Genomic DNA, 571940 nt, shown 5'->3' with positions numbered 1-571940 from the left:
TGTTAACAAGCTGATTTTGTAACAAGTAAAGTTTATTAGGGTCACCATATTTAGTGTGTTTGCATGCTAACATTTGCTAATTAGCGCTAAACAAAAGCTACAGTTGAGGCTGATGGGGATGTCAATAGTATTGTAGATATTTCATCATAAACCAAATTACTGGACAAAATACATTTTTTACCCGATGATGGCGCTAAATCAACAGTCAGACGATCACCAAAGTTACAATTGGTGGACCTTTTTCACAGCAGACTTGTTGACTTGTTATAGCGGGAAAAGCACAAGTGAAACAAATTTCATTAAAGATGGCTCAGTTCCATCAAGTGTCCCAGTAAGTCATGCCAGTGAACCAGCACGCACAATACCAGGACCCTGGAACTAGCTCACCTAAATGGAATGCAGTCGTTTTTAATGTTATCAATTACACCTGTGCTTTCGCTGCTAGGACAAGCCAAGTCATGTGGAGGATGACTGTCTGTACCAAATGCCTTGGTAACCGGCAGTCCATCCAGTAGTTGTCAAGATATTTCACTTTGATCCAAAAATGTTAACAATCATGGTGGCGCTAAGGGGAAAGTCAGGTGATTACCAAAGTCATTAGGATACATTGTCTGGAAACCATGAATGTCTAGTTTTCTAAAGTTTCAGTCTGGACCAAAGTGGTGGACCGACCGACTCACTGTCATCGCCATCAGTAGCATGACTAAAATCTAATTTTCATGTTCATCATTCATTTTTTTCCCCTAAGACTAGAGTTTGCTTCAGTCCCTGGTTTGGTGGTTTTGAAAAAGCACAGTGACACATCTTTCTCTTTTATATTCCTAAATAATGTCTACAGCATGTGCAGTATGTGAGCAATTCCTGTACCAATACTTAATGTTCTTTTATTAATTTCGGTTGTTGGCAGATAAATGTAATAAGCATAATTTAATATGTTTGACAGAATGATCAAATTAAATTATGAGTAGAGATCGTTTCTAAAAGAGGCAACATTGATATCACAGTGAAATGAAAAATAAACAAACACACAGACGTTTATTATTTTACTTCTTGAAAAAAGATGTCACTGTGTACCAGTATGTGAAATAAAACTTCAAATCAATAATACATCACATAATTTTAACAATCCCCTTCATTATATAATACCTGCAATTTAATTTCAAACAGACATAAGTGTTGGATGTGCGTTTTGGGTGAAAACCTGTTTCCTTTTATTAAAATATGATTCATTTTGAGGACAGTTTGGTCATCATCAGTAACCAGATTATGTTTAGGTAGGGATGTCTTCAGTCACTTGTATTGTCTTCTTTTAGTATTTTTCTCACAGACCATAGCTGCTACTCATGAGTTTGAGAAGCTGGTGTGATGCCAGGTGATGTTTTGAGTGTGTGCAGTGAGAAAGCATCATTAGCCAGATCTATTTGTGTGTGAATCTTAGTGGAAAATGGTCCCATCATGCCAGATGTCTCTCCTGGGAACTCTGGGGTCAGAGAAGGACGGCAGCCAGCCGGGTTAGAGTTTAACTAAGCCCATTCAGCTCTCTACAGCACACAAACACGGTTGTAGCTGCTTCTGTTTTATATTACTGAATGGATTTTAGTAAACTTCTTGCTTGAGCTACTAATACTCAACACAGTACATGCAGGAGTCCAAGGACCACCAGGGGTCCACCAGGTTTACTCCTGGAACACTGGACACTCGAAATAACTCCTTCCACTTTGCCTCTAAACTACAGTTGTAAACTATTGTTATTCCCTATGGTTCTATGATTATATAATGCATTATATATGAGTCATAACGTTAAAAACCTGCCCAAATGACTCTGAACCAGCCCAATATGGATTAACCGCACAAAGACCTTTTTCACAGCTTGAAAAGCATGTGTTACTAATAACATTAATGTTGGCTCCGTTCAATCCAGGTGTGCCAGTAAGCTGTGTGACAACAGTGTGACAGTGAGCCAGCGTGCACAATACCAGGACCCTGAAACTGAAGAAGTTAAATGGAATTCAGCCATCATTAAATTTTGTATTCACATCCAAGCTTTTCCTCTTGTGACATGTCAAAATGTCTTGTAGTATTGAAAAACGCCTGTTTAGCCATTCGTTCTACACAGATTTCATTTTTTTTAAGGTTCATTTATTTATTCCCTAATTATGTAAGGTTTGGTAATCCATAAACACCCTAAACAAACTGTAGTTTTAAAAAAATCTTCTTGATTCAAAATTATAAATACAGTAAATTCAGTATAAAATTAGAGATCTTCCTGCCCGGCAGAAAGCTAGCAGGCTGGCGGCTGGGACAAAGGTCAATCCCAGAGAGGCAACAACAGCAACGGATGAGCAGTGGAAGGATATGTATGTGTTTGTGCTGTTGTGTGTGTGCGTCTATACGCTCTGTTTTGTGTGTGTGTGTGTGTGTGTGTGTGTGTGTGTGTGTGTGTGTGTGTGTGTGTGGGTGTGGGTGGGTGGGGGTGAGGGAGTGGACAAGGCCTGCTGATAATGCTGTGAGTGTTTCTGTCCTTCTGCATTTGTTGAAGGGATTTTAAGGACACTGATGAGAACGGTGAGATCAAAATGGATGTTTTAACAGATTAACTTTCTTATACTTTGATGAGTCATCGGGGAAACATCACACAACATCGGATTAACGTAACAGGACAATATTGGCTGATAAGATTCTTCATTTTGTGGTGATCAAACCAGCATGACGCTTGAAGTCTTTGCCAATTAAGTGCAGTCACATGTTAGAGTTCTTTGATGTGATATTTGATATTTTAGTATTATCTTAACCTTTCTTAAAGTATTTTGTTTTTGAGCGTCTGTGTAAATCAGTTTTTTCTAACTGTGATTAACTGCAATTTTTGTTTTATATTAAACAACGGCTGTAAGTGAAAAAAGACGGATTGTGATCAAAACAATGTCAGCCAACGCCAACCACATACAGGCTTGAATTTCACCTTAAAATCTTTGGGGTTTTTGTCATCAACATGTCATATTTGAGTGGACATGCGAGCACCTCTGTTAGCATGACTCCTGATAGCATGGACTCCAACGAGCTGACAACCCAAAGCGACCTGAGGCCTCCGGTGATGGGTCTGATCCTGAGCATCAGCTCTTGCCTCATCATCTCCACCAACCTTCTAGTGGCAGCCGCTTTACTTAAGCTACTCCTCAAGAAAAGTAGCCAGAGCTGGTGCTTTGTCCTCAACTTGGCACTGGCCGATGCTATGGTGGGTGTGGCTATCACTGGCCTGGCCACAGAGGACTTCAACAGCAACAGCAACAATATCACTCAGAACCAGCGAAGCCATGTCACTGCTGAACCTCCCGCAAACGGCACGCCTGCTGCTCAGGGCAGGTCCCGGTGTTTGATGCGGATGGCCTTTGTGACATCGCCCTGCACAGCATCCATCATGTCCATGTTCTTGATCTCACTTGACCGCTACGCAGCCATCAAGATGCCCCTGCGGTACTCCCAGCTGTCTGGGAAGGGGACAGCAGTCGGGTCCCTGCTGGCTCTGTGGATCAGCTCCCTCACTATGGGATTCTTGCCAGGTGAGACTTAGAGATGTACAACTGATTAATTAATTTATAGTATGTTAGGGTAAAAGAAGCTGGCGTTCTGACAGAAAATAGCACTGCATTTAAAACATGCAAGGGCCTGTGCTGCTGTGGCATGTCATGTTGCAAAAGGTATTGATGATACATGAAGGTCTGAGTAATACATCCATGAGTTTGAAAGTTTATCAGACAGGATATACCGTAAACTCCACCTCAATTGTTGCCAGGTAAACAGCAAAATTATGCCATTCATGTTGCAATGTAATCTACCAGGAATGTGCGCTCGCATGTATTTGATTGGCCATTGCAGTGTATTGCCGCATGACATTGCAATGGCCAGTCTGATTCGAATTGACAGACAGCAGGTGAAAATTAAAGGTTCTCTGTGGAGTGTTTTTATGAGTGGGTCCCTGTTTTGTTTGTCTCATTGTCTCATTGTCTCATTTGTTTGCCAATGGTTTCACACTATTCCACTGACCTACAGTTGGAGGTAATGCGTCAAGAAATACAGCAATGCGCCATCAAAGGCAGTGAAGAAGACTGCTAGCAAATAAACATGGATGTAAACAATGCAGGAATCAAAATAATTTCAAACACCTTTGCAAATGTTTTAAGAGGAAGGAAATCTCAAGGACCTCAAGGGTACACACAACGAGTTTTGGTGAGAAAGACTGAATGTAAACATAACTTTGTTTGTTTACAAGAAAGCTCCACAGTGCACCTTTAAAGGAATAAAAAGTTATATAACTAAATTTTCCTAATATTTCTTATGGCAAATAACCCATGTCCTCTGTTTCTCAGTCATGGTGCGGCAGCTGCAGGCGGACATCTACGACGGCTTCTGTGCCTTTTTCTCCGTCATTGACCCAGTGGGCATCATTGTGTTGTTCAGCGTGTGCTTCTTCCCTGTGCTCTCTGTATTTGTTTACATCTACCTGGACATCCTAAAGATCGCCTACAGCCACCAGAAGCAGATCTGCCAAGTTAGGCAAGCTGGTTCCAGGACAGCTGACCACCATGGCCATCAACATTACGAGCATCATCACCAGTATCAGCAGCTGAGGAGCTATAACTGGAGCCATGTCAAGGCCCTGAGGACGGTGGCGGTGCTTGTGGGCTGCTTCTTGGTCCTCTGGTGCCCCTTCTTTGTGGCGTGCATAGTGCACCTTCTGTGTAAAAGCTGCGAACTCACACACCTGTTGGAGAATTATCTATGGCTGTTGGGACTGTCCAACTCACTGATAAACCCTCTGGTGTATGCCTTCTGGCAAAGGGAGGTGCGGCTGCAGTTAGCAGCCATGTTTTCCTGCTTTGCAGGCAGGTTGTTGGCTGCTGGACCACCAGGTGTCACAGAAAGATGTGACCCCCAGCCACCTGTGCTGACTCAAGCTAGTGTTTCCGGTGGAGATACGCTCAACCCTTCGCTGTTGCCAATTATCGGTAACGACAAGACTCACACTGTGCCACTATCGGCCACGACCAGCTTGTGAAAGAAACCAGAGAAACAGTGGCAACAAAAACATGGCTAGGCAGAGTGTATTATCAATGTCATATTCTAGATACTGTGGCTGTAGAGTTCTTACAAAGAAACGGACAAACATAAACAACTTGTTTTAAGAGCTGTGTAAGACTAACTTGCTCCACTCACACCCTTTCTTTCTGAAAAGCTGAAACATGTTCCTTCCAAATTTTAAGCTAAATTGATATCTACCAGACAGCAAAATATGAGGACCCCTTCATTTTAACCAAGATAAAACTACAATTATTGAGGCCTTGACATTGTGCCACGTGTCTTTTTTTCCCCTCAAAAAATTAATATCTCTGTTTTGAATTTCAAACTTTTCATGTAAGAGCTAATTCTAAGACCTGAACAGGAATGTGAATTACGGAGGTACTAGTTTTAACTTTACTTTAACTTTAAATTGATTCATGAATTTGACCCTTATTTATTCACAACCACATTTTTTTTGTAACTCTTTTTTTAATACTGGAGTTGAGAGTTGAGTGTGTTTTACATTTACATCTTCGGCACTGACCCGGGCCCCATTATTAAGACTTTTTTGGGAAACAGGGCCTCAATACTCCAGAGGTCTGTAAGCCAAAAATAAAAACATTAAGTAGTACTTTCCATATTAAATTTCTAATAGTACACTGATTATAATCCCTACAGAAAGGTCCTTGTCTCACTCCATCACACATGCACCAGTCTGCAGCAGAATTATTCTGTACTCTACAGTACTACATAGGCCTCAGCCCAATTTGTCCCAATTCCTCTAGGCCTGAGCCCGATTGGGGCCTGACAACTAATAAAGTTTTAAAGTCAAAACTTTCTCTTCCTTTCTTTTACTCTATGTAATGTAATGTAATGTACTCTAGTTTTTCGGACTATCCATCATCATGTGTTCAGTACTAATGTATCTGTAAAATATGTTGGCACTGAACACATAACAAGTATCATGTGGCATTCAAGGAAAATTCTTCTAAAATTACTTTTAGCCATGCTAGTGGCATGACACTGTGGATGGCAATATTGGTCTGTCGGTCGGTTCGTCGCTCCACCACTTTGGTCCAGACTGAAATATCTATCACATAGATTGCCTTGACATTTTATGCAGACATTTATGATCCCCAGAGGATGAATTCTACTGACTTTGGTGATCCCCTGACTTTTCCTCTAGTGCCACTATGAGGGTGACATTTGTGGTTTTGAGTAAAATGTCATGATGAATCACATAGTGCCAGCATCAGATTCAAATTTTAATTTGTCTAATACTTACTTAAAACAAAATAACTGCAAAACTTTTGACATTCCCATCAGCCTCAGCTGTACTTTGTACATTATAACTGCTAAACATCAGCATGTCAGCATGTTGTCATTAGCATTTAGCTCAAAGTGCCACTGTGACTTAATTCAGCCTCACAGAGCCACTAGCATGGTTATAGATTTTAAGCAGTGTTGAAATGTTGACCATCATTCCTATTTCTCTAGTTATGATAACTTTGTACACACCAAAGTAATTGCTGAGATCAGGGAACATGGAAACATCGCTAAAGAGAAGTCAGCCTGGGCAAAAAACACAGCCAAACTTATTTGCAAGAGAAATTGAAGACGCTATGAAAACTATGAAAATAACATCCAAGTTATATAAAACTAGATTTGTTCTTTCAGAAGACATTCGTGTAACAGTAGATGTCTTTTATACAAATGATCTTATACAAAGCGAAGCACCCAGTTTGGTTTTGTTACTCAGTTTACTAAGTGATGAGAACACAGACTGGTGTTCACTCTGTTGAGTGACAGTGGGCAGATGACTCATAAAAGTGACAGCACTACAGTATAATTTAGAGAATTGTTCCATAGTTTACAGTGAAACCAGAGGGGTCAGAGATCAGTAGCAGCAGGGTGCAGGAAAGAGTTCAATGGTCCGGTTTCACATACTTTGACATGCGTTCCTGATCCACAAGGGTTCAGGTCTGTCCCACTGTGGAATCAGTGAATGCATGAGGGAAACTCACTGACTTTTTGAGCCCTTTATGCACACTTACTAGAAGTCTGATATCCCGCAGAGACTTGCAGAGGACACTCCCTGTGTGCAGCCTAGGGAAAAACCCACAAGTGGGCTGTAATGTTATAAAACAGAGGTAGACCTCCTTGGTGTTTCTTTTGATTTGTGTACTTATTTGGTAGCTACCAAAAAGCATAAATTTAAGTTTAATACATTTTTTTGCTGTGACACTTTGAATTTTTGGTTCTGACTGACACTGTCAGTATTGGTGAATTGATTGGACACAGGCAGGTAAGCAGCTGGGAGCCAATGTTGTTAGCCCTTACTAAGTCCCATCTGTGATTTGAGCTCTCCCTCTATTACTTAGTGACTCTGCATGTAACAGGTGAGGTTACAACTACTCATAGCTGTGAGTTTGGATATATTGATCATTTGCCACCACCAAGACCTATGAAAGAGACAGCTAATGACCCCTCCTTTCAATAATGTATGCAGGAGCTGCTCAGCAGGTGTTGAAATAACATAAACGAATAGGGAACATTTGTTGGAATCAGTAATAACCTTAGCAAGCTAGGCTAACTAGCTTCAGAAGTTGAAAGTGAAAGCCATCTTTTGAGTAGCTGAAGCTTCTGCACCTCCTCCCCAAATGAGACATTCTGCAGAAGCTTCACCATACAGCATCATTCTGACCATAGGCCACATCAATTCATGAAGTCAGAAATGTCCAGGTTTACCACTAGAAAAAAAAAAAGAAACTGATATTCTTATCCAGCATTTGAGTGCCAACTTTTCTAAAAAATACTGTATTTGAGAATTTGATTTTTACTGTCTCTTTTGTGCCAAGTAAACTGAGGCAGGCCAGTCACAGATAACAAGCAGCAAAGGTCATGAGACAGACTGGAACCCATGACATTATACATAAATTGTGTGCCTTGGCTCTTGGACCCGCTTTGTTTTATACTGCTTTATTACATCCATGTGATTTAGTAGCTTTAAAGTGATGGTTCTCAGATAGCAGTCGAGCCTGCTGTTTATCTGAGCAGCTGCTGTTGCACATGTAATATTTTATAGCTGAATACCTATTCAGTCATGTAAACTTCCTCGGTTGCTTGAATCTTGATAAATATCGTCCACTGTACATGTCAGCGGTCTGTATCAACAAAGCAGTTACGCCAGTGATGTCTGAGATTTCTAGTTGGGGTTAGATAGCTAACATTTACTTTAGACTGACCAACTGCAGTGTCTACATAAAGTCTGTGCTGCTGAGCTGGAAATAGAGCTAATTTACCTTTGGTTCTTTCGTCATGTGACACATACAGGCTCTCAGCATTACCCAGCAGGATCATGCTGGGTTCTTTGTATATAAAACTAAAAAGGGCCTGCGGTTTTTGAACATATCACTGTGTCTGGGACGACATGGAAATCCCGGTTTCATACAGCTTGGTTGTTTTAATAGTTTTGGTCATCATTTCTATCGGTAAAAATCAGTGTTGGGCAACTTACTTGAAAAATTTCATTAAAAAAATAATGACACTATTTTACTAATTACATAACAGCAAAAGTAATTAGTTACATTACTTGGGCACATCCCTATGTTCCCATGTCAAATGGCTATAAGTAACAAATCTTCATAGTTCAAATTGCAGAAGAATGAAGGGAGATGGACATTTCAAATGCAGTTTGAATGGTAAGAAAGCTGTAGTGCCTGAAAATTTGAGGGCGTCAGTTCATGATAAGTATAGTATAACATCAGTCCTCCCATTAGCTCTACAATATACATCCCTGCCCCTTTATTTTAGTCACTTGATGGATTTTGGATGCTCACTTTCGGTTTTAGCTCCAAATTAAACGGTTTAGTCCTAATATGGCTAAAATGGCTGATCAACTCACCACTCTTGTTTCTTACCCTGCCAGACTGTTGTAGCAATGTCACCATGTTCCCAGATCAAAGTAATGACTTTGGTGAGTACAATGTGAGTACAATAAGCAATAGAGATGATGGACAAATTTAATGTACAATTTTCAAGGCATTTAGTTTACAAGTTCGGCTACTCACTAACTCACTAACCCACCTCTGATGGTGTGTAAGCAGACGTTAATAGCAGTAGAAATTCATTGTATAAAACAGAATTAAGGCACACCAAAATGCAAAATATGTGTTAACACACTGTTACAATACACTACAAAAACGACAAAGAATCAGTGAAGGAAAACATGGAATTGCGACGCATTACACTTGACTTTTTACAATGACAGGCGGACTGTTGGATCATGACGGGATTTCAAATATACAGGAATGCTCTCTTGTTATGACTGAAAATCATCTAACTCATCAACTCAGAACTACAAACCCATACAGTTTAGTAATTGCAACGCTTAAATTACAGCCCAAGGTAGATGTTGAATGTGTGTGTGTGTGTGTGTGTGTGTGTGCTAGCTGCGCTGCTGCTTCTGCATCCTCAGTGGGCTAAAGAATGGGTGCCACAGCGCCTCCTCCAGGGTGATCCGTCTGCACACGTCGTACTCCAACATGCAGCTGAGCAGGTCGAACAGCTGCATCTCTTCCTCGCTCTTCCTCTGAATGTACTGCTGAGAGACAGACAGTTACTGTGACTTCCTGCTGCTACTGCCTGTACCTCACGGCTGCAGCTGATTGGCTGATCTGAGTGCTGTGTACCTTGAGTGGTTTACAGTGTTTCCTGATGTAATCATCAGCGGAGCTCTGCTCGTCCCAGTTCAGACGCTTGTTGCGCACGTAATGCTGCTTTCTACACACAATACAGTATACACACATGGCTCATACAGTAGTTAGTTGCAGGTAACACCGTTTTTCAGCTCACTTCCTCCCCACCAGCACTCCACTTCAAGTCACATTTTCACCTGAGTAAAGGGCATAAACTGTCGCTTTCAATCATAAGTCGTCACCACAGAAACTGATGGAAACAATGCTCGCCCCTGCTGTTATGTTTTGTTGTTTCCCTGCAGGAGCACAATCCTCTAATTTTGTCATCTGAAAATCACTATGTAAAGAATTTTTATGTTATCGTTTGAAATTTTCTGATGGCCTTAGTTTTTGTTTGTACAGAAATGAGACGATACTTGTGAAAACTGGTGCAGTCTATACAGTAGGAGTGTTTTCAGTGATTTTCAGTGGTGTTCTTTTAATTACATCATCTCGTTGTGCCCTCTTCCTCTGCAATGGTTTAATGGCATGTATATGCGTGTGTGGTTACCTGGTCTGTTTCAGCAGATGGGGGGGGATCGGTCCCAGGACTTTCTCCATCATTGCCAGATGTTCTTTACTGTCGTGGGTCTGTAAAAACAGACAGGCAGGGCAGAAAAACGTACTACTGTTTCTCTCTCTGCGTGTGTATGTGTGCAAGTGTGTGTGTGTGTGTGTGTGTGTACCATGAAGAGTGTACGTCCCAGGTAAAACTCCATGAGAACGCAGCCCAGACTCCAAACGTCACACGACTGATTCCAGCCCAGATCTGTGCACAAACATAGATTGTTAAAACTAAAAACATGGATTATTTGACATGCAGCTAAACTGGTCCAATTTAGTAATTCTGTGTGCGTGTGTGTGTGTGTGTGTGTGTGTGTGTGTGTGTGTGTGTGTGTGTGAGTTGTGTGTATACCCAGTATGATCTCTGGAGCTCGATAGTGACGTGTGGACACCAGGGATTCATGGTGTTCGTGGTCAAATTTGGCGGTGCCAAAATCCACCACCTTCACATCCAGACTCCTCAGTTTCCTCTCCTCACACTTCTGACACACACACACACACACACACACACACAGTCTGCTAAACATCCTTGGCAAACATTGAAATGACAGCATGACATGTTGTATTTGGTTTTGATTGCTAGCAAACAGAAAGTTTTTACAAGACTTTTACTGTCTTATCATTTAACTCCAGGTCGCAGTCAGAGCAGACAAACAGGATGTTCTCTGGCTTCAGGTCAGTGTGGGTCAGCTTGTTGCGATGCAGGACTGTAAAACACACACAAAAACACACATTGTAATTGTGTGTTCATTAAAAGCTCTAATCTCCGGTCTTTGCCAGATGGTTCAGTTTGCCAATGTGGTACAGACACCACGGCCAAGGCTAATGTTTGTTATTCTCTTGTGACTATTCGTATCCAGACTAACCTGTGTTTTCCCTGTGGCCTAGGTCCACACTCACCTGTGTTCTCTGCCTGCCTGCCTCATCCAGCACCATTTCTAGCTGGTCTGTCTGCCTACCCTGCTCCACTGCAAGACTCTGAGCCTGTCTTCTAAAACTCGTACTTTCTAGTCTTGTGAATAAATCCATATGAACTGTTAAAGGGCCTTTGTCCGAGTCCTGCTTTTGGGTCCATAAGATTACGCAGTTTAACGCAACATCAGCCAAATGACCTCCACTAAGTACAAGAAGTTCCAATTTCAAGATCACTACCATGAAAACTTGCAATAATGATGAGGTCACAGTAGAAAGTGGCTAACACACACACACACACACTTGACCACTTGACTCACAGCAGATGGCTCTGAAGATCTGGAAGGCCATGTGTCTGATCTGCTCCACGCTGAACGGCAGGAACTCGTTCTGTCGGAGGAACTCGAAGGTGCTGAGGCCGAGCAGCTCGAACACGATGCAGATGTGACCTTCATGCTCGAACCAGTCCAGCATCCTCACACAGGCACTGGCAGGAGAGAGTCAGTGATCCATAAACATGAGGCATTTGAATAACTGAAAAGCTGAAGAATTAAAATGCAAAATCGATGTTGACAGCTTATTGCACATGTATCAATTGAAAACCAAAAGCCCAGCTATCCTTACCTTTAGCCCGCAAAACAAGAGCAAGAAAGATTAAACTGAATGCTTTTAGAGGATAATGTCGCCCAGGATTTACTCTGAGGGTCCGCTGCAGCTACACTCACAATCTGTTCTCATCATCCAGGCTGTTGATCTCCTCCAGCACTGCGATCTCAGACCTCGCCACTTTACGGAAACACTCAATGTTCCTCACAATCTTCACGGCTACATGCTCCTCTCTATTGGACACACACACGGCCATGCATTCAGTTTACATGATGATTACACCACTTCTGGTTTTTGGCTGTTGGCTACTAACTCAAGATGTTGTCATGATGGGTGGAAACCAAAAATGTTCTAAGATTACAAATCTAAGCAGTACAACCACTCAACAGTTAGAAGGTCAAGGTTCAGTCAGCGTGCATGCTTACTTGTCTCTATCAATACACTCCACCACTTTTCCAAAAGCTCCTGTTCCCAGTGTAAATACCACCTCATCTGCAAAGGACAGACAGACATTTATTTGGGTCAGCAGTGTAAGTAGCAATGTTTTAAAAGGCAAACGCAATGGTCAGTGGTCAAAAGGATTTTGTGAAGAAGTATTGTATTATTTACTGTGTGCTGCATCCTAATTTGAGGGTTGCATCCTTCGTTAGTAACAGCAGACCAGCTTTTCTCAGCTTTTTCTATTTGTCAGTCAATGTGTTTAATCAAGACTAGTTAGCTTAATTGCCAGTTATGTTTCATATTGCAATTCAGGGGACTAAGAGCAGAAGTGAATGGTTTAGCACACAATGAACTGGAGCCTGAAACAGTGTGCAGGAAAACTAATTTACTGTGAAGATCTTACAGAAGTGTGACGTAAGTACTGATAGATGTGAATGCAGTGTCACCTCCAGCCAGGTGACCAGAAATTATTCCTGGAGTTCCAGGTATTGTGAGTGCATGGTCACCTTCATGTTGCCTTGTTACAAACTCAAAACATCAAAGCTATGACAAGGACAGAAAAGACACTAAAGACAAAGGTCGGTGTCTAGTACATCTTTCTTTCATCACGAGGCCGATGTGATAGACCAGGTGGCCCTCTTCATCGTCCTCACAGCTCTTCCCCTTGTGACTCTTCTTTACTCCATCATCATCAGCGTTGACAGCTTTGTCACCAAGAAAAGCAGATTCGAGCTGTAGCAAGTTGTCGTCAGGCTGAGTTGAGTGTTGGACACAAGACATATGGACAAGACAGTGCAAGACAAAGGGTGACAATTTGAAACACGTTGGTTTGTATCACATAAAAAGGACCTTAACTTACATCACACAGAGGATTGGAAACCACCAAGAAGAGCAAGAAAAGTCCAGTTCTGTCATCTTATATTCATATATTAAAATAAAACTATAAAACTGTCAAGAACCCCCCAAAAATAATTTCCTAGATCAAATCATAAAAGAAACAGGAGAGTCTGGAAATTATAATAATATGAGATCCCATTTTATTTGAAAGACTATGCCAACTTTTGGGAAATGGAATGGATGGGCAACTTGCACTTTAAGAGGACTGACTGAAAAAAACAACACCAACAATGAAATACTAAAGGCAGTTATTTTAGTTATTCCTAAATAGCAAGAAATACTAAATAAATACATATATCAATAAATAAATATATTAGATATCAAAATGTCTAACTCAGTCAACCAAAAACAAAACTCTGAAACGGAAAGACCCTCCCTCTGAAACCTCTAGGCTCACAGTCAGACAGAATCTGATCGAAGGAGGAGGATGAACAAGAGAAGAGAATCGTACCGAGTTACCAATTTCTGTCGAGGTGCAGAGTGTGCACTGGCTGAAGTTTCCCGTCTTTCTGTCAGCGTGGACGTCTGTTTTGGGGTCATCACCGTCTACCAGCAGAAAAGAGAGGGAGGTGATTCCCTGCTGCATGAGTACATTTCACACAGTTACTCCTTTTAACGGTCACTCTAAGATGAATAATAATGAGCATGTGTGGGTAACATCGCAGACACAGTGGACTATTTACAATGGGAAAAAAAGTGTCATTTACTTCTGGAAGGAAAACCATACTGTTTTCTTCTCAAGTGTCTTTGATTAAGAAGCTCCTACATAGCCTACTGCCTTAGTGTGAGCTACACAAGACATGAATACAAGTTAAATGACCAAGACATCAGTGGAAATGAGGTTACCTCTCCAAGAACCACAATTGTTGTCCTTCCTGCCCATAGTGCTGCTGTTCACACTGGGCACTGTGACCCCAATCTGCTCCCTCTGCTCCAGACTCTGGAGGTCTTGTGATTACTTGACAGATAAGAAGAAGAAACAAACAGTTCAGATGAGGCTCCACACTAGTCTGTAGCACCGGCAGCCCTGTAGAGCTTATAAGTAACAAAGTTACTGGATGCATAAAACATGAACAGACAACTTTGCTATTGTTTTGATCCTTACATCTAGTGGGGCAGCAAATGTAAAGTTTGACCAGGTAACGTTAGCATGATACTATCATTTAGCATGTAACATTTAGCATTGAACTGAATTGAATTGGATTGAATTAAGCTTATAATGTGCGAGTTGTGTACAGCATGTTATTATGCTCACATAATGTATGCTAATGTAGGGTGTTAGCTTATATACTGTATTTTAAAGACAGAATTCCCCTGAGCATGCTAACTGTTTGCATATTAACTTATGCAACCTGTACAGGAATTTGGTCAGATTTTTTCGGTATCGTAGGGAAGATTTTGATACTCAATAACAAGTCAGCTTCTCATTAAAATGTCACGGAAATCCATCCAATAATTAGATACTTCATTCTGGATCAAATTGGACCGACAGACTCAATGACTGACCTTTATTGCCAACAAAACTAAAAATGCATTCCCTGAATATCTAAATGTACAGCTCAATTAATAGCATGCTTTTCCATACTGGCACAAGTAAAGCGGTTCTAAAAATAGTTAGGGGGAGCATTGAAACTTACGAGATCTGTTGCTGCACCTGAATGAAGAAATTGGTTATACTGCTGCTAAGTATAAAGGTCAAAAACTCTTCAGCGTCTTCCTCGGGTATTTTCCTCTCTCTGCTGTTCTGCCACACTTTGTAAAGGTAGAAATGTTTCATTTGGAACAAAATAAATTCAACTGAAACGTCACGTTTGGCTGTAGAGAGAGGTGCAGGAACTTGACAGCTCTTCCTCTGTGCTCTGCTTGGTATTCAAACCCTCCTTCCTCCACTCTTCGAGTGCAAAAGTTTCCCTGTCTCCTCAACCCCTGATGCCTTCTTCTCTGTTTTCAAAGCTATACATAGTGTTATATCCCTCCAGCCTACAAACCTATTGGTGTATCTATCTCCAGGGCTTTCCCTGGCCTTTTAGAAAAGGCTTAGTTACGACCCCCTAGCCAGCAGCGAAGCTTCCAGAGGGGCGAGAAGATAACATGAAACTATAATGGTCCCTGTGGGGAAATTAGGTTTTTAGAGCAGTCATCAGATATGGCAAAGTAAAATAGAATAGAAACCAGAATAGAGAATTATATTAATAGAACACAGTACATAGAAACACATGGATGAAGTTATAAAAGGGTATTTTGTTGGATTTTAAGTGAGCAATGGATGTTTTGCTTTATTGATTGAGTTGATTTGAAGTTAGCCACCATTAAATTATACAACTCTTCCACCAAGTGAGAGTATTAACAATGACTCAGCCCATTGGTTCCTTCTGAAGACGTAAAACTTTAAAAAATATATATATCACAAATATATTGTTTCACTTTCAAAAAGGGCTGAGTAATTTCCTTATTCAGCTGGGTACTGTAGTTTTTAGCAAACATTACTCAAACAGGAGTGAATAGTGCATATTTTGGAAGACTATTTTCAGTATTTAGTGCTTTAGTTTTTACGGCAGCAGGACAGTGTATGTGGGATTGGCTCAAAATAAGTGTGACCGTGTTTATGGCCATGAAAGATCATGTCACCCAGTTCAACAGTGTGGCTCACTGATGTGTTTTTCACGTGTTTTTTTGGACAACAATGAAGTTTTCGGGCAAAGAGGAATAAGCCAAATCAGACTTTGGATACACAGGTCAGTAATAAAATCACTGTTGGTTTTGGTCTGGTAAGAAAAATATAGATTAGCATTAGCCTTATCTTATAAACTGTGTCTTTTAATTTAAGTAGCTAAATCAGATTTTCCATCAGTGATTGACATCTCGACAACAGCGTGTCCACAAGCTTATAGTTTGCGGTAGCTAATGTGATGGCATGCAGATTCAGCGCATTTACTGAACAATGGTTATGCAGTCTATGCTTTTGTTATATCTTACCACCTTTGCAAACAGATGTTAAACATCAGTGCCACCTACAACCCTCAGAAGTTGCCAGTTTTTAATATTCCCATTTTTCCACACTTTTCCAATTAAGAGAAAGTAGAGAGTTAGCAAGAATTTTCCTTTCACAAATAAATATTTTGAAATCCAGATAAATGTTCCACCCCCAAGAAAACAGTTATTTTTTACGTCTTTTTTTAAATATATACCCTGTGTTTTTTTACTGGGCTTTAATGTATACTGAACTATTTACATGTGTCGGTTGACTGGCCTATGAGATGCCAAGGGGATTGGTTTTTTATAGCCAACAACGTGAAGGAGTGTTAGTCGTCGAGCAGGGCTCCCCTCCTCCCTCTCTCAGAAATGGATCTGTCTCTCCAATGCGCCCGGCTCAGTTGTCACTGATCGACTGTAAATCAGCACTGAGGACTCACTCCTGCTGACAACCTGCAGGACCGTTGTCACTCACTTAAGATCCTCCAACACTCAACACTCACCACCAAATCCTTGACACCACCGAGTGCCGAGGATTTCACTCCGCATGCAGCTTGATAAGCAGAACAAGGGTTAGGGGCCCCATTCCAGCTGCAGCCACCAAGACTTGATGTATTCAGAACATGCTAGTTTACATGAATGCTTTAAAAACTGGAGTGGCATATGGAGCTCATCCTTCTCAGGAAATTGTTTATCCCTCAGGGACCACAGCTTGTCCCTGTGATGTTTTGGTTTTATAGAGTGGAAAAGAGGGAAGAGCAAGCAAGTAGTTGTGGAAGTATTTTTAGCCATGCTAGCAGCATAGCTCTAAGGATGTGTGATGCCGGTGTGTTGGTTGGTTGGTCCACCACTTTGGTCCAGACTGAAATATCTCAACAAATATTGGATGGATTGCCATAACACTTCGTGTAGATATTCATGTTCCCCAGATAATGAGTCCTACTGACTTTGGTGATTGCCTGACTTTTCACTTTGAGCTGCATTTTGTGTGCTATATAAGTAAAGTTTATTATTATTACCAGCAGGTCAAACTGTTCACTTATCCAGTCAAATATCTCAATATCTGCTAGATAGATTGGCAAAGAATTTTGTACAGTTATCCATGGTCCCCACACGTTGTATCCAAATTAGCGATGTGTCAGTCGTGAACGAGTCAGCTCTGTGAGTCGGCTCCTTTAAGTGAACGATGGGAGCCGGCTCCCGTCTGAGAGCCGATTTCGCACATATCAGGTCATATCTGTTGATAACTGCCGTTAGCTAGTTAGCTCAGTTAGCTGTGCCGCAAACTTAGTGGTCCTAGCACAGGACCTTTGGACCGCCAAGAGGAGGAGTTTTTCAGGCCCGGGGGGGGGCTTTAAATGTGGCTATTAAATGTAAAAAAAAATCTATGCTGAATGGCGCTCAATTCTGCCAATGCAATGGAGAAAATGCCAGGCAGAGCCATGAAATCAGCACTCTCATTTATTCTGAAAGTTTTGTTTTGCAATCATAACAAAACTGCAATATAGCTTCCAATTTTCAAAATCCAAAGATTCTAAATTAATTGAGTTGAATTGCTTTATCCAGGTTCTACAAAATTAAACATCCAATTTTACCTCTCCGAGTAGGTGTCATAGTTAGTTCATCGACCAGTGATTGTTTACCGTGTTACAATAAAGACTGTTAAAACCACTATCCAGCTCTCCACCTCGCTGTGTTCTGCTTTTAGGTCATAAGATCGTGCACTACAACATTAGGTGTGTCTCTTTTCTGGTTGATTCATAAATGACTTATCTCCTGATGTTTCACAGTGTCATAACTTTTCCTGCTGTCTTTTCCTGTATCCATTACATCAAGTTGTTATGCTATATGGTTTTCTTGATCTGCAGTATGTAAACTGTGCTGCTAGAAATCTGGCATTGGCCACAGCCCCAGTCGCTCTGCTGCATCATAGTACTCTTTTTGTCATGTTTTCTTTTCAATTGTTGTTGCCTGGGTTTACTTTTTCTTGTTGTTTTCACTAGGAAAACACTAACAAATAGCCAATGCTTTCAATACTACTGAGGAGAGTCTTTTCTTTGGACCAATGTGAAGGACAAACTTACTTACTGCCTGAAATCACTCTTCTTGGGCCCTGCTGATTCTTGAAGCTTTAGTTCCATTCATTTTCATCTTTGAATGGGATATCTAACATCTAATTCAATCCAGATGATTGACATAGGTGACTGGTAGCTTTAATTGAAGGGGATTATTCAGTCCTATCAGTTATAGTTTAACAGTTCATCTGATATGGCTTAAAATACACTTAGATGAAATCTAACTACAGTCTGAGCTGTGCAAACTGACCAGCCCACACAGATATAACAATGAGCACTATGAACACACAGCATACTCCTGAGCGCACGCAGCACTAATTCATGGAGCGTTCTAAGGATACTGAAACACAGAAACAGATTTTGTCTTTTTTTTTTTAAGATAATTTTTTCTGGCTTTTTTGTCTGTATTAGATAGAGACAGCTGTAGAGAGACAGGAAAGGGGGGCGAGAGAGGGGATGACATGCAGCAAATGAGTGGTTATAGTGTAAACACTTATTAAATTACTTACTAAATGTAAATGTAAAAAAAAAAACATTTCAGGTCACTCTAATACAGTTAATACAGTGTCTTGCATTGCCCTAGTGTCCTGGCCCACGTGAGTCAGCATGTACTGTACTACAATGTTAAAATGCAGATGTCCCACCAAGACAATGCTTTCAGTAGAATTGGTGGGGAAACGGACCTGCAGTGTTGCAGTTAATAAAAGCTGTGCCAGATGAACAAAGTCGGACCTTTCTTTTTGTCTCTCTGTGTTATTGATATATGATTTGATTAGTTTGCATTTCACTGGAGTTGTTTAGGTTCACTGCTGTTTTTTCCACCTTGACAAAAGTTAAATCTTGGGGGTAGCGTACAATACTTTATTTTTTAAATAATTAGTCAGCTTAGGGTTTTGAATATTGTTACAAAAATCAATTATTACCAACTTTACTTTAAAATTTTCTCTTCCAGCTTCCAACTTGCTTACCTGTCTTTGTTATTGAAGCTGTGATGTCTCCTGCTTCTCCTCTTCTCTGGCTCGCTGCTGTTTGGTCTCCTGTCGATCTGTTTGAGTTACTTACCCTCCTCTTCTTCAGCTTCCTCCTACCAACACTTGCTGCCACGCTGCATAGCTGCCAAACAAGGAGGGACAGAAATGGCATCTGACGTGCAACAAAACATTATGTCCCTCAGAAAACGAAGACGTGAACATTCCTGCGCACTTCTAGGCAGTAAAATCCTCAGCCAGCTGCAGTGAAAAGGGACACGGGGAGCTGCTCCAGCCTCGACCCCTGGCCTGACCCAGCAGGGGCTCTTCTTTCATCCCGCAGGAGAAAACATAGTGTACTGTGTCTGAGCTGGAACTGGTAATGCAGGGTGATGCAGGAGGTTGTGTGATGTACTCCATGAATGACACCGGACACTCTCACCCCGCATTTCATACTAGATTATTGGACATATGTAAACACAGTGTCATCACGGTGCATACAAGACCCAGGTCTTCACCTGTAGGTCCATACAATGTTGTATGTTGTTTTGTTTCAGTGTCATTAAATTTGGGTGGGGCAATGTTGTTTTCACTCTTGAGATTCAACCTACAACGACAATGTGGTGTAACTTCAGAGGCTTTCTTGTCTGAGTTTATGCTATGATTCTATACCAACTTTATTTTGAAGCCCTGGAGAGTTGGGAGGGATCAGAAACATGGTTCCTTATTTACATTTCTTAGCTTGCTTGATCAGCTGAGGGGACTAACTTACACCGTCTATGTTAATTGCAATGAAGGAATATGTTTTTGTTTTTTGCACATTTTGCCTTTATTTGGCAATTGACAGTAGAGATAGGTAGGTGAAAGAGCAACATACAACAAATGTCCCCCGCCAGAATCAAACTGGGGGACAGTGTGATTACATGTCATGCATGTCAGGCCACTAATCCACAGGGACACCCCCAAATTCAACAGTATGTTTTAATGGTTTTCAGGACTTTTATGGCATAAAATATGACCGATAATAAGCTGAAGCTACACAGACATCTGTAGGATGAATTCATTCTTGGTTTTGGTATCTTCATGGGAAGTGTTTATAGAGATTAAAAATATAAAATAACATTATTTAAAGCGGCTATAATCAATATTTTTACAATAACAATGTGACAGTGTGAACGGGGTCACTCATAGTGATGGACCTACAGCTCCCCTCGGCTTTATGGAGCTTAATAGTGAGTTTCAGCTCATTGTTTAACTGTCCAGCCCACAACTTCACTGTTTGGGTTCACTCTCACCTTATTGCATTGTTTTCAGCTGTTTTCAGCAAAAAAAACCTCTAAAAACCAACTTTACACTGCCTGCTCAGCACCATCCGGCAGACGGACAAAGCTAATGACTAGCTGGTAAACATATAGTGGAGGATTTAGCCACAAACATGACTCAAAATTAATGATAATGTTGCTCCATAACTGACGGATGTGTAAATAAGCAACTATTTGCTAACAAGTTTGCTATACTGCCAACTTTAAAGGTGGAGATTTGTCAATGTTGTGTTCACAACTTGTTTCTGCTGTCCACAAGTGAAAAAAAAAATCAGTTATTGCAGGTTTAAAGTTGAATTAATTGATTACTGGCTGCTGGGGAGCAAAAGAAGAAGCTGACCTACACACGGCCCTGGCATATTATCCCCTTGTAAAGCTGTTATGGAAACTCGTGTTTCTGGCTACAGCTAAATCTGACAACAAAACTAAAATTAACATTAAAACGCCATGACTAAATGAAATCCCACAGTGGACATGGCAGACAGACAAGCAGCCAGACGCCTCACAGATCCTCACACCACATGTTTTGTGGTGCTTTCCATCAGCTGCCAAAGTTCAAAGTTCCTGCAGTGATATCAGTGATGGGTGTGGCCAGAAGCGCAGCAGTTTGTCGCCTCATGTGACTCAAGTGTAGATTGATTCTTTAAATGGAGTGAAATCAACCTGGCAGCAGCTGCAGGTACTACTGTACATCCAGTATCATGCCACTTGACTGCATAGAAGAACTTTATGTACATTTGACACATTGTGTATTTTGAATATTTCAGTAAGTAACAGGTTAACTCGTTAACTTTACATAGTAAACCCAGTCTTGTTAATTGACTCGTCACGTTTCACTCACTGGACTAAAATAAGAACATCAGATTTTTTTCTCAGCAGGTAATTTCTAATATTCGTGTTTTAAAAGGTCATAAATTGCAAATTATTTTCAGCAAAGGAGGCAAAACACAGGAAGCCAAACTGCCATTTTTTACGTTGTCTTCACTAAGATCTTTCTATAAATTTGGTATACAATTTATCCAAAAAGCTGAAATATTTACAATAAAATGTCAGCTTTTAGTCCCACTATAGTGTGCCTCCCCTACATAAATATATGACGGTTGACAGCCAGAGTAATGTTTGATGAAATATGTGCAGCTATGTGTACCTTTGATAAGATACAGGTATGTGTCATGATCTATAACTTTATCAATTAGGTAAACATCCTTTTTAACAGCCAGATGTTTGAACACAGCCTGGTGCGAGGACGTGAAAGGTGAAACGTATACTGCAGCTTTGACACTCATCAGCCACCGCCACAGGCTTGTATTTCTTTTCCTAAACATAAAAAATAAAAATATCCTCAACTTTAACAACTTGCATGGTTCAAATTCTGAAACTAGATGCTGACCCCATCGCAAGCACAAGTGCTCTTCTCCTCTGAAAAAGGGATTATTTACTTTGACTATTTAATTGTTTATTTAATCAAAGTCTGGCATTTTTTCAGATTTCTGATTTAATTCTTAAAATTTCATCATATTTTGGTCTTTGGACTTTTCCCTTAGAATATAATCTTCTTCTTAAATGCTAAGCAACAGACAGGGTAAGTTATATCCAGCAGTTTTTAGCTTGGGAGCTTTATTCAAGTCAGTTTCTTTTTTCTTCCTCATGAGGAAGTGATGGCGGTTTTATCAGTAAGTTTACAGAAGCAGTATATGACCCACTACTGTAGTCACAATTAATGTTTCAGTGCAATGAAACGTGGAAAATTCCATGAAAACAAAGAAAAAAACTCCATATTTTTATATTTTTTTTTAACTTTGAGGTCCTCAGTGAAACATTTACTGTATGTGCTTAATTTACCTGTATTAACATGTACAATATTTACAGTTTGTACCAGCAAATGAACAGTCTCTATTCTGACTGATGTGGTCCATTGTTGGACCAACCCATTGGACCGTTTATTTAAGTGATTCAAATTGTAGTTATTGTGTGTGATCACTTGGGGGTGCTGCTGTTGGACTTTGTGTTTTCTCTAGAAGATGCAGGTAGTGAGGTCAATTTTTCTTGACAGAGACAGAGGCTCCTGGTTAGCAATATTTCCATGCATGTGATTCATTACAGACATGCAGTCAAAGCAAAGAGGAGAGGAGGTGACACATTTCATTTAGTGGAGAGCACGCACGCACACACACACACACACACACACACACATATACACATTCAACACACAGCACTTTGTAATGAAGAGCATGCCGTCCAATTCCAGCTGTATTGACAGTCAGAAGTGAAAGCTCTCAGCTGTGATTAGAATTCAGTCTATCGGACGCACAAACTGGCAGACATACAGACATACAGTATAGCATGAATATATATTGGGTTGTGAGTCTTTCACACTTAAAATTACCTATTTTTTGTTTACCTAACAAAGACCTCTGGTTGTGTTACTTTTTTTTGTTTTTCCAAACTCAAATCAAATCAAGTTTTATTTGTCACATACACAATCATACGTGTAGTACAACATGTAGTGAAATTCTTTCGCGCCTAGCTCTTAGCTCAGTCATTCACGAAAGCACAAGTATTTCAACATTGATAAACCTCTAAGGGGGGAGGTCGGGTGAATTGTTGGACTAACGAAGTGTCTGACTTTGACACCAGAGACTGCGATTGCATCCTGTCAGTCAATATTGGTTTCTTTTAACCATGACCATAATATTTCCCTAACCCCTATCCATCACAGTTCCACGCCAGCTGTTTTTTGGTCTTTCATTTGCCTGTCGGAGTAAATCCAACCTTTGGGATCTGTCAAAACCTCATCAGACATTAACTATAGTGGTGGCATTGACAAACAACCTATTTTGACGTTTAGGTTAATGGATTGGAGGACTTGCAGACATGCAGACAAACAGGTAGACATACTGTATAACAGAATTATCTATTGGGTTGTGAGTCTACAAGAAAATGGCACCATGATGCTTGAAAATGTGTCTTGCTTATTTTTGCAACAATAACAACAAAAATAAACAATTCAAAATCACACAGTATCAATAAAACAAGAAAAGGCAAAACAAGTCAAATATAAAGATCAGAAAGAAAGTGAAATGACTACATATGAAAAGATAGACAATAGTAGCTTACAATGAAAACAAAAACTAATTTGTCATGAATAAATAGCAACAAAAAGAACATAAAAACAATCAAAAAGTTTCCAATACAGCAATGCAAAATGATTCAAAAACTATAGTAGGACTATTGTAACTGATGTCTACATGTGATGCTTGGAAACCAAGTAGAAAATGATCTGAATCAAAAATGTCTATTTTGTCTGTGCAGCCCAAAGAGGTCCATGTCCAAATGTAGAGGTCCAAATGATTTTGAATGAGCTTTGACCTCAACCCCATCCAACACCTTTGGGATGAACTGGAACACTGACTGCGAGCCAGGATTTATCACCCAACATCAGTGGCCGAACTCACTAATGCTCTTGTGGCTGAATGGGAGCAAATCTCTGCAGCCCAGTTCCAAAATCTTGTGGAAAGCCTGGAACCAGAAGAGTGGAGGCTGTTAAAGCACTAGATTAATACCCATGGTTTCGGGATAATAATAATGTATGCATACTTTTGGTGCTATAGTTATGTCTGGTGTATATTTTAGCCAGTAGGCAGGACTACTGTTAATATCTGATTGCTTATATTGATTACTAACAAAGCTTTAGCAATATACTGTATACTGTATTGTACTTCAGGCCAATGAGGCGTATTGAATTGAACTGTACTGAGAGAGAGAGAGAGAGAGAGAGAGAGAGAGAGAGAGAGAGAGAGAGAGAGGTTTCTCATACTTTAATTGAGTTCAAAAGTTGACCAGCCTCTCTCGCTTTTATGTCCACTTGAATCATGGTGACAGTGTGTGTGTGTGTGTGTATGTGTGTGTGAGCTGCAGCAGACCATACTTCAACAGCAGCAGAATTTGAGCCAGATCATCTCTCTCTCTTTCTCTTTCTCTCTGTCTCTCTCTCTCTCTCTCACCATCAGCTGTGATTACTTTGGTAAAACAGCGCTGCGTCGCAGCGAACCAATTTTCCTAATGCACAGCTTTCACACACACACACAGCATGGTTATTGATGAGGTAAATGGGGAGGGGGGCAACAAGGGGGCACACACACTGCTGGGAAATAGAGAGAGAGAGACAGAGAGAGAGAGAAGGTGAAGATAGTGGGAACAAGAGAGAAGGACGAGCTGGACCGGGACAAAGAGAGGGACAGCAGGAGAGACAGACAGGAAGGAAAAAGAGGACGGAGTGAAGGAGGATAGGAAGAAGAGGGACGGGGATGATGAAGACGTGGACATTCAGATATGTAGACTGTGTTCTGGAAATGGAGCAGGGCGTCCAGTTAAAGAGCTAATAAAGCAAAGGACAGAGAGGGAGACAAGGGAGGATGCAGGAGGGAATAAGATCGCCTCTTTCCTTATGGACGATGGAGTAGTTTGACTCCCTGGCTGGTGGAAGAGACAAGACAAAGAGTAAAATGTTCCTTCAAGATGGTTGAACTTTTTGTCAGCTGCTGAGAGAAAATGTAATATAAAAAGAGAGAAATATAGAGCAACTGACAGGTGGTATAATGCTGATCCTGTGTCTCATACAGTGAGACAGTCATCATGAAATACTCCAAAGATAGGAAGCAAAGTCAGACATCTCACTATTGGTGCGACAGTTTTGAGATAACGTGTGTGAACGGGAACATTCTCCAAGTCTGTCCCCTTTAGAGCATCAAAAGGATAAAGAAGACTGGGGGTGTCTGGGGTTCTGGATGTGGACGAATCCACCCTAAATGATTTGAAATCCTTAAAGGCAGATGTTGCCAACAGGAACCGGTGCATCCAGTCTGAAGAAGTTTCTACAACAAGCAACTTGGAACATTTTGAAGGTTGTGTTGCTCTCTAAGCAACCCTGCACATGTATGTTGAGATCATTTTCTCACACGTTTTGAACTTTCTGTCAGGAATTCTTTCGAAACCAGTAGGACATTTGTTTTTTTTAGTGGCTCTGGAGAGATGGCTTTTGTGAGGAGAAGGCTATTCAACAGGAACTTCTCTTAAAGGCCGATCCACCAAGAATCTCTCTCAAGGTCCAGTACTATCCACCAGGAACTTACATGTATGGAAATACAATGTATTTCCACACAGGACCTCTTTTGAAGACTTTACATCACCCAGGAACCTCTCATTAAGAATGTGTCCACCAGGAACTGCTGCTGAAGGTGTGATCCTTTTTTAAATTGTAGGAAACCTTCCAAAAATGATCCTCTCTTCAAGGCTTTAGTTCCATCTACGCTAACTTGAGGTTAGCATAAACATCAGGAATCTCTCTGCAAGGTTACAAATCTGCAAAGAAGAAAAAGTTTAATATCCAACTGGAACTCCTCTTTTGGGTCCTATAAGTCTCCACCTGAAACCTCTCAATAATGTTTAAACGTCCACTTGAAATCTCTTTTTAACGCTGAATTTCCTAAATTATACTGTATTTTTGATATTAAATACCCACCCGGAACTGTATAACTACCTGGAACCTCTCCTCAAGGTTTAAATATTCACTCTACTCTCACTCTTTTAAAGGGTTTTCAACCTCTAAAATCCACTTTATAAGGCCAATTATTTAACTGGAATCTCTTATTGAGGCACTATATCCACCAAGAGCCTCTCTTTTAAGTTTTTATAAGACAATATACCCCAGGAACTTAGGGTTAAACATCTACCAAGGACCTCTGTAAATCTATCCACCAAAAAGACACTATATCCACTTCCATCCATCAATCCATCCCTTAAGGTGAAAATATCCAGGAACCTGTATTTAAGGCTCCATATCCACCAGACCATCTCTTTTTTAAGGCTTCTCCCCCCCAGGAATAACTCTTTATGGCCATTCATCTAACAGGATGATAAAAACCAAGAGCTTTCAACACTCCGTCTAAGTCCTACTAGCTAAAACTGGGACTCTGGTGATGTTGCTTTTGTGCACCGCTGCTGTCTCACCTTCTACACTTTCACAAGTCAGCAAAAAACCTTCACCTTGCTGTGTGTAATTTGCACTGAGCATCTACAACTGTCGCCGTAGCAACTGTAGCAAGAGCGCTGCAGCATGGGACTCAGCTGCTTCAAGTCCTGGAAACATGACAGTACAGGCCACAAAGGTGACACACACACACACACACACACAAACCATCGACATATTATTTGTTAATCCCTCCAGAACTCTAGCTGTTTGTGTGCGTTGCCCTTGAGTGACATCTATTAAATGCTGACTCAGGGTCTTAAGGCTTCTATCTAAGGTGACAGTGTGTGTGTATGTATGTGCTTCCTACATACATGTACTGTATGTGTCTGTGTCTGTGTTTCATGTGACTTTGACGAGGACAGACAGTGGAGCATGATGGGACATGGGGAAGAAGAGAAGAAAGTGTGTGTTAACGAATCTGTGCACCATATAGAGATGAAGATGGAGGATGGGGTGGGGAAGAGAATGTATGGTGTGTGTGTGTTGATGGTGGCTGATAATGGGGGTTAATAATATATATTTGACAAGGTACTGGATGTTCCCATGTTAATTGTTTGTTCTTTGTTGAGTTACTACATAACCATGGTGTCACTTTCTCAAGCCCCATTCAAACAGGATTCATATTTAAGGAGGAGGAGCGAAATAAACTATGACACTGATCTCATTAAAAAAGACAGCATTTGCTAAAATGACATTTACCTGACGAAGTCCTCTAGCGGCCATGTGAATTATGACTCTTGTCTTTTTAATCGTGACCACAATCTTTCTTTAACCTTAACCAACTAGTGTTTGTGGCTAAGCCTAACCAAACCTTAAAGGTGAAGTGCGCCGATTTCCCTCATCAAAGTCTGTTAACAGGTCTTGAGGAGTACTATTGCATATGTAAAAAAACGTTTTATAAAGCCTTTTGTGGCTCCACAGGGAGCTGTGCAAAAGTCTGGGTGTGTGGAGTTAGTGTCCCAGACCTCTGAAGCCCACTCCTTATTGGTGCTTGAGGCTAGCAGCTTGAGACTACATTAGCTGCTACTAGCATAACACACTTGAATCTCCGATCGAACCGTCAACAGTCAAGTTGCATTGTGGGTAATGTAGGCACCACAGAATAAAAAAGACATTGTTTCTGGTTCTGCTGCATTGATTTTGATACTTTTATAAAAACTGGCCATCGCGAATCCGTCAATGTGAGATACTACATTGGTGGAGTACTCTTTTAACCATAGCATGGCATATCAGAAAACAGTCTATTGTCTATCTGTATATTTTGTAATGGTTAAATACGCTAAAAGGACTTTGTTTATGTCTGTAAAAAATTAAAGAATACACTATTACAATGGCTTTGAACTATAATTTTGAAATGCACTTGAAGTATACTACAGTGTCATTGTAATGGTCAGCGGTGATAGACTTGCATCTTGGCTTGCATTTTGATTTGGTTATAAAACCTTGACTTGGACAAGCCCCTAAAAACAGCCATGTTTGTGTATATGCAGGTAACAGAGACGTGTTGGCCAGCCCAGGTTCGTATTTCTTCCTGTCTAACAGCGCTGGTCAGGGTGACGAGTGGCTGAAGAGCCTCAACAAGGGAGTCTGGATCCCTTTCACAGGTACACACACATAAATATACACATACAAACACACACACTGTGTTTAGATGCTTTCTCTAAAAAGTGTGTTTACCAGTGGTGTTTTTTCCCTGAATTCACATAATTCATGCAAGCATCCTAATGTATGCTAATGTTGCTCTGTGTCTGCTGGATGTTTAAGTAGGCAACTGTTTGCTACATTATAAGGTCACAGCTATGTTACAGCTGTGCGTCTGTCAGTTTGTTTTGGAGTAATTTTGCCTTCTTCTGGCAAAAAATCAATAATTCTATTAAATGAAATTGTTCAAAGCCAGACATCCCACAACATTACCAAAATCAGATTTTCTGATCCTGGAAACATTACACAGACTGCAGTAGAGGCTCATGTCTTTTGACACATAAACATGATGTGACGGGACAGCTACATGTCTAACTCTACATTGTGGTTTCTTTTTTAGCAATGTAAAAGGGTTTCAAAGACCTTACCTGACTATTCATCTTATTTCTGATTGGATGAGGTGTACCTTGGCTCCAGAGAGGAATCCCGTTAAAATCTTCCTCCCTTGCAGGGGTCTTTGGTCAGCGTCTGGAGGAGACGGTGCTGTATGAGAGACGTTATGGGGTGCGTTTGGTTCCTCTGGTGGTGGAGCAGTGTGTGACCTTCATCCGGGAGTGTGGCTTGCGTGAAGTGGGCTTGTTTCGCCAGCCAGGACAGGCCAGTCTGGTCAAAGAGCTGCAGGAGGCTTTTGATGCAGGGGAGAGACCGTCCTTCGACAGGTACAATCCCTCTGCTTTTTGCCTGTACTGTTTTCTGATCACGTGTTCTTCAAAGGGATTTGTGAAAAAAGTTAGCTCGCTGTGTGTTTTGCCTGCAGCAGCACAGACGTCCACACGGTGGCGTCACTGCTGAAGCTCTACCTCAGACAGCTGCCGGAGCCTCTGGTTCCTTACAGACGCTACCAGGACTTCCTGCTCTGTGGTCAGAAGCTGACGAGTGACCGCACACTGGTAACTGCAGCTCTGTACACTACGCTGTCAAACAATTCGTTAGTTAAAGAGCAACAGCCCCTGAAAATCTTGTCTTTGCTGACCTCCAGTGGTTTAACTTCTCCCCTTGCTGCAGTGATGTACACATGTACTCCAGGACCCTCTGACATTACTGTTGGGTGTGTTTACAGGTGCAACAGAGCACACTTCTGACTAAACCCAACCACACACATCAGTGATGATGCGAGTGGTAAGAGGTGAAACAGACTTGAAACTTTCAACCACAGAGGGTAGCAAAACACTGTTTTCAGCCTGGTGTTAAGTTACTCTTTAAAGGTACAAACACAGTTATCTTTACTTTCAATATTTCTTACAGTTTATCAAAGCCAATTTTTTTTAATATTTTGAAAACTGTATTATTTATATCCATGTTTACATCAGCAATCTTCTTCTCTGCCTTTTACTGGTTCCTTGCTACATTTGTTGACATATTACCACCAACAACTGTTGATCAGTGGAACAGCGTGAACCTGTCGGTAGGAATGCATATTGCGCTACCTGTGTGCACACACGTTTATCCTCTTGTGTGTGCACGAGATAAATGTTCATCAAAAGATTGCACTTAGCCACCCCTAGTGGTCAAAAACTCTTATAAATTATAACTGTTTAAATTCCACATATATTGCATACCGTAGCATGTTAACTTTGACATATAAATAACATTTAGTGTGTTGGCACCAATACAAACATCTCTTCTTCCTTCTTACCTTGTGTCTTTGCTTTAGCCTGTCGTTTTTTTGCCCCTTCCTGACTCCAATCTTCACATCCTCTTATTCTTCCTCCCTTCTTCCTCTCTCAGGGTTTAGGGGAGTTGAGGAATCTCCTTCATGAGTTGCCAGTTGCAAACTTCAACCTACTCAACTTTATCTGCCAGTAAGACCCCTCCTACCTTGCTATTTAGCCTGACAGTCTGGAGTCAGGTTTTCATTCAAGTTTTTGTCTTGTATTATGAAATACTGAATGGAAAAAGTAGATGTAAATGGTTAAACTCAATGAGACTTCCTAAAGATGGCACAGAGTTTTTTGTTTATGCTTTACATGGGTGGTGGATATGGAAAATCAGTATTCAAAACAATAGCAAGTAAGTAGGGAATCCTTACTGGTGTATCACGAGGGATAACTTAAAAATGGGGTTTCTTCTTATCCTTTAGTTATAGTGAAGTAAATGTTTCAGAGGCTTTTCAACCTTGAAAGGAAGGGGGGAAAAGTTAATCATTGGGAGTAATGATCAAAAACTATCAAAGAGAGTATTAATTAGCATTGTGTGTGTGTGTGTGTGTGTGTGTGTGTGTGTGTGTGTGTGTGTGCAGGTTTCTAAATGAGGTCCAGAGTTACTCCAGCAGTAACAAGATGAGCGGCCAGAACTTGGCCACTGTGTTTGGGCCAAACATCCTCCGAGCCAAAGCTGAAGATCCACAAAGTATCATGGGAGGTAGACAGACAAACTGGCCCACAGCACCATAATGAATGAATGAATGATGAATTATTCTTTTTTGTTTCAAAATTATGGTCTGTTGAAAAACACTAACATAGCATCTGTGATATCACATGTAGGCAACGGGTCATTTAGGAGCATGGATTTTGGATCTCATTTTTCCACAAACAAAAACGTATTCCGTCAGAATAATTTGAAAGATGTTAAAACATTCTACGTATAGGGGCTTTCATTTATGTCTTCATATCTTCTCATTAGAACAATATCAAGTGCACGAGGAGGGCTTTGCTGAAAGCAACATAGGTTCTTATGAGTTCTACAGGGTCATAAGTGAGATTTGATACACAAGCAGTGTATTTAGCGATACTTTGGCAAAACATGAGTGTTTGGAACATACTGAGCATATGAGGGCAGGCAGAAAAGTTGACTTTACTTTTGACAAACCAAATTAATATTATTTTTTCTATTTTAGCCACTGTGAATCCAAGCTGACCATAGCCTCTGTACTCCGAGTGAGCTGCATGGTTTTTAAAGCCACCTTTCAGGTCTACAGGGGGGTAGTGTCTGAGACTGAAAAAATGTTAGGTGTCTCACTGTATCACACTTTGTCGTGGTGTTGGCCACTTGCTCCTCCCGCCTCAGCTCCACCTGGACTTTCTTACTGTGATCAAATCTGTATTGTCTAGCTCCATTAAAACTTACCCTCAGAAATCCATTAATGGCTTAAAAAAACACTATTTGTTCATGTTTTTCTAGCATATGACAAGAACCTGAGAGAACCAAAAGGGTTCTTTGAAGAATATCTTAATCTCTGTGTCCTAGGTGCAGCACTGGTCCAGGTGCTGATGTTGGAGTTGATTAGAGAGCACGAATCTCTGTTCGCCAAAGTCCCCCCATCCATGTTAGCCCGTCCACCTGGAGGTTCGCGTGCATCACCAAATGCTCTGAGGCAGCCTCATCTCCACCCGTCGCCCTGCCTCCGCCAGCTGTCTCTGCCTCTCATCGCAGAGCGCTCCAGAGAGCCAGGACAGGCCGCCGCAGACACACCAAACCCCAGGTACAACAGATCTGCTCTAACAAAGCTTCACTATCAAACAACACTCACAACATCTCATACAAACATCGCACAGACTAACATTCTATCTGAGAGTGCTCTGGCAACTACCAACTTTCAGGTGCTCACCAAAATAGGTATGACCTGAGCCACATGACCTCCTCTCCACAATGGAGACCTGGAAAGAGGATAGACTACACATGCACATAATATGCAAAACTCAAGAACACCATACGAGACAGACAAAGACACTATTCACACTGAGCGAGAAGGGACAAGGACACAATTCACACAGAGAAAGAAAGGAACAAGGGTACCGTTCACACACAGGGAGAAGAGACAAGGGAGACGGACCCCCAATCCAGACATGCCTATCCAATCATTTTTTCATCCTTTATCTCACACCCATCCATCCTCAATGTCCAGTACTACCTTACATCATTGAACCTTTTATCACATACTATTGTGGTGTGGTCCTTGCAAATGAAATTATTTTAGATGTATAAAATCAATGAGAGGATAATCTTGAAAGTCTAACCTCCCTTTCTTTGCTTCTTGTAGCTGTATCTACTCTGCTGCTGCCAAATCAGACTTGTCCTCTGGCCAGAAGAGAATTCTCGGCCATCGCTACACCTCCTCCCACCCAGAGAACTGCTTCTACCCCCTGCCCTCCTCCAGTCAGCCCCTTCAGCACCACTCTGACAGACACAACATAGATTATCACCAGCACCATGCTGGCCAAGGACCATCCCCTGCAAAGGCCTGGTCAGGCCCGGGAGAAGCAGACGCTGGTTTCTGGAGTTCTGGTGCTGCAGAGGAAGAGGGTGCAGTGCCAGAAATAGCCAGCGGGGGCAGCAGTGATGCTCAGGAGGACAGCACCCTTTCTGCCTATGACAACCTGGACAGAGTGTCCCAACATCAAAGGATGGAGGATGTCACTGGTGGACATCTTGAAAACAATGATCCAGGAGGCCATATTGGAACATGTGATGAGGAGGCAGAACTAGAGGAGGCGGGACAGACAAGGGACTCCTCCTCTTCATGGTCTTCCTGCGAGGTTCTCCCATTGGACGAGAGCAGTGATGCTGTGGGCGCAGTTAGTCTTGACAGGTCACCAGAGAGACCTAAAAGTTTACCTTCAAGTCAGGTAGCAGAAGAGCAAAATAGTGATAATGACGATCATGAAGAAAACAACAATGACAATGATGAAGACTGTTACGACGATGATAATGATGCTGACGATGACGACGACGTCCACCACCCTAACTCCCCAGCCTCCTGTTCTGTACTCAGTGACGGCGCCCTCAGTACGGGCAGCTCAGAGGTTTTCCTCCCTTCTGGTCCTCCAGACCTCCAGGTGCCTGAGCCTCAGTCACAGCCCAGGGACACTCGCTCCCTCCTGGCAGAGCTGCAGCAGCAGATGGCCCAGCAGAAGGCCGAGTACCAGGCCAGGATACAGAGGTGAGACACCAGCACAAGGAGGAAGATGGCATCTTCTTGTCCTCTAAACACATTATTCATCCACATCTAGTACTTTAGTGTTTTATGTGTATTAAAATCCTTGTTTTCGTAGAGCTATCCTTTTTCATTGGACTTGTAGCTGAGTTACTTTGATGCAAATGAAGGGATTTGTCTTGTTTAGTCACTGGTATCTACATGCTCCTCTAGTGTACACTTTGAAATCTCATTTAAATTTTCATTCCTTCATGCTAAATATTTACTTTTATTGTTGTCAAAGTTACATTATTATGCAGCTGTAACAGAAGATTCACTGTATGGCCAAAAATATGTGGACAAATACTGGACAGGTGTACTTTTGTGTGTATGTTTGTTGTTTAATCTGTGACTGTTTTACCTACTACTTTGGTCTAGGCCCCTTCCAATTTTGAGAAATTGTAAGGCTACAGCATTCAATGATATTTTAGACAACAGTGTGCTTCCGACTTCATAGCAACAGTTTTGGAATACCCTTTCCTGTTTCAACATGACAATGCCCCCATGCACAAAGCCAGGCCAACCTCACTAATGCTCTTGGGAGCAAATCCCTGCAGCCAGGTTTCAAAATCTGGTGGAAAGCTTTTCCAGAAGAGTGGAGGCTGTTGTGGCAGCATATTAATTCCCATGGTTTTGGAATGAGATTGTTAAACAGACAAGCATGTCAAATTGTAGATTGGAAAATCAGTCAGAGACAGTTTTTATCTTCTGAAACCATTTACATGCAAGTCAGTATCAGTTGCCATTTACAGTAGCCTAGATCAATACAAACCAACTTATAGTATGATAAATGTAGGAAACACCAATATATACTCAAAGTAGCCCTCATTTAAACTGATGTTTCATAAGTGCAACATATAGCTAGTGTTTGTTGTGTAAGCCTGTGTATGTACATATGGTGTATGTGTTTGTGTACTGCAGGTTGCAGCGCTGTAATGACATCCTGGAGCGGCAGGTTGCGGTACTGCGGGTCAGTCTGGACCAGCAGAAGCGCAGCCAAAGCGTTGCAGAGCTCAAGATCCGCAACATGGAGCGAGCCAAAGTCGATGCTGACCTCCGAAACACCACGCTGCAGAGAGAGATGGAGCTGTTCTTCCAGATGTATGGAGAGTTCAGAAGAAGAGGAGGAGACGGAGGAGGAAAAGGAGGAGCGAGTCTCTGAAGATGGATAGACAGAGAAAGATGGAGGAATTCTTTGACATGTCTGGATAGGTCAGAGGAGGATAAGACAGGAAGGGAAGGTTTGTTGCACAGAGCTTGATGAAAGGGATGTATAGATAAACTGTGAAAGAGGGAGTGAAAGAAGATGATCTCGACAGGAGATCCAACTCCTCTGAGTTGATCATTAAGGCAGACCATGAAGGCATCAAACCCTGAAGGAAAACAGCGAGGACAAGAAATTAAATGACTTATCTGATCCAGAAGACAATCTAAAGAAATAAGACTGTTCTGTTCCATTTCAACCAGTTAGCCTCAGGCTGAGTTGGTTAACTTCCCGCTTTCCAGAAGATGGCGAGAAAGTTTGAATTTGAGGAGCAGCTTTGGACGTTGGCAAGCTTCTTCTCCTGTGCAGTGAATGTCTGGACTTCCCCCATCGGGAGGTGTTGGATTGGTTTACTGGAGCAACTGATGGACACCTTAAGTGTCTTCTTGCTTTATGAAAATCAGTCACCAAACTGCGTCTTTCCAGGAAGCCTGAGGTGAGGTATTAATCAACACAAACCCAGGAGAAACCCAACTCCATTCTGAACTGTCCCTGAACAACCAACATCTAGAAGAGTGCTAGAATCTAAAAGCTTGTCAAGATGTCAGAACTGCTGTTCTGCACACACTACAAGATTTTTTGTCACAGACTGTTGTCATGTTGACATGGGGGTTCACAACCTACACAACTGATCTCAGATGAAGATAACAAGATTATTCCAGTTAGAGAGAACTGTGACTGGAGTGCATGATGCCAGAATTCCAGCTCAGAGTCGGTCCATCTCTTGTGTCCATATAACACAGGGAACACTACTGGTCTTTGCCTTCTTTGAAGACATGATATGTTGTTTTGGAGTGATCGCTGCCTCCCTCCTTCCCCGCCCCCGTTTTCCTGACAATCATATCGGGTACTGCTCAGACTGTCTCCAAGATACTCCAACAACAAGCGCATCCTGTTTTTCATTTTCTGCAAGTGATTTAACTAGCAAGTGAACTCTGCAAGTTCCTACTTGTACGAAGTGGTCAAATGGTATTATTGGAGCAATCTGGTTTACTTTAAGATAAAGATATCTGAAGCAACTGGATGTTTTCTCACTGGCTACCACACACTGTTTTCTCTATAATAATAAGATATTGAATGGATGCTATACTAAATGACTTGTTTTTTCAGGAACTAGACTAACTTGCTGTGAAGGAATTCCTATAGACTGAAGCTGCACTCCAACAGAGGCAGGGTGAAGATGTTTTTGCTTTTACAGTTTGAGTGCCAGGCCTCATAAAGACTGAAAGTGTACAATGGCCCTCTCAAACATAAAGATACCAGAATTCCTGTTCACTCTGCATGAAGATGCTTTTCCAATAAACCACTTAACCCGAAAAATAAACTTTAACTCCTCTTTCCACGGATAATTTAATCAGTGATTCCTTTCAGTGTATTTGTCACTTTCGAACATGCATGTGTCCAGTGGGGCTGGTTGATTAAAATATCACAGATTATCTGCTTTAATTGGTAATCACTGAGGTTACTGCTGTATTACTCAGGATGGGAAATAAAATATGACTGATTTCAGTTTTGTCGTCCAAATTCTGCTAAATGTGACTGCTCAGGATTTGGCGGATAGGCCCGACAGGAAACTCCTCTCTGACTGGAGGAGCAAATATCAGCCAATCAGATGCCACAAAGACATTATATACCTTTCATTATGGAAACAGGTTTGTTTATTTGTTTGAGATAAACCTGATTTTGTTTTTTATTCTAAACTGCCTGTTGTAATGTATCAACATAAGATGAGAACTCTGGTTACTGGATAAATTACTACATATCCACAGAGAATGATTATAGGCAATAAACAGTTCAACTTTAACTGTTCTGCTTTGTCAAATTTAGTGGAAGAAAACACCAGAGATGCCATACAAAATCTGTTGCAAGAAACACTTTTTTCATACCAAATATAACGAAGCACTAACTCTTGTTTTTCTGATGAGTAACATTTATTCTCAAATTCCAAACTGTTTTGGCAAAGAAAAATAAACTGTACAGACTATAAATTAAAGAAAATATCTGTTAACCATCAACTGGAAAAAGTGTTGAACAGATAAACAGAAACATACTATAATTCAGTCAGTTGGTACTATAAAGTCACACTACCATACAGAGGAGATTCAGATGTGATACTTCAGTCAGGGACAGATTTAAAGGTAACAGTGTCACACTTTAAACACAGAGCACTTGTGAACACAAACTATGAAACAAACGTTAACGGAGCAGAAACAGTCATATTCATTTAATATTTACAGCTGCTGACAGCAGAGTGTGTTTTTCTTTCTGTGTCAAGCTTTAGGATCCTGACAAGGAGACTGACTGAGTTACAGGTGGCAAATTACTTGGATTTGAAATTTTTACCCCATAAAAAACAGGAAAAAAAACTCTTTGACTCATCCACATCACGCATGGAATCTATTAACAGCAAACAGAGGGTTTCCACTTAACAATAAAAGTACAATAATAATAATAATAATAACAATAACAACAACATTCAGCCAGGTGCTATATTTAATTTAACAGATGAGTCATAGTGCTCATTAAGCTCTACGAAGCCACACACACACACACACACACACATCTTGCAGAAACCTTGTAAAAAAAAAGCCATTCATTAGCATTATGCTAGCACTGTAGAAATGTTGGACACCTATATAGCGAGACAAACAGCTGAAAACTTTCTAAAATAAAACAATGTATTTCAGTCAGTTTTCTCTTACTGTAAGGCGAAATGTTTTCTCAGGGGAGCACAACATTTCTTTGCACCGTGACGACTGCATTCATCTTTAAATGCCAAAAGCAAAAATGTGTGTCTGTGTAAAGCTCTTTCGCTTTTTCTGAGTGACACAAGGTTTCTGTGGGAAATCCAGTAATCTGAAAACCTTTGAAAAACTCCAGTAGCTCTGATTTTTACACACACACACACACACACACACACACACACACACACTTCTTCTAGTAGATAAAAAAAAAATCTTAATCTATACATTAAAAATATATATAAAAAAAAACTTTAACACAAAACAAATAAGTGGAACGTTTCAGTGAGCAGGAGCCAGCCAAATTTCCAAAATTTCCTGAGGTAACATTTTTACAATTTTTATCGGATCTTTTTTTGTTCTGTTGGTTTGATTCCTATTAAACTACACTTAAGGAATTGGTTAGACTTATTCTTCCCACCCTGCTTAGTGAAATGCCCCTTTAAGAAGACAAATGAAAGATTGTTAGAGACAGACAGAATGTAAAGACTATCAACACGGAAACAGATGAAGTTTTCTTATTAATTTGCATCCTGGAGGGCGGATAAAAGAGCTAGTCTCTCTGGTGAGAAGAGTGGGGATAAAGTGCTTTTACAGGGGACCATTTTCAACCAGGATCGCCATCATCTTCACCCTCAGCTGGACAAAGTTCTCAAGATCAGTCAGTGGCCCTCTCCAGGTTATCTGGACTCAGGGCTTGATTCATGCTGAATTTGTTGACTTGAGCTCATGTCAGCATGCTGCAGCAGGATGTAACAGTAGAAAGGGTGAGGGATTCTACAGTACGGTTTTACAGCCAAGCAACACAGTAAATGCCTCAAAGCAGTGCAAATGGATTTTTGTTTTTTTTTTTTAAATCGAGAAGTGTTTCAATGGTGAAAAGTACAGTGGTTATCTGAATGTTGGAGTTGCTTAAAGGTTAAAAGGTCCCATGAAATGACCTTGAGGTTGCATGTAACACGTTTTTCACATGAAAAAGACGGATGCTAATAATAGCTGCTCTCCTCCAAAACTGACTGTTACTGAGGAGGAAAATTCAAACCTATGCAAATACCGCTAGCGACAGTTATCTTCAAGTATAATTCCAGTTTATCCAATTTGGGTCTTATTTTTGTGGTTTTGGCCATCAAAGTAATTTGAGTACTGGGAACACGCTGACATCAATACAATAAAAGTCCGGTTGGGCAAGAACAAACGGTCAGACGATCATTCAGGCTGTAAACAAGCCAACAGTTTAGCAAGATTAGCTAATCCACTTTATTTGCAGTAAAAACTGAAAGTTAACGCACCTGAAATGTTGGTAATAATCCCTTATTTGACAGGAAAACCGTCAGCGCACAACTACAGTTATTACGGTAGGTCAAAGTTAATGCAGGAAGTTTACAACAGGCAGTTTGAGTAATAATTTTACAATTCGCCTTCGTTTTCTCTTCCAAATAAGTTTGTCTAACTTGTCCCATCTGACTTCTTTTTTAGCAATGTTGCCGCTATCACGGATGTCAGTGATTAACTTGTTGAGTACAGTGTTGTTATTATTACTAACAGGAATGATGTGCAAAACTACAAAAATGAAACCCAAGATGTAATAAAACAAATGTACCCTTTAAAGGCAAAGGCAGACCTGCAGGATTCATATTTGGAGGAGTCAGCTGGCTTACCCCAAAATCTATGATCACATTAATGGATGGAAATGTCATCCTAGGTGCAAGAAGCTAAGCAGCTAAGAAACGCTAACATTTGAAAGCAACTGAAGATCAAATGATTGACTTAAAAATGAATGAAATGGACTTCTGACACATTTTGAAAGTAACTATAGATTGTGTAACAGTATGTGCAGAAACACATGATAACAACACACAGAGGTTTTCATTTCATGGGACCTTTAGCGTGTGAGTGATGCGCAGCTTTGACAGATGTTGTGTCCCCTTAGAAGCCCGATGGCGTCAGGACGTTCATGTCTCTGGGTTTGAGCTTGTGTGGTCGCGCTCCCTGCCGTCGACCCTCCACTGTGGGAATCTCCATTTTGGGAGGGGCCACCGTCTGAGCGGCAGAGCTGTCAGCCAGCCGCGTGGCCTGTGACTTCATTAACTCCATGGGGGTTGGCTTCTGGGCCCCATGGTATGCCTGCAGTGCAAAGCCTGCTGGGAAATGAGAAAAGAAAAGAATTTCTCATATCTTGGCAAAGAAATTGCATGAGGCTCAAAGGATTTAAATAACAAAACCAGCTGGCAAGTTGTTTATTCTCCACCATGGATGATTTGTTTACAGATTAAAGATTAAGTCAATATCCATACAGTGGCAATATAGTATATGGCCATGCCAATAAATGCCTTTGAATTTGAAAAGAAAACTAAGACAATCCTTAAAATCTCATTTTAGCTACCTGACTTGAGAGTGAACTGAAACGACACCTTCCTGCTTAGTTATCTGAATCCAGTTTTATGCTAATGATGATGAACATATTCTGTTAAACGGGATTATCTGTCTTCAAGTGAAGAGCACAAGGGAACTTTATCTGTCACTTTACTGCAGCAGCCTCTACTATAAATCTCAAAATCCATTTATGTATATTGATGTAGGTTTTTTTTTTTTGTTATTGGGATTTTCCCGCCATGCTGTGAATGATATCAAGCAATTATTTGGTTTGTTTAAAAGTCTAGAAACCTTTTTTCAGCTGAGAGATGAGCAATTCCTAAGTGAAACAACTTCTGAAGTTACAAATTGCTCTTTTCTATAAGATGAGAAAAGTTCCTATACTCCTCAAACTAAACTAAACTCAAACACCAAAATTTCTATAACTTTTCTCATATCACCTACCCAAAGTCACCCTGGAAAAAAGATTGATAGTTTCCAAACAGACCGAATCAGATGTGAAAATCTAAATGTTTGTCAGCAGCTGTCGGTGATCTCAATTTAAACTTGTCCTATCTGACTTTTATATCACTGGGATGCAGAAAAACCCTGCTTCACTATTAGCAAAAGCCAGTAAGTGAACAGACTCACAGAGCTGTCAGCTCGAACTTTTGGTCAGTTTTTACCGTCAGTCTGAAGGTAATTTGTTCACCCATTAACCCAAATCCTGGATGTAACTGTTTATATGAGACAAAAACTAAAATCACCTTTCACCAAGTTTCTGTTTATGCCTGAACAAACAGAAAGGAGTCTTTGAAGCAGTGGAGGGATTTATTTGAGCTTTTATTAGAGTGTTTCCTTTGTTGTTTGTTTAGTAAAAAATATGCTATGGGAATTTGGCTGACACGCAATAAACAACATCCTTAAAGTTCTTAGAGATCTACGGAGTGGCTCTTTTAGGCGTGAGAAGAAGTGGACATTTCTGTGGCTTTGTTCAGACGCAACGAACCAACGTTCAAGCACTTTTTGTCAAGATTTGTCGAGGTTTACCTGCAGTCGTAGGGTCTGATCCCAGGTCAGAGGTCGACTTCTGGACGAGCGGCCGCGGTCCAAACACGCTCCACCTTTCAACCACACCTCCTACGCCTCCTGCTGCCATGTCTCCCATGTCTATACTGCTGTTGGTGGAGCTAATGCTGAGCTCTGAACCTGTGCTGCTGAACCAGGTCCTACACAAACACATAACCAATAATCAGGTTATAGATTTTCAGTGGTCAGGATGGACAGACTCTTAAACAGGATTTAGACCACAGGACAGTGAATAGTGTGCAGTATGTGTGTGTGTACCTGCGTTGTTGCTTAGGGGAGCTGTGTGGTGTGTTGGATGGAGTGGACTGGGCAGAGGAGTTCTGCCGCTCTTCTCTGGCCTCCATGCTCTGGATCTGCAGTTTCTAAACAGCAACAACAAATCAGGCTTCAGGCTTAAGTAAAATCTCACATGTACAGGGAGTTGGATTTAATTTTCATGGACCAGAACTACTGTTATGAAATTAATATTAAGCAGCCAACCGACAACTACAAATTTTTAAGGGGAACTCCATATTTTACACATCAAAGTCTGTTTACACATCTTGAGGAGTACTACTGCATATGTGAAAGAAATTAGTATAAACCCTTTGGTGGCTCCAGAGGGAGCTGCGTCAAATCTGATAAATTGCCTCAAGTGATGTCACTTGAGTCAGCGTCGTTTGGGGCTGAAGACTACAAGTTTGAAAATGAAAAATAAACGGCTAGCGGCTTGAGGCTACATTAGCCATTAATAGCATAACACACACCAGACTCTGGCCGATTTGCTGGTGGTCAAGTTGCATTTTGGGTAATAGATAGGTTGGTGCCAGGTTTTGGCAACGAATAAGAATACGTGGAATAAAAAAAAGACGATATCTCTGGTTCTGCTGCATTGATTTTGGTCCTTTTTTAAAAACCGTTCATCGTGAGACCTACGATGTTACAGTTGTGTGTGTATCTGACTCGCCCCTGTCTAATGACATATACAGTGCGGTTAACCTAAATAGTTTGTAGTAGCTAAGTCACAGTTGGCTTTCTTAACTGTCAAGTAAACGAGAAACCTGGTTTCTGTAATCAGGGTAGGAGATTAGAGAAACCTGATTTCCCCGGCTTGATTTCTCCAGGATAACACTGATGTCTTGTCAATGTATTTGTGTAAGCGGATTTCTAATTAGCTTTTTCCCCCAAATGCGCATGTCCATGACAAAGACTTCAGACAGGGAAAGTATCAGACGAGCTGGATGAAAGGAGAGATAACTATATGTAGCGATGACATGTAAATGTTAATCTTCTTGCCATAATGGTCATGCCTACTTTCAGAGCGACTCTTCTCAAATATGGGGCTCACATCTTCAAGACTAAGGCCATGTTCAGATAAACAACAGCACGGCGGGAAAAAACGGAGCCCCCTTATTCATTTGAATGGGACCACTGCGTTGGCTCAGCAGGTATGCCAACCCAGCAAAAAACATGCAAGGTTGGACTGCAAAAATTTTTTTAACTGACTTTTGCCGCAATGCACCATCATCTGGCAAGGTGCTACGACGGCAAACAAATACGTGCAACCACACATTCCTGGTAGGCACTTTGTGAGTTGTAAAGTCTTGTCTTATAGTATTATAAACCGTTGTGCAGTTTGTTCACTGATAAGTCTTCAAATCATCTTGGTTTTACATGTGTGCTGTGGTCTGTGTGTTAAAGGAGCAGTGTGTAGGATTTAGTGGCATCTAGCGGTAAGATTGCAGTTTGCAACCATTTGAATCCCGCTTGCCTCACCCTCCCCTTCCAAGCGTGTAGGAGAAACTATGGTGGCCGCGAAACTCGCGAAAAACTACAGTCAGTGTTTGGTTTGCCCGTTCAGGGCTACTGTAGAAACATGCAGGTACAACATGGAAAGGGGAGCCGCTGCCTATGTAGATAAAAACGGCTTATTCTAAAAAGGTAACGAAAACACAACAATTCTTATTTTCAGGTGATTATGCACTAATGAAAACATACTTATGAATATTACATTCCATTTCTGCCAGTTGATCCGTCTAAAAGTTACACAGGTCCAGTGTGTATCTTACCTGGAGGGATTCGGGAATGCGGTGGTGGTGTCTCGTCTCCTCAGCGGTGAGGCCTTTGTGGGGCGTGTAGCTGGTGTCAGTAAGCCCCGCCCTCTGCTCAAACTTGTGCATACTATCGTGAGTCTGCTCTGAGAGCGAGAGAGAGGGGAAAAAAAAAGTTTTAATGATTCTTTAAGTTTTCATGTTGAATTAAAAAAAAGGTACCAAATATCCTTTGGATGTTTTTGTTCTGCTGTAACAACTTGTCACCATACACAGTGTTGAACAATAGACTTTGTGTGGAGTATTACTGTAACATTAGCAAGTCAGATAAAAGTTAAAAATATGAATTCATAACTCCACAGTTAACTAGCTTGATTTGACTTGAACTGTGGTATTTTTTTTCTCCTGAATTTAACAGTTCTTCCCTTTATTATTTTATCCTTTTTTTACTTTACTTGTTCATGACATTATTCATTTATCAGCTTTGGCATATTCTATAAAATATACAGAAGTTAAATATAGAATATCATCGTCATTAACAGACGTAACATACTGGTGATGAGAGAATTCATGATGACGGACGAGGCCTTGGCTTTCACTACACTTGGTGACCTGGAGGGGGCGCAGCCCAGCCCTGTGGACTGACTCACTGAAACACTCTCATCCTCCTGGTGGAAAAAACACACCAACATCACTATCATTATTATCATCATCTACACACTGTATCACACTCTTCCTCTTGATGACAAAACAGGTGAGAATAAGAAAAATGTAATAGTAAAGCAGCTGTGTGTGTGTGTGTGTGTGTGTGTGTGTGTGTTGTGGAGGCCCTGTCTTACCTCAGCCAGGTGTGAGAACTTCCTTTCTGGTATGATGGGTCGTCTCCACAGGTTGTTGATGCTGATGTCATGGGGGGGCGTGGACATGGGGGCCTCCAGGTTATCATCGTAGCTGAGGGCTCGTCGCGTCATCCCGATGGGAAGCTTCATTCCCATCCCTGAACACTCTATGGCTGCGGACACAAACGACAACGGCAACTAAACAACAGCTTTCTCTTCACTTTCTGTTACTGACAAAGTCTCGCTCTGAGCTGCACATTAATAAATTATAGAATTTTCAGTTAAGGAGAAGGAGCAGAAAGATGAGCATTTTTCCAGTAATTCATTCAACTATTTGTGGAAAACAACAGTGGACAAAATATTTTTCATGGCTAACAAACATGTCCAATAAGGTTTTCGATATTCTATATTTTTCTTATTGTCCAAAAACTATTAGAAAAAAACCCATCAGTGAGTCACACTGTTGCACTGAGTGACATGTTCCTTCATTACCATAAATACACACACACACACACACACAAACACAATAGTTTACTGTGGCTGTCTGTTCGTGACCTCAAGCTGAAGCGAACTTGGATTCTGCAGTAGGACAATGATCCAAAACACACCAGCAAGTCCACCTCTGAATGGCTGAAGAAGAACAAAATGAAGACTTTGGAGTGGCCTAGTCAAAGTCCTGACCTGAGTCCTATTGAGATGCTGTGGCATGACCTTAAAAAGGCAGTTCATGCTCGAAAACCCTCCAATGTGGCTGAATTACAACAATTCTGCAAAGATGAGTGGGCCAAAATTCCTCCACAGCACTATAAGACTCATTGCAAGTTATCGCAAACGCTTGATTGCAGTTGTTGCTACTAAGGGTGGCCCAACCAGTTATTAGGTTTAGGGGGCAATCACTATTTCACACAGGGCCATGTAGGTTTGGATTTTGTTTTCCCTTGATAATAACAACCTTCATTTAAAAACTGCATTTTGTGTTTACTTGTGTTATCTTTGACTAATATTTAAATTTGTTTGATGATCTGAAACATTTAAGTGTGACAAACATGCAAAAAAAGAAGAAATCAGGAAGGGGGCAAACACTTTTGCACACCACTGTATTTTGAGTAAATCCCACATACTTCAACTTTATATGTAAATAATCCTCAACAAATACACTACTTACTCTGTTTTTGAGTAATGTTTGCCAGAAACTACGTTGTCCAGCTGTTTTAGGGATTTAAAAGCCATTTTTAATAATTTACATTGTCAGTAGGAGCATATGATCTTTGGGTTGAGTGTCACAGACAAGACAGGGAAGTCAGAAAGTATTCAGAGAGGGACTCACATATTGTCTGGAGTAAATTGATATAAATGCTTGTCCCCCTACAGCGCTACAGTTAGCTGCCATGAGTTACTATTTGCAAATTGTGGTCGTTCACTCATGGACACTACTGTAGGTGGGACAGTCATTAACTACCTCATCAATTGATAAGTCTCCCAAAATACCCTTCAGCTCCATGATGTTAGGTTAGTCAGTGAGTATTGTTCACATGCAAACTAACAGTTTTTGGAGTATTACATTCCTGTGTTTATCATCATATACTGGTTTCAGAACCTGGATAATGTAAAATCATGTATATAGGTTATTTTGTTTTGTGTAAACTTCATATCCCAAATATATATGACCAAAACCAGGATACTACAAGATTTAAAATCATTATATTATTGCACATGTAAACATACACAAAATTGCTACAAATAAGCAAAGAACAAACTTGAAGAACAGAAGTGGTTTATTTAGCAATATTATAGAGAAAATGTGTTTAGGATAAAGTGGGCAAACAAGTGGATACCTGAGACTTGGAACATGCTGCATTAGTAGGTTTACAATTTACCTTTATTTTTTTATTTATTTTTTACTGCAGATTGGTTTGCTACTGCTGGAAGCTCCAATTTCATCCAGCATTTCTATAACCATGGGACTTTTAAGAGCCAGTAGTTAGAGATATTAATAGATACTACTAAACAATGTGTGATTCAGAGTGACTCACAGTGTGAATGTGCGACTGTGTGGGATTCTAATCCACTCCGATCTGGTTTGAGAGACAAAACAATCTGTGCAACCCCCTGTTATGTGTGTGACACAGCGTGTAAGTCAGTATGTTCTTCTGTCTGGTTCCAATTCACAGTCGAAACTAGAACACTGCCTTCCAGCTCAAACTCACAGAAAACATACTGAAGGCTGAAAATTGAGGTGGGGAATGATTTTGAATATTGAACCATAAGATCATACACTACAGGGCCAAAAGTATGTGGACACCCGGACATTACACCAATGTGTGATTGGTGATCATGTCATTCCAAATCTCTGCTGCTATCACAGCCTCCACTCTTCTGGTTTCAGGCTTACCACCAGATTTTGGAACCGGGCTGCAGGCATTTCCTCCCATTCAGCCACAATAGCATTAGTGAAGTTGTTGGATGGGGGTGGGTAGGAAAACCACTTCTTTATGGACCTGGCTTTGTGCGAGGTATATATATGTATATTATCTAAAATATAATTGTATTCTCCAGCATTGAGCTTTCCCTTCATTGGAACTAAGTGGCTTAGCCCAAGCCATGAAAAACAGGCCCAGACCAGAACATTTATGACTTCTGCTTCAAGAAATACTCACCTGGTAAGTCCCCTGAGCCAGACATGATTTCAGTAAGACAATGAACAAGATCAACCAGGACAGGACCTGGAAAAAAGACAGAGAGAGGTTTCTGCATTATTACAGGAGGGAGTTAACAGAAAGTGATCAGAACAAATCAGTCTCTGCTACACATGTCTCTGCAGAAGCAAAACACTTTACACAGAAAAACACATTTCATTCTGCAACCCTCCTCATCCTGCACATTTTCCCATAAACATCTACACGCCTCAGATTACAGCAAGAATATAGAAGAGATACAGGCAGCCAGTTGAGTAAGGCAGATGTGCTGTGCATCATTTTACACACATTTAATCAAAATTCAGCCTTGCATTTTTTTAAATCTTTGCAAACTTTAACATTTCCACTAAAATTATTCAAAATGACTTTCTGTGGGCTTAAACAGTGCTTGGTCTTGAATGCATTTGCAATGTTAGACTGACTGGCAGGGTTAAAGACGTTTAACTATAGGTTTACATAGTTGTGGTGAGAAAGATAACAATAAAGCACACAAACAAATGAAGCTTATTCGATGACTGCAAGATTATTCCAGAGGATGATGGCAGACAGGCTGGATTACATAACTCCTGCTGCAGCAGCATCACTGAGAGAGACCAGAGGTTTACTTCAAAATAAAAGCTTACATTTTGTCTTATGGGGTTGATCAAGCAAGCCTTTCTGAACAACATTGTGTCAAGCAGCTTGTTAAACAAATAGTGCTTAGCTCAAATTAAACACTGTAGCCTATATATTTTCACTCTGAATCCAGGGGGAAAAAATACACACACCAAATATCTGTGAAATACACATATGTACGCACATGCATACACACAAACACCATCATACCTGAAAGGGGAGCAAATGTGAAAATGAAAATGAATGAAAAAATGAGGTGTGTTTTGAAATTGATGACAGATGATTTTGCCTGCTTTGTATTGGTGAACTAAACGAGGTGCGACATCTACATAACCAGCATGTTGTTTATCTAGTTAATATTATCAACCGTTTAGTACAATCTCATCATACACTAAAATAAAATTTACAGCAGTTAAATGTAAGAAATTCTGCCAGTGTTACCCACGATAGAGGCCAAAGCCACGTACTCGCAAAACTCCATTCAGACATTCGGCATTTTACGGTCTAAGGTCTTTTACAATGAGGGTAACAAGTATGTTAATGTGTGGTGCATTTGATATTCAAATAATATCATGGTAAATTCAGCAAATATCTTAATCATTTAAGAACATTTATTCCCGAGCAATTCTTACAGGCTGTTCATTAATGTGCGTTTCGGTGAGGGAGGAAACACAGAGGAGCCCCGTTTTAAAACGTATATTTTCACAAAAACAGCTTGGTGTATTTTAACTCATCCCGAATTGAAGAATGGCTGCTACATATTCCCAAAATGTCTGAAGTAGAATTTTAACATTTACATACGTAAAACGAGAAGCGTTGCATCGCTCAATTTTTAGAGTGTAGTTTGGTTGCAGCTAGTAGGTTACCCTGGCAAAAGACAGCGGAACCAGTCGGCGCTGGAGGACAACAAGAAGCCAAACATCTAGCGACTTTGAAAACAGTATTTTCAGCGTAGTCCGCCTTATTTACTCTCACCGGAAGTAATGGCGGCTTCAAGGCGACGACTGAAACATCGATGACCCTCCAATGTCGACTGGACAGCGCAGAAAATAACGGAGTTCGACAGCAGCCATTGTGTCCGATAAATAAAAGACGCTTCCTCGATGGAACGAATTACGTTGCCTGTTCTCGCCGCACATCGCGAGAATAGGGTTTAAAAACACACATACACGCGGACATATAGCCTAATTTACTTGAGTATTTTCATTTTATATTATTTTATACTACTCTACTGCAATTCAGAGGGTACTTCTACAGCACTACATTTATTTGATAAATTCGGTAGGCCTACTAGTTACTTTACACATTCAGATTTTTAATACAAAATATCATCAACACATTAAATAGGCCTATGATATAGACTATTGTTATATATTAAGATACAATTAAAGTGTAAAAATAATCCCACCTTTCCCAGCTGCAACATTACAGTGATACGTACATTAATCTATCAATAATTATAATTTAATAATATAATAGGCTACATATTCTGAAATGGGCTATTCTGCGTAATGAATACTTTTACTTTCGGTACTTCGGTACTAAGTCAATTTTGATATTAATACGTTTGTACTTTTACTTAAGTAAAATTTTGAATGCAGGACTGCATAGTATTTCTACACTGAGGTATTGGTACTTCTACTTCTTCTACTAAGTACTCATTCCACCTCGGGGCAAATGACACACAGACAGCGACAGGGGAACCAAACTCTCACCGTTACACATTTGAACCTGTGTGCTCACTTTCATGTCAGAGCAACCAGGTAGAACTTTCTGCCAGCCTTCACCTCTGAGCCCTCCCACCTCCTGATGCGCATATTTGCATAAAGTGGAGCAGGGCGCCTCCCTCAGTAGTTTGGGCTTTCTCTCAATGGACGGACTCCTCTAACAGGACTTTCCTCTCCAGTTTGCCAGACAGGAGGAAGTTAAACTGGGGCGGTTCACCTCTCAGCCACCGCTGAAAAACCCTCACAGGAAAACAACCCGAGGAACCTGCGTGGTTTTATCCCGCTTATTCGCTTTGAGAAACTTCCAACTCTCTGTTGTTGTAGGCCTATTTGTTTTTCTGTCGGTGTTGTGGGGGGGTCTGAGCTGATCCGCTCCGCCGATTCATCAAGATGTCTGTCCAGACGAGCAAGAAGACGACGACCTACCGGACCATGAAAGTGACCTCTCCGGAGCCGGTGACCAGCACGGTGATCTCGGCCAGGTCAGTGTCCCCGCTGCCGTACGCCCTGAACGGCTCCTATGAGACTGTGCGATACCTGGTTCCAATGCAGCAGGAAATGCAGCAGCAGTACATCCCGGTGCAGCAGGCAATGCAGCAGCAGCAGTACATCCCGGTGCAGCAGGGAATGCAGCAGCAGTACGTCCTTATGCAGCAGCCTGTGATCCAGCAGCCTGTGATGCAGCAGGTGGTGTCCCCGATGTACCTGCAGAGACTGTCACACCTGAGCGTCAGCAGCCAGGAGTCCGACCTGCTGTACCAGCAGCAGAGCACGGTGGAGGTGAGGCCCCATGTCCAGCTTCTTCTCCTCATGAAAATGCTTGTTAAAATTATTATTTTTATTATTTATTATAAGCAAGGCTGGTACAAAACAGAATGTGACAGCCCCTTTTTAATAACCTGAACAAAACAGTAGCCTAAAAAAAGACAACACCAATGGCAAAAAGTGTGGTTTAAAGAACAAAAACCAGCATACAAGCTGCTTTAAGTAACCACTGTAAACCAGCGAACCCCTGCAGGCCAGCTGGTTTCCCTAAAATTAATTTTGCACTTTTACACATCAACAATCAACCACCTTTATTACCACCATACATTAATAAATATCTGTTGTGATGTACATAATTCCTTCTTATTTAAAGTTAATGCATAAAACAGTACAAAAACATGAGAAAATATGACTTAAAATATTCATATTGTGTGAAATTAACAAACAGACCTTTACAGGTGTAATTTTGTCATTTGGGGCCCTTCTAAGCTTTAGGCAAAGCTATCATTTAGTTGACTTGGGCCTCAGCTATGATTAGAAGTATGATCTAAACAGTATCAACATGGACTCATACGCAGCTTGTTTGTTGGACTGATTCTTGTTAAATGTCAGCATCTTTCTCTATCGGCATCTTTTGTTTTGAGAAGAGTGCACATAAATCAGTTAGGGATCACAGTTGGGTGTTAGACCAACGTCTCAGATAGCTCATTAGTTTGTCAGTCACAATCAGTTTTAGTTGTCAGAGCAGGAAAGTGGTCGACTGCAGAATGAGCCACTTTGCAGCTGTCAGAAGAACATTAGCAGTGTAAGCATGTTTCCCCACATAGCGATGGCTTATTATTTCTGACACTGTGCTTTGAATTTTCACAGCCTCAGAGATAAATACTTGAATATGATGGAAAGAAGGCTGAGCTGATGTTGTGGCAATGGATGACTTTAGGCTATACTTGAAAAATGCAGAAAAACAGAATCTGCACTCAAAGAGCATCGTGGTAGCCTTGTGGTTAAGACTATATCATTGCAACTTCCCCGCTTCGATTCTGGCAGGGACCCTTTGTTGCATGTCATCTGCAGCAACGATTAGTCGATTAATCACTCGACAGAAAAGAAATCTGCAACTATTTTTTTTAAAGCAAAAAACAAACATATGCTGGTTCCAGCTTCTCAAGTGTCAGGATTGAAGCTTTTCTTTGTCAAACACGATAGTGAACTGAATATCTTTGGGTTTTGGTCTGTTGGTCGGACAAAACAAGACATTACAATTGAAGACGTTACCTTGGGATGTGGGGAATTATAACGGACATTTTTCACAATTTTCTGACATTTTGTAGACAAAACAGATTAATAGAGGAAATAAAAGGCGGATTAATAATTGTTAGTTGCGCCCTAATGCCGTCCCTTCTCTCTCTATTTATGTTTCCCGTCAATTCTAACTGCTGTCAAGAAAAGGCTAAAAATGCCAAACACCTATCTTAAAAATAGTTATCATAAATTGGCATCGGGTGCCTGTTCAGATTCTTAGGCTTGTTTACTTATTCTTTAATCAGATGCCTCCTGATTTAAGTCATCATTTTAGACTTCTCCAGGTACATTTCCTGCTTGGCTGCTTTGTTTAAACACTAAATGATGTAGTAAACACTGATGCAGTTAACAAGTTTAGCTTATTTTGTTAAGCAGAAAAACATTTTCATTCCTCAGTGCATGGTTTGGTGTTGGTACTGAAACTCAGGTACCGTATTGGCATGGGTATCAAAGTTTCTGCCATCATTTCCCTTCCTGACAGAATGAGCTCTTTTTGAAGTGAACATTATCTGCTTACATTCAGTGAAGGATTACGAAACTCTTGCCAATCCTGCCTTTTGCCAGTTGACTAACTGATTGTGACGCTGTGTCACTGCCAAGATGTAAGGCTGCATTATCAATTGTACGGTCCTAACAATCAATACAAACTGTATTGTGTTCGCCCACAGCTCTGGTTTATCCGACTCTTCCTCCTCATTGATTACTTTTAACGAGGCACCAGTCTAGTCCTGCATCTGCTAAAATCTCACCAGCACACTCTTCCCTGCTCTGATAAATAATCACTCCCTGAATGCCTTGACCTTCGCCCTTGGGATGGTTTACACAAGATCTCCCCTGTAGGCTGGAAACATTTGAATAATATCTGCTCTCCCACATGCTCCTCTTCTGACTCTTTGATAAAAAATATTCTTTCTACCTCTTTCCTCAGCTCCTGATTTTATTTGATCTCGTTCTATAATTGAGTGCAGCAGAATATGTCAGGACTCCCTCTGGACCTTCCCTTTTGGCTGCTGGTTTTCCTGATAATTTTCTAATTCAAGTTTAGTCTGCAGTTTGAGTCACTGCACTCCACCTGCTAAATTCGCATGAATTGTTTGATAGGGAAGCGGTGCCACACCTGTTCTGACTCACCCTTACATTTGAAGACAAACACATTCTTCCACCTGGTGGATCACTGCTACTGAATTAGATTGCATTGATTAGAGCTTAGACAGCAGGGCTTCTTCTCGTCTTTTGACTTTACTTGTCTGTGAAAATCAGAAGGTTGTGACAGAAAATTAACAGTTTATTCCAGCTTCTCAGTTATTGGGATTTGCTGATTTTTGTTTTTCAGTTTTCTAGATCACTGTAAATCAAACATCCTTGAGTTTTAATTTGTTAGTCAGACAAAACAAGCAATTTGAAGACATCACCGAGGACTATGGGAGCTTGTGATGGACGTTTCTTTACTATTTTCTGACTTTATTTTTTCAATTAGTAGAAAAGTAATCAACAGATCAATTGATAATGAAAATAAGATTTAGTTGAAGACTGGTGCTCTGTATTTTACATTATGAACCACTGTTTTGGATTTAGAGGCAAATATGCTGGACTGCTTTATGGTGCATTTTACTTGGCAAGTAGGCTAATACACTTCTCACCTCATCTGAATTATTTTGACTGTTATTGGCTCTGATTCAATTTTTGATTTTGCTAATGCCTTCAGAGTGACATCAGAGCCAAAGGACAAGTACCAACATCCAGTTCACTCTGTCAGGAAGTAGTACCGCTCTAAATTGTACAAAATACAAGGCTAAAGCTACGTGTGGCACATTTGTAAAGGGCAAAGAAGTTGAATCTCTCAAGACTTGACTTTCTCTGATTGACTCAAGAGTTGACTTGTACTTGTGTGGAATTACTTAAGTCAAGTCTTGAGTGTATCATAGACAAGTCTAAATCAAGTCTCATGTCATTAAAGACAAGCCCAGAGTTTATCAGAGCAAGTTTCAAGTTAAATCTCAAGTTATTCAGGACAAGTCTCGAGTCATTTAAGTCAAGTTTCAATTCATTTAAGTCAAGCCTAAAGTCATTCAAAGCAAGTTGAAGTCAAGCAACTCAAAACAAATCTCAAGTTAGTCAAGTCCAGTCCAAGTCCAAGACAGGTCACGAGTCTCCATAAGCACATTGCAAGTCCAGATTCAAGTCTCAGGGGCCTGCCTGTTCCTACAGTATCTTATTTATTTCTCAACGCTTGAAACATGTTTTTGCTTTTAAGTCTCAAGTGAGGTAAAGTCTCACAGCAGTCAAGTCTGAAGTCCTCATTTTAGGACTGAAGTCTCAATCGAGTTTAAGCTTCAAGTCTACAGCTGTGGCAACAAAACACTTACGTCTAATTATGGACACAATTCAAAGTTGAGCCTGCATTTTTCTCATTTTACAAATTTGTCAGTCAATTGGAGTCCATATTTGACATCATTGTGTCATGGTTGACTTAAGATTATCAGCATTGTGATCTTACATAATGCACTTTTAAAAGGACTTGAACGGATCTCCTGAATCAGCTGGGTGGAAGCATTTCTGAATTAACATCGTCACTCACTCTGCAGTAAATAACCATTTCTACCTCCATCATGATACACTGCACGTCTGAAACGGGGGGAATCACATAGTCAGCTTTTTCTAAACAGCTTGTCTTCAGCAACTGTGCAATAATGGGCCGACAGCCACAGTACAAGAAATGGTCAGTTTACCTTTTGTATAGACTGATAAAAGCACTTTTGACATTTTTTGATACAATATGTGCCTTTGTGGTGTTGGACATTGTTGGCCAGCTATGGACTGGCCACTACCTTTAATCCTTGTGTATTTCAGCTATTATTAACATGGTCATATTTGTACTTTTTGATTGTTTTCATGTGAATAAATTAATTTTCTATGTGTACTTCTGTTTGCAAACTCGCTTCGAGCTGCCCCATTAGGGAATAATGTATTTTGAATTGAACTGAAAGTACATACAGTTTCAATCTGTTAATTTTACTAGGCAGTTAAGACTTCTAGGTTTAGTTGTGGCTGAATCCAGATATACCTGATTGATTTTTCAATGATAAGTTTTAATATACTTAATGTGTAAGTCAAAAGCAAGCATTTGTATTGATATGCTTTAGCTTTAACATGGTTTTAAAACCTTTTTTCTTAAACTAAATGATAAAGATGATGCCATGCATTGTGTGTCTAGTGGTCCGAGGACTGAGCTTTATTATTTTCTGTTCAAATCTGACAGTCTCTCCTTTTCCTCTCCCTCCTTTTGTTTGTCATTTCAGAGCATCAGCGGGCAGTCTTCATCAGTTTTCAGCCAGTCGTCCAGTCCTCTCAAGAGCCCTGAGCCAAGTGCTGAGGAGGAGGCAAGCACACACACACACACACACACACACACAAAACTACAAATTCACTTCACCATGAACGCCTCGTTATTGGTGAAACTCTCAGTAAAGCAAAAGTCTGGCAACCACACAAGTATGTCCCTCACTTACTGTAAACCTACTGAAGCAAAGCCTTGTTAAGTCTTGCCTTAGTTTTGTTTAGTTCAGTTTTTTTCTCATCCACTTTACTTTGTTTTTTTTAGGTGATTAAACGCAGATGAAAACATACTCAAACGTAGAAATAACAGATGCAATTAAAGTTGAAGATAAGCATAAAAAAGCAAACATCTAATCTCAACAACAACAAAAATTCTGGCTTCAAGTGGAAACCCCACTGTCAGACATCTAAGGCCAGTGACCTTAGCGAACACAACATACTCCCAAGCAAATTAACCTGTAACTTGCCGCGACAAGTGGTAATCCCGCTCTCTGAAAACATAACTCAAGTTGATAAGAGAAACTGAGAAAGAAAGAAGTCCAGAAGTTATGCAAAGACTATGGAAGGGGGGAAAGAAAGCATTTGATAGACTGAATGCAGCACCTGTAGTACATCAAACATTCTGCTGTTGAATATATCTGATGTTTGAGAGATTTGATGAGCAGAATGAGAACAATAATTGAACAATATGATGACATCACAGTGTCTTAACGTCTCCATTTTGGTAAAAGCAAAGCCTGCTGTGTGGTTTGTGCCCTTGTGCCAACTCTCCAAGTGGCTCACGGTCTGAAGTATAATCTTGTGCTACAAAATGGAGCTTTTTCTTCAAAACGAGAAACAAAAAGAAGGAAAAAATGCAGAGGTGGTGTGGAGTCCATCTGTTGTTTGTGTGCAGACACACCCATCAGCATGAAAGCTCAACATGGGAACATGTCGGTGTGTGTGAAAGCACAGTAGCACAAGTGTCGTTTTTTTTTTTTTTTTTTTTTCCTCAAAACTAAACAAAACCCGTGGAGATTTATTGCTCACCAATGCTCTCTTAATGTGCCGCTATACCCTGCCTCCACGTTCACACTGTTACACTTACATCATCACTTTGTTCATAACCACAGGACCTTAAACTGTCACAAGACTGACAAACCGTCCAGGGTGGGTGTTAAATCGGGGTGTGTCCAGCCACTTCCCGGAGGCCTTTGCTGTGGGTGGGTGCATTCCTTTGATTTGAACCTGCAGCATCATGCACTGTATATGGAGGCTGTCAAAACAGGGAGGTTCGCTGATTTATAACGGCGTCGATGACTCTTTGATGCTGTTTGTCTTGGCATGACCTGACAAAGTCCTCACTGCATTTACATGTACAATTTAATCGTAATTAGTTTTTTATTCATTTCTTTCAGTGACAAGTCTAAATGTACAGTATAAAATGTTTAAAAAAAAATAGTGAACGATGTCCATCACAATCGCACAGAGCGATTCATGTCCCCTTTTGAGATGCTGGAACCAGCTAATGTTTGGCATTTTTTCTTATAAATGACTTAAATTTTGGTCAGTTTGATCAGTTCTTTGGTGATTCACAAATTAATTAATTAATCAACGCATCGTTTCAACAGCCTGTCCTTTTGTCGGTGTTTTTGGAATTAAAATGTGTCATTTATGCCACCTGTTTTGATTATTTGAGCTTTTTCACCTTTTGACTGGTTGCATAGTTCAAGTCTGGTCAGGTTTGTTTAGTTCAACTTTTTCTTGTCCTGAAAAAGGAAAATCTATTTGCAGCAAGGCAGTTTCAAAAACAATAAAAACAATAGGACAAGACATTAAAACATTGTTCAACAATACACTCAGTACAAAAGTATAATATAATAAAAGTGCAACACATATGAAGGCTGTGCCTTGTTTGAATTAAGTGGATTTATTGCATATGGAATAAATGGAAATTTGAACGTGCTGCACCTCATTTTCGGAAGCTATTTATATCTCTGAAGAGAGGATGGTCCAGCCTGGCTAAGAAGGAATTTAGTATAGAAGAAATTGACAATGTTGCCATTCTTAGGCACTCTTGCATATGAGATTGTTGGCTGAAAATTGGGTGAGCCACTTCATCAATGTCAGCGAAGCCTTTCTGGTCGTAAAGCTGCAGTTGTATGGTATTTCTTTTTTCTTCTTCTTCGTCTGAGAATCAAACCTTCAAAGTTTGAGAAGTCTTGTAATTACACTTTGAGGTTTCTAATCTTTCCCCTGACATCATCTGCAGAGTGTGTGCTGGAGTCACCGCTGCCTCTAATCTGTTTTCGCTCCATCTCACTCAGTATGTCTTCAGTCATGTGTCAGCTGCATCTTCAGGAAATCATTTGGGCTGTCAGGCTTCAGACAGTAATCTGCAGGTCATATTTTCTCAGCACGGCTTTCTTTTGATGATTTTATTGTTTGGTGAGGACAAAGTCTGATGAAACACGTCGACTACACCCCTATGTGTTTTCCTATAGGAGTTTCTCAGCCTGGTCGTGATTTGATCACATCAGAAGCTATTTTTGAGGGTCAGTGTTCCTGTAGTTCAGTGTGACATATTTTCTGAGCTTTGAAACTTTGGCTTCGTGAAAAGCATTTAGAAGTTTCCCATCTCACAGCACTTTAACCTGAATGCACACTAACCCATGGGGACTTGGGCGCTTTTTGAGACTTGGTTTTAGGGTACAGGCTAAAGTTAGGGTAAGGGTTAAGGTTAGGCATTTAGTTGTGATGGTTAAGGTTAGGGGCATTATGTCAATTACTGTCCCCCACGGGGATAGTAAAACAAACGTGTGTGTGTGTGTGTGTGCGCGCGCACGCAGTGAAGGCTGAAGTGTCAGGGAAGCTTTGCTTTTTTACCTCTGCTGTTTGATGACTGACAGACACTCACTCCGCCTGAGGGGGGGGACAAGCTGCACACACCCACACACACAATGATACTCTGATTAAACTTATTTCTTTTGATATTTGCCTACTTTTAGAAAATTGAGATACATATAGAAATTAACATTTTGCTTTAGTATGAATTAAGTACCTTTTCATTGTCTTTTGACAACCGTGACTGAAGAAATATGTTGACAAAACCAACACAACATGATTGATTAACAATGAGGATCAGTGATCACTGTCTGAGTGGAAGGTGTGGTAAACTAACAAAGCCAGAAACTGGCTTTGATTAACTGATTCTTCTCAAGCTCAAACTCAGTGTGCTTGGTAGTTCTGAGTTGTACCGGAGGCCTGAAGAGATGAAGACAAACACAACATTTTCTTAAAGACAATAAGTAGGATTTTCCAAAACATCGCGACATCGCTGTAACCGTCTCTCCTCTGCTCTGTCTGTGTGCAGGGCTGTGTGTCTGTTTGACCGAGAGCGAGGCTGAGCTACACTCACACGCAGTGCGGAGAGGCCACAGAGCGGACAGCATGAAGCCTGGCTTCGGCTGCATTCAATGTGGCTCCGTCCCGCAGGGTTGTGTGGAGGTGTGGGCGATTTTTTTTTTTTTAATTTGTGCTTTAGAAAGTAACCGCCGTGAAACAATCAGAAAATAACGTTTTATTTCTCTGATTCACTGCTTTGTTCTCGCCATGCCGCTCCCTCTCTTCATTCATTCTCTAGCTCTCTAGCTCTCTCGCCTGTTGAGATGGGGAGGGGGGGCCAACTTTGAATCGTGTGTTTGCTGACAGCAAACGAAAAATCCTACTTATTCTGCCTTTTAAGTCAAACCTGGAAATAAATAACATACACTGGAGTGACCTACATTATAACTGTTCCCAGCTAAGCTAATTCTCTACTAAAAACTCTCTCATGAAGGTGGCAGATCAAAGAGGAAGAATTTAGACAAGGGCGACGGGGGGGGGCTTACAGACCTGTAAGCTGAGCTTTACAGGTCTGTACAGGCCGTAGCCACAGCTGTATTTGTGAGGAAATGAATCACCTGACAGGGCTTGATTACTCATTCTGATGCAGTAAAATATGGATTTCACATAGTAAAACATGAATATCATGCAAAAGAACTGAGGCTCAGCTTTTGGCTCCCTAAAAAAAAAAAAAAAAAAAAAAATTATTAAACAGCACCACCAACAAACAACAGAGCTGTTTCATCAGTAGGTCCGAGGTCAAAGCCATAAAACTCTGGTGCGAGAAGAGCTAGAGGAGCTGAGTGAAAGGTGACTTTTCTTGAGCAGGTTGAGGTTCAAGTGTGATTAAGCAGGATTGTTGTTGACAGGCATGTTTGCTACTGTGAGGATGAAATCTGTCCTTTTTTTTTTTTTTTTTTTTTTTTTTTTTTTCTCTCCACCTGCTTGTGTAACACAGCGAGAATGATTTTGCAGTGTTTGCATCCAGATTAAACAGAGTCAGGGATTATGGGAATTTGACAAACTGTATCCGAGAGATAAACTTCAGCGGTGTTCCTTTTTAAAATAGTTTTTGGTCTCTGCTCAGCTGCTTCTTAAGAGGCTTTTCTCACCACTGTGGGGTATGTAAAGTATTCAGACTTAATTATAAGACAGTGAAGGAGGGCGTCACATTGTGGTGAGGCAAGAATGCTAAACGGGACATCTTGTTTTTAATGTTTACTATGAGGAAATCTCTTCAGTATCTCTCAGTATCTGTTAAAATATGATTCTACAGCTTTTAAATAAATGGGCATAAATAACATTCTCCAAACCGTGTTTTTCAGCCTGCACCTCGTCAATGCTTGTTTGCGGCCCTTTAGAAATGTTTAGCAGTGTTCTCTTGTTACAGTAATATGAATAAGATAATGCTATCTGGTCTGCTCCTTACAGGCAGCCAGATGATTTTAAAAATAAAATATTTGCAAAAGTTGACTTGTTTTCATTCAGTGCTGCTCAGATTTAAACAGCTGTCAGTCATCTGTATATCTGTCACATCTGTACGCCATCTGCACCACTGCGGTCTGCTGCTGATAAACATTCACATTTCTGAAGCTGTCAGGCCGGTGGTGTAACTGAGTTATGGCCTTGTGGTAAAATCAGCTTGTATCTGCACATGGTTGTGTAGAGTTGGTTTCCTTGGTAAAATCTTTTTAATTAATCTGTCTCCACCTGGTGAATTACTAATTTTGGTTTGGTTGTTGGTTGTAGATGTTTAGCCTGATAATCAGACTGAATTGTCTTTTTGTCTTCGCTTTATTAATCAGTCTGCCATCAACGTTTGTCTTAACCAATCTGTAGCGAGTGACTGCTCCGTCTCATCAACGTATTTTTTCAGTTGACACAGAAGATGCGATAGTTGTTGCAAGGAACAGTTTGTCGATCGAAGAAATCAGCTGATTTACGACTGTTAAGGAAACGTATGCCGTCATTCCAGATGCAACATGTGTGACTATGTCGAATATGCTGAAGAAAAGGTTTGTTAAAAAAACTGTGGTTCTGTGTCACTGGGGAGAAAAGCTCGAGAAAACCCCGAAACTGTAGGAAAGCAGGAGCAAAACATGAATGTCATTGTAAATTGATGTTAATGAAAAGAAAGCTGGCTTTGCTCTGGGTTATTCACCTCAGGTAACATCACAGCTTGTAGGAATAGTTTGACATTTAGGGAACCTAATCCTGCTGCCCCATATCTGAAACTGTCACAGCAGAGGGGAAAGAACGCAGAACCACTCCTCTTAACTGATGTTTTTTGCTGAATGTTGTTGCCATGGTGACTTTTGGATCACATCCAGCTGAGGTAATGAATAATGTTGGAATAGTTTCGCTTGGTGTTTCATCACCTGCCTCTACGTCAGCTTAACTCTCATGTGGGTTACTCATATGAATCCTTTTCAGCTTTCTTGATAAAGGTGGTGAATAAATCTCTGTAGAAATATGCACGACATGTCAAATGGTGTTGAGCTTCAAAATTATGCCGCATCACTACGTCGAGGAGCAAGTTCTCACCACTGTTTGTCTACTTAACTTGCATCTGTTGAAGGCTTGATGCTGAAGGCGTTGCAGACACACCTGTCCAAGTGTCAGATGTAATTTCTGACTGTTAACCCTAAAAGTGGACCCCAGGAACACTGCAGGAGTCAATGAAAACATAGACGAAGAAGAGACTTATCTGGCAGACAAACACCTCACCTGTACAACGGTTCCTGTTGGGTTTTTTGCTTTTTGTTCTTTGACCTATAAATAAAGTTAGTTGATGTCTCTCCCATAGAAGAATGTTTGCTGTGAGAGTGACAGCTGCTGGTTTTGATGACATCCTGTGAACAGTGAGAGTGGCTTCATGTGTAGAATGTTTATTCACTTTATTTCTGGATGGGGTGACAAGGTCTTGAGTTGCACAGTTGTGATCTCAAGGTAGCCGGCTTGAATCCTTGGTTGCAGTTAAATAAAAGGCGGAGAGATCTTTGGCTTTGTGCAAAGTTAGGCATGGTGTAGTGGTGATGTGTGTTTCCTGTTTGTACTCTGATGTTCATATAAGTCTTTCTTATTTTCTTAATCCCACTCTTAATCTTAATCTTATCAAGTCATTTCTGTCTAAAATCAAGTCCTAAATTTATTTTGCTTTTCAAACAAGGGAAAAATCTGCATGCGCAGTAAGAATAGTTCATACTGTTTCACACACATTGCACATATTCTTTACACTTACAGTATATGAACATTTGCACATTCCTTGTCAATATTTTGCACATTCCATTCTCTTTGTTTTAAACGCTGTACTGGTCTTTTCATTTTAAAAACAGATACAGAACATATTTTTATATATTTTTCATATTTTTATTGTAAATTTCTATTTTATATTTAAGATTCTTGACTTGTTTTTTCTTTTCTCTTACTATGTTTATTGTTGTGCACCAAAATACCAAGGCAAATTCCTTGTATGTGAAAACCTACTTGGCAAAAAACCCGTATCTGATTCAGTAGAAATCAACTTGCTTCAAAAAACTTTAGAAATCAGTGTCAGTATCTTCACATAATAAAGAATATATCAGGTTGCGGATGAAGAATCAAGAAAAACTTTATTTTTGGGGGGGGGAATGAAAACAGTTTGAGAGACAGCAGGTTCGGGTTGAAATATTCTGCGCTAACAGACTGAATCACACACAAAATGACTTGATAAGAAGATGTTTTGCAGTATGCACACACAAAGACACACACAGAGGGTGCTTTTCATTATGCTAACGTATGCTTCCTTGCGTCCTCTCTCCTCCCGTGACCCAGAAATCGTTCCCCGTCCACCATCATGGAGGATCTTCCAATCCCTTAAATGCACCTCGAGGAGAGAGGAAACACAGGTGTATCCCGCATGGATGTCTTTTATCAGCCGTGACGTATAGCCTAAATGCTGCACCTCCACATGTGTACAGATAATATATTAGAACACAGTTACTGTACATGGTGAGATGCAATATAACGCGCCGCCAGCTTGTGTGTGATAAATCTAACACTTTAGAATATATAGGATCATTTAAGTGCAAGGTGTTGTGGCGTCACACAAACCAGCAGTTTGATTTTTGTCTGTTTTTTATTTTACAATATTATCGAATACACACATTCTTACAAAGCCATGTGGTGTATTGTGCAGATAATGCAAGTAAATAAATAGTAATCATAACAAATAACACTGATCCGTACATAAATTTGAAGATTTTAAAAGGAATATTAAATGATTAAAATCAACAACAGTAATAGAACTACTAATAATTGACTGTTAAATAATTTACATATCTAAATGAATAAAGGACATGTATAGGCCTATAAGAGATTTTCCTGTCTGTCTGTCTGTCTGTCTGCGTCATAAGTAACTGACTGATGCTATGGAACCAAGGATTTCTCATTTGGCAGCTTCGGCTCCTCCGTCTTCGCGTCTCTTCCTCGTATCTCTCTCTCACATCCTTGCTGGGAGGATTAAGACGCGAGGAAGAGACGCGAGTGAGCGAGGAGATGCGTTAGCATAATGAAAAGCACCCAGAGACTCACACAAAAGCGCCTGTGTGGTGAAGTGACTCTTCTCTCTCCAATAACAACCTCTAGTGTTACTCGGTCACACAGAGTCCTGAGAGCCTGGCTCACACACTTAACTACATCACCACACACACACACACACACACACACACACACACACACACACACACCAGAGGGCCTGACATGGTGAAGAGGTGAGGTGATGATGTATTGAGTTTGAATATTGGGTTTCTGGTCTTTTGGGACGCTCCTTTCACGGCCTCTAGTGAAATTAGAGCAGCCAGCTTCTGCTTCTGAAAAGACTTTGAGTGATTTTTGTTTGCATTTGAAACAGGAAGGAGCTGCTTTTTGAGCTTATTTGACAACATCAAATGCATCCTGAAAGAACACCCAATGTTTGTTCACATTCACAGGAGGTTTGACCTCCAGGCAGGGAGAAGTAAAGTAAACTTATCGTGACCTCTCACTGTAGTTCTTCAGCTTGTTGATGTCAGGTGGAAGAAGTTAACCTGCACAGGCAAACAGGCATGAATGGAGCATGCACTTATTTATGGCTGCAACTAATGATTATTTCCATTATGAAGTAATCTATTGATTATTTTTTTGATTAGTTAACATATATATGAAATTATTATTAGTTTTTGTCTTTTAAATTTTCAAAAGATAGTGGAAAATGTGCATCAAAAGTTTCCAGAGGTCAAGGTGACAACCTCAAATAGTTTGTTTTGTCCGACCAACAGTCCAAATTCCAAAATTCCATTACAATGATACAAAACAGAGAAAAGCAACAACATCTCACATTTGAGAAATTGGTAACAGATAATAATGGACATGGTTGCTTCATAAATGATTTAACTGATTAATCATTTATCAAAATTGTCGTCTATTAATTTTGTGAAAATTGAGAAGGCTTATTGTTTCGGCTTTAGTCTTATTTTCCTCATACAAATGTTTAAATTTTTAAGAAAATAAGGTTTTTAGGACTCAATTTAGACTGAAATTACTTGACAAGATGGAAATGTTTTGATAGTGCTTCCTTTGACCAATGGCTGCTCTGTTCTCTCTGTGCTCTCACACTTTTGTAGGTCAGTCTGCCTTACATAGACAAACACATTCCTTTGCTGCAACTCTAACCCACTGACATATCATTGTACGGTTGTTGTTATCCTCCCACACATTCTACACAGCAGTATGAGCTCAGGTCTGCAGTGGATCCCTGGACTTTAGCGTCTGCAGGTTAGCTGCATATTAAACTCTGTCAGAGTCAACCTGAGGCATTTTTGTGATCCCTGAAAATGAACACCACCACCACCACCAACAACCCTAAGAAAACAAAAACTTGTTCAGCATTGTACAGCCTCTGTGTCCTTCAAGTAAGTGATTCTCAAACCTGGGGACATAATTGGAATTGTAAACATGTTTGTATGATTACTTTTCTGAGGTTTTCCTTATAAAATATAGAAGTAGCTCTTAGTTTTTGCCTTTTTGGTGATGTTGTTCAGTTTGTCTATCTGTTCATCCATCCAACACTTTGGTCCAGAGCAAGATATGTGTAACGGTAACTGGCCAGATTGCCATGAATTATGTGTCGATATACAAAATCCCAGAGAATAAATCCTAATTATTTTGGTGACTTTTTTTACCTTTCCTCTTGCACCACTATCAGCTCAAAATTACCACCTGATCTAAACATTCATAACAAGATATTTCAAAATATAAAGGCTGGATTTCCATGACATTTGCTGTATGTATTCATGGTCCTCAGAGTATGATCCCCAATGATTTTGGAGACCCCCTGACCTTTCTTGTAGTACCACCATCAGGCAAAATTTTAACTCACACACAAGTAACGTCAAAATGTAACTGGCAGATTACCATGAAAGGTTTCAAAGCACATTCCTGCTTCCCAGAGGACGAACTCTTTCATTCTGGACACACCATGTGCTGTCTTCTAGAGCCAACCTCTGTCAACTTTACACACGATGTCTATTGGCTGTTGCCTCAAATACATTTGTTGTGGATATTCATGACCAGTTTATATTGACAAGTAAAAAAAAAAAAAATTAATATAATTATGAAGAGGGGGTTGGGCGATATAATACGGTTGTCCTTTTGTTTTTTCGGACCCAAATCGAGGGTCTAAGGATAGAGGGTGTCGTATGCTGTACAGATTGTAAAGCCCTTTGAGGAAAATTTTTGATTTTTGACTTTGGGTTTTATAAATATAACTGAATTGCCGTGTATACCACGAGAAGATAGAAATTTGTCACCATCAGAGATTTTCCTGTACAGTGTCACTACCAAGATATGTATACCGTTTTAATATCTCCATATGTATTACACAATTGTGGGCAATGCTGCAAATCAGTGAGTAGGACCAAGGCCTTTACATGTCTTGATATTTCAGGTATTATAATTCACTGGAAAAGCCAAAAGCAGACATTCCCACCTGGTTATTTATCTATAAACATTTTCTCAGTTAAATGTGGTATGTCACAATAAACATTGTAAGCTACTGTATTCAGGTGCTTCCAGGTCAGAAACATATGTCTTTGCTGGAAGTGCAACTTCCTCTAAAGGCTGTCCATCCATGTGTAGTTCTCATTGGATAATTGACAAATATTCAGCCATTCCTTTATAGGTTTGTGGTTTTACCCATTCTGTAAAACACTGATAACAACCCTGTCTTGTCGTGTTGGTTGAATGAAGATCAAACCATTAGTTGGTGTTGGCAAGTTTTTTTTTTTTTTTTTCACATTTGGTCCTTTGTTACTTGAACACCGAATTGACTGGTGACGTGGCAATAGCGCGCTCTTTCCACAGGAATGTGGAGGATAAAGAATTTGTTGGTTCTGTATTTTTGTTGGCTCTGAAATATCATTTTGACAGTTTTCACAAAATAAATTGGAAATAAATTACTGTGAGAAATCCATTAATTGAAACAGGGCTATTGACTGCAAACTTGAGATTTAGGCAGATGAGTTTTGTAATTGTAGGGGTTCAGAGGTTAATGAAATCTTAGATGAGAAACTCAGAAAGTTGTACATCTAAATTATTACCCAAATTCCCACTTAAAATGCTGTTTTTGAAAGGATGTTCTTCTGATATTACTTGAAGTTGGGATAAATGTTGCTAAAATAAGCAGCATCTCAGCGTCAGGACTGATCTCTACTGGTATGTCTGGTGATAACGAGCCGATTGTCCTCGATCTGTTTTGTGTCCAGACTGGTTCAGGTCTCTGTCATCTCTACTCTACCTTTCTCTGCAGGAATGACAGGCATGTCACCATAGCAGCCCGTGCCCTGCAGCACTGAGACACACCCACCTCCATGTGATCACAGGCATCACATATGTACGCTCCCTATTCTTACTGTTGCACTCTTCACTCTTCTGTTGTTTGCATTTCATGTCTAACAACAACAGAAAATAGCCCTAAAAGTGCCAGCCTTGGTCCTGCTGTGACCTCTGAGCTCTGCAGGATCATAAACCAAACTGCAGGTTTCACACCGTCGTCACTGCAGCCAGACAAGGTTTGACTTTACGACCTGTCAGATACCAGAGTTGTGTGTCATTTAAGTTACTTGCTTTAGTTCCAAGCCCTCATTCAAACATAAAGGTAACTCAACAGGTTTACAATTTAGTGTATAAAATAAGTACTTTTAGTTAATTTTTAGTTTTTATGGTGCTTTCAGTGGCTCATACTCAGTCACAAGGCCTAATATGGCCCGTATGTTTAATCAAATTTATCATGAGTATATTCAGCATTACAGGGCTGTTAAGACAACATGACAGAATTTTTAAACTTGCTCTCTCTGAAAATTAAAGATAGCATTGAGATAAGTTGCCCTCTTGAGGTATGAAGTTTGTGGCAAGCCCGCAATTTTTATTGACTTTTGCTTCCTCGCGTGACTGTTTGTTTATGTTTGACCCACTTTGATTCAGGCTTTGGAAGAGTGAACGCTGGATTTGAAACAGCAAGTCACAAAGTCGTATTTGTCCTGGGGTTTGTCCTGAAGAACATAACAGGTTCTCTGCAGGAATCAAATTCCTAACAGCCTATGTTAGTGTCTGTTCCTGCCCGCTAAGTTGTATGGCACAGTTTACAATAAGTGAGCTTATCAGAGTTCATTGTTGAAATCAAACCTGTGATCTTTCAGGCCTTTTAGGCACCTCACTGCCTGTGTTATTCTTCCCGTCTGTGAAGTTTCCTTGATTTAAAAAAAAAAAAAAAAAAAAACTCATTTATGCCAGTGTTTCCTGGTAGTGATGACATTATGTTTTAATCTTTCTCCCATTGGTTCTGCTGCATGGGGGATGGCTACAGGAAGTGCAAAGGGCCATAGTACTCAGAAACACTTTGAAACAACAGAAATGGGGAACTTTGGCTTCTGAAGCTTCTTTTCCTGATACTCTGCGTTAGAACTGTACAGGACTGTACTGTTCCTGATAAACTGGTATTTCAATCAGATACAGTGGTCCAGCTATAAATCCCATATATGAAGCTTAAAATGTTTTTGTTGACACTGTAAGAGAGGGGTTGGCTTAACTCTATGGTCATTTTTGTAGTTAGAGGTGGTGGTGCACATAGTAGGGCTGCACCTAACGATTATTTTTATTAACAATTAATGATTCCCAGAGCAAACGGTGACAAATTATGGTAAGATATTCAATTTATGAAACTGAGAAAAGCAGAAAATCCACACACGTGAGAAGCTGGAACCACTAAATATTTGGCATTTTTGTTAAATTACATAAATGCTTGAGAGTTGTTTCTAATATTCCCTCCCCCTGTTGCATGCTAATGTAGATAAACAAAAAATATATTAAAAGAAATACACAATATAATACTGCAATACATATAATACACATAATACAGTCCAGTACATCACCACCACTGACTACAGCCGCAAAAAATGACCACAGAGTGGAATGAACACCTGTCTGACAGTGTTAACACAAAGTGAACATGATATTGAAGTGCTGCAGGGCTCCATGTGGGTCATGGTGGCCGTCCAGTGGCACACTAGTGTAAACTTCACCTGCTGGCTCCCAATCTCATGTGGAATCTGGCTGGACCGCTCAGACAAAATGTTCTCGCTCGCTCTGTATCTCTGTTTCTCTTTGTCAGGGGTGAAACCAAGATTAAAACCAAACTAAACCACGTGACAGATTGTAACGAGGCTGAAATATCTCATGAGTATGGATGACTTGTTCCATTCAGAAAGATATATGGTTATCTTTTTAAAAATCCCTCCATTTCTTCTCTAGCCTATACGAGATAGCTAGCACTGCTGGCTCTTCTCTTTGGTGCTGAGTAAGTTTGCTGGCTAGATAGGTAGTATGTACAGCCTTGTTAAGATTAGTAAAAGAAGAGGTTAGTTACTGTGTCTGCTGCTACTTAGCTAACAGGAGCTAACTGGCTAAATCTGGCTAAAGCAGTTGTTGAGCTTGCTTGCTCAAGAGAGGCAGGGGCATGCGATTGGCTGAAAAGTGACATTAAGAAATAAAATGTGACATGAAATGAAAGTGTCATAAGGAAAAATTCCATTATGAAAAACATTTCTGTAATGAAAAAAATGATCTCCAATAAAACAGTTATTAAATTCAAATAATAAATATTAATGAGCTGAGTTTTAATAACTTCTTAAATTATGACAAAATGTATTCGTTCACTTATACAGTATATGTTATAATTTATTCAGTGGTTTATTTATTTTATAATTACTTATTTAATTATTTGATATTGAACACATTGGAACTCCAACTCATAATTTCCATGATTTTTAAATCATACAGGCAGCTATGACTCTTAACTCAGCACTGTGCCTGCAGGAGTTCAATGTTTGCTGGGTCGAATGTTAGAATTAAAGACTCACACCATGTTAAAGCAGAAGCATGCTGAGACACAGAAGCTGTAGTTTTTCATACATCTGCTTTTTGTTGATTTGACAGAAAAATTAAATCATTAAATCATGGACTCAAAGCAACTCATTAGTAAGCCATTGTTGCACTCAAAACTTGTCTACCAACACTAATGATTTATAACATTTGGAAGGACAGGTAGGGACAAGAGTCCCCATACAGGCCCGGGGCCTTGGTGCAGTTGAACACCCTGCAAGAAAAACAGCTGCACCCTTGGAAAACTTTTAGTCCTTAAGACGTGAGGATTAAATTAAGTCATTTATTATTAATTTAGCATTTATTTAGCAGGGACAATGCACAGTACATGTATTGTACCAGATATAGGTAATATCTTCATCTGTAGTCCCATGGCAGAGGCCACTAGTGATGCGCAGGTTACAGAGATAAAAGATCAGTTGTAGTAAATCAAAACCTTACACTTTGTTAAAAACAGACACACAAAAGACCATATGAAAAACTAAGAAACAACCACCCTGAAACAAACAGAAGAGCAATACTAAATTCGCACTAGGGAGCACCCCATCAGCAATCCCAACACCATTAAAACAGACAGTTCAGTACAAGAAATTACCAACCAAACATTAACAAAGCTGGCCATATTCAGTGTCTCTTAGATCAATGACTACAGACCTGATTGTCCTTTTTAATTATGTTTTCAAAATAAATAAAAAAATGTTTAAAAGTACTGCAATCTCAGGCCAAATCAGGCCAAAAGTTTAAATTAACAAACACAGGGCTGTCAAAAAAGCCAACCAACCTGTCTATCACAATAAAAAGAAGCGCCAAACTTCATTCATTACTATGCATAAAGATTTAATCACACTCAGAACTTTCTCTCTGCTGAAAGGCTTGAGATGGTACTCAAGATCTGGTGGGTTTAACTGAGAAGAAATTATTTGTAAAGTGCTTTTTAACAACCAGTTCTGCCACAAAGTGCATCACAGGGTCTAAAAGTAGAAGAAAAGAGGTTGAAACAAGACAAGACCAACATGATAAATGATGTTGGTGTGGACCGCCAGTCTGTCATGTCAGCAAACAAATAGTGTGACAGACAGGTATTTGCAGAGTGAGAGTGAAAGTGTTTTCTGTGTGAAGAGTACACACAGCAGGCTGCTCAGCTCAGCGTGGCGTTAGAGAACAGGTTATGCAAAAACTGTTAGACTCGACTCTGTAGCTACATGTAGATAAAAGGAGCTGATGGGTGTGTTTGGCTTACGTGTAGGTGCAGTGTTTTAAGTGCAGCATGGACTGTGCAGGATTGCAGGTGGACATCCTGAGACCCCAGGTTTCATCACAGACCTTCTTAGAGGGGATTTATCACCAATTTATCAATGTACACTATATGGTCCACACTGCTCTCCACATATTTTTATGTACTTTGGGTCTCGGCCTGTTTTTCCTGGTTTGGGCCCCTCAGTTCCAATTATGGACAGTTTTAATGCTACAGCATACAATGATATTTTAGTGTGCTCCCTTTGCTCCACTTTGTGGCAACATTGGGGAAGGCCCTCTCCTGTTTCAACATGACAATGCCCCCTCTGCACAAAGCCAGCTCCTGTGTGGACTATATCAGTAATTATAATGTTTTAGGTTTTAAAATATCTAACCTCCCATTAATTTCTCCACGGTATAAAAATGAGCTTGTAGTGTACTGCAGGCATGTCAAATCAGTCTGCACTTACTTACTGCATTAGTGCATAATGATATTCTAACTGTGTGACAGCAGTTACAGTCAGCATGATGTTTGCTGTGATGGATAACCTAACTCAAACGCAAATACATTTTAATATAGTAGTAAAATGATCGGAAAACAATGGCAGCCTAGAAGGGGAAAAAAGTAATTTAAAGTACATTGGTAAATGCACACATACTGTACATGTTGTCCTTTAAAGCTGAACCAGGCTAAACATGTTGTGTTGTGAGGTATCATTATTATAATACTTAAGACTTGAAGAACGTCAGCAATTATTTTTCCAGTAATTATGAATCATGACCTTGTTAAGCAGTTAACTATATGTAATTGTTTTGTCAAAATATCAAAGAGGACATTCAGTGCAGGTACCGCTCAGTCTGTTCCTCACATTATCTGTTTAAGAATGATCCATGTTGGCAGCTGTTTCGCAGGATGCAGAGGAGGAGATTTACTTTTTTCATTTCTTGCAGTACAGTAGCAGAGAATCATACTAATGATGAGACATCACATCGTCACATTGACATCTGATTGACATTTTGCATTATATGTCCTTGATCGTCTGTGATCATCTGTTATCTGTGAGCGAAATGAGAACTTAAAAAAAAAAAAAGAAAAACATTTTGAACACACTGTCACTGGGTGAAGTTTTGACTTCCTTGTGTACCATTAATCTTTACTTTGAATATATATATATATATTTAAAAAAAAAAAAAGGATTTTGTAACACTTAGCAATGCATGTGAACTGACTGAAACATTTTCTTATAGAAAGAGTACCAAGTCGTCTCACTCAGGCACAACAGATAAACACGTAAACACACAGTGGTCAAAACTCTGTCTGTGCCCTGTTCCCCCAGGAGGAAGAGGAGGTGGAGGAGGAAGAGGAGGAGGAGGAAGAAGAGGAGGAGGAAGAAGAGGAGGAGGCTGCGGCAGTGGAGGTGGAAGAGGTGGAGATTGTCAACATCATACAGCAGAAGCAGACGCCGGTGATAGAGAAGATCTCCAGGACGGAGGTGAAGATCGAGCAGAGGGATGTGCCCCAGCCAACGAAGTTGGACACACGTTACTTCGGCGAGCTGCTGGCCGAGGTCTACAGGAAGAACTGTGACATCCACTCCTGCATCTCCGAGCATGTGTCCAAGATCCGTGGACAGTAAGTGCATGTGCATCTTAGGCATTAAGCTTAAGTTCCTGTCTACAGCAGTGTACACAGAATGAAATATGTTATTGTCTAATTAAAAAAAAAAAATAGAACTTGAAAATTAGTTCATATTTTTAAAGACATCATGCAGGGTTTTCTTACAGGTTGAGAATGTATTTGGAGGGTCGACCCCACTACAAATCCTGATATCAAACATTTAAGAGTCAGCAACCAAATAGGTGTGATTCAGTTCATAGGGCTGGATACATAAACATCTAAATGTGATGTTATACAGCATACTGCCAGTATAGTAGGCGGTTTTGAATAAAGCCAGGGATCTTTTTCCTCCCCCAACATCCATGTTCCTAGTTGTATGAATAGTTGGATTGTTGTTCCAGTTCCATGACCGTCAGAAGGAAGGCTGTCTCAAGGTTAATGTGATACAAAAATACAGTTTGATTATCTGAAGATTCAACACTACAGGGAAAGAGTTTAGTGTGGAGCATCTTTTGGCACTGAGAATAAATATAACAAAGTGATTTACTGTCACTCAATGATGAAAAAAACTAATTCTATACTGTACTTAAATGTATATATTTCTTTTTTTCCTGGTCTTATTTGCTGAATTGCAGCACCAACAGTCATCTGCAAAATATTGTCAGATTATAACCTAATTATGGTGATATTAAGGCGTGGTCAGACATAACATTTAATTGTTAAATATTAGATTTTGCCAAAGGATGCACTTTAATTGATAACAGCATTCAAATGAAAGGACAAGGCATGATGAGAAATAATGTAGCAGAAACAAAATGCACAAAATGAAAACAGGGCTGTTGTATTAGATGCATTAGTTCTCCTAGAAACAGCTTTCTGTCACTGCCGCAACATTTTCTTATTGGATAAACTACAGACATATCTCAGAGTAATTGACTTTTATGATATCATTCAGAGTCTGGTTTTATTATCCTGGCATATAAATTAGTAGATTCCTTAGACAACAGCCGTGGTATATTGTCATGGAGATAGACGCTGGGTTTGGCAGCTTGGATTAGTATAATAAACAGCATGCTCCAACAGGTCAAAGACAAGTATCGGTTGGTTTCTTTCCCTCGTAAAGTCTTCGGTTTATCTCATACTTCTCCTGCAGACACAGCAGGTGCCATCATGGAGGTCCACTGGTAAATTATGTATTGGGGAAATTATTGTTTCTCTATATGACAACCTGTAAAAAAAAAACTGACTTTAATCCAGTTCAAGTATTGTTGTTGCCATTTTCTGAAAAGGTAGATTCGTTTCCAGTGAAGCTTTCTTTAATTGTAAACTGTCTTTAATCCTTTAGTACAGTTTTATTGAGATGGAGAAGTAGTATGTTGTTGTATGTTTTGGTAGTCATCTGTTCACAGTTACTGTTGATGAAACTCATTACATCACCTGAAAGTCCTGCATAAGGCAGGAAACCTGGGTGTGGTGAAGGGAGGATGACATGAACTGTAGGTCAGGTGGTCTGATGCAGCCAATGAGAGTGAGATACAACTAAGAGCTGCAGGTTGTGAAAGTTACCACCCAGTTGATCATGTAGTGTCATTTTAAAGTGTGTGTGTGTGTGAGAGAGAGATTAACCATAAGATCTTAATCGTCCTCCCAACTTTTCACCTCTCTGTCAGCCATGTATGACGTGAGGCTCCAAATCTCTCAGACACACATACCAGTGTACATGTGCGGCCGTTGTATTGACTCACACTCAGGGCTGGGCGATATGGTTGAAATGAATATCATGCTGTCTGGTGATATTCTGTTTCTTATTGTCAACAAATCCCATGAAAAGACCAAAAGCAACAATGAATTTATCTTACTAACAAGTATTATCTGTATATTCAACGCCTGATATACAGTAGCTTCTTCCTCTGTGCCATAGAGCTCCATTGTCGTCCCAAAACTATTAAAAACACATCAATGAGCCACACTGTTGCACTGGGTGAATATAGAATAATTCGAGCCTTATGCTTTAATAAGAATATTTTTCTATCAATATTTATCGCGAAGGAAATGTATGCAAAATCACATGAAATTGGAAGTAAAATGTGATGAACTGTTTCACTACATTACATCAGACAAAACACTTTACATGTAAAACAAACTACAGTATCTTGTTTTTTAATTGCAATTTGCTTGGAGTCATTCATTTGGACTACATGAATTTGTAAAACAATGAACATGAACATAGCAGCATGATATAATTCCACTAAATGTTGATAAATGATATTAAATACATTTCCAGCCCTAATTACATACATGAATTCCTCGTAGACTTAACCTGATCTTAAATATAGCTGCTGCATACTGTAATCCCAACCCTAAAATAAATAGTTCACCTTCTTTACCTAATTTTTGTCCTCACAACGTGATGAAGATGTAGAACACACACACGCCCCTCTGTCTCACTGTCCCGTTGACTTAAAGAAAGATTTGTGGGTCACTGAGAAACATCAGTGTCTCACACACACCTCAGGTTTCTCCAGTCATGCTGTCGTCCTCATTGTTTGTCTTTCCTCTCTGTGTGTTACAGGAAACACCAGCTGGACCCCAGCAATGACTACAAGGTGAGAAACAAACCTGCATGAAGCACATCTGATAAACAAATCTGAACAGAGCTCAGCAGACTTCATCAAAGCCTGAAATTACCTGACATTTTATGACGAATACGAGATGAATACCTATAAAAACAATCAGAGGTGATATTTAACAGGATGAAACATATAAAACATTTTGTTAGCTGTCTAAACATCTCCTTTTCGTATGTGTGTGTGTATATGTTCTCGTATTTCTTTCATTTTTAGGGTCCAAAATTAAAAGTATAAGTACAAATCTATTCATTTGTGTTCAGGTGGAGAGAGAGGAGGTGGAGGCTTTGCTTCCCAAAGGAGCCACTGAACTGACCAAACAACAAATCCGCTACCTACTGCAGGTGAGTGACGGTTTTTGATCATTATTCCAATAAAACGTCACTAAATTTAATTTTGCGACATTATAACACACTTCCCCATTGGCCAGGGTATGGCATACTGTATTGATACACATTTCTTTTTCATTTCATTTCCATATTTAATATTAAAAAATGTATTTTGTTCCAACTTGATGTGTCTTTTTATGTGGTAACACACTTTTTAATCCCCCGTTATATAAACACTTAATACACATTATCACAGTATTATGTAGTTGTAAGCAAATATGACATCTTAAAGTGTTTATAATGTATTTGTCAATGATTATAACTTCTCCTATGAGCATCCGTAACGCAGTATGACATAGCTGTAATCATATGTAATCATATATAATTACACAGGGACAAACCCTTAATATTGTGTTTAAAGCATGTGTTAACTGTTTAGAAATGTGTTTTAAAATCCATTAGCACTTATTATTAGCTATGATTACAACTCTGTTTTAATATGGAACTGTTTGTATACCAGTAATGGATGCTTGATCAGAGGAGTTCTACAGGAGGACTTACAGTTATATGTTGATAAACACAACAATGTTCTTATATTTGCTTACAACATCATTATAGTGTTATAAAGCATCGACTACTTGTTATATATACTTCTTATCTGGTGTTAATTCATCTTTCTGTGTGTGTTTCTCTGTCAGACTCGTCTCACTGCAGATAAGAGCATGCGTCTGCTGCTGTCCACCTTCAGCAGTCTGAGAGAGGAGCTCCTCCACATGTCTGAGGACCTGCGGGTAAGAGCTGTCGCCACCTGACAAGGAAAACATATCTGTGTGGCTACGAGATGCTGAAGGAGTTAAGTTGAGTCCTAGTTTTGTGACCATAGCTCAGATTTTAAATCTGCAGCCTCCAACATGAGCTTAAATATCTGGTTGAAATGTGAATTGGGACAGTTACAGATCAGTGTGCAGCCAACCGCTGACTCTGACAACCTTAACTGTAATTGCGGCTTTAAAAAGAAGCATGAGCCTCCAGTTTGACTCCATGGTGACAGAAAATAAACAAAACAGCAGCATACCAATCAGATCGTCCTAAACTGACTGACAAGATTCATTACATGACAAGCGACATGACCAAACTCCTCTGGGGGGGGGAAATACCACAAAGATAAGATTAAAAAAAGATAAAAGCACATATATACCAAAAGACTCCCTTCAAGTTCATATTCTGGATATAGAGATGGAAAAGTTAACAGATGTGCTCCGCTTCTGCTAAATTGACTTTAATGTATCTCAGCAGTTGGAACAGTATGCCCCCACAGTATGCCACAACACATTGAGTGTTTCGTCATGCAAGCTAATTGAATGCTAAATTACAGGCTTCAGGCCAGATAATAACAGCTTATTATTGCCAGTATTAATGCGGTGTGGTGAAGTCAGTTTTATTGTGTGCTTGCATTCCTGAACAGAAACAATTAAAATCTCAAACAGACAAAAGGGAGCAAATGGAAGATCTGTTGTTGTTTTTACTTGTTTTTTTTTTATTAAGATTGCTTTTAATCAAACAACAAAAAGAGACAGACATAAAACATAACAACGTAAACGCAAGAGCACAGGTATCCAGTTCCTCCACCCACATGACAACTGATCCAATTCAAATTCAAAAAGTACAACAATCAACAATAACAAGAAATCTTGAGGAAATATCTGAGAGGAAATATGTGATTGATCCACCTATTAACATGGGAAAATATGACAACTTATTACTGTTAACATGAAGATATGACTGTCTGTCTGTGGTCACAGCGTCTGGAGAGCGAGAAGGAGACTTTGGAGAGAGATCTGAGTTTCAAAGCTGACCAGGCTCGGCAGTATGACTGCCTCCTAGAGGCCGTCCGAGAAAACAACAGGCAGCTCCAGGTACAGTCCACTCGTGTGTGTGTGTGTGTGTGTGTGTGTGTGTGTGTGTGTGTGTGTGTGTGTGTGTGTGTGTGTGTGTTTTCTGTAAAGTTAATGATCGGGGTACCGATGTCACTGAAGATGTATTTACTTGTTTTACAATAGACCACAATGCCTTGCAGGCGCTGGCGTTTGTAGAAGGTTCAGTTTAGCACAGAAAATGGACACAAAACTGAAAAGTAATCATTTAAACACACATCCATTGTAGTCTTTTGTACCTTTTTTTTTTTTAATTAAAAAGGTACATTTGTGTAGCAGAGAGCCTTGTGTGCGTGTGAGAGCATATGTTGGGGGGTTACATATTACAAAACAAGAAAGTACACATATAATTCTAGTTTATTACAACTTTGGGCTATTTGCGTAGTTTTGCCCATCATTTCTATCAGTTATGACCAGTGTTGTGCATGAATGCGCAATGTTTTGGGTCACAGATTTTTGAAACACAACACATCGAGCTGAAGCATCCGACCAGTCTTGGGAAATATCTGCGAGTGAATGATGATCACAAGAAATCATTAAAGGGTAAGACCACGAGCCAACAGCCGCAAAGTTCCTCCACCCAAGTCAAACTCACAGCAATTTGTAAAGGGGGAAAAAAGGAAAGAAATGAACATGAACTAGTTAATTTTTTGGTATTGTGAACTAGTTCTGTGTGAACTAAACTTTGAGCTAGCTCTTGTGAAGTGTGAACTTGCACAACACTGGTTATGACACCATTGAACTCACCAGAATTGAGACTGTATGCGACGACATTGCTACAACAAAGTCCAAAAGTACAAGTCGTAAACTGTTTATTCCGATTATTTGAACCACCTTATTTGGTGAGAGTGCCCCTGAAATGTTGATAATAATCCCTCATTGCAAACGCACACTACTGTGAGTCTGGTAGGTCAACGTTGAAGCAGGAAGTCTGGGTTATCATTTTACGGTTCGCCTTTGTTTTCTCTTCCAAATAAGTTTGGCTAACCTGCAGGTTTGTTTAAAAACCTTGCCTGGGTTTCCTGCTACGTCTGATGTCACTTTAGTGATGTCACTGTGTTCCCAGATCTCGGCAGTGAACTTTAAAGGGTACGGTGTCTTTATTACTGATAGAAAAGATGCCCAAAACTATGAAAGTAAGAACCAAGTAATAAAAACCTGGAATTATACTTTAAGTAATGCATTACTGTAATGTAAATAATTTCTCCTGTAATGTTAAAGTTTGTAACTGAACATTCTAACCTTCGTGTAGGATTATTTCAGGTGTGTTGTATTAGACTGCATTAGTTTAGAGAGCAGCTGATTTGTTAATCTGTGTGTGTCGTCCCTCTCCAGCTGTCTCTGAAGGAAACCAGCACCGCCCAGCGCTCCCTGGAGAGCCAGCTCATGAGCAGCCGAAACGCAGACTCAAGCCGCGAATTCAAGATCAAAGAGATGGAGGGAAGGATGAGAGCGCTGGAGAAGGAGAACGAGATGCTCCGACAGAAGGTAACACACCTCCTGCCTCACCCTCCCCGTCTGTGAAGACCGCTCTTCCAAAATATCTCTTAGAAGACATCAAGTTAATAATGTCCTAAAAATAACTTGTGGACAGACCGTTTGTAATGCGGGACATGAGGCTTTCCGGGGCACTGAGCGGTTTTTGAAGTGTTTTATAATGCACTGTGTATGATTCATAGTTAGACCTTGTAGAACAGTGAGTAAAAATATAAATACTTACATGATTAAAAAGATGTTGATCATGGATTTGGAGATAAGGTGCAGGTAGCCTGCAGTTAAAACGGCTTTTTGATCCGTGACTGCGGTTACATCTCAATTTATAAGCCAGCTTTTTATCTTCATGACATAAATCAATCCAAATGAGGATTCCAACAAAAGTTCTTACATGATTGCTTAACAAAATGATTAAGGTTTCCATGTTCCAAAGTCAAAACTGAGTCTCTCATGTGCAACCAAACTTTCCACAAAAACGGAGATGTGTGAAGCGCTTGGCACCCACTGTGGAAACGCACCGAAAATACTAAAATTCATGTGGGCGAGCATGTGCAGAAAGAATATAAATTTTCAGTACACACAAAGTATTTGGAAGAAGCATTAGCAGTATTATATATTGTCATTGTTAAAGGTTTCATCCAAACCTTTCAAATGGTAAGAAATTCCTTTAAAAACAAGCCGCTTTATTCTGTTTGAGCTCATATTTTCTTTTATTAGAGAAAAAAGGTTCTAATGTGGCAGTATATGATGTTTGTAAGGTGATCATTTATGTGACAATTGGCCTTTAGAAGCAAAGCGAAATAAAGTAATATACACTGTTTTTTCTGCCTTGCACAAAGACCATTTGGGACACTTAAATCTTGACAAGGAGATCAAAATAAATGAGATAAAAAAAAAATTAGGAGGCAGGTAATGTTAACAAAAGGGATGATGATTTTCTTTCTTTTTTCCCCTTCTTCCTTCCTTCTTTCTTTGTCCATCTGTCCTTCAGCTGGCAGGCCAAGGCAGCAGCTCCACCTTGCATATCCAGACAGAGGAGTTGTCACGTCAGTACAAGGAGCAGCTCAGCACCATGAGAGAGGAAAAAGACCAGGAGATACAGAGGCTGCGGGTGAGAATGAAACAAGACTATTGGATGGATTGCCATGAAATTTGGTTTAGACAGTCGTGTCCCCCGCAGGATGATTTATAAATACTTGGGAAATCTTGGGAATTTCATATAGCGCCATCACCAGGTCAAAAATTTAATTTGTGCAATTCTTTGATTTATTGCCAAATACCTGCAACAGTAATGACATTCCCATCAGCCTCAGCTGTACTTTGTGTTCAGTGCTCATTAGCATATGTTAGCATGCTAACACATTGAACTCAGATGGCTAACGTAGTAAACAGTATACCTACTAAACATCAGCATTGTCTTTGTGAGCATATTAGCATGCTGACAGTAGCACTTAGCTTGAAGCCACACTGTGCCTAAGAACAGCCGCACAGAGCCGCTAGCACGGCTGTGACTCTTAGTCATATTTTTCCTTAAAACAACTCTGGTCTAGTAACGGTTTTGTCTATTTTGCCTTTCAGGAAGACATAGATATCTTGAGATTTCAGCAAGATAGCTCAGATTGTAAAGCCCTTTGTTTGTTCAGTGAAGTCAGTTTTATAGAATTATATAGCCCCAAATCACAATCACAAAGACAACAAGGCCAATAATTCTGCTAAAAAGGCCCTCAGGACAAATGAGACGAAAGTTATATCTTGCAGAACAGGTCTTAATGTTAAATGTTTTCATTTCATACTTACTTAAGCTCTCTTTTAACTTATTTGTCCCTCATCTCTCTCTGTCCTCCCTCCAGTCGCAGATAACGAGGATCCAGACGGAGGTCAGCACCAACAAGTCATCCTCAGATAAGAGTCTCCAGCTGAAAATCTCCGAGCTGCTCGCCACGTTGGAGCAGCGGCAGACCACCATCACCCGACAGGAGGAGGTCTGCAACATAACACACCAACACGGTTTCTCATGTTGTTTCAGCCAACTATGTTACTGCTCAGGGAGAGAGCTAACGCTCTACCAACTCTTCAACAGTTTGTTCCTCTGTCATTACATGCTATTGATCTGAAAAGTCTGCACTGCAATGAGAGGGAAACTTTGATGATAATGAATGCAGCTTGATGCGCACTGTGATGGATTACAGTACTCAAATTGCAAGAGTCTGCAACTAGATTTTCATGCTGTATGAAATGAATGGAAACCAATGGATGCCTGGAACTGTAGAAAAAATACCAATTTCTAAAACACAGCGGTATGTTCCCTGTTTATTACAACTTGGGTTATATTTGTGGCCATCTTTTCTATCAGTTATTATTATAACATTGTATTAAAGTAAATTGCTGAGATCTGGGAAGAAGCCACCATTAATAAGAAAAAGGTCCAACAGTAGAAGAATCATGAGCAGTGAGGTGATGAGACAGGTTGTAAAGCCAACAGTTAGCCAGATTGTTATTTGTTGGTAAAACCGGAGGAGAGCGCACCTGAAATGTCTGTAGATGTCGATAATCCCTCAATGCATGGGGAAAATGTGCGCACAACTACGGCAAGTTCCCAGATAGAAACCAATGATGGGCAAAACTGCAAAAATAAGCCCCAAGTTGTAATACAACCGGAATGTGTGTGTGTTCGTGGAATGAAGTGTATAAGTCATGAAAACCAAGCCAGCTGGTTGCTGTTACAGAAATACTGATCTGTTTACATAGAAAAACACACATGCGCGCACACGACTTCCAGGATTGTGAGCTGATTTGTTTCTTTATTTCATTGATTTGTTTTCACCTTTCAGGTCCTACTGCATTCAAAAGTTTTTTGTTTTTGTGCAGCACCAACTGAAGCGAGCTGTCAATTAATTTAAACTCAGGAATGTTTTTGTCACCTCAGGGTGCTGGCACGACATACCTTTTGTTATAGTTTCACACACACACACACACACACACACACACACACACACACACACACACACACACACACACACACACACACACACAGAGTAGCCGCCAGTTTTGGTTAACGTTCGTTTGTAATTAAATAAGATGACTACAAAAACTGTCAAGAAGAGAAGCAGTGCACTTTTCCCCCCCATTTAACAATAGAAGCTGTAATTCTCAAATGTTAAATGTTGTCTAAACACAAGCAGCCATACGAGCACTTGGCAAAATAAAATACAGTCTGAAATTGGTAAAATTTTAATCTGTAACTATCTGATCAAAGAATAAGTAACAAGACTACAAATCTGCAAGTTTTTGGTATTTGACAGTTTTTGATACTCGGCAGATGCATTCTGGTCGGTACCAAAAATATATTGATACCTAGCTCTACAGACATTTAGTACAGAGTATAAGACGAGACCCAATTAGATAATGAAACACAAATTGACGAATTCAGATATATTGTTTTAGTGAACTTCAATATATAGTACCTGTATTTTTATGAAACGCACTAATCACACTTGAGATGGCCTGTAAGCACACTGTACCTGTTGCTGAGTTTCTGACGCTGCTAACTCTGCTGACCTCTGACCTCTTGTGGCCCCCAGGAAATCAAGAAGCTGATGCAGGAGAGGAACGACAGCTCTAAGAATGTCACCAAGACCATCATCACCAAGAGGTACAACGTCACAGCAAACTATCTGAGATTACACACCGGACTAAATTATTTTTTTCCTTTACAAAAAATTAACTATTTTAATAATCAATAAGTCTATTTATAAAGCCCAGTATCACAAATCACAAATTTGCATCATGGTGCTTTACAATCTGTGCAGCATGATGTTTAAAATGGTGTAGCCACTGGACCATTAGCCTGCAAGATTAGATAACTACTTTTGTACTGTTTGGTTGCACTGGTGATTTAAATTATGTATTTGTACCTGGATAGGCCTAGACAATAAAATGTCTGCTCTTTTTAAAGTTAGATATGATCCTGATAACACTGCCATTAATCTCTGTTTACAGCTGACATAATGTTCTTGCCAGCTCACCCTGAACAAGTTTTCTGACAACATATTTCAGGACCAGTAGGAAGAAGTTTAGAGAGGCAGTTAGACTGAGCTAAAATCTATCCTGCTGTAGTCTTAAAAGGTGCTTCTGAAAGGTTTGTTACAATGGATTCCAATGGACACCCAAAGTCACAGCAACGAAAGAGTCAAAAACTTCGTCCAGAGATCTTCTCAAACCACTCCTGCAGTGTAATCCACTTCTCGCTGTTCAAACAGTGTTTCTCAGCAGAGCTAAATGCAGTACTTCCGTGTGGCACCATCGCCTCCTCATGACTCTGAGGCTCCACTGAAAGTAGCAAATGTAGTGATAAACTGTCAAAGCAACGATTGTTTGAAACATACTGAGCGTACGAATCAACAGTAGAGAAGTGGATTATGCAGCGGGGATGAGGGGATACATTAACATTTTTTCACCATTACTCTCGGTCCATTTAACTGCTGCGAATGCATGCTCAGTACACAAAAGAGAAAATTAGAGCGGGTGAGTATTTCATCGTAAAAGCATGGAGCCACTCGAAGGTAGAAGTAACAAATTTGACAGTGCGGGAGATGAATCAAGGGGGAGAATATCTGCCCCAAAATTATTATCCTACCCTGCAGTGTTAAAACTATCCACCAAAATCTGTCTGTTCAAGCCACAGCTGAACATATCTCCGTGTGTGTGTGTGTAGGTACAGGAACCAGTACCCTATCCTTGGTCTGCTGAGCGACGACTACCAGATCACCTCTCCCATCAAAGAAGCCAAGACCATCGTCATCGAGAGAACTGGAGAGATGATCAAACAGGTAAAAACAGAAGAGAGGGAAAAAGAAGATTAGAGAGTTTTAAAGGTGATGACCAAATAGAAGTAGTAATATTAGCCACCTACTATTGCTTAACATAATGCATAGAAAAATGTTAGCAACAAGCACCAGCGTGAACGGTTCACTGGGACTCGTGGATGATTTTGGTGTCAGATGTCTTCCTTATTAATAATGTTTGCCGTAATGAAACGGCAGACATTCAGCACTGCTGCTGTATGAGAGAAGTTAGTGTTTGTCATGTGATGATGGGAAGACTAATTCTGAGAAACCTGCTGGCCCTGTGGCATCGTGCTAAATTCTGTTCCTGCCAACTGGAACAACAGACGACCATCACCAAGTCGCACCACATTCAACACTGACATAATGAAGGGTGGGGACCCGAGGTCAGAGTGAGGGTGAAGGGTTTCTAGCACTACATACAATATAATACTCTTAAAGTACATTTTGCAGGAATTACAAAGAGTTCTTAAATTTCAGAAATTACATTGGTTCATTTTTTTTTTTTTTTTTAAATAATTGCACCTAATTTCCAAAGGGGTTTCTGAAAGTGTTCAGGGCTCAAGGCTAACACAACCTTAGTGAAGAGGGAGGACATTTTAATTCCAAGTAAAGTTTGAAAACCCCTTATTCCACCAGGATAAATAGAATTAAATAAAACTAAATTGATAAAATTAGATTCATGTGTTTTGCTTTCCCTTACTGTTTGACTTGATCTTGGTTTAACATTGAACTACTGAACAAATGTTGTGCCATCCAAAACAATTTTATATCCTGATAATGGCTGAATATCCAATAATAGTGATGTTAGTATTAGTACTTCCTATGTTTTTTGATCACACAGCTTTAATAGGGCTGTAAAAGCTGTTGTTTAATTGGTAAGTAAGGGGCAACCATTTTCTAATCATCTGATTTGTGATCAGATGAACTGGTGCCACCTTGTGGTAAAAAGGTGCGGCTGCAGACAGTCCTGCTGCAGGTTTTAGGTGGAAGCTTGCAGTTCAATACTTTTAAATCAGTATCTTGTGTTGTGCTGTATAATATCTGACATAAATGTGCATGTGCTCTCTATTGCAACAGTCTGGATGGGATTATTGAAGGATTAGTGATATTTGTGTGGTTTTATGGGCAAAATTCACTTGAATTGGTCTCAGACTCATAATTCCAACTCGGCTGACTTTGGAGTCTCTATATATGCATTGCATACTTAAATAAATCAAATACAGGGGTATACTTTGAACATAAAGTTCAATGTAAAATTAATGATAAAACTGCACTACAACAGTTATCTTGGTTGTAAACTAAACTTGTGATCACCCCAAAAAAAAAAAAAAAAAAACGACAACATGCTTTCTGAAATTCACTTGAAATACCATTTTAGTTGGTATTTTCTCATTTCCTACATGTCATAAATGCAGCACAAGGACTATGCATGATCCCAAACTGCTTAAGCATGTATTCATTGCAAATGAATGTAAGATGCATTTAAGTTATTTTGTCTGCCTGTTCTACACAAATGTTTTTTTTAGATGTGGCCATCATTCTTTTCATCAATGATACATTTTAGTCATCAGGTACAGTGTAGAGACAGAGACATAACACTACTAGACACTGCTTTACAATGCAGCAAATAGTCACAGGGCTAAAGTCATGCATGTGTAGATTGTTTTGTTATGATTACATCATCTTTCAAATTATTTTGATTGAATTAATTTTAGTTTGCTTTATTTTTTGTTTGTTTGCTTATTTAATACCACCACTAGGATTTGCCAAAGTCACATTTTCAAATAACTAACATGAGGACTCATGCCACGTTCATATCATCGGAGTTGGAGTTTCAACTTGTCGTAATCACGACTGGAAACAGATTTTTTGTTTTTAAAGCGGACTAAAAATGTGGACAAAATGTAACAACTGCACCTGTGTTTTGTTTATTTCGAAACAGGAAATCATTACAACCCCTTAAAAGACACACTGCTTCTCTCCGACAGGAATAATTGAACGACAAGAAGACCCAGATGCCCCCCTTGCATGCTTCCCCCCCCCTCATCCTGGGGCTCCCAGGGTTGGTGGTGGTTGAAATCCCCCCCTAAATTTGGGATCACTGGTTAAAATCTTTGGTTTGACCAAATTGGGCTTGTTTGCGGTTTTATTTGGGCTTTTTATGACAAGGGGACAAATAATCCAGTAATCAAAGACCAAATCTTTTCAGATATGCTACAGCCATTTGGTTTTGCAATGGATTAAGGTGGCACTAATGAAGCAATCATGACAACTGGGAACTGGGCGAGATTTGAGCTGAACAGAGGACAATTTTGTTTAAAGATCTGAGCTGAGATGACGTACTATTTGGCAAGAACAGACACTTCCTATCCTTCCTCACCTTCATAACTGCATTCTGCTCGATGAAGTGAAGGTTTAAGGTTGAAAACATCTGCCTGTGTCCCAAACTGGCTGCTGATTGGCTGCTCTCCATACTGCCTGCAGCTGTTGAAACTAAATGTCATGTACATTAACACTGAAACATGGCATACAATATTTTGATGAAGAATGCGTGTAGATTATTTTGACCAGGTAAATGAATTATTAGCACTCTGCAGTAGAGTTGGGAAATCACGATACATTGCTCACAACTGAATCGCTAAACATGTGATTTTGTCATATACTGCAAGACAGTCATCTGTGATACATTAAAGTAGGTAACTGAAGTGAAAAACATCCCTAAAATGGTAGACTATATGTGAAAAATCGTATTTGTTGCCTGCATGATGAGCAAAAGGCCAAACTGCCAGAAATGTACAGTTCAGAGTTAAACCTGGAGTAAAAGAAGATTATCACAGGAGATTGTATTGTGATATATTGCTGTATCGGTTATTTGTCCCATCCCTACTGTGCAGGTGAACTTATAAATGAGTGAGGCTCCACATGAATGTTGTCTTCCCTGGAATCAAAAAGAGAGAATCCCCAAAATGCTTGGATGAAAGATAGCTGCCGAACAAAGTGAAATTGATGGGGTGTCCCAAATCCATACTAATTCTTAGCAGGTTTTGATTGTGTATCCATGTTCCACACACATACTAGAAAAGTGATAATGAAATATTCTCAAACCAGACGGCAAGAATACTAAATACATCGATTTTTGAGAGTGCTGTCGATGGATACTATTCTCCCACAAGCCTCAACAAAGGAAATGCAGGAGCTGCTCACAAGTGGAAAACATTTAAATGAACGTGGATGATGGTGAGACAGCTCCAGAAAGATCTTGACAAACAAAAAAGTTAATTCTTAAAAATTTGCAACAATTTGCTTTCTCATTGTGAAGTTTAATTGGCCGTCGTCACACGTATTGAATCATTTCCTGTTTCCTGTTAATAATGGTAAAGCGTGTTGAGTTTTTTTTGTATACTAATTGCTAAAACAGTATACTATGACCATTAGTATGTAGTACATACTGTACTTGTATGGATTTGGGACACACCATGAGTTTCAGTTTATGTGAAACAAGGGGAGTAAACAGCCGCCCTAGTTCCCTCAGTGTTCCTCCCTCTCATCATGAAAGTGTCAAAAAGTTCACCACAAGATGTTGTCACATGGGGTAGATGCTGTACCTGCCCACAAATAAATGTATCAATACTAATACTAGTTCCAATTCAGAGTTTTGGTACTAATACCAAAACTATACTTCTCTCAATATCTTACTTCACTCCATTTGACAAAAGAAGCCAGAATTCTCAAATGTTAAACAGTGTCTAATTACAAGCTGCTGTACAAGGACTTAATTTAAAAATCGACAAAATTATTATTGATCCCTTGCTGAGGGCTCACAGCTTGTACATCACAAATTTCCTCACGAGAGGGCTCACTGAAGGTAAGACAATGTGGAACCAAATGCTGCCAAAGTTATGAAAAGTGTGTCTCGACCTCCAGTTGTCACTAATACACGTTTAGACAAGCCTGGTGCCATCAAGCATGTAGCATGAGATCCTCCTCAAAGCCACCACAGCCATGCTAGCCCAGGGGACGAGGAAGTGGATGTGTTAGTATGATTGCTATTCTGCAACATTTGAAAAACATTCTGATTGGGTAGTTTGCTTTTGTTTTTGTGCTAAATGGTAGTTTATATATCGGTCCACTGTGTAAGTGTCTTTAAATGCTTTTTATTTTGAGTTTTGTATGTCTTGTTAGACTCAGAGGTGCATGGGCATGTGCTGTTCATTAGCTTTGATGTGTTTATATATATGACAGTGGGATCCCATGGATGTGTGTGTGTTTTTATATATATATATATATATATATATATATATATATATATATATATATATATATATATATATATATATATATATATATATATATATATATATATATATATATAGCAAGCATGCACTCCCATGGGTGTAATGCATTGCAGTGGGTGAGGGTAGGGGCTGGATGTATGGAACTGGAGCATGATTATATGGGGTTTTATGATGGAAAAAAATTTTCAAGCACAATATTATGTTAACTGTTTGAGATTTTCTGGTTGTCTCTGTTCAGGCTTTTTACATAAGGAAGCATGTTGACGGTTTTGTGTCCACTGGGTGCTCGTCTCTGAGGTGCTGCGGCCTGATTGCAGTTCAAGGGTAGAAAGTTTACACAAACCATTACACTGAAACTAGCTGACTTTACACTGAGGCTGTTTATTTATTGTTGCTCCTCGGAGCTAAATAAATCCTCAACTGGTTGGACGTGAAGAGTCATTACGGATCGATGTTTTCACCTTCCTGTTGCCACTAAAATGAGCATTTATCTGTGGTTTGTCTCCCAAATCAGCTTCATCCACATTATATACATAATGAAGTAGTAAAGACGTTGTAATAGCTGCATATGTACAGGACATGTATTAATAGTGATAAACAGATGTAACGTTTCCAGACAACTACAGTGACAATGTGGTGAAACAACAAATTCACACGCAGCGTTTCCTGAAGCATTTCTATTCATCAGTTGTCTCTCTCTTGGAACAGATTTCCTTTGATTGACAGTCTGAGTCTGTTTATTTCTTCATGATCACTGAAAGATGACTAATTACTTTAAACAGCAGTTAATACTGCACAAATCTCCTACTTTCTATATTGTGAAATTGTAAACTGTACCCACAGTTTTACTATGAGCATATAAAGCATTAGAATGGGACAGGTATAAATACAAAAATAAATGGAAAATTAAAACAACCCATGTTTCTTCCTGTATATGTTTAATAAAGCCTACTGAGAACTTTTTGTGTTTGTTGAACAGGCCAGTTGTTTTGGTGGTATTTCTGATATTTTCAGCCTGGTGAAGACAGTTTGTTCAACGTCTGAACTGAATGACTCTGACTCTCATTACTGTACATTTAGTAATGCAAGTCAGAGTTGTGGATTGGACAGATGGACATAATGTAATGCTAATGCACTGCTCCAAATTCAGAGTAAACTATTGTAGTTCATCACTTCAGTGGAGCATTGCCTTTTTGGCGATACAAACTGTGCTGTTTTTGTTTTTCCACCTCTGTCTGGAGGTTTGTTGTCTCTCAGAGTCATGCATTGTGCCTAAAGCTCTTGCATGATTATACTGCTGGTAGGGGGTAAGGATGAATTTTATATTTTTCATGGAAATAATTTCAGTTTGTGCAACAGATAAAATGTACAGATACATGTACTGAAATTGGTTTAACAGGCTGCAGCACCAGTTCTTAGCTGCTACAGTATTTTAACACATGTAAAATGTTTCAGCCATACTGCACCGACATTCTCCCCAAACATCTGATTAACACTGCTGACAGAAAAGAGCGGCCCAGTGGACACCAAGCTGAATTTCTGTAGGAATCCTGTAAAAAATATGTTTACTATCATGGGACCTCAAGTGCCTTATTGTGTTAGCAAGCTAATGTTGGGCCAGCATCACTGTTTGGTTGACAAAATATCATCATCATCATTATCATCATCATCATCATCATCATCATCATCTGGTCAAAATTTGGCAACTCTGATCATTTACAGCTTTGGCAGCATCGGGCCAGTAGTGGCTCTTTGGTTGCCTAAAGAAAGGCCTTCATTTGCCTGCTATCTGGGTAATCTGTGAGGAATACAAATCCTGCCTTTCTTTGCCAGCAGAGAATAAATTGTACGCTGAGCTAAATTAACCGGTTGTTGGTAATCTGCAAATATGTGTCTAAATATATTTTCGTATGCAAAGAGTTTTCTTTATTTTCCAGTTCAGGAGGATTTGGGCTGCTAGCCGGGCTACACTGCCTCAGTCCTCTCCACAGAAATGTTTCAGCTGTGATAGATTGTGATTAAAATAAAGTAATGTATCTTTGCAAAAGTGCACTTGTTTTGTGTTTCACTTACAATACTGTTAAAGCTTAATAAAAACTGCACAATAACACAATCAGCATGGTCATGTTAAAAGGGTCAGATCATCCAAATTATAAAAAAGTACTACACAGGATAAGTGGTAGAAGAAGTACTCATGTACTTTTACTTAAGTAAAATATCTATGTATTAGCATCAAAATATACTTAACGTACCAAAAGTAAAAGTAGCCATTATGCAGAATGGCCCATTTCAGAATAATAATATATATCACTGGATTGTAATTAGTGATGCATTAATGCGTATGCATCACTAATGTTGCAGGTGGTAAAGGTGGGGCTAAATGTAAGTACTTTATATGCTGGGTACAATATATCATAATTTATTAGTTGATTTATATTTTGTATTAATAATCTGAATCTACAGCGTAACTAGTAACTAATGTTGCCAAATAAATGTAGTGGAGTAAAAAGTGCAATATTTTCCTCCAAAATGTAGTGGAATAGAAGTACGAAGTAGCATAAAATGGAAATACTCACGTAAAGTATAAGTACCTTTAAATTGTACTTAAGTACAGTTCTTGAGTAAATGTACTTAGTTACATTCCACCCCTGCACAGGACTAAACTTCCCTCCTTCCTTACTTTTGTCTTTCAGTCTAACCCTGTCTTTATATTTGTATGTGTGTTTGTATGTCTTCTTTTCTGTCTATTTCCTTTTTATGTTATAAAATACTGTAAACTCAGAAGTTCCACTTACTAGCTTTTCAGAGATTTCAAGTGCAGCTCACCTGAGCCAGCTCCATTCGCTGAATGACGAGCTTGACATGTAGTCGAAAGCCCAGAAAAGCAAGTAACTGGACCTCTGACCTTCTGTTTCCAAAGGTCAAGAATGGACTAATGATGGCAAAATATTTGCTTTCCGTTTCCTTCTTTTATCGGTCGTTCTTTCCTTCACCTTCTTTCTTCTCTTTCCTTCCTTCTTTTATCCCCTTTTCCACCTCCTTTTTTATACAACGCTCTACTCTTAAAGAGGCTATAAACATTTTTTATAATAACAATGTGACAATGTGAAAGGGGTTGCTCGAAGTGATGAACCGACAGAGAATTATCACCTGAATCTGCAGCTCCCCTCGGCTTTACAGAGCTTTATAGTGATTTCAGCTCATTGATTAACTGTCCGGCCCCCAACTTCACTGTTTTGGTTCACTCTCACCGCTCTCATTTTTGGCCACAGCTGTTTTCAGACCCACTGTACACTACCTGCTCAGCAACAAACAGGAGACAGACACAGTTACCAGCCCAGCTGGTGAACATAGTGCAGCATTTAGCAGCTAAAGAGCCAGAGGTTTCCCTCAGGAGTTGGTGGAGACCAAAAACTGAGTTAAAATAGAGTTGATATTGGGACTTAATAAACACGACTCCAAATGAATGATACTGTTTGCTCTAACTGCTGGATGTATAAATAAGCAACTGTTTGTGTTCACAACTTGTTTCTGCTGCCCCCAAGTGGCCAAAAAAAGAAATTACTGCAGGTTTATGGGCACTCATTCAGCTTTCAAGGAGAAAGTTTGAGCTTTCAGCAGTCACATGTATTTGTTCCAATAAAATGCACCCCACTGCATCACGTACAGTATTTGTATGCAAGTTCCTGGGACCCTGCATAAAGTTGCTATTCTGTCTCCAGCAGAGGGAGCCAGCTTCCCTGTAGCAGCTTGCTCCTCACTCGGGGTCAATGAGTGGAGCTGATGGAGCAGAGAGACAGAGAATGAGGTCATTGCAGCTCTGTAGGGCTTGGCTCATTGGGCTGCTTGTCAACCATTTTGACTTCAGTCACTGTTCTCGAAGCCCACATGGCCACAGAGAAAGCACAAACCATCACAGAGCACTGCAAACGCTCAGGACTGTCCTGACATACAACCAGGCCCGGGAAGTAACAGATTACATGCAGAAGGATTACAGTGATCAGACTACCAATAATTAGTTGCTATAATTGATTATGGATACTGAACAAATTAGATAATCTAATTTGAGATTCTGGAAAAGACGACACATGAGATGAATGTTTTGGGGAAATATCCTAAAGTACAGAGCCCTCAAAATCTGAAAGATGATATTTTTATATCTTGTTTGCAGAGGATAAAGAATATTAACTTTTTTGCATTTGACAGTGAAAAAATTAAAATTATTCATCTAGAGATTATGGTCAGTTAAAGTAAGGTAAATTTACAGTATGCCATTTTGGACTCTGCAAATACAGTCTCTTCATTTTAATCTAATGGATTTCCCAAATTTATAGAATAGCCATATCATGGACTGATGAAGTCTATTATTATTACAACTGGGGCTAAATTCATGATATGGCTCTCTCCTCACTGACATTTCTTCTAAATCAATTATGCAGCTCATTCTATGTAGGCCTCGTGAATTAAATATGAGGAGTTACACTGAAAAACCCCCAACCCAAAACAAACAAAAAACACATTTTAAAGTTATTTAAACCTGGATTCAATCATGATATGTTCTCCATATTCTTTAACAATCTGCATGATTAAAGGGTGATTTTTTTTTTTTTTTTAGTAAGAGCAAAGTGCGGTAATCGTGTTCCTCTAGAAGAACTGGCTGGGAAGCAGAAATGTTTCCTCCAGAGCTGCTGAAACTGCCTGGCACTGTAAACCCACTGCACTGTTTGAATCTACACAAGAACATACTTGATTATATAATAATCAAGTATGTTCTCTCTAATAATGGGTCTTAAACGCTCCAAAACCAGGGGATTTAAAGGGTCAGTCCACTCAAATCATAAAGCCAAAAATACAAACAAACAATCTATCTCTGTTGCTTTTACTGCATTTAAAAAAAAATAATACAAGTGTGATCTGACACCGCTACGGTTATGGTTTAGGCACAAAAACAACTTTGTTAAAATTAGGGGACCTTAGTGCTATTTTTAATCATAACACGGTGTAGTCCCTCATTCGTCCAGGAGTGTTCTATCGTAGAAAAGGTTTCAGTCGTAGTCATCTGGACACTGTTTTCAGAATCAAGACGTTTCGGCTCGCATCCGGAAGTCATTCTCAATTAAATTTCCAGTTCCCGTCCAATTTTTTCACAATTGAGAATGACTTCCGGATGGGAGCCGAAACGTCTTAATTCTGAAAACAGTGTCCAGATGACTACGACTGAAACCTTTTCTACGTTTTAATCATAACGACAAAGAACTGCTACATATTTTTTGTCCACTTGGGGGCAGCAGAAACAAGGTGTAAACACAACACTGACATATTATCTTTTAAGTTGATATGGCGAACTTGTTATCATTGAAATCAGCTGCCTGCTGTGTTTGGAAATCACGCAGTTGTGGGGCGAAAAACAAAAAAAAACAAAAAACAAAAAAACGCTTCGTAGCGCTCAGGAGAACTGCAGTCTGGTGATATTATCTGTGGATTTGTCACTATGAGCGACATCTTTCACAGTCATTGATACATTGTTAATATGTAATATTAATAATATATAACAAATTTGTTATAGCAGTTTAAGGTTATGGGACAGTTTTGGTCATGGTTAAAAGAAGACAACAATGACTGTCAGTTGGAAATGGGAAGCAAACAGAAAGTCCAACATTTTGTTGACCCATCCATCCACCCTGACCTCCTCTCTGAGGACTTTGTGGCTCTGTAATAACGTCACACTATTTCCTCTTTTGCTCCCGATGGACAAGTAACCGAGTTCCTACAGCCGCTAGATGTTTTTGTCACTCGAGTGTAAATATGTGTTGTTTTGGAGCATTTGCTAAACGACTGATGCTGTTGTTTTTCTTGGCAGGACAATCTCCAACTTTTTCTTTCACACACAAACTCTTAATTTCGCAAAACAATTTTTTTCCCCTGTGTACGTACATTTATGTCTTTTTCACATGAACATATAATCTCTTACACATAACCACATGCCCTCTCTCTCTCTCTCCACCATATACAACTTCTTTCTGTCACATTCAAGCTTATTCACCATGTCTGATGTATACTCTCTCCCTCTCTCTCTCTCTAAACCCAATATCCTCTGAGGCCCGGGGGTTTTAGAGTATAAAGACAGTGCAGAGGCAGGAAGAGAGAGACTGCATTATCCACATCAAAGAGCCAGAGTTAACAGCCATAATCAATGCTTCCCCATTACGTACTCCAGTCTCTCTCTCTCTCTCTCTCTCTCTCTCTCTCTCTCTCTCTCTCTCTGCTTTATTGGCATGAATGGAAGTATGATAATAATATTAGCAAAGAAAGGGGGGGAATTCATCAACAAAAGGGGACAACGCACAGAAAAAGGCTGCTTTGAAAAAGTAGCTATGAAGTCTGAAAAGTCTCCCAAATTTTGTAATTTTGAGACACGAGAAATATTAAAATCAGACTTTTTGAAAGTTGAATGAAAAAATGATAGGGCAGAACAAACAGCTGATCCCTGTTGACAGTATATTATTACAATATACAAACTTACTGTTGACGTGAATATGTGTATTTATTTATATTAGAGCTATACATCAGTCCTCAAAGCATAAAATGATATAAAATCCCGAAAGAGTTAGTAGATTTTATATCCACTATACATAAGTAGATACACACACATGCATACACAAAATACTTGTGTGTAAACATTCGGTACATTTACATGTAGCTAAAGGTTTCTTGTGGAGTTTTTGACCACTAGTTGTGCTATTGAGCCTTGTTTAGTGGATCCCCGTTTTGTTTGAACCGTGCATGTGAACGAGGATGCACATGCTTGCACGTGAGCATGCAGGCGGCGCAGTTTCCCCATCTGCCATTGGTTTCACGCTGTTCTGCTTATTGACAATTGGTGGCAGTAACGAGCCAAGAATCGTACTAATTTGTCAACAAAAGGTAGTGAATGCCTTATCCAGTTTTAACTTGATTTCTCCCCGTAACCCGGTTTCTGGGTGCATGTAAAGTTTGTCATTGATAACGGTTATAGTGAGATCTCTTTTTTTCCTCTCAACTCAATTCAGTTATGCTTAATTTGCATGAATGGATGAACATTATTAAGATAAGACTACACACAAAGTATGCAATGATTAAACTGAGAAAAAGTAGGAAATCTTCAATGTACTTGTAGAGAATAGGTAAAATACAACAATAAGGAAAATGAAAATCACATTTTCTCTCTGTCTTTCATCCTTATTGACCCCCTTCTCCCCCACACAGCCAGGCCTATCGACCCCTCTCTCCCAGTAACCAGGCCCCATGCCTGGGGTCAGCGACCCACTGAAGCCCCCTGCCTGGCTGTGGGGTCAGGAAGTGTGTGCGTGTGTGTGTGTGGGTACACCGCCAGACATCATCACCAACCCCCACCTCCACACTGGGGCACAGCCAGGCAGGCTGTCGCTCACACCGATGCAAATCCAGCAGCAGTGAAGTATAAAGCACAAAGTAGTGAGTTAATCACATTATAAGTTTTAATGTTCATTTGTGTTTCAATTCTCTCTTTCTTATTTCTCTTCTCTTTTTCCCACTGAGGTGGAATGCACTTATTGTAAATTGCTTAGGATAAAAGCATCTGCCAAATGAATGTAATGTAATTTTCTCAGTCTAATAATCTTGTGGTTAAAATGAGGCAGCAGTGACTGTTTCTAGAAGCTCTCACCTGACCACTGATGTTGCAGGAACAAGCTTCATTTAAAAGGGAAATTCTGGTTTACGACAGGTATTATTTTAGTAGCTTTGGCCCTCATTTCTATTGGTTATGATATTGTTGTACTCAAGGTAAAGGCTTAGCTCTGGAAGCAAGGTGGCATCACTACAAAGATGTCTGCTGGGCAAGAAACCCAAGCAGTGAGACGATCAGACAGGTTGTAAACAAGTCCGCAGTTCAGCCAGATTATCTAAACCACTTGATTTGGAGCTATGATCACATCTGAAATGATCTCTCATTACACAGTTTGTCTTCGTTTTCCATATAATAAAGTTTGGCTCACCTTGTACTTTATGTAAAATCTGTATGATTGTCTGACTGCTGCGATTTCTTGCCCTGGCAGATTTCTTTTTAGCGGAACTGGAATGATGGCCAAAAGTACATACACAAGACAGAGGTTGTTTGAAACTTGAGTTCCCTTTAAACCTGCAATAACAATTATACAAATATAATTTGTTGCCACTTGGGGGCAAAGAAACAAGTTATAGACACAACATTGACATATCATCACTTCTAAGTTGATATGGTGAACTTGTTAGCAAGCATTTGCTTAATTACACATCCAGCAGTTACGGAGCAACATAATCATTCATTTTGGATCGCGTTTGTGTCCACCTGGCGAATGTAAATCCCAATATTCACTCTCTTTTAGCTCTGTTTTTGGTCTCCACCAACTCCTGAGGGAAATATCTGGCTCTTTAGCTGCTAAATGCTCCATGTTCACCAGCTAGTCTCTAACTGTGCCTGTCTGCTGTTGAGCAGGTAGTGTACAGGGGTTTTTAGAGCTTTTTCACTGATAACAGCTGCAAGCTGCAGCCATAAATGACGCCATGAGAGCAGTGAGAGTGAACCACAACAGTAAAGTTGTGGGCTACCAACAACAAAAAAAGCTGGAAATTGGTAAAAGCCTAATCATATGGGCCCACTACTCAATCTAACATAATATCAGCATAAAATGAATGGTCCATCCATATTGTGATGGTAGTGAAAAGATATCACCTTGAAACTGTTGAGGTAGCTTAAAACTAGCATTACTAGTATCAACTAGGCCTCAGTCACAGCTTATGGCTGGGTCAAGAGTGAGACCAAAAGACTTTTAATATTAATGGAAACCATGACAATAAACTTAATGTAACCTCAAAAACCAAACTTGCATTTCATTGAGAGTATTTCAAAAGGGAAAACATTACTTACAAATCGAAGTAAAAGTACAAATAGATATGTATACTCTATGTTTTTCAACCAAAATAGTAACACCACCACTACTTCTGTTGCTACAGATATAACAGCTTAACCCTGGGTTAGCAAATCTGGATGACTGTCCAGGTTGCATCTAATCAGTCTGGATATTTTCAGTTTTCCACCAGTCATGACATTCATCACTCTGCCTCACACTCTCTCCCTCTGTCTCTCCACCCTGCCAGGAAAGCATTGACAGCTCTCATCTTTCATCCATTTGATGTAATTATGCTCCTCTATACACATTTGAAGCTCCCCATTCACATTTTATGGTGTGATGAAAGGCCACATAGTACTGTTTCTCTCACAGCTCTCATCTTCCCCTGCTCAAACTTAACCTCAGGTACAGGATGGTTCTTAACAGATAATGCCTTTCAGAGTGAATACTAAGCCATGTTGTCTCCCACTCTGAGTATGACAGCAAAACCTGCCAGTTAGTTGCCTTCCCATGCCTAGTCATGGCTTTTGCCCCAACCCCAAAGGGACAGGTAAAACGGTTTAAGCCACCAGGAGTTCATGGGCAGACAGCCAGGTTCAGCCAGAGAAAGACACTAATGCTCATGCGTTATGGTCACCCGAGTACAAAGCAAGAGAAATTCAAATGCTCTTATACTGACGGAATTCAAAATTTCCCCATGAGCAATAATTTGGTCAACGACCAGGAATCTTTAAAACTAAGCCTGGTAAGAGACTTCCCTACCTCTCTCCTAGTGCCACGATCAGTCCACACAGTCCACTTGATCACATATATCAAAACAGATTACTGTGAAATATACTAAGCACATTCATGCTCCCCAAAGAATGAATCTTGTCCATTGTGGACACTTTGCAAGCCTATGGCCACCTTCAGGCCAAAATCAAAACGCTGCACCAAGATACTATATATTCTAAAGATGCTTTCCATTTGGCTAACGTGGCTCTCACGTCTCTTCCTTGCGTCTTAGTTCCTTAGAGGCGCATGGATGGAGGAAATGTATTTACCAAACTGAACATCCTCGCTCCCATCATTTTGAGGAGACGGTAATTACTCATGACACACAACATCTCAATTGTCAAATGTGTAGAAATAAGTCAGTAACAGGAACAGCTGCTGCTACAACATTGATTATTGATATATTGCAGCATCAGGGCACCATAGAATGTGACTGATAGAAAAAACACAAATAGACAATTAAAATTAGTTTATCACTGAAACAACAGAACCGAAATGAAAAGGCAATAAAAGCAGCTATAAATCTTCTAGTGTTCTAATCCTTTTCAGTCTCAGGCTGACATTATAGGACTAATAATGATGATGGCGACTGTCCGGCTGTATAGCTGTATATTCCTGAATGAGCCAAGATGCACTGGGAACGGAAAATAAGAAGAGGAAGAAAAGAAAAGCCTCTTGGCTTATGAAGAAAAAGTAGACGAAGTTGTAGAGTGTTTTCATGATTCTTTAAGGATTCAGATTTTACACACACGTATTATTTTGTATTAGGCCTATAAAAATAAACATGAATAACGCCTTTGGCGTCGTCATTCCTGTTTCCACAGGTAGTTTGTGTGAAGGTATGAAGGGATGTTGCCATCTAGTTAAAATCTTTGCATAGGAAACACCGGTGGTTCCTCGCTCCTCCGGGAACCACCTCTCCCCTCCTTCCTCGTCTCCTCCAAGACACGTTTAAAATTTTTTTTAACATTCTTTGTTGACGCGAGGACGGGAGGAAGCATAATTAAAAGAACTGAAAGCACCTTAAGAGCCTCCAGCCATGCTAGTGGCTCTGTGATTCTGATGTTAATGGTTGCCTGTGGAGCCTTTGACCTCTAGTAGTGCTGTGGAGTTGTTTTTCTTTGATTGGCCTGCAGGTGGCGGTAGCATGGCAAGCTACGCTGCAATGCACCAACAAAGGCAGGAATGCTAGCAAGTAAACTTGGATTAAAACAATGTTGTATCTTAAGGGATAGTTAGAATGAATTAACCCTTTAAATATGTTTGGTGAGTAACAGTTTAGTTTTGCTGATATGATAGTATTGGATGACGTTTGATCTGATGGTAGCGCTGGATCACCAAAGTGATTACAATTCATCCTGAGGGGGAACATGAATGTGTGTATCGAATTTCATAGCAATCCAGAAAATGTCTCAACAGTTGTTGAGACATTTTCCTAAAAAACACAAATGTCAACCTCGCTGGAGGAAAAATTAAGGGTTCACCAAAGTCATTAGGATTCATCATCTGGGGACCGTGGATGTCGGTACAAAATTTCATGGCAATCCATCTCAGTTGTTGAGATATTTCAGTAAAAGCCAAAAATGTTAACTTGCTGCTGGCACTAAAGGAAAAGTCAGGGGATCACCAAAGTCATTAGGCTTCATCCTCTGGGGTGAATGTCTCATGAATGTCTCTACAAATTTTCATGACAATCCACCAGTAGTTGATAAGATATTTCAGTCTTCAGTCCAAGGTGATAAACCGTTTTAATTTTAATTAATGCGTAGACAAACTTTACATGTCAAGTCCCTTTTACTGGTAAGCTTTTTTTTAAAAAAAAGAAAAAAAAAGAAAAGTGAAATGGTCAGCATTTTTCACATTCACAGCACTTTCATATTGCAAAGTGTAATGAAAACTGCAGCCTCTAATGTCCAGCTGTGTGGCTCTAGACATTTGGTTTTTGAAGAGTAATAATCAGTCATGTGATTTTTCAGGGAAACCATTCCTAAAATCAACATAATGTCTTTTTGTGTTAATCTTGTATTAAGTGGAAGGAAAGGTGCACTGAGTGACCTGCAGTGTATTGGTGCATAATGGAGTTACACTGTAAGAGATACTGTAGGTTGTGAGCCTATAGAAAACTCTCCCTATCTCTCCCTCTCTCTCTTTTAATGTCTGGGCTCTGGTTTGTTTCACTTAATTCTATCTCCTCATCTCCTGATCCATCCATCAGTGTCTCTCCTCGTCTCTCACACACTCTCTCCCACACACACCCTCTTCCTCTCTCATCCTCTGCTTGTCTCACATTGTGTCTCTTTGCAACTTATTTTCACTCCCATCATCCTTTCCTTTCTCTCTCTCTCCCTTGATGAGAGAGTGAATGAGTGGGTGAGCGAGTGAGTGTGGGTGAGCGGGCATAGCCACTGATGCACTCCTGGTCATTAATAAAAGTTTTATACACAGTCAGGAAATGCATTTGAGCCCCGGTGGCTGGAGCGCCTCTCAGACACACAGGAAATGGGCGCTTGGCGGTCAGCCAATCCTTCTATTTCAGGGGTTCGTCCGGAGCCAATCAAGCTGGGCCTGGTCAGTTAATGGATCAGTGGCTCTACTCTTCTCTACACCCAAATATCAGCAACAATTAGAAGGTGTGTGGGGAAAGGGGGGTTGACCAGGGTGGGAGCTTTGTCAGAGGCAAGTGAGCGCAACCTGAAAAGTAGTGAAATGAGGAAATAATCTTAAAATCAGCCACATTTACCAGATGATAATAATTTGGCCAGTTACATGCATGTGACACAGCCAAGGGCAACGCGAAGGGCGTTCCTCATGCTTTTGTATGACATGTAGAACGTGTAGTTCAAAATCTTTAACACTAACATCTGCTGCAACATCACGAGTTTCAACAAAGGTGCTAAATAAAACAATACTGTTAAATGAGCCACAAAGATTATTTTATCTGTGACGGATTGGCAAAATGAAAACAATATTCATCGTGCCTTCTTGACTGATTAAAGCCCATGTGAAAGATTCAAGAATGTATGATTTTGTTGACTCATAGTAGTAGTAGTAGTATTAAAAAGGTCTACAGCCATGCTAGTGGTCATGTGAGGCTATACTTAGGAACAGCGGTGCTTTGAGGTAAATGCTAACTTCAACACGCTAACATGGTCACAGTGACAATGCCAAAATGCTAATGCTAAACAGGTATAATGTATATATTATCACCATCTTAGCAAAACCCAAAGTACAGCTGAGGCTAATGGGATTGTCAATTTTGAAGTCAGCGGTTCAGTTATTAGGATTCTTCCTCTGGGAACCTGTCTGTAAAAAATGTTGTGCCAATCCATCTATTATTTGTCAAGATATTTCAGTAAAAGCCAAATATGTTAACCTGCTGCTGGCGCAAAAGGAACAAGCTAAGTTCAACTAGTCTACAAACTTTCATCATTCCTCACCTTTAACTAAAGACGTCAACCAAAACCACAACAATTGCTCTGCAGCTGTCAGATGCGTCGTCAGCGCAGCTTTAAGACTAACCTCAGGGCAAATAAAGTGAGGAGAAATTTTCCCTCACTTCATGTCTGACTGTTCAGCCAGGCACTTCAGATAAAAGCATCCAGTGAAAGGCAAGTGTGTGTGTGTGTGTGTGTGTGTGTGTGAGAGAGAGGGAGAGAGAGAGAGAGAGTGTGTGTACGTGCAAATATTTGTGCAGTGTTGCTCACGTGAGAGACATACTGTAATGTGTTGTGTAAGTTGACACCCATGTGCTTCGTGGGTGGACGCCGCCTCCCCATCCAGCAGCGATTGTTACTGCAGCACAATGACACACAACCAGAACCACACACACACACACACACACACACACACACACACACGCAGGAAGAGTGCGTCCAGAGCGGAGCGCCGGCAGAAATGAATGACTTTGTCAGCTGTATGCTGTTAACCAGGCTATTTGACATTGATCTCTGCCTGACCCAGAACATCTCTCGATCTCTCTCCCTCCCTCCCTCTCTCTCTCTCTCTCACACACACACACACACACACACACACACCTCCATTAGTTGTTTTTGCTTAATTGGCATGCAAATTGCATGTTAGAGAAGCAATATTTCAGGAAATCGTTACACAAGAAGATTAACGTACAAACCCTCTGTCATCAGCATACATACACTCTCTCACTGTGTGTTTTTTAGCTTTTCTTCACATGTGGAGACAACCTGGTGAGTTAATTTATCCAGAGAAGGTAGCATATTTCCTCTTACAAAAACATTTTTTAATTGAAGCAAACAATACAGAGACATAGACAGTATGAATCCAGCAACAGATATCAATAGTATGAGGATATAATCTGTAAAAAAAAAAAATATATATATATATATATATATATATATATATATATATGATATATATATATATATCACATGTAAAATGGTTTAAAAATCAATCAAACGTGCACTAATAAGGAGACAGTTATACATTTAATTTCACTGAATTAAGAAGATATATTTCAGCAATACTAGCATAACAGTTTGAAATGTTTTGTTTATGTATAAAATATGCAAGTGGAGCACAACTTTTGAATTTTTCTGGGTGTTTGGTTGTTAAATTGTTTTGTGCAGTTGCTAGGGCATCATTACAGGTGGTTGCTTGGTAGTTAGCCCTTGTCAAACAAGACTAAGAATCTACTGTATCTGTGAGACTGTTCCTTAGGCACAGTTGTTTAGCGTTAAATGCTAACCACAACATGACAATATTAACATGCTGATATATGTGAAAACTTTGACCTGCTGGTGGTGCTAGAGCAGACATGGGCAAACTACGGCCCGCGGGCGACACACGGCCCGTTGGGTTTATTAATCCGGCCCACCGAACATGACCAAATTATATTAAAATAGGTACAGGTAAACCATCAAACCATCAACCATCAATTTACCTTTCCCCTGTAATGTCCATGTTTCCCCAAAAGATGGCGCACTTCAGCTACATTGACCTTGTTCGCGTATATTACTCTCTTCTTCTCTTATGAGCCCTTCTGCAAAAATCAAAGAAAAGAAAAGTGGATAGTGAGTGCTGAGTGTTTAATACGGAGTGGACAACTAAATATTTTTTCACTGAAGTCCGATCAAAGGCTGTATGCCTAATATGCCTAGAAACTGTCGCGGTTTTCAAAGAGTACAATATCAGCCGTCACTTTGCTATGAAGCATGTCGACTACGCTAGCAAGCAGTCAACACAGGAACGGGCGGCTACGGCTCAGAGGTTGGCAGCTAATTTACAGACTCAGCAACATTTTTTTCACCGGCAAGCTGCGTTTTTCTGCTGTGTTTATTGATGCACTGGCAAAAAAAAAGATCAACAAGTTGTTGATCTTTTGGCACTTGATGAAACTGAATTTGTGTGTTTCTGCTGTGTTTATTCAACTGAAATTTAATAAATTAATTATTAATTTAATTAATGCATTTGGAAAACAATTTGTACAATGAGCCTTGCATATTCATTTCATGCTTTGCTACATGTTAAAGGCCAAATCTCTAATGTAATATTTTATATATATATATATATATATCCTGGCCCGGCCCCTCTGTCAAATTTTAGAACCCATTGTGGCCCGTGAGTCAAAAAGTTTGCCCATCCCTGTGCTAGAGGAAAGGTCACAGGATTATTAGTCAGTAGGATTCATCCTGATGAATGTCTGTACAAAATGTAAAGGCAATCCATCTAGTAGTTGTTGAGATATTGGAAAAAAAGAGTCAGGAAAAGAAAGTAGTGGACCCGACAGACCGAGCCATGCACCTAGCATGGCTAATAATATGTAACTAGGCAATTATTTTTTTCTGCCTGAGCACAACTTGCTCAGAGTAGGAATTTGCTGAGTGTTTGGTAGGTCATGACTAGATGGTTGCTATGGTGTTTTTCTTTGTTGCTAGGGAATCATTAGGTGAATTTTCAAGGTTACATAATCGCCAAGAAGCTGTATACAAGTGTAAATAAAGTTGGAAATCAGAATCAGAAATACTTTATTGATCCCCGAGGGGAAACTCTTTTGTTACAGCAGCTCACTATCACGTCAGTGCACACAGGAATAGAAGTACTAAGCAAAAAATATAATACACTATAATACAGGTCAGAAAATAAATTAAGTACAAAGTGGATATAAGTATAAAATTAAAATAAGTGTGAAGTACAAAGTGGGTTTACCGGTTGATGATAATAATACGGTATAAGGTAATAGTGCATGAACTGCCAAGTTAAGTGTAGCTTATTAAGATTATAATGAGACGGAGGATATTGAACAGCAGTAATATAGGTATGAATAAATATCAATATCAATAAATAGAGAATTTTAAACTGAAAAGAGTATATTGCACAGGAGTAAACTGTGGCAAATGCTACGATACAGTACAAGCTGTGACTTCCACATTTAATGGATGACTTGCAAACAGGCACCTCATTTAGAGTACATATAATAACTTTAGAAATTAACGAGGAGCCCTTAATGCTCTGCTAAACAACTGACCAACACAAAGTGGATTGTGGAGACTGAGGGCTGTGAAGGACACACTGGTTGTGTCTTCCTAAAAAAGGACTGCATTTGGAAGAACATTTGAAATGGGGACTGTCAGCCGTCATTCATTTTCATGTCAATTGTTTTTGTATCTGAGCTGTCTTTTTTACCCATTCAATCAAACAAACAGACAAAGTAAATAAAATCAGCTGAATGCTGGTTTATAACTTTTTATACCTTTTGTATCCTATAACTGAATTACCATGAGGATGTGTTTTTTGTAAAACACACTTAAGTTCTGGCAAAAAAAAAAAAACACTTATCACATTTTCTTTGTCTTTATTCCACCTCAGTGTGTCTCTATCAGCAGTTTGTTTCATCTCAGATATTTTCCTCAACAGGAAACAGAGCCCCCCCACCCCCATTAGGGACCAGTGTCTGGTTACTCTAATGTGTGTGTGTGTGTGCGTGCGCATTTGTATGCCTACACTGGTGTGTCTTGCTACAGTCCGGATGGTTGCAAGTTGCTGAGTAAGGGCACAGACCAAAAGAGAAAAAAGCACATACACACACGCACATGCATGAGCATCCACTCTCTCTCTCTCACACACACACACACACACACACACACACACACACAGACAAAGGAAGAGGTTCATATTACAGTCATGCAGCATATTGTCAGTGATGTCACTTGTCCTTATGGAACGAATGAATGAATGAAAATCTCCTCCCTCTCCTCTTCTCTTTTGGCATGACCATAATCCAGTACAGTATTTCCAAAAAATGTTGTACAGTTTAAAATCTAAGTATAATAATTCAGAATGCAAGAAAGGTCAACAAACGTTTTGCAGTTTGCACATTAAAACACTATCTAAACTGTTCCACAACAGATACACAGCATGGATCGCAGTTATGAGACAGGAGCCGATGGCACAAATAACATCTCCTGGTGTCTAACTGGTGTTCGTAATCACTTCCTTGTTCACTCATTCACTATTGCGAAAATAATAAACATTCAATAGTTAACTTGGTAGTGAGCAGTAAACACGGTTTCAGACACATGAATCATCAATACTTTGTGTAACACTGAAAGGTGACATGTCGTCCACCAGGGTTTGTTGTGAGGCGATTTTGGCGTAGAGGCCACAGTCAGAATTGCAGGTCATGTGATGCCCACCAGCCCAAAAAAGTCATTACAAAAGAAAGGGCTGTAAAATGATTAATACATTTTTCTAAACACTCTGCAATGAGTCTTTGTATTATGAATATTTGAGTCATTAAATAAATAAAAAGTCCAAGAGCTGTATAGGTCAATTATTTTCATGCCATTCATGTGTGCGGAGAGTCAGCAGGAAGTCAGCAGCTCAGACGGAGAAGGACTTTCAAGAGTAAACACAGCCTTAAATTCTCGGTCATGTATGACATTTCTACGCTTGTGGGGGCTTGCTAACGTTACCGGCAGCTAGTAACCATTTTAATTCAATTCACTTCCAAAAATATTTTGTTATTTGTTACCCTGAGAACTGTCATTATATTCTCTGCAATCTCGGAACCCATCAGCTATCGTCTGACAACGATTTAGCCTCTGGGGGCAACGGCCAATGTTTTGAGGCTTCTGGTGTAGCCAGCGGATATCCAGATTTCGGGTATCCGGGCCAAGACTTCCTCTTCCGTGTGCCGGTCATTGTTTGATCATCATTTGTCTGATTAGTGGTCTCGGAACCCATCGGCCATCGTCTGACAACGATTTGAATGCAGATACATTTTTTTTATTTTAAAAAACCTAATAAAAAGCTAATCTCTAGGGCTCCAAGATTGATAAAAAGCTAAATCGTCGTCAGAGGATAGCCGACGGGTTCAAATGGCTCAAACGTGATTGGTCAGTACTACTTACACACGGACTACAAACAGAAACCAGAACGCTTCAGATACCAAAATCTTGTCCTTTGTTTACAGATTTTGCATTCATAATGCAGATATCTCTTTATAGAATTAATTGGTTCAACAAACTAAATATATGTCAGAGTCTTGGCTACTTTGTCACGGTTGTGAAGGGGCTGCAGAATTTGGCTTAACTGATCTTTAGACTCCCGCATACAAGCTAGTTTTGAGCAGAAAGGTGTTTTTGTTTTTTTTACACAGAATGTGTATTCTTGGGGAAAAAAAATCACCTTTATTAACAAGATACATAAGAACCTATGCCATTTTTTGACGGCGTATTGGAGAAATTAGTTTTTGACGGGCAGTGGATTGTAAGCATATGATTGGCCAAATTAAAAAAGGATTGACAGTTACCACGCCCTCTCAAAGCCTCCGGTCTGCAGTGATACAACCTTGACTATTGTGGCTGGCTAGCAGTAGCATGTAATCAGTTAGCTCGCCAACTATCCAGTAGTCACTACGCCACTAAGCTTCCAGCACCACCTGTTTTGCAAGGTAGCGCAAATTAATTTCTCTTTGCCGCTTCCTGACCAGGAGCTAGTCCTGGATCAGAAAGAGAACAAAAGAACTGTACAGCCCGATCCGAATGTGAATGTAATTTGGACCTGTGAAGTCCTCCATTTCTTAGAATGTAATCCAGAGCACAACCACCACAAAGGAAAATCAAAGATGAATCAACACTTCTCTGATACAGTGTCAAATGACCAAACTACCACAAGTCTAATTCTTAGCTTAATTGTATTCTGTATAAAAAGGCAGAATACTTTTAACTGGATTCCATTACATTGTACCTGTGTTGCTGGTGGAAACTCTGGTTGAGCTTTAAATAAACTGGTTTGACCTGAAAATAAAATAAATCAGAGAAAATGACAGTTCATCATGTTAAAGTCCTCTGTTAATACAAAGTTACCTGAAAAGATCATTTGTTTTGGTAACGCACAGGCTTCTGCCCCGTCATGTTCATAAAGCAGAACTGAAGTGAATTGAATTCAGTGATGGGAGAGGGAGGGGGTAGAGAGAGAGGAGTGAGAGAGAAGGAGGAGGGGTGAGTGGTTGTGTGTGTGTGTGTGTGAGAGCATGTGAGAGAGAGAGAGAGAGAGAGAGAGAGAGAGAGAGAGAGAGAGAGAGAGAGAGAGAGAGAGAGAGAGAAAGTGCATCCAGCTCTCAGTCATTCATCTCTTGGGGAGAGGAGAGGAAACTACAGCAGGACGGGAAAACAAACAGTTTTTTTGAGCGAAAAAAAAAGAAAGATTTTTTTTTAAAGTTCTGCGTTCAATCTCTGACTTTTTATCATCGTTTTTTTAAACACCCAAAAATACTGTGCTGCTGCAAGTATTTCACATTGCTCCTTCTACTCTGCATGGAGGTACTTCTTCTCCTCCTACAACTGAGGACACTTTTCTCTCTCTGAAAACTGCAGATATAAGAATCAAAACGGCAAAACTGTGCCTGTTTTGATAAGCATCTCTTGCGACTCGAATGTCTTTACAACTTGGACAGAGAGAGTGGAGCCCCTCGATGCAGCGTGTATAAAGGAACTGGTTGTTTTTTTTGGGAGGTGTCGGAAGAGGCGACTTCAGGAGGACGCACCGGGATCAGAGCGCTCCTGGAAGAGCTCTGGGAAGAGGAGGAGGAGGAGGAGGGCGCGTCACACAGAGAAAGCATCCTCCCAGCTTTCTCACTCCCTACAAACACACACCCTTAAGACAACAGGGCCACAGTAATCTTATAAAATTATTGTAGAGGGATATCACATAAGTATTTTAGCTAAATAATCTCCTGCAGTACCGTAAAGTAAGATTAAGATATTAGGATTATAAAAGAAAATCACAAAAGTACATTAAGGTCAAGATAAATTCGTCACTGGGTTCCACAGACATACTACAAGTCATTAAAGGGATATTGTAGAGTTTATTTGTCAGAGGCACACGCACACACGGACACCCAGGACGCCCAGCACGCCACCGAAGAATGGATCTCCCTCCAATCAGAGGTAAGCATAAATTCATCCTGTCGCCATTCGATCTGCTGATGAACTATTGATGATTTGAGTGACCTTGGAAAGAAAAAGTTCCATTGGGAATTTTTAATGATATATGGAATTATTCAAAAGACTTGTTTAGCATTGCAAAAAAGCCTTTGCGTCTTGGAATGGGGTTTTATTAATTAAGTTTTTTTACTTAAGGCAGCTATTATATAGAGTCTACAGATTCTCCCTGCAGAACAATACTTATAACTGCAGAAATGTAATGAGAATGTGTTGGCAGTGATGTAGGACATAAACTATGGCTTAAAGTTCTTAAATGCATGTTAAAATAAATCTTACAGGGGGCTCTGAAAACTCAGTGGGATCATATGGAAACCTGATGCAAGTCGACAGGATGTTCTAATGAATACTTGTAACTTTTTGGAATCCACATTTTTTTGCATCTACGTTTTGTATCTATTTTGTAGCATTGCTACAAATGTGTACTTTCCTTGAATTTCTAAAATTTCCATATTTTTTCAGTTTTAGTTCAGTTAAAACTTTTACTTATGGCTTTTCTTTTTTTTTTTTACTGGTCGGGTTCACTTCTCCTCTTCAGACATATTAGAAGAAAAACATGCCACTAATCATCATACAAATTAGCAAAAATGTCTTGTGAGATCAAGCCAAGATGGACATGAGGTTGATTTCCCTGTCATACAGACCGAGCAGGTAAAAACTGCCATCCCTCGTTGGTTTCACCTCCCGAATACTCTGCAGCCACACATGGGAAATATAGATAAAGAGGAGGACAGAAATGTTTTAAGCCTTGACACGACTAATCCAAATTAGCAGCAAAATAGATCAAATCTTACTCCGATATATTTCTGTCCCTGCCCCATTTTCCATCTCTCGTCTTGGCTGTTGGGTGGGGAAACAGTCAAAGAAAGATTGTATTTGTGTCATGTTTTATCATTTTTAAATATCAATATCGCTGCTTTATAAATGCATTGCTTTATCTTTTTCTGAGTGTTCACTACAGTTAAATATCGCTAATGTGCCTGTGGATGGCTGAAGTGATGGATGTCTGTCTGCAAGCCTGTTAACTGTAACCTTCTTTTCCCCTGGTGGACAGATTGGTCTGAGTTATTGTTATATTACTAGTGAAGGTGAATGAGTCAGGTTGACAGTAACATGCAATTCATCTTTTTACTGACTTTTGGAGTACGTCAGGCAACTTTAAGCAAACTCTTTTAAATTACTGGGAAGCGTGAGAGAGCACCTTTTGGAATGATCCTCCCAAATGGAACAAATAGTCATATTAACTGATTGTTAGGCCGCATGTTAACAGTCTGTGTGTGTGTGTGTGCTGTGATGAGGACATGTGGGGTAGGGATTGATTCTCCTCAAGGTCGGATCCAGAATGTCAATACCCATCTCTGCTGGGGTGGGACTGGAGGGGCGGGTGGATGAGCGAATGATGGGATGCACTGATTGGGGGGGGGGGCAAGAAAGTGAATGGGATGAGAGGAGCGGTAGTGTTTGGTGGAGGGATTGACTGGGGATGGATGGAAGGGAGGGGACAGTATATGTGGAGTGGAGGAATATGGCGGATAGATGAATGAATGATGAAATGGATGGATGGTTAGAGGGATGGAGAGAGGGAAGGGATGAATAGAGATGGAGGGCTTTTTATGCCACAGCAGATGAGCTAATGCACTGACTAATGCACTATAGAACCACAAACTTGTGGAAAGAGAGAGAGAAAAGATTCACAGTAAAAACACAAAAAGAAAAGAAAGAGCCTGGGCTTTCAATTGAATTTTGTATGAAAGAAAAACAACAGTATGTCTTGTTGAAAGTAATAATGAACTCTCTGTCTTGTTGGCCCTTGCTGCTGCACAGAAAGAGAAGACTTTTAATTTCCAGATGTTTGGAATAAATAAAAAAGGAGCTGGATGATTTGCAGGATGAGCAGGAATTGTCAACATGGCTAAAAAGACAAAGAAATGAGCAAAATTTATTCACTCAAAATTTATTCACTGTTTGAAATCAGAAGAAATTCTCAGAAAGAATATGTCAAAGTGAAGCAATCAGCAATGAGAAGCAACCATCAAGGCAGTTTAATGTCTTAAGGTGTAGTTCCTCTAAAGGCCACTAGAGGCCACAAGAAAAACAACTGTATTGAAGTAAATTGTAAAACCATCTGATTTATCTGAGTACAAACTAAATTAATTGTTTTCCCATAGGAAATTAGTCTCAACTAGCGCTGAATTGCTTAATAGATTGATCGATTAGTTGATCGACAGCAAATTCAACTATTTTGATAATCTAATTGTTCAAGTCATTTATCAAGCAAAAAAGTTTTTTTTTTTTAAAAAGTGCTGTTGTTGCTTCTGTTTTTGTTTTATATCCTTAAGTTCTTAAATAAAAATTTTGTAATAACGTAAAGGCTGAACAGAGTCCACCATTAAGCTTACATGCTCATACCTGTAGGAAGGCGAGCTCTGCTGCAGGAGTTTCTGATAAAGTGTTGTCTGATGCTTAATAAGGGGCACATTTGGTAAAGTGTTTGATGTGTTTGGATAAAAGCACTGATCGAAAGCAACAAATGTGTGTTCATAAAACTTCAAAGTTAAGTCAAATGAAAGTTTGCCTTCACATAAATGAATGATGTCTGGAGCACTTTTTTATGTTTGTGTTTTTTGTTTGCATTTTGAGTGTGTATGGGCGATGCCGTTTAATTTGGATTACACAAAATAACAGCACTGAAAGAGAAGTTGAAGGTCTTGACTCTTTTTTAAAAAATTGCAGCGCAATTTTGAAACATAAATCAACCAATTACTGTACAGGAAGCCTCAATATTCAAGAATTCCGGGTTCGATTCCAACCTGTTGCCCTTTGCTGCATGTCCTCCCCTCTTTCTCTTCCTCACCTTTCGTGTCTTTATCTGCAGCTATCACTGTCCAATAAAGGAAAAATGCTCCCCCCAAAAATTCAAGAAATTATGGAAATAAAGAGACAGTTATCGCCAACAGTTACTCGTAAAGCAAAACGAACAAAATGAACCTAGGTCAGACGATACAAAATTATGCTCATCTGAAGTTTCAGGAACTTCCACACACTTCACACTTCCACTGCTGCCAAACTCTGACCTTGCAGAATGACGCCTGGTTTTCCAAAAGCTCCTGAAATGACAGCTGATGTTTTTTGTCTCCTTGCACAAAAAGTGAGAGAAATGTTTTCCACCATGAAAGGACCTTGATGGAGAAACTAGCTCGCTTGTGCTTTTTAGCTGCTTCAGTGATAATGTCGACTTTAAAAACTCCACCTGTAACACCAAAGTGCTGTGGCAGCACAGTGTTTACAGAACTATGGGAATCATCCACTTGGATGGTGCTTGTTAGACTTCTTCTTGCTGCCTGTCATTTGTAATTTAATTACCAACAAACCAATTTACTTATGAACAACCTTTGTGGAAAGATGCACTGCACCAACCCAGATTCTGTTACAACAGTAACTGCTGTTTTTCAACTTTGTGTAAGTTTTTACCTTAGTGAAAACTTTCATTTTAACCGAGATCAAGATTAAACTGAAACCTAACCCTTTATCATACTAAACATCACATGCTCAGTTTGTGCTACTGTCATAAAATCGGATTGTGGTTGAAGTAACTGTACTACAGGGTAACAGTTACCAAAACAACCTGCTTGTGACTTTAGTTACAAGCCCTGGATCACATGCAACTGAGACCTAAAAGACAACTGCTTGTGATTAAGCCAAATACCGTACCTTTATTTAATTCAGTCCCAAATCAACACGTTTACTGTAGGTATTATGCCATTTTCTGGTCAGTGATTTGCCATAGATATTTACAGAATTACATTAATTGGATTATTATGCAAAACAAGGTTATTCCCAATGCCAACATTTTGTGTATATGCAGGAGGTATTGGTTTTGTTAACTTAACACCAGGCTGAAAGCAGTGTTTCTCGTCCCTCTCTGGCTGAAAGTTTCAACCCTGTTTGACCTCTGACTTCTCCCAGCATCACTGCTGGGTGTGGTCAGAAATGTGCACCTGTAACCACACCCAGCAGTGATGTCACGGGATGCTGGAGTACACCTGCAGCAAGGTGAGAAGATAAACCACTGGAGGTCAGCAAAAACAAGCTTTCCAGTTAAGTTAAGTGAAAAAAAAAACAATTGGCATTGAACATTCAAAATTTACACTTTGTGTAACTAAACAGCTGAAGCCATTCTGTCACAATGAACTGAAACATGGCATAGAGAGCATTCAGTGCAAACATCTTTCACTGAAAACAGTACTAAAATCCTAAACTCCAGCAGTTTAAGAGTGTTTGTATTTCAGTGTCTGGTTTTCAGTTGTCCTTTGCTGCGAGCACATATAATTCCTCAGCAATGATTGAACCAAAACAGGATTACATTTGGGCAAACATGATGAATCTATGGTCTTATCATTATTGTTTTCGATTTAGCCTAATGGGCAGAGTGGATTGTTACGTGACATTCTGGTGTTACTCAGTTTGGGTGAACGTGTCGTCAAATAATATCCAAAAAATATCCTCTCCAGCTCTCTCTCATGCTTTGCTTCTCTGTAGCTTGTTTTGACTTTTTCCATCTTTCTTATCTCTCTCTCTCTCTGCATCTGGCTCTACCACTTTCATTTTTATCATTATTAGTATCACCATCCCTCACTCATTCACTGCCTCTCTCCTCCCTCCCTCCCCCTTTGCTCTCTCCCCCCTCTCCCCCCTGCCTGGACTTGCTGGTCTGCAGTGTCTATTTCAGTCTTTCCGTTGGGGTCAGATTCGGCACATCCGGTATCTCATCCAGTTTATTGTCATTCAATCCTGCTGTGCTCCCGGAGGGCATCAGAAGGAAGGCCCCTGGGTCTTAGTGCCTGATGAGCCACACACACACAGTCATGTACCCAGAAAAGCTGGCAACACTGTGGTCAAATGTTTTGACCTTATGAATCTGCTGGCTTAAATGTGCTTATATACACAACTCATGACTTTATTCTCTCTCTGTTTGACTTGACTAGATTTTATTGATTTCGTGTGTTATTTTACCATATTTTTTCCTTACATGATTCTTTTGCTCTGGGTCTTTTGGGGTTGGGAGTTTTTGCTAACTTCATACAAAAATGTTGATATCGGACCATTCTGCAAAACCCCAAATTATGTTAAATGACAACATTTTTCACATCCATTGCTGACATTTTTAAAATTCTTGCTTTTTGCTAAATCTGTGCATGACAACGTTAAGACTGGGGAAAGATCGGGGTCATGGCAAATAAGCTATGGTTACTGTTGGGCAACTTAAACACTCAGTTAAGGTTTTTATTATCCCATACTCACTGTCTTCCCAAACCTTAACTAAGTGTTTGAGTCAAATGTTAATTGTGAAACGCCCATCCACTACCTTGACCTCCACACCTTCACTTTCTGCCTCGCTAGGACACATTACTTCACGCATACTGGGCTGGTTTACTTGACTACATTTATCCAACAGCTGCAGACTTTAAAGATGGGGTTTTACTGTTGCAAGCAAAACACAACCTACAATATGCTCATGAAATAAGATGCATTACAAAATTACAAAAACTACCAAAAAGTTTCAAACATTTTTAGACAGTAGCAACAACAGAACCACAGAAATAATCAAAATACTGCTTACATGTTTATGTATTATTCATTTTAAATTGAATATGACCATTCCAAAGAATCACTGACTTTACTTTCATACAGGAGTATACAGTGTATTATACAGTATAAGTTATGAAAACAGATGATAAAATACAAATCGATACAACAATTGAACCAAATGTTAATACACTCAAAAGTGAGGATGTAGACTGGAAGGCTCAGATCAAGCTCAGCATTTGCATACATTAAGATAGAGCTGAAAGCTTCTTCCAGGCTTGTTTTGGACTCGTAGACACGTTCCTGTGGCCACCCAGTTATGTGCAAAGCCCACCCATTACAATATTTCTGTATTATATATATATTTCAATAACTTATAAAATAGATTGTGTTTCTTTTCTAGAATTCTATACTAGCACTGTGGGGGAGGCTTTGAAACTGCATTTAGACCATCATGTAAGGAAATAAAGTTTACAGAACAGTTAACCTAAGTGCCTTCGGTGTCTTGTCAAATATTTCTTAGAGTGGGGCTGGGCTAGGGATTTCTAAAATCTTGGCTACAGCCCTGTCTGGAGTTGTTGAACAGCTGGCTTTTCTTACTTTCAAAATTGTTATGCTCACTGAATGCAGAGATTAAATTAATATTGATCTTCTCAGTTGAAAAATAAACAGATTTTCCAAAACGTGTTGCTTTAAACTACTTGTCGGGTTATTCATTTACTGTTATAGTCGCTGCTGAGCTGCACTTGTCAAGTATTATTTCTTATAAACAAATTATAAAAGGACCCATGTTCTCCTCAAAGAATATGTTTAAAACTTTGAATACAAAAAGGAAACAGGACAAGCCAAAAACCAGAGAATAGCAAGTAAAGGGAGTAAAGGACGGGACAGCAGAGCAGGCATGAAAGGGGAGAGTGAAGGCGATGTGAGGGGAGGAGAGAAGGTGAGAGGATGGGGGAGAAATGAGAGGAAGGGAGGAGAGAGGAGAAGAAGAGCGGAAAGGAGAGGAGAGGAGAGGGCAACCCCTCCTCATTCCAAGGCAAAGGGTCACTGCAGTCAGTTTTAAAATAGCCTGAAACCATGATGTCATTGGTGAGAGATGCAGCGATGCTGTCCATTAAACTCAATCGACCATCAGCAGGTCAAGTCAAGACTCAGCGGAAGTTACGGAGTCAGCAGACAGACAAGGGATCAGCACAGTTTCTAGGTTTCTGTTTACTTTTGACATTTGAATCAGTGAACTTTTGACCTAAAACTGATTTCTTTTTTTCTTTTTTTTAAAAGTGACCAGCTTTTTAGTCAGCTACTGAACAACATTGCTAGAAGTCCAACAATAAGCTAATGCATGTCGCAAAACACTGAACTCATTGAAAGAGTTTAACCGCAGTGAACGCAGACAAGAGGCCCAGTGACACACGTTATCACCGGTTCATTTAAGTATTTTAACACATGTTTGAATAATAATTCACAACATTTTTACAGATAAACTACTGTTTTGCTATTTTGCTATTTTCTACCGCTGATGCTTTGTTACTGTGCCGTTCTAAACTATCACAGTCTGGTGGCTCTCACCTAGTTTCTGCTTTATTTGACACAGGTAGAAGAACAACTGGGTATGGCTAGCATGAACAATGATAGCTAAAGAGAGGAAGAAAAGACAGGGTTTTTAAGTTTTTAAGTTAAACATGAAAGCTAAAAGTTACACTGCAGACAGGAGCATCAGTTAAAACCTGGGAGTGTAAATGGTGATTGGGCAGCAAAGAGAGAGTGTATACAGTGTGTGTTTTTGTGGAACAGAGTGATGGAGCAGGACTGTGTGTGTGTGTGTGTGTCCCAGAGCAGAGGCTCAGTCATTACTGATACTCCCCCAGCACAGAGGTCCATCCTCAGGTTACCACCGACAGCCTCTTGAAACACCAGCTCTCTCTCTCTCGCTCTGTGACTGTTTCTCTCTCAGTTTGTGTTGCTTCACTGACATTTCTACATTTTACACATGCAATGTTTACAAATTCATCACAGAGAAAGATAGATGTCTCCCACTCTGTCTGTCACTAATATGTCATATCATATCATGTATACAATGTACCACATATTTATCCAAAACGTACTTCCAGTTCCTTCTCTCATGTCCACCTGTAGTAGCTTAAGAGAAACCAAATTTTAGAAGTCAAAAGAGTAAGTTGTTAACGTCTTATCGTCTCTGCTTCCCATTCTCCTTCTCATTTCTTGTTGTTCTTGCAAAATGACATCTTTTCCATTCAAATGTTACAATGCTGTTGTGCAGCAGTTTCAGAGGGGGAGAGACACAGAGAGGATGGATGCCTCTCCCATCCTCTTTCCTCTCTCTCAGATGGATTGTCTACTAAATAAAACACTCATTGTGCTGCCGGCCCTGTTGGTTCAGTTTTAGTCATAAACCTGCTTCCCTTGAAGTTTCCCCTGAACCACCTTTGTGCTTGTGGGAACATCAATGATGAGGAATGCACGTGATTTAAATATAAAAGTTTAGATTCTGATTATTCTTTTGATGGCATGTATGCCAAATCTACCAGAAGACCAGTGTATTTGATGAGAAAGTTCTATTTTATGAAGTGTGCTTTTGCAAATAAGCAAGGCAGACTCAAATATGTGTTGATCGGGAAAATGTGGTGATCATGGAGCAGAATGACTCAACATAAATGCTTTTTAATTTGTTTTTTAGTAAAAATGTATTTTCACAGTTATTTCTACACAATAATGTCCAGGTGTAACCGAGCAGGGGCAGGTTTTTTTGTCTGTTTGTTTGTTTTTACAAATGGCTGACCATGTGATCAGATATCCCCTGATCTACATCAGAAAATCAGCCAACATTTCTAATGTTAGACTGCATTTTATTTAGGCAACGTTTGTGAACAGCTACTCTAAATCAAATATATGGATAGCTTGCCTTCTTCTTCCCTGTCTTTGTTGGTGCACAGGTGCATATCTTGATGTGTTACCCCCACCTGTTGATCAGTGGAATAGTGTGAAACCATTGGTAGGACTGTATATCGCGTTACCCACGTGCGCTTCACACGACACCAACAAAACGGGGACTCACTCATAGAACAACAGCTCCACAGCGCTACTACAGGTCTAAAACTCCACAGGGAACCTTTAACACACAACTTAAAAAACACACCCTCCCCTCAGCTCCTCGTAATGTGAGAGGGGAGGGTACTGCCAGCCCCGCCCTCCACTATGCTCACACACACACAAACACACACACACACACTTGTTTCACTATCCCCGTGGGGGGCAGTCTTTGACATAATGCATTCCCTAGCCCCTTACCCTAACCCTTAACCATCACAACTAAATGCCTAACCTTAACCCTTACCCTAACCCTAACCTAAATGTAACCTGCACCCTATAACCAAGTCTTAACCCTCAAAAAGCAGTCTCTACCCGTGGGGACACAAGGCCCCATGGGTTAGTGTGCATTCAGGTTAAAGTCCCCACCGGGATATAAGAACATGAAACACACACACACACACACACACAGCTCTAATCCCAGCTGTTGTTGCCAGAGGATGGATAACAGACACACCCCAGCAGAGCCAGACTGAGCATCACTACCCAAACAACTGTAGCTCTTGGCGTAGCCAATCAGTGTAGCTGATTCAGGTCATGTGCTGATGCTGATACCAGGGCCACTGAGACAGATGCTATTATCCTCCCCAGTAAAATAGAGGGCACTTTTCTCAAGTTTATAACTCTTTGTCTGCCATTGTGGGAAAAAATATGGCACTCATCATTTATGTCATAACTACCGACTCCCATGATTTGTGGTTTTTGCGGTAATAAAGCCTGTTTTTCCTTCTCAGTGGTTTACAGTGAAAGATTTTGTGGTGAAATAAGCTGACATTTGGATGGATGTTTGTTTTATGGCTGCAAAATATTATATTTTCAGTTTGGATTAATCTGATGTTTCTTTTCTTGGATTAATCTATTCATCGTTTGGTCGATAAAATGCGCATTACAAGTTCCCACAGCTCAAGGTGATGTCTTTAAACTTGTTTAGTCCGAACCACAAACTTGTTCAATTTACAGTAATATGCAACAGAGAAAAGAAGTTAATTATTTACTTGTCTGGTTTCACTTTATTAAATGTAATAAGTGTCAAAATTGTTGTTTAATTGTCTGATGATCAGCTTATCAGTGAATTGACTGATTGTTTCAGCACCAGTTTGTTTTGCTTGAGTTTAGACTTTAAGTTGAGCTTGAAGGGACGCTCCACTACATTTTTCCATCCTAGGTGCCACAGTCTCTAACTTGTGGCAGTGGTTGGTTCAACCAGTAAGTAAATATGAGGTCATGGAAATGGACGGCAGGCCTCTTCTTTTTAACAATTAGATGAGCTGATAGGCGGGCAGAGTAGGAGCGAGCCGCGGCCACCGCTCTGCCTGATGTGATTAGTCACCAGGACTTCTCGTCTCTCCTCGGACTAATTTGAAAATGCATCCTCATCTAACCAACCTGGGCCTTCTTATCTGCTCTTTTATAGCTAGAGCTCTGGAAGGAGGGGAGTGAGTGATAGATACAGAGAGACGCTGTAGGGTAGAGCACCTTTATGCTCAGGCTGCCACAGTTTTGCTCAAAAGACTCTCATTGGAAAGCCTCGAGGACAGGAAGAGTTCTTTTTAAATTGTGTTTTATTTTTGTTACAGTCCGGCTTGCTAATCAACTCTCCTTCCCTCCCGTGATGGATTGCCATTCTTGGGTTTCATCCACATCCCCCATCCTTACTTCTTTTAGCTCCTCTCTTATTGCTTTTGCACTGCACTTTCCTGAGGCCGCTTGTCTGTCTTTTTTCTACTTTCGGTATTTAACTATTTAGCTGTACATAACAGGGCAATAATACAACGTGATCATCAATCACATTCTACACAAGTCTGTGGCCAAAAGTAGTGATTCTGAGCAATTATTAAAAAAATTGTTGTTGATCATAACTTACATGTGTTAAGAGTTTTGTTTGATGCCACACATAACAGTGGAGTTAATTGCAGAGCTGAAACGATTATTGAGTTAATTGATTAGAAAGAAAGAAGTCTATCAAATTATAGAAAATTAATCTGCAACAATTTTGAAAGTTGATTAGCCTTTTAAATCTATTGCTGCCTTTATTGTTTTCTGTAGCAAACTATTTATATATGAAATATTTGGGTTTTAGGACTGTTAGTTGGACAAAGCAAGCAATTTGAAATTACTCTGGGAAATTGCACAATTTTTTTGTACTTTATAAAATCAACAAGCACTTTGGTTGAAGCATACTAACACCTCAACGATCACAATGGGCTATCCTATCAACCATACGCCTTAACAGAGGGCGGCGGTAATGCATTGCTTTGCAACCGTTTCTCTTTTGTTCTGGCAGGTCAGTGTAGATGTGAACCATAAGAAAACGATCCAATAAACAATCTGGACAGAAAATCCTTGATACATTAACAGTGTATTATGAAGGCATCTGTATTCACGTGGATGTGGCCTAAGATGGTTATTTGCTTCTGCTCCCTCATACCTCCCTCCATCTAATCTCATGATCTAAGCTGCTTTAAATGCATTTCCATTTGGCCTCATTAGAGTGGCACCATGTGAGGAGCAAGCCAGCTATCTCTCCCCCTTGGCCACTTGGCAAGACTGCAGTTTCATTGTGTATGTATAGCTGAGCGCGCGTGTGTGTGTGTGTGTGTGTGTGTGTGTGTGTGTGTGTGTATGAGTGTACAGTATTTGTGCATGTTGTTTGGGGAGGGTTTCTACTGTATTTATCATACACACAAATACAAAGAAACACATTTTCCTTTGAAAGCGAGCAATAGATATCAAGCTATCAATTTCTTTTTCTGAGTTCTGTCTTTTCATTCATCTGATATCTGAGCAGGGAATCAAATCAACTAGACTTGGACCTTTTATTTAATTTAGTCTTTTTTGCTCATATTTATATTTACCTTTTAAGCATTTAGTTGTAGTCTTACCCAGCATTACAATGAGTACACGGTGCACTATATGCAGAGAGTGAACTGTGTGTACATTCCTCCACCTATTATTTTCATATATGAACACCTTTGTGTGTGCCTGCAAGTGTGTTATTTGGCTTATACCATAGCTACTTAGCACAGCCAAAAAGAGTTAAAATCATCACCTATTTTTAAAAATGTGTTTATGGTCAGTTTAACCCACAGTTAGGTCTGTTTCACCAGTGATAAGTAGCAGTTTACCACGATTAAACATCTTAGAATTGTCAAAGCCATTGTGTGACTCTACCCATTAATGTATGTCCTTTCTCAAATAATATCTTTTTGAGAAACTGAATAATATTCCTTTTGAACCAGAAGCTGCAGAAAAACATGGATGTAGTACCAATGTTCTGAAAGGATTGTTTGGAAGCCTGGATATTGGTTTTACTGCTCATCTTCATTGCTTACTGAAGTCAGAAAACCCGGTCATTGAGGTCAAGCAAGTGAAATCCACCACATTATGTGTGATAGGAAAATGCGCCCCAAAACAAATCTCTCTTAAAAGGATCAGTTCACCCAATTTATAAAAAGACATGCAGTACATGCAGATACTTTTGATTTTACGCCATAAAGTTTTGTGATATCTGTCTGTAAGATTTCAGCTGGAGGTAAACAAGAGTTTTACTAGTGGTGCTCAAAATATTTCAAAAACCCAACATGTCATTCTTCCAGAAACAATGTCCCGGTTACTCCAGATAATCCACATGCTTTCCAATGAAAACAGTTCACAAAGAAATAGTCCAACAGTTGTTTTTTACTTTTTTTATAGGCAGATATTGGTAGCATTAAAGAAACTATGTCTAAAAAGGCATCTCTGTACTGGCTTCAGCATTTAGCCGTGGTTGCTGCTTGGTTGGAACCACAGACCAAAACTCAGTGTACTTTATATTTATCAACTGGTTTTCTAAAATAATCTTTTCATCTTTTCAATGAGATTTGCTGAATGGGACTGATATATATTTGAGCAGTCTTGTAAAGCCTAGCAGGTAAACTAAAGGCTCTAACCCTTCCACAGGAAATATATTGGTCGATTCATTCAACAAAATTTGTTTTGGAATGAAACCTATGATGTTACTGTTCCTCCATTAGTCTTTCTAACTGCTTGGTGATGCTGCCAGCTTCTCTGTCTGCAGGTGGGTTTCCTCCATGGCAGCAGCAGCTGTGTTTCAACAGATGCTAAATTATAGTGTGGACCTCATGGTCGTATCTCTCTGGCTCTGGCAGGCTAATAATAGTTTTAGCCTGAGCATTGGAGAACCTCAGTGGTCATGATAGCATGGCTGATGGTTGTATAGATGCTGTGCTGCCAAAATCCATCGTTAATCGAGTGCTGCTTAAATAATTGGAAAGTAGGCTACTGTTTGCTGTATGTAATGTGGTAGCCCCTGTCTGCCAATAAACGAGGCAAAAAAGTTTTAATAATTATGTGATTTTTATTACTCTTTAGTTACTTGATTCAGTTCTTCTCTGAAAGCAGCAGGGTTTTTCTTGCTTAATTACACATAATAACCATTATTGTAATGTCAAAACAACTTGTCACAAATAAGTGACTTAATGATTTTTTAGTCAGATGCTACAATTTCTAACTTTCCAAGCTCTTTTTTCATCTGTGCTGTGTTTTGATTTGTTTTGTCCACTTGTCTGAGGAAAAGTAAAATTGTAAGTGATAAAACTCTTTGTGTACAGCATTTGTGTGCTGTATTCTCAGAGCTCATGTGTCAATCAAACACTGGGCTGGACTATGATTTCTTCCTTGGGTTTTCTGCTAATGCAATTTGACTTTCTGTAGGTGGTACTTCTTGGTGTCTAGCCATTGAGGCTTTGGTTCACATGCTAACTAGGCAAATCTTTTTCTGTTTATTTTAAACAGACCAGAAACAAAAACGCATCAGTTCTTGTGCACCAGAGGATGTGCTGAGAACAGCAAATGGAAAATCTCTCATGGAAGAGAGAACACAGAATATAGCCTGAATTGTTCTCATATCATGTCATTTGGACCAGAGATTAAGAATTAAGAGTAGATACGTAAATACACACACCTTTATGTGAAAATGTTCTGGATTATAACTTTAAAGTAAAAGAAAGCAACACTACTTTCTGTGCTCCTGTCTGGGTTAGACGGATCAATCATTTAGTGCTGAAATGATTAGTTGATTAATTGACTGATAGCAATTTTGATTAATTAATCACTTGTCTTGAAAATCAAAAATGCCAAACATTCACTGGATCTAGCTTCTCAAATGCTGAGAATCTCCGGCTTTTCTTTGTTACATGTTGTTTTTATGAATAAAACTTGTCTGATAAATGACAAGCTGGAATTTTATGATCTGGAATTTGATGATGGAATCATGGAAAGTTAAATTCAACATCACTAACCACTGTTGCTTCCTCTCTCTCTGTGTTTGCAGGTTTATCTGATGTGCCGTGAGCGTTGGGAGCACCTTGCCCCAGCCCCGGCCTGCAGCCCTGGTGCCACCCAGCTTGGCTCACCAGGATGGACCCTGCTCATTCTTTCAGGATGGAGCCGGACGGGCTGGACCTCCAGCAGGTCCCAGTGCTCTCGCTCGACCAGATACGTGCCATCCGGGCCAACAATGACTATGTGGAGAGGCCCGTGGCGCTGGAACCGGCATCCCAGTCCGGATTTTTCTGTGCCCATGATGACCGTTACCCTCATGGAGTATACTCCCACCACCCACAGCCTTCCTTCCACTCGGGCGTGCCCCGTAGCCAAAGTCAGCAGCACCATGCTCATCTGTCCCACCTGAGCCGTTCCAGTACGATAAGCTCTTCCATGTCTCGGACCAGTGCCACCTCAGACCAGCGGCTACTGGCAGGTTTGACACCATCACACTCTGGTCTAGGTTCGGTGGTCCGTTCTCAGCCTAAAGGAGAACTCAAACCTGATGCTTCCTTGGGTAAAGGCCTGACAGAGGACGAGGCTGAGCTGGGCCTTCATTTGTTCATCTGCGAGCGGTGTGGTCGCTGTAAGTGCCAAGAGTGCTGCACTCCCCGCCGCCTGCCGTCCTGTTGGGCCTGTGGACAGCGCTGTCTGTGCTCTGCCGAAAGCGCCGTGGAGTATGGCACCTGCTTGTGCTGTGTTAAAGGCCTGTTCTACCACTGCTCTGCCCAGGATGACGAGGATAACTGTGCTGACCGGCCGTGCTCCTGCACTCCAGCCCACGCCTGTGCCCGCTGGGGCACCATGGGGATGCTGGCACTCTGCCTGCCCTGCCTCTGCTGCTACCCCCCTGCCAGGCTGTGCCTTGCCCTGTGCCAGTGTGCCCACGACCGCTCCACGCGCCCCGGCTGCAGGTGCAGCAACACCAACACTGTGTGTCGCAAGATTTCCGCCTCCAACCCTAACCCCGGTCATCCCTCGCTCCGTAGCAAGGCCCTGGAGAAGCCATTATGACAGGCCTGGATGGGGGCCAAGTAAATCCATTTCCCCTCAGCTGCCGCCAAAGCAACGCTGTCGCCAACAGTGCCACAGCCGACATTGTGACGACAATGCCATTGTGACCCACCTACCTACATACGACAAGCCAAACAACCAACCAACCGTGAAGTGTTGTTCACCTGTGTACCTTGAATTTACTTCTTCTCCAGCTCAGGAGGGACCAAAGCTTTACTGTGCCTGTTCATGTTGGAGACTTCATGCCTAAAAACAAACTCGTCCTGAAGAAGCTGTCGTGCTTTGCTGGACTGCCCTTCAACCTTAACTAAGACTTTCAGACAGAAATCTCTTCGCTCCGCATTCTGTGGTGTAATCTGGACGTGTTCAAATCTATTTATTTATTGTTCAACCTCCTTCCTCCCCACCCTTTACAAAGAGAAGGCAGAGAGCACAGATACGAGCGATGGACCAAATCAGGAAGGAAAGACGCCTGTGGCGATGTGTATGGTCTATGCCAACAGAGTTTCTGTCCTCTAGAAAGAGATAATCAAAAGAAGCATGGGAGATTAAGAACTTAGACCACAGTGACATTCAGAAAACTCCACAAAAGGTTGAAGAAGAATGAATGAAGAAACCAACGTTGCGCTACGGTGAATATCAGACTGGGGCTCTGAGCAAAGCACCAAGGCATAAAGTGAGAACAAAGACACTTGTAACACACCTGTAACAACAGTTTGACACCAAAAAAGGGACCGTGCACTGTACGAACTGAGTGAATTTCAATGCTATTAAGCTCATTTGTAAAGGAAAAGCACTGTGAGGTAGATGGACAATGTTTTCCCCAGCAGCCTAGAGTTGAATGAGGGGTTATTTAACCAGAGGGAGGGTGCATCCATTGTGACTAGGCAGCGTGTGTGTGTGTGTGTGTTTGTGTGTGTGGGTGTGGGTGTCCGCCTACTGTACAAAAACCTGTGTATGTAGAGCCTGTGTGTATGTTGTTTTGTCAGCAGAAGAAGCATCCCATGTCTTATTTTTAGCAGTGCTGTTTCAGTGGAGCTCTGAGGGTCTGGTCGGGTTTCCTCCAGAAGTCAGTCTGTCGCCAACCTCCCTTCTCTGACCGACCTCCTTCACTGCCCCCACCTCCATCCTTCTCTCCTCCTCCTCTATCACGCTTAATCAACTCTCCTCTCATCCTCAAATCAAACACTCTTTTCTCTCACTCTCATTCAGGTAGTCAATTAGTACCTTGATCCAGAATGACTTACGGTGGAAAAACAGTAACTTTAAGTCCCTCGATTCACAATGATAACCCCAATTCTGTCAACATGGAAGTACATTTCAGAATTTCCCATGTTTGCATTTTTAAAAACCAGGTTGAACAGAGCTATAGTAGCTGAATAAGTTCTCTCTTAAAATCCAAAGGGGGTCTCAGGAGTTCTTGCTAACCCACTTTGTTGATGAGATTTTGATCCAGAGGCCATATTCACAAAACATCTTACGGCTAAATAGCTTCTTACAGGTTGACTTAGGAGAAGAAAAAGAATTAAAATACTGGGCATGCCAGTCATTGTTTTTTGACTTGGTGGGATATGCGATTCTGGAGGAATCCAATACCATGACAAATACCATGATGTAGAGCAAACAACGACACAGCAAGTAACTAACGTTAGCTAGATTGTGGATTAGTTTATCCAGGTTATGGGTTAGCAAACTGCCCCTACAGTTGCTACTGCGAAGCTAACATGCAGAAAGGACGAGACAGTTTCCCAGAGCCAGCAAACCAGCTCCAGACAGCGATACTCACAACTCTCCTGCTACTATAGCTAACATCACAACAACAGCATATCTTGACAACCTAACAAGTAAGCTGAAGGTCCGTGGACAAGTCATTTAACATTACCTGACACACAAATCAGTGCTGGAATAGTGCTGTGTGGCTCGGTCCGTGCCACTTTGTTTATTTCCTATTTATAGAGCCAAACACCTGATTTTTTTCCGGTGAAGAGAATAAATTCGCTAAATTTGATAAAAAGAAGTGTATTGGATTAGAATCGCATACCCCACCTTTAAATGTAAATTGCTAAGCTTTTAAGCATTAAAACCCAACTCCTAAGCCACCTAATAGATAGGTAGAATTTGGAAAAAACAACACGATAAGGAGATATTGGCTCAATTGTCAGGGTATTATGATGGTGATGGAGTCATGCAATTGCCTCACCAACAAATCGAAACAATCCAATTACCCTGGAGAAAAATGGAGTTATGCAGCTTTAAAAACCTTTGGATATCCCAGCAGTCTGTCAGGAATAACCCCACCCCCTCTCAGAAGCTCAAGTGTGCAAGATACTTTGAGAACATGGCCCTTCATGAGCTTGATGAGGCTCGCTGAGGCTCAGGTCTATCTATACTGGATGCCCTCTGCCACAGCGCTCTACAATGTGTTGCTCACAGGACAGAAAATCTTCCAGCAAGTGGCACAGAAAGATAAAAAATATATATATGTTTTTCTCCCCTCATTCTCTCTTTTGAAATGTCCACAGCACAAAAAATAAAAAAAACAATTACAACCTAACCCAACCAGTGAAAGCCAGCTGACACGAGGCGTATTTTTCCCACACATCCTTACATCCCTCCTGCCTCGTCCGTCTCTCCTTTTACGCTCAGAGGGCTAAAAGCCTCCAGTTCCTGGTCCATAGAGAGTTGATCAAACAGGCAATTAGCTTCATGATAGCTCTTAATGGGCCGGAGAAGAATGGAGCGTGGGAGGGAGGGAAGTGAGGGGACAGGATGAGTGGAGTTGTGGTGTTTGGCAGATGGACAGCTGATGTGGAGAGAGGGATGCTAGGAGGAAAGAGAAAGGAGAGAGGTTGGATGGAGGAAAGGAAAAAGGAAAGAGAGGATGTCGATGTTGCCATTAAGTCAGATGGAGACCAAGCATGCTCCAAAAAGGACATTTTAATATTATATATATAATATATATATATATATATATATATATATATATAAAAATTAAATATATAAATTAAATAATTAAAATGAGCAGTGTGACTTTTTCTTTTAGGTTGAAATGACTTTCATCGCTTCTGTTGAACTTATTCATCACTTCAGGTAACGTAAATGCAACAACAGTGCATGGCTCTTCTAGGAAGGAAGGATTCAAAGCTGATAAAAAACAACAACAACAAAACACAGCATCAGGTGTGTGCACTCGTGTGTGTGTGTGTATGCATGTACATGTTTTTAAGCGTGTGTGTGTGTTCATTTTTGGATGCATATGGGCTTTTCTGTGTGTGTGTGTGTGTGTGTGTGTGTGTGTGTGTGTGTGTCAGGGTGGGTCACCTAAGCACAGACACACACACAGTGTGTGTGTGTGTGTGTGTGTGTGTGTGTCAGGGTGGGTCACCTAAGCACATACACACACACACACACACACACACTGATTTGTTAAATGTTACTTTGCTATATTTTTATATGTAAATATGGGCTATTAACTGTATAGCTATTTTTATTATGCTTTATTTTGTTTCTATGAGATTGATATTATTACGGCTGTTTTCCACTATAGTGAATATTTACTTATTTACTGCCCACTTGTGATCAATTCAGGAACTTTTGGGGCAGCTCTCACAGCAAACATTGAACAAGTACTTAGGAAAATGGTTTAGCATCAATTCGTTACCACATCCCTTAGTATAGCTCAGTATTATGGCTTGGTTTTTAACCTTTTTGAGTAACCTTTCTCAGACAAAATACACCTTTAGCATCAAGTATCAAAAGCTAAGATCTTTTCTTCCCTGTTCTTTCTGCTGGCCCGAAAGCGAACAAAATTAGGATTTGTCTAACAATTCTTCTCAGATGTGTAACATCAGTGCAGCTGTGATCACTGTTACATGCAGTAAAGAGTTCCTGCTGTTTTTTGCTGCATGGCAATAGTTTGATACACTTTAAAATAAAGGCCTCAGTATGCTTTAAAGGAAGTGCTTGTCAGTTACAGCGCCATAAACCACTTTTCTGATGATGGAATTTAGAGGTTGTGTCTGATCATTTTTCTATTGACAATCCAACAATCATGTGGTGCAGAGGTGCGAACGTAAGCAGGGTTTGAACTTCTCTCCTATGGTCTTTTTTCCTTTCTTCATTTAAGGAAACCTATGAATGCCTTTGATTTTTATGATTTGTTGCAATTCATAGCATTCCACATGGTGTAAACACTTTTGCCTGTAGATGTGGTTGAACGACACGCTGTACCAACTAGTAAGTTTGAAGCATGCTGAGGCCTTAAGGCCTTGTACGTTGACAGAACTACTCTACAGATTGGTAATAAGGTATTACTGCAGATTTGTTGACTTACAGTAAAAATATTGCAAAAAAAAGACAAAGCAAAAATGTCAAAGAAAGTTAAGTTGGCAGAAGATATTCACCAACCAAACGTGTCCTTCACTCAAATGTAGACTCCCAATACAGCAACCTAAATGTTTCTTTTAATTCATAAATTATGCTCTACCATCGGTCGAGCATCATAAAACAGGTAAAACAATTAGTATGACTTAGTGAAGAGTGATAAGAAATGTTTTTAATAGTTTTAATGCATTACGGCTGTTTGCTTTCAGGATGTGCGAATGTTGCTCCAAATGTTTCTGTGCTCATCACTGGTTTCACTTTATTAGATGGGTTTGCAACTATGGAGGACACACTCCAATATGCCTTTTTGTTCTTTTTTAATTTAGCAACTTTCTCCACTTTTAGTGTTACCTATTGCATTATTATTATTATTACTATAATAATAATAATAATAATAATAATAATAATAATAGGCAACCAAAAATCATAATCTATGTAACTGACACCTATTAGTGCAAATCACCTAGGTTGACATTATGTCCACATTAATGCTGATGAATTTGAAAACATTTCCCCCACATGTTCACTTTTCAGTGTTTTCAGCCACCCAAAGCAGAACAAGTGGATACATTGGAAAATGCCAGATCCATGTAATAGTATAGACAAAAGGAGAAACTAAGCTTTTTGAAAACGCTGATGTATGCTTATCATGGGAGACATTTTTGATAAATCGCTGGCACATTTTATCCTGCATGCATGCTCTGTGAATGACAAACAATGCTTCAAAAGCAGCAGAAAACCACTTGGCGGCCATGTGCAGATGCTGCTGGTTCAACTGGTCTGCCTGATAGAAGAAACAAACACTTTTCTATTGTTGTGGTATTTGAAAACAATAATGTGAACAGAAAACTTTCAAAATGGAAACTTTTTTTTCAAATTTAACTGCATTACTGTGGTCATGGCCTCAGATGGGTTCTCCACACACACACACACACACACACACACCCACAGACAGTCTTCTCTACATTGGCTGGATGACTTCAGTCAGATCTTGGTGCTTGGGGAGATGACTTGAGGAACATTTATTTGTGCCCGGATTGTTTTCTATCTGAGCTGGATGATGTTACAGAGGAAACTGTTGCATATTTTTCAACTAATTATGTTTCATCTGTGTTCAGAGTAGCTTTAAAATATTTACAGTGACAGTTGTCTAATCATAACCTCTTTAGTATTATGTTTTGTTTGTACTACAGAAACACAGAGTGGCGCAAGCAGTGCATTGTGGGGTACAAGGCAAATCAACTTCCAATGATTCTCATTTTAAATTAGTGAGTTTTCAGAGGCGATTTTGTCAGACTTCAGGGTGAAACAGTCTTAAACTGTTTTATACTGTATATATCTAATTTGAGTCTCTTCCGATATTTAGTTTTCTAAAATTATCTTATAAAAGTGCAAGTAATTGCTTTTTTATTGAAATGCTCATTTTTGGCTTACCCAAAACATCAAAATTACGGTTTAAAACTTTTAGGCGTGCTGATAAGGGAGCTAGTTAGCAAGATGATGGCAGTAGAAAGTCGCATTTGGCATCAGTAAATGAAAGGATGTAGCTTTAAGGGAAATGAAGGACAGCTACTACGATTACAAGAGTTTTTAAATACCTTTTTAAGAAGACATTTTTGGGTTGTTTCGGGGGATTTATCTCTTGTTAGAGTCAAAAACTACACTCTTTATATGGCAGTCATTATTGGTGTGCAACTTCCATACCTCACTTTTGCTGACTATGCTGTGTGTATCTGTATGTACAAATAAAGCGTTCCAGTATATAAATCTTTTTATTCCACGATTTCCCAAACGTTGCTGACATTCCTCCCTCAGGACCGGAGCTCATGTCAGGAACTTGTCTGATGCTGTACGTACGCAGGCTGCCACTGTAACCACTAAACTTCTCCTCTTGTGTCTTAGCAAGCATCGCTTTTGGTACAAATTGGCATTGTGTATGTTGTAAAAGAATTTAAGGAGAGTATATGGAACAAATATATATAGAAGTCTATCTAAAATGAATATATTATATATGGAACAATATGCATTTCACACTTTGTTTCACTGCTGATATTGCTTTATTTAAATGGTTGCAACAATGGCGGTAACAATAATCATGAGAATGGTGTTGATGAGTGAAGTATTTATTTTATAGTGGTCAGGGGAGATGAAGAGCACCAATGTTGTTGTTGTTTGTCTTTTGATTTTGTTTATTCCTTCCTCTTGGTGTGGTGTGGCTGCTGCTACCCTCCTGGCTAAAGATGAACCAATAAAAAGAAGTTTCCAAACAGAACAAATGTGTACTTTGTGAGTGACTGAATGATTTAACGTGCAGTTGTTCCATCTTCTCAGTAAAGTGACACGATATTTATTTAATACATTAATATAATTGATAAAACCATCTTCTATATTGTTTGGACATGAAAAAATAAAATAAATAGAAAAGGTTCTGTCATTATTGGGATGTTCCAATCAGCTTAATTTTTTACCCACCTCTCAACGTAAGCTATTTAGTGCCGAGTATCCGCTGACTCAATATTTACTGTATGTTTATTTAAATAATACAGAAAGTTTGACACAGTCAGGCCGTTGGAAGCTGTGCCCTCAGTGCATTCTGGGATGAGACTGGGAAGCTCCGCCGAAGTATTTTAACAGAGAGCAGGACAGTATATGACACCTCCATGACCAGTGTTGGTCAAGTTACCTGAAAAATGTATTGAGTATTGAAAAAGTAATTACATTACTTATTATCAACAGCATTATTAAGTCATTAATTGTTACATTACTTTCATTACTCAGTCTACCTTTGTCAAAGGTGCCTTTGAACTACTCCAAAGATTCAAAGCCCACTGTCTATGACAGCTGGCATGGCTGGCACACAGTGAGTTAAAATCCTAAATATATTATGAGAAGTCGATACCAGACTCCAAGATGGCAGCCGTTAATCAAAATGAAAATTGCTCACGCAGAGCATGCACCAAAACCTTTTTCTTCATTGCACATTAGTATCTCTCTACTTGGACCTTTCAACAGTTTTATAGACGTGTCTTTTACAATAGCGGTCTATGGAGAAATGCTTTCCGGGCCTGAGGGGATTTTTTTCTTGCAGAATCTGAAAACGAACTGATTTAAGCTGCTGAATGTTTTGTCAGGTTTTGATGAGGTGTAATCTGTAGCGTCAGCTCATCATTAGCAGCACACGCAACAGAATTTTCAGCTCAGTAATTAGATGTTTTTCACTAAAATGCTCCTTGGGAGTCGTAGTTGACGCAGACGTCCACAGACTTCACAATCATTTAGGCATATTGTACCATGACTTTTTACACAGTTACCATCTTTTGTACGGATGTACTGATGTTTCATGTCTTTTTCAAGCCTCTAACATGCTCCAAGTGTCAGTCACCTAACAATGTCTTAGCAGAAAATGAACAGAACTTTTACTTCCAAAACCCTGGACTCGTGAAATAACTCCTCCGCAACTATTTGATCAGGCTTAATACAGTCGATACCAAATTAAAACATCTCTAGATTGTCTCCAAAAGATCCCTATTAATTAGCCACTTTTGAATGCCATGGATATAACTCAATTGTCTTTTTTTGCTGACATTGTTACAACGATAAAATCAACTGTGGTGATATCAAACAAGTCAAACAACAGTTTTATAAATGAGGCCCCCTGGTACTCCCCTCCCCTCACTTTACTCTGTTGGGTCCATAAATAAGTAATCAAGGCTGGGTCACACTAATGGCTTCCCAGAGCAGTAGATACAGATGTGTGTGTGTGTGTGCGCATACGAGAGACACGCAAACAGAGATGAGGAAAGAGGTAGAGGGATTACTAGAGGAAGAGAAACGAAACGTAAGTGTGTGTGTGTTTATGTGCACGTGCAGCCTTGGAGAAAAAAAGCACAACCTTTCTGTTCATCATCTCAAATCAAAGTGCATTAAAGCAGAGCTCTTAGCATCTTCCATCCTTACACACTTCCCTCTGGAGTCACACACACACACACACACACACACACACAATGTGGATGCACTGTTTCCTGTGTGCATACGCGAGCAAACACAGATAAAAGTGCACACATACTCATGGAAATGAACATACACACTTTCTCTGTCGTTTGTGACACACAAACACTCAGTAGACAAAGTGTGTGTGTGTGTGTTAGAGAAAATAAATAATGCATGGTTGTTTCCCTCCACAAGCTTTTACCAATAAACCCATTCACCAGCTCTGATATGTGAGTGCTGACCCAGTAGCCTGACAGTCGACCCCATACACAGAAAGTTGCTGGTTCAGTTCCACTGCCAACTGCTGTGTGTTAGCGTCCATGTCGCTGACCTTTGTTTGAGCTTTTTCTTCACCTTCCCTGACCTCTGACCCCTCTAATGAAATGGGTACATGTATGTGCATCTAAAGAGCCATTTTATGAGTTGTTCTGTACTGTATGTTTAGTACTTATCAGGTTGTACAAATGTGTTGTTTCATTCCGGCCTGAATATAACAAAACCCAGACTGAAGCCAATATTTGAACACGAAAACTCTTTTTCTCTCTATGAATAACAATCTAACACACAACCGAATGAGTTAGCCAACAACATTAGCTGCCAAGTCACAGCCTGTTGCCATCACTATAGAGTGGTGCATGTGTGATGGAGGACAAAATTATCAATATACACCATCATCATCATCAGTGTAGCATTACATATAGAGCAGCATAGAGCATAGAGATGTCTGCCTTTTTGGAATATAAAGCAACTATATGGCACTCGGCTTGTGGTGCTCAAAGTGCCAAAAAAAACAAAAAAACATTTGAAAAACAGCAGTGTCTCTTTCCAGAAATCACAACCCAGTTACTCAAGATAATCCACAGACCTTGTTGTGAGCAGTTTCATGTATGAGACTGGAGAAGATGGAGGTAGAAGGAAAAATATGTTTTTTATTTTTGTATTTTGGGGTGAACTGTCCCTTTAATGTTGTGTTTGAGGTCCTGAAGACCTCAGGTCCTCTTGAACAACTCAAAAACATATTCAGCATTGTTCTATCAGCTTTAAACTTCCTGACTTTTTCCTAATTTTATGAGAATTTATTTTGAACTGATTAGATGTTTTAGAAGTCCACTTCAGGAAATGACGCTTTACTTCTGTTTGGGGTCTGAGAGACCCCAGCTGTGAAATATGGTTAGATACAATGGATTGTTATCTGTTGGATACCTGTGACTGGTGTCTGCACTACCCCTCCCGAATCCCAAATAAGTCTATTTTGATCTCTGTTATAGTTGTCATATAGATGCTAAGAGCTCTGATTTAATGTACTTTGATTTGAGATGATAAAAAATAAATAAAAAATAAATGTTGTGCTTTTTTTCCCTCCAAGGCTGCACGTGCGCATAAACACAAACACTCTTGCCGACTGGTATATCTTCTATGTGCCTAAATAACTGTCAAGTCAAGCTAAGAATGACATTTTCTGGGAGCAAACAAGTACTTTCATTTACTAAAATAGGCTCTCTCTTCCTTCCCTCCAGTGATGAGACAGGCTGATGAGTGATGCCACTTCCAGCCATGACCTCTGACCCTGCTGTTAAAGCAGTGGGCGTCCAGAGGCGAGGAGCCGCCCCCCACCTTGCCCGACCCCCTATCCTCGCCAACTTGTACATCTTCACTGTGGCCCTTGTTGTTTCTATACAGGAACTGTCCTGGTGCGCCCTGGGAGTTGGTCTCACAGCCCTTCAGGAACAAAACCGCCTGTCTGTCAAACACCCATACAGCTGTCAATCACTCTAAAAACTATTCTTCTGTGTTTACACAGACGATACTGGAGCTCTACTGCTAAATACAGGGCCGTCACTGAGGGAAGCGAGATCGTCCTCACACACACTCATCGCTATGGTTTATAGCTGTCAATGGCCAAGCAAAAAAACACAGCAACACAAATGAAAGAAGGTCAGAGGTCGGGGTCAGCTACAAAGCAGCAGCCCAGGAGGTGGGAGGGATTCAGTGTCTTGCTCAAGGACACTTCAGCAGGGTGAATGACTGCTGACTCTTTCCAACCTCACATACATAATTACAGTGAAAATGTGTGATGTAGTGGGAAGTAAATGTCAGTAATCATCATACAATCAAAAACTTAACGCCAAAAGGATGAATGTCAGCTTAACTAAGGAAGTACATGATGATTCTAAAACATTAAGGAAGGTAAGTCAGGTTTAGTTGTGTTTACAGTCCACAGTCAAAGTTGTCTTTTGATTGTGGGTGTACGTGCTGGCAGGGTGTTTGGAAAAGATAAGAGGTCATAGCTGTGGCTTTCCTTTGTGTGTGTGTGTGTGTGTGTGTGTATGTGCGTTGCTCCAATAGGAAGTTGGGGATTCACGTGGGTGGAAGGGAGGAGAGCATGAAGACAAGAAGGAGATATATGAGATGATACAGTTGTTTAAGAGAACATTTTCTTGCACTGTACCACATCTAGTGAGGGTAGACTATAAATAACACAATATAATTCAACAATACCACACACTACTGCCTCCAAAATGACCATGGAGTTGAATCAACACCTCTTTAAAAAAGTTCAAACAAAAACGGAACATTACAAACTTCATTAAAGTTTATTGCAGATTTACTGCATAACTTTTAGCTAGGTGTACCTCATAAACTTGCACGTGAGTGTCATCTTCAAATATCCAATAACATATCGCAACACAACAATTACACCTGGGTCAAGTCGCTCAGGGTAGCAGTTAGGTTTACCTTATGGAGTTCAGGGTTTGTACTGCAATGTGGAACAAAACTAAGCGTCAACAGTCATGCTAGCGGTTCTGTGAGGCTGCACTTAGGCACAGTGATAATTTGAGCTAAATGCTAATATCAGCATGCTAACATGCTCATGACGATGCTGATGTTTACCAGGTATAATTTTTTATAATGTTAACAGTCCGTGTTAGCATGCTAACATTTGCTAATAAGCAATAAACAAAAAGTACAGCTGATGGCTAATGGGAGTGTCATTAGTTTTGCAGGTATTTGGTCATAAATAAAAGTTGGGCAAGTTTAAATTTTGACCTGATGATGGTGCTAGAAGTAAAGTTAATGGATCGGCAACTTGAGGCTATTAAAATTCATCCTGAGGAGAACATGAATGCCTGTACCAAATTTCATGGCAATCCATCCAATAGCTGCTGTTATGGATGATGTGAGAATGCTTACTTCATCATCCTATAAGTTTAATTGGTTCATTAGCTGCACCTGTTGCATCTAGCTTCCCGCTCCCGAAGCTGATGCCCAACATCAAACTTCCTCCTTCCACACCATCATCACAAGTATATGAGTGGTCAGGGGGTTATGATTGTAACTGATTACGAGTCTTATCACCATAATTTGGCACTGAACCAACTACACATTTTATCGACGTCCATAAACTATTCACTAAGTTTCCTTATGTTGTAATGCTTGCACATATTGCTTAATCTAATAATTTACAGAATTTGCTGCCTGGGTTGTTCAGTGTTCAGTATCAGTGCAAACACTGCAAATTAGTGTAATGTGGCATGGGGGAAGTAGTCTCAAGTCTCACGACACCATGGCAAACACAGGAAAACTTCACATTGGCTTAAAGATGCTAAGAGAAACAATAAATGTTCAAGGAAACAGTGAGCAGTGGAGATTCAAGGAATTGGACTTACATACAGGAAACAAGTAGGAAAGAAAGATCCAGGGAGCGAGGGAGGGCTTCACACAGCTGCAGGGATGAGGGAGGGTGGGAATGTTATCTGCAGGGGTCAAAAGGTCAGGAGAGAGGTTTTAACTCACTTCCTGTTTCTGCTGCTGGGATGACAAAACTCCTCTCCCTGCCCTCTGGAATTCACATCCATCCCTCCCTCCCACTCTCATTCTTTCATCCCCTGTCCTGTCTTCAGCTTTTTCTCACTCTAGCAACTCACAATAGCTGCGTTCCCATTCAGATCTTTTCATGTAAATTATGATACGTGGAATTAGAGGAGTTGAGAGGAAATAGCAACATTTGATTTAAATATCCTCAATTTTGCAGAAAAGGTGGTTCAAGCTGGTTTAAAACAGATTTTGTTTTCACAGTTTTCGCTGACTGCGATTTATCAGTCCACTAAAGCGCAAAGTTGGTTCATGTCAATATGGCCAGCTGCATTTATTTGTCGCCATCTTTGTATAACATTAGTTAAGCAGCATTAGCTGACACTTAAGTATTTCTGTCGATTAGTTTTTGCGGATGTTTGTTGCTGACCCAGTGGTCAAAATGAGAAGTTGGCGCCCGGTAAGAGACGCAGCTGTGTTCAAGGACTAAGATAAACCACTTGGTTCAAAAATGTTCCCATCCACTTTATAAAAAAGGCACATTTGAGATTCCTTTAGTTAGTTTTATTTGGCCAAGTGAGAGAAATACCAAAATGTGGTGTGATTTATCAAGAAAGAGGATACCAATGAAACAACCCCAAAAACACAAGGATTTATGTGTAGGAGGAGACAGATGTTGATGTGAAATTTCAGAGCTGGAAAGCAAACTGAGGGCAAACTTGGCATCAGGAAGAGTTAAATCACTTTTTTTTTTGGTACTGGATGTGTTTTTACTCCTCCAATGTCTAATGAACGAGTTGCTTGATTTTTTTCAAAGTCATTGTGAAACTAAACAAAAATGCACCAAAGTCAACTTCCCCTCTTTCCCCTCAACTAGCAGGCTGATCACAACACGATATTTTTCTCAACCCTATTGCGGGACAAACATCAAAATTTGCTAATTCTGCAGAAACTTATGTTCAGTGCCATCGTTTTTATTCTCACTTTCTACAATACCTGTGCATGGCAACTAGGGTCTAGTTAAAGAGGTACTGCACACTTAAACGTGTATTTTGAGCTTTAAACTAAATTATATAACTGTCTTGGGATGAAACACATCAGTGCTGGTGTTAATATTGACAGTCTTACCAAATTTATGAAAATCTGCATTTCATGGGTTGAAAATGGCTCAACACGTCATCTACTGTTTTAAATCACCCTCAACCTTGCAAGGCCAGTGCTGACATAGAGTCAACCATTTGGGACTAATTTCTGTCATGACATTTAAATTGAAAAAAAGACTTAACGCCCTCTAATCAGATGTGGCCAACCCACATCCCCCTGCATTTGAGTGGGAGTCTGTGAAACTGCGCTCAATTTTCAAATATATGCAGATTGAGATGCATCATTTACATTGTAATGTTTGATGACATCATGACGTGAGGAGACCGCATGCTCCAACAGAGTTTGGGCTGTTTTTGGTAGTTATCGCTATAATAGCCTGCAGGCACTGGGAAGGGTTCTTTTCAACATGTAAATATCAACACTTGTGTTTTCATGTGCGCCTTAAAGCATGATAATTAGGTCGGTGAAAAAGGCTCCGGATGAAATCTACCAGCAGACATTGACCCAGTTCATTCTCGCCAGAAATTAAAACATAGTATCGACGTGGTACAGCATGCGGAAAGCAAACAGAACAGCCTACTAACCTAACAACCGGGCACTATCACATGGAGATGAAATAAGAAATTGCTAACTGTAATGTTGTCTAATTTATAATAAAGAAACTTGGGTTCATCAAATGTTATATGTTGCCAAGTCATGAACTCGGTAGACACGAGCAAGCACGATGTTTTCTTCTTCTTTTGCCGCTAATGTAGCCAATAGAACAGTCAGTGTAGGCTACGCGCTGACCTGGCCGCTGCCGAACGTTCGTAAAGGAGGAATGTGCATAGAGACAGAAAATCCTTGTCTACGCAGAGAGGGTGTAGTGTGAAACTGTGTTAGTAGAACAAACTGATTAAAAAGTTAGGTCAAGTTTGGAGTTTTTCAACCAGCAATGGAATTTATTACGCTAGGACAATTTTACCACCACATTTTTTTCCTGCTTTACGTTGCCCCTCCCGCATCCTTAACCTTGGAGGGGGATAAAACAGAATGCCCCCCCAAAGATGGTGCCATGCTGATGGATGTGGTTAGAGGTGTGCTTTGTTGCATCTGTAACCACACCCAACCGTAATATTACTGATACACTCTGTTAAATATTACAGTTTGCTCAATCAATGAATTGCAGTCATCTAATGTCTTTGAATGACTATTACTCATGTTTTAACATATTTCCAACATGTACTGTACATTACTGCTCACAGTAGGTGCATTTAGCGAACACGTCTGCTTATTTTTTGTCTCATTACATTGTTGTTTTGTGCTTATGCAGTAATGAACTGCCAACCCAATCGGCATGTCCATGTAGCAGTGACATAACTAATAAATAAAAGCAGACGTCATCACATGATTCACAGGCTCGAGCAAATTGTACCGAGATTATCTGAAACCCAAGGCTGCATGGAAGATAGGAAAAATGCAAATCTATAAACCTACAGTATGGTGTGCGTGGGCTGTAATAATACAACATGTAGAAGAGATGCATTATTCTTTATTCAATACCAATGTTACAAAACATGATTTATTTTTATATGTTATTGAAGACTAGAAGTTAAATTTGAACTCAAATTCAGTTTTCTTGTACTCTTGTGTAAATCTGGTAAGAGCACAAGCAGGCAACCTAATGTAGGTCATGACCAGGAATTTAAAACACACACACACACACACACACACACACACAGACCCTTCATGCGCATACGTCATCAATACAAAGACACACACACACACACACCCTTTCTGTGATTTTCAATAGACTCCGTGCATCCTGTAGAGAATGCAGAGAGGAAGTGATTGAATAATTCAGCATATTTCCTGAACAGTAATGGCCTGCTGCTGCTGATGGTGGTGTGGTATTCAGCGATGGGGTTAAGTGCTGTGTGTACTCAGCCAGCCATGCAACCAACCAGCCATTCATCCATCCATCCATCCGGGTTGGGTTTGGCCTTAGTTTATTTACAACCACAAAGAATAAAAACTGGGAAATTACAGAGGACAAAATATCAAACTGTGCAGGAGACATTAACAAAGCTGCACAAACAAATCCAACGCTATCTGCTGCCATTTTTAATAATGTTGACTTAACTAAAGTGTATAGTATTTAGGGATGTCTCGAACAAGTTCTTTGGCCCTGATCCCAACCCGAGTCCTACCGAGTGCTACCTACAGATTTGTTACCATCGGAGTTTAGCACATTTCTGTATTTTGTTAGAACAGAGTCAATCACTGGCGGCTTAATCATTTCACATTCACAATCAAATCACAATCACATTCACACACTAATTTTCATTCGCATATGGAGAACCATTAACATATGCCTGGATCAGCCCCAACACCGATCCTTAGGATCAGCTCAGGACATCCCTAATTGTATTCATGTATGTGTTTATTAGAGGTGTTTAGTTCTCCCAGGAGAATCTTTGTTGCTGCTCAGATTCTTTGAGATCTTCCTCAAAGAATCAAAGAGCAGATCTAGGTGTATATTTATTTGCTATAAATGGGCAAATCCTTGATGTAAGTATCTTTGGCTGAAATGCCATCAATGCAACAGAACTGATACACAACTTCAGAGAAAGCTAGAATGAGAGACTTGGAAGTAAAATCTCTGAAAGAACATGCTTGAAGTCAGCACAGTATTTTGACTCTATATTTTGGGACAGGGCGGGAAATCCACAGCCCTGGGTGTATTATATTTAGCAGTTTGGTCCAGGAAGAGGATGAGAAAGGGGGGCCGTTGTTAGATATTAGCGAGCCTTGTGGGACGAACCGGGGTTCCCACTTTCCCACAGTCTGAGCTGGAAAACGCTGTACAGAGGCCCTGACAGCTGGCCCCGCCAAGGACCCTGGGTAACGGACTGCCCGCTGCCTCCACAGGAAAGAAAGGTCACAGTGCAAAAACACACACAAACACGCCGTTGGTCCAATACACACTGGCTGGTCTGAAAATACCTGAGAGTTCTTTTCATTGCATACATTTATTCTATTGGTCATAATTAACAAATGTTTAAGAGATCAGCTGGTTGGTCACACCAAAATCATGTTTCCCTGTTATATCCGTTGCTGTGGCGACCCACGCAAACACACTGAGATGAGTGACAGTTGAGATCTTTTAGTATTTAAAACTGCTAGAAGTCATTACTTTCATATTAACAATGGATCAAATGACTACCTGTATGCGAAAGGTGTTGCTTGTAGTGATGGACAATATATAATCATCATCGTACTCTGCAGTTCGCCTCAGCTCTACGGAGTGATTTAGCCTGTTTTAGCTCAATGTTTCGGTTTTACGGCCCACAACTTTACTGTTTTGGTTCCATTTCCAGCAGCAGCAAGCAGAAGTTTAAAGTGGAATAGCTCTGATAAACCCACTGTACGCTACCTGCCCAGCACCAAACAGCAGACAGACAAAGTTAGAGACTAGCTGGTGAACATAGTGAAGGATTCAGCAGCTAGAGACATTTTTCTCAGGAGTTGGTAGAGAACAAAACAGAGGTAAAAGAAGAGTGAATACTGGAGTTACATTCATCAGGTGGCTAGAAATATAACTCTAAATGAATGCTAGATGTGTGCTGTAAATAGACAGTTGTTTGCTAACATGTTCACTGTATGCCCCAAGTGGCCAAATGATGGCCTGTTGGTTCATACATAGTCCAAAAAATGAAAACATGCCATATTATCTCACTATAACTAACTATGACTTTCAACTTATCACCACCATGACCATCAATTTCCCTAGAAACAGGAAAAGTAGTCCCTGTTGTCCACTGAAAAACTGCCGTATCCTTTCAAGTTTTACTTCTGAAATCTTAAATATTTTTCTATTGTGATTAAAAATTCATGACTGAATAAGCAACAATCATTGTTAAAGTCGGTTTAAAAAAACATCCTTAGGGTTTGTTTATTAAGAGTTTAACATTCAAAAACTCAGTAGATCAGATTTGATTGACAGTGGCCTGGGTACAAAAGCAAACATTTTTTTCCAAACAACAATATGCTAAATGTTAATTGGTGCATATGTACATGGCAAAAAATCACATACAGAATGCTTTCATGTAAAATAACCAGAAGTGTTCCAACTTTTTGCAGAAAATTGTGTTCAAGTACAGGTAGGACCCCAATCGTTCGTAAGTGATTCAGTGCGTTTACATGAACTTAAATAGCCGAGTTACAGTTGGCTTCCTGCAGTAATCTGATTTCTTAAAATGACATATGAGAAACCCCGGTTTCTGTAATCAGGGTAAGGGATTAGAAGAACCAGATTTCCTTGATCCCTTTAGTTCCTACTCTCTCATCTGTCTTTCTCTACCTTCACTCTACTGCATCTTCATTGTATCTTCTTTTTTTATCCTGTCTTACCACCTTTTTCTTGGTTATTTTTGAATAATTTCGCTTCAGAATTATTCAGTCCATTCTAAAGCCTGCAAATTGTCTCAGTGTCTAAAGACGGAGACTGCAAACACACACACACACACACACACACACACACACTTCCTTCTCTTCCCACAGTGTTCTGGTCAGAGAGCAGAAAGAGTGTGGGAATCTTTTCTCTGTGTGCCAAATGTATGAGTCACAGCAACACACACACACACACACACACACACACACACACACACACACACACACACACACACACACACACACACACACATTTCTGGTGTAATTTAAAATAGTGCAGTCATTTTGAAGACAGCAGTAGAGTCTTTTAGTCTAACTGTATATGCTCATTGATTAATTGGTGTAATTAATGTCTTACGCAGTCAAACATATAAATGCCTTATAGTGAGAAATGATCACCTGCTACCATGTGCATGCTAGAAAATACTTTAACATTTTTTTTATGTAAATCCTCTCTGGGAGCCACTTGTTGTGTTCTGTCTAAATATCAGTTTGGTGTTTGAGACGGTCTCACATTCCTGGTAAATGTGTTTATCAGCAACTGTGGCTCAAAGAAGAAGAAAAGCCTCAAGGTGTTTGTGGTGTTGTAGCTCCCTCTTGTGGTTTTATGGAAACATGTGCACTCCTAGAAAGGAAATGATGACTTGCTCTTCCAGGGATTTACAGTTTGGATGTAATGAAGTTGATTAATTAGCACAACAAAACAAATTCCCCACAATACCAATTATTTAAAAATACATTCTCAGATGCGTTCAACTCAACAAACTGCCACTACAGAGTAATCGATCGTGTATTTTTTCAATTAAATCATGAATCATTACATGAGAAATGTTGAAAATGAACCACAGAAGATTCTTGCTTTGTTGGACTCTAATGCAGCTAAATGTTTTGAGACAAATTATATTTTTAAAGATGCACACAGGATTTTAACCCACAACACCTGCTTAACAAGCTGAACCATCACAACTTTCTAAACTGCAAATAATTACAAATTTAGATGAGAACACCAGCTGGAACAGAAATGCTCATCAATCAAGATAATAAACAAAAGTCTGACTCAAAATGTACTTTCTTTTGTCCTCTTTTTCACCTTTTGTCAATGCAAATATGTCAAGTTATATTTTCATATCTATATTTGACATATATCATTATTTCCATATTGCATTAGCCAACTGCTCAAATTTGTAGAGCACTGCACACAAAAACTATTCTCACATTGCAAGCTGTCAGAATCCAGCCAGAGGTCCATGACATATGACTGATTTTATACTAACAGCCAACCTCAACCTAATGTCTAAATCTCTCTCCCAGAGGACACACTTCAGACTTCTGGATACATACACACTTTATAAAGCTTACACCCTAACTACAGCACCCCCTGTCACCCTAACAGATCCCTCTGCCAGCATGAATGTCAGTCTAATACAATTCCTGTATTAGTGTGTTGGTCTCTGTTATGTGTTCGTATTGTCAATAACAGACACAATGAAAACACTGATATGGGAGCCAGATAAACAAAATTAAAGCACATAACAGCAACAAATAAGCGATACACAACATAGAAGAACCCCAGCTAGGATGTTAAGTTACATGAAGCACAAACACAGACTTCAACATGGCTTTCACAAAAGTCATGACAAGGGCTGCAAATAATGATTATTATTATTATTATTATTATTATCAATCAGTTGATTATTTTCCGTGAATCACTTAGTCTATAAAATTGTAAAAAAAATGCCCAGCACAATTTTTCAGAGCCCAATTTGTTCTGTATTTTTAATTTAACTTTATCTTTTATTTATTTATTTTTTAATCAACATCCCTAAACTTCAAAAGTCAAAAATGAAAAGCATCCTCACATCTGAGAAGCTGGCAACAGGAAATATTTGACATTTGTGTTTGATAAATGACCCAGACGATTAATCAATCTTCAAAACTGTCAGCGACTAATCGAGTAATTGGCCGATTGTTCATGACAAATGGAAAATGCATAGGCCTACTATGTGTTTGGCTTCAGCAACAACTGTGAGACAAGTGTATTTTGCAGCAGTGACAGGACTGCAGTGTGGCATAAACTTTCCTACCTCTGGTCCATGATGTGACTCGCGTCTCCGTGACGTGTTCCGAAGGTAAACACGTGCAGCTCAGCCACAAGTCCGTGAAAATAACTGACGGATTCATCTTGACTTTAAACAGCCCTGGAAAACTTTACGAACTCGTTAATTGTTTATATATATATATATATATATATATATATATATATACTGAGTTTTTCCTCGGTCAGTCTGCGCTCAGGTTTGGAAAAGGTGAAGAAAGAGCAGAACATGCCCAGCACTTGAAACCCCGCCCATCTACACACCTGAGCACACCTGGCCAATCACTGTGCCAAACGTGCCTAACTGTGTAAGGAATATTTTTCTATACATTTTAGCTAATTCAGTTTTGAAATGTGAATAAATCATTTGAAACATAATAAATTATTGAATTATCGTTTCTCTGGTGAGCTCATGTGACCACTTTAGTCCAACTCCCTGTAAAAACTGTCAACAGGCACAAAAACTATGTTAAATTTAAGAGTTACAAAGACAAACAGTCAACACTGAAGTTACCAGGACTCGGTCAGTGTGTCAAGGTGTAGCAGAGGCTACACAGACCTTTTCTCAGTATAATGACAAACCAGGCATTATCACCCAACATCAGTGTTGGACCTCGCAAATCCCTGCAGGCCAAAATCTGGCGGAAAGTCTGAAACCAGAGGAGTGGAGGCTGTTATAGCAGCAGACTAATGTCCATATCTTTGGAACGAGATGTTCAGCAATCACGAATGGGTAAACATGTCATATAATTCATACAGTTTGGGTTACTAATTGCCAAAAATGTTATTTTGATCCAATCATTTTGGCATGTAGTCCCCTTAATTTACTAAGTTCTGCTTACTTTGATATATCAAATGATGTTATATAAACCATTTCATGTCTTACACCATGTGGCTGCGACACCTTGCCTTGCTTTACCTGTTGACCACACATTTAAAATGAGATGTAAAGCCGGTGTAGCACAAGATACTCTCAGAAGTAGCACAGCACAACCAATATAGATTTTTAAGAGACAAAGATTTATGATTTGTTAAATCTGATTAGTTAATATTAACCTCAGCACTACTGGTCCCTGGTCTTCTGTAAAACCAAAAGAGCAGCAAAGTGCAGGGAGCACAAAAGTTTATGTCCCCGCCTCCATTCACCACAGAGCTGCCCTCATTAATAATAAATAGATGCTCTACTTTCTACAATGCGTTTTGGGGCTTGAGGGAGGAGGAGGAGGACACCAAGGGGGAGGAAGAGGGGAAGGACCAGAAGGACATGCACATCCTCTGCTGAAGGAGACTTCAGGAGGATGAAACGAGGAGAAAGAATGGAAATTAGTCAGAGGAGGAAAGGAGGAAGTAGTGGAAGAAAAAGGGTAGGAAGGGAAAGCAATTAAGGGGAAATTAAAAGTAGGGTATAAGGAAGAGATGGAAAGGAGGAGGCAACAAGGAAAACAAAAGGATTTCAAGGAGGAAAGGAAAAGGAAAAGAGAACAGGTAAGGAGATAGAAGTGCAGGTCAAGTGGACGAACAGAAGAGGATCTAACAGAGGAAAGGTGGAGGTACAGGATGAAAGAAGGACATAAAGGAGGAAAGGAAGAGGAAGGGGTGGTAGAAAGGGGAAACAAGGAGGTAGAGGAGGAAAGGAAAAGGTAGATATGGAATAGAGGAAGTAGAAGAGGAAAGCAGGAGTGTGTTTTGGAGCTATTGAGTGAAATGCAACACGGGGGTGCAGTACTCTTCATGGCCACACGGTGTCAGTATTGGAGCACTGTAATGCTCACTGGGTGGAGGAGTCATCAGGCCTCGCTGTGTGTGCTGTGCCCCCTGGTGCTGTGAGGGATCTGGGCCCCTTAAAACGATGTGAAACGAGGAGTTTCAGACAATCTGCTACGAGCCTGCTACCTTCAGGGGCCTTCAGCTTCGACAAGCACTTCCTGGCAGCAATTTTGGTTAGATCCACCTGTGGAGACTGCAGCCATCTCTTTTCCAAGTCCTACCAAGGGGGATGCTGACTCAGCACACATGCTGTGTTTTTTTTTTTCAACAACGCCACGTTACACTCTGTTAAACACAGTCACACCTGGGAGCTGCTCAGTGGCCTCTAGGCAGCTCAGGTGAAGGTTTCGGGTTCAGTGACTTTGTAGGCTCTCAAATTAAGTTTTTGAAGTGAAGATCCAGCCTCTGATACTCTCATGCTGGGAGATATAATCATCAATTTATGATGTTTGACACAATCCAGGAGTTATTTTGAGATGACGTGTTGTGATTCACTTTGTTTTTTGGCCCCATTTCCCCCTCAACCTGCCTTGACTATTACTAATTTAGTGATTTCATACAATTCCCAAAATGCCCCTTTACAGAAAGCATGTAACATTCAACACGTTGCATTCAGGTGTGAGTTATATGTGAGAGTTGTTCCAAATTTGAACCTGTCCTGTGGCTGTGTTGAATTAAGGTTTATTTTCTGCCTCTGTGGGTGCCGAAACAAGTCTCTGTGTCTCTCCTGTGATTCATTTCTACTTCTAATTTTGCACACAGGTTCAGGCACAGCTTCAGTGAGCAGACATGTCAAACTGTCACTAATACAAACAGAGATGTAGAGTCACATTATTCTCCTGGATTATTCTTGTGGTCATGCAGATGTTTGATACATGTAAGGTCTTTCTAAACTAGTAGTGCTCTTTAGGACAATTTTTTTGGGGAAAAATTGATTTACTGAATTCAGTTGATGCAAGATAAGTGCATCATGGGGACTACAGAAATGGCTACCAGTTTGTTGTAGTTGTCCTTACTATGATGTGAAAACACATCTGTTTAACCAATCATGAAACAGCACTCCCTACAACCCTGAAAGGACTTGAAACTTGCATTTAGTGTCACCTCCTGAGCAGTGCCAAAGTTTTGTTCCAGAAACTCAGCGGAGAGAACAGCGGAAACAAAATAAGAGCCTGCCAAGCGCTACACGTTATGTTACCATACTTTACAGTAAGTTCATGAAGTTGAGATAGACTGTAGATAGATACTGTGATGGTGCAGACAGGGAACTCCCATTGTGTACCACTGTTAACACTGATGATATCGTAATTATACAGTGAACGTACAGTCTGTGAACATAATCTGCTAAGTTTTTTTTCCAACCATGCATGTGTTGGCCTTGTAAAGGATTTTGTAGCCTGATCTACAGAACTTGAAATATTATTTAAAGCACTACTTAAAGTATTTTTTTAAATTTCACATTTGGGAAAATAGGCTTGTTTCAAGTTTGTGTTACTTTACTGTGGAATAGCTGCAATAGAATTTGTTGTGGTCTTAAACTGAAATTAAATTGAGATTGAAAATTCATTGTTGACTTTGGAGACAGCAGTTGACAAAACAATCTCACCTCAAGTTCCATTTAGAAGCTGCTCTGGAGCTTTTGATCGAATCACACCAGTACAGCCCTCACTGCTCGAACCTCATAAACAGAATCCACTCATAGGAAAATAAATCAGTTGTATCATTTCAGCTGCAGTATGCTCACTTATACACACAGCCCTGATAGATTCTGCTGCCTGGACCTGTGTACGTGTGCTGCCATCGTAGCTTAAAAGGCCTGATTTGATTGTAATTTGGATTGACAGATTCTTAATCAGATGTTTTCAATCTTTTTTTTTTCAGATTTAGTTACTAATTCAATTTAATGGATTCTCTCAACAGTTTATTAACAAGTCTGCAAATACAAAAAGAGTTAAAGCTGCAATCAACAACTATGTGATTTGAAAGCCACAAGTAGAAGCAAGAAATATTACTTCCTTAGGCTCGGACACTTGCTACTGTTAATAAGAGAGTTTTGCATTTTAGTTATACAACACATTTTATGTCACATTATTATGTTATATTATTTCCCTTACAATAGCATTTCCTGTGTGTATCTATGTGTGAATCACTAGAGTGAATCTATGATGACTTCAGCTGAAAAGCAAAGTGCAGTTTTGCAAAAACATTTCTGCATTTCTCAGGTTTTAAATTCCAACATTTCAACAAAAATTTCAGGAAACGTAACGTGACCTTTTCCATGAGGAGACTCATACATTGTCAGATCTACTGCAACACCAGCATGGCCAAATATACAATACCATCTGATAAAGTGGATGTGGCAGGCAGGAAAAATAAATGTTATATCTGTACACCGAAGAAAGAAACTGGGTCAGAGTACAGGCATGTAGAGAATTTACAGGCAGCTTTAACAGGCTGTGCAATCATGCTTACTTTGAGAGATGCACTGTGCAGTATTGCACATGTACCATGTGCATGTGGTAGAGTTGGTATGTTCTGATTGATGACAGCTGAGTTAAGGGTGGCAGAAAAGCATACAAATGCCATTTTGCACACACACACACACACACACACACACACACACACACACACACACACACACACACACACACACATTATTATCCTTCCTTAACAGTCTCCTCATGTAATGCTGACTTTCAAACTAAGAAATATTTTGCAAGGAAAGCGAGGGGGCCAGAGGAACAACTGGAAATCAAGCAGGCAGAGAGGCTGTCACACAAACTGACAGGTAAGACGGTAGAGAGGCAGGTCAAAATACAACAAGTCTGTCAGGTAAGTAGAGAGGCAATGAGATGGACCACGAAGCAGGTGGGAGCACAAGCAATCGGACAGCTGGGAAGTCAAAGTGACAGGCAGAGCGAGCAGGCAGTCAGGCAGCGATGAGGAGACAACAAAACACACCAAAGATGCATCAGTCAAGCAGACACATATACAAACACACAAGTGTTGATGTGGGAAGCAAAGCGGGCCACCCTGTACTCCCAGGGAGGCGGGCTCCACCTCTGATGTTGTGGCGTCAAGGTGAGGCGTCTCACTACAGGGTGCTTCTGATCCACCGTTGAGGTGGAGTGTTAACACTAACTTCAATGCAGCCAAAACCACTGCAGCCGGTTCTGGGTTCCCTGGCGCAGCTCTGCCAGGAGGCTTCAAAGGCTTGCTTCGGCAGCCAGACTTCAGTGATGTGTCCGCCTGATAGCTTGATATTCAAATATGATTTTGCTTTAGAGCTCTGAAAAAGAAATCCACTGATCAAATATTGCCACGGGCATCGAAACATTTTAGACACCTCGAGTCAGAAAATGCCTTAGTTTCTGTTTGTATGCAATTGTAGCTTTTGTAGCTTGTTTTCATGCTTGGGACATTCTGTCACAATAACTGCAGAGAGGAAATTCAGTCTTCTCCATAATCACGACGGCATGACAGTAATGCAAAATGAGTACAAGGTGTGATTAAGGAAAAAGGGGTGCAATTCAAAACCATTAAGTCCACACTGTCTGCATTTGAATATTGACTGTGTATATACTACCATGTGTAACCATATGAGCAGGCTTGTTATTTTTGTTTTTTATTTAAAACGAAAAGAAACAAAGATGGGAATTCAAGTGTTTATGTTTAATATTCAAAATTGTATTGTTAAAAAATCAATAATGTAAAAATCCAGGTGAAAATTGTGTTTCTAAAATACTGTTTGCATTGGAACCACTCTGTAGTTCAACCATTTCTTGCTTTTTTTCTTAAAGGGACTGTGCTTTTTTCTAAGCTATCACTGTCTCTTGACTGTGGTTGTTAGCGTCTTCATGCAGCAGGAAACACAACTGTTGCTTGGTTGGACCCAAAATCCATCCAAACGTGTCTAAACTGATTTGCTCCTTTTAAAAAATACAGGTATTTTTCTGTGAAAATCTGTAAGAGCTGAAAATGATGAGCTTTATATGGGACAGTGTGGACCACGACTGGCTCTGTAACCATTACATCAGTGCTGCAAGACTTTTGATAACCCTCACAGCTGCTTAGCAATGTAGATTTCTAAGAAGTTTCACACCACCTGGGACACTCTGACCCAACTAACCTTGCCTCAGGCTCCACCCCACCAAATAAGTTACACTTCCTGACAGAGGAAAGAGATTGCAATTGGAAAGTTGTGAAGAGATGAACCTGAAAATTGTCTTCCACTAGAAACTCATGCAAACTGCCAAAGCATCAATGAGATCCTATAGAAAGGCATGCACACATCATATTAATAGTAAGTTCATAGTTTTGTTTTTTCAGCTCATTGCATTGTTTTTGGCTCCATTCTCATCAACCTCGTTTTCAGCAAATAAAGCTCTGATGAACCCACTGTATGCCACAGCAGACAGACAAAGTTAGCAACTATGACTAAAATTCATCAGGTGGCTGAAAACATGACTCCAAATGAATGCTAATGTTCTCCATGTCGGCTGGATGTGTAACTACGCCTTTGTTTGCTAGTACGTTCAGATGTTGTGTTTTCGGCTTGTTTCACTAATCACAAGTGTCAAAAAAATCTATTAATACAGCTGTAAGTATAATCTAATGCAGAAGACCCATCCCCCAAAATGCACCACAGAGCGCCACAGGAAGTCATTCCTGCCTGTGGCCATCAAACTCTTAACTCCTCCCTCCAAGTGTCAGTCTGTATGACCCTAAGTCGATAAACTGGACATTGGATCATTAACATCACTGCAATACTTAAGTATTATTATGTAACTGTTCAATATTCTCTGTTTATTACTCCTGTGCAATATACTCTGTTTTCAGATATTAATTTATTTATTCATACTTCTATTACTGCTGTGCAATATCCACCATCTCATAATCATCTTAATAAGCTACACTTAACTTGATAGTACTCATTATTGCACTATTACTTATTACTTATATTATTACATTGTATTATTATACCATACATACTTATCATCAACCGGTGAATCCAATTTGGTACTTACACTTATTTAGCTTTTATACTTATGTCCACTTGTACTTAATTTATCTTGCCTGTATTATAGTGTATTATATTCTGATTTGCTTAGAACTTCTATTCCTGTGTGCACTGACGTGATAGTGAGCAGCTGCAACGAAAGAGTTTCCCTTCAGGGATCATTAAAGTATTTCTGATTCTGATTCTGATAGTCAGGCTTTCATCTTGACAAGTTCACAAAGGTCTGGCGAAAGTAAAAGGTGGGGACAAACCGTGGGCCATTGTATCTTAAACCAGCCATACTGCTGGTGTTTGCCAGAGGAGAAAATATTATGTTATGAGAAAGAAAAGTACTTTTCCAATTCAGTTTTCAAACTCAAAGCCTTATAATATGTGTTTTTTTGCCACAAGGTTTTCTCAAGACCTCCGTGAGCTTGACGAGCTGAAGGTTGGGCTACAGAAGATTAAGTAACACATGAGCTGTGTTGAAAGATTATGCTTCAGTTACTTGCAATTATTTTTGTCAGAGAAGGCATCACCTGTGTTGAGTGGCTAAGATCACATCGAGGACACTTTCTGCTTGAGGCGCTCAGACAGTATCGATCATTGCTGTATTACATTAATCCAGAATTGAGTTGGCTTTATTCAGAACCACATGTACTTTTTAAGCCTGTATGTTTATTGTCTCCCACCTGCATGGACCTTGGGCACCATATTTAGAGTGAATCAAAGTGGAAAAAGATGGAGGACGAGGAGAAGGGATGGAGTAATGTTTCTGTACAGTGGGGGAGCTGAGAAGAAAATACCATAAACCACAGAGACAGAGAGGATGATGGGGAGAAAGAGTGAGTTTGTATAATAAAGAGGTGTCTGAAATCTAATATCAGAAAGATTTATTTATTTTGCAACGAGGGGAGGGAGAGAAGAGGGCTTTAGAAATTGTTGGGGGAGTATTAAGCATCGAGGTACTGCGCTGAGAGATTTCAAGGCCAGAGAATTTCGAGAACACAAAAGTCGAAGGGAAAAAAAAGAGCTCTTCATATATTTTTTTCATTATCAATCCTCAAAACAAATTATTTTTCTTCAACAGAGTAAGAAGGGGATGGAGGAGGGGGGGTTAGTTGATTTTTCTTCTTTCTCTGTTTTTTTTTCCTCTTCTCTTTTCTCCTTATTTTTCAACAGATGTAAAAATGATTGAAATCCCAGCAGGCCTCATTACCACGGTCCTCCAGAGAGCCGGGGTAGGGTTTAAGGTCTTCAAGTAACGATTGAAACATGATTTGTATTAAAGCCAACGATCTTCCTCACCAGAGCATCAAATTAGCGAGAACCTCTGCTGAAGAAAGGAAGCGATATCACCAAAATGTAATTGTCTCTGACGCCTCGAGCCATGGATAACATTACGAGCTAAGACACGGGGAAAGCTCTCAAGAAAAGTTTACTTACTGACAGCGCTGTTGTAATTTACTACTGACACTGCTGTAATATTCAATAAAAGTCCTCTAACAAGGGCAAAACTCCAGCGTATCAAATGTAAAGGTACCATTGAAGCGCATTGATAATCGTCAGCTTGGAGCAGAACTATTCAGCATCATATTTCACTATAAGGTGAGATTTTTTCCTAAACATTGTTTCATCTTTTCAGCACCTGTCACAGTTGACATCCATTAAAGCTGATAACAATAATCTAGGCTTTGACTAGGGTTTAACCTTACAAATCTTAACCCTTTGCTTCAAAGAAAATGACTTGCCAGAGCTTCTCATCTACAAGTCATCTCCTTCTAGAACTGAGAGATGCAGACAAAAGATGTATTTTAGAAAGCACTCATAACCTCAAAGTCGTTGTTCTGCTATTTCCTATTTTATTGTGGTAAGAGTTCTTCCCTCATATCTTGTAGTTTTACTTCCTCTCTGTCTGTCCTCTGGCTTTTCCCGCCATTTTTGAGTATCTGATCAGTTTTACCTGTGTCCCATTGTCTCTCCTACCTGAGTGTTTTTAAGTCTGTGTGTTTGTTTTGCTCAGTGTCAGATCGCTGTCTGCCATGTGCCCTGTGTTTGAGCCCCAGTCCTGTATACGCCTGCCTGCGGTCCTTGTGCCTACCGGTTTGTCTTTGGTTTAGTTTTGTATTTCTCCTTGTTTTTGGATTGTACCTCAGCCTGCTCCCTCTGTTCTGTTGCCTGCCTATTTTTTTAGGACTTGTATTAGGTTTAGTTATTAAAGCTTGTTTTTGTTTCTTCAACCTGCCAACCTGGAGTCTTGCGTTTGGGTCCCTTTTGCCAGCTTGCCAGGATCATGGATGAAATACGCTTATACATCAGTTGAAACACTCTGCTCAAACCTGTGTCCTACAAATGACATATACAGTATATACCACTCTTCTGCAACAGCAAATACATTTTGAGAGAAACATAATGCCGTCCATATCATGATTTTTATTAACATAATAAGGAAACATTTTTAATGAATGAAGGCTAAAAATGTTGATACTGTTCACTGACAACATATTTAATTTGTTTTCCTACAATATCCACTCTTGCAATACAATATCTGCTCACAACAACTAAAGCATGATTAAACTTTTTATGGTTGTGTTTAGGCACTTGGTTAGGGAAAGATTGTGGTCACGACGGCACTGTGAAAAGTTTGCCAGTGAACATAGTAGTATGTAAACGTAATTCCTCTGGGACAGGGTTTCTGTGCCTGTGTTTTTTGGAATGTGAGCAGCGAAGTTTTTTCTTGAACTTAGGAACAGTATGTGTGACAAAATAGTGATGTGACAGTGTAGTGACATGCCCCGGAGTACACTTGTATATCACTGCAGGAAGGTGAAAAGTTGAAAAAACTGGAGGACAGCAGTAACACAATTTTAAGCTGCTGTTAAGTTGATCTATAAAGTAGGCATACTCTTCACTGACTGTCTTCACTGTATTTTCTACTGTCTGCAAGTTTACTACCATACTGTACAGAAATGAATGGAGGCCAATGGCTGGATGAGAGGGGGAAAAAACAAGTCAAACACTATGTGGTACAATTACAATAGTTTTGCTGCTATGTCAGAGGATGTGGTTATTTTTTATATTAACATCAAATCACAAGTCTTTGAAATGTGAAAATCACAAAGAATGTTCTCCCAGCTCCGCAGCTCCACAAAGCTTTTCAGCCTTGCAGCTTGTTAAGTCTTAGCAGCTGTCACTCACTCACACGCAGGCAGCTGTTTTCTACAATAAAGCTGATACGCTACCTGCTCAGCCACAAACGGTAGACAGACAAAGTTAGTGACTAAACATCTAGCAGCTAACTAACCAGATATTTCCCTCAGGAGTCGGTGAAAACCAAACTTAAATTTATCAAGTGGACAGAAACACAATTCCAAATAAATGATGTTTTGATTATTTCCTTCCCCATACCAACCAAGATTTGGTTTAATGCAGCTTTTATCAAATGGTCTATTTCTCATTTTAAAAAACTCATCTCTCCTTAATTTAGAGAGATTAATTTGTATTCAGATGCTCAAGGACTGTCCAATCAATATATGGGAATACAAACAACTTTCTCTCAAAGACAACGATCAAAGTGCTAAGACTGAAACGTGTGACGTCGTCAAATACTGCTGTAGATTTACAAACTCTTTGGTGGGCAATTAAACAGCTGAAGAGATTTATTTGCCCAAAAGTAATTTCACTGTCACTATGTTTTAAGAAGCTGTTTTGTAATTCTTCCACTTCTGCTGGTGACTACAATGCAACTGCAACGCAGGAACTAGACAACGAAGAATGCAGATGACAGAGGAGAGCACTGTAAGCATAAAAGGAGTATAAAAAGGAGGTAGAGGAGGAAGATGAGGACAAAGAGGATGCTTAATTGATCTAATAACCTTGGAGCTGAAACTATTGAGCAGAGACAACAGGAGTCTTACTCTCGCTGAGGCCTGCTGAGGGCAAATCTCTGCAAAACTCTGTCTGTGTGTTTAGACTCCTCACATCCTTCGGCCAATTCTGTATCACATAAAATCATCCTCTGATTCTCACACCTCCCCTCCCCCGGTCCACCCCGTCTCCTTTTCAGTCTTCATCAGCAATATCTCCTTTATCCTTCAACTCCCATATCGCTCATCTCAAAGCCTCCTGCATCTGTTAGCAGGTAGTTAGGTAAAATCTTATTACATGTGAAATGAAATTAGTAAAACTAGAGACATATTCTGTTTTTGGTTTCTGGTTTTTGCAAATGATGCGGCTAGGTTTCATTTTTGTCACATTTCATGATTTGAGTGCTACCCATCTTCTGCTGCTTTTTGCATATTGTGCTCCATCTATCTTTCCCTTTCCTTTCTTCGCTCCCATGTTGCTTTTCTTGTCTTTCACCCTCCTGAGCGCTTCTTTTTTCCTTTTCTCTTCGTCTCCCTCTTTCTACCTTTTACTCCCTCTCTCCCAAGTTTGACCCTGAGGCCAGCGCTGAGTCCAGAGAGGATAGAAGAGAAAGGCGAGTGCGCGAAAAGAAAGAAAAGAAAAATAACTCTCATGTCACTCACTCTTCTCCTTCCCCTGCTCCTCACGTCTCCTTTCTCTCACTGTTTGTCTGTGTGAATGAAAAGCTTTGAAGGGGAGAAAAGGAGTCGGTATCGATTGGCCCTCTGAAAGATGCAGACCCCCGCTGCATTGTGAACGCACCTCCCACCTCTATCACACCGGCAAATCGATAACCCCCAGCTCGAAGAGGGCTGGGAGTGAATTCAGTGTGGAGGGTTTGAGGAGGAAGACAAGGAGGAGGAGGAAGAGGAGGAGGAGGAGGAGAGGGTGAGGAAGGTTTCCACCAGCCATGCTGAGGAAGGAGGAGTGATGAGCAGAAGGACTGAGAGAGTGATTGACAGGCTGACATAAAAGAGTATCTAACATGAGTAAAAAACTGCCTGAAAGTTACTGTTTGGCCAGTTTGCGAAAGGTTAGAACACTAAAATAACTTTCCAATAATCATTTTTACAAATTAATGAATGTAAACATTTCATAGAAAATTCTTCCTGGCATGAATAGCAGTTCACTTGGCTAAAAAAAACAAAAAAAAAAAACAAACGCCATGAGGCAGCAGCTTTCAGTCAACTCTATCAAACAGCTTCAATAAAAGCAATAAACAATAAAAATTGTTCCATAGCACTATAGTGATCAAAGGATGCTCTTAAAAATGTATGAGTGCCTCCCACTCATACAAGTTTAAGATCAACTTATGAAGCCCCAGAACCCACAGCAAGAACCGTAAAGTCATGTTTTATTTTTAGTTTTAGCCTTTACTTTTATTAAGTCCATTGATGCTTTTATGTGAATAAAAGTGTTTTTTGATGCATCATGAACAAGGATGACCTAACACAAAAACATAAATTGCAATGAAAGGTAAAATAGAACGGCACAAAGGGGAATTTAATCTTGAATTAAAATTCTGACTTGGCATGTGTTGTGTATCCCTGATTTACATCTGCAGTTTCTGTCACTATTGTCCTCATCTCATCATGTAATGGTGAACACAGTGACTGTAGTGTTGGTAGAGATGCTCTTGAAATGAAAATGAAATTACTTGCCAAATTGAATATGTTTATTAAACCTACATGTAGTCTTGCTTTCACCATGTGACCAACGTGTTAGTAAGTCACTAAAAGTCCTGTACGCTTAATAATTACAGAAAAACCAGAATCATTTTGTGCAACTTTACACTTTTATCTGTTGGTGCAGTCAGAATGTTTCAGAAAACTCTTTGATGTTTCATCATTGTTTCTGTGGAAAAGCCTCATTATCATTTAACAAGTGCAACATCTTGGAATCAACTCGTTAAGTGTGAATTTGAGACAGAGAGTGTGAAGGCAGCCGAGTGCTGAGAGTGATTCTGACCCTGCAGATTGGTGGATTATGACTTTATCCAGTGCTAATGAGAGCGGCTCAGCTCTGAATCCCTTCTCTAAATCAATAAAGAGAGGTAATAAGAGCCGGCCCGTTACCGGCTTACCCAGAGATCATAGCAGGCAGAGGGAGGCCGCACTTTCGGGACAACAGGCCCAAGCTGGTGGACATAATGTGGGATATGAGAGAGAGGAGCCCCAGGGAGGAGAGGGTGGGTGGGGGTGTACATTAAATGCCTGAATAAGATCCCATGCGATAAAGAAATGTAATAGAACATATATTCACATTAAAACATAGTTTACAGACACAGTATCCAGTATTTGTGCTACATGTTTTGTATTATGCTAGTTTAGTGCTACACACAATTGGGTTTTTCAGATTTTAATTTTTTAATTTTTATTAAATACTAAATTTTAAAAGGAGATGATTAGTTTCACTCAGATTATATGCCATGAATCCTGTTCTGTAGTTGTTATGTTTCCTGCAACTTTTCTATAAAACCTCTTAAAACCAGATTTTCACTTGAATTTCTATATTATCAATATCGATTTTCAAACACATACATTTCGCTCTTTATCTTGTGTATTAAAAATAAAACACATTTTACCGTCTATGTAAATGCCACACTGACAAACTGAATGATAAACATTTAGGATTTTCTCTGAGATGATGATATGATGATTATGTCATTTTGGGATAGAAACCCTCATTTACACATGCCAAGTGCCTATATGTATCTAAATGTATTGTTTTGTCCAAATGTTCCCTGTATGCCTGTGATGTATCACTGCTGTGTGTCCACAAGAACAATTACTTATTGAAAAATAAATCCAAGTTTTGTTATTTCCAACCCTGATATATCTGAAAGAAGAGTCTGTGGTAATGATTTCATTGAGGAACACAGAGTGTTGCTTCAAAATATGCTTTTGTTAGTTTTTCTCTGCAGCATTTAAGAAGGAATTTGCTGCAGTACTAATGCAGGATCGACACATGAAGACATCAATGTTGGCCACTACTGCAAATGCTCAAGCTACTTGGGGCATGCCAACACACACACGCCATCTAGTTACATTAATAAACACACACATTGCAACATCTCAGCATCTCTGCAAGGAGACACACAGTAATCTCAGTGCCTGACAGTTTTTGAGATGTAATATGTAAAGATCATAAGTGACAGTAAGAGAGACTCTTGGTTTTTTCAGCAAACGTCTCCTCTGTCTTTGTTGTCCATTGCAGATAGATGTATCACCCCCCCCCCCAAAACCCCAGGCCCTCATGGGGGAAATGGGAGTGAGGATGTGTGTGTTGATGGCGCCTTGATCAAGCCTTAATCCAGAGAGTAACACCCCCTCCATCCACACACACACACACACACACACACACACACACACACACACACACACACACACACACACACACACACGTCCCACTTTGGCCTGATCTATGCAAACACCATCTCTGCATGGTAAACAGCCTCCTCCCCTCTCATGACAGAGAGAAATGAGATGACAGACACAGAAAGAGAGAGGAATATGGGGAGAGAGCAAAACAAGTGAATGGGGGAGAGTAAGAGTGTGAGAGTGTTGTCAGTACCAGATCCTGTTGGAATCCGTTAATCCGTTTTGTTAACACATCTAGACTGCAATACAATGACAAGTATTTAGAAATAATAGCCTACATTAAATCACTACAATATGTTTTATCACAGTACTATTCCAGATATATATGCAAAAATGTCCATTATAAATCATTATTAGTTACAAAAAGAATAACTACTTTTATCAATCCCCTCAGGAGAAATTCCAATTTTCATCAAAAATTTTAATTTTGACCAACAACAGACGGTTTTACAATCAATGAATCTGTTTTTTCAAATACTTATTATATTTCACTCACTTATCACTTATTCTGTTACTTTATCATGAACAAATGTGACCAGAGCCTGGTCTGTTTTTATATTGTTTCCTTTGTCTGATCGTCAGTTACAGAACTGACAGTTCTCATGACTTCTCATAGCAGGAAAAGCAAATGTCATTAATGATGGCTCATTTCCATCACTTGTCTCAGTAAGGCTCCTGTCCAGATGGTAACCCTGGATTTGCGGAAACTCTCGCAAGATTTAGATTTAGGCAACAAAACTACTTGGTTAGGTTTAGGCAATAAAACTACTTTGTTAGGATTAAGCAAGAAAACTACTTGATTAGGTTTAGGAATGCACACAATGAAGTAACAACACGTACAAATCTCATGAGAGTTTCGCAAATCCAGGGTAGGCATCTAGACACGATCCCCAGTAAGCAATGCCAGTGAACCAGCATGCACAATACCTTACAGCAGTTGACAAATATCACACAAGCCTTGCAGCTTTGTGCAGCTCTGTCAGTAACAGTCCTGGCATGTTTGCATAAAGCCATTACAGACTATTTATGTAATGGAGATTTATGTTTGAATACCAGAAAGTCATAACTTTAAGAGATAGATGAAGACCGAAGACAGATTTCATGGCTGAAACAGGCTTGAGAAGAAGGTGGAAAAACAAGTGAGAGACCGAAAGAAAAGAAGCAAGAGGAAGATGAAATGACAGGAGGGAAAGTGAAAGAAAATGGCAGAGAAAATAAGAGAGGAGGGGGTTATAGGAGAGGAAAAGTGTGATTGACAGGGAGGAGAACACAGACAAAGACATAGAGGAATGAAAAGGGGAAAGAGAGAAACAGAAAAAAGAAAAATGGAGAAGAAGTGGGGAATAGAGAAAAATAGTGCAAGAAGAAGAGAGAGATGGATGTAGAGAAATTGGGGAGGGAGTGCAAGCCAGCGAGCCAGTCAGCCGCGGGGTTAAAATTCTTTCAGATCAGGAACACATAATAGGCCTCGTTAATATTCATAGTTTCCTCAGGTACAGCGAAGGTTAAATTTTACTTACTTTTCAACTCTCATTACTAATACATGACGGCAATAAGAATATTCAAAGCGGACGGGTGACCAAAGGTTGATGAGAACCGTACCTTTCCTCTGACATTTAAACACATTACCATTTCAGGGCCCCTTCCTCTCAATTGCGCCCGCCAGAATAAATTGCCAGCTAATCACGACTCGCCCTGTGCGCCCGGCCTGAATGATGATATGCTAGGCAAAGTCCACCCCTCCTCCATTAGGACCCCATTATGTGGGAAAAGAGAGAGTCAAAGTGTGTGTGTGAGAGGACTTGATAGATCGATCTATCTATCTATCTATCTATCTATCTATCTATCTATCTATCTATCTATCTATCTATCTATCTATCTATCTATCTATCTATCTATCTATCTATCTATCTATCTATCTATCTATCTATCTATCTATCTATCTATCTGTAGCTAGCAAGCTAGTTAGTTAGCTAGTTAGCTATAAGCTAGATGCAAGAGCAGAAGTGTATTATTCACAGAGCATTTATAGGGTGAAATCCCTTATCTGAGTCATGCAAATACAAAACGAATACATTCAAAATTTCAAAACTCAACCCTTTCTTATGTTGTCTTTTGATTAACGTCCTCCTGGGTTAGCCTCCACTAGCTTCTGAGTCTCGATGCATTTTCTTAGGCTATATGAAGGTTTATTTCACCCGTTTCTCTACAACCCGAACATGTCCCTGGGGTTTCTGTCTAAGCAACATGGTTATCTACTACTGTACTGGATGTTCATAAAACGACAATTATTTTGTTGTTTTATGATACGACAACTACAGCTGCCTTTGACAATGGTCACGCTTTTGTCACTCTTTGTCTCCAAAATTGATGTGATTTATTGATGTTAAAATGTTGCGCATACAACATATGTAAAAACAAGAGCTGTCAAAACCTCAAAGCATGATCAAAAGTATTGAAGTATTCAGAATGAATATGTCAGTGTGTGTTTGTGTGTGTGTGTGTGTGCGTCTGTATGAGAGACAGTTCTCTTCCCAGGTGGTGCTGTGACATGTCGGTGCTTTAGGTGAACAAAACAGGGACAAAGCTCTCTCCATCAGGGCCGATCAGCATCAGAGCAGCCCAACATGACATGGAAGTGTCTGTCGCCCCGAGGCAGTCGCCACGGCAACAGGAGGGATGGCAGGAGAGGAGAGAGGATGAGAGGAGAGGGCAGGTGATAGAAGCAGGAAAACCACACACCTGAACAGACCGCCATGTACACAGGCAGACATTAGTGGTGTACTTAGTAGTATTGGTATACTTTTGAGGATTATCATGAATTCCCTAAATCTCTTAACTTGACCCTTAAACACTCTCTTACATGAGACCATCACTTTCTGTCATCACTTTCAATTTGGTCCTCGTAAGTAGAGAAATACACATTCATTCAAACACAGTTAACGTAAAATACCTAATTAGAAAAAGACTGAAGATACCTGGATTCTGATGCATTTTCAGCCTTTAAATCAAGACAATAGGAGCGCTTCAGGGTTATCAGGTGTGCATGTATGATGAAAAGTGTCAACATTCAGTATCAACCTTCATACACAAACACTCTACAATGAGTCCAACAGATTCGACCACCAACACAGACCAAAGAGCAGACAGCCTTGGAGATGTGGGAGTTCCCCAGGCTCCCCAAACTTTTCTTGTGTTTACCAGGGAACTTGCATTTACTCTCCGGTCTCGTTGTTTTCGCGCAGGGCCAAGGCTCTCGCAGTTTGTTTGGACTTGAGTGACAGGCGATGGTATTTGAAGATGTGTGATAGTGGCTGTTTTACTGCAACAGCGCTTGTCGTGTGATTCTCCAGCGCCGACTTCAAGGCTTTCTTTGAAGTGATTAAAGGGAAACAGTGATGATGTCAAATCGTCCTTCTGGGCAGAGTTTAAGGAGACCATCAACCATCCATCATTCCATTCCTCCATACACACCTCCACTGATCCTTTTTTCATCCACTTGTTAGTCATTCACAAACTTAAGGTCTGCAACAGGTTCTGGTCCTTTTCACAGTTTACATCCATTAAATCCAACATTTTCTAATATGCTACTCTCTGTACTGAAGGAGCTGTTACCTTAACTCTCTGAAACATTCGCTCAGTGTGTTTTCATGCAAACTAGACTCCTTTGAGTCTGATCCTGGTTTTCATCATATTTGAGATATGATGGATGGAACACAGAGAAACCAGGCTTTTTGGCTCTCTGTATACATGATTCTACCATTATCCAGATTTCTGTTCGTCTGCATCAGTGCAGGCATGTCCGACTCTTCCACATTCTCCTTTTCTGTACCGATGAGTTCCCTCAGCAGTGGAGGATTAACCCAGTTTGATTTCTTGCTGCCTGGACACTGCTGCATTTATCACTCTGCTGGATTTGGCTTTCTCATCAGATTAACAGTAATGACTAACTACAACCTGAGTGGAGAACACACCTGTGCACATGGCACACAGTGATCAAAAACCTGGGTAAGGTGTTACCATGCAAATGTATCCAGGTTTCTACGAGAGAACTTCAGCTAGCATATTCAGGTCTTTCTAAACCAGAGGAAGGGCTTATCAAAGTTCCTTGAACCACCATTTGATGTTTAATATGCACAAAATCATAACCAGGATGCTAAACTGCGTAGTTAGCTTGAGAAATGATAGCTACCACAGCTGAACAGACAAAGGTAAAAGCCACCTACAGAAAATCTAAATCTTTATTAACAAATTATACAAAGAAGACCATGCCCATCTTAAGTACGCCACACATCGCCACATAAAAACACCGGCACCCATTGTCACGTGTCAACAGAAAAGCAGCTTTCTTTTAATGACATTTGTTCCCCAGATCAACACATCAGGCTGTTGTATCTTCACTACTTCATCTGACTGTATGAAGTGTCCGGCATTTGCTTTGGGCATCAATTGGTGATATCTGTGATATCTGGGAAGTGCAGAGCAGAAACCCCACAGCATTGAGCATTTAGCAAAAAAGATTGAGAAAATAAAAAAATGAAATAAATTCTTTTGGATTACTTGATAATGAGAGTGCAGGCTCTCTTGCCCACAAAGTTTCCATCCACCCATGCCCACCTCGTCCTCCTGTTTTCCTCCAGGAGGACGATTAGTCCTCCTGTAGTCTCGCCTGAATCCCTGCACGCCTGTTTGTCACTTAAACGAAAGCTCACAGACTGACAGGCCAATATCTGAGTCTTTAAAATGAAACTACCAGCAAATAAATTTTTCATTCTTTCTTATCAGTGACTGATAGGCCGCCGGGTCCCTCCTAAAACCCTCGGTGTCCCCGCGGGCAACTCCTGCAGCCCGGGAACCAAGGTTTTCATCCTAAATGGTGGTAAATGGCTCGCCCCACAAATAATGCATAAACAGCTGTTTTGCCCAAGTAAGTTATCCTCTTAAAAGATTCAGAACCCTCTCTCTCTCTCTCTGCCGTCCCACAGTCTCCTGCTCTCTCTCACTCAGTTAATTCATCAATTTCTTATGATAGCAACAGTTCTGCTCGGCGCGGGTGTTTAAGTACCAATTAGGGGGGCGGGTTCCCCTCGGCCCATTCTGCCACACCTCTCCTCCTCCTCTTACAACTACTTCTCTTCCTCTCTTGCCTATATTCCACTCCTCCTTTGTCAATTTTCTTGTAATTTTTTTTTATAATTCCCCAGCTGCAACCCATCCCCTCTCCAACCACACCACAAGTCCGTCCTTCATGTCTATCAAATCTCTTCCGTCGTCTCAGAAGTCCAAATTAGAAAGATTTTCTTCAGTCTTTATTAACTTTTTAGTACTTTAAATTATTTATCCCAGATAATCACTGATCAAAAGGCAGAAAACACACATCAGTCAGGAGAAACTTCTATTGGGTGGCCGTATCCTCAGACAAGCACAAACCAGGGACAGTTTTTAACTTTTTTTTTGTTGCCTGCTTTGAGCGGGTCTGACGTTTGGGTGGCGCCACCTCACTCTGCCGTTCAGGTGGTTTGGGCGCCTGAACACCTGAAACTGAAATCAGACCCGAACTTGTGCTTGCAGTTGGGTTTACGCTGATAAACTGTCACAGGAAAACGCCGGTGGAAAACAGATGGTGGCCTTCCTCTGCATGTCAGAGGATCTAAGATTTTTTCTTCAAAAGAAAAAGTGTGTGCATGTCTGTCTGTGTGTTTATGTGTGAAAATGAAGGAGTGTGTTTTGAGTATGGGGGGAGGATGAAGAGAATCTTTTTTTTTTCTCCTGATAGCAGTTCTGGCATTATGATTAGGTAGGATAGGAGGGGCAGGCCACCATCTTGATTTCTGAAGTGCTGCCACTTGGCCTCAGAGTCGTCTTCAGGCTCCGACTGCTCCAGAGGAAGCAGAGATGGAGGGAGGGAGGGAGGGAGGGAGGGAGGGAGGGAGCTGAGACTGTTGTGTCTTGTGTCTCTTGAGCCTCTCAGATGTCACTGCCAAACGTCACACAGACTGCCTGCTCACAAGAAAACACTGCTGCCAACCAGAACACATACAGACAAGCGTGTGCAAGTTAACAAGCTTCTTCATAGAGAACCAAAGTGAAATCAGGAGCAGAAACCTGATTCATATTGACATTTGTGATAACAAAAAATGTTAAAATCCAGCCGAACAAAATGACCTTGCTCAACAGTATTTTGTGAATTTCACTCCTATTTGTCTAGACAGGCATTGTAAATATTTCTGTTTTTAGCAGAGAAATATCTGCTACAAAGAGAAATGCACATCAAGCCCAAGACCATCCCGGGTTAAGCATCACCAGCGTGACAAACTAAAGCCAGTCAAGTGGCGAGCTAGAGGGCCAAACAGTGTGGAGTTTCTTTAGACATCAGAGATTACATCTTAAAGTTGGAAAGATAACATTAGAAGAGTGCAGGGATACGTTAAAACTGTTGCACTGAATGCACAGTATTTGACAACAATTATTACTTATATACTATATATATATATATATATATATATATATATATATATATATATATATATATATATATATATATATATATATATACTTACTCATATATTTTATATTTTTACAACTGTGTTTTACTATGTTGTCATTTATTATCTGTTGCTACACCATTTAATATTGACAAATAAATTAATAGATGCTTATATCTGCTTACAGCAATATTATTTTAGTAATTTTCCCCAAATCTGAACTGAGGGAGACGTCTGCACTAATGTCCAACACTGACCACAACTGCATGAGAAATTCAGGCAGGCCGACAGCCAGGTAGGTGTGTCAATTACTGATTCCAAAATTGGGACAAGTAAGGTGCGTGATTTATGTTGCCTTTAAGTCGAAATTGTGAGATTGTATTTTCGACTTGAGTGTGCACAAACTGTACACATGGTGATTAAGTGGTTTAAGTCGTGAGAACAGCATTGCCAAGCAGCTGGACGTTGCTGTGGTCCTCTATCATGAATGATTTTGTGTTTTCTGTAATGTCATGCTCAGGACATGAAAAGATTCTCAAATGTTCCAGGAGAGGTGTGTCATTTCTTAAAAAACGTGTTTGATCTTTGGGCATTACACATTTAGGTTATTTTTCAATATTTCATGACAAAGCACATCCTCGTACACACGAACATATCTTGTATTGAAAGGTAACACAGCTTAACATTTCCGCCACTCTTGTTCTCATATTCCCTCCCCCTCTCAACTGTCCACCCATAATTCTTCTTCCTCTTCCTCAGTCTCGCAAGACGACCTTCAATTTCTCAAACAATCTTTCTTTTTTCCTTTTTTTCATAATTATGTTAAATATTTACAATGCTCTGATCTCAGTTCCTCACTGAAGGTTTTTTTTTCCAAAGCCGTCTAGCCCTGTTTCCCTCCTGCTGTCTCTTCTTCTCCTCTTGTAGGAGCCGTTCTATTTTCTCTAGCTGACACAGAGTTAAGAGAGATCTCTTCTCCTATCGAATCATGCCTGTTTTCTTCACAGCAGCCTGTGAGTTGGAGCCCAGGGAAAACGAATCCGAGAATATAAAACCCATCTTTGAAACTGTCCCCAGATTCTGCAAGCCTTTCAAGTGCGCCATCTAGATTCATTTACTTCCCCTTTCATGTTAGAAATTTGGTTTCATCATGGCAATTAGCTCTTTCGTGTCCCGACCAATTATTCCATTAAAAGAATGACTCTTCCGAGATAATAAGGGCTGTAATTGATTTTATCTGGGTAGCCAGGCTTCCTTCTTCTGCAGCTCTAGTGTGTCGTTACACCTCATTTAAAGGGCTTTTCTACTATCTTGCCCTCATTAGCGGTTCAGTGTAGTGTGTGTGTGTGCCTGACAAGTGCTTCATCTCCTTACTGCCACACACACTCAGCACACACACACGGCAAATCAACATCCAAGCTGTGTAAAGTAATTTGTCAAACATTGCCTTTAATGGGATACACGGAGAGATCTGTGACACAAATGGGCGTTTGTTCCTCCCTTTGTTTTTTCCTCTGCTTCCTTTTCATGCCCACCATCACCACCACCACCACTGTACTGCCACCCTAGCTGCTCTTTTACTTTACTCTACTTGCAATAAAAAAGGAGAACAAAATGAAAAGTAAAGTGTTAAGGAGCAGAAGATGGGAAGATGGGTGGTTGGGTGAAAAGGCGAGGAGCTGGGTGGTGTTGGAGGTGGTGGAGGGGTTAAATGAATCATTCATTAGGTCCACAGAGAAATGGAGCGAAGGGAGAAAGAGGGAGCGCATGAAGGAGAGACAGAACAGCAGGAAGAGGAGGAGGAGGTTGTTCAAAGGGGAACGCCGTTGATTTTTCTGGCCCATCCACAGAAGCAGGAGGTCGGTCGCGGGGAGCCCAGGGGAGCCCGGCCGTCTCCAGTGGAGAGACGGCGTTCGGTTTGGTATAGACTCCCGCCCCCTCCCCCGTGCCCTCAGGCTGATAAGGTCGGCATCCAGATCTCTCTAATGAAGCCCCTGGCCTCTTCACCGGAGGCTGCGCTGGAAATGCTGCAAAAAATGTCAAGTTATGAACAAGAGATTTCTATCAGGTTTAGCGTCTTTCTACTGTTTTCCAACATTTTTGGTTAATGACCTCTTAAGGTGAGGTGTCCACTTGCGACCCCCCATCACAGATTGTAGATGTCTTTGAGTTGTAAGCCGTTCAACCAGAATGATTATTCTCTCTCAGGCTATTTTTATTTGGCTACTTTAGGTGTGAACAGGTAGCTCTATCCAGTGTTTCACTTAAAAAAAGAAACAAACCAAAAAAAACAAAAAACAAAGATTAGAAGTCTGGAAAACTGTGTAGCAGAAACAAATGTTTTTGTCTTCTTTGATATCTTGTTAACCCTCTTGCGAAACCATATAACAGCCACGTGTCCTTCTTTTTTGGCTGCAATTTATGAGTCAAATCGAGTCACATTTATTTATGAAGCCCAATATCACAAGTTTGTCCAATTTGGCTTTAAAATCTGTTCAACATATTGTACATATACTCGAGTACACCGAGATAAAACTAATGCAGTCTGATACACCAGCTCTGCAATAAATTCTACTGTAATGAAGGTTTTGTTGAGCTGTTTTAGAGAAGTGTTGAGCGAACTTGGTCATGGTGGTGATCATTTTGGAGGCTGTAATTTGTGGTGTTGATGAATTGTATTGTTTTATACTGAGAGGTGTTTATATATGATATTTAGTCTACCCTTGCTGTCATAAACGGGATGGACAAAACATTTGGATACAAAGTAGTATACATACAATTTCTGCAAAGCAACTGTAACTGCCCTCTCTCATTCTCAAGTGCTCTGAATCTGCAAAAACAACTGGAGAAGATTGTGAAAACAGATTTCAAACAGAGCACAAACAAAAACAAGAATTTTATTTTTAAAACTTGATTTGTGTGTATCCATCTGCGCCTGCGTGCCTGATTACAGTTTTAATTTCTTTCATGCTCTCTCAGTAGTTCAGTTTATAAACTTCCACAGACATACAGCCTGGTGATGATCAAGACTAGGAAAAGTTGAACTGTCTCGCTACCCTGGCTGCCGGTGGATTTTAGGTAAATGCTGATGCTTGAATCGAAGAGTTAAACGACTTAATGATGAAATCACTCTGGCGATTCTACCCTCATTTTTTCCAGCGTTTGGATCTTCGTCCTCACCTTCATCTCTTCATCCATCGTCTTTCCAGTAGTGCTCCACTCTCCTTCCCGCTGAGTCCCTCTGAGGAGCTGAACACACTCTGAGAAAGGCCAACACTTTCTCTCCCTCCCTCGCACACACACACAAACACACACACACACAACCGCACACACACACAACCGCACACACACACCCCTGTTCATTCACAGTCTTTGATTTCTGCATTCCTAAGCAACCAGCTACCGTCCAGGAGCCTTGAATAACCCAAACACCAGCTGGTTTATGTTAATTGCATTTCTTCATTACTATCAGTGTTGTCATTAATCCCATTAAGCCACCTATTAATCAGAACAGCATGCGATCACAAGGAGTGGGAGGGGTCTGGTGATCATGTACAGGTTATTTGAAAGATTTTTTAAAGGTGCAATATGTACCGTGTTCCACAGCAAAACAAACAATCATTAAAACACGATTGTATTAAACATTAACAGTGTGATTGTTGAAGGCTGTGTCTTCAGGCCTAAATCCACCATTGACATGAAATTAACAATATTTTGACAGATCTTAAGAAACCTTTTCATTTTCAACTGAAATTTGGTTTTTATATACAGTTATTTTACAGTGTGCACCAGGTGTATTGTACGGTGTGTAATATGGATGTAAAATCAGGATAATAAAGGTGTATTTTCAATAAGTAAGGCTTTATTGTTCTCTAAAAAGGTACATTCATCAATTAAAGTAGCTTGTGCATTCACCTTCTGTTTATCATTGGATTTGTGGCATGTATTTTAGCAGTTATTTCACTTTAGGTTTGTTGAATTCAGAATTCCATCATCAAAGTCCAGAGTCATAGTCATAGTTTGAGTCTAAAATGCAACATCAACGTTACATCTGCCATACAGACTAAAAGCATAGTGGCCGGGTTGTACAGATTCTGGGAGCAAATGTGATAAAACAACCTGTTTTCATTCCCAGGGCGTCATATACCTACGTTTTACATGCCCCTCGGCGTTGTATATAGACGCACATGGTACCCTTTGGTGTCTGTAGGAGACGCCTTCAGAAACTACTTTTGCATCTGTAGGAGACGTAAGTCACGTGACTTAGTTGGTTAGGTTTAGGCAACAAAACTACTTAGATAAGTAGTAGGAAGTCATGTGACTTAACGTTACTTAAAACTTTTGGTCTCACACAGGACACAAACCCTGGTTTCCTGGGTGAAAGTCCTGTGTCATCCGTCCACCCCACCTCCTCCACCTGCGGACTTTTGCTCTTTATGTCGCTCATTATACTACGTCACCTGACTTCTTTAAGGCATTCTGGCAGCCATGTGCATTCCACACAAACACTAACCTTGACCTTGTGTGTCTGTAGACAAAGCAGAGGGGTGTGACAAAATGTCGGTGTTTGATGCCATGGGAATGAGAATGGGCTGGATAAAATTGCTGCTTTTCTGGAGAGTTAATGTGCAGAAATGCTTTGAACTAGGACAGTGGCAACTGTCGCCATCTTGGCAGTGCCTCTGGCTAATCCTCAAAAGCCTGGTTGCTGAACCACCTAGTGGCAAGCCACCTGATAGGGGACCCACCTGTCACTCAAAGCGGCCACGTTTATAATTATGCAGAACTTTAAGCCTTAATATAATTTAAACAGGTGAGTTATAAAAAAATTCACCCCCCTCACAGTTATCATGAAGGGGGAAATTAGGCAAACCGTTGTTTGTACCAGGATGTAAACATTTAACGTTTATTTCTGCTGTAAAGTTGGGCATTTTAACATGGGGGTTAATGGGGATTGACTCGCTTTTGGAGCCAGCCTCAAGTGGCCATTTGAGGAACTGCAACTGCAGCCCAAGAGGTTGCCGCTTTGTCCAGACACATCGACTCTCAAATACTGCACATCAAGAGTTGTGAGTTGTTGTGAGGAATCAACTTGTTTGTGATGTATTAAGGATTAAATTCAGTTTTGTTTTAATGTAAATAAAAAGAAGAGTTCTGCATTCATAAATCAAAAACATTTACTTTCTCTTGTTTCTCATTCTGGAAATTATAAAAACACAAGCACATCAACTTATACCAAATCTATGTGTGAGCCTTTTTCGCATTGCAGGTTTGTGCTGCTGGCTGTTCTCTATTAATGGATCCTGGCATTGATAAAGTCCATTGACTGACTTAAAATGCTATTGCATCAACTTTGCTGTAGTTAACAAGGGAGGGAGACACACTTCTGCAGGCAAAACTCGTCAAAATCTTCCCTCTCTCATGGCTTTTTCCCTTATTGTAATTCCACAAATGTAGAGATCCCCAGGACAGAAAATTTAAGAAACCTCTGATGGTGATTTTTCAAGCAATTTCCTTGTAGGGTTTTCAGCTCTCTTTCGCTCTTCTTTTCCTTCAAATTACTTCAGGGAGGCAGTCGAGCACTGTGACGACTAACTAAATTAGCAGCTAAATTAAAAGTTGATTATTCCCTGGATATCCCCAGGAAATATATTTACACAGTGGCATTTAACTTTTAAAACCAGCGGCTTTTCATGAACTCTCAGGCCCGTTAGAGCAATAGCTTGAGGCCGGGTCTACAAGGACTGAGTGTGCACGTGCACGTGTTTTACTGTGTGTGTGTGTGTGTGACTGTGCACTCTCGTGTGCGTCTGTGCTTGCAAACTCACACACAGGCGGTAAAAGTTAATTAAGCTTATCTAAACACTTTGAAAGTCCTTCTGATGAGGCTAATTATGGCTGCGGCTCATCATTAGCGCTGCCGAGGCCTCGTTAAAGGAGGACACTTTGAGTCAGATGAAACAACATAATAGCGTCCAATGAGGCACCATGTTATTGAGTTCTCCATGTCCATCTATCCATCTGGCTGTTGTCGGTCTGTCTGGCTGACTGAATTTTTGTCATGTTCGTAAAATTTCCTTTAAAGGTTTAAAGGTTTATTCCATCTTGGGTCTTTCTGTGTCTTGGGTTATTTCTATAACTTTGGCCATTGTCAGATACGACAACACTGTAATCACCAAGTTCATTGCTGAGACCTATTAACACTATGACATTGCTAAAAATACGTCAGACAGGGCCCAAAACAAGCCAACAAAACAAGGTTGCTAACAGTTTAGCCAGTTTATTTAAACCACTTTAGGTAAAACCTAAACCTAAGTTAACCTAAACCACTTTTGGAGGTAAAAACAAAAGTGAGCATATGTGAAATGTCCGTATTAATCCTTTGTTACACAGGAAAACTGTGTGTGTGCACATACGGCAAGTACAGTCGGTCAAAACTCAACCATGAAGTCGGTCTGTAAACTGTGATGGATGTTTACAATAGACAGTTTTGGTAATAATTTTACATTTCACCTTCATTGTCTCTTCCAAATAAGTTTGGTAATCTGAGGGTTTGATTAAAATGTGTCTGATCGTCTGACTGTGCGTGTGTCTTGCTCTATTGGACTTGTTTTAGTAATGTCGACATAATAACAGATCTCAGCAATTTACTTGGTAAGTACAACATTGTTATTACTGATTACTGATTACTGATATTACTGATAAGATGTAGGTTGTCATAAAAATAACATGCAGTCTTGGCATGATTTTGCAAGATAGTAGATTTTGACAGATAGAAGATAATCAGTTCTCAAAGAATTAAAAAAAAAATTTATCAACAACACCGTCTTTTTTCCATAAATCTTGACACTGTTACCAGCAAACCAGACACTGCCCTCTGATTCTGTGAGACTCCTGAGCACCACAGATCTACACCTCAGCCAAGATGAACAGACGTGGCCAGAAGTGATGAAGGTGAAGTCCTAGCCACACAAAACCTGAAACTGTATCCACAAGGCATCCCGAATTAGTGTGGCTTCCACCCTTTTGGCAAAATGGTGACAACAATCATCTTGAAAGTTGTACATTGGGTCTCTTGCCAAACTTTATCACCATCGATCTGATCTGGTACCTCACTCCATCCCATTTTACTCTGTGTTAAAATGTGATGTGTGCATGTACAGTAGAGTGCACTGAGTGGACAGCGGGCCGGCCAAAGGCAGAAAAACAAGGGGCCCCTCCATTCATAATTCACTAGGTGGAAGAGTACTGTGAGAGTGTTGGGGGGAGAGAGAGAAAAAGGCAGGCAGGTCCATTAATGGAGTAATCTCGTCCTGAGTGGTGGGGGAGTAAAAACATCTTACCTCCAGTTTTGATGGAGTTTTGTTCATGTTTTTTACTGCGTCTGAAAGTTAAGGTGGTCGTCCAGGGGTTGGGAGTGAGCTTAATGACCTCTTAACCCCCAAAAGCCTGTTAAAAACACACTTCCAAAATACATGTGTGTCTGGGAAACAATTTACTTTCTTTTACTTTCTCTTTTGACTCCTAAAAAGATTCATCTCAGAATGGCAATCACACTTTAAAGGTTCAGTTCACTCAAATTAAAAAAAATCATTTAGTCACTTAGCCATGCAGATAGTTTTGGTTTTACTTGCCCAGGTTTTGAGATATCTGTCTTCGAGATTTCTGCCTAACACCAAAAACAGCAAATCTGGATAATCCACAGATGTGTCCAAAAGACATCCCTATAAAACTGATACCTGATAGTAGATACCTCTAGTGGTATCTGCATGGCTTTAACCTGTTATATTTATTATATAACAGGTTCTAATAATTATTATAATACTGGTGTATGTTCAACACATCATGTGGAACTGGGAAATTGTCATGGATACTGTAATGCGTTTATGTGTTGAAAATAAAGAACAAGAACATGCTGTCCCAAATTGGACACAATTGTTTTAAAAATGTGCTGAAATGTCTCTCCAGCTGGCCCATTGGGACAGAGAGAGAGATCTGCCATTATCTGTAGTGTCCAGTGATGTGTGTCAGTGAGTGTTTTGTTGCTTTTTCACTACATGTGTGGCTGTTCTGTCCACTCATGAGACATGTCTGTTGGGACGTAGATACAGTAAGGTTGGCTGCATGCTTTTACCTGTATCAGCTACCGGGAGCACCTCACACACGTTTTCTCCACATGTAACCGACAAACCAAAATTCAGTCAGTGGTGACAGTGGTTAAAACAGCAACTTGACCAGCATGGGTTAAAATCAAAATGCCAACACTCAATAAACACCTTAACATATTGACGTGATGAAAGGTGCATTCATATTTTATATTTACACAAAACACAGACTAACACAGAGTCAGCTAGACAGTACAGAGATTGTATATCTCAGCCAAGGCTGTGCAGTTCTCCAAGTTTATTATTATTTTAATAATAGAAAATGTTTACAATTTTTCTTAAATGTGCACCCGGACCCAGATCAGTATCAAAACATACAATAGTGATCGGTAATCATGCAATACACATCTCAGAATTTGTCATTTTGAAATTGTGGAATTTCCCTATATCACAATGTTAATAAATCCAGCTGCACTTAGCAGTATTTTTATATTAAGAAATGGACTATGTGTAATGCAAAAGTGGTCGCTCATGAAATGAAATGAATTATCACCTGACTTGGCAGTTCCCCTAAGCTCTATGGAGTGTTTTAGCATTTTTTTAGCTCATGGTTTTGGTTTTCAGCCCACAACTCTGCTCTCATCAGCCTCCTTTTCAAAAAAAGCTCACTGTGCACTTTGTGCCCAGGATAAAAGACAGACAAAGTTAGCAACGAGCTGGTGAAGAAAGTGGAACATCTAGCAGTAAACATAGCTTTTCGTACAACTTTTTCTTTGAAGTTGGTGGAGACCAAAAGAGAGCTAAAAGGAGGGTAAATATTGGATTTAAATTTGGCAGGTGGCCAGAAACACAACTCCAAATTAATTTTCTCCATGTCTGCTGGATGCACAAATAAGTCAAGTGACTCATTCAACTTCATTCAACTTTAAAGAAAAATCCTGGATTCACATTACTTGGCCCGTGGCTTGTTTTTCCACAAAATGTCATTGAAGTTTATTGACAAAGTTTTGAGAAATCATGCTAGCTGACAAACATAGACAAACAGTCAAAACAGGACATAGAACATGTATGGCAGGACACAAAATTCTGATGGTCTTTTTTGACACATAGTGTGGGAAAATCCAACATATCCATTATTCATTTGCAAACAAGTCTTCAAAAACCATTCAAAAGGGGGCACTAGTCTGTCGGTCATTCACCCTCTATTTGAAGAAATTTCTATCAGTCTCCGTCAGCCAAAAAATGCATCAACGTTTCATATGTGATGTTGTGATACACAATAATATACACAGTGGCATACCGAAAGACAAAACCACACACACACACAGGTTCACACACGAGTGCATGTAGCATGTAGCTGAGTGCATGAGGAGTCCCAGCCTCCTCATTGATTCTTGCTCACTGACTGTCCCACCGGCCTTGTCCTTTAAAACACGGCCGTTAGGAAATTCACTGGCGTGTGTGAATCTGTGTGTGTTCCCGAGTTACTTCCCTACATTATCTGCATGGCTGGACTCGGAGCACTAACAGAGAGTCATGATTTCTGTTACCCAGGCAGCTCTGCAGGGAGAGACAGAGAGACTGTATGTTTGTGTGGACTGAAGCACACATCAGATCAGCTCAGTCGCCAGAGTGTGTGCGTGTGTGTGTGTTTTCTTTCTTCTCCTTGCCTTCATCTTCTTCCCTTCCCTCAACTCTCTTTCTTCTGTCTCTCATCAACCTGTCATCCATCTTACCTCCTTTTCCTTCTATGGAGACTCTAGAGGGTCCGATACACTGTGAAAGGTGAGGGTCACATGACCGATGGAGACAGCCGAGGCATTGGTGGGCTATTTTTTTTGTAGTATTGCTAGCTTGGGTACTTGTACTGTAAGGTGACAATAATCATTGGAGAAGCGAGCAACACAACAGTCCATGAAAGTTAAAAATGTTAATATATGTTAATACATTTGCCATATTTCTTTTCTCTATCTAGTTTTGACAAAGCAGCATCTTATTTCTGTGATGTGAATGTTATCAATGCAAACTTCATGTAACTGAGAGAAGTGATTATGAGAGAAACAAAATGGAGCTAAATAAAGACTGGTAGCTACCACCCTCCGACATATGATGTTACTTTACACCCTTAATGAATATTCATGCTTTCTATTCATTAATATTATATTATTACTATTATTTTCAGATAATTTTAACTCAAATTATTTAACGTGTAAGGTGGCCTAGCAAAATAATCTTACCATCTCTGTTTAGCTATGCTGGATAATGAAGACGGCACAAACTCAAGTCTTTAATCATAAAACAGACAACAAATGTAATTTCAAATAATGATTTAATATTGTAATGTAACCAGTTTTAAACTCATAGAGCTCGCACAACCAATGGTGGTCAGCTGACAGTAAAGACACTAGCAGAGTAGCCTGCTGCCTCTAGTGTTAGCTTACCGTCCTCCATCAGCCACTTTGCCTCTTTCCATCTTGCTCAAACCTCTCACAGTTCTATCTCCATCTTCTCCTCTGCCTCAGCTTTCACCTGCCTTGCTCCCTGAACCTTCCCTCCACCTCTAACCCCAGGAGGATGTTTCATGCTGGCCATGCTGGTTTTTACGTGCCATTGGCTTTGCCATGTTACAGTTCTGTCTGCCGCCTCCTGCATCATTTAACAGAAACGTCCCACAGCAGGCGGCAGACAGGTGGAAGAAGAACAGAAGGAGGTGAAGATGGATGGGGTGAAGGGGGGGCTGAGGGAGGCAATGGGGATGAAGACAAGATGAAGAAAAAAACAAGAGTAGACAAAAGGAAAGACACAAATGGAGATTAGAGGAAAGGAAAGAAGAAGAAGGAAGGAGCTTTATAGATGAGCGGGGAGTTGAGAAACAAAAGAGAGGAGATGTGGAGAGGAAGGAAAAATAGTACACACACTTAAGATAATAATCGTCTAGTATAGTTTACAAAAAAGTAAAGTTGTGGGCCGGACAGCTAAACAATGACCTGAAACTCACTATAAAGCTCCATAAAGCCGAGGGGAGCTGCCGATTCAGGTGATAATTCTATGTAGGTTCATCACTATAAACGATTCCTTTCACATTGTTTTCACTTTCTCATTTGATACATTGTTTTTCTAAAAAAAATTGATTATAGCTGCTTTAACTAAAAGATAAAACTTAAAGTACTTATTTTAACCCAAACCATGATCTTTCCCTAACCAAGTTGCGTTTGTGTCTAAACGTAACCAAACCTTGAAGATGGTGTTTGGAAGGCACTGACAAACGATGTCGTCCTGCATTCTGGAGGGAAGTTACAAACGGCGACCTCTGTTCTTAGTAACCTGTAAATTGAGGCTTTCTCACTCCACTCATACAACTGCTTTCTGATTCATGCTCTTTGCTACTGATTACCAAAAAGTTCTAGGAAATGACAGAAGTGCGAGTGTTATTAATTCATGCAGCTTTTAGGCTTTTGGGGTGGTTTCTTCACTTCCTAGCTGCCCTCCGGGGCTCGGGGTTGGTGTTTTCTGGTTGCGATAAAGTCCAGGAGGAGTATATCTTTTTTCTTATATATATATTTTATTTCCCTCACACCTCCACTGCCCATAGGAGGGTAAGTTATCCTGGCAGCTGGCCTTTAAGCATTTATCCAGCCTCCCTCAACCTCACTTAGTCTGCAGTCAGCATAATTTCATGAGAGAAGATGTTAGATTACAGGACTGACAAAGTCAGAGAGGGAAAGAGAGGCAGGAGGTTCACGTGTGTGAAAGTATGAAATGTGCATGAGTATATACATGTTGTGTGTACTTTTACAAATGTTAAATCTATGTACTCGCCCCACCCCCCTCTCCCTATAACTGTCTTTTTAAGAGGGACAATGCCACGTCAGACCTTAAAAAAAGTAATGCCAAATGATGTGTATCATTTCCTCTCATACCTAACAAATACAAATACTAGAAACACTTATTAAAGAGGACAGCAGGGGAAGAGACTAGAGGTGGAAAGACAGAAAATGGCAGTTTTTAGTTACAAGCATTAATCACAGCAGAAATAATCTCATTGGTTGCATAAAACTCAGTGGGTGGAGCCAAATAATGTGGAAGTGGTGGCAGAGACGGTTGCTGTCAATAAATTATTTACAGTAAAATTAGATTTTCTCAGCAAATTTCAGTCAAATTATAGAGATAGAGATATTTGTAAAAAAATATGTGATATTAAAAGAATATGACACAAGGTTGTTGTTTTTTTAGCTCAGGTTTCACTGCTTAGCTCATTTCAAGTGCTCTGTTACCAACAAATGACTGAACATGGTTGTAAACAATCTTCTGCCATCAAAACCAATCAGAAATCAATCCCTCACAAAGCCCTCACTAGCCTGTGCTGCACAGTGGAAGAGGAAAGTTTAAATAAACCTCTAAATGGCAAGAAAGAGCAGAGAAGAAACAGACAGAAATGACACAGAAAGTTAAAAAGGGGAGACCAAGAAATACTAAGAAAGGAAGTGAGACAGAAAAAGAAAGACTGAGAAAAAGAGAAGTATGAGTCACAGCCACACATGAAAGAGATAAAACTAAAGAGATGGAGAAAGAAGAGACTGAGGGGTATGCCACACCTGGCAAAGGGTCAGCAAAGCACTCTGCACCCATAAACAGGTTAATGGGTAGGTGGGTGGATGGGTTGGGGGAGATGGCGGGTGGTGAAATGGGGTTGATGGGAGTTGTGATGGTGGTGGTGGAGAGAGGGAGGGTAAGGTTGTTTTTGAGTGAAGCTTAAGAGTAAAGTAAAGCAGACAGAAAAGGGGGGAGGAGGAGGATGAGGAAAAGATGGGTAAAAGGGAGGAAGAGGGAGGAGAGGTTCTATTTTTTTCGGTTTGCTCTCCTCTCCCTGGATCTGTGCCCTCTCCTCCTCTTCCTCCTCCTCGCCTGTTTTAATCTGACTAAATAGGATAACCTGCTCTTCATAAAAAATGGATGCCACTTCATTCGGCGGGACCCACGGGCAGGGCCTCTGGAGGCCTCGGCTAGCCGAGCACGACTACCGTGGCCGGCCAAAATCACTGGCCGTAATTAATTACCCCCCCCCCAACACACACACACACACACACACACACACACACACACACACACACACACACTCACTCACCCTTGCCCCACCGCCACATCATCCCCTGGCATCCACACACCGCCACCAAACACCAATCACTCAGACTCAGGAATCACATTTGGTTAAAAAGCAAGAAGAGTGAGGTGAGAGGAAGGAGGGTGAGGCAGCAAACAGAGAGAAAGGACGAGCGAGCCTGGCAGAAAGAAAGAAATGTAGAGAGCGAGAGAGAGTGGAAAGAGGAGGAAAGGGTGATGTGAGGGGGGAGCTAGGCAATGCAAGCGGCTTTTTACCCAATCACGTGGGAGAGTTTGTCAAGCAGGAGATTGCAGTCTGAAATATTAATGAGGCCCTCCTGCTCCTCCTCCTCCTCCTCCTAAGACCGAGCGAGCCAGCTCCTGGAAGGGACACTCGCCCGTCAATATTTCATGAGCCGGGCCCTGGCCCAGACACAGGCAGGCGCTGCTGGGCCGCCCGCCCCTTTAACACTACACGCATCAGCCATCCTTACCTTTAATGTAGCCAGTGGTAGTGGTGGTGGTGGTGGTGGTGGTGGTGGTGGGGGGGGGGGGGGGTGATGGTAAAGTGTGTGTGAGAGAGGTGGGAGGTGAGGGGGTATCTTGGTGGTCTCAGGCCAGAATAGCCTCCTAAAAATAAAGAGGAGGAAGAAAAGGCGAGGGAGAGACATGATGAAGATGAATGACTCCCTCAAAGCATGTCATAATCTTATGGGGGGTGAGGAGAGGGACGGAGATGTGGAGCGAGGTTGAGTGAGGAGGCAAATGTAGTAAATCTTGATGATCTTGTCTTGGGGTATAAAGTCCTCAAAACCCCTCAGAGCTGGCAAGCTGCTGCAGTGCTGAGAGAATAAGGGATTTACAGTAGTTCGTGGAGCAGAAGTACAATGCCACGGCTGCTCTGAGAGGTATAGTGTATCTGCTGCTTGGGAATGTACTTCAAGATGAACACATAACACTGTAGATGCTGCAAAACCACATAACTGCAGTTTTGTTACTGATTCAATGGTTATTTATGTGCAGTGAGGGAGTTTCATGACCTTGGAGCCCTCAGTAGATGATGAGATGACAGAACCAGGGTTCAATCCCTTCAGTTACCGTGTAATGTCCGTGAGCAAGACACTGAATGCATACCAGCTCACTGTATCGTTCTGTGGCTCAATCTGACCTCTGATCTTGTGTATTTCTGTGTCCCATTGTTTTTATAATTAGTATTATTCACAGAAATTTAACATTTGCACAATCAACTTTTACATTTATGATTTATAGTAGGACATTTTACTGATAGAAAAACAGTTTCCAGCATTAATGAAAAAAAGATGAAAAAAAAGAAATATATTGAAATATATAAATTAAATATTGTTGGAATTCAGGTAAGGTGGGTTTGGTTATTAGCAGAAATATCAATATATATTTATGAATATTAATAAAATCATTGATATGATCAAAATTATGAATATAGATTAATAATTACGGGGCACCACCCTGGGATCAGGGACCAATAACCAAATGGGAAAATAGTCTCAAAGGTGGCTGTCCACCTAAAAATGTTGATATGTAAGGCACTATCTTACATTAAAAGAGGGTGAAGGGTGAGATCTGAGTACTGACCGTCGCAACCAGCTATTATCACAACATGTACACACAATAACCACAGGCAACTGCTCTTGAAAAAATGCAGTAGCGTTTATTTAACCTTATCACTGATTCACAATCAATAACTTTGATCAACAACCACTACTGTCTAGTCTAAACAATAAGCATACAACAATGAACAAGCATATAAGATGTGTGTGTGGGGGTGTGTGGGACAATGGGAGGGGGGTTTCAAGAAAAATGTCGGCCCAAGCCAAATGGCGGACAGACCCACGAATCTCAAACAGATGGACAGAGCTAAATCGGGAGGACAGCTCTGGCTAAGCTTCCACGTTATCTGGGACATTTGAGATGTGTGTAAGCATGTAAATTCAATTCAATATATATATAACGCCAATACATTATCTCATTGCACTTTTCCTATAGAGCAGATCTAGACCATACTCTTTATAATATTATTTACAGAGACCCAACAATGCAAATAACACCTAGAATTTAAAAAAAAATAGTATTAATAGAATTGTAATTGTAGTGTTAATATTAATACATTAATAATAATAGGAATGACAGCTATAGGAAAAATAATGTCAGTATTAGTAACAGAGTCAATTACAACAACTGTAGTAGCAGTTGTTGAGCAGGAACACGGGGGCAACAGGTGGCCCACAACCACAGATCCAGTCTCTGCAGCTCCGAAGGCAGAAATACCTGCTGAAAGCGACAGAAGGAGAGAGGAGAGAAATGAGAAAGCAATGAACTATGGGAGAGAGAAGATGTCGAGTTAGTAACATGCAATATTGGGATACAAATGCATACAGATGGAGAGGGAGAGAAGGAGAGAGGAAAGAGGTGCATCATGGGAAGTCTCCTGGCAGCCTAGGCCTATAGCAGCATAACTAAGGGATGGTTCAGGGCTCACCCAAGCCAACCCTAACTATGAGCTTTATCAAAGAGGAAAGTCTTAAGCCTACTCTTAAATGTGGAGATGGTGTCTGCCTCCCGAACCCACATTGGGCTGTGATTCTAGTGTTCTAGTCGGACAATAAGATATTATGAGATCTTTAAGATACAATGGTGCCTGACCATTAAGAGCTTTGTAGGTGAGGAGAAGGATTTTAAATTATTTTCTGGATTTTACAGGGAGCCAGTGCAGAGAAGCTAATATTGGAAAAATATGATCTCTTTTCCTAGTTCTTGTCAGTACACGTGCCGAAGCATTCTGGATCAACTGGAGAGTCTCAAGGGACTTAATTGGTGCAGCTGGATAATAAGGAATTGCAGTAGTCCAACCTAGAAGTAATAAATATATGCGCCTGATTTTTTCAATGTTACGTTGGTGAAAGGATAAAGGAGAAGGATAAATCTTGATTAAAGATAACTTCGAGGTTCCTTACGGTGCTACTGGAGGCCAGGGCAATGCCATCTAATGTGTCTCGGAGGTGTTTGGAGCCAAGTACAATAACTTCAGTTTTGTCTGAGTTTAACATCAGAAAGTTGCAGGTCATCCAGGTCTTTATGTCCTTAAGGCATGCTTGAAGTTTAGTTAACCGGTTAGTTTCATCTGGCTTGATCGATAGTTATAATTGGGTATCATCTGCATAACAATGAAAGTTTATGGAGTGTTTCCTAATAATATTGCCTAGAGGAAGCAAATATAAGGTGAATAGAATCGGTCCAAGCACAGAACCTTGTGGAACTCCGTAACAAACTGTGGCGTGCATGGAGGACTCACCATTAACATGTACAAACTGAGATCGATCTGATAGATAGGATTTAAACCAGCTTAGTGCGGCTCCTTTAATAATTACATGTTCCAGTCTCTGTAATAGGATGTGATGGTCAATGGTGTCGAATGCAGCACTAAGATCTAACAAGACAAGTACAGAGACAAGTCCATTGTCTGATGCAATTAAAAGGTAATTTGTATACATACATATATACAGACATATATACTCTCTGTCAGCCTGGCTACAGTGCTGAAAAGAAACCTGGGGTTGTTTTTATTTTCCTCTATTAATGATGAATAATAAGCTGCTCTGGCATTACGGAGTGCCTTCCTGTATGTTTTAAGACTATCTTGGCAGACTAAATGAGATTCTTCCAGGTTGTTGGAACGCCATTTCCTTTCACTAAATGTACGTGTAAAGGTGTGTGAGTTAGGGGAGAGAGAGAAGAGAGAGGAAAGCACACAGAGTAAGGCACAAGGAATCTCAAATGCCATGGCAAAGCGTAATAGCTGTCCCTTTATCACACAGTAATCCGGCAGCAGACATTTGTACAACAGCCGTTGCTGGACCTCAGTCTGATAAAGTTATTAGCTCCCACAGTGGCTAAAGTGAACACAGTTAAAACGGCCCAACAGCGTGGTACCGATACAAAATGGAACATGCTTAACACAAAGAAAAACATAGCAATTCAAATTCAGCAGCCCGTCACTTTTCCAAAAACCAAAGCACAATTCACAACAATGAAACTTATAAAGTTTTAAAACACACAGTAAAATCTATCTCTGCCGACACAAGCCTCTTACTTGAAATCGCTCTTGGCTAGCGATTGATGGATGTGTCAATTTGTTTGGGTTTGTCCGGCGGAGTTTCTCTCAGGCTCGGACGCTGACGAAGACGGGTCCACTGGCGAAACTGTTCCTTTCGGGACAGAAAAGAAAAATAGCGGCTGATGTCGGTAGGGAGAGGGGCTCGATTAATGGTTGTGTCAGCTTGGTGTATTGTCTGTTCTTATCAAGTGAAGCCTCTTAATGAAGGCTTTGGCTTTTCCAGGTAGGCCTGTCTTTTGTCCCTCACACATGGTGAGGCTAGGCGAGGCCCAACAATATAAATGAATATGTAATGTAGGTTACTATTTTATAAAACTCATATCTACAATAAATTGTCCTCTCTCTTTATTCGTGAGCATATCAACACATAGAACATAAGCCAAATGTGAAATTTGACCCATGCAAATTTGTGCATACGTGTGTCTTTGCAGTCTTATCATGGTACATGTATGTGCTTGTCCAGGCATGTTTACACGCCAAGATTGTGGCTGTATCAAGAGAACTGGATACCTTGTTCCAAGATGCCGCCTTTTTCAATCCAATGAAAGTTGCTCACTGGGTGCATATGCCACAAAGGTTTATCAGACTTCCTCTGGCTGCAGTGGTTTTGGGCACATAGAGCAGGTGCACCACAGTCCTTCTCTGGCTCAGCAGGGTGAGAGCATCCCCACACATGAATGGCATGAAACACTGGATGTGGCCACTATGCCAAAATTGCCTCACAGCCCAGCGCTCTACCTGGGGGCACTGACATTACATGTTAAACTGAATTATCTGAATTACACACTTAATTGTAGCGGGTGATACACAATACACCTGTGTATGAGTTGCTTGCAGCTTATAGTTGCATTAATTTGAAACAGCAACTTAGCAGCTAGGTTCAAATAGCTGAAGAAACAAATGGGGAACAAATATATTTGAGAAGAGTGGTGTGATAGAATTCTCACTTTGATTTTGATGAACTAGACAACAGCTAATTAAATATGATTGGATTTGTTTTGTTTTTGCTTTTTGCTTTCCCCCACAGTGGCTTTAAAACTGGTGTTCATCTCTTATGATGGCTTGAATGCTAGATGCTTCTCTGTCTCTGCTGAGAGCTGTCATTATTTCAGTGAAAAATGTTAATTGATATTAAATTTTAATATTTTGTAAATTGGTGGAAAATATCAGCTGCCCCTCAAAGACATTCTATCAGTTGACCTCCAACACTGTATGAGTGAGCTAATGCACAGTATATGCACTCTGTGTGTTGAGTCTCCTTTGGAAGGCGTATGTGTGTGTGAACATGTGTGTGTGTGTGTGTGTGTGGATGGGTGAGGGACACTGAGGCCGCTGAAAGCCCGTTGGAGTCCTGGTCTCCTGACCTGTGACCCCCCATGGAGCTCTCAGTGTGTCCTGACGGCTCAATAATTGATGAGAGGGAAAGGGACGTCCCGCCTTGGGAACAACTCTCTCACCTGCACACACACGGATACACTCAGCTCCCCTGTCCTCCCCCTCACACACTCATACACTCCTCACTACACGTTCACACACAAGCAGGCTTATTGATTTTGTTAACTGAGCCGATGCTGTGGACACACAGGCTGAGTGGCAGGGTTTAGGAGGAGGAGAAGTAAACACATCCCTTCACATCTTTGACTGTCTGTCACTCAGCGAGGCCACGGCCCTTTATCCCCCTATATTCCTCTGTGAGGGACATGCACACTTCTTTTCAGCATCGGCCTGCTTCACACTGTCAAACATATTCTCACCCCAGAGCTGCCCAGTACAACCACAGCATGCTGCTGGTGGACACTGGAGCAGCTCCAGTGCACCAGGGGTGGTGGTGGTGTTCATCATTCAAAGCCAAGCCGACTTCTAATGCCTCTGGACTTCTTAGCTATGAAAATATTCTGTCAACAGGTACCTTGCTGAGATTGTGGATGCGTATGTACTTATTTCATATTATATAACCACAAAGGAAGACATAACAAAAATGATTACTCAAATTATTCCTTGAACTGATCTCTACAACATATTCCATAATTCTTAAGGGTCTCTCAGACTGAACATGAATCAAAATATTGCTTTACTTTATTAGTGAAAACTGCTGGAATGTTTCTGCAGCATGACGCTCCATGGACATTAACTGTAGTTGGCTCACAACGTGCACTGACTGTCTGTGCGTGTATTTGCGTGACAGCTCAGACTCACACTGGTCTCAAATGTTATGATGAACTCCAGTTTTTCCCTCTTGTCTCTGTACAATCATACAGCTTTGGGATGAGTGCAAATTTGAGACATAGATAGATAGATAGATAGATAGATAGATAGATAGATAGATAGATAGATAGATAGATAGATAGATAGATAGATAGATAGATAGATAGATAGATAGATAGATAGATAGATAGATAGATAGATAGATAGATAGATAGATAGATAGATAGATAGATAGATAGATAGATAGATAACTGATACAGGCACAAAGGAGTTCTTAAACTGATTCAATTTACACCGCAGAGCTCTGTATCGTCTGCCTGACGGTAACAATTCATCAGAGTGCAGAATGAGGGATGGAGGAGGATTCTCAGAGGATTCTCTTTACCTGTTTAAGTACGCACTGGTCAAAGAACGACTGAAGATTCTGATGCTCTTTCTGAAAAATTATTTTCATCACAGTCTGAACCAAATGCGATAATTTTCATTTTGAGGATACAGTAAGGTTCCCAAACCATGCAATCATTCCATACCCTATTACACTATATGTTAACACATACTGTATTTAAAGCCAAAGTTGTGCATGGTGACAGAATTTAAACATGTAAAAACCTGGTCAGTGATACTCCACACACATACACACTACTACATTGAAACACCCATCTGCACACACACATTCATAGTCTGATAGATGGATAAACAGACTCACACACATCAGATCTTTGCCACTTTCTTCCCAACTCCTGGCTGCTCTCTCTCTGCCCCAGGTGTCCTCTGCTCTGGTCTTTGGTGTCTTTTGTCCGCTAAGTACCAGTTTACAATATTGATGAGGCCTGGAGGTCCAACCAGCAGCAGGACACACAGTCTGGGGGGCTTCTTACACAGTAAGTGTGTTAGAGTGGTTTGTGTATTTAAAGACTGTACATGTTGGGGGTTATGATGTGTGTGCTCATGTGTGATGCTGACTTTTACAGTTCATAAGTAGTAGGATACTGACACATTTTGGTTTTGTACTCCAGCACATCAAATTTGAAATAAAGGAATGACTATAAAGTTAAAGTGCTGACTTTTAGCTTTAACTTGAAGGTGTTTACAACCTCCTCAGAGTAACAGGAATTATAGCCCTATTTATAATTAATTACCCAATCTCAAGGGGAATAAAAGCATATTGATAAAATTAAAATAAACTTAAAGCCATTATATTTAATATTTGTTTGCAAAAACTTAAGAACTTAAAGCATTATGATGTGTACCATTCATTTAGGTCATATATAGTAAAATATTTCAAAAACAGTTTAAGTTTTGCCAGCTCTGGTCACAGATGATTAGAGTTCCACGAAAAATATCTCAAACACTCGACATGCATCAACACAGAGGGAGATTGTGTGTTTTGTTTTTTCACCTGGTCTGACATTAATATCAGCGTGACCATCAGGTCCGAAAACGCTCAGCCGTTGCTTTACAGAAACCACAGATATGGTGGAGGTGTTGTTTGTTGCGGGTCTCATCGGCAAGGGCTATTTTGTAGTTAATGTTTTTTTGTTAACAAATCGACAGAAGGTCATCTTCATATCATTTCATTTTTTATCATGAAAACCATGGCACGCATACCGCCGAAACTTCAACAAATATGTCCTTGATCAGCTGCAGTGGGTGCAGCTGCACAGCTGTGAAGCTCATATTTTTTTCAGAGCTATGAATGTCACACCAGCTTAAGCTGCTCATCACTGGCTCAAAGTCAGTTTTAGAATTGATTTTAAGATTGTATTGTCAATGGTCTGACTTATGGTTATAATACAGAGCTGCAGGTGTGCTCATACTCCATCTGCTGAGAGTGTTTTTGTGTGATCATGTTTTCTCTGCATTTGTATTTTGGTTTAATAGTCATTCACCCACATTGTAAAAGAATAAAATAGTTCTTACTTTCCTTTTCTGGTATCTAGCCATGCATATACATTTGGTTGAATTTATGCTCACATTGGCTATGCTAACATGCTGACATTATGGTTATTATTTACCATGTTTGCATGCAAACAATTGCTAATTAGCACTAAACACAAAAACAGCTGAATCTGATGCTAATGTCATTTGTTTGAAGGTATTTGGTCATAAACCAAAAGTACTGGACAAATTGAAATTTTGACCCAATGGTGGCGCTAGCTGAAAAGTCAGGGAATCACCAAAGTCTGTTGGATTCATCCTCTGTGGAACATGAATGACTGTACACAATTTCATAACAATCCATGTTGTACTTGAGATATTTTAGTCTCAACCAAAGTAGTGGGCTGACCGACCAACTACTAGCATGGCTAAAAATTCAGCAGCAACATCTCTTTCCAGGAGCATTGTCACCGGTACTCTGGATAGTCCACAGAGCACACTGTCAACTATTTTCATAGGGACTATTTCTTTGGTAGAAAGTAATTCCAATGAAACCTGGACAAGTAAAACCAAAACAATATGCAAGATAAATGAGATTTTGTAATTCTATTGTAACACTTTTAAGAAAGGTACCGTTTACAGTTTATTGTTTTTTAACAGTTTTATGACCTTCACTTGGTAGTAACAATACCTCTTACTTGTAAGTCTTGCTCTTTCCTTTAAAGATGAATTGACAAGGTGAAGTGAAGTCTGTGATTCAGCTCATTGGATGTTAAGAACACAACCTGAGGGTCTTCCACGCATTACCACCTCTCGTCCTCTCTCTTTGCTATCTGTTTGGTGTGGTCTCGGTTTAAATTGATCCGGGATCAAAAGATTATGAATTAAACAGCAATGCAATCTCTCAGCGCGAGCTGTCATACAATACAGCAGCGCAGTCAAGACTTTTGTAGCCTCAGGTCAAACACACAATTCGTGAACGCCTGTAGAGCAAACACGCAGGATTAAAGGCTTCTCTCAGAATGTAGTATCTGCTGGATAGAATAGCTTTTGTAGAATGTTTTTTTTTTATTTATTCTTCTATGTTGTAATAAATTTAAAAATGTTTACAGATTGGGTTTACCTCAGTCCATTTCTTTGCTGTTAATTCATTGTGGTGTAATAGGTTTCTTTAATTTTATACTTGTACTTTAATGCTGCACCAATTTAACAATGGAAAGAAAATGGCTACATGAAATGTGAAAGGGGTCACTTGCAGTGATGAACCCACACAGAAATATCGCCTGACTCAGCAGTTGTCAGCTCTATGATGGTTTTAGCTTTTTTCACCTCATTGTTTTGGTTTTTCAGCCTGTAGCTTTACTATTTTGGATCACTCTTACCGCTCTCATCAGCATCATTTTTAGCAGCAGCAGGCAGCCCTTTCAGCCAAAAATCTCTGATAAACCTGCCAAAAAAAATCTAGCAATGCAGGTTTAGGTATTTGTTTAGATCTGTGTTTTATGGGGACCACAAAAAGCTTTTCAATTTCTTTAATAAAATAAATGAACTCACAAAACTCAACTAATCAAATCAACGTTACATCCACAACACCCATTATTGCATCTACTTCCTCTTACTTTTATTACTTTTATTTACTTTTAGTGTCTCCTGGATGAGATGCTCCAGGGTGTCATTCATGTTGGTTGGACGCGGAGAAGAGTCCTCTTACTTTTATTTCTTCTCCTTTCTCTTCACTTCCTTCACATTGCTGTGATCTCTGACCCTTGACCTCCTCTGTAGGGTATTAGAGATTACTCCACTGTTGCAATATCTAAAAATGTACATCATGTTTTGGGAACGAGGAATTCCTTCAATAAGTGGCATTCCCCTTGAAACTGTATTTGAAAGAAAAGATTTGGCTCAGGTGTTAAATCACCTCATCCCATTTGATTGCGCTTCAAATAATCTGGAAAGCAGTGCAATGGTGAGTGACTGACAACACTTTTCTGTGTGTGTGTGTGTGTGTGTGTGTGTGTGTGTGTGTGTGTCTTGGGGATAGGGACAAATATTTTATGACAGATGAAGTGTGAAATTGAAATGTTTTCCATTCGGGTTTGTGTGTGTCACTGACCTTGTCTCGATGTGTGATCACGCCCAAGAGCCTTGTCAAAATTCAAATATGTATTTAAATCTCTAAATATTCTAATGACACAGGAAGGCCACGCTGCCCTTCACATGTACGTCAATACAAAAGTCTGACTTTTTGTGTTTTGCACTGAACATTAAAGAAATTATCTTTGAAATCTAGAAACTTATTTTACAGTATAAAATGGTTTCTGTTCTGCTTTGTGCACTCACACTATTTTTAATTTTAACCCCGACACTTGCCAGGCTCTTTGTAGTAACATATTAGGTGCTGTAATTACCAGAGATACAGTAAATGGAGAGGCAGGTTCCAATAGCCTACATTCACACTGTGTTTACTGATAAGGTTTCTTCTTTTACCTCAGAGTTTGTTGTCCAGGTGCCTCCTCCACACATTTCCTCCATGCTGCCGGACAGACAGTTTGACTCTTTCCACTCGGCTTTCATAAACTATTCACAATACGACTGCAGCCTGTGAAGTCACTTCTCAGCCTCTGACACCATTATCCTTCTTTTAGCAACTTGCCGCTTTTCAGCACACATGATGTCATTTACCTATGATGGCATCGCCATGAACGAAGGTATTTTAAAGGTTTGGCTTTCTTTTTGTGCCTTTTCTTGATGTGCAATAGATTTTTAAAATGACTGTTTTATTTAGGAGTTATTCAATAACAATGAGGCTTCCTGGAACTTCACATTTTATTTGGATTGTCGCCAACATTTTTCAGGACACTAAATGACATTCAACTTTGTCCAACTGCTATTTAACAAACATGCTAATGTACTACTAGTGTAGCTAAAATGATGAGTCACATAGTGCAGACAATGTGATGAGTCATAATGCAAAAGAAATATCATGAGTCATGTTATGTATAAGCTTCAGTCTGTGAAGCCACGAAAAAATCTGATCATGGATTTAAAGTCACTGTTGCTGTTCATTTCGGTATTATTACTGTATCATCATGTTGTATCACCATACACAAACCTAAACATGGGCTGAACACAGTTAAATATCAGGCATTGCTGCCATTTACTCAAGACTGTAGTTGCTACAAATCTTCTGACAGTATGTGGGAAAGGCAGCAGGGGAAACCTCTCCTTGCACCTTTGTCTTCCACGGTCGTTCTTGGACTACAGTTGTAGTTCAGTCAGGAAACTCATGTCGAGGTTTAAACCATTCATTGCAATACAAATACTTGTTTTAGAAAAACCTGAGCAAGCTTGAAACAAACTTTTCCTCAGCTGACAACCTGCATACTATCACCTTAAAAAGTGATATGGTGAACATGTTAGCAAATCATTTTCTATTTACACATCCGGCAGACATTCATTTTTAATTAATTTAATGTTTCACTAGAAATTAATGCTACCCTGTCCAATATTCACTCTCCTTCTAGCTATGGTGGGGTCTCCACCAACTCCTGATGAAAATATCTGGCGCTTTAGCTGCTAAATGCTTCACTTTTTTCACCCGGTCGCTAACTTTGTCTGCCTCTTGTTTGATGCTGGCAGGAAGTTTTAGTCAGAGCTTTGCAATCAAGGTTGATGAGAGTGGAGTTTGCAGGCCGAAAAACCAAAACAATGAGCTAAAACAGGCTCAAAGGCTCTGCAGAACTGAGGAGAACTGGCATAGTTGGGTTTCTGTCAGTTTGTTACTTCGAGGGACCCCTTTCATGTTAGACTTGGTCATTTGATCTACCTGTATTGATTAGTGCAGCTTTAAACGTGTCTGCCAAAACCTATATCTTTAAATATTAAGTAAGTGTGTCTCGGAAAACCTTGAAGTGAAGTTTATGAGTAATAATAATTGTTCATATTTAGTCGTCTGCACAACTTGCCACATGGATTATGTCCATGTTTTGTTTCGTGACAGCACCTATGTTACTGTAGGTTTAGCAGGCTCCTCAGAAAAAAGTTACTGTAAGTGATGAATCTCCAAACCACTTTAGTCTGAACCAGACGACCGGGTGTAGACACACCAGATCAATTATGACTTTCCACAGGGGTATTTGCTGGATTTTTACTCTCCAAAACAAACGTTGTAAATTTAACATGGCTGCTATTGCTTTAGGTCTGCCCCCAACAGCTCTAATCGTATGCTTGGGGGAGTTTCTCCGAAGGATGGGAAAAGCATCAAATATTTACTGTCGGGTGCTAGCTAGCAGTGACATACACTGCATAAATTTAACATGGCCGCCACAGAGACAAAAGGCAGGACTGTGAGGAGCACGCTTCCTGGAGTGTAAACTCAGAGAGACAGAGGTCCGGGTTGGGATATGAAACAACGGATATAAAAGAGAGGAGAGGGCTGCGGTGCCGCCATTAGATCTCTGCTGTTTTGCTTTTAGCAGGAAGTCGAGCAGAGAGTGTATGTGAGTGTGTGCAGCCACTTGCATGCGACCACGTTTGTTTGCATGTGTGTGTTAATGCTGCTCCTTGCACGCATGCATTTCTTTTGTGAGTGTTTGTGTGTATGTGTGTGTGTATTTAGTGCCCTTGCATGTGTGTGAATATGTGTGTTGTTGCCTTAAATTACGGGTGCTGTTTGTTGAGTGGTCCAGTGGAGCGCACAGTGACAGATGATGTAAATTATTAATTGCAGTCTTTCCTGTAGCTGAGTGTGGTGGGCCTTGTCCTCCTTCTTTCTCTTCTATCTCCTTCCCTTGCTCATTCTCTTTGTCTCTCTCCCGACCCTCCCTTTCTTTCTTTCTGTCTTTCTTTGGATCAGGTCTTCTCTTAAACATCAACCTCATGTCTCTGTCCAAGCCGCTCACCACTTTTCCCATTTATATCTGCTCTTTTCCTCTCCCTCATGCGCTCTCCACCTTTCTACATCTGTATCCATCAACATGGGCCCAAACAGCTATTGTTCAGGGGGAAAAAATGTGTTTGTTTTATCCAGGGTGGGTGGATTTGAGAAGGTATTGTAAGACCAAAGATGGAAGAGTTTCCTTAAACCACAGAACCCATGCAGTACTTAAAGTGAGGTGAATGCACGACCAAAACTGAAGTAAAAAAATTGCGTTTTCAAAAAACGATATCCTCAGCTTTGTAAATGACAAGCAAAAATGAAACGGATCCAGGATAAATGCATTAACAAGGACTTATATAATCTCATTCATGCCTTCATTCTCTCCATCGTTCCCTGTTCATGTGCTGTCTGCTGCGTGTCTCTGACATGGCTGTTTGACCTTCCACAACCCAATGCAACTCAGAGAGGAGGAATTAGAAGGACAAGCAGCTACAAAGACATGTATTAACATCTGAATTTTTGATTGGTGGTTAAATCAGTGAGGGCCAGAAACTTGTTTGAAAAGACTTCCTCCTGCTACCTGCTGCCCACTGCATCAGCGTTGACACTGAGCCAGTCGATTAGCACAAAATACAACAAAGACTCAATCTGTCTCACACTGGCTCCTAATTGGTTGCCCTTATCTGGAGCCGTTGGGCCATCATGTGGCCACCATCAGCCATATTTTTTGTGGTGTACGTGTCCAACACTGTGGGCTCTATAGGTTGCCCTTATCAACAGCTGTTTAAGCCTGTTAAATCACTGATGAAAAACAGTTATGTCTTGTGAATCAGTGATTTCACCCATCTAGTGCAGTTTTCCTGTATTTTTAGCTTCTGCCTTTTCTTTTCCTCTTCCACAAGTAGGGACCACAGGCTGACAATGGCACTGGAAAGCGCAGTAAAACATTACAGTCAGCTGCCTAACAGCCACTAGATTCTGACTTCAAATTTAAGTAAAAACTTGTGAAACTTGGGCATGCTATTGATACTAGTTCATAGCTGCTACTTGCAACTCATGAAATCAAAGCTGCAGAAAATGTTTAAATGTAAAACTTCTTACAGGCTTCATCATATGAAAGTTTTGCCCTAATATGGCAGATGTTCAACCTAACCACCACCTGCATGAGCCCATCTGTGTGTCTGAGGGAGAACAGAGGATGATACAGCAGATAGGGATATGATTCATCTAAGGATTTTTTTCATCCTAAAATGGAAGATGGGTGAACGCCTATAGTCTACTTTACTGCTCACATACACACACACAACGCACTCAGAAACTTTCCGCTTTACCTTTCACATGCAGAAAAAAAACACTTTTACTGCTGCCAGCTCAGGGTGCATCACGCATATCGCACATCGAAAGGCTGCAGCTGCCCTCTGAGTGCCACAACGTGTTCATTTCCCTACCTGCAAATGGCCTCCACACTACACACATACACATACACTCTAGAAGTGTGTATGAGAGTTTTGTGTGTGTGTGTGTGTGTGTGTGTGTGTGTGTGTGTGTGTAGTCGTCATGTGTGTTTCAGGAGGTGACAACATACCTGCTGACGCTATGAGCAGGATGAGGAAAGAAAAAAATGACCTCACTGCAAAAATGTTACGTCTCATTAATATTTCACTCATCCGTGTCTCGCCATAGATATCTCCCAGCATGCACTGGGTGTTTTTGAAAACTATCCGTACAGTTGTGTTCATCAGCTCTCTTAATCATACGCCTGTCCGTGTGTCTATCCTTGTTTATATCCATCCTTCTGTTCATCCATCTGTCCTTCCATCAACATGTCTTTTACCTCAAATTATTGTTGTTTTGTCTTCCATCACAGAAGAAGAAAGCAATGAGTTCTCAAAATCACATAACCTTCAACCTGATTGTGGACTGACAGGAAATTTGGGGATTTTGTTACCCTGAATTGTACCTCTCAGGCAGCTATTTCTTCCTGGTTGACATGCTAGTTACTAGCTTAACCACCTTGTGAACACATAAGGTGGACCTCCAGTTTAAAAGTTTATTTTTCCAACTGATATTATAATTCATCTTTGCTATGAACTTATTATATATCTCTTTAATGTTTGATTTAACTTGTGTACTTATTTGGTCAAAATTGTAATTACCTAATAAGAAGACATATTCATTTGTGTTTGATTTGAAAACTAAAGTAGAAAAAGTAATTAATCACATCAAATCTTTTATTTCATTTTAAAGCAACAAGTGCTATCATGTATTTTTATAATGTATTTTTTATCATTTTTCCATTTCCCAAATCAAAAATTTATCTCTGCATCCAGCCTCTCTGTCTGACTTTGGCCCCGGGGGGGTTAGGAGAAGGGTTGAGGTTCGCCCCAGTCTGGTTGGGCAGAGGCTCCCCTACTTTATGACCCCCCCACCCACCTCTGCTGGTGGGTGGCAGGAGGAAAGCACCCCATCCGTGGTGCCGATTTCCTGTTTACTTTTTTATGAGGCCACTCAGCTGGGTGGCCTTGCCCGTCTCCTTCTCCTCAGCTTGTCTAGTCTGTCTGCCTCTCTCCAGCATTTTATTTCCTTCCTGTCCAACTTAAACCTCCTCCCTCCTCCAAATTGGACTTGGAGTACACACTGCATGCAATTTTAAAGTGTAAAACTGTGTTATTTGTATGCAGATTGAAGAGAACGGGCTGCCAACAAAGAGAGAGTTAGGCTTCTGAGGACACAGCTAAGGGGAGAAGACCCACACGGGTTGGCCAGACTCTGTGCGGCTCTACCCTGCTGTGAGGCTGTAGTGTAAAGGCATGTCATCGTGGCTTGGCTTGGCATGGCCCGGCTAAAGCGGACCGATCTGGGTCCATGGAAAAACCCTAAAAGACTCTTTGGTTAAGGTTAGGGTTAAAGTTGTTTTGGTTAAATATTGAAAAAGTCAACTCACCCATTGTAAAATGGTGTCTAATTGTGCTGCATCTCTTGTTCTCCAACATCCAGAAACTTTCACTCTCTTAAAAAAAACTTTCCAGAATTACAATCTTCTGGCTCTACATCTTTGTTTATTTGACTGTTCAGTTTTGTTGTTTCCTCCTGGAGTCCCTTCATCCATCCAGCAACAGAAAACAGAACTAAACAAAAACAAAATGGAAAAAAATGATTTGATGGAGAAAACAAAATTCCAAGGTTGCTCTGTGGTTCTACAAACTGCATCATCCATGAGGATGGATGATTGATTTTACATTCTGAAAAAGGCAGCACTGTGGTGGAGTTGGTGTAGGCCCAAATCTACGATTGTATCATTAGGGCCCCTTCCCTTTGGACCAGTCTTACTAACTCCGCTGTTGGATCAGATGAGTCTGTAAATGGCTTTAAAAAACTTACCAAAACCTATATCTACCGATTTGCCTTCCCTGTAACAGGGCTGTATTTTTTTGTTTTTGTGGGTGTTTGTGCATAAAGATAAACCAGGGGCACGTTTCCAAGTGTATATGTGTATGCTCAAAATGTGTATGGATTCTTGCATGAGTCAGGTTTTTTTCTTAGGACTGTACACCTTCGCACAGCTGTATTGTATTTCTTTTTCACTGAACTAAGACTTCTTAATTTCCTTGTTAACTCATAGTAAAACACACTCAATTCAAACTCGACAGAAACAAAATAAAACCAAAACTGTCTTGGTTAGTCTTTCTACTGTTCCAACAATCACCATAAACCCTTAATTCACCCAAGTTGAAAATATTGTGGCTCTACACGTTGTTTTTCCCTCTGTCTCTCTCTGCCGTTGCTGGCCGCTTTGTGCTACTGGGTTAGCTCGCTCGTTCTTTGAAGGCAGACCATTAAATTTACAAAATAAAATGACAAAAATCTCCCAAAAACGAGACAAAGCTAGTTTGGTGTCGCTAGCCAAGGGGAGGCACAACTAAGCTATTAGTTTGATGCAGCAGGTTTAGCTGGCTACAGCGCAATTCAAAGTATGTTAGCTGTATATAACTTATGCTCTGCTCATATCACGTTCACGTAACTTGGAACTCACAAAGACATTTACACACCTTGTTTTCCTGGCTCAGCATGAGAGGATGTTTGTGCCACTGCTGTGAAGAACAGCAATTTCAACACTGCCCTCTTCATCAGTGACACACCACTCAAAGTGGAGAATTGTTCGGGGCTTAAGAAAAAATCTTCGGGGCTACAGCCCCAAATGCCCAGGCCACACACCCATGTCCAAGACTCTGTGTAATACACACACTTAGGTTTAAACAAGTTGTTCTTCCTCCACGAGTCAAGTTGAGCTGATTTTTGCTGTTTTCTTTGATGATAATAAAGGGGGAAATACAAACAGTATTGAAATACAAAAAAATTTACATTCTCTTTCATTACATTAAGAAAATAAACTTTACTTTAAAAACATTCACAAACAATGAAATTAAATTAAGTATTACAGTTGGACACACAGGGTCACAAGTCAATTGTCTTATGAACAAAACATACAAGACAGGTGACATAAAAACAGCTCTGATGCAGAAAATGATCATAGTGCAAGTCATAGTATAACCCTAGCCAGCACACACATACACACTATCATACATTTGCGCACCTACATGAGTGCACACACAAACACTGGTACACTCAAACAGACAGAGAGAAGAGCAGAGTGTCTATTGATTTCTGGATGAACATCGATCACATGCACAATTAATTGTTCTTTGAGGCGTAGCGGCTCCGATCATCATCCGACTTCAGGTGGAGATCAATACAGAGAGACGAGAGGGTGGAGGAGGGAGGGGGTAAAAAAAAAAAAAAATCCTGTTTTTCATTCAGGGAAGCACAGCTATGTTTAATATACTGAAAGTAACCCCTGGGTGAAAGAAGCATTCTGATCCTTTATTTACCAAAATGTAAAAATATTGCATTACAAGTAAAAGTCCTGTCTTCAATATATTTCTGGAGGTGCACTTAAACATGGAACACCAGAGTTTTCATCATTTCATCATTTTACTAGATGACCTGAAAGATTATGCTCTCCCCATTTAAAGACTATATTAAAGTTTGGCCTCTATTCTGCATAGTTTGTACAACAGGCAATAATGTGTTAATAACTGTGGCTGAAATCACTCCCTATGTACAGTATAGTGTGGAAATTATGCCCTGTATAGTGCCCTCAAAGATTCCAAGAATGGAACAAAAAAAGTGCCCATGTCAATTACACTACTTTCTGCTAACAGCAGCACAATGCAATACGTCACATTTTATAGATGTAAAAATTACAGTTGTGCGACTCTACACTTGTAACTGATTATGCAAAATGACAATGTTTGTCAGAAAGTGTCAGAAATTTCAATTAATAGAGTAAACCAGGTGTTATTAAAAAAATAACTAAAATTAACTATGACTCCGTTCAAGTGTCCGAGTAAGCCACAGCAGTTTGACAGATAGCCAGCATGCACAATACCAGGAAGCTGAAAGTGAAGCAGCTAAATTGAATTCAGTCACCATTAATTGTATTATTTACACCTGTGCTTTTCCTACAGTGACGTGTCAAAATGCTTTCTGTAAAAAAAAGGCTTTATATACACGTGAATACTCGTTCAACGAGGCAGTGACTTCGGACATAAGTGGGGAAATGTCAATCAAGTCTGTCTAGACTGCACATGCCAACACAGTCCTGATGATTAATCAGGTAAAGTAAGTGAAAACACCTCTATATGGGTGGACCATGCGTATGTAGGGGCTTTAACAGGTAAGGTGATGAACGAGCCAAACTCCCAAAAACATAGTTTGTTCCTTTTGCACCAAAATAGCACCAGAAAGATCATCTGTCTGTTTTGATTTCCTTGATAAACGTCCCTGTGCATGTTAGTGTGTGTAAGAGAGAAACGGTTTATGTTGGGAATTTATTTAGATTCCCCTTGTTATGAACAGATGGTGTATGTTCTGTGTCTCAGAGTTTGTTAAATTTGTTAGTGTGTAAGTGTGTGTGTATCTGTATGAGAAAGATGGTCAGTGTAGCGTGTGTACTGTATTTCCATGCAGGATGTCTTTTAGAGACAACATGTTTTGTGGATCTGAATTTCTGAATTGCGTCTGTATGTATCCATGTGTATTTGCAGAACTCCTCATATGTATGTGTGTGTGTCATTTCCTCAGCAGTAGTGTGTATTGCTACACTGTGTTGTATTGATTAGTTAGCACACTGTTCTCTATCCTTATTCCAGCTAAATGGGAAATTAAAGCTAACTGTCACACAATTCTACACTGAAACTCCATCAATAATTCAGCCCTCCCCCATGGCTGACTCTAGTTCATGAATACACACACACACACACTTCATAATGAAGACACACACAAGCTGACAGAAACAGTCTAATAATAATGCAGACAAGTAAAAAGAGGAAGACTCAGGAACACACACACACACAAAATTGACAAAAACACACATATACATGAGGACAAAAGGTTCTGACACACACACACACACACACACACACACACACACACACACACACACACACACACACTAGGGAAATAAGGAATACCAACTTTTCACTAGAAGTTAGCTTGAAGTTCACTAGTTAGCTCAGTTACTCAGATCAGAGGCTCATTTTAGAGACAAACACAGCCACTTATTGCTTGTTGAGCAGGTAAGAACAAAACTCTACAAAGCAAATCAGAGGACAACCTTAATGCAAAATTAAACTTAAAAAGTGTAGCCTTCGGGGCAAAAGAGATCGGTGTAGCACAGTGGTTGTGAAGACAGATGTATCGAGTGTAATTCAAATATGGCCAGAAGTCAGAAATGAAATCTATCCTGAATACCATTGAGCTGTTAATACAGTGGCTGATGACAAAGCCAAAGATCTTAAGCTGTTGCTTATTTTCAGCTCTTGGCTTGAATGGCAGTGTGTACTTAATAACCCAGAGAAAAAAATTCAGGAGACTGAAACACAAAAAAAGGAAGAGGGAGACAGAGAGAAATAAGAATCCCAATTCCCCCTCACCACAAACTGAGCAAAAACCAAACCAATTCTCCAATGACTTTATGTGAAATTCAAATTCTCCCCCCAGCCGAACTCACCAGGGAGGTAAAGAGGGATAGATGATGGAGCAAATGATGGCAGAATGATTGGACGATAGAGGAATTAAAAGAAAACATGGCCAAGATGATGTGGATGATGATGGTGTTAGCGACGAGATGCAGAGCCTCCGTCAGCGGGGACGGAGGCAGCACAAGATGTGATTGATGCTTACAAATCATCTACAAAAGAAAAGTGAATCATGGAGAGTTGGACAGAGAGATGGGGACTGAAAGAGGAGGGAGGCAGAAAGATGAGTAGGTGGAAGATGTGACTGAGAACGACAGGAAGTGACAGAATTCGGGGAGACAGAGTGATAAAGAGAGTGAGATGAGAGCAAAGTCCTAATAATCATCAGCAACAAATCTCTCTCCTCTTTCCCTCTCTCTACCCCTCCCTCCTTAGTTCGTTATACCCAACCCCGCACCCTTCCCCTCTCTCCATCTCCATCTCCATCTCTCTCCCTCCACCAGGCTTTCAGGCTTCAGAGGCGAAGCTCCATCTGATCAATAATGGATGCTGCTGTCTCCTACACTGCTGGAGAAGGGCCGGTACATTAGGTAATGCAGGGGCTACATTTAACTGGATGGGCTTGTTAATGCGTCCCGCTGGGGAAACACCCTCCCAACGCCACCCCACCCACTGTACCTCCTCCCTCTTGCAACACACATACACATGCACATACTAACTCAACCATCCACCCACCCCGCCTGTTCCCTCACCCGCCACCACGCAATGCAACTTTTTCCACACAGGGAGGAACAGGAGGAGGAGTTAAGGTAGCGTTTTTGGTTTGTTTGTGTAGCAACACCGCTGTATGGCATGAGGAGGGTTGTATGTGTGTTTTAGTGGGTGGTGGGTAGGGTTAGGTGGCACTCCAGTCTTCTCCTAAGGTCACCGTTTTTTGCAAGAAATTGCTCTTGTCATTCCAAATACACTATATTCCTCTGGTCCAAAAATTAAAATCGTGTTGTTTTCATCCATTTTTTGGTTTTCTATCTTCAAACCTTGGTGATCTTTTGGGTCTTCAAAACAAGCTAAAATCATTGTCACACAGAATATTTAAATACAATATAACACAAATACACAAATAACGATGGGTCATATTAGGGTGAATATCAATTAGCAGCATTTATGTGCTATGAAACAGGTCTTGCTATCAACACTTTGATATGTGAGCTTGTGGCCGTAAGAGTCTACAGCCATGCTAGTAGAGCTGGGTATCTGTACTCGATACCTTTAAGGTATTGACCGAAATAACCCAGTACCAAGTAGTATCGAAACGTCTCCAGTCAAACGATACCTGCATTCGATCCTTTTTGTACCCAGATCTAGAAAAAATAGACTATTTGTATGGGTTTGCTCGCAGCCAATGAACGCAAGTGTTCTTCGATTTCATGCGACGTGTGATTGGCCCACTACCTCAGCTACAGCTAGCAGCTACATACAAAGTGCTGCCGCCAGGCTGCCTTACCACACACACGGAGCACTTCTACGCCTCGTTATCCGGCGGGCTGGACACGGACCCAGTTCCGGACCAGTGTGTTGAGTGTGCCAGTGTATGGCAGCCCACCCTACGGCAGGAAGGACTGCAACAGCTGAAGAGATTGGTGTGTTTACCGGGGAAACTTCAGCTCACAATACGCTGTATCAGCAGCACCGCTGGTTTTGTGTTTGTTTTTTAGCAGTTGCTTTGTAAAACAGACGCAACCAGTGCTACACATAGCCTAATACAACCCCTATACTTGACTCAAATGTTCAACTCTTATCTCGTGCATTGAAATCAAATTAAAGAACACTTCAAAAATGTATTTGTGTAAACATCATTTGGATGGGGAGGAGTGGTGGCATTTTATGTAACTGTATGCTTCTATTCACATGATGGGTATCGAATGAAGTACTCTATTGGTATCGGTATCACTTTAAGGGTACTGGTTTTGGTACTGGTATCGTAATTTTTTTAAACAATACAAAGCCCTACACACTAGTAACTCTGTGAGGCTGTAACGCTCATTGTAAAGAAAACCAAACTGTTGGATAAACCAAAGTGTTGGACGAATTACATTTTTGACCTGACGAGGGTACTAGATGAAATACCTGAGGATTACCAAAGTTCACAAAGACCACGAATGCCTGCACCAAATTTCATGATAAACCATCCAACAGTTGTCAAGACATTTCACTCTGAAGCACAAAATGTTTACCTACCAATGGTGCAAGAGGAAAAGTCAGGGGTTTACCAAAGTCATTAGTATTCTCCCTCTGGGGACCATGAGTGTCCACTTCGTCTCCCTTCAGGTGATTTCTTTCTGCCTCAGGGTGCCTTACCTTGAGTCCTTCCGCCTTATGAGGATTCCCTCATTGTTGTCAATAAATGTCAGAAACATCACTGAGCTTTCACATGTTTCCCTGTTTTGATTGCTTTATTCTGCACCTTCATCACTCATCATATTATGTTGCACCAGAAACTCCAGAGGATATATAGTAATGCATAAAAGAGATATTTCCCGAAAAACATGTGTTGAGGTGATGCAATATGCATGCAGTTGTTAGGATGCATCATGCCTGTGAGTGCTGTGCAGCAAATATTATGTTAGAATGTTATGTGAATCAGTCATGATGGATCTATAGTTTTGCATTTAAAATGCAGATTGAAGCAGGAAAGCGGTGATAGCAATTTTAATTGGACAAACCCTCTCATCCAAAGCACCAGGCCATTCAGGAATAGATTTTTAGTAGGACTGGTCACAGTGGGACATAAAACTGATCCAGTGTTAGAACAATGCTGCAAGGGGAACAAAACATGCTGCATATATAGAAACACACAACAGTATTGAATATTAGTCCAATATAAAGCTGATGTCGTGTATGGTCAATTCCTGAGAACATCAAATTCAACAATGGATGTGTAACAAATTTAGTCTGGCCAAAATCTGTCCAGCCTCCAGAGAATTCAATTCATTTCAATTCAATTTAAAGGGCTTTATTGGCACAATGTTGCCAAAGCATCAAAATATAATTTGTCCAAATATTTGGACAGCACAAAATAATAATAAAGTAATATGAACATTAACACAACATTAAGATTGATATATATTAAACCTATAACCTTTTAATTGAACATCTAATGTGCCATATAAAGAGAGGATAAAGCTCTACAAACATCTCTATACAAAGCCTATAAAGAGGCAGTCTTTTAACTTGGACTCCCACTTCACAACTCTTATTTTTAAACCCTTTGAACCTTCGAACCTCTAACGGCAACAAGAGGTGGCTGATTTTAAAATATGAGCTCAGAAATCAGAAATATATTAGTGTATACACCTCATCAATGTTCACCGAACAGCTGCTGTGTGATTCTTTATGTCCAAAGAAACCTGACAGATTGAACAACGCACTGCTGTATAGGAGACGGGTTTTTTACTGTAACAATTCAATCTGGCAGCACAATTTATGGTGACTGAGGAGTAGACTGGACAGTTTTGTGATTTAAAATGATAAAATCTGTGAATTTTTACATAAAAATCTCTCCATGTGCAGATTTATGTCTGAGGTCTCAGGGCTGCTCCACATCTTCTTGTCACTTGAGAGGCCCTCGCTGGCCCCTCTCAGCCCCACGTAGCCCCAGATGAAAACCATGATTGGTCCTCTGTGGGAATTTTAAAGGGCCCTCAATTAGGCGTCCATGGCAGTGCCTGTTCATCCCCATTCTGCATGCGGGCCTCGGCTGGGGTCCTGAACCTGAGCTCCACTCAGCTCTCTTTAACACTGTGGCTGGACTCGCCTCGCCGGGCGACGTGCATCATATGCAAAAGAGAAGCAGAGGAGGAGAGAGGCAATGAGCAAGAAAAAGGAAGAAATGAGAACAGTGTGGAGAGAACAGACTGTGTGAATACATCTGCATGTGTGAGAGGGAGAGTCTGAGAAAACTCAGTGAACATTTAAAGGATGGTGTTGTGCTGAGAGAGACCTATGAAGTCAATTTTGGGCCAAAATGTCTGTAAGCAAAACTAAAACTATAAATAAAATCCATAAACCTAAAACATTTGGTTTTGGTCTTGAATTAACTTTAACATCAAACCAAAGATACACAAAACCTTCAGGGTATTAAAGTTAAATTATTGCAGAGAACATATTCATACTTCAGAAACAGTTTGGTTTTGACATAAAAGATGCTTTGTTCCTGATTTTATGAAACAATGCAGGTAGCAGCTATATTTGACTATGGCATCTCCAGTTAATGCCTTAATCAACATTCCTTAAATCAACATAATGAAAAAATTAATTCTATTGAACGGAAGAATATCTGCAAACATTTACTGTCACTATATTGTACATTTTATTGTTATGTTTAGGCATCTAAAAGGACTTGGGTAAGGTTAGGGAAAGAGCGTGGTCTGAGTTAAATGCTGAAAAAAAGTCCCTGATTTAATGACATGATGTGATGTGACGTCTTAACTTTTTGAGTATTCAACTAAAACCACCATCTTTCCTTCACCATAACCAAATGTTTCAGTGTCCTAAACCTAACAAGATGTGGGACTCAGGACAAGAATGTCAGTCTCTGGTGTCAAAGTTCTGTGCTTTGTACACCCAAACACCACACTTCTAAGACACACACACTAGAAAATTGCCATTGCCACTCAGTGTAATCCAAGCAGCAAATACTTTCCCTCCAAAATGTATTTGGCAAAGCAAACAACGCATTTTGTAGGAGACAGTTTTGAAAATATCAGAATATCCCAGAATGTTAACTGCTGTTTCTTCCCGTGTAAATGGATGCAGAACATTAAGGTTTATGTGGCTGTTAGTTGGTAAATTAGTATATTGAAAACAACCCAGCTGAAACAAACACACTTGTGAAATTTAGTTTTTCAACAACAATCTGTGAAAAATCTTCAATGATGTTTAGATGGAAACTGCTAATTTGTGAGTCAGCTCAAGATGAAAATGAGTGAGGGGTGGAAACAAGGAAGTGATTAAAGATGGAGTAAGCAAGACGAGTAAGAGACACAAGAGAGGGAGGAAGAGGGTGAGGAGAAGAGGAGGATTTAATGTGGCCTCCCCCCTTCAGTTGGTGGTTAATGACTCCTGATAGGCAAGGGAAACATGAGGAGGAGGAGAGGTGAGGGGTGAGGAGGGGCGGCAGGTGTGACTGTCATAACCAATATCAGACACACACACACACTCCCAACTTCCTTCTTGCCTCCTTTTCATCATGGCCACCCATCCTCCCTCCTCCTTTCCTCCCTCACCTTTAGTCAGCCTCCATCTCCTCTCCTTTTTCTGTTGCTTTTTCACTCTCCAACACTTCCTGTGCTCCTCTCCTCTTCGGCCTCACCTCATCTTTCATCCCTCACCTCCTCCCCTCCGTCGTCTATTCTCCTTTTTTTTCCTGTCACCACCCCGCTTTCCACTCTCCTCCTTCCCCCTCGTCTGTAACTTCCCTCCATCATCCATCCGACCTGCACGCCCTCTCCTCTCTTTCTTTCATCCTTTCCTCCTCCCTCTATCCTTTTTCCATCCTGCCCTCTCTCCCTCCTCCTCCCTCCCTCCATTGCTCTTTCACCCTCTCCACACTTGTCGTCCCGATTATGCAGATGAGTGTTTGTGGCGGGGCCCTAAAAAGCAGATTAGGGCCAGGGAGCCTCTTGATTGTGACATGGCTATTCCACAGAGGCCAGCAGGAGGCCGGCATTAGCTCGTGCATGTGCATGTCTGTCTGTGTGTCAGTGTGTGTGTGATTCAGTGTAGTCGCCCATCTCCATCCCTTGTGTTTTCCCTCATTCTTAACATGGTGCTGGTGGTGTCCACATGGATGAGTGTGTGTGTGTTCGTGAACTAAATGTGTGTGTGTGTGTGTGTGTGTGTGTGTGTGTGTGTGTGTGTGTGTATAATAATATGTGTGTGTTGATGTGGGAGTGTGTCTAAGCATGTGACAGGGCAGGAGACGGATAGTGCAAGATGGCAAGCCACGTAGAGAAGGCCCGTGTGTGTGTGTGTGTGTGTATATGTGTGTGTGTTCAGTGTCCCGGGACAGGTGTTAATGGGGAGACGTGGCAGTTGGACACTGTACATGATGAAAGTGGCTCTACCGCCTGTTATGGGATGCACAGACACACACACATACACACACACACACACACACTGTATATTCCACATGGTACAGTCCACTGCCTACCACCTTAAATGGAATACACTTAAGCCACACTTAATATCCAGCAGAAGGTTCAACCGCTGTGGATTGATTTATGCAGAATAAGTTCTGTGGCCCAGGCATTCAAAAAGGTTTTTGTTTTTACAACCTGGATCTTATTTTTAGCCATTATTCTTACAGGTTATGACACTATTTAACTCACTAACTTAATTGGTGAGATCTAGGAATGTGGCAACGTTGCATAAGAGTCCAGCAGGATAGTAGATTAGCAGTCAAACAAAGACTGGTTGTAAACAAATACCCAGTTTAGCCAGATTATTTGTACCACTTCATTTAGAGGTGAAATTGAAAGTGACCTCTGCAGAAACGTAACGGATGTTCACAAAGAAAGATGGACTTATAATATAACAACCTGTGTGACCACTTGTGTTCCCTGCCCTGTTGTAGTGGTTTCTCAGCATCCCCCAGGTCTAAGCAATGAACTTAGTGATTAAAATAACCAATGTCAAAAATTATGACAATAAAGACATTTCCATTTAAAATGAATAGTTTGGGGAAATATGCTTATACACTTTCTTGCCAAGTGTTGGATGAGAAGATTGATATCATTATATCTGTCTGTTAAATATGAAGCTACAGCCAGCAGCTGGTTAGCTTAAAATCCGCCTACCAGAACCTCTAAAGCTCACCAATTAACACGTTGTATCCTGTTCGTTTAATCCGTACAGAAACAGAAAAACGTTTATGGTTTTATGAGGGGCTATGTGCTGGCACAGCGACTTCCTGGAGTCTCAACTGGTTGCCTGACAAATTTGCCATGAGATTGCATGGGGGCAAAAACAAGTCTGATGCTAACAGTATGTAGATGTTGACCTCTTTGTCATTCTGCTGGTACATTTGTATATGTCTTTGTCTGTCCATTGGTCTGTCTGTATGTATGTTTGGGCATCTGTTTTTTTTTTCCAGCCTCTCTCTCTCTATTTCTCCCTCAGATATTTTTCAACCTCTCTCTGCCAGCTACAGCACTGCCCTACTTTTAGATGTCTGCCATCTTTGCATTTGACAGCATGTTTAAAGAAAATTAATATTTCAGCTGGCAAAGAAACGAAGGCTTCAATCTGATGTGTTTATCTCTGCTCGTCAGATGGGTAAGAGTGAGGAGTGAACATACTGTACAAATACTGGCACACCTTTTTATTGTATTTCACCATATCACTGCAACACAGAGAAGAAAAAAGCTAGATTTGTCAGCAATAAGATTAGAGGGGAAGTCACAGGCAATGATAGTGCTGAACAAAGCTTTAATTTTTCAAAAAGACTTGGCCCATTAAATTTGCAAGTGCCCGTCTCATTTTGCAGACAATGTTTAAATATTGTGGCTGTTTTAATTCAGAAGTGCAGAGTGTTTTTTCACCAGCCACGATCTTGTTCTTGAAGAAAGACAAGTGGAGGAGAGAGGCAGTTTAATCTGTCTTTCCTCTGTGAATAATACTGTTTTCCATCATGTCTCATCCTCCTGATGGCTGCCGATTCTGTGGACAAGACAAGGATGAGTAGCATAACGTATGCCATCTGTGACTGCTTCTAAAACTGCAACATGCAACTGAGCTCACATTTAATGAATGAAGAAATAAAAGGCTACATTATATGTATTAGCCTGTGTCTATTGACCTACAATTGGCTTTGAAATTATGTTTTGAACCACTTGTGGTGGGCCTGGTCAGTGATGGTTAAGGCTCCAAGGTGAGCACAGTGAATTTCTTAAACACAGTGAATGACAGGTGTCAGTATGTCACAAAAATGAGTAAAACGTGTTTATTTCATATCCTAAAGAAGTGTAAAAAAAAACCCCTCAACACTCAGCCAGCCCAATTTACAGACCATGTCCTTCAAGAGACTTAAATAGGCTGTCAGACAAACAGCGATAGCCAATTAGGAGAAAGGTGGCAAGAGACAGGTGTTTTCAATGAACTCATCAGCTTTGTGTGTGGTCAAAAGGCCTACAAGGGTGTCCAAATTAATACATAGACAATACATGTATATACACAGAGAGGCAACAGTTAAATGGCCTGGCATATCCCAGACAGCTCACATTAATTAAAAATATTGTTTCATACATTTCTGCGTATGGCACTATTGTGTTCGAAAACATGTGTATACTGGTCTGCTTGTTTTCCTGATATATTGTAGCCCACATGGACATGAGAGAAGGTAAAAGACACCAGCAGATGTGCAGATAAAGCACTGTCTTACATGATGTACGCTTGTGGTAAGAAATTGTATAGTCGTGAGAGGTGTACTCCAGCCATTTAGTGCTGTACTTCCATAAAGTTTGGGGACTTGCAAGAGACAGATGAATAAAAGAACAGTCAAAACTGAAGCAGCAGCAGCTGCCAAGATATCCAGACTTTTTGTCTCTAGTACTACATGCATCAAACTCCAAAAACACTGGATCCTACATTTCCCATAACTCGACAGCTTTTTATGTTATACCCTCCCTGCCTAGTAAATGCCCAAGTTGCCCCAGAGCCACAAAGGACATTATACAATAGTTTTCACAGGCTGAGTTGAATTTCTCGTGTTGACTAAACTGGCCTCACTGTGTAAAACGCTCCTTTATGTTGTGTTGATGTTGCTCTTAGGACCAAACTGTACTGTTTGAAACATTTTTCACACTGTGTCTGTTTTTGGAGATGAAATAAATGATTTCTTTTATGGATCTGTTCACCTTTTTTTTCTTTGTGGTGGCACTGGTCCCCTTGCCTGCATGCACTTGTCACTTCTTGGTGAGCCCGCAGTCAAGAGTGAAAACCTTTCCACATTATTAGTTTTAAAATATGTATTTCAAAATATTTATTTATTAATTTTTTTGTAGTATTTTTCGTTGCACCACCATTCAACCATTTTTCACTTTTTTCACCTGTGAGTAGCGCCTCTGTTTCTGTCATGCATTGCACTATGGAGCAATTGTGTCCATCAACACTTAAAAAACAAGAAGATTTAGTACAAATTTGGGATTTTTTTAAGGCTACTTCAGTTTTCAGTTTTCACTTTTTGTAGTATGGAATGCACTTGGGACTGGAACTTTAGCCACTGATTTCCAGTTCAAGCCTCTTCCTACAAAACAATGGGCCTGAACTGGAAATCAGTGGCTGAAGAAGAAGTAGAAGTAGATTGAGGAAAAGTAAACAACAAATAAAATGCTGAACACACCTCTGATGGTTTTTTCTTTTCATTTGTGGTTTTCTCAGTGCTCATAAAAGTTGATCTGTAAACGCTGGAGAACGCACACAAATACACACAAGAACACATGTAAACACAAATAGGTAGGCATGTATTCATGTAGCACATCAGATATGCATCACACACAATTGGACATTTATTGTGCTCACAAATATACAACACATACATGTTAACACATTTACTTATAGCTACACACACCAACACACACTCCTGTATACACACTGAACTTCAAACGCCTGTGGTTTATGGTTTTCTACAATGAAAAATAAAGTATTCCACACACAATACAATACAGTGTTTCTTCTTTTCAGACCTCACACTACACACCTGAGCAGCATCCCTGAATGTGTGTGTGTGTGTGTGTGTGTGTGTGTGTGTGTGTGTGTGTGTGTGTGTGTGTGTGTGTTTTGCTTTGAAACCTGGTGCTCTCCCAGCACTCCACACTGCAGGTTTGCCCTCAGATTAAAGATTTATCCTGACCATGCAGGACAGACAGCTCAAATAAACAAGCAGCTAATTTATTTTTACCTGAATTAGCAGCAGTTCGAGTTCACCACGGGTCAAATAGTTTTATCTCATATAAGGAAAGTTTGATTGTAGAATGTAGATTGGCTGTCACTTGGCAGGTGGTAACGTTCATCAAACTGTACTGTATGTAATGTAATGTCAACATTATGCTGGGATGTTACTGACCAAATACGGTAGTTAACTGCTGTCAAACGAGCAGCCATAGTCTTTATATAGGCCATGTGGCAGTGTAAACATTTTGCACACTGTACTAGCTCACTACTACAATAACAAAGAGACTATCCCCCCTAGAAAAATGACAGCTTCAGTTGTTTCAGAAAATGCCAGAAAACAACATATTCAAGTGTCATAGCCCTCTAGCGGCAATAGTTATCATGACTCTTTTCCGATGGAAAGGAGGAAGTTGTGTGATGTTATTATAGAGTGAGCAAATGTGCATAGGGAGAAGGTCGGGATGGATGGGTGGGCCAAGAAAATGTTGCCACAGAAAGCCACTGTTTCCCGTTTCTTACCGACGACGTTGGTTTCTGTTGACCCAACCATGATCCTTCCCTAACCCCAACCAATTAGTGTTTGTGCGTATGCCTAACCAAACCTCAACCATAGCGTTGTCAGATCATAAAACTTATTTATGTTTACAGTGATTTTTAACAGTTATATGGCACTGACCAATGATGTCGTCCTGACCATAGGGGCGTCAGATCAGAAAACGCTTGTGTGTCGTTCTGGAGGGCAGTTGGTAAGTTGCTTACTTGGTAAGTTGGTATAATTGGTTTGTTAAATAGCGAAGAAGTTGACCTCACGAGCGTAACGGATTGTTTTGACATGTTTGTCGTATTTTGAACGTAATCTCAATCACCACTTGCCAAAAGGAACATAAGAAAACCAATGGATTTCAACTTTAAGAGAGGTCAGAGAAAGTATGCTGTGGTTCCACAGGTAGGGTAGGTCAGGACAGAGTAATGCTGATATTAAATAGTATGGTAATGAATGGTAACAACAGTAAAGCAGAGAGGGCAGCCCCACAGACCGCAGCCTCGGACCGTCACACTGACCCTAATTAAACTCTATTAACCCTCAGCCATCTCTCTCACCTCCATCTTCTCTCCGTCTCTTCTGTCCATTAGCACGCAGTCTTTGCTGAAACGAACCTGCGGTGGCATAGAGATGTGCTGTGAATAGTAATATGCAGCCACGTTGAGTTACCTTCTACCTTCTTGTCCCGTTTTAATTAACTGGTGTCCGATGTCGAGGTGAGGAGAGGAGGAGGAGGAGAATGTTAAATTCTGAGTGAAAGGGAAAAAAGGTGGATGAGGAGGAAGGAGGAGGTGTGAAAGGAGGAGAAGAGGTGAGAGAGGAAGGCAGGAGAAGAGAGAGAGAGAGAGGTGAGAGCGGGGTCGCCCTCCCTGCTAATTTGCTGACATGGGGGCATCGGAGAGGGCTGGCCTCCTAATAAGATTGTTTCTTGAAGGAGCAGAGCGAGCTGTGAAGGGAACAAAAGTAACTGTGCCCCGCGAATCCTGTAGTCAATTAGTCCGTATCAATAATTAAAAAGCATTGTCTGCGCAGGGGTGGCAGATTGAGTTTCCCTCCACCAGGCTAGATTGTTATGACAAGCAGTGCCTACATAATGATATTAGTCATTAATAATTCACCACTGGGCCCGCGTCGCTGCAGGTGACAGGAGGCCTGCGCCGTGCTCAGGCAGCCATCAGTCAGTTGGCTCGCCAATTATCAGAGGTCAGGAATCAGAAATGGAAATTGAAAATTGTTCTGGGTGGCTGTGTATGTGTTTGCGGTGTGCGTTGAATGTTAAGAGGTCAATGTGATAGTGTGGAGGAGGCATGCAGGTAACAGAAATACTCAGTGTGTGTGTGTCAGAGGTGAAAAAGTACCCAAATCCTTTAAAGTATTATTCACAGTGTTGGTCTTATTTTTGTGGTTTTGACCATAATTTCTTCAGCTATGATGACATTGTACTCACCAAAGTCACTGATGAGATCTGGGGCCTATAATTACACTACATTCGTTTGGCAGGGTAATCATTTTACCTTTTGCCCTTGTTTTCTCTTCCAAATAAGTTTGGCTAACCTGGGGGTTTGTTCACAACCTGTCTGATCATCTGACTGCTTTTGTTTCTTGCCCAGTAGGATTTCATTTTAGTGATGTCACCATGTTCCCAGATCTCAGCTAATTACTTGGTAAGTACAATATTATTATTACTGATGGCGATTTTTTCCAAAACTATGAAAATAACACCCCGATTGCATGAAATTTCACTTTAAACAAAATTAGCAACACCAGACAGTGGGCTGTAATATGCGCTTGTCACTCACTCTTATAGTCTCTTTCAGAGCATTGACTTATTGGTGTGTTAACATGTAAACAGTTTCAATGTAAATACTTGAGTGATTCAAATTTTTTAAATAGTAGATTTTGGGGATGTAAATACTTTTTGAGGTTTTCACACTGAAGCATTTTTTAATTAAGTACTGTTAAAACAGTTTGGACAAGATTTTGTATAATATCACAATACAAGTATCTCCCCCAAGACAGAAATACTGAAGTAAAACACCAAACAGTAGTATCTGAATACATTCATTTGTAAATGTACTTACTACACCTCCATGTGCCACATCTCTAGTGTGTGTGTGTGTGTGTGTGTGTGTGTGTGTGTGTGTGTGTGTGTGTGTGTGTGTGTGTGTGTGTTTTGCCTCTCAAAATGTGGGTTGAGATGATTGACAGGGAGGTTGAAGCCTCACTGGCTTCACAACAACTGCAACATCTGTGCTGGTGAGGAGGGCAGAACAAAGAAGAAAGATGCTGAATGGTACAGTGTGTGTGTGTGTGTGTGTGTGTGTGTGTGTGTGTGTGTGTGTGTGTGTGTGTTTGAGGGGTATGACATTTGGTGCAGAAGAGAAGAAGACAGATGCGGTGTCCATGTGTGCCAAACGACCACAGACACACACACACTACATGCCTGTCTTCGACTCGTGTCCCAGCAGACCTTGCTGTGGGCCGACAGAGTGCTGCCTGCTGATCAGGTCTGTCTGCTGGGCCCTGTTGGCGAGCTGCGCATCCAGGCCCTCTGTCACAGTGACAGACAGTAGGATGACAGGGTCTCCAAGGTTCCTCTGGTGAAGCTCCACATCTGGACTCAGTGGAGGGTATTTTTCTCACTTTCTGTCATCTTTTTTATTTTTATTTTAAGCTTATTTTTACAGTTGTTTTTTTTTTTACAAACATTAATTTGTGAGTAATCGAATTAATTAATAAATAGAAAGAGGATGGTTTTTTTCCCTGCTTGTCTTTCTGTCTCCTTCTTGAAGCCTAAAGTCTAGATGCCAACACAGAGATTCATACACAGTGACAGAAAAAGACAGAATAACAGAAAAGTGGAGGAGAAAATAAAGAAGAGATGAGGGAGCAGGAGGAGGAGGACAGCAAGAGTGAGGGGGGAACAAGAAGAAGAGAAGGAGAGGGCAGGGCTGCTGAGTGAAAAATGAAAACCATAAAAGAGGAGTCAGTCAGTCAGTGTTTCACTCTGACTGTCATTGTCAATTCTGAGGAGGACAGCAGAGCTCAGAGGAAATCACTTCACTGACGAAGCTGACAGGAAGAAGAACTCACTGCTGTCGCCTGGAAACCTGATGGATTGGTCAATTTTTAAATGAATGATTTTTAAATGAATGATATTTTGTTTCTGTAACAAGTGTTATTAAAAAAGACTCGCAAAAACACTATAGGTAATGAGGAGATTTTCACTCCCTGCTTCGAGTACAGAAAGTCCAAAATTAGATTAAAATAGCTAGTGCCCTCATGAAAAAATAATTTTTCCAACTTCTAGGTTTGAGTGAGCATGTGCACATCCGGCTTCATATTCAAACTTTTGCACACATTCATATGGAAGTTTGGATTCTTCTTTATACAATGAACCACATTACTTATACTTACTTACACTGGCTGGTGTGATAAAACCTGCTGCCAAGCAGCGATAGGTAAATTAAAATATATATCTATGTGCATCTTCTCTTACAGTAGCCTTCCTGTCGATGAACAGGGAAACTGAATAGTGATCAGATGTTGGTGGATGCAGACATCTGATGAACTTTGAAATTTTCTTTTAATTCAGAGAGAAAATACATTTCATAACTGCTAAATGTAAAGCTACTTGTTAAACTTCTCATTAATGGGAAAATTACATTGCTTACATGTGTCCCTAACTTATGTGTTTTCCTAAGTTTTGAAGGCTTGCATAATGTTTTGATAGGCTGCAAAAAATTTCAAATCTTTGCAAATATTATTTTGTATTTGAGTATTCCTTCTTCACAACTGCAGCACTCTTTTTACAGTGTTTCTCCAACACATTTTCAGAGTTTCAAATTTGGCACTGTTCTCCTGTTGTACTAGTTTGTTTTCCAGGTTTGAAACCTTGTAAATGCTGATCTGAAAACTGGTGCACATCTGTTGGGAAAAGGATTTTGAAATGTTGAAACTTGAGTTTTGAAAGGGTGAATCTTTATTTTGAAACTTTTGCGGAGGCACATTTGCACTCGTATTGCAGACTGTTCTTTCAGAGCTGAGTTTATGACACCCACTTTTCAGAGATCCGCCCACACAGCTGTGAGCTTGTGAGTTTCTAGCGATTTCTAAGCTTTTTTTCAGTTTCGAAATATGGCATGGCGGACATTTGAATGGAGACAACTGTAATCTGCAAATGTTTTCACAGTCGGGGAGCATGTCGAAAAGTGCCTTCCTTGTCTTAACTTACAACCCTTAACCGCAACCTTAGAATTAAAACAAGTATAGATACATCGTGGACATCAGAGGACTGACTGAATCAACAGTACAACTTCAACCGATCAGGAGAAGACAACAGGCAGCGAGGCCATCGTCCTCGTGACATTTTGTTCTGGTGACGTAAGAGTGGCCGCAACTGCCAAACATCTAAGAGCTGGCACTTCCTTATTCACTTTAAAGTCTCCTCCAAGGCACTAGCTAATCCGGATTGACCTCAGCATCTCCCGAAAGCAGTCCAACACAACTTAGCATAACAGTTAATAATACATAGACCCATTACAGGGGAAATTGTATTCTTTCTGCCGGCTGGAGGAATGAATAACTCCAACTGAAGTATGACTCAGATCATCTGATTGACATTTAACCCTATCATCTTGAAGCGCTGAGGGGTAATCAATAAATTAGTGACACTGCATCAGATCTGTGTGTTTTAATTGCTGAGCCGTGCATTATTTATCTATCCGAAGTAGATGAGCAGTGAATGGACTCCAGGCGATGATTACCGAGCTAAAGACTGATCACAGTGAATCGAAGATCGGTCTCTGAAGCGCTGCAGCCAGCCGAGAGCAGCACACACAGTCAGGATACAGGAAAGAAAATAAATCGTTGTGACTTGTAAAGTGGTTTGGCAGAGTACAATGAATCAACTGCACATTTTTAACTTTTTAGTCTGAATGTGTGAATGTGACTGGATGCAAAGAGTGGACATGCAAGATTTATTTTCTAAACACTGATTGTGCGTGCTCCTCGACTTTAGGACAGTTTCCTGAAATGTCTCAGAGAAGCCAAACTACTGCAGATCTTATAAAAGCATCTTAAAACCCACATTTCATTTGGCTTTTTCTTCATTTTACACCTACATTAAATTTTGTGGTTTGTGCTCTTTTCTTGTTTGTTATATTTTGTCTCCATTTTTTAAAATGGAGACAAAATTTTGGGCATTTTATGACTTTATTCAATAGCTGACAGTAGAGAGATGACAGTAATTGAGGAGAGAGAGAGATTGGGAGTGGTATTTTTACCTTTTAGTTCTCCTGTTAAGAGCTGTGCAGCTTCTGTTTTGTAAAAAGGTCATCTTTTTTCATTACTGGTGAAAATGACCCTCTGATTTGAGCAGTCCTTTCCGACTGTTGTTGACAGTTGTGTAATGTGAAAATGTTATTTGTGGTGCTGCACCCACTGAAAATCAACACCCAATTCTGCAGCTCTGAGCAACCTTTAGCCTGTTTAAGATCACTGTTGGTTCTGTGGCTGATACACACTGTATGGTAACCCACCATTTACAACTGTAAGCAGGGGGCACCCCGGTAGCTCACCTGGTAGTGGACATTCCCCATGTACATTGCTGAATCCTTACCGCAGCGGTAAGCCAACTAGTTGCTACCTGCTCAGCATAAAACAGCACAGACACATGAGTGGCTGGTGAAGATAGTTGTGCATCCAGCAGCTAAAGTCAGACATTTTTCTCAGTTACTGGAGACCAAACCAGAGCTAAAAGGAGAGTGGATTTTTGTCTCGGCTCTATGTGTTGTCTACGTGAATACATTCGCAGCTGAAATGCACTGCAAACTGTATAGTCTGTTCAACTATGAGTTAAAAATAGGTTCTATTGTCCAGTCATAAGCAGAAACACAGGTCAAAGTGGCTAAGCTTTGCAATGTGAAGCTGGATATATTAAAGCTGTTTAAAGTTGCTCAAATTGTAAGCACTGCTGGATATAAGCTTCAGTTGGAAAAATGTAAAGGTTTTTTCTGGGAAACCTGGAAAGTCGGGGATATTAGCAGCACCAGTGTCTGTGCAGCAAAAAGAGAAATGGGTGTTCATAATTTGTCATAACGCTGACCTTTACCCAAGTTTGGTCTGTGGGGAGACACTTCAGTCCATTTCTGTAGTGATGTTTCCCAAGGTGCAGCCTGGCAAAGTGATGCAAACAGAGGCTTTGACTTGTTTAAAGAGCCTTCTGGGTATAAGGTATAAATAATGTAACTTGGAGAGAAAGACAGGGTATTTCGCACCATTCTCTCAGTACAGCGCAACTCCTGAGTGCAGGTTTCCTGCATTGGCCGGACCAACTCAGAAATCCTCTGTAAGCCCCTCACCTCTCCTCCGCTGTAATGTTTGCACAAGTTTATATATTTGTTTTTGGCCGTGATTTGCCGGCCCATTAAAAAAGAATAAGAGCTTACATATTCAAAGAGGGCATGTCTGGAGTATAAAGTCTAGGGAGGCTATAATTCATTAATGGAGCCATGAATAGATAACTCACTGTTGTATGATATCAGACTCACTGTTGAATTCACGGTGACATTCACATATTTTCCTGTTCAAAGAATCAGGATACCATTACAAACAGTATAAGAAAGGATTATATGAGGTTTTTAAACAATTTATAAGCACACAGTGCAGCTATTACAGTTGTGTGGTGTTTCATATGTTAAGATTCTGTTTCATGTCAAGGTTTTATGTTAAATAATTAATTGTAATCATTACAATTTACAAGGAAATTATTATTTTTTAATCCATACAGTTAAATTACCTCTTGAAAATGTTATCATTGAATAGGTTTCCTCAAATTTATATTAGATTTTCATATCAACATCATATAGTTCTGATCATAACTGCTGATTTTACGTGTATATATATATATATATATATTGTTTATGTCCTGTGGTTCCTTTTAAAATGTGATTCTTTGCAGTATGAAAAATCCTCTGAAACAGAAAGTAACTTCTGACATGTGTCTATACATGTGTTTTTTTAGTACCACTATACTGTTGTCGGATGGAAGTATGTTTACTGGGTTAATTTAGCAGTCTGTAATGATTTGGTATCGTGAACGGTTGCAATTCGCCATTAAAAAGAGGAGGAGGAAGTGGTTAAATGTTGCGATCGTCATTTTCGGTAAGTGCAAAACAGCTGTGTACAATTTGAGGCAACACTACCCTGTCGAAATTCACGCACTATTAAAGTAAGTACATAGTGTACACAGTGTACTACACGGAAGTGTACTTACCGAAGTATCCGAACTGAGACACAGCATTGGTGTCTGCATTTCCATTGCCAGTAATATGAACTTTGATAGTATGACCTGGACAAAAATGGACCCAGCACCCCCTGTGTTCCCCATAGAAAGGTGACTGAGTTTACCTACATAACTGAGAAGCTATAAACGTACGTATATATTTTTTTATACCTAAAACATTTGTGTGTCAGATTCCGGAGCCCAGTGTTTATCAAGCTCCACAGCCTGCCAAACCTTCATTTAATTGGTTGGAGACTTGTTATTGAACAGGCTCACACAAACTCAAACACAGGGTCCACATTTCGTTCCCTTCAGAGGCCCCATTTTTCAGTCTCTCCCAGCCCAGTATCCTAGGAGGTGCTGTATGTTCACATTGGACGATTCCACAGCTCACGATTTATGTTCATTGTTGGAAGTTGTGTGTCCTTTATGTAGCAAAGTGTAACATATGGAGGTGGAGGTTGCGGGTGTGGATGGCATGTAGCACATACGATTTTCATGCAGGAGACTGAAGTTTGCGTCCTGTCACAGACCTGCAAACTAATGTTTGTTTTGTTTAAAACCTGAACCAAGTTCTTTGCCTGACCCTAACCACACCTTGAATGTAATCCGGGATTTAGCAGAGTCATCTGATCTCTGCACTGTCTAGTGCTCCACTGTAACACACTCCACAGCCTCTGCATGCAGTTTCCCCTACGAGCCCAGTCCAGCACCAATAGATAACAGATTAATGGCATTTACTTATCATAATAAGCTTACGTCAACATTTAAACACATACAATGTTGAACTGTGTGTGTGTGTGTGTGTGTGTGTGTGTGTGTGTGTGTGTGTGTGTGTGTGTGTGTGTGTGTGTCTATCTGTTGTTCAATAAGTTTTATAAAATTAACCAAGCGTATTCTTTCATCCTTTGGCTGAAAATAACACCAGCTACTGCACACACTGTTCTCTTCTTGGAAGTTGCATAAACTTTGTTATGAAATCAGCAGAGGGAGTCGACTTCAAGCTCATCTCACTAACACAAAGAACTCCCTTCATCCGGTATGCTCAAAGAGCAGAAACAAGCACAAAGATGTCAGTCGACAAGCGCAGCCCTTCATCTTCAGCTAATAACATAGATAAAACTATTCCGGCTGCTGTTGTTGTTATTGCTTTGGTGTAAATCGCTCTGCGCTGCTCGGCTCTGTTGTGCTTTAATAGGTTCAACTCGGTTCAGTATTTGGTTTTGCTGTGCTCTTTTCTATTCTCTTCTATTCTGCTCTGTTTCTGCCTCCATACAGTCAACAGCTGGACTTTTCTCTGCGGATCCCGACCGGGCTGACTCTGCAGCACAACAGCCTCGCCTAATTGCTGTGGACTCTCTCCTCACCAGCCTGCTTCTGTCTTGAAAAAAAGACTATGTTTGTAGCTGGCTGTTCAGCTTTTATCTATATTTTAAGCCACACACAAGGTGTAGAGTCGGCCTGGAGCTTGTTACAGGGGCCCGCGGCTGCATAATTCATGAGAAGGAGCCGCTTGCTGCAGCGGCTAAATAAAAGATCTGCCAGCGGTGGATGGCAGGACAGAGGGTGCACACTGTACCTGTCCTGCCACCTGTGTGTAAATGCAGGTGTGTGTCTGTTTGGGGTGGGTCTGTGTTTTTCTGTGTGTGCATCACAACCCCTGAGTTAGGATCAATGCAGGTGTGTAAGGCATGCACAGAAGTACACCCGCTCACGTTCCTCAGTGCACTGTGGCTGAGTGATGTTGGGTGATCTGTCCATTAAAGTTCCTGTTGTGTCTTTACACAGAGGAGACGTCCCCACTCAGGAACAGGAGTAGATGCCTATTCTTCTTCTTCTTTGTGTCAACCCCTCTTCCTCCTCCTCCTCCTCTCCTCACATATTTTCCTTTGCCTCTGAAAAGTACAGGTGAGTGAGCAACATTTAGAAACATCTAAACTGTCATAACCGCTGTCCAGGGTGCTGATCTCAGAGCTGTCCCAGGGTGCCAACAGTCACCCACTGGCAGGGACTGATGGCCAATAGGTTGCCTTGACTGATCAGCCTCATCACTTGCCTCACTTGTTAAACTCACTTCATATATCTTGTTATTCCAGATCCTGGCTGCTGAGTCGTGGAGACAACATGCCAAGCGACCTTTGTTCCAGTCTGCCCTGCCTTGTTTAGGGGAGTGATTCAGTTTAGCTGGCCACTGTATGTCAGTGGCAAGTTCAACTGGTTATTTATGCTCATTCTGGCAGTGGCATTTTGTTTGTGAGTTTGCCTCTAAGTCAGGGTCCTATTCAGCAGTGTTACAATAAGCATTAGAATCTATTTTATCCAAAATACAAAATTTTATTGATTCACACTCCTGAATTTATACAATAAATTCTACAAAGCTTAATATCTAACTTCACCACAACATAAGGAGATTGAATTTGAAGCTCAGGTATGCACAGTCTTGTTTGTTTACTTGTCTTATTTTCAATTGTTTGTACTGATTATTCAACAGAGAAAGTTGCATCCTTATCAGTCGGTCAGTCTATAGGACCCATTGTCTATAGGACAATGTAAAACAACTTTTACTGGAAATACATTAGCCTCATCCTATTACATTTTTTGTTCACTTGTTTAAATATGGTTCAATAATGGTAAAAATATTGGTAAATATTGTAATTTTTCGCATTATTCAAGTAGAGTGTGTTCACAATCCTCATCAATGAGGGTACAAATGTGTTTTTGATATTAAGCTTAAATCTTAGCCACAAAGAGTGTGAAAGAGGAAAACAATTAAAAAACTTGGCTGCCAAATTGTGAACATATAACAAAACATATAAAGTAAATTTACAAATTAGTGTAACCGTAAAATAAGCTTCAGCTAAATTGCAAGAAATAAGTTAAAACGTATCAGTACTATCACCAGTACGTGAAATTTGAATCTGAAAATGTTCACTTTACAGTGTTTGAGTTAAAGTAGTAGTTTCATTCCAGCCGAGTGCTAACTGTTCATACTGTAGTAATAGATCAGGGCTGATTGTAGGAGATTAAATAGTAAAAATGTCAGGAGACAAGGATGGCTGTGAGCGGCAAGAGGCATGAAACCGCATATGGAAGATGGCAGCTGTAAATTGGACGGTGGAGACGGTGGAGCCTAGCGGCCGTACAAAATGCATGAACCCAGAGCAGAGTGGTTGTTTATTGTTTTTTTTCTGTTCAGTCTCTCTCCTTTTCTTTTCTCTTCTTCCACAACAGCGCTCCTCTCCACATTTCTCTTTGTGGGCCAGAACAGCACAAACAATTCGCTCATTCTCTTTGCCTCGTCTCTTATGTTTTCTCTCTCCTTATGAGATCCTCAGGAGTGATGCATGTCAGGTGGCTACAGCTGCATTTCTGAATGGGAGCTGTGGATGGAGGGCAGGTCAGGAGGGAGGAACCAGGAGGCGGTTTGGACCAGGGATGCTGAGGAAGGGCGAGGAGGGAGGGGAGACGGCACGTGGAGGCGCGTGGAGCAGCAGTGCCGTGGGAGAAGGCCTGATACCTCGGATGCAGACGGGGAGAGGAGGAGGAGGCGGCGAAGGAGGAGGTGTGCGGGTTGATCCCTCTAAAAGCCTTGGTTCTTTCAGCAGGCTCAAATTATTACCAGCGTGCGAGGAACAAGGGCTCTACTTGGGGGTGAGCCACCCAGGAGAGTGCCTAGCCTCGGGGTGAATTTCAGAAGAAAGTAACAAGGGAGAAAAATAATATGAAATGGGAGTACAAGGAGGAAGGAGGGGATGGAGGGAAGGAATGCTGGGTCGAGGGTTTTTGGAGCTGTTTTTGAGAAAAGTTGAGGGGATTTTCATTCTCTTCTGTTTTCCCATCTCGCTGAACGCCTGCCTCCCTGCCTCCTCGGCCCTGCACTCGTTCTCTGAGGCCTTTTATGCTTTCCGCTCCACTGTTCTCCACTCGGGCCATTCTCTTTTCTTTCGATCAATCCTCCTATGCTCAGCTCTTTTTTCGACAAGGCCATCTGGAGACGTCAGTTAATATGGTAACAAAGCTCTTTAGGCAGACAGATTGTTCCTCGGACTGGCGAAGGGCTCCCTCCCTCTTCCAGGCATTTTTTTCATTCACCTTCTCCTCCTTTTCTCTCTCCCTTCCTGCCTCTGTCTATCTATTCATGATTGATCAAGCTCTACAGGCCAGCCAAGTTTACTGTTGTTGAGGTCTCTGTTTCTGTCTCTTTCTTTCTCTACCTTTTCTGAAAACTGTCCCTTTGTTTCAGAATTATAGGTTTTTACCTTACTGATTCCCTTACTTTTCCATAAACCACACACTCTTAAAACCTTTCCATTTTTCTGAGCCTGAACATCCTACTTGTAATCATAGCCCATAAACCCAGGTCCTAACACTAACCTTACCCTGGAAGAAGTGACAGCCTGCTGAAACCACCTCACTCCATAAAAACGTCCTCATTCCAAAGAGACAAAACTCAACCAAGGACAAGAACACACTCACTGACGCACTTAGCACTCTTACCCACTCTCTCTCTCTTAGTGATGTGAAGCCTACGGGCCACAGCACGCTGTGACTGATATGCATTCTGACATGTCAAACCAGTAGGCGGCACGGCGCTGCCTGTGGCAACCAGGAGAAACATGCTAATAGCGAGGTGCATTAGTGCACTCACAGACGGCCCCGCTAATCAGAAAGGACATTTGCCCCACTCTGACTCTCTGGCAGTGAGAGTGGCTCCTCCGTCACTCTCACCACCTATCCACCATCACCAGCAACAACTCCCCCACCCACACACCCCATACTTACCTCTACATATACAGCTCTAGGCCTCGCCCAAACCAACAAGGAGCTACCATAATCTATTCCAATCACTTTCTTCAGCAGCCAGTTGCTAACCTTGTCTGTCTGCTGTTTGTGTGCTGGGCAGGTGGCAAACAGTGGGTTCATCAGAGCTCGTTTGCTGGAAAAGGCTGTAAACGATGTTATGTGTTGTTAATGAGGGTTTTGAGACTCAAACTTGCAGTTTATGTGCAGCCGTAGAATTAAAAGGGAGAATGAGAATGAGTCGCTCTCTTCCAGCATAGAAGAAGCTGTCCGTTCAGGTTTTCATGCTTCAGCATCAGAAAGATTGATTGTGTTGAACATTTTATCAGTTTTCATACCACCTGGTTGACGAGAGTTACTACACACACGCACACACACAAAAGGAGTCAAAAACTTTTTAATATAGACTCACATTGCAGATACTTTGACCTTTAAATAGCTAGAATAAAATAAAGCTTCATTGCAGTCTCTGGAGAGTGAAATCAACACGTATACAGGTGTGGAACTGGATTGTTGATGGTTAAAGGTAGACAAGTATACATCTGCAAAGCTTTTAGGAAAAAAACTATTTACATTTCCTGTTCCTAAGAACCAACTTCTTCTCCACAGGAAGTGAAGCACTTTACCTTTCTGGATGCAGGAGTGATTTTTGAAAAAAGAAAACTGTGTAGGTAACATGATAACCACCTCACCTGTGTAAGGAAAAAAATGCTGAATAAGGGAAACATTCAACCTGCAGATACTAAACTTTAAGAAAACATTGATTGTTCAGAGCGAGGCATCGTGCGACAAAAGCAAAGCGGAAATGTCTGATCTAAAAGTAAAGTGATCATCAAAACCCTCCAAAGAAAAAAAGGCACACGAAGAGGAGGGGGATGATAAAGACTGATGCAGAAGCTCTTTGTTTCATTGCTTATCATCATGATCAAGGATTATCGAGGATTATCATTTGAACATTTTGACTTGTACTGCCTTTTGAGAAAGCCACTGCACCGTGACCACCAGTATAAAAATATGGTGTACTGGAGAGCTTGCAGTATATGAATGTGAAGCTGAATATTTCTGAAAATGCAAATGCAAGAATGCATGGTCAGCAAATGTTCCCTGGATGAAAAGGGTTAAAGGAAGATCCTTGAGCTGCTAGCCCTTCTAGCTCCCCAAATACACTGCAATGTGTGTATGTATGTAAGTTATTTATATCGGCATTTAGTCTTCAATATGAAATAAATTGCTGTTTGTTCTTTATCTCTTAATGACTTTATGTGTTATAAACTGTTAACATATAGATCCTGAAATGAGCAGAAACTCCACTCAAGCTGAAATTGTCCTTTAAAGTGGACATTTTTTGCAGTGAGGCCCCCACTCCATTCCATTAGGTGACCATCATGAATATGCTAGCATGTATTAAGCTAATAAAAGCTATTAATATTAAATATACCTATACATATAATATACATACCCTACATACTTAATGTGAACTCCCTTCCTGTTAGTACACTTGCTTTATTATACAGAATTTTAAAATGGCCAGCGCAACCATGATTGTAGTTGTAAAAAACACACAAAAAGTAAACCTAACCTAAATTTAAATATACTTATATGACATTCATATTCCTTGAAAGAAAGTAATAATAGGAAAGCCAGATACTTTCATGTTGTAATTATTGGGCTTTAAAGCCCACGTTTTTATTCAGACCATTCAAAATGGTCGAAAATCTTTTAGAATTAATTTTACCAAAACCTTTTGTGAATTTTCTCAAGATTCATAGTGTTTGAAAACAGCCAGAGAGACCTATTTCCCAGTTCTTCAAGATAACCTTCCTGAACAGAGTTTTCTGTACATTAAAACCAGCATAAAATGAACCAATTTGTCATCCACAGGTATCTCTTTGTCATGAATGTGAGAAAACCAATGGAAGAATGGATGTTCTTCTGATATAGCCAAAATGGCAAAATTAAGAAAAGGAAAGTATGTGTACCCTCTCATAGTGCAAACGTTTTCAAATGTAAATGAGACAGACAGAGCCTTTGGAAGTATAAAAACATCATGCCTGCTATTCCAGCAGCATTAAATGTCACTCTGGTTAAAGAATGATTCCGGTTTATTACAACTTGGATCAAATTTTGGCGTTTTAGCCATCATTTTGATTTGTTATGATACAACTGTACACACCAAGTTAATTACTGAGATGTGGGAACACGACAACATCATTAACAAGAAGTCCAACAGGGCACGACACACTCCCCAGTTAGCCAAACTTCACTGTTTTTCCAGTCGAATGAAGGGTAAACAGTGGTCATTGGAGAGAATCTGTGTTCAAGATCATAACCAATTGAAATGATGGCCAAAGCAACAATAATAAGAATTATTGTTGTAATAAAGTGAAAATATCCTTTAAAATAATCTGCAAAATGCTGTGAATTTAATACATTTCGGGTTATCTTGTGACCATAATCAGTAAAGTCTTGAACTCTTCATCTCACACCCTCAGACCCCCATTCATGCCAGGCTGACAGACAGCTGCACCACATGTGGAGCTGGATGAAATCTGTGATCACGCTAATTCAAAAGCTCCTGGACCAGGCGAAGGATATTAGTTTTTACCAAAGGAACGAGTCAAATGAACTCTTTCAGCTCCGTTATACACACACACGGGTTTGATGTTCAGGACATAAATCAAAGACTTATCATTCTATTTGATTTTATCCATCAACCATGGGGATATTATTAAGTGCTATCAAAGAGTCCCAATTGAAACCTTTTTGCTCCGTGAGAAACGCGTACCCTCTTCTCCACCATCCGTTCAGTCCTGCTTAGGGGAATTATATTTAAAAAAAAGAATTTCATTAAAAAAGAGGGGGGAAAGAATATCATCAACACCAAACGAGGCTGATTAAACTTTAATCGCAAGCCAACAGTCTTCGGGCTCTCTCGAACAGCGGCCTCAACAGGTCTTAATCTCCAGTGGCTGACCAAACAAATGCGTCGATTGAAATGAAACTCAGGTAGAAAAGGGAGGAAAATTATTGATTCCTTCATGCCCTTTCTTCAGGAATCAAAGCCACCGACTTTATTTGGAATCAATAGGTTTCCACATCTTTTTGTTTGGGATCATGGTGATTCAATTGGGTGATTACAGCGTTAGTCCGTCAGATCGTTTACAGACAGTGTGCTCATTAAGCTCATCCCAGTGTTAAAGTTCTCATCAGGACTTATCAATCCATTATTTATGGCTCAAAAGGAATACAAAGTAGCAAGGCAGTCTTTTCATGCACCAGATCAATGGAGCCTGCTGTGCCTCTATCCACTCCTGCATCTCCTCTTCCTCCTTGTTTTCTTATTTTTCCTCCATTTCCTCGTGTTTCCTGTCCTCGCCCCCCGCCCCCAATCCTCTTCTCTCCATATTGTCCTCCTCTGTCCTCTTTTCTTCTTTCATTATATCCTTCATCTTCACCCTGCACCTCCTTCACCACCATATTATGTTCCTCCACCTCCTGTTCCTGATTCTCTCTTCATCCACTCTCCTCCCTTGTCCTCTTTTTCCTTTCCTCTGCTATGCCTCTCCTCTACGTCCTCCTTCCCCACCTTTCCCTCCTCCTTCTTTTCCTTTTTTTCCCCTACACTTTTTCCCCATTCCTGCTCTTGTTTGTTCACCTCCATCTGTTCTGCATCTTTATCTACTGCATCTTCCTCCTCCTTCTCTTCTACATCTGCACCCTCTCCTCCTTCACCACCCCTATCCCTCCTGAGGCTGTTCTCATTCACTTTTCGTAGTTATACCTACGAAAAGTAATGCACTTTAAATTTATATAAACCGCGTAATAGAGCCACGAGGCAGTTACATTTATCATTAGGCGTTGACCTCTAATGGCCTCAGTAATTATGACGGGATCAAAAGAGGAAGTCAGATGAGGAAGTATAAAGAGCATCAAAGTCCATGTAGGGAGGTGGACGGGGTGGATGAACACAAACACAGGACTGTCCCCTGGGAGACCGGGGTTTGTGTCCCCTGTGAAACCAAAAGTCAACGTTGAGTATTTTAAGTTACGCTTCCTTATTTTAAGTTACGTATGTTTAAGTTACATACGTAAGTTACGTAACCTACGTAAGTTAAATAGTTTTGGAGCCTAAACCTAACCAAACTACGACCGTTTCACAACATTAACCACGTAGTTATTGTTACCATGACAACGAAGGTCCGGTACGCCTGTTGCTGGTTGCTGGACATTTGTAGGATTATGCACAAAAAATGGTGCATTGCCTATCGTAAGATATCTAGGAACTGTTGTATGAGGATACGTTGCCCTCCTCCACCTACTTTTTCTGCCTCTTTTTCTCCTGTTTTCACCTCCTTCCTTTTCCTCCTACTATTGCTTTACCACATCTTCTTCCACTGCTTTATCGTCACCTCCTCTCCTCCTCATCTTCCTCCATCTCAATCACCTCCTCATCCTGCATCACTAACACCTCCTCTTTTTCTACCTTCCTTTCCTCTTTAAGTTATCCTTTTTACTCTTCCTCTTCCACCACTTTCCCACTTGTCCTTGTCTTCTCCCTTTTCCCCTCCTCCATTTCTGTCTCCTCCTGAAAATATACATCTTTTTCTTCCGCTGCACCACCTCTTCCTTCACTAGCTCTATGTCCTCATCTGCTGCTGTTCCTGCATCTCTTCGTCTTCCTCTACCTCATCCCGTCCCTTTTTTCCTGCTCCTCTTCTTCGTACATGTTTTTAAACTCCTCCTGCAAATCTTGTACCACGGCCCTCTCTTCGTGCTGCCTCTCCTTCACCACATTTTGCTCCTCCACCTGATCATCACCTCCCCTCTCCCTTCTCCGTCCTCCATTTCACAATTTTCCCCCTCGTTCTCTATCTTTTTCTCCTCCTCCCACACCTTCTTTCCTCTTCTCACTCCACCTCATCCTCATTTTCTTGCTACTCCTCCTCTTCCTCCTCATTCCTAACACCAACGTCACCACACTCGCACACACACATTCACCAGCATGAGGACTGAACCAGCACATGAATGGAGAACGAACAGAATTTGAATTCATTGTGGGATTTATAGGCTGCGAGGCTTGTACGGTAATTCTGTTAACAAAAGGTATCCTTAGATAGAATTAAATATTTATCCACTCTATGAATAACAATTGGCGGGGGAACGGAGAGGCAGTGTTTACTTTTTCGGGTTTGGTGGAGAGGAGGACTGATTCTGTGCTGCATCCCGCCTCCGCGAGCTGATTACAGAAAGGGGTGGGGAGGGGAAGGGGGCGAGGGGACGACCCAGGGCCGCAGGCGGTCATTATGCACGGTACGGAGCCCTGTTTCAGCTCTAATCCTCACCCGGAAGGAAGTCGAGCTACCCGGGACTCAGCAGGGACTCCTCTTGACGTCCGACCTGACGTTCAGGCTCCTGCTGCTTGTTTGTGAACCAGGAACTGTGGGGGAGCTGACCTCACCCTGCTCCCTGTAATGCCATCTGTTTGATCCACATGTAGAGTCACATGAGGTAAGATCACATGGAAAGAGGAGGCCTCCATATCATACTTGATATAGTTAGTAAGTTAATTTTGTTAGGTCTTCTCACTGAGACCTGATACAAATCACATGTAAGAAGAAAATAATATAACATCTTCAAACAGAGACTTTCACTGGCATGAGAATTTGAGCCCGACCCATGGCCTTCTTACCTGAACCCAAGACAGAGTCTTACATTAAATAGATAAACAAAGAAAAGAAAAACAAACCAGAAACCAAATGACCTGTCAGCAGTTGGAAACATGCCCATACAGATGCTGTGAAAATGGGACTGAATGGACTGAAGTCCTCAAAAAGTGCCTAAGACCCTGCTAATGTGGGCATCTAATTTGTTTGAAGTCCACGCTCTCATCTGTTATCTTGAACCTCTGATTAAAAACAAAGTGTCTCTTCACTGGGACATTTAACACTTCCATTACTCAGTTCTAATGTCCAAAATGTTGGAATCATTCATAAAGGAGTTTAAGAGGTTGAGTTTGGAATGTATGTAATGTGTTTACACATACTGAGGACTGTGAATGTCGGCACCTGACTATTGTTTTAATAAATGTAAACCTATCCTTTGTGAATTCTGGTCATTTTTCAATGTTTTCATCCCTGACACATCCAGAAGACACGGAGAAACACTAGCCCCACGGTTCAGTGTTAGTATGGGGAACTCGTATGGTTAGATATCTGTGTTAAAAATAGGAGTTTTAAACTGAATTTAAGATGTTTTATAGGCAGGTAATTTAGTGAATGATGCTTTAGATAAAATATTCTAGATGTAAAAACCATCCACCAACTCTCAGAGGTGTAAGTAATAGTTGTCCAGAGTAATGAATCCACCAACAAGCTCCACCAATCAAATGGTTTATCTTATTAGTGTGTTGTGCTTCCATGGCCTGGGAGGGACAAGTTTGACTCACCCATAACTACAGGACTGGACTACGTATAGCCCATGAGCGAAGAGATGTAGGCAATTCAGGTTTTATTTTTTCAGTGAATGGTTAAGTTCCAAACTGTTACAGATTCCAAAACAACAAATCGACATAAAGTACCCCTTTTGGGATAGTCTCTGTGTGGCTCAACATCGCCACCATTGTTCTGCTGGCATCTCCCTGGTGTGTTGCACCATTGGCTAATTATGAGTCTCACCAATCCTCCCTATGTGATGTCAGTTCTGGCCCTCCAGTCTGTTCTGACAAACACACTAATCTACCAAACTAAAAGACTCATCATAACATTAGTGTTAGGTCTGTGGTTGGAGTTGGAGTCTACCAGTCCTACTGTACACAAACTGAAAGGACATCCTGCCTGAGAGGCTAAAAACTAACTTGCAAGTTTCTGGCTTGTTTAGAAGAAACCCACAAGATCTCATAGCACAACAAAACAAGTTATTTAAATGTGAGGTCACTGCCCTCCAAAGAGACCCATATGACCATAAAAATAATTCATATAAGCTTTTTTGATCTGCCACCTCCATGGTTAAGGTTTTATTAAGTGAAGGCAACTCCTTGGTCAAAGTCAGGGAACGTTATGGTCCTGGTTAAAAAAACTACTTCCTCAATGCTTCAAAGGCGGCATTCATGCTGTGTTTTCAGATAGCTATCAAATATCAAAAAAGCGTAGTGTAAATGCATCCAAGATGCATTTGAGACGGATTGATTACTCAAATCATCTCAGGAGGTGGGAGGTAGCAGTCGTTCTCTGTCATTAAACTACAGGAAAAAGAGGCTCCAGCATAGAGATTTCAACACATATGCTCATACAGAAGCTGCATCGAGCTGTTGTAGCATCCCTGATCCTTGGTCAGTTCAACCACTGAATGACCTCTGTGTGTGAGAGAGTATTGATCGGTATGGGTGAGGGAGCAGCGTAAGTAGGTGCCTTTGAAGACAATTAAACTTTTGTATCGCTCTTAGTTCATAAATATGATTCATCCATGAGTTTGTGTTGGTTTATGGCTTGTTGACAGCTACCTAGCAAAACTGTTATTGTTGTAAATAAACTGCTTAAGTTATTCTTCTTCTGGTGTTTTTAGCAGTTACCAGCTTCAGGTGAATTACCAGCAATCTATGGATGACCTTGATTTGCATGATTGCAGATGGATTGCAGTCAGATTTCAGATGTCACAGTCCGGCCTGCCGTGTTTTACTGGCAGGTGCAGTGCTGAGAATGCTGAACATCAAACATGTTGCACAGACACAGGTGTTTTCACTTATTTTGGCTGAATTATGTGAAGTTAGTGAACTATATGTACCAATATGAATGATAATGTCGTCCCGCCCTAATAGGTGCAACAAAGTTAACAGACTGTGAGAGAAATGCCAATCAAGCTCAGTCTGTGCATGCCCATAGTGCAGTCCAAAAAAAAGAGTTCTAATCAGACACATTAAGTGAGAACACCTGTGTAGGTTTACCATGGGTGTGTAGGGCTTTTAAATATACCATCATTCATTTTTACATTTTACATATCTTAACTCTAAACTTGTCAAGAACAGACCTATTTGATATCATAAGGAATCTGAAATATGATGGTAACCAATGACAACTGCAATGCAATTCAAACTTTTACAGACTTCTGACACACGTTTAGACTTATATCCTCATTATTCCAGTTGCTCATATTGTGATGACAGAACTTTAATTAAATTAGTATCATGTTCTTTTAGCAAAAGAGGTCCAATTACACATAAGACTACAGAAGATACTGAACAGTCAATATAGAGGCAGTGTTTTATGATAGAAACATAAAACCCATCTCAACGCTGCATTTGATTTGTCCACCTGCTACTTTGCGATGTGACTTTACATGGGCGACACTTCGCTGACCACATGCAGGGCAGAAGACTTTCCCACTCCTCCACATATAGATCTTTTCTTTAATTACCAAAGGCCGGTGCAGCTCCCTGCTATACTGAGTGGAGCTGGCAGTGGCTGGAAACACTGGTTAAGCAAATTGGTATTTAACTGGAAACTTGCTGGCCTCCGAGCCCTGCATTATTCATCACCTAGACAAGAAAGTAGCACTTCATACATCCCTTCAGCAGCAGCAGCCTCAGCTTCCAGAGCAGAGAGGGAAAAAGAGAGAGAGAGAGTGAAGGCGGACAGATATATAGGGCAGAGAAATAAAGCAACTCAGTCCACAAGGAGCGAATCCCCAAACACAAGCCCCAACCAACCATACACACACCCTCATATCCACACATCCATCCAGCCTCCACACACACCAATTATTGGTTTCTCTGTCAGTTTGTTTCTCTCAGTTTGTTGCATTTGAAAGGGACTTCTGGGAAGATGAGTTTGCTTTTTAATCAAAGTGGCCCAGCAGCCCAATTCTGAGTTTTTCATCCAGCCTACTTCGCATTTTTTCCAGTGTATTGGTGTGGGGTGTTTATGCTAAAAATGCAGAAGTCCAGCGATACTCTGGAGTGTTGAAGACGGATTAAAACAACCACCAATAAGAGCAAAAACAACTTTAAATGTATGTTTTCTGCACTCGTATAACATGATTTTATTTACCAGGATACTTGCATTTGAAATGATTCACTTTTTGCTTTATGCTATATAAGCAACATGCTCCTCACAATCTTATATAATGTGTTCAGTGTACATGTTGATTATGTACATATGTTATACATATTGTACCTGCAATGTGTTACATCTGTCAATGATGTGAACTGCATGGAGGCCTTATTTGAATTTCTGGACACATTTTTGAATGTTGACAAGGTATCAAAATCATTGATTCAGGCAAATTTATTTAATATAGATTTATTATAATCCCCTATAGGCTGTCCCTTTTATCTGGTAACACTTTTCCCCATGAAATCTAATCAAATCTAGCATACATTAGATTCAAATAAACTAGGTAGCCTAATTGAGGTTTATAGTGATTTAAAATGCTGCAGCAATACGGGCTTAAATCCATTTTACAGCATCTGGGCTTTTCATCCAGCTGAAACCAGAACTCTCCTCTCCGCCGTCAATAAATTTAATTTCATTAAAATTGTACTGAAACTAAACGCTGAAGTTTAGCCGGTGTCCGTCCGAGAAACGGGGCTTCATGTTGTAGCCGCCCTACGTTTCGGGCATCCTGTCAGTTTTAAAATGCATTATTGATGAGACATGATTAGAGAAGCCCATACCAGTGCGTCTCTTTGAACATATTACTCTGAATTAAGTGGAAGTTCGTATTTATATCCTGTTTCTTCCAGTCGGTTTTCAAAATAGGGTGTTGGATTGGTTCTGCTGGATACTTTTGGAAACTCCTGCAGGCTGCGCGTTGAAGAGAAAGACCACCTTTTATTTTCTACGTTTAGACCATCTTTGCCGCACAGTGAGCAGCAACAAACAGCTACCCTAATCCTACTGTTTGCTTTAATTAAAGGCAAATAAATGCTTTTCTGAAAACCTGATTGCATCAGTGAAAAGATGCAAACACCCACCTTCAAAAAGGCACAGCAACATCACCTACAGATGCTTTTCAGGGAAACGAAACAGCCAAATCTGAAGCTGTAGGCTCTTTCTCTGGCCCGCGTGCCGTCCCTGCCGGTTCTGGCATGACGCAGATATTTCCGGTTTGACGGACAGATGGAGTCTGGTGGATCCGCGGCCTGCAGGCCCGGACTGTGATTAACTTTCACTGCTGATTCTTATTTTGTGTATCGATGTGGTGATGAAAAGCATCCTGCCGCTGAAGGGCTGATGTATAAATAATTCCGGTGTGTGCACGTATGTATGTGTGCGTGAGGCGGAGAAATGAAGGAAACATTTCGCTGTCCAACTGTCCAGTGCTCTGAATTTTGGAGGATATTAAAGTTTGAGATTAATAAATAGGCTATATCGTTATATCACCATGGAAACCACAAAGACACTGGTAATAAAAAAATTATAGGCCTAACACATATTAAAATTATTTCTAATGTTTTTTAACCTAAAAATTTCCATTTCCATTGTTATTTTGTTTTGTTTTTATTTTAAGTAGGCCTAGCTTAACTAAACATAGCCTATCTGTTTTTCATCTCTAATATCAAATGAACTAGTACTTTTATTTTCTATTTTTTTAGGCTATTTAAATAATTAACCATAGCAGATCATACTTATCTAATTTCTTCCTTTCTAATTATTAAAGTGTTCCCTATCAATATAATAAGAAAAAAAGAATTACAATGTATAAAAAAGAAAAAAAAACACACTCAGTAGACTATAACACCCAGCAGGGCCTAGTATCATGACACGCTCAGTAGACTGCACAAGAACACACAGAGAACAGTTTACGCTCAGTCCTGCAATAAGTAGGCTACAAAGTGTACTTTTTATTGTGCGCGCGTGTGGTTTATATGTTTGTTTGTGCACGTGGGTGATACAGCCTGCGTGGATCTGTGTCCAATGTCTGCTCCCGCGTGTCCGGTGTCTGCTCCCGCGTGCTCTCATATGTGTGTGTGGCGTATTTATAATAGAGGCTATGTGATGTGCACGTGCGTTCGCTTGCGCACACATAGCACACTCATGGTGGGGAGGCCCTCTCCTCTCGCGCACATTAAATAAAGATGCAGTTACAGGTTGGGAGAGGAAGAGAGGAAACGTCTGTTGCAGGGCAGATATTTTTTGCTTTTTTTAATTTTAACAGAGAATATGACTCATGTTAACTTCACGCAGCAAATATACTGCCTGTATAAACTGAGTGTAAACGCCAAATGAATATTTAAATGGCGGGTGTGTTCTACATTATTGATAAGAATTTAAATCGCATAACGTGAAGCTTGACACAAACGAGACACAGAGGCTAACGGGGGAGTGATGCCGGAAATGTAGGCTATGCCCATAACAGTAGTTGAAGTTTAATTTCTTACTGAGTAGGCTAACAGTCTCATGGTGCAGTGGCTGACGCTCCCTCTGTCAAACCATTCAGGTCTCAAAACATAAACTGCAGAATCCACTCATAATCAATAAATAACAACAAAAATGTGACTGGGATTTTTAGGCTACTGTAGTTTCATTTTTTTCATCCGAATTATTGTCATTATTTATTAATTCAATCTGGACCGTGGCAAGGAGACAATAGGCCTCATCATTGTCTTCTTTTTTTATTCTTCAGCAGACTAAAGAAGGGTTTCCCAAGATCTGGGATTCCTGTTGTGTAAATATTGATGTCTCTACGATATTGCTGTGGTTTTCATAATTCATGCCATTGCATTTTTCAGTGCAGAATGTAGGCCTATTCAGTGATCCTGTAACAGTTTTGTATGGGCTAAATTATGATCACCACACACCTGGACCTATTTAATAATAATAATAGCCTAATAATAAAATCTCCCAGTCCTACATCGCCAATAAATATTTCATCACATCTTTCACCCCATTTTGCTTTTCAGTAACAACCTGGACTGATGATTTTTGTTTCTCATTATTGTCTCAGCAATAAAAAGTAATGATGCGGCGGTGCCGAACGAACAGTGGGACTGTCATCTTGCTCTCCGCCCATTAAGCCTCATAACTCGGCCGTTTGATCACCGCCCTGCCCGCCCCAGATGCTCATTAGGCCTGATTAGTTATACAATGTTCCTAATTACGGCCCCCATGTTTTAATTACCGCCTCATATGCATAATGTCGTCACCCACCCTTTCCCTCACCTCCACCACACACACACACTTCCACAGAAGATATTAAGTTTTAGTTTAGTTTTTTTTAATTTTGGGGTTTTGTGGTGGATTTAAACACTTTTCTGCAGTGCTCTTGAGCAAGAAGCTGACTCTGCACCTGCTTTGTGTTAGTCTGACCTTTGACCTCCCTGTGGGGCTCCTACAGAATGAGGAGGGGAGGCACAGTGTAAGGTTGTTATTATTTTTGTTTATCTTTTATAGCCTATCTTCCAAGTCTGTGATCAGCTGTCATCTAATACACAATGTCTTGCCTAACATGCTCTGTGTGTGTGTGTGTGTGTGTGTGTGTGTGTTGCTTCTCCAAAAATGAACACCCCTTCAGATGGCTGAAACACAGGATTTATCTAAGAACGTTGCTGATAAATATTGCATCGAGAGAATTAAACACTTCCACTGTGTTTCATCAGCTTGTGTGTGTGTGTGTGAGTGTGTGTGTGTGTATATGTGTGTGTGTGTGTGTGTGTGTGTGTGTGTGTGCACGTGCGTGTGTGGCTGCCAGCATGAACTTGTTTTTTATCTCTATAATGGAACACCAACGGGGGTCGATAGCCCTCAAGATACAATAAACAATAACTAAAAAAAAAAAAAACTACACAAATTAGATCTCCACTGCCTCCCTCCCACACACACACACACACACACACACACACACACACACCCCAAAACACACATCTCCTTTTTCTTAATCCCCATCACACACACACCCACACACCACACCCTCCCCTTAGTCTGGTCCCGTTCCAGCCACGCTGTCAATATGCACCCCGGCTGCCCCATGCACCACTGCAACAGAGCTGTGAGTGTGTGTGGTGGGGGTTATGTTTGCATTAGTGTGTGTGTTTGAGAGAGAGAGAGAGAGAGAGAGAGAGAGAGAGAGAGAGAGAGAAAGCCATAGTAATGTAACAGAGGGCTGATTCTCCAAGGCCCCTGCGCTGCACTCAAGACTTGGAGCTTCATTAAAATTTCATCGCTGCAGCGCTTGGCCAAGGTCTATTTATGAAAATGTGCTTCCTCGCTTCATGGAAAACACAAGCCGGAGAGGAGTGGATGGAGTAATCTGAAAGAGAGTGGAATTAACAGCATCTACCGCTTATTCATATAGATTCTGGTCCCTTCTGGGCAGCTTGTGTGCTATCACAAGGCAGTGCTAGGTCTACCATGTGCTGGTGAGGGACCAAAAACTGTAGAGACCACTTTCCAGTTGACTTGATGTTTATATCTTCCCCTGGTGCTGAATGAGACTGAGTTGCATTTTTTCAAACCAGAATGGTTTGTGCACAAGGGATGGCAGAGGGGCTGGAGTGTTGCATTGAGGCCCATTTTTAAAGCTCTGTTTCTGAATCCGTACATGGCAACGTTTTTGTGCAAATGCACCCTGCGAGCATGCAACAGAGAAGAGACGAAGCAGATTCAGTCTATTTGTCCGAATGACGTTCCACTGCCTGGTACAAACACCGATGGGGGATCTGTGAACAACAAGAGACAAATTCAAACGTAAAAGCATAAGAAACTATGTCTTGAACAACAGCAAGTGAATGCGTCATGCAGAGACAGCTGGAAGCACTGATGACTAAACCTCTTCTCCTATCTCTGTCTGGTACAAAATATGTTCATATATTACTAATTCTCTTTGCCATGCATGTAATACGTAGGAAACATAAGTGCTGCCTGGATTACGTTCACTGGCAATGTTTTTTCCAATCCAGGAAGTATGACATCCTTATCCTCCACCTAAATTATGTGGAGGAGGTCGTGACGGTTGGGCATGCAAAGCACATGACTGACTGGACTCGTTCTCCAACTAAGTGCTTTGAGCTGCGTAAACGACACCATAAAAACATGTTTGAGTTTCCAGGAGCAGATTTTGTCGGGAAAACACATGGAATACCTCGACAGTGAACAGATTGCAGATACATTCAACATAAATGTTTCCTTGTTATGTTAATAAAAAACATCCTGGCAGCATTACATGTCCTATAGAGCCGATTTGGCAAAACAAATTCTAAAAATCTGAAATTCAAGGTTTACTAACATCACATTTTTATGATTTATAGGAACTTCTTAATATTTTTCTGGATTTTTTGGGTCCAAAAAGGATGAAATTTCACCTGCACTGAAATTTGAAAATATTTAGAAATATTACCATTTGCTGCCAAAAGTGCAAAGTCGTCAACTGCAGCTTAAAGATTCCAGCATTTGTTGAATGAGATATATCAGTAACCAGACATTTGAAAGAAATTAAGAAAATAATCTCCGGCTCGTTCTCCCACACGAGGGCATGTAAAATGATAGAATCGGAGATGGTGAATGTGAAGAAAGCCCTTTGCTTGTTAATGATAGTGTTTCCGTTCCTGAACCAGTGGCAGTGACACCTGACTGTAGATCACAGAAATGAGGGGCGTAAATCTGTCCTATTGTATGTAAGAACTGGAGCAAGACATAAAGAGCATGCAGGAAATCTTTTCAGATCCTGAAGAGAGTATTGGTATGTTACTCCTGGACACTTTTGTGGACGTTGGTTGCCTTAATTAAGCCTAAGTGAACCCCAAATGAGATTTTACAGTGTTATCAGCTACACATCGGTTAAGATCACTTGCCGTTTAGCTTCAGAGGTGTTGCAAATTCTCTTTTCTTTTTCATATGACCGCTGGTCATCTGCTGTTAATGCTATCAGCACATGGCCTGCATAAGTGCTAGCATGTTACATTTGAGCCTGGTTTCAGACCTCTCTCAACATTTTATATTTTGTTGAGGGATTTAAAGCGTCTGGAGTTGCTATTGTAAACATGACATGGTAAACCCCTCGCTACCTGCTCCTCACCAGGGCTAACGTAGCTTCTGAGTAGACTGAGAATTGTTGGCGTTAGGCGAACAGATGCTGAACACTGAGACTGCATCCAAACACTTAAAGCTGCCTTTGTTTGTGTTTTACTGACAAGTGGCCTCTTGTGGTCACGTGAATAATGACTGTCGTCTCAGTTGCAGTTATAGGAGATCAGAGTGGATGACTGGACATGCCTAGTGTCTGACTTGGAGAATGGAGAAACCAAGTAGGTTTATTTGCCTAAACTAAACCAAATCTTAACCACTGAGGTGGTAATTCAGAAAATAGTCATATGGGTAATTTTGGAAGGCAATGAGGAGTAATCTTTTTTGTTGACTTGTTGGATACATCGTTCACACTGAATGGTTAAGGCAAAATACACCTCCCCAATTAACAGGAAATGGCTTAAAAGAAGCCAGTAGCAGACTGGATAATGGCTATCAGGCTGCAACTCATTGGAGACACTTGACTGACTCTGGTGTGTGTGCATCAGCCCTCTACTGATTTGAGCTGTTGGAAAGCTGCAGTCTGACTCTCTCTTGTTTGGCTCCGACACAGGAAAACACAGAGGAGGAAAATGAGGCCTCCCGTTTCTTAATTATTTAAATCAAACAATTAACTACGGCTGTCCTGGGAACAGCTCTTTTATCCGCTCATCCACAACAACAACAACAGCCACTATCCTGGGTGGAGTCTGGAGGATGACAGATCACATGGAAAACACCAACCAATAGAGGAAAACAGTCATTTTTTTGTAGTTTTGAATTATTAAACCAACTATTTTAGACTGCACAGGTGCTGCGCAGTGTGCAGGCTGAGGCCAGGCTCCTAAAAAAGCACCACAGATTTTTTTTTGTAAATCACAGCATCCTGTTGTTTGAATGCATTTTCTATTGAAAACCACCCCAGAGGTTTGTCCAGTGCAGCTTACAGAAATGTAAAGGATGCGTTAAATAAACTTGAATGCACTCTGTCATAAATATTTAGGGAATTTTAAACTTTATCTCACAGGACATATCTTCCCTGTCTTGTAAAACCACCATCACTCGACAATGAACAGCTTTATCCCTCGGTGTATTTTACAAGCATTTTGAGTTAGTTGGTGGTAATGTCGTGAAGGCCGGCCAAAAGGGAAGGCTACAACAGCTGTCGTATAAGAATATTTTAGTGTTACCATGAAAAAATTAAATTAAATTAAGTCACGTCAAACAATAACTCATTTCTACCTCCATATATTTAGGAATATTATAGTAAAATTATAGCTTGTCCTTATTTTTTTGTTCTGTGTATAATTTGCACCCCATCACTTTGTCTCAGGAAAGCTTGATACACTGTTCACATTGATTACACGGTCAATTATATATAATTTATAGACTTCAACTGGAGAGCCGCTCGACGATTAAACTTTGATGAAGCCATGTACTACATTCTTTGTTATAGACCAACATGCCAGCCACTGTCTGGTAGGCAAAAAAATATCTGTAAATATTGACAAATGTACAATACAGAAGTCGATTTTTCTTCTCCACTGAACTTAAAATATGAGACTGATCAATAAGCTGGTGAAACACATTAGGCATTCGGCAAGATTCAAATTGTAGGATTAAATATATCAAATTTTATATTTTAAATTTGAATTGAATAAATATATTACACTTTGAGAATACATATCAAAGATCATATTTTTGAGTATGGTGCAGAGCACAACTTATTTAGAACAAATGTTTTTACCATGATATTATTTTTATATTCTTATTCATTTTTATTTTTATTTATTTGTTGCCTGTTGACATTGTTTTCTCTTCCAGGTGAGTTTATTTGTTTATTAGTTTAGTTAATTCTTTATTTGCTGTCATCTTGGTTTTCATCCTATGGCCTGTGAAAGACTCCTGGTCCTTTAGTGTTATTATTTTATGATTTTTTGTTTCTTTATAGACATATGAAAGTCCCATCTTTTTCCTGTCAAAATATATGACATCTAAGTAGGCCTGCACTGTCTAATGCTCATGCAGATTTGGGTTCTCCATATATTGGTTTTTGAAGGGGCCAATATTGTGTTTATTAAATGTGTATGTAAATCTTCAGTGTTTCTTTGCAGAATTATTATCAAAACCACTGGGAAAACCCTTACACCTTCAGGAGTAGACCTAAAACTATTCATTAAAATCAGAATGATGTCATTCTTGCATCATCAATGATGACATTCTTCATAGCTCTTAAAACTGCCTGTGACAGAAATAGTGATAAAAAAAGTGACTCATTCTGCTGGCGACCCATTGGCTCCTCCATCAGCCCCGCGTTCGGACGCGCTGCTGTAAAGGCCTGTATTGGGTTGCTCCGAGGGGATCAGGGCCCGAGCTGCTGTTGTACGACAGAGAAAAGCAGCTTCTTAACAAACACGCGCAAAAATCAATAGTATCATAACAGCCGATATTTATTATTCATTAATAACGAGTTTATTGGTCTAAACCACCTGCTGAGCTGAGGAGAGAGAAAAGAAAAAATAAATGATATATATATATATATATATATATATATATATATATATATATATATATATATATATATATATATATATACACAGATACAGAATTTCACTTTGGTTTAAGACTAAAGACTAAACTTACAAGTTAATGTTTAAATTGAAACCTTCACATTTACTTTTGTCTGTTTCCAGATGAATATGCTGCCATATTCTGACTGCATGTGTAGATATGCTTTTATTTTGCAGGTAAATCGTGTATGTTTTATGTATTTGGGTGTAATATGTCCATTTTACTTTCATTCCAACTAGGTCTGCTCAATGTTCTTTTTTTTTAACTTAATTTGTCATATAAGGCGTCTTTGAGTATCTTGAAAAGCACTCTATAGATAAAATGTGTTAGAATTATCATTAGTAACAGATGTGTTTGAAGATCTGTTAGGGTCTTATGAGCAGAGGAATAAAATTATGCACATTTTTAGGTTTCATGACCACAAGTGGACTACACATATCCATTCAGAAAACATCTAAATTTCCAACTGGATTCATGTGTCTGTGCCACCATGCATTACCTCTGTTCAGCAGCCAGGTAGAGTTCAGAAAGACACAGAGAGAGGGCAGCAAACATTGGGAGTCTCATAGGCTCAGGGCCATAACACTGAGGACTATGAGGTCATGTCTTCTGTATTTTGTTATATGAATTTGGGGGTTTTAGCAACTTGTAGATAGTTTCTATTCTCAATTCTTATATAAGCTGATTCTTGTAGTCTAGACTCAATATATTTAAACTTTCAGGCCAACAAAATAATAAAAAGATAAAGACGTCAACATTTCCTTTCCAGAATTTTATTCCTGAAGTGTCAAGAAGGCTTTGAAACACAATTTAGACCTTCATGTTCATGTGGAAAGTATGACTGAACAGTGACGTGAATAGATACATTAGAGACCTTCTTTTTGGTTTATGGTCAAAATGTTGTGGTGTGTCGCCAGTGACCTCAGTATTTCTAAAATCTTGGCTCAGGCCCTGTTTATGCTTTTGTTCGTATGGGGAAAAAAATAAGATGACAGTTGCATGAACATGGTCTTTTTATATTTGGTGAAATGAGGACAATATCTTTCTTTTTTTAGTCTTAAACTCGTTTACCCTGCGTTTCAAGCCTGTTCCACCTGCCTAAACCACACGGACAGCAGAGCTCGGGTTTTTATTTCGTTTTGTTTACAATTGTGTCCAAGTTTCTTCTTTGCTTTTCAAGTTTTCTAACTTTGAAAAAAAAGCTCTTTATTGGCTCCGCCCTCTGAGGTTTCAGGGTATTGGTATTTTCTGCCTCAGAGAAACGTTTGTTGGAACTAAAAGCATCGTACACAAGGCCTGCCTGCGTATTCCTTGATGTGATAAAGCCGTGTAGTTTTCATACCCAGCAAAGCTGATCAATATTAGAGTCACTCAAGTATCAAATCCTATTCATCACCGCTGGGAAGCAGCTTTCAGACGGACCTCCTTCACCTCCAGGCTTCTCCTGTTTCAGAGCAGCAGCTGCCTTCCTCTCTGCACAAACACGCAAACTGTTTCCAAGAGACGGAGACACAGACAGGCTGCTGCTCAAAGCTCCGATTGCACCGGTCCATTAAATCCATCTTTTCAAAAAAAAAAAAAAAGACTATTAACACCTCCATCAGCAAACACAGGCCTCGCCTGAGGTGCGATGGCGATACAAAGCTGAACAGAGATATTCATTATTGAAAATGTTTTATAGGACCAAATGCTGTTCTCACTTAGTGCAAGATTCAAATGGGAAAATGTGATTTTTCACATTTCTATGAGAACCAAAAAATAAAAAATAAAACCTGCCTTTTAGTTTATTTGGATGTTTTATGTTCCAAAGAAAGGCTGTCAGAGGATGAAGTAAAACGTGCAAGGTTTATTTCAGCTTCTGTCGCTTACACAGACACATTTAAAGCACACTGTCACAAATGAAATATGATTTCCCCCCCCCCCCTCCAAAATAAATTAAGTTCAAATAAATAAGGGCAATATTAAGAAAATAAAACAAAACTTAACGTTTTAAGTGTTAAGCGTTGGAAAAATAAGTATAAATAAGGCCGACCATTTTCCTTCACCAGAATATCTACAAAGTGCGCTCCAGAAAGGTGTCAGTCATAATAATAATAATAATAATAATAATAGGCCTGATAACGCACAATTATTCATTTTCATGAAGACATAAAGGGGGAGATCAACAACTTATGAATAATAATAAAAATAATAATAATTTGATTGTCAAAGCATCATTGCAGTGAACTTGAACATACAACAGGTTTACACATCAGTGAGTCTTCTAGGCCTAATTCACCATTAGATGGGTGGAAGAGGAACACAAGGAACAAAACACATTCAAAAACAAACCGAAAATGACCCTACTCGTTTTTTTAGCGTGTGTGTGTGTGTGTGTGTTTTTTTAAATCACCATGAACGTGCCAACACTTGCGTAATGAGGTAGCCACACAGCTATACCGTGTGAATGTGTGTATTCGTGCGTGTGTTTGTGTGTGTGTGTGTGTGTGTGTGTGTTTCTTCTTATTGCAATGCATTCACTTCGGGGGGTTATTTTCATATTTTTGGAGCCATAAACGCACAGAAAACACCCCTCTCCCCCTCACGAGTAAACCATGCAAAGGATTACAGTAGTTATTGTGCCTCATAAATTAGCCACAGATCGACGTTTTCACTCGTTTCGTTCGATCTGTCCCCCAAAAAAACTATCGAATTATCTACAGAAACAAACACCTGGGAGAAAAGACAGCGAAAATTCAATACATTTCAATGAGCTTTTCCACACACGGAGGTGCAACATATTCACAAATATGTACAATGATAAATATAAAAAAAGCTATTCTGACTGAGGAGGATAATAGCGATTATTCCTCGATTCCCGTCATTATTATGCTTATTTTTTTTTGTACAATAATTGCCATAAGAATGAAAGAGACGGAGCATTGTTCCCCCCTCTTTTTCTGCCACGATGGGGATCACTTTCTCCCATACCTCAGAGGGTAACTACTCTGTGGAGAAGCATACAGATTTAAGAGTCTCGGGTTTTTGGACAGGGTCTCAGTCTTTCTCCCAGTCCCGGTGCTCCGTCTCCACTGTCAGAATAAAAAAGGTACACCGTTGAATCCAGTTGTTTTTGAAGCTGTATGAGGCTGAAACTTCCAAAAACTATTTAAAAAAAAAAAACAGTTCCTGGTTATGCTGAGTGGAGGATAGTCATCAGGTGTCCCGCATCCAAACCTCTCAGCGCCTCTAAAATGCAGCTGAAAGACTCCAGAGACGTGCAGGTTTGTCTTTGCATATGCTTCAAAAGCAAGAAGTTGCTGCCTGTGTTGAATACTTTCTGTGAAACCGTTTCCATAATTGGAAATTCAGGCACTGGTGCAAAAACACGGCTGTGAATGCTGCTCCTTTACAAGACGGACAACACTGTGAATCTTAACAAGACATTTAGTCCGTTATTTAGTCAGAAAAAGGGGATTTCTTTCTTCGAGAAATAACGAATTCAGCCGATGGAGTGATGAAGCATCTTACATTTTCAATGCAGTTTCATTTCAGGAATTCTTGAAAGCAAAAATAATTTAATGAGAAACTTTTATCTTAACTTGATAAGAGATTACATGACTTGTGAAGCAGTGCGCACCTACGGGGCCCTGGCTGTGTGGCAAACAGGTCCAGCCGCAGGACCAAAAGGCACAACGGTGTACCTTGTTTTTTCTGACAGTGTGCAGCAGCAGCTTGTCTCTGATTAGTCTCTGTGTTTCCCCCCACTGGTCTTAGTGCGTCGCAGAAAACTTCATTCGTTTCTGCTTTTGCCTCTGATTGCAAAACCAAACCCGGACCACGTTCTTTTTCAGGTCCAGTTTCTCGGCGATTGCGGCGATCTTCTCCGACGAGGGCCTCGGCTGCACGGCGAAATAAGCCTCCAGGGAGCGCTTCTCCGGGGCGGCGATAGACGTCCGTTTCCTCTTTTTGTCGCCCCCGTTGAAGATCTCCGGCTTGGCCATCTTCTCCCGCTGCGCCCGCTCCGCCTCCTCCAACCAGGCCTCCAGGATCGGCTTAAGGGCCACCATGTTGTTGTGCGACAGCGTCAGGGACTCGAACCTGCAGATGGTACTCTGGCTCAGACATCCGACCCCGGGGATCTTAAGGTTGGCCAGGGCCGAGCCCACGTCCGCCTGGGTCACCCCGAGTTTGATCCGCCTTTGTTTGAACCTCTCGGCGAACGACTCCAGCTCCCGGGGATCGGGCTCTGCGTCTACGCCGCCGGTCCCCAAGGAGCTGTGGGACCCCAGCCCGTGTGGGTGCATGTTCATGGACTGTTGATGGTGGTGGTGATGCTGCATGTGGTTGATGGCCGACATGTGGGCGGCGTGGGCGGTGTGCGAGGCCGTGGAGCAGACGTCCGAGCCGGGCATGCCTCCCAGGGAGATACCCGGTGTGAGGTGGTCCAGCAGGTCGCCCTCCAGGCCCTGTGCCGGCTGGTGGTGCGCCGGGTGGTGGTGGTGGTGGGAGGTGAGAACGGAGGGGTGGTGCAGGTGCGCGGAGGAGGAGGTCGGGGTGCAGGTCATGCTGGTCATGGTGGTCATGGTGTGGTAGGTCGCGTCTGGTTTGAACGGATGGCTCTTCTGGGCCACAATGTCCACAGCGGCCAGAGCCTCGGCTCTCTGCAGCAAAGTCTCATCAAAGCCGGCGAAGATGTTGCCCTGAAGCTGCGAGAGGAGCAGAGGCAGACCGGTTAGAGGAGGAAATCTGACCAAAGAAAATCAACATATTGACTCCATGTAATCATTACAAGTTTAAACAATTTATTTTTTCCACAGCGCCATGCACAAAGCTGTCCATTACATGGATCATCTCAAGTGTGGATTATTTTCATTTCCTTGTAAAGACATTCATATTCACATCTGTGGAAAATAATAGAAACAATTAAGACATTTTAATTTAAATTTCTTTCTATTTAATTCAAAATGAAACGGTGTAAGTTTAAAGAGGAACAACGAAAGTCTGGTCAAAGAGGGAAAAGACTGCTGCAAACTAATCATCGGTCAGGTGAAGCTATCGATGCTTTTTTACACGTTAAATATCACATGTATTTACAGCTTTTTCACGCGTGAAAGCTTCACGTTTACTTGAACCTTTTCACCTGTGAGAAACTTTTAAAATTGGAATATTAAGCAGCGTAATAAGCGTTGACATTTTTATATCTCAACTACGCACACGGGTTCCAGTATGCAGAAAGGTTTTCAGCACACATGACAATTAAAATGCGTTTTCTTGCAACGTTCACTCAACTTTGTTTCTTACTTGTCAAACAATGTAATCTAATGCAACTTGGACATCACTGGATCTGCCCTAGAAAGTGTGTCAGCGTGGATGAATATTCATTTAAAATTAATATTTACGATCTCCTGAATCATTTCTACGGACAGTGAAATGAGACGAATGTGAGTTTGAATAGAAATGGGATGATATGAGATAACACGCGCTTAGAGAATCCGCGCCGCCTCCTTCATCTTTTATCTTCTTTCACTTTTTAGCAGCATCACTCGCACTTGAATCCTGAATGCAGGATTTGGCTTCTCAGAGACGCATTTGTGCGACTTTCTGCTCTGAGATTGCCCTCTTTGTGCTGCTGGTGCTGTCTGATCCACCCTGCCACATCCACATCCAATCTCGATTGCCTCAAAACATTTTGTTAAATTCTATATTTAATTTATTTTGTCATTTCTTTGCAGTTAATTATTTCATTTTCCCCACTGTGTCCAAACAGGACGCTTTTCTGGTTTTCTGGTGGTGAAATGGGAACATTTTGACTTAAGTTACCGAAATATGATTTTTCTGCTAAAAAAAACAGATATAGTTATATTCTCGAAATTGATGTGGAACCCATATTCTAACTGAAACGCATTAGGATAGAGTCCAGGGCCAATGATTCCTGTGTGCGTCCGTGCCCTATGGTTTAAACTCCGTATCTAATCATTTACGAGCTTGATTCTGTAAAAGTGTCAGACTGGCCAGAGAAAAAAAGTACATTTTTTTTCCAGCCATATGTAAATTCTCCAATATTTCCCGAGAAATGTTGCAAGTTGAGGATTTTGGAAGTTTAGCTGGCAAACGACAGGAGCTGAAGGAAGTCAGCAGTGAAATGAGCTGTGGACTTACCGACGGTGTGGGCAGACAGGCCCTGCGGATGGCCTCCGAGCTGGAGTGCAGAGGAGTGTATTTGGGTTCGTGGAGGATGGGGTGCATACTGAAAGGCTGCTTGCTGTTCATCGACATCATGATTGCAGAAGTGAGGGAGGGTCGTTGTCCGTCGTCCTCGTTGGGTTCCGTTTTGGTGATTTTCTAAAAAGAAACGCCTCGGGGAGAAAAACCTGCCAGACACTTTGAATGAAAAGTAGTTCGTGATCGGGTCGCAGGTGCAGAACACAGAAACAGAGTAGGAGAGGTAACTCCTGGGCTCCTGCGGCTCTCCTGTCTCCTTTTCGCCTGTAAATGAGCTCTATAATAAAGATGCTCCTCGCCTCCAGCTGCTATATTGGACCACTGCCGCGCAGGCTCCTCCTCATTGGTGGATCCCCACTCCCTCCTACTGGACGTCTCCACCAATCACGTGGAGTTCCCCGACTGTAGCCACGCCTCCAAGCGTGCCTGGCTCGCTGGGAAAGGAGAAACGAGGAAGGATGCTGTGAGGTTGCACTGTTGAAAAATATCCGTTGAAATAACTGGAAATCAACACCTGCGAGAAGAAACGGGCTTCACTGAGCAACACAGGCCAGCAAATGGGAAACAACTGGACCACCGAGAGTCCCGAAAATAGAAAGTTGATGGAAAAGTTAAAAAGGTCAGATATAAAAATCGGCATCAATGAGCTCTTAAAAGAAATGTGTTAGTCTGAGTTTCAGTGTCCCATAATTATCTAAATGCTGTTTAATGACTTTCCCCAAATGTCTGGATTAAACAACAAATCGTTTGAGCCGCGTGGCCTGAAAGTGGTCAAACGTAAATGTCAACGAGAAGAAATGACTCAAAGAAGATGAATTATTTAATAGCACATTTTAAATGTATATTTGAGGCTTTCGTTTTTCGAGCCTGTGGCAGGATCAGATGCTGAAATATCAAAACGTCTTTTTTTTAGAGTGTTGCAGAGATCTTTCAAAACGCAACAGCAGCGCGGAGACAGAGCTGTGCTGGGCTCCTGTGCTGAAGCTCATCTGCGTCTTCTTTAAAACAGCTTTTCTTCCATTTGCCGAACTTACATCCTTTGCTTTACAGAGCTTATCCTATGATGGTGACAGACTGAGCTCCGACAGAAAAGAATCGAATCTTTTGGGTGAAACAACTTCAGCTGACTGACCGCTTCTTCCTTCTCTGTGATGAGGAGTAGGCCTAAATTCTCTAAGGTCTGCCCGGATTAACAATGCAACAAATACAAATACATTTGATTGTGAACCTGCTCCGACACACACACACACACACACACACACACACAGAGAGAGATATTATTCAGCTCCAATTATTAATTGATGGCAGGAATTCCTCCGCCTGAACCCCATTCACTTTCTTGGCAATTAATACATTAATTAATCATGCTTCATTTACTTTGTGGCTGTATTAAGGACCCCCCACCCACACACATACACACACACACACACACGCACACACACTTCCCTCAATTAAAGAATAAACAGGCCTGAACGGGGACTAAAGAGCACAAACAGCAGATGATGAAATATTTACAGATGAACCGCGAGGCGTCAGCGGGGCGACAGCTTGTCAATCAAAAAGGGAATTTCCGGCGGGCAGACACGCGAGCGATAAAACGGAATAATTATCCCAATAATCACCTAAAGGCGCTCCCGGAGGGGGAGGGGTCAAAGGGTGGATGGGTAGAGGGGCTGATGGGGTAGGGGTCTTCAGGTAATCCCTCTTTTTGTGTGATTATGTGGCTGTTGCTCAATGTGCAACAACAACAACAACAATAATAATAATAATAATAATAATAATAATAATAATAATAATAGAGCTTCTCCTTAATCCCAGCAGTTTACAATACAATATGGACAAATGAAAACATAAACGTCTCTCTCTGTATTCGTGCTTGTAAAATGAAACACCAATATCAACACTAGTAATATTTTTTCGCTGAGATGTCTCAGTCGGGCTGAACTATGTAAAATATGAAACATTAATGAAAATGAGAAAACACAAACTTTTTCAAAAGTGTTATGCACACAATTCACTGATCTGGAACATAAAAAAAACATGATTTCGTATTAAGAGTGAATGTGCTAAGAATAATTAACTTAGGGGTAAAAAAACGACCTTGTTGCCTTTAACAGACCACAGAAAACTTTCCTGTATGAATATTCCCATCTTCCTGTGTCTTGTTTTTGTTGTGTACACGTGGCCCTGAAGGAACTGAAGGTCCCCCCCCCCCCCCCAGCTGTACACATTGTGTTGACATAGAGAGAAAGATAATACATTATTTAACCCCTTAATGAATTTGTTACATGTAAGTTGCAGTCCTCTAAGGCTATAAAGGTAACATTAAGCTTTCACTGTACATTCAGAACCCTAAAGGACTCTACGGCTGGTTTATTTTAAGAAGTGTCTGTGTGGATGAAATGATATTTAAAGTGTGTGTGGACGCAATGTCCAACTTAAAGCTACATCAGAGTTCAATTCACTTCAGTATGATCAGTTGAATAATAATGCAGGTGTGTTTGGTTCAGCTGAGTGATATCTCAAACTACACATATTCATCACTGCACAAATTCTCACATTTCCACACTTGTGTGTGACTGTATCGATGTTGTTTTTAACTCATGTAGCCTCAACTGGGGATTCCCTTTCTTGTGGACATTGCATTCTCATCATCTTTGTTTGCTGTCCATTAAAATGCACCACGATTTAATTTTACTACAGCATTCTCAACATTGCAGGTATAAAATGAAACAAACTGCACGTATGTATGTTTTTGCCACAGGATATCTTCCCTAAAAACCTTATGGAGAGACCTGGGGTTTTTTATGGTGCAAATGAAATCAGTACAAAATTACTTTTATTATGTTAATAAAACAGTTGAATTAGCTGTCTTTAAGTCAGTGAACAGCGTGTGGTAAACGAGACTCAAGGAAGGGGTGGCGATAGGCAGCAAAATGAAGCAATAGAAAAAAAAGAGTTAAAATGACGATATAACAGTGAAGTTTGTAGGGAGGGGGGTGAGACAAGCTAGATAAAGTGAAAGATAGGCCCAGACAAAAACAAGTAACTAACAGAAAGATGAGCTTAACGTGTCCTGATGGGAACATCTCTGCATGTTCCCCTCTGTTGTACATCATTGCCCAGCCGTTAGTTCAAGGAGGACATCCGTTTTAGTCAAAGTCAAGGTTGCTTTTATTGTCTCCCGAAGAAGAAAATCGTCTTATCCATAAACTGCAGGTATCCTCAGAGTTGGCCACAAAACAGAGCCTCAGCATCCTATTTTGATGCTTACATAAGTTTTAAAGTAAATTTATTAAATATGATTCTCTTTAATAAGCTGAAAAGTTGTTTTTTTAACTTTCATTTTCAGCCAAAATTAATCATATATATGTAATATATTAGATGAATGATCATCTCGTATCATTTTCCATTGAGGGTTTATTCCTTTTAAAAGTGACAATGTATTGGAAAACCCCAAAAGGATCAAATCAACATGGTATAATTCAACATTAAAATTCAAACCCAGGTGTTTATTTCACTGTTCATGATCCTGACAGTAAAAGCTGAAGATGTGCATCAGACTGGACTGTGTTGGGTCTCGCCCCTGCTGTCACTGCCTCTCGGTCTGCTGTCCTGGCTGAAACTCCAGCCCTGATTCACCGACTCGCCTGCAAAAAGAGCAGCAGTGTCTGTGACGGTCAGCAGGAAACCTGAGCGAGGCCCATTGTCCTGCTGTAGCCACGGCCCTCCAGAGGGTCCCCAGCACCCGCTCATCAAATATACATCACCCGCCCCCACTGGGACGCCGGCAGGCGGGACGCTCCTCTGGGAAGGCGACACCGGACGGACAAAATGCAGGGAGTCCAGCTGGGGTGGGAGGTAGGAGAGAGAGAGGATGAAAGGATGGAGGAAGAGTTCTAGCAAAAGAGAAGGTAGGGAGAAAGAAGAGAGAGGCAGGCAGGAAAAAGGAAGTTCAAACTTCAAGGTAATAACTTATTTTAAGAGAAAGTCATCTGATTAACAGTTTATTGAAATTTGACTGGCATTGGTTTTACCGTGCAGCATAGTCATCATTTATTCTGTGTTTAATATAAGAAAGTTGATTCAGACAGTATCCTGTAAAAATCTATTCAAATGTATTTGTTTAATTTATTTATTAATAAACAAAGGCATGATGTTTCTGTAACTTTCAACCATACATTTACAGAAATGCTGATTTTTGCAGCATTTATACAGATGGGTGTTGTTCCACCGTGAGCCTCCAGAGCATCAACAGTCAATCCAGATTAAGCACAAATTTTAACTAATTTATCAGATAATTTGTAAAAGAAAATGCAAATTTATGTGCATTTCCATCCACTACTGTTATGCAAATATTAGGAGTTGAGCCCATCGAGATTAACAGCTGGAGGCGCTAATTCTCCAGTTGGATGCATTAAACCATTGCTGAAGAACAGGGCACAACGAGATGATGTAAGTAAAAGAGCTCCAGTCAAACCTCAAACGATGGAAAACCGTGGGGAAAACATGATGGAAACATGGCCTTTGTGTTTCATGTAATAATTTGTTAGTCGATCCATCCATCCACCATTTTTAGTCTCTTCACTTGAGCGGAAGCTTCAGAGAACATTCAAGTCACATGCTTCACGTGCGTCATGATTTCTTTGCTAAGGCTGCTAAGGTTTTTTTTTTTCTGTTCACATTGAAAATGTGCATAAAAACAGGAGGTTGCAAATGCACTTAATGCTCCTCGGCATTCCCTCTAATGGGACATGTGGACCCAAACCTTGCCAGGAAAACACCCCCCACGGCATGCCAGAGCCACTGGACCCCCTCACTGTTGAGGTTAAGCATTCAGGCCTACTGTTCCCAAACATCTAAATACTGATAGCATGATGTGACGTTAACTGCTTTGACTGTACCATGCAGTGCACCTTCAGGGAAGCATCTGCATTCATTATGTTTCTCTACTCATTTATGTAGGCTATTCCTTTAATTTGTCACCTGTCTGTATATTTTCTGCCACTACTGTAGATGTACATGTTTGATTTGATTTGAAATAGAAAATACACAAGTCCCACAAAACTAAAAAAAACTAAACACTTCATTGAGGATCGACGGAAAAAGTCAAAACCTAACAGTTAACTGACATGTCGCATGTGTGGTTGCACAACTCTCTAATACTCTTCTCTGTTAGTTGTACTTATATTTAGCCATCAGAGCAGCTTTTGCTCTATTTGGTACTAAAATTCAGCTACATCGTTTTCCTTGTTGTAGTTTAGTGTGTGTGTGTGTGTGTGTGTGTGTGTGTTTGTTGATGAGTGGCATGTGTGTGAGTGCACTAAACAGTTTTTATGTGTGTGTATTTGAACAATATATGTGCATGTGTGTGTACGGTATGTGCAGCAATGCATGGGTGACAGTGTGTTCAGAGTGCAGGATGGACTCTGAGGGATCAAACGTCCGGCGAGGCTTTCAGCGAGCAGAACATGGCCACCACACTACATATTTCTGCCACATTTAGCAAATGGACACTGAAGTGCAGCCTTCCGCCGACATCCACAGTCTGAACACACACCTCCTCACGTCGCTCCCTCCTCCTGCCCTCGCCTCCTCCTCTCCTTCCCTTTCTTTTCCGTTCACTCTTGTCCTCCTTTCCTCTCCCTCTCTGCTTCTTCCAGCTCTGAATTATTGATAGTGAGTAAAATCTGACGTTGTAAACTTTGCGACCATTCACCAAATCGGCCTCCGCTTCTCACCGAGGGGGCCCCGCTGAAGGGTAGGCAGTGTCTAACCACACACTTTTAATGTAATTGCCTGTAGAGTTCCTTGTAAATATTTCATTGTCTGCCAGTACAAATTAAAGACACGAGGCTGGAAGAAAAGGTTAGTTGGTTCGCTCAGGGAGAGATCCTCAGCACTTTACCTGCGCCTGCAGGTTTGGAAAAGGGTTTCGCCTCCCTTCTATATAGAGGAAACCAACCGAGAGATTGTGGCAGACTATCCTTCGGCTTGACTTAGCTTTGAAAGATGAGTATATAGACACCAAAGTCATCCATGTGTCACCAGTACATCATCATGCTGTGTTGAATGATGGTAGATGACTTGTATGACCTAAAAAAGTGAAAAAACAAGAACTTAAGCTCTAAAGCTACATAACGATCTTGAATTACATGCAGCTGTGTGTGTCAGTTTTGTTAGCATGGAGTGCAGGGACCCTCAGTTGATCACTGACACATTTTTCTCATAACTTGTATAAATACATCTCTGAGAGATGTAATGTGTTCCTTTAAGCTTTGATGTGCCAAAAGTTAAAAGAAAATAATGTCATGTGCATGTTGTACTTTGCCCACTTTTAATGTTCACGTTGTTTCTAATATGAGAATACATGTAACTGCTATGTATAGGTATTGGCATTGTTCGGAGCAATAATAAGAGTGCTCATATTGCAGACAATAACAATTTCAATGTTCAAAATTCCACCCTATTTTTAATCTTAAATTAGCAGCACAGAGCTTTACATACATACACAAACTGAACAGAGAGTTAACCAACAGAACTACAGTCTGCTATTGGTGACCATATGATGTTTAACCACATTTGTTTAGTATGAAATCTTCAAAAGTCTGGGCACTTTGCTTCCAGTCAGTCAGCTCACTAATCAGCCGGATTAAGTCTGTCAACTGTCAGTCAACTGGCTAACAGCACAAGCAGACAACTGGCTGTCCAGTTAACCAACCAGGAAAGGCCTTGGTAGCTTCTACATTCACCTCACAAACTTAGTGAAAAGAGGATGATGCACCCTTCTCAAACTGTGAGAAGGGTGCAAATAACTGGTTACCACTCTACATAGATTCAACACCTATCAAATCATCATTGGACAATATTTCCATCTCATCCCGCCTCCTCATCGACTGCAACCCATACTGAATGTTGTCTTTTTGTAAACTTTAGGCTGTAAACTTTTGTAGAAATAAGCTGTATATGGATGTTTGTCATTCTAAAGTGCTCCTGTTTTATACTTGTTTTCTACCTAAAGTTTATCAAGAAGTCTTAGACAGTAGAGCAGCTTACAGTTTTGAGCTTGAAAGCAATAAAAAGGATAAAACAAGTCAAATGTGAAGCTCCCCACATCTGATGAGTAAAAGAAGTGGGCATGGTGGTGAGAAAACTCCAGCAAGAGATCTTGAAAAAAAGTAATTCATTTCCTGTACATTAACTGCTAGAACAGTGCATCATCAACAGTAGAACATATGTGTTTACTTTTAGTATGAAAAGTGAGACAAAGGAGCATGTTTTGTAACCAGGAACTTTGTCTGACAGCATCCTCGGGCCCGAACATCAGTGTGTTGAAGTGACTGTGGCTTCAGCAGAGCTTCCTAGTGGTCTAAAGGTCCTATATTAGAGTTGCAAGGAGTACCTGGGACCAGATTCTCAAGATTTGTCAGTCTACAGCAGTACTTTGAGCTTAACAAGACTCTTTACAGGAAAATGTCACTGCGCTGCAGAATCTGTGGAGAGGCGGGTGGATGAGAAAGAACGAAAGAAAGAATGAGAGAGGAGTAAAATATGCATGAAGGTGGTACTGTAAGCCTAGTGACCAGGACAGGATGTTACAGTATCAGTGCTGCTTTGCCAGAGCGGCCATGTTGTAAAATGACTGGGGAGCGCTGGAGGGTTTTTCGAGGCTGTGTCTCAGTGGTTTCCGTGTGTTTCAGCCATTCAGCCAACTCACAAGTCTTTCTCTCTGAGAGGGGAAAGGAGAGTCTGTTATTATGTTCAGAATGATATTGTTATCTAAATTTCATACTGTGCACAACAGACTGTGATCGTAGTGTTTTTATAATGACTGATATAAGATATGGGGTACACATTTACAGTTTGTAGAAGAAAACAGGTAAAATGCAATTAGAGAAGCATTTAAAGACCAGTCACCTGGACAGTAATTGTGGATAATTTAGCCTCTCCTGGTTTGTAAAAATGTAATCTTGACAACTGATTCAGTTGAGGCAAGCTTAGAGACACAATGATTTGGATCAAATATATTTGGTATAGTACATGTGTGTCCTGTAGTGAGTGGGAGTCACCCAGGAATTACACACAAAATCAGCTTCAATAGCGAACGAGAGCTAAGTCGAAATGCTACATCACTCTGCTACACCTGCTGCTATGACACGATGTTATGAATACAATGATAAACTGTATGATGATTCACATGATTGCTGAAATGGACATGCCTGTTTGTCGGATTGTCGGAAAGTTACAAAAATTGTTGGATGTAGTCCCCCCAATTCCGATGTTGGAAAGGTTTGAAGTTTCAGACGTTGTTCGCAATCCATACGGACCCCTTTGGTTGCAGTCTTGGTCTTAATTTGATCAACTCTACTACAGAAAGCAGCGTAGGCTATGCTAAAGGAGAATTGTACAGAACAGAGCTCGACAGACTATGAGTTTAAATGAAAGCTTGTTTAGTGGCTGCTCAGTGATTTTACAGTAGTTAGGCCTTTCCACAGCAGACATTTTGACCTGTCAAACTCAGTGTTAACTAATAACATTCATAATGGCTGCATTTCATTAAGGTGTTCAAGGTGCAACCACAGCCCAGTATCCAACAAATTACATTCATGTTGGACAAATCTGCACATCGTTATTTACATCCAGTGTCAACGTTAGGTGCCAGGCAGGAAGTTTGTGTGTCCTTTATGGAGCGAGGTAGCGAAAGTATGGGTGTAGAGTCGGGGTGGTGGAGCAAGTCTGAACTTCATGTAGGAGACCAGCGTTTGCATCTTAACTAAGTGTTTTAGTTGGCAAACCCTAACCATACCTTAACCATAGTTTATCTGCAACACCCACAATCTTTCTTCGCCCTTAGCCATACTGTGGTTGCCATGTGCAGGTATTGTAGAAAGCGAGACTCAGAAGGCTGAAATGTTGGCATTTGATGTAATTCAGGGCTTTGCAGAATCATGAGTTCTTATCTGGCGATAGGGTTATGCAACCATGACCAAAACCTTCATAAACCATAATCCCATTTCTAACACCTCAAGTAAAAATTGGGTGTGGCAGCAATTTTGTATAGATTATTCAGGCATAACTAACTCTCGTCTGGTTGATTTTTTAGTTTTCATTTAGTTTTTCTGCTGTAAACCCCTCCAGTATCTCCCAGTTTGAGTTGTTTTCTTTCAGTTATTTGAGGGTTAAGGTTAGGATGAGGGTTTACAAGGGTTACCATTACTTTTTATTGTTTGGAAACATTTCTCCTCAGCTTCATCCTGCGCCTTATTTTCCCAGTTTTATTTGAGTTGTTTTCTATTTTTTGTTGAGTCTCCAAACGGTCTGGCCAGACTCTGGGCTCCAACCTGTAGCTGACAAGGTTGTTACTACCGTCTCTAACTGCATATGATTTGTGGCATTTTTGGCTGTCAGGTTGTTTGCATCTTTATTTGTGACTGCTTTCACCTCACATACCACTGGGTTTTGTTGCGTCATCACAGCCGATTTTTCATTCTAACCACTGTTCTCTCACAGGGTTGTTTCTTATTCAAGGTGTCTTTTTCATGGCTACACCTTTTGTTATCTCCACCTCTTTGTGTGTCTCCCTCTCATCTCCTCTTCTTCTAATCTGCTGTTGTGTCTGTCCACATGCTACAATTGACCTGCTGATGGGAAAAAGAGCAGAAGAAGAGAAAAGGGAGAGAAAAACAGTGAGCAAGAAGCAAAGATAAGGTTTGACAGAATAAAAGAAAGACAGACAGTAAATGAGACAGAGAAAGAGAGAAGACATATTTTGGATCAATAGATTAACTGAGTGCTCATGTATTATGCATCTGAGCCCTGCAGCACTTGCACATAAAGGGAATGTTGGGTAGGATTGGCGTGTAAAAGCTTTATAACCGCGGGCCTGTTTACTCTGAGTGAACAAGGGGACCGCTGTCATGCCGAACCGAACCGAGCTGAAACCAGATGAGACAGAGTCTGTCTGGAAACGATCCCAAACCTACCACCGAGCAACATGCAGCCAGGTTCAATGTCAACCCAAACAAGCATTATGCTAAAATTAATCACATATATATATAAAATGCAGCCAAAATGCAGCTCAAGACAACTGCTGTACATATGTCTCAACTCAAAAGAGACAGCCACAGTCCTTTATTTTCTTCAAGTGAAATGATAAACATAAGGTGCTGGAGCATGCATAAAATTGTCCATAAATTGTTTGCTTATTTGTATGTGTCTTTGTTTTTTTGTTTTTTACGCTGAACATTTAGAATCAAAGCCACACAGAACATAGACTTCAGGGCAAGTGGACAGCATCCTAATTAGCATGATTAGTTCCACCTGGACAGGGTGTGATTCATTTCTTCTCTCTTTTTGAGAGAACACATAAGAGGACTGTGAAAGATCGCACTGGTAGTGGAGCAAACAGAGTTCACGTTTCTGTCATGAACCATCTCAATGTGAAGAATCACATTATGTTCAGGTTGTAAGAGAGCAAACGTTTTTGGGTTACATGTGAAAGATCCAACATGAAAGACACTTGTCTTTGTAAGCTCATTTTACATTCCATTATGTTCATTTTACATGCCATGTGCGTTGTTGTTCTCCAAAAACTGCCATGAAATGTACAAAAATACAAAAAAATGTATTACTTTATATACTTGTTTCTTCTCCTTCCTGGAAAACAGTGGCCGCATGCTGTACCAGCAGATAAAGAAAAACTTAAAAATACATCAGACTCTTGAGCCTTCCATCCAATCAAACTGCTTTTCTCTTACTGCTGTTCCCATGATTTACATGTTTTAATAATCCCACTGTCTGTACCACCCCAACATCCTGTTTCAACAGAAGGCTCATCACATCATGTTCTCAAAATGCTGTTTCACTGGACTTTGCAATTCGCATTTATCTGACAATACTGAAACAAGCTTCACCTACATGTAGATAAAGGTCAGAACCAATAACCCTCTGATTCCAGAAAGATCATGTTCTGTAATGAGAGGAGGAAAAGGATAAAATAAGTGCTGCAAATCTATTATAAGGGATTAAAGAGGCTTTATTTACCTCTGGTCCAGGGAGCCAGAATGAACTTTGACCTTTTTAATGCAACATTCAGGGGTCTTCACATCACCTTGCTGGTTCCTCTCCTTTCTCCTGAGCTCAACGTTTCTCAACAGCGATGTCCCGACACTCCAAGGAGGGCCAGGCATCAAACAGCTCAGCCCTCTGAGTGTTTCCCCAGAGAGCCGCCGCACTAATTTCCATACAAACAAAATCCTCAGCTCTTCTCTCCTCTGTACTACAAGAATAGAGAGCAGTCGAACAAAGGGAAAACAAGTAAACAAACAAAATGATGTATGAAAGTGTCACTGGGATGAGGGGAAAACAACAAGGATTAGAAGAGTGTATGTATGTAAATGAAAATTAATCTTTTTTTTAACTTCTGTCTCTGGTGTTTGGGACTGGAGGGAGCAGCAGGAAAAGAGACCGTAATACTCAGAAGAATCAGACGAAATGTGTCAAAGCTATTTGAAGAAAGTGCATGGAAGCTTAGTTTCAGCTCTGCTCCCAAATGTAGCCATGATATGACGACAAGTAAATAACTTTCAAATGGATAAACGACAAGGCTGCAGAGTGTGAAAAGTATGACAGCAAGGTGGACAGAGAGTATGGGTCAAGCTCCAAAAATACTGGATCCTACATTTCCCATAATGCAACTCGGTAGCAATATCCACTCGTAGCAATACAATATCTGCTCATAGTCATAGCAACTGTGTTGTTTTAGCAACTGGAATACTCTGTGGTTAATAAATGGATTGACCTTTATAAAGCCAATACTGATCCATTTTAAAAATGCCTCGATCAGCTTTGATACCAATCCTGCAGCAACAGACAGTCTTTATTTTAGTTCAGTGTTTGCTGTTTAATGGTTCCATTTTCTAACTTTCTCAGATGTGTTTGCTTTGGGTGAATGTCATAAGAGGAGCATGCTACAAAGCATTTTACATGCTACGATGCATGTCACGTACATCTCTGGTGTATGTGATATAACTAACAAAAGTAAAAACACAGCACCAAAGTGACAGTTGAGATGATGTCTGCATCAAAGTAGTCACCTGCTAGTTCAAAACATTTTCAAAAGTGGTTTTAAAATTAACTTTTACCTGCTGAAAGTGATAACGATGGAGAGGGAGTGATGTTTATGATGGCTAATATGATGATGTTACAGGAACATCTGAATAAGGAGAGAAACCATTTTCAAAAGGAGACAGGAAGAGAGACAGAAAAGCGATGATGGATCGCAGCGCTGGACTTTCCTCTCTCTTCTTTATTTAGTGAAATATTAATAGTCATTGCCAGGGGCCATTTGTGTTTATGTTCTGTGATACAGATCTGTTGCTCATTGGCTGATCAGGCTGGTTGTGTGTTTGTGTGTGTATTCATGGTGGAGGCATATTCTGACTTCACCGTTGGATCCTGAACTTTCATGTTAGTTGCATTGAGATTATGAAAGTAGACAAGAGAGAATGTAAGCATGGCTGGGTGGCATGGCCCTGAAAACTGAATCATAGTAAATTTAAAATTTTGTAAGGTAATAGCATCAATGTTACATGTACGTACATTTCTATAATAGAACGGGCTTGGGTCAGAATCTATTGAACACTAAATCTTACAATTAAAATTACAATGTTGCACTGACACTGATTATAATCCATACTGATGTCTTTGTCTCACTTCAGTCATTCTGTTCACCCACCTGATTAAAACACACACACAAACGGCAGTAATGCCAACTTGTTGCATCTTGCCAGCTAGCTTTAGCGAACGGTTGTGGCTGTGTGTTAGCTGGTTCTTCATGGACAGTACAAAAAGTAAAACATGTCACAGGAGAACTTTTAACAGTCACTGATTTGTCAGGTTCTGAAAGTTTTGTTCTTTGAGGATTTTGGTGGTTGGCGAAGATTTGGTGAATATTTTCGAACTTGAAAATGCTAAATGCCGACGTTAGCATTTAGCTCAAAGCACTGCCTCATAGTGCCGCTAGCATGGCTGTAGATTCTTAGTCTTGTTAGAATGTGCTTTATTGGAGGGGAGCGGTTTAAAGATTTTGTCTTTGTGGGTGTAATGGTTGGCTAACTAAAGCTTGCTGAGACAACCCTACTTCATTATGATGGACCGGCTAACAACTTTAGACAATGAAAATAGTACCAGAGTCTATGTGTAACTAGGTAGAGTTTTGATCTTGAAATATTGCTTTAAGCCGGGTTCAGTTGGGTAGGTTGGCCTTGGCCTGAAATTTCAATCCTGTGCAAAATTTTTGGCCTTCTGAAAACTCACACTCACTTACTTACATGAGTGTGTATATATGTTAAGGAAGGTTGGCCTCACTGGGAATTGAACCCAAAACCCTGACATTGCTAGTGTCCTGCTCATTCAGCAACACAGAACCATATATGAATGAATGAATGAATATACTGTATGTGTGTGTTGTAAAAGGGGGTATTCAGGTCTTATGTATACCACAGGGCTCCAGCTGGTGCGGCACGGGGGGGTCTTTGTGTCCCATGTACTACCCCCACCCTTGTCTTCACCCCCTATCCCCATACACGAACACATCAATACTACCTAACCTCCCCCTTCCCCTTGACTCCCCCGTCTCCCACTAACAGGATTAGAGGACGGAAGGTGCTTGCTCGGCAGACGTCAGGACGTGTATGTATGCGAGAGACAGAAAGCCATAGAGGTGGTCTGTGTGTGTGTGTGTGAGACTGGGGCTTAGTGGGGAAAATGCCCTGTCTCGTGTATATAGCTCTGATGGACCCCAAAAGCTTTGAGACGGTGGCCCCAAGGGACAAGAGACCCAACTGGGACTGTGAGTCTGTCTATGTGACCATGTGTCTAAGCATGCCGAATAAACAGTATATTAAAGATAACAATGATTGATCACCATGTATTATGTCTTCACTGTGCTTGTGTACATGTACATACACTTGATGATTTGACATACATTTCTCTCTCTTTACTGTATATAGTATGCATCTCTTGAAACTCAAACATTTCCAGTCCCCCCAAAATACATACAGTCAAATCCAAAAAGAAAATGAAGATTTTATTTATAAATATAAAGACATTTATATAACTGTGCTGCTGCAAATCTCTTGTAATAGTAAACAATTGTAATGGAAAGGAGTCCAAATATTTAACTGGAGACGGTGACTTTTAAAGATGAGATGCATTTCGTTTTGTACTGCCTGAAGTGTCTTTCTATCATAATTTCTATCCATAATTCTGTCATAAAATTTTGGTCTATAAAAGACAAATTGTATCAAGACAAATTTACAATATACAAAAAGTGTCACAAGTGTTTTGTACGCTGTAAATTTTATTTATTAGTGTTGCAGCTTCTGGGCAAAAAAACACTAAGTCAACATACAGGAGAGATACAGTATGTACTCTTTAATATGGATTTTTTTAAAATATATGTGTCATGTTGAGTCTTGATTGCATGAGTGATGTGACAGCACAAAATGGGACTCTAGACAGCATTATTCCTGTCAGCTAATTCTGTCGAGAAGCCTCTTTAGCAAGGGGCAGTTCTCCAGGTTCTCAGTCTCCATCAACCTCCTGTGGGAAAATTAATTTAAAACTTGAGGAAAATTCAACGTCCCCTTCCCTTTGTCCCCTCAGCCGGAGCAGCTGTCCCGGTCGTCCCATCTGAAGAGTTCTCTTCATGGTTGTTATGCCATCAGAGACAAAAAGGTGTGGTTGAATGCATGTGGTTAAGGTGTAACTCAGACCAGATCAGGGAGATAGGGACTGTAAAAATCCACGTGTTTTTTTATGAGTAAATGTGTTTTTATGAGTAAATGTGTTTTTATGAGTAAATGTGTTGCCTGCAGCATCTGTCATGAGGAGACGTGCATCACACACCTTGTATCAATAGCAACACACTGTTTGTATTAAGTCACCTGTTACACTTGTGTGTCTGCAACCAATGCTTAGATAGTGACAGATAATGGATTATTTAAGGGCCCTGCACACACGCTAAGCTGTCAGCTGCATTGAAATGTTTTATTTCTTTTTTTGTGTTGTCTGGTACTGTTGGCATTAGTCAGCCCTTATCAGTGGCCATTTGGTGAGGCAGTTGGTAAAAGTGAGCTCTCTCATTGGCTGTGTAGCTTGGTGATTTAGTGATTTCATGCATTTAGTGCAATTTTTCATTATTTGTTTGCCTCACAAAGCAAAGCAAAATCAACAGCAGCAGTTGCAACTTTTTTTATCAGACATACTGTATATTGTCAGGTCTTGTCCAAACATATGACAAGACCATTTCAAGAGTCACAGACAGTGGCATAACAATAGTTGGCAGCTGGCTGTAGTTGTTGCAGTGTGTGCTAGTATAACATTCAACAGACGAAAGAAAGAAAGAGTTTGGCCAGTCTTTGTTAGCTAGTTCTTCAAAGTCAACAATATATCACTCTGTATGACGACCAATTTTCTCCTGTCTCTCTCTCCGTGACACCCTTCTTCATGGTTTGTGGGTTCCACAAGTACCCTCTTTTTAGGAAGAGTACTGTAAAGGCATATAATAACATAACATATAATGGTGGCATATGACGCAGGTTATCACAGCTGATGCATGTCGCCGCATCAGGATATTCCACTGTCCAATTTTCCAGTGCTGATGTGCATCAGCGCTCCAGAAAAGCAGCACATTCACATTCGCTCCCTGGATTGACACATCCCATCTATTGTACCTTGAGTAGTAGTTCTGTCTGTTCAGTCTGGTGTGTGTGGCAAGAAATGATGCACCACGGTGTGCGTTGCCCTTAGATACTGTATTGTAACTAGTCACTATTTGGGAATCCCAGTCTCTTGTCACTATTTTGACGTGACAATATTACAATATTGCAACAATAATTAAACACTGGCAATGATGATGATGCTGGATGGATGATGTTAAAAAAAGATTGCCAATGACCATAATCCACATTTTTGCAAAATCCTCCAATTTCAATGTTCTCTTTCTGCATGCATTTGAGAAACAGCTGCAGATCAGTGGATTATCATATTATTCGTCATGCTCTTCCATTGTATCATCATGCAACAGATGTTTCCAGAGAAACAGAGTAATGATGTCCGACCACCTTGTGTGTAGCTGTAGCACAGGTCCACCTCTTGCCTCTGGGCCCTGGTTTCAGGAGAGGCCTACCTGCCAGCGCAGGGTGCATCGGGAGGGCCGACGCTCTCATTACAGCTACAATGAAATAATTATGAATGGTGCACCGAGACCTCATCACAGGAATATCTATTGTATTATTTATTCAGCCAGTCCCCTGGTTCAGGGGGAGAGAACACATATAAACTTCCAGCCTCGCTCCTCTCCTCCTCACTCAAGCTCCTGTTTGCTGCTCAAAGCAGAGGTGCCTGCTCGCTCTTATTCTTTCATTCTTTCTTTATTTTGTGTGTTGTTTTTCTTTGTTGTTTTTTCTTCTGAGATGCGGCACAGGGAGCATCCATCGGGGTCCTGAGGCCTTAACACAGTCCGGCCTGCCAGCTGTGGACGTGCTGCACTTGCCCTCATCTTTATTTTTTTATTTGCTCTCTTGTTTTTCTATGTTTTTTTCAGTTTTGTTATTTCTTTTCAAACAACAGGAGCAACTCAATTTTACCAAAGGACTACAAACAAAGACCAACTGGGATTTGTGGGATTCATTCTCAGTTTTCATAGACATACATAGACAGAACATATATATATATATATATATATATATATATATATATATATATATATATATATATATATATATATATATATATATAATTTTCTAATGGCTGCTGATCAACATCCCTTAATCAGCTTTGCACTGAAGAAGACAAAGAGAACTGCTTCTTTGGTGAAAGGAAACAGGATAACGTTGCATGATGGCCAGACTTGTGAAGAGAAACTTTGTTATGCAGCGCACAGAGGGCCATGGAGGACGATGCAGCAGCAACAGCATGCATGCTGCACAATAGGCCTCATTCAGAGGCAACGCTGGATGTGTAGGTGGTGCAAGAAATGATGGACAACAAAGAAGGATAAAGAGAGAGAGAGAAAGGGAGAGAGAGAGAGAGAGAGAGAGAGAGAGAGAGAGAGAGAGAGAGAGAGAGAGAGGGAGGGAGAGCAACGGAGTGGCTGGGATGACAGCTGCATCATGGGGATCAGGAGGGAGGCGTCGCCTGGGGCACAACAGGTGAGTGATGCTGCTGCCCGGCTGGTTGACTGGAAGCACTGAGCGATGGCTAATTATTACTGATTGGCTGGCTTGGCTGACGTGCTGTTTGAATGAAGCCTAGTCTTACAAATAAGTAGGTGACACAAAATTAAAACCAGTGATGGTGTTTTGAATAGGAAAGCAGGTAACATGAGTCTGTGTCATGCTCAGGTCACAGTAAACATTACTGTGACCTGATGATCAAAACACACATGAAATGAAACTGTGAAAGTACAGTAGAATATGAAAAGCTTAGGGCAATTACATAAGAACATTGACATTTTAGGAATGAAAAACCTGATGTTAATAAAATTCACTAAGACAAAATGGCCATGCTTCAGATTACTGCCGTTTAGTTTCATTGTTTTGTTCACTTTTGGGAGAATGTACAAGAAGAGAGTGAAAGTGAGTGACTGACAGCATGACACTAACAATCTACCAGGCCCAAAATAATGATTTTGCATCTGTGTTCTTGTTGTTGAATGGGTAAATCAACAAACAGGCCAATTTCTCTCAAGTGTGATATAGTCCTTCAGTGGCGGTTTGAATTACTGGTTGACTGCACGGCCTCCTCGAGTGTCGTGTTCAAACGGATCTTGTTTCACCTTGACAGAAACACAAGTGTTGGAAGTCTGACTGGTTTTGACATCATTGATTAAACCAGTTATTCTTAACAGAATAACAAAAATGTTTCTGACAACATCTGTGATTCACGTAAAAGAGTTTATTAATCAGTTTTAACTCTCCAGACTTTGTATAAACACAGCATCAAATGTTACTGCTGTTGTTGTCACCAAACAGGATATAAAAAACAGAATAATACCATAGATATCAAGGCAGAAGCAGAATCTGAAACATTTTTATAACCTATAATAATGGGAGCTTCAGAAAACAAGTCAGACTCCAAATTGAGCAGTATGCAGTAGCCAGACTCCTCTGACAAAAAGAAAAGAGAACACAACACTCTCCTTTTAATGTCTTTACTCTAGCTGCCAGTTTGTTTTAGAATTGATTTGCTCATTACTTTTAAAGCACTTCTTGGCCTGGTCCCAGATTATATCTCTTGAGTTCCTCTCCCGGTAGCAACCTGCTGAGGTCTGAGATCACCTGGCTGTTCCAGTAGCAAGGTTTGAGAGGTTTGAGACTAAAAGCGGCAGAGCTTTTGCTGTTTGGTCATCTCGACTCTGGAATGACCTGAGTGATAAAGTCAGACTTGCGAAATCTGTATCTTCTTCTGATAACTCACTTTTATCGAAAGGCTTTCATATCATTTCAGTTGAACTTGCTAATACTGTAAGTGTACGTGTGTGTATGTATATCCATATGTACGTGTGCATAGCCAGAATGTTTTTAGGGTTTTTAATTATTGTTGCTGTTTTGAAATTGTTTGTAGTTATTACTAATATTGCCTTGGTGTTATATTACTCTTTTTTCCTCATTTTGTTTTCATCAGCTGATCAAAATTTGTATTGTTCTCTTGGTTTTATCTTATTATTATTTTGTTTGATTTGTGTTTGACTTTTGCAAAGCCCTTTTTTATTGCCAGTTTATTATTATTATTTTTATTACTACTACAACTACTTTTGTTCAAGTGCTGAGGGGGCACCAAAAATAGCCTAATGAATTTTTTTTTTTTTAAATGCCGGTATTATTTCATTAGCCTATAGAAATATTAGGCACATTTTAGCCATGTATATGTAACAAAAAAGGGGGAACAAGAAAGATATTTAATAATTGCTCTAGTCTAGTGTCTGCCCCCCCCCGTGCCGGATGGTCCGTTCCGGTTGTTCGCGCGGGCGAATAATAAAGGAATTATGCTTAGGGCACCAAAATGGCTAGCAGCGGCACTGCTCTTATCCCTTAAGAAATCGTAAAAGTTAAAAGTTAAATTAGAGGACCTTTTCAGGAAAAACGTATCCCATCAAACAAAAAACTCTTTAAGACATATGAAATTGTCATCTTGGTCAACTGATTCTTAGAGCTCTGCAGAAATCTCACTCATTTGTCTTTTATTTATTTCACACTTGCTGGCTGATGCTTCCTCTGCCAGTTAGAAAGCAGCGCTGCTTGTTGTGCACTGCTGGGACAGTTTGGGTGCTGCTTGGGACGCAATGAGCACGCTCCATCAATAATGCAGAATGTTTCCGTGGTAACTGCCTGGCAACCCACGGGCGCAGCGCTTGCATCCTGTATGGGAGAAGAACAGGGAATGAATGAGATAGACGAATGAGAAAGAGGGTGAGAAAGATGAGAAGAGGAAGACACTGCACTGGGTGAGAGAAAGGTTTAGGACAAAAAAGAAACAGATTAAGGCAGGAAGAGTGAGTGAGGAGAGGGAGGCAAAGGGCTATTTGAGGGATAAGACTTGGTTTTAGGGTTAGGGTAGAATTAGGTTTAGGTTAGGGTTAGGGCTAGGCATTTAGTTGTGATGGTTAAGGTTAGGGTAAGGGGCTAGGGAATGCATTATGTCAATGACGGGTCCCCACGAAGGTAGTACCACAAGGCTGTGTGTGTGTGTGTGTGTCCTATGCCACCTGTATGTCAAACAGTGTGCATTGCAACTCGTCATTAACTGAATGAACAACATAACACACACACAGCAGCAGCAAATGAGCCTGGAAGATTGATAGTGTGTGTTTGTTTTGTGTTTAGGTACCCATCTGTTTTCCACAGTTTTCTGAGCTTCACACCACAGAATCAGCATTGTGTACCTGCAGAGGTAGTGGCCACGTGTGTATGTTGTGCTGTGTGTTTGTGTGTTATTGTATCTCAGTTTTTCGTGATGATCAAAGGTCCTCACAGGATGTAATATTCTTGCTATTTCAATGTAGTTGACCGGAATTTGCTTTGGTGAGCTCACATAAAGCAATAAAAGAAATATGACGAAAAGACATGTTATGGACTGTTAAATCTTAGATGTCATTAGATGATCAGTAAACGCATCCACAGGACAAGTTTTCAAAACAGTCCCAGCTTGCAAATGCAGATACGCATATGAAAATTTTGCAACTTTGACAGAAATGTAAAGACAAATTGTTCAGTGTGACTGATTACTATTTCAATCAAGTTTAAAGTTTGCAAATTGTGGAGAATGCTGTCAAATGTGTCGTTCCAAAATCTCCCGTAAGTGTTCAGTTAGGTTGAGATCTGGTTACTGTGAAGGCATAGCATATGCATGATTCACATCATTTTCATACTCCCTTGTGCCCTGTATGAAGCATCTGCATGTATTCATCATTCACTACTCATTTATTCAGGTTTTTCCTTTAATTTGTCACCCAATTGTACATCCAGTAGGTAATAGGGTGGGGTATTTGAGCTGTCAATGCTCTGCTCACTCTTTTCGCTCTGTCATGCACCCTGCTGCACTGCTTTCTGAAAACTCTGCTGTAAAAGGAATAGTTCAACATACATGCTTATTTGCTTTCTTGCTGAGAGTAAAATAAAGATGATCAATACCACTCTTATGTCTGTGTGTTAAGTACAGAGCTGGGCTGGATCCAGGAGGTGATTTTCTTAGCTTAGCTCAGCAACAACACCTCTAAAGCTTAGTAATTAACATTCTGTCTAGTTTGTTTAATCTGTACATAAAGAGAAATGTAAAAGCAACAATTTGTGGTTTCACAGGGACTTACATGTTGTAACAGTTTCTTTGCAAACAGTGGCCAGGCAACCAGCGGAGACTCTAAAGATAAAGCGCACAACATCTGTATGTATTGTCTGTTATGTTTACATCTGAGACTATGAATGTGTGTGTGTGTGTGTGTGTGTGTGTCCATCCAGCAAGCCAGTGGTCAGTTAGAGATTCGCTCTCTGTGTTTAAAACATTCATCACTCCCCTCATCCCCTCATTTGTAGCAGTGAATTATTAAACACTCACCTATTTTTCAATTATTCAAATGGTAGATTTCTGCCTTTTTTTCATTTTTTTCATTAATCTCGGGTTTACAGGCAGATCCACATTCTTTTTCATCAACTTAATTCTTCCTTGGTGTCTGTCACTTCTCCTCTAACTCAATCAAATCTTCACTTTCAGCCCCATTTTAAGGTATGAGTTATGCTTAAGAACGAAGAAGGCGTAAAACATTAAAGGCCGGATGAATAAGCCTGTCATTTAAGTTCTGGTGAGCACTTTAAACTTTTCTAGACAACCATTTTACTTTACTTGAACTAAAATTCCTGGTAAAGGGGTTTATATGACAGCTGCAAGAATCAGAGTACTACATTACTCAAGCTTTAACTGAATGATTACTGTCAATTATAATGTCAATTTACTGTTCTGTGTTGTGACAGGAGACTGGTTTCCTTATTAGCCACGCAATTCTCCTGATTCCCCCATCAACACCTCTCTCGACCTCTGTTAGATAGTGGATTGGGACTCCTCAGTCTTTCTCTCTCTCCGGTGGGACGGTGCAGTTGGACGGGGATTCCTTCCTTCCCTCTCTCCCTCTCTAAAACGTGATTAATACTTGATGCTGCAATGATAGCTATCCCTTGTATGGTAGCATTTGGTGGATGCTTGAGACTATGGGGAGATGTCACTCTTTATGTTTCTGTGTGTGTGTGTGTGTGTGTGTGTGTGTGTGTGTGTGTGTGTGTGTGTGTGTGTGTGTGTGTGTGTGTGTGTGTGTGTGTGTGTGTGGAGGGGTTTTTTTTATACAACTTTGTCAGTGTGATTAAGGCCACATGTTATTGATTGGCAGACCCCTTAAAGTGCAACATCATCATAAATAATTCTTCTGTCTTCCAGAATAAACTATCACCTTTGTTGGCCACCCTGACAGGCTTCCATTGAAGAGGGAATGCATTTTTTATGTTTTTACTTGACCTTAATTTAAGTTGTACAAGAGTGATTTCTTATTTACGAGCTCTTGCAGAAATCAACAGATGTGCAAACCATTTAAGGCACCCAGTTTATGTATTCACTAGGATATATATATATAGTCAGTCTGTGTGATTTAGCAGACTGAACATTCTGTATATTTGATAACATACATTTTACCCATACCACTAAGACACTGAATGGATTATGGGCCCCTGCAGCTTCCCAGTTATTATGCCTTTTCACTGGGAATTTTTTATTTCTCAACAAGCACTGATCACATTGCAGAGGCAATCCCCTCAGCAATTCTTTCTTAGTCTATAAACTCTAATGTGGAATATAACAGTGCTAAAAATGTTTTAATTTTGATTATCTAAATAAAACACAAGAAAATTTAAAATATAATAGTTTCCGTTGTAATTTCTGTGGATCGTTCATGCAATGTAGGCTAACAGTTCTTTGCTTGCATACAAGTCATGATAGACGTGTGTTTATTAAGCCATGATTCCCTAATGCAGCAGCCACAAGACAATGACTTCCCATGAGGGAGTATAAATATTTAAAGTTGTTTCATTCATGTTTTACTATCTGCAAAGTCAGATGCTCAGGAATGATGGGTATTTTAGGAAAGGAATTTGTCTGCAGCTTTACAGGAGGATATCAAGTGAAAGAAGTGGTGTGCGTCGTTTATAGCATTTGATACCTAAAATAGAGTGTGCAGTATAGTGAAAGAAATGAAAATATGTATAAACTTCTGAATTGGATTTATCATTGTGGATTGATTGCTGTAGCAGAAACTGTTTTTTTGGCTGTGATTCAAGAAAGCAGCAAGTGCAACATTTGCAGCAGTGTTTTCAGACATTGTATAATAGCATCAGTTTAAGTCAGAGGGGACTGCAAGAAATGTCTACAGGCTTCCAACTACTATTTTTGTAACTTAAAGGCAGAATAAGAAGGATTTGCCTAAAAAACAATGTATGTACTTTTGACCCACCAGAAGTGTGTGGTGGTGTGGAGAGACCCTGCCCTCTGCCCATATTTTCTTAGTTTCTTATTAGTTTGTTGTGTTCAAATTAAATCTGATTCATTCATAGTTGTGTTAGGAAATACATCACTAAACTAAACAAAAAGGTGGTGATTTAAGACTTGCTGATCATTTGTGGTAAACTCGGGCCAAAAGGTGAGAGGGGAACGCTTTTCTCTGCAGAGCTCTTGACCTCCAATATGGCTGCCGGAGTGTGCATCACGTCGCTCAAAAACATACAAACCGCACACAGAGGACCAGATATAAAGAAAGGGATGGGCTGACGGGGGAAATGAACGAGGGATAAAAGCGACCAACGAAAAGCGTCTCTAAGTGTTTTTCTGAATGTGAAGTCGGTCCCTCAGCCTTCTGGGATTCTCTGCTGCCTGTTTGATGCCTTTGAGACGGCCTCATCCATATTGCATCGTCTTTACCATGAGCTCTGATCGCTCCTCATAGGGACATAAAGGAACACAGAGAGAGGAGGTGAAGGAAGGGGGGTGAGAGGATTGAGAACAGGAGGAAGGAGAAGGGAAAGGAAGACAGAACAAGGGGGAAGGAAGAAAAAGATTAGGAAGAAGAGAGATGACGGAAGGACAAATTGGGAAGAATGGAAGAGAAGGAGGAGAAGGGAAAGGACAGAAGGAGATATTAAGGGAGTAGGAGAGGAGCAATGAGGAGAAAATTCAAAACAGGGTGAAGGAAGGGGGGGGGTAAATAGAGACAAGTGGGGAGAAGCGTGGATGGGGGAAAGGAGGAGTGATAAAAAGGAAGGAGGAAGAAAAATAACAGGAAAAGGAAGATTCAAAAACAGAAAAACGGGAGATGCTTTTATGCTAAATGACACACCCGATTTTTGAGTTATCTTTCTCTAACCTGCCCCCCACCCCACCCCCCACCCCCCCACACACACACACACACACACACTCACACACTCACACACAATCCCATCAACCTCCTGTCCCTCTGCATTAGGAGCAGCCTGGGGGCATGCAAGGCAGAGACATACTGAGTATCTGAGAGCGAGTAGAGTGGTGGTAGGGGGGATCGGCCTGTTAAGAGCTGTCATTTAAATAAAGGTTAGCTGAGGGAGTGAATGGGAGCAGCAATGTGTGTGTATATCTGTCACATGACATAGTATGTACATTGAAAGAGTTCTTTGTAATTCCCCCTGTGCATACTGGCCACATTATTGTTTTCACGGAATGAGGGCTGTGACTTGACTCTCTTACAGCATTTTAAAGGTGAAGTTATGAGGCTTCAGCCGTCTGATTTAGCCAAATCAAATGGGTGTCTTCATTCTAGCAGCTGCACATATTGCTGTCGTTGCGTTCTGGCTACAAATCTACATGCAAAGGATGTATCTCTTTGTCGCTGCAATGGCTGCGGCCAGAATTTGACAAAATACTGAGTCCTAATTCCCCCAATGAAACCCTACCAGCTAGCTACCACCACCCTACCAAATGTTTTTGACTGGGCTGATATCTAAAATTTGCTTTGTTCAACTTGCCAGTTATGTTTTCTGTGAATTTTATCTTCCAACGTTATGACAATAAAGTTGAATCTCCAGTCTAATGATGTTTTAAAGGCTGTTTCAAAACCTCCACCATAATTCCAGGAATAAAATGCCAGTGGCCAAAACAAAAGTCAAACTCTTCCCCACACACACACGTACTGTATTCAAAGAAACAATGCAAAATACATCAGCAAGGAAACACTGTCTGTGGAAACACAATGAGGGAATTTTGTACTAAAAACAATTTAACTTTGGAAGATACCCACTAGATCTGTCTAACTCAGACTGCTGAAACCTCATATTAGCTTTGGCCAGAATGTATTTTTGCACAGAACAACGACTGTGGTTTTTGCCCCTCATCTTTTACAGCAAAGTCGTGCTACAAAGCGATCGCTTCATGGCCAGTATGACAGATAGATAGATAACTTTGTTCATCACCAGGGAGAACTGGTTTGGTCACCCATACACAGTAAAAAGCAAAAGAGACACAAGGCAGACTAGCCTGTTCTCATTCCCAGGTCGTCAAATACCGACGTTCTGTCACGTCCCTCGGCGTTGCATACAGACGCACAAGGTACCCTTTAGCGTTTGTATGGGATGCGCAGGGCTGCCAGAAAGCCTTAAGGAAGTCAGGTGACGAGTAACATAACGAGCGAGAAAGTCTGCCTGTGGAGGTGGTGGGGTGGATGGCTGGATGGGTCAAACAAACACAGGACTGAAACCGAAAGTTAAGAGTTATTTAAAGTTTGAAGTTACATTACATGATTTACATGTCACGTGACTTTCGTCACTTACGTCACATGACGAGTCAAGCAGTCTCTGAAGGCGTCTCCTACAGATGCTGTCTGTATTTGACGCCCTGGGAATGAGAACGGGTTGGTCAGACACATCACAACAGATGACATACGAAAGACATACTGACACTAACACACAACCTAACACATATTCCAGGAGGACGTTAGTTTAACTCAGGAGTCTGCCTAGCCATTAACAAATGAAACAATACACAGTAAATATAAAACAAATCCTTTAATAAAAGGTCAGGGGATGACCTTCAAACTAAATATTCTTTAAATAAAGAGGAGGAATGACTACAGTGACCAATAACTGTCAATGTACATATGGGCATGTGAGTAATGTATTAAGATAGACAAATAAAATATGAATATGAAAAATATGAACAGTAAAAAAAACCTCCCTTATATTAATTATTGTTTGTTGTTCTTTTTCAGAATGACCATTCATGGAAATAAAGCACACTGAAGTGAACTCGCTCTCAGAGCGAGAGAGAGCCAGAATAAGAGAGCCATAGAGAGATGGAGGGAGGGAGGGAGGGATGATGGGTTCTTTAGTGGCTGTGTGATCTCAGCCACCAGTTCCACAGCTGGTGCACCAGCAGGCAGCCCAGCCTGGCCATATGCTGCCTGGGCTGCTCCCATTGCTCCCATTATCCTCGGTGGAGCAGCCCCTATCCCCCCCCCCCCCCCACCCCCACCCCAAACCACCACTACTACTATGCTCTCACCCCCCTCCACCACCACTTTTAGCCCTCATGACAACTATTTTGGTGGGGAAAAAAAATGCATATACTTTAAAGTGTACATACTCTATGTAGTTCCATGTAGCCTTCTTCAGGCTTGTACTGTAGCAGAATGCCTTTATATTTCCATTTGTTTATTTGATTTTAGACACTGGAGGTTTTGTAGACTCCCCAGGAAAGGTTTTTGTGTATGCTTGATATTGTCCTCACCAGAAAAAGCACTGACAAATAATATTGTCCTTTTAATTGGGGCATCACATCAGAAAACGCTCATATTGGTAATTTTGAGATGTAGTTACAAACAACTTGTTTAGTTTGAAGAACTTGGAGGTTTGCTTTCTGGTTTATAAAATCTGAAGTGCACAGTGCTATTTCACTGTCTTGTATTTATATTGTTTTTACTGCTTCATGCTCTTGAAGATGAGGGGATTCCTGCACAGTGCTCATATGAGTAGGACTGAAACTTATCCTTATTATTTATATCAACAGACATTAATCTGTTGATTTTTTTTGTTAATCAATTGTTCGTTTTCCATTTAGAATTAGGATATCAGAGTGGAATGAGATGTCTTGTGCCATTTCTGTTTGATCCCATCAACGCTTTTGTCTTTCTCTTACTGGTCTTGCATCCGTCTGCTTACTGTCCGTCTTTAAAAGTGTTTTTGCAGGGTCTCTGCTGTAAAGATCATCATCCCTCTCTGGAACAATAAAGTTAAATATATTTATTTGCTCAAAGGAAAACTAGAAAGAAAAATAGGTTTTGGGGAAACTAGCTTACTGGTTAGGAGACAAGAAGACAGACATCATAATCCATCATTCATACAGTATGTCCTTGGTGTGTCATTTACACCTGAGTATACAAGGTTGTACAGAGTGTCGAGAAACCCCGGCGTGAGTCCTGTCTTCTATAAACTATATATATATATATATATATATATATATATATATATATATAATATTTATACCCATGAAGATGATCTTTAAATGTAACCATAATCTTGTTGTTGGCGAACTGGGAGAATATCCTGTCAGGACAGACATTTTTTCAGTGTTGGTCTCTCTTTCACCTCAAGCCATTTTCAGCCACCCTACAGTGTCCCTTTGCCCTCCCTCTCAGCATTTAGCCCCAGGCTTTTCTCAAGTCTCATAGCCCTCTTACCCTCTCTTAAAGCCCTCCCCCCTGCTACATTACAACCACTCCACCACCCCAGGTCTCCTCCCTCATCCTCACCCTCCCTCTCCCTCCCTCTCTCTCTCTCTCTGTCTCTCTCGTCCTGTGTGGGCCCCTGTCAGCAGCTCGGGGTCAGCTACAGTTTCACAATCCTGCTCTCACTGCTGTCACCTATCTACTTAGCTGTAACCCCCCCTCCACACACGAGCACACACATGCACCAAGCCACATAACCATATCGCTGATGCTGCCTTTTCTTCTTCTCCCTCTGCCTTCATAACTGGCTAACTGGTCTTCACTCTTTGTTTCTTTGTACGTTTTTTGTCTCTGTAGCCACATTTTAATCCAATGTTCCTAAAAAGTTATTATACAAAGCTGTATCCAAATTTTTTAAATCCTCAACTTTTTGACACATTGAGCATAAGTTTGTCGTTTGATAAATTATGTCATAATGGAGATGTATTAAATGAATGATGCTGAAAATTTGGTGTGTTTAAAATTTTACAACAGCTACAAAACATTGATCAAAGGTCAGAGGAAACCTCTGTTTGCATTTTTCAATGTCCACATAACATCTTGACTTATGTGACAGCTGTAATTGACGCCAACCTCCCATTTGTCTTGATATTGGTGGAATTTTAATAACAATTTTTTGATCTCACAACTTAAATCAGAACATTTTTGAAGTCAATAAAGGTTGTAAACAAATGTATTAAAAGTTATTTTGTCTACATTTCATTGCAAAGAAATTCAATTCAACTGATGGGAAAGATTTCCAAACCAAATTTAGGTGATCAGGAATTTCTCAACTACTGTTGAACTGCTGTTAAATCACAATTAGATTCAAATGTACTTATTCATACCTTTGCTCAATTTTTCATGTCAGAATATACAGCAACAATGCCAAGCCAAAGATTCATATTTTTCGTAAGTTTGTAATATTTTTTGTAACAGTCAGCATCACCTTGAAAAATTGCAACAATGCAACAAAGCTTGCAGAGATTTTTTTCCCGCTTCCTTTCTAATGTCCTAATGGTTTAATTCCTGCCCTAGCACAATATTTCAACAGTCACATTTAGGTGTAGCAACATGCTCTCAAATGCAATTTCACTGTATTGTTCAGGTAATATCCATGTATCATCCATTGTATCCAGCTCATACTGCTCAAAGCTCATCAACCAAACACATGGAGTACCACGTCTCTGGGCATCCTGAAGCAGCCCTTCCATTGGCCAAGCATTTGAAAACACTTAACTTCGAATTTCAGAATTTATTGGATTAAAGTGTAATGAGACTTTTGTGATTGATGAGAAAGATTTGAATGTTGTGTGAAAGAATTGTCAGGACATCACGCTTCATATCTTCACTATACAGGAGCGAAACTGGATTAATGGACTGGCAGTTAGTCCTCATTACATATTGATACAGCAGAACATACTGTAAAGTGTGTATTAAGTATTAAGCACTTTAAATTTCTCCCACTCTCCAAATTTGTGAGTCTTTAATGTTTTATTTACTTGGAGCTAGTGAGCTTCGGTATGATAATTTCTGCCTCCGCTGCGGAGAGTTGGGGTTTCTTGTGTCACACACTTGTGGGTGGCAGTGTTGTGTTGCAGCACCCACACACACACACACACACACACACACACGACACGTATGAACTGGTATGCACAAACACAGGAGGAAATACATAAACGTGGATTTAGCCTCACAATCAATACGCATATATAATGTTGTTGCTTGTGAGTTTTAGTTCTTAGAGGCAGAGCTGTTCTGGATACAGGAGCGATCTTATTGGAGGAGTTAAACTCCAGTGGGCGGAGCCAAACAGTGTTTTGGCTAAGAAGCATCACAGGTTCTTAACCCTGATAACTGACCTACGATGTTGCAGTAAAAGTCAGGTATTTCATGTTTCCCCTTTACCGTTGTAGCAATTAGTCTTACATTTTCATAAATAGCTTGTGAAATGTTTTAATTATTTCCTTTTTGAGATGAACGTACATCACATGATACCATTAAGTACTTGTCTGTGGGCAATGATCTGAAGCTGTGGTACTACTTTGTTATTAATGATCTATAAAGCATTAGTAAATTATTTATTAATCATTGATGAAGCTATTATTACATTCCTTTATAAAGGGTGGCACTGAAGTTGGTTTAGAATATGATGATATCACTGCATACAAACAATAGCTATAGTAACTTTTTGTACAATAAAATGTGTTCTCATTTCTGTTATGCTCATTCTTTTTTAAGTGGTTGAAAAGGTGGTTGTATTGACTTTGAGATGTCCATGTGTGCCTCTACCAGCTAACGCTGTAACTGCCCTACACCCTTGAGTTTTTCAGCAGGCAGAAATGCTAACACAATTTCATGCCGAACATTAACCAAAATTCTTGTGGCTGTGCTGTGTGGTTTGCATAAACACAACCTCAGTTGCACCATTACACCCAGCTAGTTTGGAGTCACGGTGCCCAGCAGGAGTTAAAGTGATTTGACTATTCCTTTACATTTTTCGCAGTCAAATTCACAATTTGAACTCTCGATGTAATAATTTATAGCACTAATTTACAGAGCATAAACAGTCTGTTATCCCATAAAACGTGTTTATGGGATGTCAAAGGTAAGTTGTGTTTAACAAACAAAATTCTAAGTATAACCACATATCTCAGTCTAAAATCATAACAAAACCGCGTTGAAAAGTTGGCTCTAAGTGGCTCATTTAGATTAGATTGACGTTCCCACATGAAAATGCAGAGCACACACTTCAATACATTCACAGGGAAACACACACTTACAACGTATCTGGGTTTCACCTGATGCTGCAGGCTGTGGTTTGTGGGTCGGGCCACCCTCCTCTTCTTCACTCCACACAGGACGCAGCAGCGGTCAGCGTTTGCATGGTTAAAACTGTGTGACAACAAGGTCGAATTTCAGAGAGAAGAGGAGTGGAAAAGAGGAGGCAGGGGGGGAAGAGGAGGAAGAGAAGACGAAGAGAAGAGAGAGGGTTAGAAGGCAAATATGACACCTCTCCGCATCCCTCAGAAACTCCAGTACAACACACAACACACACACACACACACACACACACACACACACACACACACACACACACACACACACACACACACACGCCTTTGTTTACTAAACATTCCGCCTTTGAAATATTTATTAGAGTTGGGAGGCTCAGTGTATGTGTGTGTGTGTGTGTGTGTGTGTGTGTGTGTGTGTGTGTGTGTGTGTGTACAAAAGATGGGAGGTTGCCCAAGAGACAGCCAACTATCAGGGGAACAGGTGATAAGTGGGAGAGAGAGAGAGAGAGAGACTTGTGTGACACACAGTACTCTTGTGTGTAAAGTGTGTAAATGAGCATCGGTTCAGTTCACAAGCAGGTGTGAATAAAGTTTGTCTGTGTGTTTTCACATGTGTGGATGGAATAACTTTTTGTTTTGGGAGTATTTTGGGAGTATTTGTACCTCAGCAAAGATCAAATTGTAGATCTGCTGTATTTCAACATTGCCAGACTTCTCAGAAGCATAGAAAACATGAGAGGCCTTTGTTTAACTTTCACTAGCAAAAACCAGAAGAGGACGAGCACAAAGCAGTACATTATTATATTTTACATATATTATTATAATAAAGAATGGTGGTGTTGTCACATCCCCTAGTGTTTTCTGTTTGCCCTCAGTTAGATATTCTGTGATCCATAATGTTTACATTTTAAGCAAATACATTATTTGACTTTCAGATCCTCTTATGCAATTTTCAAAAATGACATGACAGAGGAAACAGAAGTCATCATTTTGCTCCCATCTGTCTGAACTGCACTCTAATACTTCTTATGAAGTCGACACACTAGCATGTAAATTGTATTAATCTGATCATTACTCATAGATTCCTTATTTGGATATGTTATGCTACTTAATACTTCTAATCCACTTCATTTCAAATGCAAATATTGCAAAATCAGTTTATAAAGCATGATGTATTGTTATAGATTAAAGAACCCAAAAGTGCAGTACATAAAGGAATTCAAATTAGCTAATAACATTAAAGTACTGTTTACAACATAATGCATCAATAATAATGATCCACTAAAAACAGAACACTGATCTGCCATTCTGCATAACGAGTATTTTACTTTTGATACTTGAAGTCAGTTTTTCTTATAATGCTTTTGTACTTTTACTTAAGAATTATTTTAAATGCAAGACTTACTTATAATTGAGTATTTTTATACTGTGATATTGCTATTTTTACTAAGTAAAGGATCTGAAAAAGGTAACATAAAAAAATGTTAATTCATAATCCAAAAATGTGTTTGAACATGTTATATATTAGTATATATATTATTATATTATATATTGACTCCAGGAGGACAAGTTATCCCTGGAGTGTAAATACATAGGAAACAGTAAAGAAAATAAAGGATCTGTCCAGATTCAGGAGAGCCCAAGGTCACGGTGAGGTCACAGGTCGTAGAGCTCCACGTGGGATGTAACTGAAGACGGAAGATGAGGCAGGTCAAAGGTCAAACACGACCAGAAAGTGGCAACAAATTGAACCTCATCATCTTCTTTCATCTCCTAGACATTGAAGATTGGTTCTTTTTAAATGTCTATCTTGTTTTCTAAAAGGCTTGTCAACAGCCTGAATCTAGTTATCTCACTTTTAAGCATGAAAACACACACACACACACACACATACACACACACAGAGTCACAGTCTCTCGCTCGATCTCTAATCACATTTTGTTTCATTGTTTTAATTTGCCAGCCCTTCCATTTCCCTCCTCTCTCCTGATTCTCATTGGACAATGAAATCGAGAGTAAAGTGGGACTGATCCTCATAAATCATTAAGCAAGGTTTGTTTTGCCATGCGAATGTAATTAATACATAATTAATATTTAAAGATCGACTCGTTTATCAAATTTAATTTTCTCCACCGCAACAGATGCAGTGGAACGAGGAAAACAAACAAATGGAGGAGGTGTTTTTTTGGAGGGTTTTTTTTTTTTGGAAAGCTGAGATGGAGAAAGAGAAGAGAACGGAAAATAAACAAAGGAGGGAGGGGAAGAGAAATTACCACTAATGAGGCAGAAATGAGGCGGCATCTTAATTAACCAACAGGTTGCAGCTTAGTCCCAGAGGAAGATGAAGTTCTTCAGCATCTTTGCCAAGTTGTAAAGTGGGTATTTGTTCTTTAAATCTGCTATATAAATACATTTTAACTTGTCTTACCTCGTCACCTTGTCCTAAAGTGATTCTACTGGATGTGTTCAACCATTTATCAGAGTTCATCAGGATTTATTTTCAATAGAGACAGATGCTCAAATTCAAATGAACAAAAGATTGTTCATGTAATTCAAAAAAAAAAAAATGTATTGTGTCTGAGCTTGGGATCATAGTCAACCCTCCAAAATCTGATTTCTTCTGCCTTCTCTCTGCCTCTCCCCCCCCGTTCTCCTCGTCCCCACTCATCCTTTGCCTCTGGAGACTGTTATGAGAGCGAGGCGCTCTGCGCTGTTAAGTGGGACCACTTTACACTGTCAATACATTCAATAGAGCGCTATTGACCTAACTGTGAGAGGGGCTCCTGGTGACCAACAAAGAGATGAAAAATGGAAAGAAAGAAGGAAGAAGGACACACAATATGTAAAAAGGAAAGAACACATTTGGACAGACAGGAGAGATGCAGCACTTTAGCTGCATCGTTACAGCCAGTGTAAAATTGTAGTCAATTTGTAAAACAATATGTTATCAGACGTTTCATTTCTTCTGCAAACCTGTGAAAAACTTAGTGGAGTTACATTTTACAGGAATATATCATTGCTAGCTATCACCATGTTCCATGTAAACAATTACTAGGTTACAGGAGTTATTGTACAATTAAAACATTTCTGTAAAAATAAAATGTTATTTCAAGTATAGGTGCTCAAAAAATGCAATTCAATTACAGTAACAGAAGTGATGTGGATTTGTTTCTTCTTGCACCTTCAGAAAGGAGTAGAGAAGGTAAAAAGACAGAGATAGGAATGAAAGAAAGTAAGGGAGGAATGAAGCTTTTAACAAGAGAACAACGAAAAACAAAATATTCCAAATTATATAAAAACATTGAAGAAATGACACTAAAGAATGAAATCTTAAAGAAATAAAAACACATCTGCCTTCAGACATGTCTCAGGGTCCCTGAATGATGGCTTCTCTAGTGATGCATCTGTTTAGCATGCTTTATGTGTGTGCACAAGCATGTCTGCATGACTGAATGTCAGAACAGAAAGCCTCTCACGCACGCGCACACACACACACACACACACACACTTCCTGGGCCCTCTGAAGGAAGCTGTTCCTGGCTAATGGGTTAATTTCATTCCACTGCTCTCTGCCATGTTGAGGATAATTAGCCCAGAATGGAGCCGTGAATATTTAATGACATCCACTGTAAGGTACAGAGAGTGAGAGGAAGAAACAAGGAAGGAGAGAGGCAAACCTGGGGTGGAGGAGTGAAGAGTCAACTCAGAGAAAAAAAAGAGAGAAATGCATGTAGAAATGTCAGTCGGAGGAAGACACTAGCCTTCTTCGCTGCTTTCACCCCAGATTTAAGAAAACCCTGTTGTCAGACGTGAATGTCAATATTGGATGATTCTGCAAAACCCTCGATTATGTTCAATGACAACTCTTTTTTACGTCCCATACCAATGTATTTAAATTCTCTATTTCTACAATATCTGGAAGGTTCAGGCCAGTTCGGTTGGTTGTGGTTCGGGAAAGAAGGGTTAGGAAACTAAACATTTTCTTAAGGCTAGGGACAGATCATGGTTAGGCTTATCACTAATCAAAATCAAAAATCACGTGCTCCTTTCCAACTGCCGTGACTAAAAAAATCTCTGCATGTTGGGATGGGAAGAAATCTCTCCAACTGACAGTTAGCATGTTAACTGACACTAAGCAAGCTCGTTAGCTCGGCCGCTAACAGGACAATGAGTTCACACAGTTTATGTACCATCGACTGTTGTCTCATAACTGTCTGCAAACCATTCCTCTTTTGTGGAGCTGTTACTCCGCCAGAGGAGGGTTAAAAAAAAAGTGGATGGTGACACGCAGAGGTCAAGCTACGATATATTCCTCTTCTCAGCACTGTCTAGGTGACTTATTATTGGTCAAAAGCACAATTTTGCATGTCAAAGTTCCCCAAAGTTGAACTAGATGCAAACAATTTGCATGGATTTACTTTGCCCCCATGAGCAAATCCACTGATCTGATCCCAATGGAAAGCATTCATTTCAAACTTTCTCCATTTTAAAGGCTGGTGTGACCAGGCCTTTAGAGAGCATTCATGTGAGGTGTTACATTATTTTGTGTACCCCCTGTATGAATGACTCGGATGTCCAATATAATCGACACATCCTGCTAACTAGAAAACTTTTACTTATTTCTTTCTTCACTGTCTGCACTCCGTCATTCCTAACTTATTTAATTTCTCTCTCATACTCGAACTGAACCCTCTCTCAGTTACTCCCTCTTTTATTTGCTCACTCAATCAATTATTTGGTCGCTCACTAGTTCATTTACTCATTCACTCTCTCGCTCACTTTTTCTTCTATGTCTTTCTGACTCACTACACTTTTTTCTCTCCATAACTTTTCTGTCTCAGTCACTCTGACTTAACACAGCTAAACCTACTGAACAGGCTAATACTTTATCTGCGTTGAGGCGTCAACAGTAACCACATTACTTCATACTTTTGTCTAAACTGAAAAATTGCCAGGTTCTTCCTTGTTGTGTTTAATCAGGCCCCTTTTTCCCAGAGATCACAGTGTCTTTTGTGAACGATCGCTTGTTAAAGTTTAAGTTTAGTTTCATTCACTACTTTTACTTTTACCCTGAAGCAGAAGTTTGAGCAGAGGAACCTTCTACCACCGGAGTTGACACATACTGATCAATTTATCCAACTTTTCAGCACTTCAACTTGACTTCAACTTCGAATGGACAGAAAGAAGAGAATGAAGAAATGGAGAGTTGTTTACTTTTTACTCCACAAGGGCATCATTGCTCTTAATCACAAATGTAACTTCTGTCACCTGTGGACTCCATCGAAGCGAATTCACAATTACAGTGAATGCGAGATGGCAGATTGGCAGACGGACTTCTGATCAGATGGACCATTCAGTTTGTGCCCTGAGGTGACAAGTGTGATGGCTACACTGTGGCCCGTCAGTCAAAATCAACTCCAGCATCCATGGCTTCCACAGCGAAAGACAGAAAACAGGACAAAATACAAATACAGTGCAAGACCCTTAATTGGTTAATTGATCCCCATCTGCCAATCAAATGTCTGAATTATTAATTGAATACATGACAGTGTTGAGGAGGAGATCCGAGGAAAGAGTCAGATTGATTGGATAAGGAGCTTGGATGCTGATGGGTTGTTATGGTGATGAGGGTTGTTATGGCGATAATGGAAGGCTCATTGTTGAACAGAGGAAGGTATTGATTGTTTGTTTGACAGCTTTACTGCCTCTCAGTGTCTGGGTGTAAAGGATTATATTACACGTTGCATTCATTTTTATTTTACTAAAATGTCTTTGTACAAATTATATAAATATACATTTATTTTTATTTTTTTCCCACAGTCCTTGACTGTTGTTTATCTTTTATGTAATTTTACGGCCAATTAAAATCTGGCAAGTTGATCTTTATCTTATTAGCTTTATTTTATTGTAATTGACTGAACATATTGTACCTGTTTTGAAAAGTTGTTTAAAAATGTAATATGATTTTTTTTATTAGCATAAATCTTGAATTGAAGTGACAAATGTAATCATAGGAGTAAAAGATGAGCAGGATTTCTGGGTAATAAAGTATTTTCATTCGAAATGTCAGCATTTATGTCTTGCTGCAGGTTTGTTTGGGTTTGCGTGCTGCACGTTTTACTGCCCCAAAGTACACAGTTGCAAAATACAGTATAAGAAGGGGTTTCTCAACACCAATGATAATTAAATATTAAGAGGTTTTAAGCTGTTTTGTATATATTTCTCTATTTCTACATTTCTATAGTTGTACATTGCTGTTTTTCCGTTACATTGTGTAAGATTTTTGATGTGTGGTTTCTTCTGCTGAACATGATCTGTCATGTGACTTTACCTGTCTACACTAATCATGTGACTTCTTATTTGTCCATACTGATCATGTGACTACTATATATATATATATATATATATATATATATATATATATATATATATATATATATATATAAAACTGCCCAAAGGCAACCATTTTGTATTTGCCCTGAAGAAGGCCTTAATGGCTGAAATGCATAGGCATGTGTTTAACTGTTACTATGACTAAATAGCCATGAGATACTGAAGGCTTTTTAAATCACTACCCTCTTGAGTGCCTCAAATTTCTTCAACAATTCTAAACTAGTAGGATCCCCAAACTGAAGAGCACCAGAGACAGCGAGATCTTTTTCACACCCGAGCAGCACTCCATCCAGACTGTTTTGTGACTGATCCAACAAATTGATTGGCTTTCTAGTTGAGACACAATAAAAAAAATCTAAAATAAATGGCAGAATACACGTTATTCAGTATTTTCTTAAGATGGTCTCCATATAAGTCAGTTTTGTAAGTCTCTCATTTAAAATCTACAGTTGCCAAGCTCATTGGGCTCACTATGAAATTTAAAGAAACTTCATTAATAGAAGACAAATAGGGGCAATGCCAATTCCAAATGGTGGAAGAAGGCATTTCTCCAGATTCTTTGGTATTTAAAAAAAGCCTAGAAGACATAAAACAGTTGTCATTACTATTTAAATGTTGTCTTTATAGCCTTTCTACACCAGGAAAACATTCTGGATAAACACAGTGACTTTGATAATAAGAACCCGCGCCACATACAGCAGCCTTTCTGGTTGAGCTTTACCTGGAGCCGTGGGAGAGCATATGGCACATGGGCCGAAGGATCAGCTATGCAAAGTACTGAATGCTATCCTGTTACTCTGTGATGACATACAACTAGTTGTTCTCACTGACAGCTGCTGCTCATGAATGCCACACTTGTGCCAGGCTTGATGTTCAAGCCAGAACAACATGTGTATCTTAAATTAAAGATCTTAAGATGTGGTTAACGTGATGGAGCGAGTAACAATTAATCGACAAATGACTTCCAGGCAGTGCAGTGCTGAAGAACCACTGCAATGAGCTCTTGGTAACAATATATATACAGTGTTATTATATTGTGTCAGAAAAAGCAATATCTTACTGTGGATTAGACAATTATCTAATATGCCATGGGTCTACAATAATAAGCAAATCTCCTGGTTTTTAAGTTGTGTTGGGATGTTATGGAATATCTTAAAGAATATTTTACAAACACATCCAACTTGTAAACCTTACATGGGTACTCCATCAATTAAGTTGGCATTTTCATGAAGTTGGGAGAACATTTCTTTTTTTATGAATTAGTTAAATTATTTTGGTCAAGGTTCGGACGCTGTTTGAGTAATGGTTTCACTTTGTGTAACACACAAAAAAGTCCTTGAGTCTCTATAGTCTGTTCATTTCTGTAAAAGTCCTAAGAATACATACAAATATGTACAAATGTCCCATGAGAACCTACTTCTTAAGCAGACCTTTTTCATTCCAGCAGCAAAAAACAAGAATACAAATGAATTACTCACACAAGCTAGTTTCTCAAACCTTTAGGTCACCGTCAATTTTCTATCGCGCACTCTAAGCAGTTTCTGCTCTTATTCCCTTGTGTTACTGGATGAAATTAAGTGCAAGAGCATAATGCACCATATTGATATCTGACTTGTCAAAACATAGCAAATTACCATCCCATTTTACCTGACCTGACCTCAAGTACATAATATCCGCACTTCTTGCTCATCAAGTCCCGTCATTCACCGGTCGACAAATGTGTTTAGTTGCCTGCTTCTCTCTAAGCTTTAAGCTACCGTCCTTCATCATAACATGCGCTGTTACCAGGTTCAACAAGTTCATTTCCAATGAAACAAAAACTGGAAATTATTAAACTTTATTAATACTGTAAAATAGTAATACAATACTGTACTGTAGAAAAGGTTTCAATACTACAGTACAACAGTACAATACTGTACTGTTAAAGTACTGATATCACTGACGTTACTACCTAGTTTAATTCTTCATATACAAAACTGTGACATTTGTGAACATTCAACAACATGATATCAGCTACATTTTGAAAAAACTTAGCAATGAAGTTGCTTTTTTATCCAGAGTAACAAAATGAATATTGTATTCAGACTGTCAAAAAATCAACAGCATCAGCTATTTGTTCAAATGTCTACAACAGTCAATGTTTGCGTTAACCTGACAAGAACCTCTAACAGCTGTGTGAATTACAATTCTTGTCTGTCAAAAACAAAGGTGGAAGTAGCGTGAGATTGTTTTCAACGCAGTAAAACCTTTAATAATTTCTTGTGATCATCATTCACTCTCAGATATTTCCCAAGACTGGTCGGATGCTTCAGCTCGATGTGTCGTTTCAAAAATCTGTGACCCATCAGATTCTGTGACCCAAAACACCGGCATGCCGGGTGCCGTAAAACACAGTGCATTCACGTTCATTAGTTGCAAACGGATACATTCAGTTCACCGTTTACCAAAAACATGAGCATGTTCAATGAATGGTGCTCTTTGAGCGCATTCATGCACAACACTGGCATGGAGGAGGTCAGGGTGGATGGATGGTTGTGTGATTTTGACACTAGAGGTCTCACTTTGAGTTCCATCTCCAAAGGTCGCATTGGTTTGTCTTTTAACCATGACAGTTTTTACAGTTTGGTTTTTGGATGGATTAAACAAATGACATAGAACATGTTAATTTGTGAGCTTTAGAGTTGTATTGGTAGGCAAATTTGGACAAAGACAGGCTAGCTGATTCCCTCTGTTTCCAGTCTTTAACCAATGCTAAGCTAGCCGGCTGCTGGCTGTAGCTTCATATTTAGCTGACAGATATGAGAGTGGTATCAGTCTTCTCATCTAACGCTCAACAAGATAGCAAGAACAACAAGAAAACAAGAAAACATTTTCCCCAGAATGACAGTGGCGCCAGATCAGAAACGCCCACAGGGGTCATTTTGGAAGGCAATGACATTCTAGGTACTTTGTTGGTTAGTTTAGAGGACTTACTGTGTATTTAGAATGTATTATTTCCTATTTGGATAAAACAATGTGCAAGGAATCTCATGCTGAGTTGATGTCTGACACAGGTACGTCGTTAAAGTAAGGACGACCTGTACATTGAGGGACCGACTTGCAACTCAAAGGACACAGGTTCACTCTGCAGCTCTCAGACCATCCACACAACCTTTGTGACTGTGTTGAAGAATCCTTGAGGAAGGAACTGAACTTGCCTTTCTTTGCTAGAAGCCACTGAGAATCAATGTCATCAATACATGCTTAAGACTGTAAAGCTTGAAAAATGTTCCAACTATTTTCATTTTTAGCCTCTGTCTTTAAATTTTTCATCACTTTGCTAATATGTACAATGTCATGAAAATAAAACCTAACTAATGTAGGCGATAAGTACAAGTACTGTATTTAATCCAACAACCTTCACTTCACAATCCTCATTCTCAGATATCTGTTCAAATTATGTTTTTTTTTTTTTTACTCATATTCCCTGGTGTGTTTGGCTGAAATTAAGTGCACAGGCATAATGCACCGTATTGATATGTGGACATGTCAAAACACAACAACTTACCATCCTGCCATCTTAGAGAGAGACTCCCTAAGTTTGATCCATAGATCATCTGCACTCGGCACTCATCAAGCTGTCTCACTCACAGGAGCATTAATGCATTTTGTTGATATCAGCATTTCAGAGGCCATTAAGACGAGAGAGCACTGATAGAAAAACTGTATGAACAGAGAGCACAGAAAATTACAGACCCACCCAAAAGGTGAGTTGTTCATGTTTTGGTGGAAGGTGGTTTGTGTTAGGTGCTGGATTCAATTCTGTTTTTTTAAAACCATAATAACACACGGTTTTCGGGATACTAGCTGTTTGGGAAGTTGCCGTATCATACTGAAAAAACTCAACATCAAAAGCCTGCATGTATCTGCAGCAGATTATTTGATTTTGTAAACTCTATGGTAAACTAGTGTGTGTTCGTTGACAGTTGGTCACATTACCTGGGATAAGGTAAGGGGACCATAAATAATCAGATCATAAAAATGTATATTTTTATGATTTTTGATTGAAGAAATTAGATTTACAAGCAGCAGTTCAATGCTTAGGTAGAAACAAGATCCTTTGACAAACACATACAGGTGACCCAGACATGCACACATATGGACAGACGCGTGTAAATACATTCAAAAAGAAGAACATAAACTATCAAAGCAACCACACAGAATCCCATAGCAACACACACACACACACTGTGGATCACAGGCATGTTTACAGACAGACAGACAGAGCAGACAGATGAATAAATGATGTGTGTGATCTATAATGAATGCCTCTTGTTCATTACACATTCTCACATTCAACAGGCCATTCCACAGGCCACAACACTGTCCTCACTGTCTGTATGTGGCAGATCAGAGAGTTAGTTAGACAAATGTGTCTGGGAGGCAGAAATGATCTCATTGGTTAATTTAAACCTTAGTGGGTGGAGTCAGAGGAACACAGAATTTTTTTTTTTTTTTTGACCAAAGGGGCATCACACATGACTTCAACCAATTTGTCTCCACTTGTAGCATCAACAGAGGATGAGATTTTATGGTTTACACAATAACACAATAGAACATGTGGCCAACTAATAGCTAACTAGTCATCAATTTATTAATGCTATTTAGTTAGCATTTTGTTATGTAGAATGTGACTCTGGAGCTGCGTGTTGGTAAACAAACCCTGGAGCATCTGGTTGAGTCAGCAGTCAATGATGCAGAACACATAACAGCAATGACCCGGGTTCAAGTGCAGGTGGGGACATTTATTACAAGTCATGTTTTCTATCACTGTACTCTTTTTTATTGTTTTTATTATAGAAAGATTTTCTGAATGTTTTACTTTTGTTCTAGTTTTCCCTTCACATCACTACAATTTTCTTTTACTTCAAATTACTTTAAAATTATCTCCTTCTGTCCTCTGTGTCTTTTCATGTTTTTATTCTATTTTTGCTTATAAAGTATTTGTTTTTACCTCTATTGTTTGCTTTGAATGTCCTTATTCCATGAAAAACTCTTTTAAGACATTGATATGGTATATAAATGTATGTTGATTATTATTTATTGTGACTGTACCATTTATTTCCTGCAGCTAATGGCAAACTCAACAGCTTCTTTTTTTAAAGAAATTTACAATATAAAATAAAATATAAAAGGAAAACTTGAAATGTGCATTATAGTATACAACAATATCTGAGTTTATGGCAACAGCTAAAACATGTTGAAAAGAAAAGGAAAATTCAGGTTTGTTGCTTACAAAATGAAAATGATCATACTGAAGCCCAGTCAAAAAGTTTTGCCAAAAATTCTAGTAAAACATAGCATTGTTGCTACTAGCCAGTTAGCCGGTCAGCTGGCCAGCTCAACATAAAACATCTTAAAATATCTTAAAATTTTCACTTTTCTAAAAAAATCTTACACTTTCTAATATCAAGAGGTCTATGATCATGAAAAAAAGTCCAACGCCGTTTACATTTTAATCAGAGTTCCTGATTTGCCAGTCAGCTAACCTGCGTTGTCTCTGCCCGTTAAGGTTCAGAGACAAATTCCAGTGCATTCATTTGCTGATGGTCATAGTGACCTCCACAGGACACACAGGCTAAAAGAGGAGTAGACAGAGGATTACACAGTAGCTAGATGAAGCACATAGATCATAGGGGGGATTAAGGGGAAGAAAGAGGATGGGAGGGAGAGTTACAGAGCGCCCTGAGGGATGAGAAGAGAAGGAGAGAAAATGGGGGGGGGGGGTTTGGTGATGACTCTGTGCTGTTTTATAGATGCTGTCATATAACTCCTCTCTCTTCCCTTCCTCCTCCTCCGGCCCCTTCAGTTCTTCCTCTAGGCACAACATATGATGGATGTCAGGGAAGGAGGGAGTCTGTGTGTGTCTACCATTTTTCGCTGGTCAGTCAAGCGACCATTTTGGTCCAGACTAAAATATCTCAACAACTACTTGTTGGCCATGATATTTAAGACATTAAGACGCATAAGACATTTATGGTCCCCTTAAGATGAATCCTACTGACTTTGGTGATCCCCTGACTTTTCCTCTAGCACCACCAGCAGGTTGATCTTTTTGGCTTTTACTGAAATATCTTGACAAATACTTGGTGGATTGCCTTGAAGTTTGGTACAGATATGCATGGGGCCCAGAAGATGAATCCTACTGACTTTAGTGATAATGTTTACCATCATAAGCTACCTGTTTAAAATGACCATGTTAGCATTGTCATTGTGAGCATGCTGATGTTAGCATTTAGCTCAAAACACCATTGTGCCTGAGAACAGCCTCACAGATCCTCTAGCATGGCTGCAGACTCTGCAGATTCTTGTTGTTAAAGGGATTCTGGCACATAATCATCAATTCATGTACGTTTCTCACCATTTTTCCACTTAACTTGAGTCATTGTTAACTCATCAGCTTCTTCTTGCAGCAGGAAACAGCTTTAAAATATCTGGGGGGGGTTTCTTGTTTGTTCACCAGCAAAAATGCAATGATGAGCATGCACGTGTCTCATTCCTGGTGAGTGGTACAGGAGGCATTATGGACACACAAACTGAAAAAATGGTCATGTCATCACACATATCTGTTGAACAGTATGTATCACATGTAGGAAAACATTCTGTGAAGTATACTAAAGGATTTTCCAGGCACATCACAATTGTTTTCAGTTTTCAGTATTTTATGGTAGTCATTATTCCACAATTCCTAATTAATATTAACTTCCCCACAACCGTTTCAGACAGTGAACACAAAACTGCCACAATGTTATTGATCTACTTAAAATATGTTTATAACTCAAGTTTTTGATAATATTTTAATAATATTTTTTGTCTATTTCGTCTGTTCCAATTTCATGTTTGACTAATGAATGACAGTGTGCCATCTGTCCATAAATCCACCAATAACATATGAGCTACTTTGCATAAAATTGTTTTTGTAATGTTATGTTTTCTTCTGCAATCTTTTATTTATTTCCTTTTTCCCACTTCCCATTTCAGTGATTATAATTCATGCATTTTCTTTTCATCCTGACTGGAAAAAAACATATTACTGTCAGCAAAGCCCTGTCAGGTCAGATGGGGCAGGAAATAAGGAGGGGGGTATTTAATTGGCAGTCATCTGGAAAACAAGGTCCCCTTTTTTAAAAGACCGAATCAACCTTTGACCCTTGTAGCCCGGTCCCCGCTGGGCCTGATGGGAGCAGAACAATAGGACCTGCAGGCCAGCGCGCTGCTCTACAAGTGTTACAGCGCCGGGGGTCGGCCATGTTGCCATACGTTCATGTCTGGACCTCTTAGAGCTGGCTTCACTGCACAAACACACACAATAGAAAGTTAATACCAGAAGCTTAATTAGTTCTTGTATAGTTGGAGGAATAATTGGATTTTCTTCAGGTTATTGATTCAGCTTTCACTCATCATCTGTTCAAATGAATCCAAGCAGAAAGATTCAAAAGCTTTCAGATGACATGACAGTGAAGTGAAATTAAACATGTCATATTAAAGGAGAAAGTTCATAGTTGGAAATGTTACTATTACAATGTATACATTTTCCTGTTCTGTAAAAGCAGTGAAAACTACTTAAAAGTTTTCAGCAGACACATTTCACCTGCATCACAGCTGCACCAGGTTGCATCGAACAACAACACATTAGGTCTTTCAGCAGCCGGCTTTTTCTTTGCAGTGATTTGTGATTTTTTTCCCTAATGGCTTGGTGGTTAGGACTGTCACCTCACAGCAGCATGGTCCTGCGTTTGAACCCAGTAGGGTTAATTAGATTAATCAGAGTTCTGAATGAATAGTTTAGTATATCTTATTAAACAGAATCCATTATTTTGGCTATCGTTTCCCTTCTTTAAGTGTGGTGCCCCTTTAAACAATTTATTTCCCAACAATTACAACCAATCTAATGCTATGAAATGAACAATTCGTGTTTTAAACAAATGATGAACTATTAAACACATATCTGTACTTTTCTGACTAGTTTTTACACTGTAAAGTGATATTTATCAGATGAACCATCTCCACAGAGAAATAGTGGTAACGTTCCTGTATATTTTTTCACTTCTTTAAGGTTTCTGGTAACTCTAATCCAACAGTTTTTCCGTTAACCCCTGTCTGTCAAATCACTTCATCTCTTTGAATATGAACAACAGCTTTACCTTTTCTTCCAGGTGTGGGTGGATTGTTAAAAGAAATCCTTTCTTCCTCTTGTCCGCCATTGTTTTCAAGACAAGAGGGACTGCGACAGTTCAAACCGACACACTCCTCTGGTATCTCCTCGGCTTTGTGTGGCACGTGGCGCTACTCATTGTTAGTGGCTCAGACATTTGTTTCTGGGCATGTGTGTGTCACCTCAGGTGTGTGTATCTGATGACCTGGCTGTGTTAAGCTGGCGGGAGATTCAAAAGATTGAAAGCATATGGTGTAGGTAAACGACAGCATGAGGACAGTCAGTGGACATCATTTTGGTCATATAGTGTGTGTATGTAAGGACACAATTTGTATTATGCTACTATCTGTTTTTGGTGCAGTTTTTCTGTTTAACTATTAGGAGCATATCTCATAAATGTCATGTTTGATGTAAAGTTAAGGCAAGGGCTAAAATATAGGGGTTTTTTTGGAGCAGATCCAGGAAATGTCTTTTTTAGCATTGTGAAATAAGGTATTTATTTAAATAAGAATAATCACTAGGCCTATTTTCTCTGACTTTACTTACTGTAAAAATCATGTATCGCATGATTATCTGTCACCATAATTTGATGCAGATCTGTATTCAGATGCAGATAAAATGTCTATTATAAAACTAGTATATATCTAGTGAACATTCAAATTGTCTTACCTGTTACAGTTGAATATCTATTTACATTTTCTATTATTGAAAAAAATATTGTGTTCCTTCTACCCTATCCCATCTTCCTACTAATTACTTAATACTGTACCTGTAATGTCTGTATGGAATGTTTTAACTCAAGAAGAAATAAATAATTGCTTGCAACAAAATAAATGTGTGTGTGTGTGTGTGTGTGTGTGTGTGTGTGTGTGTGTGTGTGTGTGTGTGTGTGTTTGTGTGTACCTGTACTTCCTATTGTGTCCTGAATTGCTGTCGTTTGGGCTGAGGCCTGGCAGATAATGCAGCGTGGATCTACAGCAGCAGTCACATCTGTTTCTGTCCTGCCGCTCTCAGACAAACCTCTGACTGTTGTTATACCACTATTGACCCGACGCCCTCTGCTTGGTGTCTGTCGCCGTATGTAAAACAGCTGACCAACTGAAGCCTCACAGCCGTTTACCCCACAGGAATTATTCCAAATGTTGTGTAACGCTCACTAACTTTTATTTTGCTCTTTAGAAAAAGGGAGATCTGTTTAAGCTTGAAAACAGTTTGACAACAGCACGTAATCCTACTGTACACAAAACAAATATTTGTTTAGATGTTGGAAAAGTGAAACTAAATACTGTATCTGCCTTCCCAAACTCTACCACAGTTCACTTTAGTTTACTGTACAGTTTTTGAATACACCACAACTTTATACAGATAAAATAAAGATCTGCTGTCTCTATGTCAGAGTTGGCAAATTGTTATCAGCATGTCAGAAATTATTACCATTATATGAATTACATTGTTATTTTTATATTTCGGCAACATAATTATCCCTGAGGACTACGCTGGCACAAATCTAACAGGTAATTACTTCATACTTCTGCTCTTAAAATATTTTTTGCTTCAGTTCATTAGTCAGTATTTCAAAAACACCAGTCATTTTGGAGTTAACTTCTACTGAGGATTTTAATAAAATTTATTTCTACCAGTACCACAAGGAAATTCAACTTCATTCAAATTTTTACAACGTTTTATTATGTTTTATGTGTTGCATTCCCAAGGTTGGCTTCACCTTAATACATGTTGAGAGGAATCGCGTATAAAACAACTAATAAAAGACTGAGTGAACGGTTTAAAACGTCTAAAAATTGGACAAGAGCAACAAATTATTTTAAAAATTTCAGTCAATTTTAGCATATATTTAAAGAGCAATTTAACACCCCCTAAAAGTCTTGTTTTTGCTGGTTTCCAGTAGTTTAACTTCTCATTTTTCTGTAGTGATGTAGAAGTGTACTCTAGTACACCGTGACATCACTGTTGTCAACAAAGCACACTTCTGACCACATCTGGTCACGGGTGAAACAGTCAAGTGAAACTTGTAACCAGAGAGGGCAGGAAAACACTGCTTTTCATGTTGTTAAGCTACTCTTTAAGCTTTCTTCCTTTTCTTTTTGTGAAAAAACTCACCAGGTATTGTTGGGTTTGAGATTTTGTCTGCAGTGTTTCAGATTTAATGACCATCACAAGATAATAAAGTGTGTAAAGTCTTTTTCCTGTGATGGTTGTCAGGCTGAAAGCTTTGCCTGACTTTTCTGTTGCTCTGATGTGACCAGTCATTGCTTGTTAGGCTGCACTTTCAAAGTAGTTTCAACAACACCTGGCTACTGACCCATAATGACCTCTGTTCTTACGTTTATAATTTTCATCTTTCACAATGAATTTGGGTGAGGAGCTACAGAGAGGCTCCAATCCATGTGTATATGAATTAGCCAGTCCATCCGTCCAAGTGCCTGTTAGCCGCACAAAATATTCTCAATACCACTTAAATTTACATGTATTAACAAGACTGTAATGCCAGACCATAACTATGTCCTCTGTTGTTGAAATGTGGGAGAAGCCAGTTGTACAGAATCTTTACAAACTTGAGTTTACCCAGTTGGTAATGACAGGGTTTAATTTCTTTGTTTGCCATCAGTGTTTGTGCTCTTTCACTTTTTCATTGAGTTTCTCCCTGTGTTGGGATCAAAGCTCATTAAAGACTCTCCACCAGCAGGGTCCTGTCTCATTTGGTGTCCTCAGCCCACAGTTTAAGAAACCATGTTTTAGACAGTCCACATGATGATAAATCACTGGTTTCATCTGCAAGGCATTGTCATGATGGATCATTTGAATCAGTGCAGTGTTACTAATTATCAGTGTAATGGCTGATCCCTCTGAATGTCAACACCCATAATAACATGCTGCTTTTGAGGGGAATGCCAATAGGGAAGCCACATGCTAAAATGTTGGGTGCAGATTGCATGCGACCACTATTGACTGACCGATAGGGAAACGTCTGCAGTGATTGTGAACTAAAGCCTCTGAAATGTCTTCTAGATGGGATGAATAATGGGTTTGTATTTTGAATCCAATCAGCCAAAAAGAACAAAGCAATGGAGTGGCAATTAAATAAGTGGATTACTGTCTGGTTTCCATCAACTCCTTTAACCATGTATTCTTGTTATCCTGTGACACTGGCTAAAGAATCATTATTACCACAAGTACTTTTGCCTTCCATCAAAAAAACATTCTCATCAAAAATCCTCTCAAACTTCTCAAAGTGGTAGCCCTAATGAGCTTCTCTTTTTATTTTAGCAGAGAACTATTGTAGGCTGTGAAACCAAATTAGCTAAAAGTGGCATAGTGACTACTTCAGGGTTGTGCAGTGGTTATTCTTCTTATTCTTGCAGCTAGTTTTGTTAGTGGCAAAATAGATTTTTTTTTTTTTTTAAAACAGGACGTATTTATTAGCATAACTTTAGTTCTCTCTGTACCTTCAAAGGTCAAATGGTCAATGGAACGAGCAGAAATTTACCTCGCCTCCGTAAGAAAATCCACTGATTGTGATTCCACTGAAATGAAATGTTCTTTCTGATTTGGTATGAAATTCACCTTCATAAACTGCTGGTGTGACCAGGCCTTGAGGATCAGCATTTATCTCTCTCTCTGTACTTGCTGTGGGACTCTCTTTTCCCCACGTCCCCTGTGGAGTCTTGTCACGACCGGCCTGCTAACACAACACAGCGTCATCCCATCGATCAATAAATGAAGACGGGATGAACGAGGTCAGTGAGAGAGAGACAAGATGGATGAAGAGCGGTCACCTCTCGTTTGTTCTCCTGTTCACTCTCTGGTCTGCATTACCTGGATCACAGAGCACACACTCCCTGTGGGGCACACACACACTCACACACACACAGGGAGACATAACCATAGACAGAAAGACACACACATATCCATGCACTAACACAGACCCACATTTACATACACAGTGGTACAGCAGGGCAAACAATCAATTTACACCACTTAGTTGGTCATTTGGAGTTCATCATTTGTTTTTATCTTTACTTAGTATTGATTCCGCACGCAGAGCAAGACAGAAAGTGATTACAAAGAAGATGAAAAAAACACAATTGACCGAGAGTATGCCATGAGGCAGAACAATCACCTCAGATTGACTCCACCTGTTTGGAGGCTGTACATGAGTCGGTGTAGAGTTGGCTCACCGTGCACATGGATGAAAGCCTGTTGCTCACATGTTTATCCTTCAAAGATCATCAGCTGGACAGCTCTCTGAATGATTTATTGATGCATAGACATTTTGGGAGACGCCCTTTTCAGCATTGTTGAAAAATGTGAGCTTGACTTTGCAACATCAAAAACATTAAACAAATAATCCTAAATAATTACATAATTATCCCAAAAGTCTAAGAATTTTTTATTCGTGCTATAAGGTGTTATGCTGGAATTATACACAGAAGCTTGCAGAGGAGCCAACATGCACACTTCCCAAATCTCATTAGCAATTGCATCATGTGGAACTATGCATCAAGAATGTTGATTGGTCGATTCAACTCTGGTCAGGAGGTTGGTTCAAAACGGAGACAATGTAAATGTACTAGTATAAAAGAAACTGCAACGCAAAAGTATCCAAGTGACCCCCATTTATGTTCACCTACATGCAAGCATCACAGAGAAGTATAATTCCAGCTTTAATAAATCCAGACACCTCCTTACCTCCCCGACATGAGACCTAAGCCCTTTTAATTCCCATAAAAACTCATTGCTCAAAACTCATTGATTGTAAGCATTGAAAGGTCAAATGGAATATTTACAGTTCACAGTTCTAGTTTCATATTGTTTTGTTGTGCCAAAATAAAACTGATTTAAGGACATCTAAGAAAATAAACACCACATATTGGTGTTATAAATGAATTTAACATAATGTTTAATTGTGTCCCTTTACATTAAAAAGGTTTTTTAACGTACTTTGTGCCTGTCTCGCATTTTCCACTGTATGCAGCCATCTTTTGTTACAAGTATACTATCTAAGAAGACTAACCTTTGTACAAAGTTTTATGCTAATCCAGTAATATCTTTAGAGACATCTGCTAACTACTAACAGGCAAATAGAATGAAACAAGAAAAAAAAACCTAATTGCTACCATGTTAGAGCTATAAGAAGTATTAAGACCTAGTAAAAAGTGGTAATTTGGGTTACAAAATGGATATAAAGCCTAAGCCGAGTGGCTAAAGGAACTTTTTGAGATCAACTGACTGGCCTGAGACAGTTAATAGATAAAGGGCTAATCCCTGATGTTTTGAAACTGGGAGCTGGGAGGTGGGTGGTTTTGGTCCTGCAGCTGTTACCTGATAAACAAGCTGTTTTGTACAAACTCTTCTCCTACAACCCTTTGTCTCTCTCTTCTGCCATTCATGCCAGCAGCTGGTGAATGATGAGTAGAGGCCAAGCCCCAGGGTCATGAGTAAAGAGGGTAGTCTGAGTAATTAGGATTGTAGTCTTGAGAGAATTTCTGTCCTAACTTCACAATCCTTGTTCCATGCAAAAACACATTCCAATACTCATCTTAAGATAACATGCAAGGACTGAGGAGTTGTCTCCCATGTCTTCAATTGCTAGCTCATGCTGCAGGGTCATTATGTAGAAGGGGAATGACTGCTGTGGAGGACTTCTTGGTCACAGTAATCCACGTACATAGGGTTGAGTGTAGAATCATGTTAGGCTTCAATGATTACCAACTTATACTATGTTTCAAGTCAACTTGAAATCCAAATGGAGGCCAAGTCAAAAACAACAGCAAAACAGGCAAACAGTATGGGTGCATCTCTTTAAAAGTATAAAAAACTGATGATCAGGTATTTGTTTAATACATGTAAATGTACAGTATCTATTCTTTTCTAAGTCCTTCAACATCCGATCAAACCTTTACGCTTAGCAGCCGACTGATACATTTTAAGTCAAAAATTACACCCAACTGGAAGAGATCATACTGTACCCTGCTGCTGGTCTGGAATCAGCAGTACTTATGCAACATTTTCAGTGATCATAGTTTTTTTTTTCCAATGTGCTTTGGGAACAAACCCCCTTAAATCTGTTTAGCATGTACTAAAAAGTGTTCCCTTTAACTTCAGATCTTGACTTGAAATTTAGACGAATACTGGCAAATAAATTGGCTCAGATGCCAAAACCCAAAATATATTCATTCCAATTGGAAATAAGAGAAAGAGAAAACAAATGAATAATTTTAGATGAGAGTTTCCAGGGTTTTTTTTTTTTACCCTTTTCAGTGTAGGCAACAGAAAAAAGGAACTTATTTTAGAAATTGGCTACAGGTGGAAGAAGGCAGACAGTAAAATGTACAATCAAAACAGAAACAAAAACCCTGAGGAATAATAAGTGGTAATAGTTAGGTTTTGCATTTGAGATGTCACCAGTAATTGATGGTTAGATGTTGCATTAAGCGGCACTGTTGTACATTATCCAAAGAGTTTTATGAGTCATAATACATTTTGAATGGTTTTCTGTTATTCTTATCAATGTTGGCTCCGATGGTGAAAAAGCACTTAGGTGGTTATATCAGGACTGCAGCTCACCTGGCACCGCCTGAGCCCTGAAAGAGGAACCCACTCAAAGTCGGCTTCCCTGGAACGCCAGCACAGGTTTTCAGATTGTCGTTTGTTGCAACTCATGCAAATTTCTGTTTGTGTTTTTAATTAAAGGAGTCTTATCTGGTAAAGTGGGTTGGTGTTTTTCAGACCTGTGCACTAGTGAATTGACAAAAAGCCCATTAAGTCACAGTATCAATGGGGGTGTCAGTTATAGCACTTAGCTATGTGGTATCATATTACCCTGCCAAACAACGACTTTAACATCCAGTGTGATTTCATCTGCTGATCACACAGTACCATGGTTCAGTGTATTTCTGATTACAGCTGATCTGTATCAAGTTGGCTTATTGCAGGGTGAAGCAAGGCCGTATCAAACAATTGCTGCAATCTGTTTCTGAATGTTTCAGCTTCGGCGTAGGAACATACATCTCCTCGGTACCTACAACAGTGCCCACAGCAAGCTCTAAATCAGTCACATGGTCAGAACGAATGTAGCAGCCCCTATATGTCTGACATGGTTGTTAGATAAAAATGTAATCATCAGTCTGATACACTATCCTTTCACTTGTTCAGCTGAATCTGTAAAATGGTGTTTTTACAGCTGAAGATGTTATCATATCACGACAGTTGGTATGTAAATAAGATAAGATAAGACTCCTTAAGTTGTTTCAGAGGAACTTTATCTGCCAAGAGTCATCATGTTTATATTTTTGAACTAGTTTGAACTCATTATAACGTTTGCTGACACTGAACATTTGTTTTTCCAGCATTGCAAAAACAGACACACTGAGAATAAATCTTTGCATACCTGTTAAAGACAGGTGCAAAGGAGAAAAAAAATTAAAATAAGCTCCTGCATACTGTTAGTACTACTCAAAGCAAAGTAGAGAACAAATGCAGCAACTAATATGAGACCTTATCAACAAATTTAACTCAATAAGAGAAGTGAAGAGTGAAGTTTGCCAAATCTTTGAGTGGAAGTTTAGGTTTGTAAAGCAAAAACATAAATAAATAAACAACTGCATTTATATAGCACTATTATCCAAAGCGCTTTACAATGTGCCTCTCATTCACACTCACAAACTGGTGGCAGAGAGCTACCATGCCATACCGTTGTCTGCCTCAAGGACACTCCGACATGGGGACAGGAGGTGCCGGGGATAAAACCTACAACTCCGTGATTAACTGACTGAGCCGCAACCGCCAGCTGCAGGGACAGGGTCCTCCACCTGCAGGGACACACAGGGTCCTCCACCTGCAGGGACACACAGGGTCCTCCACCTGCAGGGACACACAGGGTCCTCCACCTGCAGGGTTTTGTGACCTTTAAACGTTGATGTTCTGCCAGCTGTTGGCACCAACACTAATGGACAGGTTTTTGGACAGATAGACGTTAAAAAGGACAGCAGTGTCAGAAACAAGGAGTATGATTGTCTCTGCTCGTCTATCTGCCTGCTAGTTTATCCTTCATCTGAATTTGTTTTTATGCCAAAGGAGTTTCCCAGTAAGTTCAAATCACCTTGGCTGTAACTCTCCCAACCAGCAATGGGTCAAAAACTTACAGGAACACAGATCCAACATGTCCATACCAGAGACTAAAAGACAGGATATCTCAGCCTCTGCTGCTTCGATTTTGACCATTTGTTTTCTAGTCCCCCAGCTTTATGGAAATACAACACTAAATCACTGTACCCTTTAAGCATTTGTCATGCTGTAACAGAAATGCAGATTTAGGAGTTTATATTTCTGTAAGTTGACTTACAACAACCTGTATAGCTGCATCACTGTCATCCGCACTCATTATTTATCCATCCAAACAATTGTTTTTTTTTCTGACTCTCAGACAGGAAGATGACATCCACATTTTTTGTCCCATCTGCAAAGCTCTGATTGGCTTGGTTGTTTTTCCAACTGGGGTAAGAGCCTTCAGCAACTACACCAGACCTATTTGAATCACTGATGAATCCCTTCCACAGCCAAAATGAATTCTGTGCAATAAACTTTATCAAAGCATTGTAATAACCTGCAAGATGCTGAGCAAATACCACCTTTGAATTATGTCATGTTGGACTCATTACCTGAAGGTTTCTTTACAAATTGACAAATATTGAGGGGGAAAACAATCTTATTCACCACAGAAGTCTATCATTCTTCTTCTTCTATGAGTAAAAAAAGGAATAAATTGGGGGTTGAGCCATCTGTCAGTCAGCTTCTCTTTCTTTCTTTCTCTCCTCTCCATTCCCTCTCTCTGCTGCAGACAGACCACATTACAGAAGCCATCATATCACTCCAATTTTTGCCCTGCACTGTCTGTGTGCATGTGTGTGTGTGTGTGTGTGTGTGTGAGTGTTTGTAGTGTGTAACAGTACAATACATCATTCATTCCATCATCTTTCTTTCATGCCGGAGGGGAGGGTGCTTGGTTCGCCTGCATCTGCTCATGTTTGTTCACACATGTTCTCTGAGCGCAGGTTCAGGGAGAAGCAGGTTGTAGTCATCTCATCGCCCTGACAGCCTGACACCGGAGAATCCCAGTAGACCATCGCTCAAGTGACCTCCCTTCATCTCCTGTGTTTGACACCTCTTAAGATTACGACATCTCCTGCCCTGCGACAACTGACGGCTGAAACTCAGACTGCACTTCAGTTGCCTGAAACTGCTGCAGCGAATCGCCCCGAGGCTGCAGGCTGAGGATGGAGATGAGGGGAGACGAGCAAGTCCCCTGGCTCTTCTTCCTCGTCCATGCTCTCATCCCGTGTACCGACCTCTGACCTTTAAAGGCCTGACCTCCCTCGGATCAGTTTGCTGAATACTCCAGGTCGGTCAAAGCAGAACAACTTTAATATTTAATCCTTTTTTTTTCACTTTGTGTAATCCACCCGCACTTCTACCTGTTCTTTTACCCCAAAGCAATGAGTGACAGAAACATAGCACTGTATGAAAATTTAAAAATGTCCCAATGACCCCCCTCCCCCCACCCACACACGCACACACGCACGCACGCACACACACACACACGCACACACACATATACACACACAGGCACACACACACACACACACACACACACACACACACACACACACACACATATACACACAGGCACACACACACACACACACACACACACACACACACACACACACACACACACACACACACACACACACACACACACACACACACACACACACACACATATACACACACAGGCTGATGCTGATTGACTGCTTGACATTGTGGGAAGCTTGATGAGGATCTGCCTCCTCAGACTATAAAATAATGATGCTGTGATCCCACTTACACTTCTCCTCTTCTGTTGGTCCAGTCCCTGATTTCTCCTCATCATCATATGCCAGAAGTCCCTCATTCCTGTCCTCGTCTTTCGTTTTCTCCCCATTCCCATTTTAAGCTCCTCTTACTCCCTCTCTGTTTCTTGTGCTTCCTAAGCCTAGTTTATACTTCACTAAATGTCTAAATTGTCATTAACAATGCAAAGTCCACAGATTTGACATCAGTCTGACACAATCTGAGAATTGCTGATGGGCGTTGCACAGCAGTGATTGAATGTGGGAAGATGTACTTAACCTGCAATATGTAGCAAGGAAACACAATGTGTCCTTGTATATTAAAATAATGGATGAGCTGAGTCCATCATTTCTTGATATGAAATCACCTGGGAACACATGAGTGTATTATCATGCCTATACTTTGACAACTTACCACAGACAAAGAGAGTGTGTTGGTAGTCAGGTTAACTCATAGTTAGGTTAGTGCAGTGAGAATTAAATGGCTACCAAATGTACTGTTACTGTGGTTACCTGCTGTTCAGTATACCTTACACACAGATTTAGAACAGATGCAGAAATAGATGCAGTTTGAGTTTCTGCAACATAACTGTTAAAAAGAATGTGTGAATTACGCCTAGTCTGTGTTTGCAATAAAAACAACAAATGAAAAGGTGTTCATGAACTGGGTAGTGGAACTTGATGTGCAAATGTCACAGACTGCTGTCTCAATAGATTAAAAGAAATGAGCTGACAGATCACTCTGGAGAAAGTTTTTTCATTCATTTCTGGAGGGTCTGAATCTATTTAGCCTCTTTATTATCTCTCTATTTAGCCCCTAAATTTTTCTACTTTGCACAATGGCCTTATTTTGGAAAGTGTTAGACCGTTAGTAAGTAAAATGAAAGGTTTTAATACACTCCTGAAGGGATAGTGAGATAAATAATTTTCCATTTCTCCATTCTCATAAAAGCATGTTGGCAGAGAGATCAGCTCTTACCCAGACCCTCGTAGAGGAACACGACATTAGCTCGTTACTTCTGTAGAAGAGGAATCACAGAATGCTCATATGCTTGTTTGTGTGTGGAAAAGTGTGAAGTCAGGGCTGAGATGGCAATGAAGAGATCAAGGCTCTGCTGAAGGAATATAAATAAGAGCTGGTTGGTGATGAATAAAAAAAAAACCCCACCATGAATATGAAAAGAAAAACTGTTGCTGTGCTCGTGTATGTTCATTGTAAGCCTCTGTACATGTCTGTGTGTTATGCTTTGCCTATAAGTGTGTGTGTGTGTCTCAGAGGTGTAGTAAAGGCAGGGAGTGGTGGTCTGAGGGAAGGAAAGACAGACTAATGGATATTATACTAATGGGCGGCAGCAGTACGACTATTCAGGCAATTAGAACAGGAAAGAGAATGAGCGAGGATTGGTGATGATGGACCTGGAGTGACTGCTACCACTCAGACCCCTGAACTAATGAACACAGCACATACAGACCATCATCTACACTGGACGTTAAAGTGATTTTTCACTTTAAAAGGTAAAACATTTTAGGAGAACAGGAGATTCCATTGGCCCTTAGCATAGAGGTTCCAATTGACACAAACAGAAAGACCAGGAAAAAGAGCTCTGTGCTACGAGTGATGTTAAAAATGAAGAGGCGTACTGTATAAAGTATTAACCAAATGAATACATTTTTTGTCAAATGTTTCACTGAACCCACAGACTGTAGAAAAACATGGCCAACTGTGATGCTAAATCATTTTTGAGGTGACGTTAAAGTTTTGGGTTTTCCGCTCTGCCATCTTGTGATTTTGAGCCAGCAAATTCTAATTTGGTAATTTGAGTGAAGCCAGGTTGAAGCTGAGGTAGTATGAGCAAGCAGCCAGCACCATGGCTGAGTCTGATAGGGTGAGCTACCTGTCAAACAAAGCAAAATCACCATCAAGACGCACAGTAGATATAGTGAAATTGGCTACTGAGAGTCAAACTACTAATAGCGCAAACAAAATGTACAAATAACAAGATTACATCTGTTTCTTCTCAATTCCTGTATCTACATTTTGAGGCAGTGTGGAGATCATTCTGCGGGAAATTTGTATTTATTTTGTATTTCTGAAAGGTTGGAGGTTTACCCATTCACTTCAATGCAGTCAAAGAGTTTTGGAGCAAGTTTTGTGGCGATAAGAAGGAATGCATTTTAAAGGGGAACCGATTTTATACATTAACGTCTGTTTGCAGGTCTTAGGTAATACTACTGCATATGTGAAAAACGTATAAAGCCACTGTGAGTCGAATACTGTTGTAGGAGTGTAATGCTTAATCGGTGGAGTACTCTTTTAAAGGATTGGTTCACAATTTTTCAAGTCTTTCTTAACATTGCCATATGTACTTTACATTAAAAGTGTTATTGGTTGCTGTAATCATTCCTCCTGTCCATGCCGTGAAGAGCTCCGTTCCTAATGCCATTTCATAGACAAAATCTACAGTCCTCATTCTGTGCAAAAATGCATTGCATAGTTCAGTCAAAGCTAATATGAGACTTGAGCAGTTCCAAAGTTAGTCTTTTTTTAGTGCAAAATTCCTTATTATTGTTTTTCTCAGACAGTGTCTCCTAGCTGAGCTTTGGCTTCGAGGGATAGTAACACAGAGGGAATATTGTACGAAAACGTACAAAGACACCCACTTGATTTGACAGTCAGACATGTTTAAGCATCATTCCAACTATGGCCCTTGTGGAAAATTATGAATTTAACATGGGATATGTACCACATATTTATCATTGTTGTTTTTTTATTTATCAATAAATTAACTGTGTGTGAGATTTTAAGTAAGCAGAGGATGGAGATTCAGTTGCATTCAAAGCAGAGGACAGAATTAAAGTGCTGCATCTTCATGAATATACAGAAGTCTGCAGAAGCTGCAATACAATGCTTACTTTATTTGGATAAATTACGCTGTAAGCAGCGAGTCCAGGATTCAGACCACATGATGTATGAAACTCCAGCAGCACAGCGCCGGGTGAGTTTGGTTAACGGGAGAGGTTTTGACACTCGCACTAACTTTCATTACAGGCACTGAAATGCTGGATGCAATTTTAATGAAGTCTTTTCATAAACCTTTATACTAATGAACCACAGAGTCAGTTAGGGCGGCTTATTCACACTGCATGGCAGAAACACTCAGGGTGAGTTTGGATACATTATATTCTGCTGCAGTCACAGCAGATCTGGAGTATTCTGTTATTATTAGCAGCAGCAGTGGGTCGGGTTACAGTTCTATGGTGGAATTAGATTGGATCAGTTACAAGGTTCAAAGTAAGATGAATTCCTCCAACACAACGGGTGTACATTTAATAGTGAGATCCCTTTACTCAGACATGATTCATTGTGCAGCCACATCAATATCAAATTTTTACCTGACATATTTTAACATTGTTTTACTGAGAACTGCGTTCATATTGTGATTTGAAAGACCCGATATTACAGTCAGCATGTGATAATGCAATGTTTTGGGGGGTTTTTTAGGTTTGTATCTGTATCGCCACCTGAGTCCCAATTCCATACTACTGTATTTGTACAGTATATAATTTAAGCAGGTTTTGAGTATGAAGTATATGTGTTTACACTGGAACTCTTCTGCTCCTCTATGTGTGTAGGTGCACAGGTATGCAGCAAGTAAAACATACAGTTACACAATGCAAATTCCACATAGAGATTTAAAATAATATTAATGGTAATGGTAGTGGTAATAATATTAATATTTTTTAAATATAGTAATAATAATGATAATAATAAAAACAAGACTAATAATAATTATTGTAGCAGTGGGTGTCAAGCAGGAACATGGGGGCTTGCAATCATAGATCCAGACTCTGCAGCTCCGAAGGCAGAAGGAGGGAGGAAAGAGACGAGAAAGCACAAAAATATGGGAGAGAGAAGATGTCGAGCTAGTAACCTGCATTAATGGATACAGATGGAGAGGGAGAGGAGGAGAGAGGAGAGAGGTGCATCATGGGGAGTCTTCCAGCAGTCTAGGCCTATAGTAGCATAACTAAGGGACGGTTCAGGACTCAGCTGAGCCAGCTCTAACTATAGGCTTTATCAAAGAGGAAAGTCTTAAGTCTACTCTTAAATATGGAGATGGTGTCTGCCTCCCGAACCCAAACTGGGACTTGATTCCACAGGACAGGAGCTTGATAGCTGAAGGCTCTGGCTCCCATTCTACTTTTGGAAACTCTAGGAACCACAAGTAACCCTGCATTACCAGCAGGTAACGTTCCAACAAGATAATTTGGGAGTTTAGATAAAAGATGCCTGTCAATATTTACTTGGTCACGGATCTGACGAAACAATGGCTGTGTATAGAAGTGTGCCATTAGTGGTTGCTATTAGCAACAGAATACCCAACTGAAACCAACTGCTGGTGGCAGAATAGGACATATTGATAATCTAAAGTTGACTGAAAAGAGTCAGTATGCATCCTAAAGCTGCTTGAATATTGAGTGTGCATTGCATTGTGGGGGGATAGTGCCCATCAACAGCACAAAAGAAATAGACCTTTTTCACAGCAGCCATTTTGGAATATCATAGCAGGAAAAGCACATGTGTTACTAATAATATTAACAATGGCTCAGCTCTATTCAAGTGTCCTAGTAAGCCATGGCAGTGTGACAGAACACTATACAAAAACACTATACTGTACCATGAAATTAGTACAATATGTAGTATATACTGTTTAGCTACAGTTACATCTAGGTGTGGGATGTTTAAACTAAATTAAACAAAATCAAACTGAGGTGTTTCCATTGCCAAATACACAAGACTGAGCTGAAGTCCACATAATACACTGTTTATATTTCATTTGCTGTAGTCAGAGTATTGCTTTCATGAAGTCGTGAGTGTGTATGTACTGTAAATAAAAGAACAGTGTCAGTGTCAGTGAACTGTGGATTTAAGAAGGATAAGTGGATATCTAGTCACAGTTGAAATGATGAAGAGTGACTGACTTTTTTCTTTCTGGGGACTACTTTGAATAAGTGCAGAGCGGACAAAATGTTGTCAGTCTCAAAGTCTAAAACTCAAAGGGTAAGCATTAAGTGAAGTTAAAGAAAAAGCATGTAACCAACATGTCACTGGTTTGTTCTCCACCAGTGTTTCCATCAGTTTACCATTTGGTCTGTCAATAACAAGTCTTTACCTGTTGAGCATTTCAATGAGCATGATATCTTAACAACGTATTAAATAGTTTCCAAAACTGTTTTAAACTGGAAGAAAAAAATTAATATGACAAGAGAGAAATGTTTATCATTACATGAAATTAGATTAAAAAAACTAATAAAATAAAACTTTATTTATAGAGCACTCATCAAATCAAAGTACAAAGTGCTTCACAGCAAGAGAAATAAAATACACAAAAACAATAAGATGAATAGCCAGTTCAGGTAAAATCAGGATATGCTTTCTGATAAAAAATGTGTTCTGAGAAGAGACTTAAAAGCAGACACCGACTCAGACAACCTAATTTCTTTGGGCAAGTTGTTCCAGAGCCTTGGGGCCCTGATGGCAAAAGCTCAAGCAATAATCAAGGCATGAGGAGATAAAAGCATGTACAACAGTTTCTGCATCATTAAGATTTAAACTAGATAGGATTTTTGGAATGTTTCTGAGATAATAAAAACATGATTGGACAAGCTTAGTGATATGTTGCTCAAAACATAAATTGCTGTCAAACAGGACACCAAGATTTCTTGCAACAGGCTTGATATGTTGTGACAGGTAGCCAGTAGATGGCAGTATTTGTTTAGTGATTTGTTGGGGCCCGATAACAAGGATTTCAGTTTTATTTGAGTTGAGCTGAAGAAAATTTATCGACATCCAATTTTTTATGTCAGACAGGCAGTCCTGCAGAGAACTCAGCGTACTAAGGTCAGTGGGCTTGACAGGGAGGTACAACTGTGTGTCATCAGCATAACAATGAAAAGAAATCCCATGTCTGCGGATGACATCACCCAAGGGGAGCATGTATAAGGAGAACAGTATTGGACCCAGAATTGAAACTTGCGGCACACCGTACTTGATATGGGGAAAGGATGACATGAAGTTATTAATGCTGACACAGAACTTCCTATTGGACAGATAAGATGAGAACCAGTCTAGTGCAGTGCCAGATACGCCCACCCAGTGCCTCAGTCTATCTAAAAGAATGCCATGATCAATTGTGTCAAAGGCAGCACTTAAGTCCACTTGCACAAGAATTGAGCACATGCCTGCGTCTGCATTCATTAATATAACTATCACCAAAAAACTCAATGCATTTCCATGTGACAGATTCTCCTGTTAATTGGTAGTGTTTTGATTAGACCAGGTTGTTGAGCTCATTAGTGGTTTGTGTGCGTATGCATACAAACATGTGTGTGGGTTTGTCTAGCATGTTTCTGTGTAAATGCTTGTGTCTTAATTACTGGGCGGTGGTATAATTTCTTTGTCATGTCAGGAGATTTGCCTCTGACACTCTCACAGGGCCCTTCTGTCTGTCTCTGTCTTCATTAAGTGAACATCAGGTGGCAATTAGCTCAGAATAACTTGTCCCTAATATAAATATGGCTCTCTGCCAGTAGAGGAAACTGTGTTGACTGGCAACCAGGAGATGACCATGAACTCTGACTTCTACTGCCACCTGGTGGTGTGTTGGGTCTCCTACAAATTCAAGTCTGCATGAGCAACCCACCTCTGCTCTCTGCTGGCAGGTGATCTACATTGAGGCTGATGGTAGCCTAAGGTGATGTTATGGCTGATCATGTCAGCGCTGCCAGACGATGAAACACTTCCACAGCAGCCTGGGCGAGGTGAGTGTGAATTCGGAAGAGCTTTTTTTAGAAGCAGAATTAGTTTTTTTCTTGTTTCTTTTAATACTTTGGCAGAGTTGTACCAGCACAGAGGGGAGAGACTGAGTACAAATGTAACATATACCTGTTGTCAGAATCACCTTCCTGATATGGAGTTGCAGGCTCTGTCCAAACACTGATGTCTTAAAATCACCCTCTTGCCTTTCATCTGTACCGACGGAGGCGGATTGAAGAGGTGAAGCCGTGCAGAGATCAAAGCACTTATCTGGATCCACCCAGTCGAGCTCTTTCATCACAGTTGCTGGTTATATTTTCTGTTGACATTAAGAGGAAGACATGTGTAATCTGTCCAGGTTTCCTTATTTAGATTAAATTTACCCAAATGTTTCTACTAGCTGGACCTTTATTTTGATTTAGATTCTACATTTAGATCTTTGGGTTTGAATATAGAATTTGACATTTCTTTTAATAGGCATGAGTTTTACTGACTATGTTACATTTTATGATAAAATATGTGTATCTATGGTATTAATTAAGCTCATTTTACTATGTATTTTATGTGACTGGATTGTGTCTTTACACACTGGAAGCAAAAAACTCAATTTCTCTGCTCAAAATTAATGATTTGCTACTTTAATCTGTATTAAATCATTGCAAACTGAATATTTTGGGCTTTTGTTGGTTGGACAAAATAAGCAATTTGAAGACTTCATCGTGGGCACTGGGAACTCTTCTGACATTTTATGGACTAAACAATCGATTAATCAAACAACATTGTGTTGATGTTTGAAGTAGACCCCTGATCCAAAGCTTGCCTCTATAAAGGCTTCATGTACTGCATCTCAAATTAACATCGACTCTTTTGTCAGGATATGAGCCTCAGCAGAGGTTAAGGGGTGAGGGCAAGAGTGGGGGGTAAATACACACACAGAGATATATAGACTGTCTATAAAACACCTTAGTTGCTGAATAAGACACATTTAATGTGCAGTTCAATAATTCAACAGTTACATACAAACACACACACACATTTAAAGCCTCTAAGCCTGAAATCCCTTTAGCTCAGCCTTTTCCTGCATCACAGAGCAGCCCTGAGGGTCACTCATGTAATCATCACCTCATCAGATCACACACACACAGTTCACACTGTGGCTGTAAGTGTGAAATTTGGGGCCGTAGAGAAAATGCTTGTGCTTACACCTCATGTTACGGTGTCTCATGGTCTCAAAATTATTATTTTGTGATCTGAAACATTGAAAAGTTGACCTGACATAAAAAAGATCTGTGACCAAGCAAATATAGAAAGGCATCTTTAATCTATTCTCCAAATGCTCTTGTCGGAGCATTATCGTAGGTACTCTTTTATTACAGCTGTGTTGTGATTGTTTTATTTGTTTTGTTTAATTTAGCTTTTCTGCAATCAGTTTACTGATAGCCAGGACAATGTGTTGCTAATACAGCATTCTAAGTAACTGTTAATTTACTGTTGGGCTTACTGTGAACGTTATGTATTTTACTCTTGTGGACATGTTTACCATATTAATTACTGTGTTGTACTTCCAATGAGGACTTAATGTTGATCTTTCACTGGTGATACTCTGTTTCGTCCTGGCATGAAGCACAATGTAACTAATATTACAGCTTAGTGAATCCAGTTTTCTTGTTACTGTAGGCTACTAATTCATTTTGAAAATACCTTTGGTCTAACTCTTGTTTATGGAATCTCATCACGGAGTAAAATAGAAGATGCAGGCCAATGGAAGCATTTGGATTTTATCAGATCCAGTGTGGACCACTCGGATATTTAGTACTAATCAGATTCAGAGGCACACAGCCTCCATGTGACTTGTATTTGAGCACTTCAGAATCAGAATTTACCAATGTCACTGTGTAAATCTTCTATCATTCATCAGCGTCGTCACTTGGGACCCAGTGGGAAACTTGAGAATTTGGAATCCGGTGTGTGCATGTTTAAAGAGGTTTGACCTCATGGGTCACATCCCAGAATTGTTATGAACAGTTGTGAGCAGAAGTTGAAAAGAGTGCTTTTTCAAGTTTCAGGTTATCAACTACAAATTGTATTTATTGTACATTCCTGCTGACCTTTCTCCAAACCACACCACCCATTTTCTTTTATTAATTTCCTTCCTCCGAGGCAGCCACTGGTTTCTGTTCTTGTCAGCACGCCTTGTAAATTAAACTTGTGAAGACTCAAAACTTTACATAATTCTTTTTTTTAATCCATTGCAGTGAAGGTAGCAGTACTTTTTTGTGTTGAGTCCTTCTTAGTGGTGCATTCAAGAACGCTCAGAAGAGCAAAAACAGATCATCTGCCAAAAAAACAACAACACTGCATTGATAAGCTATGTTGTTGCAAATCTAAACCTACTGTAGAGGACAAACAATAAGCAAGCATGGGCTTGGTAAAAAAAAATAATTAGAAATTATTTTTTTCTTGTCTTAAATAAGTTGCTGTTCAGCAGCCGGCTCTAAAATATCAGATGTCAGTAGGTCCTTGAACGCACTTTTTTAAAATGATCCCTGCTCACAGATGAAGTACCATGCAACAATCACTTAACTTTGCCCAAAATGTAAAAGAGACAAAATGTCCACTTTAATAGATTCCCTTTTTAAAGCAAGTTTTAGGTTTCTGCAAGTGAACTGAAACCAATCACTGCCTTGAAAGGTTGGAAATCAATTTAAAAACTTAAACCCTGAAAAATAGGTCTGCAGTGAATGCATCCACAGAGACACACATGCAAACATCCTTCACCCCTCCACACACTCATCTCCTCTGAAGCCCCTTTGACCTGCACCAGCAGTCTACTCTAATAACCCCACCCACCCAGCCCTCACCAGGCCTGAACCAAACACACACCCCAATGAGAGCTGGTTGGAAGTGTGTGTGTGTGTGTGTGTGTGTGTGTGTGTGTGTGTGTGTGTGTGTGTGTGTGTGTGTGTGTGTGTCCCAGAGGTGCAGGGGATTATCTGAGGTCTCTCTGGAGGGGTCATTAGACAGCTCTGATTATCTCAGATCCCTCTGACACACATGCATACACTCTCACACACACAAACACACACACACACATGCATTGATCTATCTTGGTCTGCTCACATCTGTTTACCATAGGACCTTGTTGCAGGAGGAAATCTGACACCTCATCACCTCAACCTGTGACAACTGCGTGTGTGTGTGTGTGTGTGTGTGTGTGTGTGTGTGTGTGTTGGGGATCATCAATATGCATTACAGTGGCTTAACAATGAGAGAATAGAATCAACAGACCAACCCCAGGCTGACATCATAATACAGCGTCACTAATGATGATGTTTGTGTGTGTGTGTGTGTGTGTGTGTGGGCAGCCCACTGGGAAACTGTGGCGCAATCTGGTAGCCACAGACATTGTAAGCACACACATACACACGCACACACACACACACACACACATACACACACTGTAAACGGCTTTCTCACTTTCCATTTTACGTTGCATATGAACCGCAGGTGAAGGTCCATCCTGATTTGATTTCAAAGTTTTCCTTTTGTTTCTGACTTTAATTCATTTGCTGTAGGTTCTGCTGGTGATCTTGATGATTTCTGAAACCATCTGCAGGCTGGATGAGCTTGGGTCCGTTCACCCAAATGACACAAAACATATTTTGTTACTTATCTCTAGTAGTATCTAGCAATTGCAGATAGTTTTATTTGAGCAGGTTTTGAGATATCTGTCCTTGAGATTTCTGCTTCCACCTTAAAACAATGGAGGTGAATGAAATTTTTCTTGCGGTGCTCAAAACATTGAAAAATTACTACTTTCTACTCTCGTAATTTACATTATCCTTATCAATTTATCAGTCATCCACTTATCAGTTTCACCTTATTCTTCTGGAATCAAAATGTTCGCTGCTCCATTTTCCAAGAAATTAAACCCTTCAAAGTAGTTTCTAACTCCTGCTAATTCAGTCAGTGTTCAAACAGTGTGTGTTTCAATGTTTCATATTCCATATTTTGTTTTATTGCATTAGACTTCTTTGTCTCTCTTTAAAAAAATGCTCTATTTCGTCCAGCAGAGGGAGGTGTGACCCACTGATATGAGATGAGGGCCACTGAACAGCAGTCAAACCTTCACACATGATGTGATGTAATCTGGTAGTTTGTTAACATGTGACAGATCATATTGTTTTCTGAGCAATGTGAACTCAAACACATCTTTGGAGGTGTAAACAGGGAATCAAGCACACAGACACTGATATTTGCTACTTGGAAAGCTGCACTTTTTCTCATCTGGTCTCCTCCAACTAATAGAGAGAAGGGCACTTGTAAAAGTGCACTTCCACAATAAGAGGTCTGTTCACATAGGTCAGATCAGGCCAAAAAAACATTTTTTTGAATATTAGTCCCTTTAATGTCTTTAATGTTTGTACTTTTGGTCCCTGCCCACAAAGTTAACCATTTATTTTATCACATCTGGTTTTTGGGTTAAAAGATTATTCCACCGATTTCGCATTGCACTCGTACAACATTGTCGGTTTCACAGTGGACAGATTTTTTTTACAAAAAAAGGGAAATTGATGCAGCAGAACCAGAGATATCCTCTTTTTTAATCCAGGCATTCTTCTTCCTTGTCAAAACCTGGCGCCTACATAACCAACGAGATGTGTGTGTCTTATGCTAGTAACAGCTGATGTAGCCTCGAGCAGAGATGAGGAGAAGGATACAGAGCTTTTTCATTTTCAAACTTGTAGTCTTCAGCCCCAACAGATGTGACATCACTTGAGGCAATTTATCAGATTTCATGCAGCTCCTTCAGGCTTTATACAACTTTTTTCACACATGCAGTAGTACTCCTAAAGTCCTGTAAAACAGACTTTAATGTGTAAAATGGTATGGGGTTTAAGTATGTAGTAGTTATGGTTAATCAGAATCAGAATCAGAAATACTTTATTGATCCCCGAAGGGAAACTCTTTGTTACAGCAGCTCGCCTTTACGTCAGTGCACACAGCAGAAAGTACTAGCAAAAAATATAATACACTATAAAACACTATAAAAACAGATCAGAAAATAAATTAAGTACCAGGTGGGTATAAGTATAAGATAAAATAAGTGTGAAGTACCAAGTGGGTTTACCGGTTGATGATGACAATACAGTATAATAATACAATGTAATAAAATAAGTAATAAGTGATAAGCAGTGGTGCATGTACTGTCGAGTTAAGTGTAGCTTATTGAGATTATTAAGATATTGCACAGCAGTAATGGAGGTATATAATATCAATGTCAATAAATAGGAAAAACTAACATGGGAAAACTAAATATTGCACATGAGTAGTACCCAGAATATTGCACAATTATTCAATTATGGCAGAGATGTAATGATCAATGTCCAGTTTAGTGACTTAGGGTCATACAGACTAACACTTAGAGGGAGGAGTTAAAGAGTTTGATGGCCACAGGCAGGAAAGACTTCCTGTTAAGGTAAGATTAAGCCTTTTGGGAACAAATGCAAGCCAATACAATGTTCTCACAAGTGACAAAAACAAGTGTGTGTGTGTGTGTGTGTGTTTGTGTGTTGGTATGACAGATGTGTATAGAAATGAATGTCAGTCTTGGAAAATCAATTAGCTTTAGCGTACATCCATCACAGTCTCATACAGTAACTGTCAGAATGAACCTGGTCAAAGGTTGTACCATATGCTGCAATAATCTCAGAGCACTGACAAAGCAAGCAGCCCACGCAGCACTTCTCTATCTCCCTGTCTCTCGCTCTTTCACTCATCTGTATTAATCAAAATACTGTAAAAACAAAAAATAGCAAAGCATGTCTCACGCATAACTGCATTTTTAGCATGTTGACGGCACTTCTGCAGCTGTGACCACTGCCAAATCTGTCAACAAAAGCATATAGGGTGTGGACACTGCCCTTCTGGTGCCAGTGCAACATTATGTGATGAAAATACATAATTATGTGATAAGACACTAAAATAATCCATGTGTGGATCCATAGTAGTAGACATACATTTGTACATTAGAAAAGTGAGAAAATTAGTCCAAAAATTGGATACTGTTGTCAGCTGTCAAGGATAAATATTCTGTTAGTAAAAGTTGTCATCAAGTTGAAGTTTATTTATTAAGTTTGAAGAGTTTTGTAGCATGAAACATGAAATCAAAATAATAAAACATTAAACCAAAGTAGCAGAAAACAAAGAGGTGATTCAAATCTTTCTACAGTATTTTAACTTTTCTGGAAGCATTTTTATATCATCCTCTGTGGATTCAAACAGTTGAAGCAGGCTCAACGTTTGCTGTATTGTAGTTCAACATTGCAAGTGCACATTCCTGGTTTGAAAGATTCCACCTTCCTGGCGAATTTCTTTGAACGGCACACCAATGAAGCCTCCTGTGTTTTCTAAACGCACTTTATTTTAAAATGGCTACACAGAATTAAGCATTTTCGCTGGATGCATCTCAAAATGCTACCAGTGCCAGTACATGATGAAAGGAAAGGCACTGTACAAATACTGTCTTAACCAATCTTTCATTGTGTGCAGGCGCGTGTGAGCACATTGCTCAGCCTGAGTCAGCGTGGTTACAGAGGCCAGCACACGTCAGTGATGAAGTCACTGCTGACGCCCACTTAACGACGTAGAAAAATGTTGCCTGAGTGAGAACAAGGGTGAGTGGAAAACTTCGCCCTGACATCCTGCAACAGTCAACCTCTGGTGGCACAGCAGCTGCTCTCTGGCTGAAACATAAAACTTTAACACTCCCAATTAGTGATCGACAGACTGCTATTCACATCGTCTTACGTCTGAAGTCTGAGAACAATTTGAACTTAGGACAAGCCACAGCTTTTTTTTCTCGTATTATCTCCCTCAAGTCCAGTCCTGTCATCCCCAAAGCATCTACTTTTCAGAAACTAAGACAACGGTTGGATACACTTCCGCTATTGCAGTTGCAAATCTTCCAGGAGTACAATCTAAATATTTAGTGGTTGATCTAGAGAGATGGATGCTGGATTTTTTATCTAATCCCCATTATGTTTCAGTAGAAGTTAATATACACATATCTTTTACAATGTGTATGTAGAGACACAAGCTCCTATTTTTAACCCTCTCCATCCCTGATAAGACCAAGAAAAAATATCTAAATGATCACTGAGATTAGATAAGTTTCTATAAGAGCAGAAAAGATCATGTAAGAAGCTGATAGAAACTGTGACAGAAAAGAAAAAGATCAAGTAAAAGAGACAAACATAATAATGTATAAAAACCGAGAAACACAGTGTACAAAACGCAAAATGTTGGTGGTGATACAAAAGTTACCCATAAAAGCTGACGATGGTGAACATTAGAGGCTTTTTAACAAAAATAAAAATCCCACCCCCCTCCCTCCAGGCCTTCCTCCAAAGCCACTCCCCCAAAACACATTTTCATGTACAATGAGTGCACGGGCAGAGTGCGTGCAGGTAGGCAGGTAGGCCAGCAGCTTATTACAGGCCTGCAACAGTATGCCGGATTTCTTTTCCTTTTTCTTCCCCCAGAGCATTTGATTCATTGATTGCTGCTGGGATGTAAAGAGAATTTTGACAAATATAACAAAAAATGCTTCTGAAATACATTACGTACCCTAGCTTTAAATCAAGGCAGTAGGAGATGTGAAGTTGAAGCAAATAATTTGTTTTGATGAAAGGAGTAGAAACTGCAAATTCAATCCAGGCAATTTCCTGCTTTTTTCAGTGGCTGCTCCAATTAAACTACATGCAAACGTGTAGTGATGTCCTCAACATCCTCCTAGATTGAGCATTTCTACTCTACATAACACAATGCAAATCCCTACTGTCTATCTACATACAACTTTTCAGAATCTCCTGGTGTATCTGAAAACTGATCTATCAGACATGTATTTGTCGTAATCTGTCAGCCCAACAAGATGTGTGTTTGAAGACAAGCCATGAAACAAATCACAGAATGCTCTGCAGCACAAATGGACAAATTAAGATGAGATGGGATGAGATGAGAAAGACCTGGTACAACCTGGATGCATGGCAAACAGCATTTAATCCTTCCTGTGAAGCTGAGCTGCAATCACATCCCTTTGTGAAGACAAACTCTGGAATCTACAATCTCTCATTTCTGGTTGACGTCTGTTTTTAAGAACTTTGATAATCCCTTAAAAGGGATGATGCCATTCTTTTGCATTTCCAAATCAAATCGCTTTCAGTAAGCAGAAACAGTCTGTCCCATAAACAAAAACGCATGGATGGTTGGTTGCTTTCTGCCAAACTGCTCAGTGTTTCTGTCATGCCTCAACCAGTCCCAAAGCCTCTGAGGTTTTTCCTCAGAGGAGTTTGGCAAGAGATGAAAGGCAGCAGGCAGAGCCATAAAAGGAGTTTTTGGTCAGGAGGTTAAAGTGTTATCCTTCAACAGTGGCAACCACCAAAATGTCTCCTGTCATGTGTCTGTGCTTACAGTATATTATCCCCTGCTGGAACAGCAACATCACCTGCAGCTTGTTACTCCTCAAACATTGATATATTTGTGCATTGGCATTTATATTTCCAACATGTGTGGGTGATAAGCTGTGGCAACCTGCAAACCATAATCAGTAGAGAGGCTGCTATCTTAGTCTGTTGAAGCTAACATCCTCAACATCCTTATACAACACTGAGTTTTCTTTCAGCCTATTATCTGTTTTTTGAGTTTTCCCAGAGCATTTTGCTGCTCACTTGTTGAATTCGGCGCTTACGGTCTGTATTTCAGATCTTAAAGAACATGTTTGATAAACTCTGACACACAGCTCTGGCTGCACACATTCACATCTGAAAGCAGACGTTTCACCGGAAACCACTCGCTGCCCTGCGGCTATTGTACTTTGTACTTGATCATGGTTTGGTTGCGGTTGCCAAAACACAACAACAGTTTGGTAGTTTGGTTGAGTTTCAACCAATCAGGATTCTTCAGTGAGGTTGGAATGTTGTGTGTGACGCAAAGGGAGGAAGTGCACTGCTTGCTGCTGGTGCGTGTGGACACGAATCAAACAAACTCAGATCTGCTCTTTGCTAGCATTTGTTCAAACATGCACTGCTCAGGTTCAATTCTTCCCTCAGGCAGCTGCTACATTTACATGCAAATAATAATTAAATTACAGGCATTCATAGAATATCAGAGTAACACACAATACTGAGATGTTTACATGGTTTGTTTATAGTACTGCTCTTTTAATAATCCTGTTTCCATGCTGTAAAACGTAATTACTGTAGTTGAATGACTAAAAAACACCCTCCATTTTACTTGATGTCATTTTCCCTCCAGTGTTCAACTCAAAACCTGTTCTGATCATGATGCAACCATTGTATAGAGTTGTGATTTTATTTGTGAAACTACTGCAACCGTTTTTCGTTTTTAAGGCTACTTTCTGTAAAAGCGGATGGATCCATTCAGAGTTTTATTTTACCACCACTGGATTAATTTCCATCACTGGTACATCTGGCTTATTTGTTCCCATTCTAAAGAGCACAGTTGTCTGTATTCGAAGGTGGGAAGCCTTGTGGCTAAACCTGACCCCCATGTGTATCAGAGGAAACACAAGTTTATCTACACCTCTCTGAGGTCTGCAGTGCTGGGAGTTGGGCAAATTGGGGACTGAATATGTCCACAGATTTTCCCAAACAAAGACACTAGGAAGCATCTTTGGCATATGTCATCAAGCAGTTGCTTTGTGTCAAAATATGCTGAAAACTCCTGATGTTTATGAAACAATCAGAGTATGGTGTTCACTTGCATTACTCCCTTAATCTCTTTATGATTGGATCATAAGGTACATGTAAATGTACCCAAAAAGCCTTCAGTGGGACAGCACTCCAATTTAACTTATTAAAAGGTCATGCACACCCACACAGGTGTTTTCAGTTATTCTGGCTGATTAGCCCTCATCAAGTTGAATTTGGGGTATGTTGGGAGTTTGAGTGTTCTGGTCTATTATCATCACTATCATCACTATCACAATTACTCAAAAATGTCCTAAATCTTTTCAGTGAAGAAGAGGAGTTTGTCTTTCAGATTTAAAAGCAAATTTGCATTGTGACAGGTCCAAGTGGCAGCAAGCCCTCTACAGTACTGTAATACCAAGAAGTCCTCCAAGGTGATGTCTGGACTTTACTACCAAGAAATCCTCAAAGGTGATGTCATTAAACTTCATGTAACAATCAGGTTTAACAACTTGGCTGCCTGGCCAGCCTATGATCCTTCTCTCTTTTCACCAGAGGAAGTATATAATTCCCAGTAAAAAACAAAGTTCGGACATTGTGCTCTGAAGTGCAACTGTACAGACACCTGCTAGCATTATCATAACACTCTCGATTTCAGGTACTAAGGTCAGGTATTTATAAACTGAAGTGAGACTACGTTAAGTGTGCCAACAATACTGACCTATTTTATGTGCCATCATCTAATCCCAAGCAAATCACAAAGCTGTTTTTGTATTACACTAAAACAAACAGTTTGGAAACATGATTAAAACTGACAACAATTCTCTCTATGTGGGAAACAGTCAGTCAGCCCCAGTCAGCTGGTTCAATATGCAGCAGCGATACTCCTCACTGGTACCAAGACGATAGACCATATCAGCCTCTCCTCAGGTATAGAATTGATTTTAAGATTCTTTTATTTGTTTTTAAAGAACTGCATGGACTGGCACCCGGTTACATCTCTGAACTGCTCATCCCTGATTGCACCTCCCGACCCCTCAGATCTGGTGACCAATCATTGCTCTCCATTCCACGCACCCAGTTAAAAATTAAAGGTGATCGAGCATTTTCAGTTGTTGTCCCCTTAATTGTTGAATAGTTTGCCACTAACAATTAGATCTTCCCCCTCCACCGATACTTTTTAAAACCTGTGTAAAGACTCATCTCTTTTCTTTAGCGTAGTGTTTCTCAACTGGGGTGTTCAGAGAACGTTGGGGGCACTGGAAACAATATTTTTGAAAGGGGAGTGCTGAGGTGTTCTTGGGGGCGTTTGTTTAAGATTCACAACGAGACGAGTTGAAACTTGCAACTACTTCCAAAAGATTGTGGAAGTACTGCCAGTTTTCACCAATGCGACTAGATGAGACAGTGTATCGTTTCCATAGCAACAACTCTTTGTTTCTGTCAGCTTTCTGTAGCAGCTCCATGCATTCCCATTCATGGGAATGGGACGTAAGAGTATTATCTATAAAATTTCTCCAACACAGCGTTTACGGTGTCAACTCATGAACTCTTAACTTATTCCTTGGGATTCCCTGTGGAGGAAGTTGGAAGTGTCTTCCTCTTGAAAGCATTCATTTCTCCCGAGGATACACCTTGAATGCTGTGTTATCGCCGTGGTTACAAATTTACAAGAGGTAAATTGTTGTTTGTCCAATACTGTTTTTATTTTACTGTGTTTATATTTTATCAAGATATTCTATACTTTTGTTAATTTACTTACATCCTCTTATTTATGTCTTTGTTTTTATTTGATCATTCCTGTGTGTGTTTGATTGTAATCATCAACCAAATAATCCCACAATTTAATCTCTGTAAAGCACTGGGACCAAGTGTCTGTAGATGTCTGTGGAGCTACTTAGTACAGTAGCTATTGTAGCTATGTCTACCAGGATGCTTCATTCGCCTGTTTCATTGTGTAGCTTTTATCTGGTGGGATTTCAAAAGGACTTTAGAGAATCCTGTAATCTAAGAAGTTAAAGTAAAAAAAGATTAAAAAACAAAGCTTTTGTCTCGCAGCAAAAATATCCTCCTGTTTATTTTATGCGTCTCTGTTCATTGGTCTGACCTGCATGTGTCTGTCAGTGGGTTCAGGGAGTCTGGTGTCCGTTCCACAGTCAACCAGGCATAACGCATTATCTCACTCATTATTAATGGCTGTCAATTTATCACATAACAACATTGCTGTCAGTAATCAGCTTGCAGACATATGATGTGTCACCTGCCACTGTCGTAAAGGCAATCCACACCGCCAGCCTTTTAGACGTTGTCACTAGTCCATCTCAAATAGCAGATATGCCTCTAATTCTACAAATGTATGATGTGGTCTAAATTTAGCTTTTTAGACACTGTGTGCTCTTCATCAGGTTGATGACGCAGTTTAAAGTCCAAAACTCTAAATCTCTGTCTTTGCATAGCCCCGTGAACTTTGCAAAATATCTATCTAATATATGATGATACATCATTTTAGATTCTTAATGTTGAGCAGGCAGGTGACAAAGTCGCACGTGCACATGAGTGTATATTCTGAGCAGGTACAGCGAGGTGAGACCACCTGAAATGATGTGAGGGTGCAGATGAGCACACATAGAGAACTGAAAGGTCAGAGAAAAAAAAACTGTGCTCACACAGCGCACGTGAGCAGAAGAGTTGTGTTGAGCATGCTTTGTCCTGCTCACACAGAGCTAGTCTGCATGCACTCAAAGCCCATCAGCGCTCGCTCGACTTTCTTTCTGCTGTTGCTGGATTATAATAGTAGTAGTAATTAACGTGCTTTGGATGATTTCTAATTTCTAATTGGAAAAAGTACCAAGCATCAGAGGGCTCAGCGCTATCAGAGATACGACTATCTTTGCAGCCTCTAACTAACAATACTTAGTTAAGCTAGATACTTAACAGTTAACTCTGTTGTTAACTCCAATGGGACTAGCTATGTAAAGCAGGTGAAACACATGCAAGTGACTTTAACCCTAAAAAACTGGTGTATAGCCAATGTTTAGAATCATCATGTCTTATTGATGGACCTTGATGGCCGTGAGTCAATGTGGATTGAATGGACGCTTCAGACTCAAATGAAGGTCCTATTGACAGAGAGCATGGTTGTTGATGGAGACATTGCGTGGTTGGGAATCAAACTGGTGATATTTTTAGCTTATTTAACCACTGGGTCACTCAAAGAGTCATCACAAAAGCTGTGGATGAACCCACTGAAACACAATGGAGCGCTGTAATTCCACACAGAGATGAAACATTGTCTGACTGCGCCAACAGGATCTCACACCGTGACAATAACATCACACATGAACACACACACACTTGAGTGGGGTTCTTTTGCCTCCTTTACAAATATAAACCTAAAAAAAAAACACATATACACACACACACACGCACACACTCTCCGTGCAAAGCTCGTGATCGGTCAGCATCAGGTTCTCTGGCTCTCGAAGCAGGTGTCACAGTGTCACGCCAGTGTAACTTCACCCCACCACGACACTCTCAGCGTGTCAACAGGACCACAATGAAACAGTAAAATGATGCGCCGTTAAATGGGTGGCAGCCAAGTGGTGCTTCGTTTACTGGCAAGCAAACCCCTGGAGACCTGAGACAATCTGTGTGTGTGTGTGTGTGTGTATACTTGTACTTGCTATCTAGTGAGGACTGTAACACGTTTTTTACCAACAGAGTGAGGACATTTTTGGAGAGTGAGGACATTTGTTTGAAGGTTAAGACTTGGTTTTAAGGGTTAGGTTAGAATTAGGTTAAGGTTAGGGTTAGGGTTATGCATTTAGTTGTGATGGTTAAGGGGCTAGGGAATGCATTATGTCAATGACGTGTGTGTGTGTGTGTGTGTGTCTGTATGTGAACAAGCACTGCAGTGAATTGATATGAACTGCGAAAATTGAAACTGTTTGTGTACATTTCCAGTTGTCTGATATTTCCTCAATGAATGTGGATGTGTTCCACCAGAAGTTTTATGGTGGTTGGTGAATCATTCACCTCGATTACTGCTCTTCCAGAAGTTTCCTGCCAATCAAATCGACTGTGATGACTCAAACCAGGAACCTTCTACTATTTCAGTTATATTTACGTTGTGTACTACAGTTATTTAGTTGACGCTTGTGTTCACGTAGACTGTCTTTTGTGCTGTCGTTATCAAATGTTTGTCAGTGCAGTGATTGACAAACACACACACACACATCATCATCATTCTGTCTAAAAATGTCTTTCATGAGTTTCCAGAGAAGCCTCAGTCATCTCTTTGCTTTAGAGAATGAAAAAATGCATAAACAATTTCTAAGAAAATATTTTCTAAGTGTTAGTGTATCTGTACATAAACATCGTGCTTATCAGTAAATCATAAAATATGTCTGAAATGGAGAAGCAGACTGCTGAAGACTAAACAGGAGAGAAAAGATGTGAAGCGACAGGCTTTGTAACAAACAAAACAGTTTTCTGAATGAAGCGCAAAAAAAACTAAAATTAGAAGTTCTCATAATTCAGGCTAAATCATTTTTTTAAAAAGCATGCGTCTGTATACAGTGACTCCAAACTTTGTGCCAATGTGCAGCTAGCAGCAACAACAACATCAAGTATTCTAGCCTTCATTTTTCAAAATAAAAGTGTCACTTCCATAAACGTGAACTGACTAAAAAACTTTTGGTTCACTTGGTAAAAATCTGGACAATCTATGTATGTGCACAATACTGTATCTGTATTTTATCCTCACACTAAAAAAAACTGTACTTGTTTCAAAAAATGAAAGTAATTGACAATTTAATTTGTGTATTAAGATCTATAGAAATGGGGTTCCCCAGTAGCTCACCTGGTAGAGCACGCACCCCAACCAAGTAGAAGTTTTTTGTATCCAGCCTGCCGCCCTTTGCTACATGTCCTTCTCTCACACTGCCGAATTTCCTGTCTCTCTTCAGCTGTTCCTATCAAATCAAGGCAATAGTCTTGGTGGTTGCTACGTGCTTGTACCAGCTGAGCTCCAACCTGGCTTCACACAAATTTGGACCCTTTATCTTGCGTCTTTCTTTAATTTGTGTGTCAGGAAACTTGATTTCTGGCCATTTTTCAACATCCACAACTACCTGCCCAGTATATCGTATGGATCATTGTCGATTCTGACAAGCTTTACTTTTTTTAGGCTGCATTCAGGCCGACATTAGCATTGCATCAAAAAATAATGTCTCCTCATTCATTTCAATAATTCTATAATAATTCAATAATTTAATAATTCTACTGTTTACAGTCAAGACCAAGAAGAAAAATTTGACTTTTCCTAGATGTAAAATCCTGAATTACAGAATTCTAAACTGCTGTGCAGTAGTTTGACATCTGAAAAGCGTTCAAATTCATGAATGTATTACACAAACTGGACTTCAGTGAGTTTATTGTGCCACTTGATGTGGGTAAAGGGGGTGTTATCACATAAAAGGTGTAAATACCCCACACTTATCGGACACGGTACCATATCATGTCAGAATAAGAATTACTTACTCTCTCTTCACCACATAACAGAAAACACTGTACTCTAGAGATGTTCTATGATTCTTATCATCTTGTTTCCTGGAAGGAACCTGACTACCTGTGAATTGAGATATTATAATGCTGGGGATACCAATCTTCACAAAATTATGAGACAAGTATTATTTCACAGATAAACCTAGTAATGCCCGCCCCCTAGAAAAAAAAGAAAAAAGAACAATGAGCCATTCTTTTGAACAGCTCTTGGAAAGGAACGGAACCATAATTTATATATCGTAGAAAAGGTTTGAAAACTGAAACGTCTTGATTCTGAAAACAGTGTCCAGATGACTACGACCGAAACCTTTTCTACAATGGAACACTCCTGGACGAATGAGGGACTACACCGCCATAATTTATCTAATTTTTTTAATTAATACATTTTTTGTTTTTTTATTTTCACATCAGTGTTGTTACTCAATATTTTTATATTTCACATACTGGTTTTATGGTTTTAAATTCTTAAGATTGTTTTTATCATTAATAATTTGTTTACCGGCTCCCATCACCAGTTACCAGAATAACTGGTGCTTGTCTTGTTTTTTAGTATATGTGCATCAAGGAACGCTTGACTGTACAGCCAACCCTGTCTCCTAGAAATTACGTTTGTATACTACTAATCTGCAACAGCCACAATGTTTTGAAAGAAACCAGTTTTTCCCGAAAATATCCGCTCTTGACATCAAATACGTGTTTGTTACAACTACAGCATGATTACTGGAAATATTGTGAAGCCTTGTCTCTGGTGTCATAGTGCTGCGCTTTGTTCGCTCTCCATGTTTCTTTTTAAAACATGATTGACAAAACAAACTAGCAGTATATAACTGTAATTTCTAGTACACAGGGTTGGTATAGTCAGTTGAACTGGGCCAACCAAACCAAGGTCCAGAACCTGCAGGTTATAATGTAATCTGTACCCTTACTGCATAATGTCTTAAGTGCAATGTTTTTTCTATGTAGTATGTTCACTCTGATGTCTGTCTGCATTGCTTCCTGTTTATACAAAATGGTACCATAATACTAACTGCCAAAATACCTGCACCTCATAGTTACATATTATCTTTACATAATGTGGAATTGGGGCACACAGCAAGCCTTTACCCAACGCATTGCACATATTCGTGCCACAGTGTCTCAGAGAGAGCCAAGCAGGTGGCTGATGGGAAGACACAGCTCAGCAGGAAAAATCAGGGGACAAAAGCAGCACATATGAGTGGGTTGGAATCCTTATGACCCTGTGGGGAGGTTTTCCACTTTACACACCAACAATTAAGAGTTAATAATAGCTCAGCCCACTTCTCTTTGCTACTGCAGTCGTTTCTCTCACCTTTCCCCCTTGGTTTCTCCCTCACAGACAGGTGGAGGGGTAACTTGATATGGTGGGAGCTTTCTGTCTTCAGGGGTTAAAATAACAATCAACAATCTGCTGTTCACTGGGCAAAACTGGGGTGATAAAGCTATTGCTGAGACCAGAGGAGAATAGGATTTCCCTATGTTAGAAACGTTTCAAAGCTGTAGTCATTGTACGTAGTTTTTGTGTCGAGAAGTATTTATGCTTTTTGAATCCAAGTGTGTCTGTTAATCAGTGAGTCAGTTTGTGGTACAGGATGGCAGTGACTTGTAGCTTTCAGGATCACGTAGTGTGGTGGAATGGTGTGGGTTGCCTCAGCCAAATTATCTGCCACAGGAAACGACTAAAACAGCATTCAGTGTGTAGTCTACCCCCTCCTTCCCTCTGCACGATGATGTCACCAACTCACTCATATCTCATCTGAAAGAATTCCAGGACTTCCTGAAACCCAAATATGGTCACACATCCTGCAGGATTATCAGCAACTTGGGGGTTGCAAAACACATTTCTTGCTTTCTCTCTTCCTGCTTGAGGCATTTGGTGTTGTGTTTTAGTCTGATATGCAAATACTCTGTGGGATATCTCAAAGGCTTCTATAACGTAATAAGAACCAACATCTTTAATTTGGTTTTTACTGTAACTTTTAAAATATCTGATCTGAAATACATGAAGTGATTATGAATACAAAACAATCTGTATTTAAAAACCACAAGTATTTTATTCTCAGATAATCACTGACATGCACCTGCAGGAGTGAAGGTAGCTCAACTTAACACATGTAACACATGTGATTTGTATGTGTCCATTTTCAGCTTCTAATCATTTTGGAATAAAACTCAGTATTTTGTCTGATAATATGTACACATCGGCTGTTTGTGGATTTTTTACTATGTAAAAACTGTCTTTAAGAAATACATTTTCTAGGAAACATAATTAGCCTGAAAATTACATTGCAGTGCCAGCAATGTCTTCCCCCAGCTTCACCATATTTTGCAATGTATTGCTGACGTATTTGAGTGTGATAGTTACAGTAATATACGGCCATAAACTGCTTTAGTTCCCTTGCTGATAAGACATTCTGGGTCAGTAAAATGTCAGTGTGCTCTTAATGTTAATGGCTTAACATGTTTCTGAAGTTTTCAGGCTTTATCTTTAAAAATCATAACACTTTTACAGTTATGGGCTTAGCGACTCCTTTCTGTCCCAGACTACAAACTCTGTCTCCTTCTTATCAAGAAACTGTTAGTAAAAGAAATGGAGGAAGTTGCTAATAAATCCATATTACAGGTACCATTTGTGTCTGGCAGCCTGCATGTTGTAATGTTAAGCCATAAACTGTGTGTGGGCATATATTTAATTACATTCTTGCCTTAGAAATCACTGATTGCTCATTGTAATTTCATGGTTTCTCAATGCTGAGTGTTGTACAGTTTTGACTGTGGATTACTATAGATACAGTCAAGGCTATAAACTGTCTGACTCTCTCCTGTGAACACAATCAATTAAATGATTGCGGCAGTGATCAGTGAATTGCCGTGTCTGGACAGAGCTCTAAAATGACGAATCATGCTTTGACGTCATAGGAAGTCAGGTATCATCAGCATATATGATAACCTGGCAGTGATCCAGATGATATCAATATAATACTGTGATAATATGCATAGTATTTGTTAAGAAATTATTAAAATAATTTTTTTGTGAACTGTGGTTCCCTCTGTGGTTCCCTCTTTGCTTCTTACAACACCAACAAATGTCTCATTATTCAGCTCATGTATCTTCTCTGGGGTGTAACCCTGTGACATTCTAAACTCATTTTGGAAGTCTGTTATTGATATTTATCCCTGTGCACACACCATGCATTTTCTTTAAATCCTAGACTTTGTTTATTAGGTACTACTAGACAGGACAGTTGGAATTCACAGACATTCACATGTCACATGACAACAATATACATTTAGCAATACATGCCGCCAGGAAATGCAAGTAACATTCACTGGAAACCTATCAACTCCCACACAATGGTGAATTGAGCTGTCAAACTAATTGCTGCTTCACAAGAGGAAACCCCAATAATTTTACAAAATTTGGCATTTCCATTTGAATTTTGATTTTGAAAAACATTTAGAAACTATTTATTTTTTTAAATTATTTTGATATAACCTTTAGTTTGTCTCTGTGTGTATCCTGTGTCACTATTTCAAACCCTGTACTTTCCTGTTCATGTTATATGCTTTTTTTTAGGTGGCTCAATGTAGATATCATTCCCTAGGAAGTTTAGTGATGGGTAGGTAGCCAGCATGTATTTGTTGCAAGGAGGGAACTGACCATTAAACATTTAATATAGGCCAACTACATTTGTTTGGCCACCATTGGGCAGTAGAACGAACTCTAACTCAAGATTGACATATTATTACTTAAAGTTGTTGTGGCAAACACGTTAGCAAATAGTTGCATATTTACACATTCAGCAGATGCGAAGGAACATTAGCATTGATTCAGACTCCTGTTTCTGGTTACAATTCAGAAGTCCAATATTCACTCTCCATTTAGCTCTGTTTTGGTCTCCACCAACTCCTGAGGGAAGTTTCTGCCTTTTTAGCTGCTAAATGCTCCACAATGTTCATCAGCTAATCACTAACTTTGTCTGTCTGCTGTATGGTGTGGGGAGGGTAGCTTACGGTGGGTTTATCAGAGCTTTTCAGCCGTCTCCTGGAGCTGGAAAGGGTGTTGTGGTAGTCAACCAAAACAGTAAACAGCAGTTAGTAAAACCAAAACAATTAGCTAAAAAATGCTAAAACGCTCTGCAGAGCTGAGGGGAACTGCGGTCCTTTTATATTACATTGTCATTGCCATTTGATCCATTGTTAATATGAAAATATTGAATTGTACAGCTTTAACATTTTTCTTTTTTTCCTTTTAGAAGAAGACATTACTGAGCGAGTATGTGTGTGTGATTGTGTTTCACATCTTTGACAGCCTATTTTCATTTATGTCCATTGCCTCCTTTTGTCTCGTATCCTCCTCCCACCACCTTGACCTTGACATGGTCTCACCTCTGTACATACTGCTGTTAGCTGACTAATGAAGTATACCAGTTCTGAGTTTATTTGGATCAATGCTTAAGCTCTTACCTCAAAGAAAGGTAAACAGGCCTGTATTGGAGGCGTCACTGCTGAGAACAATCAGAGACTGTTCACAGGTTCCTCCCTCAGTCAATAAGAGGCCTCCAAGTCCTAACAGCCAACCTGAGGTTTTCGTTGCATCAGACCCGCAATTCACTTGTAAACCCACACAACTACAATGGAAAGAACAATTCACCCCATTACTATCATCACAACAGCATCATCGTGTTCATCATCTTTACTGTCCATTAATTACCATCATGATTAATTTCCTTACCCTTGTCTAATCTTTTTAATCCAGTCAATATCTTTTCTCCCATGAATGATTAAAAAACAAACAAATGAAAACTAACTAGACAAACATTACTCAACAATGTTTTGTTGAGTAATGTTGGCATTGGTTTGCTTTTAACTTGATGGTCGGATGGTGGAAAATGAACTACTTAAATTAATTTCCTAACACATCAACCCGGTATGCCTGGATGTATTGGGTGATTCTGCAGGTCATGTCAAGTCAAGTTAAGTCTGTTTGACTTGAGTTATGTCCAGTGCCAATTAATGCTCAGTGCCAATGCAGGAAGTAGGGTGCCCTTTATGTAACAAGGCAAAAAGTAAACGTATGGAGGTTGGGGTGGTGGATGGGCATGTAGCACTGGAGTTTGCACAGTCAACACAGTCCAACAGTTTACGTTCACTTTTAAATAAGACGGTGTAGTCCCTCATTCGTCCAGGAATGTTAATGCGTTCACTTTTATTAACCGTAACCTTAACCAGGTGTTTTAGTTGCCTAACCATACCTTAACCTTAACCACCATCTTTTCCTAACCTTACTTGCTATGCACAGATATTGTAGAAAGAAAGAATGTTTTTAAAACGCTGACACTAGTTGTTAAAAAACGCTATTGAACGTAATTCAGGTATTTTGTAGATTTATCCAATATCAACGTTTTGTCTGATGATTGAGTTGAATGGGTACTTATGCAGTTATTATTTTATTTATTTGTTTGTTATTCTCTGCCAGATACATTCGTTTTCTTTTCAGAAACTTCTGTTATAATTTTACATCAAAAACACAGTTTGTTGCACACTGCATCTTCTTGTAATACTTCTAGAATAAAATAAGCAACCCTGTCTCCTAGAAATTAAATTCATATACTTCTAATTTGTTTTTCCAGTGCTACCACACAGAAGTTGTAGGGAGTTGGTCAGGGCGGATGGTGGACTTGAGTCCGCATCCTGAGTCCTATGCGTGATTAGGTTAAGGGAACAAAAGCACGTCCAGTTTCATCTTGTCACTGTTGACTTTTTCAGTAATCAACCAAAAACACAATCATAGAGTGATGTTTCTTTCGATTAAAAATTATCTTCGGCCAACACTTTCAGAGAGCACATTAACCAGACAGCAGCAAGAAGTTTTGTTTTAATTTTGTCAGCACCAATCTGTTATTTACTTATAGAAAAAAAGCAATGAAGAGATAAAATGTTCGATAAGAAATTTGTCAGCCTCTGAGCTCTCTCAGCCTCTGAGCTCTCTACCCCGTGTCACCAATGACAAGGGGTAGAGACTCTCAGCATAGTTTGTTATTACATGACTATTTTGGTACAAATATTTACCCGCCAGTGTGGCGGATAGCCTTCCGAGATTTACTCGCCAAACGGAAAATCTAGGTGCTTGGCTGGTGTTAATTTCAGACCCTGGATACATAACGTACTTTCAAAAAACATACGCACAAAAAACTAGACAAAACAAAGACCATAGATCACGAGATATCTATGATACTATATGAATGCGCAAAAGAACAATCAATGAATTCAAAGTGGGATTTTTATAGAATCATCCAAAATAAGTGTTCTGTTTCATGTTGGTGCTTCAGTGACCATAACAGCAACCAGGGTTTGTGTAATTTTAGGCATAGTGCAAAATGCCCAAATCCCAAAGATTAGTTCTAAAAATCCAGTGATAACTCGTAGCTCACCCGGAAACAGCTTGAAAGAATGATTACTATGTGGTCATGGTCACACTGTCACCACCTGTAAGACACAGAGAAAACAACCACATCGCAAACATTTCGGCACTGAGGGCGTCCTCAGGGCGCAGGCTGGGTGAATATTTTTTGTGGAATACGTTTTCGTGGATTTTGTTTCTGTTTTTATCCTTCAGATTGGCTACACACTAAATGGCTTGTTAACATTGCTAGCATTTCAATGTGAAAACAAGTGTTTTGGATAGCCAGAGGCTGTCACTTGATAGTCAGAAAGACGGAGACAAGAGAGCTGACCTGTGGTCGGCTCTGAAGAGTAACCACCACCACCCCCCACCCCCACAGCAGGGGTTAATACTGGAGGCTGTCTGATGTCTAGACGAAGCAGATAGCATCAGTCAGTGGTTCTTCTCCAGCAAACAGCAGCCAAATAACACTGACCATTGTCTGAAATCCAATGTCCACTCAACCCCCAAAACATGAGGGATTTGTTCTCAAATGCTATAAATCCAGTGGAGTTTTATCGGCTCCTGTTTTTTTCATGTTTAATTTAGTATCACTGTTTCAGTCATGCCACCACCTTTTATCACTTGAGGGTTTGCTCTAATGTGATCCTTCCTGTGGTCTCTCTCTTTCCTGTACACTGAAGGAAGGGACAACAATTTGAAGAAACAGATCTCACCACCTTTTCCTCCTGAAACTTGTCAAACAAAACCTGTCTTGACCTGCAATACTTGCTTTATCTTTCTTTATATTTCTACTGTGTTTATTGTTTTTCACCAAAATACCAAAACAAATTCCTTGTATGTGTAAACCTAACAAAGCTGATTCTGATTCTGAAAACCTTGCACTTTGAGGCATTTGTAAAAATGCCATATGATGATCAAATTTTCCCCTTCATAGCTGCAGGTCTTCCTTTGTCCTTGAGTTAACTGGTAGCATCAGCATTAATATGGGTCAGAGATCTGGGTGTCAGTTTGCAAAAGACTTGTTTCCATTTTCTGAAGTGCTGTGTTGGCAGATTTCAGTCCCTCACTGCAGCTGGTTTCAACATAGATTTGTCCTTAATTTTGAAGAAAACAGATTGTGTCCAATGTGAACACCTCTTTAAAACTGGCATCAAGACTGTAGCATTAAGATTTTTGCCCCTTTAGTCGAAGTGGTTATTTTCCTTCTGCCAGGCTGGCATGCAATAACCCCTTCAAATCCCATATGATGGAGTTGCATGTTTAATTGCTCTTGGGCACAAAATACATCCTCCTGAAGACAATATACCTTCAGGAGAATACTTTTCATCTCTGGACTTGGTGTCTCAAACCAGTGACCTTCTGCTAACAGCCTCACCTCTCGTAACTTCAAGGCAGCAGCACCCACTGACCTCTGCGGGCTCTCTGGTGCTCGGGATCAGCCATCATCCATATCTGACAGGTGACTATCACAATCATTGTTTTAGAGTTAATTGGTCTCATACATAAAGCAAAGAAAATAAACATGTTTGGAAGGTAGGTAGGTAAAAACATAGTAAATAAGTTTATTTCAAAAATGTACCATCTCAAAAGAAACATACGAAAATACATGTGGAGAGGTTTTTCTAATGATAATGAAAGTGTTTGAGGGATTTTCGACGATAATGATGGCTTTACAGGTGTTTCTGCAGAAGACCTTGGGAAATTCTCTCAAGTGAAACAAATGCAGTCCCACTCACCTTTTCTGTCATCTATTTACAGATGTGGTGACACATGATGTGTGGCAGAGGTTAAGTATTGTACTGTACACAAGACATGCACGACAGAGGGCTTTCCTTTAGAATTTGACATTACATTAGAAGTTACAAGGTGTAACCCTTGACTGCTGGTATCAGAGTAAAGGACATCATAGTATCTGCTATTAGAGTAATCAGTCGCCTGAAGGCCTGTGTTTACACTGTGGTTATGCTGTCGGTACTAACTAGTATGAGAGGTTTCAGAGAGGTGAGCACCACACCTCAGTATTTTCCTTTTCTGATAGCTCTGACATACCAAACCACTTCAAAGAATTCATGCTGACAAAATGAAATCTCACCTCCTCATGCTGTCTTGGGTTAAATGTTTAAACATACTGGAAACCAGTTGTCCTCAGACATGTGCACAATTCAGCAGAATCTAACTCTAACTCATTATCCATCTGTTATCTATACTCGCTTATCCTGTGCATGGTCATGGGGGGCCGGAGCCAATCCTGGCTCACATTAGGTGAGAGGCTGGGTACACCCTGGACAGGTTGCCAGTTAGACCGACAACCATTCACACTCACTTACTGTACATTCACACCTGGGGGCAATTTAGAGTCACCAGTTAACCTAACCTGCTTTCACCACCATGCTACCATCATGGATTGTACTACGTACATTACTCAAGTGCCAAAACTTTGAGGTACTTTTTACTTATTTGAGTATTTACATTTAATACTACTTAAAGTTCCCCTGCAGACACGTTTTAAAGTATGTAAAAAATACTCTGCTATGATTATTATTTTGTTTAACATGGTTATCCCACATACAAAGTTTTTTTTTTTTTTTTAAAAAGGGGCTGGAAGCACATCTACTCTTTCTCCCTCATTGAGAAATTCTGACCGGTTGCCTGGTGCCGGTGAGAGTATGGATGTGGGTGAGAGACATACATCCATGGTGAGAGAGCGGTGCGCAACACGTCAAGATGGCTAGAGTTGGAGGAAACATCAGAGAGATTCAGCCATACATGTTTGAGCCTCAGTCAGACCCAGATGAGGAGTCTATTGTTCACCAAAAGTGGCAAACGTATCAGAATGTGTAGAAGGAAGCTTCAGGGTCCGGTTTACATCCAAAAACTGCACACTCTACCATGTTTGCTGTCAAAACTTTCACTACGCTAACTTAGTGCAAACTCTGGTTTTCTTTACTGACAAGTCTGCTCTGCGCTGGAGGTTTCAGGTTTCTTTGCCGGTGGCACTGCGTCTGGCTTTCGAATTTGTGACGTCCCAAATCTAGCTTGCCCGGAGTACGTTTGAATCTCAGATTTTAGGAAAGTGTACAGACATCTCCCCCTTCAGTAGAGGAATGTGAAAACACCTCTCTAGTGACAAACTTTGCATAGATACAAGTCAGAAAAGTCAAGGTCTGACATTTTAGGGGACTTAAACATAATAAAAACACATTTTTGAGTGGAGGGGTACTTATTAATTAACTTAGTAATATTTTACTCCACTACTTCAGAAGTACTTTTACTTAGAAAACATTTGAACAGTTAATAAACTATAATGCTTTTTTTGTTGTTGAAATATAAAGCAGATAAATTAACTCCACCTTGACTAGCTGCCACATTAAGATGTGGATGTGTTTGGCATCAGAAATTATAATCAAATGATACTGAATAATAACACTCAAAGGGGCCTTTCTGAGTGCCCTGTCCACTACAACACAGTGGAATATTTGTTAAATACCTGCAGGACAAAACCTACTCAAGAGTATTTTTATGAAACTTCTGCTTTTGATAGTGCATGCATCTCCACAATTAACTTCTTCCAAAGAAATTATGACACATGACAACTCATGTGAATTGGTAGTTTCCTCTGATGTCCCAGATAATCTCACCAGCAGCGCACATGTGTGACATGAAAATTAGGCAAGAACAATTCCTCAATACCTCGATGCATTTTTCTCCTGTTTGTCATCAAGTGGAACTTCCTCTTTTAATCAACAAGCATATACCATAACTTGGTTTTGGGGTTTTGTTCTCTCATTTCCTATTTTATTTAGAAATATTTTCCCTCCTCATGTGTCTGTTTGTTTTGCCTTCTGTCTATGGATGCTTTGATTGTTTTCACCTGTGTCAATTAGTTTTACCTGTGTATCGTTGTCGCCCACGCCTAAGTGTATTTGAGTCTGTGTCCTTCTTTTGTTCAGTTGTCAGTTCGTTGATGTATCTCTGTCAAGCGCCCTGGTTTCTTGTACCTTGTTTCCTGGCTTGACTAATTATAACATAAGTGCAACTCACCTCACCTTTTACACAAGCGTTTATTCATGCAACCCAGCTGAAACACACCTAATTTGCATTTCAATATTTGCAACATTAATTAAGGTTGCCTATAATACACTAGGATGTTTTTCTTAAAGGTACCATCTGCTTAATCCCTGATATTCTATCAGCTCATTGCAGACGTACTATATTATTACAGGGGTTAGGGAGGCTGGAAAATCATATGTGTTTCTCCTTAACTTAACGTCTTGTAAGCAGAGATCTGGAGGGCGTTAACCAGCTGAGTGTGGAAACTGTCCTCATCTGCCCTGTGCCTATTAACAACACTGCGCCACTAGAGCGAGAGACAGAGAGGAATGCAGCGTATCCACTGTCCTGTCTGTCTCTCATCCGCTGATGTGGCTTCCCCTCCGAATAAGTGATGAAACATGAAAAAACAAAATATATACTCTTTCCCTTTTTATTTCTTTCTTTTTCTATCTGATTGTCAGTTCTCATTTACACTGTTTCTTGCAGTCCCTCTTTCTCTTTGTTCTGTTTGTTTACTCTGTCCTTTACACACACATTACAAATGCACAAACCAATTACGAGTGACAAGATTTGAGTGGTTATAGCCTACAGGCTTTAGCTTTGTCCCAAGCTACAGCCTGTTGTGATCGTGTTTGATTTTCTTTGGCAAAATAAAAACTGTTATCTGATACAGGTGAAAGAGTTTCTGCTGCACGACTGGAAAATCATCATCTTATCAAGTCATTCCATCTTGTATTCATTCGACTTCCATGTAAGAAAGATGAATAGGTATAAAGGGTTTCCAGTACAGTAGGTCAGTGAGAATTAAATAGAATTAGGGAAGCTGTTAAATGTAAAAAAAAAAAAAAAAAAAAAATTAAATCTGTTTCTTACAAATTAATGAAAACATGTGTCCATCTACAGCATTCAAACTTTATTAAAGAGTAAAACGACGCTGCAGTCCCTCCTGCCCTGTTTGACAGGTGAATTCTGCAGTACTAAAGATGTTGCAAAAACAAGGCTTTACAAACTACCATTTCAGCAAATTCTCATACATGTAACACCAGTGCAATACAGGCCTGGTATAAAGACAACGTTCTAGACCTGCTCTCTAGGAAAAGTGCAATGAGACAGCTTCTGTCATGAATTGGCGCTATATAAATTTAATTGAATTTAATTGAAAATCTGTTATCAGCAACAATAAATAAATTCGAGCTTGAAATAGCTTACATGATTGTACATGTTTGTGTGTGCACATGTAGCTGTATGCTTAATAACACACAGTTTTCCTCCTTTTTCCCTTAAGTAGGTTTATTGTTAAAATAGTCTTGCACACTGACAGTGTTCTGTATCAGCTTGTTCTAACTCTTCATTGAAGCTGTATGACGTTTACACTGAGTGAAATATTCAAACCAAGACTCTGTTTTTTACATCTGCATCATTTCATCAAACAGAAAAACTCTAGATGTCTAGTGCATCATTTTAGACACATTTCCCTTGAATTCAGCGTGACATATTTGGTATCTTTGGGATCGCCACTAGAATTTGAAATTAGGTTCTGTGGGTTTGAATAAAGTCCAGCGGCACAGCATGAGTTTGTAATGGTTGAGGGGTTTAACACCTTCTGTTATTAGCCTTCTTTGTATAAAAATACATAATTACTAAAATAAATAATGGTAACCAAATGTTCTAAACTTAGCAACTTGAATGTGAAATCTGAAGACAGAAATATTCACTAGCGCACCAAATGTGTATCATTTCACATCTAAGAATCGTCCCCAGTCTTCTCAATGTCCAGCTGTTTTAACAAAATTATTGAGCATTTTTAGCCATGTTAGTGGAAATATCTCGACAACTACTGGATGGATTGCCATAAAATTTTGCATTCGCAGTGTTGTCACATGTATTGTAATCATTTGGTGAACTCATCGGGTCAAAATATTAATTTCTCCAATACTTCATGACCAAATACCTGGAAAACTAATAACATTCTCATCAGCATCAGCTGTAGCCTACTATGTGTTTAATGCTAATTAGCAAATGTTAGCTTGCTAACACGCTAAAATAAGATGGTTCACATGGTAAACATTATACCTGCTTAACAGCAGCATTAGCATTGTCAGTGTGAACATGTTGGCATTCTGATGTTAGCATTTAGCTCAAATCACTGCTGTGCCTAAGTACAGCCTCACAGAGCCTCGTCAGTCTTGTTTAGAAATGTAACTAGATAGTTGTGACACATTTTTAAGGGTTTACATCTTCAGTAGGAACCAGCAGGCTTGAGAGGCCACAGACAGATTAAGGATGTAAGGCAGTAATTACAGGGGGACTAACACATTGTTGGTATTTTCCTGGGATTAGTTGACAATAAGAAAAAAATAAAGAATAATACTAGCCTTATGCTAAGACAGTATATATGCCAGAATCCCACTGCTCGGTTGAACCTCCATGCGGGTGATGGGGAATGCGATGGGTTATTGTGCCCTCCTGGAATTTATCCCATTGACATTTGTTCAATGTGTACACGGTATTGTACTAGCTCTTTTATCACAGCTGGCCATGTTCTACCGAGGTATAATTATACTCAAATATGCGGGGCAACCGGTGGGACAAACTAGACCAGATCAGAAAGTTTCCTGTTATTATATTCAGTATAAACAAGAACGACATCAGTACTGAATTTTCTCACGGTTTGTAATCATACATAGGCCTCGGGTTTGACAACAATAAACTGACAAAAAACAAGTAGTATGTCTTTAACTCAAGTTTGACAAGTGAATCCAACCTGTTGTCATTACCGACACAGAAGGTACCCTTTATGAGACGCGCAGGGCTGCCAGAAAGCCTTAAGTAAGTCAGGTGACGTAGTATAACGAGACATTAAGAGCGAGAAAGTCGAGTAGGATAGTTCTGCCATGGATGTATAAGAAAAACTGGATACAGCACCAATCAGCCTTGCAGCCAATTTTTTCCAGTGGTCGTATTGCAACTAAACATTTCACTAATACGCAGCCTGAACCAGTTGTTAATCAGTTTTTAATTCAGCTAATCGTCTTTTCATAGGAGAAGGGGAAGGTTCATCGTGAAGAAGCAAACTTACCTTGTTTCTAAATGTTTAGATCTGAAGGATCAACAGACAGCAATGATTTCAACATCATTTTAAAGTGGAAGTAGACACCTTTTTATCATAACAGAATATGGTAACTTTCACCACTGCTCATTTTAGAAATCACACATTGTAAGTTTATTAGAACAGCATTTGTTGGAAAGCTAGACACTGGCGGCTAATGAGCTACCACAGGCTGTGGCAGTAAACTGTAAGCTAACTGTAAGATAACTCGCTAACCTCTATGGGGAAAGCAGGCTAGAAAAGCAGTGGAAACCCGGACTGCAGTAGTACCCTTGCCTTCAGAACAGGCCTTGTAGATCTAATTGCTTATTTCTCGCCTCAAATTTGTAAAACAACGAACCCTAATACGCATGCTCAACACCCATTGGCTCACAGAACTAGTGGCCTCAGGAGGACTGCAATTGGACCCTTCTCCACCCACCGGCACGATCCTGGGGAAATGAAGGCTCGCTGGCTGATGCTGGAAGTCAGAAACAAACATCTATGATCTATTGTCCGTTTGATCTAAACAAAGAACAAGTTTACTTGTGACGACCTTTCTAAAATGAGCAGTGGTGAAAGCTAGTTGATAAGTTGATAAGCAGCGTGCTGTCTGTAAAAAACAAGTGATGGATGGACCGTGAGGTTTTTTTGTGTGTGTGCGTCCCCTTTTATAATACTGTATAAGTGATTCACTGAATTAAAAAGTGATTGACAACTGGTTCAGGCGGCGTATTGGTGAAATTTGTTTTTGACTGACAGTGGATTGTAAGCCGCTGTCAGGGGTGGTGTGCCGCAGGAAAACATTTGTCATGGTTTTGGGTCTGTGTCTAGTTGACTTCCTGTTTTATTTTGAAATACTCTCCTACCATGTGTCTGGTAGTTTTGCCTCTTGTCGTTGATTGCTTCGATTGTTTTCACCTGTGTCAATTTGTTTCACCTGTGTCTCCCCTCACTAAGTGTATTTGAGTCTGTGTCCTTGCCTTGTTCAGTGTCAGATTGTTGTACCTCTGTCAAGTGTGCTGGTTTCTTCCTGTGGCTGCGGTGTTTCCCTGTACTTCGCCAGTCTGTGGATTTTTGGATTTTGCCTGTCCACCGTTGTATTTGTTTCTTCTGTTCGAGACTGTTGCCTGCCTTCTCCAGTGTCATTTTGCCTTTTTTGTGACTTAAGTCATCTATGCCTGCTAGTTACACTTGGGTCCTGTTCCCTGGTATTCTGTTTCCCAGCTTGATTAATTATAACAACAATAGGTTTTGGCAGTGAGTGTCTGTGATCTGTAAAACCTTGTCCTACCCGCATCTAGTCAAGAATAAGGTTCAACAATTTGTGTTGAAGAAAGAGGGCAGGCACAGCGGAAGCAAGTGCTAAAATTAGTGGCATGTCATCTGTCAGTGCTGACGAAAGGTGTGTTGCATCACTACCTGACGCTTGCGGCTGGTTAAAACAGCAGTGCTGCTGTGTAGTTCTTCTCAATCTATATGTGAGCAACTAGTTGACTGAAGTTTATCCTGTTGCATCCAGTCAGAGTCAAGCCTCTGAAACTGTCACTTTTTTTTTTTAATTAGGAAAAAATGATTTCACATGCCCATAAGTGGAAAAATGACGCCCTTTTGTGTATCTTTGGTGTAATGTCTCACAGGATAACAGGCCCAGAATACTGATTTGTAGAACCAAAAGCAAAAAGTCTCTGAATGAAATGAAACTGAGGCTCAGTGATTTTTAAATTTGGCTTTGTAGGTGTTTCCATCGCTCTGTTAGCTCTCTTATCAGAGCACTGACTCGTTGACAAACCTATTTTTTTTAAAAAAAAAAAAAAAAAAAAATCTTTTAATAGACTTGATTTTCTGATCAGACTCGTTATCTTTATATCTCCTTTCTATTAAACGTCTGCCGTGTTTTCTGCTATTACTCAAAGCTTTATCATTTGCTGAACCTGCTGTAACGTGTGATGGAATGCACAGTTATGGCAATTTATTGTGTGCTCGCATAATAATCCAACTCTCAAAAGAAAGGGAGAGATGACCAAAGACCGGACACACTATCCAAGTAGGATGTAAAACAGTAGAGAATTGAAAAATAGGCTACGGACATTAGTTGTAAAGGCTTATTGTCTGCAACATCCCAAATTTTAAACTAATTCCATTATCTTGCCAGCCTATTGTTGAATACAATAGGTTTTAACTGTGCACTGCTACAGGTGACCTTTATCAGCATGACTCATTTATATCTTTTTGTGTGATGGGGATACACATTATCGCCAAAATCACAGATTGAAGAAACATGACCAATCATTTGGCAGGTAATTTATTTATTTATTTTTTTAATCTAAACCAGCTCATTTTGGCTTGCTAGCTTTCATCACAGCAGAAGAGGAGGGAAATCAGGTTGTTTGTGTTTTTTTTTTGTTTTTTTTTTTCCTAAATTTAAAAAAATTAATTTGAGATCAGCATGACTTTAGAAATCAAGCTTGTAGTTATTGTGTGTGTGTGTGTGTGGTGGAGGGGACAATACTTTGCCTGATGGCCCCAGTTGTTTTTCCTCCTTTCCTGGAGTCTCTCAGGTGAGTCCCGCCTCCCTCCACACAGCTGATTGGATCGCAAGACTCATCCTCTGCTTTCATTGGCTGTGTTGTGCGTCGAACCGTCGCCTCCAGGTAGCAGGTCCATACTTGAGCTCAGGTAAAAACTACCTGTGAGACAGAAGAGAAGAGAGGGGAGGGCTGTGGAATTTATCCGTAGCTTTCAGCTCCAATAAGGCGCAGTTAAGTGTAATAACTCTCTTTGCAGTTATAACCGAAATTCACAAGAAGATATATTTGTTTAAGTAATAATTTTAATGGCAGCGAGTGTAGGACTGGCGATGAATCCGCCGCATACGACAGAAGAAAGGGCGGTTTTCACGCAGCTGAAGCCAGTGAGGATGTCGGCAGCGGACGGCGCTGAGGACGCGTCCGTGTTTGAAGACGTCAAACCCGGGGTGAGAGTCTCCGCAGACCCGCTGAGGACGGCCGGGCTCCCGGTAAACCGGAGGTCCGGCCTCTCTGGGTGTTTTTAATTTTTTTTACCTGCACTTTTGGTTTGAGGTTTTGGGGGAAAAGAAAGCTGCTAATATCCATTGAATTACAGTTGGACTACTTTTCTATTTATCAGGCTGCTTTTACCTGTGAAAGGAAGCAGCTCACCTGTACTGGCTGGCAGGTTAAAGTCCTACACAGACGCCTGACATGTTAGAAAACGCAGGTAAAGTTCACCTGTAAGCTGTGTTTGGCGCAACTAATGGCAGTTCTGCAATACAAATTATTCAAATCCAACTTTATTTGTAGTGATGTAAGGGAAATGTATTTTAGTAGATGTAGTTTGAAGTTGCTATACAGGTTTTATTAATGTACAGTAATGGCATTCACACATACAAACAATGCACTTACATTGATTTTTATTTATTAATATTATTAAATATGCCACGTAAATACTTACTGTTAAGTTATTTCTAGACACAAAAGTTGATGCAGTCCTTGACTGTTAACATATTTATGGGAAAGGAACAACAAGCTTATTGTAGTATTGTAATTAGTGGAGTTTCTTTGCCAATAAACAAGCTTGTATACATGATGTGGTGTTGATATGAATATATTATGAAGCTATTACCCTGCTGGCCTTACTTATTTTGATTATTAAACATAAGCTAAGCTCGGTCAGAGAGGACCTGAGAACACATGCAGTTTCCTGCTTGTTTCTTCAAATTATGATGACTGGCCCTGCCTGCAGAAGCTGTTCAGTCATGGGATTTGATCACATGATGGAGAAGGAGGTTGAATTTTTAGACAAGTCTGGCAAAATGGCCTCTTCTCCATCAATTATCGCATTCCTATGTAGATCTGTCTGTCCAAGACAGTCAGTGAAAACTTGTCGCTCTGATGCCAGAAATGTGCCTGAACATTTCAGGAAGTAACTCGTGCCTAAATAACTGCAGAAAACTAGTAATATAAAAGGATAAACAACAATTTATGACCACCCCACCACCTCCTTTGTTAAACATGAACAACGGATGACAGCAGAGACACGACCGCTGCATTAAAGTTAAATGGCTGTGAATCGTACGTTGGTCCTGCATGATCACAACAGAGCACAAACGGAAACCGGATGCCCTCGTACGGTGCTGAGTTTGGCCTCCTGCCAGGTGTTTGGTAAACAAGCGGCAGACCCTGAGACCTGAGGCTAAAACTGCTCTGCTCCTCTATGGTTCCCACGTGACCAGCAATGCAGAGCCCCCCGTGGATTTGATAGGTTAGAGATGTTTGTTCACTTGGCTCTTGGTGCTTTTTTATTTTGGCTATTCTATTCTGGTGGTGTTGATGCATGTGGTATGATCTACTCTTTGTCATGTGTTGTACCTGCATGCAGCACATTCCACACAAAGCATCACGTGTTGAGTAGGCCCAGGCTTATGCTGTTGATTTTCATTCAAACATGGAATGAAAGTGGTCACATGCTGAAACTATTTAGAGCTTTATTGGCATTATCAACTAGACAGGTGCGATAGACGCTAACCAACATCTCCTAGCAGTAACATATTGCTGCATGTCTGTACAATTTGAATGTAGTCCTATAGGCTAGATGGGCACTGTGCAGCAGTCTTACTCAGATACTCAATTTTATTGGATCAGGAGTTTGTCTTGTCTTCTTCCTTTAAGTAGCTAGCCTCTCTTTATCATACAACTCTCTCTCTTCTATCTAAGCCAACCAGTTTTGTATAAATTCTGATTATGAAATATAATCAAATTGAATAGAATTAATCTTTATGTAAATAAAAATATATAATAATGCCAGAAAAGGCAAATGCTGAAGCCACAGCTAATGATGCCTGCCCTTCTCGCAGCACAACAAAGCTCAGTTATTTTCTTGTAGCTTTTTTAGTTATTGTGTCTTCAAGTTTTCATCCTGTGTCTTCTGAGTGATGTAGAAAACACTGTGTACCTTGTCTGCCTGTCTTGCTGTAGGTCACAGTGACTGTCTTAAACAGAGAAGAATTATTTTATAGCTGAAATGAACTGGTTTGCATGCTTGTGGGATTCCATGAATCACAATGTCATGCAGCTGAAAATCTGAACATGAGCACAGCAGCACAGGTTTTGTGAGAATCCTCTGATAGTAAACATGCTTGCACCAAATGACAACTTTCAAGTACATATTTTAATGTAAAAACACCATGTGATACTACCTCTCTGCAAAAACATGGCCAAACATTCAACTGCTTTTTCTCTTGTTTCTCTTTGCTGTAACACGCTGTGCTTGATGTTATGCAAAACATGACTTTGTCAAGAACAAAGATGTCAGGTGGGATAAGTGAAATAGTTACCCCTCAGGCAAATTAATGCCAACCGCAGCCTGAGAGGGTTTACCTTATGTGCTCTTGATTCACCATGAATGTGCATGAAGATCACACGTCGCTCTCTGTTTCATCACTTTTTTTGTGCAAATCACAACAGAAAGTTCTGGGTAAAGTAAATGTCTGCTTCTTGTCTTTTTACACTTTCTTTTTTTCCTCTGAGACATGTCTTTGTGTCATTGTGTTGGTGTTTTTAAAGAGCGCTTAACTGAGCCGGTGTCGTGACAGCAGTATGTTGCCCGACCTGTCTGAGCAGGGCCCGCATCTCCATAGGCCGCCTCGAGGCAATAGGGAGGATGATAAAGGCCAACCTCATGAGAAAGTCACAGTAGCAGTGAAAGTCTGTCGAGGCTCCTCGAACAACCGTCACATGCAGGTCTTTGGTTGGCTCGAATATTGTTGTATTCATTCTTTTTAACAGTGGTTTTGGTGTGTTTGTGTCAAAAGGTTTCTTTTGCTGCTGAGTAATTGGTCAAAAACCTGTCTGTAAATGAACTCATTGATCATTTGGCTGTGTCTGTTGCACATATGAATTTTTCCACAGTTGTTTTTAAATGAGTGCCAAAGTTTGTGAGAAGGCTGTTAAAGCGGTTCAATCCTCAACATGAAGTGGAATTAGATTTTAGTACACTTCTTGAGTCTTAAGCTTTTCCATAAAAGTGACATAGATTTCTTGCATGTATTGATCTTTTGGCCACATGGGTGCAACACAACAAGCTCTTAACCCAACATTAACATTATCACCTTTTATAAAGTTGTCATGGCAAACATGTCAGCAAACAGTTGTTTACACATCTAGCAGACACGGAGCAACATGAGCATTCATTTGGAGTTGTGTTTATGCCCACACAACGAATGTAAGCCCAATATTAACTCTCCTTTTAGTTCTGCTATGGTCTCCACCTACTCCTGAAGCAAATATCTGACTCTTTAGCTGCTAAATGCTCCACTATGTTCACCAGCTAGTCGCTAACTTTTGAGTCTTCCATTTGGTGCTGTGCCGGTAGTGCTATCAGCTACCAGGTTTCAGAGCTTTTTTTCCTGAAAACAGCTGCCCGCTGCTACTAGAAATGAGGTTGGTGAGAGCTGAGAAAGTGAACCAAAACAGTAAAATTGCAGGCTGCAACACCAAAACAATGAGCTGAAAGCTAAAACGTCTGTAGAGCTGAGGGGAACAGCAGAGTCAGTTGATAACACTCTGTGGGTTCATCACAACCAGCAACCCCTTTCACATTGCACATTTGATCCATTGTTAATATAAAGACATCAATGAGTGCAGCTTTAAAACAAGAATTATGCAAGAGAAGCATCTACAACTCCTAAGTCACTGGAGGAACTTCCTTTTGCCACTTCTACACTTGAGGTATTTGGATAATATTACAGTAGCCCAGTTATGTATAGTGGCATAGCAGTGGCATTTAACCACACAAATAATAAATCTGCCTGCTGAGTTTGGAGATGTAAAACCGCAGTGAAGAGGTCAACTTTGTGGTATCAAGTAATTTTTTATGTTTGGTCTGTGATGTTTCTGCACTGACCAGCCATCACCTGGTCGGACTGGATTGGATTTAATGATAAGATTCTACATCAGTTTCGATTCAGCCTGTAGTAGTTCAGCATTGTACAGTACAGGGCTGCAACTATTATTTTCATTATCGAACAATTCTTTTCATTTTTGAACAATCTGTTGATCATTTTTTAGATTATTGGATTAGTCATTTAGTCCATAAAATATCAGAAAACAGTAAACTAGCCCATCACAAGTCCCAGAGCCCAATGTGATGTCTTTGCTTGTTCGGCCCGACCAACAGTCCAAAATTCAAGAAATTCAATTTCCTATGATACAAAACAGTGAAACGCTACAAAACCTCACATTTGAGAAGTTTTCTAAGAACTTAGAAAATTTGACATTTTGTTCTTTGGAAATGACTTACCTACTTGTGTGTTACAGCAATACGGAAGACTGAAGTTTGACTGCTCATAAAACACTGTGAAGTGCATGTTTTGTTCTGGAATTAAACTGTAAATGTACCTAAGCAGTAATGGCAGAATAAGTAACTAATATGAAACCTATTTCCAGATTCTTTTGTCGTTATATCATCAATGGGTTTCCTGTAAGGCTGCATAGACGACAGGGAAAGTTACAGAGTAACTTCATGGCGTACAGATCAAGAGTGTGTTGCCAGTCACGCCTAATGACTCCTGAAGATCAATGCTCAGATATGGTTTGAATATGGATTTCAAGATGTTTGTTTAAATCCTGGGATTGTACTGGGACCTCATTGTATTTGAGCTTCTGATGTCATTATTTTGACCAGACTGACGCTCTTCCACATATTTCCTGTCATGTCAACCTTCCACTAGTGAATTGTCGTACATTCCCTCGTCTTTTTCGGCCCCTTGTTGCCGACAGACGCTGCTGAAGGCTGAAATGGTTTTGGTTTGACTAATGATTTGACTTCTAGGACAACCCATGCAGCTGATTTGCATCTGAGCAAGTGTCTGCTGACAACGAGTCTCAGCCTGCAGAATCCCACACTGATTGGTGATGGGAAGTGTGATGTGAGGAAATGTGATTAATTTGTTTTGTTCATTTTTTGGAGACGTCAAACATTTGAGAAGACTGAGCCAATTTAGACTTTTTCTACTTTACGTTTTTAAAATATAGATTGGATTTGATATTGGAAATTGGGTTTGAGGCAAAAGGAGAGTTGCAGCTTTTAATTGAGGGACTTTGTTGGTCTCTTTTTTGCTTGTATCATTGACTTGGTATCATTAAACACAACAAACTATAGAAAAAAATATAAGCTATAGCTGATTCTTCTGATTCTTTTGAATTTATTGATTTCTGTGTATAACATCCTCTTTGAGTGTTGCTGCTGTTTTTTAACACCTTTTATACAGGTTGTCTTACTCGTATTAATCACAAGCATACCTGGAAAAACAGATGTGAGTAATTTGTCTGTGCTTCGAATTTCTCTTGGCATGGTTACACCTCAGCCTTTTTCCTTTTTCTTTTTTCCATTGTTTTGAAAAAGAGATTATAGACTGAACTGGGTGTAAAACTCTGTGTAAAAAGCTGAGCCTGAAAATTAAAACTTGATTTTTAAGGTGACAGCAAAACTAGCCCAAGTAAAATAAATTGCTTTAAACTGTTCTGCAAATTCATTAATAAATAAAAAGTAAACACCAACAAAATCACTCAAATTTCCTTCAATTTGGTGGTGCAGATTACCTCTCGCGAACCTGACTATTAAACAGGTCAGGACCATGTAAACCCCTTTAGTATAAAATTGATTGTGGTGCACATTAAATCAAATTTTTTGGCAAGAGTTTTTCTTCAGCTCTGGTGAACCTGCATCATATCAGCAAAAAATTACACTACTGGCTGAAGTTTTATTAATATATCGGTCTGATGATATATGTAAACCCATAAATCAGTCCGATCCTCCTGCAGAGTGTCAGTTTACCAGCAGACTGGCAGAGATTTTTTCATTTGACTCATGCTGTTCTGTTCATATTGTTTGGTCTGCTGATGTCACCGGTACCCATCATGCCCGGCCGTGTCTCTGTACCAGACAACACACACCGCCTGCAGACAGTCTACTGTTTCCTAATGCCTGTGGTCTGCAAACTCATCCACTGAAGCTGCAAAATCTCTTTAATGACTACCACTGTTTACCCTTCACTCGTCTGGAAAAACAGTGAAAATTGTTCTGGTGAATAAAAACAAAAGGCGAAATAATTTTGTGGTAAGGGAAAAAATCTAAAGGTATCTCTAAACATGTAGTTGGATGCAGGATGTGCGTTCACATCGTCAACCAACAAGTCTGTTGTCCTAAGGGCCACGTTGTCTTTATTCCAGTTTCTTCAGCCAGTTTGAACTCCTTAAAATGAAAAGTGATGATTGATTCTTAAGTATCTTGGGACATTTGAAATCAAAATACCAGAAGAGGAACCCTGGATCCAGGACTGGAAATGCCCCCAGACACCCCACCCCCTTTACTGCATGCTAAATTCGAGAAGGACCTTTTCTATTTTGTGGGACAATATAGAACAAAGAGTGACAAGAAATAAGAGACAGAAATAGGATAACACGTGAAAGAGGTTGTTGTTTGGACGAATTGTTAACCCCAATATAAGGATATTGCAGTTCGAAATAATTCTGTCCCAAAATGTGTTATGTTTACACGATGATAAATGGCAAAGAAGAATTTTTGAGACAGTGAGGTCTTGGTTCATGTTACAGCAAAACACAACGAATAATGAACACCAACAAAGTTTCTTGAGAAATTTCAGTCCACTATCAGCCAACTCTGGCATTTTTGAAAGTCAGATTACTGTAAACCATGAAAACACCTTATACATATATGTGTCATATACAGTATGTGTACATATATGGAGATACCTTTTTATGTATATACAGTATGCTGGAATACCGTATATAATTTGATATTGTATCTTCATACATACATGCATAATGTTTATCATCTATGTCACATATTATTTGCAGCCTCAGTAGTTGGAACATATGTTGCATAAACAATACCAAATCTTAATTCAGGCATATATCATTATATATTTAAAAATCAATGCTATTTTTACACATACATGTTGACCTTATATGGGTTGACACATATATTGATAACCAGGGGCTATGTTTTTTACTTTTATAGATGACCGTATACTGTATAGACACAGAGGCATATATGAGGATATGATAGATTTGTATATATGATGTGTATTAACAGAAACAGTTATTGTGTGCAGTGAGTGTCGTTATTGTATCTGCTGCCCACTGAGTCTTGAGGTAAACAGTCGGTGCACCTCAGTGGACAGTCTTAGACTGAGCCTGAACTGACCCACCTGATGAGCGTCAAGCTCTGGTATCATTTATTGACTCGAACGATTTATCATTGACTGATTGATCATTTAAGTCAAAGTTTGAAGGCCTCACTTATATGTAGTGTCTGATGACCCCTCTAACTGTGAGCTAATCAAATCAGAGCATCGGATTGTTGTGTTTTCTGGATGTTTAACCTGCCTAACTTTAGTTAAAATGTAATGAACTTAAGTATAATAGAAGTAGGCAAACAAGTTTTTAACACCAAAGTATTATCAAATGTTATCAAAATGTATAAAAAATTTTCAGTTCCAGACTTTCCCAGAAGAGCTAAGTGAATTTTGGCCGACCAGCAGTTAACTCTTGTCTTTACTCATCACTGTCCTGTGAAGCCAAAACAAGCCTCCCTATCTCCCCCTCCATCAGTGGCCATAAAACATCACCACAGTCTCAAAGGTTTTGTTTTTGCTCTAATAGCCCTGTCATGATATCTGCTCTGGTGATTCACAGCGAACAGACCCGGGGGGGCACTATCAGTTCAGTTTTTTTATGGAGATCCAAAGGCGAATGATCACCGTTTCTTTGCATTCCTAAGAGCTATAAAGGACTCAGCCATATTGCAGATATATTGCAAACACAGCCATTTGTTTTTCAATTAGCAGGGGAAGGTTTCTGATGAAGATGGCAGACCTTGTAGCTTGGAGGCTTTTGGGTCAGAGGAAGCGGAGAGGGGTCAAAGGGCTGCTTTGATTGTTTGTTTTTTTTCTGTATTAAGTTGACTGCTTCAGTATGCGGCTGGCATGGGTTATGTGGTTTAACCACCTGTTGAGGATTTCATAGACATCTCAATAAGATAAATTCAAGATGAATAGCAATATTTCTATTAAATGTCATAGGAAGTTTTTGTCAATTAGGATGGGCACCCTCATGAAACCTCATTCTTCATTGAGTCTCCCAGGACAATTTCTTCATGACAGATTTGTGACATTAATAACAGATTTAGTTCTGATATGTATGGATCCACCAGCCAGTTTGTTTGTTCAATGTGGGAAGAGCCCTGATTGGTTAGAAAAGTGTGCCAAGAAAAGAAAAGTGCCAATTGGTGAATGAGTAGTTGGGTAGTGTGGGTAAGTGGAAATTACAGAGATGCAGGTTGAACCTTTTTGTGAATACATTTGAGTTAGTTATGGCATCACTGTGAATCATATCTGCTTTTATTTATTTTTTTCAGATTCATGCTGTTTGTGTAATAAAGTGCAGACTTTTCAAAATCATCTCAGCTGCACTCAACAATATTATCTCTTTGTCAGCAAAAGCAGACAAGATGTTTAGTTTGGTGAACTTCTGTCTCATGCAAGCTTAGAGTCCCTGCGAGGTGATTTTCATACTGTTAGTGCACTGAATGGAAACTAGTGGCTGCAGGGATTATGAGCGAAAAAAACGCAATTAATAATTGTAAAATGGATAGCAGTTTAAAGTGTATTATCTTTGTAGTAAATGTCCTTTTTAAAAATGGATGTCATACTGGCCTTAAGTGTGGAAACTCCCACTCCATCTCATAAACCTGAACAGAACTGATAAGAGACGGTTTGTTATCAGGCAGTAGGATTCATAGTGAAGCAGTTGTACATATTCTCCAATTATTAACTAAGTCTTGGCCGAAGATATTGTACTCGTTTACCACATAAAATCATACAGAGACATTTTAAATTGTAGTTCATCAACTAATTTGCTTTGAGGTTGTCATGCCTCTTGTTTAATGTGTCAAGGATAGTTAACATTACTAACAAGGCAGTTTTAAAAAAACTTGACAAACAAATTAACACACACACACACCTCCTTACTCAAAACGGCAGGGTTTCCCTTTAGCTGAGGTTTTCTTAGAGGTTCGTAAGATTGAAATGGTTATATGAGTCATACTGTTCTTGAAGGCTGCACACCCTGAGACTTTAATTTCTCTCTCTGAAAAGGGAGGAAGAGAAGGTACTTGCTTTGGGCAGGGACTCATTTTAAATGATTCATGGTTTTAAAGGTAATTGTCTTTTTGCCTTTTTTTATCCAGGGAAGGTTTGCTGAGTATGTGCGCAAAGTTAGTGACATAAATACATACATTTGTGTGGAGAAAAAGTGTGAAGCAGTTAGACCATCAATCTTTGTAAAATTATTTGTGTATTACTCTTATTTTGACGAGAGCTGCTAGTTCATCTCATGGACATCCATGAATTGAGCTAAGCCAAGCTAACCTTACCCTTCAGCATACCTTCAAACTTTATGCAGACATCCGTAAGTTTATTTGAGGTTTAAACTTCAAAACAAGTTAAAAATGTAAACTTTTGCAATACAGTACCCGGGTCGCTGTTAAGGAAACTGCAGCTGCATCCTCTGTTGATAACATCGACCTTTCTCTGCGCAATGTCGTCTTTGCATGTACAGCACAAAATTTGCCTAAATAGAGAAATGTCAATAGTGAGAAAAGATGCAAGCGAATCGGAGAACAGAGGTCGACAGCAAGAGGGATCAACAGCAGGCCAGCAGGGGACGAGGCCAAGGGCACCCAAGGGTTACAGCTGCCAGCAGCCCAGCAGCACAGGGCCTGTTTGTGTCCTGTCCTGAAAGGCACACAGGAGCCCTCAGTGGGAAGGAAACAGAGCGGCTGTTTTTGTTTTCTTTTTTTTTCACTCAGTAAATACCCAAGACTTTAATTTCACCGAGGGCTCCGATTGCACTGATGACAAGACCTTTGTGAGTTCACCAGCGACAAACGATGGACATCTATTAGCCCCTCGGGCACGACTGAGTAAGCACACACAGACACATGAATACATACACAGACATTTAAGCACACACACTTAGACAAATGTACACACAGAGAAAAAGTGAAGAATACATTTTGGGCCAAGATTTTGGGCCAGTAAATTAAAACTAACTAAACTAAATTTCAAAACTACATAAAAAAATGACATCCTGCACATTAATATGAACTTACAAATAAACACATGTATACAGTATTTGCACACACATTTATACAGTATTTACACACACACACACACACACAAAACAAACAACCACATGCGCACACAGAGAACTGACCCCATAGGCTGAAGGTTTGTGCATGAAAATGTATCAGCAGATTATTAATGGAGGGATGGGGAGTGTGTGTGTTTGTGTTGACGGTGCTGGCACTTGAAGCAGCGCTGCAGAATAACGGTGTTGAAACAGGCCATCTCTGCTGTTCAGCTGCTGGACACGACCTCGAGCACATCAGCACCTCGTTAGGTCATTTGTCCCAAATCGGTCGATTCAGTCCAGGACTCCACTGTACTCTCTGGGTTACGATTTCTGTCGGAGGTGCAGTTCATACAGTTCAGCTCCCACTGATAGGCCAAAGACAAAATTTACAGACAACAAAAATGTAAAATATAAAAATACTATAATTAGATCACTGTATTCAATGAATACAATAAACCAGTGCTGAAATGATAAGTGGATTCGTCTGTTAATTGGAAAGTAATAGATTTTAATTTTAATAATCAAGTTAGTTGGTTTAAGCTTCATAGATTTGATGATTTGCTTCCTTTTTCCCATTTCATGTCAGTATAATTTAATATTTTTGGGTTTTGGGGGGGTTGCTGGTCACATATGCAAGCAATTTTAAAAAAAATATTAGAACCTTGTAACTTGTGCTGGACATTTGTCATATGTATATATAAATGATTTCTTTGTTTTTAAAAAAAACTTTTTGCTCTCTCTCTCTGGTCCCTCCTCCCTCCCTTTCTTCAGCGCTGTGTATCTGTTGTCACTGAGGATCAGATTTGTCTGGAAGGTCTATTTTTACCTGGCAGTGTTTAAGTTTTGCTGCGTCTTTGTCATGCCTTCAGCCTTTGTTTTGATTAGGATTTTCTTCCTTCTTCTTCATGCATCATATCACTTCCATCGGCCACACCCACGGAGGAAACTCTGTTTGTGTGCTTGTGTGTAGTTGAGCATGTGTCGGTAAGTTGGTGTGTATCTGTGCGTGCATACATACATTTGCTTGTTCGCATTTTTGTGGCACATGTATTTGTGCATTTGTGTGTGTGTGGGTGTGTGTGTATGTGGTCTCTGCAGCACAGATTCTTTACATAATGGCTTGTGCACCTCCTAAAGGAGCGACTGTCTGCTTCATTGACTCTGAATGACACACACACACACACAAACACACAGGGACACACTAGTTAATCAGGATTAAGATCAGATAGTGCCATCCAGCAACAAACAAAGAGAAAAACCAACTGAGGAAAATACCCGCAATTTATTTTCTTATATACTCCTCCACCTGTCCAGTCTTGTTGCTTTAAAACTTTTCGCTGTATTTCAACAAAGGCACTATTTCCACACCTTTATCACCCATCACACAAGAAGATCTGATCAGATTTGATTGACAGTTGCATCTCCCTGATAACATAAGCAAATAATTATCATCACATTTGTATTCTTATATTGTTCAATTCTATTTGGTGCGTGGCAATACCGCACGTCACGCCGAATTCAAACCAGTGAGAAGAGCACATATAAAAACAGAAATACAGAAATGTTTTGTGTGAAATAACCAGTATGGCACATAAAAGTGTGTTTATGTTCATTTTAAACAATCTAGGTGATCACATCACATCATCTTCAGACAGATAATTAGCAACAGCTAGGTAGCTGCAGAGTGTAAATGACAACCAGACAGGAATGGCAGAATTGCAATGAATTCTAATTGGAGTGGGATACTCACCTGCAGCAACAATTGTTTGATGACAAAATCACAAAATCAAAGTTTTAGTCACAGGTCAAATTGTATAAGCTCACAGTCTCAGAAACACATCTCCTGTGGATTTTTTAAGGTGTCGTTCTCTCCCTTTGTTACTTTATGCTTGATTGCATCTTCTTGTCTTCATCCCCAATGAAATGGAAATGTGAGACACATCACCCCCATGTGTCCCAGTGGATTGTTCCTGGGAAACAACTGTTGTGCAGTGGGAGTTAAAATGAGCAAAGGGAAAAGCCTTTAACTGTGTAGGTAGTAGGTTGAATTTTTTTTTATATATATACCAGCTGCAAAACTGATGTATATTTATATGAAAATGTCCAGGATTCTTACTGCAGTAACATCAGTGTTACCTAATAATCAGATGATGAGTGACACTAAAGCAAGATCAATAACAGCAGCTCTTCAATATTTGCTTTTATGACTTGACAGCCTGCAGATTTTAATTCCAACCAAACACAATAACAGTTACTGATCACTGATTAATACATCTCCAAACACGCAGCAGGTGCTAACTAGTGAAACATATTCCAGCCCTGAAGGCAAAAGAAGGAACATACATCTGGATGTAGGTGAAATCCCTCTTCAGTTGTCTGTCCCTAATTCTGGTCCTGGCTGATTGTCAGGGCAGTGAGCTCCACTGGGAAGCAGGAATGTGAGGTATGAAGGAGGGGATGGAGGAGGAAGTCCTGGTACCAACTTATCTAAAACATTTCTTTTATCCTTTCTTTATAATTTCTTTTAATGGATTTCTCTTACAATTACTCTGTCTCTCTCTCCCCCAATATATATATATATATATATATATATATATATATATATATATATATATATATATATATATATATATATATATATATATATATATATATATATATACATATACATATACATATATATACATACATACATACATACATACATACATACATATATATATATATATATATATATATATATATATATATATATATATATATATATATATATATATATATACATACATACATACATACATACATACATACATACATACATACATATATATATTTGGCTTAACCTTTACGTTTCTATCATGAGTCATGTCACAGCCACCTTATCACAATCTGCAGCCCATTAATCTCACAAAATAATTACAGTAGTTAAACAAATATCTCTCTATCACTCTACAATGTAAAACAAATAACTGCACCAAACAGTAGCTGCTGCTGTGGATGTTTCCAAGAAAACTTGTCAATTCATACAATTGATTATTTGGTTGGCATTAACATGTTTTCACCCAAAGTGATGTGCTGTGTGTCACAGGATTTTAACATGAAATGCTTCAGTGGAGATAGAACCCCAAACCCTGGCAGTGATGGTGCAGCATTTTGTACAGATAGTTTTCCTGTATTGAAAAGAAGCACATTTTCCTGCACAGCTGTGGTCACGTTTTCGTGCTTTGTTCTCTTAAGTTGACGTTCTGCACCAATAAACATTAAAATAATTCATACAGGGAGGAAGTTATCAACTCCGATACGCACAGTAACATAGAATAGACCAAAATGCATGCTACATCTTTGTGAGGTGGGAGTGGTGAGTTTAAACAGCCACAATCCTGGACACACCTCAGTGTTCATGAATGAGTTGGCTCGGTCGGTCTGTTTACATGGCAGTGTGCTCACCTTTGACCGAGAACAGGTTCACTCTGGTATAAACCAAAAGGCATGGTAAGAACTGAGTGAAGAAGATGGAGCAGGTTGTACAAAATAATGTGTAGTTATACACCCAGTCTAAAAGAATTGAGAATGAAGGGTTGTAGTAAATTGCGGTTTAATTCCACATGTTGAATTCCTCCTTGTCTAACCTTCTCTCTCCTTTGTTTCTTTTCAGACTCAACTAGAGTTGGACAAGTACCTCCCCCAGGTCAACAGTCCCCTCTTGAGTCTCTCGAACAACACTGGTGACAAGAAATACAGACGAGAGAGCGCCTCCGTGGTCGACGAGTACTTCTCAGAGGACAAACCTACTGCCCCTTACAGCTTCAACATCAATGTCATCCTTCCCAGCACCACTCACCTCCGCACAGGTCTCTACCGGCCCAACACCAAGACCCTCACACCACAGCAAATCAAGACAGAGCCTGAGCTGGAGGTGCCCTGCTCCATCCCTACTACCACCACCCAGGCCCTGCCAGACTTCACCTCTGTCTTCAGCATGCCGCCTGTAGTCAACAACGTTTTCATCAAACCAGACATGAGCTCTGGAGGAGTGGTGAGTGTGCCCGCAGGGTCCCAGCAGCAGCAACAGCAGTCTAATTTGGAAACAGAGCTTCACATCGGACCCCCAGCCCCCCAGTCGCAGGTCTACCACATGCCCGTCACCAGCTGTGCTGACCTCAACACGACTCTGTCCCACACCTGCTCGTCGGCACATGGCTCCACCAGTGGCAGAACCATGTTGAACCTCGGCAGCGTTGCATTGCCGACAACCGACAGCAACTACATGATGGCAGAGCACCACCTGTCACAGCACCATGGTTACTACCAGGCCTCTCCAACCAATTCATGCCAGCACACAGCGCCCCACAGCCTGCCACCCTCACCCCCAAACTCTCAGCCAGGGAGCCCAGATGGTCAGGCAGAGCTGCTCAGCTTAGCGCCCCAACCTCCGCCTCCATACCAGCAACGCCTGGGAGGGATAAAGGTGATGGGGTTGTCCCCACATGCCATGCTGATGACACATGGCCAGGGTGTCCTGACAGGTCCCAAATACAACAGGCGGAACAACCCAGAGCTGGAGAAGAGGAGGATCCACTTCTGTGACTACCCAGGTGTGTGGTTAATTTCCGTTTAACTGAAAAATGTATCGCAGTAAAACATATTTGTCAATAATTTTTCATAGAATGTGAGAATAATTTTCCCCTGGGGCAAGAAACTTATTTGGTTTCAAGAATTTTAGTGGGTCTTGAAACTAAACAGATTATTCTACTAGTTTCACCAGTGTCACTGATTGAAAAGTGAACTTGCACTGAAATAAAGTTAACTGACTTCATTGGCAGCATCTTTTCATTTACCTGCTGTATAATTTGGAGCCAGTATGTGCCACTGTGCTGCTCCAGGCAGAAGACAATCGAACCACCCCCTTAAAGTTTCTCTCTACACATGATCAGCTGGAGAATCACTTTGCGCAAGTTAAAAGTGAAGACGCCAAGCCTTGCTGCAGCATTACCTTGGTTGATGCACACCACACAGATTTTATGCCTTGCTGCAGCGCTCAAAGTTAAATCACTTTCATCTTTGGCCTTGTTTGTGAGTGACCTTTCAATGTGCAGTTGATGAGATGTCCATGATGTAACCTGAAAGCTACCCGTGATGGATGAAAAAGGTGAAAAGAGGTTTCATGCACACAAACCCATGTTGATTGTCAGGTTCTTACTTCTCACTCGGTAACTACCAGTGGTGTCTTTTGTGATAATCTGCAATGCATAATTCACGGTCATTGCCAGGCTTTTTGTTTAGTTTTCTTTCATTTTGTTAACTGTTTCCTGGCACTTTCCTGCTACTTGGCACGTTGCGTTGTGACGTTACACTTTGCCTCTGCACTGTGCTCTGCGCCCCACCTTGCAGTGAGCACAGGAGGTACCACTGATCATGTGTAGAACGCCTTAGGCAACATACAGAACAGTATGTAATCCAATATCTGCCCATACACACAAAGAGTTAATATTGAAGCACTGCTACTGTACAGTATACTTCCATTATAAACACAAGACACACACAAAATCAGAAGTTTGAGCCCTACAAGATGTCCTGCATAATAACAGTTTGCTACACAAATAACTAATGAATACAAGTTCCAGCTAGTTGGTTCAAATTGCTTTCTACCATTGTCAGTGATGTGTAAATATGCTCAACTCCCAAAGCAAAAGCACAAATGCAAACTGTCGTTAATACACTGCCTCTCTCTTACATGCTTAAACACACACGCACATCAGGAAAAACAGAAGCCAGATTGCTAGCATGCTTGATAACACACTGCAAAAACATTTATCTCAATAAGTCATTTAGTCTCATATTCAGCCTTCAAAATTTTGTTTAAAACAAGAAAGATACGTCAATGAGGTGAGATAATTCCACTGGTTTCCTGTGCAGTTTCCTTTGTTTCTAAAGTCTCAGGGCCAGGAAACGAGGCAGAAATTGGCTATCAGGCTATTAAGACAATGAAAACTGACTGTATACAATCCTTGATCCAAGTTTCAGTTGTATGGGAAGCAGGTCACATAATCTCATCTCATTTTCAGATTTTTCACGTTTTGAGAAAATAAGGATTTTAGGATTCCAAATAGAGGACTGCAAAATATATACATTTTAACATTAAAACCAGCTTACATAAATTAAGTTTACCATCCAGAAGTACATCAGCTGTGTTTGTGAAAGGGATTAATTGGGAGTGTATGAGACCAACAATTTGAAATGGTCCATTTAACTTCCCTTGCCAAAGATCCTGGTTGGCGAATATGTGAATGAGTTGTCCCTGTGTTCGTCCACTGGTATGTCATTCTCACTGGGTCAGAGGTGAAAAACAACTCAAGAAATGGCACATTTTCTTCTTGGATAACAGCTTTATGGCCAAGGTAAACTTTGTGTCAGGTGAGCACATTTAGCCTGGCTCATGATGTCTCTCTGTCATTTCTTTTCAGGCTGCACCAAAGTTTACACAAAGAGCTCTCATCTGAAGGCACACCAAAGGACGCACACAGGTAAAAAAAAAACTGTTCTCTGTGGGTTTAACTTGAAATAGATGTTGATGTGACGGGAACTAAATATTGGTGTTTCTTTGCCACAATAAATAATTGCACATCCCTATCCATCAGCTTTCTGATGGGTAAATCTGAATGGCCTGTTCCAGCTACCTTTATTTTTCTACCTACATTTTTCTTAATTTAGGGCAGGTTTGCTGAACATAACATCAACCTTCTTCATGTACATACAGTTCAGTCAGAGACACTTGAGTAAAGTGACCATTTTTAGCAAAATTGGTTTGATTGGATGGTTGCAGATCAGCTAGTAGCTAAGCAGCTGAGGAATGAGCCACTGAAGGTAAGGCCAAAATTAAGCAGCTGATGTCAATCAGTTGATGCAAGCGCGACTTCAGTGCTCTCCCTGAATTAACGCAATGCTCCATTTAACACAAAAGATGATAATCTGGATGATTTTAGGTCTTATTCACCCCAGCAGTCGCAACAGGTGACTGGATTTTCTGATAAAAGATTCAGTCACTGACTGATGGCTGCCTAATTAAAAATAGTCAAACTTTATATCCTGTAATATGGAAGAAAATCAGCTTTCTCCGGTGCAATGCAACCTGATGACACTTAAATAATAAAATAAGACTTTAAGTTCTGATAATCGGGGACTCTGTTTGAAGTTCTGTTTTTGAGTTACATTGTTTTGTGTGGAATCGCTCAAATTTTCAACACTGATGAGGATTTAGAAGCATCAGAATCAGAAATACTTTATTGATCCCCCGAGGGGAAACTCTTTTGTTACAGCAGCTCACTGTCACGTCAGTGTACACAGGAAAAGTTCTAAGCAATCAGAATATAATACACTATAATACAGGAAAGATAAATTAAGTACAAAGTGTATATAAGTATAAAATTAAAATAAGTGTAAAGTACAAAGTGGATTTACCGGTTGATAAGTATGTACGGTATAATAATACAATGTAATAATACAAGTAGTAAGTAATAGTGCGTGAAGTGAAGCTTATTAAGATGTTTATGAGATGGTGGATATTGCACAGCAGTAATAGAAGTATGAGTAAATATCAATAAATAGGGAATTTTAAACTCTGTGAACTGTGTTCAGCCTTGCACAAATTAACACGTGTGTGCTGCCCTGTGAAATCCCATTCATTCACTCTTTCTGTCCAGATCCAAACTAATCCTGGGATTCAAACCAGCAGCCATCTAGTCACAATCTCACCACTGTAACCATTTAGCTCCAAGTTCAGTTGGCTTCAGCTTATTTATTTGTATATTGCATATTTTGTCACATCGGCAGTTTCGACACGCCCGTTAACTATAATGAAGAACACAATGAAAAGGGAAAAAAACATAGAAGCAACATTAGTTTGCTCAAGAGTTTTTGTTTTTTCTCTGCCATGTTTATACATGCTCATACCTGTCCTCCGAGCTTCCCCAGAGAGAGAACAAAGGGAAGGAGGATGGGAGGATGAAGGAAAGGGGGGGGGATAGGGAAGACGCAGTTAAAACCAAGGCCAAACCAGTTACTCCTGCTTTTCAGTCCCTTTTCAGAGGATGGAGGAGAAGGTGGAGGGTTTTCAGAATGGGGGAAGGCTGGTTTCGATGTGTTTCCCTTCTGTAAGATGAAACCTTTGGATTCCCAGCAGCCTCAGACCTGGATTTTGGTGATTTACTCATGCGAAAGAGCGAACACATGAATGAATGTGCAAATAGAAACAGATCTCTTTATGGTCACAAATAGATAAGATGAAACTTTATGGATCCCAGTGGGGACTTTGGGTTGTTGCAGCAGCAGGATACAGCAGCGCAAAAGACAAATAGACTATAAAATATGCAGTGAGAATATAAAACAAAATAAACAACAAAATACAATAAAGCAGTAAGAGTGTAAAGAAACATGCTGCTGACGATTATTTCAAGGCAAATGTAAACTGTATTAGAGGGAAATGTCAGTGTGTGGAAGGATATGGATTCATGTATGTGTCATACTGGAGGTTTGCATGTTTTCGTTAACCAGCACGCAAAGAGGCTGCTGCACTGTTAGCATGGTCATCTAGGTTTCAATAATAATCTCTAGTTAAAATAAAATAGTAGTATTTTCTACAGCAACATGGTCAGATTGACACTCTCACCATCACCGTCTCTTTGGCAAAGCTAACAAAGATGAACAAACAAGTTAATATCACATTGTCTTTGGTGTAGCACTTTGTCAATAGTTGATTCATCTGTGGTTGCCTATCATTGCACAGCTATAAAATCATCTGTCACCTAGAGGAGGTTTTGTTATTAAAATTATATATAATTTATTGATCAAACTGTCAAGTTCCTCTGTTCCCTGTAGGCGTGGTTTTTTTTGCTGGGCTACAATGCAAAGTGGCCATTGAATGTGTCTTACTGACTGACCGACTAACACACATCTTTGAAATGAGCGTTTGCAGTTTCAGGAAGATCCACTGGGCTATTGGTTCCCCACCTTTTTTGGCTTTTGACCCTTCAGTACAAAGCTATGTCTCTCTGCGACCACTCATCACAGGTTGAACTTCGACAGGTTGTGACTAGTTCAACCAAAGAGAGGTTATTCCTTCTCAGATTGCTTTATTTGAATCATTTGACAGGCCTGATAAGGTAAAAGTATTCAGTTATTCACAAGAAAAAAGCAACAATTAGAGGAAAGTCTGAAAAATTAAGATAATTTTGTGTTGCAGGAATATGTTCTTTCTTTCCTATCCTAGCCATCTCGCAACCCCCTCGGTGGGTCCTGACCCCCAGGATGGAAACCACTGCAATAAGGCAAACTTAAAATCACCCCAGTGTTGCTAACTTGGCAACTGTATCTCTGAAATTGGCAGTTTGTAAGACTACAATAAACAGCCAAGTGACTTCCTCTTGAAGACAGCCGCAGAGGTGAATCAGCAGTCCCTTCTGCTCACTGTGTTCAGTGTGCAGATAATCGCACCATGTTTGGGTGATTGCGAAACTGAAACATGTAACAGAAGGCAGTGTGTAAAAAGTAAATGGCCTGGTTTACTCAATCTGGTCACTCAGTGAATCTCACAAACAGGCTTCACTTGCGATCTGGTAAAACCAGGCTTGCAGAGTCTTGCTTTACATTCAGTTGAAGATGACTCATGAGTTGAGCATGTAAAGAAACACTGAGCGGACTGTCCTAAACTGCCGGAAATGTTCCAGGCAAATCAAGGAAAATCAACAAAACCCTAACCATAGTGTGGACATGGCATAGATCTTCATTCATATACGGCCTCTTCTCTCACTGTTGTCAGTATTTTGTCTACAAATCCTGCGCAAAAACAGTGATCTGGACGGATATTCATCCCCCATCACTGTTACTTCAAACTGGTTCATCTCCTATCTCTCAGAGAGACAGATCACTGCTGATAATGGTTATTCTGCATCCCCGTAGCTGTGGAGTGGCTCAATGCTCTGTCTTAGGTCCCATTTTTATTTTGTATCTATGTGCTATGTACAATCATCCCACCACTGCAGATAACACGTGGTTCAATGTACCTGTGAACTTCTCAGTTGAAGACTTAATGCTTTCTGGCTAATAATCAAATTTTAGATGTCCAATAACTTTAACCAACTCAAATAAATAGTCTTGTTCTGCTCACTGAACTCATATTATGTTTATGATGAATTTGGTAACCTGACCCCTAACAGTGAACCGAGTTTTTGACTCTAAACTTACCTTTTGAAAACTGCATTATTAAAGTAGTCCAGTCCTGTTTGCATCAACTTAAAATCGTTTCAAAATGCAAGGGGGTTGTTCTCTGACTTGTAGTTATTCATGCTTTATCTTTTCCAGAACTGATTCATGCAGCTCTCTGTTTGCCTACTTGAGTGGTAAAGCCTGTTCACACCTTCAACTCATACAGAATCCTGCAGCCAGTCTCCTATCCACAGCAAATACAAGAGATAATGTAACCCACATTATAGCCTCTTTTGCTTCCAGTTTATTTGAATATTTTTTGTTATTGCCTGACTCCAGACATAATTTTATTTTTACTATTATTCCTCACATAGATTCTTAACACAGATTTTCAACACAGAGAGAGCTTCAGAGAGCATGACGGTGATTGACGGGCTTACTGGAAAACAGAGATCATTTCAATTTACTGGAAGTTCTGACTTTCTTCTTTTTCTTAAGGCGATAGTATCAGGAAGTTGTGTGGGTGTGTGTCAGCATGATGGTATGATAAAATATTCTAGGAATAAGTATCAGTTTACTGTTCTTCATTTTCTTCACTAAAAGCAACCTGCTTTTCAAAGGTTGATCTGTACTAATATTAAATTAGAGTCATCTTTTCACAAGGTTTTCCTAAAAAGATCTATCACGCTGACTGCAGGTCACATGATTGCCAACATAGCAGGTGATTAGCTCCTATTGTAGATATGTATGTATCAAGTTTGGAATTGCTTATCTTGATCACGGTGAGACGACACGGTGGCTCACTGGTTTACACTGTCCCCTCACAACATGAAGGACTTTTTATGTTCATACTTCATCATTACTTCAGAGCATACTTGTAATGGAGTATTTTTAGACTGTGCTATTTCGATTTCGACTGAAGTAAAGGATCTGAATACTTCTTCCACCACTGTTAACAACATCTATCAGGCCAGACCACATACAGGTTGCCAATTTGAATCCCTGTACCAGCTTCGATGGTTATCAGTGGGAAGAGCAGCCATTGCCATGGTGCCTTTGATCAAGGCATGAACCACCTGAGAGCTGGTGTGCATGCTGTTGGAGTGCATCATTATCTGCAGTCACTGACAGCGCTGCGATCGTAACAACCTGCCCCTCCCACAGGTACAGGGGGCCAACCTTGACCGTGGCCTCAGCAGCCATTTGAGCGCTGCACACTGACTTTTGTAATGGTGTTAGTGCGTGCGTGCATACGTGTGTGTGTACATGTGTGTAAAGAGTATAGTGCTATCACTCTGATTAGGGAACCCTCCAGCCCTCTTTACAAACACTAACTGAGCTGATAAAACTAAGAGGTCCACAAAGAGTTTATGGGCGTCCTGGAGAGCGCTGAAAGTGTTTGCTCTTTGACTCAGTAAAACCAGGCAGAGATGGTTTTAAAATGTGTTTATCATACTCCTGATGTATTATACTAGACTGTGTATAGTCATTTAGGACATGAATGGTTTGAAGTAGAAGAAATAAGATATAGATTGCACATGGTTTGAAAAATCTATAGTTTCTCCTCAGGTATTTATTTATTTCTTATCTGTACATTTGCAATGTTGATGGATGATCATTAAGAGTGGGTGGAAACATTTTGAAACACAGTTACTTCACTGTGATTCTGACTTTTGCACTTTTGCATTTAGGAAATGCAATTTAGGTCAGTGTTAGCCTAATTCTTGTGTCAGTCTCTTATTTATGGACAAAAACAACTTAGAAAAATAGTGCTCACTTTCATCAGGGTTTTTTTTATTTTCTTTAAGAAAAGTAATCATTTTTTCCACAAGTGTTGGTCAGAGTAAGTGCATCAAAAGGTCAACCAAATAGAAAGAGAACTTGATGAGAAAAAGTGATGAACATATCATCCCCCTCATTTCGAACTTTTTGATTAAAATGATTTATAGCACAGGATTAAAATAAAATTAAAAAAAATAATTCCATACAGAATTGATTTTAATCTCATTTTGTCTTTATTCTAACTGTACAGACAACCAAATCACCAGAGGAGAAGTTACTAAGTTTTCATGCAGCAGGTTCAGGGTGGCAGAGAGACGTGAAGCCTCCTATAAAGTAAATATATACGTTCCTTATAAAGTACACATCAGCCTGTAACAAAAGCTTTTTTGTCCCAGAGTGACTGATGCACTGTAGCTGTTACACTGCCTGTACATTTCTAAGTGTGTGTTTAGTTGTGTTTGTGTGTGTGTGAGACTATGTGTTTGTCCATTATGGTTTATGACCTATTCATACATGCACTTATTAGTGTATGTGTGTGTGTTTGAGACAGAGCGATAATAGTTTGGCCGTTTCTTATCAGCCACCTGATCAAACAGTTGCTGTCTGTCGTGTACAAATGCCTGTAAAGGCTTTTGAGAGCGGATGCCTTTTAGTTTTAAAGGCGACGTCCACGTTTTCATGGCGAGCAGCCCGGTGGACTGACGCCAAAATCACCCATATGTGATAGTTAAGATTTCCTTAAGACTGAAATGTTTACCACCTGGCAATCATTAGGCAGCACTGACAAAAAGCTCAGTTTTTTCCCTTCATGTCACAACATAAGGCTTTCAAATTCATCTATCTTGGAGACAGTTGGCTTCATGAGGATTAAAACTGTGCAAAAAAGATGAATTTTCGACAGGGACCTGCCATTAAACAGAGAGTTCTTATCACTCCACAGGTAACGAGTTGACCAACAGGTAAAATGCCCCAAAATCTGAGAGCGATGGGTATAGACTAAAAGAAAATGAAAGCATGTATTGATGGATGGAGAGGTAGGTTTTCACCTGACCTTTTGGCAGCTTGTTTAGGAATATATACCAGTCATGTTTGTTCTGTGTGTATGTGTCGTATTTCACCGGCCTGTTTGCTAGCCCTTGGGGATAATAGTCGAAGAGAGGCGGCTGTGCTTTTGACCCCAACAGCACAGCTATAGAGCAAAATCAAACACACCTGCGGCTCGAGGGCCTCGAGCTTTTATATGGAGACATTTGCACTCCACCTCCACACGCACATCAAGAGCGGGTAATTCTAGAAACAGGATATTGTCCTGATAGGAGGCTGGAGTGCTTCTGAGCCTCTGATGTGGGGTTTAGATGCTTGTTGGATTAGAGAAGTCTTCTCAGGTTTAATGGTGTGTGTGTGGGGGGGGATCCATGGTACTCCAAAAATGTGTTTAAAAGCTATTAGCATGTGTATATGTGTTTAAAAATAAATAAATAAATATTTTTTTAAACCACCAATTTTTTACTCCCACATTTGTGAAATATTATTTTAAACTTCTAGCTATCCCAAAATATGTTTTTTAAATGCCACTCAGGATGGAATAATTTAGAAATATGCAATTTCAAAAGGCTGTTTTTCTTAAAGTGGATATTTTTAGATTTCAAAACTCTCAAAAACACACTAACAAAGCCTTTTTCTTTGTCTTTGTCCGTATTTTTTTGCTCTTTCTGTCACCTGAACCCCCCTCCACCCCGTGCTCTTTGGACCCCCTCACTCCACTAATAGCTGTCACTCAGTGATTGATGGTCAATAGCAGAAGCTATCTAATCAGTACTAACAGGGCCCACGTCGGTAATGAGCACTTGATGACCCAAACGGCCAAAGACAGTCACACTCCCTCAACACTGGCTGATGGAAGAGTTGCCTCGAGGATTTTCAGGGACACAACTTAGGCTACATCCACACTAATACATTTTTGTTTTAAAACGCATAACTTTTGCTACATTTACGTTTAGGCTTTTGAAGAGGTTGCTGACCCCGTTTAAGTTTGAAAACTCAGGACAGGCAGAAACAGAGAATTTTGAAAACGATGACGCAGACACCCATGTTCGCTTCCTGCTTGGGTCTTCAGTCACGACGTGTCCCTGATTCGTCACGGCCCATCACGTGACCCTTTTCCGGAAGAAAACAAATGACATCAGCCTTGACTACCAGCTGTTAATTCAATATGGATAACGAATTACAGGCATTGCTGACCTTGTTATCTATGCTAGCAGCTGTGCTCCGCGGTTAAATTCTGCATTTTATAATGTTACTACTGCCTACATGTGCAGGAGGCAAGCTATTATTCGAGCGATTTGCAAAATTCCCGTGTCCAATCCAAAGAAAGATCTGGTTCCTGTTTTCACCAGCACGGTCATGCCCAGTATACGTGAATGGTCATGTGATATGCGTTTTCAGGCATGTTAGTATGGACGGAGATTATTTCTGAAACGGTGGTAAAACGCTCGTGTGCAGGAGATCTTAGTCGTAGCTTTAGAAAGTACACTTTGTGGCATTAAACATCGACGAGATAACATGACAAAAAGAAAAAACACTTAAGACTCAACAACACAATAACATGCTTCTTTTAAAGGGAGAGGGAGGGGGACAAACTTGATCCTTTATATCCTGAACTCTTTTACTTTTGGCTGTGGAACCACAGTTTGAGAAATCTGCCTTCAGCAGAGTTTTATTGTTTAGTTATCTCACTTCAGTTTGGTTTGGGCTCATGACTTGCATTGATTCTCAGACATTAATTTCCACCTCGGCTATGAACGATGACATTTTTTACCTGTTGTGTGCATACCAGCCTATTCAACGGAGCTTTTTCTCTGTGTTGATGATTAGCTCACTGTTTGGCAATAGCACGTTGTGGCACAGCAAATGTCAATGTTTGGGTGGGGAAGGATAAGTGTCGTGTTAGATTTACGTGGCTTGTTATTCTTCAATGCTTTGAATTTCCAATATACAGTTTCTATCTTTTCAAACCTTCTTATCCAGAACTACCTTATAATTATAAAGCAATGTGATATGCTTTATTTCCTAGATGATCAGCATTACAGGTACAAAAAGAAAGTGCAAGAGTTATATTTTGTTATTTATAAAAGTTATATTCCAAAACAAGGTTTATTTACAAAATCATTTTCTTAATAAAAAAGGACTGGCGAACGTGGGTGTCTGCGTCATCATTTTCAAGTCTCTGTTTCCTCCCATCCAGACCAAAATGCAAGTTTTGGAGTTTTCAAACTAAAATGGGCTCAGCAGCGTTTTCAAAAGTCTCTGTTATAGGGGTTCAAAAACGTTCTAGTAGTGTGGATATAGCCTCAGTCATTTAGGTCAGTGAGTAAGACATTCACATTAGTTAGTCAAGGCAGATTTATTTGTATAACACCTTCCAACAAAGTCAGATACCTCCTTCTTGTGAAAAATGCAAATTGCCTTGATGATGAATTATTAATTTCACAACTTGTCAGTGAGTATCAGAGAGAATAAAACTGCAGACCGACTACCGAGTTGAAAACAAGTCGTATTTTTCCCTTTTGGAGTTCCTCTAGGATCCAAGTGTAACCTTCCATAAAAGGGTTTGGGGTTAGGCTTTTACTAAAGGATTGCCTAACCTGGAGTGCACACACATACACACACAACAAAAACACAAACACTTTTCTGCATTTAGGTCAAAATGTTTAGCCTCTAAAAACAGTTTCTGGTATTAAAAACTCAGAAAAAGGCAGTCCCATGAGCTCTCCCTTACCACACACACACACACGCAGTCTGACAATGACAAATGTAACTGTAAAAAAAAAGGTTACCACTACACTTATTAACAAAGTGAGCTGAGATGGCATACACACACACACACAGCGGTTACATCTTATGGCTGCAACGGTGCATTTTTATAAATTCTGCAATGGTTTGTGAATGAAGCACGTCCTCTGTTGATTCAAGTTAAGACATGAAAATCACTTGAAATTGGACTTCCACATTTACACCTTAATGTCTGCCTTTCTCCCTCTCTGTCTCTATTCAGGAATATCACTCCAAATATATTATTGTATGTATAAACTGAGCATGTATTAACAGACCAAAACAACACGACATCTTGTCACGTGTGTGTGCGTGTGTGTGTGTGTGTGTGTGCATGGCACCTGACACAGTAGTTGAGCCCATTGTCTCAAACTTTGCACCGTGTGATTTATATCTCACCCTCATGGAAATTGTGTGGAGTGTTCACAGGAGAGCCGTGAAAACCAAAAGCACATACTCTCTCGCCCACGCTGCTAACTGCCATTTTAAAAATGCCTAAATACTAGTTACCCCCATTTAGAAATACAGTTACACACAGGTTCACACTGACATTGTGTAGGCAAACACACTTTCTGACTCACACTTTCAGGTTTGTCAGCATTAAAGGCTGAGTTTTATTGTGAAAGGACATTTTTTTTTACAACCTGGGTTTTATTTTCAGTTATAAGAAACATTTTGCTCACCAATATCATTGATGAGCTCTGGGGAGGTTGGAGACAAACCACCAGACTTCAGCAAGTAACACTGTGATTAAAATGTTAAGTGATGAGTGATAGAAATGATGGACAAAACTACTGAAATAAAACCCAGAATATGAAACAAAAACAACTTTCCTTCAACATTATGGTGTGTGGTAGTATGTGCAGTTGTGACTGGGTGGAAATCACTCAAGAGGACTTTCTGTGTGTCTGATTTAGGAAATCAATCACTTATAATGTTTTTTAGTGTTGTGAAAATCTGCTTGGTGGTGTGTTCAAGTACACTCACACACATTTGACATGTGATGGTTAGATACTGAAAAGCATTGCATTTAACAATGTTTCTGGAAAATCGAATTCAAAAGACAAAGGGCAAGTAAACAAAGATGATGTGAAAACGTGTTTTTTGCATTAGCGAGGTTACTGTAAATCTGCCAATTCTCAAATTGTAGTTATCAAAATGCATTTAGCACCTCAACAGGCAGAGCTTTCAAAACAGCACCTGCTCGACTGCCGATTGTTGACTGGGATGAATTAATTCATTAATTAAAGTCTTGTCTTGATTTTCATGGCAAATCAATATAAACAGAAACCAATCACTGCCTAGAAAATAATAAATGATTAGGAAACAATCGCCCCTCCCCTTCAAATTACTGTTGAGGTGCCCCTGAGGAAGTCATTTACTGCACCGTGGCTTTTCCGTGACCAACAGCAGAACACAGCTGGACGCTGTCTGAATGAATCAGGGCATTGCTGGAAATAAACATTATAGAACAGATTTTATATACAAAAAAAGACATTTTTTAACTCTGAGAAAATGTTGTGCATATTGCAGATGCTTACGTCCTGTCCTCTGTCTTGCAGGTGAGAAGCCGTACCGTTGTACATGGGAGAGCTGCGACTGGCGTTTCGCCCGATCGGATGAGCTTACCAGACACTACCGGAAACACACCGGAGCCAAACCCTTCAAGTGCATCGCGTGCAGCCGCTGCTTCTCACGCTCCGACCACCTGGCCCTGCACATGAAGCGTCACCAGAATTAACACAGACATACCTGTACATACAAACACACACATAATCACACACAAATAGAGCAGTATCCATACATGACAGCCACCTGAACCTGAACAGCACTGAAGGAATCATGTACAGATACAGTCCCAGAATCATCCCTGTGCACCTGTGTTTATTCTGATGCTCCATGCCAACATAGGTTGAGTGATAGTAGGCATCTAGCAGTATCCAAAGTAGGACAACTGACCTTTTAGTAATGAAAAATGACCACCACAGACACTCCAACAAACACAGGTGTGGTGTTTGCAGGTGGGGAGCCAGTGAGGGATCACATCCTTGTTGCTACACCTGCTGGTTGGTCAGGGTTCCTGTTCAGTGGGAGATGGAGTGAGCTCTCTTTACACTTTCTGATCTCCTAGTGAAACTCCTCTCTGACAGGTGAAAAGAGACAGACTCCAGGTGTATGAGAGGAGTCACCTGGTGGTTTACTCCTTCCACAGGTCAACAGCGAATGCAGTTGACAGAGGGAATTGGAATGAAAAGAATGCAAGAAAAAGAGAACTTGAAGGCAAGTTTTTGATGATCTGAAGATTAACATATCTGTTGTAGGCATTTCAGGCGAACTGGCCTTGTATTCATTAGCTGCTCAGTTATCAGCTTCACTTCTTATGGAGACAGGGAAAGTAGTTCCAGGCAGTTGCCAACAGAACTGTAATGGCTAGCTCTATAACATGCAAAATGTCTTGCTGTTTAGCTTTAGAGCTACTCAGTTCAATTCAATTCAATTCAATTGGGCTTTCTTGGCATGGGAAACAGATGTTAACATTGCCAAAGCATGTGTAAAATAAAAACATAAACAGAAGAATTGTGATATTAAAATATGTACAGATAATTAAGACATGATGATGATGATGATAATAAGAATAATTAATAATAAATTCTAGACTTACAGTTAAAATACAAATACAAAAAGTGAAAACTAAACACTGCAACTTTTTTTTTTTTTTTTTTTTAGGAGTGTGTGTGTGTGTAGGTCATTCACTGTCCCTCAGGTTGTGGAATGTCTCCTTCTCCTAGTAGTATTTTTAATTTTGAGAGGTCATTTAGCGCTTTGAAATCTGAGACTACAGAGTTGAACTTTAGAAGTAAACGTTCCTAATTTCATTGAATGATGTACATTGTAGGAGGAAGTGCATCTTTGTCTCAGCCTCACCTGTCGCCACATATTCTACTCACCACAGTGTTTGCTGAGGTCTTAACACCAGTGCTAATGATCTACCAGGGACTCAGAGATGATTTTGGTGTCTGTCCTCATCACTGAACAGATTGGGTATGTTGAATTAAAACATGCACTGGTCCAACTCATATAAACACGCAATACATACACATGACATGCATTACTGAACTGTGGTGTCAGGCTCCTACGAAGCATTTGGGACTCCCTCTGATTACATGCTGGAAACACTTTATTCTTCTGTAAACAACATGAACTATTTGTTTTCCTACAAAACTGCTGCCAGCTTCATCATGATCATCACTGTCACCATCTTTTATCATTTTGAGGTATGAACTTTCAATGAGGTGGAAACCTATTTCCTGCCATCCTGCCTTTGTAAATACTTGTTTATATATGTGTGCGTATGTGTGTGTCTGAGAATACAACGAATGTATTGAGATTTATACTTGACAACTTTTTTTTTTTTTTTTTTTTTTTACATCAAATGTTAATATGAGCAATATTCCATGTTGAAACTTCTTTGCGATAATAATCTCCCTTTAAGGGCCTAAAAAAAGACCAAACAAATAATCAACAGACATAATCAAAGAACTCTCCATGGAAAAATTAATAATCGCCTTGTTATGCTTGTTTCAGCACAGGTACTACCTGTCGAGCTCAGAGAGCAGAGCATTTGCCAATGTTTGTATCCATGACATTACCTGTTGCCACGGTGACAAAGCTCCTCACACGACAGTTTGCGGTTAGCGCTGTTTTTTCCCCCCTTTTTTCTCCTCTATTTGTTCAACTCGAGAAAGACAGAGATGGGTGGATAAACCTGTTATGTAATAATTCTTAATGGATTCAATGTACAGTGGCTAATTACAGTCAGCCCTGTTAACTGGATGAACGGCAGGTTAGCGTAATGCATGACATTAACTGTCAGTTGTTGCCCCTGCGTTCTTTTGTAATTTTGAATAAGTCTTGTCTGCCAACACATGCACATGCCCACAAATTTTTGTGCAGTGGTGTAGCTTGTACATTTGCCAACAACAGGAATTACAAGAGGAGAAAAATATGTTGCGCAGTACAAATGACGAGTTTGATTTCATGAACTGAAACAGCCGATGTTACCAAGGAATGGCTTGAGAAATTAAAAAACAAAAATACAGTTTTACTAATCTTCTTTGTAGTTTAGAGAAATTTGTACTACCTAACAATCCTCGGCCACCTTTTCTCTTTCAGAGATCAATAACATATAGTCTACAAAAATCCTGAACCTCAGAGCCGGTGAAATACTTGAATTATGGTTTAACACTTGTTTGTGAACCATTCATTTTATCAGTCAACTGAGACAATCAAACATAAACCACCAATTGAGCCACGCCTACACCTAATCTCACTTTATTTTTAGATTTCACTACAGACTGTAGACTGTGTATAAGACTAGATGTGTTGTCCCAGTGACACATAGGTACTATTAAGGAATAGTTAGTTGTGTTGCAGGTCATTTTTAATGTCACATCTAGAATTTTTTAGTAGCTCCAAGAGACTTTAAAAACAAAAAATGTTTCTTGACCTTTAACGTCATGAAGCATCTCATGGAACTGGCCTGTAACTCACTCAAATATTCACTCATTAACATTTATCATGCTGCTTCTCCACGAAGGAGTGCTGTTCGGTCATTGTCAGACCAGTTCCACACCTGCCGACCTGCGCCACCTATAGGAAAGGAATATAACAAAAGCAGCACTAGACCTGCAGATGGAGACATGTTGATATAGCCTCCTGCAGGCAATGAAAGTAATAGCTTATGCAGTTGCAAGACTTGCGCCACCTGCAGGAAATATATGTTAAAGCTGAATTGTTTTCTTTTGTGTGCGGTTTACATTTAACAGATTAATTAATAAAACATTTGAATTCACTAACCTCCAGTTGAACGTAAATACAGTTCAGCTTGTGGCTGTGAAACACAAAATATTGGGAATTTTTTTGAAAATGAATTCATTGCTGAAATCCAACATTCTTTAACTTCATGTAAAGTGAAGCTTTTTCAGGCAGCTGACCATCCTTGCTTCTGCATCCCTCTTGTCTATCTTTCTTTGAAGCCTTAAAATGTAAAATATTAAACCTCAAACACACTCGCACACTCACAAACTCCAGCTAAAAAAATATGAACAAAAACTGCAGTTGTAACACTCATTTCCTGCAGGTGGCACACTGCGGTGTTAAATTTGAAACGGCTACTTTCCTTACCGTCGACGACATAGACCAGCATGCCTACATGTGCAGCTGCTGTTACTTTTCTTGCCTGTAGGTAGTGCAGGTTGGACTGGAACTGCAGATCAGAAATTTCTGGCTCTGGCACTCCGCAGCTGGATGATACTGGCCGGGTTGTTTACGAGCAGATACTTAAACTTGGCATTTCTTTAACTGCAACAGGTCAGTGATGCCAGAACATTTAGACAGTCAAAGGAAGATTTTTTTAAGTCAGTTTGGTTGAATTTATTGTCATTGCATCCTGACCCCATTTGTAGTGTGCTCAGGCTGTAGGCTCCACCCACCTGGTACTCCATGGAAGTTGAAACAAGCGTGAAGCATTGATTGACCCAGGTCTGTCCAACTTGTGCTCATTTAGGGGAAACGCATCCTGTTATTTCAACACTATGATTGTTTTTATTTTTTTAAAGTTCTCCTGTCTCTCACGGAGGGAGTGCTGACCACCCACTGTGTACATAACTGTAGTTTTAACAGAAGACTTTGTAAATATTTGTTTGGTTTTATTTCTTATTATAATATTAATATTGTTTTTCTTTTTTAACTAATGGGATTTTAGATCGGTTGTATGTGAATGCTTGTTTAATTTAGTTTTGATACTTCATGTGTGTAAGAGAATGTATCAGTTTATGTTCAAATTGATAAGAACAACATTGGTGTAGTTTTTGTTTGTGTTCTGTTTGTGCAAGATGCTGCATTGAAATAAAAGGATTCATAAAATAATAGTGGATTGTTTTCTTGTTTCTTAGGTCTTTGAGCAAGTTTTTCACCTCAGTTTTGGATACTGTCTGTAAAACATGTTTGCGGGAAAGTAAAGCGTGAGAGAAAGTTCTAGCTGCATAACCATTTGCTGTAAATAGTCAGTTCCTTGACGTAAGTGTCTCAGACTGAACCTATTCTGAAAATTTTATTTTAAATATGTGAATTGTCTCACTGAACTAAAGATATACCATACAATTTTGTCTTTATTCCCTTCACAAAAATGTCTCACCAGGAGGGACGACCCAAAGCTTTGACCAATGATCAAGCTGGTTGTTTGTCCATGTGACTTCTGTTTGGAGGCCATGAGTTGCTTGTATTTGGGCGGTTTTAATTAAAACTAACCAAACACAAAAATGCATTAAAAATGATGTTGATTGGTATGGTTCAGACCAAAGAAAACATGCTGCCGTTGTCAGTTGTATGCTGTTTTTTTGGCATTACTTTTCTTGGCATCAGAGTTAATTTGCCAGTTGTGAGATATGAATCATAAATCTTGGCTTTAAAAACCTCATCTTCCAAAGATTTGATTTTCTTGTGGACATTTTTTTTTTGACGCTGATAACATCCTATCTGTGAGGGGATGATACATTTGGTCAAATATTAAAAAGAGTTTTTGACAAAAAAAGAGAGTCCCCTGCAGCGACTCCTCTGCGTTTGGAGATACCTGATTTTCTTTGCGTGACGTGGCAGGTGAAAGGTAACCCCGCCAGCAGGCAGGTCTATTGGGGCTGCATGACACAAAAGAACCTGCTGGTTAGATGGGGGCGGGGGGGATCTACAGTTAAGCAAGAAGAATAAGTCGGAGTATAAAGGTATAAAGGCAGAGAGGGTGGAGTCCACCACTGCATTTTGCTGGCAGGGAAAGTAATCATTATATTTGTGCCAAGATGCTTTCGGCAGTGAGTCTCAGCGATTTGCCTCATCATCTGGGACAACGCCCTTAATGTTAACACGTAATGTACTCTGAATGTGTATGCAAGGGTGTTAGTCTCTTTATTATCGACATAAAACATGAATCACCAAGGAATATGTGTTTGATGTGAATGCCTGTGAACCTACAGTACAGCTTGTGTAACTGAATGTATTCTTTTCTGCTTTTTTCATGTACAAGACTTAAAGAAAAATATTTGTGTTCATAAATGTACACTAGTAACATCTACTGCATCATAGTCATTGTTTGCAGTTTCAACTCTGTATTTTCCCATACTGTTTAACTTTAACCCTGCTAAACCCAGTGATCGGTTACATGTTGTGCTGCCAAGCCTTGTTCAATCCCACAGAAGCTTCATGTCAAATCCCATGTTTCCCAGGTGTGACTGTGAGGAAAATGTGTATAAAATGATGCAGAAGACATGGTGCAGCTATCACAACATGGTGTTCAGTGTTTGAGCATTTGTCAATTAAAACATAATTTTAATGGTGGAGGAGGCAGACACAGATTATATATTTAATGATATTCCACATATATAAATAAATACAATAATAAAACGTTAAAACATGAGAATTTTGTAATTGGCCAGTCTACAACTGTTGGATGGATTGCCATGAAATTCTGTACAGAAAGTCAACATTCAGTTTTAGAGTAAGTATAAAAAAAATAGAGAGAGAATAGAGAATACAGTGTTTTGAATATTTGCAGCCTGTCCTGATGCTCCCAGATGTGAACAGGCAGTGAAGTTGGAAACAGCAGTGCTACAAGCTGTTCCCTGCAGGTACCCAGATGACTCACCTGTTTATCTACAATCAGTTGCTTTTCCATTTGCAGTTCAGGTACATTTTCTTTGGCCTGAGTCTCCTGAACGTTCACCCGGGGGCCAGGTGAAGCTGGCTGCTCAGCTCACAGCTCATTCCACACAGCAGTAAAACTCCTGTTAAAACTTGCCTGACTCATTCTGCAGCACTGCCTGCAGTCCTCTCAGAGGAGTTAAATATCCCTCTGGGCAACAGGCACTGAAGAACATAGAGACTTTGGAGTGGATTGTGTAATTGAATAGTTGATACGAAGGTCAAAATAAACACAACTTCTCCACAGCTGTTACCTGCATCTTTTTGGAGCTGTTAGTATCCATTTTTGAAGTCATGACTCTACAGTGTAAAATGTGCTCCTATATCTGGGATTTCTTCCAAACAGTTGTTGATGCATGTACCTGCTTTGATAATATTTCAAGAGAAACAAGGGGGCACATTCACAGTACATCACTTGCTACTGTACATACAGTAGGTATTCCAACCATCAGTAGTTATGTTCCCACCCAAAAAAGAAATCTGCAAGTTTTAAGCATGTTTATGAAATTTTGGCTATGAATCAGTGGTTGTTTCCAGCAACTATCTTTTATGTGAAGATATTCAAGAGGATGTGAAAAAACGACAATTAGTTGAGCACCAGTAACTCAGTACAGCATGGCATTTCACTATGGTCAATTCTAACGAATAAGTTTGGATCTGATCCATGTGGTGTTTTATCAGTTGCTATTGTGATTGGGGGAGAGGGAGGCGACATGCAGTAAGGGAAGCTGTAAGTGAAGTATCTCTCCGACCCCCCGCTCTTTATTCTTGTTTTTTATAGCTTTCCGGTGCACTGGGGGCCTGCCTGTAGCTGTGAGTGGCAAGGTGTATTAAAATCAGTTTCCAGTAGCACTTTATTGCATCCTCTCTTTTTAAGTAGTAAGCCAACTTTTCCACCTTTCACAGTCAAGAGCAAAAACACCCTCGGTCCACACAGGTGTTTTCACTTCTTTCGCCTGATTGGACCTCCTCTCGGGACTGTGTGAGTTTGTACAGACTTTTCTTGATTAACATCTCCCTCATTGTCCTGTTAATTTCGTTGCACCTGTTAAGAAAGACAATGTACTCCTTTACCTTCTTCATAATTTTATTATTCCCACCATAACTCTACCCAACTTTAACCTGAGCAGAGGTCCAATCAGCAGGAATAAGTGAAAACACCTGCGTGGGTGTGCAAGGGCTTTAACTATGAACCAAACAAATGATGTCTCACTAGTTGTCTCGGCAGTTTCACCTAAACATGACTGTGTTGACCCTCCCTCCCTGCAAGAGCCTGGGGGCAGTCAGCTGTAGTCAGAGAGATTCAGATCACCTGGTCTGACTGCAACGTTACATGTAAGTTTGTGTCAGTTAACTAGTCTCTTTTTCTCTCCCCTGGCCTCCACCCTTTTGGTTTCAAGTTGTATTTGGTTTGTTTGGTACATTTGCATGATTTCAGTTTATTTTCTGATAAGTTCCAACTCATGAGTGGTCTCCCCTCTTTGTCCTTAATTGAGCAGAGTTGTGACATTAATGTGTGATTTTTATGTATTTAGTTTTTTTGGGGGGTGGCTTTTTGCCTTTAGGAGGATGACATGCAGTACAGGGCCGGCAGGCTAGATTCAAACCCGGCCACTGCGATAAGGACTCAGCCTTGTACATGGGGCGCACACGCTCTCTCTCTCCCAGGTGAGCTACCGGAGCGCCCCTTAATTTGTGTTTAAATGTTGAAATGCCACTCTTCTTTTCACTGGTCCATATGTGATCTATTGGACAGTTTGGGATTTTTGGTAACGAGTCTGATAAATGAAAGTGATAGGAAATAATTCTGGAATCACAGAGTGGTTGATCAACATATGGAGAATAAAGTTTCCAAAAACTATTGTTGTTCTTTAAAGGACATTCATGCAGAAGTACATTAATGAAGGACTTGTTTCAACAAAAGCCAGAGAAAATCACATGACATGTTTGGGATGGAATTCTTTGAAATACTTCAGCAGTCATCTGCAAGAATTCTCTTAACCTTTTGTTTTCTTAGAACAGTTGTTTAGAAGCATGTTGACAACTTTGAAAGTAACTCACAGAACTGGGACAACAAGATCTCACAGTTGTTTAAGTCAAAGTGCATTCAAGGTGAGGATCCTCTCGATTACAGAACACCACAGGCAACACTTATCGCTTTGTATAGGCGTTGTTTTAACCGCTTGCATTTAAGACAAAATGTTACAGACAAAAGCTGCCTGCACATTGTGCCATGCCCAGATGACATTTGAGAAGATAGAAAAGGGAAACCAGCCAATATAGCTGTCAAAACAACCCACAGAGCCTGCAGACTGTGACTTGTCACTAAGACATGCACGGATCAGGCTCCACGGTTTGGCAAAGAGCTGCTGGGACAAGGCCCACCAGACCCACAAAGTATATATTATATTATAATGTCAAGGCAACCGGTCTATAGTGGTTGCACTGCACAGGCAGCACGAAAGCATCTTGCAAGTAACTCTCGGCTCTGGCTGTCAACACTAGCTGTGCAATCATACGTTTATGTTCTCAGAAGTGTACACGGCCTCCAAGAAACCCCATCATCCATGATCGCAGCTTTTCGCAAGTGAATTGACTTGCGGACAGATGCTCTATGAAATGTGCACATGAGATGCATATCAGCTAGACCGCCAGTTGGAAAGTTTCTACAAAAACACAACTTCCTTTCATGAAATGGTGTCTTCTGTCCTCTTGCTCGGTTTGAAGATAATTACGGCAGAAAATGAAATAATATTGAGGATAATCCTGGAAGAACGAGGAGACACTACGTGATGAAATACATGTGTTATAGTGGAATGCCTTTTTTAAAGGATTTTAAATGGAGCGTCTGCTTGCATCATTGGAGAGAAAAGTAGACTTAAACATACCCACAAATACACCTTGTCCATAGTCTGCATCCACATTTGATCTGGTCAGCCACAGTGCTGCTGTGCACTCAAATTGTGAGTGGATAGATACCTAAAGTATCGATACTACCTATTCTAAGTCTACTAGTGGCAGTAAGATCAATACCAAAATAATGAATCTGTTTTGGGTACACGCAGTTCTTCTTCGCGCTGCACCCTCTGTTTCTCTGCAGCTGTTGTGTACGTGCGTGTAGCACCAACATTTAAATAAATGTAAGCTTAAAAATTGGGGCTCATGGTAGTTTGTTACATCTGACACCGGAGCTTCGAGGCCTGTTTCACTACATCACAACAGTGATGTACCCCTGCTTCGAAGTTTTAAAAACTGTAAAATAAAAATAAAAAATCACTTTAGAATTCGCTTTACTGATTCATTTTGTCAGTGAGCCCGTGGGTGGTTTGAAACTGGTCTGAACCACTGTGAGGCACCAAGTTGTTATAAAGTTCAGAGTCACACACAGTTTGTGGGTTGTGGAGTTGAAGAGTGTTGTCATTAGCGATTGCACAAGCACAGTTATTGTAATAAACCTAGATTTGGTTGCTGATAGACGATACAACACGCATGGTAACTATATCTGTCCAGTTACACAGTGCGTCCATCAGCATTCCACTGTCTCTTGTGAAATCATATGAATCCTGCTCTTAAACTATACACAAACATCTAAAGATCAAATTAAGACTACTGACAAGTGATTCTCTGTGTGGAAGGCAAAAACCTTCTCCACTGAACTATCTGGACAGATTTTGTGGCCAAAAAGAAGAAAAACCAGGCAGTTAGGATGTTAGCAAACATGCAGGTCTCCAAATCACAAAACAGTAAAGTTCTGTTCCCTATTGCATTTATATGGTGTGTGTCACATGTCTCCATATGTATGAATCCAACGACTGACGCTGCGTGTGTTAATGATTGGCCTGATCATGACTGCATGAAGCCAATAAACCCATTTAGAGCAAACGGCAAAGACAGAGCGTTTCATTAGGGGCCAACACACACACACACACACACACACAATAAGAAGTTTATGACTTTGTTTGTGCACTTTATTCAGTAAGTTTTATTTATTAACCTAATTCAGTTTGATCTCAGTGTTCTTCCTCTGCTTGAATTGCAAATACAGGATCCTGTGCAGTTTTCTTTTTGTGAACATAAGGTCATTCACATTTTAAATGAGCTGTTAATACACCTGTAACTTTACCTCTTCTACCTGAGTTGGATGCTTTTGGCTCTGGTGGGATTCCTTCAGTTGTCCTCCCATTATCTGTTCCAGAGCTCCCTCTTGTGGTAGACATCTCAACAAGTGTGTTGTGTCAGACTTTACTCTTAACTGGGACAACCCTTAAGTCCAGAATGTGGTTATTATTAGCAATGTTATAAAAAGTTAAATATTAATATATCGACCTACGACAGTCATCATAATATTAAAAAAAATCAACTTGACCTTTAGTGCTGTTAACCTGCTAAACATCAGCATGCTAGCATTGTCATTGTGAGCATGTTAGCTTGCTGACTTTAGCATTTACTCAGCGATCTCCTGTCGACTCCTAAAGTTTCTTCCAGATAACAAGAACATTTAGAGACATAGAGGTATTCCCATATTGTCTCATGTTTTTAAAATGTATTTTTAACAAATCTGAAATAATTCACTCATAAAAATTTTGCCTTCCTGGTTTTTATTTCTGTTGGACAGAAATAAAAAAAACACAAAAAACATATCTCATTCACATTGTAAAAAAGCATTTGTTTTTCCAGGACTTTATTTCATTATCATTTGATTTTTGACCTCTTCCATAACTCTGGTGAACCACTGGGTTCTGGAAAGGAGCGTCACCAAAATATAATAAACAACACGGAGACACCAGGCATTAAATTGCACCAAAAACATTTTTTATTCTATAAAAGAAGAAGGGAGGAAGGGGGAAATAATCACAACTGTACAGGGAGAAACTGACTTTCAAACACCATGAGTCACAGTATCAAAAAGCTCACGTTTTCCTCACTGATCTTTACACATTTGTTCTGTACAAATACAAAAAAAAGGAAAAAAATATTATTAATAATTGTATTATTATAATGATAACTGCATTGCACTGAGTAAATATAGTACTGGCCCATAAGTTACTGCATTCAAGAGAAAATACCTAAAATGTCTGATTTGCAGAGAAAGTGATTCGTGGTGAGTCGAGGCACTCGCACACAGACGGACACAGTCAGTGACGTCCCCCTCAGACATGAGCTCTATCCTGTAAAGGTCTCAAAATTCTTTAAATGTTCCACAGCCTGTTCACAGATGAACATTCCTGCTTTGTACATGAACAGAAGATTTAGAAGAATACCGAGGGAAAACAAGCTTGCACAAACCGCGAAAAACCAACAGGAAGCAGGAAAAACACGAACACATGCATCAGTCTCCCTGCAACAACTGCACAGCGATAAAACTTTGTCTGGGTCATCGACAACAGGCTCTGAGATGTAACAACTGACTCAGTGTGACACTGGGGGTTGTAGTGTGTGTGTGTTTGTCTCTGTGTATAAAATACCAATTTTGTTGCTATAATGGTCACCAGAGCTCAATGTGCTTGTAAAGCGATGGGTCAATAGCATTTTCAGATACATAATGACACATACATGTGCTTCGTGGGGTAAAAGTTCCTAGAAATAAAGGGGCTTAGGATCCATCTAATTAAATACAAACATTTTGAAGGTCTGCTTCACCCAAATTATTATTATTATTTTTTTAAACATGTTCTCATTTACCTCTAGTTTTGGTTTTATTTTGACAGGTTTTGAGATATGTCTCTATCACAATACAATGTGAATGGAATTTCTTTTGGTGTTTTGAGGATTGAGAAATTTCTCTTAAATTTTTCAACAATTTGCAACACGTCTTTCCAAAAATGTCCCGAATACTCCACAGATGCCACTGTCTTTTGAGTTTTCATTGGCATGCTACTGAAGAAATCACTATGGAAACTGAGCATGAAAGTTCATCCTTGAAATAGTAATTTGACAAAATAATCTTTACTAACAGTCCACTTATTAACTTTTGGATGAGATTTCAAGCAATACCCCAGATCAAAACTGTCAGTGGACGGCTGGAGAAACATCAAGGACACTGTTTGCATCTGACGCCGACGGCCATTTAAACAGAGACAGAGGTTATAACCTCCTCCTACAATCACCTGTTATCACATGACCAAAGTTCCATACTTAATTGTCATGGAGATGATTCAGTTGTCATCACTTCACCAGAGCAAACTCCATCTGCTGCAAATGCTAGTAAGTGGACTCTGAGTTAAGATTATTTTATCAAACCTCTGAAACTGTTTACAGTGAGTTCATTGTGTTGGAGACAGAAATATCAGATTTCACAATACCTAGACGAAAAAAAGCCAGAACTATTGCCATGGCTAGATACCACTAGACGAAGAAGTGAGAACATGTTTTTTTTAGTAATTTGGGTGAATCGACCCTTTAAGTGAGTTATTGATAGGAAAATGTGACCTGAGCTGTTTCACAGTTGATCAAATCAACCCTATGCCCTTGCTAAAAGTAATAAGGCTCACGTCCTGCCTCCTTTCTTAGCTGGCTTCTGCTCAGGTAGCTTCGGTAACACAATGGGTTTTCTCAGAGAGGCATTCATTTGTCAGCTGAAACATGTTCTTGGTTTTTCTGTCCATATTCTGAACTAAATGGGTATCTGCTACTGTACTGGAGAGAAAAATGTGAAAAACATCTCTTAATTTCAACCAAGATAAATTAGCAGTTATTTTGTTAGCATTCAACAATAACGCAGCCTTAGCGACTGCTATGCAGTCAATCTTGTGCGATAAGTTCTTGTTGATGTCGTTTTTATCCTGAATTGGTAATTACTGATTATTGATACCAATTATTTTAGGTCGCCAGTATGCTTAAGTTTTAGCATGTAGCACCTGAGTGAATTATCAACCAATTACACATGAATGATTTTGGTTTCTGTATTAAAATTCTACTCCTTCAATACATTATATTAAAATACATTAACATATTCTAATTGTCTATTTTGTATCTGGCAAACTGGATTTCTGTCGGCGACTATAGGCTGATTCCTGTTTCTTGTAATAAAACAAAGTGTATAACAGGCTGGATATGTTTGTATCTACTACTTTTGTTACTTTTCAACATAATCAACCTGCTGGCCTCTGGAGAGGCAATCAAATCCATGCCCGTGTACCCAAAATAACCAAAAACATTTCTATTTTTGAGCCCTGTCTGACCTGAAATTTTCTGTCTGAATACACTTGGAGTTTGAGTGTAAAAAATGTTTTTTGACCCAAACCAACTAAATGTTTGATTTATTTTTTTTTGTGTGTGATATTTTAAATGAGGTCCAGTGCAGAAATATAAAGCTCTGTTGTCTCTCTAATTAATCATTTTCAATGTGGGTTTTTTTCCCCCCTCAGGTCATCAATGTTAAGGGAAACCTACCGTCTCACACACACTGACATGCTCACCAACGTCACTATATGAAAACAAGAAGGCTACTCACCATGCAACAAGTGTGCACAACACAAGTGGGACCAATTTTTTTTTAAGAAACTACGAAACAAATGTATTAGATTTGAAAAAAAAATAACACATGATGAAACACATCATCAAACCAACAGAGGGAGAAGAAACAAGATTTTTTTCACATTATCTAGTCAGTGTTAAAAATAGAAATTCACCCGTTACATTTACTCTGCACTTTTTGATTATATACATTTATGTACATGGATTTATCTTAATTATTTGTCATTGTCCTTAATTTCTTTATCAACAGTTTACAAAAGAAAGAAAATTGCAATCAAATGCATATACTCTTCTAGAAACATGTGCTTAGTAACTATGTTTTTTTTTTTGTTGAAGCAGGGATGTTAAGAGAAATGGGAACATTGTGTTGCTCTGCACTGCAAAAAGGAACAAAATCCCTCCAAACATGTGACTGAATTTGGTTTAGATTCCTAATGTTTCTTTTTTAAATGGAAAAAAAAGTGAAACCATTTTTAAACCTGTTTCCAGACTTTACTTTTCTTGATGAGTGACAATTATCCTTCAACAAGGCTGATCTTACTTATAAAAAAAAAAAAATCCAAAACCAGATTCAGTGACTTTGCTAAGATGGATATTTTTTTGCAGTGTGCAGACCAAACAACAATCTGCCCTGTTCATGGCATGCACTCCGCTCACAGGAAGCCTGCACGTCCATCTCAGTTGTTATACTATGAAAAGTCAGGTGTATAACATTTTGCTCTCGCTTACTAGCTTTTGAAATGACAACAACAACAACAACAACAGTAACTCCGAATTGCCAACGAGAACAGCGTCGAAAAAGCAAAATGTGTCTTGCCTTTTTTTTTTTTTGTAAAGGGACACATCAGGATTGTGAAAAGCGTGTTCCATTGATCACATACTCAGCCTGTTGCTTGACTTAAGACATCACTACACAAGTTTAAGTTCCTGTCTGTGTTTCTGCCTCAATCCACAGTCCAACTCTTGTTGTCTATTCTGAAAGCAGTTTCAGTGGCGGCTTTGTTCAGTGATCGACAGCACAGGCTTCTACGCATCCTGACCTCCCTTAAAGGTTCTTGTTACAACCTACGTGAGCTGCATATCAGCAGTACAACTACCAGCAAATGCTCTACTACTGAGTTCAGAACAGCGCTTGGAGCGAGGTCTGCGTTATGTTGCATAATCAAGTTCAGTCCAGAATAGGAGCTGAAAAACAGCCCACTTAAGACATGGACACCGTGGGTTAGAGGGTACGGTTAGGGGTTCAATTCTGTTTCAACTGCCTGAATCTGTTAAAAAATGTACGGTTTGAAAAAATGTGTTGATTAGATTTGGAGTTCAGCACAGGCTAGATATCAGGGGAGCTACGTCAGGAAGGTTTTAGACAACAAAACTTTGGGGAAAAGGCATGAAAACAAGATTCTCTGTTAGAATGTATTAGGAGGCATTAAATTAAGTTCTGTCACAATGAAAAACAAACTCAGTTGAAAGAGAATTGACCCCGCCCCTGGTAGAAATGCTAGTGAGGAGAGCGCTTAGTTTCCCCATGGTTTAAACCGCAGGCACTACGGACCCTGACAGCCCGACACAGTGCCTGGTTTCTCTCAGAACCACTGACAGACGGCCTGGCCACTGTGACTTTCAGTGGCAGCCATGTTGGCTCCTTGTCCTGCTGCTCCATGGATGTTGTAAGGTCATGAAACCAGTGCAAATGGCGTTTACATTGTTGGGTGTTTCAGCATGATGGCTATGAGTGGCTGATGGGAGGCGCTCGCGGTGCTTTCTGCTGTTGCAAATTCTGAAAACAGGTAGCTTTGTTAAAAAATTTGGAAAGTATTTGTGGTGTACACAAATGAGATTGATGTCACTAATACAATTTTCAAAATTGAGACCACATCTTCATGAATGCTCTCATGTTTTGTGGCAAAAAAGCAATCCAGCAGATTTCACAATGTAAAATGCTGAGTAGAAGCCCGCAAAGACTGACAGGCTTCCCAGCAACAGTCTTGTTTGTTTACAAGGCAATTTTGTCTCCAAATTAAAATGTAAATTTTAAAAGTTCCACATGTAGCACCTTTAATTTCTTGGTTTCTAAACACTTAAAAACAAGCTAAGCTCTCACTGCTGTGAGGAACATCCTTTCCACAGAAAGCAATGAGAAAAACAAGACACGGTACTCATGGGCAAACAGTGTTGTGTCTTAATAAATGGAGACTCACAGTTGTTCTTTGGCCAAACGTCCTCTGTCAGTGGTTCTGGTTTCGCCCTTACAGATTGACTTCAGTTATTAAGGCTCAACGGGCAAGAGGTAAAAGAACAACAAGTGCCCGGAACACACACTCGTAAAAATCTTAAATTCTGATTATGTGTTTGTCTCAAAACATGCACACTCACCCACAGACAGACATACACACACACACACACACACACGCAAAAAACACACACTCCCCTATTCCCTGCGCAAGTTTTACTTGTAATCTCAAACTACTTGTATCTCCTCAGTTTTTTTCACAGCCTCAGAACACAACAAAGGGATCTGAAATCATTATAAAAAACGATGCCATTCTGTTAAGAGCGCCAAACCTGGCAAAGAAGGAAAAAAAAGACAGAACTGAAGGCCTTATTATGAAACGACAGCAACAATGACGCATAAAAAGCAAATACTGTTATCGAAGAAGGATCAGAAAGGTGTGTGCTGGGGGAGAACACGCAAATGACAATAATGTGATTGATACAATGAAAACAAATTAATCTTTATAAAGTTCACAGTCTTGTAGCTCCCTGTACCAGGGGAGGGGGGGGGGGGACAAAATAAAGAACTTTAAGCTCTAAGCCTCAGACAGATGTTTGCCAAAGAGGAAACATATGTTTGACGTCACTTCTGCTGCTGTGAAAAAGCTCACTACTTGCACATACACACACACTCATACACTGGTACGCACAGGGTTGGGAAGCCTTTACTTTCAAGTTTCATTACAATTTAGTAAATAATTTATCCAAATATTGTGACCACAAATTGATGTAATCCAAATGAGTTTCGGTTGATTTAGACTCTTTTCCAAACAGTACCAGGAACTAAGAGTCCCTTCTGCACATTTCCACTGCATCTGGAAAACTCTGAGGATTCTGCAAATAAGTCCAATTACGTATTTGTTTGAGACCTGGAGAACAGGGACTTTTTTGGGCTCAGGAACTACGGGCAGAGGATTAAAGCTGGGAATTTTGCCATGGTTCCTCGAGTCAAAATGGTAAAGTTCTTGAGTCCCTCAAAAGGTTCCTGGAAAAGTTCCTGTGGTGAAAAGGGGCTATTTGAGGTATTTTTGGGAGTCACCACCTTTGCTTCCAAAAATCCATAAAATATGAAATTTTGTCTTAAGTCACATAACTTCCCAACTCTGGATATGTACAGAATTGATATTGTTAAAAAAGAAAAGGGCAGCTGAAGTGACATCCTGCTTAAGATTCCCTTTAAGAATACACATCACTCCTCCTCTTGTCCCCTCCTCTTCCTCCTCTCCTTTGGATGGATGGATGGATGCATGTGATGGATGGATGGATGGATGAACGTCCGTGCTGATGGATGTCCTTCAGTCCATCCTTCTCTTTCCGAGGAGGTGACGTCTTATGTGATGGGTGGGGTTGAGTTGGAGGGTGGTAGGGAGGGGACTGTTTTGGGGTGGGAGGGCTGTTGGGTGGACGGTGATGATGATGATGATGATTATGTGTTGAAACACACACAGTAAAAATCCCCTAGCCTCCACTGCACACACACACACAACCACACAGACACATTCCTGATATTCCTGTGATTTCAAGATGAAGAGGAGGAGGAGGAGGAGGAGGAGGAAGGAGGTACAGTGCCTTTTTTATCTGCTGATGGGGTTTAAAATCCTGATTTGGGGGGGGGGGCAGCATGGATCAGAATGGAAACAGGAAGAAGCAGAGGTTCATGTGGGGTGGGGGCATTGGTACAAGATGTGCTGTGAGGGACTGAGATGTTGAGGGGTTAGGGGCTGGTTCATAGGGGAGGTTGATGGGGAGTTGTGGGTGTTCGGGGGAGGAAGGAGGTCAGAGTTCACATCATGACGTGGCGGCGGCGGTGCAGGGAGAGGTGGTCGGACCGGGAGAAGGAGCGGTCGCACTCAGTGCAGCGGAAAGGTTTGATCCCCGTGTGCTTGCGGAAGTGTCGAGTCAGCTCGTCGGAGCGGGCGAAGCGCCAGGTGCAGCCCTCCCAGGTGCAGTGGTAGGGCTTCTCTCCTGGAGGAAGCGGGAGACAAGGAGAAGCGTAAAGGTAGAGGAAAGAATGGGAGGAAGCAACAGAAGGAAGATGAAGGTCGGGATACTGGTAGAAACAAAAATGCATGAATGATTTAAAAAACAAATCTCACATCCCATGTTATCCTACTTCAATTGATTATTTACTACATTTCCCAGAATTCCCAACTTAGCTCAATAAAATTGGTCTCTGCCTCTTCTACAAATTTTTTTTTCACTCTATGATTATTGAATGTTAGTGGAAAATGGTGACCATATGAAGATATATTACTATACAGAAGCATTTGGCCAGTGGTTTTTGCTACACAAAATGCTCAGAAAAATGTGATGGTTTATTAACTTTAAAAAAATCAAATCCCAGTTTAGATTTTGTTGTGTTGTTGGCGTTTGTTTTGCTCAGGTCTCACCTGTGTGTATCCTTCTGTGGGCTTTGAGGTGAGAACTCTTGGTGTAAACTTTTTTACAGCCTTCATAGTCACACATGTGGATCCGCCTCCTCTTGATGTCTGGCGAATCTGGATCGACGGGCTCTAAGTCCATTACCGACCTGAGAAAGGAAAAGGAGTGAGTGATGCCGATCAAGACACTTAAAGAGAACACTAACTTTCTGGGAGATTGCCCTGTTTCCAAAAAACATCCTTTGACCTTTGGACAGTCCATCTTAATATTTTAACATCCATCATGTTGAGTTTACATCAAGCACTATTCAAAATAAGAGGCCTGACCAATGTGTAACTAACAAGTTATATACCGAAGTTGTATGGCAAGCTGTACATCCAATTTTAACAGAAGTTTAAATTGTAAATATTTCTTGCACAAAAAGAAATAGTGTCTTTGGTCATAAACATGTAACTGGAAGATGAGTACCACATTTTGTTTGAATGTGAGAACAGTGAGCACTGACATGTTTATTTCTCATTTCTTCATGTGTCCAGCTCAGTATATATGTTGGTCACGAGTTACAAACCAAATTTAAGGGATGCTCATCTAAAACGTTTATTCATGTTATGTGTTTATCGGCCAGTATTGTTTTCGTATTTATTTAAGTCTCAAATGTTGATATTGTTATCGGCTGGCTCTAGCAACAGTGTAAGTGTAGTGAAAAAATAGGAAAACGTGTTTGCAAATTAATGTTTAAACTGTCAATCTAAGCTTAAGTTAATTTTGTTCATTAACATTTAACTAATATGAAAATGTTTTAACCTTTGTTCAATGAATTAATACATTGCACTTCTTTCCTGCCGTGGGCCATCATTGTGTGTCATTGTACTCCATACTACGTTAATATGGCCTTGACTTAATCAAATCCAAACCAGTTTTTCCTTTTATAACCTGTAGAACTACATTCATGTGACGTGCTTCATTTGCACAATAGAGCAACCCATCTCTCAGGGGTTCATCAGGTTCAGGTTCATTTTTAAGTTATATTGGGGCCACCAGGGGGCGTCAGAGAGTCACACTGTGGTCAACACAGCTGCACAACAGCTTCCACTTCAGCATTACTGTATCTTTCTCTCTCGTTTATTCCTTCATATCTTCTGATAATCTGACAAACTAAACCCATCCAGTCTTTTCTCTCCATTTCATTCTCGTTCAAGCTGTCTGTGCTGTGATATTCTGATTTAATTCAGATTTTTTTGATATTCATTGATAAGCATGATGTAAATAAAGTTGATTTGGAAAAAAAAGAAGCCTCTCTGTGTCTCCCTAACCATTTTACAAGGTGTGACGGCAAACTGAATTACGAAACGATGTTTACACCCCAGGTCTGGGACAGCCCTGCCCAGCAAAACACACACACACACACACACACACACACACACACACACACACACACACACACTGCGTCTTACAAAAAAAACAAATGCCCACAAACACACTTGTTCACTTTGTTTAAATTAAAGTCTCTTTCTCTTTCTGTGTGCCACACACACACACACCAGATTACAGCACTAAATTAACCGTCGACATCCACACCCGGAATTTCAGTTACAGTCAGGCGGCCTCACCCACTGGGTGTGGCAGGAGCTCTGTCGTGATTTACTAATAAACACACTGGACAGACACGTTCACACAAACACAAATATTACTGTACATAAAAGAGACTTCACTGGCACACTAACCTTCACTCTGCAACCTTACAACAACCTTTCAAATGGCCACACTTGCCTTGAGAGGACCAAATGTCCTCAGTCAAGTGTGTACTGAGCATGCACACACACACACAGACATACGTGCACACACTTGTCTTCCTGTGATATAGCCAGGGCGTCTCCAGTGTGTCCTGCTGTACAGAGGGTTATATAAGGTTACATAAGTGTCCAGTCATGGCAGCGCTGCAGTAATGTAATTAGTCAGGAGGCTGCAGGGGAGGGAGGTGATCCACACAAAGACCGTATTTCCCAGAAACCCTGCTGCGCATTAGTGTCTCTCTCGCTGGACCTGCCGACTCGTATCATACTTTACACTGAGGTTACATCACGCGTGGTTCATGGCAGTCAGGATGCAGTTAGCTTAGCTTAGCATGCAGACTGGAAACAGGGGGAAGCAGCTAGCCTGGCTCTGTCCAAAATACACCTACCAAACCTCTAAACCTCTGTTTAGCAAGTTTTGCCTTTTGGCAAAGAAACAGCCGAGCGGAGTGACTGTACACAGCATCCTGAAGTTTTATCATCACAGTGAGGTAGCCAGGACATATCTGGCAACCCCTGCTTGAGATGCTGCACACAAGTGCTGGGCGGACGGATAAACTGTTTTGCTTAAAGAAAGTTTGTGTACGGGTCAAAGTTATCATGTTTATTAGTCAACTTTAGAGGTGATTAAAAAAATCTTATCTCATTCTTGGAATGACAGCAATTAAGCGTATTTCCCAAAATGCTGAACTACTCCTTTAAGGTCTTACAAACATGTTGAATGCATACCTTGTCTCGTAAACACGTAACGTAAACAAAACTATTATAATTATAACAACTAGCAGTCTTCTTCTGTTCTTTTAATGATATACTGGTACTGTTAACAAAGCATTTCTGCCACCCGCTGCCAGTGTGTGCTGCATAAAACTGAGGGATACAGCTGTTGTCTGTTATTTAGTAGATACAGACTTTGGCCTAAGCAGAAATGTTTCAAGAGTTAAAATACCTTCCAATCTAATATAAGAGATTTGCCTTATTTGTATCACTGATATAAACTGGACTGATCAACTGAATACTCTGAAGTCAAAACATATAAAAAAGTAAAGTCAGCATGGAGACAAGGGTAGTTTGTCACATGTTCAAACTTAAGCTACTGCCCTGGAAATTCACAAGTCTTCAAAACAGAATTCAGAGTTATTCAGATTAGTGTGGGTCTACAACCCGCTATACATTTGCATTTCCATGCTTTACAGTTACAGCGATGTGGACTGCATCACCCGCATGCTAATGCACATGCTGGTAGAGAACAAGATCCAAACAAAACAGAGACCTGCTCATCAAATCATTGCGCCACTAGTGGTCAAAAACGCAGTGTACCTTTAACTCGTCCCTGCTCGACACCCACTATAACCCTGAGGAGGACCATCACACAGATCCCCGGATCTGATTGGCTGAGATACATTTTACCACAAAAGATGGGCGAAGTTGTGAAGAAACTTAGCTTGAAGAAATGTAGCTTTTCTGATCCATTTCTGCAAATGTGTTTCAGTGTGTCCCATTTTCATGTCTGGATATTTAATTATTATGCATAAACTCACACAGGTGTGGGAAAAATTTGATATGCAAAGTGTGCCTAAATGTAGTCTGTTTGTCATGTCCATCTGTGGCTAAACTCACCCGGCGTCGAGGCTCTGGGCACTGAGGGAGGCCGATCCAGACTCTGTACCGCTCTCTGCATCACTGTCACTCTGATACTCCACCGGAGAAGTTGAACCCGGCTTAATACGAACTGCAGAGAGGACAGGGTGGGGGAATGACAATAGGAGGATGGATAGAAAGAGGGAAACAGTGGTACCAACAGAAAGAGAAGAAAATTGAAAATTAGACAGATGGAATGTGGGATGGAAAGAGATTGAGGAAGGGTGATGGAGAGCATGAGAGGCCCAGAGAAAGAGATAAATCAGTGAATGAAATTAGGAAATGGAAGAAGCAAGGAACAGGGAGAAGTGCAGAGGTGGAGGAGGGGGTGGAAACAGACAGAAGAGAACAGTAGGGGGTTAATAACTTCTTAACAGTGATGCCTGGATTCCAGCAACTTAGCAAGACAAAGACTTGCTCTGTGTGTGTGTCTGTGTGTCTGTGTGTGTGTGTGTGTGTGTGTGTGTGTGTGTGTGTGTGTGTGTGTGTATTTAGGTGTGGTCGGCTAGGCTGCAGAATTGATGGATCAAATTTGTGGCCAAACCCCATGCTGGATTTCTCTGCACGTCTCTGTGTGTTTCTACATCTTTCACAAAAATTCTAAACGTGTTTTAGTCTTCACTTTCTGTTAACAGAAGAAGTCTTGTGAAACCACTCTCTTTCTTTCTCTCCCATTTCAACAATGGGCTTTCCCGTCAATGCAAGAGGAAAACAATGTGAACAGATGTTAATGAAATATATTCTGTAGAACTCAAAGACAATGCTAATTAGCAATTAAATTAAATTAACTAAAAGGCAAATCTCTCGAGGCTATCAGAAGCCTCTGCTGGTTGTACTCAAGTTTCGGCAAGCTGTTAGAAATACTTTCTGGGTTTTCACCAAGAAGGATAGTCCTTTAAGTTGTGGTCTTGTTTTTAAATTCTTAGTAGCTGAGAATATTTTCTGTTGAAGGCTGGGTATTTGGACATTTAAATTCAGGCCCACTTGAACAAACATGACCTGTTGTCTCAGTGTGAGATTACACAAGATCAGAAGATCACATTTGATATTTAAAGCTGCTATAATCAATAGTTTTATACGAACAAACAAATGACTACACGTATATGAAAGAGGTCACTGACGAAGCCACAGAAAATTTTCAGCCAGCTCTAAAGTTCTCCTCTGTCAGATAATCTGTGTCCGGATCAGACAGCAGCACTGATTTATTTAGTCTATTGGTACATTACCCCCACTCTCTCTCCCCCTCTCTCCCTGTGTCAGTCAGAGTCTCTTGCTCCTCCATCACTCCCTCTCTTTTTTCCCTAAATTCACAATTTGACAACTTCATTAGGCTGCTGCTCATCAGAAACAATTTTAACAAAGCGGAAAACACCACATGCGCAAACAAAGAACAATGTATGCAAGTTAAAAACGCAACGAATGAAAACCAAAGTGCAAATTACTAGTGCCCCTCTCCTCCCCCTCCTCTATTTGCAGGAATGTGGCAGCCATACTGTTCCAAGTCCACCCAGACTGGAGAGAGTGAGCAGGGTTGGGGCAGTTGGAAGGGTGACGCAAGGAATTTGGGTGGAGTGTCTGTGTGTTGGTATGGAGAGGGTCACACACCAAAAGACCTGTTCTTTGTATCTGGAGACAATTAAGCCACCCCCACTCCTCCGCCATTACAGCCTTCCTTTTTCAAAAGCAAAACGACCCTTCTCCTCTCCTCTCGACCCCTGCACCCTCTCCTCCTCATCCTTACTCAACCCCCCAACCCCCACCTCCACCTCACCCACCCAGTCTCGCCCCCTTCCTCCATCTGCATCTACCGATCCAGCCCTCCTTCTCCTTTTCCTCCCACACAACACCAAAGCACATGAACAGCGAATGTCAGCTGCCTCCTGCTTCTTCACTTTACAGGTTCGGCAAGACACAGAAAATATCAAAGTTTGCATCTCCTTCTCTCTCCCTCACTTACTCACTCCTCTTGTCTGGCTCACATCTTCACTCTTTGTATCTGTTTCTCGTGTCAGATTGTTGTACAGCACTCCTGGGCTATGAAATGCAGCAACCTTCAGAATCCACCTGGCCCTACTCACAAGATTAGATGATATTACATTACATTTAGGGAAACCTGAATGGTCCCTCTGAGGAAACTGAGTAAATGGTAACTGCGCTAACTGTATGTATAACTGTATGTATCTATAAGCTACTGTATGTGTGTTGATGATATTCTTGACCCATCTGTTTGGTTTCCTTTGTTATAAAGGATACAGACCTGCCAGGTTGGTAAATATGATACTGACACCGCTTTTAAAGGATACCTCCAGTTTATTGAAACTTGAGTCGTATTTTCATAGTTTTGCCCATCATTCCTTTAATTGTAGTTCACCCAGTTAATTTCTGAGATCTGGGAACACAGCAACATTATTAAAAAGGCAGACGGGGCAGGAAATATTATAAACAAACCCCTGAGTTAGCCAAATGTATTTGGAAGAGAAAACAACAGCAAACAGTAAAATTAGCCATCATTGCCATCTTTGGAGTTTTTTGAAATGCGTGCTGGGAAATGAAGTAAAGTAAAAGAGGCCGTTTGAGACAAAGTGGAGAAAGTAAAAGATAAAAATTCTAACACTCTGTGACACAAGAACTCCTGGCATGTATTGAACGTCACATGCTGATGAGATCAAACAGTGTGAGAGCATCTTCAGGCCAGTTTGTGTGCTGGAGATTCTTCTAGACATTTCTGAGAGTCACTGCCTCCCTTGTTTACATTCCTGAATCGAAGCCACGCTGGTTTGGATTATAAACCAAGGTGAACTAAACTGACTTTACGGAGGGAGTTTACTGCAGTTTGTCAAAGGGGTGGAGGCCTGTTTTGCCAGCTTGACTGAGCGAATGTCGAGCTTCCCCTTGTGTTTACTAAGGGATGGATTGCACCTTGTTTAACCTCTCTGTTCACCATTGCTTAACGCGAATCGAGCGGACCGCATTTAAGGCGCTCCTGATAAACTGCTGACAGGACGAACTCTGACTCCAGAGAATGGTTTGATATAAAGACTTTACCACCTTTTTCACTGGTTCTTCAGTATTGATCACCTTTTCACACACTGATTAATCTTAGTGTCAGAGAAGGTCAGGACATTTAAGGAGCAGAACTTGTTTACTGAGTACATGCTCAGGTACGAGTTAAAACTGACTGAATCATTTAGTTACTCATCAACCTTGTGTCAATCTACCTACTCAGAAAAAGAACAGTGTAAGCTCCCATAATGATTTATGAGATATCTAGAGACTTTCCCTCACAAAATATTTGAGGATGGATTCAGCTGTTGAAACACTGACAGATGCTTTAAGTAAGGAACAGTTTCCTACAACATATGTAACATTTCTTTCCACAAGTTTGCTCATTTAAGTGGGAATCATCTGGCACATATGGAGACCTTCCAGAATGACAAAGATAGACTTAGCAAGTCTAACATACCACTAACCACAAACCATCTCCCATCGAGAGACACACTGTATTCCTCTGAGACCGAGAGCTCTCCATAAATGACAGTGTTGGCAAGAGTGACCGAACCATGGAAGAACAAAGGCGGGTGTGACAGTCAAAGATGGAAAGAATAAAAGGGGAGAGGAGAGGAGAGGTCTAGTAATCTAACAACCATCTCAAATTGCCTTCCTTTCCCTAACTGCTATTGCTTTGTAAAATTTCAAACAACCAGTCTGTGTGCTCTGCACCGTCCCAGTATCCTGTTTCAACATGATACGAATGACATTAAAGGAAGAAAAATGCTCTTAACTGCTGTTTCATTGTGACTTAAAACACCTTTCTACCCAGTGTTTGATGTTATGATTTTCACTGGTCATATTGCTCAATGATAAACTGAGGCAGCAACACAGAACAGCAACCAATCCATGTTGTGGTGGTACTAAAGGCATCAGCAGTATTTAATTAGTAGTACTGGTAGTAATTGTAGTAGTTGTAGTAGTAGCACCTAACTGCATTTCGTTGCCTTGTACTTGTACACGTATAATGACAATAAAGCTGAATCTAAAAATCTAATCTAATTAATAGTAGCAGCAAAAGCAGTATTAGAAGCAAATCATATGATGTGCATCATCTGACACACATAATGTATAACATAAAAAGTGAAGGTGAATTTAGTCCTGGATGCCCAAACTCGTTTGCACTGTTTGTGTTGGCTATTCACCTGAAGATTCAACCTCTCCAGCTCTGCTTCGCAAGACAATTTATTTTTTATCTTTAAATAGCTGGAACTGTGGGTCAGAGAAAGACATGTCATTGCTTGACAAGAGATGAAGTCAAGGTAAAGTCAAAGTAGCCTATTGCTGGAGCAAGTTTGAAAATAGCAGGTGTTTGGATTTATATAGAAATTAATGGAGGCTGTTTTGATGCACCGTATACTGTCAGCATGATTTGGACTTAGTAGTAGCAGCAATGTAAACATGATAAGTATGTAATGTTTAGCATGTTAGCATGCTCATATGCAAACAAGCCTGCCTGGTCCCAGACTTCTGAATTGCTGCCAACATCTCAGAAAATTTCAATGACACAAATAGGCCTGGTGTTGTATTCATTGATGGCTGTTTCCACAATTGGAAAAATAACAGTAATTAACAGTAAACAATAAATAGCAATTGTCTACTGTCGTCCATTATGATATCTTATTGGAAGTTTTCATTGTACCACTCACCAGATCCTTCTGAGCGCCCATCACTGCCTATGAGCGGCACTGTAATGGCTGCCGTGGCGACGCCGTCAGTAGACATGGTGGTGTAAACAACAGGCAGCGACTGCACAACCACAGGGATGGTCTGGAGCTGGCCCACCTTGCTGGGCATGCTGACCGAGGGGATTGTATGGATGACATGAAGGATCTGTTGGCCCCCGGCACCCTGAGTGGCCAAGATGGAGCCTGGAGAGAGAACCTAGAGGGGTGCAAGAGAAGGGGAACATGATTGGTCACTCTAACCCTCCTGAGTGCAACAGCTTCAATGGAGGAGGTAGGAGTTTGTAGTTACCATGGAGCCTATTGACTGTACAGCAGAGGGGACTGGTGTAGCCGACAGGCTGGGTTGGGTCACGGCGCCGCTGGGTGCAGGGTTGACTGTGGTGCTTGTTGTAGAAGCAGGGAGCGAAGAGGAGCGGGGCTTGTTGAGCGACAGGTCAACAGGTTCGGTCTGGTCCTCGGCGGGGCACGGCTGGGGCGAAGAGGGCTCTGTCTTGCAAACTGGAGGCTCCGTCTTCACCTTCAGATCTGTTGGCTGCGAGCAGTCGTCACCTACATCTGCCTGCTAGAGAGCAAAGGAAAATAAGAGAAGTTTAGAAAACGGATTGTACTTCGGTTAAAACCTGAAACTGATATTTTGTGGATTTCCATGTGACCATTTTCGTGACAGGAAAAGAAAACAAAATTACCAACATTAAAAATTCAAGAAATATATATTTCATGATAGAAAAGCCAACACAAACAGAAATGTTTTCATCCTTTTTCTCTTGTGCAGTGAGACTGAGCTGGAGACACACCACCATGGGAAACACAGCAACAAAGGTTTGTAAAAACTTCTGTCTCTGCCTGATACCCAGTCACCTGGCTGTTACATGGCAGTGGCAATGGACATAATGCCAACACATATTCATACATATTATAAAAGGTGCATAGTAGGAAGAAGTTATTTCAAATGTGTCCAGGGTTCGAGAAGTAAAAGTCCCATTCATTTTCTGCACAGTGTTAGACGTCGTTAACGTCAGATGAAATCAGCAACAGTATAGCAGTGTTTTGTTGACAATTGCAAAAACAAAGCATTTTCAATTTGCCACAGCGCTGATTTGCCTCACTAACTGGAATTGTCTCCATAACAACTGCTGCTGAGGCTCATGGGTGTTATTAAGAACATTTATAGTATTTAGAGCCATCAGTCACACCAAACTGGTTGAAAAAAAGTGATTGTCTCAGAAACATAGTGGAAAACATTTTGAACTAATGGCCGTAACATAAACTCATATTGTTAAATCATTCACAAGACTCCTGTGTTTCTCTGTTGAGGATATCATTAAAAAAGAACTGAGAATTTCCAGTGAGGAACAATTCTTCTGGAACCAGCTCAACCCTATACATACATATACATGCTTATCTTTCAAGGCGTGACCAAATTTTTCAATCCATTAAGACTGACTATGTTTGCTTTGAGGAATTCATCCTGGATCCATCCAACTTGTATCAGGCTTTTTAATGTTATGGCCTAGTTTTCTCAGCCTTCTCAGAGAAACGGAGCACCCCATTCGCCTCTACAGCCACCCAGGGCTCAGCTGCCATGTAGCTCGAAAGCACAGGGAACAATGGCTGCTGTGTGGGTCACTGGGGGGAGGTGGAGGAGAAAGTGAGAGACAGAGAGAGAAGGGCTGGACGGGTATAGAGAGAGACTGGTACTGACTGAGAGAGAGAAAAAAAAAAAAAAAGAGAGGGGAGACGGGAGAAATGGAGTGAGAGAGGGAGCAGCAAGCGAGCCTCCAGTCCAGGAGTTGGCCTTCGTCCAGTTCAGCTAAGCGTAGCTTGGCTCTGGGTGAGGAGGAGAGGGTGGAGACTCCGCTACGCCCTTTTATCGGGTCACACAGTTCAGCTTGAGGCTGGGCTGTGTGACGGTGGACGAAGACAGAAATGCAAAGGTTGGTAAACATCCTCCTGCAGTCAACTTCATCATTTCATATGCAAATAGCCACCGTTAGACGACAGTGTTTTAAAGCATTACAGGTCGTTACACGTCACATTTAGGGTGTACAATGATTTTTGGCATCCCAGGCAACCATTTCAGTCTTTTGTTTCTTCACTCAAGAAAATTTGCAGAGACTTTGAGTTTGCTTGTGATAGGTAATCCATCTCAGTGAACGACCGACCACCTTTTTTTAAATTCTGACGTGTAAAGCAAGCATGAGGAGGAACCATTTTCGAAACTCTCCTTAATCGTGTGTCCAAGAACATCCTGAATTGTGCTTCTAATGTGATGTTCATCCTCTGTATTTTAATTCATCTTTGACAACGCATAACAAAAAACAAACAGATAGAATCTGCACCAAACTTTGCTGAGGTAAGGAGGAATTGCAGGAGCTCTATAATAGGCAAATAGGAAAGGAAAGGGGCAAAGGAAAGGAATGGAAAGGAAAGCCAGCGAGAGGAGATGAGGAAGGAAAGAGGAAGAAAACGGGAGATCAGCAAGCAAAAGGAAGCAGGGCCATAACGTGATTACAAAAAAAAAAACAAAAACAAAAATCTGAAAAGAAAATGAAGTGTGAAAGTAGTGAGGGAGTGGACGAGGCAGAGAAGAGAGAAAGAGACGAGAATGAAAGAGAGTGGGTGGGAAAGGCCTAGCGTTGCCATGGAAACTGGGAGCTATCAGCTGACTCCATGTTTTCCACTCCTTCCCCACCCACCACCAACTCCCTTCCCTTCCCCTCCCAGTCTGTTCATCTTTCCATCACTTCACCCCCACCAATTCCTCTATGTATTTTCTTCCTCTCTCTCTCTCTCTCCATCATGACCACACCCATTTCACCTTTCTCTCCCACACCCCCACCTCTCCCTCCAGCATCTCTCACTCTTTACATCAACCACACCCTTGTTTCTTCCCAACTCACCCTCTCATCCCTCGTTGGCTTCATTTCCACCCACTCACTCTTGTATTTCTCCTCCGTTCTCTTGTTTTTTTCCTCCCCTCTCCTCTTTTCACGGTTGCTCAGATTAAACCCACAACTTTTTGCAAAATCCCCAAAAGAAGATGCTGAGAGGCTGAACTCCACTAGAAAAAAGAAAAGAAAAACCTCGCTGGACTCCTGCAAGCTCTGTGATCTGAGTGACAGAGTGAGGAAGGAAAAATGAAAGAGAGAAACTTTCTGATATGAGGACAGAGTGACTAGCTCAAAAAGGAGGATGTATAGCAGCTCGTTACTCAGCAGAAGACAAAAAAACACAACTTTATTAAACTGTAATTTTTACACTTATATGTGGATTTTAAAGAGCAAAGTTAAGACTGACCACAGCACATTTTGTGATTGGCTTTGGTCACAAGACAATGGAGCCCTTTCTCTATCGCCAATAAAGACTAACACCTGAATTAATTAATTAATTGATTTAGTCTAATACCTGAATAGGCCTGTCATGTAAATGATCTTACACATTAAAAATCACTGTCTAAAAATTGACCCAGTTTGGGTCAATATCGCACCACCGCACTACTGGGTTACCCATGACAATGGGTTGTTCTGACCCAACTAAATATGGTTATTTTGAACCAGTGTGAGACACAACCAGCACAAGTTTTACCTTAAAACTGTCACAAATTGAACATGGATATGACTTTCAAAACTGCAAAGGATACACATATTATTAACAAGCAGTAACAAATAGTGACATGTAAGCTTAACCATGCCATATTATAGCTTAGATAAATAACCCAACAGTAATATAAAAAATAATACCAAGACTGGGTCTAAACAACCTGTTGTGTTGGGTGTTTTTCTACCCATGGGTACTGGGTAAAGTTGACCCAGTATTGCGTTGGTGATATATTGACCCAAACCGGGTTAATTTTGGCCCAGTGATTTCCAGTGTTTTAATTTTACCAAAGCAGTGAGAACAAAAAACTGAGGTTGTGTTCAAATTATTGTGAATAATAGTGTTTGCTTTTCAAGTGTCAAAACTTTTCCATCCAATCTAGCATTTTTCTGTTCTTTTATATGAGTTAATCCACATTGAATGCCCAAAAAACACTCAAGCTTTATGACCCATCCACACCTGCAAATAGGCCTTTTTAAAATGTATCCACAGAGGATCCAGTTTTCATTGTGAAAAGTGAATATTAGTTCATAAACATAGGCAAACAAGAAATATATTTGAATGGCAATTACTCTGCAAGCAAGGTTTTGAGAGGATTCAAGGTTAAAATTGTTAGCATAAGAGATGTTTTGAGCCTTGAAGAAGAAATTCTAAACTAAAGGTGATACAACCCCAGAAACATGTTGTTTTTATTAAATAAATGACTAGTTACTGGAATTTTACCACATTGTAACACTGTCAGTTCAATGGCAAGGCAATGCTTCCTCACCAATCTTGAATTTATTATCACACAGACCCTCTGTCTCTGTCTGGTCTCTGTTTCCACACAAAGGCAAGAAACTGAACTTCACTTGAAAGTACATCCTAACCTTTCACTTGCTCTGAAGTCAAATGTATTTGCATTGTCTGTGAGTCAGACAACAGCACATGGCCATAAAATAACAATCACAACAATCAGCCAGGGCTGGAACACAATTCACCTTAAAAAAAATTAACTCAACATGTCTGAATGCAACATGAAAAACCCTCGTTGAGCTAGACGTGTTGCAGCGGAGCTCGCCAGAGTACTCCCATTCTCCCCCCCCCCGCACTTCTCAGTTTAACGGCTCCACCATAAAATGGGTCACCCAGTCTTCATCTTGCAGTTAATTCATGTGATCTCTAACTTGAATGGAAGTGGGTAGCAGCTGTGACAGCAGCGGTGAGAAAACCAGGCAGAGAGAAAGACAGAATCTGTCCAGAGGACTTTAATCGTGTTGTACTCACACTGGGTCTCATACAGATAAAGTAATGAGTGATTTACACTAGCAATATAGCTCTGCTATCAGTAACCTTATGTGCCCACAGAAGGCTATTTACATGGTACAGTATGTATAATTATGGCACAACATCCAGAGCATGTGAGAGGAGCTGGATCATTCATTTCAACAGAGAGATGTGCAGCTTTTTTAGTTTATCCTTCTTGTTTTCTCCCCATTTGGTCGTATCACAAGCACGTGCTTTGCTTTGCTTGGTATGTGACTGTGCCACTTTAACGTAGGGTTAACAAGTAACGCTTAATATGGCAGCACTGAAGGACCAGTCAACACACCTTTGTCAGCAGCCACATAACTTATTTGTGACAGGTTACACACATGGGATCAACAGCAACAACTCCTCTACCAAATTCCTATTAAGAAGTTACATTTTAATGATATACATTTCCCATACAGTCTGCTCCCTAAAAAACTGCCCTAAAAAAAGATTGCTAGTGAATGTCATAATCTCACTTTTTGTAAGGTGGCAGATTTCCAATGCATACAAGCCTCAGTTAGAGGAAGAAAAGATGTTGTGTGCACAATGTTGCATACAGTTTTCCAATGTCCCTAAATATGAAACAGATGATAATACGCATGTCAGGACTTCACCCGAAAGATAACACTACATTTAACGAAGTAGGTCTTGTTAGTCACAAATGTCTCTTGCATTCCAGGAACCTTTCCACAAACTGTTGATACAATAGATTACTTATTACTTTATCTGTATAAACAACAGTAACTAATTTCACTTTTGGTTTATGGGCTGTTCTGCCTCCCAAAAAGTCCCTCCTCCTGAGGTAATAGTAGGTAGGTAGTACTACTAGCCTTACAACCCTTGCGCATTTCCTTTCCAATATTCATTCAAACATCACACAGTCAGGCAAATGACAATGTGTTGTTGTCAAAAGTGGTGCTTTTAATCTTCACGGTTCTTCAGATACCATGGACATGCAAACAGGTACATGCAGAACTGACTTTAAGTTCCTGTTTTTGTTGGTGGGAAAGAGACAAAAGTTACTGCCCAGATTGTGCCAGAAGGGACCAACAGCAGACTTGGTAACACTACCCTTGCTGCACCTATACTGGCCTTTGGTGGAGAATATGATCCTATGTGGTAAAAAGAAAAAACAATATCACCACTACAAAACAGTAAAACACAAGAGTAAAAAAATAATTATTTCCACTGAAGCCTAATAGGCTTTCAGTCTGTCACTGTTTTTTCTACAGTTAGAAATCAATAGGTCCTGAGGTGAGACAAACAATACTGTGACTGTTGAGAAGGCTACAGTGGTAAAGAGAAGGATGAGAGGATGGGAGAGAGATGAAGGGAGGGGCACCTTATTTTTTGGGGGGGCATACATGTGTGCTGGATCTGTATGTGCATGTAATAATGTCCTCTGTGTGTGTGTGTGTGTGTGTGTGTGTGTGTGACTGAGGAGGTTAAATGTGAAGGCAGATACAGACGATATAATAAAGACAAGAGCAAAAACAACAGCTGGGGGAGATATTAACCATGAAGCACACACACACACACACACATATGCAGCTCCACCCCTTACAGCCTTACCCACCCACTGAAACACCAACTGCCCCCACCCCTCAGTCTGTTCCTCTCTATCTCTCTCTCTGGTTCACCCACCTGTTAGCAGGCTGATCCCAGCACAGCTCACTATGTCTGTTAGCCAGTGCTAACACTCACACTCAGCCTAATGTTACCTAATAGTTGCCAGTGTTGATTTCCTGGGTGCTTAGTAACTTGTTCGTCCACAACACCCACACAGGACGGCACTTGGCTCTAACCTTAAAGCAAACTCTACTTGAGTTTTAATTACAGCTGTGCAGCGCACTGCACATGAATATAACTGCAACTTAAGTTTTCCCCAATTCAAAAGAAAAATCCACCTTCAGACACACTCACTAAACATGATATATTTCAGCATTTTGGTTAAGAGGTTAATTAAAGCACTTAAGGTAAATTCCAAAAAAATAAGACAACCTTAGTAGGAAATAGGAGTAGGTGAATCTGATTAAGGGCCTAGACATCTAATTATGCATCTGTAGAAAACCACATTATGTATATTCCCCTTGTAATTAATGCTACCACTGTACGTGATTTTAACATCTAGGCATAATTAGTAGACCTTTACTGAACAGTTGTTTTTAAAAAGCGTCAATTAGGAGTATCATTAGTATTTCATGAGCTTGTCAATGTAAAAGTGCTTTATGCAGTTATATTGCAACAAAACTACAAAAGAATGCCAAATATCCTTCCTGTAGACACTGGGAAAAACTCTGATCAAAGATAGTTTGACCAATGTAAAAATACATGTAGACATTATAGAATTAGCTGTAAGACAAAAATATTGCATATTGTCAGTTACAAGTGCTTAAGAAGAGAGACCTGAATGTAGACCATTTCGTGTTAGAGCTAGAGCTCATTAAGAATAGAATAATAATAATAATAGTCACAAAAATTCCATAAATTACTCATCCCTCTTTCTTACTTACATTTTCCTATTTTAGGCTATGAACTGTGCAATGACCACTTTGCTTGAAGACAAAAGAAAAAGTCATTTTTTCAACAGCCTGGGCTAAAAGTGTGTAGCGCAAGGAGCTCTGCAACAAACAAATGTGGATGATATTACTGTTTACCTTTGTTTTCTCTTCCAAATAAATGGTTTCCATAACTGGCCTAAACTGGAATTTTAAAACCAGCCTGTACTGCAGCGCCCCCATCCACTCATACACTTCTACATAATCGCTACAATGAAGATATCAAATGACTGACAGAAGTGATGGCAGACAATAAACAAATAAGATCCAGGTTGTAAATATGATTTTCCTGTAAGTGAAGATGCTGAAACATTTCAAAAGCATTTGATTGGCAGCATTTTAGATTATTCTATTGTGTATTTTGAGAATTCTGCTGTATTGAACTGTAACAATTTACTTTTCTTGGCAAACCCAAGAACTTTTAGCCTACTTTATGGTTCATTTATCAATTTCCAATGTTTCCCAGCTGTGCCTGAACTTGTTGCATTCAGCTGTGGAATACACAATACAGAATGTGTAGGCGGAGAGAGAGAGAGAGACTTACAATAAATCACAGTTCGACAAAGCTCATGGCTTGTCACTCCGGTCCTCAGTTGCCTCACAATCACTCATATCAACAATGTCTGTAGAAATTCCGGTAGAACGTCTCTTTGAAATCAGTTCTCCAGTAATCGAAGCATGCCCTCTTTTCAGGTCATTTACGAAGTGCTTCAATCAGTTTCCTTTCCGCCCTTTTCAGATCTAATGTCACACACTAAAGGCAGGCTTTCAGTGCTCTGTGAATAAAACATCATTGCTGACAACAACAAAAAAAAAAACATTCAATGTTTAAATGACAAGCTTTTCAGGGACTAAGAAAAGCCTTGGATTGATAGCCAAGCAATTCCCGGGAAATTCTGATAATGAAGCAAGACTTTAAAATGAAAAAAAGAATGAAAACGCAAAAATTTAATTACACAGTTTGTATTTCTTAACTACAAAAACCTCCCTCCTGACAGATACTGATGAGGGTGGAGAAATAGAAACTCGTCTAATCGCTCCAGTAGAAACAAAAACCAGCTTTGAGACAAGTCTGTTGACCCATCCATTATTTCAAAATCATCACCTTTATAAATGGAAAACCACAAACATCTTGGCTCAGTCATCGGGGCAGTGAAACTTTCAACACCAGTAATGCTCGTTACAGACAATGTCTGCACCCTCAACACCTCGGCTTAACTCAGGAAACAGTCTCTTTTTGTTGGAACCAGGTGAATTTATCTCACCACACTGGCAGTTGGTTTAATAACATCCTAATTTTACAGCTGAATAGGCGAAATTACTTGTTTACATGGAGATTTTCGTTGCTGATGTCAGATGACAGGAACAGTTTAATAGCGATGAGAAAGGAATGGAAGCTGTGATGAAAGTTAAAGCTGAAGTGCACTGGTACCATCTTCAAAATGCAGCTTGCTGAGAAACATTTCGGGTGATGGTCACAGTTTGGTTATATATTATATAAGACCAGTATTAAACATCAGCTGATACACTAAATGAACTACATGTTGCTCAGATCAGTTCTGAATAAAAATACACACACAACAGAGTCGTATCTGCTTTCTGTCCCAATCAGAGCTGCCGTTTTAACTTCCTAGAAGCTCTACTCTGGAGAAAGTGGGCTGCCAACAATGACATCATCATCTTGCACCAGCAGAGGGAACTGCATCCGTCCAATATCTGCACTGCATTACCCCCTCACCCCACAACATCTCTCTCAGCATCCTAAAATTGTGAATGTGCTGTCCTTTGAATGGACTGAATGCTCAACCATAGACACACACACACACACACAATTCCCTCGCACACACACACACACACACACACACACACACTGACTACCACACATGCTAGCAAAACCCTCCTGGCAAAAGCACAGCAAACAGGCCTCTAACCTCTCATGTCTCATGCTCTCACATACAAACACATGGAGAGTAATAGAGTGTGTGTGTACATGTGTGTAACTGTGTGTGTGTGTGTGTGTGTATTGTGGCCTGTCTTTGTGCATGAGTGCTCCTCTTTGCTAGAGGACAACTGACTTGTTTATGTGCATACATCGGTGACACACACACATACACAGAGGGCCTCATTGTGTGTATTTGTGTGTATATGAGAGAGAGAGAGAGAGAGAGAGAGAGAGAGAGGGCTATTCACTGTGCTGTGCTGGCAGGTATTCAGTATGTGTGTGTGTTGTGTTCGCCTTTGGCTGAAGCAGCGAGTTAGAAAGAGAGGGAGAGAGGAGGGGGGACAGAAAGAGAGCAAGGGAGGTAGAGAAACAGAGAGAGAGAGAGAGGCTGGTCTGGAAAGGTGGAGGAGGAAGAGGAGGAGTGAGGAGGAAGGGGGGGAGGGGTCAGGCTACACAGTCTTTTCGGCAACTCCCGCCAGAGCCGCGGTTGCCATGGTGACGGGGTGAGCGGAAGCAGAGCCTCCCTCGACATATCCTATTAGGGCGAGAGAGAGAGAAAGAGAGAGAGAAATGGGGGAGAGAGAAAGAGAGAGAGAGAGTCAAGTGTGAGAGTTTGAAAGAGAAAGTAGAAGAGAAAACAACGGCGGGAGAAAGAGAGATGAGATAAAGGCCTGTGTGTGTTGTGGGAAAAAGTAAGAGATATTTAAAATAAAGAGGAAGTCGTCTGCTAACTTTTGCTGGAAAGTCGTAACAAGGCCGCAAAATGACATTTGACCTTGTTCTGACACGCAAACACTAGTTAACTTGTATGAACTGGCCAGCCTGTTTAATCATTTCCTCTTTCTTTCGTCGCCACCTTTTTTCATCTCCTTAGGTCTTCTCAATTTACAACAACCAACAACCAAACTGCTCTTAAGCAAGGCACTTTAACTCGTACTGCTCAGTGGCCAATATAGGTATATTTTAATTAAATAGTTTATCAGGATACCAGACATGTCCTCTCTTGAAAACTGAGCTTCTTTTATTCTTTCAAAAACACTGACGTATGATTGTCATCCGACATTCTCTCGCTAATGCTTTGTATACAAAGTGCTTCACAACAAGAGAAATAAAATAACACAGTGAATGATAAAATACATACAAGGCAAATAAAATAAACAGACAGCTCAGGTAAGATCAGGATATGCTTTCCGATGAAAATGTGTTTTGAGAAGAGACTTTAAAGAAGACACTGACTCAGACAACCTGATTTCTTCGGGCAAGTTGTTGCAGAGCCTCGGGGCCCTGATGGCAAAAGCTCTGCCCCCCCTTTTGTTTTCATTCTGGACTCAGGAAGAGACAGAAGATCCCTGCCTGAAGATCTCAAACTATGAGAAGGTTCATAATTGATTAAAAGGTCTAAAATATAATCTGGAGCCAGGCCATGAAGAGCCTTAAAAGTAATCAATAAGATCTTAAAATCAATCCTAAAACAAACAGGGAGCCAATGTAAAGAGGCTAAAACAGGTGTGATGTGGTTGTACCTCTTGGTCCTGGTTAAAAGCCTAGCAGCTGAGTTCTGTACAGTCTCCTACTTGTGGGAGTTGCTATTGCACTCCATGTGCTATTTATATTTTGGGTGTCTACTAGAAAAGCCCAGTCTGCTCTGATTGGTCAGCTTCCTCATCCGTTCTGCAGGTGTTTTTGCAACCAGGGAATCACTACAACCAAATATGCTCTATAACAAAGATGACACATTACAAGCTGCGATAATGATATGAAATGGTATACACTTCCAGTTTCCTAAGTGGGCACAGTCGCCTCTCCTCCCGATCCCCCCCACCTCGTTTGGAAGTGTTGTGAAAGTGTGTGGATCCATGAAAGCAGATTGAGTTGTGCCAGAGACGGTTCAGAAAGTGTTATGTGTTGTTATAGAGCATCTTTGGTGAAACCAGACCGATGGTTCAGCACCAACAGAGAGAAGAGATATCTGTGTTGCCAGATCTCGCAAGAGTGTGTTGCCGAGACAGAGACAGGTCTCAAACAAAGTTTTGTCCTGATTTGTCTATCTGAAAAACGCCTTTTTTTTTCAGGATGACGAAATTCAGCGGGTGAGCACCCCACGAGTTTTTTGTAGAGTGCAAAATCTTTGCAAAATTTTTGTTGTTGCTGAAATGTGCCCAGCATTCCAAAGCTGTAAGAATCTGTAGCCAATCAGGACTTTAAAACTTTGACATTATTTATTGTAATTTAATTAAATTAATTTTGTTGTTGAAAACACGGCATTCCAAGAGTGTACATGTCAGATTCTTTGTAAGACTCTGCTAAAGTTGGTAATTAAAAAAAAAAAATGTGTGTTGAATGACTTATAAAACATTACTCATATTTTCAAATCTCCAGTCAGCTTTTAGCACTGACTTAATGTAGGGCCCTATTGAATCTGTGTTATAGTTTTTTTAAATTCTTACTTCTGCGAACCCGTCTGTGATTCTGTTTTCACAGAAACTACAGGGCCATCAGTCTGTCGCTGGCTCGCACCGCCCCCATCAAAAAAAACAAACAACTATTGGCCTCCGGCCCCCATCCAAAGATATTTGCCACCGGGCCTAACAACTTTTCCAGGGGGAAACTGGGGGATCAGCTGGCAGCCAATGCTCTGAGAAGGTCTGGCCTGGGAACAAGATCTAATGGATCCATAAGAATAAATTTTGATATATGTTAGAAAATGGGTCGTGTTGGAGATAGGGTGGTAATATTACTATTCATTCACCATTCACTACAATCAGCAAAATGTATCTACACAAACTTCAGGAACTCTGCTTTGCTCTAATGACTGCATAATTTTTTTTTATCGCAAAATGTGAATAATAAATATTATATACATGTACATATATATATTCAGTTTATACTGCTCACCCAGCTCTGCGCCGATCAGCACACCTCTGTCCGCCCTCCCTCACTCTTGCTTGCCCACTCACTCACTCTGCTAATTTACCGTAAGCCGTTAGCCTGCACACTGCGGCTAAAACACTACCTTAATGGTACCTAAAACTGTCAAGGTCGCCCAAACTGCGACGTCTTTGCTCTCAACAAAACTTTTATATAACTCTTATTTCCACTGAGATCTATGCCCGGTACAATTTATAAAGACACTTTTTCACTTACAGTATGTGCTCATTTTATCAGTTGAAAATTTAAATATTCAGGTTGTCATGTCACAAAATTTCAAATTTGTCTGACGGAAAAGTTTGCGCCCGTTTCCTTAGACCACCGCCATTTTGGCTCCCCTCCGCAAGAGCACCTCTGCAGTTGACAGGAAATCACGTGACCTCAGCAGCAGTTGGTCATCTTCGGGTCGTTTTTGTGTGGCGGGCCTTACTGTAAAACACAACTATATTCACTGATTTTGGTGAAACTAGCAATATGGGGCAGTGAATTTGATGAATTTACTGTTTATCAGACCACAAATGAGACAAGAATTAGGTTGGAAAAACTATAGACGCAGCCAAGCGTAATATTTCTGAGATCCAGGCCTCACTGATTACTGTACAAAAACACAACAATTGTATTCACTGACAGTGTTCCCAGACATTGAACAATGAGATTACCAATTCAACCAGCCTACATCTTGATGTTTGTTTTATATATTTCCTTTGGTGGACCTTTAAATTGTTCCCCATTGAGAAGCAAATAAAGAAATATCAAGATCTGGACAAAAGACGATTGTTGTCTTGGTCTGTGTGACTAACAGATGTAATCTGCTGGTGGTCACACAGACCAAGAGCCAATCATCAGCAAGGAACGACATGCAATCGGCGCAGTCGCAGGCCACAATGTTTCAAATTTAGAAGGGCATGCACAGGGGCCATCATCTTCTTCTGATTAATTATTTTGTTTTTTTAATGTGGCAGTTAGTTAAGATAGCTAATTTGGATTATTCTCTCTTGGTACTTCTTTGTGTTTTGATATTTGTATTTTTCTTGATTTAATGTTTCTGAGTTCACTCTTCGATGTGTTTTGTGCTAAGGGGCCACTGTAAACAAATAGTTTTCGATTCATTTCTGTAACATTCATTATTAAAAGAATTTACACTGCGTTATTTGGAAAAACTACATCCTGTTTAAACGAAGGATGTAAAGCCGGAACAGGCAAACAATCGTCTTGCTTTTTTGTTTGTTTTCAGTGATGACGCAAACAAGTCAGAATAAAAGTGATAATAGTGAATTTGAGTTAACACAACAGATGTACCATTAAGTAGGATGTGAGGCGTTTAAGTGTAGGCTCCCAGTGGAGCGAATACCAGGAGGATCGGCTTCCTGGAGACTTTATCTTTGGACAGGAAACTCCACTCCCTTCTGTTTGAGGCAGCCATAGAGGTGTGGTCAGCATGCACGCACACACACACACACACACACACACACACACACTGCTTAATGATCCCTTACGCAATACCACTCCACCCAGTCTTCACCCTTTACTAACCCAAACCATGCCACAACACACACACATATAGGGCTCTACCAGACCCCTCCCCCATCTCCCCAAACCCTCACAGCCTCATGTGAACACACTGATATAATTTGGCTTTTTCTCCAAAATATAAGGTGCTTTTAAAAACAGCCAATCAGGAATTTTTATTTTCTTTATGAGCAGGTGGACATTTTGGCTGTTGTGGTGTCGAATCATGGGTCAGCCTCTGCATCCACCACTGCCTTCACACCCTCAACAACCAATGCTTCGGCTTGTTGTTACACTTTCTGTACATTCTCTGGCAGTCAGTTCTTCTATTGCAAAATAAATGATCAACCTAGACAATCAATAAAAATGAATAACTGAGTCACTGGAAACATGGCAAATAACCTTCAAAGCAGTGTATAAATCAGTTCTTCCTGCAATGTTTCTATCATTTCAAATTTTTAGATATATTATTGCCACTATGGGTGCTTACATAAACAATTGAAGAATCAGAGAACAATGGATAATGCACATTTTTATACATAATTTTAACAGCATGTATAACTTTGTTTGAGAAAGACTTGCAAGAACTTGCAACTGAAAGAAACAAAAATGAGAAAAAACTGTGATCGCTTTAGAGTTTAATTTTGATCTCTGAATTTTGATCCCATCTCTGAATAAAAACACAAATCCAGCCATCATAGAGCCAGAGTCGACATGTAATTGGCTGCTTAGTATAACTGGTGTCACTAGTGAGAGCAGATTTATAACCTGCTCAGAAAAGCCTAGCGTTCAGTTTCATGGAAAAGGTCTGTTGTAAATGATGGCTGAGCAGGTAATGTATCATGACCTTTGGCACAAGTCTGGACAGGTAATGATGCAACTTTGTGCCTGTTTCCTTGATAAGAGAAGCTTTGAAATTGCCAATGGTCAGATGTGGTCAGCACAAAATAAAAAAAACAGAGGAGCATCAGTTGAAAACAGCTGATATATCTATGGAAATGTGTGTCAAACAAAAACTGAAATTATCTGTAAATTCAGTAAAATGTGCAAAGTTAAGACAACATTGAAAAATGGGGTTCTTTCCTTGTTTTTAAACTTGCTGATCACTGCAGTAAGAGGATACAGCTTTGTATCAAAATAGTTGCTGATTGGCTGAAAAACAGCAGCATCTACATCTCTCTTTTCTGGACCATTAACTGGCCTAATGCTAGATGAAAGATAAGGGACATGCCACCAGAAACAACCACTTCAAGTCCAAACTGAGACATTCAGAACCATCAAAACCTCCACTGGCTCCATTTTGGTAAGTTTGTCATGGCCTTGCTCTGTCTCTTGTTTTCTGTCTTTCTCTCCTTTTCTCTCTGCAGCTTTCTCTGTGTCAGGCCTATTTGTCAGACCTTGTATCTAAACAAAACCACACAATTTCGACATGATGTTGCTAAATTCTGACTTAAAACCACACTGGAAGCTACACAGATGCCATCTGTATGGTTTTTCTACATATCAGCTGAGGATGAAGAACAGCTGGTTTCCTGTCCTGCATGTGACTTCCCTCTTAACTTTACCTCCTATCTCTTCTCCCAAACATACCACTCCCCGCTAATAGAGCCAGTCCTTAGCTATCCCACATTCTCATATACCATCACAAATGCAAATCTAAGTCTTCAGTCTCCGTTATGGGTTACTACGGACTGAGGGATTTCTAGGATTGTGGGTGCAATGGTGTCACAAAACTTGCTCAGCATTTCAAGGGCCATTTCAATCAAAGCAACAGAACAGAAAACACACTCCAGTGTCGCCATGCCTTCATTGTAGGTCCAGCTAACTGACTGAAATTATGGTCTGCCTCTCTAGAATTATAAAGTGGCCTCGTCAGTCAATTTGACAGGTAGCTGGCATTTGACATGACTTGGACGCCATTTGAGAACATCTTTTGTTGTTGGATCTGATTGAAGACTGAACTGCACTGTCATTACTGACTAGGTGCGGTGAAGAGGACCTATGACCAAAACTCATCATTATTGCAGCTTCTAGGGAGTGGAAATGTGTTAATAGTTGAGCCAAAATATATTCTTAATTTACCCTGAGAGCCTCCATAATGATTTCCAGTGGCCCACAGACTTGTATTTGTAAGGACTAGTTTCTCTACTGTCCCAGGAGGTGATGATGGATGGTAACAAATGGATGAATATACCTGAAATATTACCCTAAAATAGTTCAAGACTTGGTTAAAAATGTTGCATTCATTTTATATTTTATGAATCTACAGGGCACATACTAAAACAACTCGCAATTTAAATATAATACATTTAAATATCAAAAGGTACCTACCTGGATTAAAGTAGATCCTATCACTCCACAAAGTGTATGTCAAAGCATTAGCATTAGCTCTGGAGGAAATAATTTACTAGTTTTGATTTTGGTGTGTGTGTTCTCGTTCCCTCATCTCCCAAAAGCCTGATGTACTCCATTAACCTTTGAATTGATTTTTTTGGTCACAGACAAAAAACATCTCTCCATTTGCCTTGCAGTTTCTCTAAAAAAGGCCTGTTAGCATTGTTAGATTTCCTAATAAAAACCAAAGGGAACAGCTAGCCTCAGTGTGCTGGCTGTACAGAGCCAACAGGGACAACAACATTATGAAAAACAAACAAAAAATACCATCGAAGGCAACAGAGAGGAGGACAAAATGGATGGCAGTCATAATCCTGCAGTGCAGCCTTTCCTTATCTGACCGTCCACACCCTCTCCACCTCCACCACTCTACCTTCCCTCCTATCTCCCCTCTCTCCATCTGCACTCTTTCCTCATCTGTCTCCTCGCTGCCAAATTGTTTCTTCTTCTCTCCCTATCTTCTCTCCCCCCTCTGCTTTTTTACACTTCCTACAGCTTCCTCTCTTCATGTCTCACCCATCCTTCCCTGCAGCTGAAAGCACCCTTCCCTCCTCAGTATGTTGGCTGGGTTAATGGCTGCTTTAGCGTGCCTGTGACTCCGACAGGCCTCACCTTATCATTACTGCTCACGCCCTTTATTCTATACCCTCTTCTGTCTCCAATTATAACAGGGTACATGGACCTACCTATCAACTTAACACTAAAAGTAGAAATGTCAAAAGGTGTAGCAACATGCCTGCGCTGCCAACCTGTAAGCTCAGCCAGGGCGACATGCAAACACTCCCAGAGTATTTATTACTTATGATTATATTTAATTAGCATTCATAAAGTCTAGCCACCGATAGCTATTAGAAGAGACCTACATGTCACAGCTCATATTTACGAGTGTTTGTCTGCAGGCTGGTTGTAGTTTCCCATCCTGATTAGGGACACAATGACTATGAGGTAGTCCAGGTAACCAAAATAATGTGGCCTTTTGGAAGACAAGAGGCAGACAAAATTATCCCATTCATAGAGAATATAAATTCCATTCATAGAGAATATAAATTCCAAACGGTATAATCTAAGGCTCTATAAATGTAAACAAAAGGAGTTTAAAAAATTCAAGACTAGGCACTGGAAGCTCCTATCATTATCAAACTGATAATGATCTTGACAGGTCTCTTTATTCAGGACAAATCCAAAACAACAACTAAATTTTAGTTATGAATGTTTTCTGGTGCTATTTGTTTACATTAGTAATTTTTCCAAATACAGCAGGAAACAGGCTTAGATTTTCAACTATGATCAGTTAAATAAAAAATGCAGAACTTTCATTATTAAGACAAACTCTCCAATCATGTATTTATGTGGTATGGTGCACTTATTATTAGTCGCTTTGGACAAAAGTATCTGCCAAATAAATGTAATGTATTAAAAGAGGTCTGGGAATTTTTGGGCAACTAAAACAGTTCCAAAAATTGCCAGATCAGAGTCCAAAATGCAGCTGCACAGGTAAAGAAAAAAATTCTATATCATATCTGGAAAAACACCTGCCAAACACAGACTGATTTTACAAAGAGAAACACCGGTTACAAGAAGAAACTAACCAACAAAGATAGGACGGACATTTACAGCAGGTTGACACTGTTATTGGGCATGAAACACAATATGTTTATGTAGCAGCGTGGATTTAATAACTTCAAAGTTAAAGTCTTTTGCTATGAAGTGTTCATGATATTTTGTCTCCTCTAAATTGCCTTGTCTGGTCATGATTTAAATGCTTGGACTGCAAATTTTGTCATATTTATTTACAACATTCAAATTCTCAATCTCAGACATGTATATCTGAGCTAATAGAATTTCATATGTAAAAAAAGAGGAGTTGACTGAAAGACACGGGCACTCCTCTGTTTCCGAGAAACTCCCCGGTTCTGTGTAAAACATAAGGAAAAAGATGCAGCTCTGCGCTCCAAATTAGTTTAATTTATTAGCAGACGGTCGGACCGAAATAGTTTTATCCTGAGAAATAAAACTGCCGGGGCATTAAGATGACATGCAGGGTAACCCTAGCAGGAGTTTGGTTTCGAGAGGAGCTTTTCTCCTCAAAATGATTCACACAGGGCGCTTTGGCACTGCTATGACCTCTGACCTACTCACTATTTATTTCATGGAGCTTGTTCTACTGATACTCTCCCTGAAAGTCACTCAGGATTAAAACAAACAAAAGGTCAACTTTGCTGCTTGAAATGCAAAACCGCAAATGTCAACATGCTGTGAGAGAAATTGTTTGTTCGTAAAGTGTGTTTCATTACTTTTTATGCCTTTTTTTATCCATCTATCAATCCTTTCCGGCCACCATCAGGACAACCTGCTTTTCCTACTCCCTCACTTTCCTGACATCACATCGACAGAGCACAAAGACTCATCACAATCTTTTTATATCCTGTCATCTTTATATATCCAGAGAAGCGTGGCAGAGTACACAAGCTTTTTTTTCTCAGAGCTGCCTCGCATCACATTCTCACAGTTCCATTCATTCATTCAGTGCTACTGGTGACCCTGAGTCATAAGGGGTTAAATGCTTGCTCAAAGGCTCTCCAGCAGCAGCAGTTACTGAGGACAATGAGGGTGTTTCTCATTCACTTTCCCTGTACAGAGATTTCCTACTGGTCTGGGAACTGCTGAACCTGCTGTCAAAGGCCTGCTGCATCGTCCCTAACGCTACAACTGTGCAAACATGAAAATCATCTAAAGGATTAATCATTTATCAAGCAAATCTCCAGCAGATCTCCATCTATCATCAATTCCCCCCTCATCCTGTGCTCTGCCATGCATCCTCTGTCTTCATAGGAAACTTCCTCCATATAATATAATTTTAAGTCCCACCCACTTTTTTAAATGATTAGTTTAGACCCCCTTAACCATGTTTTTACCATGTAAAAAATCAGTGCATCAGTCTATCCAGTCCACACGGCGCTCTTTTCAGAGCAACGTGTCAGTGCTTCATTATCAAATCCATTCCGCCTGCTTATTGAGAGAATACCCAAATCAATGGTAATGCCATACCACGTTTTCACTGCTACCTTGCACCCAGGCATATTGTCAAATAGCACACACACACACACACACATACACACGAGAGCACCGCTAACATTAGCTAGTCATTGATGCCCGGGCGCCAGGTAGCTGAGTTGGTGGGTCACACACTGTCACCACAGAATGTTAACTTATCTTGGCATTTAACGAAATGTTCGGATTTTGTTCGCCTGTCGCTTGTAGCCTTCTTGATTTTGTTCCTTTGGGAAATTGCAATTGCAATCGCCCATCTTTGAGGGCACCTTTTAAGCAAAGCACCCTCAAAATATGACAGTAGGACACAGGTAAAGTTCAAGGAGAACAGTTTAGAAATAGTTTTGAGTTGATATCACTCATATGTAAGGTCCAATTTCACAAAATGACAAGTAGAGGCATCATTTCAGCTTTCAGTTGGCTAGTAAAATTCCATATTTTCAATATTTTGAAGCAAGCTGTCAAATCAACATCTAGGTTTTGAAGAATGCCGTTGCCCTGTTTGTCTGTCTGTCAGCAGGATTTTCAAAAAACTATTTCCATTAAATTTAGAAAACAGAAAAGGTGTGAAAAAACTGATTAAATTTCAATTTGGTTGGTGATCTGAATCTGGGGTTCTGCCAAAAATTATTTTTAGCTGTAATTGAAAATAATAACACTTTAACATACAAACTCCATGTATGAGACGGGGAAAGAGAAACTCACTGTTGACCTTTCACAACAGACCGGTGTCATAGGTCACCTGCGACCTGAGAGTCGTCGTTGACAATGAAAACACATTGCTACTAAAGCGCAGAACTACACCAGACCTTGTACAAAGGTATTTGCTCAGGAGAAATATCCAAAAGTAGTCTCTGACATGTTTACACTGAATAATGAGCATTATGGTGCCGGTGAAGACATGTAGATCTATGGGATTTTTTCTCCCAATGAAAAGTTAATGCCACAACTCACATTCTACAATCATGTTCAAGTATATCTGAGACTGAAAAAGAATTTGATATGAGAGAGTGCTGTCAATATCTACACTGTAGGGTAATCCTAAAATAATGTGCAGTAACTCTATTCACTTGGGTTCATGCTTTCATAAAGCCCAACAGTGAAAGCAAAGTTGACACACTGTCAGCCCTGAGTTTATTATCGACACAACGTTTCAGTCATGGATCTTCGTCAGGCATCTGAAGAGCCGAATAAAGCCAACAGCGTCATACCTTAGTTAGGCCGCGATGAGACAGACACTGCATGGGAAAAGCCTCCTCTTTCATTTGAATGGGACCACTGCATTGTCACAGCAGGGGTTCCAACAGAGAGACTTGGCAAAAAAAGTGAACCTGGCTCAACTTTTGCCGCAATGCAAAGCGACGTCACCCAGCATTACGCTGCCTTATCATTTCAAATACGTACATGTACCACTTCATTTGGAGCTTAAACTGAAATTGAGCCCACCTGAAATGTCTGTAATATTCCCTCCTTATACAGGAAAACTGTGTACACGCAACTACAAGTACTGCAAGTACGGTACGTCAACACTGAAACAGGAAGTCAGTATATAAACGGACAGTTTGGGTAATAATTTTACTACTCTCCTTTACTTTCTCTTCCAAATACGTTTGGCTACCCTGGAGGTTTGTTTACAACCTGTCTGATCGTCTGACCACTCCTGTTTCTTGCATTTAGCCTTCAGCGATCTTGCCATGTTCCCAGATCTCAGCAATTCATTTGGTGAGTACACTGGTATTATTCCAGAATGATGGCCAAAACTATGAAAATAAGACCCATGTTGTAATGAACCAGAACTCCCCTAAAATTGCCTCTGCCTCATCTACAGAGGATTGTATGATTGAATGTTGGTGTGAAATGGAGGCCATGGCTCTGATTTACATATGGCTGCCATGTTTGCGGTTCATTCTTGAATATATAATGAAAACTACAAGATCAAATCTGGACTCCCTAAAATTGGAACACACAGAGAGGTGAGAGTCGGATCATTTGACAAATTAATACTCAGTCCATCACTGACTCATTTGTAAATCTTCTTGATGCCAAGATAAGTATTAGCATTAAAATAAAATCCTGCATGTGTTGAGTGTGAACTCAGCGTGATCAAACACGTCTGATCATAAGCGATGTGAGTCGGCAGCCACACCTGCCCACACCCACCTGACTCTCATCCATCCATCTGTCCATCAATCCTTCTGCTTGTTCAGCCACAGATCCTCCACCCTCTTCTAATCAATTAACCAATCACCACCCCACCACCCCCTCACCGTGCACTCCATCTCCTCTGGCTCTGGTTTGATCTGTATGGAGGGCATGTCTGTCTCGCCCTCCTCCCGCTCCTCCTCCTCTTCCTCCTTCTTCTTCACAGACTGTGTCGCCACTTCCTCTTGCTCTTCCTCGCCTGCTTCCTCCTCCTCCTCCTGCTGCGGCGGCCGAAGCCTGGTTGCCGGCTCCTCCTCCTTCTCCTCCTCTTCCCGGGCCGCTGGCGGCGGTGGTGATGACGGCGGCGGTTGTTGTTGTTGTGGGGTCAGGGCGCTCTGCTTGGCCGGACTCCTCTGCTTCTTCTGGGCGCCGACGGCACTCTTCTTCTGCTTAGGAGTCGACTGGCACTGAGGAGGAGGAGAAGAAGGAGAGACAGATGGTGAGTGGAGGAAGGAGGGATCTCTGACAAATAGAGGAAGATGAGTAGAAGGTAGGGAAGGAGAAGAAGGGGGCTGAGGAAGGGAAGGGAGGAGTGATGGGGGGGGGGGGGGGGGGTAACAGTAGTTGAGGAGAAAAGAGGGGAAGGAAGGGTGAGAACAATGTAAAAAAAAAGGCAAAACTTCCAGAGAGAGGGTGAAAGGAGAGGATTTTCTAAAGGATGGAAGCAAGAGAAGAGGAAGGAAAATGTAAAAAAAAAAAGAGGAGAATAGATATGAGGACAGGAGGAGAGGAAGACAGGTAGGAGAGGAAGCAAGACAGGAAATGGTATGCTAAAGTTTGGAGGGGAAAAAATACATGACAACAAGCATTACCTCTGCTCTAAAAGCGGACTAAAGAAAACCCCTTCTCAAAAATCTACCAGAAGGGGGGGTAAAAACACACACAGACCCACACTCTATTTAAAAGATAGAAAATTAAAGGCAAACAGAGAGACAGAGGAGGCAGAGAGACAAAGGCCTAATCCTGAGGCTGTCAGTGAGGGAATGAGAGCAAAAGAGAAATAACAGAGAGAGAGAGAGAGAGAGAGAGAGAGAGAGAGAGAGAGAGAGCAGGAGGAGTAGCCTGAACTGACCCCTCCCTTCCGTTCAGCGGCAGGCAGGCGGACACACCCTTTTCTGGAAGCCCAGCGAGAGACACACACACACACACACACAGAAAGTGTGAGAGAGAGAGAGAGAGAGAGAGAGAGAGAGAGAGGTGTGGGGAGTGCCGAGGCAGAGGGACTCAACACACACACACACACTTCTAGAAATGCACACACCCCTTCTCTTCTGTCAACCATTTTCTCTCCATGTCTTCTTCCTTTCTCAGACATTTAAATGTACTACTAACTCCATCTTTGAATAACCAGAAAAGAAAACTGTAATAGAACTTGTTAATAGTTGAGCGAACATTGTTGAAAATGTCCACAGATGTAAATTGGATACTTGAAGGTTTCCTCTGAATCCCAGCATAATTTGACCAAAATATTTAGTGCCGGTGTAGCGGCGGTTATCATTTGAAATGTGTCGATACTGACAATATATACAACGCCTGATTTCTGTACCAATAACAAAACAATTCTTTTCTCAAGACTTAACTTTCAGGAATACACAAAATGCCTTTTTTCACTATTTCAACGAAATAAGCCAAAGTTCTCAAATGTTAAGTGTTGTCGAAACACAGGCAGTCAAAGAACTTTGTCTAAACTTGGCAAAATTAAGATTCAAATCAGAAAAGACTAAGTAAAGAAGAGTATGACTTTCAAAGATATTTAATTTACAATGATATAAAACATAGGAAAGTAGCAAATGCTCACATTGGAGAAGCTGAAACCAGAGAACATTTTGGCATTTTGTGCTTGAAAAATGACTTAAATGATAAAATCAGTTATCAAAATTGCTGTCAATTACTTGATTAATGGACTAAGCGAAGTGATTTAAAGCTCCAGAATTATTTTCATCATGTCGTAATTTCAGTCTTCCATCCATATTCACTTCAAAAGCGGTAAGACAATCAATTTAAACCATGAGATATGAAATCTGATTTATAAGTCAATGTCTTCTATCTTTCTCTGTACACGGACTGATTCAGCTTTTGTTGTCCCACTTGTCTCCACGCTGCGAACCACAGTTTGAACACTGCTGATCTACAATAGTGGAAGTTGTAAAATAGAGGACTTCCCTTCCGATTCTTTCATTTTTGTCTTCCCCTTTGAGCTGAGTTGTTGATGTGAATGCGGTTACAGCCGTCGTTTCAGTGGAATTTTTTCGAGTTGTGGTTTTGAAAAGAAATCTGACGTTGTGAGATCTGCACATCCACACTTCAGCTGTATTTCTTTCAGTCTACAGGCCTTGAATGGGAACCTGACATGACTTAACATAAGCGGACACATCTTGTTGGGTCTCCCGAAGGTAGTTGTGTGGTTGATCCTGTACACACTAACGGACAATCACACTGACGGAAGGGATGGTCCAGCATGGCTTAGTATTGATCGTGTCATCCTGTGTGAGCAAGAATTAAACAGGAGGTAGTACTGAAATGACTTGACTTTTTCTATCTTTCTCACAGTGCGATAGACGCTGAAATACACAAACTAGTTCTCTACTTCCTGTCTGCGGTAGCGACCCCGCTGTACAACCCACTGCTTGTCATGGGAAAATGCTTGTATGGTAAAGTCCACCATCTAGTGTAAGGATGAGGGGTGTTAGTTATCCATAGGCCTCAGGGAATTAATACTGACTCAATAGTCAAGCACAGTCATACCCTACTGACTGTTACTGTTCATTTGGATAATGTAAACACAGTCATAACTAGTCCAGGTGGGACTCGAACTGGGTGGGTCTAACTACTACACGCTGTTGGACAGATTAACTTCCAGCAATGCATCACTCTTGCTAAGCACTAAACTTATCATTAGTTTTGCCTGTGAAACCTTTAATCTGCAAAGTAACTACATCAATCATATAGATATAGCAGAGAAAAGGTATTATAATATTTATTTTTAAATGTAATGGGGTAAAAGCAAATATAGTCATACTCAAGTAAAGCAGATGAACACTGCATTCAGTACAGCAGAGTAAATGTACTTACTTTCCATTTGTGGAGCGGTGAATACAGAAGTGGCAGTAGTTGTAAAAGTGGTAGTTAACCGCAACACACCAACCAAGTGTCATGTTTGATGCATATCGAATGATGAGTTACCAAACAAAGGCAAGGCATCAGTACGAAAGACTGCACGCGTCATACAGACAGAATAAGTGCAGCAAGGATGTACCAAGCGTTAATGCGCATAGACGCTGGGAAATTGGACAGTGGCGTATCAAGACGCCAAACATAGAAAACAATGGATGTGAGTATTTTAATGCACATGATACACCGGCGGTGTGTGTTAACCTTTAGGGCGTTCAAAGAGAAAGTATTCAAAGGTAATAGTTATAAAAGGAGTTGTAGTAATAGGTCACAGTACTAAAATGTCTGTCTGTCTGTAGCAGTTTTGAACCACAGGTTCTTTCACTAGAATTCTACTGTTTCACTTACACACAGCTGTTTAATTTCTGAGCATTTTCTGTGGTTAAAATACTGAAAATGTAAGAGTTTCACATTTTGTTTCACAACAGAGTCAATACGTCAAACATGTTCTTAAAAACATTTGTCCGCGTAATATTAACCGTGTCTGTGGTTCAAGAATTGGAAATAAACATTGCTACAGAGCTGATTTTCTTTCTTTACAGCAAATCCAGTGCCGAGAGAAGCCATGAAGAAAAGTCCAGGTCAACCTAAATGTGACATAATCACTGGACTTTCCTACAGTGATACTAACAAGTGTTTTTATTTATTTTGTTTACTGCGTTTTGTTCCGGCTGGGACTGCAGACAGAGATGGAGCTGTGGCAGGGTGTTGCAGGCCGACATGTGACCCGGCTACAGTGGATTCCACAGTGAGGTGTGGCCTCAGCCTGGGTGTGGCTGCAAGCACCCCTCCCACACACACAGAGGACACACACTGGCCACTCGGTCCCATTGTGATGGGACAGAGCCCCCTCTGTGTCTCTAAACAAAAGGTAAAAGCAGCGTGATGTCACACCTTCCCCCCAACCGGCAACCAACAAACAGCCAGGGTCTGAAATTACATCAAACAACCTCCGTGAAACATCTGAAAGTATCTTGTGCTTTACTTTCTATCACTTTATTTCATGGACCACAATGCACTGCAGCTATAAGATAAGTTACAGTTTTATACTGGTATTTGTTTTACTTTTACTTGGTGTAAAAGGGAAAAAAAATCCTGTGTAGTTGTATATAGAGTTAAGAAGATGATATAAGAGTGCAGGAAACAGCAACTTGTGCAAACCTCCTGTTACATATTTAACTGTAAATTATAACTGCATGAATGGAAAATGTTCAAGAAATCTGGATTCCAAGAATGAATAGGATGTGCAGAGCAAAGTGAGTGGAAAGGATGTTAATTAAACATCCTGAATTTGAATTCATGAAAACTTTACAACCTGTTCTTTTTGTCCTTTATCTTCTATTCAGTTCAGTTTTTAGGGTTTGTTCCAGCATTATGTTTTAAACTGATGTACTCTGATGGCCTTGTTGTTCTCTTCTGTGATTGGCCACCTCTTACCTGTCTTTCATGTTGAACCTGTCCATTAAGCTCTGTGGAGGTAGCGTGAATAAAAACAATCTCTCTCAACAATCAAACGATCCTGAATGAATGAAATCAAGACATCCTCGTCACCTTCTTCTAATCTCTCATCAGGTTGTAAATTCACCCGACAGAGAATGTAAACGATTATTGGCTGTTTTTGGTCACAAGATGGAAACTCAAGAGGTGCTTTAACTCACTTCACTAAGCCAATATCACATTCTGTCTACTAAATTTTCTCATCTCATGATTGAAGAAGTTTGTAGGGGGATTTTTGCAAATGAAAAACAGAATTTCCTAATAAATCAGATTTGGTGCACGACAGCAAGATATGATACGAAGCACTTCGTTTAGTGGTACCACTGATGACATTTTTAGGCGAGGGTCAGAGTCTTGAGGAGGGGGGATTTCTTTTTGTCTGCTGGAAAAAGCAGAAGGCTGTGAATGGCCCAGCTGAAGGGCTAAACTCCACCAGCAGCTTTAAGTCAAACACACCCCTTCAATTCCAACTCTTGGCTGAAATTTCCATTAAAACCTGTTTTGACATATTTTTTCTGCCGTCAAAAACGTGTCACTATTGGAATCAGTTGTAACTGACATTAACTCAAGCTGACAGCTGCCGTCCACCCTTAAGACCTAGTCACATCGGTATTTAAACATTTTGTGGCAAAAATCTATTCATTCCATTAGAATGCACTCGAGCCAGTTCTAAAATATGCTTTTCACATTGAGTTCAACTTTAGCTAACTTTGACCAGTGAATTTGCGCCGTAAACCAATAGCAAGCCGCCTTGACAGTGCTGACCTTTGAGGGAGAGCCAGAGAGTCTAAGTGGAGGAAGCTATCGTAGCTTATTAGATGTGTGTCGCCATCCAGTTTTATTTAACCTCCTCTGTCGGAGTATAAACTCTTTCACAAAAGAGGAATGGTTTACAGATAGTTATGAGACAGAAGTCACTGTTACAAATACATCTTTTGAATAAACTGTTACAGCTTATTGTCACTTTAGCGACAGAGCTTGCAAACTGCTGACAGTTAGCAAGCTCGTTAGCCTGGAGAGTGTTTTTCACCTTTTAAATGAAACTCTTTATTGACTGACTAGAAGTCCTGAGAACAATGCCACAGGGGAGTACGTACAGAGAAAATAGAAAGAAGCTCTGAGAGCTATTGTGACTTAGCAGCACGAGCATGTTCCCAGCTGGCTAGCGTGTTAGCGGATAGCTCCCAAGCTACAGCATTTCACCAACTAGCCCTGCCAGTAGTCCATACATCAGCAAGCTTCTAGAACCAAAGATTAATTTCAGAGTACCACTGTCTGCTGAAACCAGGACCTTAATGAGGAAACTGCCAACGTTTTACAGCCACCTTTCAAACCTACCAGGGGTTGAGTGTTTGATATTCACAAAAAAGATTTTTGATCACTTAAAAAAAACAAATGTCTTTAGTTTTCTGGGGCTTTCTTCATGTTTTTAATGTCATATATAAATTAGCTTATGCAAAAATCAATCCTGACTATAGTTATTAGGGATTGGGATTTGGGAATGAGCAACGCCTCTCTTGGAATCAGTAATCTCACACACATTCTAGTTTTCATATGCAGCAACAATTTAAAACAGAACAGTTAAAACAGAATATCTGATATTTTGCTACAGCTCAAGGCCTTAAATTCTGCTTACTTCTCTTAGCACTTTTATGATTTGTGAGTATCTGTAAGTGTACATCGTGTCCAGATAAATCTGCTCACAATATTTTATGATTGGAAGAGTAAAGTGCTGCAGCCAGACCTGGATCGAATAGGATTTGCAAATAATTCATTTTAGTGTTTATTTTCGCCTAATCTGGAGCTCTAGCTAGGTCGAGTTCAGACGGAGCCACATAAGCAGTAAATCACAGAAAAAACACACTAAACTGAAATTTTAAGTCATTTGAACTTTCTGGAGTTGTGCTTCAGCGTACAAACCGCACCCATTCGACCGCTCCGAACAGAATGAAGCAAACACTGAGAATCTTTTGCAAATCCTTCTTGATCCACATCTGCTGGCAGACAAGGCAGTCAAGGGGAAGGAGTACAGGGAGGCGGTCAGGAGTTGCGTGTGTGTGTGTGTGGAGAACAGCACTAACGAGTAGTGATAGTGAGAGACTGTGTGAGTGTATACGCGCATGTTGTGTGTGTGTAATTGAGGAGTGACAAGAGTATGTGTGTGTGTGTGTGTGTGTGTGTGTGTGTGTGTGTGTGTGCCTCCCCCCAGAGGAGGGGTCCCACTGTGGAGTTCCAGAAATAAAAAGGGCAGGGTGGGTGTGACCCTGTCAGTGTCTGATCCTACCACAGGAAGTATTGGGGTAGAGAGGGACAAGGAGGACTGAAAAAGAGAGAGAGACAGAGATGGTACTTTTTCACTGACACAGTGTCACTGCTGAGTCGAGGAAACAGCAAACCTTTCTGTGACCCGGCCCACATAATCAGATGAGGGAGAACAGGCACGGTGAACTATTTACTTTGTTTACAAGTTCCAACAGAGTGTAAACAAATTAACAGTAAAGCTAGTCAACAACTAGCTACGATCCCCAATAGTGCCCCCAACTATTTTTGATGGGAAGTAGCTAAAGCCTGCTCTAAAGGTGTGTATCATATTTTAGAACTGGCTCGAATGCATATAAAGTCGCAAGTCAGACGCAAACTCGCTCTGAGCTGTGCAGATTGAAGCAAAGACGCTTCCATGAATGTAGAATGATGTGAAGAAAAGTGAAGAAACTAGAGGAAAATAACAGAGAAGTCAAACACACTACTACTTGTTTTTGTATCTCGTTGGTGATTACACTTCAGCATTGGGTATGTTTCTGCATACAACAAAAAAATTGACTATTAATTGGACTATTAAGCAGTGTTAATTAGAATGAAGAATCAATCAGCAACCGTGTACATCCATCCTGCAGGCAGTTTTCATTTTGTTGGGGCTTTTTTTTTTAAAGAGGCAGAGTCACGGTAGAGTCGAATGTAATTGCTGATCAACGGAGAACAGTTTTTGATAGTTTTTAATCATCATTTATCACGCAAAATGACAAACATTCGCTAGTTGCAGCTTATGTAACGGGAAGAGTTGCTGTGTTTCTCTGTTTTATAGCATTGTTAATCAAAAATCTTTGGACTAGCTTTGGACTGCTGTGATGATAATTTTCCAAAAAAATTGACATTCAATAGACTAAATGATTAATCAAAAGACAGCTCAATCAGTGATGAAAACAATCATTAGTCACAGACCTAAAAATCACCATAAGAAAACATCAGCTAATGAGGCCAAAACTCTCTGACTCTACTTTTGGAGAGTAGTTGGATGTGTTATGGAGCTGTTCTGCAGCCATCCACTAGAGGATCTGTCTCTGGGCTTCAAACAGGCCAATCTCAACATTTTTTAAATCTATTTTTATCTGGTGAAGGCTGACTGAGCGTGAACCGAACACTCTGCTTCATCCTCATACGGTCCCACACATTCACACCCGCTCAGAACAACCAGTCTGTTACTGCTGAGCTGTAGGGGGCTGAGGAGAAGAGTCATGTCGCGGGTTTCTGAGGAGGGTTTTTCATTAACTTTCTGTGTCCTGGTCTGGGATTCAAACCCTGTCACTACCTTGCTGAAATACAAGATGAAAACAATAAATGGGATTTAAAACAAGGTACATTAAGATCATCCATTAGCCAAGGCGGTTTAACAAAACAAAAAAAAGTTAAAAGTATCTTTTCATTTTCATTTGTCTGATGTGGGACAGTGAAAGTAGATGGCAGTACCAAGAAGACAGACATGATGGAGACCTGACAGGAGGGGTGCTTGATGAACTTGCTGCAAAAAATGACAACTTCACAAACATTTTTACTTTGTATTCGGACACAAACGAATACACTAATAAAAATAACAGCAATAGTGATCGTCTCTTCAGTAAAGGCTTGTTTTGTGTTTTAATGTAGTTTATACTAATGTAGTCATCTGACAACAGAGACAGAATGATTTTTCAATAACAACACATATATCGTGTGATCAGATATATTAAAACGCAATGTACAACAGAAAGTTGGATTCTTACAATTGCTGCTTCACTCCTATGTAAGACTGTTTTCATTTCATCAAGACATTAAATTATAAAGAATGACATATCAGCGTGTTGAGATCGTTTTGCCAGAGATTATGTTGCCAACACTATTTCTGCATCCTATTGGAAGACAGATCTGGGTGACGGCTTTTTGCTGCAACTTGGAACATGTTTTTTTTGGGGGGGGGGTTAATCGCTCATGTCACATTTGCCTTCACCACTTGGGATCAGCAGCTTGTGTTTTAATCTAGTACTGAAACGATAACTGATCAGTCATTTAAGTCATCTATCAATCAAAAATGGGAAACATTTGCTGGTTTCAGCTTCTCAAATGTGAAAATTTGGAGCTTCTCTCTGTTTTATAATACTGTAAAGTGAACATCTTTGGCTTTTGGACTGTTGGTCGGACAAAACAAGCAATTTCAAGGCATCGCCTTGGACTATGTCTAGACTTAGAGACGTGGCTTTCAACAGAGAAATGTCTAAATCTCAGTTTGCAAACAACACAACTGTGAATCACAACCAACATCTAGTAATGAGTGGGACAGATACAGCCCGTTAAACCTCTGTCTCCTCTGTTCTGTCCCCTCCTGCTCTTTGTGATCATCTATACTGTGTTTTATAAAGCCAAATTCATGATTTACTTGTTCTCATTTACATATTTTTCTGTTTCTGTTGTCAGACAACGAAACAAGTATCAAATAGTGACTTAACTGCAGCTCATCGACATCGTCTGACAATCAACATACATACGGATAAGTGACAACCGCTGTGCTGTGATCAGCTATACTGACACTTATAATATGACATCAAAAGAAAGTTAGAGGTGACTTTGTGAAATCTCTATTTTCCCCATACACACTAAAACAGCAAGCAGGTGTTTTAAGATTCATCCACTCTAGGGACCATTTTTAAAAAGTTCCGTTTTTAGGTGAGAAAAACGTTGCAGGACTGAAACAGAGAGAATTGTTTTTGAATTTAACCGGCTTACTGGAGATGTACTCTTACATTTATTTTTTTTTTACTATTTTCTGAATAATCAAAAACATAATTAGCAAATTAGTAGATAATAATAACGGTTAGTTGCAGCCCTATTTAAATCCATTATTACATGAAGACTCAATGTGAAATAAAAGCACATGCTGAGCATATTTTTTACAGTGTGTGTGTGAGAGAGAGAGGGTGGGACAGAGACACTATCTGGGTCAGCGCTCTCCTCTCTGTCACTGCTGCCTCTCCCCAAACCCCCCCCGGCTCTGTGTGTGTGTGTGTGTGTGTGTGTGCGTGTGTTTTGGGTGGGGGTAGGGGCATCGCCCCTGTCAGCCGCACTCTGTTCATGGCCCCACAGGGTCCACACACATACACACATATGTACACGTACACGGTTCACGTCTGCTTATGCCCACACCCATGAACGCACACGCAGCAATTTTCCCAAGCAGTTTAAAAAAACCCTATCGAAGGAACGCACACACACACACACACATACACATATACACACACATAGAAATACACATAACATTCAGTCCTTTTCATCAGAAGTGTAGAGGAAGATAATTTAGCTCTGTCTGGCTCCAGTTTTCCGTTTCTGTCTATACCCTACCCCTGTTTGACTCACTTTCCTTTAATAGTACTGTTATTTAAATATGCAGCAGTCGCAGTAGCTTCAGTTTGGGGTTCACTGTCATTTAATGTACCTAAGAGTAGAATCAGCATGAAAAGAGGAAGAGAAATAATTGAAATAAAAAAAGAGGCAGAAGGTTTTTTTCCCCCCATAATGGCCGCCTGCTCATACCACTGTGGGTTCAATCTCAGTTCATAGCGCCGTCTAACATCCTCCCAACACGCTGTCGATAGCATTCAGATAGAAAACAGTAACTTGTCAGTGCAGTGAATGCAAAAGCAGTCAAAACTCAGATTGAGTCATAGTGGGAGGTTATGCATCTTTATAGATTTAAGGCATCTTTAGGATTATTTAGACACATTTCAGTAGAGAGCGAGAAATAAAGAGACAAGGTGCTACAGGAGTCCCAGGTTGGTTACAGACTGATCAATAATGGGAGCACAAAGTCACTCCTTACACCAAACCAAGCCTGTCCTATGGCTTCATGAATTCTTTAGTTTTTTAGCTGCTCCTGAGGGTGCTGAAACCTTGGTGGTGGTGTTCCAAGATGGCGCCCCATTAATTCCAATTAAACAAAAATAACATACTGATATGTCTCTTTGTGATTTTTAAAGTATTTCTTGGGCATTTTCATTTCTTGCTAATAAACTCTATTGGAGCTGCCAAAAATATCTGTATATGACACCACGTTGTTTATGTTTGGCCAGTTATCAATGGGGAAAAAGAAAAAATACACCAAACAAACCAAAGACTAGTTCAAGTGCAGGTCAGGAGGGTCGTGCCCTGCTATTTCTGAGAGCCACAACTATGACTTGAGCGAGTCCTCTCCGAACATGGCTGATATATGTGACACCTTGTTGGTCAAACTGGCCAATGAAATTTCAGCAGTGTCTATCACCTGTACTCCTGTATTCCTGATAGTTTTACCTTTAACTAATTTCAATGTTATTAGTAACTGCAATGAAATACAGAACCAAATGAAATTTCAGAGAGAAGAGAAGAGAAGAGAAGGTGGAGCAGATAAGTTGGGAGAGGGCAGGGAGGTCAGTTCCCATTGGTTTCCAGTTGAGGGCCCAAACATTGCACAACTCCTGTAACTGGAGTCCCTAAAACACACACACACACACCCCTCCTCTTACAGACATTGCCCTGGGAAGCAAGAGGACCCCCTCTCAGGGAAGGAGGCTTCGAAGTAAAATGAAGGAAAACTCAATGTCAGTGTGTGTGTGTGTGTGTGTGTGTGTGTGTGTGTGTGTGTGTGTGTGTGCGTGCACATACTTATGGTGTGCAAGCTATTAGGGTCAGAAGCATTTGGCCTGCACTTCCTTTATATAGACAAATTCACACATGTATGAACACATGAACACACACACACACACACACACACACACACCTCTCTCTCTCTGCTCACCCTCCTCTCCCATTTTTCTTCCTCCTTCTGACCTTCCTCACTTTCTGTTGCTGCGTGTGTGTGTGTGTGTGTGTGTGTGTGTGTGTGTGTGTGTGTGTGTGTGTGTGTGTGTGCAGAAGGGTGGGGCTTGGTTAATAACTGACAGAGACGGGCAGTTGGGTGTTTGGTAGGGCCTGGTTGAGTGGCCATGGCATTAAGGGCCATGCCAACAAAAATCACTTTTAGTTCTCAAAAAGATTGAACAATGAAACCAAAGTTATTACAATTCATCATGTAATGAATGTGTGTACCAAATTTCATGAAAATCTTCTTGGAAAATCCAATAATTGTCATCTCACTCAAAACCCTAAATGTGAACCTCATGGTGGCGCTAAAGGAAAAGTCAGGGGATCACCAAAGTCAGTAGGGTTCATCCTCAGAGGACCGTGAATTTCATGGCAATCTAGCCATTGTTCTGATCCTCAACATCAAAGGATCAAGATCAAACCCTGATTAGGACATCCATGCTTTTGACTTTCCAACAAGAAATGTTAATAACTTCAGACAAAGCCAGAGTCATCCATGGGCCAGCGCAGTGCGTTGCAGCATTCAACTTTTTTGCTTTTGACCCTGCGTTTCTTGCCATAGCCCTCTTAGAAACCCAACAGAGTGGCCTCATTGAAATGAATGAGGAGGCTGTATTTTTTGACACAGTGCTAATGTTTGTCTGAACACAGCCTTAGAAATTGTTTATCAGCACATTTTCTTGCTCAACAGATTGTACAGACAGACAATGAAACATTCCTCCCATAACACTGTGACTTTCATTCATTCATTCTCAGCCTTGATCGCTTCTAATTTCACGTGTGTGTTGCATGCAACTGGCCGCCATGTTGCTGTAGCCTGAGGCTCACTGTACCAAGCAGTGCCATCTCTATACTGTCCTACAAGGAGGGATCAACACTCAGACTCGAGGAGAGGAACCAATAAGGTGACAATGAGTCAGAAAACAGAGTTAAAAGGAGCTAGGAGGAGAGGGGAGGAACGAAGAGGACAGAAAGAGATGAAAGAGGGGTGGGACGAGGTGAAGAGGCAAGGTAGAGAAAACTACAAACCAGACACAGAAGAAGTCAGTCTAAAATAGAATTTAAAAAACTGTAGAGAGACAGAAAGGGCAGAGGAGTAAAAGGAGGGAAATGTTTCTCACCCTCTCTCACACAGCTGTGACCTTACAAGCCCATGTCGTCTTTTTCTTTCCTCCTCCTCCTTTTTTAACACATACCACTCTACACTCTTTGTAACACTCTCACAATCCTTCACTGTCACATCTCAGTTTTGTCTTCATCACAAGATGGTAATTACATAAATTATTTTCTGATTCATTCAGAAAAATAATAAATATCTAATGTAAACAGACAGCTAAGGTAGAAGGGAACGGAGGTGATCACATGTTGTAATATTACCTCATCACATGCAACCAACTACACGTCTACTTCTCCTTTTTACTGTGGCAGAGAAGATAAACTTATCTCCGTCGCCAACCACTCCCTGACAGTTTCACTCCCTCCACCCCTCCTTCAGCTGAGGAGAGACCACCGCCTCTTAAAGGGACAGGGTCCTCCTAAGAGGGACCTCGTCCCGGAGCTGTAAACAGGGCCGGGGGCAGGAGGTACTGCAGAGAGTTCGAGGCTGGAGATGCTCTGACGCTCATTGGAGAAACAAGTTATCCCACACACACTGAAAGATAAGATGTGCTGAGTGTCCGTGAGCCCGGGTCACCACAGACACTTGGTGATCTTGAAAAATCAGTCGTCATGGCAAAACCAGGAGGACAACTAACTTATTAAATTAAAGGCGGGGTATGCGATTCTGGAGAAATCCAATACCATGACAAATACCATGATATAGAGCGAACAACGACACAGCAAGTAATGTAACTAACGTTAGCTACGTTGTGGGTTAGCAAACTGTCGCTACAGTTGCAGAGAGGACGAGACGGTTTCCCAGAGCCAGCAAACCAGCTCCAGACAGCGATGCTCATAACTCTCCTGCTGCTATAGCTAACATCACAACAACAGCATATCTTGGCAAACTAGAGAGTAAGCTGAATGTCCGTGGGCAAGTCATTTAACATTACCTGACACACGAATCATGGCTGGAATAGTGCTGTGTGGCTCGGTCCGAGCTACTGTGTTTGTTTCCCATTTACAGAGCCAGGAATTATATGCAAAATCAGAGATAAAATATTTAAACTGATGTTCACAACAATTAACTGTATTTCACCATTATGAATTACATGAGCCCAAAAACTTCATACGAGTAAAACTAAATTTTATATATTTTTTTGTTTGTTTTAATTGCAGCTTGTTGTGAATCACTACTTTGCAAAAAACTGAAATTTGTAGAGCAACCACCAACCATTTCCGCCATCCAACAGGTATCCTTTGGCTACCTCGTTAAAAGTGGGTCTGCGGCTAACAACTGCTTTCATTATCGATTAATGTGAAGATTATTTTCTCAATTAATCAATTCATTGTTTGTTTTTTATAAAATATAAGCCCATGATGATGTCTTTAAATATCTTGATTTGTCTGGCCAATAATCCAAAACCCCCCAAAAGTTAGTTTTTTTTATCACATATGACAAATAAAAACAGCAAATCGCCACAAAAGAAAAACTGGAACTATGCTTGAAAAATGACAAACGGCTGATTGATTATCAAAATAGTTGTAGATAGATACATTTTCTGTTGATTAACTAATAGAATTAATCAACTAAAAAGGGAATTTTGTTTAAAAAAATAGCATAAGAAAGAGAAAAAGTGAAACTAAACAGAAACTCAAACCTAACTTTTTACTTTACAGTTCCTTATTATATCAAAAATAACAGGAGATCAAACTCAGCAACATTCAGGCAGAAGCCACACTCAGATATTATGTACTGGTGACACACACTGTATCACTCTGGCCATCGGTAGTGTCCCATCACAAATATCAAGAATGTTTGTCGATTGAACATGTCACAGCAGGAACGCTGGAAGTACGTTCTACCGAGGAATAGTTTACTCAGTCTTCCTGACTAACTGTTTCAACACGAATACCAACCAACCCCTCGGCAAACCATTATTTGCATGACCATCATTTCTTTGTTGGACCGCCTTACGAGGGAAAAGTGACAGAGCCGTAAAAGCAGAACTGTAGACTAGTTTTTATGTACTTCTTGCCTTTCCATAATTAGAGTAGTATTTTATTAGTAGTAGTATTAGAAAGTATTTAAGTGTCAATTTAAAGTAAAGTAGAAGTGGAAATTACAATAAAACAAGGGAATAAATCATTTACATTGATTGAAAATGGTATGGTTGGATGTTTGCTCAGCACATTAACTCAGTTTTTACTGAAATTTCACCAAAGGCTGACCACCAAAACATTAATATTTAATTTTGACTAAGATAAAAATCTAGTATCTCCAACAGTCCACAATTTCCACAATTAAGAAAAACAACAGCCTTGCTTTTAGTTTGATATTTTTTGTCATGTTGTCAAAGGCTGTCGAAAGGTATTTTTTTTCTAAATCTATAGAGGAGAGTGGTGTATTTCTACTCAGCTGGAATAATATAAAAAGGTTTTTGCTTGACAACACCAATGGGAATGGGAATGGGAAACACAAAACACTGTCAGGGTTTGGGGTTCAATTTGAACTTGCACCATTAATGTCACATGTTTCACAAATTTCCTGAAATTCAAGGATTACAATGACATAATGCCTTCCCTAGTCCCTTACACTAACCTTAATCATCACAACTAAATGTCTAACCTTAACCCTTACCCTGATCCTAACCGTAACCATAACCTAATTGTAACCTGCACCCTAAAACCAAGTCTTAAAAAGCAGTCTCTACCCGTGGAGATCTCAATTTTTGTCCCCACGGTGACACAAGGCCCCATGGGTTAGTGTGCAAGTCCCCACCGGGATATAAGAACATGAAACACACACACACACCTTATCTAACCTCAGAGCTTGGATCGAGGTGCAAAGAAAGTCAAAACAACAGCCGCTGACTGTCCATCAGGGTCTGACAACAACAGGAGGGAAGTCAACAATGACCGACCAGAGATGTTTAGTGATCCTCAGAATCAAAGGTCACTGCTGTTGCACAATATTGACTGTCTTGCAGAGGACATGAAAAAAATTATCTAGAAAGAGAGAGACAGAGAGAGAGAGAAGCAGAAGAAAAGTTAGAAAAGTTGTCAGATGGAGAGAAAGAAGAGAGCGAATGGACGGATGTGTCAGGGATTCAGAAGTTGTCGTGACCCCAGCTGGGTACACAGTTGCTATCACAATACATTTAAGAAAACTTTTCAGTCAGGCAGAGAGCATCACAACTAATAATTCAATTTCTTTCATCCATGTTGCCAAAAACAAACACAGAGGAACATTCGAATGACTATTTCGGCTTGAAAAAGCCAACATTTTGCTGGATTTTCCTTTTGCTTTCCTTTTCATTTTGTATGGCCCCTTTGAATGCAAATTCTTTTACAACTTTCCTGATTTGTTCTCTTTGTGATTATTATAACAACAGATTGACTGGGTTTTTTTTGCCTGGTTGAGGGTTTTTCCTCACTTGCACATTATGCATTTAGGTGTCGTTGTGGTTATTTGTTGCACATTTTCTTGATGCAAAATAGACACAATAAACTTTAAAAATGTCCAAACTCACAGTAATTGTATAAAATGCCATTTACGGAATTGACACTTTTGTGTTTGTGTTTGTTTTTCTTTTCAGATATTCCAGATATTCTATCAGCACCGGCTTCATAAATCCACCTCTTTCCATTATGCTGACATCAATAAACTGCTCCTTTGCTGCAGCCACCCAAACAAACCATCAGGATAAGCATCTGAGAGCAGCATAACCAATCATCCAACAGCAGCGCAGCATCACTTTCCACTCACTTTCACTGCCGACTTTCAATCAGCTGAGACATTGTTCATGTTTGACATTCGAGAGTCAAAACTTAGTAACTGTAAAAGTAATTGCTTTGACGCTGGTTCACTGTCAGGTTCATATTTACCATAAAATAACACACACTTCACAGAAAAAGATATTACAAAAACAGCACTAATGCAAACACTGCTCCGCAAATGGGTCATCCTTGAATTTAGCTATATTAGTTAACCCGGTATATGCTGTACATGTTTTTGTTTGTTTTATTAATCTTGTTTTATTATATTTATCCTTATATTTTTAAACTAATTATTACGTTTTAAAATTAATTTTAATGCCAAGCACTCTGAGTTGCATTTAACACCTGATAAATTATTTTATTATCATTATTTTGTTTCAAATTGTTTGTTTGCAACCTTTAAATTTATTTGCTGAAATGTTTTAAATGTTCTTTGTGATTTTATGTAAAGCATTATGAGCTATATTTTATGTATGAAATGTGTTTATTATTGCAAAATAAGTTTATTATTCTTATTTGTAAAGCTAAAAGTTATTTTTTTGGCTACTTGGGGGCAGAGTAACTGAAAAAGCAGGCGGAGAAACTCACACCTGGGACACACTATCAGTAGAGATGGGAGGTTCGACACTTTTTACTGACTCATGTTTGTATAAGTCCCTCACTAAAGAGAGTGACCACGTTTCCCAACGTTAACCGCGTGTTTAACGTTGCGCGATTTATGTATCGTATGCTTGCAGCCTGTCTTCACCTTCCAGCCCGCCCTTAACTGCCACCGCTAGGGGCGCTAATTTTGGAATCGCTCCTGTGGGTCGTATTGGAGGGTAAGAACAAACGACCTATGTGATCGTATAGGTTGGAGGACTTGTTGCTGGTTTGGTCTCCACCAAATCCTGGGGGAATATCTGACTCTTTAGCTGCTAAATACTCTACTCTGTTCACCAGCTAGTCGCTAACTTTGTAAGTCTGCTGTTTGGTGCTGGGCAGGTAGCGTACAGTGGGTTTATCAGAGCTTTTTCTCTGAAAACAGCTGCCTGGCTGCTGCTGGAAACAGGGATGATGAGGGCACTGAGACTGGACCATACAGTAAATGTGCAGTAAAACCAAAAGCTAAAAGAGGGTGAAGAGCTGCGAAGAGCTGCAGACTTGGTGATTATTCTTTGTATACTGCTCACTGCAAGTGACCCCCTTGATATTACACATGGTCACTTGCGCCTTTAATTAAGGTTTATTAATACATGTTTGTTATTTGTCCCGGTTGTTTAGTTTCAGCTTGTGATCACTGCTGCTCTTTGTTGAGGCTCTGTGTTTGCCAGATGTTACCGTGATTTTCCAGACTGTTCCCATGTTGACACACAGGATTTTTTTGCTCTTGCTGTTTAGGCTCGGATTATTTGGCCTCTTCTGGAGCTCTGCTAGTTGACTCATGTTGCTGCTGATTTGCTCTTTTATGGCCGACAGATGATGCTAACTGGCAACCAGCCAAATATGACCCATCTATGTAAGAGTGTTTGTAACTGCAATTTAGTTCCTTTAGACCTCCTCCATGATGTGTTTACATTATTTTGTCTACCACAATGCAGGTCCAAAAGCAGTGACATACTATTGTGTCTTGTGATCCTTTAAAATGTTGGTCAAAACAAATAATGAGACACACACATACACACTGTATATATGCAGAGAAGTGCAGAGAAGAACTGGGTGTGTCTCCATCTGGCTGGCAGAGAGCGAGAGAAAGGAGAGAGCAAGTGAGAGAGAGACCTAGAAAGAGAGCAGAAGAGAGAGAGAGAGAGAAGCTGCCTGGCTTATCACACCACACCCTGTTGACGCAAAGCCGGCCACCACTTCCCTACACACCCTCTTATACACACACACACACACACACTAGACAAAGTTAGTGTACTAAGTTAAATACATATTACCCGTATCGACACATACATGCACAAACACACACACGTGCCAAAACCACAAAGTTGTGGTCAGAGCAGTTCAGCTCACACTGAACTCAAAGCACTTGTAGGCCAGAACTAACCTCAAACGTGAGTGTGTGCAGACACACACACACACACACACAAACAAATTAACAGGATTTACTTTTTGAGACAAACAGTTACAACACTTCTCATGTCTGAGCAGACATTGTCAAAAAGAAACAGATAGTCGTTCCATCTCCATCAAATGCCAATATGACCCCTTCTACACAATACAAGTGAGATGTAATCATAGACTGTATAAAATATGGATGTAGTCGCTGTGACATCACCCATAGCTTTCTGAAGAGCCAGTGTGAAGCTCAGCGTGGTGGCTCCGGCCATCGCCATCTTGGCAACGCCTGACTCCACCGGCTCCCGGATAATCCAAAAATGGGCAAAGACGTGGAGCGTGGGTGGAGCTGAGACGAGCCGAATGAAGCCTAGTTGCTGAAACCAGCCACATGTGACGGCACCCACCTGTCACCTCGCCATTCGAGGAACTGCAGTTTTTGGCACGTCGGGTTGACTTCATTTTTCAACCCCGGAGCTTGCCGCTTGGATATAATACAACTAGTTTCTTTCTTGTTCTTGTAGTTTCTTTTGACAGTAGAAAGAGACTGGACAACAAGGGCCCACAGTAAAGGTCTTCATGGGGCCCCTGGGTTGTGTTAATCATCATAATGTGGTTCCGTTTCATTTTTTAAAGTGCTAGGTCACGCTCCGTCATGATGATGATGTGCACTGTACTGGCCTGGACATTTACATGGTTAAAGAAACATGAAACACTTTGAGCCACAGACAAGTGATCTTTGACAGTCAATGAGGAAATAGGCTATGTAAAATCACTTATAGGGGTAAATATCATAATATTTCAGGGTATTTCTGCGATAACGATATTCTTGACGCTATGACAAAATCCTGAAAAATATTAATATATATATATGTCTATTGAAATATTATATAGGTCTATATAATATTTGAATGAATACATTAGCCTATTATTAGTAAGTTATTTCTTATTTCACCATTTTAATTCTACTTAATTCTCCACCTTATTGTAGTGTTTACTCACAAACCACTTTAATCTGCTCACCTTGCTTTTCCCTTCAGTTCTCTTTTCCCCACACACACACACACACACACACACCTACACTTCTGTCTCTTCCCGCACAGTGCACACACACTGGCTTGCCCCGCCCCACCCCGCCACTTTCTGTTTCTCTTTCTCCCCGTGTGTGTTGACTTTCTTCGTCAGCCGTATGTTTTATAAAGTCAACCAAAAAACACAATTCGTGTTTTGGACTTTTTCCACCCACGATTCCCTTGTCATACCAGCAGGTGAGCCGCGCGTGGAGGAGGCTTATTGTTAATCACATAGCCTATCGAAACGATCGAAACCAACATGGCACCGAATGACATCAGCACCAACAGGTGCACTTACAAGCTTTTACTAAACAACGGCATAAGTGGGAGACTCTCTCTCTGTGTACTCTCTGCAGAGCATGTGCAATTGTCAGTAGCCTGCACAGGAGGGGTAGAGCGAGGGGAGATTGTCCACTAGTTAAATCGAACACGGATGGCGCCGTTAATACCTGGGCAGCCCAACCAAGTAAAGTCTATGGGTGGGAAACACTGCTTGATCTTTTGTAACCAAAGCACTTCCACACTACTGAAGTCCTTTTCTGGAACCAACTCCTGAACCATGGAGAGGCACAACACTGGTAGCAATGTTACTTTCGCTTTCAGCAGTGCTTGTTTCTGTGCATAACAGTACGATGTCATTACATCAACAAGTCGGAATGTTGCCATTATCAGACTATAGACTACTGCAACTCCTTCTGCCACCAGACCTCTGCAGGCTGCAGCTAGTCCAGGATGCTGCAGCCTGTCTGGTGTTCAACCTCACAAAATCCTCACTTAGCACTCTTCTTCCTCATTCACTACACTTGCTGTTGCTGCTCGCATCCAGTTCAAGACTCTGGTTGCAGACTACAGGGCAGTGAAGGGAACTGCTCCTTTCTATCTCCAAAGCCATGGTCACACCAGAGTGAACATTGTGCTCCTGTACTATGTCAATCTATGGACCCTGCGGTTGCCCATCACAGTCAAGGCTCTTTTCTATTTTGGCCCTGCAGACGTGGAATGAACTCCTCACTGTAGTCAAGACTCAGAGTCACCTCGACATCCTGTGCCAGCACTTCCTTACAACTAATTAAAAAAAAAGAAAAAACACAACACTGTGTTGTAATGTAGCTCTCTAAACACGCTTTTAGTCTTTTTTTCTGAGACATGCACACACAACGGTACCACCTTTGATTTCACATGCCTGTTAAGTCTGCATAAAGAAAGCTAACACATCCAGAAACAGTCCAAAAACATAAACTAAGATGGTTCTCTGAAGCATTTAAGGTCCAAAATGGAAGACGTCCGTTTATTATTTTAGAAAAGCAGCGAATGGTGAACTACTGTGTGTCTCCTGCTGCTATTAAAATGAGCAATGTCTTGAAAACAAACATAAAAGATCTAACTTAACAAATGTAATGCTCTCACTTTTCTCACTCTAAACAAATGTTGTCATGAGTGAGTCACAAAATCAAACCCACCAACTAGAGGTTTTTTTTGTCAGTCTATCTGTCTTTGGAATATTTTGTTTATTGGAGAGAAAAAATCCTGGGATTTTGGTGGGGCAAAAATATCCGATCACCACTCCCAGTATATCCACTGTGACTCTTTTTCATGCGATCCAACATACAAAATCGCCCAGATATTTCCCGGTGAAGTAACATGTATGATGGAGGCAAAAGCCAGACACATTCTGAAAAAAAGAGGTTTTTGTTTTTGTTTGTACCATTATCTCCTGTATAATGTGGACAGAAACCTGCTGTGGTCATGTGATGAAGATTGGCAGACCTCGATCACCTTTAACCCCATTTCCACTTCCAGTTCAATCTCAAGTGGCTTCACTAGTGTGAAAATAAACATAAATCCTGCCAAAACATCAAGATATAAGATCACTGTTATTTTCCCAACAAATCCTGGAAATGTATGTGTGTGTGTGTGCGCGCGCGTGCATGTGTGTGCGTGTGTGTTCATCTAAGAAATTGTGACCTGATTATCTGATCATCTGCCTCTCTCTCCCTTTCATCATCATTATTCTCCATGAGTCTCTATCATTCCCATAACCTCCATCTCTCACCACACATACACAATTTCAGACACACCCTCCCCACCCAACCCCCCACCACCACCTTCTTTTTCCTCTTCCTCCTCCTTCACTCCCTCCCCCCCCCCCTTTCCACTCCCACGTCCCCTTTTCTTTTCATTGTGGCCGTTTTGGCAGTGCGGCCGTGGTTGCCATGGCGACGGGATTCTTTCCCCCCGTTAATGACTGTGGCGTGGTTGGTAGGGGGTCACTCTCCACCACCACCACCACCGCATCATGGCCTAATCTGAGGTGACACAGCCAATATCCTCGCACAAATACACACTGACACACACACACGTACACAAGAGAAAAACGCGCACACGTGCATGCATACACTCACACACACACAAGCGCAACAACACGGGCATGCACACTGGCATGCGGCAAGCATTCGCAGGAACCCACTGGGAAGAATGTGTGTGTACAAGTGCATACAAACGCACACACTCGACAGGCCCCACTCCTCGCTACCCTCCCACCACACCACGCGCACCCATTCACATAATTCACAGCCACACATTCCCATCAGAAGCACACATTCAGCTACACTCAACTCTGCAATAATGAACCTTCACCCATACGCTCACACACACACACACACACACTTCCTCTCCCATAAACATCCAGTACCAAAGCGTCTCCTCTGCTTTTCCTTTGCTAACAAGAGGAAATTCAGGCTGTTGAGTTATAACTTTTTACATATACATTAAACTCCCTTTTCGAAATTCCAGACTTACAGTTCTGAGCTCTGAATCTATTCTACTTTCAACTTTTAGAGGGTGTGGTCAAAAAATTCAAAAGCACCACAAACACAGACCAGATGCTCAAAATTAAAAGTCAGTCAGCATGTGTCTGAACATTATAAAATGGCTGCGTTATTGGTTGACAAAGCTGCAGCTATGTATGATAGTGATTATGCATGTGGTTTCCACGTGAACCATTGTACCGTACAGCATGTCGTAACAGCTGGAGCGATTGGCTTCGGGTAACTTCAGGCAATTAAACTAATGTTACCAGGCGCTCCGACCGAAAACCACAAAAAAGAAAAGAAAAAAGACAGTGCCCCCCCCCAAGAAGAACGACAGCATTAGTCATTTCAGCAAGTGCTCCAAAACAATAGATTCAAGTGCCAAGGCCCTCTAGCGACCGCTGTAGTTATGATGGGAGCAAAAGAGGAAGTCACGTGACGTTATCATAGAGCGACAAAGTCCACATAGGGAGGAGGTCAGGGTGGATTTAATGGTTTTCAAAAGGCACTGACGATTGAGGTCGTCCTGCCGATAGGGGCGTCACATCAGAAAATGCTTCTATGACAAACTATGTACTTTGTCGTTTAATTTGAAGGACTTGTTGAAAAAACGCAAAGGGCTATGTTGGTGAGGAGATACAGGTTAACAGATTAAATACAATCCGGGAAGGCCAGTTTGTAACAGATCAATGAATTACAAATGCTCATCAGACACTAAAACACTGCACAGTGGTTTATAATAGGCTACTATAAGATAGAATTTTATCAATTGTGACAATCGCGAGGTAAACAGCAGAATTACATCAATCTCATTGCAAAGTAATCTACCAGGAATGTGCGCTTGCATACAATGGAAAGAAGAACTTAGCACCAAGGCAGCACAGGTTCTAAGTTAAAATTATGGAAAGTCGCAGGTCATACAGTAGGTTGCATTAGAAAAGTTACTGTTGCTCCTCGTGACCTTTTCTTGCAGTATGGTTGCAAAATTTGTCGTAGTGAGTAATGCCAACATGCTATTTTTACAGTCCAGAGAGTTGACATTGGAGCTTATTTTTTAGCACACCTTACCTACAGTAACTTGACTGTTCTATTTTCTGATCTCAAAAATTCTCAATCATTTCTCAATCACATGTTGTTGATTGGTTCTTGGTTCTAAATTCAGATATAAATGAAAATGTATAACTATGGTACACACACTGAAAAACACACATGCCCATACACAATCCCAGTTCCACAGAACGATATCAAAGTTATGCTTCCTCTAAAATCTTCAGACTTAGGATGTGTGTGGGTGTGTGTGTGTGTGTGTGTTTATACACCTGTCAGGGTTCTTTGGAAGTACTATATGCTGGTAGGAAACTTTGCATGCTTTCAAACTACCACAGTGGAATTCACACTCTATACACATTCCTGCTCTGAATGATTTACAAAGCTTGTAAGCACATCCAACGGTGGGTTTGAGGTTTCTTTCCTTGTTGTGGTTCAAAGGACAGAGTTACCAATGATGCTAAAACTCCTTCCAACAGGAGCTGCCAATACCTTTGGAAAAAAGGAATAATACTCAACAGCAAGAATGGACTTAAATATTTTGGGCACAGTGGCTGTGATCATGTCGTAAGGGTACTGTGGATGAAACATCTCCAAATGGATATTAACTCACAGACATACTTGGTTTGGAGCTCATAAACAGTGCTGGATGTATGTGGCTGGATAGCTTATACTGTACATACTGTATTTGGTGTAGCAGAGAAACCCATTATCAACACGACTGAAATCTGTATTTATCGCGTAATGTGAATGGAGGTCAAGCAGAGAAGGACTGATGAAGGGGACACCCGAGGAAAAGAAAGATGAACGCAGAGAAGAAGAAATGTCAGAGAAAATGGACGGGACACAAAAAGAAGAGACATGAGCTGTTATAAACCACAGTCCTAACAAAGCTGTGCTTTCTGAAGCAGCCGCTCACATGACAAACTCCCAGCAGCTTTACCACCTTCAGATAAACTTAAACCCTATTCCTAATGTTAGAGCTTTTGTTTTCTCCAGAAGACTCTGGGCGTTAATCCCCACAAACAGCAGCCACGCAGGGCTCCATTAACAGTCCTGACACAGGCCACCAGCCTGCAAACCAGCTAGCCACTTTAGCCTGTCAGCTAGCAGTGAAGCAGTCAGTAAGCTAGCAAACAGGCTCGCCAGTCAACTAATACCACTTTCATACACAGTTAGCAGCTCTGTAAGGCTGTACTGATGGGAATGTCATTAGGTTTGCAGATATTTCGTCATAAATTACAATTTATGAATTAAAAATTTGACTTGATGGTGCAAGATAAAAATTAAGGGGATCAATAAAGTTATTACAATTCATCCTGAGGTAGACATGAATGTGTGTACAAAATTCAATGGCAAGGCAGACATTAGCATTACTTTCTTCTGTAAAAATAGTCCCTACGAAAAGTGTTGACAGTGTGTTCTGTAGACTATCCACAGTAAAAAAAGACTAATTATAACAAAAAAACATTTTTTCAGTATTGTGAGCAGCACCTTCACTTCACCTCCCTTGTATTGGGGTCAGAAATCTAGATATATAAAGATGGATATCTCAAAACCTCAGCAAATAAAAATAGAAAGAAATCCACAATGATGAATCTTCAGTGTAAAGACACAACAACAGTTGTCCAACTCAAATGACCACACATTTGGTCACAGGTAAATACTGTGACCAACAGTATTTAATGAAGGGTCAAACACATTGTCCTTACACCTTTGTCATGCATGGAATTTCTGTGAAAGTGCACTGCCACACACAGTCAGCCAGTAAACTAGTTACTAATTAGTTACTAGCTAACTGATATTCATTTAACAAGTCTGCTAATCAAACAGCTGAACAAGGGAGTCAGTAAATGACAGCCAACAAGTCACTAAAATGGTCAGAAAACTTGTCACTGAATAAAGCAGCAGGTCAGCCAACCAGTTTAATCTAACCTTTCACTCCATGAAGAGCCAGTCAGCCCATTAACATTAATGGCACTGATGCTGGGATGGAGCAACAAGGACCCGAGGCTGAGAAACAGAAAGGAGGAGGAGGAGGGAGAACAAGAACAAGAGTAAAGAAACCAACCAGACTTCAAAACCCAAATTAAGCCTTTTAAGTTTTATTAGACAGTCAGAAAAACAATGACGCACTTCTAGCTTAATCACACAGACCAATAAATAAATAAGTCCGCCCTGTACCTTCAGAAGTGTGCAAGTGCGTGTGTGAGCTCTATGTATGACCTCACAAGCTAAATGATCCAGTAAAGTCATTTCTTCTGTCCTTCTGCACACCATCAGGCCAAAAAAGAAAAAGTTGCAATCTGTAATATTTTTAAAAGTTAAGTAAACTGTTCATGTATTCATCGTTTGTGGTCAAAGTTTGTTAAGTTTGAGTGAAAAAATTACGTTTGGCTGCCTGACTGACCACGTTTTTTTAAATGCAGCAGTTACTGTAAAATTCATACTTCCTGTAGCATTTTCACAGTAAAAGATTTCAATCACAGATAACTCATTATAGCTTTTACAGTAAAGCTCAGTTCGAGTTCCAAAATCCAAATCTATATTAAGGCATCTTTCATCCCTTTTTGTTTTGTTGAGTTTGTTTTAATTAGTTTTTAAGTGCAGCTCTTAACCTTAAAATGTTCTGAATATTAATATAGCAGCAAACAATTATTTGCTTTGTAAAGATATAGGGGAATTGATGGCATCCAGAGCAGAAAATTCACTCCCTCTGAGTGTGTCGTCATCCAAGTTTCTCTGTTGTTTGTTTTGGCAGCCGGTTCGGCCACACATGCATGTTAGTGCATGTGAGTCCCATCCCGTTAAACCATTGGCGTCACACGAGTACCAAAAAAGTAACAGACGGTTTTGGTGAGTTTTAGTTTTTGTTTCTGTCTAGTTTGAATGACGTGTGTTTAACGATGAGCTGCGAGGTAAAATTATAGTTTTTTTCCCCCCAATGGAGCCTGGTGGCGAGCGAGAGTGATTTAACAGCAATTTCTGGTTTAAAGGATCTTAGTGTTTAACAGAAAGGTCTATCTCTGTAGGGATCCTTTCCATAATGTTGTCAGACACTTAGAATAACACAAACACAATTGAACTCCCCTGAATACTGAATATGGAGAAAATGACAATAAATTCTACCTTGAAACACTGTCTGTTAGCTACCTCATATGAAAAGCAGGAAATTGTGTGTTTCAGGTTTGTTTGGAACAAACAGAAGGAAAACTGGAGAGCTACAATGTTGCCAAAATCATGAAACATACAAGGATGACAGATGAGCACATTAAGACAGACAGAGTTAAACTGTCACTTCAATGTATAGTCAACACAGATGGCTACTGGGCCGGCCAAGCTGTTCCAAGGAACTCAGTGTGATTGGATGTGTGTGTGTGTAAACAAGAGATTTTTTCACCACAAACAGACTAGATGCTCAAAAAAGTCGGTCAGCATGTGTCTGAACACTATAAAATGGCTGCGTTATTGGTTGACGAAGCTGCAGCTATGTATGATAGCGATTATGCATGTGGTTTGCATGTGAACCATTGTACTGTACAGCATGTCGTAACAGCTGGTAACAGCTGGAGCGATTAGCTTCAGGTAACAAGAGAGGAAGTAAGGTGACGTTATAATAGAGCGACTGCGTAGGGAGGAGGTCGGGGTGGATGGACACACAGACGACTGCTGTTCATTTCCCATTTCCTACCGACATGCAACATTGGTTTCTTTAAACCATGACCATAATCTTTCCCTAAACGCAACCATGTGTTCATTATTGTAACCAAGACGATGAAGCTACCCTAACTTGAACGAAGTACATGCAGTATTTGAACTGAAAACCATGATCTTTCCCTAGACCTAACCAAGTTGGTTTTTGTGCCTAAATCCAACCAAACCTTTATCATAATGGTGACACATAATAAAACAGATTTATTTTGTGTGATTTGTAACAGTGATGGTTTGTGTGTGTCATTCTAGAGGGTATGGACAGACAACGTATTTTGTTTTTTTAAATTTGGAGGAATTAGGAATGGGGACGTCATCTTTCTGTGTCGGAGTCAGACAAATGAACAGAAAAATGGTGATAAGCACTGATGAGATGGACACAGCTATAAAAGGTTGTTTACAGCTCTTAAATTGGCATATTTTTCTGATCGACAAACATGTTAACTGCTCCTAGAAACCGTTACCACAGTTTCTGTGTCGACTGAAAATGGACAGATAAATTAGTCACTGCTGAATGGTTAGGACAAAGTAATTCCCTTCCAAAAACAGGCTGACATGGACACAATGTCAGACTGAATAATGAAGCGACAACAAAATGGCAATCCAGTCTGTTCCTCAAACTATCTCACCTACTTCTACTGTACTGCCGGTCACCTGGGTCACAATCACTGCTGCCAAAAAAAAAACTATTTTCTTTAGTTTTTCTCTTTTAATAATTCTTCCAGAAGTAACTCTGAACATTACAAGTGATGGTGTGAACGTGCGTCAGGGCTGACTGAAACACTGCAGTGATCATACACACCACTGTTTGACTGGGTTCGGACCATGAACGTGTTGTTTTTAACCCACAATCCTGCAAAGTCACACACCTGTGGAAAAAAATTTAATTCAATCAGATTCATGTTGCAAACAAGCCCAAAAAAATTTCACAATGAACGCACCACTGCTGTGAAGTAGTTTGATTCAGAAGTGGAATATAATATATACTGTATGTGTGGGTGGACTGAACAACAGCAATACTGGACTCAATTTTTCCAGTGAACTAACAGTGACAGTTGCATGCCGGAAAACCCAATCTGTTTTGCAGATGCATTGTGTATTCAGGTACTGTGGGTTTAGAAATCTGTTTGCATCTCTTGTATGATGGATGTCCAATATGTAGCCTGTTTTTGTCCTCTTTATTACTTCTTCTCACATCACGACTTGATGTGAACACCTAGTCCCAGGTGGATTTGGAATTGTGTGACCTGAATTAAGACCTGATGTTGGACTCAGATATTTGGACTTACGTATATAATACATAACTTATTATATGCATATCATTGGACTTTGTATATCCATTAATTGTTCCAGCTTTCATTTTATGAAATGTGACTGTAATGGCTAACAAAATGAAGTACGTTTTGTGTGAAGTTTATGTCTGGCTAGTTAGACAGTCAGTCAGTAAGACCGACGTTTCGGTTGTCAAAAACATCAACCTAGTGTAGGCATAAGGTCAAAACAGAGGGAAAAAAGTTTCAAAATTCTCAGCATTATTACTGACATGGCTTAATGCATGAACACCGATTTTTATATGATTTTTACATATAATGGCCTCCATTAATATTTCTTATTGTACTGATGGAATCCAATCCACATCTCCATGATGCTAGCTGTGATTTGTTTGTGGTTGTCCATCACCTCCTTTGCATTCACCGTACACACTAGTGACAAGATGACGCAATAGCGTTTGTTTTTTTTTCAGCTACACTTAACAGTAAACACACTTCAGTCCAGGTCTGAATCCTCTTCAAGGCGGTGAAGAAGATGAGAAACCAAATCAAGGTCAGATCAACAGCTCAGTATAAACAGTGTGAAGATGGCTCCAGCATGTGCGCACGTTGCTTGATGATTACTCTTCACTGTGATATTTGTGGTAGGAAAGCTTCAAATGTTTGGATATTGAACTTAGTAATGGTGTCCAGGGTTGAAATTTGGTATCGTGACAAGGGAATCAGCCAGCTCTGCCATCACCATATAAATGGTGCCATGTCTCTATAAATAGCCCTGAAGCCCTGGGGCAGGCCAGCCTGAGCAAGGCCACCCAGCAAACACAAAAAAAAAAAAAAAAAAAGACACAGTGACACCACCAACAACTCTGCTCCCCCCCCACGCTGCTCTGCTGAATCCAGGGCAACAAAGTCCGTTAACCCTCCTCCAGACAGTGCAGCAAATTAGCAACAAGTTAACATGTTGTCTTACCTGAATAATGCAGACACTGTGTGGACCAATCAGTGTCAAGATGAATCAGCCACCCAGATTTTAGCAAAATCAGACTAATACTTAATGCAACATATTTTCTGTTGAAACAGGAAGTGCGGCCCTCTCCTACCTACACTAAATGTACACAAAAGTATGACTGTGACTGATCGAACATCTCATTTCAAAACCATGGGCATTCATCTGCTGCTATAAAAGCCCCACTTTTGTGGTTTCAGGCTTTCCCAAAGACTTTGGAACCAGGGATTTGCTCCCATTCAGCCACAAGAGCATTAGTGACGTCCAACACTGATGTTGGGCGATAAGGCCCGGCTCACGTTCGGTTCCAGTTCATCCCAAAGATGTTGGATGGTTAAAACAACAGTGTCGCTTACATACTGTATCTTCCGGCCACCAGCGGCAGCCGTGAGTGCAGCACTCCAGAAGGTGAGCAAGAAAGAAAGCCTGCACCTTCTTTGATTTGACATGGTTTGTATTGACTCTTTACTTTGCAACCACCTGCTATTGTTTTTCCCACCTAGAAGGTCACTAAGAAAATTACCTACCATTCTGTGAGTTTGTATTTTCAGCCTTCTTCCTGAAACTAATTTTATGAACCCCTGAGTGACTGAAATGCCCTGTTTTGTTAATATGTCAGTCCTGGACTAACATAAAGTACATTGCATAGCCTGGATAGCATAAATAAAATGATATATCATTGATTGAATTTTTATAGTATTAGTGTTTCTTTTCTTGTTTTGTCACAAAGTCTCATCTTTTCCTCTCCTCCCAGAGATTGCCTCACAAGCAGGCTTTGGCAGACATCGACTTCTATTGTTTACATTTTTTATATGTATTGCTAAGTAGTTGTATATTATGACTTGGCATATTAGTTAACAATGTGGAAATTTAATTTCTTTTTCATTATGTCTTTAAAATAAATGGAGTCTTTATGAAGATATGAAAAATTGAATCTCTGTGCAGCTCTGTTTGGCTCTATAGTGGAAAGCAGACTAATGAAAAGCACAGATCTGACATTTACCTCCCTGGTGCTCTCCAGACTACCTGCTTCGCATTAATTGTCAGTGATTCAGCTGACTGAATGACCTGACCAAAACACCACCCGCCAGCAATGACCCTTGTGATGGCCCAAACACACCCAGTCCATTCCTCACAGCCTGTCATCATACCCCGCTCTCATTGATCTCTTCTGTCGCGGACACACACACACACACACACACACACACACACACACACACACACACACACACACACACAGACGGTCAGGCCAACTAACCAGTCACCGCAAAGAAAGAGACAAAAACTCTCCAGCTCTTCCTTCTCTTCCTAACACCTCTCCATCTCATCTAGTGGTCACAAAACATTTCTGTCAGCACACTGTCATCCGACCCTCTGCACTCGTCCCTGCCGCTCGCCTTTAATGTCTGTGATCGAGGAACTGAAGCTTATTGTACTGCTGCATGCGCTGTAAATTACTCTCAATAAGAGTATCACATAAAATGGAAAATGGAAAAGTGCAGTGAGCCAGTTAGCTCCGACACCTCTTCACCACCTGGAAAACACTTACAGTATGCTTATTAGCGCGCCCTTAGCTCGGTCAGTGGAGCATGATCTCCAGGTCACAGGTGTCTTTAAATTACAAATGGACCCCTGGATACTTCTAGATCATTACAAAGAATCGATTTATGACATCCAACACATGCCAAGTTCTTCTTTGTGATCAGGTGTTGTAATGTATTTTTTGGTGCACCTACTTTTCCTCAAACTATCTCACCTACTTCTACTGTACTGCCGGTCACCTGGGTCACAATCACTGCTGCCAAAAAAAACTATTTTCTTTTGTTTTTCTCTTTTAATAATTCTTCCAGAAGTAACTCTGAACATTACAAGTGATGGTGTGAACGTGCGTCAGGGCTGACTGAAACACTGCAGTGATCATACACATCACTGTTTGACTGGGTTCGGACCATGAACGCGTTGTTTTTAACCCACAATCCTGCAAAGTCACACACCTGTGGAAAAAAATTTAATTCAAGCAGATTCATGTTGCAAACAAGCCCAAAAAAATTTCACAATGAACGCACCACTGCTGTGAAGTAGTTTGATTCAGAAGTGGAATATAATATGTACTGTATGTGTGGGTGGACTGAACAACAGCAATACTGGACTCAATTTTTCCAGTGAACTAACAGTGACAGTTGCATGCCGGAAAACCCAATCTGTTTTGCAGATGGATTGTGTATTCAGGTACTGTGGGTGATAGATTTCTCGCTTTATTTTAAGAAATAATTATGAGAAAGACGCCCCTGTACTAACACTCAAACATTACATGTAGCTACATTGATATTTTGCTTCTTTGCTTTGCTGAAGCTACGATTTCATTGTGCTTACTGGCTTTAGCAGCATTTAAAAAAAAAACTTTCCTTGGTGGCACATTCAAGGATGCTTCAACATTTGAGAACTGTTGAACCGTGGATCAAGCCCAGAGGACAAAATTAAAAAACATGGATGTTGTGTTAAGGCTAATTGGAATTGAGTCATTTCTTGCACTTAGAAGGCTTCTCTTCAAAATGTTAGTGTCCTAAAACAGTGGATTTTTAGTCCACTGTTTACTGCATTGCCATGCAACAATAGCAACACTAGACAAAATATAGGTGACTAATGGTTCATTGTGATGAATTATCTATGCATCGCAGTTTCTACAAGTCTCTACAAGTTGGTTTTCATGATGTACTGAAATTAATTGAAACTAATGGCTGCATACAAGCTACAAAATCAATCATAAAAGCTTCAGTACTTGTTGTAAAAGGCATACTGTAGTCAGTGCTGTAAAGTATGCACAATGTGTACATAATGAGCTGAAACATGCTAAATCACCGGCACCGCTGTGTAATGTATCAGTCAATTTAGAAAGTTCACTTCTGTTAAAAATGTTCCAGATGTTGTTGATGATTTTTTCCCCATTTCATGAAACTCAGATAACCAGGAGTGTCAATCTGACTGGAGAACTGCTCGGTTAACTGCTCTTTTAACTGCATTTTTCTACCTTCGGGGAAACATTTCAGACTAAAGACCAGTTTATTGGGGAAGGCTTGCAAAACTATGGACAAAAGCTATGTCCCCAACTGGGAAAAAGCTGATTTTTGTGTGTATTACTCATGTTGTGGGGGCATAAATCTGTTTACACAGTCACATTTGTAGGGGCTCGCCTTCTTTGTGGAGACAAAACGCAAGTCCCCATAATGTAAATCAATTTTAGGGTGAAGATTTGGTTTAAGGTTAGGATGAGGTTAGGTTTAGGTTAGGGTTAGGGTTAGGGTTAGGCGAGTAGTGATGGAAACACGACAGTGTTTGCGTAGTGTGGTGTGGACGCGGATACGCACATACATAACATCCAGTATCTCAGTCTGATCAAACTTTGTTCAGCATAGTTAATCATTGCCTGCTGTGTGGCAGCTGACTCGCTCTCTCTCACATACAAACAAACACACACACACACACACACACACACACACACACACACACACTCCATCTATCACACACACACACAGGCAGACTTTGTATTCAAGGGTCCTTTGCTGCTGATGCCCTGCCCAGGAATGTACAGCTGACCCTGCTCTCATTTCTACAGCCCAGCTGATCCAGGACACACACACACACACACACACACACACACACACGCACAAACCATGGAGCATGCTCAGTTGTGCCTCCGTGATGCAGAATCAGTGCACTGCTATCAGTTAACTACACTTCCAATAATGCACAGCCTTAACTATGATGGGAGGAAATTGATTTATGCTCCCATGGCGTCAAAAAAGTTATCTGGGTCAAAGGTAGACGTAAAGAAAGAAAGAAAGAAAGAAAGAAAGAAAGAAAGAAAGAAAGAAAGAAAGAAAGAAAGAAAGAAAGAAAGAAAGAAAGAAAGAAAGAAAGAAAGAAAGAAAGAAAGAAAGAAAGAAAGAAAGAGCAAAAAAAAATAGAAGAGCTTCATGAGTGTTTCGACACATTCTGCTAGAGCAAACAATAAGAAGACAATGAAAAATCATCATCTTGAGCAGATTTAAGAGACTTAAGTCATCAGTCGTCTTACATTTTACACACCTATCACTGCTGTTACTGTGTGGTCCATCATATTCATCTTACCTGCTATTATTTGTACAATATTACACTGACTCATTATGTCTAAACAAGTGACGGTGCACCACATAATTTAAAGTAATAACCCACAATATTTAGAGTGTGTAAATAAATGTCTGGTTTGGTACTGACTGATTTAACATTAAAATGTATTTAACTGTCCTCATTATAGTTCATGAAAGCTTTTAGAGTCACTGTTGTAAATACAACTCTTTATAAAGGGGAAATTCTCCACCACACAGGAAGTGAAGCGTTTTATGTTTCTGGTTTGTTTGGAATAAACAACAGAACATGTTGGCACTTTCAGTTTTAGCTCTGAAAGAAAGGGTGCCACCTACAGAAACTCAAACTCTTTCAGCTTAAAAGAAGACGTCACAGAGAAGTCTGAGGACGGATCTGAGGATAATAAGACCCGATCCAAAATGTTAAAAGACCCAAATAGAGAAAGAACACCAACACAATTAACAAGCAGCAAGCAAAATAAGAGCTGATAACAAGTCAGCTCGGATCCACTCGGAGTATGTGACACACAGATCCAAGAACCAGGCAATAGAAGGGAACACTAGCCGCCGCGATTAGACAGAAAACAATTTGGACCTGGTTCAACTTGGGTCCTGTATTGGATCTTGGATAACAGGAACCGACAGTACCAGTGAAGACCTCTACGTTACAATCCCACTTCCTAAAAGCCTGACTTTTATTTGAATTTAACACATTTGGCGTACAAGTTTGACCTGCAAAGCTCAGCCACTTTAAGCTGCTTGCAACTGGAAAACACAACTATGCCTTCTTTCAGTGTTCAGCAGTATGCTTGCTGCAAATTCCTGTAGATTTACTGTATTTGGCAAATAAAGTGCTTGTGACTCAGATGCTGGTGTAAATGTGCATTGACTGGGTTACTGACATGCGGCATAAGTCATAAATGCCCTTGTTGTATCTAATGGATTATAATTATAATTGTACAGGGGGAGTCATGACAACACCTCACTAAATGTATTGCGTGCTGAAAGCTATTTACTGTGGTTACTACTTTTAAAATGGCAAGGTTATGCGGTGCAGGGGTAAAAGCGGTCTTCTTCAGTCACAAGGCTACAGTCGGTTTCCACTTTCAGTTAAAAGCCCTTCATTGAGCAAAGCAGTCACATGTTTTCTCTGGAGCCCAAAGTACTCTGACCCTTCATACAGATTTTACAAAGGAGACACTCAAACAGGGTACAGCTAAAGGCCTTTACACACCGTGGGCGTGACGAATAAACGGCACGAAAATGTGAAGCACTCGCCTGCAAATATTTCGCATCAAAACTATTCATACTGTCAGCGATCCGCAGTACTACTGTTGCAGTGGACAGCGTGTCTGTCAAATATGATCTTCACCTGCGCCCACACAGACGCTCAGGACACGATGGTCAGCAGCACCACCTCCATCACAGGCTTTCACTGCGCTGCTGCTGCAGAAATCCTCTGTAGATCATTAACAGTTAAAAACCAGTCTGCGCTTCTTGGGACAAAAACAAAATCAAACAGATCCGCCATTATCATTAGGAGTTGTGACGTGACGTCCAACACGCGCAATTTCATTGGTTAATGCCTTTATTCACTGTGCGAAAACTCAGAAAAATCGACCTCACTCCAAAAAAAAATGTATGTCACTTTTTTGGCGTGTAATATTCACCTTCTGTGTGAAAGTACTAAAAAAAAAAAGTTCAGAAAAACATATTGACATGCGTAATAACCGCACGAAAAAAACGCCCCCGGTGTTCAAAGGCCTTAAGTCGCTAGCTTTGCTAACCCACCTTCACCTGAAGATGGAGCTGCCCTAGTGGAGCTCAGTGGAAAAAGGTGACACTTACGAGAGGAGGAAATGTAATGTTATGAAGACTAGCATTCTTGTTATACCTGAAGAAATGCTTCTTAGAAATATCTTTGTTAGCATAGAGTGGCTAACCATCCAAGTTCAAAACCAGCCTGTAACGTTAGCTATCAAGACACAAAAGATAACTTGCCTGCTAACATTTTGAATTGATGAAATATCCTTTCCTTTTATGTTTTTAGTCATGTTCTGACCTTAGTTTTTGTTAGTCGTGTTTGCCAGTTAGCTAACTTTGGCTCTTTTTGGTTTCACAACACTAATGAGATTATTTCAACTTCCATAGCAGCTCTACCTCTGAGAAATGTTTGTATAAGTACACTTCCCCTTAGCTGTCTTAGTCCCTGTTAGCTTGACAATGTTAGCTATCATTTCCACTTTAAAGTCTGCTGACCATCCAGCAAATACATTTCTAACAGCCGACATGACACAACACTCGTTAACTTTACACGTGTACATTTGAGGTACTCAAGGAAACTGGATAAGGAAAAGTGTTGCTCATAGGTGTGAAATACAGGGTTGGTACAAGAAAGTGCTAGGTATCTGTATAGTATATCTATTAAATTATTATGGTAAGTTATCAAAACGATTATTTATGATCCGGCTAGACAAATGTCTTGCAATTTTTCCACCGCCTCCTTTACGACTTCCTAATGCACCATCAACTATTCAACAGTGTCACACAACTGGTTGCAGGCTGCGCACTTTAAGTATACTTCAGTGGAGTGTAAGGCTGAAACAATTGTCAATTGATCAATTTGTCGATCTAGAGAAAATCAATCGCCAGCTATTTTCATAATTGAGTAATCGTTAAAACATTATTTATAAAGCACACATACTAAATATTCTCAGGTTCCAGCTTCTAAAATGTAAGAATTTGGATTAAGGATTACTTTTCTCATTTTGTTTTTTATTTTAAATTGAATATCTTTAGGGTTTGTGCTGTTGGTTGGACAAAACAAGCAATTTGAAGACATCGCCTTGGGCTCTCAGAAAATTTGGTGGGCGTTTTTTCCTGACATTTTATATTAACAATTAATTTATTAATCAACAAAAAATAATCGTCAGACTAATGGATAATGATAATAACAGTGTGTTGAAGATTAGGTCAGACCTGTCTTGCCCGCACTCCACACTGAAACAAGATGTGATGTCACCAATGCTCCAATGCTGGTAATTACAAAACATTGAACGGAGCAAAAATTAAGTACAAAAAATAAAATTTAAAAAAACAGCAGAGCAAGAGTGATACTTCATGATATCACTGCTAGTGTTTACTGCACACAACTAAAATCCATCAAACAAGCAATCCTTGTTCAAACACAAGACACATCAATTGTCACTATCGGTTGGCCATGAAAATTTGCAGGTCAAAGTCCACTTCTGTATGAGGAACTTGTTGTTGTGTACCAAACTGTAACTTGTCTCCATCATCTTCCCTGCAATCCATCAAACCAACAGATCTGGAGCTGCAGTGAGGATACTGGTGTTTGCTTTAAGCTTTGTGTACCATAACATTGTGATCACCGGCCAGATTTAATTTACTTTAGAGTATACTGCCAGCCTGACTGACACACAAACATACTCTGTTGAAGCTAGACTCATTTAAAGGCGCAAGTCGGCAGCAGGGCCCATGCAGAGTGTAGCTGGAAGCGGTGCACCTGGCTGCTTCCCAGGGTTGTGCGTTTGTGCGTTTCAGATGAGGCTGCTGGCCCTTTAAAAGCTAAGATGGTGTCCTACAAGCTGCAGCTTCTGCCTTCCGTTTCCTTCCTGCCTCTCAGAGATCACAGAGCATTTAAAATTGAACCTGAACGAACCTCGCACAGAGAGAGAGAAAGCCAGAGACAGAGGAGACAGAGGTTTCCGTATTAACCGTGGAAATGACCGTGCTCTCAGCAATGCAATGAGGTCGCTGTTACAAAATTCTTCCACTAATTGCAAAATAAACTGCCTGCCTGCAAGGATACACTTGCAATTGACTGTTACAGGTATATATACTCACTGACATTTATATTTGGCACATGTTGAGCTGACAATGTCAGCTCTGCTTGTGTACAGGCAGAGCATCCACACAGATAGATGTTCCTTCTGTTTGTTTTTTTTCATTGACCAGGGCAAAGTCAATAACGTGCACTTACTTTCTTATTACGGGTCTCCGTGTGCATCTCGGTTGCAGGAGCGGTGCAGCGGCGGAGGGGTGGAGCAGCAGGAGCAGGAGGGGGTCGGTCGGGGCTTTGGGTGTAACGTTAGCTCTATCTGAATAACAACTGTCAGGGAGAGAGGAGGGTTTTGGGGGGGCTAGTTTTCCACCTTTACAGTAAATGTTCGGGATATAGGAACACGATCCCTGCCTCTTCCAGTGTTTCTTTTCAGTTCATATCCGCAGCGTCGAAGGCTCCCTTTGCTCCCCCCAAATACTGCCAGTCTCTCTGTGTCTCTCCCTCTCTCTGACGGCGTGTTGTTGCCGTGTATTCAAGGGCTGGGCTCTCTCTCTCTGCCTTTTCCTCCTCCGCCTCTCCCTGCTTGTGACCCCACCCTGCGTCCCCACCCCTCATCTCTCTGTCAGTCATGAGCTGCGCAGCCCTGCAGAGGAGCCGAGCTACCGGCGATCCGACACCGGCTGCAGGCAGGCGGGCAGGCAGGCGGGCAGGAGGAGAGCATCTGCAGCAGAACTGCGCGCTAATGCATGGTGAATTTCAATTGCATGCAACCAGCACGGCTCTGCTCGCATCCATGTATCCCCATCTGTTAATGCCATGCTGCAGCAGCGGCTGCTTATTGCCAAGCAATGGTGAAGAGAAGCACCATGTCACCTTACTGACGTCAGCCAGCAGGCTAATTGAGGACACTTCAGCTGGGTGGGGAGGGTGAGAGCTGTTCATAGTATATATTCAGTATGGCTTTGCAGCCTTACGTTTGATAAAAGCTCAGATAGATGAAGGAAGGCAGCCAAGTCTGATGATAGGCATGGCGTTCCAACCACACCCTTTCTAATGAAGCAGGGTGTGGCACACACGGGGTTGTATGTGCTTTTCTTATTTCATAACAGAAAAAAAATGCATGCAACATGTTAGGTCTGGTGTGGATTTCCATAGAGAGAACAGCATACAGCCAAACAGCTAAAAAGAAAACACACACACACACACACACACACACACACACACACACACACACACAATCTGGTTACCATATAGGCTTTTTCTCTCAGTTGTTAACATTTCTGCACTAAATACAAGACGCGTGGCTCTATTTTCAGCCCAAAATGCCCCAAATCTAAGTTCTGGCATTATTGTCCCCAAGTGTAACCATGAAACATAGTTTATATTTCATTATTATTCATGTGGGGATTCTACTACATTTCCCATGATTCCTCACGCCGGAAGTGGAAGCACAAGGCGGAAGCATGCGAAGGTAAACAAAACTTTGAGTTATAAGTGTCATATACCATTTGTTTTATAAGAATTGTGCTCTTTTAATCAAACGGATTCGGTTTTCGAACTGATTTGACACTAGTGTTGCCCGAAAATAACAGTTTAATGCTGAAACGTACCTTTTACGTCGATCATTCGATCTACTTAAGGCACCGCTGTTGTCATGGAGATAGCTGCAGCCAACTAAGCTAGCGTTAGCTACTCTGTGGCTGCCGTATATGTTTTGTTATTCACGATTTCATTCCAAATTACGTTAAACTGGATATTTACATTTTTATTAACGGAGTCATAGCTTAGCATAGACAGTCTGTCTCACCTCTGGCAGCTATCCTCGTCAAGGGTGCCTCGGGTGGTCTCAATTTATCACATGGACTGGCCTGTTAATTATTAAATAAAGGAATTTCCAGAGAGTTGAAATAAAACAAAGAAGTTAACGTTAGAAACAGAAATACATTAGTCATCTCTCCTCTTTTTCAAAAGCCAGTTAAGGGGACAGTTCACCCCAAAATCAAAAATACATATTTTTCCTCGTACCTGTAGTGCTATTTACCCATCTAGATTGTTTTGGTGCGAGTTGCCGAGTTTTGGAGATGTCGGCCGTAAAGATGTCTGTCTTTTTTTAATATAATGGGACTAGATGGCACTCGGCTTGTGGTGCTCGAAGCACAAAAAAAATACATTTGAAAAACTTAACAGCAATGTCTCTTTCCCGGTTACTCAAGATAATCCACAGACCTTGTTGTGAGCAGTTTCTTGTAGGAACTGTCTGTAGAAAGAAAAGAGTTCCCACATGAAACTGCTCACAGCTAATCTGTGGATTATCTTGAGGGTTTTTTTGAGTTTTTCAAATGTATTTTTTGACGCTTAAAGCACCACAAGCCGAGTGCCATATAGTCCCATTATATTCAAAAAAAGGCAGACATCTCTATGGCTGATATCTCCAAAACTCTGCAACTAAAACAACCAAAACAATCTAGATGGATAGATAGCACTACAGGTACGAGGAAAAATATGTGGTTTTGATTTTAAGGTGGTTTGTAAACCTCCACTGAGGAACTGAGGTAATGTTACAGTACTGTGATTTTTGTCAATATCAGAGTACCTGGAAAAACACATGTAACTTAGTTGAATGTATTTCCACTGTACATCTTTTATTTTACACATTTTCTTGTTTCTCTTCAGACTAAAGTAGTGGTGGGCGCTATGGATAAAATATTCCATTACTGAACAGTCAAAATGTGTCAGAATAAAAAATGGTATGCTTTTGACAGAATTAAATATCTGACAAATTAAAGTACTTAATCACATTGATGCAAAAATCCTGTAAATTCAATGTTGCTATAACGCAACTCTGCTTATTGATTTGAAACATTGCCTGCAATGGCCTAATACACCCAATGATATTAAAGGGATCCCTAGCTCAGTATAAACAGTGTCGAAAAATCTTTGACACATTTCTATCCTCACGTTATATATCGTATATAAACAAGTAATCGATTCAACTATTAGTCGCTCAAAGGGGAAACAATCAATCTGAAGACTGCACGTGGGGCTTTGTAAAATTGGGATGGGCATTCTTCACTATTTTCGGGCATTTTATAAGCCAAACAATCAGTCGATTTATCAAGAAGATAATCTGCAGATTAATCAATAATGAAAATAATTGTTAGTTGCAGCCCTGGTTTTGTCGTCCATCCCTAGACAAAAGTTATGTATTCAACTTCCCGCGTAACTGGTATTCACTTCTACAAAAATCCTTTGTCTCGTGTTATATTTTCGTGAGTTAACAATTTAGGTGTGGTACTGTAAGACACTTTTAAATAGTGTCCACCAAATAGCAGAATACTGTCACCTGAAAGTAACACTTTGTTGATGATAGTGGATGTGTCCTTTTCCTGCTCTTGTATAAGCATCCACTGAGTGTCTGAACTGATGTCTCTGTGTTGTGTCAGAGTGAGCCGGCGATCATGTGAGGACGGCCCGCTGCTGGAGGAGCAGGAGACGGAGGGCCAGCGGCAGCTGCACAGCCTCCTGCTGCAGCAGCTCCACACTGACGTTGACATTGACCGGTCAGAAACTGTCTGTTTGTATGTCCAGAAGATGAGTTTGCCATTAGAATATGACATTATAATGTGTGGAGAAAGTTAAATCCAAACCTCCACAGACATTTTGTCTCCATATGGATTTACAGTCCAGCACAATTTGGCATTATATTATGTCCTATGGCCACATTCTTTGTACATCCAGCCAACTAGATTGTCCTTACAGTGCTGGGGTTGGGACAAGTTGTAGATACAAAAATGTGCCTAATCCCTTGCCTAATGTTATCAGTACAATAGCACCAATATTGCAATACATTCTGCAAAGAAATGTGAAAGTTTCAGAGAAACACTCTGATAACAGATCTTGACAGTAGCATAAACTTCTAGCTACTATAAGACATTATGTTACCTTACAACTAGTAAAAGTCCTTTAAGCCTTTTTAGCTTGATATTCTGACATTAGTGTTAATAAGTACTGAAATTAAATAATTTGTCTTTTAATTCAGCTCAGTTTAGGAGATCATACCTGATGACAGGTACTTATAGCCACTCATTTACCACAGACATTTTAACACCTTTTAACTGTATAACTGTTCTGTAGTATAGTGTTGTAGAGTAGTTCATCTATTGAATTGATTCATCAAATTCTCGTCATTCCTCGCACAACACATGAATCTGTGTGAAGTTCAGTTTGATTTATAAACACAGAGAGTTTAGGATTAGATTAAAAATATTTGTCCAAAGTTTCATTCAAATGCAAATTATGGTTAGCCTCTCAAAAATAAAACCTGCCTGTGTGTTCCTGTGGAGCTCAGTGGGAAAAGAAAACAGTGTCTGCAGCTTTATTCCCACCAGCGTGCTCTGTGCTATATAAAAAAAATAAAGCTCTGTTATGTTGCCTTCACAGGGTCCCACAGAGCAGCCTGGAGGAGTTTTTATACACAACCCTCAGGGCTACATATTCTTACTCTGCTATCTTTTTTTTTTATCAGTAAATTCTTATTGTAAAAAATCAGAAACAGCATTTAGGTCATGTGACCTTGCAGCTGCTTTTGGTAGAGCTATGAGTGAATCCTGCATGATGTACACACCATATACACAAAAAGTCTTAGTCTTGATCTCATTTTAAAATATATTCTGTCCTACAGATGTGTAGCCAAGAGGCAGTGCTTCGCCCCGTCGGCGCTCTACCGGCCGTTTGGGGATCAGGCAGCTGGAGTGCGAAGCCTCTCCCAGTTCCAGGCCCTGCAGGACGGGGAGAAGGAGCTGGCCAGCTTGCGGGAGCTGGGCCTAACGGACACTGAGATCCAGCTGTGGCAGAGCAGAGACGCACCGGAGGCAGCAGAGAAGGTGAAACCTGCTGGAGACAGAGAGGTGGCTCAGGACAGGAGGAGCTGGGTTAGATTCCGGGCCCTGCATGTGTGGAGTGTGCATGTTCTCCTAATCTTTTCTTAATCCAAACACATTCATGTGCTCTTAGGTATAAATTATGAGTGTTTATTTCTTCTTCTACTGCATTGCATGTGTAAGGCCTAAAAAAATACTTAAAAATAGAGATCTAAGTATCTTTATTTACATCCTCATGACCTATATATTTAGTCTCTATTCCATTCACAGCTGGCTAGAAATGTACACCACATGCATAACAAAATATAATTATTCCCTTCCGTTTGGGGAAAAGTGACTGATGATTTTTATGCTCAGTTTTTAAACAACAAATTAATGAAACATCCAAATATATAACTGTTTATGTAAATCAGATTAAGTGTTAAATATGCTTGTATAATCATGTAGGCCAAATCTAACTTCTTAATCTCTGAGGAAACACTGATATACATCCTATATATAAACTTCATCCAACAAACTAATGTCTGACCCCTGACTTTGTACCCACACAGTCCCATGGTGTGTGCGCAGCTCCAGGTGCGAAGCAGCAGCGCCTGCAAGTGATCAGAGACAAGATTGAAGCCAGGGCAGAGCTCCTGTCCCGCCCACAACGCTTCGCCGCCAGCCGCCCACTGTCACGCCGGGAGATGGAGATCGAACGAGCGCTTTTCCGGGGAAATGATCGCCTGGGTTTCCTCACTGCGCTTTATCATAGAGGTACGGAGTGCTGGAAAATAAACAGTGTTGTGTACGGGCTGACCAGTATAAGGGACATGCTGAACTGAATTTATTTTTGTAATAACAAAACAGAGAGGTGAAATGATAAGAGAGATAAAAGTTTTGAAGGTGACTGGTAGTTTTGAAGGTGACTGGTTAATCCCAAGAACTGTACAAAAACATCTCACCTCCAAACATGAAGCATAAGAAACAACTGGTTTACAGGGACACATTTACTATCACATTTCAGTCGCTTAAGAGAGTTTCTTACTTTAGAAACTCTTATCAATAGAGTAGACTTCAGTTTCTTGATCAACAGATTTAGAGCAGAGTTTCTAGAAAGGTAAAATGATGTTGTTTACATTCCAGGTCTTAATTTATAACCTTCATACATCTTCAGTTCAGTTTTAGAAGTCCTAAATATGTTGTGGTATCTTCATGCAACTGCCAGTGAGGAATTAAACAACTTGCTGTTGGCCTATATTTTGACTGGCAGCATTGCTTTCATTTTCAAACTTCAAACTTTATGATGTTATTGATTAGATTTTCCAACAAATACATTGTATAATATCTCAAATTCAAGTTAATGAAAGGAGAAATTATGTGATGTTGGAATGATCACAGAAGTCTGAGAACATGAAATGGATTTTCTAAAGAAATTAGAATGGGTAAAGTAGGAAAATAGCAGAACAGGAGGATACATAAAGCTGTTCAAAACAACAGCACAGACGAGAGAAATACAGTGAAACCGTCACTGTCATGTCTCTTAGGGCCATAGCAGAAGATCTCACCTGTGTTGTTGTATTTTCCTTCACAGATGAAGATAACCAGGAGGGCCAGCAGGGGGAGTCGTCCTCTGATCCAATGGACTCTCTCTACAGAGACGTTCTCATAAAGGAGCGACAACAAGCTTCACTACTGGACTCTCAGCAAGAAACAACTGGAGCGTCACCTCTGTCTACACACAGAATCGTGTCTGACCTATTACAGGACTCACAGAAAGACAACAACCAATCAAAAGAAGCGTCTGACCATCAATCAGAACTGCAGGGTGAAAAAAGTAGCTTGTCAGTACAGTCAGAGTCAAGTTCAGACGCCTCAGAGCCGCAGCTCGCTCAGGACAGACCAGGGCAACCACCACTGGCTGCTCCCACACAGATAAATATAAGCCGGCCAATCGGCAGTCTGTGTGGAGCGGTGACGGCGAGGTCAGGGGGACCACTGACTGTCAGAGGGGAGATTGAGACAATCTCAGATGAAGAAATCCTGAAGAACCGTGAATCTGAAGAAGGGATCCAGAGCATCCAGAGGTTCCGAAACTACCAGCCGGGAAAACCCTCCAAGGTATCGAGAGCTGCGTCTACTAGCCACAAAGTGTTTGTTACCGTGTGAACAAGATGATCCTGATAGTTAGCTCATTAGATGATTGGTTTATGCTAGCTACAATGCTAATGGGTTCCAAACACACATAAAAAACTCATTCATCACTGGAGAAATATTAGTTCCCAGTCCAAACCAGTCCAGAGATTTAAAAAATGTTTAATTGTATGTAAAAAAAAAATCTGTTTAGAGATGCTTTCAGCTGTTTCCTAGCTATTGTGTCCGTCCAATATGCCAGCCATAAGAGGCATTACATCTTCTGAAAGTATGCACTTCCAGCAGAGTATATACTTTAATTTTAAATCTGACCTCCGGTTTTATATCACACAAGTGATAAACAGCATTTGCATGGACTATACACAGTATATAATCACAAAAGGTAGCGTTTAATCACACTACACATTCAACCGTTAAAATGCAGTGACATGGGAATAACTTTGGAGACACAGTGCTGATTTGAAGCTGTATGTTTGCAGCACACTCAGGCACCCATATCAGCAGTTCTAAACTTTAACATTTGAAAGGATAGGTTCCCATTTTTCAAGTCTGTCTTAAAACAATAGTCAGATGCTAATATGAACATCGGTTTTGCTTGCTGTAATCATCCCTTTTGTTCATACTGGACATTAAAGGATCCCTTCCAATCTAAGTTATGGGGGACAAAATCCACAGTCATTGTTCTGTGTAAAAATGTATTCTGAAGTTTATCTGAGGCTAATATGACACTTTAGCAGTCTGGCTTAGCTAAATCAAGTGAATGTCTTTTTAGTACAAAATTCCCTCTGTGTGTTACTGTCCCTCCTATTCAGCTCAATAAAGAAACACTGTCCAGGGATATTTAAAGAGAGAATGTCATCCACTTGATTTGCCTTATTCAGACTGCTGAAGCCTCATATTATCTTTAGTTAAACTTTGGAATATAATTTTGTCCATCACATTGAACTTGCTTTAGCAATGGATCTCTTGATGGCCATTATGAACAGGAGGAATGATTATAGCAAGCAAAAGGTGTTCCAGTATTCATATGGGCTCATGACTATTGTTTTCTGACAGACTTGAAAATTTGTAAACCTGCCCTGTAATGCTCCTAAAATGAAGCATTAAAATGAAATAAATCATCTCACAATAATTTAATAAACCTTCAAGATCTGCAGGTTAAGAAGCACCGACTCAGAGATTGGACTTGTTTCAGTCTGTCAAAAGAAAAGGATGATGATTGTTGTATACTGTAATTATATGTATATTCCTGCACCGCACCCTCGTTACATTAGATACGCATTGATCACAGTGTATGACATGCAGTTAAAAGAATAGGTAAGCATTTTGGTAAATGTGGTTATTTGCTTTCTTTGCAGGAGTGAGATGAGAAGATCGATATAAATTTTATGTCTATGGGATCACAGGGGAAGAGGTTCAGAAGTCCTAAGGACCTGATATATGCAGCGCTGTCAGTGAATGTATAGAGACATGACCAACTCCACTAAGCAGCTGCAGAGACTTACTGAGGATTTTTCATTATGTGCGTCTCTCTGTAGGTGCTGTGTGTGAAGAACCTGAGTGCACAGGCATCAGTGGCCCAGCTGGTGGCGCTGTTCTCCAGGTTCGAGCAGGAGAACAAGCCGCCAGTCCTTTACCGCCTGCTGACTGGAAGGATGAAGGGTCAGGCCTTCATCACTCTGCCAGGTGAGAAACAGTCTCTCACATACAAGAGGAGAAAATGGTGCAGTTTGCTGCCTCTGTAACCAGGGAATTCTTGGTCTGTACCAGATTTGTCAGAAATCCATTTCACCGACAGACCAACCAACATTTCCATCTCTCGAGCCACACTGCTAGCTTTGCTATATAAATGTATATTTTTACATTTTATGTACAAATAAACTAAGCTGTGTATTTTCCACTATACATTATACATTAGATCTGTTATTCGATCTGTTTGTTTTCCTTTGGCAGATGTTGAAACAGCCCAGAAAGCCTTGCAGTTGGTCCATGGATACCGGTTGCTAGGGAAACCCTTAGTGGTTGAGTTTGGCCGTGAGCGACAGGAAGAGGAGAAACAGAAGAAAGAGGAAGTCCAGGAGGGGAAGAAATAAAAAAAAATGTTTATTCCTGACAACAACATGGACCCTCCAAAGTTGTGAATAACAGGTTGAGAAGGATGTGATTGTATATTATTGTTTTCTGGATAAAAAGTGGTCATCTTTGCCAGTTTCATATTAATAAATGCCTGTTTTTTCGATTACCCTTTTTTATTGTCATCTTGATAAAACAGTATTTATGACAATGGAAGCAAGCAGGCACATTACGTGTCATAAAAACACAAATTACAATAAGAAAGCTAACAAATGCAGCACAAAACTAAAGAGGATAAACATAAGACTCAAGTAGTTGAAGCCAAAAGTGCAGTTATACAAATGCACCTCCTGGGACATGCTATTTCTACCTATTAATATTTATATTTTGTTTTACTTAATGAGACAGTTTCCTCCTCCATCTTCCATGTAATTAATTGTCCCCTCTTAACTTCAATATAGTTTGCTCCATGGTTGAATTTTCCCTATAATTAATCTCCAGTTTTGAATGAAGGACAGTTTCAGACCTTTGAGCCTTAAAATCTTCAGTAAATATTTGTAATTTTTAAATGAGATTCTGTAGGAATTTTACCAATCAATTATAATTCTATATCAAAATAAAAAGGCTCTGTGATCATTTTTGCTTATTCTCTCCCAAAATATCTTCATAATTAGGTGAAACAACACAAAATATGGCTAAAATGAGGCATGATTTTTACCGCATTCTCTCCAACACTTTTGAAGACACAAAGTTTTTCATTCTAAAATTGACTGAGCGGGCAGTGCAGATAGACACTGAACCCTCTGACCTCATTGTAATCAATACATGCAGGTCAGAGGTACGTACTTACAGCATGTCATGTCATGAATGAACGTGCTCAGAATTACCTGTTTGGTTGTATAAAGAACACTAAAAAGGGACACAATGTACCTTTTTAACCAATTCCACTGCAGTGCAACATGAAGGTCAATTGAAATGCTCTTTTGGCGACAATTCAGTGTCATTCTTTTGGACACTAGGTGGAGCCATTTAGTCGTTACAGATTAGTCTGCTTTAGTTTTTGATCCAAAAAACAGCATCCATACAGAAGTGGAGGTTGAATAAAATTTGTTTACAAAGACATAACACAGCATAAAATCCCTCTAATGTCTCTTCTTAACTTATTTTCTATCCTCACACTGATATTGTTGTACTGCAGCACTGCGTGGTGCATTCTTAATTGTCAAGCAAGAAATCGAAGCTTGCATGTACTTTGTTTCTCATGCACTGAAAAGTTAATGTCAAAAGTTTTACTTTTGAGGACCAAACCAGGCTGGTTCTTGAGGAAACTAAAATGTTCTCTAAAAGAGAAACTTTTTGTTGTAATAGTTTTCTTACTTATTTCCTACTGGAGAAAAATTTATTTAAGCCATACAGTAACCACGTTACAACAGCCTAATGTGATTTTTTATGCTATTTTATTTTCGTGTAATTGAAATAAAAATATGGACACATGTGGACTATCATCAGATATTAAATGTGAGCTGCACCTTTTCTTTGTAGAGCATATTTGTATTTTGTTGACCCCTTTAGCACAACACAATTGTTGGGTGAATAATTTATCTTTATTTTTCTCACAGTGATTCGTATTTTTTGCACCAGTTTGTCTGAAGTGGCTCAATACCCCAGTTCACAGTGGTGGAATGTAACTAAGGACATTTACTCAAGTACTGTACTTAAGTACAATTTTGAGGTACTTTATACTTCTACTCCACTACATGTATTTGATATTAGTTACTAATTATTTTGCAGATTCAGATTATTAATACAAAATATAAATCAACTAATAAATGATGATGTATTATTATAGATTAAGCTAACCAGCAGTAAATAAATGTATAATAGTTGAAATAAGCTGCATCTTATAATTCAGTGATATCATGTATATTATTATTCTGTATTTTTACTTTAAGTATATTTTGATTTGAGTTTAGTATTTCTATGAATTGCTACTTTTACTTAAGTAAAAGATCTGACTACTTCTTCCACCACTGACAGTTCATTTCTCTTAAATTATACTGGTGACCATCCCATATTGGTTGGTTGGTTTACATTTTTTGAATTCTTTCTCTTTGTGAATGTTCTCTGTGTTTGTTATATACAGTATTGATGATTGTCCTTAATGTGTACAATTATTTTGCGGGTTATTTCTGTTATATTTATTGCATATTTATTTGAAAACTCAGAAACTCAGAAGGCCGAGTTCAAAGATGGGTCGGAACGTCAACATGTTGACGGGCGTCGCGGCTGGAGTGATCCCATTGCTAGATGGTCAGTATTGTAATTGTTTTGGCTGCAGAGTAAAAATCTTGTTTCATTTGGTGTTTGTTAACCCCGAGAGCTCCCCGCTGCACGAGGAAGGAGAAAAGGTCACGTGGTTCTGCGGGTTGCACAGACTGTATGTGTGTCAAAAGGTGCTCAGAATTGTCTACTGTATGTTTTTGAAATGATGTTTGTCTTTCCCATAGTCTCAAATTGTGTGTGTGTGTGTGTGTGTGTCTCTGGTGTTCTCTCGGTCAAATGTGTGTTGGTTGAACCAGTTCAGTTCCTGGCCTATATACAGGCCTATATGGAGTCCTGTAATGATGACTAATGACCTTAGTAAAATAACACGCTCAAACTCCGAACTCTAGACTGTTCTCAAGTTCTCTCTGACCCAATAAAAACTTTGTACAGACCCAAGACCAGCACTAATACAAGTGGAACCTGTACCACAGATTGCTAGCTGAAAGAGGATCAAGATCCAATCATCACCTAATGTACTTTCATGTTTTGAAAACAAGTGTTATCACAGTTTTGTGACTGTACACTGACCCAGTAAGCATGTGCATTTCGGTCTCACGATCCACCTGTAAGTCACACTGAAAGTACATATTGATCGGACTAAAGTAGTGGCTTTGTTTGTTTAGGTTTGTTTGTGTCGATCTTCTGTTTGCCTTCAGTTCAGGGCCGTGATATTTTTCTCATTCTAGACTGTAAAAACACCAGCAGAAACTCACCTCAGTCTTTATCTATTAACAACTGCTCTATACAAGAGCATTCATGTGCCAGTGGTATTTTGTATGTTTATACTTTAAAGTTGTGTTTTCAAGATATTGAGGCCAATCATTTTATATGATACAGACCTAAATGTCTTAAAGGAAACACTTTAACAATATTTGTCTAACAATATTTTTCTGATATTCCTGCAGCTATCTCACCAACATTTGCAATTTATTCATTTAGTAATTGTATTTAATTTTTGTGAGCAGCTTCTCAGTATATCGCATTTTGGGACAATAAAAATTTAACAAATGGCAATAAGAAAAGTTTGTTTATTTCCAAATAAAAGATACAGTAGAGTCAGTTCTGATGCTTTGTTTGAATCAGTTGACAAAAGGTTGTTTTATGTTCTGTAAATACATCCCTGATAATCAATTACGGTGCAAAACATCAGCCGTCATGAACAATCAACTGAGGGAGAATGAAACAAAAAGAGCATACCTGGCTTCACCTTGTGTGTCCCTCTGATAAAGAAGTGACGCCTGGAGATCAAGTGAGAGTCGTCAATGTCACATGGCAAGAATGATTTTCATTTTTGGCAATGTATTCAATATAATGACACACATTTTGCACCAGAGTCCATATGGCCATTTTTGCAGGTGCGTAGATCCTCAGACTGGTCTTCACACTACTGACAATTATGTATAAATATACGTCCAAGATACGGCAAGTTATCTGAGCTGAGTAAAATCCTGCCAACACTCAGCAAACATTTTTCAGATGGCGGCCTGCAAATACCAAACTGAATGTCAATCCAAATGCACATGACATTTTCACATTATGATAATGATAATCAGGCACAATGTTAATTAGTATGAAAACATCATTGACAACTTTGGTTTCTGAATTGTTATCAGGAAGACAATTACATTTTGATTAGGTTACACTTCATGTGGGCAGTCCAGTGGCGTATCAGCTAGCTTTCAATGAATAGACTGTAATGTGTCAATAAAATGACTGAGTTTCAGGTGATACAGTACTGTGAGAGGTATTCTGTAGGGTTCAGATTGGAAATGTCAGGGCTGGGTTCAGGTTTTATGTTGGCAATGAGAGTGAATATTCACAAATGCAACAAATAGTTAATCAACATTGGACTGTCCAAATAATGAAGTGTTAACAAAAAATCAACAGAAAGTCAAAATGTTCAAACAGTCCAAGAATCCAAGAGACCAAATCAATCTGTGACATATTTCCATGAACCTTTCTATTTTACATATTTCTTTTCTTAAAACAGTCCATGTCTGGAGGGATCATGCAGTAAAAACAATCAATGCATTAGTTGGCTTTATGTGTAGAAAGAACACAGCTGAGGTTATGATGATAGCAAATTTCTTTAATGTAACCTGGATCTTTGAAAATGTATTTCTGATATGTAAAATTGTGGAACTGTATGTTTCCAATCAAAACAATTTCTACTTGTACCACGTGGCACAAAATCTTTAGGCATGGACGTTTTCTTAAAAAGCATTTTAAAATGCGAATAATATCAGAGAGAGGATTCTCAGCTGTGTTTACTGTGAGGCAGTGAGGCAGTGAGGCAGTGAACCCCCTCAAATGTGTTTGATTTTTCACAAATGTTACCAACATACATTTCCAGACTGAAACATTTGCAGTCGTGTACGTACACAAACCTCCTGGTTATCACAGACAGAGCCAGCCATGTATTATGAAAACGGTAGACAACACAATCCTTTTCAACACATCTGTGTGTGTGTGTGTGTGAGTGAGTGTGTGTAGTTTGCACAGATGAGTTGCTATCATGGTAATAGAAAAGTGTCACATCCTACACTTATAAATGTGTACAGTCTTAGGAAAAGATGAAACATTTACAGAAACGACAGTGTTGGTTGTCGTTTTGTCCTCGCACACTTTCTCACAAACTGTCCACTGAAATGCCACAATTCCACTTTATTTAACAACTTTTCAAAAATCTTAAAAAAGAACCCACCACAGATTGCAGAAAGGCCATCAACACACTGTGACAAGCCCAATGCTTATGATACTGTTGACTCATCTCTCGTTTGTATGTCGTGTATTTAAGTTGTCTTGTTGCTCCGTCAAGCATATAGTGACAACGTTCGATTAAATACACTATATAAATACATATTATCGAGTGTAAGTTGTCAAGGACCACATTTAAAGGTGTGATGGAGTGACAGTAACCTCAGACGTATCCTGTGATGTCATATCCTGCCACAGTGGGCTTCTTGGCTCCCTGGACTCCATGTGTACTCAACTGGGAGCTGCCACTGGTACTGCGGACCAGCGTCTGCCCCCTGCTGGCTGTGTTGATGCCCCCCACCTGCAGGGGGGGATTGCGGTAGGTCTGTGAGGTTGTGCGTACCCCTGTGCCCGGCACGCCGCCTCCTACTGGGTATGGATACCCTCCACCGTGCCGTCTCCCACGACCGCCATCCTGCTCCTCGCAGCATGATACACACAGCATCCCCCCTCCCAGCATGGAGAGGAGCGCAGAGGCCAAACCAATGTACAAACAGTCCCCCAGCTCATACTTCATGCTGGAGGGTACGTTGGGTCGGTAGAAGGTCTGGACCACCTCATGTGTGGTCCATGCCACCGGTACGAGTGCCAGGAAGCCCGCGGCAAGGAACAAGCCCCCACCGGCGCCTGCCACCCGACTCTTTGTACCTGAGCCCTCCAAGCACAGAGTGCACTGCATCCCCAGGACCGCCATGGCAATGGCGAGGATAGACAGCACAAGGGAGATGACCAGGAGGGCACGAGACGCCTGCAGGTCAGAGGGCAGGGCCAGCATGGAGTTGTAGGTCTCGCACTGGAAGGCCCCTGTGCTCTGGTAGACGCATTCCATCCACAGGCCCCTCATGTTGGCCACGGCCGTGACAATGTTGGAGCCAATGTGGGCAGAAATCTGCCAGTATGGTAGCACTGTGGCGACCAGGGTACCCAGCATCCCCAGCAGGCCCAGGAAGAAGCCCATCAGCTCCAGAGCTGCTGACGCCATGGCAACAACTGTGATGGAGGAGACCCAAACGTAAAAACTGAGAAGAGAGGAAAAAACTGACCCAGCGGGATCAGCTCCTGTGGAACCCACAAAGAATAATTTGCCTGTGGCAGCTGGGTGGAACTGATGTTGTGTTCATGTCATATTGGCATTCGCATCAACATCCAAGTCATAATTGCAAACAATGAAATGCAAACAAATATGGATGCTTCATGTCAGCCAAAGTCAGTCGTTCAAGGTAATTAAACCCAAATTTAATGGTCTATATTGTCAATCCACAGTATTATTAACCCTCACATGACCAACTCTGCAATCATATCTTCAGTTGGTAGATGTTAAAAATATGCATCTTTCATTTCTACCATCCTTCCCACATGACGTGAGCTTGGCATTAGTCAATCCCTCCAAATTAGATAATGTCAGGTGAGTTGCCAGCTACTTAAAGGGATACTAAATTACTTTCCAACACAGGCTTTTCAGTTGACGGGTTCCTTCACTGGTTCTATCTTCCGACCACTACTGAAGTGGCTATGTGCAATAGTGGCGAAACAACAACAACCACACCAGAAAAAGAGTATTACCTGATGGTGGGGGCTGTGTTGTTTCTGTCAGTTTTAGTATATTATCCAAATAATAGGGTTAGGGTTAGATATGCAATAAATGTGCATGTCTTTCTAAATTATTTACTTAGAAAACTGTTAGAACTTGTAGCTTCGGGTCAGCTAACCTGAACAAGCAACTGGTTTTTGGCTTTGTTAGCTAGCTAACTCAGAACAGAAAAACCTCCTGAGTGTTAGCTTTTTTTATCGTGTTAACAAACCAGTAAAATTACTTTTGGGACATTTCACTGATAACTGTAGTGGTTTTTTAACAACTGTAATAAGATGAATCAACTGTAGTAGGGGTGATGTGAAACTTTATTTAGATGTAACAGCCAGCAAACGTGGCTTTCAGCCATTTTGCCACCGGTTTGTTGATACTTTTGTAATCCTTTTAGCCAAGAGGGACAGAAATTCCTGTAAACTCTGACTCAGAATTATACATTTACAACTAGGAGGTTGAGGTGAAAGGTTTTTACCGCTTGACAGTCTTAATACAGTCAGCATTTCTTTGTACAGAAATGTTTGTCATATCACTGCTGGTTAGCTTAAGTTTGTGACTGCTCAGTTTGGTTTGGTGTAAGAATACATTATTGTTCCCCAAATTTTGCATTGTTTTCGACCAGTGCAGCTGCAGCCGATGATTTGGCTCTTTTGTTAGTATGCCTAGTCTCATGTTGATTTGAAAAAAAGTCCCGATTGCCAAACATTATTTAAATGCTGCTAATTGGCACTAAAGCCAATACATCCATCTTTCTAATAGAATAACTAAATCAATTAAAAGTAAAGTCATTTTCCATAAGGTATTAACATTATTGTGTCTACTGCTTGTACCCCATACACTCAAAACATCTTGTCACCTGAAAATACAGTAATATGTACCACACACACACACACACACACACACGCAGCCCACTTTCATGCATTACCTGAGATTGCCGCAGATTATGGAAGAGCCAGACGCTGGACTAGTTGAGGATTTGATTATGTTCGTTTGCTGCCGGGGCTGAAGTTGCAGCTGGAGTAGAGGATGAGGAGGTAGAGGATGAAGACACAGTGGAGCCTGCAGCCTGTACTGATTGTATTCACCACCACTGGTATTTCTGTTGAACCTGCTCCTGCTTCTCCAGTGGAAAAAAAATTGCTTTTTTGCTTGCTGTATCAGACTCTGACTGCTGCCTCAGACCATGACATAGTCGCAGCTGTTGTGCTGCAGCTGTACTTGTTAATGGCACTTACTCTGCTGGCTGCATGAGCTCAAGCGAGCCAAAAAAACACTTTTAGAACAAATGCTTTTTAAAAAGAAATACAATCCTTTGAGTTCAATATACTGCCTGTTGCAAAAGACTATCCACTTAAAACCAGCAATAATTCAGGACATTAGACACTGTTACAGTCTGTGTTCCTGCATATTGTCTCTCTGTCACTGTCTCTCGTCTCTGTCTGGGTCAGATGCTCTGCTCATACAGACCTTAACCTCCTGTCATGTACACGCACACTGACACTGACACCTCTGACAGTGACACACACACATACATCCTCATTGCCAGCAAGGTTAATCATTCCCTCATCGGTCATTTCTCCAAAACAGATGGTACACCATGAGCAGCAGCTTGGTCCAAAAACAAAACATTCAGCAGACCCCTGTAAGAGTATGAATATTTCAGGATACTAGTCAAAAATGTTTAATTCAGCAAGTGTCATATTAATTTAATGAAAAGGAAAGAGTTACCAAAAACAGTTATCCTTTCATGTTCTGGAGTCTCTGTTCAGTCTGCAGAAATCCCCAAAATTGCTTGTGAGGTTTTTTTTTTGTATTTTTAATTAAAATCAGCAACAGAATAAACGAGCCTGAAGCAAGAGAAATGAGGGAGGAAGAATGTTTAAAGTTTAGTTTTATTTTACATCTTTTATCAATAAAGTATTTCTGATTATTCACTCAGTCAGTGAATTCGTGACTTTGTTCATTGATTTAGTCCATATTCATATGTTCATTCACTCATTGTTGTTCTATTTTAAATGATAGAGTGAAGCTGTTGACTTGTACTGAGTTTTTTGTCAGATTCCAATGACTCAACAATACGTTTTTGGCATTTTTCAACTAATCATCAGACGAACCTCTAGAGATCAAAAACTGTACAAATCAGTGTTGATTTTACATCAACTCACCTATTTAACGTGAGGCATCAAAATCACCAGTGCCTGACTTCACCAGTGTTAGAAACAAATGAAGCGTGCGATGGAATATGATGGGCAGACACATTTGTAAATGGATTAACAAAAAGTAAAATTTAAAAGCCTTTTAAAAATGATTTTGTGGATTCCATGTTCAATTTTGATTATTAATTAATCATTATTTAAAAACAACATAAGGCATAGAATGGGCAAATGCAATGAATTTTATTTTTTTTATTGAAGCATCATTTAAATGCAAATTTATTTAATCAATTTGTAATAGTTTTTTAAAAATTCATCAGTTTTTTACTGTAATTGATTATAATCAAACACTGTTAATGTCTAGAATTATTTTGATGGCACATTCCAGACTCCATACAAAACCTGTTTTTACGCTGTCATTACATATTGTGAATTTATTGCTCATTTGAGCTGACACCAAACTTGGCTGCCTCCTGTACGTCATCATACATCAACTGTTTGCTGGGTTGTCCATTTGAAAACTGCTGATGCCTGAGAGCTACAGAAACATCAAATCATAAATACAAATAATACGTACCATGTCAGTGTATCTCCAGATGAACGATAAAGAGACATGCCTTCCCTTGTCGGTCAGTGGCAGTGTCACCTAAACTGTTTACTTGTGCCATTAGCGTCTGTATCAGTGTCAGTAGTTACAGTCACCCAGTTTGCTGCTGATCCGGTCCTGAAGCTCGAGCCTTTGGTTTCTAATCTCTCCAACCGGCCCTCACATAGCAGCAGCATCATAATGGGATTAGCGTGTAATCCAGCCACTTCCCCTACGAAGTGGACTGAGAGGGCAACGTCCACACACTCAGAAACACTGAGCCATTATAATAAATCACAGAGGGGCATTATCTGGACACACTGCATATTAAAGAGGCAGCTCAGGTCACGTGTCTGTGACCCTTTGTTATACTGTTGTGACTGGCTGGTTACTATGAATGAGAAGAACATAGATTGTAACGGTGCATTATGCTAATCAGAACACCATAACAATCGAAATCAGACAAACTTTTGGTGGTGTAACTTTGTAAAGTACTCCAAAACAGGCAAACATGCACTATATGGCCAAAATATGTCAAGTATATCTGAACATTACACCCCTATGTAATTGTTGAACATGTCATTCCAAAACCATGGGCATTGATCTCAGCCCCCACTCTTCTGGGAAGGCTTACTACAAGATTTTTGAACCTGGCTGCAGGGATTTTCTCCCATTCAGCCACGAGAACAGTAGGGAAGTCAAGCACTGGTGTTGGGTGATAAGGCCTGGCTCGCAGGCAGCACGGCAGCACATCCCAGAGGTGTTGGCTGGGGTTGAGGTCAGACAAACACAAACAGATGCCACAAAGCTGAACCGTACCGTGCTGTTCTCAGGTCTTCCTCGCTGCAGCGCAAAAAAAGTCCAACTAGTCCAAAATGCAGCTGCCAGAGTTCTTACAGGAACCAAAAGAAAATGAACACATAACACCGATTCTGTCCTCACTTCACTGGCTCCATCTCACCAGACTACTAGCTGCTGCTTATTGCCAGTGGTGGAGGAAGTATTCTTATTTACTGAAGTAAAAGTACTACTGTAAAAAATAAAGTAAAATTTGTGCATTGAAAATGTTACTTAAGTAAAAGTATGTAAGTATAATCAGGAAAATGCACTTAAAGTATTAAAAGTAAAAGTATTCAATGCAGAAAAATGTCCCCTGTGACTGCTTTACTATTATATATTATATCATTATATTTACTCATGCATTAATGTAAAAACAGGATTTTACTGTTTTAGTTGGTTGAGGTGGAGCTATTTTTGAACTATTTTGTATCGGACTACAACTAATGATTATTTTCATTATAGATCAATCTGCTGATTATTTTCTCCATAAATCGATTGATTGTTTGGTTTGTAAAAATTCTGAAAATAGTGAGAAATGCCGTCACACTTACCAAAGTGACACCTTCACAATGCTTGCTTTGTCCGACCAGCAGTCCAAACCTCAAAATGATTCAAAATTATATTAAGATTATTAAAATAAAAAAGGAAAAGCAGCAAATGGAAACATGACATATTTTGCATGAAAAATGACTAAACGATCATTAAAATAGTTGTCAATTAATTTTATATCAACTGACTAACTGATTCATCGACTAATCGTTTCAGCTGTACTGTTGCGTAGTTTAATGTTAGTTATAAACTCTTCGTAAGTTTTTTATTCAAAAATCTTAATTTGTAAAGTAACTGTAACTAAAGCTGTCAGATAAATGTAGTGAAGTAAGAAGCACAATATTTCCCTCTGAAATGTAGGGGAGCGGAAGTAGAAAGTGGCATGAAAAGAAAACACTCAAGTAAAGTACCTCAAATTTGTACTTAAGTACAGTACTTGAGTAGATGTACTCAGTTACATTCCACCACTGCTCATTACCTACGAACCTCTTCATGGACTAGCACCATCGCACCTGGATTGTAACTGTTGTCATACATTCCCCCCATGTCCACTCAGGTCACAGGACGCAGGCTATCGAAGTATCCCAAAGATTAATATGCACTCCACTGGCAGCAGAGCGTTTTCATTCTGAGCTCCACTACTGTGAGTTTATCACACTCGATCAGAGAGGCAAACCATTGCTGCCATTGAGACCTTTAAATTGAGACTGAAAACCTGTCTATTTTCACTTGAATAATTTAACCGTCACTGTAAAACCTGTAAGGAACGGTTTATGTTGTGTTCTGGGGTTTTTTTTTTGTTGCTGTTTGTATTTTGTTTTTATGTGTTACAGTCTATTTATTTGTAATGTGTACTACGCACTTGTAAAGTATACCGAGACACTTGTGATATTACACTTTAAATAATCTTAGATTCCCCTTCATTAGAACTAAAGGTCCTAGCCCAAACCATGAAAAACAACCCCAGAACAAAAGTCCACCAAAGTGTGTGGGCAGGAGCGTGCGTCCACGTTTGGCCATATAGTGTACAAACTACAGGCCACCAGGGGGCCCCAAACTTACAAATTACTCATCACTGTTTTCAATATATGCATAATTCTTTGGGAAGTGGAGAAAAATCATATTACTACTGTTTTTATCCAAAGTCATGAGAGGGGTTAAAGAAATACCTCAACCGATAGAGAAATATGAGGTACTTCAAATCAACTAAAAGCATGAAAATCCCCCAACACTGCAGTTACAAGGTTTTCACCCTACAGCTACAAAATGTGAAGTCCTGCATTCATTTCTTGATTCAAGAAATATTATATATCTAATCCTTTTTCCTGTTTCTGTACACTTAAAAATACCCACTATAGGAAAAGATCTGGTCACGAAACAGGCTAACCACAGAGTCTGAACATGCTTACGAAAAAGGATTGAACATGTTTAAGAGAGATCAATTTGAAAAGGGGAAAAACAGGAAGTAATAAACAGGAAATCTGTGGACTCAGAAAATCAAGAAGAGATGTTGAAGAGTTTGAACTCTGCGGAGGAAGATGTAGTTTGTGGCTCACGTCACTAGATGGCAATAATGAGCCAGTTGGATGGTTTCTGTACTGTTATGTTCAAACAGCAGATAAGAGAGGGGAGCAGAGTGCTGGGTGGTGGGTTCAAGGGACTTTGTTGAGTTAAATGTCTCAAGGGTAACCTCGATGTGATGGTTTCTGAGGAATAAAGAACAGAAAAAAGCTAAAAGGGCCCCAGATCTACACAATAAATCAACGGGAGTTGCTGCTTTTAATAGTGTATTGTGTTTTATTCTTAGATATTTTCTTATTTTATTTTCATTTTATATTACTGTGTAGATCTGCTCCACACTGCACTTTTAAAAACAGCAGAGAGCACTTTAGTTTCTCATCTGTTGAGTAGAAATATTTTTACACACAACAACAAATGTCACTTCACACTTGGTCCTTATCACAGTCTCACGGCCTCACTGTGACCTTGTGTGAAACTGATCTTTTGTCAGTTTGTCGAGGGTCACTCGTTATCCAGCGGTGTTGGATGGAGCAGAGAGTAGCTCACACCTCAGGACTGCCGTGTGGAGATGCTGGAGTCACACTTCCCAGCCCCAACACACACACACTGGATGATAGGATTTGAACAGAAAGAATCTGCATTCAGAACAGTTTTGAGAATCTGAGAAATGAAACTGTATTCCCCAGAGTTCAGTCAGGTAAGTTTACATTTCTTTTATTTTGGGCTATTTTCACTTATAATCCTGTGAAATTTATATCATTTGGAAAGCCAGTGACTGGAAAATAATTCACAATTGGGGACATTTTGTTGTTCTCACAGAGAAAGCTTTCAGCGCTTTGACAGGTGAACAGGAACCCAGTATCAGGTGTTAACAGCATCAAATGGAAACGATTCAGTGAACCAGTTCTGTATTCAATAGCTGTGCCAATCAGCAACAAAGACCAGCAAAATAGAAATTTATAAATATGCAAATATTGGACAGGATATTTGAATCACTATACAAACATGTTACAAATACTGTAGACCTAATGTGCACATAGCATTAAAGCCCACTGTGTTATGTGGTGATAGTAGTAGCAAAAAGGAAAAAGGCAGGTTTGTATCATAAATGCATTCATCTCCCGTGTTTAATCATTCACCTAATTAGCTTCAGGTGTGCCAAAGTAAATATTCTGGTGTAATACAAGTCAAGTTTACAGCACACACATAAATGATTTCCACTGATCTACTGTGTCCCCTCCTTTTTGACGGATAGATATATATTTACGTATGTATGTATTTATTATTTATGTGAGACTCACGAAAATAACATACAGCAGTTGTCTCCTTTACAGAGCTTTAGAGACATCTAGTGGTCAATAGAAAAAACTGCACTGTTAAGTACTAACTACTCAGTCTTCGCAATCTAGCCAATGTTCAAACATTGTTCAAACAAATGTTTTATAGGGCTGTCTAATTAACCATGTAACTCGTGCTAAGCTACATGCTCCATGTAGCCCCAACATTGCTGCTCATTCTTTATGAATTATTCTGCTTATGATATCTGTTCCAAGTTCCCTTCACCTCATCAGTGGCTATTAGGAAAGTGACAATACTGTTTTTTCAGATGTGAGCGGGAATGAAAAGATTCTACAAGTAAAAACTAAGAACTGCTTGAGAGTTGTCACGTAGACAACCTCCACGCCATCAGTTTAGTTTACAAACGCATTGTTGTCATCCTGGGTACATTTGAGAGTGGACTATAAAGTATAATGTCACCACCTGAGAGGATGTGAGAGGTTGTGGGACATTGTTAGAAGGCCTCTGTGTTCCCTCCTCTGGCAGCCAAATGGACTTTATGGGCACGACCAGCCTGCCAAGTGCCAGGTTTGTGTTGTGTGGTTGATAATCACAACAGAATACAATGTACCAGCTGTAAAATGTGCTTGACTGTATGAGTTTAGTACTGGATACCATATCTGCTACATTAATGATTGGTTGATTGTGATAATCATCACAAAGTTTGTGCATTAACACAACTAGCAGACATGGAGCAACATTAGCATTCGTGTTATCATGTCTCTGGTCACCTGATGAATGTACAGCGATAGTTGCTAACTTTGTCTGTCTTCTGTTTGGTACTGGGCACGCAGTATTTAGTGGGACGGTGTAGTCCCTCATTCGTCCAGGAGTGTTCTATCGTAGAAAAGGTTTCAGTCGAGGTCATCTGGACACTGTTTTCAGAATCAAGACGTTTCGGCTCCCATCTGGAAGTCATTCTCAATTGTGAAAAAATGGGACGGGAACAAGAAATTTAAGCTACTCTGTGTTACATAAGCCCTGCCCTCAGGAAGGAATCTACCTGAGTATCTGTTGATTAACTAGTTTCACCTGAAAATGACCTAATAGTTTCCAAGATGGCCCAGTAATCAGTAATCAGGCCTATTGTTCTCTGGCTGCACCTCCCTCATCACTGTTAAGTACCTGATTAGCATATGATTGGCGTGACCAATTGCTAATACACTGTCTATCATAGCGTATTAGCACCTTAGTATTCAATGGGGTTATCAGAGCCTTTTCACTGAAAACAGCGGCATCCTGTGGCTGGAAATAGGGTTGATGAGAGCAGTGAGACTGAACCAAGGGCCAGGCCATAAAACCAAATAAGCTAAAAGATGCTTAAATGCTCTGTAGAGCTGAAGGGAACTGAAAATGATCTGTGGGTGCATCAACACCCTTCACACTACACATTGTCCTTTGATCCACTGTTAATATAATAATATTGTTTAGTGCAGCCTTAAACCTAGATCAAAAGACCATCACGTTAGCATGTCCTTAATGAGGGGTTATGTGCCGGACTAGTCCAGGAGCAGTTGCCAGGCAACCAACGGAGACTCCGGGAAGTTGCTGCTCTGGCCAAGAAATAGTCCAACCCACCATAAAACAGCAAGTTTTTACACTTTGGTTTTTGTACGGATTAAACTAACAACATAGAAAGTGTTAATTAGTGAGCTTTAGAGGTGCTAGTAGGTGGATTTTGTTACTGACCTAGCCATTCTAGCTGTTTCCCCCTGTTTTAAGTCTTTATGCTAAGCTAAGCTACGCAGCTGTTGGATGAAGCTTCATATTCAACAGACAGCCACGAGAGTGGCATCAATCTTCTTATCTAATTCTCAGCAAGAAAGCGGATAAACGTATTTCCCAAAGATGTGGAACTATTCCTTTAATTTAACATTAGTAAATGAGTTACAGCATAAGCTATAAAGCCAAAAAAAAATGGAAGAAGTATTCAGATATATTATTTGAGTAAAGGTTGCAATACCACAGTGTAAAAAATACTCTGTTACAAGTAAAAGTCCTGTATTCAAAATCGTACTTAAGTAAGAGTACAAAAGTATGAGCATAAAAATATACTTAAAGTACCAAAAGTAAAAGTGCTCATTATGCAGAGTGACCCATTTCAGAATAATATCTATCATATTACTGGATTATAATTATTGATGCATAAATGTGTACATCACTTTTAATGTTGCAGCTGGTAAAGGTGGGACTAATTTTAATTACTTGATTTGCTAGGTAGTTTAACCTATAATAATATATCATAATTTATTAGTTGATTTATATTTTGTATTAATGATCTAAACAAGTAACTATTAACTTAAGTTATCAAATTAATGTAGTGGAGTAAAAGTACAATATTTGCCTCCAAATTGTAGAGTAGAAGTATAAATATTGAAATACTCAAGTAAAAATTGTACTTAAGCACTGTACTTGTACTTAGTTACATTGCACCACTGGGTAAAAGGAGGTGGTGTTACTTTGAAACAAATGAAATCAGACAGTGCAGGCTGACACAGTGTGTGTAGAGCAGCAGTAGAGGTCTCTATTTCGCGGTACAGCTGTCAAACTTGGGCACGCCCAGGAGCAGACGAGCTGACCAATCCCAGTGTTTCCCAGTGTCGACGTTTGGATCCACTGACCAATCCGGACGTGTTAAATTCAGCCGGAAGCGCTGATGCGATCCATATAAACGGCTTTGGCTCCACCCACAGTATGTATCAGAGAAATATGAGAATGAATGGCTCACGCGTTATTATGGGTTCACGTGTTGACCGTGGCCATTGAGTGTAAACTGCTAGATTGGCCCTATCATTCTGCCATACATTCATTATGTTTCAGATATCTCAAATCTGCCCGTAAAACTGTCTACAGTTTGCCTGTGCTCGGTGTCACAGAGAACCCTACACCAAACTGCAATTAGAATTTTCTCTATTTAACGTTTCCTTACTTATTGGCGAAAGTCCAGAAGTATTTTTATGTGAATTAAGATCTGTTTATGAAACACTAGAAACCACCTTTTAGTTCGGTGTACGCATAATGTTTCAAACGGCACTGTATTTGTGTAAAATTTTGACTTTTACAATTGGTACGCCAGATGTTTTCCAGTTGAAGATGCGCTGTCGAAAGCGGATGAAGAATACTGTGAGCAGCGTCATAAATGTGACATTTTATTGTGAAAAATGTTGTTTTGTGGATTGTATGGATGCCGAATAAAAAAGTAGTACCAGTGACTGGAAATTGTATTGAGTCATCATTTGAGAGTCATGTATTTTGACCGATAAGCACGGGCCTGTTTAAATCCCCATACTTTTAAACACAGAACGCCACGAAGATGAGCTAGACTGTAGTTTACTCTCATCACACCCCCAGGAGGCTCTCCTTCCCAGCCCCTTTGTTCAGTCTAGCCGGTGGGCTGAGTCAGAGGGAGGCTGTGCTAACCCAACAAATCCATACCACTGTGGGAACACCGACAACAGCGAGAATAGGCCGGAAAAATAGCTCAGGTTATCCGGGAGTCCAGACCAAGACTGTTAGCGTGTTTAATCAGAGCCAGACATCAGGAAAAGTTGGTTTTGACTGTTGCTGATGCTGCGTTTCGTTTCGGAAACCGTCAGGACCTGTGCGCCAGTTTTCGGCTTCTAAAACAGCCATACATGTCGATTATCTTCGCTCTTTGGTAGCTGCTTTAGCTAACATCCTGAAAAATGAACCGACTGGCTAGCTGCTAAGCCATCACCGGTGTATTGCTGACACTGTGCAGTTGTTGCCATCATCCACTGATCCACGCTGACTCTCCCTTTCAGTTTCTGCTCAGCATCCATATTTGCATCCCAGGGAGTGGCAGCCACTAATCCCCTTTTCCTGGCAAGAAAATTGAAAGTTGGCCGGTGTGTCGGACACCTCTCGGACGCTCTAATTTCACATAGAAAGGTGAGTATTTTCCTGTATTAATGGGCTTTTATGGCATTTTTGCTGGGAGGGTCTCAGGGTTTAAGTGAAGGACAGTCTGGACCACGTTGCCGCAGTAGCTACAACAATGGATCAAACTGGCGTTGTGTTACATTTTGTTGAGGTGCGCATTATCATCCCAATGCGTTCATCCTGTTTTCACTAGAATCAGGTGTCGATTGGAAAAAGAATTCAGGCCCATATGGAGAATAGCTTAGGCCATTTAAAACTCACAGTACTCGACACACTGAGGGCCTTATTTTTTTACTTAATTTATAGCAAAACCATCATTCTCGACAGGTTTTAAAGGATTGATTACTCTTAAATGAAAATGCCTCTTTTTTCATGATCTGGATGAGGGTATAATTATGGAAAATGATTAACTAGCTATGTCTGAAATCTGCTTGTTTTCTTTCCTAATACACACTGTCTAGTTTAAAAGCCTAAACCAGACGTGTGTGGTTTGTTGTAGACTATAACAGCATTATATCTTCTTAATGGGCTTTGAGCCATGATTTGTAGGCCATGGTCCACTTGGGCACCCCCCTGCATTGGCTATGTCATATTTTTATTCTGTTGAAATTGATACGTTGACCATGAAAGAATATATGAAGCAATGGGGTGTTATTGTGACAAATGTAATGATAATCACAATAATAATAAGCTTATTGTAATAACATACTTTTAGATGTTACAGTTGGATCTCCAGTTGTTAATATAGGTAAATATAACAAGCACAAAGAGACAACTAAACTTAAAACACGTCAGCTTTGATCTGTGCAGCAGCAGTGTGCTGCTTCAGTGTGTGGTTGTTCATTAACGGGATGCTTCAGCCCAGTGCTCCTTGCCTTGCTCCGGGGCACTACAGCAGTGATGTAGTTGTGGTATTACGATTTTTGGAATAGAGCCTACGTCTCATTAATTTTTGTTTCTAACTTTAGGTTGGCTGTAATGAGCAGCCAGCAACACAAATGTGAACATATTTGTAGCCAGAAATAAGCTTGGATATTTTTCTGTCACTCATTGGTGCCAGTTGGGAATGGTGTGGAGGAGTATTTCAGATTCCTGAATGTAAACAAATCCCAATATGATTTTTTTTTTTGTTTTCTGTCATTATTGTTGAGAGTAAGGTATGAATGAAGAGCAGAAATATAAATGAAAGCCACATACTGTAAAAATCACATTAGAGGAGCAGAGTTTCTTCTAAGTCAGCCGTTCCAAAGATTTTTCTTTTACTTGCGACCCCTTGACCACGGTTTATGGCCTCGCTCATGCGGACATGAGTTAGGAGTAGTTTAACAACCAAACAGTGAGCTTTCCTTCTCAGAGTGTTTCATTTGAAGGATTTCAGAAGCCTGAGAAGGAAGAAGTACCAAGTATTTCACAATAAAAACAGAAATAATGAGAATACAAGTCAGTTATTTCTTATCCCTTATGACCCCTCAGATTTATCTAGTGACCCCTCAGAGGGTCCCGACCCCCATGCTGCTGCCCTAAGCTTATACTTTGGTGAACTATGAATCCCTGCACAGATCTAAAGTATGCGCAAAATATAAAACAGTCGTTTCCAAGTCATGATAAGATTGGAAATTGCACAAATGTTTGAACACCTTTGGAAAAATACTTTGCATTGAAGCAGCTATAGATTTTATGCACCCTGTCATCTCATATATCCCTGTTCCTGTAAGAACCAGTTGCCAGTTGTTCAGCTTTAACAGTCTGGTCCATTCATACAGGTTTGGAGGTTGGGTGACACATCCGCATGCACTTAAAGGATGCATCTTTTAGTTCACCCCTCATTCTTCACACACCTTATTTCTATCCCCATGTTTATGACTTATCCCTCCTTTCTCATTCCAACAGCTAAACATGGAGAGCGACAGCCACCACTCCCACATCTAGTGCCCGATCCACAAGCCTTCATCACCCAGGGAGGAGCTCTCAGATCCTGGCCGTGTCCCTGCTACTGTAGAATGAATATGCTCAAGTCCAGTGGACTGAAAATCCCTGGCCGGGGGCCCAAGCATTCCAGCCCAGTGGGAAGGACCTCAGCGGGTGGAACTTCCAGCCCCGTTGTCCCTAAAGACAGTAAGTTACTTCCTCCTTCTGACCCCTTGGAAAATAAAAGGAATTTATGTCTTCCAGTTATTTCTACTCATCACCGGAAGTGGCTTAGACCATTTATTTGTGTCAATGACTCAGTAGAGCACATCTGCATTAGATTACATGCACACGGAAGCTGGGAAGTGTTTTCTTTAACGTCCACTGTATTTACAAAGAACTTTTTTTTCTTTCAGCAGTTTGGATGGGTGCCACACTCTCTCCATTTAAAATATTGTATATTTATATAAAATACAAAATAACAAATAATCATGTTTCAGCAAGAGAGACTTTCATTAGACTTCATCCAACTTGGCCAGGTTTTGAAAAAAATATTTCTCTCTGTTTTAAATATTAAAAATGGATAAAATTAATGTGAAATGTAAAAGGGGTCAAACCCACCTGACTCTGCAGTTCCCCTCGGCGCTAGGGAGCGTTTTAGCGTCTCTCAGCATGTTGTTTTGGTTTTACAGCTGTTTTCACTGAAAAAGCTTTGATAACCTCACTGTAAGGTACATGCCCAGCACTAAACAGAAGACAACGTTAGCAACTAGCTGGTGAACATAGTGGAGCATTGTTTCCCTCAAGAGCTGGTGGAGACCAAACCGGAGCTAAAACGAGAGCGAATATTGGACTTACAGTTGTCAGGTGTCCAGAAACACGACTCCAAATGAATGCTAATGTTGCTCTTTGTCTGCTGGATGTGTAGATAAGCAACTGTTTGCCAACATGTTTGGCATGTAAACTTTATAAGATGATAATATGTCAGTGTTGTGTTAACAGCTTGTTTGCTGCTTTAAACACATTTAGAATTTATTTGCTAAAAAGCCGATTCATTATATTCAGATATCACTTTCAGTGTGAAAGGGAAGACGACGTAAAGAAAACCATTTCAATTTTGAGTATGAGGATTATTCATAGAATGCCTATATGTTTTATGACCCACAGCACTTGAAAGCATTATCATCCACTTGCAGGGAATACAAAAGTCTAAAAATACAATACAGCTTTATTATAGTTAAGATGAAACGACTATCTGGAAAAGAATACACCTTTAAAGGATACGTCTGGTGATATTCTCTATTTTTCTTCTTGTCAACAAATTAAAAAAACAAAACCACTAATAAATCGATCCTACAAAGAAGTATTGTCTGTGTATCCAAGGCCTGATTGAGCTTATTCCCCTCTGCCATAGAGTTTCATTGTTGTCCAAAAACTACTAAAAACAAATCAATGAGCCACACTGTTTCACTGGCTGACATGATCCTTCATTAGGAGAGTCGTAAAGTATTGAGAGACGGACGGTTGGTTTTTGGTCTCCTAATGGGATTATTAACAAAAATATAGAACATAGCCAGCTTGCTTTATCAAAAAATCTGAAATGAAAAGGTGAAATGTGGACACGTGTCTTTCTTATGCACAACGTTGACCCTACAGCTACTGAAAAACTGACTACTAACCAAACTTAGACATGTCTGAAAAACATTCTGAATCAAAATTACAACCCCTGCCTGCAAAAGTAATCACAGCTGTACTCACCCTTAAATGCAGCCGCATTGTTTATCCTCCTCAGTTTTAGCTCACATGACAGCCCCATCCCACCGGCTTCACACGCACATGTTAGCTCTGTTCCTGCTAAATTACAGCTTCACTCCCGGCTCTAAGCGAACAGAACAGAAGAATAGCCAGTCTTCCCTGGCTGATAGTATGCTTATTTCTCATTAGCATCAGTGTGTATGGGAGGCCTTTTATCAGAGGCAGCTACATGGTTCATGTTGACTGTGGAATTTCATGAGAGTGAGGGAAGAAAAAACAGCAGTAGCTATATAAGTTGTTCCAACACAGGGAGTGTTTCATTTACTGAATCTTACACTGTTTCTACTTACTTTAGTGCACTGCCAGCAAATATACTTTTACTGGTATGTTAATGGTTTTCTTAGTTTTGACTTTCACAGTGGCACACCTAAGCTGTATAGAGTAGTGAGACTGCTTGCAAGTGACTTCCACCCTACTCCAGTTCATATTGGTTCATGTGTGAACAGGATTACTCCTTCTATATGCTGTGATTGGTAAATTAAAGAAAGTTCTTAGATGAAATTTACTTTCAAACCCTTTTTAAAACTGTTTCTGCCTCCCAGAAATTACCAAAAATACTGCATATTAAAATCGGTATTATTACCTTGACAATTGGGCCAACAGGTGTAAATTAGCTGTTAGCTAACTCTGGCGCAATTACATTTAATTTTGAGCTGTCCCTGCAAAAATAAACAATAAATTGAATATGTTTGAATCTAGTGAAATGATAATAACATATGTGTGTCACGGAATTGGTGATGTCTGTTTATCTGTGAGCAATCTCCCGAGGGACTTAACTGAAGAGCTGTTTAAATGTTCTAAAACACATATCTAAGCATAATAAGCATATTCTTTTCCTTGGTTTTCCTAAAGCTATTTATAAGCATTTTGAAAGTGAGTAAACAGAAATTGCTTTAATTTTTCCTTCCAAATTTGTGTTTGGCCTGCGGGTCATTTTTGTTTCTCTCTGTGTGGAGGGCAGAACAACTCAGATTGTATCTGAAATCATCCTGAACTCGGCCATTACCAGCTCAAAAAGCTAATCCCTTAATGATGCAAGCTTGTTGGTCAGGGCTCGTCAGCTGTTAGGTAGCTGTCCTTATGTGACTAGTGCTATGTAAACTCTTGCCTGTAGTTTAAACAGTTTGTTTCTACTATATATGTATTCATTAGTTTGCCCACATCCTGTTATTCCACAAAAGAAAATACAGTCATTATGCACATAGCATTGCTTTCATTTCCCAATGTTGTACTTTCTGCATGTAATTTCGTCTTGTCAAAAATCCTTTTAAGATATCTATAATGATCACACTGTTTTATCGGTTACTGTATTAGACTCAGGAGATTCACATTACAGATATCCACATGCGTTATCCATGTATTTGGAGATATCTTGAATTATCGTTCTAAATAGCCACAGTGCAATTGCAGATATCTTGAATTTTATTTCTCACATGTTGTAATTTCGACTAGTCAAAATGTATTTGTAGATATATAAAATGTAATAAGGGATAATCACTCAAACCTTTTTATGTTGAAATGGCTTCCCTAAATAACTTTTTTAAGGATATCCAAATTGTCTTTGTGGATATCTTAAAAGGAATTTGGCTGTTATCAACTTAAATTCAAGATATTTCCAAAGTTTGGACAAGTCATAACTCCACTTTCATATATCACCACTTGAATTTTGACTAGACTTTTAGACATCCAAAAATGGGATTAAGATATCTTTAAATGTGCAGAATGAAAGATATCTAATTGAAATTTTGTCTGGTCAGAACTACATTGATGATATCTTGAATTTGAGTTTCGACTAGTTAGTTAGAAATATCTGGAAATCCCATTTCAGAGAGTAAAAACTGAAGTGTAGGCTCATTGTTACTAGTCAGAATATAATTAGAGCTATCTTAAAGGAATAGTATAAAATACGCTTATTGGCTCTCTTGCCGAGAATTAGATAAGAAGATTGATACCACTCTCATGTATGCACGGTAAATATAACACTAGAGCCAGCAGATGATTAGCTTAGCTTAGCATAAAGACTGAAAACAGGGGTAAACTGCTAGCCTGGCTTTGTCCAAAGTTAAAAAAATGAATGCATTGCAGATATCTTTAATGTAAATCATGTTCATCTTTAATTTGTCAAATCCACTTACCATACTATTGAAATCAAACCATAACATTCATGGCAATCCATCAATCTGCACTTCAGAAAGCATGTAGCTGAGAACAGGTCTGTCCAATACTCAAGGAGCACCTAGATCACATAGGAGCCTTTTGAACCTTCCAGTTTATTTTATAGGTGAGACTTGTGTCTGGTGTAAGTGTCTCTGTTGGTCAGTCGGCTGGTTAGTCAGTCAACCTTCCTGTTTTCATTAGGAGGATGCCTTGTACCCATGATTATCGTGATTCATTCATTATTTTCAATTTTAGCCCTCTTTTTAACCCAAGTTGGCTATAAAACATAATAAGATATCGGTGGGAAAATACTGATGCCTCAGTGAGTAGATGGAGGGATTATTTCCTGCCCCAGATAGTCTTAACACTGACCTGGCCTCGTACTTCAAATCTCAACCCTCTGTTTGTTGTTTTTTGCTGGGAAGATTGTGAGAAGGGGCCGCTGTGTCAGATGTTGGCAGAGTTTACTTTACTGAATTTAAAGAACTGTTGCACCCTCCAGATTAAGCTATAGTCTACGAGCGAATAGAGGAAAGCATCTGAGCCTTCCTTCTAGCTGCTTTTGATGTGAAAATAACCGAGCTGTGCCACCTCTCGTGTCGCCACGTCTCCTGTGACCTTGGAAGCGAGTTTCTCAGCAGAAATATCTCAGTCACGGTCGTAGGCTGTTGCCTTTTTGGAGACAAACAGCTTCCTCCATTTGTTTGACTCTCTGGAGTTCACAGCCCTCACACAGTATCTGCATTTACCTGTTTTTACTGCACCTCAAATGCCAATTTCTGTAATTCCACTAGTGCTTTAAACCTGCATCAATTTATTCTTTTTTTATGACAGTGCAACAAACTGTAAGCGCATCATTTGCATATTATCACCTTACATAGTAAAGAGTTGCCTATTTACACATCCAGCAGACATGGAGCAATATTAGCATTTATTTGGAGTCGTGTTTCTGGCCACCTGATGAATTTAAGTTCAACATTCACTCTCCTTTAAGCTCTGTTTTGCTCTCCACTAACTCCTGAGAAAAGTATCTGGCTCTCTAACTGCTAAATGCTCAACTATGCTTACTAGCTAGTAACAGCTAACTTTGTCTGTCTGTTGTTTGGTGCTGGGCAGGTACTGTACTGTGGGTTTGAGATGAGAGCGGTGAGAGTGAACCAAAGCAGCCGTAAAACCCAAACTGCAGAGAGGAACTGGGTTTTAATTCTCTGTGGGTCGGTCGTTACGAGAGACCCATTTTATATTACACATGCTCATTTGATCCGTTGTTAATACAAGAATATTGATTAGTGCAGCTTTAAGATTAACTTTAACAAGATAAAAAGATCACGTTTGCAGTACTGTCCATAATTAGGGGTTATATGTAGGCTACTGCACTGATTAGAGCAGCTTTAAATTATAGCTTACAGAGAGCTAACAGGAAGAGCCTGGAAAGATGGCAGAGAGGTAGATGGCATGCAGATAAGGTCCTAGGCTGCATAAGAATCCAGGATATTTAGGGTACATGATATAGACTAAGCCACCAGCATACACGATAAGGTTGAAAATAACGACGCAAGCACAACAATCCGATCTGCTCGTGGTGGACTTGTCATGCTTATTATTGTGACAGCAGGTGGACTTTTATTTGATTTTGGGAGGTTTGAAGAGATACTCTCAATTGCTCTATGAGAATTTCTAAAAATGTACTCAGAGGTAGGGGTGAGTGGATAAAATCTTCTATTACGGTATATGTGATTTTATATCAAGATTTATGTTGTAATATAGTGAATTTTGGGGAGAAATTAAATAGAAAACCTTAAACCTTAAAAAAACTCCCATATTGACATACAGTAAATCAATCCTGCTCCTTTATTTGCAGCATTGCCCACAATGGCCTGACACACCTAATGGTATTAAAGGGACAGCTACCTTATTAGAAACACCCAAATCCACAATTGCATAATCTTTTCAGTCCTTTGTGTGCATCCCATAATAGTTATTTCACATCAGTTGTTAAATGGTGGATTACCTGTTAAGACTGCATACTGCATCTGGAGATTCAACCTTATAATTATAATTATAATAACAGTAGTTCTGTAACTTGGAGTTCACTGAATCAAAATCGGTGACTGACATATTATGTGGGTTTGAATAAAGAGGACAGTACAGTCCTTCTAAATAATGTTACGAAATGCAAATTCACTCACAGAATAGTGGAGCTATTTATTTGAACTCAGGTAGCACCAAATACCTGAAAACACAGTTTTCTATCCTCCTTCAAGGCAGCCATGGCAATACTTTGTAAGAAAACTGCAACGGTGTACCCAAAAAGGTTAAATGGGTTTAGAGTGACTAACCTCTTAACTGAATGTCAAAGAAGGTAAATCACAACACAGAGCTCATGCCTATAAAGTGAGTGAGCGCTTGCCCTAACACTCATCTGCAACCATCATTGCCAAAAATCTGAGGTTACTTCATCACTGTCCTGTAGACAAACTATCAAACCATGTGAGTTTACGTGAAGCCCTACTGTAGATCTCCTGTAACTTGGCAGGAGGAAGCGAAATTAACCAAATACAAACATGTAACGTGCTTCTGCTACTGTTTAAAACATAACGAATGAAACGTAGGTTTGATTCCCCCTTGTATTAATGTAGCTGTGATCTGCTTTGCCACGCGTCAAAATGGGTTTACCGAAAAGATGATAAATTGGTCATTTGAAGAGATAATAAACCACTAAAAACCTGTTTGTGCTCATAGAAAAGATCTTAAGTGTGTGGATTTTTCCTCTCAAATGAAGGACATGACACTTTGGTTGTGGATTTCCTTAATTTGTAAAATGATTTGAAACACAGTACATTTGAAAGCAACAAATTGATCAAAGGTTAAAAAAAAAAACCCCATTCAAGATCAACCCCCTCCATCTGTTAGTGTCTGTGCTGCTCAGCCTTACACAGCTGCTACAACCACTGCTGAAGACAACAACACAATATCAGCCTTGACTAACCGATAAGCTCAATTTAAAACAAAAAGAACAAGTTAGAGGGTGAAGACGATAATCATTGTGGCAAATGATCATAAATAAGCAGAGTTAAAGAGGCCAGAGAAAGAGGTGTGTGTGTGTGTGTGTAACCAAAGCAGGGAGAGATGGGTGGATAATTGGGGGGAGGAGGAGGGATAAGAGGAAGCTGTGGAGGTTTCATTGTGCAGAGCCGATGAATAGTGGGATTCAGATGGTGGTGGGAGGTGGCCAAGCACAATAGGGAAAGTGAGTGCTGTGTTTCCAGTCTTCCTTCTGCCGAGGATCCTTTTACCCTCGCTCTCCTGTTGCCTCAGCAACCCAAATCATGGGTTAGCTCAGGTCTGAAACTACTCTGGGTCTGCTGGCCAGGATCACATGTTGCATTGCTTGATCCGGTGTATTCCTTACAAAAAATGTACTGTATGTCTTCTGCCCTGACTGTGCATGTAGCGAGCTAAACACACCTCAAATAAATGTTGAAGACAGCGGATTTCCTTTCATGTTTTTACCAGAAGCATTTGTGAAACTGAAAACAGTTGGACATCACATTAATGATACCGAGCACAAACAAGAAAACAATGAGATTCTATAAACAATAGTTTATTGTACACCCAAAGGTGTTGGTACAGCAACAAGGAAACTATTCAGAAAAGTATAGGCAAACTGTCAATTAGTTACAGTTACAGAATCAGAAATACTTTATTGATCCCCGAGGGGAAACTCTTTAACAAGAAATCTAGTCTAGTCTAGAAATCCAGAAACATATAGTCAACAAGAGTAAAGGTAAAAAGAGTGAATCCAGTTATCAGTTATCCCAGCAACAGTAATTCAACAGTTACCTAGAATCTTGCATTAGCAACACATTAGCTCCAGACAGCTAGTATAGTTGATAGATTGGTTAGCAATAAGCTGATCATAGAAAAACTAAATTCTACTAAATTACAAATAAATCAGTTAACAGTCACAGAACAGCTATAATAAAAGGGCTTTGGGGGAGTAGATTAAAGATGCCTGTCAATATTTGCTTGGACAGAGATCTGACAAAAGGCTGAATGTAACAACGGCTGTGTCCCTATATAATGAACACAGTAAATAGAGTGCACTATACAGTAATAGAGTGATTTTGGGCTGTGTCATTAGGGGTTGCTACTAGCAACAGAACACCCAACTGAATCAGTCGTGTCAGTTAAGTGTTTGTTTGCAGCTCTGAATGAACGTGTCAGTATTACACTGTAGGTAAGGACAGCAACAGCGAGGCAGAGCTAAAGAGCTTGGAGTTTAGGATTATTGGTGCAATTACAAAATGGACAAATAGCTTCTGATAGAGAACCGTGCTAATTTAATTTCAAATGTGTTTGATATTTGCGTGAATCTGGACGTCGGTAGGAGGAGGAAAGACTTTCGTGTTGATCTTGAGACTGTGATTTACTACAGGGTTCTCAGTATTTTCTGTTTAAAGGTTTTTTCTCAGGTCGGAAGAGACTTTAATAAAATCACAATCAAACTGAATCTAGACCAAAAATGTTAGCAGGAAGGTTTTTCAGGTACATTTCCAAACCATCTCTGGTGCTTTGGATGGAGTTCATAATCCAGCTGTGATTCCAGCTGCAGAGAACACTGTCAATATGGGTCAAACACAGAGTGAGTTATGGCTGATGGTTAATGCCATATGACAGTTTGCCCTGGGCGACATTCATTTTGACACATTACTGATCAATGAGGGACCTGAGTACTCCCATTTTCTGATTGTCAGTATCTTTTGGTCAGTCTAATTTATGTAATGTTTAACACTTGCAGCAAAGAACGAATGTTTTCCCTGATTCAGACAAAAGCAAAAGGGACGACACCCTTCAAAATGTCTCTCCTAAAAGCAGTATATTGCAGTTCATCTTTAAGATAATCACTCGGGACCAAGCAAAATTGTCAGTTTTCCCAAAAATAATCCTCTACGAGAGGCAGCACATTCCTAAAGACTTTTAAACTGTATCATCAAGTTAAAACCCCTTTGAAGTTGTATTCATTTGCATTTGTGCCGAATGTGTCTCACATCGCAACATATGGGAGCGATTGAGGCATAAAGCACAACCATTGGGGCCCACAAAGCCCCAGGCCCTCTCTCAGGGTGTCGGGGAGACAGCCCTGGCACCAACCATTCCTGCACACACACACACACACACACATACACAGATAAACACAGACTTTTACTGGCAGTGCGGTGCAGTAGACCGCATGCTAATGGTGCCCTGCTCAGTTTACAGGCTGCTGTGGAAAAAACCAGAGATCCAGCTCATCTATGTGTCAAACAGGCGATATCACAGGGCTGCATGGCGGGGTTAATCGGCGGCACATTACAGATACCGTCTCTCTGACCCACTTTTCAGGAGGAATTATAGTAACGCCTAATCTTGCACAAATTGCGCTGTTGTGCTGGATGCTGCCACACAAGCAGTTTTTTCTGCTTTTTTTTTTTTTTTTGCCAGCATGATACGGTCAAATGGGATGAATAGTGTGAAGGCAATTCTGCTGGACTGTGAATGAGGATGTTCTCACAATGTATGCAGTGTTCACAACTTGACCCTCCAGTGAGGAGGGTTTTAGCTAAGAGAATGGGATTACCATAAGAAGTATTGCTTTAATTTCCATGCACGTTTTGCAACATTAGTTTTATTTCAGTAATGTTCATGTTTCTTGCTACTGCTTTTGTTTTTGTTTCCTGCTCTGCAACATGGCAAATAATATATAATGTTTTTCTTTTTTCTCCAGACTGTCCACTCAAGCCCACCACACCAACTAAAATCTCTGAAGAGGGCGACGATGTTTTGGGGGATTACACAGTGGGTGAACAGGTCTGGGTCAACGGCGTCAAACTAGGAGTTATCTCCTACCTAGGGGAGACCCAGTTTGCCCCGGGACAGTGGGCAGGCGTGATACTGAATGACCTAGTTGGCAAAAACGATGGTTCAGTGGGCGGAGTGCGCTACTTTGAGTGCCAGCCCCTCCAGGGCATCTTCACGCGACCCTCGAAGCTCACCCGACAGCCGGTCGGTGAGGGAAGTGACAGCCACTCCACTGACTCACTCTCTGCCCAGAATCAGACGCAGCAGGGTGGCAGTGGCGCCCCCCCTGGCCAGCGGGTGGTAGTGCCACTCAGAGAGGGCCTGCTCAACAGCGCAGTGAAAACGGGAAACGAGTCGGGGTCCAACATGTCTGACAGCGGTTCGGTCAAGAAAGGTGGGGATAAGGATCTTCGAGTTGGAGATCGAGTTTTGGTGAGTAACAAATGGTGTGTTAGACAGGGTTCCCTCTAGTGATGGAATTTATGGAGTATAGCATGGCAATGGAATATCAAAAGACTGGGTCATTTTAGGGAATATAACAGAATGTATGTTTCAACCTATTTGTATTAGAAACCAGACTGTTTACAAGACAGCATTCCAGGAAGAAAAAGCACATTCCTACTTTGTGGCTTTCCCACAAACACCAGTTGTGGGAAAGTCATGGGAATGTATGCAAGTGCCATGATGGGAACCTTGGGTACCAGTCTTTATGCTACGCTTTGCTTGCTGGCTTGCAGACAGATATGAGAGTGGTATTGAACTTCTCGTCTAACTCTCCACCAGAAAGTGAATGGTTATCATTAACAAGTGTGAATATAAATAATTTCACTATCTGTGCAAATCTAGCAATTGCAATTTAAAATGTTTTATGTAAATATTTGAGACTAACATAATCCATAGTAGCTGTATGTGTATATATATATATATATATATATATATATATATATATATATATATATATATATATATATATATATATATATATATATATATATATAATCCTTTAGTCTACTCTTGCCCAACAAAAGTTGAAATGTCTATGCCAATTATGTAGTATGTCAAAGTAAACCTCTGCAGGAAGAACATTTTTATCATCTTTTTGCTTATTTTCTCTTTGACCCCTATCAGTGTATACAATGGTCACTGCACGGAGTTATTGGTCCTGGGTCACATTGCTTTCCATTAACTGACGGGCACAGGGGACAGTTACATCAGATCCTCTGCAGTTAGAAACGGGCAGCTCGAGGCGGCTTCTTCCTGGTCAATATTGTAAATCACTCCGGATTACTTTCAGCACTTAAGAGAGGAGAGCCCACTGCTGACACATTGATCAGTGAATCCATCTATTTCCTAAGCCTCTCCCGTGTAATCTATCTTACTGCGGGGGCTTTGAACGTGCTGCCATCCAGTTGTTTCACGTCCCTCCTCTGCTGTTGGAAATACAACACTGCCTCAAAAATTTTGTGAAATGAGCACAAAGTGTGAAACTCAGATTACGCACTGGAGACACAAAGCGAAGACTATTTTCCTCCCCTAGGTATTAAATTATGTGATAGTAGCAGGAGTAGGACACACTGTTTTCACACACATTTTGTTGAACTGGAGGCATCTTTGGCCCTTAAGCAGTGCCCGGCCCTGCTCTTTTTGCAGGGGCAAAGTTTAAATAAGGTCAAACTTTGCCAGTGTTTGTGTGTCGTGTGGTAACTAAATAGCAGCCATCTAGAGATTGCCTCAAGAGGATGTTACTCAGAATATTTTTAAAAATGACTTGTAGAAATGTTTCCCAGAAGAGAGGCAACCTCAGAGGCTAAACACATGATTACTGTCTCCATTTGTCTTGGCACCTTTGATGTCTGAGCACCCACAGGAAGCACACAACTGCCTCACCTCTGCTAGCTTTAATATTTAACCCTGCTACTGGAGGCTTTGGTAGATGTTAAATGAGTGTTTTCTTTCAGTGGGGTTGCATGTGATGGTGGCTGGTGTTTATATGGATATTTTGAAAGCCACTCAAATTCAGTCTGGACCAAAGCGTTGGATCGACAAACTGACAGACCAACATTGCCAACCCTAGAGCCATGTGTGTTTTCTAATGGAGAAAACACTGACTGTAGCATGGCTACAAACACACTATCAGAATATTAAGTTTCCATTTGTGGTCACAAGGAATTCACCAACGATGACAGTTTACATCTTAGCAGTTCATATTCAGTGTAGCACGTTTTGAGCAGGGACATTTACAGCCAAAGATACCCCTCAGATGAGATGCTCGAGAGGTGTGGATTTAGCTCTTGTGGAGCTGTTCTATCTTGACCACCTTTTGAGTACAGCTTTTAGATGAGATTGGCAATAAGAGGAGCCAAGATGGGGCTTGTGCTGACTGGCTGTGTTAGCACTGCTGGCACTTTGACACAGAGTCACTGAAACATCACACAGCAGGCTGACAGCAAACCTTCTCAGTTTAATGTCTTGTGACACCACAGTGTTTCCTGCCACGTTTTCTTCGTTGGCCTCAGTGGTTTAGGAGAAGGACAGAGGAGTGGAATATTAATTTGACAAAAGATAGCTGAAGAGTGACTCACCACACCCTTTTTTTTTTTGTTTGTCCTTGTATTTAGTTCCATCAGCTACTACATCCAGTAGTCTATATTTATATATGTGACCTGTTTGCACTCCAGAAAAAAATAACCTTTATTTGGAAGGTCGTGTTTCTTAAATGTTAAATGAATGTTTTGTATTATTATATGTTTAATTGTAAAAAAAGAGCAGACAAAAAGGCTCCAGCTTCTCAAGTGTGACGTTTTGCTGCATTTCTTGTTCTTATGTGATTGTAAATTGAATATTTTTGGGTTTTGAACTATTGGTCGGATGAAACAAGACATTTTAAGACGTCACTTTGGGCTCTGGGAAACTGTGATGGACATTGATTAATCGAGAAAATAATTTATTTTTAATTTAATTGTTAGTTGCAGCCCTAAAAAAGGTAATTGGTTGCTTGATTAATAATGAATTAAGGAAGGGCACAATGTTCTTTAGAGTAAATTGTCTCAAACATGATTTTAACAAATGATCAGAGAAGTCAAATTTAATTAAAGCATTATCTTATGTGTTTGGCAAGTTTTTAAGAGTTTTTAAGTCTCATACATGTGGTCACCATGTGTGAAAGACACTCAGCAGCTGTGCTAATCAGTTTTGCATGTTGTCAGACCCAAGTGGCCAAGTCTTCCTAACAGGAAACACAGAGGATGACCATTAGCAACATCCTCTGTGTTACAGAAGGATTATGGGAAATGTGGTGCAGAATTTTGAGAAACACTAGCTTATGTGATGTCAAAGGCACGAGATAGAATCTACCAATCTTAGAGGAATAGTTCGACATTTTGGGAAAAACGCTTATTCACTTTCGGGGGGAGAATTAGATGAGTGGATCGATAGCACTCTTATATCTCTCTGTTAAATATAAGCTAACCAGCCAGCAGTTGGTTAACTGGTCTTTGTCGAACGTTAACAAATACCAATACCTCTAAAGTTCACTAATTAACATGTTATATTTTGTTTAATCCGTACAAAAAGTGTAAAAATGCTGTTTTATGGGGGGGGAGTAAATTCCTGGAGTTTCCGCTGGATGTCTGGCAACTGCTCAGATTTAGTAACTGCTGGTCAGAGCAGTTACTGTTCCCCCCTGTTTCCAGGCTTTGTGCTAAGCTAAGCTAACCAGCTACTGGCTGTAGCTTCATGTTTACTGTACAGATATTAGAGTGGCGCTGGTCTTCATCTAACTCCTCTCCAGAAAGTGAATAAGTGTATTTCCCAAAATGTCAAACTATTTCTTTAACCATGTTTTTTCCAACTAAACTATCACATCTAGTTTTATGATGGTATATTAAGGTTTATAAGGACAACTAATAATGTCATTTAAACCAGCCATGATTATTCTTCCCTAACCACTTACTAAAATGCATTTAACTGTCTTTCTTTCTGCATGCTCTTTTTCTGATTGAAAGTGTAACAGTCAGACATTTTCCTTCTCCGTTGTCAGGTTGGAGGCTCTAAGATGGGAGTCATACGCTACATGGGAGAGACTGACTTCGCCAAGGGTGAATGGTGTGGGGTCGAGCTGGATGAGCCCCTGGGAAAGAATGATGGTGCAGTAGCTGGTACAAGGTATACACACACACACACACACACACACACACACACACACACACACACACACACACATTATGTATGCTTCAAGCTCCCCAAATTCCTTAGCTTTTTCCCTAAAAGGAAATTGAGGAGAAGACTGTGGATCCATCTGTTCAGCTGTTTGGTCTTTGTTCTTTCATCTGTTTGTCCATGAAATTACACTGACTGACCCTCTAGCCCAGAGCTGGCCTGGGCTGGGTGTGTTTTTATGCTTCATATTGATCACATTTATCATATTTATGTTTTTCATTTTCTCACCTTACAGAATCCACAGACATTTTTATTGGCACAGCACACATTCTTCTCCCTCCATTGATAAAAAAAACTGTTTAAAATGGGTGAAATATGGAGTAATTGCTTGAACTTTAAAGCCATTAGCCAAAAGGGGAAAAAATGGAAAAATGTTCTCTAAGTTGCTCAGTCACTGACGCATTTTTCATGAAGAAAGTCCAGATCCAGAAGCACACATTTATTTGTTTATACTAAAGATTTGTCTAAGATGTGGTCTTGTTTGTAACCTTCTCTCCCAATGTAATCCCCAAGTAGTTTAGGATTCAAAGTTTATTTGTACACGTTTAGCTTATGTCTAAAAAGGCATTAGAATATCAAAAAGTACAGTGTGCAGAGAGGCAAGAAGCCCAGAGGGGCTTATTCATCGCCTCTAACTATGTTCACAATATCAAAGATAGATGTAAATAAGGAAGAAAAAAAAAACAGTAAAACAAAATAAAGTAAGTAGTAGTAAAACTACTACTTAAACTAATAAGAGGTAAAGTAGCAAAAACATCAAAACAACATGGTCAGTAGCAGTGACTATTAAACTATTTACATCATGCAAATTTTAAAATCAAAAGAAAACACTACACAGCCATTAATCAAATGAAAATCCTCCAGAAATGATTCTTCAGCAAGAAGTAGTCCAAAAAAGATTTGTAGTGCTGCAACAAACACTTATTTTCATTATTGATTAATCTGCTGATTATGTTCCCGATGAATCGTTTAATTGTTTTTATCTATAAAATGTCGGAAAATTGTGAAAAATGCCCCTCACAGTTCAGGCCTGAAAGGGACATATTCAAATTACTTGTTTTGTATGTCCCAGATCAGTCCCAGATCAGTCCCAGATCCAAAGATATTCAATTTACTCTCGTATATGACAAAGAAAAGCAGTAAATCCTTACTGGAACCAGCAAATGTTAGCTGTTTTTCCTTGGAAAATAACTCAAAAGCTTAATTGATTATCAAATATTTGCCACTTAATTTTCTGTTGATCGACTAATTGATTAATCAGCTAATGATTTTAGCTCTAAGTACTAGCAACTATTAATGCTGTAGATAGTTTCTTCATGTACAATATTGTGCAGTTAACCTCAACATAATGGCTATTTTAAACGGTTTCCTGCTCTGTAATGCTGCTGCTGAGTCCGGCCTTCTTGCACTTCATGTCATGCTGGATTTTGTTTTACAGTTTTCTAAGTGACTTTAATGAAAGGCAAATGTGCACCTGGTTTGAAGCTGAAATATTTGCGGATGTCAAAAGAAGATCATTATTTCCTACAATTTTTTCGTTTTTCTTTCATGCTTAGAGATGTTAATGGCAGTACGTAATAAAGCTTTTTGAATCCCCAAACTAAACACAAAGGGACAGCAGTTCTGTGCTAAACAAAATTCCTAACCTCTTCCTTCTCCCCCTTCTTCTCTTCCTGCAGATACTTTCAGTGTCTTCCCAAGTTTGGCCTGTTTGCTCCGATCCACAAGGTGATCCGCATCGGCTTCCCCTCCACCAGTCCGGCCAAGGCTAAGAAGAGCAAGCGGATGGCCATGGGGGTTTCTTCTTTGGCCCACAGCCCCAGCAGCTCCTCCATCAGTTCAGTCAGCTCGGTGGCCTCCTCTGTGGGTGGACGACCGAGCCGAACTGGACTGGTAAGATGACGGCCGTACGCCTCAAATACATACTGAGAGCAGAAGGGCTGTTCATACAGAGTAATGTGCTGTTTAAAGGAATAGTTGGAGATTTTGGGAAATACGCTTATTTGCTCGCTAACCGAGAGTTTGATGAGAAGATCGATGCTGCTGTCATGTCTGTATGGTGAACATGAAGCTATAGACAGTCATGTCGTCACCATGAAGTTGCCAGGCAACCAGCAGAGACTCCAGGAAGTTACTGCTACAAGCCAAGAAATAGTCCCGCACATAATCAACACAACATGTCATTTTTACACTTTGCTGTTTTCTATGAAACAAACAAAATATAACGTGTTCTTGAGCTTTTGTTACTGCTAAGCTAAGCTCAGCTCTTCTCATCTAACTCTTTGCAAGAAACCGAATATGCATATTTCCCAAAATTGTTCTTTTAAAGTAAGTAAGTGAGTAAGTAAACTTTATTTCTATAGTGCTGTTCAAAACCAGAGTGACAAGATACTTCACAGGTGTGCATAAAATACAATACAATAAAATACAACAAGAATTTTAGGCAATGGCCAAACATATAAAAGTAAAACTAAATATAAAAATGGCACATATGGGACATGATAGAAGAAATATAGTGCTTCGACCCTTGAAGATATTTTTTTTTTTACATTTGTCTTGAACATGTCTTTTAAGATACCTTTCAATTTATTGTAATTTTGCTTTTTATCAAGTAAAAAAGTAAAAGAAAAAAGTAGAACCCAATGCCGACTCCTTTGAATATCAAAGGTGCTTATTAAGCTCATTTTAATATTATTATTATTATTATGACTTATTAATCTGTATTTTGTAATGTATAAAATATCTATTGCAGTGTCTGATTACAGTGAAATGTTTAAAATTTGAGTTTTTGATTTCATGTCGTGAAATATTCTGTCTACAAATTCCAACAGCGAGATGACGAATGGGTCCATTGTACCGAAACACTCCCTTATCTGCTGAGCAGTTAATGATTTGCATTTAGTTGCTGTGCAGTGTGAAGCTCTGATTCACTGACTTTGCATTTTGTCCCTCTGTGACAAATCTGCAAACCTGTAGCTGAAAGAGAGCTCGAGTACCTCGTTCCAACACGCTGTGTCTTTAAGAGGACTATTCTCAGGAATGGTTGGCAACAAACTCAAACGAATGGGACATCGGGGTATCTCACATTGATTTTAGCTTCTGGTTGCAAGCCAGCTCGTGGATGGAGAACACTCCCCTTTACTTTCCTTAATTGATGGCAGCAATGTCAGACAGCGCTGAAAGCAGCTGTTCTGAATTATCAAGCTGATCACGCTGCACAAAAAATTCTGACTCACTATAAGTCCTAAACATCTGTTATCTGTGTGCCACAGTAAATGTTGTTCAGTTGTAGGAAACCAGGCACTGTCCCTAATTTGCAGGTACAGAAACTGAGGTTTAGATAAGAATTGTATACAACACATTTAACACAGTGTTAAAACCCAAGTCAGCCAGTCAGTTGCTGCATTAATGGCTGTGAAAATAAAGGCAGTGAAATATTAATAACATCCATCAAAGTACAAATTACTTGCTTGCAGTCCTTGCTGCAATACATAATCGAGGTGCCTACGCAAAAGTAGAAAAGAATTCAGAAGCTGACTGAGCTTCTGAGCATTTCAGCTGTTTCTTCAAAGTTTCTGTACCAGAAATGCTGCAGACCAAAAAAAAAAAAAAAAAGCCAATTCAGGGTTATGTGTGAAATGTTTAGGTCATGTTTATGTACAGTATATTATCACTAAGAACTAAGAAAACTCCATTCTCTGTATCTTTCTGTTATAAAATAGGCAGGAATCCTTTCAAAGAGCACACTCTAGTGGCCAAAGAAAATGTTGCATCTTTCAGGACTTAACACTTGTGCTACAAAATTTAGAACAAGGTTAAAGGCTAAGAAATAATTATTGTTTGAAGCCTCCTGTAGCTAATATTTTAGAAAATAAAAAGTTTACAAATTAAATGTGTAAGTAATCTGAAACAGGAGCACGGTTCACTTCAACGTTTACCCAAGATCTTACTCAGGATGGGAAAGCTACTTACAGGAGGCTGGGTATTTCTAATTTTTTGTAACTATTTTTTAATTCCAATGTAACAAGCCTTGTTATCTCGACATAACAGGCTTTGCCTTTTCATGACCATTAAATAATTCATCTGTCGGTATGTCAGGTTCACAAAATTGTTATTGCATGATCATGTTTTTGATCATGAAACTGGTTTCGACTGTTCTCATAATCGTGAAATATTACTTAGAGATCAAAAGAAAGCGAAGCCTGTTATGTCGAGATCACGGAGTAGCTGTTTTCCTGTGATCATTAAATAATTGTATTATGATCTTGATAAAACAAAATCAGAGAAAATAAAGTTTGATGTCAGTGAAATAGATATTTCGATTTCACCCAGATGTGTACCGAGGGGAATGTGTGAAGTTGATTAGGTTGCGTCCAGTCTTTATAAACTCAGTCTAATCTGTCCTCATTCCCACCTCTTTGATTTCCCCTGTCTCTCCACATTTTCCCACCTTTTTGAACCTTTTTTCCAACCTCTGTACCCACTCCCACTTTGTTTCTTCACATTCTTTTTTTCCCCCTCACACCCTTTTCATTTTTATCCTTTCCTCTGCTCAACTTTCCTAATGTTTCATGGCCTTTCCCTTTTCAGCTGACCGAGACATCGTCGCGCTACGCCCGTAAGATCTCCGGCACCACCGCTCTCCAGGAAGCCCTGAAGGAGAAGCAGCAGCACATCGAGCAGCTGCTGGCCGAGAGGGACCTGGAGCGAGCCGAGATGGCCAAGGCCACCAGCCACATCTGTGAGGTGGAGAAGGAGCTGAGCGTCTTCAAGGCGCAGCACGTCCAGGTACCAAACAGACAAGGATCTGACAGCTAAATAGAACAGCCATTGTCGAATATTGTAAAGTCTTTTGGCATTTCTGTTGTTGTGTTCAGCATAAACCAATCTGCCTGATGACTTAACAGTAAATCTGTTCTTAGTACAGTATGTTTCTTTTATTATCCACAGTATGTAACGGAGAATGAGAGCACCCTCCAGCAGGTCAAAGCCATGTTGGCCAGTACACAGAAAGATAAACTGGAACTGGCCAATCAGCTTGAAGAAGAGAAAAGGTAATATCACAGAAGTGTCACTTGTGGTACTTTCATTCTCTCATGACAGTGCTGGTACTTAAATCTAAATGTTAATCATTGTTCGGCATGACATTTCAAAGTATCCACAGGCCTTGACAAAAATACATTCTCATATCATTAGACATTCAGTTGTACTGAATCGTAGATGTTTTCATATCATCACAGTTTTATATTATCCTCATTTGTTATTATCATTGTCTTGATACCATGGCTTTACAGGGGGAGTAAAGGCTGAAATGTTGATCATGGTCAGACATGATTCATTCCACTGGAGTGTGTCTAGACTAAAGGAATAGTTCAACATTTTGGGAAATAAACGTATTTTCTTTCTTTCTGAGAGTGAGATTAAAAGATCGGTATGAATCTTATGTCTGGACATGGTTAGCCTAGCTTAGCATAAAGAGTGAAAGCAGGGGAGAACAGCTAGCCTGGCTCTGTCCAAAGTGGAAAAAAAGCCTAGCAACACCTCTAAAGCTCACTAATTAACACACATCTTGTTTGTTTAATCTGTACATGAACAGAAATATAGAAAGGGCAATTTGTGGTTGGAACTATTTCTTGACGAACAACGTGCCTGGCACAGTGATCAGTAATGGTACATGTCCACAGGATCTGTCATTTCCACACTTTCCATTCATTGTCTACGTAAGCAGCCCTGCAATGCATTCTGGTAGCGTTTCGAGAGATGGGGCGTCATGTTGGAAAACTTCGGAAAAACTTTGAAACTAATCGTTGTCAATCTAGAATGAAGACAGATTCAGCAACTGCATGGCTTATTTCTCTCCACAGATGTTTTCAGAAACACATTTCAGTGAACTACTTTTGAAATATAAGAGAAAGTTTCCAGACGAGCTGCCATGTTGGTCTGCTTTGTCTCAAGCAGCCCACGACAGCCCATGAGTGAAAGCGTTCGTCCAATCAGGTGCAGCCAGGAAGTGTTTCCTGTTGTGTTTCAGGGAAGGAGAGCACCTGTCAATCATCTATCGTGACATCTAGTGGCACGCCTATCAAGCATCCAGTGCTGGAAAGCAGCGTGACCCCTTGCGTCCAATAACGCCCCTGTGGACACGTACCATAAGGTTGCCAGTTTTGGTACCACTGTGCCCATACAGAGAACCTGTGCTCACCGACCGAATTTGGCAATCCGTGCTGTACCCAGAGACGCTGCACAGAAGCACGGGGCGGATCGATAAAAAAGTAGTTAGAAAGAATTAGTTTCAGCACATATCTCGCCCTCAAATCAGAAATGATGTTTTTTACATATCTGCTTCTGTACGGATATTGTTGTTGGGTTTATTTTTTCTCTTTTGAGCCAGAAACAGGTCCAGTCTTTATGGCAAGCTAACATGTCCTTGCTCCAGCTCCATACTAAATGACAAAGACATGAAATTGATATCGATCTTCTCAACTCACTCTGGTTAAGAAAGCAAATAAGCCTATTTTCCAAAATATTGAACTTTTCCTGTAAGGTAATGCCGACAGTTATGTTGCATCTCATGACTATTGGGACAGAAGTTGTGATTTCTACAAAAACAGACAGATCACAAGACAGTGTGAAGTGTAAGGTTGAGAAAAATACATACTGTATGTATGCAACCATGTTTCACACAGAGCAGGTAAAGGCATTATAGTCCTGTGCTGCCTGATGATTCTTAGTGACTCAAATACTACGCAGTTGCAAGTCCATGATCCCTTGATGTTTTCAACTTCTGTGCCGCATCTCACACAACTTTTTTACAGGAAAGTGGAGGACCTCCAGTTCAGAGTAGAGGAGGAATGCATCACCAAAGGAGACCTGGAGGTATTTATCAGCATTATTAATACCTATAAACTGTATCAACAATGAAATGTATATGCTTCCCCATGCTAATGTACAGTGTATCCTTTAATATCATGGACACTGAGAAGGTAGAAGGAAGACTTATACATGCAGAAAAGATGATAATGTATTTGGGAAGATGGCTTGGATGCACAAAAGCACATTGGATGTGAGAATGTGTGCACCTCAACATTTCCTGTAGACCATATACAAACATTTTAAATAGGTTTAATGAGAGAAGTTCAGATATGGAGCTGGGTGATTCCTCAGCAGGGAGGATGATCTGGACTCACTACAGTTGATTGACAGCTTCCCCAGTCGCTACGCTACCTGCTTACCTCAGCAATGCAGATATTTCATGAAAAGAGAGTTTTCAGTTGCAGAATATTTTGGGGCAAAAGTCTAGCAAAATGTCAGGATTTAAAAACCATGAATAAATGGCTTATTTCAATGAAGGTGTGACTTACCTAATTTTTAAGCTATGCAGAAAAAGCTGAAATACATTAGATAAGATACACTGTCTGTCCTCTCTCCTGTATGTCCCTTGAGAAAGAACCTGAAGGGAAGGTAAATGTAATTCGTTCACTTTTGAATATGCTCTTGGCTGTCCCTGCATTTAGCCTCCAAATGAATACACCAAATCTCTAGTATGGTGACTGAAGTATTCAGTCATATGAACGTGAACGATAAACACATCCCAAAGACTGCCTGAAATGCGATCAATAAGAATGGGTACTGAAATACGGTATTAAACAATCCCCGGGGCTAAAGACCGTAGTATTTATTATCACGCTGCAGCCACTGCACTGCCCTCTGTGTTGGAGTTGAGCTCCTCCACAGACACACAGAGAAGATAACTCGAAGATTACTCGAGCTGAGGACAACTACGCTTGTTACTGTAAGTGCAGTAAAACCTTTTGCGAGTAAAAAGCCAATACACCTGTTCAACGAGCATAAACATGTAAACATATAGAAAGCGATATTAATAGTGATAGCGATAATCTGCTCAGCCTGCAGTCTCTCATATGTTTGACACAACCACAGCGCGCTAGCTCGAAAATAGCGCATTGTTATAAACAAGCTAAAACAAAGTATGTATGTAACTGTTTAGCTTAGTTTGTCACGTACCTTAAAATTTGGCAAATTCTTGTAAACGTACTGCTGGCTGAGACAAACCAGCCCCTCCTCCCTCTACCGGCGTTAACTTACCTGCAGGTGAATCACAGCAGCAGCAGAGAGAGGAGGACAGAGGACAGGAGGTTTATTTATGTTTATTTATTGCAAGCCATATTGTCATCGTAATATTGAACAATCGCAGATTTTCCTCCTATCATGCAGGCCTAATTCAAACAGGCGTAAAAAGTGCATTTATTGGGGACTATTTTCAGCCACGGATTAATAAACATTTGGTGCTCTAGTGACTATTTACAGCAACAGGACGGTGTATGTGGGATTGACTCAAAATAAACTACTAGGGATGCTCCAATTTCTGAAATTATGGGCGGATACCGATGTTTAAAATAACAATTTGCCCGATAGTTTTTGGACAACAATGGAGCTCTGTGGCACAGAGGTCTAAGCTATATCAGACAATACTTGTCAGTAGGATCAATTCATTGTTAGTTTTGTTCTTCATGGGATTTGGTTGACAATCAGAAAAAAAATACAATATCACCAACCTTATCCTTTAATCATAACCAACCCTGGATGTGCGGAGCGGTAATCAACAGAGATATCACATGAACAGCCAATCCCATAACTGAGAAATCACATTATTAACTTTTATTTTACTTAACTAATAATGTTTTTAATGAGAATACATGTTACAAGTTAATGAAATGTAAAGTAGGTGAATGTTCAGCACATCATTAAACCAGTTGGTTAATTTGGCCATAAAACCTTGTATATGAGTGCACACTATATTATGCAGGGCTTTCAAGGCTCTGGCTACCTAAACAGTACAGTCTGCAAGGCTTACACATGACAGATGTGTTACAGAGTTGTCCCTCCCTGTCTTAATGTTCACCTCAGAGCCTGAAATCGAACTGACCTAAATCTCCAATCTCTTCTCTTCAAGTCTCTTCATCATATGATCAACTCATTTCTGAGTCTATACTGTTTCAGTGCTGCTGTCTACAAAGCTGCCCTCTCATCATATGTTGACTGTTGTTCTGATCTTTATCATTCCCCTCGGATCTTTATGGGTCTCTTTCCCTTTGAGTCTTTTTTTGTCCTCTTTTCTATCACTCTTTTGTTCCTCTCTGTCTTTCTCTTTGTCTCTTTCTGTAGCATCAGACGAAATTGGAACATGCCCGTATTCGTCAGCTTGAGCAGAGCCTGCTCCTCGAAAAGTCGAGAGTAGAGACGCTTCAGAAAGAATTAGAGAAGAGGAGGGTAAAAAGCACGAGCCCTCTGCCTGTAGCCACTGTCCTGTGTGGTTCTGTTTGCTTCTTTGTTGACTGTAACATAACTCACAAGCTGCACAGGTTAAAGTCACACTCCACCTGTCTTTGGTGTCAAACTAGAGACAAATAACAATAATTTAAAATCAATACACATACACGTACATTGGTCAATCAGACCTGCAATCTTAGTTTGCAGTATTTAAAAGATCATTACAGTTACTTTTAATCTGAGCCTCATTTTCCGAACAAACAGAGGAGGAAGAGGCCTTGAGTACACATAGACAACACAAACAGGTATGGGTGTGATGTGGAACCCCCAACTTCGCTGAGGTATACAAAACACGCAGAAAATGCCATTTAGCCTGCATTGCCTCCCCTCCTTTTCTTAGTATCAATGCTTGAAATTACACAAGTACTGTATGTTTTTTAAACACTTGTTGATATTAAAATCCTACAGTTTAAACCATAAGGCTGGAGCTATTCTGTAGTTTTCTTATTCAGTCAAATCCCATGAAAAGACCCAAAACCATCAACGCGTTCATCTCTCAATACTTTCCATCTTTTCCTACCCTGTCGGTGGCTCTCAGCCCCAAGCCCATTGGTTCCTAATGAAGACATAGATTTTTTAAAACAGGTCACAGTTGTGTACTTTTTTTTTACTGTAGTTTTTAGCAAACAATACTTAAACAGGAGTAAATAGGGCATTTATTGGGGACTATTTTCATTGGCGGATTAATACACATTCAGTACGCTAGTGAGTTTTTACAGCAACATGGCAGTTGGAAATGAAGGAACATGTCACCCAGTATAATCGTGTGGCTCATTTATGTGTTATTAATAGTTTTTGGGCAACAATGGAGCTCTGTGGCACAGAGGAATAGACATCAGACTTTGGTTACACAGATATTACTTGTTAGTAGGATCAAATCATTGTTGGTGGGATCTGTTGAAATAAGAAAAATATAGAATATTGCCAGCCTTCTCTTTTAAAATATTTGTCTGAAATATGTTGGTATGTAAAGTATTTGGGTGCCCCATACACTGTTCTTTTACATAAATACAAAATCACATAAACATATATGCAGACTGACTTCATCTGCTCCGTCCTCTTCTTCACTATCACTCACTATCATATCCTGAGTTGCCCCAGATCTTCCCCTGAGACATTCGCCTCTGATAGGAAACACAATGTCAGCTGCTTCAGCTTTTCACATGTCTTCTGTTGCAGTAGCTGGTGTTAATTTTCTTTTAAATTGTGATTTATCTTTTTTTTTAAAGGTTGGCTTTCGGATCAGTTGCCAGCTGCACTTTGAGATGCCAGGACATAACATTTGAAATGATACCTTTCCATTCTTTTAGCTATCTCTCCAATCTTCATGCTAATTGTTTGAGCAGTAATGTGATTAGTAACACATGAGAAATTGGTAGATTGTTAATGGGTTTCATCACTGACTCTTAGATTAATGTTTCAAGACAAACCATTGTGGTAATACCCGTTTACCATCAGTAGTTGAGTGTAGCAAAGGACGTCCCTTACACCACTTCAACATGCAGTGCTGCACTTCAGAGAGAAAGCCTCCTCAATAATAGACCATAGTATCACAAATCAAACCGTACCAGCTTGTGCTTTCAATTTTCAGGCATCAAAAGGTAACAAAACACTTCTTATATGCAGTAAGGTCTGCTTCTGCCAACAGGGAAGATGCACTCATGATGCAGTATCCTTGAGGTTGGGTAAGAGAACCAAGGTGAAAAAAAGATTTGATCTTGTTTTGGCTTTGATCCGCTGCTGAGCTCTCTCAATTCTTGACTTCAAATCGACTTCAGATGCTGTCAAGGACATTAACCTTGCATAGACTCTTTTACTCCTGCGTGTTGTGCTGTAATCTGAATGCTATTTAGGTAACATCTTTGATATGAATCAACTAGTAACTCTGAGGTCTGGTAGATTGTTTTCCCAGATGGTTGAAATTAACATCTGTGCACTGCAGCAGGTCCTCTTTCTTAATCTCCTTTTTGTTTAAATTGGATACAAGTGTGTGGAGGATGTTTGCAGTTGTGTGTGTAGTGTCACTGTGTGGAGGTTTGCTGTTGGCTTTATTATATTTGCTTGGCTGCTTCTAGATGATCAGAGAATGGCTGTGCTCTCCTCTCATCTTCCACTTCTTTGCACATACAGTGAGCTGCACAAATATTTGAACAGTGACACATTGATCCTTTGGCTCCTTTGTTTTATTACTTTGGATGGAAATGATACAATGACTTCAACATTTGTGCAGACTGTCAACTTTGATATGATCACAGCAGTATCTGTTGTGTTTTTGTCAAGCAGAAAATACAACGATTTGGACCCAAACACAGGCATGTAAGCAGGGCAGGTGCAGTTCAAAGATTTAATGGATGATAACAAGGCTTACAAGGATTACCAGACAGGCAGTGGTCAGAACAGGGAAGCATTTCAAATGATGCAAACAAGTCCAAGAGAACAAAGTATAAGTCCATACAACACTAGAATACTGACTTGAACGCTTGACACATGGGTTCAACAACAATCTAACACTGAACAAAGGAAACACCCAGACTTAGATACACTCAGGTAGGCGCGACAACGAGACACAGGTGAAACTGATCAGATATCTCAATGGTGGGAAAAGCAAACAGAGAGGAAGTAAAACCACAAGACACATGTTCTGTGAAATGCAAAGTCCTAGTGGTGCCAGTACTTTGATGGTACTCCTCAAAAATAATAAGCAACTATAGATTTGGCCTGCTAGAGAAGGGATACTGGAATACAATAGCAAGATTTGAAATTAGTTGTTCTATAGACTTTTACAGCTGCACTAATCAATATTTTTATGACAACAATAGCTTAATGACTATGTGTAATGTGTAAGTGGTTGCTCATAGTGACAAACCCACAGAGAATTATCACCTGACTCTATAGTTCCCCTCAGCTCAGCTGAGCCTTTTACCGCCTTTTAGGTAATTGTTTTGGCTTTCCGGCCAGCAAACTCAGCCCTAATTATCTTCGTTTCCAGCAAAAGCAGGCAGCTGTTTAAGTTTAAGTGCTCAAAAGTAATTTGAGAGGTTAACATTTTATTTCCACATGCCTCATGAGTCTTGCTTTGATATCTAACACAGTTTTAGATCTTTCCCATTTACCAAATATTAGTGGAACATGGTGAATGAACTAAAAATAAGAACATAGATAATCTTGAGTTCCTGTGGGTGTAGCCTGTCAGCTCCAATGCTCACTGCAGGACTTCTTTGTATCTGTCACACCAGAAGCACTCCTGTCCAAAGCAATTTGCCTAACAGCACCTGGAAAGGTCACCAATTTTTATCTTGTTTATTTAATATGTACAAAAGGGCAAAGGTAAAAATTGACAATTTGTGGTTTTAGGGGGAGTTAAGTGTTTTTGAATGTAAGAATTTCCCATGAATATTTAAAACACATACTCTAAGTAAGATCTGCATAAATACTGATGTGAACTCTGAAATCTGGGTACTAGGAAAAAATATCAGTCTTTGTATCATCTTGTATCTCAGGAGTACAGCTGGGAGCCCAAATGTTACACAATTTGTCACTGTCCATATACGTAATGGAATTTGTTTGTACTGTATAGTCACTCGAATGCACCATCTCCAATCTTTGCAAGGACCTTCAGGAGTTTCCCTCTGATTTCCTTTTTCCTGAGGCCTGATTTCTGCTCTTTAAGTCAGTGTCACCTTTTCTTTGGAATGACATCATTCTGTTGCAGGGTCTCTCACCTGTTACGGTAATAAGGTCATTCTTTTGAAAGGCTGACATCTTTCTGCTATCATCAGAAAAACTTTCAGTAGCAGTGATGGACGTTGTTTCTTTTCATCAGCAAACCACAGTTGAAGAGCAAAGTCGTATCATGCAGCTGGAGGAGGAGCTCAGCCTCAAGAGAGCTGAGATCGAGAACCTCCAGGCTCAACTCAGAGGATCTGACACTAGCTCGCAGCAAGCCAACAACAGTGAGGCTGCCCCGGGGTCCGACACCCAGCCAGAGACCCTCCTCCTGCGCGAGCGGCTGGTGTCGGCGGGCCGCGAGCACTACAAGGAGAGCAGCGAGCTTAAAGAGAAGTATGAGACGGCATTAGCAGCGAGCCAGCAGGAGATAGACTCGCTGAAGGCGGTGGTGGATAATAAGAACCAGGACATCAGTGAGATGAAGCAGAAAGTCCAACATGCCACCAAGGAAAACATGGAAATGATGGACACCTGGAAGGTATTCTGCTATATTCTTTTTTACCCAATACAAACTGTTCAAAGAACATTCGCAAGAGCACTAGAGTCACTTCAGTGGAGCTCTGTGAATCACTAAGACCTGAAAGTATGTATGCTGAACTGGTAAGTGGTTTTAAAGGCAGAGAGCAATTCACTTGGATTCATCTTTTCAAATTTGCCAGTTTCCATGCTCAAATATTATGAGGTTTCAGTGTTTCCCACAAAATGGGGTTAATGGGGAGTGGAAAAGCAAAAGCATAGAAAACCTGCATTTTGATCAAGGAAAACAAAGCAAGGATAACAAGAATAAGACTGTTGAGTTGAATCCAAATTTCAATCAGTTTGAATTAATGGATTCCCAAATAAACAACCAGTACAGTACAGTCTAATAATTCTTCTCACTTTCCTCTGCAGGCAAAATTTGACACTTTAGTGAGCGACCACCAGCGTTCCTTGGAGGAACTGAAGGCCACATTGAGTAGTGATCATGCCTCTCCAGCAGGCCAAGAGCAGGACGCCCAGGAGCTGAGAGCCACTCTGGAGAGCCTTAAGATGGAGCACCAGCTGGAGGTGGAGAATCTCAAGGCCAAACATAAGATCGAAGCCGCCATTCTGACCAAGGAACGTGAAGACCTCTGCACTCGTCTTCAGGAAGCCAAAGATCAGCTGGCTGAGGGCAACCAAACGTGGAGGACTGAGATGGAGGCCAAAAGCAGCAAGCAGGCCCTGGAGGAGGCTACTGAGAAGCTACAGAAGGCGGAGCAGAGGCTGGCAGAGAAGGAGAAGCTCCAGATGGAGCAGGACAAAAGCACAAGGGAGCTGCGAGAGAGACTGGAACTCTCAGAGAAGAAGATGACGGACTACCAGGCTCTGCAGAAGGCCCAGGCAGAGAGCCAAGAGGAGATCCAGAAACTGGAGGAGAAGCTGAGGGTGACGGCGAACCAGCTCCAGGCCATCCAGACAGACCGCTACACTTCCCATGATGCAAATGTGAGTGGCTGAGGAGAAGTGATAAGTACCTAATTTCAGATGGAACATTCCTGGACGAATGAGGGACTACACCGTCTTACCTAATTTCATGTTGCACCAATTATTGATATGCTGCCATTGCTTTGATTTAAGTTCAACTGTCTTAACACTTTATCCTTTTTCAGGTGATAGAGGATAATGAAATTTCAGATGAGAAGATGAAGCTAAAACAGAATATCGAAGGTATCAACGTCCGTTTATTTTAATACTAGCTCAAATTTCAGAAGTAAAAACAATTCATTTACTTCAGTTGTTCTATTTTCCTTATGTGATTACACATTCTGTTCCATGTTATTTCTTCCCTAAGTAGTAAAACTAATTGATACTATTATTTTTCTTGAAGCATTATTAAAACCCCTTTACAGTTCAGTATTGATTTTATATTAGTTTGAGTTTCAGTAAATGCACTATTCTGTCTTCTTTAATTTGTCAACTGCAAGCCATTTAAAATAGTAGTTCAACATTTTGGGAAATACGCTTATTTGTTTTCTGAGTTAGATGAAAAAATCACTCTCATATCTGTCTGTTAAATGTGTCCATTAAGGCTACAGTACTGGTAGAGATTGACTCTCTCTAAACGCAGGAGGAGAACCGCATTTCTCAAAATGTCAAACTATTCTTTTCAAGATAAACCAAAAAAAAAATCAGTAATGAGACTAGAATGCATTCAGAGATGGTACATCTCTACCAATACTGAGCAGTTCTCATTATTCTTGTCTATTTATTAAGTAAGGTCATTTCCTGACCAGCAGTCTTAGCATTTGGAATAAAGACTCCACAAGCTTCTATCTCTCTTTCTTAATTCAAAAGATTTTATGATAGCCTGCTAAGTGATGCACCTTACAGACTTTGTTACATTTGCCCAAGAGCCCACATCAGTGCTCTTATTGTGGTTTCTTGAACATTGCATTCTCCAAGCAAGACACTGTTGTTTTGTTTTTCTTCAGAAACAATGGAGAAGTTGTTGAAAAGGGAAAAAGAGGTCTCGACTCTCACTTCCCAGGTTGAAGCCCTCAAATCCCAGATCGGAGGTAAATGTCATTTTCCAGAGCATGTCCAAGAGCAGTCGGCGACCTTTTCCGAGCTCTCGTGTCTTTTTCTTGAAGGTCTTTCATCTCTGAATATTTGAATCTCTGTAGAGAGATCATGTGTTTTCACACACAATAACAGTGCTAATAAAAACAAGCACTTTTGTGAAGCCTGTAGGGGAATTGTGGTGTTTTAGCAGGTCACGTTGTCCTCACAATGCTAAAACAAGGCTAAGTTTGCTATTGGCTAAAGCATTTCCCATCTATCAGCCAATTAGGGTTTTGATTTGGAAAAAATATGACATATTTCTCAATATATAAACTTGTTATCTGTGTCATATTTAGATAATGACCTTCATTAGTGTCATTCTATCAGAGTTGCTCTCTTTGTGAGTCTGTGCAGGGCCCCTGTATGTGTTGTGACTGCAGGCTTCGCTTTATTTTCCACCAGTTATGCTGAGTTCACTGTGCAGTGGATTGTGTTCATCTTCACAAGTTACATTCTTTGATCATCGCTGAGAAATCTGTCAACTGGCTGTCTTTTGAAAACTTAAAGTTCCACCACATCAAAAGGACGCAAAACACCCTTCATGTACTTCACATAATCAAATTGACACACTTTGAAGAATAGATTGTAAAAAAAAAATTAAAAGAGAAAAGAACAATAAGAGGCAAAAAGTAAAGAATAGTTTTATTGCTGATTTTTATGGACTGCATACCTCATCTGCATGGTTCAAGTTCACTAACATTCTTCCAGTGTAAGGGGTTGGGGACAAAAAAGCTTATATGATTATTGTCTGAATAAGACAAATCAAGTGGATATTTTCCGAGCTTTCCCTGGATGGTGATTGCTTGCTGAGCTGCTGTGGAGGAATGGTAAAAAGTCAAGTGTTACCGAAAAGTCCATTCTCAGTGTGTGGGAAGGCTTCAACTTTCCATATCACACTGTAAGTTACGTACTGCACCACGGTTGGCTACTAAACTAGTTGTGATGTAATCCTGCTCATACGTACACAGCTTAAACTCCAGCAGATGAACGTGAAAACAGCCTTCTTGTGTCAAACTCTGCACATGCATCATTCTGCACAGAGAAGCTCAAACGTCCAGATGAACTAACAATAAGCAAAACTCAACTTTTTTGAATAGAGGAGGACTTCAATATATTTGTATATTTTAACTGATGTATAAACAGTTGATAATGATTGATAACACAGTATAACATAGCTGTCATCATATATAATGATATATGATCGCCCACAAGTCCTTACAGTGTGTTTATAAAACAGTTATTAACTCTATATTCACATGTGGGTTAAAAACTGTTTATAAATTATTCAAAACTAATGAAGACATGTTGAGCTTCAAGTTTTATTCTTGACCCTGGAAAAAAATTCTAATTCTTAACTCTAGGTCCACTTACTAGATTCCTTCCAGAGCTCTCAGCCACATCTTGCGGCCTTCATCAGCGGATGGAGTTTGTCTCATTTGTCATGGAAAGTGAAGAATAAATGTGAATAAATAAATACTTAATTAATAAATATAATTATAATATACACTTCATTGACAAACTACATCATAGTGTGTTAGCAACAATTTATCAGACGTTCATATACATCACAACATTATATCTATTACTGCAGTGCAATATCCTCCGTCTCATTATAATATTAATAAGCTACACTTAACTTGACAGTTCATACACTATTACCTCATACCGTATTATTATCATCAACCGGTAAACCCACTTTGTACTTCACACTTATTTTAATTTTATACCTATACCCACTTGGTACTTAATTTATCTTACCTGTATTATAGTGTATTATATTTTGATTTGCTTAGTACTTCTATTCCTGTGTGCACTCACGTGACAGTGAGCTGCTGTAACAAAAGAGTTTCCCCTCGGGGATCAATAAAGTATTTCTGATTCTGATTTCTGATAAATGCTAAATAGGAGTTGGGGGTTAAAAAATAAATTGAAGTTAAAAATAAATAAAAAACTTGCTTCCTCTTTCTCTTACACCAGCACTGGAGGGCAAGGTTCGCTCAGGGGAAAAGAAAGCTGAAGCTCTGGCCAAGGAGAAGATGTGTGTGGAGGCAGAGCTGGAGTCCATGACCAGGAAGTCCCACGATGCCTCTGGGCAGCTGGTCAACATCAGCCAAGAGCTGCTGAAGAAAGAGAGGTATGGAGACAAGGCTGTATTGATTTTACAGTCTGCCTCAGCACTTACTGGGAAACACGATGCACAAAAATACATCAGTTAGATAATGGGCATTGATTGATTTTATCGCACATATTGCCAACTTGAAAGGTCAGTATTATTTGAATTATTTGAATTTGAATTATTTTATAATGTTTCGTCTGGATAAAACCTATATTGGTTATTAGCTACGCCAGGAGTCACATTACTATCGACAGCATCTACAAACAGAGGTTTTATTTTCCACTGCTGCCAGTGGTGCAGTAAATAGCAGTACACTGTGGTGCAATCGGGACACTTTTTGTTGTGCTGTTCTTTTAAGAGTTGTTCTCTTAATTGTACAAGTACCAGCATTTGTTGCATTTAAACTTTAAATACAAGTTTACTGTCCAGCACAAGTGGTAATGAGGATGCAGGGAGTATCAAGTACTGACTCACTTTAATTTCAAACTTTGTTGTCTCACAAGGGAAATATGTTCTGTACATATACAGGCTTTGCAGTAAAAACACATAATAAAACGTATTATAATACAAACCAATTTATTTTCTAAACATATTCATATTATACATATTCATCATATATTCAGCAAGATAAGATGAGCTCAGCAGCTGCAGTGGGCCTCTTAGACTTAGGCCTCTAGTTTCACAGCGGTAAACTCTGGGTAAAGCCAGAACCTCGTTATGAATATTCCACTTACACCGTTCATGTGTGATGACTTATAAATAGCACCTATAGGGGTGCACCTTGGCTTAGCAGTGCTGATATTACACTAAAAACGTATGAGAAAAATATCAGGAATACACTGTGGTGTATAATGTAGACTTTAATGATTAAAACAAAAGTTACTGTTGGATAAAGTCAAGAACTATAATACTGATAACTGTGTATTTTAAAAATATTATATCAATGTTAGAAATTACATAAAAGAATGTTACGGAATTTTAAAAACTTTGGAAAATGTTTATGTTTCAGTACTTGTTGATAGTTTCCCACTCGCATACTTTACTGTGGCTCAGGAGGTAGATCCAATCACAGGGTTGGTGGTTCGATCCCCAGCTCCTCCTGTCCACATTTCGGAGTGTCCTTGGTCAACACACTGAGCCCCAAATTGCTCCCGATGGTCATGCCAGCACCCTGCATGGTAGCTCGCTGCCATCGGTATGTGTGTGTGTGAATGGGTGAATAAGAGGCAAAAAGTAAAGTGCTACTTGTAAATCTCCTGCTGCCTTCATGACATACATTAGGCATAATCAATAACAACTTTTACATTTAGGCTTGTTTGCTTGCTTGAAATTCTATACTAAGAATTTCAGTATAGTGGACACATTTCATTTAATATTTTTTGTTTGTTTTATGAGCTGAAAGACGCTAAAAGAGCTGAAGGGAACTGCAGAGTTGGATGATTATTCTCTGGGGGTTCGTTAAAGTGACCCCTTTCACATTACACATGCTCATTTGATCTATTGTTAATATAAAACTATTGATTAGTGCAGCTTTGAAATGATATACTGAGTGTTTCTCCTCAGATTTCTGTCAGCAGCTGCAGTAATAATTTTTTACCTGCAATTTTGCAGATAAAGTCGTTAAACTTTGATGAGGTTTATTATATTCAGTTAGCTCCACCTTTTCAGTCTTGTTAATACCAGCTTTGCACATCCTGCCACTGGTCTTTGCTGTACCACACTGACATGAAACTAGAGGCCCAAATCTCTGGCTCTTTTCCTCTTGAGTTTAGGGAGCAGCCAGCAGAGGGAAATAGCAAAGACCTGCCAGACGTCCACCTCCTACAGATAGCATTTAGATGTTTCTGGCACACTTTTCACCAACCTCCCAAGTCCATTTTTATTGCTTAAGCTCAAGCTGCCAAATCGGGCTACATTCAGTAAAACTCAGATAATTGAGGTCATTATTTAACCACCCAAGTGCAAAGAGAAAGTTGTCACATATCATTGCAGACGTGCAGGGCTTTGTTAAACAGGGTCTTGCTCTCTTTTACAAAGTCCACACACATTCACATTCAGACAATGCATTTTTCTGTGGTGCTGGAGGAACTCTACAGATTGGTCTAATTGTATTACATTATTGGCTATCTTACAGTATGCAGTTTTTACATTATTGATGGTTATGATGTTAGTAACTGCTACAAGGTACTAAAAATAAGTGCCTCTGGCGATAGCAGAATATTTTTCTGTGCATCATCTCGGCAGCAATTATGTTGTATGCAATAAAAGTATATACCATCCACTGAAAAAATGGGTGTCCCCTTGAGTCAGTGTTATTGGATGGTAGTATCATTAGCTTTCTTTATGTTCCTGCTGCTATTTCCGTCAGTGAGATTCTGTTTAGGAAAACAAACTAATACAGTGCCTCAAGAAAGTCAATGTTGAACATTGTTACACATTTTTATCTGTAGAAGTTGACAAGATTATTCAAGAAAGCCAATTACTAGCAAGACAGTTTTACACTTTAAGAATAATAATGATTTTTCGAAGCAAACAATATTGCATTAAATGGCATCCATATAACTATGCATGCCATTTAAAAATACTAAAAGAAAGGAGCTGTCAGAAATCAGTCACTGAGCACTGCCCTGTCATGGCATGAGCACACGGGTTGTGCTGACTAACTTTGGTAATTTCATGGCCAGAAGGGCAGCATGCCTGAGAGTCTGTAGGAAACAGTGAAGGAGGAGGAAGAATACATTATCACTAAGGTGGACGGCATTGCTTCAGTAATGAAAAATCAAACAACCTTTTCGCTTTCCTTAAACCTGCCTTAACTGATTTTTTTGTCCACATGGGGGCAGCAGAAACAAGCTGTGAACTCATTGACATATTATCACCTTATAAACTTGACATGGTGAACAGTTGTTATTTACACACCCTACGTCCCCTTCACGTTACACATAGTCATTTCATGCAGTGTTGATATAAAAATATTGATTAGAGCAGCTTGAAAAGATGCTCTAACAATTTCAGCACTAATAGAAAAATCTGGCCAGAGGGGCTTCTTATAAAAATGAAAATGATGCTCTCATGTGTGAGCTGCACGAATGAATATACAGCACTTTAAAGTAGCTTACCCCTTTGGGTAACGTGGTGTCCTGGTCGCTGAAAACTGTTGTCCAGTGTATATGTGGTTCACTGATATTAGTATGCGGGCAAGCAGCCATATACTAGTTCATGCCAAAAGGCACAGACAGTTTGACTGGGAATGGGGCATCCATCCATCCATCAGCCAGTTTGACATGTACAGAGATGAGGCCGCCTCCACAATCCCCACTGGCCAGACTGGCTAACACATTATTCACATAATGGGCTGGTAAACTTTTAAATGATAATGACCTTTGTGCAAGGTCTAAGCAGATGTACAACTCATATAATCAGCAATATTGCACTGCTTTTCTATCATTATTGCACTCCTGAGCAAGTTCATAGCAAGTCAACACTCAAGGTTTGTTATTCCCATATTTTGTCTTTTTTATTCCAGGAGTCTGAATGAACTGAGGGTGTTACTCCTGGGATCACATCGCCATTCACGGGACATGGAGAAAGACCTGAACCGAGAAGTGCACAAGGCCGAATGGAAGGTCAAGGAGCAGAAACTTCAGGATGACATCAAGACCCTGCGTGAAAAATTGCTCCTACTGGTGAGAAGGAAGGACTTTGTGATGATAAGCTAACGCTGCCTCTGGGGTGAATCAACCCCAACAGTTAATCACTAGCAATTTTTGAGACATTTACTCTCGTTCTTTCCCATTATAGAAATTTAGCTTGTCGCTAACTCCTCTGCAAGTATGATGTAACATGCACAAAACTTTTAAGTCTTACCAAGGGAAGATTGTAGTCAAGAAATCATATATCAGTTTAGAAACAAGAAAATATGCAAGTCTTTCTGGACATTCAGCTGCAGCCATCATTTCTCTGCTGACAAGCTTTGGGACTCTCTCTGGCCACTCCGTTCAGTAGGAAATTAATAGAATTCTGGTGGCTTTTTGATGGTGTTGTTCACTATGTGAATACATGGTTAAAGGAGTATTACAATTGCCTAAAAATTGCCTTAAAAAAGACCCACTCCCACGGACTCCCAAGACATCTTACAACTGTTATTAAAGGCTGAGTGGTACTAACCATGATGAATAAACTGACTTTGATGTGTAAAATTGGTGGCCAAAGAAATTGTTTAAAATGTATCTATGTACCCACCAATAAACATCATTTCTAGAACTGTTTTCAGGACAATGATTTAGCCACCCAATAATGCATACATTTAATATCTAATTCAGGTTTTTTATAGCAGGAATGGGGTCTTATCCAGGTTATAGTAGGAAGTATACAGTGTTAAGATCCACCATAAACTGTTGACAATACCAAAGTAATATTCAGATGCTAGTGAGTTTATGTTCATACAGACTTTAAACGCAGCTGCTGGTTTAAATATTTACTGTATAATCTGTGCCAACTGAGATGATCCCTGAGACGGTTATGAAAATTTCTTTATATGTGAATAGTGTATAATAATATTTGAATCACATGTACTGTAGCATGATATGAATGATTTAACAGGAGGCATTGGCTGTTATCTTCCTGCCTTGTGTGCGTTTTAGGGTCGGGAACGGTCTTCACCTGACCACCGGCGGTACTCCATGCTGGACCCCTCGGCCGTGGACTCTGAGGTGAGCCGCCTCCGCCAGCGGCTGCTCAGCACTGAGGACGCCCTGAGGAACGCCCTGGAACACAACCAGCAAGTTGACCAGCTGGTCCAGGCCATGCGCAGGCATCCAGATAAAAGCCCGGTAAAATTGCAAAGAAACCTTACTTTCACAGATTCAACTAGGAAAAGCATGAAAATGATTTTGGTGTCAGGCAGCTTGGGAAGCAGTACTTATATCAGAAGGGATGACAGGATCCTTGTAGATATGGAAAAACTAAGATGAGGGGTTTTACAAAAGACGTCACGTGTGCAGTAATGTGTTTTTGTGTTCAGAGAAAATGGATTTGAATGCGAACTGTATATCAGTTTTAAAGGAATAGGTCGCCATTTTTATTTGCTTTCTTGTAGAGTTAAATGAGAAAAATTATACCACTCTTATGTCTGTACGGTAAATATGAAGCTACCGCCGGTTAGCTTAGCTTAGCACAAAGACTGGAAACAGGTGGAAACAGCTAACCTGGCTCTGTCCGAAGGTAACAAAATACTCTTACCAGCACCTAAAGCTCAAGCTGTTTCCCTGTACAGACATGAGAGTAGTATCAATCTTCTCATCTAATTCATGACAAGAAAGCCAAAAAGTGTATTTCCCAAAATGTCGAAGTAGACCTTTAATTTCACCTACAGTACAGCTAAATCATGTCCAGAATGGAGCTACATTGACAGTTGGTGGGTGTGTTTTTCAGGTGCATGGTGCAAATTCAGCCAATGGAATTCATCATCAGGAGTCAGACAGTCCTCAAGATGTTGGTATTCTTTCATTGTATTTCAAACCATTATGGATGTGGTGATATCATTAATGCCTTTCAGTGCTAAGACATCTGACTTTTGGCTTTTCAGGAACAACACTGATATGAGCGGAAGAGATAAGACTGAACTGGGTACATCTTAAAGAAAAGCTCGTCCGACGTTTCTCCTGATCCTGCGATGGACGTTTACAGTTAATACCAAAACAGCGAATCTCTATCTTGAGTGAATTTATGTGTTGTTGCAGAAAGCACCTATTAGCCAATCATGAAGACCACTTAAAGTACTATAAAATATGAACAGGAAATGGGACATGGACATGAAGAGATATTATCCTGAGAACATACAGTATGGCAACTTTTGATGCTTTACAGTAGTTAGAAAGTTTGAATCTACAAGTTGCCGGGAACTCTGTGACAATTCTGAATTTTGATGCGGAAGGCAAACGGCTGATGGACATCGATGTGAAGAACTGATGAACTGGGTCTCAGTCACTTTGTTTGTTTTATTTATTACTTTTACCTTGCTCCTCAGCTTTGTAATAATCCTCCATGGGTGAGCTGTCTTGGCCAGTGATACTCAGAGCTACTCTTCAAGGACGACACTGCCTATTTCTTAGGCAGTTTGGCTCATTTGTCACCTTACTTAATACCTGATGAGACAATTGGTAGCAAAGTCATTACAGTTAGCTCTGTCAAGTGTTCAAGCTCCTGCTTTAGTTTAATATAAGTAATTGTGGGTGACTGGCGTTATTGGGACCTTTAAATTAATACTCCATCCAAAATCTGTCTTTTGAGCATAAAACACTAACACAGTAGGCTTGCAAAGTAGCTGTAAAAAGGTTTTGGTTTCGTCCTTCTTGGCTATGATTAGGTTGAATCTATTTGTGTTTTAATGGATTCCAGTGGTGGCCAGTTTTTTGGTTGGAAGAATGTTTAAACCGTCCACGAAACCTCCTAAACCACATCCCACAACATAATCCACTTCTCCACTCTCCATCCATGTGCTGAGTCTGTTCCAAACACAGATCTGAAGCAGTCCAAATTTTTTTTTTGTTTTTTTTTGTTTTTTGACATGTAAACAAAATTTCTGTCTTTAACATTTATGAAGTCAGTTACAAAAAGTGTAAAACCCTGCGCTGTCAAGCTAACATCAAGAGCAAGCTACAGTACTCTTGGAGTATCCTGAATAAATATTTTTTACACTCTGAAACCCATTTCAGGTTTATATTTGGGTCTTTAAGTAAGCAATCAAGCACAACAAGGTGTCTTGATATAAGTAAAAAGATGGAGAAGGTGGAGGCACAACACAAAGCAGTTTATTCCCTCTGCCATCCTTTGAGTGCATTACCACACTTACAGTATATAATGGAAACACTAAAGGGAAATCTAATAATTTAGTTTCTTTTTAGCTAATGTATATGTAGTATATTTGGTTTAACCCTAATGCCAATGACATAACATGAACTGACCACAAGTTCTTGTGAATCGCCAACAATTGCTTACCGTAATGTATTCTAAATCATCCACGAGGAGAGAGTTATCTGTTACAGGACTGACAGGGATGATTTCAACCACCAATTCTTTCTTCAGGTATTGGGTAAGGTGGCTATTGGGCCAGTGTCCTAAAAAGTAGTCCTTTTTAGCCATTGCACATCAGTGGACTCCCTGGCTTAATGAATTAATGAACCTGGGAAGGCCTGCTGAATTCAGCTCTGAGTTATGTTACTGTATGTTTATAGAATGAATATGGTGAATTATTCCAGACTTTTGCGTTCTCTTAAACTCTGTCTGACCCTGTACCAATACACCTCTTACTCTATCAGTAACGATCAGCTTTTTCATTTACTGTGGACTATGTATCAGTACAAACTCCATCCATACACTAGTATTAATTAATTATAAATGGTACGTGATAGCAGCCCTATTTGATGCCCATTTGAGCCCATTTTGATGCTGTATCGAAATGTCCCTGGGTTACTTCACTGACCTTTTGTTAAGAATGGGCTATTGAAGGGCTGTCGCAGGAGCTAAAACCCAAACAATGGATGTAAGATGTTACACTCCTCCTTTCCCAGGTTGACAACATCTGGATTTCATTTGCAAAAATGTTATCAACATGAATGGAATTCATACTGTAAGTCTTCCAAATATTGTTTGATCCATTTGTCAACTAAACCAGGAGATCCTGTTTGTAGTTGGTCATAGGTTGATATTGCTTTGCAGGAGACATTACACAGAGGTGAGTGGTGTGGAAAGCTTGGAGTAGTGTCTCCTGAGCAAAACATGCAGGAAAGGCACTGGTCAGCTAAGATAAAATATAAATTTTCCATTGGATATTGTACATGGCCTTTTCAGCTGGAGGGTTCATACCCTTTGGATTATTGCTGCAATGGTTTCGGAGATTGCGTCATTAAATATTAACAATGTGGGCAAGGGCTGGTGGTGCTTTATTTCACACTCTTTCATGCTTATGTCACTTCAGTATGTTTGTTTTTGAGGGCAAAGCACAGAAGATAGGTATGTTTCTACAGAGCCGATTCAAAGTGGTTTCAGATTTCATGCCACTAAGAGGATGGTGGTTTGGGAAATTCTGCCAGCAACCATAACCATTTATCCATTTCTGAGCCACACTCACTCACACACACGATATCATATACTGATCTCAGGCAAATATTTGGTAGATGTCAACCAGAAGAGAAAGGCAATCATTCCTTGATGTGGAAAGAGGGCCAAGCTCCTTCATGGTAAAGATTAAACATCCAGACATGCATGTTTATTTACAATCTTTGGATTTCTAACCTCCAGATATATCACTTTTACTTGTTGGCCTTGGCAAATGTAAGGTCTTATCCACACATCCCAGTTTTGTTTTGTTTTTTGCTAGAGGGCAGATTGGTTATGCTTGTGACATTTGAAAGAATAAGTGATTACTTATTTGCAGAAGCAAGCAAAAAGTACAGCATATGTGAAGCACAAGAACAAATCGAATTGTTGCTCTTGGTGAAACATAGTTTAACTTAATATTTCATAATGGTTTGGGGGCAAATTAGTGCAAAAGTAACTGAAACTAACCAGATTACAGTGCTGTAGTGGAGTATATACATGATTTGGTTTATTATAAATGGTTTCTGACTACATTTATTACAAGGTAACTATTTGTTCCTTTCCCCTAGGATGTGAACTTTACCCTATATGAAACAGAAGAGCTATTTTAGGCAATCACAAGAGCTATGGCATAACTGTCATGGCCAGAAGATGTAGCTGCTATATATCCACTTTGGACAAATCCTAAAAATTATTTGGATACTGTACACACTATCACATCAAACCACCTTCATGCAGTCTATGAGGAATTTCTTAAAGCAAAATTGACAGCGTGAAGTTGCAGCCAAGTGGCAGATAGTGATTTCAACAGTGTAATATAATAAGAAATGGCACTACGAATATTTCCTTTCCATGTCAGTTTTGCTCCCTGAGGGTTTTTCCAGAGGTTCCTCCGTTAATCCTGTATGTAAATTGCAGCCAATAGATGCTGTTGTTGAGTTGGGCTGGGATTAGCAGGAGGCGAATGAGTTTCAATTTTACTGGATTACAGAACAAAGAAAGGGGAAAGGGACACCCTGCTCTGTTAAGGGAAAAAGAGAAATAAACTTAGAATAAATACACAAATAATAGACTATAAAACGTGCGATCGAAGTCAACATTGTGATGTTCCGGATTACGATGTTTTAGCAGTCGGTACAGCTACATTGTGGATGGGAATTGTGAGCGTTTCTGATGGATTAAAACGGGGGAATAAACCTATTCCGGGATTGACAGCAGCAACAAGGCTATTTAATCGCTAATTAAGGTGAGATTTCGCTGTCTCTTTTTACATTCATGAACAGTTATATGGAGTGTTTTCATGAAGCGTGCTGCTTTTTGTGACGGTACATTTAGAAATTACAGATTATAACCTAATTTCTGGACTGGGGGAGCAGATGAAAGGAAAGTGCTAGCGCTAGCTAGCAAGAGGGCTAACGCAGTAGCGCTAACGAGTTAAAGCTAGCTAGTTAGCTAGCTCAACGTTATTATGATACCGTTAGCTAATTAGCCAGCGTTGATTAGGTAGACATATGGTAAGTATCGTAAAAAGGTTATTGTTAGTTAATAGTTAAATCAGCCTAGAGGGACGTCTTCCTGTAACCTTGCGAGTGGAGTGCTAGCCTAACGTTATATTTATTATAGGGATACAGCGTCTGTCTGCTTGCTAAATTTCCCCCCATATATTGCTATCACTGATAAGGTTACCGAGCTAGTACAACAAAGCCAGCTAGCTAAAGTAGCAAGTGTAAACGAGAAAGGAAACACATTTGAACTTCAGAAAAACAATTTGAATATAAGCTTTAACTAACAGCCTTGCTGAGTTAATTCCAACCTTGTTGCTCTGTATTAAGGTCCAGTGACGTTAAACTTAAACAATAGACTGTCACTAATTGACTGCTATCGTTAATTACATTCTTGTTACTAAAAGTAGCACGGTGTGTGACACTAAAAACACTAGCCAGATAATCCAAAAAAACAAACAAACACGAATTTAGATAACGAGCTGAAGGTGTTTGGTGTGCGTTATTCTGAAGCTAGACAACGTCAGAGTGCTGTTTTCTTCTCATTTTGCTCTCAGCTGTCTGGTTGTAGTTGGTGCAAGAAGCGTCAAAGTTTTTAAAAAAGCTGACTGGAGTAAAACTTTGTCAGCTGCAACTGTCTGGCGGATTGAATTCACAAGACAAGAGAGAAATGACAGACTTGTACACTTGGACACTCGCTCATTTCCTTTGGAAGAACAGACTGTGACTTTATTTATTGCACCCACGTCTCATATCCTGTGGTTGCAAGCTTTTTCTCCTGGGCCCAGCTTTTCAGAGTAATTCCCCTCCACTCTTATGTGATGTGAACTTAATAGTAGTTCTCCTGCCAGCAAAAGAAGCTCTCACCACAACTCCTAGCCCTGTAAGTTATGTGCCATAAAATCTCTTGTATCAATACATTATCAGCGACCTCAGTTCAAAATATGGCAGTGTAAAGTTACCCTGTTAATATACACAACAGGTAAAATAAGTCCTTTGACCAATTACTTATTTATTCATTGTCCATATGTCATAATGTCCAATGACCTGATAATAGAAATATCCACCAAAAAATCAGCTTTATTAACTGTTCATTAAACTGTTTAATAACACATTTGTTAACTGTTATTTTGAATATTTGTTACTCTGATTAATTAATTAACATAACATGATATCAACCTGTGATAAACCCACTGAATTGTTGGTATGATATAACACAATTACGCTTACAAACACGGTATTTAAGTATTGTCAGGAGAGAAAAAAAGGAACTGTATAAATATGGTCCTCCTTATATGCTTGACTACTTGTTACTGTATGGCTATTTTCAATTATAAAATAATAACCAAGTAGCTTATTTTGGGCCTAAAGGATAACTCATGGTTTTGCATGATTTATCCTGTTAACTGTAAATGTCTATGTATGCAATATTGCCAACCAACATGTTGCTTTAATTTTGTCAAATCTAAGCCTGTGTTGAAGGATCGAACATTTCATTCCTAATATGTTCAGCTGATCTTGCTGGTCCTTTGTTTACCATTGAATCCTGCCTGGCATTGCAGCAGTTAAAAATCATAACATCAGTGATGACATTCCCAAAAGGCCACGGCCCCAGGCACAGGGTTTAAATAAAGGGATTATGTTGTTGTTTGCTGAAATGAAAGTTAGATAGTAACTGTCAAACCACACCCTGACTCACTCTTAAGTTTAAGCTGTTTTGTATGTCAAAATTGCAGTTGTTCTTTTCTTTTCTTCCTCCATGACATTAACCATTGTCCATTATTCAGTTACTAAAAAGCCAGATGCATAGCGAAGACTGATGCACATTATGATTCTTGTAGAAGGAAGAGATTCAAAAGTAATTCGGCCAATCAGTTATTTTAGCCATCTAACTATTGAGCAGGCCACAGACGTCTAAAAGGCGAGCAGCCCAGGTTTAACAAGGTTTTTACACAAAACATTTGTTTTAAGGGCCTTGTATACCTGTGGAATTCCCACACAGATGTGTTTCCCCTTATCTTGCCTAATTAGTACAGACTACACTCGATTGACATCTCTCTGACCCTCCTGTTAGTTTTCTTGCACCTGTTAGGGCAGTTACACTTTTATCACTGAGTGCGCTGCGAAACCGGACCGACAGAACCACCTTAAATACTCCTCACGGTACCTTTTAAAGCTTACTACAGCATCTCCACTACCTGTTGCTGTTTGACTACCGGTTGATATTTTGGTTCATGAAATTTGTGATGTCACCTGGTTTTAGCTTTAGTTTCAGCTTAGCCCTGCCCAACTTCAACCTGAGCAGAGGTCTAATTAGCAGGAATAAGTGAAAGCACCTGTGTAGGTGTGCAGGATGTTTAAAGTTACATGTATATACATTTATTCGATCGAGTTGGGCTTGTTTCAGCCAGTACAGTGTTAACACTAATAGGGTTTTTCCATTATAAGGGAGTAGTTGCGCTAAGCCATGGCGTGAAGAGCCACGAGCAGGCGAGCAGTGGTGGCGCAATTCGACTGTTTTGTTTGGTTTTTTTTTTTTAAATAATGTGGTGGCGCGGTAAAAGGTGTTACCTACCTTGCTCGTCTTGATCACGTGTGGGGGGTTTCTAGCGGCTGACGTATATCTCTGCAGTGTTGTTGTAAACAACAGCATTCAGCATGGAGCTCTTGGTGCTTGCCTGCACCTCGTCACTATACCAGTTGATCCCAGACTCCATTTTCTTTTTTAAAGCCTCCAAACAACCAAAAAAGCCGAAAACAGAACTGATGTTGTGACTCTTTAAATGCCTCTCTCTTGTCGCTTGTATATGATGACGCAATCTTGAGCCAACCCAGTGACTGTGATGATACAGCACTTGAGCCAGTTCGTTGGCTGTGATGACGTGGTTCTGTTTAGGGGGGATTGCGGCCCTGCTCGGCCCTGCTAGCAAGCAGGACCAGGGCAGCACTGCTCGGCTACCCCCTGCTGTGAGGCAGTAGTGGAAACGCATCTCATCATGGCTTGGCTTGACACGTCGTGGCTAAAGTGGACCGACCCAGGCGCATGGAAAAACACTATAAAGAACAGCGCTGACCTTAAGCCACAAATACAATGCCATAAAAAGATGTGTTGATGAATTTACAAGGAGGAGTAGCAATGCGGTACACTCATCCTCAAAAATAATGCCTTAAGTGAAAACCTTGGTTTATTGCTGGTGTAAATATACCCTTTTTCATGTTTTGCCCTCTTTCAGAACTCCAAAGACCCAGTCCTTAACTGCTTTTGTTGTTTTAAAGTAATTTGACATAGATCTGTGATAGCTACCTCAGTTTTCTGTTTTATGTGGATATAAAAACTTCATTGGTCACCTCGATTGACCCGTGTAGACACTGACATTTTTTGGATTTGTGGCCCCTCTGTCAGTCAACAGCTTGGTCACATTACAGACCTTTTTGGGTCCTCTTAAAACGGTTTAATGCAGTTTCTGAGCAAATATAAATTCACTTAGAGGTTAGCTTCAATTGACACTCAGGCAGTTTGCCCAGGATTTTAAGACGCAGGAAAAACCTTGCAAGATGCATACATCATAATAAGACATCAATAGAAACAATTTTTTAAACAACCAAAGTCCATGATGTTAGACAAATTACAAAACCTGTAGCTCCCACTAACAGAGATTGTTGGCTGATTTTTGTGGGCTCAGAGAATAAGTGAGAATAAGTGGGCTCAACAGTCACTTTTGTCAAAGTGACTGTTGAAATCACAGTGAATAGTGTTGGCATGTCCACAAACTTTGCGTCATTCACTATCAACAGAGCAACTGCGGGATTTGCATCTAAGAATCTTGGGTTTTTTTTTTTTTTTTTTTTTTTTTTCAGCTTAGACGCGTGGTTATAGCGAGCTGCTTTATTTATTAATGTCGTTCCACACTGAACTGTTCCAATATTCACTGACAACCATAATAGGACCGTGACATTATACTTGAGCTTCTTCTTGCAAAGCAATTGACATGGCATTATCCTGAGCCTGTGCTTATCCCCACCTTTCTCCTCCTCGCTACTTCCTTTGCCTTTTAAATATGTGAGGGAAAGAGGCCATCTATTTCGAGACCGCAATAATTTAGGAGGGGGCTAATGTTTGCTATGGCCTCAGGGGAGGCAGATTTAGATGGCCAATAGACTTGGCACATTCAGACTGGTGCAGCTGAACCCCACCACACCCACCCTCCTCTTTCTCTCTCTGCCTCTGTCTATCTCTCTCTAGCTCTCTGTCCTCTCTCTATTGAGTCAGTGGTTTGGGCTTGCCAGAGGCTAGTATAATGGTTCCCAGTGTCTGGAGAGATTAAAGGCCAGAGCTGCATTGTTCAAATGCCCCGAGATTAGTTTCCAAGGAGACGGGTTTCAGTTGCCATGAGAACATAGTGCCTGGCTTTAGCTGAGCAGTTTTTCTTTAACAGTTCCTATCTGTTTGCCACTTTACTTTTATTTACATTGGCCATCTTGTTATTTAGGGTTTAGATGATTTTGTTTTTGATATGAAGTTTATGTTAAAATGTATTATGCTGTTACACTATGATACTCTACCTGCAGTGCTTGTGGAAACTTAAGGACTTATCCTGATCATCTGAAGTCAGTATCTCTTTTTCCTGCACTATCTGTCAAGGGTAGAAAATAAAGTATAAAGGGGCTCTTATGACATCATCTGAGTGCTCTAACGAGCCCCGACTGACAAAGGCAAACCACAAGTTGCTGATTTCAGATGGATATGGTTTTTACCCACGCTAGAGGTGTGGCTCTAGGGATGGCAGTGTTGGTCAGCCCACCACTTCGGTTCAGGCTTGAATATTTCAACAACTATTGAACGGATCGCTATCGAATTTGGCACAGATAATGATGGTGCCCAGAGGATGCATCTTAATGACTATGGTCATCCCCTCACCTTTCCTCTACCACCAGCAGCAGGTCAAATTTTTCACTTGAAAAATCTCAACATCTATTGGATGGATTGGCACAAAATGTTGTACAGACATCCATTGTTCACAGACAGTGTATCCTAGTTATGGGATGTCTGCCTTTTCCTCTAGCGCAACATGAGGTTGCCATTTGTGTTTTTGAGTGAAATGTCATGACAGCTACCAGATCGATGGCATGAAATTTGGTTCAGTCAGACATCTATGTCCACCCTCAGGTTAAATGGTTAAAACTTTGGTGATCCATTCTTTTCCCCTCCAGTGTCATCATCAGGTCAACATTTTATTTGTCCAGTACTTTGGTTTATGACCCAATACCTGCAAAACTAATGAGAATTCCCATCAGCCTCAGTTGTACTTTGTGTTTAGTACTAATTCGCAAATATTAGCATGTTAACGCGCTAAACTAGGATGGTGACTATAGTAAACATAACCTGCTAAACATCATCATGTTAACATTGTCATTGTGAGCCTGTTAACATAATGTGATTAGTATTTAGCTTAAAGCACCGCTGTGCCTAAGTAAAGTCTTGTTAGTATATGAAATAAGCATCTTAGGTGAGAAAAAGCCTCTACCCTTTTTTACTTCTTTCATCTCCCAGCCTCCAGTATCAGATGGATTCACTGAATGCAAGCTTATATTTGCTTAAAGTCAAACCAAATGATGTCAAGAGAAACTGCTTTGAATGCAGATCACTGCTGCATGTTTGCATGCTCACATGCAGGTTTTGTCTAGGACACACTGTGGCTGCCTGCCTAAACTGTGTTCATCCGGTCCCCGCAGAGGCATGGCTCAGATGAGAAAGCTGGCATGTGATGGCATCAGGACGAACTCCCGGGGCGAACCACAAGTCCCGCTGGTGTCAGCCAGACAGGAGATCCTCACCAGCCTGGTGTCTGCCCTCGACTCAGTGGTATGTCCTAGATCAAGCCTCACGCAATGTAATTTCATTTTGGGGATCTCAAGATGATTATCTGCTCTAAGCAAATTAGTGAAAATCCACCCTAAAACATGTTAATAAACAGCTGCGTTGCATTTCTGAACCTGTTTCGTGATAATATGCAACCGTGTGAGTATGTGAGGGTGGAATTAAGTATCTTTTTTCATCCCAAGAGAATCAGAATGCAGTGCTTCTAGTTCCCCTGTTTTCTTAATGAACTCATGAGTTGCACGTCTTCCTCAGAGTTTCTGGTAATGACTTATGAGTAAATGATGCCTGTATCCTTGTTTTGCAGTGCATGGCGATGTCTAAGCTCAATGCGGAGGTGGCGTGTGTCACCATACACGAGGACAGCGTGATTGCAGTCGGCACAGAAAAGGGCAGAGTGTTCCTCAACTCCAGGAGGGAAATCCAAACAGATTTCTACAAGTTTTGCCGTAAGTTCTGCTCTCCTGTGTAATTGTGAATGTTGTTTTCCGTTATTCATTCATGATAGAGCATTGATCACTCTCATTATAGCTACAGCTATGAGGCAGATACATAAAATGCACTTGTGTCAGGCTTGTCCCTGTACGATTTTACATTTTTGTGATCGCACAAATGCAGATTCAGCCAAAATCTTCAATAACTGCAGCAGCTTGCAGTTTTGCTCAATATCAGATTACATTGTCATAAAATAATCGAATCAACCAAGTAGCTGCAGTTTCACACATTTTGCCCTTTATCAGATAAAACGATATATCAACACACTGTCTTGTCACATCTCATTTGGCAAAACCATTTGATGTGTTACATTTGCTAAATAACAGACATCACTACTCACAAATTTTTCGAACAGTAAGCATGTCAGAGACTTGTTTAGGAGGAGATAGGTTTAAGTTAATGTTGCCATTCCTACTTGTCACTGATGGAGGTTAAAATCAAGGTCATAGAGGACTTAATGATCCCTTAACAGAATTAAACAAACTGATGGAGCATACCAGTATTTTCATAACAATTCATAACACATTCAGAATTTAATGGTGATCTGCAGTAGTTCTGCAGCAAGTTTTGACAAGAGGCTAAATATTTCTTATCTACTTAAGCTTAAAGGGAAAGTTCCCCCCAATATCAAAAATACATATTTTTCCTCTTACCTGTAGTGCTATTTACCCATCTAGATTGTTTTTGTGTGAGTTGCCGAGTTTTGGAGATGTCGGCCGTCTCTCTTTTTTGAATATAATGGGACTATATGGCACTCGGCTTGTGGTGCTCAGAGCGCCAAAAATACATTTGAAATACTCAACAGCAATGTCTCTTATCAGAAATCATGACCCAGTTACTCAAGATAATCCACAGATTTGTTGTGAGCAGTTTCATGTAGGAACTATTTTCTTTCTACCGACAGTTCCTACATGAAAATGCTCACAACAAGGTCTGTGGATTATCGTGAGTAACCAGGTCATGATTTCTGCAAAGAGACATTGCTGTAGAGTTTTCCAAATTTATTTTTAACACCAATTTGAGGGGTTGTGACCTCCCATTACGCAGTTGAATTTTATCAGGCTGTGTAAACAAGGTGAACATTTTTTCCCAGCCAGTTACAGGGAACAATAACTCCAGTTTGCTTTGTTTGGTAAAGACATAAAATAGAAATAAACCATTTGTTTAGGTTTCAGGTAGTTGAGTAGTGCATTTAAACTGAGTTGCCTACTTAATCGCCAGTTGTTGGAGATGCTTTACATTTATCCAGACACATTCTAGGACAAACAAGGCATTCATTTTATATGGCACCATTTTTCAAAAAGTGACATATTCATTACTTTTTGGGAACCAGATTCTCAATCTTCTTGTTTTTGTTTCTTTGCAACCCTTAAAGTCCAGACACTGACTCCAATAGGGGGGGAAAAGTAGCAAGGAAAGCAAAATCTACTTTCTATATATATTTCTATATTGCTGGTTATTTAGACCTACAAGCATCTGTAATGTTCTTGTGCATTTCTTTTTTTTAATGTTACTGGAATTTGCAAGATGTGACTTTTGTCATTTGGCTTTAGGGGTGCCATGTCTGCAAAATGTGACCACAGCAAATGCCCATACCAAAGACCAGGAAGGCGATCTCAGCAAACTGAGTAAGGATGGTGAGCATGGGAAACCAAGAGCTCCATCAGATGCTCAATCCAACGTCTTTGTTCTGAGGAAGATGGTGGAGGAAGTCTTCACTGTACTTTACAGTAAGGGGTCACCAAATGCAACGTGTTTTCCTCAGTAGTTCTTTTAACGCCATAAAACTCTTACCTTAATTCATAATTATCACTCTGATGATTCTTACCCTATTCATGACTTATTTCATCCTCAACACTACCTATATGGAAGAAAATGCCTTACTAACCTAAATAATCAAATCCAAGATTTCCCTTTCCCAATTATAATTATTATTAGTTATCCAAGAGCAGAGCAGAAGCTGTTTAATTTGAGGTTTTATTCTGCCAAAATATATTGCAAAGTACTGCCTCGTGCAATGTGCAGGTGAGGCTGTGGGAAAGAGCAGCCTGGTCCCTGTGCCTTATGAGTGGATCCAGAAGGACCCCAGCTGTGTGGTGGCTCATGGTTTGCCTGAGGGAGTCACCCTGAAGAAGCCTTCTGAGTATGACACCAAGACACTGATGAAGATTCTGGAGCAGAGCCACCGCATCCAGTTCACAGTAAAAAGGTGAGTCTGCATAATGAAAGTATGTTATCTGTTATTCTCGAATACGCTGTTGTTTGGGATAACAGACTGCTGTTTGAATGCTTGCATCAGATTATGAAACCAGCTGTTTCACATCTGATCACTCCACAATGGGGAAAAAGGAAGGCATTTCAACTTAGTCTCTAATGCTTTGCAGAGATACATACATGTGTATGGCTGGAAGCACATAGCTGTCTTTGTAGCTAGTTATTGGTAGCAGACAGGCTGTAGTGTATTAGTGAGGGATAGACAGGGTATTAATTCAGCTGTGGAAAAACACTCTCTCAGGTTACATGTTAGCCTCTCCAGAACATGTTTGCCTCATAACAAAACTCCCACCTCTTGATGGGAGTTGGGCCCAATCTCAACATGTATTAACAGATTTGTGTGGAATAAAAACAGTGACTTGTGCCATGTTCCCCTCCCCTGTTAGTGTGTTTGTCAGCATTCCTGTGTAGCCAGGTCACCAGTATTGTCCATTGAGTAAGATACCTGTCAGTCCCTTTGACTTCATGTTTATAAAACTCTATAACAGGGCCTGTGTTGTTGGGGGCGTGTGGTTTCAGGCACCGTCGAGACAACGAAATATGATCCAGGAAGTCCCGTTTGAGTACTGAAATAGATCCATGCGTTTGAAGGCTTATCAGACATGATGGTTGCCTATTAAAGAGCAGAAATAAGGCTATTAAGTTACAAAGTTATCTATCTGCGTGTTGATGGCCTTTTCCTGTCACCTCTCTACTGTCCACTGTCAGATACTGTCAATTGCATTGTGTTGCAGCAAAAGTTGAGCCAGATTAAACTTTTTTGCCGGAGCCCTCTACGTTGTCATGGGGGTGCCAATGCGGTGGGCTCCAGCAAAAAAGTTGAATCTGGCTGAAGTGAACAAGCATTTTTTTCACACAGTGCTGATGTCTGTTTGAACAAAGCCTAAGCCTGGCTAATGGTGCTTGTATTAGGACTTCAGGTTAAGTCAGCATTTACAGGGCAATATGTTTTTGATTTTTTTAGTATAATGCTACACACCATGTGTTATTATGGGGCGAATTCACAAAGAAGCCACTGCGGCCGCTGATTACACCATTAATTGCGCATCATTTGCAACCGCTATCTGTGCCGTCTCAAGGTACGATTCACAAAAGATACTGCGCTAATGATATTTCAGCGCATACACGCCATAAAGTTGTGCAGCTGAGTGCAATTTGCCATTGTTTTGCGTTGTTTTTCTGTAGTTGTCCCAGTAATGTTTGTTCTTAAGGTGTACTGAAGTAGCATTTCACATGACATGGTTAAGCAACGTTAGAGTCTAAAAATGTTACAAATGCAGCTCCAAGAACAAAACTTACCACTCATGTGGAAAGAGATGTTTGATTTGAAAGAGAACTTATTATAATTATAATTCTAAGGATTGTAATTATCTAATAACTCCCCCTGCTCTTTTATTCATTTCTATCTGCGGGATGTCTCTCATTTTTCTATGACTCACTCTGTATGCAGTGATTGTTATTTGGGGTGCTTTAACTGTTCGCTCTCCCTGATAATTCTGGGCGCATGGAGAGCTGTGTTCTCTCCTACTCTGCTCCATGCTGGACTGTTTGTAACCATCGTCTCCACTTCTCACAGCAGCAGGTTTCATGTTGTCTTACAGTTTCATTCCCTCATGGTGAATATCAGGTATTGTACTGTGTCTGTGCCATCTGTGCGCTTATGATGTACTGTGATTTGCTGTTGCTTCGCCTGGCTACAATCACTGCTGCCATGATCACGCCCCTTTATAAATGCGCTTCAGTTACCACCAACTCTCCAAAGACGCTAATAATTTCACTCTAACTGCGTGTGGTTATTAGTGCTGGTGTTTGTGAATTTGAACTTGTTTTTCAGTGAGGCACATTTGCATAGAAAGGGGCCAATTTTGCGCCAAATGTATGCATATTACCTAATTTACATACCTGCAAATGGCACCAGAGCACCGAGACACTATTTGCTTGCCAGCGCAGTTAGGGGTGCAGTTCACCCTTTGCGGGTGCTTTGAGAATTACACGTTTTTTTGTCGTATTTATGCAGATTTAGCAGCCACAAAAGCCACGCAATGCTTTCATGAATTTGCCCCTATGCGTGCAATTATCCATCATGGTCATACCTGCATAAGTGAAAGGTGTATACAGTGTATATAGCTTTTATTTTTATTTGTTTTTGTATTTTTATTTACCACTCTTTTCCTCTACTTTTGACTCTTGAGCTGCTGTAACAAGTGAATTTCCCCAGTGTGGGATCAATAAAGTTTATCTTATCTTATTTATTTGGGAGGTCAACTCAATAAACAGTAAGGACGGGAGTTGGAATCACTGTCATGCAGGGACAGTCTACTGTGGACTTTGAGCCTGTTGAGACCCAGCATGCTCTAATTATATGTAGTTTGGTGTGATTGAAATATACATTTAAGTTTTAGTTTATCCTACTCTGTTTTGGAACATGGCAGCTGTCACATGCCTTTGCCCACAACAAATTGAGGGTTCTACAACTGTACAATGAAGTTGAATATGAACAGTCTCAAAATATATACAACACAGTGTAATACAGATACTCAAATTTGTGTTTGGTCTGTTTACCACTTTTTCTTGGAAAAGCACATGAATAGAGGTAGAGAGAACAAAGTAGTAGAAGAAAAGGGAAAAGTAAAGAGTTTAAATAGCCAAGAAACCCATCATCTCATTTCATTTATCTTTTAATTACTTCTTCTAAAAGTTATCAAGGGGGTAATCCATCATAATGGAACAGATAAATTGGTCCTACTCAAAAAGAGCTGTTGCAAATGTTGATATAAGCCAAGAGACATTTGGCAAGTGATACGGTTTGCAAACAAAAAGCTTGATGTCAAGTTGTGATGTATGTAACCCTCCAAATTAATTTCTTCTTGATTTTGTGTCTGTGTACAGGCCAGCAGAAGATTTGCCTCGAGAAGCCAAGTCCAGCACTGATGTCAATCACAACTCTTCCACTGCCGTCATGACACCGAGCAGCCATGGCCCAGGGAAGACTACTGCCCAGGTAGTCACGTCATCAAGTCCCGCCACTTCCAGCAACTCTGTTCTGTCAAGCTTCTTGTACGGCATGCCCATGTCCTCCAAACCTCACCCAGATGGCAAGCTGGATTTCAAACCCATGTCCCTCCTCAACCTGGGCAAGGACAGAGTGGCCAACTGGACAGCAGGGACAGACAAAATAAGCACGTCTGTCAAGGACTGTGCTAACAATGGTAAGATGTGCGTGTGTGGTACGGAGGGTGGGTTTCAACATTGGAATATGATTTTTAGGCTAGTTGGGTGGGTGTTCCACACTCACAGCATTGAGTCACAGTGAATACTTGTTATTGTAGAGCAGCCAGAGCTTGACTGCAAGCAGAACATTGGCTCTTTGCTTTTGTGAATAGAGGTAAAATTCAAGATTGGAATAACTTTCACAGTAATGATCATAATAATGAAAAGTGAAAAAATATGTTAGACTAAGTACTTCATCCTATGGCTCCAGTGTGCCGAGAAAAGGGGTTATCATATCGTTATTTCATTCAAAGCAGCGCTTTACCTTTTACTTTTACATGTCCAGACCTTGTTATTCTCATATCTCTAAAGTAATCAGATGGAGTTTCTTTTCTATGTTTGAAATCCTAAAGAAGTCGAACCTCTCAAATGTAGAAAAACACTGCAAACAAGACCCGCGCAGAATGGTTTAATTCTTTATCCTGGTCCTTTTGCATCTTTGCAGTTAATTAAATAATTTAGTCACGTATTAATGACTGCTGGGGAAAATAATTGAATATCTGGATGCTAAGTGAACATCTGACTGATTGAAATAAAAGTTAATTAAACTGAATATATTTCATTTGTCTCGCATTTTCAGATGAGACAACAAGACTACCTGGTGAGCAGGGTCAGAGCCCTCCTGGCATCCACATCTCCAAGAGGCTACTCTTCTCCATAGTGCATGAAAAATCAGGTAAGGTTGAACATGTGACAAAGAAGATGTAGGTAGTTGGCCTTATTTTAACTGCATAACACAGGTATATCTGTATTGGTCATTAGAGTCAAGTTAGACAGACCGTCCCAGCCAACAATTGTATATTTGGATGCATAACTGAGCAATTAACACTAACTTGTGAGTCAGATATATTGACGACAGAACATTTTGTACTTGCTTTGAAAATCATCACTAAAGAGCAACATTTCAAGCATATTTAAAGATGTCAAAGATTTTAACTGCACACACTCTAATATTCCCAATATTTCCCTCAGATTCAAAGTTAGATGAAAGGTATCACTCATACTTAGCTTCAGGGCACCACGTTTTTATGGCTGCAACATAATATCAAATGGAAAACTGTAGATATACTGTGCATATTGTATCATTATTTTCATGGGTTTTTTTTTTTGTAACTGACATGACATACAGGTAGTTGTTATCGTTAGAAACCTTTACTGTAATTGGAAATAAGGTTCTGTGGGTTAGAACAACACTAACGTCATAATGATGGACCCGCCAAATATTTCACCAAATTTGTGAACTTTAGATGTGCTGGTAGGAGGATTTTGGTACCTTGGGACAGCTTTATATTTACAAACATGAGAAGGTATCAATCTACTCATCTGTCTCTTGGTAAGAAGGCCATAAGCCTGTTTACCAAAATGTGGAACTATTCCTTTAAAAGGTGTGCTATGAGATTTAAGGTGCAGGCAAGATCCAGACAGTCTAAAATGAGTTTCAGTGTGATATGATGTTAGATCTTTAACATATGTACATGTTGTAGAGCATTATATTATCAGATATTAGCTTATCACAGATATATTGGTATCAGCGCTTATGTCAGCTGTTAAGTAACAAGAAGCTGCTGTACAGAAAGATATGTTTGAGGTAGTTTATAATACCAGAGAGCATTGACACAAGTTCATTTTTCAACTGTAAAGCTCAGCTCACATTTGGAAAAGTCTTGATCACAATTCTTAATAACCAAATTCAAGGGATCCTTATCAAAAAAGGATTTAGGATTTTTTTAAAACTCTCAAATATCGATAGCAGCCTTAAAAATTCAGTATCAGTTGGGCTATAATAGGTTGTCACAAATTAATATTCTAAACTAATGATAGAAGTTATAATCTGCTATCCAAGAGGAGGATTTTGTTCATTTTGTTTTACGTCCTTTCCTGTGGTCTCCTGCTTCCTGCTTGGATTTGCATACAGTAGCCAAGCATTGTTTACTGAACAAAGGCTAAACTATACTAACCCTTAACCATTAAGGGCTAAGCTACTAAGATGTCAAGAGTAATCCTATAAGAAGATTGCGCTCATTTCCCAAGTCGATATTGAGTAGATGGAGAAGATTAATTTCAGATCTTTAGCGCTACAATGAAATAAAGCTCATTTGAATGTTAAATCTCCAGTTAACTTTAATAAAAAGGAGCAGGCCTCCGTTTCATCAAAGCATTGACAGGAGTTGTTTCTTGCAGAAAAATGGGATTCTTTCATTCGGGAAACCGAAGACATCAACACATTGAGAGAATGTGTTCAGATCTTGTTCAACAGCAGATACGGTAAGGAAAGTCTCTCTCTTTGCATTTTGATTTTGTTTGGGCCAGTATCACATATAGGCAGCGATTTACAAAGGTATCTCTGCCTCCTCAAGCAATTGTTCATGCACAGTGATGATTCTGTGCGTATCTATGGATGGTGATGTATTGGGGTCAGTTCTTTGGTTTGATCATCTTTTCCTCAGTGATACACAAGACATGTATTTGTAACCACAGTATACTGTTAATTCCTACAGAAAATGTCTTAAGAAGAGCTCAAGCAGAAGAACAATACAGCTGATTACAAGTTTTCCTGAAATATTTGCATTCTTTTGCCACTTGAAAGTATTCAAAAGATGCTTGCAAGCAATCCAACTGCAGTGTACTTAGTGGATACTGTGTGTCTACGAGCAGTTTGTACAAATTAAGGGAAAAAACATTTCCACATTATGGCTCATGGGATCTGTTTCCAGAGTTTTTTATCCAAGCCCACAGCACCGATTATCATTCCCTTAAAGTTTAATTTCTCATTTAGCTGGAATTATCTTCACTTGTATAAACCTTACATGTGGCGTGCATCCCACTGGAGGCTGCTTTTTCTTATGCAAATTCATGTTTGTAGAGTAACAAATGCATAAAGTTGAATAAACCAATATTACTTAGAGTTAAAGTGAATATCTAAGTGATATTCTTTCAGTAGCATCACATTGTTTTTCTATAAAGCCTGGCTACGTACTGTTTTCTACCTCCAGCTGAGGCCCTGGGTCTAGATCACATGGTGCCTGTCCCCTACCGCAAAATAGCCTGTGACCCAGGGGCCGTGGAGATCATTGGCATCCCCGACCAGATCCCCTTCAAGAGACCCTGCACCTATGGAGTTCCCAAGCTCAAACGCATCCTGGATGAGCGCCATGGAATCCGCTTCATCGTCAAACGGTAACCAATGCTTTAAGATTAGAAGTACTATTTTTAGCATGTTGTTCAAATCCATAGTATTAGGCTGATGTAATTCACAGACTATATTTTCAAGAAAACATCAATGCATGCTTCCATGTCTAATTAAGTCTAATTTAGTCACTGAGTGCAGATCATAGTTTATCCACTTGCCACTTCATGATCGTCCAGCTCCACAACTACAGTTTGGCATTGCCTCTGAAACTTTTATTAGAAAAGATTTTTAATAAGCAGCCACCAATCGAGCCAGCCTATACCATCTGTCTGTTAAACGTCTGTTTCCTTCAGCACACTATGTCCCGCTGATTGGTAAACTATTTCCATTCTTGTCCCAAATGACTTTCCCTTGCCAGCATGTTGCGGCTGCTCTTCCATCCATTTGTTTAAGCTAATTTAAATGAGCCACCATGCCTTGTTTGAGATTACGCATCTTTTAACGAATCCTGCAGGCAGCTCATTAGTGTTAATACAATTAGGAAAGATTGAAAATGTGATTAATTCAGAATTACATCACATTCCCATTGTCATTGAGAGATGTTCCAGATGCAGGCCCTGATGTTCTTTTTTGGCATGTACTTGTTGTGTTGACAGAGTATGTTCATTTTTAAACTAACTGATCGTTAATTCTAATGGTTGGCTGCTTCAACTGAAACCAAAATTCAGTTCTCATTTAAAGCTGCAGCCTTGCTATTAATTATGCCCAGATGATATCACAAGTAATAACAACCAAATTTTATTTCCATGTTATGAGCAGTTAAATTTCAAAATTATAGGCAAATAGATCAACGCTTGCTGGCTTTTGTTAACAATGAAAATCTCATTGAGTGTTTTTTAAAACTAGAGGGCAATGTGGTGGGTTCAGTTTGTCTGTTGGCCCAGTGCTCTAACACTCTGGTCCAGTTTCAAATATCTTGGCAGCAAATGGATGGATTCAATTTGGCACAAATATTCATGGTCACCATAGGATGAATCCTTATGGCTTGGGTGATCCCCTGACTTTTTATCTAGTGACTATCTAGCAACTTCAGAATTTCCAGTTTGACAACACTTTGTCATCAAAAATTCCTATTAGCCTCAGCTGTACTTTGGATCCGATGGAAAAAAAACTAAAAAAAACAACGTGTTAGTCCATCACTTTTTACTTTCCCACTTCCCTAACCTGTCTGTGTCGCTCAGGCCCATTCATTTTTGCTGAAGGTGCAAATCTTTTAAAACAGGTCACAAATATATAGTTTCTACTTTAGTAATTTCCTAAAACAGCTGGACACTGTAGTTTTTAACAAAGTTACTCAAACAAGAGTAGATAGTGTATTTGTATATTTGGTGCTCTTGCGAGTATTTAAGACAGGTGGGCGGTGTATGTGGGATTGAGTCAAAATAAACTATAGTGCCCATGTTCATCGTACTGAAATTACCCATTACACTGTGGCACAAGGGAATAAGATATATCAGGCTTTGGATACACAGGCAATATATTTAGTCAGATCAATTCATTGTTGGTTTGGATCATTTCATGGGATTTGTTGACAATAAGAAAAATATAGAATATCGTCAGCCTTATGCTTTAATGTTAACACGTTAACTGTAGGGATGTTAGTCTACTCTACAATATAGAACTTACCCTGACAACCGAGTCCAACAACCTCAGTCTCACATGTCCTAACATGGCCACCGTACAGAGCATAAACCCTTTTGCCACCCTCAGACCAAACTTTAAATGATTTACCCTACTGGTGGTAAAGAACTGATAACAGCAACATTGTTTCTCAATTTGTTGCTTTGTAGTGTTGTGAGCATTGTGTAATGGCTGTAGTCTTGTTCAGCAACGACCCCAATATAAAAGTAGGTCATCTGGCTTTAATAAGTCAGGTAGTGAATTAATTATAGATGACAGTACCCGTAAACAGTACCCTTCTTCGCCAGCTAGAAGTTTCAGAAATTCAGTCTTAATCTCAAGATTGCTTACAAATAGATGTAAATAAACAAGACTCAAAGAAATAGTTGTGTCTAAAGATTAATGATGATCACAGCAGGAGAGGAATGTCTCGGTGGCAGACAGAGCAGTAGTATGTGCCAGAAGGAGGGGGAAGCAGTCCAGAAGTACAGTTCCCATCCACACAGTTATTTTTAGTCAAAGGGATTCAATGATAACAAAGGAATGACTCAATTACTTGATTGTTTGACTGAGACTGATTATGTAAAGAGCAGTTAATGTGCTAAAAGAGCTGTTAATGATGTGTTCCTCCACATGTACAGTGTTTGCATCATGATTTTTGCCCTGAGAGCTGAAACACTCTTTGAACTCAGTGACTAATGGCCTATTTTCCTTTTTATATTCCAGAATGTTTGATGAAAGGATTTTCACTGGTAAGAGTGTGATTAATTTTGTTTTTGTTTTAATACCATTTTCACAAGCATATGAGCTGTGATTTGGCCTCATTATTGAAACACTGCTGATCTGCCTCTTTATGACTTCTCACGCCAATGTGTCTAATTATACTTGAAAATGTGCCAGTGTTTCTCTAATCGCAAGGTTTCTGTTTGGAAAAATGGTGGCAGCAAACTGGGAGGAGATATTTAAATTTGTCAGCGTAGTTTACCTACCTTTTTTAGACAGAATGTTATGCCTTTGTATCTTCATGGGCTAAATTCATTATATAAGTAGCATTAAACTGATGCAGTATCAGTAAAGCTTTTTTCTAGCTTATTGACCTACTGCACCTCTACATCACTGACTTGTGTCTATATTGCAAGCAATATCCCTCAGTTGCCAGTTTATTAGGTACACCTAGCATAATGCAGTCTAATACTTCAGTTATAAATCCTGCCTTCATTGAGGTTAAAATGTTTTTTTTTTGTTGAAACTGTTTCAGAGAGGTTTGCAATGTTTAGCCTGCCCTCACTGATATAAATGAAGTGGACAGAATATTATAAACTCCTTTCAGTATAACGCAGTACAAATCAACGGCACCACAACTGTTTGGTACAGCCTCAAAAATGACCATAAGTTGAATCAACACCCACCTAAAGGCCCCATACGCACTGTGCGATTTTGGGCTGTCCCTGAAAAAAGTTGACAGCAGTGAGAGAAATGTGGGAAGATCTTTGCCCGTCCAACCCAAGCACGTGAGACACGTCCACCAACGGCTGATTTAGTGATTTGCCGACCAGAGATAATAAATTTGACATTCTCAGAAATTTAGAACCAAATTCTCATAATGTGACTGCTGTTAAAACCCTCGTCTACAAACCAAAGGGCATGAAATGACAGAATACAGTGGCTGACACAGACATTGTAAACACTCATAGACTTATACACATAGATACCACATTATTATATATGTATCTTTTGTAAGCGCCATTTTTAGCAAAGTTTAAAAAAAATGCCACAGATGGATGATGCGACTTAATGATGTGTCTCAGCTTGCATATATATTTATTTTCTATTAACATAGAAAAACACTTTGATTTACTTTGATCCAACATGCCTCAAAACTGACTTTGTACAGTCTGACACAGATTGCGAGATTTTATTAGGCCCATCTCACACAGTGTGACGTGCAATGAACCTGTGAGATTGCTGTTGCACAGTGTGTAGGGGCCTTAAAATAGTTAAAACAGAACAATATAGCCTTGATGACAGTAGGATTTATTGCAGGGCTAGTGGATTAGACTGCCTTAATTTTAGCTAGATGGACCTTCTAAACTGGAAACTGAATGAGATAATAATTGTTGTTTGGTCACCTGATTGGTGTGCACAAACCTTGACTTTCCAGTATTGAGTAAAAATTAGATAAAATCACAACTAATTTGGCTCATTGCCCAAGTGTAGCCTGCATTTTCATTACAATGAAAAATGATCTACATCCTTTCAAAGGGAACTTTGGGTGAAAGGTAATTATTTTGGAAGGATTCCATGTGTGCTTTGTGTGGAACTTGAGCCAGGCATTTAGCCGTGCAATATTTTTCAGAATTTTTACAATTAATTACAGTAACCGGCTAACGGAAAACTGCTCTGTCAAGTCTTTATTTATATATTTACATTCCACAGATGTTCTTCGCTAATGGGATGCAGTGTTTGTTTATCTTTTGTGTCTTGTTTGTTGAAGCTGCTGGCAAGATTGCAAGGGAGGAAGGCAAGCATGACCTGGGCTCCACGCCTGAAGACAGCTTCCCTGACAATCTGAGCATCCCGCCCACCACAGCTGAGCTGGTCAGCAATCCTCACAGCAGCAGGTCAGAGCACAGCCCACACAGAAATTTTGCCTTATCCGACTTTGTTTATAATGTGGAAATATGAGATAGTGGCATGAAGCCAAATTGACTTTAATAACCGGCATTACCCATAATGTGGACTAAATTAAACAGTTTAAATATACTGTTTTACAGAATTCATCATTTACATTCCTACTGTGACACTAGCTGTAATAAGCTTAAGTTTAGCTACAGCCTTTAATTCACATTTTGATTCGGCCTCATTTTGGATAGTTTTTTTTTTATATCCTTTGATTTTCCCTGTAATAGGCCTATAGTTTACGTATGCGGGTGAAGGAAACAGTACCATGTCTATCAACAAAATCAACTGACGAGGATGCATTTTTAGAAAATAATATGCAGGTTACCTCAAATAACTGTAACTGTAACAGTAGCTGTCATATAGCCTGTTGGTGCTTAGTTTACTTGGTTTTTCAGATGAAGCAAAATTTAAGACAAATAAGTGTCCTCATACAGTACGTAACCAGTGTTGGGCCCATGTGCAATTTTGTGTCCCACCACAAAATGGCTCATGTATTTGTAATGAATCAGCTGTGTAATTTGGTAGTCACCTGAGTGTGTTTTATTTAATATCACAGATCAACAAGTGCATGCATGAGTCCCTTGGCTGACTGTGAAGCAGGTATGTGTAATTTAAAGCATTTCTGCAATATAAATTTTTTTTTGTTCTGCTATTTTGCTGTCTGAAGTAACAAAAGATTCAAGCCCCAATTGTCAAATTAGCATTAACAGTCCTTAGAAGTTTCTAAAGAAAATTTCCCATCATGTTTTGCAGTCCAGTCACTTCAAACACATTCTATCACCTACTTAAATCTGTTTAACACTGCCATAAAATACAGTGCCACACACCGATGATGGGAACTCAGGCAGAATGAACTGTTCAATCCCCGCAGGTCCTTCAGGAGATTGCATTCCTTTGAAAAGGATTAAAACGGAGCCTCCAGATGGGGAAATCATTCAAGTTACAGTGCCAGGTAAGTGTGCACAGGCTTGGCAGCCATTAGCTTTGAAAGTTGTTCACCTCTTGAATTATAAACACAATATCCAGAGATGTAGTTTTCATAGATTATCACTGACATATCAGAAATACTTTATTGATCCCCGAAAGGGAAACTCACAGGTCTGTGATAGTGTCATTAGTCCAAATAGTAAAACTATGATGTCCTCAGCAAGACTTTAGTATAGTGTATTTGACTTTTACACACCTAGATTGTCTTCATCCATTGCTGTCCCTCAAGCCACACTATCCAACTGTGAATAATTGAATTTAGCAGATTTCAGTAACCAAAACTGTGTACACAAATATTAGTAAACTACACAATAAACGCTCATGTTTACCAACCCCGAGAAAAAATGAAAGTTCTCTGAATAAACTAACTGCTGGTTGCTGTTAAGAAGACAGTTTTGTCTTTGCTAAATTTTGTCAGCTCCTGTAGGTGAGCACTTTCTGCCAGTGGACATACCTGACAGCCACATTTTATTTGGATAATACAAATACAATGAAACAACAGAGTTGCAATTAGTAAGGATGGGATACTCCTCTCAGTTTGTGATTTAGGCTAATACATGAAAATCTTGGCTAGCACAGCCTTTACTCTTTTTATTCCAGATATTTGCATTTGTAGTTTTGGCGTAGCCCTGTCAGAGACTGTCTCCTCCGCTGTGTGGGTGATGATCCCAAAGGTTTAGGGAAGCAGCTGTGCACTGCTGTGTAAAAGCAAAATATACAGTTTAAAAACAATTCTAATAAAGGATAAATCACACCTGTGTGTGGTCTGTCCAAATATGTTTTCCAGTGCGGCATCTTCCTCGCCTCATTCTGACGTGCCAGTCTGGAATTTGTTCAGTACTCTCTCCGGTGGCCACTTGAGGAAAAACACTGCGGTTCTTAGCAATCACGAGACCAGAGCCAGTTTGTTGTTTAGTTAACAAGTTTATAATCATAGCAGTTTATGATAATGATGCTTTAAGGGAAAATATCTATTTCGGCAAGTATGGTGTCCACCGGCGCAGGTAGTTACAATTAGTTCTGGTAATTGCTGAGAACCGCAGTTGCAGAAGATACTCCATAGGGGGCAGCTTGGCATATGAGAAGGAAGAAAAGAAGATAACACTCAAAAACATATTGGACAGACCACACAAATAGGCCTTTTACCGTACAACTACAGGAACTTAACGGCCCCCTTTAGGGGCGAGTTCCTGAACATACATTTTGGCACTGCTCAGGAGGTGGTATAAAAATTCAAGGTCCAACAAGGTTTAACAGCACAGCATTAACCATTTTCTACTGCGTCTGCTGCAACCAGAACCAAAACTTTTTCAAAAGAACGATGGAGTTCACCTGTTGGTCCAACGATGACTTCCAGGCCCTTATCGGTATTTGGGTTTAGCTCTCTGTTTTCCATCCTCTTATGGAATGCTTTCTGTCTTAGTTTGTGTACAATTTTCCATGTCAAACTCATGCAAATGTGACAGCAAATCAAAGTCAGGATTAGCACCACTTACTTCCATTGTTGTCTGTCCCACAACTGCACTCGCCCACCAGCGCATAAAAATAATACATATATAATGACATATATCCTGAAACATAGTAGAAACACAAGCAGAACCCAGAACCAAAAGCCTTACCAGTTCTTACAAATTCAGGTTATGGGAAGCTCCAGGTTACGGGTCGTTACGTTCCCGTGGTGTTGGAGATACATGCCAGGTGAGATTTATGCTTATCGGAAGTGTCTTCAGACATAATTTTTTGCTTTTACAAGATTAAATACTTCAAGGATGAGGACTAACGGATTGGTGTGACAAATGTATGTCAGGTAAACTTCCCCAAATCCAATAAAAAGTAGGCCACAGTTGCCTCAGAAAATTTTACAATGGCAAACTTTGAAGGGGGGCTGGTTTTGGCTTTGTCTAAACCCTATGTCAGTATTACATGATTACAAGCTAAGGAAATATCAAAATGTCAAATGTTGCTCTCTATTTCCTGTTGTGTGTTGTGTGTGTGTGTGTGTCTGTGTGTTGTTTTCACAATGTAGCGAAACTTAAAAAAGCTTGTGAAAAAAAATCTGTTTCTCCAGATGCTGGTACCAGTGGGGAGGAGCCCAGCGAGTCTGTGGCCGAGCCGGTCACAGCTGCAGCGTGTCCAGCCACAGCCTCTCCCTCTGCTCCCTCTGCTCCCCCTGCTCCCTCTGCTCCCCATCACCCAATGGAAAGCCACGCAGGTAACCTCAGCCCTGTCAGCCCCCACCTCCATTTCATCTACCTCCTTCTCACCGCAGCTCCCGGAATGCCAGTTCCACCCCACAGCCTTACAGCCAACCCGGTGCCACCCAGCGCCCCACCACTGCCACCCCACACTCTGGCTGTTTTTTAGGGAGCTAAATAAGCTGCCACACGTATGAAAACACTTTTCTCAGATACTTTTTCTTCCACTCTCCCACTTCCCCACGACCAAACCTCCCCAGCCACCAGTAGCTATAACCCCAACTTTAAGAATCCCCACTCCCCAACTCTGGCCTACTGTAGCTCTTCTCTTCTCCCAGTCTTACAAATACTAGCTCTCATCTGTGAAAGGCACCATGTATCAGCTGCAGCTATTTGACTGACTCTGTGGTTTTGAGTCACAACATTTGTCATTATGTCAGTTTGTAAACTGAAACTTTCACCTTTGGTCATTTTTGCCATTTAAGTTATTAAGACTGATACATTGTGCATATTTCCAGATATTGAGTTGCATTGTCCTGTAGTCCTGCTGCCCAGAATTATTAGAATTAGTTAATGTATTAGAGAGACCAAACTGTTCCTCAAAGATCCTTTCAATACCCCCAAATCCTTCCTCTATCTAACACAGAACTGTTCATAGACTGAAACAGCTCTCACCTTTAAAACATAGGTGACTAGAGTAAGGTTACCAAGACATTTGAGTAGACTACACTCTCTTTCTAAACTACACCGGCCTCATTTATCAAGTGTTAATAAACATAGTTTGCGGTGATTTATTTATCACCTTGAAGGGTTGGTTCACCCAAATTACAAACATATTTTCTTGCTGATCTCTACTGGTATCTAGCCAAGCAGATAGTTTTGGTTTTATTTAGGTTTAGAGATGTAGCATCTGTCACTGAGATTCCCGTCAGTGTTGTAAACACCACAAACGAAGTCTTTGCTCTGATTTTGGTGAACTGACCCTTTAAGCTGACTTGTGCAAAAGAGGCATTAAATAATGGTTAAAGGATGGGCTGCGGAAAAGTCATTTGGTTGTTGGGGGAAAAAATGAAAATGAGTTTAGCACTCTGTTTGAAAGCTAAACGCTTAGCATTCACTTCTGGACACAGATCCTAAAAAATCCTGCACTATTAATAAAAATCTTCTGACTTTAATTAGTTTTTTATAAATGAAATTAACATATAAATGAGGCATTTTTTCATATTTGAATGTAGTGATATAACAACAGAGAATGAAGAGTCTACTCAATGTGATCTTGGGCTACAATGCTTTCAGGAGGCGTTTTGTTTTATTTTGTTGATTTGATTGTGCTTTGTTGAAGTTTTCTTTTCTTTCACAAATGACCACTAAAGGAAAGAAAATGAAGGTAAGTGCAGCAAATGTCATAAGTATTATTTGCTGTTACATGCTCTTTATTTAAGTATTAATTTGTTGCTATCTTGCATTATATATAGTAAAGTAGATGTGGGATTTTGCCTAGTTCACCTAATTCACTGTGATATTTTATTTCTCTTGTTGTGAGGCACTTTGTACTTTGTTTTGATAAGTGCTCTATAAATAAAGTTTTATTATCATTATTATTATTATAGATCCGCATACTGTACTGGAGGTTCCGAATAGAAAAAGTCATGTCATGTCAAAGACTGTGGATTGCCCAACTATCTCAATTAAACAAAGTTCAGTAGCTCTACATATGTTGATGATTGTGCATGTGAGGATCTCCTTGCCTATAAGGAGGCCTAAGTACTTGATCAGTGTTTAAGCCAGAGAATATAACAAGCTTTTTGACAGCGCTGCACTGTAATAAAATCATGGTGGAGAATTAACTATCATTCACACAATAATCAGTTCCTATCCTGTTGCTATGACAGTTCATGTTTACGTTGTATTTGAACTCAGCAGGGCAGACTACGATGTCTGTGGTATGTTTATGTTGTTGAAGGTTTTTAGCAAAAGAGTCATACCTCATCAGTTGTCATCAGGACCTGTGGTGATTCTGTTGAGTTACATCATCTACCCAGGTGTAGATGATGTCAAAGTATGACCCATCCTCACTGTTAACTCACAATGACTCTTGTGCAGTAAAGCCACTGAAAATGTTTTTCGTTAGCTCAGTTGACAGTAAACCATCAAGACAACTTTGTTTTTGTCTTTTACCTTTTTTACCTGAATAATATATCACATATTTAAATTCTTTGTTCTGTAAATGTTTGAAAGCAGCTGTATGTTCGCCCTTCTCATGTTTTTCTTTCATCTTGCAGCTGAAGTTCTGTCACCCAGTGCGGCCTCCCAGAGCATCAGAAGATCCTCTGAAGGTAGGGTGTGCCGGCTCATTCAGTATGTTTTGCTAAATCCAGTGCATTTCGCCTGTTAAAATATTATCTTGTTGGAGAGGCATATTGGAATAAAATAAAACAGCTACAAACTTTTGACCCAGTCAGGCCCCTACACAACACAGCCACAGATATTTTCATAATCTTCAAAATCGAATTTTGCCACTTGCGTATGGGGTGATGAATTGTACATAAAAATATGTTCAAATTTAGTAACATAGAGATAATACAAAAGGAAAAAATCATTTGGATTTTCCAAAATCTCTTTTCACGATGAGGTTCATCAACTTGTAGTTATGGCAAAAACGATATTGTTTATATTTTCTTCAGGTGTAGCACAGTTAATTTGTGGCTTTTAGTCACATCCACCTCCAGAAATATTTTCTACTTTATTTTATTAGCCCCATTTTTGCACCTTTACCATTCATCTTTCCTATGTCCATTTGTTTTGGTCTGCGGTGATTAATACACCACACAGTCAGTTTGCCATTACCAGGTCGGTGTAAGGCAGGTGGAATTTATCAAAGTAAAGTTGGCGAGGGGAGAAGTAGTAATGTTCACAGGTGGGATGATCTAACCAAGCAGCCTTCACATAATAATTCTCTTTTGATGTTCTTGGCGTAAATGTTTTTCATATGTTTGACTCTTTTAACAGGGAGTTTGGTGGAGGACATTGGTGAAATGATTCTTCAGCTTCGGAGACAAGCAGAGAGCCTCTTCAGCATTAAGTATGGTAAGCTACCTGTAGCGGCGGAGCTTAACCCTCATTCATACAAGGGCAGGAGGTTATGTCAGCCCATTCATTTTGCAGTAAGAGTTTAATCTCCTCCACATGTACACACCCTTTATAAATGTACAGCAAGTGAAAAGTTATAGCTTTTATAGTCTATTTGAATATTAATATTGTAACTTTTAAATTTCTTTTAATAATTTAACACATCAGAATTAGGCTGCTCAGTGTGGGGCAAATTGGAGGGGATGAAAAAGATGAATCTCAGTTTCATGTCAGAGGAGTTTAAGCAGAGAGGTACCAAGCATTAGTATTTTTGGAGCAGTTTTGTATTGTTTTAGTTACTGTATGAAGAAAGCAGCCGATCAACAACATCAGACTACTGCAACAAAATGAGGTGACAGCTGAATTGTGTTTTTTTGAAAAGTAATTTGCTTTTTAAGACATTACTTGTAGTAATAATAATAAAGTAGCAATCAGTGAGCAACACTGAGTAGCACTACGTAAACAAAATCACTGTAAAAAAGTTTGTCATCAGCACTAGTTTTTTCTGTTTGGATCTTGGCTCTGATTAGCTAGTTTACTTTTTTCTAATATGAAAATATGATTTTAGTGGACAAGTGGGCAAAGGGGCGAGAGTGTGTGGGCCCTGCTAAAGTTATGTTAGTGTTGTTATTATACTGGTAACACTCATCCCCCCAAAATGCACCACAGAGCGCCACAGGAAGTCATTCCTGCCTGTGGCCATCAAACTCTAAACTCCTCCCTCTAAGTGTCAGTCTGTATGACCGTAAGTCGATAAACTGGACATTGGATCATTAACATCACTGCAATACGTGAAATAATTGTGCAATATTCTGTGTTTAAATACTCCTGTGGAATATATTCTGTTTTCAGTTTCATTTATTGATATTTATTCATACTTCTATTACTACTGTGCAATATCCACCGTCTTATAATAATCTTAATAAGCTACACTTAACATGACAGTACATGCACTATTACTTATTACTTATATTATTACATTGTATTATTATACCATACATACTTAACCGGTAAATCCACTTTGTTCTTTACACTTATTTTAATTTTATACTTATGTCCACTTGTACTTAATTTATCTTGCCTGTATTATAGTGTATTATATTTTGATTTGCTTAGTACTTCTATTCCTGTGTGCACTGACGTGACAGTGAGCAGCTGCAACGAAAGAGTTTCCCCTCGGGGATCAATAAAGTATTTCTGATTCTGATTACTTGGATAGTCCGCCTACAGACAGGTTATAGAGTATTTGTAACATTTCAACTGTTTTGCTGTTGTCTGTGGATGTTTAATAGATTATCAATAAAGTATATGTGACAGTTCATGAACGTACCCTAACCGAGATGTTTTTTGTGCCTAAACCTAACCAAACCTTTACTTGTGAAACAGTTGAATTGTTAAAACTCAACTAATAAGCTGTTGAAATGTTTCAAATACTCTATAAACCATCTGTAGTCAGACTATCCAAGTAAAGTGTAACCATAATACTTACTGGTCACCAATAGAAACTGATAGAAGTCAAATTTTACATAAAGGGAAATTACGGTTTATTACAACTTTGGTATTATTTTCTTAGTTTTCTCTGTCATTTCTGTTGGTCACCAAAGTAACTGCTAAGATCTGGGAACGCAACAACATTGCTCCAAAGAAGTCCAATGGGGCAAGAAACACGAGGAATTAGATGACAGAAGTGACAGGAGACAGGCTGTAAACAAGCTCACAGTTTAGCCAGATTAAACTGACAGTGACCCACACGCAAATTGTCATTGTGCAGGAAAACTGCACAGCTAGTACATTAGGTCCAAGTTGAACCAGGAAGTCCTTGTCTTGCCCCGTCTAACTTCTATTTAGGGATGTTGCCACGTTCCCAGATCTCAGCAATTTACATTATCGAAGACAATTATTATTAGTTAGTTATTATTACTGATAGGAATGATGGCCAGACCTACTAAAATAAGAATTATCCTTTAATACTTCTTAAATGACATAGATTATATGTGGACACAAATTTCAGTGAAGTAAGTTCTGTGCTTCTTTGGCTTTTGCTATCTCCTCTTCCTCAGCTGAAGCTCTGGGCCTTCCTGAACCAGCCAAGGTGCCCTACTCCAAGTTCCAGATGTACCCAGAGGACCTGTACGTCACCGGGCTGCCAGAGGGAATCTCCCTCCGAAGGCCCAACTGTTTCGGAGCGGCCAAACTGCGCAAGATCTTGACTGCTAGCAGTCAGATCCAGTTTGTCATCAAAAGGTGAGAGCAAATGTACAGTAATATGCACATGAAGTGGTGTGTACTGTATATCATTTGAGCTGCAAATTACATCCTAACACTACTTCATTATCCATTACTTTCATATTAATGGTTAAACAAGGTTGTCTTTAGACAAGGAATTGACATTTAAATGTATTCATTCACTGCTTTGTAAATATTGTTATAATCTTTCTGCTTGTCTCCAGGCCTGAGCTGTTAACTGAGCAAGTAAAACAAGAGATGCCTTCCATCCCCATCTGTGATTCAGGTATGTCCGTCTCGTATGCTTGTGTCATGTGTTGTGTTGGCATGTATGCATAATGCATTTAAATGTAAATAACTGAAAAATAACGTCAAATTGTCCTTTGCCCTTTTCAGCAAGATAGAGAGGCTTTCTTAAGTTGTTTTGTTGAAATTCAGGCCTAGATACATTAGGGTTATTTTCAGAGAAGAGTGCACCAAAACAAACTCGGGACAAACAACAAGCCATGTTATTCACTAAACCTGTGCAACAAAATGAGATGTTTACCCTAAAAAAGAGGAAAAAATAAGGCAACTTTGAACATGTTATGGTGAATATGTAATTATTTGTTTATGTTTCTAGTCCCATTATTTCGCCTACATTAGTCATTTGTCATTTTGATCATGCAAATTGTTGCAATAGCTAAAGTGTTCTTGTGCATACAAGAATACACAGTTTACCATGATGCTTTGGGGTTCAAGGGTGTGATTCTCAGTGGATCACTGCTTGCAGTTGTTTGCTCTCTATGAGGGTTTGTTTGCACCAATATTTTTGTGAATAAGAAAAAACTCTTCTTAGAGGTCAAGAAACTGAGAATTGATTGCTTTTACAGTATCTGGACCCTAAGTCTTCTTGATCAGTAACATTTAACCCTCTGCACACAAGCCAACTCTTTTTTCATTCTACTGTACATACAGTATACACTTTAAAAGGTTGCAGACATTCCACATATTGTAAAATGTAAAGCTCTGAATATAAAGTAGTATCTTAGCAGAGAGTAGGAAGGCTGTATGCAGAAAATTCCACCATTTGGGAGCTCATAATGCATGTTTAAGATGCTATTTGCACTGTCCTCTGCATGCATGAAATTATGAGGTCAAATCCAGTTCATGTGCTATTTTTAAAATAGCTCTTCTAAAGGAAAAAGAAAGTCCTAGCAGGGATTTCCTTCAGCTACCTTTTATTTGTGACAAAGCTCAGCTGCTGGAACAAGGAGCAGCTCTTAACTAAATCCTAAGAAACGACAAAAACAAAAGTTTGACCTTTTAATGTTTTTCCAAAGAGCTGGACGCCAAGGACACAACACCAGTAACAGAGGATACTGCAGCTATATCCAAGAGACCTGGATTCTCAGGTGCGTTCAAGTTCCAAGTTTCACCTTCAGTCACCACTTTGAAGCTTATATTTGATGCTGTATAATGTTTAAACATAAATCGTCTTCGTGCATTGACGTTTATCACCCTCGCTTTTAAAACGTAACCACGAAAAAGGCTGGAAAAACTGCAGCAGTCTCTAAAGAAACAGCACGCTGGAATGGAAATTTAAAAAGATGGCATTTCAAAGTGTCTCCTGTCTCTTGTCTCCAGAGTGCTTGGAGTCCAAACTGTCCAGGATCGACCTGGCCAACACGCTGCGAGAGCAGGTCCAAGATCTGTTCAACAGGAAGTATGGGGAGGCATTGGGCATCAAGTACCCCGTCCAAGTGCCTTACAAGAGGATCAAGAACAACCCAGACTCAGTCATCATCGAGGGCCTTCCCCCCGGCATCCCCTTCAGGAAGCCCTGCACCTTCGGCTCCCAGAACCTGGAGAGGATCCTGGCGGTCGCTGACAAAATCAGTTTTACCATCACCAGGTGGGAATCCCCGATCACATGATCGCTTAAACATGAATTACTTATTTTCTGTCCTTCCCAGTAGCACTTTAGTGTAGGAAACTCATGTTTAAATGATGCAAATAGCATGACTCACTTGATCATTACTGTCCATTGCATGTTATAAAATAGTTATTTAATTAATTGTTAATTCTAGAAAGTGGTGAAAAAAGCCCATCACAAGTTCCCACAGCTGTAGGCGACATCTTCAGATTGATTGTTTTGTCTGACCAATAGTCCAAAACTCAAACTTATTCAATGTAAAATTGCGTAAAACAGAGAAAAGTAGCAAATACTAATATTTGAGAAGCTGGAACCAGAAAATGTTTGGTATTTTTGTTTGATAAATGACTTGTAGGATGAATCGGTTATTAAAATTGTTGTTGATTCAATTTGTCGGTTGAATGAAATAGTTTTAGCACTAGAAATTTTGGATCTGGATCAGCATCAAAAATGCACCGGAAATGTATCAATAGTTTCTTTGACCCATCTTCTAACTTTACACCAAATGTCACATTCGCTAATGGACATTAGGAAGCAGCCAGCTTGCACACTTGCAGACAGGAGGACCTATTTCTTGTAGAAAAAGAATTATTATTAAAGATAATAATTGAATGTGTCTTTTTGAATTTAGATTTAAGGTTACTGTTTTATAAAAGCTGTAACTCAGCTAAGGTCCAAATGATGCCCCTTAGCTGTGATGTTGTGGCCTGTCATGATAATATCATTGAGTAACACATAATTAAAGAACATATCACTACTCAAGGACAGCTTTCAAGTTTAAATTATGCCTCCTTGAATATTTTTAAATGTTTGTCATATCTGTTAACATGATCATCTCACTTTGTTCTTTGCAGACCATTTCAAGGACTCATTCCAAAACCAGGTAAGAACAGAATTTGGTTTTTCATCATAAAGTCTGATTAAATAGCAATAATGTAGCACAGACAACTAATATTAATGTCATGTAATATTAATTGTAATATATAATTCATCATTTTTATCAGCACCTCGACGCGTCACTTTACTAAAGAAGGCATACGCCTCGATAAGTGGTGAGTAGAAGATGTTTTATAGCAGCCATTTTCCTGTTGTTGCTTCAGCAGGAACTTTATTTTAAAAGTTGTGATTGATTGATTCTCTTCGCCTGACAGATGATGATGATATTAACCGCATGGGGGAGAAAGTAGTCCTTCGAGAGCAAGTCAAGGAACTGTTTAACAAGAAATACGGTAAATTGGATTCTCAACTTCAGTGTGTGTTAACGTTGAATTTGAGCAGCTTCCGTTGAGTTTTTAAAGAACAGGGACAATGGGCCTTATGCAAAAACCACTACTACGAACAGATTCGTTCTTAAGTGGCACGTAGGAGCATTTATCCGTTTTCTCATATTTAGAATATTCTGTCAAACACAAACAAAATTCACAAGTGGTGAATAACATTTAATTTAATATTCACATGATGTTCATTGTATCAGTGTGATGTGCATTATGGATGGCCAATTAGATTTTATTGCCATGAGTATTTTGGCTTGACAACTTAGACATTTCAGTAGTTGGTAGGACAATTCTCGCACGCCAACAGTTGCCTCGGGGTCTTTATGAAGGTTACTGTCCAGCAATGGCGTATATTCTCTCACGTCACCTTGACCGCCTCACATTTTACTGGATGGACTGCTTTTCCTTTAGGACAACATTTTCTGGCATGCAACTTTATTCCAAACCATTCCGCCTTTATTTTTGCCATGGTACAGCTCATGACACAGTGTTGACAGCTGTAGTAAAATTTGTTCCCCTACGGACATTGCTAAATTCGTTATGTTTTTGCCTGCTGATTTCCAACAGCAGGACTTGAAGCTCCGCGTGTGAAATGCTTCTTTTTACATTTAATTATGCTGATGATCAAATTTCACAAACACGCACCTACTCGTAAAAAGGTGGCCTTCATCAGGTTGAAACAAGCAATTTATTGCAAATTTGTGCAGTTTCTATTTTATCATTCACCGTGGTATTTTATTTCTCTTTTTGTGAAGCACTTTGTACTTTGTTTTGATAAGTGCTCTATAAATAAAGTTTTTATTATTATTATTATTAAGGTTTGCTCAATCAGACTTGTACGAGCAAAGCTCAGGGGAAAAGCAAGAGAAGTTTAGGATAAGAGAACGAAAATGTCCTTGCATGAGGCCCAATGTGTTTAAAATGTACTTCAGCGTCAGAACTGAATGTCACTGTACGTTTGCACTAAACAGTACAACCTTGTCGTGCTGTCATTTACATGTGATTAATAGTTACTGTTTGCTTCCCTGAATTACTTAAATTAACATTAATGTACTCCAGGCTAAATATGTGAGAGGTAAAAATGCCTTGTATCAGACACCTAGTTGTGCAGCACAGCAGCATTGTCGTTAGAATAATTAGTTTCAGATATTCACCTCATTTTTTCCTCAGGCAGTAATAAGTACAGTAATAAGTTAAAAGGAAACTTGCACTTACTATACACTTTTCAAACCTATAATTTTTCAGTCAAAGTCGTGACTTTAAACATTATTTATTGCGTGTATTTAATAGTTTTTTTTTTAGTAGAGCTGACGGAAAAACAACCAGCATCTGTCCTGTTAGCAGCTCTTTGCAGGTGATCGAAAAGCTTAATTTCTGTCTTGTTGTGTGTTTTTGATGATATTGTCGTGCTGTGTGTTTAGGTGAGGCTCTGGGCTTAGACCGCTCGGTCGTGGTCCCATACAAGCTAATCCGTGGCAGTCCAGAGTCTGTAGAAGTTAGTGGCCTTCCAGACGATATCCCCTTCCGAAACCCCAACACCTACGACATTGTGTGCCTGGAGAAAATCCTTCAAGCCGCAGATGAAATAACATTCAACATCAAGAGCCAGCTACAGTGAGTGTTGAGACACCTGAATATTCAGCAGCCTGTTAGCTGTCACCACGCTGTATATTTCAGTGGGAATTCAGGGTTTTGCTTCTTGGTAGTTAAGCTCATTATGGTTTATTTATGCTTTGGATTTAAATCCGGCCTCTGAGATGTCAAAGAATAAATCTTTCTCAGCAGCAAATGTAAATAATATGAAACAGTGAACAATATTTTGACGCTGAAGCAGTTAAGCTATGATGAAAGAATGGAGGCAAAGACTCATATCATGCAAAAATGTTGCTTTTTTTCACTTCTTTTTAGGTATGCAATGAGTGCAGTCTGAACAGTGTGAATGCAATGCGAATTACCTAATTGTTTTGTTTTGGGGTTTTTTGTAAGAAAATTATTTTGATTGCTTCTCTGAGAAAAAACAAGTGTTATGTCATCTGTCGTCTTTTTCTCTTTCACACAGACCTTTTGCAGAAATCTGTAGCCAAGCTTGTAACACAGGTAGGTGTTTAAGTTCCTTGTGTTAGTCGAAGTAGAACTGCGTGCTGTAAAGCCACATGAAAGTAAAAACCATTTGCTTTGTGCCTCCAGTAGGAACAAATGCCTCCACCAATCGACGAAAGCGCAAGAGAGTCCAGGAGAGCAACCGAGTACCTGCCTCCTCTGACCTGGGGATATCAACCAATCAGATTCCAGTGATGGTAAGTTTAAAAAAAACAGGAGGGGTTAAGGGGGCACAGGTTACTTACCAAGAGAAATGATGAACTAATCATTGATGTAAAGTGATGCGTGACAGGCGTTCTACATGGTGAATCCATTCTGCAGGTATCCTGTCAATTCTTACCTGCTGGCTGAAAATACAGCATGCACTGTTGAGGCAAACAATCCTGACATGGTCTTGTCTGTTTAAGGCTAAGTCTGGTGATGTTCTCTATTTGCGGGAAAGTGATTAATAGCTGAAATTTTACAAGTACAGTCACGTCTTTTGATCAGAACAAAAACATCTTACTTGAAACTGTTCTAATTGTATTTCTTAGAGCAAAAAGGATAGTGTGTTTAACTGTAAGTACTGAAACCTAATATTAAAACTGCGTTTTGAGGCAAGGTCAACAACCTCTTTGTACTAATGAAACCATTTTCTCCACCATTATGACTGACTATCCTCTATCATTGTCTTTCTGTGTGTGTGTGTGTGTGTGTGTGTGTGCCTGCAGCAGTGGCCCATGTACATGGTGGACTACAGTGGAGTGAATGTGCAGGTTCCCGGGAAAGTCAATTACTGAAGGACAATCCTGGACTGCAGCAAAGGGATAAAAGGAGGAGTTTGTCAAAGTGATATTCATGACTCTTCCACATGCGACACTAACACTTTGTCAGAGCACTAAGACCAAACAATCTCTCCAGACTGAATATAGAGAGCTGAAGGTTTGACTCTGTGAGTGTTGAGGAACAACAGAATGTATGTGGATCAAAATGTTGCAGGGCGAAAGCTTGGCTTGTTATCAGTCTCCTGTCTCCACACAGTGCCAGCAGGACCACTCTCAGTTTTTGTTTTCCTTCTAAAGCTGATCATGACAGTAATATTGTTTTTTACAAAGCTAGAGACATTACTAAAGTCATGTTATTTGCCCTTGCATTTACGAAGTGTCCATCCACTGAGTCATGTTGTTGGATCCAGCATTTGGTTGCAATGTATTACTGACAAAAAATAATGTCTTTGATAACGATCTGGTTCCATAATATTCAGATATTTGTACTTTTTATTTATTATATTTATTGAAATATAACATTATGTGCAGGGATGTAAAATACATTATTCTGTTATACAGCTGCTTGAGGAACTATCACAACACTAACACAGATGCTACTAGTCACTCAGTAACTACAGGTAACCGCTGAAATCAAATTAATCAGCAGCAATGAAGTGTCTTAATTGGGTGTTGTGGCGACTGCAAGCCATGAGAAATTAAAGGAGACAAAATGGACTCAAAGTTTGCCAGACAGGTAGAACCTCTGCTCACACAGCAGCAGGAAGTACCTGCAGTAAACACAAGACCTTCAGTAAACAGCCTCTTTATGTTAGCACCACATTAACAATATGTAAAATATCTCATTTAAAGTCAGCCTGAATGTATCATGTAAAGGAAAGAATGGTATGTTATTCTGCAATGACTGTCTCTGGACTAACAATATTTAATATGCTGTACCTTAACGCCAATTAGGCCTTTGAAATAAAATGTGTTGCCTTGCAATTTCATTTTGTTGGAGTTCATTTTTTGATGTACAGTACTGTAGGATGTCTGATCTAAAGACCGACTTCACCACACAGTCTTTCGTAGAGTAGTTCAGTCAGGAAGTGGCTCTGGAAGTTAGCTGCATTAGCTGAACGTGGTGTTTCACAGCAAATTTCGAATGGATTTTTTTATTGGGTTTTGGATAAATATGAAGAATAAGCTCTGTAACAAAGAGAAACTTAAAGTTGCTGTCTGATAATTGATTACTAATTACACTGAAGGAAACAGAAAAAATATATTCACTGAACAAATCAATGTGAGGGCAATTCTTGTTCTTTACATTTTCTTTAGATCATGCTTTTTTAGCGAAAACAATGCTAATATTTCTACTCAGGTATTTTTTGGTAAGTTATTTTAAAGGTCTGTAATTTTTCAATAATTTCATAGTAAGTTTACATTGAGCTTACATTGTATAAAATGTGCTATATAAATACATTTTGACTTGACTTGGAAAGAACTATGCAGCGACCACCCTTCTCCATGATCTTTTGAGGGGCAACTAAAATATGTGCACTATATCGCCTATGAGTTGCATCTCCAGCATAGGCCGCATAGTATCAGGCCCATGGCCTGTAGCCTTGCTGGATTTAAATAGATTCTATTGAAGATTTTATATTGAGTCAGTTTTGATCTATCATCTCTTAAGCATCTGCCCTACCAATGTACTCCAGTCATCGTCATCAAATGCAAAATCTCTTTCCCACACTCCTGTCAGTCCTCCAGTGTTTACGCTACATTTGCATGTGAGGTAGCTGTAAATTGAGCTTGCTGTATGTGTTAAAAATGTTTCATTTGGTTGTCTATATCCGATTGTGGGGGCGAAGGGTCTAGATTCACTGATTTTTAAGTAGACAGTGTCGGAGTTGGAGATATCTCCAGAAATCATTTTTTCTGCAGATTAAACTGACCCTTCAAGATCTCAAAGGATTTCAAAATATTCTCCTGGTAGAGACACTCATTGCACTTTTCCTATAGAGCAGCTCTAGACTGTACTCTTAAAGTCCCTCCAGTACAATGATTTATCCTCAGTAAAGGGTTGTTCCAGAGAGACGCTGAATTGATTGATTGAAGAAGGGGGAAGAGTTCTCTCTTGTGTATCTTGTGCCATATGGTTTTGGTGTGCAACATAATGGGGTTGTCCAGCTGGGAACTTAAATAGTCAGCTGCTCTAAAGGGACTATTCAGTTCCTGTTCTATATCAACCCATATTGGTCTGTTGTTACTTTCTGATAAGAGCGATCCTATTTGGACTACTAGATGAATATTGGGCAGTCTAAGTTCCCCTTCACGCGCTGTAGTCTGCAGTCTGCCAAGTTTCATTCTATTTTTTTTCCCCGCCCATATGAATTCCATAAACATTTTATCAATGGATTTAAAGATATTTGCAGGGATGTTCGGAGGCAGCATACTCATGGAGTAGATCAGTTTGGGAGCGATAACCACTTTGTACTTCATTTATCTTGCCTCTGTCATAGTGTATTATATTTTGATTTGCTTAGTACTTCTATTCCTGTGTGCACTGACGTGAGAGTGAGCAGCTGTAACAAGAGTTTCCCCTCGGGGATCAATAAAGTATTTCTGATTCTGATAACCATTTTTATAACCTGAACACGACCCCACAAGGATATTAAGAGCTTCCCAACTGTAAAAGAGAAGCTGAATCTTCTGCAGGAGTGGGTCAAAATGATCCTTTATCTTATTTACAAGTCCAGGGTTTAGCAGTAAACTGAGATACTTCACATTTTTATGAACCCATTGGAATCTCCATTCATGGAAATCTTTTTTTGGCAATGTTGTGATAGGGGCATCAACTCAGATTTACTCCAGTTCACCTTATACCCCGAAATTTCAGAGAATTTATTAACTATATCGAATAGAGGGGGAACTGAGTGTTTGGGGCGTGACATTAGAACCAATAGATCATCTGGGAAAATTAGGAGTTTGTGCTTTTGGTGCCGCAGTCTTACTCCTTTGACAGCAGTGTGGGTTCTAATTGCTTCTGCTAGTGGTTCAGGAGCTACAATAAATAGCAGTGGGGAAAGGGGGCAGCCCTGTTTTGTACCCCTACTGACCTGGAAATGGGCTGACCTCAGTCCATTAGTAGTCACCATTGATTTGGGATGTTTATATTTCTTAAATGCAACACCACACCACAAAATAATATAACTAGCACATTAATATGAAATGCTCCTTGGCCTTGAAAGTAATGCTTGGTTAATGTTACAACTGTAACTTGGGTTGAAACCGAAACATTAAGCTAGTTCGCCCGGCATGATTGCAGTTTATGTTAGTCCGTTCCTTACACATTTTTTGCTCCATCTTAGCCCAAGTACACATTATTCATTTATTATTGGAAACTTTATTCACTCAGTTGCCAACTAGGTACAGCTAGCTAAAATGACTGCAGTCTAATACAACAGTCTTCCCACCTTCATGTAGGTTATAATGTTCAGTTTATGCTGAAAATGTTTTACAGAGGTGTTGATTCAACTGGTCATTTGGGAGGCTGCAGTTTGTGGTGCTGTTGAAATGTATTGCATTATACCGAGAGGAGTTTCTATTATTTTTTTCCACCCCATTCATATCAACGAGGGTGCAGGTTAAATAACAGAAACATCTCTCTGTATATTAGACTGCATTCATTTTAGCAAGGTGTACCTGCCCAGGAAAGAACAAGACCGTCGGACCAAATCAACATGCTCACTGAAGTCAGATACACTTCTCGGACTGTCTAGTTTTTCATGTCTGGTGTTCACATGTATATATATATATATATATATATAGTATTCACCTTAAAGGCCTTAAAAACACATTTTCTCAATCAGCTTCTTACTATAAGCAATGGGGTCCTACATGAACATTCTGCCAAAGTTTGAGGAGTTTTGGTTATTTATTATATATTTAAGAGATTACTGTATTTGTGTTTTTGACTGCGCTGTCCTTACTGGTTTGAAGTGGGCAGTGCTCTGTTGGGAAAAGCTGATGTCACATACTTTTGTGCACCAATCAGGATTTAGCAATATCTGAATTAAAATGTGATGACAGTTGTGGGGTTGTTGGGGGTTGTCATTTGTTATCAAATCTGTTGAAAGCACACCCACAGTCTTGATGAACACTTTTAATAAATAATAACTACAATGTTTTTCCCCAACTTTAACTTTGATTGTTGCCTCTTTAGTCATGAATATTTATGTTATAGAGAAATACTTAAGAAATGACAAATACCACATACATATACTGAGTTTTAACACGATGCCCTAAAATTTTAAAATAGTTTATTTTACTATATTATGTCATGATTTTTATGTTCAATGTATGTCTGTCACATTATCCCGGCTTCCAGACATTGAAGCACTAGCTTCCAGCTTAAGCAAGCACACTCGGATTTTTATCCTAAAACATAGCCTTTTTTTGTTTTATCTACTGTGTTATTGCACATTCTCTGGAGGTCAGGACACGAATAGGTGCCTCTCAACAAGATGATGGCTAATCTATAATGCTACAGGCAGCCATCTACTGCGAGCCATTAGCTCCGATGATCACTCTGAATGGTCATACAACAGCCAAGTAATAAGAGGCCATTTAAGAGGACCAGGAGCACCTTGGGGTTTAAACACTACAATATTCCCCTCCATATTCAAGGATCATAAGCCCCACCTGAGGAATGAATTCACACACTGTTCATGATCCTGACCAGTGGGTCGAAACATCACTGCAGCATCGTTGGAGGTAGATCAGCACCTTCATCAACTGAGGGGCCTTTTTTTTTTTCTTAAAGAAATCTCTTAATTGTAAATTAAAAGCTAATGAAAAAAAACAAAAACAAAAAAAACCTGCATAACGTCAGAGATCGAGTCAGGATTCATTTTGCCTTATTTCTTTATTGCAGAGACTTTTTTTTTTTTTTTTTTTTTTTTTTTTTTTTTTGCTTGTATACATGTCAAGACTCAGTTCAGCAACTGTACTGCAGCGCTGTGAGCAGAATGATGCATGTGAATACAGGAGGTGAGTTTGCAGCCGGCGGGAACATTAACATGCTCGCCGCGGCTTCATGTGTCTTGTTTAATCAAGACGACGTCGATGACCTTGATTGTCACACTGTAAAATGTTCTTAACCAGAGCTTTTTTTTAATCTCAGCGGTCCTTCCCATCTGTTTGGACAAAAGGATTGAGGTCGTCAAGCTATATACGATGTAACCTTGTCCCTTCTCACATACATGGCAACACAAACGGTAAAATATTAAGTGACAAAAGCAATGGCTGCAGAATGCCCATGGGCATAGTTACTGCAAATTCAAAACATGAAAAATCAAAATGTGAGTGCATTAGACATATGCTAATCAAATGAGGTTAGGGAATAACATATTACAGATGATCAAATTAGAAGTAGTGTTAAATGTTAAAAAATACACAACTTTATTCTCCTCGACTGTCACTTATGGACACAACCTGTTTTAGTTGTTTGTTTGTTTTTTTTACAATATTTTTTTTCATTCATGTTATTTTTTTTTTATTTACATCACTTTAGTATTGCCTTTTCTCATCAAATAGGCTAATATATACTCACTTTGCTACTAGAAGTTTCAGTGTCTTTGTGCTAAACACAAAGGTTTTCAGTAGAAACACTTTAATTGCATAACTTCCCAATTTGAAAACAAGTTAACTGCCCTTTACCAGGAAATCACACATCTTCTCAGCTAAATGCACTGTCAGAACTAAAGTGCTTTATGAGATTTTGATCCCGGATGTAAGCTGCCATTCTCATGGTAACTGGACAAAGGGATACAGATGAGGCTCTTGATGTAAAAAAAACAAAACAAAATAAAAGCACAATCTCCAGTCTGTGGAGGTTTGATAAAAGAGGCTCAGAGTAAGAGGAGCCCCATTTTTCTCTGAGGTCTGCCTACTGGAATATGTAATGAGCGGGAATGTATTGGAGCATGAACTACTCCTCAGCAAGCACTCCACTTTGCATTCTTCCAAAGAAGCTTCAGGACCATCATTCGGCTCACTTCTCCTCCTTTGCTCACTCAATGAGATTTGGGCAGATGCTGACATTAACTTAATAACACACAGAGGTTGCAGGAGGCCCACCTGGCCACAGAGGTGGATTTTGAAGGGTTAACTCAGTGGTCAGCAGTGAGAGGAAGTGTGTGAAGCTCGGAGCTGTGACCTAGCTGCTGCTGCTGCTGCTCCCTGGAGGTTTGAGGCAGTCCTCTGTCACGCCCTGAGAGGCCAGCTCAGACAGAACATTGTCCAAATAGTTGGGGTCGGGGTAGCCGTGCCCCGACAAGTTGGACATCATCTCTGTTTTGTGGTGGATGCCGTTCCACACCACCGTGTCGGGCTCTCCCGTGGTGCTGGACGTCCCCACGGTGAAGATGAGGCGTCGCATCCACGCCACCTTCAGCAGCTCCAGCACCTATTCAACAGAGAGACAGGGAGCGAACATTAGGGAGCTCTACTCCACAAAGCGTTTATGCATATACTTTAGAGCTGAAACAATAATCAGCAACTATTTTGATAAGTGATTTATCATTTAAGTCCTTTTTTTCCCCCCAAGCAGAAATGCTAAATATTCTCTGGTTCAAGCCTTTTTTTTTGCTGCTTTTCTTGACAGCATACTGAATATCTTTGGGGTTTGGAGTGTTTGTCAGTCAAAACATTTCATTGGGCTCTGGAAAATTGTGAAAATAATCAGTAGCTGCAGCCATAATATACTATATGTGCAATTTAACATTAAGTTGTTCAAACTTGTTTATGTCCATAGAGCTCCAACAGACAACTTGCTTCACTTAAGAGGACACGCTGAAGCAGAGATTAGCTTCGATAATGAAAGGAATTGTTAGATGCAGCCCTTGTGCTTTGTGTTCACATCAGCTACATACCTCTTTTACAATAACAAGAGACACATGTAACATAAATATCATCGATGGCCTTTGCTGTGAGTTGGTTTACTCAGCCAAATGGTTTGGCTGATTGAAAACAGTCCATATGAGCTTTGTATGCACTGTCATGTAAGAAACACTGATGAAGCCAGCTTTATGGGTAAAACGTTGGTTTAACTGCTCAATCAGGTACACTGACTCTCTGTTGTCAGTGGGATGAACAAGTGGCAGCTGCCATTAGAGACAGGCACAGATCTACAAACAAACAATTTAGCTAAAACAGCTTTATGTAACTTGAGTTCATCACAACAGATAGGCTCTTAACTGATGGAAATAAACAGTGTTTTCATAAACACTGCTCTGATTTTAACCAGTGAACCGCTCCTGCTGTTTACGACACTGTGGGACAGGCTGTGTGTCCGATCTGGGATATTTTCATCATCTCAAATCCACGTTCTGCGGGAAACATCACAGGAGAGACTCTGAAGATGGAAGGGAGTCTGAGGCACAGCACGGATAAACTACAACTGGAATAATTTAATCCAATTTTCCATTAGTGAATTACATCAGAGATTATTTATAGAAGCTAAAGTGTGCAGACGCAGTTGCCAGCAAGCAGGAAATCAGCTACTAATTCACCATGGAAACAACACAACTTTATAATGAGCACAAAATGTTCTTAATTTAATCACAGTGAAACACTCCAACCCTGATGGAGCATTATGCAGAGTCTTGTGTTAATGGTATTGAGTTTACGAACCTGATGTGCCAGGTTGGCCTCTACAGCTCCACTCTAGTTCTCTAGTAATGATGTGACTCAACTTATTGATTGTTTGGAACTGTGGTAGGGCATAGATGCTGATAACCTCTCAGTGCTGTGCTATACACTGATAAAATACCGAGACCTGAATATTTTGAGTGTATAATTCCCCTGCTGCTATTAATAAAATGCAGAATTACATATTCTGAGTGTGGTTCTTATATATCCTTCTTGATCGAGCTGTAGGGGACCACTGTGGTTCGATGCAAGTGGACACAGACACTAGTAGAACCATAATAATCTCTGTACATGTCTGAGATCTGTTTACGCTGTATACAAGCCTCCGTAGTGTAGATTCGGCCCCATCTGTGAGATGTGAAATGTGTTGCTTTTTACCTTCCTGCCCTTGTCGCTGTCTGGTAGAAAACAGAAGCGAGGGAAGCCTCTACAGCTGTACGGCTGTCCTGGGTTGGGATGCTCCGGGCCCTGGTGGAGGAGGACAAAAACTGAGTGATGAACATATAAAGTTTAATACGAGAGATCAGTTAGAACACAAATCAGATATGTATTGAGCTGCTTGCCTACTGTTAATCTCCAAAACACAGTTATTCGATTATTTTTTAAGTTCTTGTAACTTTAGATACATACGGCTCTTTGCTGCAATTTATCTGTACTCATGGTTGCAGCAGAGAGACACAGAGAGAAATTAGGGTTTTCCCAAAAGACTGTTACAAAGGAGGATGTAACTGTGAACCATGCACAAAAGGGACAGAGGACAATGTTCTTCCACAGCCGGGCCTGAACAACAATCTGTTATCTTTTCCAAAACCTGTTTTTGGAAACAGACTTTTTAAAACTTTCAGACTAGTCCTGCTGGGAAAGTTTCCCTGAGATATTATTAGTCCAAGGAGAAGAGCGTCCTCATCCTCAGAGTCTTTTTACTTGTAAAAGTGAAACATGAAAATATTTCCATTAAAGCATAACGTTAATCCACATTTATGTAACTGGTCTATCAGTCACATGCCTTAGCATGTATTTTCAGTTTTACACTTGACATACTTGACAGAGTGGCAGCTCAGTGTGCAGACGTACCTGTATGCCAGGTGGTATGCTGTAGATGATCTGGATGGTGCCACAGTCTGGGTGACCTGGCAGCGACTGGGCGACGCTGTAAATTTCCATCTTGCCTTTGGGCTGGGTGCCGGTCTTTTCTCCGTAGATTGTCTTACACGAGGGGCACTGCAGACTGCCGTCCTGAGGAGAAAACACAGCCAGAGAGCCTTTTAAACTGGAATAATCAATACAAACCAGGTAAGTGCTGATCAAATATTCATCGATCCACTGAAGAGACTTTTTTTTGTGTGTTCCCCTCACTCACCAAGTCAATATACCTCTGGTCTCATTAACCAGTGCTTCATTGATGCTCGTATATATGGCATATGGTATTGTTATTTGGTATTCAGTTTATATACTACACCTTACACCCCCACAATAAAAAGCAATCAGAACATCAGAACACATATTCTGAGCAGGAAAAGAGCCTACTGCCACACATTTTAAAAAAGGACCATACCACTCTTTTTACATGTTTTAGCTCATTTACTGCAAATCACATATACTTTACATTATCATAAAGCATTTTTCAAAGCACAACATAGTATTGTAGATGTCCGACTGTGATTTCAGTATGGCATATGAAAATCAACTTTCAGAGGTATGAAACTTTCTTAAAGGAATAGTCCAACGTTTCGGGAAGTATTCGCTTTCTTGCCAAGAGTTAGATTAAACATTAAACTTCATTTAATCAGGTACTGTCTCTTTTTCAAGAGAGACCAGAGCACAAGAAACATTCATAATCAGACAACCACACAACCAGCATACAAATACAACACAAATAAGGCCGGACAACCACAATCAACAAAAAAAATAAATAAATAAAAAAATCAGATAATAAAGCTTTACAATCATCAAGGGGAATGGACTAAACTAGTTGGAGGGCAGTTGGCAGTTTGTTCTATTTAAAAAGGTGTATTGTACGAAGATTAGTGCATACAGTACATATGGAATATCGAAGGTTAAGTAGTTAGTGGATTGTGTACTGTATTTACAAGATTTAAATGAATGAAGAGATGTGAGGCAGTTTGGAAGCTTTAACAGTAGAGCTTTATAGACAAATATCATGCGATGATAATTTGTTCTTGTCAGAAAGATGAGACCATTGATACCACTCTCATGGTGCTGGTTAAGTATGCAGCTAGAGCCAGGAGGCGATTAGCTTAGCATAAAAGTCTGGAAGCAGGGGCAACAGCAAGCATGGCTCTGTCAAAAGTTTTCAAAATGCCTACCAGCACTTTTAACGTTCACTAATTAACATGTTTTATCTCGTCTGTTTAATCCTTAAAAAACTGAAATGCACAAACGACGCATTGTGGTTGTACAGAGAGTTACGTGCTGGAAATATTTCTTAGCAACTAGTGGCCGGGCACAGTGACTGTCTGGAGTCTTGTCATCACCATGAGGTTACCAGGCAACCAGTGGCTGTTTCCCCCTGCTCCCAGTCTTTGTGTTAAGCTAAGCTAAGCTAATCGCCTCCTGATTATGGCGCCATACTTAATGCACAGACGTGAGATTGATATCAATCTTCTCATCAAACAAGGTAAAAAAAATTTTTAAAAAAGCAAATAAGCATATTTTACCAAACTATTCCTTTAAGACAATTACTCCATCACACTAAGTATCATTTATCTTTAACTTTTGTCAAACTAATGCTACGTTGACGTGGTACTTCAAGACAGACTTTTCGGATCAATCTGTACATATAACAGCACTACATCACCTTGTAAAATTAAATTGTTGGCATGCAGTCTGCAACAGTTCTGTACCTTTGTTCCGTTGTTGTACATGGCCAGCATGCAGAGCATATGCAGGGTGTGTCCACATTTGATGAATTTCCCCACAGTGTCTGGCAGAATGCTCTGGCCTCCCTCTGTGGACGATGCCTCGTAGCCGGATGGATTGGACAGTTGATCCATGCAGATAATGCAGTCCTGAGGGGAACCCAGGGGATGTGTGTTTAGTGTCACAATTACTAAATAATTGTTTTCCCAGTTAAAGGCCAGCAACAGCATACAGCCATATGAATGGAATAGATATGAACAATCTGCACCTTACATGACATGTACCACTATCAGTTCACAATTGACCCTTAATAACTAGTTTGTACAAAAGACCACAAATAAACCTTTGACCATCACCATTTACCTCATCTGGTACTCCAGCCACTACCTCCATGTAGCGCTGAATCACCTCCTCGGGTCTCTGAGCTGAGGCTAAAAGAGGGATAAAAGAGAAAACACTAAGCGATGAATAAGCTGAAACAGACGAGACACTAAAACTGCAAGTCTAACAAACTGCCATTCAAAAAGTTGAGACTCTGGTGAGGTGAGATGAAATGATTTTTTTTTCACAATATCAAGTAATTCACAATCTCATTTTAGAATTTCACTCAAACATTAGCCACATAAGCTATGGATTTCTACTCTCTCTGCCTCTGCTATATACAAATAATGTCCAGTATGCAGCTAATCAAACATCCTAAAATCAAGATCTGACTGCACATGGTGCAAAACATGCAAACGCATGACGACACGATGGGCAGCATGAGGAATGGATACAGACACTGCATATCACTACCATATTCTCTCACATACACACACATGTGAGTGTCAAGTCTGTTTAGGAAACAAAATTCTGAAAGCTAACTAAACATTTATCTTTAAGTGTCTTTTTGAGTTTATTACACAAGACAGCTCCATTGAATTCAAGATTTGGAAAGTTGGCTATTTACTTCCAGCTGAGAAATGAGAAAACCTTTTCAGACATGAACACTTTTTATGCTTTTTATGTCTGATGTGCCCCCTGTTGATTTCAAGTGCAGGTATTCAAGTTAAAAGTGGCAGACAATCAGAGCGGAGGAAGAGTAATTCATGGTCATGAGTCAGACAATGCAGATATGAAAAAAAAAAAAAAACAGGCAGAAATAAGGAGACAGCAATGAAATTAAGCTTGATATACAGATGAACTACAAAGCATGGAGGACAATTCAAAACAGCTGAGATGTACCAGAACACATACTGTGGAGTTTTTTTGGCTGGCCAACAGTATTAACTTATCTATGAGCAAACCCTCTTTGATATATGACATGAATTTGATGTACAATATGTCCAAAGATTGATTTAAAATGGCTAGATACTTAGTGTACTGCAGTAGTGCTGCAACTAACAATTATTTTTATTACGCTCCTATTTGAGGAGCTGGAACCATCAATCAATTTGGCTAATTGATTAAGCGCCTATCGTTGCAGCTCTATACTGCAGCAGTGGCTCTTGGGACATGAAGTGACAATTTTCAGACTCCCAGAATCTTTTTCCGTTAAAATGGTCAGTGAGAAGCTAGAATGTTGTAAAAAAGTGCTGCATGTTACATCTACAACTAAGGAAATGCAGGATTTCATGGAAGGTAAGCAGCTGATATTAACAACAACTGGAATGAAATTGGGGAGGGTAGCAGCAGGGAGGTCAGTGATAGCTGAATCAGACAGGTCAAAGGTAGTCTGATTAGAGCACATTGGCCAGACTTATCTCCTTATTTGACAGTTGCACAAAAAGCAGTTGCAGCAGCACTTTTTTCAACAAACACAAAAGTGGAGTAGTGTGAACACCCTATAAACACATGAAGACAAATGAAAGGGAGTTGATGCAGGATGAAATGTTCCTCAAGCCTGCGGTGATGACAACTGGACCAAAAGAGAACGATGGAGATAAAGAGGTGGAGGAAGGGCTGGTGGCGTGGTAGCTACCTCTCCTGTGCTGCCTCTTTGCTCTCCTAACTGAACTGCTGCTGCTGCTGCTGTGGGGCTTGCTGGGCCTGCTGGCTGGGGGGAGGAGAGGAGGAGGAAGAGAGAAAGGAGCAGGTTGCTGCTGCTGCTGCTGCTGCTGCTGCTGCTGAGGGAGGGGGGCAGTGGTGAAGTGCACGCCGAGTCCCACTGCTGACATCAAAATGGAGGCCATGCCTGGAGCGGGGTGGGGTGGGGTGGGGTTGAGGCGGGATGGGGCAGGGCAGAGTGGGGCAGGTGAGGGTTGAGAGCAGGTGGAGATATGCAGAAGTAGAAAGGAACAAATCAAAAAAGGTATGAGAAATGTAGCAGCAACTGATGTTTCCACTGTGTCCCTCATTCACACACACACACACACACACACACACACACACACACACACACACAAAACATTGGAGTCAGACACAACATCAAGTACTTTCAAATTGGGGCGTCCCGGTAGCTTACCGCAGCGGCCCAGGTTCGATTCCAAACCATGGCCCTTTGCTGCATGTAATCCTCTCTCTGCAACTGTCACTGTCTAATAAAGGCAAAAATGCCCAAAAAATAGTCTCAAAACAAAACAAAAAGTACTTGCAAATTAAAACCAAACTGATCATGTTTCACATATGGTTTCGGTTTATTCGTTGACTACGAATCAGAGTTCTTCTGTCCCTTCTTTTTGATTAATGAGTAAATCTGTTTTTGCAATCAGGACTTCTGTTGTAAAGCTAGCATTAATCTCATGAGCTAAGTGAAAAGTACAAGTTATCTTGGGAATCTGGAAAAGATCCACAGAGTTGACGGTGCCCAGGAGCTGGAAGTCAGACCAATCAATCAGCAAACTATGAGGAATGGTTTACACGATGACAACCACAATCCTTGTGGCAATGCAGACTAGGCGTTGCAGATCTGAGATTTAGCATGGTCATCTAAAGCACCACTATGTACCTTCTAAAAAGAAATAGAACATTAATTGTTTTACAAATTAAAAGTTTTTTGCTGTTGCAGCTTTACTTGGTCTGGTATGACCAGTAGCTTATGGTGGCTAATGTTAGCCAATAACACACTAAACTACAATAAACAAACAAAAGATAAAGATATATATATATATATATATATATATATATATATATATATATATAATTGATATTAATGAGTGAGAATTGAAGTTGCTCACTTTAGCTGAAAACTGCCAATGTTCCCAGAATAGCTGCCATATTTTCCAATTTGAAAATGGGAAGCAAAACTCAATGAGAAACAAAGGAGTGCAACATTCATGTAAAACATATGCACTTTTCTGTCACTTTGTAAAAGCCTGATTCAATAAAATTGGTCTACACATGTTTATGACAAACTTAATTCAAATACTATTGAACCTTCCGAAGAAAAGTGACATTTTTAACATATAAATTCTACCTCAAACAGTAATGGAGGCAGTTGTATTTATTGTATATGTTTAATACTGAAAAGGCTAAATAAACAAAGTATAAGATATAGAACTGATTACCACTCACGTTCATTACTGACTAATGAACATTAAAACGGTACATTTGGAGAAGACACCACACGATTCCCCAAAGTCACGGTACAGTGCTTTAAACTAATGAGGTTCTGCTTCTCTAGCTTCCTCCATGCTGATTGTATTGACTCAATCAGTTTATCACAGCCAAGAAAAAGACTTTCAATAATTTGAGAAGCGTGCAGCAAAAAAAACAAACAAAACAAAAAAAAAAAAACAGAGTGAGCACTCACTTTGCATGTCAATTTTGCCATTTTGTGACATTTACAACTTGCCGGCCTGCTATACGTCTGCCTGCTTACACTGCACTCTAAATTACACAATTACAGGGAAAATCAAACCGTTAAATACATCACCATGTGTCATTAAAAGGTGGAAATTAATTACACGTGTGAAATTCTCATATTCAATCAATGGTATTACCATGATTTACACAAAGGCTGTTAACATAAATCCTTTCACTGCTGAATACATCTATTAAGATTACTTTTTTTTTTAACCTCATGCCAGGAAGTTACCCATCATCTTGATCCTGCTTCACCAAAAAATACTCCATGAAAATTAACTACTGATATAGACGTACCTGATAAATATACATACTTGGAATTACTGGCTTAGCTCTTCAAATAGCTCTAGCTTATTACCATAGTGTGGCTGTAAATTCTCCTGAATTAAACTAAAGTTTTTTGTCAGACCTGGTTGATATTTAAACATGATGAAATGACAAAAATGGTTTTGCATTTATGTTTGACTCTAGTGAGCTGGGCACGATGAAGGCAATGCATTATAAATAGTTTCTATGGAAGCTGAGGCACAGTGTTCAGATTTAATTTTAATTTCAAGACAGATCTGATTTGGTGTTCTGCTGAATGGTTCCTCAGACACCAAATATCTTTGAGGAGGAGCTGGGAGAGCAGGAATCTCCGCGATGCTACAAGCAAGCATGCGTGACGATAGAAGATGGCTAGAAGAGGGCCTTATAAAAGCAACACTAAATGAATCTATGATGATGAGAGGAAAATGCCTAAATACACACATTGGCGCATTTGACAAGTATATGCCCCTTTAGAAAATGTTCGCTACCATCTTAATTTTCTGTAACAGTTCAGTCAAAAAGTAAGTTCAAGGTGTGTGAAGGGTAAGCCTCTCTGTGCTTAACTTGAAACAACTGTACTCCTGAAATATTTGTACATACAAGTAAAACATTTATCACGCAATAAACTCACATGCCACCCATTCAACTTTCCATAAGTCATGAAGACAAGTGCTGCTGTTGGTACCAAGAACCTGTTGGCTCATTTATGCCATTATAAGAAATTTAGTAACATCATTGATATATTTTTACATCAAAATTCCAATTATTTTTTAGAAATGCAGTCCCATGTATTATGTTGTTTAGCCCTGAAGATAATCATGCTTTTGCACCCAGGGCTGAATGCTTTGTACAGCATGAGGACACTTTTGCAGGTGTCTCAATAAAAACAAGCCTATGTGGAGGCTGTTTTTATGTATTCTGGTGTAACAAACAGTATGATATCACTTTTGTTTCTTGTTGAATGGAAGCCTCTCTCTAATGGTTTAAACAATAAAAGGGACATCATTTTCCCCACTCTTTTCAAGTTTGCTTAACATTTTGGGAGTGTTCTTTTTTTTATTTTTAACCCCCTTCTTCCAGCTTTTGGCATGCTGTTCCTAAACAGGCTGACACTCACAAGACAAATGCAGAGAAAAAAGGCACACAAACCACAAACATTATACTGAACGAAACCTGCAGCCAACTCAAAAGCGTGGTGCAGAATAGACTGAGCAGAGGTAACAGTCAGGATGGATAGTTAGTGACCCGTTTACCTGCCAGGGCAGAGCTTACACTGGTGGATCCATTCAATGGCACAGAAATGGAAGGAACACTGCAGGACAGGAAACAAGGACAGTGACATTCAGTCAGTAAAAACAGCAACAATGAACCAAGCAGGCAGAACAACACTTAAAGACTTATGGTCTTTTCAGACGGGAAGCGATTGATGCGCCTAGTAATTCATTATCAATGAGTGTAGTGCAAATCACTGGACGAGAGACTGATCCTTGCCATTTGCGAGTTCCCTGAAATATACAAGTGTTTCTAAACAGTTATCGGGACATAAACAGGAGGGCTTTCACATGGCAGAGCATCAGCGCAAGACTGCATGTATCAGGTAACGTTACGTATAGTTTTAACTTCAAAACCTATAAAGAAAATACAGTTGTATCTGCAGGGATACAGTAGCGCACAGAAGCCGTTTCCATGGTTACCACGCATAGAGCGCCTGGCATTTACTCACGGAGCGCTTCTTTGCCTGTCTATTCACGTGAGGCGCACGGTGAGACCCCGTGGATCCAACCGGGTGCGCAGGCGGAGTGTCGCTTACCGTCTGAAAAGACCTTTAGAACAATTTCAGTTTCTGATCCACTTCACAGAATTAGAACATTTAAGTAAGGTGACATTAGGAATAGCTTTGGTACCAGATCAAGACAAAAAAATAAAACTTGCCTGTGAATTAACTGCAAAGGTTTATTTACATTTAACTAAGTAGCTGGAAAACTGACCATCTTCAGACTGGCCAGGAAATGACGGGCAGTTTCTGAGACTAATCAACAACAACTTAACATTGACTGTTCATAGTGCAAATAGGGAGCGTGACTCAACACCCAATATATTGATGAATATGCACCCAACAAATCTGTTAATTGTGCTCAACAGCCTTCAACGAAAATAAATGAGCAATCCTCAGTACTGAAGAATGACGGAGCTCCAAACCAAATCCAGTTTAAGGCTGCAACTAACAATTATTTCCTTTACCTTGTTAAACTGTTCATAACGCTTATCAGCCAAATAAGAGGACACGGTGACACAATAGGAGGAAATGTGTCACTGATATTAAGAAGTCATGGGGTGTGTGCCTGATATCTTTATGCACTATAAGTGTTTCAACAGTAACCGCATTAATGACCTGCAACATAATTAAAACTCCCTGTAAGGAGTATGAAAAGTAACCAATAACCTTTTCTTTTTTTTGGACATTTTTGCCAGTGCCTATTAGCACTAGCATGTAGTAGCATTTTGGATATGCTGTAAAATAACTTCAAAAAGAATACACTGACATGCCACTGGGCTAAAACAAATATAAATATATAAATAGAACCCTATTAGAAAACATAATACATGTGGTTTTCTATTCTTAATAGATACACCTTCCAAATTCTACTTTGTTTTGATAAGTGCTCTATAAATAAAGTTTTATTATTATTATAATAATAACCACTGAGACGTGTGAGCAATCACTGCAAAAATGAAGGTGATGAGTTCCTAGCACAGACCACAGTGTGTACTAGGTGGAGAACATCCAGCATTACTGTCCTATTATTAATTTCCAGTGGCTGGGAATACACTGAATGAAACAATGTGGAAGAAGATTAGAAACTATAAGTGAACTGCATATTTATTATACCACTTAAGTAAGCAATTCGTCTTTGAAAGCAGTTTTAAACAGGTTTCTATGCCATTAGGAACAGAAAAGATGGACGGCTGGAAATGACACAGACAAGAGTCACAGGAACTGAGCCAAAACAAACATACCACCGCAGGGCTGGAGCTACAGATCTTTTTTTTTTATCATTCCTGTTTTACAAGATAGGTCAAAGTGGAGACAGACAGGAAGACAAAGGAGAAGGGAAGGGAAGGGTGGAGAGGGGCCCGTGACATGCTTCCCAGGAAGGATGGCTAACTGAGCCAGAGGAAGACCTTACTGCTGTCGTTTTACTCTAAACTGTCTGTATTAAACTGCAAACCAAATCACAATCCAACAGATACCAACCTTAACCCATTGGCACTGGTAGAGCTGGTCAGAACTGGTGCAGACAGTTGACTACCAGAGGACGGTGGAGGCCAAGGGCTGCCCCAGGACATTCCCCCCACAGAGAGGGGTCTCCTAGGGTACGGTGAGTAGACAGAAGTGGGGTGAGCGGCTACAGCCCTTCCTGTACCTTGGAGGCTGGGCCGGTTCAGACTGCCTGATGAAAAGGAATGTCGTGAACGGCTGGGCATGGGTCCTGTGCTGCTGTGGCTCAAACACTGCTGGCAGGAGCAGACAGGGCCCGAGGGGATGGCTGGAGGGCCAGAGGAGGCCAGTGGGTAGGGGAGGTTACACTGCCGTCTGACCTGCCGCCTGAACCCCGAGGATTTGTTAACTTGGGCCAGAGATGTGAGATCCACTATGTAATTGTATCCATGCGGGCCCAAGTCTGCCGTGCCTTGGCGGGCCTGATAGCTGTGCTCCAAAAGGATAGAGGTTCGAGTCTCATATGGAGTCCATCCTCCTTCGTCGTTGGCCCATTCCCAATAAACACCACTGCCCAGGCCTGAGGACTGGGCAAACAGGGACCGACGTACTGACCGAGTCTTTCCTGAAAATAAAAATGATGATTGTCAATGAATAAAGTAAATTAAAGCTACACTATGCAAGCTCTATATGTAAAAATAAATCCACATTTTCAGCCAAAATCCTACAGTTGGGCCATAGCAGAGAAAAGTACAGTTGAGAACCCTTCCATGTAGATGTCACTATTTTAAACATCATAATCCTTGTGCAAGCTTAATCCCTCATGGCAGCGAGTAAAGTTCTTTGACTAATGCCGCTACTTTATAGTTTTGCTTGAAAAGCATTTCTTAACATTATTTGGAAGAGCGCTGCGACAAGTTCGTTATAACAACTGTGTGTCATTGTAACCCTAACCCATTTACAAGCTCTGTCACCCTTCATTCAAACTAGTTAGCACAAACCAGCTGAGCTCAACAACATGCTAATGTTACAAGCGTCAACAATGTGACGAGTTATAGCAAGGTTATGTGGACAAGTTAGTCAACGTTAGATGACACGAAAATATTCAACAGGGTCGTCTAAATCTCATAACTTCATCCTGGGTACTTGGCTAATCTTAGCTTGCAGCTATGTAAACATTCATCAATGCAACAGCACAACTGTAAGCTAAGGCTAAGTAGCTAGCGTTGTCTGTTAGCCTGGCCTGATAACTGTACGGTTTCAAGGCACAACATTAAAAAATTATTACGAATGCAACGCTAAGTTAAGGTGGAGGTATTAAATGACATATCGTGCTCACCCGTGTCCTGCCGAAACTGTTTCAAGCTTGGTATGTCAATGAGATAAGGCGACAGGCTGGGGTCTGATTGTCCGAGGCAGATGCTCGTTGAGCCGGGTCCTCCTCCTCTCTGGCCCCGCGGTGCCAGACACCGCTCGATGTAAGCGCTCACTTGGCCGCTGTAAGGCCGCCAGTACCCCAGGTCATCCTGCCATTCCCATACCGCTATCATGGGCTGAGACTGTCCAACGGATCCAGACGGTGTAGCTGACACAGACGGCCCATTTCTAGACCCGTTTACCCTAGCACAGGATCCAGACACAATCGCCATATTCACCAAGCCAGCTTAAGCTAACAACAACTCGTTCTGGTTAGCTGGTCAACTGATAGTGGCTACGACGAAGAAAACGTCTGGTAGCTAGGCTAGCTTGGCTCGTTAAAAAATTCCATCGTAAATGTGTTAACACGCTTTTGAGGAAGCTACGAAGTAAAGATCAAATGGTAGACAGTCGAGATAAACACTTAAGTGCATGTTGGCAAAGCTGATGCATTCAGAGGGCTTAGCAGTACACGGATAACGTTAGCTTCGCGACAGCGTTGCCAGGGTTCCTTCCTCCTCTGCGGCTGCCTTCAGGGACCACCGGGAATATCGCAAGTCAAGGCACGTTTGTGGGAACCAACCATAGATGGGATCTTTTTTTAAGGCTGTAAATGCGACGAAGCACTAGATAAACAAAGGACGCTCCCATGGGAAGTTAGACGATAGTAATTTAGAATCGAATTGTCTGTTTACACAGTATAAGGATATTTCTTTAACTTCAATATTTAATGTTTTGTTTCACATAGACTACAAACAGGGGGTGCAATCAACAACTCAGAATTGATCACACACCCCTTCACCCCACCATATAGACATACCCACCCTCCCAAATAAAAAAAGTCTTGGAATA

General features: G+C 40.1%; 14 protein-coding genes and 3 long non-coding RNA genes across 45 annotated transcripts; 9 read left to right on the top strand and 8 right to left on the bottom strand.

Annotated features, from left to right (window-relative positions):
• Nucleotides 1-2543: 2543 nt before the first annotated feature.
• On the top strand, nucleotides 2544-6232 carry LOC122888366 (glucose-dependent insulinotropic receptor). The gene is made up of 2 exons (XM_044222735.1): nucleotides 2544-3557; nucleotides 4365-6232. The coding sequence occupies exons 1-2, from the start codon at nucleotides 2990-2992 to the stop codon at nucleotides 5051-5053; spliced, it is 1257 nt and encodes a 418-aa protein (XP_044078670.1). The 5' UTR covers nucleotides 2544-2989; the 3' UTR covers nucleotides 5054-6232.
• A 2827-nt stretch (nucleotides 6233-9059) lies between these two features.
• Nucleotides 9060-19575, bottom strand: LOC122888719 (dual specificity protein kinase CLK4-like). Of its 7 annotated transcripts, none has more exons than XM_044223481.1 (13): nucleotides 19228-19575; nucleotides 14058-14169; nucleotides 13671-13757; nucleotides 12908-13067; nucleotides 12299-12365; nucleotides 11993-12106; nucleotides 11588-11754; nucleotides 10968-11062; nucleotides 10708-10837; nucleotides 10478-10560; nucleotides 10303-10382; nucleotides 9747-9837; nucleotides 9060-9658 (listed from the first exon to the last, which is right to left on the bottom strand). In XM_044223481.1, exons 3-13 carry the CDS (start codon nucleotides 13749-13751, stop codon nucleotides 9503-9505), a joined length of 1224 nt encoding a protein of 407 aa, XP_044079416.1. In that variant the 5' UTR covers nucleotides 13752-13757; nucleotides 14058-14169; nucleotides 19228-19575; the 3' UTR covers nucleotides 9060-9502. The 7 variants fall into 7 exon arrangements, with proteins under 7 accessions (XP_044079416.1, XP_044079413.1, XP_044079415.1 ...); XM_044223478.1 differs by having other exon boundaries at nucleotides 13663-13757; nucleotides 19228-19572; XM_044223480.1 differs by having other exon boundaries at nucleotides 9060-9655; nucleotides 13663-13757; nucleotides 19228-19571.
• Nucleotides 19576-24732: 5157 nt separating this feature from the next.
• On the top strand, nucleotides 24733-37967 carry LOC122887887 (rho GTPase-activating protein 24-like). 2 transcript variants are annotated; one of them, XM_044221558.1, is made up of 9 exons: nucleotides 24733-26716; nucleotides 28071-28184; nucleotides 28733-28940; nucleotides 29042-29171; nucleotides 30010-30083; nucleotides 30521-30642; nucleotides 31468-31702; nucleotides 32261-33160; nucleotides 34115-37967. In XM_044221558.1, the coding sequence occupies exons 1-9, from the start codon at nucleotides 26665-26667 to the stop codon at nucleotides 34353-34355; spliced, it is 2076 nt and encodes a 691-aa protein (XP_044077493.1). In that variant the 5' UTR covers nucleotides 24733-26664; the 3' UTR covers nucleotides 34356-37967. The 2 variants fall into 2 exon arrangements, with proteins under 2 accessions (XP_044077493.1, XP_044077492.1); XM_044221557.1 differs by having other exon boundaries at nucleotides 29039-29171.
• On the bottom strand, nucleotides 36367-49100 carry LOC122887889 (putative monooxygenase p33MONOX). Of its 5 annotated transcripts, none has more exons than XM_044221566.1 (8): nucleotides 48973-49100; nucleotides 46166-46231; nucleotides 43509-43681; nucleotides 43223-43337; nucleotides 42688-42815; nucleotides 40898-41001; nucleotides 40601-40779; nucleotides 36367-39336 (listed from the first exon to the last, which is right to left on the bottom strand). In XM_044221566.1, the coding sequence occupies exons 2-8, from the start codon at nucleotides 46188-46190 to the stop codon at nucleotides 39125-39127; spliced, it is 936 nt and encodes a 311-aa protein (XP_044077501.1). In that variant the 5' UTR covers nucleotides 46191-46231; nucleotides 48973-49100; the 3' UTR covers nucleotides 36367-39124. The 5 variants fall into 5 exon arrangements, with proteins under 5 accessions (XP_044077501.1, XP_044077497.1, XP_044077500.1 ...); XM_044221562.1 differs by lacking the exon at nucleotides 48973-49100 and adding an exon at nucleotides 47795-47951 and having other exon boundaries at nucleotides 36367-39339; XM_044221565.1 differs by lacking the exon at nucleotides 48973-49100 and adding an exon at nucleotides 47795-47951.
• Nucleotides 48634-95023, top strand: pof1b (POF1B actin binding protein). 3 transcript variants are annotated; one of them, XM_044221559.1, is made up of 13 exons: nucleotides 48634-49326; nucleotides 53913-53993; nucleotides 70341-70636; nucleotides 73194-73227; nucleotides 73512-73592; nucleotides 74276-74368; nucleotides 75380-75493; nucleotides 76847-76999; nucleotides 77997-78116; nucleotides 78856-78987; nucleotides 80587-80657; nucleotides 81720-81834; nucleotides 93393-95023. In XM_044221559.1, the coding sequence occupies exons 1-13, from the start codon at nucleotides 48937-48939 to the stop codon at nucleotides 93420-93422; spliced, it is 1710 nt and encodes a 569-aa protein (XP_044077494.1). In that variant the 5' UTR covers nucleotides 48634-48936; the 3' UTR covers nucleotides 93423-95023. The 3 variants fall into 3 exon arrangements, with proteins under 3 accessions (XP_044077494.1, XP_044077495.1, XP_044077496.1); XM_044221560.1 differs by lacking the exon at nucleotides 93393-95023 and adding an exon at nucleotides 83795-86121 and having other exon boundaries at nucleotides 48635-49326; XM_044221561.1 differs by lacking the exon at nucleotides 93393-95023 and adding an exon at nucleotides 83841-86121 and having other exon boundaries at nucleotides 48636-49326.
• Nucleotides 95024-105426: 10403 nt separating this feature from the next.
• LOC122888588 (protein sprouty homolog 3) lies at nucleotides 105427-124629 on the top strand. Its single transcript, XM_044223219.1, has 2 exons — nucleotides 105427-106254; nucleotides 120338-124629. Exon 2 carries the CDS (start codon nucleotides 120424-120426, stop codon nucleotides 121342-121344), a length of 921 nt encoding a protein of 306 aa, XP_044079154.1. The 5' UTR covers nucleotides 105427-106254; nucleotides 120338-120423; the 3' UTR covers nucleotides 121345-124629.
• On the bottom strand, nucleotides 123548-141349 carry LOC122888589. Its single transcript, XR_006380730.1, has 2 exons — nucleotides 141150-141349; nucleotides 123548-124167 (listed from the first exon to the last, which is right to left on the bottom strand). It is a non-coding gene; the product is annotated as an uncharacterized LOC122888589 (long non-coding RNA).
• A 95675-nt stretch (nucleotides 141350-237024) lies between these two features.
• On the bottom strand, nucleotides 237025-241691 carry pou4f4 (POU class 4 homeobox 4). Its single transcript, XM_044223451.1, has 2 exons — nucleotides 241340-241691; nucleotides 237025-239886 (listed from the first exon to the last, which is right to left on the bottom strand). Exons 1-2 carry the CDS (start codon nucleotides 241457-241459, stop codon nucleotides 238951-238953), a joined length of 1056 nt encoding a protein of 351 aa, XP_044079386.1. The 5' UTR covers nucleotides 241460-241691; the 3' UTR covers nucleotides 237025-238950.
• Nucleotides 241692-308230: 66539 nt separating this feature from the next.
• LOC122888717 lies at nucleotides 308231-313650 on the top strand. The gene is made up of 3 exons (XR_006380767.1): nucleotides 308231-309514; nucleotides 312928-313018; nucleotides 313519-313650. It is a non-coding gene; the product is annotated as an uncharacterized LOC122888717 (long non-coding RNA).
• A 19974-nt stretch (nucleotides 313651-333624) lies between these two features.
• Nucleotides 333625-366661, top strand: klf5l (Kruppel-like factor 5 like). 2 transcript variants are annotated; one of them, XM_044223471.1, is made up of 5 exons: nucleotides 333625-334657; nucleotides 348574-349513; nucleotides 351383-351442; nucleotides 357151-357233; nucleotides 362294-366661. In XM_044223471.1, exons 1-5 carry the CDS (start codon nucleotides 334517-334519, stop codon nucleotides 362453-362455), a joined length of 1386 nt encoding a protein of 461 aa, XP_044079406.1. In that variant the 5' UTR covers nucleotides 333625-334516; the 3' UTR covers nucleotides 362456-366661. The 2 variants fall into 2 exon arrangements, with proteins under 2 accessions (XP_044079406.1, XP_044079405.1); XM_044223470.1 differs by lacking the exon at nucleotides 357151-357233 and having other exon boundaries at nucleotides 333637-334657.
• A 6612-nt stretch (nucleotides 366662-373273) lies between these two features.
• Nucleotides 373274-448209, bottom strand: klf8 (Kruppel-like factor 8). 2 transcript variants are annotated; one of them, XM_044223463.1, is made up of 7 exons: nucleotides 448028-448209; nucleotides 410319-410660; nucleotides 389069-389341; nucleotides 388741-388975; nucleotides 384023-384134; nucleotides 380621-380760; nucleotides 373274-380195 (listed from the first exon to the last, which is right to left on the bottom strand). In XM_044223463.1, exons 1-7 carry the CDS (start codon nucleotides 448052-448054, stop codon nucleotides 380014-380016), a joined length of 1311 nt encoding a protein of 436 aa, XP_044079398.1. In that variant the 5' UTR covers nucleotides 448055-448209; the 3' UTR covers nucleotides 373274-380013. The 2 variants fall into 2 exon arrangements, with proteins under 2 accessions (XP_044079398.1, XP_044079399.1); XM_044223464.1 differs by having other exon boundaries at nucleotides 389069-389338.
• Nucleotides 447778-457084, top strand: rbm41 (RNA binding motif protein 41). 3 transcript variants are annotated; one of them, XM_044223461.1, is made up of 9 exons: nucleotides 447778-447877; nucleotides 448456-448578; nucleotides 449273-449300; nucleotides 451273-451389; nucleotides 452511-452712; nucleotides 453261-453465; nucleotides 454283-454809; nucleotides 456381-456528; nucleotides 456796-457084. In XM_044223461.1, the coding sequence occupies exons 1-9, from the start codon at nucleotides 447793-447795 to the stop codon at nucleotides 456933-456935; spliced, it is 1575 nt and encodes a 524-aa protein (XP_044079396.1). In that variant the 5' UTR covers nucleotides 447778-447792; the 3' UTR covers nucleotides 456936-457084. The 3 variants fall into 3 exon arrangements, with proteins under 3 accessions (XP_044079396.1, XP_044079395.1, XP_044079397.1); XM_044223460.1 differs by having other exon boundaries at nucleotides 452511-452760; XM_044223462.1 differs by lacking the exons at nucleotides 447778-447877; nucleotides 448456-448578; nucleotides 449273-449300 and adding an exon at nucleotides 448585-448756 and having other exon boundaries at nucleotides 452511-452760.
• LOC122888715 lies at nucleotides 448763-449894 on the bottom strand. Its single transcript, XR_006380766.1, has 3 exons — nucleotides 449855-449894; nucleotides 449637-449697; nucleotides 448763-449008 (listed from the first exon to the last, which is right to left on the bottom strand). It is a non-coding gene; the product is annotated as an uncharacterized LOC122888715 (long non-coding RNA).
• Nucleotides 457085-460248: 3164 nt separating the features above from the next.
• cldn2 (claudin 2) lies at nucleotides 460249-466593 on the bottom strand. 4 transcript variants are annotated; one of them, XM_044223466.1, is made up of 4 exons: nucleotides 466313-466593; nucleotides 465311-465429; nucleotides 464508-465222; nucleotides 460249-463056 (listed from the first exon to the last, which is right to left on the bottom strand). In XM_044223466.1, the coding sequence occupies exon 4, from the start codon at nucleotides 462977-462979 to the stop codon at nucleotides 462161-462163; it is 819 nt and encodes a 272-aa protein (XP_044079401.1). In that variant the 5' UTR covers nucleotides 462980-463056; nucleotides 464508-465222; nucleotides 465311-465429; nucleotides 466313-466593; the 3' UTR covers nucleotides 460249-462160. The 4 variants fall into 4 exon arrangements, with proteins under 4 accessions (XP_044079401.1, XP_044079400.1, XP_044079402.1 ...); XM_044223465.1 differs by having other exon boundaries at nucleotides 460249-462987; XM_044223467.1 differs by lacking the exon at nucleotides 465311-465429 and having other exon boundaries at nucleotides 460249-462987; nucleotides 464508-464596.
• Nucleotides 466594-469795: 3202 nt separating this feature from the next.
• Nucleotides 469796-516112, top strand: clip2 (CAP-GLY domain containing linker protein 2). 3 transcript variants are annotated; one of them, XM_044222850.1, is made up of 19 exons: nucleotides 469796-469928; nucleotides 474355-474481; nucleotides 476363-476587; nucleotides 486120-486625; nucleotides 490233-490357; nucleotides 492091-492304; nucleotides 495002-495199; nucleotides 495362-495465; nucleotides 497227-497287; nucleotides 499595-499699; nucleotides 503583-503966; nucleotides 504380-504955; nucleotides 505120-505177; nucleotides 505942-506025; nucleotides 508049-508205; nucleotides 511714-511873; nucleotides 512831-513019; nucleotides 513621-513680; nucleotides 513775-516112. In XM_044222850.1, the coding sequence occupies exons 3-19, from the start codon at nucleotides 476473-476475 to the stop codon at nucleotides 513784-513786; spliced, it is 3108 nt and encodes a 1035-aa protein (XP_044078785.1). In that variant the 5' UTR covers nucleotides 469796-469928; nucleotides 474355-474481; nucleotides 476363-476472; the 3' UTR covers nucleotides 513787-516112. The 3 variants fall into 3 exon arrangements, with proteins under 3 accessions (XP_044078785.1, XP_044078786.1, XP_044078787.1); XM_044222851.1 differs by lacking the exons at nucleotides 469796-469928; nucleotides 499595-499699 and adding an exon at nucleotides 501408-501458 and having other exon boundaries at nucleotides 473942-474481; XM_044222852.1 differs by lacking the exons at nucleotides 469796-469928; nucleotides 499595-499699 and having other exon boundaries at nucleotides 473942-474481.
• Nucleotides 516113-517229: 1117 nt separating this feature from the next.
• gtf2ird1 (GTF2I repeat domain containing 1) lies at nucleotides 517230-552772 on the top strand. 6 transcript variants are annotated; one of them, XM_044222909.1, is made up of 27 exons: nucleotides 517230-517533; nucleotides 523523-523652; nucleotides 523975-524116; nucleotides 525716-525892; nucleotides 526188-526371; nucleotides 529326-529645; nucleotides 530287-530382; nucleotides 531888-531971; nucleotides 532700-532883; nucleotides 535243-535268; nucleotides 537011-537137; nucleotides 537755-537798; nucleotides 538070-538150; nucleotides 540254-540397; nucleotides 542663-542716; nucleotides 543390-543467; nucleotides 545570-545753; nucleotides 545960-546021; nucleotides 547058-547129; nucleotides 547362-547629; nucleotides 548505-548533; nucleotides 548655-548702; nucleotides 548802-548879; nucleotides 550346-550538; nucleotides 550984-551021; nucleotides 551115-551221; nucleotides 551735-552772. In XM_044222909.1, the coding sequence occupies exons 2-27, from the start codon at nucleotides 523527-523529 to the stop codon at nucleotides 551801-551803; spliced, it is 3015 nt and encodes a 1004-aa protein (XP_044078844.1). In that variant the 5' UTR covers nucleotides 517230-517533; nucleotides 523523-523526; the 3' UTR covers nucleotides 551804-552772. The 6 variants fall into 6 exon arrangements, with proteins under 6 accessions (XP_044078844.1, XP_044078842.1, XP_044078841.1 ...); XM_044222907.1 differs by having other exon boundaries at nucleotides 517233-517533; nucleotides 523475-523652; nucleotides 551112-551221; XM_044222906.1 differs by having other exon boundaries at nucleotides 517233-517533; nucleotides 523464-523652; nucleotides 551112-551221.
• Nucleotides 552773-556878: 4106 nt separating this feature from the next.
• Nucleotides 556879-571665, bottom strand: dtx2 (deltex 2, E3 ubiquitin ligase). Of its 2 annotated transcripts, XM_044222879.1 has the most exons (9): nucleotides 571012-571665; nucleotides 569709-570297; nucleotides 567706-567764; nucleotides 564321-564533; nucleotides 562724-562791; nucleotides 562345-562509; nucleotides 560555-560716; nucleotides 559859-559948; nucleotides 556879-558236 (listed from the first exon to the last, which is right to left on the bottom strand). In XM_044222879.1, the coding sequence occupies exons 1-9, from the start codon at nucleotides 571319-571321 to the stop codon at nucleotides 557988-557990; spliced, it is 1905 nt and encodes a 634-aa protein (XP_044078814.1). In that variant the 5' UTR covers nucleotides 571322-571665; the 3' UTR covers nucleotides 556879-557987. The 2 variants fall into 2 exon arrangements, with proteins under 2 accessions (XP_044078814.1, XP_044078815.1); XM_044222880.1 differs by lacking the exon at nucleotides 564321-564533 and having other exon boundaries at nucleotides 571012-571664.
• Between the last annotated feature and the right edge of the window lie 275 nt (nucleotides 571666-571940).

The sequence above is a fragment of the Siniperca chuatsi genome, linkage group LG14 (assembly GCF_020085105.1).
Source record: "Siniperca chuatsi isolate FFG_IHB_CAS linkage group LG14, ASM2008510v1, whole genome shotgun sequence".
NCBI lineage: Eukaryota > Metazoa > Chordata > Actinopteri > Centrarchiformes > Sinipercidae > Siniperca > Siniperca chuatsi.
The sequence above is the reverse complement of the archived record's forward strand: the minus strand, read 5'-3'. Positions and strand labels throughout refer to the sequence as shown.

Bases quoted from the DNA above. Each gene is read 5' to 3' on its own strand.
- klf5l (XM_044223471.1), top strand. From the start codon at position 334,517: ATGGCAGCGAGTGTAGGACTGGCGATGAATCCGCCGCATACGACAGAA. The intron at 349,514-351,382 runs GTGTGTGGTTAA...ATTTCTTTTCAG, and splicing joins CCACTTCTGTGACTACCCAG to GCTGCACCAAAGTTTACACA. The intron at 357,234-362,293 runs GTAAATATATAC...TCTGTCTTGCAG, and splicing joins GACGTGAAGCCTCCTATAAA to GTGAGAAGCCGTACCGTTGT.
- LOC122888719 (XM_044223478.1), bottom strand. From the start codon at position 14,094: ATGGGCAGGAAGGACAACAATTGTGGTTCTTGGAGAG. The intron at 13,068-13,662 runs GTACGATTCTCT...CACTCAACTCAG, and splicing joins CGACAGAAATTGGTAACTCG to CCTGACGACAACTTGCTACA. The intron at 9,659-9,746 runs GTACACAGCACT...TCTGTCTCTCAG, and splicing joins AACACTGTAAACCACTCAAG to CAGTACATTCAGAGGAAGAG.
- klf8 (XM_044223463.1), bottom strand. From the start codon at position 448,054: ATGCACACGGAGACCCGTAATAAGAAA. The intron at 410,661-448,027 runs GTAAGTGCACGT...CCTCCTCCTCAG, and splicing joins CGGAGACCCGTAATAAGAAA to TGCCAGTCGACTCCTAAGCA. The intron at 388,976-389,068 runs GTAACTACAAAC...GCACCCCTCTAG, and splicing joins TACAGTCAATAGGCTCCATG to GTTCTCTCTCCAGGCTCCAT.
- pof1b (XM_044221559.1), top strand. From the start codon at position 48,937: ATGTCTGTCCAGACGAGCAAGAAGACGACGACCTACCGGACCATGAAA. The intron at 49,327-53,912 runs GTGAGGCCCCAT...TTGTCATTTCAG, and splicing joins AGCAGCAGAGCACGGTGGAG to AGCATCAGCGGGCAGTCTTC. The intron at 77,000-77,996 runs GTAACACACCTC...TCTGTCCTTCAG, and splicing joins ACGAGATGCTCCGACAGAAG to CTGGCAGGCCAAGGCAGCAG.
- gtf2ird1 (XM_044222907.1), top strand. From the start codon at position 523,527: ATGGCTCAGATGAGAAAGCTGGCATGTGATGGCATCAGGACGAACTCC. The intron at 535,269-537,010 runs GTAAGAGTGTGA...TGTTTGTTGAAG, and splicing joins TGATGAAAGGATTTTCACTG to CTGCTGGCAAGATTGCAAGG. The intron at 547,630-548,504 runs GTGGGAATCCCC...TGTTCTTTGCAG, and splicing joins ATCAGTTTTACCATCACCAG to ACCATTTCAAGGACTCATTC.
- LOC122887889 (XM_044221562.1), bottom strand. From the start codon at position 46,190: ATGTCTGGCTCAGGGGACTTACCAG. The intron at 41,002-42,687 runs GTAAGATACACA...GTTGCTGTTTAG, and splicing joins GCATTCCCGAATCCCTCCAG to AAACTGCAGATCCAGAGCAT. The intron at 39,340-40,600 runs GTAAACCTCGAC...CTCATTTCCCAG, and splicing joins ATCAGACCCTACGACTGCAG to CAGGCTTTGCACTGCAGGCA.
- cldn2 (XM_044223466.1), bottom strand. From the start codon at position 462,979: ATGGCGTCAGCAGCTCTGGAGCTGATGGGCTTCTTCCTGGGCCTGCTG.
- clip2 (XM_044222850.1), top strand. From the start codon at position 476,473: ATGAATATGCTCAAGTCCAGTGGACTGAAAATCCCTGGCCGGGGGCCC. The intron at 495,466-497,226 runs GTAATATCACAG...ACTTTTTTACAG, and splicing joins CAGCTTGAAGAAGAGAAAAG to GAAAGTGGAGGACCTCCAGT. The intron at 504,956-505,119 runs GTGAGTGGCTGA...ATCCTTTTTCAG, and splicing joins ACACTTCCCATGATGCAAAT to GTGATAGAGGATAATGAAAT.
- LOC122887887 (XM_044221557.1), top strand. From the start codon at position 26,665: ATGGGACTCAGCTGCTTCAAGTCCTGGAAACATGACAGTACAGGCCAC. The intron at 29,172-30,009 runs GTAACTGCAGCT...TTCCTCTCTCAG, and splicing joins TGACGAGTGACCGCACACTG to GGTTTAGGGGAGTTGAGGAA. The intron at 31,703-32,260 runs GTACAACAGATC...TGCTTCTTGTAG, and splicing joins GCAGACACACCAAACCCCAG to CTGTATCTACTCTGCTGCTG.
- rbm41 (XM_044223460.1), top strand. From the start codon at position 447,793: ATGAGGTCGCTGTTACAAAATTCTTCCACTAATTGCAAAATAAACTGC. The intron at 453,466-454,282 runs GTACGGAGTGCT...TTTCCTTCACAG, and splicing joins CACTGCGCTTTATCATAGAG to ATGAAGATAACCAGGAGGGC. The intron at 456,529-456,795 runs GTGAGAAACAGT...TTCCTTTGGCAG, and splicing joins GGCCTTCATCACTCTGCCAG to ATGTTGAAACAGCCCAGAAA.
- dtx2 (XM_044222879.1), bottom strand. From the start codon at position 571,321: ATGGCGATTGTGTCTGGATCCTGTGCTAGGGTAAACGGGTCTAGAAAT. The intron at 567,765-569,708 runs GTTGGTATCTGT...CCTGTCCTGCAG, and splicing joins ACCAGTGCCAATGGGTTAAG to TGTTCCTTCCATTTCTGTGC. The intron at 559,949-560,554 runs GTACGTCTGCAC...CTCCTCCACCAG, and splicing joins GCATACCACCTGGCATACAG to GGCCCGGAGCATCCCAACCC.
- LOC122888588 (XM_044223219.1), top strand. From the start codon at position 120,424: ATGGACCCTGCTCATTCTTTCAGGATGGAGCCGGACGGGCTGGACCTC.
- pou4f4 (XM_044223451.1), bottom strand. From the start codon at position 241,459: ATGATGTCGATGAACAGCAAGCAGCCTTTCAGTATGCACCCCATCCTC. The intron at 239,887-241,339 runs GTAAGTCCACAG...CTCCTCTCGCAG, and splicing joins CCTGTCTGCCCACACCGTCG to CTTCAGGGCAACATCTTCGC.
- LOC122888366 (XM_044222735.1), top strand. From the start codon at position 2,990: ATGTCATATTTGAGTGGACATGCGAGCACCTCTGTTAGCATGACTCCT. The intron at 3,558-4,364 runs GTGAGACTTAGA...TCTGTTTCTCAG, and splicing joins CACTATGGGATTCTTGCCAG to TCATGGTGCGGCAGCTGCAG.